At 42.1% G+C, this 539,834-nt stretch overlaps 10 protein-coding genes across 30 annotated transcripts; 5 read left to right on the forward strand and 5 right to left on the reverse strand.

The window, feature by feature from the left end:
* Positions 1–88,207: 88,207 nt before the first annotated feature.
* MAGI3 (membrane associated guanylate kinase, WW and PDZ domain containing 3) lies at positions 88,208–212,595 on the forward strand. 8 transcript variants are annotated; one of them, XM_033152978.1, is made up of 22 exons: positions 88,209–88,637; positions 137,489–137,605; positions 141,446–141,565; positions 144,952–145,161; positions 148,911–149,085; positions 150,802–150,881; positions 151,680–151,737; positions 162,082–162,176; positions 163,695–163,883; positions 167,307–167,915; positions 169,978–170,024; positions 174,577–174,733; positions 179,379–179,470; positions 182,150–182,342; positions 184,115–184,303; positions 188,906–189,091; positions 196,086–196,188; positions 199,047–199,149; positions 200,891–201,034; positions 204,955–205,093; positions 206,398–206,486; positions 207,657–207,793. In XM_033152978.1, the coding sequence occupies exons 1-21, from the start codon at positions 88,307–88,309 to the stop codon at positions 206,445–206,447; spliced, it is 3,387 nt and encodes a 1,128-aa protein (XP_033008869.1). In that variant the 5' UTR covers positions 88,209–88,306; the 3' UTR covers positions 206,448–206,486; positions 207,657–207,793. The 8 variants fall into 8 exon arrangements, with proteins under 8 accessions (XP_033008864.1, XP_033008865.1, XP_033008868.1 ...); XM_033152975.1 differs by having other exon boundaries at positions 88,210–88,637; positions 148,905–149,085; positions 184,112–184,303; XM_033152976.1 differs by having other exon boundaries at positions 88,210–88,637; positions 148,905–149,085.
* Positions 212,596–213,118: 523 nt separating this feature from the next.
* On the reverse strand, positions 213,119–239,554 carry PHTF1 (putative homeodomain transcription factor 1). Of its 5 annotated transcripts, none has more exons than XR_004426882.1 (20): positions 239,459–239,554; positions 238,648–238,723; positions 237,067–237,123; positions 235,188–235,257; positions 233,184–233,342; positions 230,754–230,919; positions 229,430–229,573; positions 228,041–228,179; positions 226,355–226,525; positions 225,054–225,131; positions 223,130–223,348; positions 222,039–222,167; positions 221,344–221,616; positions 219,638–219,769; positions 218,983–219,069; positions 216,882–217,037; positions 215,812–215,907; positions 215,384–215,509; positions 214,513–214,619; positions 213,119–213,942 (listed from the first exon to the last, which is right to left on the reverse strand). XR_004426882.1 is itself a non-coding variant. In XM_033152983.1 (20 exons), the coding sequence occupies exons 2-20, from the start codon at positions 238,690–238,692 to the stop codon at positions 214,599–214,601; spliced, it is 2,214 nt and encodes a 737-aa protein (XP_033008874.1). In that variant the 5' UTR covers positions 238,693–238,723; positions 239,459–239,554; the 3' UTR covers positions 213,119–214,598. The 5 variants fall into 5 exon arrangements, 4 of the variants coding, with proteins under 4 accessions (XP_033008874.1, XP_033008872.1, XP_033008873.1 ...); XM_033152983.1 differs by having other exon boundaries at positions 213,119–214,619; positions 229,430–229,438; positions 229,493–229,573; XM_033152981.1 differs by having other exon boundaries at positions 213,119–214,619.
* A 1,201-nt stretch (positions 239,555–240,755) lies between these two features.
* On the reverse strand, positions 240,756–271,827 carry RSBN1 (round spermatid basic protein 1). Its single transcript, XM_033152985.1, has 7 exons — positions 271,317–271,827; positions 254,724–255,394; positions 250,871–251,008; positions 250,098–250,240; positions 248,966–249,133; positions 248,115–248,223; positions 240,756–246,673 (listed from the first exon to the last, which is right to left on the reverse strand). The coding sequence occupies exons 1-7, from the start codon at positions 271,771–271,773 to the stop codon at positions 246,311–246,313; spliced, it is 2,049 nt and encodes a 682-aa protein (XP_033008876.1). The 5' UTR covers positions 271,774–271,827; the 3' UTR covers positions 240,756–246,310.
* Positions 271,828–281,002: 9,175 nt separating this feature from the next.
* Positions 281,003–329,294, reverse strand: PTPN22 (protein tyrosine phosphatase non-receptor type 22). Its single transcript, XM_033152986.1, has 21 exons — positions 329,182–329,294; positions 317,826–317,934; positions 314,654–314,730; positions 313,340–313,435; positions 311,249–311,287; positions 309,493–309,564; positions 309,314–309,376; positions 308,163–308,305; positions 307,353–307,419; positions 306,887–306,964; positions 305,975–306,067; positions 292,587–292,663; positions 291,061–291,776; positions 289,721–289,801; positions 288,868–289,013; positions 287,600–287,627; positions 287,078–287,158; positions 286,198–286,298; positions 285,177–285,207; positions 282,103–282,180; positions 281,003–281,173 (listed from the first exon to the last, which is right to left on the reverse strand). The coding sequence occupies exons 1-21, from the start codon at positions 329,266–329,268 to the stop codon at positions 281,109–281,111; spliced, it is 2,328 nt and encodes a 775-aa protein (XP_033008877.1). The 5' UTR covers positions 329,269–329,294; the 3' UTR covers positions 281,003–281,108.
* Positions 329,295–331,150: 1,856 nt separating this feature from the next.
* LOC117049235 (CMRF35-like molecule 8) lies at positions 331,151–338,563 on the forward strand. Its single transcript, XM_033153975.1, has 5 exons — positions 331,151–331,190; positions 333,704–334,021; positions 334,258–334,323; positions 335,927–336,038; positions 338,464–338,563. Exons 1-5 carry the CDS (start codon positions 331,151–331,153, stop codon positions 338,561–338,563), a joined length of 636 nt encoding a protein of 211 aa, XP_033009866.1.
* A 1,570-nt stretch (positions 338,564–340,133) lies between these two features.
* On the reverse strand, positions 340,134–348,485 carry BCL2L15 (BCL2 like 15). Of its 2 annotated transcripts, XM_033152995.1 has the most exons (5): positions 347,964–348,485; positions 346,027–346,113; positions 343,657–343,775; positions 342,779–342,994; positions 340,134–340,315 (listed from the first exon to the last, which is right to left on the reverse strand). In XM_033152995.1, the coding sequence occupies exons 1-5, from the start codon at positions 348,094–348,096 to the stop codon at positions 340,277–340,279; spliced, it is 594 nt and encodes a 197-aa protein (XP_033008886.1). In that variant the 5' UTR covers positions 348,097–348,485; the 3' UTR covers positions 340,134–340,276. The 2 variants fall into 2 exon arrangements, with proteins under 2 accessions (XP_033008886.1, XP_033008887.1); XM_033152996.1 differs by lacking the exon at positions 346,027–346,113 and having other exon boundaries at positions 347,964–348,483.
* Positions 348,486–348,971: 486 nt separating this feature from the next.
* Positions 348,972–364,750, reverse strand: AP4B1 (adaptor related protein complex 4 subunit beta 1). 6 transcript variants are annotated; one of them, XM_033152990.1, is made up of 11 exons: positions 364,644–364,750; positions 361,853–362,000; positions 359,391–359,615; positions 357,731–357,861; positions 357,212–357,359; positions 355,375–355,871; positions 353,416–353,499; positions 352,340–352,443; positions 351,239–351,446; positions 350,618–350,902; positions 348,972–350,382 (listed from the first exon to the last, which is right to left on the reverse strand). In XM_033152990.1, the coding sequence occupies exons 2-11, from the start codon at positions 361,963–361,965 to the stop codon at positions 349,955–349,957; spliced, it is 2,223 nt and encodes a 740-aa protein (XP_033008881.1). In that variant the 5' UTR covers positions 361,966–362,000; positions 364,644–364,750; the 3' UTR covers positions 348,972–349,954. The 6 variants fall into 6 exon arrangements, with proteins under 6 accessions (XP_033008881.1, XP_033008879.1, XP_033008878.1 ...); XM_033152988.1 differs by lacking the exon at positions 364,644–364,750 and adding an exon at positions 364,479–364,545; XM_033152987.1 differs by lacking the exon at positions 364,644–364,750 and adding an exon at positions 363,894–364,019.
* Positions 364,751–364,824: 74 nt separating this feature from the next.
* On the forward strand, positions 364,825–371,114 carry DCLRE1B (DNA cross-link repair 1B). The gene is made up of 5 exons (XM_033152994.1): positions 364,825–364,890; positions 365,924–366,123; positions 366,216–366,381; positions 368,553–368,735; positions 369,737–371,114. Exons 2-5 carry the CDS (start codon positions 365,935–365,937, stop codon positions 370,849–370,851), a joined length of 1,653 nt encoding a protein of 550 aa, XP_033008885.1. The 5' UTR covers positions 364,825–364,890; positions 365,924–365,934; the 3' UTR covers positions 370,852–371,114.
* Positions 371,115–406,673: 35,559 nt separating this feature from the next.
* Positions 406,674–445,825, forward strand: HIPK1 (homeodomain interacting protein kinase 1). 4 transcript variants are annotated; one of them, XM_033152998.1, is made up of 16 exons: positions 406,674–406,821; positions 413,544–414,621; positions 417,818–417,941; positions 419,572–419,691; positions 420,507–420,593; positions 421,036–421,220; positions 421,865–422,027; positions 422,477–422,699; positions 424,077–424,198; positions 432,523–432,657; positions 437,316–437,458; positions 438,500–438,682; positions 439,108–439,323; positions 440,322–440,554; positions 441,591–441,727; positions 442,853–445,825. In XM_033152998.1, exons 2-16 carry the CDS (start codon positions 413,546–413,548, stop codon positions 443,321–443,323), a joined length of 3,618 nt encoding a protein of 1,205 aa, XP_033008889.1. In that variant the 5' UTR covers positions 406,674–406,821; positions 413,544–413,545; the 3' UTR covers positions 443,324–445,825. The 4 variants fall into 4 exon arrangements, with proteins under 4 accessions (XP_033008889.1, XP_033008888.1, XP_033008890.1 ...); XM_033152997.1 differs by lacking the exon at positions 406,674–406,821 and having other exon boundaries at positions 437,319–437,458; XM_033152999.1 differs by lacking the exons at positions 406,674–406,821; positions 432,523–432,657.
* Positions 445,826–457,948: 12,123 nt separating this feature from the next.
* Positions 457,949–463,275, forward strand: OLFML3 (olfactomedin like 3). The gene is made up of 3 exons (XM_033153001.1): positions 457,949–458,164; positions 459,206–459,491; positions 462,265–463,275. The coding sequence occupies exons 1-3, from the start codon at positions 458,057–458,059 to the stop codon at positions 463,047–463,049; spliced, it is 1,179 nt and encodes a 392-aa protein (XP_033008892.1). The 5' UTR covers positions 457,949–458,056; the 3' UTR covers positions 463,050–463,275.
* Positions 463,276–539,834: the final 76,559 nt, after the last annotated feature.

Genomic DNA, 539,834 nt, shown 5'->3' on the forward strand with positions numbered 1-539,834 from the left:
GTCAGCCTGTCACCTGCTCCTTTGTGTTAATTCATTAGATCATCACTATGTGCAGCTGTTTATAACAACAGCCTCTAGATCTCTTGCTTGAAGGCTTCTTTTTTCCTAAGCTGCGAAATATTTTATGTACTCCATTCACCAAAAGGTATTTCTGTACTAAGCTTCTCCTCCTCTTTCTTCTTTAATAACTTCAAGAGGTCAAACGACACTCAGATTCCCAGTCACATCTAAGATTTTGCGGTGGAAATTGCCCGGACCCTCATCTACTACCACACAATGGAAACTAGAAATTTAATAGCTCCAGGCAGTTCTGAGCCAAGGTCTTGTTGCTTCAACATACACAAGATTCGGCTGCCAGCATCAGCGACTGAGCAGCTGGAGGGATGCTCTTTTCCTCAGCATGACATTGATAAATGACCTGCAGGAATGCTTAACTAGGTTTAGAGTATTTGTCTTGTGATCTGGACTTTATGCACAGCAATTCTGCATGGATTCTAGCAAGCAACATTAAATATGTACTATTTATTTATTTATTTATTTATTTATCCCACCCCCCGCCTTTTCCCCAATGAGATTCAAGGCAGCTTGCAGATAAAAACCAGATTCGCTAAAACATAGCAAAAAAAAACAAAACCCTATCATTAAAAACAATTAAACTTTAATAGAATTAAAACTATATACATATATAGGTAAGGGAAAGATACATATACATATATAAAATCTATTTAAAACATACAAATAATTTCCATAAAACAGCACAGCACTAGCTCTTTAATTAAAAGCATTTGATTCCCAAAAGCCTGTTGGAACCTGCCTGCGGAAGGACAAGGAGGGAGCCAGGGTAGCTTCTCCAGGGAGGGAGTCGCAGAATCTGGGAGCAGCCACCAATAAGGCCCCCCTGCATCCCCACTAACTGTGCCTGTGAGGGTGGTGGGACTGAGACAAGGGCCTCCCCGAAGATCTCAAAACCTGGGCAAGTTCATACAGGGGAATACGATCTTTCATATAGATTGGACCTAAGCCATGGAGGGGTTTATAGGTCATAACCAGCACTTTGAATTGTGCCCAGAAACAGACCAGTAGCCACTACCAGTGGCTATCTTCTAATAAGGGAGTAATATGCTCCCTATAACGAGCCCCAGTCAGCAATTTGGCTGCAGCTCTTTGAGCCAGTTGAAGTTTCTGAGCATTTTTCAAAGTTAGCTCCGCATAGAACACATTACAGTAATCCAAGCAGGATATAACTAAGGCATGTATCACTGTGGCATGCATGTGTGTGAACACATACAATAAGGAAGCTTTATTGTATCCAACTTAGATACTACAGTGGACATGGGGCTAACCCCAAATTAAAATTTGCAGCAGAGGCCTTGCAAAATCATAAGATTTGCTTTGTTGAATGCTGAGAATTCTAGATCAGTTCTGTTTTTATAATAATATGCCACCAGTCTCTAAAGCCATATCAGTTCTTCCCCTTCCCTGAAGTAAACACCATGTCCTTAGGGTGCTTCTTGCTGGCCAGGTACAAAGAAGTATTCAACATCTGTTGTCTTCACTGCTTTCACTCCAATGACAACAGTGCTGCTGTTCAACTCCCACACAATCAAGGTGTTGGCAGTACAGGGCTCACTGCTGGAAAGCCATTCCTCAGGACAAGCAAATGTTGATTCCCGTGTGTTTGAAACTCTTAGAGAACCGTTCCTCCTCACCCCCAGGTAGATGAACTCCAGACTGGTCCAATTGTCCTCCCAGTTCTGTGCAGTTTTCAGGAGAGAGTGAATGAGAGTGTTTTGAATATACATATATTGTCCCTTGTACGAGTAGGGAAATGTGTGGGCTCATATTGTTTCCTGTCCTCCTATATATGGCTCACTGATTTTCTCTACAATATGACTGCATGCATTCTGCCTACAGTATTTGTGCATTTGAGGAATAGTCATGTGAAACGTAGGCCTTTCAAATGAGGTAATCAGTTGCTAGGGGAGACACACACTACTCCACAACAACTTGTCAAGGGGATGGAGGCAGCGTGTTTTTCTCCAGCTGTTGCAGTGTTGATTGATGCTGTTGGGAGCCAGTGCAATTCCTTCCTCCTGCTGTCCCTTCAGCTCACTTGTCACATGTCATGGTCTGTTTCCTCTTTCCCTCTTCTGCTGCTTCTGTCTTCCAACCTAGAATGAGTCCTGCCTGTTGAAGTGCAAGCCTTTGTGTTTTCACTAACTGCACAAACACTCAAAGCCCCTTTCCCACCACCTTTGATTTAGGGCAGCTTTACAAAGAGACCCACTTGGTCAGAGTTGTGGGGGAGGGGCAGGTTACAGGCTGGGGTGTTGTTGTTTTTTAAAGAAGGCATTAGCAGTCCAGGATTTGAATGATGGCCTATGTCAACAGATGCTATTGATGCCCTGGGACACAGATTCTTAAGTACAAGTTCATATGACTGTTCTAAAATATATCTTCAAAAGGATTGCATCAGAAATTCTTTTGGCATTAGAGCTGCTTCAATGCAGATGAATGTTCCCAGTGTATCCCACATAATGGATAGCATGTGTGCAAAGCTTTTCATATCTTTCTCTCTCTGGGATAAAAAAAGGAGAAGAAGATACAACATAAAAGAATTACCCTTTTATTTATGCTCTGCAAAATCTGCATCAGCACTATTGCTATAGGCTCCTCTGCACAGACAAATGTATTCTTTTCCCGAGAAGGGAATGACTCGAATCTTTTCTTGACTGGAACAATTTACCTTTTGTGCAATTTGGAAATGGCTGCAAGGAGGACATCAGTTAAAATGGTCAAATTATGATGTTCTGCTTTCCTGAAGCCTTTCGTAAGGTACTTCTCCAGCCCAGGTATTGGCGAGGGGCTGAGAGCAGCAGGAAGGAGAACAGAGGAATCGTGGTTTCCAGCTGAATGAGCAGATACAGTGAATGAATGTAAGAGCCTTGGTGTAACAGACTAAAGTCCCATATGGTCCAGCATTCTGTTCAAACAGTGGCCAGCTGGATGATGTCCTCAGGAAGTCCACAAATGTGACATGCAGACAATAGCATCTCTTCCTGTTGTTCCCCAGGAATTTAGAGGCATGCTACATCTGATCATGGAGGCAGTATAAAACCATAATGGCTAGTAGCCATTGAGCCATAGACATCTTCTATAAATTTGTCCAACCTCCTTTTAAAGCCATCTAAGCTATTGGCCATCACTGCTGGCTGGAACAGCCTAAAGCAGATGAGGATATGTATGGGGCTGGAAACAAGGTTGGCTGAATTACTAAAGCAACTCAAAACCAAATAGAAAATTCTTTTCAGTAGCACCTTAGAGACCAACTGTGTTTGTTCTTGGTATGAGCTTTCGTGTGCATGCAGATACACTGAAACAGAAGTCAAGCAACTCAAGTGACCATTTTCAGTTACAGTATTTTAGAGAGATATTCCACTGAAGCAGCATGCCTCCTAAAGTTGCATTCCAACATCCCTTGAAACACTCCAGTACATCACAGGGTATATAGATTTTTTTTTTTTACAGGGAGGAGGCAACAAGCTATATTGGACCACTACCGAGAAGGCCCTCTGCCTGGTTCCCTGTAGCTTTGCTTCTCACAGTGAGGGAACCGCCAGAAGACCCTCGGCACTGGATCTCAGTGTCCGCGCTGAACAATGGGGGTGGGGACGCTCCTTCAGGTATACAGGACCGAGGCCGTTTAGGGCTTTAAAGGTCAGCACCAACACTTTGAATTGTGCTCAGAAATGTACTGGGAGCCAATGTAGTTCTCTCAGGACCGGTGTTATGTGGTCCCGGCGGCCACTCCCAGTCACCAGTCTAGCTGGCTCATTCTGGATTAATTGCAGTTTCCGGGTCACCTTTCTGGGTCACGTAGAGCGCATGGCAGTAGTCCAAGCAGGAGATAACTAGAGCATGCACCACTCTGGCAAGACAGTTTGCGGGCCGGTAGGGTCTCAGCCTGTGTACCAGATGGAGCTGGTAGACAGCCGCCCTGAACACAGAATTAATCTGCACCTCCATGGACAGCTGTGAGTCCAAAATGACTCCCAGGCTGCGCACCTGGTCCTTCAGGGGCACAGTTTCCCCTTGAGGGGGAAAACCCCTTTGGATCAAGGTTAGAAGAGATATCTAGTATTTGTATCACTATCATGGGATAGTCTGCATTTATTAAAGATTTGTGTATGTCACATGACTACATGGTAGCTATTGAAGTGGGAAATATAGTTGGTGGTGCAGAATTCAGCACTCTGAGAACTTCTGTCTTTGATATTTAAATCAAAATGAAGTTTGTAGCTCTCATGCCTTCCTGGGGCTTTTGGAATAAGGAGGTCTTGTCAGTGAATAATATGAGGTTTCTAAAAGCACCCTACTGTCCAGAAATGATGTTGTTCATAATATTCTGGGTGCTATTCAGAAATTCTAACATTTGTGAAATGGAAAGTCTCAGTCAGCATTTCCATATGAAAACTCTCATTTTTTATTTTTTTAAGTCATCATAGAAATATTCTGATGTCCTTTTTCTAGTTTAGGAAAGACATTGAAATATTAATGGCCTGCAGTCTCTTTGTGAATTACTCTTACGTTCTACTAAAATACATTGTTCTGCTTATAATAGAAGAACAAAGGGAAATCATAAGAAATCTATCTTGATGCCTTTAGAATGTAATCAAAGCATAAATATCTGGGGTTTATTTTTTTATTTTTTTTACTTCAACTGAAGTGCAAGATTGTGCCAGAAAGGTTTGGGGCAATCCCATTACCAACCAGAAAATCTGTCTGTGATTGATGGGCATGAAGCAGGAGCATAAACCTTTTATGGGCCATCTGTAGCCATGAAATCTCCACAGTGTTACCTGAAGATGAATGCAGAACTCAATGTGTGGGGTTCAGAACTGCTGCATGTTAAAATTTGCAGGGTGAAGAGGGTGCACAAACACAGAGAGACATCTTGTCAAGTAACTCCCTCTCAAATCCTTGCTTGTGTGAGGGTCTCTTGTTGCAGACTTTGCATCCATCCGTGCCCTTTAACTGACTCCAATATTTCCACAACCTAAGCTGTGCCGGTCCCTCTGCACCACAGTTAATCTGTGCCTTATGGCATCTAATTCTCTTGGTATAAATAGACACAAGTGAGAGTCATTTCTCAAAAGTAGAAGCTTGGTGATAAATGTCTGTTATATACTAGGTTATATGTTGCATATGGAAGCTGTACAGCCATATCCTGCCCATGTTCACTTAAACCATGCTTACATTCCACCATATTCAGTGGGGTTTGCTTCCAAGTATGTGCACATAGGATTGCAGCCTTGATACATTTACACATTTATAGACATGGGAAGATCTAGTGATGGTCTGCTCTCTCCTAAATAGTATGTGTGTTAAGGCATGCTGTAGGCATGGCCCCATGTCTTGACCAACATGGCTCTCACCCTTTGTAATGTAGAGAACGAATAGTGTAGGCAGGCATAATAGCATCATCAGCATGGAACTATGGGGTCTTTCAATGACATTGTATTTTCTCTATCTTAAATATACTTAGGAACAAAATCCCCCCCTTCAATGTTCTCTCATTATTTCCCCCTTCCTTCTCTCAACTCTATATTTCAAGTGTAGAAGCATTTCCCTTCCCTATGTTCTGAAATGGCAGTGACCTAACAGTCACAGTAGATAGGTGGATTAAGCTATTGACCCAGTGTGCAACAACTGTGAAAAAGGTGAATTCTGTGTTAAGGATCATTAGGGAAATAATTGAAAATAAGACTGTCAATATCATAATGCCATTGTACAGATCTATGTTGAGACTGCACCTGGTATTCTGTGTATGGTTCTGGCTGTCTCGTCTTTAAAATGATATTGTTGAGATGGGGGCAGCTAAGAAAAGGACAACCAAAATTAAGGGGTTGGAGCAACTCTCCTATGAGGAAAGGTTACAGCATTTACTATCAGACATTGTTGAAACCTAGTGTGATGAGATGTAGAAATTGAGGGGTACAACCTGCTCAGAAGGAATAGATCAAACATGAAAGGGGGGGAAGAGTAGCATTAAAGATTTGTACATTTGTGAAGAGATCCATGACTTCCAGGCTAAAGACGGATTGAGGGTATATGGGTAAAAACTGTAGGAAACAGAAACAACAGGGACCCTACTCTGCGTGTCTGCTACGGATCTCCAAGCCAGACTCAGGATTTGGATGGTGCATTCCTAGAGCCAGTGGCGGAGCATATCTAAATAGCGCCTGGGCCGGGCGCTCTGGTCGCAACCCCAAAAGGGGTGGAGCACAGAGGGAGGCTGCTGCGGCACCAGTGCAGGAGAGTGGGCGGCAGCATTGCCGTTCACTCTCCTCCAGAGCTACCATCCGGCTGCGTGAAAGCAGGAATTTCCTTGCACACCACAGCCTCTCTCCACCCCCAGGTCAGCCTCTTGAGCCAGGGAAGGAGTAGCCTTGGCCAGGTGCACCACAGCCGCTCTCCAGAGTTGCAGCTGGGCATGCTGGGTGCCGCAGCTGCTCTCCGCCCCTGGGTCAGGATTGACCCTGGGAATGGACAGCTGCGGCTGGGCATGCCAGGCGGGGATAGGACACGAAGAGGTTGATCTTCACCCTCCATGCTCTCCAGCCCCCACCAGGTGGGGGGCGCCTCCCCAGATTGTGCGCCCCGGGACACAGCCCCCATGGCCCCCCATGCTACGCCACTGCCTAGAGCACATTACCAAACATTCAAAAAGGTAGTAGTCATAGGGTAAGGTTACCAGATTTTTTTCAATGAATTCGGGGACACTTTTCAACTTCAATTGATTTTGTATGGGGACTGATTTGTAAATCTGGGGACTGTCCCCAGGAAACGGGGGCGTCTGGTAACCTTATCATAGGGGACTTCAGCTACCCTGATATCTGTTGGAACTCAAAATCTCAAAACAACATTACACCTAGGTTATGTGGAAGCATTCACAAACACACCACAAAGACATAACCGGCTGTATCAAAATAATATCCATGCAATATATTTCTCTTTGTATCAAAAGTTCTTCACAGACATAGTCTACATGGGAACTCAAAATCTGCCAAGAATGTAAAGTCCAACAAATTCCTCATTATAAATGAGTGGGCAAGGAGAAGGTGAGGCGGGCCACGCTCAGACTGAACTCAGGCTTGCAAGAGAGGTTAAAAATAATCAAAAGGTTTGTTTGGCTATGTTCAAAACAAGAGGAAGAATGAGCAAATAGTAAGTCCCTTGCATGGAGAAGATGGAGAAATGCTGTTGGGGGGCAGGGGAGAAGACCCAGGTAACTAATGACTGGTAAGCTTGACATTGATATCAGGAAAGGTCCTAGAACAGATGATTAAACAGATGGTCTGTGAGCACTTGTGATTACCAAGGCCCAGCATGGCTTCGTTAAAACAAGTCATGCCTGAAGAAACTCATTTCTTTTTTTGATAGAGTTACAAGCTTGGTGGATCAGGGGAATGCTGTGGATGTAGCATATCTATTATCTGAGGCTTTTCTGTTGAGAGAAAAGACAAGTAGGGGAAGACCTGATAAAGGTGTAAAAATAAATCAATAAATAAATACACGGTGTGGAGAAAATGAATCATTTGTCTCCCTCTTTCATAACACTGATGGGTGCCATCTATTGAAGCTGAATGTTAGAAGAGTCACCACAGACCAAACTTTGTGTGTCTCTCTAACCTCCTGCTCTCTCCACAGCAGTCCATTATACTAGCACTCAATTCTAGTACTCATATGTGGATACTTATCCTCACGCAAGAGAGCTTTATCAGCAGAGGGAAGCCTAAAATTTGCAGAGTTTACAAAACATATTTGGGGGGGATTAAGGGGAGGAATCCTGAAATATACTCGGAGTCAAGTGTGAATTTCATGCTCTTTATTCAGCTCATAGTAGTGAGGAATGCAGTTCCCCCAAAACGTTTGCTTTATATACACTATTTACACAATGGGCCCCACGTGATTGGCTAATTCCAGGATACTCCTGTATGCCAATCGGAGTGCGGATTCACTTCCACCTGGAGCTGGATTGGGTGGCTCCTGCGGACCAATCAGACTGCTGCAATCTCAATCCTATTGTTCTGGGACCAATCAGACTGCTGCAATCTCAATCCTATTGTTCTGGGACCAGTCAGACTACTGCAATCTCAATCCTATTGTTCTAGGACCAACCAGACTGCTGCAGTTTGGATCCTATTCAACTCAGTACATAACAAATCCCCAAAACAGTTCAGTGAGAATTGAGCATGCTGAGTGGGCATGGAATGCTGGTTGAGCTTTTGCGGGTGCAGATGTGTGTGGAATGGAATATCCTGGAAAGGGGCATGGCTGGTTGGAATCCCAAACAGAAGCACACCCCACTTCAACCTTTTGCTTCATGTCCCACTTGTAGCCTTCTCATTTTTCACATAGTTACCTGACTTATAAGTCTTCTAGCCTTCCCATAGCAATGATTCTTTTATATATACCTGTATCCTGCTCCTGTAGCTTGTTTACTTCTAGCCTGCCACCCTCCTTTGTCAGAGCCTGCTAGATTTTTAGTCTCCTGATCCACAAAAAAACAGAAACAAAATAAGCCTTGAATTGTTGCACAGTTAGAGAACTCCAGCTCCCAGAGTGATGTAGATTGCCATGAGAATTGCAATCCTCTTTTGAGATGCTCTGGCAGAGAAATCTGTAAAGAGATTTCAAGGCCATACCCTCGGCTCCACACACACTTTCATAAGAAGGATGGATGCTGTGTGTTCATGTGCCTGCGTATCCGTCTGTTGGCACCCAGTAGTAACGGATCAAAGCAAGCAATCACTTTTTGTACATCTTTTTTTCTAAAGATAAGGAGTAAGTTTGCAATAAGCACCTTTTTCAGCATGGCAGAATTCTGTAGCTCTCTGTAGATTGTGGTTAAGTGACTGTGAAGATAAGGAGAGCTAAACCAGGGAATGAAATGCAAGACACACCAAGTCCAGAGTACATGGAGGACAAAAGGTGGCGGAGCCTTTCTGAGTGGAATAGAATTTGCCATATTTTGCATTATGGTATGTGGGTAACAGACCCTAACAAGTACCAATGATCCGACTAGAATCTCTCCCCGGCGAGCCCTGGTGTGACAGTGGGATAGGCATCTGCAGAGGGCTGGCAACTCTGCTCCAGAATTCAACCAAGAAGCCTCAACTTACTGGGAAAAGAACACTGCCGTCCTATGAATAGTCGCTCTGGATCACTGAAATCCTTATGATAGTTCAAAAGGGAGGGATGATTACTTGAAAAAATAGCATAGCTCCTTAAATTAGAATTTTAATTAAGGTGGCACACTTAAACTTACATACTTAGATTTAAATCTCATTGAAGTCCATTTAGCATCTGAGAAAAAGAGGTTTCAGACCATATATGTGAAATATAGAAATGTTTTTATTTGGAAAGATTTAATATGTGAAACCAAGAGCTTGCCCTTCTCTTTCATTCCTACATATATTTATATAGCTATCCCTATTTGTGGGACTGCTACTGTTTGCAACACCAGAATGAGGATTAGTTTCATCTGCTCAATACAGCCTAAGACCTGGTGCCCTCCATATGTTTCAGACTAAATCATGGGAGCATCAGCTCCAGCCATGATCAGCCCCTGGACCACCCAAAACTCCTCTGCAGAATGGCTCTTTGATATTTCAGTGGAGGCATAAAGTAGTTATTTTCCATCTTTACCAGTCCTTGGTTACGCAACCTAACAAGTGTTCAGTTAACTTTGGAGTGACTTGACACCTGCACTCTAGCCATCTCCCAGCCTCCTACGTTGTCTGCAAGGAACAGCAAGAGCTGTGCAACACTGGAGAGGATCTTGAGGAGCAGTCATGTTGATAGCCCTCCTCATCTCACCTGCCAAAATGTGAGACCAAGGCTTTGACAAAATCACTGTCTCTATCCACTGGAAAATCCCCCAGGGTGGAAAATCAATTAGTCTTCCATTCCTGCAAGGTGAAGCTGCTACCAAATGTCCAAACTTCACCAGGAAGTGATCCAACATTGGCAATGGGGTAGAGAGACCCCCCCCCATTACATTCAGGCCACCCTTTTCCTCTTTAGTCATGCCAAGCAAGAATCAAGAGAACTGATGGTAGATCAGATACTTGATTTCAAAAACCAGGACAAGGTGGTGATCTGGACACCTCCAGATTTGCATAAAATGTGGTGTTGAGGTCATAGGGGGTAGGAGTAATTTTGCCCACAAAGTGCTTTGCAAATTTGTCACAACAGGTTTCTGAGGATGCAGACATTACCTTCAGGCCTTCACTACCCTTGACAGCTAGCCACAAAGTATTATTTTCTTCACCGCCACCACATGGTAGGTAAAATTATGCTCTTACCAATGTTCAGTTGTACTCACTTCAGTTCTGCTTCAGGCACTGTCATCTGGTCTGCTCCATCATTTGGAACTTAGCAGAAAAGCATTCTGGGCTCCACTGTAGTGGACAGGGCACTCAGGAGTTACTGTGTCAATAGCCCTCTCCATCTTGCAGTTCTAAAGGGGAAGTCAGATACCTCAGTGTTCAGAAATCTCTTGTAGATGCATCAGAATCATGAGGCTACATTCAAAAGAGAACAGCGCACCTGTTGTGCAGAAGAGGGCTTTCTAGCAAGTGTCATTTGTATGATAAGCCACACTGGCCAAATTTCTCCCCTCTGCACAGCTATTAATGGTGCAGAGAAGCTCTGTCGTTTGGCATTTAGATATCCTTTATAAAAATAATGTAAGCATTTTGTAACTGAGATTTTGTATGTCATAATTTCCAAACTCTTCACAGCTTTAAGGGGGGAAAAAAACCTTTTGAAAAATGGGAAGAAAAGCTGGTTTTGTTATTGACTTGAGTGGAACAGATATAGTTGGTGAAACTAACTTTTAAAAAAACTGCAGAAGGTGGATGGGTAATGTGTTTATTGTTAATTATGACCTTGGCAATGATGTTTCAATGCAACCCTGATATCTAGACTTCATGTTAAAGCTACATACAACTGCATCACAGCTCATGTGACTCTACCTACATTTGTATGCATTTTCTCAGATCTACTCATTAATGTTCCTATTAACTATGCACAAGTACTACCAGGTGCGGCTATCATTATAAGTTGCCATTTACATATGTTTTTATTTCAGCTGTGACTTGCCATTAAAAGCCTATAATTAAGATAATTAGTACAAAAAGATTTGTCTTGTAAGCAGCCTACATTTCAATTAGTTTTTTTTTAATTTGCAGATGAAAATTTTAAACTTAAGCTACAATTTGTATATAGAATGACACAATGTTACTAGTGCCAAGTGTTTAGCTATCCAATTAATTTAAGGGATTTGCAGGAGTGCCTCCCCCCCCTCCCCTTAATCCACTCAGTTGGTGATCCTGCTGAAGCGTTCTGGAGCAGCAGTATAAATTCCCCAGCTGTGGAAGCTCACAGCTGCTGGGGCCCTCCAGAGAGTATATTGGACTCTGTAGAAGCCTGTGCCCTTCAGGTTACTCAGCAAACAGAAAGGATGAGCTATGTTGCTGTAGCAACGGGATTGTTCAGTGCTAAATCACACTTGTCAGGACCGTCCTGATAAAACCAACACGTAGATTCCTTGCAAGGCTGTTGCTCAGCCATGCTATCTTGATTCAGTCATTCAGACTGTTCCCAATAATGTGCAGAAGACAGTTACTGCTTTAGGAAACGATTCCTTACTGCATCAGCAGTGGGGGTTGCTCCATTAGGGTGAATGAAGCACTGATCCACCACCCTTGGTCTGCTCTCAGCCAGCCCCACCTGACTACCATATTTCTTATAACCGCTCCAGAGGGTGGCACTGCCTGTTAACTTCCTGCTTAGTCTCAGTTTTGCCCTGGTAGTATTCAGCAGAGAGGAGGACAAAACTACAATTAGTTGGTTCTGCCTGTCATTGGTTCTGGCTCCACTTACTGTTGGTTTCTCAGCCTTCCACCCTACCGGTCCAATGGGCACCAGCCTCACTGCCAGCTGGGTAAGCACAAGTTTTTCGTGGTGGTACATATGGACATTATTTTGCACCACAATCATTTTTTTTTCTCCCCTGAGTACCATCAGGCATTATTTTCTTGAGCCTGATATGGAGTGAGCCACTGGAGTTGGATCAGGAATTTGGGAGATGTTGAGGTCAGAACATAAAGCTGGTGTTCTGCTGGGTGATACACATTGCTTTTTTATGTGGCAAGAGGAAGACAAAGGAGTGTGGAAGGAGGAGGAAGAGCGCACACAATGCTCTATTTCTCATATAGAGCTCACAGATGGGAGACCACCTGGGAAACACACCTATGTCACCTATGTTATTTGTGGGGCCTGGTGGGTGTTTTTACATGAGTAGAATGTGTCCTTTTATTTAAAATGCATCTCTGGGTTATTTGTGGGGCACAGGAATTCATTCATCCCCCCCCCCGAAATATAGTCCAGCCCCCCACAAGGCGTGAGGGACAGTGGAATGGCCCCCTGCTGAAAAAGTTTGCTGACCCCTGATCTAGATTGTGCTGAATTGTGGTGACTGTAATTTGATCCATCTAGAGTCACAGATTTCATGAGAAAAAAAATCACCCTTGGGTAAATACTGCTGCAGTTTTTAAGTAACAGCTAATGGGACTTTGGTGTGTTTGAAAATTATCTCTTAATATCTTGGCATTGGATAATGTATTTGGGGTTTTCTATGCAGCATTCTTCTTTCACACATCTGGTTCCAAGCGTGGCAAATCCGTTTTTCCAGGCCCCGCACACTTTGATGGGCTACAGGCAATTTGCAAAAAGCTGTCTTCTATTTAATGCTTCGGAAGGCCATTTAGTTAATTTTACAACACATTGGGGAAGGCTGCTAGCTCAGCTGCAAAGATGCAACACATTTCACAACGCTACTGGACCAGAAAGAAGGAAGAAAGCCAAGCCACTTCCTGGAATGATGTTTCATGCTGTCCCAAACCTTTCACTGTTGTTGTTTTTATCTGTTCTGAGGTGGTTATTAGTTTATTTTTAAAAATCCGGTCTGCCCTGGCCAGAAACATTTGAGAAAAGTTTAATGCAGATTGGGTTAAATATTTGTCAAATATTTGTACGCTTGATTTGTGAGCTGTGATGGAAGTGATTTATCCCGAAGTGTAAATCAGAACCCATCCCAGATGGATCTAGAATTCTGTAGTTTGGGCTGTTTCCTGCAGGGTACAAGAATCTTTGTCTGTTCTTATTTCTCAACCTTTCAGGGTAGCATTCCTCAATATCTCTTGGGGATAAGCTGCCCTTTAACTCTCAGATTTTAAAATATCAATAGGATTCCTTAAACAGACTTGCAGTCCCCAGGGCAAAGTAGAAGTTAAAATTATAAACGCAACCAGCTATTTCCAGAAGTAGGTTGCGTAACTCTAGTATAAAACCAAGGATCAAATTTTTGTGCTGAAATTAGTAGTCAAGCATTAGCTTCCATTAGTCAGTTGTGATGTCCAGTCCCATTGTGATAGTGAAAAACTTATTATATGCATTTATCAACACTATTTTGTTTGATAAAATTTGCTGAAGTTATGTAATTCAGGCTTTATGTAGGTTGATGAACACATGGGTATTTATTTTTATTTTTAACGTTTAGCCTATGATTAATTCCACCAGTTTTGACCTTTTTTTAAAAAAAATAACCTCTTTCAGTTTGTTAGGCTGCAACCCTATGCATCAAGGTAGAGTAAGTCACTCGGACTCTCATGACCATAATGAACATGGGTAACTGTAGCTGTGAGAAAAATGCACACGCCTGCAGGATGCTGCTGACTAATGTCATATGGGGGGTTTCAGTCTCATCCGTAGTCTTCAGTGACAGAACATGCTTAGCTGTGTTGACTCGGTCAATGAGAAGCTGTAGTGCCTCCCCTCCGCCTGGTCCTGCCGCCCATATTAAGACTCTGAACAAACCAATATCTGGCTTTTCATTTACCACCTTCAAAGGCAACTGAAAAACTACATACAGAACAGAAAACATTGTAGGATGTATTGTTATGAGTTGTGGGTGCCAGATTCCCCTAAATTGCTGGGTGTGTTGGAATTTAATCAGCGCTTGAAGTGTTAATGCTGTGAGCCCCTCCATCACAGGCTCAGGTTGTATATAGTATATGTGTAAATAAATCATGTATATTAACGATGCCGCATTCTCCGCTGTGCCTCATTTCCAAAGGAAACACAAACCCTGGGTAAGCACCTGGAACCTCTGGAATCTCACACTGCTTGGACAGTGGGGTGACTGTGACATGCAACAGTACTTCAGCAGATGTGAATATAAAGCATGACCACACACACACACACACACACACAGTATTACCCTGCCCAGGCTGCACCCAGGAAATGGGCCCCTGTTGCCCTACCGTAGTTATATTACTGAACAGCAGGCTAGTAGTGCAACCTTAAATTGTACAGTTAGTTAAATAATCTTAAGGCTCATGCTAAGCATAGCCTCACAGAGCCATCCGGCATGGAAGAACCCACATAAGGCTCTCCAGATATTTAGAGTTTGTATTTGAGGATAGCTTTTTGCACATGTGATAGCCACTGCTGCAGTAAATAGCAGTTTTAATCACCCCTCTGGCAAAGTCCATTTTCTCGAGCCGGAAGCATAACTATATTCTAATTGAGAACCAATTCATTAATTTGTAGCATATTGCAGTGGATTGCACTACTTATTCAAATTGTAATTGCATGAGACATTCACAGGTTCTGCTGTTTAGTTTATGGTTGCACAAACAAAATGGCACTAGTGTACATAATTTATTTTAACTCTGATCACCCAGCTTGGTTTGCCATGAACATGCTGAGAGATGCCTCTCCAGAATCCCCTGCAGCATTGCAAAGACTACTGGACCACTGTGTCCTCCTGCGGTAATTTGTGCTGCTCCAGTCAGACTGAAAAGGAGCAGGTTAATGCAGCATGGAGAAGGCGCAAGTGTAGAGCAAAGTAGCTTTGAGAAAACAGGGTAGAATCACCTTAACAGTATTGCAGTATATCATGGGACACTACTTCCTATTACAGTGGAGGTATCAAAGCCTGTCCAGTATAGGATCAGATACCTCCAACTTTAGGTCATTCATACTCATATCAGATAAGCTGTTAATATACCCATTGTACAGACTTAGGCCAAGACTGAATTATGTGACCAAAGAAAGCCAACCAGAAAATGTATTTCTACCTATTACATTTATATGTCACTGTCAAGGATGGCTCTTCCCTTTAGATGTTGCTCATGATTGACGACAAGCTTTCCGGTAAGCTAAAACTATTTATTGTTCATTAAAAATTACAGAGTCTCTGGAGCATGACTGCTCCGTTAGTTTCAGTTCCTCAGAGTGGAGAGTGTTCGCGCACGCGCCAGCAAAGCCAACGGTTCGGCAACTTAAAATGACGTCAGCGTCTCCTCCCCCCCCCCCCACTTGGCTCATTTTCCTGTCTGTGAGTGCCAACGCTGGGTCCCTGCTCCTCCATTCCCAAGCCTGGCCCCTCCCTCTCTTCTGGAGACATTTCGTCACGGGGGCTGGATGAGTCAGATGAATCTGTGGAGATTATTGGGGGCTGTACACGATAACTAAGTGACCCCCCTTTGCTAGAGGCATCGCTATCTTTGCTCCCAGCTCTATCTTCTCTCTCTCTCTCTTCCTGCTCCTCCTGAGTAGTCCCTCTTTCCCTGACAGTCACCCATTAACTCTGTCATTAATTCATGCTTCCTGCTTTCCCGGACCAGTATAAACCATCTAGGGCAGAAAGCCTTTTCCTGGATCATTTTCCTTGGCAAGAAAAAGTATCAGTTTAAAACCAGCAGAAGACCTTGAATTCACTGAGCTTTGGGATTTGTGTTTTTGTGCCACAGTTTAATCTGGGAACGTGTAAAGTAACAATTAAGGCAAGTTCCTCTAACTATGTGCAGGGCACATTTTATTCACTGTTATGAGTACAACCTTGTCTCCAGTCCACACACTTCGGATTAGGGAGCCAGTGTTCCAAGCAGGACTGACTTCTAGCATCTCTCTTCTGGAAACTATCCAGTTCTGGGGAGACGCTGCTTCCATTCATATTAGCAGATGAACAATCTAATTTTACAAGGCTTCGCTTAATTTTTGTTGTTGCTGGTTATTGATATACAGGCATGTCAATCCAAAGCTTTAGTTGCTCAAGGGAAATGTAGCGTCGCTGTGCCAGAATGGGAAATGACACTTTCCAGCACTTCCCTCCCCAGCACCACCTTCTATCATCTTTCTTTGAATTCTCCAGGATGTGTAATTAGCACATCTGCCTTGAGAGAACAACCTAGGCTATTAGCTACGATGTGCCAAGTGCATCCACTTATATGAGAGTGGAGGGAAAAGAGACTTTTTAATCTGCTTATAGAAGGAAAACTTGGCTCTTTCACAGTAGATTTTGCCAACCAAATCTCAGGTTCTTCTGCCTGCCTCTGCCTTCATAAACACACATTAGCAATTGCATAGTTTTTTATCCGCTGCTAAAAGGGCATGAATTATGCAGCAGCAAGATACATTAGTTAGCAGTGTGTTGGTTCTCTTGGAATGACAGTGTTGCCTAGCTCAGGGGTATCTCTTTTAAAAATGAAATCTAGCTTTCAGTGTTCTGAACAAGGCTGGCGTAGCCTCACAGAGCCTTCCAGCATGGAAGAAACCCACAGAAGGCTCTCCAGAAATTTAGAGTTTGTATTTGTGCTACTCCCCTTGTGAGTGATTGTATTTGAGATTTATTGTGCTGTGTCTCCAATTTTCCTTGTATTTCTCTTCAGTAATGCTTTGGACACCTTCCCCTTCAAATTACAGAGGGTAACTGTTTTCTGAATGTCCAGTGGTGGTGCTACCGGTAGCTTCTCCATTAAGGTGGAGCAGCATTGGAAACATCTACAGCAGGGTTGGAACATCCGAAGAGAAAAGGCGAATTCCATGATAGGGATCAGTAGGAAAGGGACTGAAAACAACGCTGCCAATATCACAAGCCCATTATAAAACTATGGTGAGGTCATCACACTTGGGACAGTATGTACAATTCTGCTTACTGCACCTCAAAAAGGATAGTATAAAGTTAGAAGATGTTCAGAAAGGGGCAACCAGAATTATTAAGGAAATGGAGCAACTCCTCTATGAGGAAAGGTTACAACATTTGAGGGAAGGAAAGCAAGTAAGTGGTGACATTTGGTGTGTAAAATTATGCATGATGTTGCAAACGTTGATAGAGAAGTTTTCTCCCTTTCCCATAATACTGTTCCTTTTAAAGGAAGGGGCTGGCGCTGTTGATATTTTTATGGTAATCATCAGTATCTTTTAAATAGATTTTATATACTGTTTGAATCCTATTAATGTTTAATTGTTTTTTCATGATTTTTTTTTACTCTGTTTCTAGCTGCTCCTATCTTATCTGTGAACTGCCTTGAGTCTCTGACAGGGTAAAAGGCAGGGTACAAATAAATATGATAATAATGTTAGGATGCCATAGAATTGTAGAGTTGGAAGGGTCCATGAGGGCCCATCTGGTCCAACTCCCTGCAATGCAGGAATCTTTTGCCCAAGCTGGGGCTTAAATCCACAACCCCGACTGAGATGATGATGATGAAGAGGAGGAGGAGGAGGATGAATGAATGAATGAATGAATGAATGAATAATAGAACCTGGGGATATCTGATGAAGCTGAATGCTGGAAGATTCAGGACACACAAAATAAAATTCCTCTTCAATAATTCACTGCCACAAGTTGTAGATATGGCCATGCATTTTAATGGCTTTAAAAAGGGCTTATGGAGGATAAGACTATTAATGGCTACTAGTCATGCTGTCCATGTGATAGTTTTAGTATCAGACGCAGTATGCCTCTGAATACCAGTTGTTCATCATCATGTTGCCCTTAGGTCTTGCTTATGGGCTTCCCATAGGGATCTGGTTCACCACTGTGGGAACAGAAGCCTGGACTAGATGGACCCTTGGCCTGATCCTGCAGGGCACTTCTTGTGACTAAAACTAATTCAAGATGCAAGAATCTTGCATAGATGTACTTTTTTTGCCTTCTCGGTTCATCATCATTCAGGGTATCCCTTGTGTGTATTTCCTATGGAATATTTCCCCATACACTGTTGCTGAAATATATGAGAAGAGCTGACAGAAATTGCTTCCCAAGTGATTACCATTCTATAGGATCTTTTAATAAGAGCTATTCCAGTAACTCCAAGTGGAGGTGGTAACTGATGTGTGGAAGCTAAGATTCCTATTAAGTGCATCTTTCTTGGAGGATTATTTATCAGGTTAAGGAAAGGAAACAAGATGACTCCATTTCTGTTGCTCCCTTCTGGTTTCTATAAACTGTAGTAGTAGGTTATAAATGAGCAGCTGGGAAAGAATTTTACATAGTTTTATTTTCTTTTAGTGCTACCCTGATCTATGAGCCATCACAAGCAAAGCCCTTCCCAAGAAGCTATAATAAATCATAAATATTTATGGCATTTAATCACAAAGCAGCAATGGTGCAGGAGAAATAATATTCAATCCTGTTATGATGCAGTCGGCATACAGCCCAGCTAGATAGGAACTGCTTTTTTTATATTCTCAGCTTTGAATAGGTCTTCCATAGTCCTTGCCTCCAAGACATCTAATCCCTCTTTGCAAATAAGGAATATGAAGTGGAAGTCTGTCAAACAAAGAGAATGAGTGTGTGCTCCAGTGTGGAAAAGGGAGAGTCCCTTTAGGAGTGGTGGACAAAACTTGGAAGGCAAGACACCAATGAATCTCAACTCCATTTAAAAAATGTAGCTGTGAATGCCATATCTAGAGGATGTCTAGCATAAAATGAAATGAAATACTATTAATAAACATTTCAGCACCTGGCAAGCAGAATTCCAAAAGGTATCCCCCCACCCATTTTTCAAGACTAAGTACAAACTATGCACTTTGTTAGCGGAGAAAAGCTTTCTTAGGTACAGCTAATAGTAGCATCGTAAGTCAGGTGATCCCATCAATCCCATCGAAAGCATTTCAGTTCCATCTCATAGTAGTCAAAAGGCTGAGTCAAAGTGACAAAGGAGTTCAGTAAGGGATTATTGAAGTTTAGCAGGAAATGTCTGTGCGTCATTGTAGATTTGAAGGCATTTTGAATTTATACAATAGGGGGTGGAGGAGCTTTCCAGATCTGCCAAAATAGAAAACAGCATTTCATTCTTTCAAGCCCAATGCAGTCTGTAGGGAAAATATTTATTTATTTTATATCCCAATTTTCTCCCAGTGAAGGACACAATGCAACTCACAGCACAGACTAAAACAAATGCAACTAAAAGCAAACAATTAATATGAATATGTTTTTTTAAAACAAACTAAATACGTAAGCCTATCCAAAACAGTACTCAAAACACTTAAAATCATGAAAAAGTACACACAGAGACACATAAAGGCTTAAAAGAAACACCAAAATTACTACACAGGAGAAGAGTATATAACACATCTTAGGCACAAGCCCCAATTTGGGGGCTGCAAGCACAAGTGAAAGCTGTGTGTCCTGTAATGGATGATGCCAGTCCCCTCTTTGGGTTGCCTAAGAGGAACAAGGCCAATCAAGGAAGAGGAAGGAATGGAGGTGTCCAGGTCAAATCTAAAAATCTGTGTGTGCATGTGCTCTCTCTCCCAGCCTAATGAATGATCAGCAGTTTTGGAAGCTGAGAATGCAAACTCCTAGCTGGTTTATTGCAGGGTGAGGAACCACAGACCAGAGAGCTAAGCCCCTTTTTCTGGATCTTAAGGCTCTCCCCAGGCAACCCCCCTCACTGGTTGTGCCTTGCACCCCAAGTGTTTTTGCCTGACTGGATTGTGTCATTGAATTCTCTTATTATTTCTTGCTTGTTTGGATGGAGGTTAGAGCAGAGTGTGTGAAAATAGCCTACTGTATAAAAGTTTAAAATTTAACTTTTTACTTTTCCTACTACTATTACATCTGGACCTACCAACCACAAGCATGTAGCCCTCAGAAGGTTACCCTCAGGCTGAAAACTTCCCCACCTCTGGTTTATTGCAATACAAGAGTAAAGTCTATTTGTTTGCCCTGTCTGTGATGGTGTGAGGGCACTTGTGCTCTTGACTGTAAAGTCCTACTGTGACAAAATCTGAACACCACCGTAGCTTTTTCTGACTTAATGCCATGGGACTCATAGCCCTGTGTTTGTACTGCGGAAGGGACTTGTGCAGATAAATGCATTTAAGTCTGAGAAGTGCCAGGAAGCTGAGGAGATGGGAACAACAGGAGATGCCTTGAGGTCATCCAGAAGAGTGGAAAGGGACACGTTTTAAATGCTTGTTAGACAATAAAAAGTCAGACTGCACCAGGGAACCTGTCAGCCCTGAAACAGGTGTCTGAAAAATCAGCTGTTGCAATATCACAGCTAGATTCAGTCTGATGTTTGTGCATTTTCAGGCAGCACAATGTGAAGCTTGGGGCATTTCATTCATCTCATGTAAATAGCAATTCATCAGATTAAAATATCTGTGGGAAAGTTTTTTGAAACCCAAAGTACATTTCTTCCGCATCGCAAGAGCAGAATTCTTAATCCCGTTTTCCTCTCTTGGCAGGGCATCTCTTGTTAGTGATTTAGCCTAGCATACACTTCACAATCAACATGTCATCCTTTCATCTTCAGAAGAAGGGTCTTGTTTGGAGAATACCCACCTATGATGAGTGTTTGGTTAGGGCTGTGTATAGACACCTGTGACTGCAACGCTACAGTCTCGGCACACCAACCAGTGTGCCGCATCCTCCAAGCCAGTGTACCACCTTCCGGTGTGGTGGAGGATGCTATCCCTCCACCAGTGTTCAACTGCATGTTCAGTCAGGCTGTGCATGGAAATGGGGAGGAGAACCACCATCTTGTCTTTTGACTTAGTATTGTTCTGGTCCTGGGCATTAGGCAGCTGAATAGAGGACACTGAAAACTACTTTATACTGAGTCAGACCACTGGTCTATCTAGCTCAGCATGGTCTACTTTGACTACTAGTGGCTATCTAGGGTTTCAGACAGGGAGTCTTTCCCAGCTCTACTTGGAGATGCCAGGGATTGAACTCGCAACTGCCTGTATGCAAAGGAATTGTTCTACCATTAAGTTAACACCCTTTCCTGTGACATTGAAGCATGCCACAGTGCCTTGGGAGGCCATAACTTCAAAAGGGGATTAGACCCATTTAAAAGGGAGTTGGATAAATCCATGGAAGTTGGGTCTATCAATGGCTGTTAGTTATAATGGTGATATGGAACCTCCAGAATCAAAGGAAGTACCCCAAATACCAGTCACTAGCAGGGCTGGCCCTGCCATTAGGCAAGAGTGAGGCAGTTGCCTCAGGTAGCAAATGCTGGACAGTGGGAGGCAGTGACAGCTCTCCCCACCCTACCGCCACTGCTTTTGAACCAGCTGTCCATTCTCTTCTGTTGGGTGACAGAGCTCTGTTTGCCGTGCATCTAGCCCTGTGCTCCCTTGCTGTCCTCAAGTGCAGTGGAGGGTGTTGTCCCATTTCCAGTGTTAGAGTGAAGTATTAAACGTGTATCCTGCCCTTCCTCCTAAAAAGCCCAGGATGGCAAACATCAAAACTGTACAATTTAATAAACATTAGGAAGAACTTCCTGACAGTGAGAGCTGTTCGGCAGTGGAATTTGCTACCAAGGAGTGTGGTGGAGTCTCCTTCTTTGGAGGTCTTTAAGCAGAGGCTTGACAGCCATCTGTCAGGAATACTTTGATGGTGTTTCCTGCTTGGCAGGGGGTTGGACTGGATGGCCCTTGTGGTCTCTTCCAACTCTATGATTCTATGATTCTAATATATATATAAAAGAATTTAAATCAGTTTACAAACATGTAAAAGCAGTTACTTGCCCCTACAATTTTAATTTAATGGTTTTCCACAGCCAGTTTCTATCAGCCATAAAATGTCTGGGGTAAACAGGAATGTTTTTAAATTTATCCTGAATGACAATAATGAGGGGACAGATGCACCTCACCAGGGTGGGCATTCCACAAATAGGGAATCACCACCAAAGGCAGCATCACCAACAGGGTCTCTCCTGCTGATCAGAAGGCCTGAGATGGTTCATGTTGGGGAAGTTGCTCCTTTAGATACTTGGATCCTAAGCCATATAGGGCTTTGAATGCTAGTATTAATACCCTAACTTGGCTCAGTAGCTCACTTGCAGCCAGCGCAGACTTTTCAGGAGTGGTGACACAGGGTCCCATCAGCCTGCCCAACTTGCCAAGATCGCAGCTGCATTCTCCACTCATGCCAGCCTCCAGACTGCCTTCAAGGGCAGCCCTACACAGAGTACATCACAATACAGTGGTACCTCTGGTTACATACTTAATTCGTTCCGGAGGTCCATTCTTAACCTGAAACTGTTCTTAAGCACCACTTTAGCTAATGGGACCTGCCGCTGCGCCACCAGAACACGATTTCTGTTCTTATCCTGAAGCAAAGTTCTTAACCTGAAGCGTTATTTCTGGGTTAGCAGAGTATGTAACCTGAAGCGTATGTAACCCGAGGGACCACTGTAGTCTCAGCAGGCGGTCATTGGATCATGGACAACTGAGGCCAGGCTGTAGACTGAGGTTCAGTCTGGTCAAGTTCTATATGTGCAAAAGGTATGTCCCATTTTGTCTTTTGCTTCAGGCAACGATGTCTTGGAAACAACAACATATGAGAAGTGTTGCTGTCATGCATTACTTGTGGGCTTTCCAGAGTCAATGAGCAGTTGGTTAGAGTATGGTGCTGATAACACCAATGTTGCAGATTTGATCCCCATATGGGACAGCTGTGTATTGTTGCATTGCAGGGAGTTGGACTAGATGATCCTCATAGTCCCTTCCAACTCTAGAATTCTATGATTCTATGTGATATAGCTGCTGTGAGAAACAAGATGCTGAGATTTATGGACCAGAATCCAACCAGGTTGCTTTTATATTCTTATGAAAAACTTTTGATAGAGAAGGTGAGTGAGAGGTCAAAGTGTGCCCAGAATATTGGATTAAATTCCTGTTCCCTTACAGCTTTGGCAAACTCCTATTCAGCTTCCCTCCTATTCCAGCAATTCCGTTTTTGGCTTTGAAATCTTTTGCTAAAGTATAAACTGGAAACTCTGGCAAGTGAGTATTGCTCGCCAGGGATGGTGATCTGAGTAAAGCTAAAAGTAAAGCAGCTCCTCTCAGAGCTGATGCCCAAATACATTTTCTGAGCGGCATGATTGCTGCCAATTTGGGAAAGCCTGCATCACTGTAGAAAGCAATTTGCTTTTAAATTTACGATGCATTGCATTATGATGCCAAGTAATGGAATGTGAAATAAGTTTCTTAAAAACCTTTTCTTTTCCGTGCACATGCATGCAAGAATGCAGGAAGGGAAAATACAATACATTTGGGTAATTATCTGAGTCAGAATGTTCTTGTTGTTGGCAAGTTTGAGGGAAACAGTCTGGTGGCTCCTTTCCAAAATATTTGGCTCTGCCGCATGTTTGGGAAGGCAGGGAAGGGAAGGGATGGAGAAGAAAAGATACTTTCCAGGCATTGCAGAAACTCACCAAATCTACTGACCACTCCAAGCCAAGTGACTACAATCTGCTTAGAGGCTAAACCTCCAATATTGGGATACCCCAAAGTGTCTGTTGTCAACTATAGATGTGTGCTGCTGTAAGCACCTCAAACCAAAATTGCATAAAATAGAAGTGAGTTAGGATGCAATACAGATGTGCCTTGCCTTTTGCCAAACGAGAGCCTTGGAGATCCTCGTTCTAAGAAGCCATTGCTGATTATCTTGCTGTCAGATCTCTGCTCACTCAAATAGGCCCTGGCAGAGCTTGGCCACTGGGCTGCTGACTGTACCAAGAGTCACTTATTTGTGATCCCCAGACACAGTGATCACTCAGTTTGATCCATCCTGAGATTAATTATCTTCTCTTTGCCATCCTTATTTAATGGTTGGGATTAAACAAGCTGGTTGGAATTGAACAGCCTTGTTAACCTGAAATGAGGGGTCTAGAGAACATTTTAGTATGAAACAGAAAAGGGGACAAACATACGAAGAGATGCAAATACTTTTAAAGACCTCATGATCCAAATGAACATTATTATTGTCACACTGATGCTCGAGCTTGCGTCTCTGCAGCTGAAACTGTAACCCACCACTTCCAATCCAAGTTGCTTTATGATTCCAGCACAAACAAAATACAGCAGTATCCAAATTGACACCATGCAAACCAGAGAGTGATGGATGAATAGACTGTAATCCAGGAAGTTCCTTTCGTCTTCTTAAAAAAAATCTCCAGATTGATGCATGTACACTGTTTCATTTAAGACACAGCACTTGCAGGCTTTGGAATAAAGATCTTTATTGAGTTCTGTGGACTTACATGCCAGTCGGCTCTGGGCAAGTTGCAAAGAGAGCACAGTCAGTCTATTTCCCTTCAAGGTACTGAGAAATCTGCCAATTTCATTCCTTTCAGTTTCTCATTTTTCTAATCTCAAATTCAGTTCACATTTCTGCAGCAATTGTGATTTAAAAAAAAAAAACCTCATGAAAATTGTTCAGCATGTTTAATTAATTTCTCCTAATAAACATGTTTTTGTGTGCAGTTTTGACAAATTCGGCTTTAAATGCTAACAGAATCAAATATCTCCCCCATCCCTATTCCTGAGTTTCTCTCCACTACTTATTATACAGGTTTCCTCTCTCTTTTTTCCCACTAGTGTTTCTCAGACTGTGTTCTATGGAAATCTGGATTCTATGGACATGTGTCTCAGGGAGATCAGTAATGGTGGATAAGCTTCTCAACATAATATATACACCAGCAACTAAATATCTGGCATATGTCCCCCTGGAGAAAAGCAGCTATGCTTTCCAGAGTGATGCAGACTTCCACAAATTGGCAGCAATCATGCTACTTAGAAAATGTATTTGGGCATCAGCTCTGAGAGGAGCTGCTTCCCTTTTAGCTTTTCTCAGATCACCATCCCCAGCTAGCGATGCTCACTTGCCAGAGTTTCCAGTTTATACAAAAGATTTCAAAGCCAAAGATAGAAGAGCAGGAACAGGAAGGAAGCAGAACAAGAGTTTGCCAAAGCTGTAAGGGAACAGGAATTTAGTCCAGTATTCTGGGCACACATTGACCTCTCACCCACTCTCAGCTATGAACCAGGAGGCCAACTCCTGGAAAGCTGACTCAGAGGTGTGGTTGGACTGGAAATGTTTCTATGCAGGCTTCCAGGCATCATCAGAAATAAAGTTTATTAACCATTAACTCATCTTGTAGTAAATTTCTACTTAAACAGCTAAAAGCAACATACCCAAAATGGCAGCTTGCCCGCTATAGCTGGTCTTGCCCTGCGTTGTGCAACCATAGGAAATTGTTGTGTGGATTCTGGGATGTGCACTCAGGATTACTTTAAATCCTAAGAGTCCTCTGGCCAGTGCCCTGTTTGAACTAGTTGCACATTACAATCCAAAGCATGTCCTCCACAATGTGCAACATAGCGGGCTGGTATGAAAAAGGCCCCTTGAAGGGAGAAATTTTGAAAATCAGCGATTTTCACATGTTGGGTTGGGAGTCATCTGTCAGTTATAAAAGGCCTGGGGATGCTCATCAGGCAGTTATATAACTAAAGTAATGCAAAAAGCATAGAGAAAGTGAGCCTTGTGTTGGGTGTCAAGAAAACGGGTGGTAGATCAGTTTGTGTTTATGTACCATGGTGTTTATTCAAGTGTCACTAATGAGAGCAGGCAAAAGAACTTGTGGCTCTCCGCTTAACCAACTTTTGGGGTCTGCACACTTGTAAAATTTTCTTTGTAACCTGAGAAATTTAGGAAAACTACTTGGTGCTTTGAAAGACAAGCACAGTTGAAGAGAATTACACGCCCAACAAATCCCATCTTCTTTGTCCCAACCCCATTTTTATATACTGGTATAAAATCTGTTTGGCCAAACTGCGAGAGGCAGTGAAGGATAGGCGTGCCTGGCGTGCTCTGGTCCATGGGGTCACGAAGAGTCAGACACGACTGAACAACTGAACAACAACAACATAAAATCTGAGATCAAAATTGTCCCATATTTAGCACACTCTGGAATGCTGTAGTGCCTGTAGAATTAGGAAATAGCTCCTTCATTATCACTGTTGACTCCCCAGATTTTTGCTCCTGTGTACAAAGTTGGAAGCAAACAAATGCACAATTGCAGATACCCCTTGATTTTATCTGCCTCATCTTTAAGTACCTGTGCAGTACATTTTCCACTTATCACACTGGCTGTTCTAAATTCTCTTGGTAGAAACACTGACTTTTTTCTGTCATGCAGTAATGGAACAGTGACCATGTTCTGAACTCCAGGGAACTTCTTTGTGCAAGGAGCAAGATGTATGTACTCTTCAAATATAAGAAACTCACAGACATCCCATAACAGAGAGCCAGACTTGGCTGGAGGCTTGTTCTGGGTCTAGGATTGTCTTTATACATATATACACACATATATACATGGGCGTAGCCAGGTGAAATGTTTGGGGGGCAGGACTTTTGTTGGGGGGGGGCAGAACCGATGTGATTGTTCAGTTAAGTATTTTTATTGTTTTACTTGTTCTTGGGGGTGGGCAGCTGCCCCCCCCCCAATGTGCACGCATATATAGTATACGTTACATGCACATTTTGTTTCAGGGCCTTCTAGGTAATGAAAAACAAACAAACCAAGGGTGTAGTCCAGCCACAACTAAGCACTTGCATTTAAATGTCTTTAATTATGTGCTTAAATCTCTCATTTGAATCAATGGGACTTAAAAATGCTTAGCCTTGGCTGGATTGTGCTCCCCCTGCCCCTGGCCTCCCTTAGTACTAAAATGTCACAGAGACATCCTGTTCTCATGAAATGGAAGGGTGTGTGATCTTTCTGTACAGGTTTCAGGCATGCTGCACATGGGGATAATTTAAAAATAAAAATAAAAAGGGCAAATGTCTTTGCCAGGATTTATTTTAAAGGAAAAACCTCTCACAGAATGGCCTAGGGTTATGGGTACGGAGTGGCATAGTTGGTATTCATCATAATTTTTTCTTCCTTTCTGATTATAAAATTCTACTAAGGACTGCTGCTGAAATTGGTGGAGCAAGATACCATTCCACCTTTAAAACAGCCAGAAACATACCGGTAAATTTAGAATAGCTTTCAGAATATAATTTTTCAAAAAGGCACAGGCCTTGGGGAGGAGTGTGCCTGTTTCATGTCCATGGGTATCTAGTCTAAACAGAAGTGGGTGCTAGAGTCGAGGAGGAAGATCACATTTTCCCAGTGTATGAATACTGAAATTTTGGGGGGTGGGGGTGGAAAACTGCAGTCTCACCACAGTGCTAGCTTAGGAGAGGCATTTGGAGTATCCGAATTGTGCAATGAAGCTGTTGTCTGGAAAGGCCCTTATTTTTAATTAGATTAGGAATTCCTATCTAATAAGCTCTGCATTTTTACCCACAAAACGCATGCATATCTGCCATGAATCCATGTCGTGAGATGGAGCTGAAATGTTGCTAAAATACTAATCACACAGCAGTAGGTTGTAGAGGACGGAGACTGTTGTGGCTGAGAGCCCTTCTCACCATGCACTGCTCAATGAGCTCTTTGTACATTTTTTTTGTTGCTGTTGCCATCTTCTTGTTTAATTAGAAAACATTTTCTTTGCTTTTAAGATTTTACAGTAATTACAGCCATTTATTCCAGCTGCGCATCCCTGCAGATTGCTAAGCGCCAGCCCACCCTGCATTCAATATGCAGACACACTACGTGATTACCGTGTCTGAGCCAAGAGGGGATCCTTAATTAGGGCTTTCCAGAAAGTACACAGCTTTCTTTTTCTTTCCCGTGTAGCTTTGCCAATGAACCCTTAACCCACAGTAGCAAAATATATTCTTATTTCTGCATTATGCTTACTTTTAAGGTTTCAGAATAAGCTGCTGCAGCAGCGTTTTCCATCCCTGCAAACCGTAAAGGACTGGTTTATTCTGCATTCAGTATACACAGAGCAATCCTCAATAACAATTTACACAATTCTTCTAATTGCTGCTTCTGTTCAGCAATATAGGTCTTCCATGTTAAGGGGGCATCTGGGTGGTCACTGAGAGCTACTGTACATGGACAACTTTTCTGACTTCCATGAAGAAATTAGCATCCAGTCTGCACAGTCAATTCTCATATGGCTTCTTATAACTTTAAATCCCAATGCACACCTGGCTCTCCACCCCAACACTAAGGTCTTCTTCAAAGTGCCCCAAATACTTAAGGTGAGATTGGTGGCAGCTGGCTGAGTGTCTTCTTGGTGGTGGTACCAAACTTGCAGAATCCTCTCCCTAGGGAACCTTGCCTGGTGCTGTCTTTGATGTCGTTTTAGTACTAGGTATTTTTAATTTCCCCATAGCTTTTAATTCTTGGATCTGTGGTGGAACTTAAACTGCTGTTATCCTGTTGCTTCCTTATAACTGCATATATTTATTCATCCCAATGTTAATCAGCTTGATCTTTTTGTGTTTTACATAAAAGGGGAGGATGTAAGACTATAAAATAACTTTAATAACCAGCCAACCTGGTAACTCTTAAACTTCAGGATCTGTACAAATATGCAGAATAGTAGTAGTAGTAGTTGTTGTTGTTATTATTATTATTATTATTATTATTATTATTATTATTATTATCGTCATCATCATCATCATTATATTTGTACCCCACCCATCTCATTGGGTTGCCCCGAGAGTTCACATATGGCAATATGTTTTGCTAATAACATGAACAACAATAGATGGGGTCCTCTCAGATCAAGATTAAACCGCTCCCCATGTCACCTTCAGTGCAGAACAAGTTGCTAATTCCTACTTTGCAACTTCCAAGGCGAGAGATACATTTCTTTCTTTTTCTAGAACAGATGTAGCATTCTCTGATCTCCCATTAATTTGCTATGAAGTCTCCTGCTCAAGCGAGTGTCTACATACTTTGATTAAATATCACTTTCTCCCACTGATCCTGGGAACCTGATTCATGGCACCATGCAGGGTTTGACATGAACCTGCAGTTAATTATCTGCACTTGCTAAAAAATAATTGGACAGCCTAAAGTTCTGATCACCATAATTGCAGCCTAATGAATTTATGTGTCAGCCTGTTGTGTATGACTTCAGCTTCCCTAGTAAATATCAAATACCATTTCTCATTCAGTCTCTATGTTCGTTATGTCATTGCTGCCTGATGTTGAGCTATATTTAGCAAAGACCGCTAAGAAGTCTTTCGACCATCTTTTCCTTTCACTAATTCTTTCTGTGCTGTCATTCGATACATGAAAAGAAAAAATGTGACTCAGATCGTAAGAATAATACTTTGTTCATTGAGAATTCCTCTATTTAAGTGAAGGTTTATACACTTAAACCCGTTTAGTTCATTAGGCATTGAATAATGCTTCCATAATTGTTCATGAAACAAGTTCACTGCGACGTCAAGAAAGTTTACATCCCAGTAGGTATGGTTACAGCAACAGTCCTAAGACAAAACAAAACCTAGTGGACAGATGGATCCAGACACACTTTGTTCTTTTCCTCTTTCGTAGTTGTAATGAACCTTTCATCCTCAGATGTTACTGCTTGCTAGTGCTGATGTGTGTTGTAGTTCAGCAACATTTGGAGAGCCAAATGTTCTCTATCCTTGGGCTAGCATGATACATGGATACAGATGTTATGGTGACATGTTTTCGGGATGTACTATACCAGGCATTCAAACAAGAACAGTGATATACTGTCATATACAGGCCAGCTTTTCCCATCTAGGGGTGGCTAGTTATGCATTGACAAAAAGGAGGTTTTGCATCAAACCAAGAGGACATCAAAGTGCATAAAATCCACAAAGCGTGTTCTCCTTCATGGAGAGCACATGTTGCAGTGGGGTCTATCAAGACACCCTTTTTGTTGCTGGGCAGGATAGATTAGTTGGCCACGACAGTGTTTGGGTTCTTCTGGGTTGTTGGGGAAATTTTGATGTTGCCAATTTTGATTGACAGCCTAGAGGCTACATATATATCCTGCACGCAGCGGGGAGCTTTCTCTTTTCGCTGTGTGCATCGGATCACCCGCCCACCCTCCCTATAATTAGGGTTTTGCATTTGACTTTGCTACGCCTGTCATGGGGTTGCTGCTTTTGGGGCAGGGGCCTGGTAGGAATTTTTCCATTTGGCTGATTGGCTGGTGCCTTTTGGTTTTTATAGAAAAAACATCTCCCCATAATGGGGAAGGCGACAGGTGACTTGCATGCCTGCTCAGTCCGCTGACCAGATGCTACTAAACCCAAATTAGACCCAACAGTATTCGAGCAGAGGACACCTTCAAATTAGAGGACTGGGAGTATGTGGGGACCACTGATGGGAGTTGTAGTCCAAAGCATCTGGAGGACATCAGGTTGGGGAAGCTTGCTCTAGGCCACAGAGCCTTTAAAAAAGTCTAAAGTATACTATGTTATGATATACGGCATTGTTTGAGTCAGGGGTTCCCAAACTGGTCTGCAGACCACCAGTGGTCCACATGCTTCATTCAGGTGATCCACAGTGTGTCTGTGGATTTGTGGTCGAAAATAGGAGATGGCACATCCATTGCATTAAATATTCACATTAGTTTTTAATTGTATTTTTTATTGTTCCATTTTTTATGCTGTATTGCATTTTTAATTCTATGGAATTCACATTGTAATGCAATAAAATAAAATACATAAGAAATAAATGAAGTAATAAATATCAGATTTAAAAATCATACAACATGAAGCCCACTAAACTACAGTTGCTGCAACACACAAACAAATCATTAAGCAGTCTGCCAAGATGCTCAGCAATTTCCAGATGGTCCATGCGGAGGGGTGGAGTTTGGGAACAATTGGTTTAAGGATTTAAATATATGAGGGGATAAATCATATTTGATCATCTTACCAGTTTTCTTTCTTTCCTTTTTCTTTCTTTTTTCAACTATTTACAGTTTCATCATTATGACAGGCTGTATATACTTTTTCCTGTAGTGGATGCAGGTCTAACCACTGAGCCTCTTGGGCTTGCCAATCGAAAGGCCAGCAGTTCACCAACTTTCTCGGCCTGAAGCAGGATGAGCGCCACACCCCATAATCGCCTTGACTGAACATAACCATCCAGGGGTTTTTTTTGTCCTTTGAACAATTCATCCTTATACATTCTTTCTCAATCTCTGCCAGCCGACCTCTTGATGCCATTTGATGTTGTGACTCATTTAGGTGCCATTGGATCAACTACTCCGACATTACAGAGGGCCTGTGCAATCGTGGATTAGGCCACTGAATGCTGAAGGGTGGGATTAGTGGACATTAGAATTGGAATTCCAACACCCCTGAGCAAGCTTGATTAATTGTACTGCATAGGTTTTTCATAGACTCCACAGAATTTTGAGTAACACCTTTTTGGTACAGATAAGTAGGATAGTTGCAGCCTGTCAATAGTGATTGGCAGACAACTGAACACTTGCTGTTTATGTTATGTGGTCCCATTTTTCATAGGTGATTTTTATTTATAACCAGCCAAAATACTTGTCATTAACCTGATTTAGGGTGGTTTCACATTAACGTTGGTCTAGTACCATAAAATATTTTTTAAACTAACATTGTGTGCAATTCCTATGGAACCAAAGGGCTACTATACTATATCTTGATGGTCACTGGAAATCCTAATTAATTTCTCAATGATGCCATTTTCAAAGGACATAGGCTGTTATGTGAAGGCATAGAGGCAACCATGACAATCAGCTACAATTTATTGTTAGCGAAATGGATAATTGGAAACTGCATGACAGCGTCAGCCACACAAAAAAGGATGCAATGATTTACAGCAGTGAACATGATGGTCCTACAGATCTTCAACAGTTTGTCTTGTGACAGGGCATTTGTCTCCAGACAGCTGTGTTTTGTATAAATGTTTTTGGGTCATCAGATTGTGTTTGACACTATCAGCCTCTTTGTCAGCTTGGCATGGTGCCTGAACTCCTGCTGCAGAATCTCTTTCCTAGAGTCTCAGGCATCTAAAGATTCAACGAGTTGTGTTTGCACTGCAATCTTTTTGGACGCGTACACACCAAGAATCCTGGGGACTGTAGTTTACCACTCACAGTGGTACAATTCCCAGCACCTTTAGCACAATACACTTTTCAGGATTCTTTGGGAGAACTCATGTGCTTTAAATGTGCTTTTAACTGCATGTTGTGTACACAGTTGTAGCCTTCCTTAAGCAGGTTGTAAGCAAGATCCTAATGCTGGATTGTCCCTTGTGAATGCAAGCCAATCTGGCCATTATTTTTCTCTGACAAGGTAGCACTGCCTGTTTTCTAGGCCTATCATAGACAGCTATTCATTTATTTATTGCCATATGTCTTGCCTGTATCTAATGAGCTTGTCTAAGTACACACACAGGAGCTTTAAATAAATAAATAAGCAGCTTGTTAACAGTGTCAAACTAAATGGGCTCCAGAATTAAAAGTGCTGTGTCTCATTGTGATTCTCTCTTTTCTTTCCTCCAGAATGAATGAAGAGACAGCTCCTTAAAAGACTAAGGGCGAGATTCACCTAACAAGCCCCATCAGTGGAAGTCCCAGAAAAGGACTTCCGCTTGCACAATGGGGCTTCCACCCCCCTTCTTCCCTGTGGTCCCCAGAATTGGCTGTGGGGGTGTTGGAAGACATCTTTCCCAATAACCCCACCCCTACCCCCAATTCTGGAGCCAAGATCAAGAAAAATGCAAGAGGGGCAGGGTTGTGGGAGAGAAAGTAGAGATCAACATAGAGTTGCTTTCCCCCCTCTGGCTATCACATGTTCATCAGTAAGTCTCATTCCACCTTGAGGCAAAATTTTGCTGGGAAGAGTATGCAAGTTTTAATAAGGCCTGGGAAGCAGTGAATAAGATATTGGATATTCCATGTACTTTTTCGCTTCATTCTCAGTGTGATTGATTTAGTATGATAATCCTTCCCCACATTACAGCGATAGAAAATCAACAAGGTTTTGTTTAAAATTCTAAAAGCCAAACAATTTCCCTTTTTAAAAAGTGTGTTACAGATGCAAATAAATTCACCTCAAAGGATGATGGCCCTTTCTCCCCACCCCATGTGTCCTTTTGGAATTTTTAGTATCTACTCTGATAATGAGGGAAAGTTATATACACTTTCAAGTTCATATAACTTTCCCTCATTATCAGTGTTTAGGCAACATTTCTATAATTCCACTGAGAAGTCAATCCAATAGAATAGATTAAGATGGGACCTTTCATGTGGGCCCATCACCTCAAGGACAGCCTAAAGTGCAGTGATCATAAATCAAAGAAGTTGTATATCTATGGGGAGAACAAAACATACTTGCAGATAGAATTGCTAATAATCTAACTTTCTGTTTCTGCTGTAGCAATTCAAAGATACAAATTTTAAAACTCTTTGCAGATAGCTGTGCATGCACCTTATTACTATTTTTTGCTCAGGAAATGTGCAAAAGCGCACAGGCAGTTGTAAATTTGCTTATTTGCTTGTGCGGTTTTCTGGTTCTGTTCAAATCTGAGGGATCAAAAGAAATACATATATAGAAAAAGCTAAGCTCCTGGTATATCCTTACTAGCACACTGGAAAAGAAACGAAAGCAAGCATACACTTTTCAGAGTTCTGCCTAATATATCTGGTCTAGACATTTTTAATGTGGATTGCTTGTGCAGTTTTCTGGGTTTGTGTGAATATGAGGGATTAAAAGGAGAAGGGAACCATTCAGGAGCACACTAGAAATAGTTACTGTATATGCACAGCTGAAAAGGAAATGAAAGTTTTGAGGAAGTGGGCATGGAAAGAAAAGTAATAGAAAATGGCAATTGATCTACCCATCTTCAAACACCAAAATGAGTAATCTGTGGCCCTGAGTGGAGTGGTTTGGAGCTCAATTTCCCCCAATTTATCAGATTATCCCCATATTGGGTAAAACCAAATTTGCAGGGGGAAACCATGAAGAGTGTTGTTGTTTGAGGGTAACATCATGTGGACTACACTAATTAAATGGGAGCACATACAACTGTCAATACATAGTAAACTCCAGTGTGGACAAGCCCTATGTCTGATCTTATTGAGCATTTGTTCTGATTAGCTTGTGTGGCGGTTATACAATGAGCATTCATTCTGATATACTTTACAATGTTTATATGCCTTCCTGTTAATAATTTGTAAGAAAGAAAGAAAGAAAGAAAGAAAGAGAAGGAGGGATGATGTTTTGGTGGTCCTGTATGTGCTTAGTGTCCTGGGTTTGCATGGAGGAACTGGAATTCACAACTCAGGTTTTGCCAAAGACTTTTATTTTCAGATTAGAATTGTACATAAGGCAAGTCAGCGGTTGCAAGGATCAGCAGCTACATGAGAAGTCAAAGACAGGGCAAGGCACAAGTCACCTGCACTTTCCTTTTGAAGGGTGGGGTAGGCATAGCATTCAGTCCAGCAAGCAGTTAGAGTCTTGAGACTGGGTAAGCGAGCAGGCACTCCTCCTAGTAGGCTGGCTTGGTGATGTTTGTGCAGCCAGCTCTGATGTCTCCATGTCCTAGGGCTAGGCAACAGAGGTGTGTGTGTGTGTGTGTGTGTGATGCTGGCGCAGTATCAGATTTCCTCTCAGCTGCCTCCTCTAAGGCAGGGGTGTGCCTGTGTAACAGGGAAAGGTGCTGGAGGCAGCTTCTTGGTTGGAAAAGATGAGGGCAGAGATCTAGAAGGAAGGTAATGAGAGAAACTTATGTCCACCTCCATCCTGCTGGAGCCCTCCCTGGGAGTCAGGGTCCTGCAGATTCCCCAATCTCCTCCCACTCCTCATGGCCTAACCCCCACCCCCACCCCCGTGACAACTCCAGGGGGACAGGGCTGAATAATCTTTGGTATATAGCCTAGGGACAGGAGGAGCTCTACATTGTTGGTACATTATTATTGCTATTGTTATTATTAATTCATTTATATTGTGTTCGTATGCCAGACATCCAGGGGGTATCTGGTAGTTGGGGGCTGTAGGCCTAGGAACTCAGAGACTTAGACTGCCATTGGTGCGTGCTGAATTTCATGTACTGTATTGATTGGAATTTCCTAGCCAAATATTTGGGTGTCGGCCTCTAATCTTGTTCATGATTTGCTAAAATGTGACCTCCTTTTGAGGCTGAATGGGTTTGAAGATGAACTCATTGAATTTCAGTGTGTGATCTTGTTACACAGAGACTTGTAATTGTTTTAATGGGGTTTTGAATAAAGCTGCTGAAAAAAGGGAAGAACATTACTAATCAAGTCAGTCAGAATGACTGACACTAGCCAGCTATTCTTTTCGCCTGACTAGATTGGCTGGCTTCCATTAAACACTGTGTATTGTTGCTTGTTTTCATGTTTTCTACCAAAAGGCCACCTACGGCTCCCATGCAAAATTATGCACGTTCATTAACCTCATTAAATCCAAAAAGATTAGTCAGCTCAGCTATGCCTCAACCACAGAGCTTTTAGGCAACATCTAAGGCTCGTAGTTATGTGGTTTGGAAAGTGATTTTCTAATGCCTAAACTTCAAAGGAATTTTTGAAATCTACAGTGTAAGGGAGACAGCCCAATGCTAATCTACTGGAGTGCTGCTTAATGGTCTGTTTAATTTTTGTCTTGATAGGTCTTTAATAAGCTGCTCAGCTTGAAGGCTGCCTTCATGGAAGCATTGCATTGGTTCAGAATTGCCTTCAGGCATTGCATCCTCATACAGCATTCCACTCAATCTCCCTATGCATTCGGAAGATTGGAAGTCATCCTTTTCAAGGGTAGCTTTGCACTGCTATGGTGTGGAGTAGGGCAGACTGGAATGTCTAAATAATTTCCAAAGGGTCATAATTCTCAGCACCTTGCAAAATCTAATCACAGAAAGAAACATCTGGAGCCACATTGCAGCATTAAATATTTGAGTTCATGTTTAGTTTTAGTAACCTTAACCAACCCACCTTAACCAACCCACCTTAAGAAAGCAATTCCTTACTGACACATAGTCTTGTCATATAAAGCTTAGAGCAGGCTTTCTGCCAGCTTGGACATTTTATTCTAAGCTATGCTGACTGTAGCAAAGATGAAGGCAAAAATGGAGAGGATAAAGATGTGCATAGCATTCATTGTTTTAAGTCTCCTGTGGAAAAATCCATTGAGATATATTTTAGGATAGCTGTCGTGGCATATTAGCCAGTATCTGGCCTGAAATTATTTGCGCTCATATTGTGAAAGGATGGGTTAATGCCACACATACAAGGTGCACTGATGGATCTATAATTGCAGACCCACAATATAACTGCATGGCTGGTCTTCCTACAATTGTTGGCTGGATCAATATGTATGCAAACGCATTTGATGCGCATTGACCTTAATTGACTCTTCAGCTCACTGGTGCTTAAGGCTGTTGAGAGGCTGAAGCCAATATATGGAATTGTTGAACTCTGTAAAGGAGGGCATTTGTTCCTAATCTTAGGACAGGCATCCCCAAACTCGGCCCTCCAGATGTTTTGGGATTACAACTCCCATCATCCCTAGCTAACAGGACCAGTGGTCAGGGATGAGGTCACGGATGATGGGAATTGTATCCCCAAACCATCTGGAAGGCCAAGTTTGGGGGTGCCTGTCTTAGGAACAGAGAACATCTATAGGAGAGGCCTGTTGACTGTCTGGTGCAACCATGAGAACTAGACATTTAAATAAGCAATCTTCTGAGAATATTAACTAAACTTGACCAAGACAATTTGCGTAACAATGCCAGATCCACATGCAGATTTACAAACAACTTTTAGTCTTCTAAAATAGCAGAGCAGTAGACAGCAACAGTTACCAGTACTTCCTGTCACCACGCTAGATTGAACTGCTCAGCTTTTCCTCTTGGCTGATACCTTGTAAAATTAGAGTCCTGCTTCCTAGGGCAGGAATAGGGTTGCAGGGATTTGTAACTGTGGAGTAATGAGGGATTTTGAAGAAAGAGTGATAATAACACAGGCAGCATCATAATGCTGTGTTGTAAATTTATGGTGTGACTGTATATGCCTTCTGGCGGTTCCCTCACTACAAGAAGCAGTTACAGGGAACCAGGCAGAGGGCCTTCTCGGTAGTGGCGCCCACCCTGTGGAACGCCCTCCCATCAGATGTCAAAGAAATAAACAACTATCTGACGTTTAGAAGACATCTGAAAGCAGCCCTGTTTAGGGAAGTTCTTAATGACTGATGTTTTAATGTATTTTTAATCTCTTGTTGGAAGCCACCCAGAGTGGCTGGGGAAACCCAGCCAGATGGGCGGGGTATAAATTTTATTATTATTATTATTATTATTATTATTATTATTATTATTATTATCTTTAACTTTGCTTCTAACATAAAACGCAGACATGAATGCTCTTAAAATGTCATTTGTACACCTCTGAATCAACTGCAGATTTCTTCTCCCTTTGGCCTTCCTCCGTGCTTCAGGTGTTAGAAACCCTTTAAAGTACTGCTAGTAAGCTTACTCACTGAAACATTTGTTCAGCAAGAACCCTATCAGTCTCCTTTTTTAAGCTGAAAAAGCTACTCCAGAGAGATAGGGAGAGAGAAGTGGAAGCACAATATCAGAAGCAACAGCCAATCAGGGCTATGCTGTACATACCGGTAGTCATTTGTGCTGGAAATCCTTTGCTCCTGAGGTTGATGCGAAGAAGCTTGTATGTCCAACCAAGATGGGATACCTGTGGTTTTACCATGGCATCATTCTAATGATTTCCATCTCAGCTTTCCTCCCCAATAAATAGGCAGTGCTGAATACTTGATACAAAGGATTTTGTCCACATACTGAAATAAATCCTCCTAACTTGGCGACCACCATTCCTGGTTGAGAACACATTATTTTTCCCCTTTGCTTCTTCCCCCAAAGGCAACCACACACCATTTCAGCAGAAACTTCACAGCACCACAGAGCAGTCTTACAGTATCTTCTGCAAAAGTGTTTTGACACAGATAGTAACTGAAGGGGCACAAATTGCTCCTTAGTTTTTACTGCAAAGCTTCTGAAAATGGCTAAAGATAGAATCAGTATCTTAAAGTACCAAGAGAGAGCATCTTATAGTCTGGCTCAGAAAGGACAGAAGACGAGTGCTGATTAGTGCCAGCTACTGAGTTTATGAATGAAATTCCCTGTGTAGTGTTCAGTAAAGGAAAGGCTATAAGGTCAGTCAGCTATGCTATATATGCAATAGCCTTAGCATACTGCAGTTGCTTGCTATTTCAGCTGTCCTAGAAAGGGAAGAATAACATTCTGCAGATACAAAAGAGGGGTGATATGATAGCAGCAATAGTATTTTTAAAAATCAAATAGGGCATTAGGATGAGATGTGGCGTGGTATCCAAAAATATTTGGCTCCCATTTCTCTAGACTTGAGTGTTAAGTCATCATGCTTATAAGCTATCTGCCCACAGTAGAAAAACAGGCTAGCTGCAGACTCCAGCATCTCAAAAATTGAGCTCTTTTGTATTTTACGTCCAGGTAAATCTTTCCCCTACCTAAACATTTATAAAATACTGGGAAGACAAGCTAATGGTAGGGTTTTCTTACTTTGCAAAGCTGAGCCCAAAGACTCAGAGCTTTGAGCCACACACATTTTGGCCTGAGGAGGTAGTGCTTGACCTTGTTTCAGAAAGTGCTTGAGAGCAACTCAATTAAGAGAGCTCTTGCAGAACAATGCATATGCTCCCATCACTTATGGCATTGCTGGAACCAGGCTCTCTGTGCCTATTTTACTCCCAGGCAGTAACAAATGTTCCATGTAGCTCTGTAAAGTGGAGACAAAACTTGAGTGCTAGTAACAGCTGCTACATGCTAGAAATTGGGGGGGGGGGGTGGAGAAGGTAGATGGGGATAGATCTTTCTTTCTTTATAAATCAGAATTGGCCACAGCTTTAGACACAGGCCCAAAGAGGCCAAGATTCTGCATTAGTTGTATCTGGTGTAGGTGGCTCCATTCACGGTGCCAGAACTGCTGGGTTGGCACAGTCATGCTGGCTGTTGCAAAAGTCAAGACACAAGTTGATGAACTTGTGAGGCACAGTGACAGAACTGTCCTCTTGTGGATGCTCACTCAGAGGGGTTTATCCACACGTCCTCTTGACCTGTTGCTCCCCCCACCCCCAGGGAAACTTCCTTTTAGCACTCAATCGGACCAAAGGGCAATTTGGGCTTTCTCTGGATTGATGTTTACTCTGATTTAGAGCTAAAGAGCTAAAGAGCAGGTTTTTCCTGAGAAGGGAGTTGGCCAAGGAAGAAACTGGTCAGCCCCGTGCTTAGAAATAGAAGAAGCAAAAGTATGGATGAGCCCACAAGTGATCTCAGCAGAGTGGGAAAAGATCACTGCCTGAGACCTTGAAGTGCTCTTGTCAGACAGGGCAGACAGAATTATGTAGGGGCTCCTCCAGATGACCTGATTTGCTTGCACAAAGCTTGTGAAAAGTTAGGCTATGGCTGTGTACACATTACTGTTTACTCTGGTTCCAGTGCATTCCCACTGCTCATTTTTGAAACCGTGTACACACACAGCTACCTGGGTCCCAGCACTATACTGTAGTTCATGGGTAGGCAAACTAAGGCCCCGGGGGGCCGGATGCGGCCCAATCGCCTTCTAAATCCGGCCCACGGACGGTCCGGAAATCAGCGTGTTTTTACATGAGTAGAATGTGTCCTTTTATTTAAAATGCATCTCTGGGTTATTTGTGGAGCATAGCAATTCGCTCATCCCCCCCCCCAAAAAAAATATAGTCCGGCCCCCCACAAGGTCTGAGGGACAGTGGACCGGCCCCCTGCTGAAAAAGTTTGCTGACCCCTGCTGTTGTTTCTAGTGAAATACTGTGTTTTGATGCAGTTCTCTCCAAGCAAGTTTCAATCCAGCTTGAGCACCGTATCCTTATTCAAGTCACACTGAATCCCAGGTGTGTAAATGTGAGAAGCCTGCCTTGCTTCCAGATTTTTGGGGGGCAGGGAAATCAACCAGGCAGTTCCATCTGGTGAAGACATCACTGCCCGATCTCCAGCCATTAGTATGGGCATACAGCAGGCGACTTCGGTACACACCAGCCTGTGCTGATGTGTACAGCGAAGGGCAAATTCTTTTTATAAACTCTTTTATTTTGCTTCTTTGACATTAACAATAACAACAGTGAACAATGACATCCAAGGTAAAGCATCAAGCATAAGTTTGAAATACACAATAAGTGAAAATAACACAATTCTGTCTTTTGAGCTTAAGTAGGTAGTTATTTTAAGAATATTGTAAGAATTGGGGTATATGGGGTGTTAGGGGAAAGGTGGAACCTCTGGTAGTACCGCCATGCTCCTTCTGGAGTAGTGTGTCCACCTTTGGTCCCCACCCTGCACTCAGCTCTCACCTGTGGCTCCTAGAAGCTGTCAGCATGTGACAGCGGCCACACCCCAGGAACAGCTTCGACTGGCCAGCTAAACCAGGTGAGGGTAGCTGATAGATCTCAAATTCTCAGGGACTTCCCCTGCATGCAAAGACATACTTTGGAGGATTGAGCGGACGATACAAATAGGGGCCCAATGGTCAAGAAGGCGGTTTCTGCGCACGCTGTAGAAGGAAGTATGGGGCAGATGGGGCCCATTAACCTGGGAAGGTAGCCCATCTAGGAGAAGTAAACTCTGATGCCTTGTGGGATATCTTTGGGAGAAGAAAAGACTAAGGAGTAAACCCTACACAAATCCAGAGTGGAGTCCCAAAGATGCTTGAATGGAACCTTGTAACCGCCTTCCAGCAACCCAAGCTGGTGCCAAAGGTAATGCTCTGCTTTCCTTTGGACCACATCAGCAAGGCCAAGAGGTGGGTCTTGTTGTATGGGCAGCCCAGAACCTCCATACACACTGACCAGGCTTGTGCCTGGGGGTCACTTAGTTCCTGCTATCACAGCAGTTCAGCAGTTTGACTTCACCCACAGAGGCATACTCCATTGTCTCTTGAGACAGATGGACAAGGTGCCTTCCAGCCGTATTAGTTACTCCACTCCACTTCACTTCCTCAAGGGCAAAATGACTAGAAACAGTATGAAACTATATTATAAACTTTTTTTCTAATTTTAAAAAAATTATATAGTAAAAGCAAGAAACTGAGGGGTGGGGAATTTCCAGGATGCAGCCTAGGAATCCTGAGGCCACTTCTGGAGAATGGGTTGTATTCAACGGAGTCTTACTCAAAGTAGACTCATTGAAGTTAATAAACATAAGTAAGTTATATTAACTTCAGTGGGTCTGCTCTGAGCAGGACTAGCATTGACTTGTGGGTAGATCTTCCTGTTGGAGTAGCCAAACCGTTCATCCGTCTTTGTCATTGTGTGTCAAAGCCACAGGTCACCGCAGTGTTCTGACATGGATCTTTGGCATGGATCCTCTGAATAGGATTTTCCAACCTGTTTATTGAACATTCAGTCAGATTTGTTAAAGAAAAATTAGGCAACAGTGCATCAAGCAAGTGCTGCCCCAAACTTTACCATACATTTCCCTGTCACTTTCATTATAGCAAAAAGTCCAGTATTTGGGGAAGTGGCTTTGTAGTGCAAGAACTCCTAATCGACTCTGATTGTGTGACCTGAATTTGCTGGTATGTGATTGTATTCCATCGCAAAATAGCAACAGTATGGAAGCGCCATAAGTCTCAGTTCCCAACCCATACAATGGAAAATACCGGTAGGTTACTTCTAGTTCATAAGATTGTTGTGAGGGTGAACAGCATACAAACGTATGATGACATGTGCTTTGGAGTTGGTTAATAATACTTCTCCTCCTGGAATATTACTGCTCAAGTGGATCCCTCCCTGCAAGAAACCTTTTGATAGAAATTACAATTTTCAGCATAGGCAGGGCTTTATTTAAAGGGGAAATCACAGGAATTGCCATTCTAAGAGAACAAAGGAGGTATTCATGGAGCGATCCGGCACCTCTTTTTCTAGAAAAATAGCACTGAACATAGGTATATGCATGGAGATGAAGCGAGAAATTGTGTATTTGGGAATATAAAAGGAAATAATCTGTGTGCAACATATGACAATTATAATATTATCCCCATGGTCATAAAAAAAGAATACAGAACCTGTTTTGGGAGGGTGTATAGGATGTGATAAAATAAATGTGGCAGAGTTACTGTATCAAATTAAAACACATATCTTTTCATCAGTAACACTTGACCAGCCCTTAACATTTACCAGAGCCAATAACAAGCAATTGCATGAACATGCCATCTCTGTTCAAGACTCTTAATGGCTGATTAGCAGTTGCACTGTACCATGACCAGAGTTAAAGCTAGTTCTGCATCTTGCCTTCAACATAAAAGCATAATTTTAACAGGCCGACATGTAGGCATAGAGGGAAGCTATGGTATTCTGTTCAGAAACATATAACTGTAATGGAAAAATTAAGTAGCAGAAGTTAGTAAGTTCAGCTAAATAATTTATTCCCTGGTATAGTATCAGCTGAAAAATCTGTTAGTAATAAAAACACATATGGAGAAGCAAGTGCACATGAATTTTTGATTGGCCCCAAGCATCCTTTAGAATATACCTAGCCTTCACTGCCTGTGTTAGCTAGGAAGCAAGCAAGCAAATGCAGCGGTGGGAATGCATATAGGGATTTATTTTCTTGTCTTTTAAAATGAAGAAATTAAAACAAGCTGTTCCTGCTCAGGGCTCCTGTAAATGGCAATGCTGCCATGCTGCCAATGGGTTGTTTTAGGCATGCTTCAGTGATGACCTTTAAACAGCTAGTGAGGTCAAGTATGTCCTTTTTAATCGGTCACTGGGAATCTTATGCATCTACAGCAACATTTGTGTGTGTGTGTTGCATGGGGGGCTTCTTTAAAAAAAATGCTCCCAAGACAATTTTGCATCCTTAAGACTGTTGTAGTGCACCTCCCTTACCAACTTTAAGAGCACTTTAAATTGATTATACAACACATGTTCAATAAAAACCACCCATATGACAGAAATTTCAAGAGATTTGCACTTGGTGTGACTGTGGCTCCCATTGATAACTTCTGGAGACAGACACAACATTAAATTAACTGCTTGACATGGAAAATACTGGGCAACACTTTCTCCACACCAAGTGGATGTGTGCATAGTATATATATTTTCCGTATACGCAATTATATATATTAATATGCTACAGGCAGATGGAATGTTAGAGAAAAATAAATGGAAGTTCCTCTGTGTACTAAAAGGTGACAACTGCTGCCTTGGGACTTACTTTTCGCCAGTATATTTTGAAGTGGGGGGGGAGCATCTCTCACTCCCTCATATTTGGGACATGTTCTAGGGCTGGGGGTAAGGGTATGATCTGGGGGGAAATTCCCTGGTTCAAATCTCATTTCTGTCAAAAAATTTGTAAGACTGTAATCCTAATACCACTCAGCTGGGAGTAAGCTCCCATCAAATTCATTAGGATTTACTTCTGAGTAGATTGCACTATAGTTTACTGCAGCACTTCAGATGTGCTATAAAGGTATACTATATACTTAGCTCAAGTAAGCACAAAGGAGGCATTACAGGTAGTGTCAAATAAAATGAGTTAACATGTCTTTAATATTGTTTCTGCACATCCAAAATTACTGCAAATACTTTCCAGTTCTGCCAGAAATTTTCAATTTGGGATTTTGTTTTAATATTGACGTACTCAGACAAAAACTCTTTGCAGATTCTATATGCTTAACTACAGTTCCATATTGGTAAGGTTGACATAAGTATAGTATGATCATGTATCATGCATGTTTATTCAGAATTAAGTCCCAGCATGTTCAATGAAGATTACTCTTAGGTTGCAATCCTAGATTGAGCAAATCCCACTGAACACACTAGGAGTTTTATTTCTGAGTAAATATGTTTAAGATTGTGCTGCTATAGTAACCTCCAGAAAACTCTTGTAAATAAGAGACTCTCTCTCTCTCTCTCTCTCTCTATATATATATATATATATATATATATATATAATACCTTGCAAAAATACACAAAAATGATTTGACTTTACATTTTCTATTAACCAAGCTTTTGGAAACTAAACTGTTTATATATATATATATATATTAAATATATGTTGACAAAATATCATTTTCAGACAATCTCAGGTTGAGCGGAAAAAAATGGATTAAAAATGAAGTCCTGAATGGTTGGTAATGAAGGTTATTTTTTATACATGTTCCATTCTCAATCCTTATAAGGATACTTGAAAGTAGTTTTCATTCAAGATACATTTTAATTGGTTGCTGCTAGAATCTTGTTTCTCCTAGAATAGAACATTTGTAAGTTCAGACTATCCACTTTAATTAAATAAAGTGCTCTGAAAGCATGGATTTTGTGGCTGCAGCCTTTGCAGCCTATTGAAGATGGAGTACTTGGATTAGAGCCAATTTAGTCTTCCCAACAGAAAACTGGCATTTGGATCAGACTGCCCATAAAATTAGAAATACGGGGTTTTGCATTGTGCCTTTATCTTCTTTCTTATCTATCCCTTCTACCTTATCGCTGGCAGTGCCAGAGCTTCATGCAGAGAGGAAAATGACAAATTCAGTTGTATAATGTTACCACCTTTTCCTCTGTCTTCAGTGCTGCTTTGAAAAGATGCATGAAAAAAACACATTAAATGGCTGTGGCTTTTCCTTATAGGAAAATGCAGTGATGGGGGAAACTCTCCATTTTTCAGCCTATTATCCATTAAAGGCATTGGAGTCTCCCCCACTCTAGTGACACCCCATTAGACTAATATGGGTAATAGCCTTCATGCCCCGTTGAATTTTTAAAAGAATGGCAACTTGCTTGTGTACTACAGTAGAAGTGACCAGGCTTGAACAAGAACAAAGACCCCCCAGGATCATGGAAATTTGTTGTTATTGCCACTTCTTGTGTAGCTGCCTAGCACAAGGAGTTATTCCCTGTGCTTGATATGAGTGAGGAAAGGTCAGTATTTACTTTTTTCTCTTTCTGTCTCTCATAGCTGAGTAAGATTGTCTTCCATAAACAAGGTTTTACCGTGGGTTCGTAAGTGATTGTGGAGGCCAGTTCAGGATCCACACATCCTTCCACAGTGGGGACATAGGTTTCCAGGTGGGAGTTGATCATGGTGAGGGTTTGCCAAGCGTGCCTTCCTCTTAGTGCGTTTCTCCCTTTTGTCCTGAGTTCGAGCATCTTCAAAGCCCATGACACCTTTGGTAAAGGCTGTTCTCCAATTGGAGCGCTTGCAGGCCAGTCATGAATCTGTATAAAGAAGACCAAAGACAGTGTGAAGAGTCCTTAACAGTCTTTGTATGGTATTGTTATATCTTTGTGGGGTGCCCTGGCTCCCTTTCTAATTCTTAGACTCTGCTTCTAATTTCTGGGTGCCAGAGGTAGAAACCTGCATGTTAAAATATCAGCTAGTCTGGCTTCCTGATGAAGTTACAGGTGGGTAGCCGTGTTGGTCTGCCATAGTCAAAACAAAATCGAAAATTCTTTCTAGTAGCACCTTAGAGACCAACTGAGTTTGTTCCTGGTATGAGCTTTCGTGTGCATGCACACTTCTTCAGATACACTGAAACAGAAGTCACCAGATCCTTAAATATAGTGGGGGAGTGGGGAGGGGTATTACTCAGAAGGGTGGTGGGAATGGGTGATAGGCTGATAAGTGTGGAAAACCTGTTGACGACTCTAAACGGCTGCAATTAGTCTTGCAGGGAAAGGCAAGGGGTGAGATGGCTAAAGATGGCTTTGTTATGTATAATGAGATAAGAATCCAATGTCTTTGTTCAAACCAGGTTTCTCCATGGTTTTAAGTTTGGTGATTAGTTGCAATTCAGCCACTTCTCTTTCCAGTCTATTTCTGAAATTTCTTTGTATTAAGACAGCTACTTTGAGATCTTTTATAGAATGTCCTGGGAGATTGAAGTGTTCTCCTACTGGTTTCTCTGTCTTGTGATTCCTGATATCAGATTTATGTCCATTTATCCTTTGGCGTAGGGTTTGGCCTGTTTGTCCAATATAGAGAGCTGAAGGGCACTGTTGGCATTTGATTGCATACACAATGTTGGAAGATGAGCAATTAAATAGTCCTGAGATGGTGTGTTTGATGTTGTTGGGACCAGTAATGGTGTTATCCGGGTTTATGTGGCAGCAAAGTTGGCATCTGGGTTTATTGCAGGCTCTGGTACCAGTGTCCATGTTGAGTCCTGTTTTTGTATTATTGTGGGTGAGGAGCTGTTTGAGATTGGGTGGCTGTTTGTATGCGATGAAGGGTCTTCCTCCCAGAGCTTGAGAAAGAGAACTGTCATTGTCTAGGAGAGGTTGTAGATCTCTGATGATGCGTTGTACTGTTTTAACTTGGGAGCTGTATGTGATGACTAGTGGTGTTCTGTTATTTTCTTTTTTGGGTCTGTCTTGCAGCAAGTTCTCTCTGGGTATCAGTCTGGCTCTGTCGATCTGTTGTTTAACTTCATCAGGTGGATATTTTAGTTCTAAAAAGGTTTGCTGTAGATCTCTTAGGTGAGAGTCTCTGTCTGTAGAGTTGGAACAGATGCGGCTGTAACGTAGGGCCTGGCTATATACAATGGATTGTTTGGTATGTTTGGGATGGTAGCTAGAAGCATGTAGATATGTTTGTCGGTCAGTTGGTTTACGGTATAAGGTGGTGTCTATGTGTCCATCCTGTATTTTTATAGTAGTGTCCAAAAAGTGTATTTCTTGCATAGATTGGTTCATAGTTAGGTTGATGGTGGGGTGAAAGTCATTGAATGTCTTGTGGAAGGTGTCCAGGGTCTGTTGACCATGTGTCCAGATAATAAAAATATCATCAATGTAACGCAGGTACAAGAGAGGTTTGAGTGGGTAGGAGTTTAGGAAACGTTGTTCTAAATCTGCCATGAAGATGTTGGCATACTGTGGGGCCATGCGGGTGCCCATTGCTGTGCCGTTGATCTGAAGGAACAGGTCCTCACCAAATTTGAAGTTGTTGTGGGTAAGGACAAAATGACAGAGTTTCGTAGCAAAGTCTGCTGTGGTTTTATCTGAAATGGTGTTCCTTATAGCTTGTAAACCATCGTTGTGTGGGATGTTGGTATACAGAGATTCCACATCCATAGTGACTAGAATAGTATTGTTAGGAAGGTTATTCAAAGATTGTATTTTTCTCAGAAAATCTGTGGTGTCACGTACGTAGCTGGGAGCACTGATGGCATATGGTTTCAGAACAGAGTCCATATAACCGGAAACCCCCACTGTAATGGTGCCAATACCTGAGATGATGGGGCGTCCTGGATTTCCTGGTTTGTGTATTTTGGGTAGAAGATAGAAAGTTCCTGGTCGAGGTTCTGCTGGTGTGTTCATGAGGATCTGTTCTTGGATGTGTGGGGGTAGCTCCTTAACAATCTTGTTCAGTTCTTTTTTGTATTCTTCCATGGGGTCTGATTCCAATTTTATGTAAAAGGTGGTATTGGAAAGTTGTCTGTGAGCCTCCTGGATGTAATCAGTTTTGTTCATGATGACGACAGCTCCACCCTTGTCCGCCTCTTTAATTATAATGTCGGACAAGGGTGGAGCTATTAAGAAAGCCATCAGCAAAGCTAAGACTGTACCACCTGGAAAATAGGTGAAGCCCTCCCTGAGGTCACAGTTAAGTAGTAAGAGTTTTCAGTATTGCAGTTTTGCCTTAGGTAAGCTGAAACAGTCAGTTTGCAAGCTGGAGAAAGGGGGGGGGTGTCAGAACAATGTGGGCTGGCAGTTTGAATCCATGACTGTGGCCATGAACCTCCATCTTAGGTTCAGGTTGTATATTTGTGTAAATAAACCGTATATCATAAAGACACCACAGTCTCTGCTGTGTCTCATTTCCAAAGGAAACACAAAACCTGAGTAAGTGCCTGGACTCCTAGCTGTGGTAATCATAGCACATCTCATGAAACCAGAGAGAACATGGTATCTTGAACTCTGTGGCATTAAGTATTTTTTTATAAAAAAAAAGAACACACAGTAAAGTTCCTCTGAAATCTAATTCTTGTAACATTTAAGCAGTTCTAAAAGGAAGCTGTTCTGCTTTCCATTAACGCTTAGGTAAGAATTGTTGCAGAGTTCAGTATTTGAACCAGAGGTGAATACTGAGATGATTACAAATCTCAGAATGGGCCGGAGGTAAATATATATATATATGGACAGGAATTCATGAATGACACATACAACAGGAACTTTTAAAGTATGGTGTTTCTTTATTGCTCAAGAAAGGTAGTTAGTTTGCAGGAGGGGAAGGAGACATAAATTCAACCACATGCTTGCAATTATGGAGTGACTGAAGTTTAACCACATGGTCATATTGACTGTGTGGGAACCTTTACTCACACAAGCATCACCCAGAAATCCGGGTGGTGTGTCACCTGATTGTGCCCAGCTCTGCATCCCAATGTTGCTCAGTTACCAGCTATAACGATAGGAGCCCCTGGCCATATGGTACTAATGAGTTGTACTCCAGACATATGGCTGCAATGGGGAAAGATATGAATCATCTCTAAGTGTTAGTTGACTGTTAAAGGGGGGTGGGGGGGTGGGAGAGTATACATCCTTGACTACTCCACAAACATAATTTGTTTTAATTAATTTTGCTACAAGCTTTTCAGCATTTGGAATCCACTAGAGGGAATAATGTGTTTTAGGTTTGACAATGCTGAGTTTTATAGGGCCAGTGCAGTTCCATCTGGAGAAAAAATGGTTGACAGCCACATATGTAACAATGTGGACTGTGGCGGTTTTTTGTTAGAGACTATGACATGCATTGGAAAGTGTATTTTCAAAAGTAACATGAAAGAGATGTCATAATGACAATGATGTGTATTTCAAAAAAGCAAGCATCATTATTTGTAAGGAACAAATTAATGAATCAGAAGGAAAGCTAAGCCAGTATTTAGAAGTTGGAGAGAGAGAAAGTCTCGTTTACAGGTAATTTACCGCATTATATTTTTAAGGAGTTGTTGTTGTTGTTGGCGGCGGCATCTGGAGTGCACCTTCGGGGGTGAAGTCAAACCTGACTTTCGGTCTCCAGGCACTGAGGTCATTCGCAAGACATTCCCACATGGTGGGTTTGATGTTGCAAGCCCTTGTGTCTCATTTGCAGGCATCTTTGTAACACAGAGCTGGTCTGCCAATGGGCCTGGTGACGGAAGCCAGCTACCCATAGAGCACATCCTTGGAGACCCTGCCATCTTCCATTCTGTGGACACGACCAAGTCAGCATAGTTGTCACTGAGAGAAGAATGTGAACATGCTGAGAATGTGGGCTTGGGAGAGCACATCTTTGAGACTCTGTAAAAACAACTTCTCAGGGTAGCATACAACTAAAAACAAATTTAAAATACCTACCATAAAGCAGATTAACAGTAAAACATAAGAATTCTAAGATTCCTTCTACACTGCATTACCTGCAGTTATAGAACTGTGGCCTTTTGATCACCATGCCATGCTAAATTTTAAATAGTGGGGGAAAGCTGTAAGGAAGAATACCACCCCGAATTTTGTCACGTGAAATTACAATGCAAAACTCCTATGATTTTCTAGGTTAACTGGATTGCTAACATATTTTTTTTTTCCTGGAAGCAAATAACAAGGACATGAGAACTAAACTTCCACTAGATTCTGCTGGTTTTCCAGAAGTGGCTTTTAGATCATGTGAATAATCACATAATATTTGAAAATTAACAGGTAACAAACATTGGGAAGATGGAATATTGTGCCGTCTACAGAAAGTGTGTGATCCGCATTCCATTTGGACCAGAGCCTCCAACAAAATTGACTTTTGTCTGATTTATATGACCACTAGGTTTCTGCTGCCCACTATGAATTCCTGCATATGCTAACTCTCATATGTGCAGCATGTGCAGCTGTTAAGTTTTTAAGCCTACATATGTGACTTGGGGGGGGGGGGAAACTATGTTGTTGTTTTATGACAAAAAGGGTGGTGAAGTTGAGAGTGAATGCACTAGTTTGTGGTGAGATTCAAAAATTATAATTTATATTTGGTGGCTGTGATGGATGCATACAACCAGGCAATGGGTAAGGAATTTATATGTGCAGCAATTCAGGTATCTATCTGAGACTCACAGAATTTCTCGGTTATTTCAAAATAAGATGGACACTGAATCAATAGAAAGCAGAACAACTTCTCCCTCCTCCGAATTTATCATTCCATTTTATTTTATTTGAGATTTTTGCAATCAAATAATCTCACCCAACCTGCCTCACAGCCTTCCCATTTAACAATCAACTTCTTTATTTTGGGCAATACAAGCTAAGTGAAGTTTACTTGTCCCATAATACCCACTGCCACATTCTGATATATTTTGCAAACTGTAAAGCAGCACTTTAAAAAGGTTTAATTTTCAAGGCAATTGGTTTGATGGATGAGCTCATCTGCAATACCTAAGAATCAACCATAATAAAATTACAGAAGATGGATTGCAAAACTGGTCAGTTAAGAAGCCAGGCATAAGCAGCTAGGATAGTTAAGCACGGAGCTAGGGTATTTCTATTGGTGTTATTCTGGTTTTTGTTGTATATGTTCAGAACCTGGATTCTCTTATAATTCTCAATACAGTGGTACCTCGGGTTGCAGACGCTTCAGGTTACAGACTCCACTAACCCAGAAATAACACTTCAGGTTACAAACTTTGCTTCAGGATAAGAACAGAAATTGTGCTCTGGTGGTGCAGCGGCAGCGGGAGGTCCCATTAGCTAAAGTGGTGCTTCAGGTTAAGAACAGTTTCAGGTTAAGAACAGACCTCCAGAACGAATTAAGTACCGGTATGTAACCAGAAGTACCACTGTATTCTGTACAGTAGTGTGTATCTTAGAGAGAAAGAAATATAGGACATGGAATTATTTACAGAAGACTAAACCCAGGAGACCATACAGCATTACCCTGCCACAAACATACACATCAGCTGATGAAGCAGGAAGCTTCTTGGTATCCCTGACTATCTGCTTGCAAAAGTATGTTTTCTTTTTAAGCAAAGCAGATTTATTTTCTTCCTTACGTCTTATACTTACAAAAATTGACATCTACATCTATCAACGTAGAGAAGAGAGCTTCATTTCCACTCCAGTGCACTGTTCTTCACACTATGGAGAATCCTTGCAGCCAATGCAGGAGAGTCAGACTGTTATCTGTTATCTGTACATGAAGCTGGAATCAATCTTGGCTCCCCCCCCCCTCTTAAAAACAAAAAAAAGCCTCAGCTTTCGAAGACAAATTAATTCTGACATCTTAATTATAAGCTCAGCAGAAAGGTTGGTACGAGATTCATGAGCATTGAAGATTATCATTATATTGTCATTATTTGCTAATGACTGCAAGTGACTCCAGCACAGAATGGCAATTTATAATCATAAAAAACTCTGGAAATGCATATTATATTCTATTTGTTCCAAAGGAATTCTTTTGCTATTATGCTGATAACAAATAACAGAAGCGACAATACTGCTTTGACATTGTTCCTTTATAGGCATGAAACACATTTTTGTTGTGGCAGCAGTCTAGAAAATATCTGTCAAGTGCCTGGGTATTTTTAAACCAAATTGTAAATAGGGCATATTTTTGAGAACCAAATTAAGGAGACATCTCTCATTGCAGAGTTACTTCTCAGTTGACACAAACAGGTCTTAGCATCTTCATGAAACCAATGTTTGAGGCCATGATCTGGACCTAAGTGCTCAGGCCATTATCTTTCAAAAATGTGCTGAGGGTATTGCTAGCCATAGACTTTATGTGGCAGACACAGGTGGAAGTCATAGCTGGAGGCCTTACAGTTGTTTGCCACTTAGGAGGTCACTGTAGCAAATAGGCACATTGGTGTTAGCAATCCCTGCAAAAAAGGATTGTTACTCCACAGATGGATTGTGTGGACACCAAAAGGACATCCCACCACATAGCTATGAAACTAATGAAGAGGGCAGGCAGCAATGGAACAGGATTCAAACACTCTGCCCAAAGGCAACGTGGGCCAAATGTGGACTTCTCAAGCATTATTTCACATAAGTACGCAGTCAAAAGAGATGTGGCAGATTAACCAGAGATGAAGATGGATTACGGTGCAACGAAAGATCACCGAAAGCAGTTAGAAGCCTGTTGTTACTATTATGCTCCATGCTTATTCCCAGTAGATGTACCTACAGGTAAAGGGAAAAAATCCTCTGGAAGATGAGCCATTTGGTGAGCTGGAGGCTGTACTAAGGAAGCAAGTTTACAGAGGTGGAGGCAGTTGCACTTACAAAATGATGCACAAACTGGTGACTAAATGCATGGAAGGCCTGTGCTATGTGGCTGGTATCCAACTGAGTAATGCTCAGTGCAGACCTCTTTATTGCAGTGAGTATGCTCAACATACGGCTAATATTAGATATCACCCTGAATTGTCAACTGTTCTTTGAAAGAGGGAATTGGAGTAGGTGCATTTTTTGTAATCTAAGGCAGGGGGAGATGCTGAACCCATTGAAATTCTTTCTTCTTCACAGTTATTAATGGCACAAGAATACAAGTCATATTTGTATGTAGCTACTTCAACAGTAAAGGTATATGTGCAGTAACTACTGGAAACTGGAAGCTTCCATAGTAGGGTTGAGGTTCAAGGGAGAGGAACCTGGTGCCTTCCAGTTATTATTGGACTCCCAATATCAATCGGCCCCAAGCAGCACGCTCATTGATCAGGGGTGGTGGGAGGTGAGGTCTGGCAGCATCTGGAGTAGGGGTCAGCAACCTTTTTCAGCCATGGGCCGGTCCACCATCCCTCAGACCATGTGGTGGGCCAGACTATATTTGGGGGCGAGGAATGAACGAATTCCTATGCCCCACAAATGACCCAGAGATGCATTTTAAATAAAAGGACACATTCTACTCAAGTAAAAACATGCTGATTCCCAGACCATCTGCAGGCTGGATTGAGAAGGCGATTGGGCCACATCCGGCCCCGGGCCTTAGGTTGCCTACCCCTGATCTGGAGGGTCATGGGTTGCCCACCCCTTCTCTAGATCACCTGTCTCCAATGCAGCAACCAGGTTCCATATTGCCTTTCCTCTCCCCTTCTGCTGGGACCTGGATGGAAGCAATGCTCATCAGCAGGAATTTGGGCTTGAAGGGGTTAATTCCTGCCAAGTGCTTGCGTTAACTAAGTATTCCAATTCAGCCCTGGAGATGCTTGACTGAAAAGCTATCAGGGCAACAAACATGCTCTCTCATCTTTCTGTACTAATGGGCTCTTCACTGTACTAGCACAAGGTTAAAAAAAAATCTGACAGTATCTCTGAAAATAAGCAAAGCATTCCTTTCCTAATTATTCAATGGGCTGCATCAAGTAAACATTAATAATTTAATCAATGTACTGTACTTTTGAGCTGCTTTTCTGTGCTGAATTGCGTTAGAACAGCCAGAACACAGAAAGAGCTCCCAAGGGTTATCCTCCAAGCTCTGTATTTAAGAACATGTTTCTTGCAGTGAAGGCCACATCCCAAGAGGCCAGTTCATGTCCGTTTCACCTCCCTCTTGTGATGGTGCAATATCTCTGTGGTAACTATAGTTCACAGTAGCTGGAGGAAACAACTTAATAATCTACTTCTGGGCTGGCCCCCACTGGTAAGTGTTCCAGTGACAACAGTGTGGAATGTGGAACTCTAAAATTCAATAAAGGCCTTAACAAATGAAGTAGATAATTGCTCTACCAAATAATGACTATGTGGTACAAAGTGGGGAGATATTATTGGAGCCTATATATTCTTTAAATCTTATTCCTCGGGGGGGGGGGACCCAAAAACAAACAAAAAAAACCCACAAGCCCTTTGTCAAGGAATATTCTGAGATGCTAATTGAACTGGATAATATTCTATGTTTTGCCCTCTAGATGAGCACAATGATGCATTTAATTGAATGATTAAACACTGAATTATTAATAGAATTAACTGGTCTGAAGGAACTCAACAATGATACATATGCCACACTGCTCACAGACTAAGGACAAGGTGGAAACTAAGGTCATATTCCATCATGTTAGCAGAGAAGAACAGCATTAGTAAGACTGAACAATTTCATAGTAAGATCTTAACTGAGAGTAAGTAGTGACTTAAGAGTGAGGTCCAAATGTCATCTTTTCTTAAAAACTCAACAGGTGGACTAGGATAGACACAAGTATCTTAGTCCCTCATCATATGGCGATACCAGCAGTTTGCTTTACATGACTGTTACATGGAGTGTGAAGGCCTAATTCTCACTGAAATAGTCTGGGTTGTACCACTATTGGCGGACAAAGGCTCACTTGACTGAAGATATAGATGGATAGATAGATGATAGATAGATAGATAGATAGATAGATAGATAGATAGATAGATAGATACAATAGATAAGATAGATAGATGGATGATAGATAGATAACAAACATGTCTAGGTTAAAGATTTGTGCTCTAGTCAATGTAGTCTCTTCCAGATGTGTTGGACACCATCTGCTATCACCCCAAGCGAGCATGGCCAATGGCCAAGAATAATAAGAGCTGGAGTTCAACAAACTCTGGAGGCAACACATTAGCCAACCTTGCACACTGCTCAATTTAAGGATTAGACCACTGTAAAGCACTATAGATGGGGTTGCCCTTAAAGGCAACCCAGAAGCTTCTATTGATGCAAAAAATGGCAGTAGGGGTTTTGACGGGAGCCAGGTGATCAGATCATACTACACCAACCTTGTTCCAGCTACATTCATTGCTTAATTTGCTTCCAAGTTCAATTCAAGGTCTTCTTGTTGGGATTGTTAAAGTTGTAAAAGTTTGGGTCTGCAGTATCTCAAGAAGGGTACTATCTATGGACTGCTGGTGGAAGTCGAAGCATATTTGTCAATGAGTCCCATGTCCTTGTGTTTCTCTGTGTTAGTTCCGTGTGTGTGTGCAATTTTAAATATGTGCATCTATATTTGTGAGTGGGAGCAGCTGCTACGCACTCATTTTTCACCTGAACAGTACCAGAACTGAAAATCTGTCTTCAGTGTCTGGAACAACTTTTGACCTAGGCAGTCAAAGTACACTTTACCCTTCTCTGTTATTTCATTCATCCCTGTTGGGGCTCACGTTCAAACAGATCAGAGGGAGAGAACAGAGACACAGCTGGTAGAGAAGGGAGTAGATTGGTTAGATCACAGTTTCTGTCTCTTCTTGTTGTTGGCTCACCTAGAGGGCTTGTGATGCTCTGCCTGGAAGCCTAGGTCTGTGGTCAAAGAAAGAAGAACCACATCAGCAGGTGGAAGTCTGAAAGTGGCCAGTTGACAGCAGGGGAGGGCAGAGCAGAGAGAACGGAGAGGGGGCCTGCAGTGCTGCTTCAATGGCCCACACCAACTGGATACTTTCTGTGTGCCTTGCACGGCCACTCAGAGGCACAGAGGAGCAGCCCACAGAGTATGTGGAGGGACTGGTAGGCTCCTTGCTATTCCAAGCCAGAGTGGAGAGGCACAATTTTTGTGCCCACCCCTCTCCCCCCGGGCCTGGGCCCTTAGTAGGGGCCAACTTGGCCAACCCCTAGGTACTCCCCTGCTCAGATGTAAAGTGATTAAATGCAAATGACAACAAGATTCATTTATCTACCATTAATATCTGTGAAGAAATAGAAGAAACTTGTATCTTACGGTGTCACAGTGGTGCAAGTTTCAGAAAAGCTGGGCCTCCCAAAATGTTCTGTTCCACAAACTCTTGGTATTTGAGCCCCACCCCCTATTGTGATTGGTTACCCTGAGTGTGTAATCTGTAATTGCTATCAGACATACACCTGGTGACTAGAATGCATGAAGATATGTTGAGTGGGACATAGTATCATAGAATTGTAGCGCTAGAAGTGACCCCGAGGGAAAAGCATCCATGACAGATGACCATCCAAACTCTGCTAAAAACCTCCAAGGGAGGAGAGTTCACCACCTTCCGAGGGAGTCCATTGCACTGTCAAACAGCTCTTACTGTCAGAATTCATAATAGTTCAGAAAAGAGCAGTGAATATATATTTCAAGGTTGTTTAATATAAAAGCCATTTTCACTGCAGTTGAAAATGTAAAAATCATTAAAGTAATGGAATGTTGCTAGCTATGTTCTATAGTTATTCCTCTTGGTATCAATTATCCCAGTCACACAATTTCCTATAAAGGTACATGATTAAAATGCCTTTGTTGTTGTTATTATTATTTATTTTATTTCACCCTAGATAGCAATAAAATTACTAAGAGCTGTACTCAAGTAGCTTATTCATTTGTAAGCTTGATAATAACAGGTAGGAATGCAAAATAAACTTTGCATGATAAACATTTGGGAGGCATGGGAATTGTCACCCTTTTCCTTCCTGATTATTTATTATTATTATTATTATTATTATTATTATTATTATTATTATTAAGCAAGTAGGATTACTGTTCGGTTCTGTGGCATAATCATCAGCTAAAAAGCCAATGGTTGTCCAGAGGAGGGCAACCAAAATGGTCAAAGGCCTGGAAACGATGCCTTATGAGGAACGGCTTAGGGAGCTGGGTATGTTTAGCCTGGAGAAGAAGGTTAAGGGGTGATATGATAGCCATGTTCAAATATATAAAAGGATGTCATATAGAGGAGGGAGAAAGGTTGTTTTCTGCTGCTCCAGAGAAATGGACATGGAGCAATGGATTCAAACTACAAGAAAGAAGATTCCACCTAAACATTAGGAAGAACCTCCTGACAGTAAGAACTGTTCGACAGTGGAATTTGCTGCCAAGGAGTGTGATGGAGTCTCCTTCTTTAGAGGTCTTTAAGCGGAGGCTTGACAGCCATCTGTCAGGAATGCTTTGATGGTGTTTCCTGCTTGGCAGGGGGTTGGACTAGATGGCCCTTGTGGTCTCTTCCAACTCTATGATTCTATGATTCAATATTTCTTGGTCCTGGAAGGATTTTTTTTACTTCTTCAAATTATTGTCTTTCATCAGAGTAGATTTCCTTGATATATGTAGATGCAATTGGAATAAACCATTTTGACCTGATCATCAGTACACTTGGAGGATAATTTTGTTCATACTATGGAGTGTGTGTTTTAACAGTAAAGTGTAAAACTTTGTTTAATTGTGGTTCATAAGAGAGTAAGAAGAGACCTGTTGTGTCAGACTATAAGGGACCACATGGTTCAGCATACTGGTCTCAGAGTGGCCTAACAGATGTGTATAGAAGCCCACAAACAGGATGTGAGTCCAACTGCACTGCCGCCCTTGTGTTCTGCAGTGCAGGGGTGGGGTGGGGTGGAGTGGGGTGGGATTTGGTGCTTTGGTGTTCCAGAGCCAGGACTTCAAAGTAGGCAGCAGGGGTCCCCCATTTCCTTTCAAAGGCATGTTGCTATCTACTACATGCTCATCCAAATTCAGCAGCTTCAGGTGCACGAGAGAGCTCCCTGCAGAGAGCTGTCTCACACACCTGGATCAAGCAGGATAGCCCTCTTGTTGCACCGACTTATGGGGAAGGAATCCTGCTTAGCACTGCAGGCTGCCTTAACATGCGTTGCAAAAGCACTATTTTAAACAGCTTGCACTTCTCCTTTAAGGCAGTGGGCCAACGGCCGCAGCAGGGTGGTGTGGGAGACTTCTGAATGCCCAGTTGCATATTATTATTATTTTTTACTCCAGAGACCTCACTGATGATGGTGTTAGCAGCAAAAAGATAAAAATAAAAGCAGGCAAAGTTGGGGGGTGGATGGAGAGGATGGAGAGTCTTTGCAGTGGACTCTGCTTGCTTGGACCTTGGACTTGCCTTGGATACTGCTATGGTTGCTGCCCCATTGGTGTTGCTGCTGCTAAGCCTCATGTTTACTCAGGAGCCCAGTAAGAACAGGACAGGTGGCTACACCCACTGCTGGCATGTAACCCCAAGGTGTATCTGCCCTACAGTCTATTGCAACATGCAGGGATTGCATGGCAGACTTGTATGGGTTCTGTTGTTGAGAGTAGTGCATGGGTTCCCTAAAGGTAGAAAGTTTTGAAAAACACTGCCTTAGGACATGCATGTTCTACTGCAAGAAGCAGCTGTCAGACACTGGCTGCAGCCTGAAAATACTTTCGAACCAACAAAATAACTCAGAGGAAATTACAAACAAACAGCACCATAAAAAAAACCCTGCCACTTCTAAATGTTAGTTCTTCAGCATAAGAGGAGCCATATACTGCTACTCATTGGAGGGAATAGAACTTAACATTCATCCTATTACAGTGCTATGGAATAAATAGTTTCAGCAATACAAGTGGGTGTTGGTTGCAAATTAACAATTGATTACATATAAAACACTCTCCTAATAAAATGGAATAGCTAATTGATGTATTTTCAGCCACTTTTTATCTTCTCAGCTCCATTTCAAACCCTTGCTTTGGTTTGCTCTTCTTGAAAGACTAGCAATTATTTTGCAGCAATATAAAAAAAAATCAATTGGCAAATTAGAACCATAGTTTCCCTTCAATCCTTCAGTGCTTCTATTCTCTGCCAACTGGAACTGCTCATTTGGAAGGGCTGAACAGATACTGAAATTTCTCCGCTTTGTCACTGGCTTCAATATATGCAGTTAGTGGCAATGGGAAAGTGGTGACTCCTTGAAGAGGCAACCAGGGCTTGTTGCAGGGTTCTCCTCTATATACATGAGAAATTTCAATGATTTCTGGATTCATGTATGAACAGTGTGTGGGCATATTTTACTATCTGCAATGTGCCCAAAGAGAACCAAGGACTACTTGTATTCAGAGACAAACTTTTTTTATGTGAACATGTCCAAAGAGCATCAGAAATAGTAACAGGTTCAAGTCTTTAAATAATGAATAGTAATTATTATCAATCAAGATATGAGAATATATGGAAATAACTTGGAAGTCTATTTTCTCTGGGACAGAAGACAGGGACAGCAGTATTTCTGCTCCTAAGTTCAAAGGATCCTCAAAACCATAGGTGGGCTCCTGAGGCCATGACCCTCACTTATAGATTTGAAAGAGAAGAAACCTCATACCAACATATTCTCCATATTCTTTTTGTCCATAAGAGAAATGTGGTTTGGGCCATACAAGATCTAAACTTCATAAAGAAGAGACACTTTCATGCAAACATGCATCAGCAGGAGTTTTTCATATCTATTTTATATGTTTGCCTAAGACCAGGGTGTGCATTTGGCAGCCCTCAGACTAATTTCATGCAGCCCTCACTAATTTTAAAAGCGCTCTGTAAGTTATCAAAGCAGCCCCTAGCAAGAGTGAACTTCCTTCCCTCCATGGCCTGCTGGGAAGAGAAGACAGCGAGAGGGGGATGGCCGAAAGCGAGAGAGAGAAAAACTGCAACCCCACCCACTTGTGGCTGTGACCCTACTATTGGCTTTGGACCTGTCCACTGGCAGTGTGTGGTCCCTGACAGTTTATCCCCAAGGGAATGCGACCCTTGACAGAGACAAGTTAGCCATTCCTACTTAAGACCAATCTACTGCTTCATCCCAAATCTTGCTGCAAAATCTGGTCCATAGACCAGTGGTTCTCAAAGGGTGTAGCAGGAGAGGATGGCAAGTGTGGTGGGAAGATTCAAGGACAATCAAAGAAACATTTAAACATTTCAATGTAGTGCAGTATAATATCATTATTTATTTATTTTTCAGAAAAATGGAAATCTGAGAGCAAGAGCATCAGGTGATACTGAAGACAATCCTAATTGTAATCTAGAATTGCTGTTTGAAGAGTGTGCTGGAGAAGACTCTAATTCGACACCAGTAGCAGGCCCCAGCAAACCTCCCCCCGAAAAAAAAGTTTAGTCAAGAATATGTGGATAGCTATCTGAGTTTTTGTTTCACGTGGACTGGAGATGAAAATGTCCCTCAGTCTATGTGATTGATCTGTGGTAAGGAGCTTTTCCAATTCCAATATGTCCCAAAACAAGATTAAAAGACGTCTGTTGTCAAACATGGAAATCTGGCAAACAATAATGTTCAATATTTTGAAAGGCTTTGGAAGAGCAGAAATGCCAACAGTCATATTTCGAAATGCTATTAAGAATCTCAGATAAGATGCAAATTATATCTTACCAAGCGGCTGAATTGATTGCTTAACAGACAAAACCACATAAAATAGCTGAAAAATTGATTAAGCCTGCCTGCAGCTTGATTGTGAAAAAACGTTGTTTGGTGGTGGTGCTGAGTGACAAGTTATGGATATTCATTTGTCTGATTATATAATTCACAGAAGAATAGTTATATATCAACTAATATTGAGAAGTGTGTTTCCGGGGAAAAAGGAAAATTCTAAATTTGCCATTTAAGTTGATGAAGCTACTGACTTTAGTGGAAAAGCACAGTTGCTTGCCTATGTCAGAATCATCCACAATGATTAAATAATTACACAATTTCTACTTTGCAACAAACAAGTAAAACACACCAGAGGACAATATATTTTCTAAACCATGTCTGAGTTTGTGTGTGTGTGTGTGTGTGTGTGTGTGTGTGTGTGTGTGATTTCCTGGGATTCTTGTATTGTAATTTGTACAGATGAAGAGTGCCATGTATGACAGACATTGTGAGAGGTTTGGTGGCACTCATCGAACAGAAAAATCCAGATGTAATATCAACTCACTTTTTATATACAGAGAATCATTAATTTCTAAGACCCTTGAAGCTGATTTGAAGTTTGCTCTAGATCAGACTGTGCTCCCTGAATTTCATCAAAGCAAAGCCACAAAAAACATGCAACTCTGCAAAGAAATGGAATCAAAGTATCAATGCCCAATCCTGCACTCTGAGGTTCACTGGCTGCCCCACGGAAAAGTTTTGAATCAGATGTTGGAACTGAAGAACGAATTGAGAGAGTTTTTGGAACAAGAAGAGAATACGTTGTACCACCGACTGGGTGACAATGACTGGCATGCAAAGCTGGCACATTTGGCCAATATCTTTACCTGGTTGGATGAGCTCTTGCCAGTATGCAGGGCTGCAATGACAAGTATTCTCATAGACACAGACCAACTGCATTTTTAAAAAGCGAAGCAACATAACCTCGAAATGTTCCCACTGGTAAAAAGTTTTAAGACGAGCAATGAATTGTATGGCCTCATACAGGAACATCTTGCAACACTAGTAGGAAAGATTGATCATTACTTCTAATTGTTGTCTACATAAAATTTTGACTGGGTTAGAGACCCCTTTGCGGATTGCAGCTGTTCAGGACTGACATTGGATGAGGAGGAAATGTTCTGCATTTTGAGTGATTGCACCTTGAAAATGAAACACGGGAGTATGCCACTGAACTCATTTTGGATATGCAACCAGAAACAGTATCCATGCCTCTCTTCAAGAACACTGACTATTCTTCTGCAGTTCTCCATGGCATATTGTTCTGAACAGGGCTTTTCAACATATTTTCAACAAATATAACAGATAAGAAAAGAGAATTTTTGTGCTGATGAGGAAATGAGCTTTCCTGGCAAAAGCAAGCTCACACCTCTCATTGAGTTTGTACAGGGGTACCTCGGGTTGCGGACACAATCCGTTCTGGGGTGCCGTTCGCACCCTGAAAAGTCCGCATCCCAAGCGGCGATATCGTGCATGCATGAAAGTGAGATATTGCACTTCTCCACATTCGTGAATTGCACAAAATGCTTCTGCGCATGCGCAGACCACGCAGAGCGCTTCTGCGCATGTGCGTGTGGCGAAACCCAGAAGTAAATACTTCCGGGTTTGCCGCATTCACAACCCTCAAAAACGCAACCTACAGTGAACGTAACCAGAGGTATGACTGTATACATACTTAAGGTACATATATAAGAGGGTCATTTATAGTTAGATTTTGGGAAAGATTCATGTTCTTATGTAGCTGCATTGTTTTATAGTATACTTTCTGGATGTCCTATGGTCGTATTACAAAATAGTTGTGTTCCATGTTCTAAATAAAGCACTGCTATGAATTGTTTCTTCTTGTTTTATTCTGAAAGTGTGCCCCAAGGGGGGGGGAGTTTGACAACCACTGCTATAGACTTCTATGAAGGAAAATGGTGTAAGTCCAAATGTACAAAGTTATTCAGAATCTTCAACTTCTGGATTTTAATGTTTGGGATTGCCCAGTTTGTTTCAGTGGCTTCACTGAATTTCTGATATTTGGCATATATTCAGATGTCCCTCTTGTAATATACATCGGGGCTGACCTGCACTCTAACCTTTGTGAAAGTGCTATGATAGCCATGCACATATATGTTCTGTTTATTTGATTTAGTTTAATGGGAGTGAAATGTGATAATGTGCAAAGCAGCTGCCAACATGGTGCCTTCCAGATGTTGTCCAATTCCAAACTCCAGCAGCCTCAGCCAGCTTGACCAATGGTTGGGGATGACAGGAGTAGTAATCTATCAATACATGGAATGCATCACATTGGCTGCTCCTGTTGAAAGCTTTTGCCCACATATTTTCTTGACAATTGGAATGAATTCTAGGCAGGGACATTAAGGAACTGGAACACGTGGCCTCCCACTGGGACCGTGTAGTGGATTACAGCTCTTGGGAAGAAATGAGCATTTACTTAAAGGTTCACATGATCCATTCTTAATCTCTGTGAATATGACAACGAAACCTGACAAGTCTGCCGAAGACTCCTTGAATCCCATTAATGATGTAAAACCAGTGACATGGCTCAACTGCTTAAAATGCAATCCAGCTTCAGGTAGATACTGCTGGAAAATAGGCCATCACTGAGAAGGAAGCTGGAAAAGAGGATTTTAGGAAATGATGATCAGAGACTGGAAAATATAAGCATTCCTATTTAGTGTATTATTCATGTATGCAAACCTGAAATTGGCAGGCTTGTCCTTTAGTTTCTTGAGGTCTATTGTCAGAGGCAGGGACAGAACTATCTTCGTTTAATACATATATGACCACCACACCATTAGTCTGCAATGCAAATGAGATTTGAACTAATGATGGAAAAGATTGGGTTCACAGGGTTTGTTTGTTTGTTTTGCTTTTGTGAATAGGAAGATTAAAAGAATACCAAGTTCAGAAAATCCATGCAAATAACAATAACTGTAGCCTTTATGCTATGTTTTAACAAAATAAAAGCTCTCCTACTATGAGACATATTGCTTTGAAAATGTTAAGTGCAAAGAAAGACAAACTAAACAAAGTATCAAAGTGGTGAAAATAATGTAACAATAAACCAAAACAAACCACCACAAACTGGCTAATAAATGTAAAAAGGAATTTACTAGGATAATAGCTGAATTAAGGCTAACTAATGACCATTCACACAACCAAAAACATGTTACAATGCCATGTGCAGATCAATTAACATGGGTGGTTGAAGGAAGGAGCTGGATGAAATTTTCTTCCGTAGGTCTTATATAACCACCACCATGATGAAGTCAACACAGGTGGGTGAGTAAAAGAAGACCACAGCTGTGCCTGTGAATATTTTCTTATTTTGTGTTAACAGTTCTGTCTGATTAGCCTCGAACTGATGAAGCTTTGTGGCGAAACCTGTTGCTAATCCGGAGTAAAGGTCTTCTTTTACTCGCCCACTCATGTTGATTTCATCAGGGTGCTGTCAACCTTAGACCTACTGAAGAACTCTCCATTTAGTTCATCTTTTATAAACTGTTTTGAACCTTCTTTACATTTTTCTGTTGTCATCAGGACACTGCTCAATGCTTGGACCTTAGCCACTTGTTGAATGGTTCAGTTATTCAGACATTGGAACGTTCACTGAGCATATAATCTATTCCGTGTGTTTGGCAGAACCAGTATTGATCTGCACATGGCATTGTAACATGTTTTTGGTTGTGTGAATGGTCATTACTTAACCTTTATTCAGCTATTATCCTAGTAAGTGCAAAGAAAGACCTTGACTCCTGCTGCAACCACTCTATGATGACTTGCATCTGAGACTTTGCTGTCAGCTTCTGCCAGCTTTTATTGATGCAATATTGGCAAAGGACAGGGGCTCAGTTAGGGGCTGGCAAAACCAGGTCCAGGAAGGGGTGCAAAATCACCCCAGAAATCTGTCTCCAGTTATATATATAAGGTTATGAGTTTAGACAAGAGCTGGGAGCTGAGCAGCAGGAGAAATAGCAATGCAGTATGAAGGTAGACTGCTGGAGATGATGGATTGTATGACATATATATATGTGGTGACTTGACGCCACTGTAGTGGTAAGATTAAATGGAGGAAACGTTGGGGGGGGGAGGCATCAGTATAACCCTTTGCCAGCAGCGCAAGGGACCCTAGGTACCCCTCTGACAAAGGATTGATCCAATTCCTGAAAAGGCATCCTTTCAAAGGCTTGATTCTAAAAGTTGGACTAAAATACCTGCACCCATATTATTGAGAAGATGAGAAGGGGCACTGAACTGCTACAATAAAAGTTTACAGCTGTATGGTAGAAAGGATTTATATTACTAAGGAAAAACACCTGCAGAAGCAAGAGAAGTGCTGGCAGATTGAACCATGGCTAATGAGATTAAATTGATGAAAAGCATATATTAACACAGGAGATCAAGAAAGCTGTAAGAGTTTAAACGTGGGGAATGTTTCGGCAAGGTAGCTGCAGAATTGTCTATATACCCTAGGCAGTAAATATTCATAAGCAGGCAAGGTAAGGCATTCATGCATATTTAATAATTATGATCATTGCATGCAGTGTGTGTCACGGACTGCGAGGGAACAGATTGCTTGCTGGGACTCTCCTGTCTGCAATACACACAGTCTTAGGATTTGCTTAGAGTAAGGCAAGGACAAATATTTATTTATTTATTACATTTATATCCCACCCTTCCTCCCAAAGGAGCCCTGGGCAGCAAACAAAATGTGATAAAACATCTTTAGAACAATACCAATACAGATGCACACAGGGAAAGATCTCAACCTTAAAGTAGGTGCTGAAAAGACAACAGTGGTGGTTCCTGTGTAAATATTCAAGGGGAGGAAATTCTAAAGGGTAGGTGCCCAATTCCTACATTGTGCGGAAAAGACCTCCTGATATGATGATACCTGTAGGAGGCCCTCAGCCTGATTTTGTAGTGAATGATTGGGTACATAAGGGTGAGATGATCTTTCAGGTTTCCTGGTTCCAAGATATATAGCATGTTATGCAGCAAAAACCAGCACCTTGAACTTAACCTGGTTGCTAATTGGCAGATATTTCAAGTATTTCAACATTGAGGTAGTGTGTTGGTGATATCTTGCCCCACTGAGCAGTCAAGTTGCCACATTTTGCACCAGCTGCAGCTTCCGGACCAACTGCAAGGGCAGCCCCACATAAGGCACAATGTATTAATCCAGCCTGGAGGCTACCAGCACATAGGTTATCCTTGTCCAGAAATGGCTGTAGCTGCCTTACCAGTCAAAGCTGGTTGAAGGCACTCCTAGCCACTGAAGTTACTTGGGGCTCTAGCGAGAAAGATGGATGCAGGAACATCCTCATGCTATGAACCTGTTCTTTCAATGGAAGTATGACTAGTTGTCACACATTCACAACTTTATTAACACCTTGTAAATGCCAGCTACAATAAATTTTCACAAAATATGCAACCACAAACTAAATATGGAAGTTTAGAACAAGAACTTCTATAATATGAATTGAGAGGAGCAGGTGCATAAATTATAACCAAGAAGGAAGGTGACAGATGTAAAATAGGTGGAGAAATACCATTTAAGAGCACAGTTTATGCTGTTACAGCAGGCCTCCCCAAACTCGGCCCTCCAGCTGTTTTGGGACTACAACTCCCATCATCCCTAGCTAACAGGACCAGTGGTCAGGAATGATGGGGATTGTAGTCCCAAAACAGCTGGAGGGCCAAGTTTGGGGATGCCTGCATAGGAATGTTCAGCTTTTCAAGTTTTACAAAATGAACTTTCGATATGATGAAAAGTTTTGTGTAACATGAAGTCTGTGCCACATTTTAGGAAATATACAAATGAACTGGAACAGGTTCAGAAGAAGGCAGAAACCTTGGGTGGGTGCGGAAGCGAGTCTTACAAAGAACTGGGGTGTCAGGTACCAGGAATCAGATGCCTCTTATTTGGGTAATAGAGGCTAGGACTCCAAAGAAGGGCACCAAAAATATTGCTATGAGGTGGTCAGGCCAGTGCTTGCCTGAAAGCCCAGGCATGTAGCATTTCCTTCCTCAGACTTAGGGACTCCAGAAGAGCCAGGAAGACCTGAGACTTCCCTACTCTGCTGCCATAGGAGGTTCCTGGGGAAAGGTGGGCTCCTTTAAGTAAATACGCATTTTGCAACACAGGTGCTGCTAGCAATTAGGCTGCACCTGCTGCTGCTATATAAGAGCTCAGTTTCCACTTGTTCTTTGCTGCGGCAATTTCCTGGAGCTTTCGCAGAACCTTTTTTCTCTCAGCTCTGTCTTCCTTTACAATCAGTTTAAGACTTTCTTGCTGTGCTGCAAAGCAGCACATGAGTATGTTTAGCTTGAAGAAGAGAAAATGGGAGGCATAATAGCACTTTTCAAATCACTGAAGGGCTCTCTCGCAGAGGTCTGAGCTGGCTGCTCCAAGTTCAGACTGCATGACGCTCACAAGCCACTACAGGTATTGAATTCCTATACTGATAATTTAGTAGATTTCACCACTATAACTAAGCCAAGTTTTACTGCTTGTGCAGCTGTATGGTAAAGCACATGAATCTGACCTTTGGAGAATTTGTAAGTAAACCAGTTTTAACTTACCAAATTTGTAGTATTTTTCTATACTAGGGGAAGAGGGGCATGTTTTAAAGGTCTAACAGTGTATATTTCTATGCTTTACTTTGATGCCTATCTTGTGATTTAAAATCTCTGCTGGAGTTTTCTCACCAGTGAGTACTTGCCCCAACCTTAGATCTTAGCACCTAGGAATTCTCTTTTTATAACTATTTTCTTCCTTGTCACCAACAGTTTTCTTCTTTTGTGTTCTAATGAATGCAAATAAGTTGTGACAATGGTTTTTCTCACTTTCATGTGTTCATAGAAGCCATGGACATCTGTAAAGCATGATTGTTTATTCCTTTCAATGAACAAAGTGAGGCAGCCTCTGAGCCTCCTGCAATCCAGAAGTCCCCTGCCAACCTTAAATGGTGTGATTTTTGTAGTGGGCAGGATAGCCTTGTCCAGATCATGGGAGGTATTCTGTACCTTCCACTGTACTCCAGTAAGTAGGGATGGGGAAGAAATTCAGTTTGGTTAGAGCATGGTGTTAAGGCTCAGTTGGTTAGAGCATGGTGTTAAGGCCAAGTTTGTGGGTTTGATCCCCGTATGGGACTGCTGCATATTCCTGAATTGCAGGGGGTTGGACTAGATGATCCTTACGGTCCCTTCCAACTCTGATTCTATGAATCCACACTTCCCAGAACAAGGTGCAAACTGCAAAACATCCATCACTAGAAATATGCACTTCTACAGAAGATTTTGCAATGCAGTTGGTTCTAAGATTTTTTTAAAAAAAACTGTCCAAATTGAATATATCAGAGGAAAGTTTGCATACAATTGTATATATTCATGAAAATGACATATGGAAATGCATGTTTATACACTGGGGAAATTGCTTGTAAAAATGTGTATAGGCAGCATTCTGTAAAAATGTGTATTTTACAAAGCACTAAAATACTGATAATTTTTTGGTTAAGATTTTTTTTTAAAATGCAAATTGGTGCAGAAATGTGGAGAACTGAATGATGAAAAAAATGAGGAACAGAGAAAAACTGAAATTGACATATTCATCAATCCTTAGCAGTAGAAACATATTTTCTTATCTGAACACTGCAGAGATAAAGGAAAGCTGCAAATGGTAGAATTTTCCCTTCTGTGCAGCTGTTAAAACTACAGCCTGCTTCATCTTTTTTGGAAATCCCACGAAAGACGTTTAAACAAAGCAGACACAGATCATACTCATGTCCAAAGGAAAATAACATAAAGAGAGACGAGAACAAACAAAAACACAATGTCAAGGTGAAGTGAGGCAACTGGCAGCATAGAGATGCCTGGAGTGGAAATGTATGAGGATTATCAGTGGGCAAAGTCAACTTGTAGATTAGTTGCTTAACACAGTACTGGCTGTGTGAGATGAATAAAGGTTCTTTTATATGGCGAGAGAGTATCTAGAAGATTTCTCCTGGAACGAGGTGAATGGGTGGGGGGTGGGGAAGGAGCTGCATGCTAACACATTTACTTTTCTGGCTACAGACCTTCTTTAAGCAAGGGTCTTATTGGCTTATTTCTAGTATCCTGAGACTGCAGATGGTGACTGCCCACCAGACATGAGGATTTTGTTCTTCCTTGCTGAAATCCTTAGGATTTTGTTGTTGCCTGTTAGAAGCAGATAAAGGGTCACCAAACAACCGGAACTTCAAGTACTAACTGAACTGCATTTCTTTTGGTTAAAATTAAATGTATAAATGTACTTCAGACCAGTCCATGGTTGCATTACAGGGGGCAGCGTGACCCAATCCCCATACTTTTGGGGATTATCCACTTTGATGATGGCTTTATAAGGGGTGCAGAAGGACCATTATTTGGCTAAACTGGAGGGAATCGGAGCTTACGGATTTCATTAATACCCTGCCTACCTCTTGCTTTTTAATTAAAGCACTGCCCACATTTGTGTATTTTTCAGGATTGACCAGCAACCTTGCTTGGCACCATCACTTTCAAAAATGTTTGGTTCATTGTTTTTCAAAAAAACCCTCACATATCTCAGGCTATATTTGGGTTTCTGCTTCATTCATTTTGACAAGCCATTTAATTCCTTCTTTTAAGCTGTGGCATAGCAGATGCCCCAACAACAAGTCAAAGCCTCACTGATAGGGAGATGTCAAACAGTCACTGCAATTTCTATTATCTGACTCTGCATGGTGAACATTACAGAAACTGGCAAAGTGGCTCAGGAGAGCTTACAGATTTATTGACTGAACTGTTTATGATTACAACAGTTTACAAGATGACAGGATACTTAAAGAACATTCTTATAGTGTCTGAAAGATGCTGATATTACTCATTTAGAATTGATACTGTAATTGTTAATCACTGTGAAAGTATGCAAAACTTCGTATTGGATACAAATGTGTCTGATTGGTTTAAGAAGCTAATGAGCCATAGAACTTAAAAACTGACGTCTGGGATCCAGCTCAGGTACAAACACATTGAGTAATGGATAATGTTTGCAATGTGCCGGAACAACAAACTTCAAGACAATATTTTTACCATAGGATATACATTCATTCATATATTTAACTAAAGGCTACTATAAGGATTGTTTCCCCAAGTTCAAACAGTCTATTACCAAGCAACTTGGCTGTACACTAGCAGCATAATCATATTGGGGGTGGGGGTAACAGTATGCCTGAGTCCCTTCTAATTCCTGGATCCAACAAGGATTCAGTTGCTGGAATAGCCAGACAAGTTCCTTGGTACTGACCCCTAAATATGGGTTGTTAAGGTAACAAAGGAGGGCCAAAGGGAAAATGGGTGGGTCCCCCTCCCTCGGCTGTTTGGTGGTTGGAAAAATGAAATATTTGAGGTGTGTGAGTAAGAAGCTAGAAGCAGACTGCAGGCTGGGCAGCTGGGAGACAGAGCCATGCCTGATTTCTGTTGGAACTCAAGGCTGTGGCTATGGGAGAACCATAGGGGTGTTAATGCTATGAGCCCCTCCATTGTAGGCTCAGGTTGTATATATGTGTAAATAAACCATATGTCATAAAGACACCACAGTCTCTGCTGCTCCTCATTCTGAGGAATCCAAACCCTGGGTAAGCAGCTAGAAGCCCTGTAATCTCGCACTGTTCAGAGATTGGGTTGATGTGCAACAATATGTATGTTTCCTCAGAAGTCAGTAGGTTCAGTGAAGCTTACTCCCAGGTAAGTCTAAGATGAGTTAACTTTAGGTCTAAACTAAGCTATATGTTAGCTCTAGCTTTGTGCCCCAAAGTCAAGGATGCAGCACCTGTGGCCCATTCATCCTCAAGCAGCATAGCCAATAGTCAAGGATGATGGAAGCAACATCTAGAAAGCCACAGATTCACCCCTCACTGCAGGTTTTAAAAATGCATTTGCCAGCATTGGGAGGATAGCAGTGTGGTAGGTGGGGTTCAAGATGGGGGTGATACAGTAGATACTGTACCTAAACCTGTGCTTCTTAATTTATTCATAAATGTTCCATAGTTATGGGTGAGCTGTGAGATGATCACATCTAATAAGAACACCAACTTGTTCAGGGTGGTAAGAACAAAAAGGGATTGCAAGAAGCTCTAATAAATCCTAATTTCACATACTCATATATGGGGTATGACCAGTGAATGACCAGGAAAGAGATCTTTGAATTGTGGTGAATAGCTCAGTTAAAATGTTGACCTGGTGTGCAGTGGCTGTGGAAAAGGGGAGAATTTCATTAGAGAATAGACAGAAAATTAACCTGCCAATATCATAAGGTAAAGGGACCCCTGACCATTAGGTCCAGTCGTGTCCGACTCTGGGGTTGCGGCGCTCATCTCACATTAATGGCCGAGGGAGTCAGCGTACAGCTTCCGGGTCATGTGGCCAGCGTGACTAATCTGCTTCTGGCGAACCAGAGCAGTGCATGGAAACGCCGTTCACCTTCCCACCGGAGCGGTACCTATTTATCTACTTGCACTTTGATGTGCTTTCGAACTGCTAGGTGGGCAGGAGCAGGGACCGAACAACTGGAGCAGTACCGGCAATCTCAGTCTTGGTTCTCCCTGTGCCTCTCCCTCCATAGTGTGCTTCCTGTGCATTAAGAAGTAAACAAGTTGGATAGGAAGGGGTAGACAAATTGCCTTTCTTTTGCAATGAGTGGTATGAGTATCACCGCTCCCCCCCACTGTGCGTTTGTTATACTCAAACTTGTATTTCAGGTTTTTGTAGGTGCTTAGGAATACATGTTAAATCTTAAAAAAAAATAAAAGCTGTATACATATTACTGGCTGAAAGCACAGCTAGGTCATTATTTTTCTCAGTTTGGGGGAAAATGCATCAAAACACAGTATTTTGTAAGAAAAGAAACAGAATTGACATGTTTGACAGATAATGTGGGTGCATCACTTCCCAAATTACCGGTAGTGGCAGGGGTGCAGTGGATGGTTAAATGGGAGTCTGCAGATCAGGCATAGGCAAACTCGGCCCTTCAGATGTTTTGGGACTACAATTCCCATCATCCCTGACCACTGGTCCTGTTAGCTAGGGATCATGGGAGCAGTAGTCCCAAAACATATGGAGGGCAGAATTTGCCTATGCCTGCCCTAGATGAAGCCCAAACTCAGCTTCCGAATGCTATATTGGATGGTGTCCATGAAGACACACCTTCTGGCCACTAATAGTCTTCCTTTCCACCAGGTAAGAGAATCTTTTGTAATATGGTGACCTGAGTGAGGCCAAAATTTGGCATCCTCAAATGGATCTTTTCCATTATTGACCCTCTTAGTTGTGCCCCCTGTGCAGGGGAACCACCCACCCCAACCTGTATGTGGCACTGGCTTCCACTCCTGCCTCACACCTTTTAAATCTTACATACTTTTATTAAAACTCTTTGGGGATACTTGTAACTATTGTCCATACTTTTATTCCAAGTTATAGTTAACAGTTATTTATGAACTGCCCCATAAGAATATTATGCATGCTGTTTTAAGTAGAAAAAAAAAATGTTCAAGTGTCTTTATATGCCAGAACGCATGCTATTCTTGGTTGTATTAACTGGCACCCAAATGCCAGTGATATTTCTAAAAGACTCACAGATGGCAGTTTTTGTCTGTTAGTATGAGTTGATGCAGAGGTCTAATGTCTTGTCAGTTTCTACATGGCATCTGTAGAGAATGAAGCTCTGTCAGCCCAAACCGACACAGATCATTATTAAGATTTTGCATTTATATTCCAAACTCTCTTGTGGTTCATGAAATCTGTGGCGAGGATCTGTGGATGTGACACTCAACTCTGCAATGAAACTACTTTATTTTGCATTTTAAATTTATAATCTTCAATTATCTTTATGCTAGGGTCATATGTTGCTCTGGAAAACCCTTCCAGAAACTTTACAGAATACTTAATGTCTAGCTTTGAACTGCCCTTCAGTTTATTTGCTTAATGAACACATCTGTTTTGCTTGGCTTTTTTGAATGAATTCTAATTCCGCTACTACTGTTTTTAATGGTTGTCTTGAACTGCTATTTTTAAATGAAATGTTGAAAGGGTAATTATGTGTTGCTGTTGTTTTTTACATTCTTTTGGTGTCAATTGTTTTGAGTATCTTTCAGGTAACAGTGTGGTGTAGTGGTTAAGAGCGGTAGACTCGTAAGCTGGTGAATCGGGTTCGCGTCTCCGCTCCTCCACATGCAGCTGCTGGGTGACCTTGGGCTAGTCACACTTCTCTGAAGTCTCTCAGACCCACTCACCTCACAGAGTGTTTGTTGTGGGGGAGGAAGGGAAAGGAGAATGTTAGCCGCTTTGAGACTCCTTCGGGTAGTGATAAGGGATATCAAATCCAAACTCCTCCTCCTCCTCCTCCTCTTCTTCTTCTTCTTCTTCTTCTTCTTCTTCTTCTAACAAAGCAGTATATAAATTTAAATGTTAATCAAATATGTTTCAGTAGGAATGTGGGCAGAAACATATAGGCAGAGTACCAGCAAAACATTGTGGAGGTTGAGTATGGAGAACTTTATTGACATGAATTTAGGAGCTTCATGTGCTGGAATAGTACGGTGGTACCTTTGGTTAAGAACTTAATTCGTTCTAGAGGTCCGTTCCTAACCTGAAACTGTTCTTAACCTGAGGTACCACTTTAGCTAAAGGGGTTTCCTGCTGCTGCCGCCGCGCAATTTCTATTCTGGGTTAGCGGAGTCTATAACCTGAAGCGTCTGTAACCCGAGGTATTGTGTGATGTTCTTTGTAAAGTCATTTCCACCAGGGGAGCAATGTGTGCAGGCACTTAATGCTTTCTTGCTAAAACCTCCAGCACCCTTATCTTCTCTTAACATTTGGTTAGATCTAGAGAAATCCAAAGTCCCTTTTGCACCAGGACTGGGGAAGGGGAAATTGATAGAGGTATCCCTCTGTCATCCCCACACCAGCTTCTCATTGGCTGCTGTTCCCTCTGTAGTGATGCTTCCTGCCAAATGTGCAGATGTGTGGAAAGCCAACAGTGGCATCCCAGCCAGTGGAGCCATAAGAAAGCCCTATAAATGATTTTTCCAGGGATGGTGAGAAGGAGGGCCTGAGCCAGCCTGCAATCTGCTGCCGTCATGTGACAGCATTGGGCTATGTAGTCCCAGTCACTGCCCTAGCCCCATGCTACTGCTGGTTGATGTATGTACACAATACTGAGTTTGATGGAATAATGGTCTGAGGTAGCTTCCTTTGATAGGTGAAACACAGGTGCAGACTTCAGGAACATATGCAAAACACATTGTACGAAAACAGAATATTGCATGTATAAATATATGCTTCATATGCCTTATATTTGCAATCCCAGCTCACAGAAATTGGAGGAATTGTGTACAACTGCATGGAAACATCTGGTCTACAAGTGTTGCGACTTGTGTGTGTACTGACCATGGGCATTATGAAGGCCCAGACCCGTACTCCACTATATATAGGAGCTTGCCACCAAGCAGAATTGGCACAGATTGTGTTCTGTATCACTGTTTTTTGCTAGCCCTTGGATAAAAATCTCCCAATCATGTTAACAGCAGGAATACTAAGATAATGCAAGAAATATGCCAGAAACGCCACATATTACAGTGTCTCTGTCTTGTATTTAGAATGGGGTAATATTTGATGTCTTTCTCCCTCCACCTTTTAAAATGCTTGTTTATTGTCATTTTTCTTTGCTGGGCTCCTGTGTCTTTGACAGCTGAATGACAAGCAGACATACAGGAACTGAAGCTTTCTCAGTCACTGCAGCTGCATATCAGAAAAGCTTCATGGCTGTTAAAGGCACAGAAGCATTGCAAAGAAGAAAAGCATTGGCACCCTACATGATTGTGAATTAAAATAATTGAAAATGTCAGGCAGCATTAATCCAGCAAGCCCTGTTGGCACAGTGGGGCTTTCCGCCCTCTCTCCTCTCCCCATGCCCCCCAAATTTACAGGGGAGATGTTGGGGGAAGCCCCCAGAGCAGCACACAGGGGGAGGGGGGATCATTCCATCTTGCAGATGCTTGCGCAGACAGAACATTTATAATAGTGCGACGTTCAATTCCAGCCTCTGGATTCTTTAAAGTATCTCAGTTATTATAAGAGGAAAAATAGGCCAGGGGCGACAAATGGATTAACTTGAGAATCTATGTTGCAATAATATGAGAATGGTAACCAGATATTTTCCTGAAGGATATAAACTTGCTTCCTCTCCTAACCTGATTGGATCCTGGGTAACAGGCCAGTCCAACTCCCCTTTGCACCAGGCATGGGGAAGGGGGATTGGGCAGAGGTGAACAACAGTCTATTCTTTCATTTAGGAATTGGAACTTCCATCACTGGGTTGTTGGCAGAGAAGTATGTTCACCAAGGCCATGTGATAATTTTCTATAGAGTCACAGAATGGTGGAGACAAAAGGAAATAAAGGATCACTTTATAAACAGAGCTGGGGAAAGCACAGGGAAACCACTTACTTGGAGCAGCGAGGCAGGTGGCTCCTACCCCTATGTTTCAGATAAAATGTTAAGAAGCTGCTCCACTTGTTAACAAGATCTATTCTTTTTGTTCCTGTTCCTTTCTTCCTCACCTCTCTTGCTTCTCACTCAGGCACATCAAAAATGGTACTCCTAGGGAAGCTGAAGAGGTGTGAGAATTTTATTTTGGAAAGGATTAATTTTTTTGTAATCGTCCTTCTGTAATATTTGTAAAGCTTCCCCCCATCTTGCCTTGCAAAAAGCCAGTCGTAACATTGTCATTAGACGCTTCGTCTCATGATGCATTTTCTATCTTTATTTTTTTTTCTTTGCCTCAGCTATGTAATAAGCAAACTGTTTCCCTGCCTACTGAAGAGATCTATTGACTTGAACCTGCATCTTCCTCTAATTATAATACCAATAAAGAATGCATTTTTGGGGGAGTAGAGTTTGAACATGTATTGAATACTGATAGCCACTGTGAATGCAGCAATTTATTTTTCTTTGTGCTGCCCTTTCAACTAAATACATTTGTTTTCAGGTGTGATGGAGCTCTCTCTCTGAGATTTTACGCATTAGCAATATGTAAATACATAATTCTTCACTCTGCAGTGCATTAGGTAGCCAGATAGCTAAGATGCACACATTCCTCCTGGTTATCTTCAGATGAGCTCAGATATTTTACATGCTTGCGAGGTGAAACAAGGAAATCAGCATAGGAGAAGGAAAGTCTGCATATCTTCTGCCAACAATGGCAGAGAGTCAGATTAATGCTGGCAGCCTGTTTTCAAAACAATATTCTGTTTTTGTTACAGCAGTGGAGCTGGAATGAGGGAAGCCAAAACCATTGCACCATGCATAAGGTGCAAGGTACAGGACTGTTGGAGATGAGTTTGCAGACAGTCTTTAAGCGGATGCAATGACAGCTGTCCATAAAGATACCTGTGAGCAATATAAATCTTTTAGTTTGTTCAACATCAAAAATCAGTGAATTATTTCTGAGGACCCTGAAGCATGAATACACTTTCAAGGACTTATCCATGACATTGTCAAATCTACTCACATATTTTGTCAGAAGTGAATCAGATTAGCCCTAATATTTCAAGAATTAATCCGCTGACTAAGCCTTACAAAGCTACGGTGCTTTTAAAAAATATATATATATAACAAAACTGCTTTATCTCCAGCTAAATCCACCAGAAAGTTTTGGTTCATCTTAGAGATCATCTTTCACCTTGTATATCTTGGAGAAATCAGAACAAATATAGGAATCGGGAAATAAAATATTCCCTGTGTAGAGGACTGAAGTCTATGGAACTGGATTGCAGTCTGTATCTGCTCACCATCAGGAAATGAAGGAAACTTTTGATTTGGGGGTGCTGTTCATTTATTTTGGGGACCATTGGGTATTGTGCACATTTTAGAAAATAAAAAGGAAACTACCAAAAAGAAACTCACATCAAAGAAATAGCATAGTCTTCAGTAATCTGCATTCTACAACATCTAGAAAGAAAACTTGACCAATGGTTGTAGCTCAGCTGTTTTTTATATATATTCTGCCATTTACAATAATCTCTGGTTGCTAGTCAATGGCAGTGAGAGGATGCAATCCTGCTTGATTTTTTTTCTGGTCTGTTTACCTACCTATTTAACTGTTAAGAGCAGAATAATTATCCACATTTTAGTTCTATTGCCTTCATTTGCAGCAAGGGTGGCAATTCCTGGTCCAAATCAAGCACCATTCCAACACATTTTTTTTCTGGCCTTCCAGTACCCCACTGGTTTTGGCAGAAGTGGCAAATTAAGTATTTTTTTTTTAAAAAAAAAATAGATGCACCTCTGGGGTGGATGTCTCCCCCTCTCTGTCATCAGACTGAGCACTTGATCCATGGGGAGGGGCTGATAACCTCTCCTTCTCAGCTAACATGTGTGAAACAGAAGAAATAGGGGGGCTGTGTATGTGCATGTGTTAGCAATGGTGAGTCTGGCCACCCGCCCCCTGCCCCATGCAGCTGCCAGTGGATTGGTGAATGCAGCCCTTAAACCAAAGAAAGGCTAGCCACTTCTGCTTCACAGAGTGGTGAATATAGATCTTAACTGGGATTAGGGAAATATTTGTTATATGCTACCAAGCTGCATAAGTTGGGCTGGGTGCATTTCATTTTCCCTGTGCTTTTCATTTTTTCTATAAGACATCTGTTTTTGAAAATTGAAGTTGTTAACTTTTTGCAGCGGCAGGGGGCGGCGGTGCAAGCAGTTAGCCTTGCCTAGGGTGCAAAACAGCTTGGGTTCAGACAGCATGCTAAGTCTAAAAAGTGGGAACTTGGAAGAGGGAGGTACCGGTAGTTGCAAAAACCTTTGTGAGGCCCCTCCCCATTAAGTCCCCAATCTTGCTCTGATCTTAAATCCTGTTGCCTAGCCTGTACAACTCTGTTCCCTACTGGGAACAGGATTGCACAGCCAATGCAGGATTAAGCCCTGTCCCCCGGCCCATCAGCTGACATCACCAGTTTGGGGGAAATGGCCACGTGGCAAATTGAATCCCCTGGCGAGCCAAGATGGGCCCACAGGCCAAAGGTTCTCACCCCCTGTGCTATGCATATCCTTGCCTAGGCTCAGTGTGGTGTAACAGTAAAAAGACCAGGAAGGAGCAAAGTGGCTGAGAGTGCCTCTCTAGGAGCCCACATGCTCATACAGCCATGCTAAATTAAGCCATACTTTGGCTTACTGTGATATGCAAACCTGAGCAGTAAAAAACATTTCTGTGAATATAGTTCACTATTCCTTTATTTTTATATGACAGCTTCCATGTAAAGTATTAGATTTCTGGTCTAAAATTACTCGCTAGTGCATCTCTAATGTCCAAAACTCTTAATACTACAACATTTCAGTCTTCTCACTTCTGCCATGTAGGTGTGAAGAAAGCATATATTTTTTGTGACAGTTATTTTCACATTTGTTGGCAGTCAGCCAAATCCACATGAATGCAGTGAGCCAAACCCGCCTTCGGAGTAACATCATAGATTCAGGGAGAAATTACAACATGAATGTATTTGACTCATTGTGACCACCCGCTCCGACACTCTCATTTATTCCCCCCCCCAGCTGCCCATGCAAGTTTTAAACATTGTTATTTCCTCCTTTCGAGCAGCCCTTATAAAATGATTTTACTACAAGATTAAAATATCATTACAATCTTTAGGCACCTTGTTATGGCAATATTATATGAGGTGAAGAAATGAAGGCACTGCATTGCGTGCCTTGGAAAACAGAAAGACATTATGTACCAGTTCGTCATGGATAAGGTTTTATAGCCATTTCCAAACTAAAAAGAAATTAGACATTTTCTAAATTTGCCTGGATTTATCAACCATGTAAAAGAGCTCAGGGTTCAAAGCTGTTATTGGAGAGTCTATTGTTGTGTAATATAACAAGGATATTGGGACATGAAGTTCAAGAGACGGCCATTGAAACAAAAACTATCGTTGTTTTACAGCAGAGAATGCAGCTCCTTTGGGATCTAAAACAGCTACCTGCTCTTCCTGTTGAGATCTACAAAGGAATGCAAGTGTTTGAACTATCTGATGTCACACCCTTTTATGCCTGCAAACAATAGTGTTATTGAACCTTCCCGATACGTTGAGCTGAACCATTGTGTGTATTCTTAAAACACATGATGTTTTTAAGAGTTCTAGTTGACTATTTCAGGCTTGAGAGGCAAATTTATGTAGGCAGCCACAAGCCACAGGTCCTACATCTAAGAAAAGAAACATAACTGAAAGTGCGTTAAAAGAAAATGTTATTGAGCTGGATCAAAAAATAACGAAGAGAGGACCTAAATAATTGAACAGCAGGATGCATCGTCCGAATTTAAAATAGAGGAAACAGAGAAGTTTTCTGAAAGATGATTTTTCATATTCACATGTATCAAACTGAAATCAGAGTGGAAGGGACAAAGAAGCTATCATCCCGCTCATGTTGTACGACAACACCACCCACATCCCACACACCCTTCAATCTCCTTGTTCAACTCAGACGGCAGTAGGCGCAAGCAGACTTGTTTCTGTACAATAGGAAAATGGCTATGGAGCTTAGCTCTAGATGACTCAAACACATGAGTCAAGCCACGCAGTGTTGCTAATACTTTTACCAGTCACCGCTCCAGTGTCTTTGATTGAGAGCAGCTTGATTTGCAAACATTAGCAGATGACAGTGCTCATCTCCATGCTGTGAAACATGTTCTAATCTAATATCTGCTGTTCAGGCACAGGAGTAAACCAGACTGACTTTGCTGTTAGGTTAGCAACCTTAGTCATGCCTACAAGGGAAGGCAGCCCAACTCACCTTCCCAGGAGAACTTCCTAGTACCAAAAATTGCAATTGGAGAGGAGAACCTATCTGTTGAGGCTTTCCAAGGAACCTGCAACCACACACCACCCAACATTGGGTTTGTTCATATGCTGTGGTAAATGATAGTTAATGCACAGACCACTCCCACTCCCACTAGTGAACAGAAGTAACAAACAATGGTCCCTGGCTTATTGTTATGTCTGAACTGGGGGTCATGGTTTGCTTTGCTCCAAATAAACCATGACCTGTAGTCAAGGTTTGTTCTTGGCTTACGATTAATTATGGTGATATGCAGGGCTTTTTTCAGCTGGAACTCGCTAGAACTCAGTTCCGGCTCCTCTCAGGTGGGCGCCATTGCCATTATAAGAGAATGAGGGAGGTGTTCATGGTGAGTTCTGGCATTTTTTCCCTAGAAAAATAGCATTGGTGATATGCATACACAGCAAGAGTGTCAGTAATTGTAACTATTGAGGAAGGGACACAGAGGAAAATATTCCTTCCTGACCCCCAGTGGTCAAGAACTGAGGTACCAAATAGAACACTATTAATTAATTGGTTCAATTTATTAGCTTACCGTTAACTAAAGTCATATGAGTGACATAAAGTAAAAGCAAATTAAAAATCACAATTACAATAAACAGATTAATAGCCTTTTTATAAATGTATCCAAGGCAGTGAGGGCTGTTTTCTGTTAAAGAAAGGCCATGTCAGATTTCAAACTTCTAAAAGACGTTTAAAATGATTTCCAACTAAATGTGTTAATAGTCCATTTGTAGGCATTAATAGGCAGCCACCCACATATCCCCTATTGTTTCCTGTCAAAACCTGGAACCAATAGATGTTTGAATGGTTCCTAGGCAACTACTTCCAAGTCCCCCTCATCTCCCCACCCCCTTCAATGATTAAGTCACCTGAGAGAAGCTATCACTGGGTTAAGTGTTGAACTAGTGCTGACAGACACTGTGTCTCTTGCTCCTATTGAGTGAGCCTATTAGTAGTGAACTCAATAGACCACTTCCAATTTGTTTTGGTGTCAGGGAATCTCCAAGCTGAGGGCTGTTCATGAGTGGGGAGGGTCTGTTGGAAGAGGAGATGCTCCATTCCCAACATGCTCAACTCTAGGCTTACCTGCTGATGTTTAAGGCTGCATACACATGATATATTTAAAGCACATGTCCCCCTACCCAAATAATTCTGGGAAGTATACTCTGCCCCTCACAGAGTTTCAATTCCTAGCACTCTTAAATTACAGATCCCAGAATGCGTCGAGGAGAAATACGTGTTTTCAATGTATGGTATATATGCAGCCCAAAATTGGGTTTTCTAGTAAGAGCCAATGGCTGCTACTGTTGAGTGATCAAAGAAGGAAGATGAATCCTCACCTTTATTGGTTTTCTTATGAGGCAAGCATATGGTTGGGGATTGGCTGGCTGCCACAGGTGATTGCAAGAGCCTGGGCTAGAAGTAATTAGCCTGTCAGTAATTGCACACTTGCATAATACTGACTTGAAGTGCCTCAGCCTTCATCACCTTCTGGAGGTTGCCACTAAGGCTGGGAATTTCCCTCTCCCTTTGATAGCACTGCTTCAGTGACTGACAGGTCGCACTAATGAACTGCCAATTGCTTTGTGCAGCTATGGTGCAACCATAACATGGTTAATTTTTGTATTAGTTCCCTGCTTCACTCAAACACACCCACACACCAGATCTGATTATTCTTCATATTATCTTTTCCATTTTCCTTCTCCAAAGCTCCAATTATTAAAATATAGGATTAAGCATGTTCTTTTTTCTTAACTGCATTTCATATAGCTGTGACGATTTATGGGAAATAACATAGAAAACCCAAAACAAGAAGATGCACTGACACTATGCTAACTTTGTGTGTGTGCATGTTAAAGGGAACTGACTGAGCGGGGGCAATGGGGAGAGATACTGGCCCTCAAATTGTGTCCAGGCCTTTTAGGGACAGTCTCACATTCTTAGAGTAGCTAATGGACCGCCTCTCCTGTTATGTCCCGGGTAGGACCTTAAGGTCCTCAAATAATAACTTTTTGGAGGTCCTGAGCCACAAGGATGCTAGGTTGGCTTCAACTAGGGCCAGGGACCTCTCAGTATTGGCCCTGACTTGGTGGAACGGTCTGTCACAAGAGACCAGGGATCTGCGGGATTTGGCATCTTTCCGCAGGGCCTGCAAGACGGAGCTGTTCCACCTGGCCTTTGGGTTGGTTTCAGTTTAACCCTGACGTTTCATTCTTTTGGTGTGATTGGTGGGCTACTTAAAAATGAGGCTGCAGTCTAAATTAAATTTTAAATTGTATTTTAATCTGTATTTTAATGAATTGTTTTATGTTTTTGTTGTGATTTTATTGGTGTTAGCCGCCCTGAGCCTGGTTTGACGGGGAAGGGCGGGGTATAAAATAATAATAATAATAATAATAATAATAATAATAATAATATCCATGGAGATATGGGATAGACTTTTCTCTTGAAAGCACTAGAACCAGAAAACATGACACAAATGTAATGTAACCCTTTAGATATAACTCCACATCAAATGCAAATAACAAGCTACAAGACAAACATGGCCCTTTTAAAGTACAGAATCCAGCATTTACACTGAAGTACAAATTTAATTAATTGAACGCATGTCCATAGCATCACTGAGAAAGTTTCCTAGTTAAATTTGAAAAATGTTTGTTCTGTTTTTCAGTTTAAAGTTGAACTGAAATGTCATGGTAGAATATTGTATTGAGAGTCCATTTTTAAGATCCAGTTCAGACATAACCCTAAAGTATGATTTAGCATTCGGAAAGCAAGTAGGTATGAACCTTCCTGATTCCACACACAATAAGAGACAGTTCATAGATTCTATTTTTCTTTTACATCCAAATACAAGATACTTTGGTTTATTCAAGCCAGTCAGATAACAAACTAAGATAAAACTTGTGCCTGTTTATCCTTGTACAACTGAATTGGGCCTGAATATCAGACATCAAAAAACACCGCAAAACTCCTTTCTTCTATATGGTATTCAGTGACTATTGATCATGAATCTGAGAACTATGTAGGTAGCTTTGAGCAAGTGACCCTCACAAAATACCCATTTTAAATGGTAATTACAAATGACCCACCTCTCAAAATGGCTGTGATAGTGAAAAGGTACAGAGCAGAATGGTATTCTTCTCAAGAAGTAAATCCCACTGTGCTCGCTGGGGCTTAAGATGGGGCTGGAAACTCATAAAGCACTTTGCACATTAAAAGCAATTAATAAAAAGTGCCTGCCATAAGATATGTCTGGAATGGGGATCCACATAAGAAAAGTTATATTTGAAATTCGAAAACCATAATTTCAGGCAATACCTCCTGTAATACCAGTACAGTATATAAAATTCTACCTAGCTTCATGTGAACCTGCCTGAGATCATTGTGGGAGCCCTAACAGGTTCCTTCACTGTTGTGGTTATGGTGAATGCCAACTATAGACTGGGCCTTGCCAGTGGTAGGACCCCAATCGTGGAATACTTTTTCAGAAAGGTTTGCCTGTTGTTTACATTGTTATCTTGCCAGTACCATGTAAAGATGTTTTTTAGCTGCATAAGCATTTTGTATAAGATTTTTATGTTCATTTTCTGTTCCAATTCTTAGAAGTTTGTTTTCTTTTATTACTATTGTATTTTTATTGCCATTTTGTTTAATAAGCCACCTGGGAACGATTTTGAAGGTATTATTTATGAGATACGTTTATTTTCCACCATTCAGCAAAAAGTCTCAGGTTGTGTTATATCACAATAAAACAGGAAAATTCAATACAAAAACAATCAATGCATCAAGTAAAACAATTAACAGAGGCTGAACAATAAACAAGAGTTTTCAAAAGCCTGGGTAAAAAGGAAAACTTTTGTTAGTCTTCTGAATACTACCAAAGTTGGAGCTAGGTGCAGTTAGGCAGAAAGTTATGGAATCCAGGAGATGTGGAATGTGGGGCAAGACCAAGACACTTCAATTCTGAAGAAGCCTGCTAGCAGATTTTTGCTGTCAGTTTTCCCTGCTTCATTGTTAACATTGGGTGATAACTGAGGGAATTGAGGGGTGGCTGAGATTTACATAGCAGCCTTCCCCAATCTAGTGCTCTCTAGGTGCCTGTTGGACTCCAACTCCCATCAGCCTTAGCCAGCATGAACAATAGTCAGAGATGATGGGAGCTGGAGTCCAGCAACACCTGGAGAGCACCAGGCAAGGAAAAGACTGTACATAGGAAGCTACTCCATAGCAGGCCAAAGTAAACAAGGCAAAGAAACAAATAATTAATGCAAAGGCACGTTATACTGAGGTGGATTAGTAGAGCTGGACTTGGAATGGTTTTAGCATCTTGTATTGCAAGTCCAGCTGCTCTCATGCCAGGAATGTTGTGTGTGCTTTGTGCCTGACCAAGTTTCTTGCTATTAAAAAATGTGCAGGTATCAAACAAAGGCCTGTTGCTGTGACACTCCTGGGCATGGCAATGGGCTTGAAATGTTGTGGCAGTCAAGCAAGGAGTCGCAATTTCATAAAATAAATATTGAAGGTGGCGGCAGTGAGGTGTGTGTACAGAAAATCTTACATCTTACATTCCTTTCTTTCTTTCCTATATGCTAATCAAATATATCTGAAGAAAAATATTGCATTCTGTACTTTTATTAGAGAGCTGTTAACACAACAATGATTTTTTTAACAAGAATTTATTGGTTTTCCACATCAAAACAAATACAATAGAACAAATACAACAAGAAAAACAAAAATAAAAGAAAATACATACCCACACTGGAACACCAACACTCCATACATTAATTAAAATCTTATTTCAAATCTAATTAAGGGGACTTCCCCCATTCTCTCCTGTGCTTCCAATTCTAATTTACTTTAATAACTTTCTATCTATTTCAACAATACTCATCTCTGAAATTTAAATCAATTAACATCAAAATATAACTTCTTAATACAAAATATAACTTCTTAATACAAATCTTAACTTCTTATATCCTTATCTTTCTCTTATTCCACTAAAACTGCTGCTGGTATTTCTAATTCAAACCTTATATAATATTACACTATCCTTTTTTAAAAACAGTCCAAGTATCTCTTCTCACATCCAAATAAAAAAAAAATTAACACTCTGACTTCGGGGTACCATGATAAGCCATCCTAATTACATCTAAAAAATTTCACCCTACCCCTCTTCTTGCCATTTTTCCTCCCCACCACGGGATCACCCACCAGATTTCTCTCCACCCCTTTTCAAAATATTGTCCAGAATGTCCTCTTTTTCCTTGTATCCAAAGGCCAGAGCATTGTCCAAAAGCATCCTTGCAGAGCTCTTCAGGAAATATGATACATCACCATCCAGCATCTCCATTTCAAACTTCGAGTCATCTTCTAATTGTAATTCCCAAGATTGTTGTTCCTTCATTTCTGGGCTCCCACCCCAGAAATCGGATATAATGTGTCTAAATTCAACCCTGGGCCTCTCACACCAACAGGGTTTTTCTTCTTCTTGGAGTTGCATAGTCACTGTGTCTTGTTATTTAGATATTTCCTCAAGTTCCCTATCAAGGTTCTCCTCCAGTTTAACAAAGTTCTCAGAAACCTTTCCAATTCCAAAAAACTTTTCATCGACATTCTGATTCAACAGTTCTAATTTCTGGTTTAAAAGTTCTAGTTTCAAAAGAATTATCCTTTGTCCTTGGGTCATTCCCGGATCTAAAGTCATTTTAAAAGCGAAACCAAAAATGGCAGAAGTAGGCAGGAAATAACAAAGTTCAGTACTTTTCCATCTTTAAGCCACAAGTTTCAGCCACCATTTCCCCCTAATCAGGGTGCAAATGTTATATTCCACCAACTTTAAGAAATACTTCAAAAGTCTTAATACTCCCCTGACAGGGATTTAACAGATCGTGCTTGTCAAAAAAACTCCAATAGAAACATTGTATCAGCCAAGTGCAGCAGCAGCAGCCAGATACATTGTTATTTTCTTCCAATTTGGCAGGGAGAGGAACGGGCTTCCTTTTGACATTCCTCCCAAAAAGCCAATTCAAATTAGGTAAGAACGATACGCTCATCGCCGGCGGCAGCCACCACTTCGCTTTCCCGACTGGGGCATAGCCTCCACAGCCCCGTGCCGTTGCCCTTTCATTCCTGTGCCCCTTTTACAAGGGGAACCGGAGAAAGGGTCGACACAATGGGGCCAGCTGGAGAGCCCACGCCGCGGGACGCTCGACCCGCGGTTTAACGGAGCCCGCTGTGCGGTAGCGGAGCTCCTAACCCCCGGGAAAGCCAGGGTCGTCTCGCTGCCGAGACAACCCTCGACCGTCGGCAATGGCGCCCTCGCCGGAAGTGAACACAACAATGATTCTTATGGAATTGCATTTGTTTTAATAGAGAAAAGGGAGATTATAAATATATTGGGAAGGGGGAGTGTAGCTGGTGATAGGCAGAAATGTACAAAGGCTAAGTTTCAGAAACTGGCAGCGCAATCGTAGCCCCATTCACTTGCAAGTAAGTCCATCATAATTAAATAAGACTTCTCACAGAATTGTAGAATTGGAAGGTACCCCAAGGATCATCTAGTGTAGCCCCCTGCAATGCAGGAATCTCAGCTAAGGCATCCATGACATGTGGCCATCCAACCTCTGTTTAAAAACACCAGGAAACACCAGGAAGGAGAGTCCATCACTTTCTAAGGGAGTCTATTCCACTGGCAAACAACTTATGCTACCTTAAAAGTTATTCCTGGTGTTTAGTTAGAATCTCCTTTGAATCCAATGGTATGAGTCCTGCCCTCTGGAGCAGCAAAAAAGCTTGCTCCATCTTCCATGTGACAGCCTTTCAGATATTTGAAGATGACTATCATATCTCAATTCTTTCTTCTGCAGGCTAAACATACCCGACTCCCTCAACAGTTCCTCATAATAATAATAATAATTTATTTGTACCCTGCCCATCTGGCTGGGTCTCCCCAGCCACTCTGGGCGGCTTCCATCAAATATTAAAATACATTTAAAATAATAAGGCTTGGTTTCCAGACCCTTGATCATCTTCAAGGTCTCTGCTCTCTCTCCTGATGGTTCTTTATCTTGAGACAGACTTCTGAATAAAAAGGGCTTTGGGTTTTATTGTAATCATGGTAAGCATCCAATATAGTATGAAAAGGAAGCTAGTATGGCTTTTGCCCATTAACTGATTACCAGTTAACTAACAAACTTAGTTGGTCTGTAAGGTGCTACTTGACTATGGCAGACCAACACGGCTACCTACCTGTAACTGCTTACCAGTAAGTCACTGTCCTTGTTCTTAATGGGAACAGGGTACCTTTGAGCACCTTCTGTATTGTTTTTCACCGTTTATGTATGCTATGCATACTTGGGGCGAAGCCCCACTCTACTCTGAATAATTTTTGAGTAAGCACGCATCCGCTCAGGCTCACAGTGTGCAAAGCTGAGAACATGGATTTGGCAGTAAATTCCATTGGCATGTGAGAATTTCCAGTAAAAGTACTTCGGATTTGTTTATGAAGTAGTTAAGCTCAAATACAAGGGCTTATAACTGCACCATTCAAAGCAGCCCACAACCACTTTCCTTTGGCACCAGAGCTTGGGGGGGGGCAGAGGTCAGCAGCATCAGGCAATTGTTGAGGACCTAGCAATTTGGGAGGGCCCCTCAGCCACGGATAAGTAGCTGACACTTTGGAGCAGAAGACACCACTGCTGACAGAGGGGTACCTACTCCTTTCTCTCTCCTACCCAAAGTGAGACTGAGTGGGTGTCAGTTTATAGGAGCAGCCACCTTGATTCTCCCTCTGGTCTGTGGTGGGAGTTGGGCCCAGCTCTGCAGCCCAGAGAAAGTGAGCGGGATAGCAAAGTCACTGTTCCTCAGAGGTTACTGCTCCATCTCCTGCACAGAAGGTTGGGCCGCCCTCTGTGCTCAACACAACTTTGCCAAAAGAAAAAGAAAAGCACATCAACTTTTCTGACCGGATTCTCACCGTTGCAACACTTCATGCATCTGACAAAGTAGACTGCAGCCCACGACAGCTTATGCTGCAATGACTTTTTAATGATTCATTAAGGTGCCACCAGACACCATGGAGCCTAGGGCTTGCCGATCAGAAGGTCGGCGGTTTGAATCCCTGCGACGGGTTGAGCTCCCGTTGCTCTGTCCCAGCTCCTGCCCACCTAGCAGTTCTAAAGCACGTCAAAGTGCAAGTAGATAAATAGGTAACGCTCCTGCAGGAAGGTAAACGGTGTTTCCGTGCGCTGCTCTGGTTCACCAGAAGCGACTTAGTCATGCTGGCCACATGACCCGGAAGCTTTCTGCGGACAAACGCTGGCTCCCTCGGCCTATAGAGCAAGATGAGCGCCACAACCTCAGAGTCATCCACGACTGGACCTAATGGTCAGGGGTACCTTTACCTTTAAGGTGCCACCATACTATTTGCTGTTTGTTGTTCTTTCATGCCTGGCTACCTGCTCTGGAGGAGAAGCCAAGAAGGCAGCTGCCTCTAACTGCTGCCTTGGTTCACTTGGGTGTTTTCCTCTAGATGGCAGGATGGGCCCGATCCAAAATGCCCAGAGGGAGCAGAGACCTCTTGGCACGAAAGGCAGTGGCGAGGCGGAGGAGCCGAAGCCTCTGCCTCCGCCCCTCGACTTGTCCCGCCTCTGGGAGTACTGGGGAAGAGGAAGACCGCGAGGGGCTCCGGCCGTGTCTGCCGCAATTGCAAGCACGCTTCCCGGGTACTGCGAACTTCGACGAAAAAGCCGCTTCAGGTCGGGGTGGCGAGGCCGAGGGTTCCATTGCTTCGCGCCTTCCCTTCCCCGCCGAAGTTCTACGCAAGTCTTGCCGCAAACCCCTCCCCCCTCCCCGGTCCCTGAAAGTTCTTATCTCCTGACGTCAACCCACTTGGCCCCACCCCCCGGAATGTCGGGCGGGGCTTAAGACAACGGCTGGGAGGGGAAGGGAGGGAGCGAAAGAGGTGTGTCCAAGGGGAGGAGGGGGCGTGCTCCTGCCGCCGTCGCTGCCGCCGCCGCGCTGAGGGCGCCAGTTGGGAGGCAGTCGCGGCCGGTGGTGGCCGAAGGAGGCGCGAGTGCGCGCGCGGGCGGTTGGGCTGGCCGGCCGGCCGTGAGGGAAGCTCGGCGGGACCGGGGACCGGGCAGAGCGCGCGCGCGAAGGGGCGCCCATGGTGTGGCCTCATGTCTAAGACGCTGCGGAGGAAGCGCCACTGGCTGAGCAAGGTGCAGGAGTGCGCCGTGTCCTGGGGGGGCGGCCCCGGCCCGGACCCTGACCTCCTGCGCGGGGGCGCCGAGCGCGGAGAGTTCCCTTACCTCGGGGGCCGCCTCCCGACGCTGGCCGAGTCCGGAGGCGGCGGGAGTGGCCCCGTCCTGCTCTCGGGGAAGCCCCCCGCCCCGGGGGACGTGCTTCTGGAGGTGAACGGCACCCCGGTGAGCGGCCTCACGCACCGAGACACCCTGGCCGTCATCCGCCACTTCAGGGAGCCGGTGCGCCTCAAGACCGTGCGGCCAGGTCAGTCGGTCGCGAGAAACGTCCGCTGCGCGCGAGGTGGGAGGGGGGAGGGAGAGGTTAGGAGGTTTCTTTATTTCTCTTACCCCCCCCCTCCTTCCACCACCCTACCCTTTTAACCTCTCGGTGGGAGGGAGAGCCTGGCCTCCCGAGTCGCCGCCCTCGGCTCCACCCAGGCGCACCTGCCCCTCTTCAAACAGCCCCCCCCCCGCCTCGCCTTAGGTCCCTTCCTGGTCTCCTCCATTGTGAGGTTCACCTTTACAAACCCTGTTCATTTCGCAGCCACCCTGATTTCCTTTCTTTTGCTCTTTTCTCCCGCCCAAAACACAGTGCCCTGTCGCCCTCCAGCCTCTACTCTGGGCAGTGTCCTCCTCGCCGTTGCCTTGTTCTGCCAAAGTACGCTTTCCTCCATCCGTTCTCTCCCTTTCCTCCCCCCTTACTTATGTTTTCCTCGTTCGTGTTGGCGCATCTAGCTTTCCTAACCTGCGCTCGTCTTGCCGCCTTATCATGAAGCTATCTTTCTGTCATATCTTCTACCCTTCAGGGCACACATCGCCCTACCTGTGCCACTCGACTTCTGCACTTCCTGGAGCACTCATCTCTGCCTGCCCATTTGGCCTCCCTGTGTCTTATTTATTCCTTGCCTTCTGTACAAGCTGCCTTCCACCACTGTTTTCCCACTGAGGCAAACCTGACCCTGACATATCTTCTCTCTCCAGCCCCCCCCCCCCCCCACATCTGCTAAATCCCTTCCCTGAGCAGACTTGGCCCTTCCTGTTTACTCCAGTATCCACCTTCCGCCCCAGTATTAGTGTCATTATTCAAATGCTTCCATTTGCAAGACCTGCTTTAACCTGGAGAGGGTCCGGCAAGCTTTGTGGTAGCAAAGAACCTCAGCTGGGTTTGTATGTGATTTGTTCCAGTAAGGTCTACTGCTTTGCACAGTGTTAGATATGGTAGTCATCCTAGTACAGTAGTTTCAAGGTGTCTGGCTTTCACTACACTGGATTAATTATTCTTTTACAGATAACAATATTGCTAAAGCAGAATAGTAGGAAATAGTAGGAAATCTTTGACTTTTGGCATAGTTACTTGTAAGCTTGGTGTTGAGCAATAAAGAATTTTTATGCACTATCCTGGCAATCATCATAACTATTTAAACAATGCATAGGCTGGGGTTTGCCATAATGCATGATTCTTGTGTGTTTGTGTTTCTGTGCCATTCATTCTCAATGGAAGGGGGAAGCTTTTAGTTGCATGTATATTTGGGGGAGGGAGCTGTTGTAATTGTTCTTCATGCTTGAGTAAACAGGTTCTCGCATGTTGTATCTGTGATGTAGACCCTGCAGCTCTTTTCAGTGGAACAGATTCATGTTACAATAGACTCCTAGCCTTACATTTGATTTCTAACATTGTTGAACTGATTTTCATCTATGAGTGAAATTGTGATTAACCTTTTGTTTCAGCCTTCCCTGTGGCATTCATAATCCAGTGATTCCTCCGCAAAGCTAGTTGTTTGTATATTGTTGTGTGAGAGAATAAAGTTTATAGAGCACTGAGGTTTACTGAAAGCTAATGTTACTCTTGGGGAAGATTAGTGAATGAGCATTATTAAAAGCCATCATTTAGGCTAGTTGTGGGCTTGTTCACTATTTCTTCATATAAAATTAGTATTTCTGTATGGCAGAAGCATGTACAGCAGAGAGAGGCAAGAAAGGTGATTTCCTTTTCTTTGGTCAGTTTTCTGAAAGGACTGTTCATTTAATAAGACATGTCTGGTCATACCTGTTTAAAACACTCTAGTTCTTATAAGCAAAACTTAAATCCAGATGCCAGAGTTTAGCAGTTTGTTTTTAGGATAGCCTTTCATCATGGGTTTTTCTGTATTTTCAGCTGTGTTATTTGTCTTAAAATTCCTTCTGCTGTATGGGGAGCAATACTTGACTGCATTCAGATTATGCCCCACATGCTGTTACAGTTCCTATGAATATTTGCCATCACATAACAGTGATATTTTGGCCTGAGGAATAAAACATATCAAACATAGGTTTGGGTATGAAAACTTCTCTGTGCTGTTAGTGTTATAAATTACTCTGATCTTCTTGTGTTTTGCCATTGTTCACACTTCAAGGTTTTTTTTACAGTTGACATACTCCTTTCTAGAATTAGAAAAAGTTTACAATATCTAAAATAAGTACTTGTATTGTCTGTGTGGAGTACAGTATGAATGTAACATATGAATGTAACAGTGTCTCCAGGGCAACAAGATAATTCTCTATTTTGTTTTAAGTTTGAACGTGTTATACTGAATTTAATGTGCAATTTTGAATGCTTAATATTGTACTTAAAGAATGTGCAGCTTTCTGTTCTTTATTTAAGACTTACACAGGAAATGGGATTATTTTACTTAATAGATTTTATAATAGCTTGTGAAATAAAGCTTTCTGCTTATGTTTGTCTTCAGTTTGACGTAGCAAAATATTGTAGTAGAGGCTAACCTTGAAGTAAGATGATTTGTAGTGATTATTTTCAGATCTACAGCATATGTACATCAGTACATAATCAATATGTAAATTGATAGTGAAATAGTGTAATTTTCAGTAGACGAAGACATAAAGAAAAACTTGGGAGACTGATAAAATTACTAATACTCCCCCAAGCGATCTGTCTAAGCTTTTTTCCTAGAGTGCTTGCTTCATGAAAGAAATTGAAATTTGAAAGTAAAAGCTTATAGTCATGTAGTAGAAATGTCCTGGCTTTCAGCACCAGAAATTTATACAAAATGCAAAAAATACCCTTTGCTAACATGAAGTGGAGTAAGCATTAGTTATGCAATTATATAATTATATTTGTGTATGGCCTGGAATCTAGTGCAAAGTATTTGCAGTGATTCATAAGACTGTCTTGCATTTCTGTCAACCTCATTTTTCTAATGGGAGTCTCATCTTGCCATGGTGGTGTTAATTTGTGTATATATAGGAGATATCAAATAATTGTGTTAATTATTTAGCTTCCTTGCCAGTATGCATTTCAAATGTCAAGTTATTGCTAAGCACTGTTACTTGCAATCATAGAGTCTGATGATTTACAATTGTAAATTTGAAGCTAATTATAGCTGTTCTAGTACAGCACAAATATGAATATTAAGTAGACAATTATGATGAACTTTTGTTACGTGACACAACTCAATTTTGGTAAAATGTGCCTCCTGTGTGCTTTTCATTTATAGCTAGTGTCTATTTCTATAGCTGTCTTGCCACATATATTAATTTACTTGGGAAATAATAGCAAAGTAACTTCCACTGGAGTAACTTCAGCTTCAAAAAAGATGTTTTCATTTGCATATAAATGTGTATATAAGTTCCTGTTAAAGTGTATGGCTGAATATGGAAAAGTTGGGCTGCAGGTATTAACCTTAATTGCTTCCAAGTAAGAATTGTGCTTGTATTTGGTTTTGCTACAGAGGCCTTCTGTGGATTTTCTTGTAGCTGTTTGACACTTCTGATTGCTTTCCAATACAGTATAAGAGAGTGAAGTATTCATTTTTAACCTAACAGTAAGACTTCTGTAGTTTGAACATAAATGGCAAGACTCTTCTAATAATCAGGCTGTTTTCTAACTCCTTTCCTTTTTATTGTGGAAATGAGTGAAACTTCAGAAAATATGAAGCAGTGTTAAGAATATAATTGTTGGGTGTGGGAAACTCAAGTTCAAATTGCTACTCTGACATCAGTCAATCAGCTTTTTAGCACATAAGAACACATTTTGATAAATAATGGGCTTCACAGGGTTGTCAGAGGGTAAAGTGAGACAAAGACTCAGATTAGGTTACAATATAACCTTGAGGTGGTGAGAAGCAGAGATCTAAATGAACTGACCTGCTTAATATACAACATGCATTAGAAAATGGACCCACTTGTATAGAAATGTATTCAGGTGGCTTAAGGGCCAAGCTAGGGTAGGACAGCAGATTCACATGTTTCAGAGAAGGAGAGCAGGGGATGTGGACTGCTGGAACTAAGCTTTAGGTAAGGTAAAGGTTCCCTCATTTTATCCACACTCCTCTTTTGCTGTTTTCTGAATCTTGCATGTAATACCTTTTCGTTTTGTTGCACTGTCTAACAAACAATTTAGCCCAGGGTAGTCCAACATTTCATACCAAGTGGGCCAGAAGAGTACTTTGACGTGGAACCCACAGTCTGCACTCTGCTTTGTCACATGGCAGGGGAGTGAAGCCAAAATTCGAGCCCCTCCCCTCCTTCAGCCCTTGAGCTGCTTTCCCAAAGCTGGCTAAGCAAGATGCTGGGCTTTAGGAAAGGAGGCACAAGGCTCTGGCAGGATCCCAAAGCCCTCCTACCTCCTTCCTAAAGCTGGGGAAGCACTAACTAGGCTTTGCAAAGGAGGCAGGAGGACTCTAGGATTTTGTCAAGAGTCATCATGCCTCCTTCCCAAAGCCCAGTGCCTCAGAGCTGGGGCGTCAAATGTTGCTGAGGGATGCCAAAAAAGGCCTTGAGGGCTGTGCATTGGACCACCCTGATTTAGCATTTTCTGTGCAACTCAAGAAAGCTTTTTCTGTGGAAACAGATACTGGCTTGCTTCAGTATGTTTTATCTGTTATTGGCTATGCAGAAAACCCTTTTTAATTTCACTTTTAACATCACCTGGCAGGATTATAGTAAATGCTGTGTTACTTGTTTGGTAGTGTCTATCTGTATGACATTTTGTATAGTTGAGAGGAGTTGTATTTGTATTGGCTGTGGAATTGACTTGGCTTTGTATTCCTGGGTTCTGCAAATGTTGTGACTCCTGTGCAAAAAACTAATTGCCACGCAATAAACATTCCAAGGCCTGTTCTGTGATCCTGTGCAGTTCAGCTCAGTGGAGTTCAAATCTTTTACTCTCACTGAACTCTTTTTACCCTGAGCAACCTTCACACATTGATGAGATGGTGAAGTTGATGAATATGTTTCTAGGCCACATTTGTCTTGTGTGACATTCCAGCCAGGCTGTTATTAGCTGTTACCTTGCATGGAGAATATGCACTAATTATTGTCCTGTGGATGAATGTTACTGGTACTTGGAAAGATGGAAATGATGCATAAACTGCTTTCCTGATTCCCCAAGGTGTCTGGAAACTCAATTAAAATCCAGTTGCTTTGGATTCTGCATAGGAGCCCTATTGAAATGAGATTGTAGTTAGATTTGATCACAAATTAAAGGTGTTTTACATTTTTTCTATTTAGATCATTTGGGGGAAGGAATTGTTTCCATTCATATTATGAAGATTCATGCAAATCATGCTTCTTGCATGACACTGATAGTTCCCAGTTACTTGTTTGATACAGAGCTATATGAGCAGTCTGAATAAGAAACCGAATAATATATGCCTCTAAAAAGGTAAAGGTACCCCTGACCATTAGGTCCAGTTGCGGACGACTCTGGGGTTGCAGCACTCATCTTGCTCTATAAGCCGAGGGAGCTGGCGTTTTTCTGCAGACAACTTCCAGGTCATGTGGTGGTACTTATTTACTTGCACTTGACATGCTTTTGAACTGCTAAATGGGCAGGAGCTGGGACCGAGCAATGGGAGCTCACTCTGTTGCAGGGATTTGAACCGCTGACCTTCTGATCAGCAAGCCCTAGGCTCTGTGGTTTAGACCACAGCGCCACCCACATCCCCTGCATATATGCCTCTAACACAATATATATATATATATTTCCATGACCTTTGTATTACATCATTACACTTGCTGCTCTTGTCCTTGTAACACACTTCAGCTTGTGGTGGTCCCAGACCACATTTAGTAATAATGAACTTGGGTTTTGTATCCCTGAATATGATTTGGGCCCCTCCAAATCCACACTACTGGAAAACTGCCTGCTTTGAGGTGCCCTAGCATAGTGTCCAACACAAGACTTCATTTTTGTGCAAAATGAATTATTATTATTATTATTATTATTATTTTCAGTAATACAGGGAACTTGTGTTACAAATGCTCAAATAAACTTTGGGCTATCACATATTATAAACTAACACAAAGAGGAGTCACCTTCTAGAAAACATTTAGTGAGGGTGTAGATTGCTCTTACCATGGTTTTATCTAGGAGCATGTATTTTGAATGGACATATAAAATATGAGGTTTTATTAGAATTTGATTTAAATGATATGTAAAGTGTTTTTCACTACTCATATCAGTGATGTCTTGCTCTGTTATTGCTATACAGTAGGAGTGGTCAGTATGTGGGTGAAGAGTTACTTAGCCTCAACAGTGGCAAGAGCTGTGTGAAGACCAAACACATGACAGGCTTCTTTAGTTGAAATGAATATTTGTAAAGGAAGGAAGTTGTTATGGCTTGATTAAAGATTGGTCATGGAGTTCCAATTTCTCAGTTTTGAGGACGCAAGTTCCACCCACATACATGCCTTGTAGTGTTCCTTTTATTGTTACACATGGTTTGATTCTCATGCAGCAGACCTATCTGCAGACTGAATTCTCTACTCCACAGAACCATGGAGAATTGAGGCAATCTATTCAGATTATTTGACTCTGTTTGCTGACCGTCGTCTTTAAAAGACAGTTTGTATTACTGGGGAAAACAATTAATTATCCTGCAATAGTGTATGATGCAATGTGGCCTAGCTACTACAGTGCCATTAACTTCACTATATCTATCTACCTAGCTGCCTTGTGTGTAGGGTGGTGGGGTTTGAGGGGGAGATACAGCATTAAAAATATACAACTTTGCAAGTTGATCATGGGGGCTATGTTCTGCAGAGTAGGGAAGGAGAAGTAGAGTCTGAAACATTCTCAAAGAGCTGAACATTCTCTGATCAAAAGATGGATGTGGGGAGTCCTGAATGTGAGGAGGGAGAACTTGAGGTAGTTGATGTTGTAGATTGCTGGTCTTAAGGGGCCTTAACTTTAAGCATGTTCTGCCTGCTAAGAACAATCTGATGTAATACATCTGTGAAAGATTGTGATAATTCCTTGTCTTCTAGCACCCTCTGTTCTCAAGAAAAATCATTGCTCTCTCCTAAGCGGCAGTGTGACGTTGTAGATCATCAGGTACTGCATATTAAGGCCATACTGCAGAGAGGATGTGATTTGGAGTAGGAAAGGCACCCCCTTCCTCTAACATTATCCTGAAATGACCCTTCCCCATTATAAGGGCTGTTAGGCTACCATTATGCATTTGCATGTAACATGCTGTGTAACCCTCAATATGGGCAGCAGTGACATCTGTTATTCTTTAAAAACTAACCAATGAGGGTGGGGTGGTCTATACACACAGCAGAATGTGGAGGTAGAATCCTCAGGTAGCATAAATAGAATGCACCAGTTTAGGCAGCATTTCTGAATACTCCTCTGCATAAAATATTAGGGCTTCTGGGAAACAGGTTCTAACCCAGCCAGCTGTTTTTGCTGTTGTTGCTTGCACAAGACTGTTTTATGTGGCGGAACACTCTAATTACTCTCACATCTGAAATGGTACACTCCATTCTATAACTTAGGCACTCTTACCAACTCATTTTATATCTGCAGTCTTTTTATTGTAGGTGATTACAGTTTGAAGGTGAACTGCAGTGTGCTTGTCCCCTGTTAAAGTAGACCATATTGCCCATAATCTTGAATTTTAAATTAAGTAACTGTATCAGTTTTCTCTAACTATTCTGACCATTTTGACACTAGGGGTACTTCTAGGCAGGGACTTACTGTAATTTGCAAACAAGTCAATTACAGTATTTTTCGCTCCATAAGACACACTTTTTTCCTCCTAAAAAGTAAGGGGAAATGTCTGTGTGTCTTATGGAGCTGAATGCATGGTCCCTGGAGCCGAATTGCGTAGGGACCAAAAGCAGATCTTGCTCTTCTTTTTTTACAAAGAGAGAAGGGGGTGTTGAAAGGAAGCCGCTGAACAGCTGTTCAGCAAGTGATCGGGGAGAGAGATAAGGCTCCCTTTCCAGCCCCGCCCCCTTGCCCAGGTCTCCATTGTTGAATGCAGAGGGAGGCTTTTTGTTTCCCCAGTGACATATGACTGGCTGATTAGATTATCTGTCTGGAAACTGTAGAAATGGCTGTAGGACTAGAAGCTGCAGAACTGTGAGTTGAACCCCATAAAAACAGGACTTTTCCTCTTTGAAAAAGAAGTTGCACCACTTTGAGCTGATCCTCAAAAAAAACAGGGCTTTCCCCCTTTCCTCCTCTAAAATCTAGGTGCATCTTATGGAGCGAAAAATACGGTAGGTATTAGAAATCGAGTGTTGGCAACTTTTTATTGTTTAATTTAAAAAGACTGGATTTTCCCAAGAAAGGGTAAATTTCAAGTAAATGGAGGAAAATATAGGCTAGCATTTTGATGCCAGTGTCATCATGTGCATGCTGCAAAATAAAAAATAAAAATAAATGTGTGAGGAGCACCGTTCTCACAGTAAACACCTTTTGTAGAAAGAGCCTGGCAGTTTAACCTTTTTAAGTTACTGGTACCTTTTTACAGGTGCTATATAAATATCAATCAAGTGCTGAATGTTGGGAGTTCCTCCAGGTCTGTGGATATTTGTCTGTTATACATGGAAATGCCTGTTTTAGCCACATAAGTACCCATCCTTAGAATGAATTTGCTGTTAGCATGAATCAGCTGTGGGAAATAGGATCTGGCCAGATCCAGAATTCCCTCACCTTGTAGACCAGGCATAGGCAACTTCGGCCCTCCAGATGTTTGGGACTACAGTTCCCATCATCCCTTACCACTGGTCCCATTAGCTAGGGATAATGGGAGTTGTAGTCCCAAAACATCTGGAGGGCCGAGGTTGCCTATGCCTGTTGTAGATCAGTTTGACAAGTGGGTGAAACTGCCCACTTGTTAATCCCTTGATGACATAGGATGACCCATAGAAACCCCTTTGCTTTGTGGGTTGCAGCTTGATTCTTCTACATTTCAGCTGTGGCTTCAGGTTTCCTGTATCTGGTGTTGGGTGTGGGAAAGGCAAGTGTGGTTTGTGCCAAGTGGCTTGGCGGGCCAGAGGTTCCCCACCCCTCACATAAAAGATTACTATGATGCATTTGGTCCGTTTTATTCTCTGGTAGTTGGCACAGGAAAACAGCACATTATTTTAGATTATCTCGAGTTAAAGAACTCTACAATTAATTCACTTTGAATGTGCCAATTTTCAAATAAGCTTAATGATTGTAAAATCTTGTTAAATTTTTAATTATGTAATGTTAAAATGCAGTGTGAACACTTTGTCTGTTTTGTTCTTGTAGTGAATGGCACTTTCAAATTAGCTCTTATAATAACAGACGGACTGTAGATATGACATTTTATCAATTAACACTGTCAGGTGAAAATGTGGAGTTGCTAGAATCACTTAGTATGGCAGTTTGCACTGTTTTTGGTTCAAGGAAATGTGTAGTGAAGTTCTGTATACAACAGTTTTCAGAAATGTCCTTAGAAAGTTTGACTATTTAGGCAGAATTTTCCTGTTGTCAAGTTAAGCTTCTCACTGCTATGCAAGAGCTTATACGGGCATAATTAGTTGGACACTGTCCTACAGCAGCAACATCAAAAGCAGAATAAACTTGAAAATCCACATTTGGACCGCACCTTTATTGCAGCCAACCAAAGTGTCACAGAAATGTGGCAGGTTTTGAGTTTTCCAGAGCTCTTAATCAGTCAAGATGTTGAAGAAAGCAGCAAGTTAGGGGGTGGGGAAGTAGGATGCAGCCAAGAGGCAAGGTTGTAGATTGCACCTGTTATTGGCTCTCCTAGGTGCTACAGATATTGGGTTATGTTTGGATAGTGTACAGAAAGTTAAAAGAATCAGGTGAAGCTGAGTTGCATAATATTGCCTAGTAGGTGAAGGGGAGGTCCAGTGCTAAGGGGCTTCTGGCAGTTCCCTCGATGCGAGAAGCCAAGTTACAGGGAACCAGGCAGAGGGCCTTCTCGGTAGTGGCACCCGCCTTTTGGATCACCCTCCCACCAGATGTCAAAGAGAAAACCAACTACCAGACTTTTAGGAGACATCTGTTTATGGAAGCTTTTAATGTTTAATAGATTATTGTATTTTAAGATTCTTTTGGAAGCCCCCCAGAGTGGCTGGGGAAACCCAGCCAGATGGGCAGTGTATTATTATTATTATTATTATTATTAATAATAATAATAATAATAATAATAATATAACCTCAAAATGAATATAATAGTCATGAGTGACGTTGGCCAGTGGGCAGGAAGGCAGAGTTCTTTGCAAAGGGCATTCAGACAGATCAATCTTTGCCCTCCAGGGGTGGGGAGATAAGGATCTGATCTTTTGACCAGAAAATGTTTCTCATGCCTGTTGTAGAAAGTAAGTCTAGTGGCAGCAGCTGCTTCTACAGCCTCCCTAGCTACCCATTAATTGCATCACTCCTGCTGCTCTTCTACACTAGCTGTGCAGAGAGGACACCAATCAAGATGTGGTAGCAGCAGGGAATATTAGCATGATGTCATAGAAACCAGCCTACTACCTCTCCCAGTCACAATTCACAAGCATGCTGTCTGGAAGCATTCATTAGTTCCCCTGCACAGGCCTCTTATGGCTCAGGGGAGCAGCAGCTGAGCAGACACCTGCAGCCTCAAGCTGCTGTGCTTCTCAGATTTGGTTCTAATCCCTAGCAGCATAAACACAGTCATCAAACAAGTCTTTGGTTTCTAGTGTTTTTGAAGACAGGACAAGGAAGGAAGGATTTCTTGTTCAAATTGCAACAGTTGGCCAGCACCATGGTTAAATTGCCACGAGACTGGATGGTGCAGAAATCTTTAAATAGACGTAGAACCCATAGGCAAAGGAGCATGTTGAATAACTCATCTGGGATAAGTTACTGGTAGGTAGCCGTGTTGGTCTGCCATAGTCAAAACAAAATTTTAAAAAAAAATTTTTCTTCCACTAGCACCTTAGAGACCAACTAAGTTTGTTCTTGGTATGAGCTTTCGTGTGCATGCACACTTCTTCAGATAAACAAGTTTTAATACTTGTTAAAACTCAGGCTGATGGTGAGATGTGTGATGATGTCAGCTGCCCTTTCTCTTTTGGGAGTGGAGCCTAGAAAACTTCTTCCCAATCAGTCTGCTCCACTGTGCAGACAATAGGCTGATTTCTAAGCCTAGGGTTTACAGGTATTCCTAGCTCCTCCCCATGCAAAAGAGGCAGGAGCTGGGGAAAAGTTTAGACTGAAAAATAGCAATCCATCATCTATGTAGTGGAACAGGCTTCTTGAGATTGTCTGGACTGCATTCTAGTAAGAGATGAGACAGCTGAACTCATCGTGTTTGTCAAACTCCTCTCCTTCAGTTTTGAGTTTGACTTTGCACTGACTATTTAGTCTGGAGTACTGAAACAAATAAGGTAATGCCGTTTTAAAAGTTTGTTTTTCACTTCTCTTCAGCCCACTTAGCATATGTAAGCATTTCTTAGTAGAATACTTCAATGCAATGCTTTTGCAAACATTTTGTAACATAATGATAATCCATCTTTATTTTAATTTTAAGTATTTACATACTACACACCAGAAAGATCACAAAGTGGTTTACAGCAACAGCCAGACAACAAAGTTAAAAATACAGTATGTAAAACAGATAAGGCACTATTAAATATCAACAAATATACTGTAAATAGGACACAAAATAATCCCATAAATGAAAGCAGACCAAACAAATCTACCCTATGCTTGAGTGAATAAAAAAGTTTTTAAGGTGTTGACAGAAGTTTAACAAGGATGTAGCTATCAATGCCCCTAGGAAAAGGAAATTCCATAGCTAGGGTGGCACTATTGAGAAGTCCCAATCTTGAATCCCCACTATAATTTCCACTCCTTTTACTGATGTGCAAATAAACCATCACATTGGTGATGCAGACAAAAAGCCTTAGTGTGTCAGATATGGTCTGCAAACCTCAATTTGGAATTTGAGAATAGATCATAAATATAATGTAAAATCTTATGCAGATGCTTGGGTATCTTTAATGTAGCTATTGATATTCCAGCCTCTTAATGTTTGGCAACCCCAAATTTGAAGTTCTTGCTGCTGCTTTTCAGGAATGTGAGCCAAGTATCCTAGTGTTTTCATAAAAAGAGGTGTATGTATCTATCCATATGAAATTTCATAAATGACTTTGTTAAGATTGAATTCACTGAACATATAATTTGACTAGGAAGCTTGTAGAAATCCTTCACCATTGTCTTTAAGCAAGTACCATTGAATTTTAAATGTTTGGAAGATTGTAGTATTTCAGTAGAGTGTGATATTGAGCTCCCCTTTGGATATAGTTTGGAAATTTCAACAGGTACAGAACACAGCTGTTTGATTACAGAAAGTGGTAAAATCTATTACCACACTTCACCATTTTTTTTAAAAAAACAAACAAACCTCCATCTAGTTTGTTTTTGAAACCCACTCCAAGGGCTGTCACCCATATAAACTCTCCCTTCTAAAATACAGTAGCCTTGTTTTATTCTTATAAATGCCTGATTGTCATTTTTAAGCAGCAAGATATTTACTGTAGTGGTCTAGGAACTTTGGAATGCACTCTTTTCAAAAAGTAGGTGAACTATAATTTATCTGAGTCAAAAGCAAGGCATTAGAAGAAGCATTGCCATGTAGGCTTATTAAGCAGACCACATTGTGTTTGGAGTGCTAATTAACATTCTTGCATATCAAAAGACTTTTCAGATAAAAGTTATAATGTCTTTCATTCTGCCAAGGTAAATAACTGCAGAAAAGCCCTGGCATTTTGACAAATAATTTTTAGATGGGATGGTGAGGGAGCAGAACAGATTCTAAGACTATTTGTTCTTATATTACTTCTGTTTACCATCTACAAAGCAAAATATCAAAGAATATTGTAAATGGCCGTATTTAAGATGTTTTAAATATACTAATTACACAATTAGTGTGTATAGAATATACTAATAATATTCTATAAAAAAATTAGGGATGGGATGATTTTAATCAAAGTTATAAGTGAAAACTGCCCTGCTCTGACTTACCATTAGTCGTAATAATCAAGGGACTCAAAACAAGGTCATCTGCAGATATGAATGGATAGTATGGCAGTGGGTTACTCGGGCACACAATTTATATATTGTTACTGTATTTAGCAAAGAATACACTCAGCCCCGGGCATGACAGTCTTCCTCCTATGGGCAGAGGATTGATTACAACTGTTTTGACTGGGTTCACAGAACAAAGGTTCACAGAGAAGTGTAAACAAACAAACAAACAAACAAACCTTTATTGTCACCACACCTCCTGTGTGCAGTGAAATTAAACAAGCCCCCCCCCCCATAAAACTTTCTTCTTGTTAAGAAGGCTTCCAAAGCCAACTTAAAGAGAATTTATTTAGGCCATCCATTCAGAGTAGCAGAAAGCTGCAGTATGAGACTCTTAAAGTCATCATCTATATGTATGTATAATCTCTATCACATTTTGTGTGTGTGTGTGTGTTAAATGAAAGGGGATTTTGTTACCATTGTTGTCTAGTAGTTGAACTAGAGAAATTGCTTTCGAAACATGGGATTCTTTTACTTTCTACTAAGCTGCTTAAATATTGTTTGATATATTGGTACGTTTGTGTGCTGTTGTCAGGCTTCTTTCCTTTTCTCTCTAGGATTCTGTTGTTGGCATCCGTCTGTCTCGAGAGACAATCAAGTGTGCCTCTGGGGGTGAAGTCAAACTGCTGGAGAATCACTGCACCTGCTGTGACTGCAGAGACCAATAACTCATAACTATTGCTTACTATGTTGTTTTTGCTGCATTAGCAGTACTGAAGTCCCCTTCCTTGTGGGCAAGCTTGGGCAATGTGTATGGAGGTCCTGGGCTGCCCAGAAGACAAGACTCCCCTCTTGACCTCACTGAAGGTGGTTCAAAGGAAAGCAGAGCAATACATTTGGCACTAGCTTGGCTGAATAATAATAATAATAATAATAATAATAATAATAATAATAATAATAATTTATTTATACCCCATCCACCTGGCTGAGTTTCCCCAGCCACTCTGGGTGGCTCCCAATTGAGTGTTAAAAACAATACAGCATTAAATATTAAAAACTTCCCTAAACAGGGCTGACTTCAGATGTCTTTTAAAAATAGGATAGCGGCTTATTTCCTTGATATCTGATGGGAGGGTGTTCCACAGGGTGGGCGCCACTACCGAGAAGGCCCTCTGTCTGGTTCCCTGTAACCTCACTTCTCGCAATGAGGGAACCGCCAGAAGGCCCTCGGCGCTGGATCTCAGTGTCCGGGCTGAATGATGGGGGTGGAGACGCTCCTTCAGGAATACAGGACCAAGGCCGTTTAGGGCTTTAAAGGTCAGCACCAACACTTTGAATTGTGCTCAGAAACATAGTGGGAGCCAATGCAGATCTCTCAGGACTGGTGTTATGTGGTCCCGGTGGCCACTCCCAGTCACCAGTCTAGCTGCCGCATTCTGGATTAATTGCAGTTTTCAGGTCACCTTCAAAGGTAGCCCCACGTAGAGTAGTTGATGGAAGGAGGCATTCCATAATGCCATCCAACCACCTTAGGGACTCCAGTCTGGATTTGTGTAGGGTTTACTCCTTAGCATTTTCTTCTCCCAAACATGTCCCACAAGGCAGTGGGTATGGATTTTCCCTCAGCGTTTACTCCCGAAGCCTTTCTAATGAATGTGTATAGCTGCAAGGCAGTGGAGGTTTAGGATCAGTTTTCCTTCTCCTAAATGGGCTACATTCCCATGATGAGCCCATTCTGCCCCTCATTTCTCTCTATAGCACGTGTAGTAAACACCTTCTTAGCCATTGGACCCACCCACTATTGGTCTTGTCCACCTAATCTGCTGGAGCCTGTCTTTGTATGCAGGGGGAGTCCCTAACTCACTGAGTGTTTGAGACCCATTGACTACCCTCACCTGATTTAGCTGACCAGCCAAAGCATTTCCCAGGCTGTGGCCGCTGTCGTATGCTGACAGTTTCTAGGAGCCACAGATGAGAGCTGAGTGCAGGGTGGAGACCAAAGGTGGACAAACTACCCCAGAAGGAGCATGATGTGCCCCCCATCAGAGGTGCTACCCCTCTCCTAACATACCAGACATCCCTATATATTTTAGAAGCCCTGTGGAATAACTTTAAGTAGCATTTTCTTAAACCTTATAGATTATATAATGCAGACAATAAAGCAGGTTTCCAAGTTTCCAATCTTATTGAGAATGAATCGGGGTTATTTCATATATTTCTTTTTGAAATTTGAGTAAGATGGAGAAAAGGATGTTCAAACAAGTGATTTGCTTTTTGAAAGCTGTGTAAAGCATATTAAAATGCAACAAATGTTATGTTCTCAAACAAAGGTTCTGTTGAAAGTTGATAAGCTGCAGCGAAGATAATACATGCCAAGTTTGAATATGCTCTTAATTGACACATTAAAATTATATGAATGAATATAAATAAAGAAGCAAATATGCTGAAGATTGCATGGGACTGTAAGAAGTTGTGTACATGTCTGCATCTTTTTCCAGTCGTAGCTATAACAGTTTGGAGGTGGCACTGGGGGCTGCAGGGTTAGGGGGGAATCAGCAAAAGTCTCCTTCCCACTCTGGCTGTGGGATCTATCTACTGGATAAACCCTCTCATGTATTAAAATAGCTTTTCCATAGGTGGAATTAGTCTGTATCAAATTCTGTTGCAGGCCCTTAAACTTGCCCTAAAAACTTCTTTTTTCTGCTGCTTCTGACGAAGGATTTCAATTGGGCTGCTATATTTTTAATGCTGTTTTGCTTCTAACTATTTTTGTGATTTTTTGTTTTAGCTATTGTTGATAGTATATATTATATTTCTGGCTTTAAATTTGTCTTCTATACTGTTAATGTTTTGGAGGATTCCTTGGGAGGGTTTGGACCTAAAAGGCAGTTTATAAATAACCTAAATTTACTGATAAATAGCCCTTAGTATTTAATGTTGGTTCCGGTTGTGTTGTGGTTGTAAGCACAAAAACACCCTGTAAAGGTAATCATCTTGCTCTCTAGGAGATTCCAGGCAGCTTAGTTTGGGTTGTGCTGGCCTCAGAGGATCTCCTGGTATTCCATGCTTTTGTGTTGTAGTTTTTAGAGCCATATCATTTTGAAGCATAACACAAACAAATAGAACTCTTAACTCTTACCTAGGAATAAGTACCATTGAAATTGGTGAGCATTACTCCTGAGTAGACATTAAAAGGATCCTCAGAGTTTCTTGGACTTTCAAAAAGAAGCAATTTTGCATTCATTTTATTGGCCCCACTTTGAGACAAGTGTGGGGGAAAATAGATTACAGGGCACTGCTTTCAATAGCTTTCAGTGGTTGGCTTGTGTTAGTGTTCTGCCATATATCCAAAGACTTGGCTGCTTTTCAAATGACTTTGCTATACTTGACAATATTTTCAGATGACTGCATTGATGTGAAACTAAATTGTGGTGCAGCAAACTTGTAAATGCAAGCCTTTAATGTGTGTCCCAACAGACCAAACTACTCCAACTGGTTTTTAATAGTTTTCTGGTAAACCACTAGGCTGGGATATTTTAGTTGTTACAAGCTAATTGTTCTGGATATGGCATTCTGGAAGCTTTTGATTTTCAGAGTGCACATATCTAAATTTTCTTCTTGTTCTTGTTTAAGGTGATCTGTCTAACACACTCAAAAATTAACAATCCACTCTAATGAAGCTGGATATTGGAAAATCCAGGACAGACAAAAGAAAGTACTGTTTCATACAGTCTATAGTAAACTATGGAATTTGCTCTCACAAGAAGTACTGATGGCCACCAGATGGCTTTAAAAGAGGATTAGACAAATTCATGGGGGATCAGTGGCTTCTAACCATGATGACTATGTTCTGGATTAGATGGGCCACAAACCTGATCCAGCAGGCTCTTCCTTCTTCCTTTAATAACTCACTGAGTGTTTGAGACCCATTGACTACCCTCACCTGATTTAGCCAACCAGTCAAAGTCATTTCCCAGGCTGTGGCTGCTGTCGTATGCTGACAGTTTCTAGGAGCCACAGATGAGAGTTGAGTGTAGGGTGAGGAGCAAAGGTGGAGAAACTACCCCAGAAGGAGCATGTCGTGTCCCCCATCAGAGGTGCTACTCCTCTCCTAACATACCAGACATCCCTGTATATTTTAGAAGCCCTGTGGAATAATTTTAAGTAGCATTTTCTTAAACCTTACATAGATTACATAATGCAGACAATAAAGCAAGTTTCCATGTTTCCCATCTTATTGAGGATGTATCGGGGCTATTTCAGATATATATAGGACCACTAGATTCTAAGTCAGCATGCATTTGCATCACACCTAAAACCATAATTGAGATACAAAAAAGGCACACATCCAGCCATAGAAGTGATTAGCCTGGAAAACTTTTCTTTTACTAGTCACTTTTCCCATGCTGGCCACAGGAGGAAAAGCCCCCTCTTCTGTATGGGCACAAGTGCTAGTAGGCTCTTAGGAAGCTAGTAGAAAACAGCCAACTACCAAGTGGACTAGTGGAGGACTGAACCAATCCTAATAGGTCTGGGTGGATTGTGGAGAAAGATTATTTCCTTCCTCTGCCAGCCCAGAAATCAATTATGCTAGGAGAAAAGGAATAGAGCAACCTGTGCTTCCTTCACCAGCCTGTTCACTCATTGCTAGAATTCCTCATTGCATATACCAGGCAGGCACGTCCAACAGGTAGATCGTGATCTACCGGTAGATCACTGGACGTCTGTGGTAGATCACTGGTTCCCCCCAAAGAAGCTCAACAACTTTGGCTCCCCTAAAAAAATCTCAACATTTTTGCCCTGCACACCAAAGAAACGGGGCTTTCCTCTCCCCTAAAAAAAACCCTACAACTTTGATCTGGACCCCCCCCCCCCGGGCATTCCTCCTTCCTAAAAAAAGCTGAACAATTTTGACCTGAACCCGCAAAAAGGGGGTAGATCACTGCGAGTTTTTAACTCTGTGAGTAGATCACAGTCTTTTGGGAGTTGGCCACCGCTGTACCTACCAAGCTACTGCCTAAATACAAGGCTGCTGACAAACAACTGGCTCAAGCCAACTTACATAGTTTTAAATTGCTGCTTCAACAATAATACAGTAATAATAATAAAAGAACAAAACTAAAAAGCACACATCCAGCCCAGAATATACCTGTCAGCTGTAATGTAATGCAATCCTGTGCATTTCAATTGAAGAACTGAATGATTTTACAAAAACTCTTAGCATTTAAAAATACTTTTAACTGCTAGTCTGAGCTCAGAGCCCTATCAAAGAACAGGTTGCAGGGGGAATCTACCCTTTACCTGCATGGTGCTTAATCCTCTTCCCCAAGATCTGGAATCCTTGGGAATTCATGATAGCTCCCAACTATCAAAGATGAAATCATCAGCCACACCTTTACAAGTGTTCCTTTAGGCCACTTGCCCTGTTTCCTACAGAATTCGTTGTGGATGAACTGTAAAACCTGCTTAAGCTTCATCACAATTAATCACTTGATAGAGTTGAGAAATGAAGTCTCTGTGGTTAATGAATTTTTGTAATTTTGCATGAAGCAGCTGTAAAGATAAAGGTAAAGAGACCCCTGACCGTTAGGTCCAGTCGCGGACGACTCTGGGGTTGTGGTGCTCATCTCGCTTTACTGGCCGAGGGAGCTGGCATACAGCTTCCGGGTCATGTGGCCAGCATGACTAAACTGCTTCTGGTGAACCAGAGCAGCACATGGAAACGCCGTTTACCTTCCTGCCGTAGCAGTTCCTATTTATCTACTTGCACTTTGATGTGCTTTCGAACTGATGGGTTGGCAGGAGCAGCTGTAGGTTGATAGAAAATGTGTTCTCAGACCTGAAAGGTCTTCTCCCCAACAACCTCACAATGTCTATGACAGCAGTGTCTCACACTGAATGTAACTGACCTATAGAAAGGACTCTGTGAACTGAGAACAGAGACGTTGTATGTACCTTTGTTGTCTATGAAAATCCTGCAATAAAAAACAAATTTTTAAAAAAGAAAAAGGTAGTCTGCCGCCTAAAGTAGGAGACTAGGGACTCAGTTACATTAGTAAAGAAACGATTTGAATGTGCTATAACATGCAACATCAGATGGTGCTAGAGAGCAGGAAAGTTTTATATGTGATTTCCCATAGTGTTTATTTTATTTTGTTTTAATGATCTAATTTCTGACTTATTTATATCATTTCCCCCCTTGTGTGTAGATCCACCCTGGTACTCCTCTCAGGATCATCAAATCTGAGGGAGCGGGGAGGGAGCTGGATCATTTACAGTTGGCATGTCTGTCTTGGGAGACAATGGAGTAGTGTACCTTTGGAGGTGGGGTAAAACTGTTGGAAAGTTACAGTGCCTGCTGTGGCTGTAGAGACCAAGATGGGAGAGACATGTTTTACCATTAACAGTGAAAAATAGACATTTGGATCTGTTAATACTCCCAGCTCATCCCAACTATCTTTGAATTATTTAACCAGTTCACTCTATTCAAATAAGGTGAATTAAGTCTATGATAATTAATATCATAATTAACAATGAATTAGATACAACTAGTAAGGATAAAAATATTTAAAAATCTGATTCTGCACTGTTAATAATATCTATTAAATTTCAATTAATGAACACTTGGTGATTTCTCCACCCATTAGAAAGTGATTTCACTTTTTCTTCTGAAAGTGATTTTTTTAAATTCCAAAATAAATTTTATGTCTGATGATCTCATTTGTTGTTGTTCAGTCGTTCAGTCGTGTCCGACTCTTCGTGACCACATGGACCAGATCATGCCAGGCACGCCTATCTTTCACTGCCTCCCGCAGTTTGGCCAAACTCACGCCAATCGCTTCGAGAACACTGTCCAACCATCTCGTCCTTGGTCGCCCCCTTCTCCTTGTGCCCTCCATCTTCCCCAACATCAGGGACTTTTCCAGGGAGTCTTCTCTTCTCATGAGGTGGCCAAAGTACTGGAGCCTCAGCTTCAGGATCTGTCCTTCCAGTGAGCACTCAGGGCTGATTTCTTTAAGGATGGATAATTTTGATCTTTTTGCAGTCCACGGGACTCTCAAGAGTCTCCTCCAACACCATAATTCAAAAGCATCAATTCTTCGGCGATCAGTCTTCTTTATGGTCCAGCTCTCACTTCCATACATTACTACTGGGAAAACCATAGCTTTAACTAAACGGACCTTTGTCGGCAAGGTGATCTCATATCAACCCTTAAATCAACCAGAATTGTTATCTTGACCACCGCAGACTCTAATTAAAGATTTAATGCAATCCAGAAACATGTTTTCACTTGAAAATCCATTATTACTTCAAAATGCAATCCCATGGTGCACTGTGCCATCCCAGACTGTTCTGCCTTCACGAAAGTCTCTCTCCCATCCTTATAGGGCTCTCTTAGGCAATTTCTTTATTATTTCTCCCCCTTTCTTATCTGTTTGTATTCGCTATGGCTGAATGTAAATATTAATATCTAAGAAATTATCAAATTGGTTCTTCATTTACATAGAGAGGCCTACTTTTACCCAGTGTAATTAGTAGAGCAGGAGTTCTCATACTTTCTATGTACAGAACTCCCTTGCGACAACTGAAAAGTAATTCTACTGATATCTAATCCATCTATGGAAAGTGCTAAATATATTTGCCACAGCATTTTCCTTGTGACAAGAACTTCCATAACTCCAATTCCCTCAAGCTAAGTACAGAATTTGCTCTAGAAGTACTCCACCTCTACATTTCAGGCAGGATTTGATGATCCAGAGGCTCTGGTGATTTGTTCCCCTCCCCCGCACTCTCCGTGGTCACTCCGAAACTGTGTTGATCTCCTATCTCCGGTCTCCCCCCCCCCAATTTCGCCTAGCTCTCCACAGGTTGTTCTGTTGAACTCCTGTGCTGTGATTTGTTCCGTCACCTCTGCACTCTCATGTCTGTTGCTCACTGTTTTAAAATGGGAATTGGCCGAGCCTGAGGCAAGGAGTTGTCACCTTATGGCGGTGGTAGCTAAAGGTTGATTCGCCCCTCCCCCGCCAACAGCCTATTGGCTGAGGTCACCTCAAGTTCTGCTCCCCCTCCCACCCTCTTCTGAAGTCTGTTATTGTAAAGTATGTGTTCCTTTGATGCCCACTGGAGGGCGCTGTTTTTTGCACAAATTCACGGATTTACCTGGGAAAGGTGTGATATTTTTGCAATCTAGGTACCCAGGAACCTTCCCATATGGCCAAGGAATGTTGTGTCCAAATTTGAAGACAACCGGTCAAGCGGTTACAGAGCAAGGCCTTCGCGTCCGCGCTCCCATCTTGAACATTTTTTATATATAGATGATCAGTCACTGAAATAATATTTTGCATGTTAAACACACACACTCTATCTGTAATAATATTAACAAGGAGGGATTTTTCAGTTAAATGTTTGCACCTAGCTTTGAGATTGCATATACCGGTATTAGAACATAGAATCTTCTGTTTTTGTGAATATAAGAGTTACAGTGAACTCTCTCCCAGAAAAATAATAACCGAAAAACTGAATCAGATATCAGTGGTGCAAGTTATTAAAGCCAAGAGGATTAACATCCAGTTGATTTCCTCTAAAACTGGAGCACTATTGGGAAGTAGCCTAACCCTAAAGTTTTAGGTTTGCACAAAGTAATTTCCTCCTAATGCATGTACTTTAGAGGAATTTATAAATCCTGTTATATAAGAGAGGAGCAGAGTCCCATTTTAATCCAGTAGAATCATGCTTAATAGCTTGTTTCATTTTTTTATTGATCTAAATAATTTGGAAGAAAATAACTCATCAGACATACTAGTGAGAAGATAAAACCCTATTATACAATTTTACTGAGATTAGGTTGTAAACTCATTAGTGAAGGGACTTCTCTCACCTTTGTGTAGAGAATTCAACTACAAACATATGTCATCTTCCATTTCTTTACCTACTTGTAGTAGATACCAGTGAAAGGTAGTTGGCAAAGGATTTTGGGTTTCAAAGCCCTGACTGAGTAATACGGGTTTTAAAAAGACACCTAAAAATGAGCAGGAATGACATTTATTGGCAAGGAGTTCCAAAGAGCAAGGTCTGTCACACTAAAAGTTCAACCCCTAGTACAGGCAAGATGAATTTTAGGGGTATGTGGAGCTACTAAAAGTGCTGCATCAGAAGCCCTCAGTGATTGAGGCTGAGCATAAGGAATCAAGTGGTCCTCATGGTACTTTGGGACTACTGGTAAGTTGTTTATTGTTATTCTCCATTCCAGGAGGGTGTTGCTGCATTCCTACTGAAGGTCAGCCATTTGTATCTTCAGTGAATGGGTGGGTGTACATTATTAAAATGTGCAAATCTCTGTGAAATGCAGGCTTCTGTAAATAGAGCTTGTTTACAAAATACCTAATCCAGTGGATTTATTTTTTCTCAAAGTTAGGGTAATGATAAGGATTTTTTTATACAACGAAGGTGCCGAAGTATATCAGCTCTGCTGAATCACTAGATGTTTATCAAAATAACAGTGACAAAGTGATTTTAGTATATTGTGTTATGTTATGTCTACATTATGTCACATTCACATATGGCAGTGAATACATGACATTCTTGTGCTTTGCATGATTTCGAGTTTAGCAGCCAAAAAAATCCCTTTAAATGTTTGAGTCTAACTTAGAGATGTGGTTATGAAAAAAGAGACACAATCATCTCATTAAATGTTGAATGGTTAAAATGTATGCAAAACATGCAATGGTCTTTCCCTCTTTTCCCTACCCTAAATATTCCAGGGTGCCTGAACTTTACCTTAATCAGAATCAGAATCCCCAACTGGATGTTAAGCTCTGTGCATTAGAAAAGACATCCAGCTAAAGCTGATATTAGTGGGTGAGCCACTTAACCAGCTTACAATGCACTTAAAGGGCTAGATGCTGCATATGTATATATAGGATTGGTTTGTGCTGAAAATACATAGACTACTGCTGTCCAGTTCCATAAATTGTTTACTTTAAAGTACTGCAGGTATTTGTAACTTTTGAAAAGACTATAGTTAGAGCTCCAAAGGAGTGTTAAGGAAACAATACAAGATATGCTTCAGAATGTAAAAAAAATATTTCACTATCAGAAGTGAATAGGCATACTTTGCCTCTGCCCAAGAGGAGGTGAGCAAAGTACCTATCTTCCTCTTTAGCTCATAATGCATCATACAAATTCTTCACAGGTTAGTTTTATACAGTATTCCTTGTCCGGTAAAAATACATTGTATCTATTTCAAAACACTGTTTACCAGCAGGGCTGTTGTGCTTGTATTATATAATGAAACAGGATATATTCTATTTTTTTCTTGAAAATTACAGTAACTATTTTAATCTTTTTTAAGCAAAAACATTAACATTTTGTTGTGCTGCAAATATTTCAAGACATAAAAGCTTTTACAGGCCAGGGATGAATTCACCAGATGCCAAAGACTCAGGTCAATGAAAGCTAGTTCTCAAAAATATTTGTTAGCTTTTAAGGTACCACAAAACCCAGCTATTTTAATAATATATTTGTCTGACATACAAACAAGCAGAATACGTATGTTTTAGTGCTGACTTTGTAAAGAGATTTTGTCTGCCAGTTTTTCCTGAGATTATTATTTTAGTGATAGATCCTCAAGAGCATTAAGAGATGAACAAACCTTGCCATATGTTAATCGGTATGCAGTAGATAAGGGATTCTTTGGGCATTACTATTTTTGCTTAGGTTTTGATGCCCTAAATCAGCATTCCTGAACCTGATGGCTTCCAAAGGTTTTGGACTACAGCTCATATGCCCCAGGCAGCATAGCCAGTGGTCAGGGATGATGAGTGTACCAGCTTTGGGAATGTTGCCCTAAATTGACACAGCTTTCTTGAGTCTCTGCCCCTTCCTTACATAACATTGTTTTAATGATACATCGATGAGTTTATTTTACCATGGTGGTGCTTTTCTGTCACTTTTTTTTGTTGGGATTTTCCTGGATTTTCCTCATACTGTCTGCTATATATAATGAAAATAAATACAAGGAAGAAGAAACATAGCATTACTGCTTGCGTACTAGCCCTTTTTTCTGGAATTGTCATCTTTGTTCACTCACTGATTATGGTGCACCTGGGTGCCAGCCTTGTTGCATTCCAGTATTGTGTGTGTTGTGTGCTTTATAACCTAATTTGTTGCAGGGTGATAGAAGCTGTAACAAAATCAATTGCAATAATAGTTTTTATATAGTGTGGTCATGCAAAGAACCACCAGTGCTTTATAGGCCTCCTTTGCCTTTTAAATGTTTTCTCTTTGTTGGTGTGGCCCTATTACTTCTTCTTGATTAGCGACAGTAGATGTGATGTTCGACTGCTAACACCTTGTAATGACTGGTTCTCAAAGGTTTTATGGAACAAGCTCAAAAGATGCTCCAGCCTCCTATATGGCATACAGGTTTATTCACTTACCCGAAGATAAACAAGTAGCAACACACACATCAAGAAACGTACTGAAAGCACTTGGCTGATTAAGTACCGGTACTTTTCATTTGTGCTGGCAATCTGTTCATTAATCTTAAAGCACATTGTTCACCACTAGTCTGCTATTGTGGTACAATCTATTACAGTGCTACCTTGGTTTGCATATGTCTTGGTTTGCATACGTTTTGGATTACAAACACGTCAAGCCCGGAAGTGCATGTCCCAGTTTGCAACCTTTTTTGGATTACAACCCATTTTTTCAGATTACAAACAAAACTTTTTTGGAGGCCCCATTGGTGAAAGCACGCTTTGGGTTACAACCTCTTTTGGTTTACAAACGGATCTCCAGAATGGATTATGGTTGTAAACCAAGGTACCACTGTAATGGGTCCTGAGCTAGCCTTTCAGTTTCCCCAGTTTCAGTTTCTGTTCCTACTGTGGAAGGGCTCTCTTCTCTTTTTTCCTTTTCACTTCTTAGCACTTGCTGATATTTGGCGGGGTGGGGGATAACAGTGCAAACAGTAGTTGAAGTCACCCTCAGTCCAGGAACAGAAACTGACCCAGAACAATTGAGAGGTGATTCAAGGGAGGATTGATAGGCACTAACTTTTCACTCATGCTCATCAGGATGCAATAAAATGGCCTGAATCTGCAAAGAAGAAATTTTAACATTACTAGAAACTTTGCTGAATTGGAACTTACTTCTGAGTAAAGAGTACCGGTATATAGACTAATCTTGGAGAGGGAGAAGGGCACCACTGGACAATATAGGACTGTATTAAGTGTTTTATGGAACCTCTTTTTGAATTAGTAATTCCTCAGCATTGCTAAAGAGCTCTAGTATGGAAACAACCAAAGTGAATTATTGAATTTCCATTTCAAATAGCTTTGGACGTCTTGTTCCCCCCCCCTAAAAAAAAAAGATCAAATTGTCACTTTTAGGTACAGTAGTGATACCCTTCATTCAGTTCTGCTTTAAATGTAGCTCTTGACTAGCATAGAGATGCACCCAGAATTTGCTATGAAAGTAGCATTTGTTCTGCAATGATGATAAATTGAGGTAATCAACTGAGATGTGTGCTGTTCTTTTCATGAAATGGAAGTACAATAGAGAGAATTACCTTGGAGAAAAATACTTCTATTATTCCTGTATAATACTGTTAATATTGTTTGGAAAATATCGTACTATTGACTTCAGATACCCTTACAGGCTTCTAAAAATTATTCATTTAATATATTTAAATACTGGAAAACATTTTTAATAAATAAATAAATAAAATAAATTCTATAACACCCTTCCTCCAAGGAACACAGGGCAGTTTACTATATAAACCCCCTCCAAAAAACAAAAAACAACAAAGAAGCAAAAATAATAACTCCCCTTCCATTTTAAAAGGCCATAGACTGTTTAATTAGCCAAAGGCCAGGGAAAAGAGGAATGCTTTTGCCTGGCAAATGTAACAAAGGTGCCAGACGAGCCTCCCTAGGGAGAGCATTCCATAAGTGGGGAGCCCACAGAAAAAGGCTGCTCCTGTGTTGCCACCTTTCAGACTCCTCACAAGAAGGACCTCAGTTGATGATTGCCTCAGATGATAATCACAGGGTCCAGGTTAGTTCATAAAGGGAGAGGCATTCCTTGAGGCATAGCGGTCTTGAGGCATTTAACCAGGCAGAGTGCCTTCTTGGTAGTGGCGTCCGCCCTGTGGAACGCCCTCCCACTAGATGTCAAGGAAATAAACAACTATCTGACTTTTAGAAGACATCTGAAGGCAGCCCTGTTTAGGGAAGTGTTGTGATATTTTATCGTATTTTTAATACCCTATTGGAAGTCGCCCAGAGTGGTTGGGGAGGCCCGGCCAGATGGGTGGGGTATAAGTAAGATATTATTATGATTATGATTATGGTTATTATTATTATTATTATTATTATTATGGCTTTATAGATCAAAACCAAATTTTTGAATTGGGTCTGGAAACTAATTGGCAGCCAATGCAGTCAGACCAGGACCGGTATAATATGCTCAGACCAATTTGCCCCAGTGTGTAACCTGGTCACTGAATTCTGCAGCAGCTGAAGTTTCTGAACCATCTTCAGAGGCAGCCCAAGTATAACACATTAACCTTACCTAGAGGTGACGAAAACATTGATGACAAAAGTTAGGCTATCCTTATCTAGTTATGGGTACCGGTACACTTGTGCCACAAGTCGAAGCTAATGAAAGGCACTATGCGCCACCAAGGTCATTTGAGCATCAAGTGACAGCAATTAATCCAGAAGTACCCCCAGAGTATTTCATAGGGAGTATAACCCCATCAAGAGCAGGCAACCTCCGGTCTAGCCATCTGGTCTAGGGAACCACCCACTAACAATGCCTCAGTTTTATTTGGAACGAGCTTCTATTTACTGGTTTTCATCCAGTCCATTACTGAGGCAAGGCAACAGTGTGCCATATCCACTGCCACAGTTGCAGATTTAAAGGAAATGTACAGCTGTGTGTTAAACAGCACAAAATCAAACCCCGAGGAACTCCACATTGAAGGTTCTACAGAGCTAAACAGCAGTACCCAAACATCACCCTCTGGAAGCAACCATCCAAGTTGGATAGGAACTACCTGAAATTTGAGTCTTAAGCACATTTATTTGTATCAATTTTTGGAACCATGTCCAGTAAAGAGTTAACCATTTTTTCCACCACCTATAATTTGTGACACTGGTCACCTATAGTTGAAATTAAGTAGTGAACTACTTTTTTCTGAGGACTATTGACCAAGGCTTCCAGATGTCTATGTACCGTATGTTTTCAGACATGCATATGTTGTTGTTGTTTTTTTACTCTGGACAAACAGTAGTTTGGGCCCAGGTTACATGAAATATCATATTTCTCATATACCAGTAGTTCTCAAAAGGTATGGTATGCCACACTGGTGTGGCAGGAGAGGATGTCATGTGTGGCAGAAAGATTCAAGGACAATCAAAGAAACATTTAAACATTTCATGTAGTATAGTATAGTATAGTATCAATAAAAATTTTTCCCTCTGCAGAATATATATAGATGTCTCTGCAAAATCAAGCACTGCTACCTACGAGTTGTTTCTTTTTGTTTTCCAGTATATTTCTTATCAATAAAAAATTCAGTGTGGCATGAGCAGTTTTTTATTCTGAAGGTTTGGCCCAGAGAAAAAAGTTTGGGAACCACTGCCCTATACAATCCTGCCCAGGTGCTAAAATCCTCAGGTGAGTAGTGGCGGAGGAAGGAGGTGTGGGCCACTCCGGGTGTCATTACTGTGTGTGACAAAATGCCAAAAATATGAGTTTTTAAAAATAATAATAAATAGTGCTCACAAAACTTTTTAGTTCAGTCAACAAACGTAATGAAATGTGGCTGGCACTGGGTGCCACACCACGGGGGCTGGCATTTACCATGGGGCCTGCAGCATGCCCGAGCCACGCATCTCTCCTGGGAGTGACGTGGTGGTTTGGGCGCTTGCAGGTTCTGAAACAGCAGCGCGGGGCTTGCGTCTGCCCTCCACCTCTCCCTCAGCCTTCCTACAGCTGAGGGGGAAGTGGTGGAGAGGCTCCACGTAGTGCGCCCTGCCCCCTGCTGCAGGACGCGCGGGCCGCACCCGGCACCTGAGCGGCTAGCTACGCCACTGCAGGTGAGTACCTTTTTTTGGTCCAGTCAACATCAGAAGCATAGTTGGCTGTGACATGAGAGAAAGCCCATATTGTGGGCTCCCTCTTTGTTATCCTTCCATTAGCAGACTAAGACCTCCTTATTCAGATAAGCCTTTGAAAATTAAAGTGCAGATGGTGCTGATCACTGGACTGTTGGGTTTTTTTTGTCATGGGCTGGAAAATCAATGTGTGCAATGGTAGATATGGATACTGCTGATCTGAATATTAGAATGTCTTTCCCAGGAAATTCAAGTGAGTTTTTCCAGTTCAAAATGGCTAACTGTAGAGTGAATTTCCCCTTTCTCCTTGCTTCCAAGTTCTTTGTTCTGGAAATAACATATACCTGGAAGCAATATCAGTCTACCATCTGCTCCCCCAAACATTGGAACCCAATTTTGGACAGTGAACTGACTTCTGTAATTCTTAACTAATCATGTATGTAAGTACTTGCTGCCTTTTGCCAGCTTAGGCAAGGCAAAGACTGATGCCTTTTCAGCCTTGTACAGAAACCGTCTCTCTGCATTTACAGATGAGAACTGTGAGCATCATTTTCTTTTTAATGCAGTACTGTGATTTTTAAATGGCAAACCTTGTCTAACATGATTTGGTTTTCATACTCAGTATTGACAGATATTTTAGGATTCTTTTCATAAAAGGTTGGTATCCACCGGGGTCTGTAGTGAGAGTTCTGTCTAAGAGTTCTTGGAGCTTTGAGGAAAAGTAAAGAGACTGGGGAGCTTCCCCCACAATGACAAAGCCAGAAATAGCCAAAATGCAAATGGGTTTTGCTAAAACAACTGAAGCCATTGCCCAATCAATGTGATGTTCTATCTAGAAAGCTCTAATATTCCTAGAAAAATTATACATGCAGAGAATTCTTATTCTCTGTGGTGTTTCTCTGTCCCATCACATCTATTCAGGTTACTTCGGAAATATGATGGATTTTAAAAATGAGAGATGTTGGAAAACAGATGTTGTATCACTGTAGTACCCAGCAGTGTACTAACAACTGCTTAGTTAACAGTTTTTGGCAGTCAGGCACACATGTAACACAATAAGCACAGCATGGGGAAATAAAAAGAATTTTCTGAGCTTCAGAACATTGGCAGCAAACATAAAGTCAAACATCTGTGTGGGCAAAGTGCTGATTATGTTAGTCATACGGAGGTCAGAGGGACTGCCATAGAAATTTTTAACCATCTAAGATAAAAATTGTGTTTATTTGAGGTTCCCTTTTATGCTCTTATGTTTATTTGTTAATTGTTAGCAATGTGGTTGATGTTTTGATGTGTGATGTGTATATTTGATAAACAAATAAACATTACAAACTATACATTTTCTTAACTGCTAAATGAGGGTGATTTGTCTAACTTCTAATGTAGCTACGAGGAAATGAAAGGGCAAGAGCCATTTAATGTTTAACTTCACTATTGTAGCAATGCAGTACAAAACACTACGCCTACATGTTTTGTGTGACTGATAGTCATTTATGTTAGCTTCCCTAGTTATAAAATTCAATAAAATGTCATCATATTTACCACTGCTGGCACTATTTGTCTGCATTTTCACCCAAAGCCTTCATTTTCCTCTTAGCTCAGTTGAACTTATGATTAGAATAAAAAATGAGCATCTGTTGGCATCCATTTCACTTTAAAAGAAATTTTTAGAATATATGCTACAATCTTTTTAGTGTTTTGGGGGAATTTTATTTCCATAAGCCTTGAGGGAAAGACAACATGTTCCTCCATTGCGAAGAAGAGAAGAAAACAGGTGTTTCTCTTAGTTTCCTGTTTGCACCTTCTGCAAAAGCCCAGTGTGAGGGCTAACACACTTTGCTTTGTAGAGCAGATGCATAATTAATTAATTTGTATACCAACCTTCATTCATAGATATTAGGGCACTTCACAACATAAAAATATAAGATAAAAACACAAAATACATAATAAAAACAAGAACAAACAAAAAAACCTCCCCCTCCCCGACCCTCAAGTTTACCCTGATGCAGCACCAAGTCATCGTCTTTGGCGACCACTCATAGCCAGTAAAATTGTCTTCCATAAAAATGGTCTTAGTGGTGTGTTCATAAATGACTGTGGAGGCCAATTCTGGACCCACACTTCCTTCCATAGTGGGGGCATAGTTTTCTGGGCAGGAGTTGATCACAGTGAGGATTTGCAAAATGTGCCTTCCTCTTAGCAGTTTCTCGTCCTGAGTTTGTGCTTCTTCAAAGTCCATGACGCCTTCGGTAGAGGCTATTCTCCAAATGGAGTGCCTGGTGCATGCTGCACCAAGTACCCAGGTGGGCATAACTGGGTGAGACCAACTCCATCCTGCTCACCCACCCAGGTCTCAGTGATCAGCCTCCTCAGCCACAATCAGATAATGGATGAGGGAGGTCTTATTCTGACTCTACCTGGCTTTCAACAACAGCAGCTGCAGACCCAAGGACTGGCTAAAAGGACAACAGCAAATCTCCAAGTTGGAAGAGGGGCTGGCACAAGCCACAATCACCAACTGTAGCTGGTATACCAGTTCAATTTCTTTTTGGTGGGGGGGGGGGGACCACTCTTGGCCACTGAAAGTGATTTGGATGTTACAGAGAATATCGTTAGCATACTGGTGACATGCTGCTCCAAATCTCCTAATGACCAATCTCACTAGTTTCAGGTAGGTGCTAAAATCATTAGGAGCAAGATAGTGCCCAAAGGACTCCATAGCACAGATCCTAGGGGGGCAACAAACAGTCCATTGAGAACCACTCTCTCTGAACCTTCATGCATATTGGAACATAACCTCTAAAATACAGGGCCACCAGTTCCCATCCACACAGCTGGTCCAGGAGGATACCATGGTTGAGGATATTGAATGCTGCTGATGTCCTGAGTAAAAGAATTAGTCCTCTATTTATACCTTGTCATATTTACATAAAGGTATACCCCATCCATCCACAAGCTCCCATAATGCCATACAAAATACTAGTACCCATCAAAAATCAAATCCTGTTCCTGTCATAAAGCCTTGAGTTGCTTGGTGCTGATTGTGTAGATAACATGGGTGAGGAAAAAAATGTAATAAGTAGATTGATTATGACAACTGCCATTATTTTATATCTGGTTCTTTGTTTTGTCAGTGGAGTAGATATTATATCTGGAATATATGTCAATAGTTTTTTTCCTTTCATAAAAAAACTTCTAATAAAGTGTGTGTCATGCTCTCCCAATCTTTTTGGTGATAATCTCAATAGACTTGAATACTGAGTGTTTTTTTCCTAGGCTACTACATTTGCTGGTGTTTTTAATGTTCATTTTTAAGTTAGTGGTATTTTTCTTGTATCTTTGAATCATGTTTTTAAACAAGGGTTCACAAATTTTGGCCGGCCTTGCTAGCAAACCAAAGGTTGGTTGTCAGCAGGATGCCCCCTCACCCAATGAGCAGGGATCTTGTCTTGATCTTGTGCTGTAGCTTTGACTGGGAGGGCAGTTCTTCCCAATATTATAAACAAGCCCCGTCCCTCCTCCTCAGGTCACCTTGCAGGTTTTGTGAGGCACAGAGCCAAAATATATCCCAGGCTTCACCCAGATGTGGAAAGGGAAGGGTTTCCAAGAAGGCTCATCTTGCTTGCCAAAGCCTGGCTGGCTCCTTTAGTTGTGTTGATTCTCAAACTTTGTTTTTAAGTAAACAAGTTTGCCTCAGAAAAAGTGGTATGAAATGTTTGAGTTTTTCTGGGGCTTTTTAACACAATCTGAAAGCCTCAACTTTGTCAATATGTATATTATGAGAAAGTGGTGTCTGCTATTTCTCATTCTGTACTCTGTTCAGGCTAAATCTAAGATCTTGGTAATTGCAGATGTGATGGTAAACCTCTGTCTGGATTGTACGGACTACAAATGGGGATTGAACTATTTCATCTTAACTGTCAGGGGCAAGACCATTCTTGGAAGTACAGATTGGAAATAATGAATCTTGGCTTGTACATTAGCACAGGGAAAGGGTGGGGAAGTGTTTATGAAGTCATTCTATCTTTCTCTGAATATTTTGAATTGCTTTCCCATAGCAGCAAATGCTGGTCACAATGCTACTGACTGAATATTACTTTCCATCTGTTCTTCAGAATACTGTTACAACTGCCTCATCTTAAGATAGAAATGGTTCTGCAGCCCTGGCTTTATTTATTTTGTATTTGAAGAAGTCAAATGTCCCTGGCAAGCTTTCATACAGTATTGTAACATCTGTTTGCTTTCTTGACCATAATTTTTCTTTGTGATCTTTGTGTAGTCTCACAGTTAAGTTCTTTGGACTTAAATTATTTAGCCAAGAAGGCAACATTGGTATACCTCTCATCTAGTGAAGGCTTACCTGCACATGCCCTTATGGATGGGTTGTGCACCTTCCAGCGTAGCTTCTCTTCTGACTATCCCTAACATTTTTGATAAAATTTGTGCATCAGATGCAAGTGTTTTCACTGAGATGCTCTTTAACTAGTTTTTTATTATGGATTTTAAAAATATCTTAAAGTAGGAGATATTATTTCCTTTCTCACTTGTAGTAGATGAAAAGTTCTTTTTAAAATAGTGTTTTGGGTGTGTGGATGTGTTTAGAAAGAAGGCCCCCACTTTGGATTGCCATTAATGTTGATTTTTGTGTCCACTACCAAAAGTTAACTAAACCATTTTCAAAACCTGGCTCTGGTTCTCTCTTGGGAGAAGGTTTTACAGGCTACTACTAAGTGTAGATCCTCTCTGAATTCAAGCAAGCTGATGCAAATCCTTGTCTCAATCAGTTTCAGGGTACTCAAAGCTCATACATTAATAAGTCTGAGGCCAAGCCCATATCAAATTAGAGTCATAATTTACAAGTTTTGGGAATTTTGCTCTTTCTTCTGTGGTGACACCTGTGGAGGGAGAGGTACTGTAGACATTTTGAATTCCTGGAAAATACTAGATTTAATTCTTAGAAGTGCTATCTGGAATTTTAGCAATACCAGGGTGTCTTAACTGTCTCAACTACCTTAAAGATAACATGTTTTTGAAGTATATTTGGCATGCTGTGATTTGCTTCTGAAAAAGACACTGTACTTTCTGTATCGTTTAAATATGCTCACGTGAAGAAAGTTCCAGAAGGAATTCAAAGAGAGGTTCATGTTCATATTTACAAAAAAATTATAGAAATGCTTCTGCTGTATATTTTAGTAATAAAGATGTACAGTGTTGCATATAATAATGATAATTATAATAATAATTTTATTATTTATACCCCGCTCATCTGGCTTGGTTTCCCCAGCCACTCTGGGCGGCTTACAGCACATTAAAAAATTGTAAAAATTAGACATTAAAAATTTCCCAATGCACGGTTGTCTTCAGATGTCTTCTAAAAGTCAGATAGTTGTTTATTTCCTTGACATCTGATGGGAGGGCATTCCACAGGGGGGGCACCACCACCGAGAAGGCCCTCTGCCTGGTTCCCTGTAACCTCACTTCTCACGATGAGGGAACCACCAGAAGACCCTCAGAACTGGACCTCAGTGTTCGGGTTGAATGATGGGGGTGCAGACGCTCCTTCAGGTATATAGGACCAATGCCATTTAGGGCTTTAAAGGTCAGCACCTTTAGTCTCACTGCAAGCATAATAAAAGCTGCAACATTTTTGCAGCATCCTAAGCTGAACTTTCAGTGGTATTTTTCTCAGCAAACATCCTGTAGCTGGAACTGAGGAAGTGTAAATTTCTTAATGACTGATATCCAAAATGTTGCAGCATTTTTTCCTCAAAATTGAATTTTACTTTGAATACTGAATAATTTAGGAAAGAAAAAAGTCGCAGTGAAAGTAGCATACAAGTGCAGTATTGATACCTACTACAAACAATTCATTTCTGTGCCAAATATTTTCTAACTTGTGTTTAAATTACAGGTGGGTAGCCGTGCTGGTCTGCCATAGTCGAAACAAAATAGAAAATTCTTTCCAGTAGCACCTTAGAGACCAACTGAGTTTGTTCTTGGTATGAGCTTTCGTGTGCATGCACACTTCTTCAGATACACTGAAACAGAAGTCACCAGATCCTTAAATATAGTGAGGGAGTGGGGAGGGGTATTACTCAGAGGGTGGTGGGAATGGGTGATCAGCTGATAACGGCTGCACTTAGTCTTGCAGGGAAAGGCAAGGTGTGAGATGGCTAAAGATAGCTTTGTTAAGTGTAATGAGATAAGAATCCAATGTCTTTGTTCAGACCAGGTTTCTCCATGGTTCTAAGTTTGGTGATTAGTTGCAATTCAGCCACTTCTCTTTCCAGTCTATTTCTGAAATTTCTTTGTATTAAGACAGCTACTTTGAGATCTTTTATAGAATGTCCTGGGAGATTGAAGTGTTCTCCTACTGGTTTCTCTGTCTTGTGATTCCTGATATCAGATTTATGTCCATTTATCCTTTGGCATAGGGTTTGGCCTGTGTGACCAATATAGAGAGCTGAGGGGCACTGTTGGCATTAAGAGCCGTTAAGAGTCGTCAACAGGTTTTCCACACCTATCAGCTGATCACCCATTCCCACCACCCTCTGAGTAATACCCCTCCCCACTCCCTCACTATATTTAAGGATCTGGTGACTTCTGTTTCAGTGTATCTGAAGAAGTGTGCATGCACACGAAAGCTCATACCAAGAACAAACTCAGTTGGTCTCTAAGGTGCTACTGGAAAGAATTTTCTATTTTGTGTTTAAATGTTTATATAAATTAGAAGTGAGCTTCCATACAGAATATAATCTACCCTGTCTGATCAAACTGCCACTTTGTATGAATTACAGTTTGTATTATTATACAAAAGCTGACATGTGCTTGGTGAAATAACTAATTCAACTTTTAACTTATGACACACCATTTAACTTTGAGCAGGAAGAACTGATCTGTTTTCAATCTATGTCTGCTCTCTCTCTGTCTCTCTCTCTCTGTGTGTGTGTATGTATAGCACTGGGACAAGTTTATAGAGCAATCAGAAACCCCAATCTGCCATGCTGGAGGGGGTTTATGTGCAGCATAGGTGTTCCTCTGTCCAGCTTTATCCAGCAGATATATGAGCTTGGGGCAGGAGTACTGAGGGAGGTTAAACCTTTCCCCCAGCACTATTTTCCATATGAAAACTGGCCCCTGCTGCTATTTGCTTCATTAGAGAAAAATTATGTGCTCTCCCTTGCTGCTGCTATTTGCAACACCAGGAAAATTGACCCAGATGAACTTTGACTGCCATAAGAAACAGCTTTAAACAATCTAAGAAATACACAGATACTGTGTAGGATGAATTTTGTTTAATATGGATATTTGTGTGTGAAATCTCTACTACAGTATATTTTTTCTTGACCTTTCCCCTCCCCGTCCACTCCACTTCTGCCAGTTTTTTTTTTTTTTGTGGGGCAGGGTAGACTTCAAATTAAGTATAGTATGCTTTTAATAGGAAAGGGGTTCTGTAATTCAAAAGCCTTTAGGGAAATTTTAGAAAAATGATGTTTAACCAAAGCAAAATAGAATTTAGTAGAAGACTGATAACTGCTTGAATTCGAGCTGCTTAAATCCAAAGACTGTTTGAAATCCAGTCTTCTAGAGCACTGACTCCCAAACTGTTTCCCCAATAGACCACTTGAAAATAACTGATGAACTCTGCGGACTACTTTATTATTTTTCTGTCTGTTATAACAATTGCATTGCATTGTGCAATATGTGATTTTTAATTGCATTTTATTGCTTCTTTCATTTTTTATATATTGTATTTTCTCACATTACACTGTGCATTCCATAGAATTCAAATTGTAATACAATACAAGCAGTAAAATATAATTACAATTAAATATGAATATATAATGAGGAAATGCCACAAACCACCTGAATGAAGCTCATGAACCACTGGTGGTCCACAGACCACAATTAGAGATGCTGTATTCTAGAGCTTATATTGCATTGATTTGCAGTGACTGAAATGCAAATAAGTTTGGGAGGGTTTTTTGTTTTGTTTCCACTAGGGTGCTTTGGCAAAGAGTGAATTTTAACACATTTCCATCACAATAAAATATTTATGGGCACAAGCTGTGTGTGCCTAAGGCAGCAGTACAGAGGATGAAAGAAAATACCATTAGAACTGCCATTAGGCATCCAACCATGTATTACAACTAAAGTTTTTGTAAAGTTTTGCTACTGCTATGTTTAGGAAAATTAAAAAAATAATAATCAGTATATCTCTTAGTGATTAACTCTATCTGGATCTTTTGAGAAATAAGCACCTAACCAGATACAAACTGTGCTAAACAATTCCAAAGCACTATCCTTTAGAACAACGATGGCTAACCTTTGGCCCTCTGGATGTTGCCAAATTATAGCTCCCATCCCTGGCCATTGGACATGTTATCTGGGGCTGATGGAAGCATCTGGAGGACCACAGGTTAGCCACCTCTGCTTTAGAAGCTTTCATGTCACCAGCAAACTGTTTCTTCCCCACAAACCCCAGTACACTTCACTTTAGTTATTAACAGCTTATTCAGCCCTGAGAGAAAGCACTTTATTGTTGCCTAGCAACTAAAAAGTCCTCTTGTTCCGAGGAAACCTAGACGTTTCCTTACCTTCTCCAATAAAAATTGTCTGCATCTAGGGAGACTGCCAGTTGAGTACTGATGAGGACCCACAACCTAGGAGGTGTAGAAGACAAAAGCAAGGAGACTGGTGATAATTTGAGAGTTTGTAAGAGGAGAGGAAGGATTCTGTGGATGGTAGCCTGGACTCTTTTTCAGGACACCTTACTGAAAATTATTATTATTGTGATACAGAAGTTAATAATAAGTAGCAGTCCATTTTTATCTCCTTTTGTTTTATTTACTTAAATTACCGTACTTCGCTTAAATCTTTAACAACAATCTTTGAGTTAGTTAACTACTAGCTTCTACATGTTTCTAATCAATGTATTTTGCTTTTGTGTTTGTTGTGTATTGAGCTGCTCTTTTGGAGAAATATAAAATAAAATAATTGATATAAATGGGGGGGGGAATTCCAGAGGGGTAGTTGCCCAGTTCTCTAAATTTATATTCTACCTACCTGAACTTCATAGTGAGTTTACATAATATATGTAAACTGGTGGCCAGTTGTCTGGTTTGAGGCGCTTATATTTGTGAGCTCCGCTTCTAAGCATTTATCTCCAAGGTCACCCAGTGAATCCACATAATTACACATCCCCTGCACCACCTCCCACCGGGGGACACACTTCAGAATGATATTCTTCCACTTTGGAAAGTCTGTTATAACCACTAGATGCCACTGTAGTGCACACAGTGACAAAATACAAGCATTAAAAAACCATAGCTTCCAAAAGGCTGCTTTCCCATGCAGAATTCTCTGAGAGGAGCACAAGTAAGGAGTAGGAACAACTACTAATTTCAAATTGTGGATGTTTAAATAAGTGTGTTAATACAAATTTTCACCAATGTAGAATACAAATTATGGAAAGAAACCATCTTTGTACAAACTTACCTTTAGGGTTAGACAGTTTTGAGGTACCTGTTTCAGCCATGACAAAGAAAACTGCTCTGAAAGGATCATATTATGCAGGGAATTCACTTAGCTATTATTCTAAGTTCTTAACAGACGATGGTAGTGAGATGGTTTCTGAGATCCTTATGAGATTGAGTAGTTTCCCACTTCCATGGCAAACTTATTTGAAGTATCTCTTCCAGAAAGGGAGGTGAAAAGGGTTGTACTGTGTGTCCTTAAAGAGCATCTAGGAATGTGTACATAGCAGCTGGTGAATGCATGTACATACTATACTCAGAGCAAGGATCATGATGTAGCAAAAGAGTTGGAGCTGCAAAAGAGACTGCCTAGTCTGGATCTGGGAAAGCAGCCAGCTGGGACCAGGTACCTCTTTTTGTACAAGGCTGCTTAGTGGGTGACATTGGTATCTGAGAAATTTCTGTGATATGCCCAGATTATGGAACCTCCTTCTAAGGACGATCTGCCTGGTGCACTTTGGACACTAGACAAAATTTCTCCTCAAACCATTGGTAAATGTAATTTACTGAATGTCACATATTTTCTTTGCCTCTAATATGTTTGTGTTACTGCCTTAGGGAGTCTTCTGCTATTCCTGTTTTATCTATATATATAAAATCGTTCAAGTTGGATGTTTGTTAACGATTGCCTTTCTCCGTAACCCCTTGATAGATTCCATTCAAATTTGGACACAATGTTCCATGGCCATATGGGAGTGATCATATGTACTTACATTGTACAAATACCACACCTTTCCCAGGTTAAAATGTGATTTTGTGCAAAAAGCGCCCTCCAGTGGACGTTAAACAGCACAGCACACCATACCCATTTCCAACCCCTCCTCCTCCTCTTCCGACGTCACTGCCACCATCCAATCGACAGGCAGACCGGCTGCAAATGCTGCTTCTGCCTCCGCCGGCGGGTATAGAGCCACAATGGGCGGAATCGCCATTTTCGCGGTTTGCGGCGCTGCCTCGACCGGGTGTAGAGAGAGGCCGGACGACAACACCGCTACTCACATTTGGGGCCTCGCCTCGCCTGGCTCCAGAGTGAGGCGCCTGAAAATGGGGCCTCGCCCAGCTCCAGAGCGAGGCCACCTGAAAATGCTAATTGCTCTGCTTCCAAGTTCCTGAAGCCGCCTCCCAACGGCTGCAGAGCTAGGCCGCATCTGACATTTGCAGGACTGTACAGCCCGGTTGGAAAGCCAGGCCGGCCGCAAAGACCGAGTTTGTCCTTGGTGGGTTTCAGACGCCACCTCCAGCAGCTGCAGAACGAAGCCACGCCATAGCCATGCTGGCTGGAAACGTCCCGTCCACCATTTGTGGGGGTGGCCGGACCGGCTGAAAAGCCAAAGCGCCAGCAAACACCACGTTTGCCTTTTGTGGGAGATGGCAGCTACAGAGCGAAGCCGCAGCAGAGCCATACTGTATCTTACTTTTCCATTTCACCAAATCAGCCACAGCAAGGCGTGGCCGGGTCAGCTAGTAATTATATATAATGGAAACTTCTTTTCACTTAATAACTCTATGGTGATATTATTGTCTATATTGGCGGTGAGAGTAGGACACAATTCCCACTGCCATTTGTCCAGGCTGCCAGTAAAAGGTACTCTGCCACTGTTTTTTTCAGTAATTGAGGCACTCTATTGTAGCTGGGTATCAATCCTTTCTTTGTTCCCTTACTTCCTTTACTTACACTTGCCATCTCCTACCCACAAGGGAGCTTGCTGCAGACTTCAGATTGTCAGGGAGGAAATATTTATGAAACATTAATAGAATAGGCCTACAGTGCTTCTGTGAAAGCCAACCAGATTTCTACCCCACCAGTCTCCCTTCCCCCATTGGCAAGTGTACTTGAGAAACATGAGGGAATTTGCAAGGAGGGTTGGCAGTCAGCAAGCTGATTTTGAGTTGAGTCCAGAGTTGATTGATTTGAGAGTTTGAATTTGCCCTTCTGATCCAATTGCTTCCTTGCAAATAATATGAAATTTAAAACAGATTATCTCTATATATAACAACACTGCTAATTTGAAAGACACTGTTTTGTTGGTATATTTTTACTCATTCATTTCTTTTGCCTGGTTTTTTATCAGGCAGTTGGTTTGTTTGTGTCTTTATTTTTAATAGCTGCTACATTTGCAATTGTTGCTGATATTCAAGCAATCTGTAACTCTTAATAAGTCAATGTTGGGTTTTTTGCCTGCAGTTGTATATTAAGTTGAACACCTCATTGGCCACAGTTGCATGTCAAACTAACTAAACCATGGCTTAATGTGAATGCACTGGCTCCCAAGGGACCCCAGCTAAGCCAGGGTTTGATTTAGTGTTATATTAGCCTTTGTTGTCTATACACTACAATAGTACAGGGGTTCTAGTCCAAACCCTTGCTGATGAAGGAATTTAATAAAGTTGGCTGATCACTTTTGAATACAATTCTCTAATTTTAATTCTATGATTCTAAACCAGAGTATTAAACCAGACTCATACTCCGTTTCATAGAAATTTTCTGTAGCTGAAATCTGTTTTAAATGTGCATGAATCTGTTTAAATCCTTATTAGCGTTTACGCTAGCATAACTTTGGTTGTGTTTTGATGTTGGGTTCTGAATGTCATTTGTAGCAACTTCCCTGTAACTCTACTGTGATGCTAATTCTGATCTAACATTGGTAGATTAATTAATTCTACCAGTATAATGAAGGGAGGGGGAGAGAAAAATCTGACAATTTATTTCTTAATTGAAACTGCTTGCCCTAGTGTTATATAAGCTTATTGTGCTGTAAATTCCATTTCTAGGAGAAACTTAAAAAGTAAGAAACTGGTATTAAGTGCCAGACTATGCTAAGTGGGAGAAGAAAGTCACCTACACATCAGAGGAGGTGCTTGTAGCCCCTTAAGCAATACTTAAAGGTTCAGCAGTCTTTTTTAAGTTAAGGTTTTTTAGGATTTGTTTAGTGAAATTGGAAATGGGTCAAGGTGAGTGAAGAATGAAAATGTATAGCTGCTATAGTCTTGCATTCTGTGGCAGCTAAAAGTGAAAGGATCAATACATAATTTACGCGTGGCACAAGGGTAAGACATTTATATAATAGTCTATGGCTGGGCTTCTTGCACCTTTTGTAAAGCACCTGAAGGGGTCATCCTGAAAGAGAATGCATTGATAAATGACATTGATCTGCCAGTATTGTATTTCTTATGTTCTTAAGACATAAGCGACAGCAGTGGTGTCAGGTTTTAACAATGTATTTAGTTCATCAAGCATAGTTTTGACGCGCTTCTCTGTGAAGAGTGGTTGTGCAGTATGCTCCTTACAAACAAATCTTAAGTAAACGGAAAATATTCCTGATTGCAAAGTTTCATGAAGCTAATAAATTTGCAGTTAATAACTATGCAATTATCTAGTTATGTATGACATCTTCCTCTTAATTTTAGTAACTTGAGAGTCCTCGGTCTGCATGAATTAAAGATTCATAATGGATATGTGACTTCTATTTGCTTGAGCTTTTTCATGCTCTGATAGTACTTAGGATGCAGCTAGATATGGTGTAGGACAGGGGTCAGCAACCTAAGGCCCATGGCCAGTAGCGGCCTGCAGAGGTTGTTTGACTGGCCTATGAGCTGCCCCCGAACCGAGTTGCCCGCTCATGTGCTGCGCTAAACCGGTGCAGCACAGCATGGGGACTCACTTCCGCGGCACCGGAAATCGCGTCTTTGCAGATGCTGAAAATCGCACATGCGATCCAGCCTACGGAGGGATTTCCGCGGGACCAATCCGGCCCAGGCAAGATAAGCCTTGCCAACCCCTTGTGTCGGAGATACCTTATAAGAATTGCCTGTGACTTTAAAATATATAACTAGTAACTATTTAGGAAGGACACTGTATTGAGACTGTGGCACTGGGGGGATGAATTAACCCCTTTCCCCATACCGGTATCCCTGATTTGCAGCCACCATTCAGAATTCCTTTTTGCATCATGTGGGAGATGTAAGAATAGTTGCTTGATATCTGTAAGCAATTTTGACAGTAGGATATTTTTTCAGAGACTAATGAATGCAAAAGGGTCTCCCCCTCACCCAGCACCGTTGTTTTGATTTGATTCCTCTCCCCTGGCAGGTGGTATAATTTTTTTTAAAAAAATGTGGGCAATGTTAACCTTGCATCACACTTTGTTTGGCTTTTAGACTCCCTAAATAAAACATTTAACAATTCAATGCAGAACTATTAGAATGAATGGTAAAGGGCAGATTGAAAAGGGTACACAGCACACACATTGTGTCAAAGTTTGTGATGGACATTCCCCTATAAAGTTAGCTGATAAAATTCTTTATTAGGTCTTGTTTAGACTTAAATGATAACATTCTTGATAATTCCACATCTTCCACCAATGAGCCCCACAGATCTCCTTTTTCTATTTGTGCTGAAGATTACTTCATATCATATATATGTGTGTGTGTGTGTGTGTGTGTGTGTGTGTGGATTTGTCCAAACAATATGCATTATAGCTACTGGACTATACCTGTAGTGCTTGGATTCAGAGATTCTCATCTTCCTGATGGAATGAGTTTTTTCTCTGTAGCTTGAAGTGAATCTTTAGATCCATCCGTGGGTGTAGCCAGAATTTATATTAGTGGGGCAGGATCAATGTTAGGGGAGGAAGAACTGAGCTATCTGCGACATGATTGGTCAGTTAATTAAATATTATTTATTTATTTATTTATTTACTTGATTTGGGGGGACAGCTTCTTTCCTGCCCTCCCCTGTACCACATGTGTTGGGAACCTTTTTGAGCCTTCTGGGCAGGCTTCCAGGAGCAATGTGCTGGTGGGTGGGTCCCAGAGACAAAAGTGGGCAGAGCAGTGAACATTAATTTTACCTTTCCATAGTACAGTACCGTAGTTTCTACATGCCCTCCACCCTCCATTCAGGGAAGCTGGAGATTTTACTGTACACATTCCAGCCAAATGAAAACAGAAAACAGGGGTGCAAAGCAGAGCCAGTGAAGACTATGACCAGAGGAGAGGGGATGTGGCCACTGGAATAGAGAGTTCTTCCCTTGCTTAGTGCCATGAGAATGAGTTACATCCTGTTCCCCTCTCTTGGCACTAATGCAAGAAGATCACAGCCTTCTGCCTCATCTAAACTTGAACAAGCTGCAGTTAATCTTAACTACGGTTACTAGGAATAATAGTTTGAAGTTGGCTTGTTTCCACTAACCATAGTTAAAATTAACCTTAGTTTGTCTGGGCTGATAGACATAGAAAACTGGTTAATCTAATGTAAACTAAAGCTTTCATTCTCATCCTCATAGCTACACTGGAAGAGGGTGGGCACAAATCCAAGGCTAGTTACAGCTCATTAATGTAATAATAAGTTGTGATTTGCTAATGTGTCTAAACCAGCCTTTTCTATATATATTTTGTATGCAAAAACATATTTTTTTTGGAACTTGGATTTTAATGAAACATAGTTTATGTCCTCTTTAGTTAATAGCTTGGCATTGTAAGATCCACTTGATAATGGATGTTGTGGACTGATTGTGGTTGAAAAGTAGTTTTTCCTGTCTTTGAATCCTGTCTACGGTAATTCACACACAACTGTCAGCATCGTAGCATGCTCTCTCGCTGTCAAATACTATAGCTTTGCTTCAACAGGACATGCTCAGAACCGTCACATGCTAATTTCATAAAGTAGAACTAGAGTTGTAGTAGTTGTCAAATAAAGGAGAACTTTTGACCTTTTATTCCCTTAATTCTTGAAACACATTAATCTAAACACCTTTTTAATTAATATTTTGGTAAGAGATTCAAAACAAGCCTATTTCCTGCATGTACTGTTGAGTTCTAAACTCAGGATAATGACTTTGTGCGACCTACTTCTCACAATATGGTTATTATTCAGCATTTAGCTTGTCATTACATAAAGGCAACTGGTGCATAATTGAATGGACTCGGTAGCATATGTAATCTGAGTTGTGTTTATACAAAGCAAAGATGACAAAAAAAACTTTTCTGCAAGGTTTTGGTATGGATTACCGAAATAAAATGCTTTACCATTCTAAAAGTGTTAAGGAATTAAAAAGCTGTGCGTTTAAAAAACCTTAAATGTCTTTTAAAAATTAACTCTATAAAAACCAAGAGTGTTATGGCACAGCAAACTGCAGCAATTGCTTTAGCAGCAGCAGTATTGATTGAGGCAATGTAGCTCCTGATTTGTTAACCTTTTTCTTTCTTCAGAATTTTTGTAAATTCCCACCCAATTTGAGTCATGTCCAAGGCGCTAAACTGTGATGACTCTTCATAAAAGAGACAGTGCTGGAGTCATTTGGATGCTCCAAAATGAAAGAGTCACTTTGCATAGGAGTTTTATCCTGGACCCATTTGCTACAAATGCTTATAAGAATCTGAGTTACCGTATATACGTGAGTATAAGCCGACTTTTTCAGCCCATTTTTTGGGCTGAAAAAGCCGCCCTCGGCTTATACTCAGGTGAAGCGGGCGGCTGCAAAGGGACAAGCGGCAAGAAAGGGATCCTTTCTTGCTGCTTGTCTCCCCTGCCCTGCCGATCCCCCATCTGTGCCTGCTCTCTGATCCCTCGTCCTGTGCCTGCTCTGTGCGAGGATCGCCTCCTCCTCCTCCTCCCGTCCCTTCTCCCCGAAGGGGAACAGAGGTAGCGACGGGGGCAGCGGGAGCAGGACAAGTATCGAGCAGGCGCGCGAGCCGGCTCAGCCCCAGAGAGCCTGTTGCTTTTGCCCCCATCCCATCCCAGCTCAGTCCGCCATAGAAACTGCCCACCCTGAAACTACCCACCCCTGAAACCTTCCCAGAATCTGCTCCCTTAATTCCTCCCTGAATATGCCCCCTCCCCCTGAGCCCTCCCTGTAAAGAGACCCTTTCTTTCCAAGCCTTCCCTCTTAACCCCTGCCCATCCCAGCTCTGCCCACTGTAGAAACTGCGCTGAGACTCTATGATCCTGTGCCTGCTCTACCCCTGCCCATCCCAGCTCTGCCCACTGTAGAAACTGCGCTGAGACTCTATGATCCTGTGCCTGCTCTACCCCTGCCCATCCCAGCTCTGCCCACTGTAGAAACTGCGCTGAGACTCTATGATCCTGTGCCTGCTCTACCCCTGCCCATCCCAGCTCTGCCCACTGTAGAAACTGCGCTGAGACTCTATGATCCTGTGCCTGCTCTGCGCAACGCATCGGGGAGGGAAAAGTGGGGAGAAAGTGCTCCTCGATGCTTTTCCTCTCCTATGCCTTGCACAGAGCAGTCACTGCTCTGTGCGAGGATCGCCTCCTCCTCCTCCTCCCGTCCCTTCTCCCCGAAGGGGAACAGAGGTAGCGACGGGGGCAGCGGGAGCAGGAGGAGAAGTATCGAGCAGGCGCGCGAGCCGGCTCAGCCCCAGAGAGCCTGTTGCTTTTGCCCCCATCCCATCCCAGCTCAGTCCGCCATAGAAACTGCCCACCCTGAAACAACCCCTGAAACCTTCCCAGAATCTGCTCCCTTAATTCCTCCCTGAATATGCCCCCTCCCCCTGAGCCCTCCCTGTAAAGAGACCCTTTCTTTCCAAGCCTTCCCTCTTAACCCCTTCCCCCATCCCAGCTCAGCCCACCCTAGAAACTACCCACCCTGAAACTTTCCCAGAATATGCCCCCTTGCCCTTGATGCCCTCCCTAAATATGCCCCAACCACCCCTGAAACATTCCCAGAATCAACCCCCTTCCCCCTTAATCCATTCCAGAATCTCCCCCCTTAATTCCTCCCTGAATATGCCCCCTCCCCCTGAGCCCTCCCTGTAAAGAGACCCTTTCTTTCCAAGCCTTCCCTCTTAACCCCTGCCCATCCCAGCTCTGCCCACCCTAGAAACTGCCCACCCTGAAACTTTCCCAGAATATGCCCCCTTGCCTCTCATGCCCTCCCTAAATATGCCCCACCCACCCTGAAACCTACCCAGAATCTGCCCCCTTCCCCCTTAATCCATTCCAGAATATTCCCCTTGCCCCCTGAAATGTACCCACAATATGCCCCCTTACCCCCTGAGCCCTCCCTGTAAGAGACCCTTTCTTTCCAAGCCTTTTATTGGTATTTATTTTTATTTTTGAAATTTACCAGTAGCTGCTGCATTTCCCACCCTCGGCTTATACTTAAGTCAATAAGTTTTCCCAGTTTTTTGTGGTCAAATAAGGTGCCTCGGCTTATATTTGCGTCGGCTTATACTCACGTATATACGGTAATATCATTAAGGCAGATGAACTTTTTGTGGATTAAAAAAATAATGCTTTGGACCAGCTACAAAGGCTGTTCCTGCTGCTGAAGGCACATAGAATGTTTTTCATCTTAGGGAAATCTTAATGTGAGTGTTTTTATTACGGTAGGTTGCTAATATGGATTTAGAATGCTATATGGGGTATGATGAAATATTTATATTTTAACCATACACTTCACCAAAAAAAGTCTCCCATAGTGGCTTACAATAATAAAAAATAAGATGATCCCTGCCCTCAGGCTTAAAACCTAATAAAAAAAACACAGCACAAAAGGAAGAAGTGAAAAAGCAAACTCAGGCAGTGCATTCATTCTTTTAGTTACAAAATTCTTAAATCTAGCCAGGAGGGACAAAGCAAGCTTCCTGCAGTTACTCCCTCTCTGACTAATAGATGGGACAAGGTTGCCCCTTGGCCCTCTGACTGAGGACAGCATGTGTCGCCCTTCAGATCTGTAGACTATGTTCTGGATAGGTTTACACTCCCCGTGAAAGAGCAGGTACATGGATTGGAAGTTCTGCTCTATTCATCACTTTCTCTGTATGATGGTGGCAGTTGCTAGGAATGGCTTTTTAAAAAAGTTTTCTTTCCTAGGGCTTTGGGGTGCTGTTTCTGAGTCTGTTACCTCCAGACTAGATTATTACAATGTTACCTATGTGGGTGTTTTTGAGTGTGCTTTTGAGTGTGTGTGTGTGTGTGTGTGTGTGTGTGTGAGAGAGAGAGAGAGAGAGAGAGAGAGAGAGAGAGAGAGAGAGAGATGAGTCACTGTGCTCAATTTGGCCACACCAGCTGTTGGCATATGGCCCTTGGAGGGTTTACCAAGCGGAAGCACAGTTTGGGGCCTGAAAAGGTTAGTAAGGTTAGTCACCTCAGGCCTAAATTATGAAAATGTGCATTATTTCCTCTCGCTAAGATTAAACTTGACACAGCACACTCAGGCCACTACACTGCACTAACTCTGGTTATTATTACCCAGTTAGCACTTAACACTAAGCCATAATGTTTGGTTTAGTAAGCCATTGTATTTTGTAGGTATTTTATATTTTATGTGAACAGCCCTGAGACCTTTGGGTATAGGGCAGTATCGAAATAAATAATTGTTATGTATTGAAGTTCTCACACTAGGCCACTAGGAGTGTGTATATAGTTCATTCTGCTGCAGTTCTCACTCAGGTCCGCACAAGCAAATGAGGGATTGAAAGTGACATTCAGGGATTGGGTAACTACAGAAAGTTGTTACTGTTGCTTGTAGCTGAGTTCTATATAAGCAGGCTGCTGAGCCATTCAGTTCAGTTCTGTTCCAGCCTGAGAATAAACAGAGCTGCTTGGAGAATCACTGTGTCGTCTGCTATGTCCATCCACTATTTAATAATAATAATAATAATAATAATAATAATAATAATAATAATAATAATAATAATAATAGCTGCATGCTGGTACACACAGTCGAAGCACTTCTACCTTGCATGCATAGGGACACAATATGGGTAGAAGTTTTAGCATGATGCCTTAAACCATGGGCTGCTCTTGTTTAGCAACTTTAGTTTGTTAGGGTAAAAAAAACTTGATACCAAGTTTGAACATTGCACTAAGATTTCTCTGCAATGGTTTGTTTATACTATTCAAGAGAGGATCAAAGCAAGAGTTTTTTGGGCTGTATGCACTACCACACAGCTCATGCATGGTATAACCTACTAAACAACACTTCGTTGTGTAGCTTTATTTGCAAATACAGCTAAAATGGACTGTACAGAAAAGACAGAAAATATTCTTATATAAGACTAAGCACTAAACCTTGTTTAAAGTCCCTGAAGCAGCTAATTATTTTACTGTTCTCAAGCTGCTTTCAGATGTTTTATTTCCCTTCACTGTCTTGTCTGCTTTTCTTCTGTTTCCCTTCAGGGTTTTATTGTAACAGCTTTTGTTGTTCCTGAATTATCCTTAGAAAATGGCTGCACCCTACGAAGCAGAACACTTGGAAATTGATTTTTCTATCCACAGGGTTTGAGTTGGGGTTTTTTTGGTGGTTGTTTTTTTTTAGAGTATAGAATATTCTATCGCAGTTCCCTTTTTTAGTTTGCAAGAATAGGGAATATGCTGTAAATCAACCTGCACCTCCATGTTTTATTTTGTACACACACAGTTGAACTGTTTACAAAGCTGCATATGCCCTAGCAAAATGTCCTAATACTGAACTGTAACAAATTTGTATATCTGACAAGGAGATGGATGAACCACTTGAGCAAATGTTGACAAATCAGTCTTTTAGTAGCCAGTAAACATAAGAAAATCTCTGTCTTTTGTTGAAATACTTACATTTATTATTATTATTATTTTAGCAGGCACTTGGTTTACTTCCGCTATGAGAGAGATAATAGATAGATAGATAGATAGATAGATGGGCTAGGCTCCATCTATTGCCACATTTGCTTGAGACGCTCATGCAAGTCTGAACCTGTTTCCATGTTTGGGAACAACAGATGGCAGGAGGAATGATGATGATGATTTTATCATTTATACCCTGCCCACCTGGCTGGGTCTTCCCAGCCATTCTGGGCAGCCCACAGCACATAAAAATTGTAAAATGTTAGACATTTAAATTATCCCAATACAGTTTGCTGCTAGGGGAATGCTTCCTTCTACAGTATAGTGCCAACTCTCTCTGTCCACTACAGCTGTTTTAGATAGAAGATGGGAATTTCGAGAGCCACAGGTTCCCCATCTGCCACAGGGAGTATGGCTATTGATATCTGCAGAAGCATGGTTGGTTGCACCTACATTGAAAGTGTTGGTGTTTCCATTTATTTTGTTCATGAAGTCTCTTCTATCGGAGAAGTGCTTTCTTATAAATTATTGGTCCTTGGTGTTTTAATGTAATTCATTAGTAGAATTACAGATTACAGTATTCTAAGATGCTCTGTTCTTGTCTTACAGGCAAAGTCATCAACAAAGATTTGCGTCACTATCTAAGTCTGCAGTTCCAGAAAGGTTCGATTGATCATAAACTACAGCAGGTGATCAGAGATAATCTCTACTTAAGAACAATCCCATGTAAGTGTTTTAATGTACCGACATAACTATTTTGTTAAACATTCAATATCTGAAATGAACTCCATAAAGAATACATACCATATGTATAGGCCGCAGCCATCTTATTCAACAGTATGAAATGAAATGAAAAGGTAATAGGTTTATTTGTTTTAAGGTATTTGTATACCACCTCTTTCTGAACCTGTTTCCATTTTTTTAAGCCATTGAAAATTATTAAATATATAAATATAAAAAAGCTGGATCTTTATCTCCACCACTTCCTCTTAGCCAAGTTTGAGAGATGGGCTTATTTATCTGCAATGCTGAAGTATCTTGGCTTTCTATCTCACCCACTATTTCTTTATTAGTCTTTTCTTATTAAACCATTTCTTATGCCATTCTTAGACTTTCTCTGTGTGTAAAATAACAAACAAATGTTAATAACAAGAACAATATGCTATATTAGACCAGACAGTTTCCATACTTGCATCTTTCTTAATCAGCATTTCTCTTCTAGTTCTTCATTGTAATAGATTATGGTAAACACAAGAAACTTGACCTTAGCTTACTTTTGTAGCTATGTGAAACTTTGAAAAGAATGTTTATATACAGGTTTGCTTAAATAGCTTCCATATTCCATTTATTCCAGTAACATAAAATATAGTGCCCTTCTCTACCCAGACACTTATTTTGTTTAAGCTCCGTTGGTAGCAAGTTTTGTTTTTTAATTGATTTTTTAGACTTTCACAAATCATTAATACATTAAGGAGGAAAAAATCAAAATGAATGACATATTATGGACATCTAATATAAAACAATAAAATTGCTACGTAAGTCTCCTTCATAGTACCTAATAATCTATGAGGTTGTATCAATATCCCGCATGCACAATTTTAAAAGAGATTATTCTCTGACTTTAATATTGGTTAACTTGCTCATGAATGTGGTTTCTAAAACTCCTGAGAATTTTCAGTTTCTACTGGCAAGCCAGGATTTTCCCCATTTATAGGTTAAGGCAATCCTTACTGTCATGAGATGGGTAATTATTTCTAAAACATCTCATAATACTGTGGATCTTGCATAACAACAACATAAAAAACCTGCCTTTAGGTCATTTGGAATGGTATTCCTATGAAGTTCCAATATTAATTTCCAAAATACTACATTATTAATACTTCCTCCAAATAGGATAAACTGCATTTTTCCATGTATAAGACTAGGTTTTTTCCCTAAAAAATAATGTCCGAAATTTGGGGTCGTCTTATACACGGGGGCCATCTCCCCCCAGTTTCTTAAATTAGAGTCCCCCCAAATAGGGGTTGTCTTATACATGGAGGCGTCTTATAGATGGAAAAATACGATATGTCTCTCCCAGACATGTCTTCAAAGAATGTCATCAGGACCTGCATAGATTTTGCTTGCTCTACACAGAACCAAATACTATTTAGATAGTGGGTGATATCCAACTAAGTCATAGTCATTTGTCTGAGTAAACTAAATGTATATTGGCCTCAAAGTAATATTTTGAATGTGCTGTGTTTTGGAAGCCTAACTTTAAACTATGTGAATGTTTTGAATTAGTTCATTGAACTGGAAAAAACCTTGAGGCTGTGTTTTAAGTTTGTTCTTCAAATACTTCCCCTCAGTTCCGAAATCTCAGTAGATCAAAAGACTTATATTAATAGATGCAGGTGAGAAGCATGACAAAACACGAAAGGAAAGTCAATTTTGCCCAAACTGCAATATTATTGAGGTAATAAATTGTATTGGAAAATTGTATACAGAAAATCTTTTTTTAATCCACCCTGGTTATAAAATTGCTATTTACTGGATTGAGCTGAAGGACATTCAGTGAACAGGGTGATGTCTCCCTCTGGATGTGGTAGGCAGGGTCTTCAAAGTCTTTTGCCTCCTCTTCCTGCAGGTTCTTCCTCCCTCCAGCTGGTTAGCACAGGTCTTTTTGCTTTCCGTTGATAATTTTCCTTCTTCCTTTGTTTTTTGGTCTCCTTAATCTCCTTGTTCATCACTTCCTTTCCTTTGTGTGCTCTTTTTTTTTTTAAAGAAAGCTTATTATATCTTCGCCCTTTGTCCTTGCCCCAATTCCCATTCAGCCATATATTCCTAGGGTAGCTTTCAGTTGCCAAGGAGTGACTGTCTCCCACAAATGCTTACCATCAGACTCTGTTATACCGCTACAAAAAAAACCAACAGCCCATACTTCCCTGTAAAGTCCTTTTTACAAATGTGACAAAGCACCTCAATAAGAGTTGGCCGGTCTTATAAGTGACACAGGTAACCTCCGTGTTTTTGGTACTTAAAGGTAAAGGTAAAGGGACCCCTGACCATCAGGTCCAGTCGTGTCCGACTCTGGGGTTGCGGCGCTCATCTCGCTCTATAGGCCGAGGGAGCCGGCGTTTGTCCGTAGACAGCTTCCGGGTCATGTGGCCAGCATGACAAAGCTGCTTCTGGCGAACCAGGGCAGCGCACGGAAACGCCGTTTACCTTCCCGCTGGAGCGGTCCCTATTTATCTACTTGCACTTTGACATGCTTTCGAACTGCTAGGTGGGCAGGAGCTGGGACCTAGACCTCTCCAAATAGGTTAATTTCCCTAAATAGATGGCAATAAGATTTTAATCAGATGTTTACATTTTACTTTTGATTACACAAATAATTTATGCTGAAGTATAATGTCCTAACATGTTAATGCTTATGCTGATAATTGCCTAAATATTGGTCAGGTGTGACTGCTATTGCTAATGTAGTCAATACAGCACTGCACATAAACAAGAGGAAAGTAATGACAGGCTTGGAAGAGACTTCCAGCTAGAGGGGGCAACATAACTGAAACTGAAATTTGAGGTACTTTTGCCCTTGCTAAAGCATGACATCAAAAGCTCCTGCAGTCAGAAATGCTATATCTGTTCACAGCAAAAAGTGTGATGGAATGTAACTGGATGCACCAGCAATAAAATTATATACGGTAAATCCAATAGGCTGGTTCCTAAACAATGTTAAGCCATATTACAAACTTTTCACGGCTTACCATGAAGGAGGAGTTGCTAAAATCATTCCCATCCTGTGGCACATTGACTTCCTTTCATGATTTGTTTCAAGAGAAACAAAATACAAATCCTAGTTCACATGTAATGCTAAACTAATGCTGTCATTTGTTTCTTCCCCAGTCGATAAAGGAAGGAGTGGGATGGGCACAATTTAAGCAGTGTACACCAGCCTGTTTCTCAGACATGGCAAGCCATAGTTTGTAACTATGGTTTACTGTGAAATGCAAACCAGGCTACTGTGCTCAGCATCTTTGTTTTTTGTTTTTGTTTTTTACTTACAGTTACCTTTTTATAAAAACTGTTTTAAAAAATGTTCAAAAGCTTAGTTGCATTCTTAGCTGATAGTAGTCAATTACAAATTCCAAACTCTGTTATCCCTTCAGTGCACCACCAGCTGAATTCAAATGCGTATGGCCCTCTAGGCTAAAGGAGTTGGCAATCCCTGTTCTCAAGGGAGAGTTTGTAGAGAGAGAAGTGCATTAGTGCTAAAATGTGAAAGAATATTCAAATAGCCGTTTTTTTTAATGCACGCATGCATGCATTTCATAGCAGTAGATTGCATAAAATCATGTTGGTTCTTTTGTTAAAATATATTAATGCTACATAATTTATTGCCCTAGTTTCACAAACTAGAGTGCTTTTGAATGAGAATTTTCTGTTTATGATCTTGCTGAGGCGACAGCCTTGTATGCAGCATAAATTAATATTTTTTGTCAAGTTCTGGTACAAGCAGAGTGTTTTGTAAACCAACAGTGCTAGGAAATTTTACAGCTGTTCTTCCTCCTTTCTTTCCCCTAGGCACTACAAGAGCTCCCAGAGATGGGGAGGTCCCTGGGGTGGACTATAATTTTATACCTGTTGAACAATTTAAGGCACTAGAAGAAAGTGGAGCCTTGCTAGAAAGTGGAACATATGATGGTATGTTAAAAAACTTAAAATCAACTCACCAGCTTGACTCCCATATTTTTTCAGATGCAATTATATATATATAACAGATTAATTCTTCCATGACAAATCCTGTTTTTATATGTTGCTTTTTAATATTAGTTATTTTATATTCCAGAGGAATGAATTTTGGTTTTTTAAGTACAGTTAATTTAGATTATTAAAAACAAGGTGTGTGTCCCCCACTTAAATAAGTTTGATTCTCCAGTTTCCAAGGAGAAAACAGGGTTTGAGAGTCTAGATTTCTACAGGGTGATTGGTACCAATCCCTCTCTCCTGTGCTTGCAGGCACCTCTGTAAATGACAAATATAATGGTACACTGAAGTTAACCTATTCTGCCCTTGCTGTTAGCCATGAACACTACTGTCATTCAATGATGCTTTTCTGCATCACTATTAAGAATAGGGCAGATCTGATAAAATGTGGTGCTGACTTTCCTAATGTAGAGACAGAGAATGCTACAGCCAGGCACCCAGAAATGACAAAGTATATTGTTGCAGAGTTAGGAAAATAATCTAATCCTAAATGTCAGGGAGAACAAAATCTAGCATGTGGTTTAAAAGGGGCTTCTCGGTTTTTTAGCATGTTCACTGGTGTGAGGTTTCTGTAGTGGTTTCTCACGAGTAAGGAGGCTGGACTCCAGTTCGTCTATTTACAGGTTTTAATGTGCAAGTATATACAGTGCAGAGCTCAAGAGTTCACGTCCACGTTAGTCACTCTCAGATCCTGGAAGTGGCGCTTTCCTGGAGTGCCCCCAGCAAAAGAACTTCGGCACCCCCAGTCTCCTCCTTCTCTCCTTGCGTTTCACCCCTCTACGTAATTGGGGCGACGGAAAGGTTGTTGCTCCCTCCTTGCTAGCCTGGCTGGGTGAGTGTCTGGGATCTAGAACATCCCCCAGCCCTCTCCCCTCCAAGCTTCCAACCTGCCTTTGGTTTCCAATGGATGCTGTCCCGCTCTCCTCACGGCGCTGGGGCTCTGTGTCCTTTGACAGCCCCTGCACCGCCCCGCAGGTCTATGACGGTTCCCTGACAACTGGCCTGGTTTGAATGAGAGACACATGAGACTTTTGCTGTGTGCTCTGCCTTCATGATGCCCATTACCCCCTTGACATGCCATGAAGTCTTCAATTAACCACAGTTAGCTGTTATGTGCAAACTGGGAAACTACAACTCCAAGGTTTGGAACATGCCGGGATCTTAAGCCATGTTTCTGAAGTTGGTTTAAGATCTGACTTATTCTGAAACAGGTAACCATAGTTTCCTTGTTTGGACATAATGGGGAAATAGTGTTCATTTAAGATCTCCATATATCAAGCTGAGAAAGGAAGGAAGGAAATTGTGCGCCCAGCACAAGGCTTGTTCATATCTTGTTTTATTAAGCCGAGATATAATATGAATGCAGCAACTGAGTGTACACTGTTGATTTTTTGTTTTGCTCTATAAGTGTGGCATATTTGCATATGCACAAATAGAGCAGTTACACATAATTTGGAAACTAGTATTAAACTCTTAAACTGCCATTTAAACTCTTAAATGTTTGAAGAATCCTCTAAATTAAAGACACTGATTTTGTGTAAATATTTGTACTGATTATTCTTTTTAAGCTTCATAAATTGGCTTCCTTTTCAACATTTTTCTAAATGACAGTTTCTAATCAGGTAACAGCATTTGCCAAAACATTAACTTTCTCTGCCTTGCCAGCACTATTTTGCCTTGCCAGCATAAGCTGATAATGACATTTGGTATGGATTTCTCAAATATTTTGCAAGGGAAAAATGCTTAGTTTCAAAACGTAGCTGGAATCCTGGCAATCTCTTCTGTATTACACAAAATTCCCACATTCAAATCGTATGATTAATTAAGGACTGAAAGCAGTTTGTTTAAATTTTTGTTCCAGAGCACTTGTTTTATTGGAAAATACTGCTGGAATCCCTCAAGTGAGGCAGCATATTAAAATAGAAGTATTTTTAGGTGTAATTCAATATTCAGCTAATAGCTTTATATGGAGAACATGCTGCCATTTGAAAGCATGGGACTAAACTTCCAGCAGTGTAATATCGCCTTTGTGTAAATTGCTGTTACATATTTCTCCATAAAAATAAATTTGCTCTTGACTTCACTTTGCCAAAAATTGCAGATTGTTCCAGATCAGTTAATTAATGTGCTGTGTGTTAAAATGAAATTGGTTTTCATTTTCATTGTTGCTCTTGCAGGTCTCATTCTGGGGTATTAGTGAATATAAAGTAAAATAACAAGTCCCTTATTTGTTAGAAGGCCCATATAGAGCAACCACTTTTGGTTTCATACTTACTCTGTTGGTATGTTTGAAAATTATAGTATATCACCATTCATGGTGACTTCATGCAAAGTAGAATATGCTACTTAATCTCTGTATTCTATAGAAACACAAAAGAACTTAAGACAATTAAACACATAGATAATGGAAGCTTATAGTCTACTTCTAGCTTTTAAGTGTATTGGGGAAGGGCTTCTATTAGAATAGGGGTGGGGAATGCTTTCCCCCTGGAGGCCCACATTCCTTTGGAGGTAACCTGTCAGGGACTCTCAAGCCAACAGTGGGAAGGGACCACAGTCAAAATAGAGCATGTTCACTACCCTCCTCTCACATACACACACACTGCACCATTGATCCATTCACAGCCACATATAAGCAAACCCCATCAACCATGGGGACTCCAGTGGGTACAATCTTTCTACATTTAAAGTGGCGGTATCACCCCACTTCATGTGTAGAGGTCAAGGTTGCCTCACTAATCTTGTCTAACTATATAGAGTCCCATAGCAAACACAAAAAGTGTGTGACGTACACATCTCCTTCAAATCTCTGTAAATACACATCAGGGAGCTCTGGCGCAATTAGTATTCCAAGGTATATATATATATAGATGTTCAAAATCGGGAGTATGTCATCCACAAAATTTCCTGCAGAAAACAATGGTGTACACCCGCATCAATAATGCCTGTGAAGTGACCATTATGAAAACATGTCTGAAAAACTTGGTACACAGAAGCTTATTAAGACTCACATTTTTTTTTCCAGATTATCATTTCTAATTCATGTCATGATTTTTAAGGGGACAAAGAGTCTTTTTTGAATATTATATGCAAGTAATTGTAGAGCTTATAATACCCCCACAGAAACCTTGGTTAACATCCTAAATTGAGATTATATGCAAGCAAATTATATTAATTAAATATAAATTAGCTGAACTTTAGACTAGTGCTGAAGTTAAAATTTGGCAATTAATGCTGAATGAGGTGCCTACCTCTGAAAAAGAATGCCTTAGAAATCCTTATTATAATTTCTAATTAATGTTCATATGCTTTATTTCTTGTAGGAAATTTCTATGGTACCCCTAAACCTCCAGCTGAGCCAAGCCCATTTCAACCAGATCCAGTAGACCAAGTGCTTTTTGATAATGATTTTGATCCAGAATCTCAAAGAAAAAGAACCACATCAGTCAGCAAGATGCAAAAAATGGACAGTTCATTTCCTGAAGAAGAGGAGGAGGAAGAAAAGGAAGCAGTTAATGGTAGTGGAGGCACAGGTTAGTACATTTCAATATTTAAACATCAAATTAAATTCAGTGCTTTTATCTGTAGTTTATTTTCTCTATTTTATTTTTATTTGTATAGGCTCACCTGTTCCTGTAACGCAGGGCAAATTATACATAAATTATACATAAAATTAGCAGTGCTCGATTACCACTGCTGTCATCTCTGAGCATTGGTCATGCTGGCTAGAGTTGATGGTAGCTGGAGCCCAACAACATCTGGAGGATCACATGTTCCCCATTCCTAAAGGCCCAGAGTCCAAAAGTATATGAAGGGGAAATGACCAGGGGGTAGGGCTGGGTGATAACTGCTTTCCAACATCGCAATATACTGCCAGCTAAACATTGTGGTATATCACAATGTTGGAAAGGAGGCAGGAAGGAAGAAGGCAGTTGCCGGTCACCGTGCGTAGCTTCTGCCTCTTCCAAAGCGCCTCTTCCTCCAGTGCCCACTGTTGCCCGTGTCAAGGCAGCAGCAGATGAGGCAGATGTGCAAACAGAGCACCCACCTTGCTGCTGAGTTGTGCAAGCCGGTGTCAGGTTGGGAGTGCTCTAAAACTGCTTGGCTGAGGCAAGGACAGCGGTGCGCTCCTCAGCCAAGCAGTTTACAGAAGCGAGAGAGGAGCAAGCTGTATCGGCGCCTCACTGATTCACCTTGTTTCTCCCTCTGCAGCAATATGAGGGCAGAGTGCGGTGACTGTTTCACTCAGTGATATATCACTGATGAAACCACCACCAGTCATGAGTCCCTCTTTCTTCAGAGCCCAGCTGCAGCTTGTTTCTCCTTCAGTGTGCTGGTAGCAGAGGGACTCAGGAGGTAGTGGTTTCATCCATGATGTACTGCTGAGTGAAGCCATCATTGCAGTCTGCCCTTCATACCAGATCTGGGTGATATATGAATATATTGCCCAGGCTTACCAGGGGCAGGGGCTGGTTTGAAAAGGATCCTTCCCCAAACAGTATAGTTTGCCCCATGATCCAAATCTTCATCCTTTCTTACTCTGTTCTTAGCTCAATTATATTACAAGCAAGCAAGCAAGCAAATAGATAGATAGATAGATAGATAGATAGATAGATAGATAGATAGATAGGGATCTGATTGTTTTACCCTGAGATTGCTTAATGTTTCCAGCTTGCCATGTTACTTGGGGTAGTATTTTGCTCCAAGAATTGTGAACCATGTAATCACTTTTATTCTTTACAATTATAACTGCTATTGGTGAGTACAGTGGTACATCAGTTCTTGAACAAAATCCATTCCAGAAGCCTGTTCAGCTTCCAAAACATTTGAAAACTGAGGCACAACTTCCCATTGGTTGCAAGAGCTTCTTGCACTCAGTGGAAGCTGTGCTGCACGTTCGGGTTCCAAAAAAATGTTTGAAAACGGAAGCATTTACTTCTGGGTTTTCGTCATTCGAGAACCGAAACGTATGACAATAGAGGTGTTCAGGAACTGAGGTTCCACTGTAACACTTTTGTAATTGAGGAGTTTACTTAAAAAGATGGGCAAAGTAATACTATAATTGTTTTTGGGACCCAAACTTCAGGCATCCTTTGGCTATTTTTTCAGGCTGCTGCCAACAGAGCATAATAGATAATACAATGTTTCATTCAGATATCATGGCCAAATTATGTTTTGTTAGCATGTGTACATTCTGTCTCCCTTGTGCACGCTGTTTTCCTTTACAGTATTTTGTAACATGTAGTAACCATGGTTTGCCATGGTATGTGAGCCCATAGCATGTTATTGACAGTCAGATGTTTGGCCATGATGTCTGAATTGAACCAATTATTATTGGTTGCAGGGTTTGAGTTAAGAACTTGACCACAGATACATTTGAATGAAGTCTCATTTAATTTACTGAAAGTAATTTGTGAAACTTTCTGGTTGCAAACTTTTTTTCCTTTTTGGAGAGAAAAGGAACTGTGATGACATTCTCTTGGAATTTCAAGATGCAAAACTACTAACATGGTGATGCTCACATGTCTCATAGAATCATGGAATTATAGGGTTGGGAGGAACCCTGAGGGTCATCTAGTTCAACCCCCTGCAATGCAGGAAACCATAATTTAGTGTGATGTGAACGAGCTGCAATGAGCCTTAGGTTTTAAATAATCCATAGTTAATGTAAATCATAGTTTGACCATTCAGATGAAATGACAAACTATGGTTAAACAAAAGCAGAAGTGAAAACTTCAAATGTGACCTCCTTCAGAGTTGCTGTGAAGCCGGAAGCATTCTGTGGCTTGCTCATGTCTATTTGTAAGGCAGTCATATATTTAAGGTGCACCCCCAGAGGTTTTCCCAATCATTTCTCAGGATCTTAGATTCAGCAAGGAGAGAAACTCTTTTTTCCTTGTAGGTCTCCTGGAAGTTGTAGGACTGCCAGAAAATAGTATCTAGAGTGACTTGCAGTGATCATTCCACAAGCATCTTTGTTTGCAAGTCTTCTTTAGTGTTTAATTTTATAGGTGACTGCATGAATCAGATTATTATAAAGAGCATAAGATGACCTTGAAGTAGCATTGTGATGTAGCTTCTGAGCCATAAAAGCTTTGGGGCTTGATTTACTGAATTCATTAAAGCATAGACATCCCAAACTCTTTATTTAAAGCTGCATCATTGTCTCAGGGTATGCTGGAGCTTTAGAGTCCAAATTTGCTCCATCTGCTAGGTAACACATGCATGTTCTGAGATGCATCCCAGGGCACCTGGAGTGGTATCCAATCCCCTCATTCCATTAGTGCAAGATTTTACACTTGCACAATGGAGTCTTCCCCCCTCTCTCCAGGCACACCCTGCACCCTCTCCAAATCTGCTCTAGAGGGTTTGGATTGTGCAAGGAGAGGAAATTGGGGGGGGGGAGTTTCATTGCACAAGTAAAATCCTTATTTTAGTGGAATAAGAGAGTTAGCACCGCTTTGGATACAAACTTTATAGTTTACACGGGTACATAATGTGAAGCTGTTTGCAGATCACCAGCAAACAACATTGGGAGAGGGCATAACAATTCCTAAAGGAACAGCACTTGGCAGAAATAGATATGCAAAGTCTCTGCATGTAGCTTTGGTTTCTCACCTGCTGCCTGGATCTTGATTAGTCTAGTCATCCTTGGAACTTCGAATTTGCAATCATGCAAAATGAGGAATTTGTGAGAAAATATTTGTAAAATAAGGTGATACTTGAAAATACCTATGTTGGTTTATAACCCTGCACTGTTCATCTTTAAAGGTAAATTTAAAAAGTTAAATTTCCAAATAGGGCATGACATCCAGTTTTTACTGTCTTTAAGGGTAAATTTACCAAATCCTTTGATAATATCCTGCATAAATCAGAGCAAAGTCAGACTTCCACACATCTGAATATAGCATCCAAAGTTTGGGCCAGAGGCTTTGCTAAATGTAGCAGCTGATAAGCGGCAGAACTGAAGTCATTGACATTTCCTTCATTATGATCATGTACCATGTTTGGATACATGTGAGAGAGAACATGCACATTTTCTAATAGACAGTGAAAATATTATATGGTAAAAGGAAATGCAATGATAGATCTAGTCGGTCATATCTGCAGTATGGAGATTTCAGGTATATAAAATTTGCAGTAGCAAATTACATGGGATAACCATATGGATTAAATTTTATGTTTGACATTTGCTTTATAACCAAGGCAAGAAGGTGCCTTTGTGTGCAAGTCACCATGAAAATATGACAAAACTAACAAGTTTCCTTTTAAACAACTGTAGAAAACAAAGAAAGACATTCAGATTCTTCCGACTGGATGAAGCCTGTTCCTAGTTACAGTCAGACAAGTAGTTCGATGGATTTCAGAAACTATTTATCAAGGGAAGAAAATCTAGAGCCTCTACCCAAGAACTGGGAGATGGCATACACAGACACAGGCATGATCTACTTCATTGAGTGAGTACAAGTTTGGTACGGTTGTGTGGAATTTAGGATTGATTGAAGTGACTGAAGGTTTTTTGTTTGTTTAAGAGGATATTATTTTTGCCAGTTAATTTGCCTGTTAAAGGGTTACCATTCCTTACAAGTTAGGACACAATCCTGACTTCCTCTCCTTGCCTTGTAGAGCAGATGGGCCTCTACCACATTCACAACCCTACTACTCATGGAAGCCCAAATGTAGGGGGGAATGATTATTCCCAGTATGGGCTGATCACTGCATACTGGCACAGTGATTAATCCACTGTTGGGCGTGATGCCATTATATGATGGCAGTGAAACCGATTCAAGACCCAGCAGAATCTGAGAGAGCTCAGCCTCGTTTTAGGACTTTCCACTGGCCCCTTCCATTGGACCGCCCATGGGTTCAGTGGCTGACAAGAGGGAGAACTGGGCAAAGAGACACCTCTATCTAATCCAGCCCCCCTCCCAGTTTAGATTAAGGGAGACTTGGATTTTTATGCCCACACCCCAAGAGATAATGTTGCTATGTTCTAATACAAAAGTTAATTTGATGGAAAGGGCAATTGTGTTGCATTTTTCTATTATAAGGACATTTTCTCTCTCTCTTTGAAAAATGCATTTCCCAAAATTGAAGGTCTATGTAGATTGTTCAGGACAAGCTTCCTTTTATAGGAGACATCTCCGTAAATAACTGTATTTAAATATGTGACAAGTTAATCAGTGAAACTTACAAAAATAATTTTAAGCTTTAATTCTTAAAGTTTATCTTCTTAGTACAAGTATTAGCCTGTCTGCCAATTTAGAGATAGTAAGGTCACCCCAGATCTTGCATATGGCCCTCAGTTATGTAAATATTTTGAGAACACAGTGGTGCATGTTGAAAAATAAATCTCTATCTTTTCTGGCCTTTATGGTATAAAATTGCACAATTCCATATCTTAAATGACACAAGAAATTATTTATCTTTACATAGGTATAAGTTCTTAAAAGCAAGTGGAATAGAGTATGTTTTTATGTCTATTTCCAAGAGAGCCAGAAGGGACATGTGTATTTTTGTTTCAGTAGGTCTGTTTGTTCTCTGCTGAACTTACACATACACCCACGCAGTTTCATGGAACCACTAGATTCATCATGCATTGAATGCTGAGTTACCAGCATTTTTTGACAACTGTAACCTAGGTTAACCTTCACACAAAAGACGCCTGCTGTTTTGTAGTAATAACAGCATGAACTGTGACCATGAAACATAAACCTGAAACCAATTTGTGGCTGATTATTATTTAATTCCTTGCATGAATTCTTACTTCACAACTATACAATAGAACATGATTCAAACATGTTGAAATGTATCATTTTTCCTCTTTGGCCTCTTCATCACAAATAACGGTGGCATTTTTCAAACAATTACAAAACACAGTTGCATTTTGCAGTTAGTTTTCCATTTTGGAATATTTGTATAAGTGGGAATTAATTGCTTAGGAATCTTTTTTCCACAAAACCTATCTTCATATAAGCTCCAGTTTCACAAATGGAGCAACTGTGTGCCATGGATCTTTTGCTCTCAGTTAGCAGTTTGCTGTGAGGGATATTGCCTGTGTGGTTGCATATTTGTGTAACCTACAGCCACATTAGACTGCATAATAGGGACAAATCTGTATGTGATGGGGACTTTTGTAATCAATCTTTAACTAGATCCTTTGTGTCCCACAGTCACAACACCAAAACTACCACCTGGCTGGATCCTCGCCTTTGTAAAAAAGCCAAAGCTCCTGAAGACTGTGAAGATGGAGGTGAGAAACTCAGAATCTTGTTTCTTACGTAGGGTTCAGTTCAGCTCTGGTTGAAATTGCAAAAGTACTATTGGTTTTAATGCCCATACAAGTAAACTGCACATTTGAATATAATTTGTCAGGAAAGTTCTCTTACCCACAAATTAAAACTATCTAGCAACTTGGTTCTAGCTAATCATCCTGGTGTAGTTTATAATAAGAGAAGGCTGTGGAGAAAACTGGGCTTCAGGTCATTGATGCAGTTCTGCGTATTCTCAGGTATTACAGATATTTACAAAGATAATCCAGGCACAATAAAAGGAGCTTCAGCATTTTCTAACCCAAGCTTAGTCCTGAAGGCAAAGGCAGAACTGGTTAGTTGATTGTTAACACCTTTGGCAACATCAGAGGGAAGTGGTAATGTAGCAGTTGTGTTTACCTCCTCCATTAACATATAAATGCAACATTTTGTAGCATAAAATTTCATACAAGTGAAATGTGTAGGCAGGAGGTAAGTGAGGGTGGCCTTATGTCATGATAAATTATTTTAAAGCGGGACTACAAGAACTGCTTTCGTTCTAGAATGAGTTTTTTTTAACCCTACAATGAAATTTGTGAGGAAATGCAGCATGCCCAGCCACAGTTATTTCAGTATTTGCAAGTAAGAAATATGAGAAATAGATCTGCAATACGAAATCCCATTGGATAAATGGAAGTAGATAGGGCAAAAATAAATTAATAATCCACAGCAAACTATTGGTATTTAAATGTAAATATAATCTATAATTAATAAACTTCATTGTTCTTTTTCAATTACAGAGCTTCCATATGGTTGGGAGAAAATAGAAGATCCTCAGTATGGAACATACTACGTTGAGTAAGTTTTCTCACGCTTCTTCATAGCTCAGTTTTATGATCTCATAGAGAAACATAGCATGATATGTAAATAAGTGCTAAGTTATACCTAAGTTTTATTGTGCTTAAAAACCTTGATTAGGAGGCCAATATTTAGTTAATGTATCCATGTATCTCCCAGAAGAATCGAGTAGCATCTGCACATACATAGTATGCATTCATGTTCCATAGATGGATAGATACATACATTCCTACTGCAAGTGAAGCAATAGTGTGTTCTTAGCTTTCTGTCCACAACTGAGTGCCTGTTTTGTTTTGTTTTTTTAACAAATACCCTACTTTGTCAATAGTACTATACAGGACAGAGATGGGAAACTTCCAGTGTGGGGGCTAAATTGTTTATTTGGTTTAGTTTATTTAAAGGCATTTCTAAACTGTTTGTTATTTAAATATCTCTGAATGGTCTACAAAAATATAGCAAAAGCAATATTGGAAAAGCAAAGATAGTTAAGGAGGATACCCTAGATTTTGGCACTGAAAGCCACTGAAAAATCAAGCAAGAATAACAGGGTTGCTTCAATACACCGGAAACTCTCCAAAGCACATTTTTATTCTCTGAAACATGATCTTTCTCAAAATAGCTTAAATATCTCTTATAACTATCCTTATAGTTGTGCATGTTTCTATTTAAATACAAAATACTACACCTTACTATCTTGCAATGGTTATACAACAAGCACCCTATATAAAGCATTGCTTATTTTAGCACAGATCGTGAGATGCTTTTATTGTGTCCTTGATTCAATATCTCCACTGCACTGTAAGTAACAAACAAAAATCAAAGCTAGCTGACGTATTAGGACTACCCAGGTCACTCTTCCTCAGCACTTAATGCCTGGTTTTAAAGTCATCTGTTCTGGAAAATTGATTGTGAGTTTTATGTAGAAATGCTGGCATTTTAGTCTTATTACAGTTAATATTTACTCCTCAAGCTCTAGTTTGACTTCCTTATAAAAGTGCTCCTCTATAACAACACCTTGCCGACAAAGGTCCGTATAGTTAAAGCTATGGTTTTCCCAGTAGTAATGTACGGAAGTGAGAGCTGGACCATCAAGAAGGCTGATCGCCGAAGAATTGATGCTTTTGAATTATGGTGCTGGAGGAGACTCTTGAGAGTCCCATGGACTGCAAGAAGATCAGACCTACCCATTCTCAAAGAAATCAGCCCTGAGTGCTCACTAGAAGGACAGATCCTGAAGTTGAGGCTCCAGTACTTTGGCCACCTCATGAGAAGAGAAGACTCCCTAGAAAAGACCCTGATGTTGGGAAAGATGGAGGGCACAAGGAGAAGGGGACGGCAGATGAGATGGTTGGACAGTGTTCTCGAAGCTACTAACATGAGTTTGGCCAAACTGCGAGAGGCAGTGAAGGATAGGCGTGCCTGGCGTGCTCTGGTCCATGGGGTCACGAAGAGTCGGACACGACTGAACAACAACAACATAACAGCATTCAGGATAATTAGAGGCTATTTTATTTCATACAGGAAAAAGAAATGTGTTTTCCGTAATATGTCCATAAATTCCTATGTTTAGAAGTGCAGATGTGAGTCTGGAAGGTTCTAAAGTTTGAGCAATTTTTGGAGGAATATTACCGGTAGTTTTGCACTAATTATTGCACTGTACTTCAGAGAATATCACAATATTCCATGATAGAGAGATAACTGTGTGTGTGTGTGTGTGTGATTCAAAAATGAAATTGCTACTAGTATTATTAATATAAACACATAACACACATAGAAAGCTGCCTTGTGCTAAATCAGACCATTGGGCCATCTAGCTCAGTATTGTCTACACTGATTGGCAGTGGCTCTTAGGATTTCAGCCAGGAGATTCACCAGCTGTACCGGGGAATGCCTGTGGAATGACTGTGTCGACCACAGCAAACTATGGCGAGTTCTTAAAGAAATGGGAGTGCCTGATCACCTCATTTGTCTCCTGAGAAATCTCTATGTGGGACAAGAAGCTACAGTTAGAACTGGATATGGAATAACTGATTGGTTCAAAATTGGGGAAGGAGTACGACAAGGCTGTATATTGTCTCCCTGCTTATTTAACTTATATGCAGAATTCATCATGCGAAAGGCTGGACTGGATGAATCCCAAACCGGAATTAAGATTGCCGGAAAAAATTGAAGAGTTTTTTGATTGTTGGAAACACTTCAAACCAACCTTAGCACAACTGGAGCCCGGCACGCTTCCCCTGCGAGTACCTGCCTGAAGCGTTTTTCCTTGCTGCCGTCTCCTGTGCTATTCAGCAGAGTTTTCTTTTCTTATCTTCTCTCACGCAGCGGGGGGTGTGCATGCCAGCATATTACAGACAACAGAGTCCGGCTTCTTTCTAATCTAGAAGCTTTATTTTACAAGGCATAAATCTACATTCCTGGAGAGACGCAAGCCATGTTGGTGGCTTCTCCCTTCTCTCCGTTCTCCGGAAAAAACAGAAACAGAAAGTATCACATTACAAAGTACAACAGTACACAGAGCATCCGGTGACGCTCTTCCTCCTGTGGGTGGGACAGTCTGGTTGAGCTTGTTAACTCTAAAAGCTCCAAACCTCTACACCCCCTCTTGTCCCGCACACAGGGGCGTTGTAAGCTTGCAGCTTACCTCACACAAACCCTCACAGAACTCCCCATGACGTTGGAAGCTCAGGGGCTTCGTGAACCCAACCCTCTGGTTCACCTGACCAGAACAGTACTTCAGCTTCTCCAAGCCGGTCTGAACGCACACGTCTCGAAAGAGAACGTCTAGGTGTTTGGGTCTGGCCTTGACTTGTCCAGACTCTGCCGCCAACAAACAGAGTTGGTTGTCCTCCCAAACCATCACGGGTAGGCATCTCTGAACGCAGATCTCTTGGACCAAACACCTATAGAACTCCAGTTCCCTGCAAAGCACTGACAACGCACTGTACCTGGCTTCTGCACGAGAACGAGCAATGAGGCTCTGGCACCGGGACTTCAGCCCGCCTAGAGCTCCTCCACACTGTACAACCATTCCAGACACAGATTTCCTGTCCTCGGAATTTGCCCAACCGCTGTTGCACAAGCGCGTGAGCTGGGGCTCACTGGTAGCTGACAACTCCGGGCAAAACTCCTTAGTCTCCTGCAAACTCTGGAGCACTCTTACCATGCCATTCCAGGCATGCACGCTGGGATTTGCAGCCACCTTGCTGAACAGATCCACAGCAACTGCTATGTCAGGTTTGCTCAACCGTGAAGGAAACAACAGCCTCCCAGGAGCTGACCTAAACACCTCGGGGCTCTCGAACTCAGAGCGTTCCCCGGTCTGACTGTCCTCACCTAGACACGTCTCCATGGGTGTTCTGACATTAGCACATTCAGACACTCTGAACTTCTTCAACGACTGCACTACCTTGCCAGTCTGATTGAGCAAGACACTACTGTCTTCGGCTCTGTCTACCTGCACACCTAGGTAAACAGCAACAGGGCTTAGGTTCCTGAGCTGGAAAGACTGACCAAGCTCCTCTGCGAACCGTTGCACCTGTCCCCTGGTCTCCACCAGGTAAAGCATGTCCGCACCGGACTGCAGAACTAGCTCCTGCTCTGGACTTACTCCTGCCAGAAACAGGCAGCTATCAGCACAACTCTGGCTGACACCTAGCTTTCTCAAAGCTTCTTGCACGCCTGAGGACCAATCTCTGGCTGACTCCTTCAAGCCAGTGATTGCCTCGTGCAAACTCCACACTTGATTTGGCCCGTTGTCCTCGAACCCTGGCGGAGGTACCTCGTACCTCTCCTCATCCAGGTCGGAATCCAAACAGGCACCTAAACCAAAGTGGCTTGCCTCAAAGCTGCTTTGAGTTGCGACCGCTAACAGCATGCGCGTGGTTTCGCTTCTGAGAGAGGGCGCGTCCAGTACCTCGTAACAATGGACCCCCTCCTCCTGAGTGAAACCTCTGGCTACTGACCTAGCCTTGCACTGCAACTCGCCAGTTGCTGCCGTCTTGAGTCTGTACACCCAACGACCTTCTGACAGCGTCGTGGTTGTGCACACACCCAAAGACCTCATTGAGCTTACCTGCTCTACCATGGCATCCTGCCATTTCTGGGCCTCACCTTGAGATACCCATTGAACCTCCACGAGGCTCTCCGGTTCACACTGAACCAAACAAGCACTCACGCTAGTGGCCGTGAACCTTTCGGGCAGAATCCCTTCAGTGGATCGTGCAGACTGCTGTGATACCACTTCAGATTCTCCCTCTGTTCCAGTTGCACTGGATCCCACCTGCACGTCCTTGACGTCAGGCATCTCACCTACAGACTTGCTGCGCCTGTGCATCCTAACTGAACCACCCAAGGATGACGTTGGCGCGCCTTTGGGCTCCTGCTTCACTGCCAAAGAACCCCCCTCTTGCACCAGGATGAGACCTGCGTCAGGCTCTCCTGGAGAAGAGTTGCCACACAAAGAGTCGCCAAGCGTGGCCTGCCTCCTAGTCCGTGACATAGGAGTTGCGGGTGCACTCCCAGGCTGCTGCCTTGGAGTCACCACTAGCTGCGCTGCACCCCGGTGATGACCGGGAACTCGGCCCGAGCCACCAGCAGGTGCCAAAACCACAGCGATACCCCCTCTTGGGGCTGATCCTCCTGGACCATTGCCACCCAGTTCCACCCAGAACCCTTGTGGAAGCTCTGCATCCAAGAGCATGTCTTCAGTGGCAGCAGGCAGCATCCTTTGCTGCCTCTCTGCAAGACCACATACCTGTGAAGAAAACAGGTTAGTCACACTGTGCTTACTCCCCCTCTCACTGAGGACCTGGGAACAGCCTACTCCAGTAGAAACCTGCTGTTCCACTGCAACCAGTGGTGCTGCCTCAGTTGCCTCCTTGAGCAACGCAGACCACATGTGGTGAGAGAAAACATCAGCCAAACACTCAGAACAACACGCTCCCCCCAGGTTAGCTTCTGGCATCCCTTCAGAAACAGCCACATGAACCAGGGAAAAGGGACGCGTGGTTTCCCTTTCAGACGTGGGGTAGCAGGATGTCGACTCCTCGACCTTGCAAACCCTGCAATCAAGAAAGCTGTTACATGCCCTTAACTTGCACCCTTCAGAGAACTCAGGCTGCTTCAGCACACTGTCCCAGTGGCGATTTGCCAGCCTTTGGTACCACTGACACAAACATAAGTGGTGCACGGGCACACTGGTGCACCGAGCAAACATTCCATCAGTGCCACCTCCCCCTGTTCTGGATTGAGACTTCTTAACAGCAAACAGCCCGTCCTGGCTGCATTCCATGCGTAGAAGCATCTTCTGGCCCCTGCAATCAGAACAGGTGATAAGCACAAAGCAAACAGCAAAAACAGTGGACAGAAGGTTTGACATAAACAACAGATACACAGTTATGTCAACAACCAAAGAAAACGCCAGTTCTGTCCCTTTAAGACTTGCAGAGACTGTCTCAAGCACGACAAACTGTCTCTTGCTTCCAACAGTCAGTTCTTCAAACTGCTCTGTAGAAAAAGATATGCAGTTCCTCACAAGTCCACCAGGAGGAACAACAACAACGACGACGGCAACCATCACACGCAGCCCACCAGGGTTGGCCTCTCTCAGCGTTGCCTCGGTGACTGCATCACAACAGTAGGGCTTATCTCGGCTCCATCCTTCAGTGGCATCAGGCTTCTCACACTCAGCTGGGCACGTGACCTGATGGCTGTGAGAAACGGCCTTGCCCTTATCTTCAGCCATGCACGTCAACAAAAGACCAGGTGCGGGCGACGTGACAAAACACAGATCCACAGTCAAGGCGTTTACGCTGGCTTCAGACTTGGAAACAGCCCCTCCCTTTCTGGGAGCAAAGCCCACGGCGGTCTGGCCCCCCTCCTGCTTTCCATGGCACTGTTGCTTCTCAACAGCCATAAGCCGAGCTGGGGGCAAGCCTTCCAAAGCCACTTCAGCCAGTCCCTCAGCCCTGTGAAACTGGGCTAGGGTCTTCTCCCAGGCTTCACAAGCACTGGCCAGACCTTCCTCCTCACAGGCGTTGGCCAAAACATCAATGCTCTCAGGGAACAGCCCTCTGCATTGAAGCTGTGAGGCTGGAGGTGCTTGCAAACAAAAACTTCCCTCCTCCTTGCTGGGAATCATCTTGCCCAGGGGTAGCGTACTCACGAATCTGTAGCTTCTCACCCGGCTCCACAGATGGGGGTTTCACCAGAGAGGTACAACTGCTTTTGCAGCCCTCGATCTGGGCTTCCCTGCTGCCTTCCAACCTCTGGCAGCAGGTTTTAGGCTCCTGAGCCATTCAGCAGACTGCTGAATGCTCCTGCTGGCAAAGCAAACTTCCCTGGATGCTCCATCACAGTCCAAGCCAGGGAGGCAAAGCACACACAGTCTGGAACTCTTCAGAACAGCTCCCAAACCAGTCCAGAATTGGGAAAACGCTTGGACCCATAACCTGAAGAGTTTTTTGATTGTTGGAAACACTTCAAACCAACCTTAGCACAACTGGAGCCCGGCACGCTTCCCCTGCGAGTACCTGCCTGAAGCGTTTTTCCTTGCTGCCGTCTCCTGTGCTATTCAGCAGAGTTTTCTTTTCTTATCTTCTCTCACGCAGCGGGGGGTGTGCATGCCAGCATATTACAGACAACAGAGTCCGGCTTCTTTCTAATCTAGAAGCTTTATTTTACAAGGCATAAATCTACATTCCTGGAGAGACGCAAGCCATGTTGGTGGCTTCTCCCTTCTCTCCGTTCTCCGGAAAAAACAGAAACAGAAAGTATCACATTACAAAGTACAACAGTACACAGAGCATCCGGTGACGCTCTTCCTCCTGTGGGTGGGACAGTCTGGTTGAGCTTGTTAACTCTAAAAGCTCCAAACCTCTACAAAAATATCAACAACCTCAGATATGCTGATGATACTACCTTGATGGCAGAAAGTGAGGAGGAATTAAAGAACCTTTTAATGAGGGTGAAAGAGGAGAGCGCAATATATGGTCTGAAGCTTAACATCAAAAAAACTAAGATCATGGCCACTGGTCCCATCACCTCCTGGCAAATAGAAGGGGAAGAAATAGAGGCAGTGAGAGATTTCACTTTCTTGGGTTCCATGATCACTGCAGATGGTGACAGCAGTCACGAAATTAGAAGACGCCTGCTTCTTGGGAGAAAAGCAATGACAAACCTAGACAGCATCTTAAAAAGCAAAGACATCACCTTGCCGACAAAGGTCCGTATAGTTAAAGCTATGGTTTTCCCAGTAGTAATGTACGGAAGTGAGAGCTGGACCATAAAGAAGGCTGATCGCCAAAGAATTGATGCTTTTGAATTATGGTGCTGGAGGAGACTCTTGAGAGTCCCATGGACTGCAAAAAGATCAAACCTATCCATTCTCAAAGAAATCAGCCCTGAGTGCTCACTAGAAGGACAGATCCTGAAGTTGAGGCTCCAGTACTTTGGCCACCTCATGAGAAGAGAAGACTCCCTAGAAAAGACCCTGATGTTGGGAAAGATGGAGGGCACAAGGAGAAGGGGACGACAGAGGATGAGATGGTTGGACAGTGTTCTCGAAGCTACTAACATGAGTTTGGCCAAACTGCGGGAGGCAGTGAAGGATAGGCGTGCCTGGCGTGCTCTGGTCCATGGGGTCACGAAGAGTCGGACACGACTGAACGACTGAACAACAACAACAACCTGGGAATGACAGAGATTTAACCTGGGACCTTCTGCATGCAAGGCAGATGCTTTACCGCTGACCTATGGCCCTTCCCTGATCTAGTCCTGTCATTGGCATAACAGAATGCTCTGTCTCCTCAAATATGTAGTACAGTGGTACCTCGGGTTACATACGCTTCAGGTTACATACGCTTCAGGTTACATACTCTGCTAACCCAGAAATAACGCTTCAGGTTAAGAACTTTGCTTCAGGATAAGAACAGAAATCGTGCTCTGGCGGCGCAGTGGCAGCGGGAGGTCCCATTAGCTAAAGTGGTGCTTCAGGTTAAGAACAGTTTCAGGTTAAGAACGGACCTCTGGAACGTAACCAGAGGTACCACTGTAATGTAAAATGCAGGTAATAATGAAGCAGTTCTGGCATATTTTGTTGGATCCATTCAGTGGACCATTTTTGTTAAACATTATCCTAGAGGGTATTCCAAAATGTTAGTGGACAAATCTATAGATTTGTCATAAGGTTTAAATCTGATCTTGATTCTTAATGTCATTCAGAAATAATAAACGGATGCAAATCAAGCAAGGTTGGCCACTGTCAATCCTATTGTATATGCTATATAAGTGCAGAAAAGCCTTTTAAAGATGTGTGATTTTACATGGCTGTAGTTGTGTTCAACAAGTATCTGGCTGGCATGAAATATATTGCTCTGGGAAGAATCCTGAAAATCTCAATTTCCAGTTGAAGGAGTTCTGTTTATACAGGGTTTTCATAGATCTAAGCTTGGTGACATGTGTATGTCAGATTGAGGATCTTGGCCATACATGGCCCAAAAACAAACGACTTCCTCTGACTTAGGATATACTCATATTATATGTTCCATAGGAATTCAAGGGCTGTAAGCAGCAAATGAGATATACATTGGAGAGGTTGATCTTTTAATAGGCTCTCCTGGGATGTTTTGAAAGCTCTAATTATACTCTGATGCCTTTTTAATCATAGCAAGCTTTAAGTTATGAATTACTATCTTTAGACCAGATTATTTTGTATCTTATTTTGATGCTAGCTATCAGAAGTAACACAGCAGCAGTTGTCTGTTATGAACAAATTAGATTTAATTTTTATTGTAGGATTCAGAGAAGTTATGGTGGAGTAGATAGAGTGTTGGCTTACATTTCATGTCCTCACTCTGACATGAGCCCTGTGGAGATGTCACGGAAGGGATGGGCAGATCCTGAAGAGGTGAGGGAATCAGGGAGTTGGAACTAGATGACCCAAAGGAGGAGAAATTGAGGCCTTTAGAAATGTCAGAGCTGGCGGAGGGGGCCATTGATCAAGAGAGTCAGGAGTTTGATTCTGGTGAATGTTCAAGCAGGTGGTAGAGAAGTGTCTCACCCCTGTGATATCAGTCAGGCACCTCCTGTAGGGTCTATGAAGCTGCCGGTTCCTCCTATCAGTAAGGAGCCTCCTCCAGGAGAGTAAGTTGGATACTGAACTGGCACCTCTGGCTCCAAGCAGATTGAAACAAACCCCTCGGGACCAACCCACTAGCAGATGTGCCCATTTGCTTGCCTAGAGCACAAACAACTGTTGTTTGCCATGCTAAGTCTTGTGCTCACCCCATCTTCAAAATGAAGAGGCAGGGTGTGTGTAGCTTGTTAGATCAATGTTTCAGCTTTTACTTAGCCATGCACTTCACCTGCTTTACCTTTAATTCTTGCCTTGCCTATGTACTTCTCAAATATAGCATAGTATGCATTCAAGAATTTGGCAGAACATAAACCTGAGTTTGAGTTCTTCATCTGGCAATGAATTTCAGGACACATTCAGCCATAAAGCTCACTTTGTCAGTTCATTATCTCTTAACCTACCTCACAGGTTTGTATGGACAAATGGAACTGCTTTGTGTATGTCACCATGTGGTCTTTGGAGGAAGGATGAGATATGCATGGGAGCAATAAATGGGAACTAGAAAGCATTGTCTGGTTATCCATTTATTTGGCTTTCATGCCATCGTTTGAGGAAGCTGTGATTAAATTTCTAGCCATGATAGGTTTAACCTCAACCAGGATTTAAGATTCTTCCTGATTTGACTTAGCAGTGGTGCAAAATTGACTCTTGTTAAGTGCGACAAGTTATTGATTAAGTAAACTCTGAGATATTTAATCTGCCAGGGGCATAGCATGAAGCCTAATAGGTGTCTGATACTGCATCATCAGATTCATTCCCACATAAAGTATGTCAGACTTAAAAATGGTTAACTGCAATAATTTCAAAGTGTAGCAAATGCTTCCAGTACTGCTACTAAAGGGTCTTTAAATAAAAGTTCCATATCATCAGCGAAAGCACTAACATTGTGCTGTATTCCATTTACCCCTCCCCTTTATTTTTTAGGGCTGTTGACTGACTATTGCTAAAGAAGAGAGCAAACAGGAGGGAAACTTGGACAGTCTTATTCCACTCTGTAGTATATTACAAACTCTTCTGAGCTTGACCAGTTCACCCTAATTTTGGCTCATGATTGCTAATACTCAATATTTGCTTCTTATTGTTGATTCAAGAAACAAAATTAATTGTTTTATAGGGGAATGGGCCACTTGGGTTGGCCTTTTTATGAAATATTTTATGAAAAATATTTCACAATTAAATTTTCACTGATGTCTTGTATATTTTTTCAGTCATATTAACCAGAAAACCCAGTTTGAAAATCCAGTTTTGGAAGCCAAACGGAAAAAACAGCTAGGACAGACAGATGGAGGCCCTTCAAATCCAGGTACTGTATTGGTTTCAATGGCAGCTTTTAGTAGACTCTGCTGAAATCTGCAGTAAATTAATCAAGAACTACATAAAAAAAATTCTTTCCAGTAGCACCTTAGAGACCAACTGAGTTTGTTCTTGGTATGAGCTTTCGTGTGCATGCACACTTCTTCAGATCGGAAAGAATTTTTTTATTTTGTTTCGACTATGGCAGACCAACACAGCTACCTACCTGTAACAAGAACTACATGTTGAACATAGTTGAACATAGTTGTGTTAGCTTTTATTATCACACAGGGGAAGAATTGTCAGTTAATTTTAACAGATATTTTAGAAAATATTTTAATCCCACCAATGAGTGGTTTGTGTTTCTTTTTGTATCTTATTTATTTATCAGAAACTATTAGCATAAATATTTTTCCATCTTATAGTGCACTTTATGTACAATACTATATACCTAAGGACCATTAGTAGGACCACCAAGCTTTTGTTGATCAATGCAGGATGTGCAGTCTGCTGCAGTTACTGCAGCTTGAAAGTGAAGCTGAGGCTGGATTCCCATTCAACTATCCCTCATGCTATGAATTTCCTACAGACATGATGTGTGTGTAAATTGTTTAAAGATTGAAATAATAATGACATTTTCAACACACAACATGACAATTTGCAAAATATGCAAATGACACTGCCTCCATTTGAAGACTTTACGTTTTATACACACATTGTCATAGGTGAGCATTAGTAACCCATAAGACAGCATTGCTGTGCTGTATATTTAAAACAATCTCTGCAGTTGAAACGAATTGGTGGTCTTATAGCTGCAGAATAAGCTTTGGTATCTGAAGAAGTGTGCATACACATGAAAGCTCATACCAAGAACAAATTCAGTTGGTCTCTAAGGTGCTACTGGAAGATATTTTTTATTTTGTTTGATAATGAGCTTAAGGCATCCTAAAACCATTTGTTGTAATCAGCTTGGCCACTCCATAGTGTGGATGGACAGTCAGTGATTTGGCTATCTAGACGCAGGATGAAGATGAAGAAGCAAGTGTGTGGCTTCAGGTCTTCTGGTTCCTGCCTTCAGTTCTAATCACAGCATTTGATAAACAGTTATGGCTCAGCCATGTTTGATACTGCTAGCAACAAACATAAGATAACTGGAACAGTCATAATCTCCAGTTGTCTTTTTTGTTAACATGAAATTCAAAAGGTTCTTTTCTTTCTTAACACCATCCTTTTAACCAGATAAAGGCAAATCCATACTTACCTATAACTTGGCTCCTCCCGCCCAGCCCCCCCCCAAGCTGGAACTGGAGCTGCTATTTCATTGGTTAAGACTTCACATTTGATTTCTGCTATGAAGATTTATTTCTAATCTTATTCCAAATGCATCTCCTTTGTTGCTTTTATTTGACTATTCTTGCGGTATTTTTCTTGTTAAATGGTGTATTACTGCTATATTAGCTAGCTTTAGCTGCAGCCCCAATTATTGAATGACTATATGGGGAACCCTTTTGCTTTTGCTTGGCTGCAGAACCAGTGAAGTCTCTCTTCACCCGAGACCCATCCCAATTGATAGGAGCACTCATGCGGACATCATTGAAGAAAAGCAGTATGGGCTTTGGCTTCACAATCATTGGTGGAGACAGACCAGATGAGTTTCTGCAGGTGAAGAATGTACTGAAAGATGGACCAGCTGCACAGGATGGCAAAATTGCACCAGGTGAATTAAGGGGTCTCCCCCCATATTTATTTTGCAGTTTGGACAAATGGTGATACAAAGATTATGAAAAGAGATGGTTCTGACAATTCAGTGATGGTCCTGTTGAAGTTTGCTGCTATGTGTTTCAAAAGTTTCATTAACAGTGAAAATGAAGTAACAAAATATTTAAAAGATGCTCCTGTCTTCTGCATTGCATCTCCTTATCTAGCTATGTTTGCTGCCGTTACTCTCTTCAGTTCAAAGGACTAAAGTAGATTTAAAACGATTAACATTTGTGCTTTTCAGTCTTTTATTCTTTTGGCTCTTCGGGCTCCAGTTTAAGACCAGGCTAGGTTGCAGCTGCTGTAGATTCCTTCAGGATTTTCTAAATTTAGTTTACATTCTTAGCCATGCATGACATAACATCAAGCTTATTGCATGCTATTCTGGTGGTGTAGAAGTTCTTGTGCGAGATTTTGTTAATCGGTTCTTTGTGTCTTTGGCCATTTTGCAGACGTTTAATACATGTTTAAAATTAATATAGAGAACCACAAAATAAGTAGTTGAACATTGGTGCATTCTGTTACGAAGTACATCCAATGTTCCAGATAATTTATTTGTTTCATAATTACATAATAATCACTTTTTAAAAATGCATAAATGCCTCTCTATATAATTGACTGGCAAACACAGGTTCAGAATCTTTAGAACCAGTTCATTCAGTGAATAGTCATAATTTTGTAAGTATAGCCACAGATTGTGTACAGTTGCATCTAACACTCATTTAACTTGCATGATTTTAACCATACATTGTTGAAAGCAGGCTGGTTGGTATTGTGCAAGATAAATCCAAGCCAGGTGGAGAGCTTAAAAGCTCTTTTTTGCGCCAGGCTCACTTGGAGTTACCTGGCACATAAAAAACTTTTAAGCTCTCCACCTTGCTTGTTTGTTGCAAAGTGGTTTGGGGAAGGCGGAAGTCCAGTGTAGAGCATAATTATCATTATTACCACCATCATCATTATCACCTTTTTCCTGGTTGTTCCAAAGTTCTTGAGTGTGGTATGACATCATTATTATCAATATAATTACCTTTTTCCGGCTTGTTCCCAAAGGGCAGGGCAGGGCAGGGCAGAGGCGTTATCATCATCATCATTATGACTTACCACTACTACTATCATCATCATTATTTCCTTTTCCTTGATTGTTCCCAATATGTTTTGTTTGATAGGGAAGGATGTTTCAGAGACATTTTTATCCTCATCACCTTTTCCTCCTGCCAGGAGGTGTTGTTCCCAAGTTGTTTGGGGAGGAGAGAACACAGTGCAAAGGCAAAAACATTATTATAGTTATAATCTCATATAATACACCCCAAATTTTGAGAAGCATGTATATGACATTCTGCCTCTAATATCACACTTATTATTGGCCAGTATTGTTCAGCTGCTACTCTGGTGAGTTGACTTTTATGTATTTTAGGTCTATTGTATTCTTTTCTATTCTATTCCATAAAGATTTTTTTAAAAAATATTTGCCAGCTAGCATTAAGGGGTCATTTGTTTTTGTTTTCTTGACTATGCATGGCATGGCTGGCTGGCTGTAGCAATTCAAGATGTTTTCTGGATTCAGTTATGTTTTCTTTTGCTGTCTAACTTACAGCAGCACACCAGGAGCAGACGGCATAAGTACCAAGACTTAACAGTGTCTGGAAAAGCAGAAAGATTTTTAATCCATTTGTTCATATTTGAACAATTTTATGTTCCTTGCTCTTTTCTTGCAGGTTGTATTAGGTTGTATCTAGTGTTAGTCCTACTTGGAGTAGACCCCTTGAAATTTATGGACACTACTAACTTAGTTCCATTAATTTCAATGTGTCTACTCTGAGTGGAATTTAGAGGGATATAATAGCTTAGTTGGTAGAGCATGAGATTTTTAATCTCAGGGTCGTGGGTTTGAGCCCCACATTGGGCAAAAGATTCATGACTTGCAGGGAGTTGGACTAAATGGCCCTCACACTCCCTTCCAACTCTACAATTCTTTGATTCTTTCGGAAGCAGCGGACATTTTGTGTTAGGCCACACCCTTGGTGGCAGTCATTTGTGACTGGTACCCTCAGCATTTTCTCAAAATTTCATATGTGCCCACCAACCAAAAAGCTTTCTTCTCTTGTGGCAATGACAGTGCCCTCTAGAGGTAGAAATCTATTGAGGGTTGTTCTCTCAGTTGTACAATTTAGGACTTGCTTGTCCTCTGTGTAATGTTCTGATAAGTCTTACATAAAGGTCTTCCTGCTACATAGTTTTTAGAAATCATTTGCGGAGAGTAAACATATGAACCCCTTGCCTTAAACATGTATTTCATTGTAAAAGAAAATATTCCATAATGCTTTTCCCCCATTTGTTTGGAAATAAACTTTAAAAAGCTTTGGAGAAAAATGAGGAAACCCCACCCCATTCCTGCCCCCCTAGACCTTCACATCTGTGATCCAGACTTTTCTCTCTCTGTTTGAGAGCTTGGTTTTCTCTGTTTTTGCTCAGAGCAGAGTGACTATCTTCCTAGAGTTCTCTTCTGACCATCACAAAAAACAGCAGTTTATGGAATGTTCTCTTTGAGTCCCTCTCCACAGTGAACATTAGCACCTTTTGTCTTTTTTATCAGACAGGTTCTTCCTTTTCATGCTGTTGCTTTTATATTTTGTTTAGAAGGTTGTGGCCCTCGTTTCTAGTCTCTATAATCTCTTTTCCTTAATTCCACACACATCTAATTACAGGGCATATGTCTTAGATTGTTAGATCTGAATTGTGTGAAATTCCATTGCAATAAGTCATAGATACAAAAAGCCAGTAAGAATTCATTCGGTTTACTGGGTTGCTTACAAGGAGTGCTGTTTGTGAAGTTGTCCATCATCAGAATGGGCATATGGTATGATAGCATTTATCAGACTTTACTAATCTGATTTTTCTTGTGTAGAGTTGAAAGGTGCATGTTCTCTATACTTGCTTTTGTGTTCTTAAAAGGCAAAATTATTTATGAAATAAGTTTAATATGAAAAAAACTTGTAATACTTTTTTCAGTGACAATACATGAAAGCTAGAAGAGTAGTCTATTTATTTTGGAATGTGTTAGAATGTATAAAGTAAACTAAACTATATGCTTGCATGTACACTACTTCCATTTTGAAACCCACTGATTCCCTTTTGAAATTGCAAAAGTCTGCTGCAGATTAAGCTTTATATATTTAGAACTGTGTGATCTTATCAGAGCCAAAACACAGATTACATGCAAGAGAAATCCTGCCTTGTGCTGCAAATGAGCAAAAGGAAATAATGCTATCTTTTTGAGTAGTTTCCAGTGTTTTTCCTTAGAGAGGTCACTAACATCCTGATCATGCTAAGGTATGGGAATAATGTTTACTTGTATTAACAATGTCCTGTTTACTTTTAACAGGTGATGTCATTGTGGACATAAACGGCACATGTGTCTTGGGCCATACCCATGCTGATGTTGTCCAGATGTTTCAATTGGTTCCTGTCAACCAGTATGTGAATATGACTCTGTGTCGTGGATACCCTCTTCCTGATGAAAATGAGGACCCTGTTGTAGATATTGTTACAGCCACTCCTGTCTTAAATGGTCAGCAAATAGTAAAAGGTGATACTTGTATGATCAACCAAGAGTTAATACCTGGAACAATGGTTTTGGACCAGAATGGAAAGTCAGGGCATATCTTACTCAATGGACGCTTGAATGGACCTTCCACAGACCTTAGTGAACAGAGGTCCTCCGTGTCTTCTTCAGGATGCTCTCAAGCAGAACTGGTCACTATTCCTCTGATCAAGGGACCTAAAGGTTTTGGATTTGCAATAGCTGACAGCCCTGTAGGGCAGAAGGTGAAGATGATCTTAGATAGCCAGTGGTGCCATGGCCTTCAGAAAGGGGATATAATTAAAGAGATTTATCATCAGAATGTGCAGAACTTAACTCACCTTCAGGTGGTAGAAGTACTGAAGCAGTTTCCAGTTGGAGCAGAAGTGCCACTGCTTATCCTAAGGGGAGGTAGGTAATGACATTTTTATGTATTTTAAAATATCTGTCACTTTTAAGCACTATGTAATGGCGTAAATGTAAGTTTATCACTCTTTTGCACTGTGTATTTTTATATTTATGGGTGATAATAAAAGTAGAAAATGTCATACTCTCTCTTTTCATTTTTTTAAAAAGATACTAAGCATTCTGAAACACTGTAAGATCTTTTTTTCAACATACGGTACATTGTTTTAATACATGTTGATGGTTTAAATCAGTGTGGTTTTGAAAGGTTCATTCTGCCATTGGATTGAAAATGAAATGCAGTTGTCCAAGCACAATCAAAAACCTGCTTCTTGATTTCAGGAGCCAACATGCAAAATTTGATTGTGCAATCTTAAGAGGTGTCCAAATATATAGTGAACAAACAGCTTTCCAAAATATATTGTAGATATAATACCTGAAAGGTGAATACTTGAGTGCTGCCAGATAAGAACTTCACTTGTGGTTTCCTGGTTTGCCTTTCATTTGTCTTGATCTATTGTATGTCCTTTCGGGTTACATATTTTGGCTTCCTAACTCCACCTTGCCGAGGGTCACATAATCAAGTGTTAAGCATAAGTGTAAGCTTTCTTTTACTAATGGGCTCTGCATTCATACCATAAAGTACAATTTGTGATATCGGTTTGTACAACTGGGCTATTAAATGACTAACCTTGCCAGGTAGGTCACTTCAGCTCTAAGTGATCTTGGTTAAAGTGGCTAAACAATACAAATCCCTCTATTGATCTTGTATATATTTATATATAACTTTTGGGGGAATTCAGATTTGGAATTGCCCTCAGTGTGAAAACTGATTGATAGGATTCACTTTTCCTGTGGTAAGGAAAATTCATTTTTTGCAAGATGTTTTGGCCATCTGTTAAATGGTTAGCCTAGGTACTAATGTTAACTATAGATCGTCGTCCCCTCTGCCTGTGTTGGTGAAGGCAGAGGGAACACTCCCATGGAAATATCAATTTCTATTAATTGTGTTTTTCAGAGGTTTAGCTGTATTGCAGCAAAAACAACTGAGAGTCCCATGACTCCTTAAAGACTAAGAAATTAATGGACTAGAGTTCACGTCATTAGATACTTCAAATAAAGTGGACTATAGTCTACAAAAGCTTATAACTTAACAAGTTTGTTAATATTAAAGGTGCCACAATAATCTTTTTTCTTCCTGTACTATACCTGTGAGATTTTTCTTCTGTTGGAAAGCTGATATGCTCCCCATCCCTCTTCAGCTCAATGGTTGATGACTAAGAAGACAAACACATTTTTATTGTATTTAATTGTATGAGGCACCTAGAACATTTTAATTAAATGTTGGAATAAAAGGATTTTGAATTCCCCTGTGAGAATGGAAAATATATGTATTAATTTATATCACTGTGTCTGGGGCAGATGAACTTGTTCCATGGTTCTTGGAACAAATTGAAAGATGCTGATTTACTGAAAACAACCTGTTTATCATGCTATCTGTTTGTAGGTTCACTGATTCTTATGTCTATTTTCAAAATGTTCAGGAAGTTGGGATTAATTGCTACCTAAAGTGCAATTAAGCCATGTTACTGTTGACCTGTTTTTGGAATCTGCTTTGTTATCTGAGCTATACTGTCATGGTTCAAATTATAATACTAGCTGGACACCTGAATTTTCTGCAGAATTCATTAACTATTGTGATTTTAGTAGTAGGCATTTAGAAAGCTTTTTTTGTGAGGAGAACAAATTAAGTTATAGAACCGATTTTTCTATAATGTAAAATTAACCAAAACAGAGGATGTATCTTTGAGTTCTTGGAAGGAACTTGTGCTGTTCTTTATCATCTTAAAAACTGCAATAGAAATAAGACCTCTTTGGTAGGGATGTGTAAGGTTCTAGGTGGCCTGCTCACTAGAAACCTGGAACACTTTCCCCTTGGCAAGCTTACAAGTGGATTTGTGAATGCTAGAATACAGAGTTCTAACCTGCCAGATTAGTATACCAGATATAGAAAACTGTAGAATATAGTGGTGTGATGGGTTATATTAATATTTATTCTCTATTTTAGGCCCTTCCTCACCTACTAAAAGTTCCAATGTTGTGAGTATTGATAATGTGAGTATTGATCAGTTGTTTCAATTGACTGCAATTTTTTTGTTCATAAAGTAAGTTGATGATAATTCAGATTAGCTCTTTTAGAGCCTTCCACGCAGGGCTGTCTTAAGCATATGTGGTGCCGGGGTGCAAAGATCTGCCCGGTGGCCCCCCCCCCCAGTTGCCCAGTCCCAGGTGCGCAGGAGGGCAGAGCTGACCGGCCACCTCAGTGTCTCGCTGGCTCAGTCGCCCCCAAACTCATGGCGCTCCGACCAACAGGCGGGCTCTTCCCCGGACTCAACTCTCGGGCCCCAGACTCTAGGCCAGGTGCCCCTGAGAGCCCGGCACCTGGGTGTCCCATACCTCTAGCGCCTATGGGTGAGACGACCCTGCCTCTAGGTTCCTTTTGAGGTATATGTTTTGCTCTCACTTCCACATAAGAATGGTGTGCAGTGAAAAACATCTCTCCTCAAGATTTGTGGTGGAAGACTGACATAAAATTTTAAGTTGTACAATAGCTGCTAGTCTCCACTGGTGTTTCTTAAATGTGGATGAAACTCTTTATATATCTCCCTTAACTTTTGTAAAGGACAACTTATTCCTAAATTTCTGAGTGTAGTAAAAATCCCCTCCATCGGCTTACTTTCTGGTATTAATTTGAGAGGAGAATGAATTTTGTTTGTTGCCTCAACTACATTAAGTAGCTCCCAAACTCTGTTGTTCATTGGAGGAGATGATAGCAAAGGAAAGGCTATGTAGATTGAATAGAATCTGCCTTTCTGCATTAGAAAACAACCTTTACTTTGTTGTTTTCCTTTACAAGATAGGGAATAGGGAAAGGCCTAACACAGGTAAGGGCTGGTGAGCATGTTAGCTATGCCACTTAAGGACAAAGTTTAAAACAGTTGTATTGCTAAAACAATTTTTCTGAATATTAGTGCTGAGCCAAGCGAAAAAGAGATTATGAACCCTTCTTGAACTCTTTACAGTGCACAGTGGTAACTCTTACTTTAAAAATTCTGGGTACACATATTAGGCCTGGCAATATCAATATATTGCCCAGGACCAGTATGAAGGGCAGAGCGCGACGGCAGCTCCACTCAGCAATATATTGCTGGTGAAACCACCACCGTTCCTAAGTCCCTCTGTCTCCAGTGCACTGAGGGAAAAACAGGCTGCAGTGAGAGCTGAGGCAGTTTCACCCCTCACCATTTGGGGCCAATACAGCTTCTTTCAACATCACGGTTTATTGCCAAACCACAATATTTGGCTGGTGATACATCACAGTGTTGAAAACCTAACATTGCCCAGCCCTAACACATATAAAATATTTGTCAGCATCCTAATAGAAGAGTGTGGTCTAATAACTCATGCAAGCACTATCCAGCTTGATTACCCAAGATTAATCCAAAAAGGAGTTATGAGGACTTCTTTTATCTTTCAGTGTACCATGTATATTAATCTTCATTGGGGTTTTTTAACCTGTCTCTGAATCTCATCTGTGTGCAAACTGATAAGATGTACTGTTAAAATACATACTTCATATTTGCTTTGCCTTAGTCTTCAGTTTATGGTTTTCAGTAGGATATGCATGCATGCACAAGCACACATTTTTCTTTGCTTTTTTTAATGAAAGTGCTGAATGAGACATGAAAAACTGTTCCTCTCAAGTATAGTTTAAGTAGGCAGACTGGGTTCTTTCATAATTGTCATGACTCCATTTTTTATTGTTACCACTCCTGGCAAAATACTCATCCAGTGAAGAGTATGATTGAATTTCACAAAAATCAATATCTTTCAGGTTGATTAAATGCACTTTTTTCTTACCGGTATATCTACTCAGAAATTAGAGTAAGAAGCATTGAAAGATTGCTTTCATGAATGGTACTTGATAGGGCCTTTTCTCTCACACTCAAAAAAGTAATTTCAGAGTTATGATGAACAAAATATATGTTTTTGTCCTCTTATGTGAATGCATTTGGTTCATTTTCTATTAACACAAGAATGCTGTTCGGCAACTATTTTTAAAACTAGGTATATCATGTACAGTAAATGATTAGAAAAAACACTAATTTTATTTGAGTAAAGCTCTGAAGAACAGGAACACAGTAGCTGTTGTACTAAGGTCACTTTTTGAAATCTTCGGAGGAATGCATTAAAATGCACAGGCAGTTTTAACTTCACTAAACATAAACTGAATGCTTAGTGACATCTACTTTGTCAGCTAATTGGTTTTAAAAGGGCAAATTCTTATGCTTATAAACATGTGGAAAGTTTCCAACTGTAAAATCCTTCAGGGATTTTCTCTTGGCAGCCATGAATCTATTTCAAATGCTTCTGCAGATGAATATGTGCTCATTTGCAGACACGTTTCAGGCTTTGTCTCAATCTAGAACAAACATCTTAAAATCAGCTAGTTTTATGAAACACTGGAAACGTACATTTGATCTGGAGCAGCCATTTTTGCTGTCATTTCTGCATAGAGTGAGGAGGAATTTTAGAGGGCTTTTACATTCAGCTGTTTAATTCCTTGTAAATGATTTCCCCTTGTTATTCAGGGGGAACACCTGCAACTGTGGCAGCTATTCACACAAGTATATAGAGAAACAAACTGCCATAGATTGCATGTAGATTAGTTAAGTACAAATGTCAACATTACAACCCACTGTAACCAATCCATATTTTTCCCTTATAGAAGCTATCAGTATTGTAACTGGTTTCATTTACTATATAATGCTTTAAAATATTGGAACAGTTTAACACCTGTTATTTCAGTAATTCTTGCAACAGCTTCATAAGGTAGCTCAGTACTATTACTGTATTTTTCGCTCCATAAGACACACTTTTTTCTTCCTAAAAAGTAAGGGGAAATGTCTGTGCGTCTTATGGAGTTGAATGCATGGTCCCTGGAGCTGAATTGCCTAGGGGCCAAAAGCAGATCGTGCTCTTTTTTTTTTACAAAGAGAGAAGGGGGTGTTGAAAGGAAGCCGCTGAACAGCTGTTCAGCAAGTAATCGGGAGAGAGATAAAGCTCCCTTTCCAGCCCCAGCCCCTTGCCCAGGCCTCCATTGTTGAATGCAGAGGGAGGCTGTTTGTTTCCCCAATGACATGTGACTGGCTGATTAGATTATCTGTCTGGAAACTGTAGAAATGGCTGTAGGACTAGAAGCTGCAGAACTGTGAGTTGAACCCCATAAAAACGGGGCTTTTCCTCTTTGAAAAAGAAGCTGCACCACTTTCAGCTGATCCTCAAAAAAACGGGCTTTTCCCTTTGCAAAAAAAGCTGCACCACTTTTAGCTGATCCTCAAAAAAACAGGGCTTTCTCCCTTTCCTCCTCTAAAAGCTAGGTGCGACTTATGGAGCGAAAAATGTCTTATTTTCCCTGTACTATAATTGGTGGGCTGAGGCAGAGAAAATACCAGCTTGCCTAAGGCCATATAGTGAGCTCAGGGCTAAAGGGAGATTTGGGAACTTCCTAACTCACAATCTTCACTATGCTGCATCAAATGCCCCAGTTGTGGGGAGGGCATGACAAAACATTACAGGATAAGGGCAGGGTAATCTTTGACAGGCCATTCATAATCTCCAACCCTCTGGAGCAGATTCAAAGCTGGGGGCACATGAGGAGAGGAGATGGAGGGGAAGTTATATTGTGCAAATGGAAGCCCTTTCACAAAAGGGACAACTTCGTGGGATGCTACCCATTATTTTGGTATTTTCCCCATGGTTTCCCCACTTGCCATTTCATTCTTACAACTCTGTGTGGTAGGTTAGACTAAGAAAAAGGGGCTGGCTCAATGCCATCCTGTGAGCTTCAGTGGCACATACTTTCTGATCTTGCAGCAGAGGTTTTATGTAAAGAGAGTAAAGCAGAAGTAGATTTGATGTGATGAAATTTTTAGGGACATAGGTAAGTGGAATCTTAAGGGGCTTATGGCCACGTGATGTTCTCTGAAGTTATCATTCTTTATTCCACTGTTTTTACTGCTTTCACCTCATGAGTTAACTACTCATATTTAAAGTTTCAAATCAAGGCCATAAACTAAACAACTTGCAAGTTTCAGATCAAGACCATAAACCAGGGGTCACCAACCTAAGGCCCATGGGCCAGAAGCGGCCCACGGAGGTCGTTTGACCGGCCCACAAGCTGCCTCCGAACCAAGCCTCCCGTTCTCATGCTGCGCTAAACCGGCGCAGTGCGGCACGGGGACTCGCTTCTGCAGCACCGAAAATTGTGTCCACACATGCGCTGATGCTGAAAATTGCACGCACACAATCTGGCCCATGGAGGGATCTCCGCGGGACCAATCTGGCCCAGGCAAGATAAACCTTGCTGACCCCTGCCATAAACTAAACAACTTGCAGTTCTAGATTGACACTTCATTAGAAAACGCTTTCAAATACCACAAGCAGGAATAATCCTTTTAGAAAGCATTAATTGAAGCATGCTTGTTATGAGTTGAGTTGTTACGGTGCTCATTACGACTTCTTTCACTTGTTTAAGTGAGTTGGTATATTCTTGCAACTTTGTACAAGTGTGTATTTCTGGTTTCTCTCTCCCCACCTTCTGCAGAAACTAGATAAGCAAGAAAATTCAGGAAGCCAAGAGACCATCAGTGAGTCAGCCCCACAACCCATGCCTTTTCCACCCAGCGTTCTAAGGTCAGCGTCCCCAAAGCTAGACCCTTCAGAAGTCTACCTGAAGTCTAAAACATTGTTTGAAGAAAAACGTGAGTACATAGACTTAAGATACATATTGCAGCAAAGTTACTGGAAATGCATTCTGATCTGAGAATTGTCAAGTTCATTCCTAAAAGGATGTGTAGTAGAAAATAGTATCTCTAAACATTAACAGAATGCTTTTCTCTCCCAATAAATGCAGAGGTAAAATAGTTTCTCAGAATAGGTGATTAAGTTCCAGAGTCACTTACTGACCATGTACACTTGAGCAAAAGCTCCTATTTTATAAATTAGGGCACTGCTTTTACCACCAGATACCCACATACATTGAGCCTTTTGTATTTTAACTGAAACAAATTTTAAAGGACCTAAGATCCCTGTCCCCAAATGAGAAACACCAGAATCACCCAGATGACAGCACTGCATAAACCACAGCCATTTTATCTGAATCAATAACTGCATACACATTTTTCAGTTCAGAAGTTTAATTGTATGATCCATGGAAGATGTAGGTAAACAAACAAAGATGTGAGTGGCGAAGTAGGCTGCAGTTGCCAAACAGCCAAAGAAAGCAAAGGGAAGAAGAGGGAACTAAATAGCAGGAGCTTGTACAAGAATATGAAGCAACAAATCATTGAAGAGAGAGATCCAGAGACAATGAAATAAAATACTAGCACTGACAAGAAAAAGGTAACTTAGAACAAGTACTAAAATATTGAGAGGAGATGGTGTTGCAGAGAAATCCAAGACTATGCTGCAGCCAAGAGGACTTGCTTGAGTAAGTTCTCCAGCCATATTGTTACAGCAGACAGCAGCTGTGAGCATTGCAACCAGCAGCATTATTTAATGCTGTTTGTATTTGTTTTCAAAGTAGCTATTTTGTCCATCATTTATTGAAATGTAGCATGAGTGGTGTGAAAAATGCCGAGATGCTTCAGGCCTTTGAAAAGGCAGAAGAAGCTAGATGTGGATTTTTAGTAACCCACTGCAGATTCACTATCATCCCTAATGTATAGGTGATTAGGAAGCTATGACAGGAAAGTTTATGACATAGGAAATAAAGCTGACTTATGGGCAGAAACTGGCCCTGGTGGTGGAGGAGATATGGATGGTCCAAAAGGAGGAAGATAGTCCAGGCTTCAGTATGTTAAAAACAGGATGATGGATCCTAACATTGGCTTCACCAGGACCCTTAACTTCTCTTTAAACTACTAGATGCCTGCTGGGACTCTGTATATATCTTATTGGACCACCCGACCATAACAGCTGAGAAGTCTTAACACACTCTAGCTAAAGCTCATCAGGAATAGGAAATAAATGTTGCCCTCACTGTAATAGCATTACATAACTGAACCTAAAGCTAAACTATTATAGGTTATGGTGCATCACTTCTAGTTCCTAGACATTGCAATTCAGCATCTGACAAAGAGGACTTTAGCCAGTGAAAACCTATGTACTAATAAAGTAAGATGTTTGAAAACTCTTATTTGAATTCAGCAAGATGTGTATTTTGTATTTTATTGTATCTTTGTTTATTATTGTTGCTTTAAAACAGCTTGTATGAACAGATGCAATTATATGGCTGGCTGGCTGCCTCTATTTTTAAATTTCATACTAAAAAATAGAAAAGACAAGGTGCATCACTGGTAGGTGAGCGTATATGCAATAAATTTCAGTAGAGTTTAAAATCCTTGCATATAGATGAGATCAGGAATATGATACAAATTGAGTGGAAGAGAAGGTTCTTTTTGTACAAATTATAAAATTAGTTTGGTCACCATATAGTCACCATCTCTCTAAACCACCTGAGCTTTGACCTTACAATTTATTCCTCTGGCAGCTATAGAGCAGGCATAGGCAAACTCGGCCCTCCAGATGTTTTGGGACTACAACTCCCATCCCTAGCTAACATGACCAGTGGTCAGGGATGATGGGAGTTGTAGTCCCAAAACATCTGGAGGGCCGAGTTTGCCTATGCCTGCTATAGAGGATTGAAACACATGCGATTACCCTTCCTGACCACAGACAGAGATCTCTTCTTCAGACATTGGCCTAGTTACTGTTTTGTAACAGTCATTAAGATTTTGTTGGACTTCTCATTTCTATTCCAACTTCAGCAGTGTTTTTCCTAATTTTGTCAATAGAAGTTTGATGATAGAACTCTACCAGTTCTGTCCCTAAGATGTGTTTTCATCAGGATTGCATATTATCTGAAGGCAGCCCTGTTTAGGGAAGATTTTAATATTTGATGAATTATTGTATTTTAATATTTTGCTGGAAGCTGCCCAGAGTGGCAGGGGAAACCCATCCAGATGGGCGAGGTATAAACAAACAAAACATTATTATTATTATTATTATTATTATTATTATTATTATTATTATTATTATTTGATTAGACAAATTTCTTTTGACATTTAAAACCAATTTTAACTCTAAACTATGAATTAAAACGATAGCTGAAATGTGGTGCTTCAACACCACAACCTAGTGCAGCTTGTAAATATTTATGGGAAAACATTGGATTTACAGTATATTATATCCTGCTGTTAACAGTAATAATTAAAATAAAAATACAATAATAAAATCACAGAGGCACAACTTATCAGGATCCTTCCCACAGGACAGTCCAACTGGAGCAGAAATAGACACCTGGTGTTATCTTTGTCTGCCTCTCTCATAGTTCCTTCCCAGAGGGCAGCTGGTGGTAGATGATCACGGGAGGGGACAGCCTAGTTGAAGCAGGTTCCATTATATTCTCTTTGACCACCCAGTGGTCCATATTCAAATCATAGCTATTTTACTTTTAAATAGATGTACATAAATTGATATGGTCTTGTTTCATGCCACTTTACACTCCCTGTATATAGAGATAATATCAGTCAGTGTAAGAAAAAGTCTCAATGAAGCTGGCTCAGAATATTCAGCTGTCACAAGCTGGGAAGTATGAACTTTCATTAAAATGTGTGGCAATTATATGAAGACAGCTACAGAAATCATAGTTATCCTGGATTAATATTAATATATGTATCATATTCCTACATGGAATTACTTACTTTTAATGACAGTAAATTCTGGAAGGCTTGTGAATAACCTTGATAAGTTTGCCTTGAAGACAGTCCTATCTGAAGCCCAATCTTTCATTTGTTTACTAGCATACCTTGCCCACACTTACCTAGGTAAATTATTTGTGATATGAAAGACAGAGAACTTTTTTTAAAAAAAAATCTTCCTGGTCGCCTAGAAGCAGTCTTTGTCAAAGGCAACCAGATCACTGGCTTTTCAGTAGCTTATCACTAGAATTTTCAGAGGGTTAGCCATGTTGGCTTGCTGCAGCAAAAACAGTGCAGACTAACAAATGTATTATGTCATAAACTTTTGTGGATTACCGTTCACTTCTCTAGTCCACAAAAGCTTGTGCCATAATACATTTGTTAGTCTGTAAGGTGCTGCAAGACACTGTCCCCTACCAGCTGAAGAAAGTTGCTTATGGTAAAATTTGTTAAAAGGTTAAATCTGAACCTGAACCTGCTTTACTTGTCTGACTTAAAAGTTGTTTTTGATCTACATAATTGGCTAAGTGGGAAAGTTTTGAGAGAGTTGGAAAAGCGTGCCCCGAGAGTTTGGTTTTAAGCTGGTTCTTAGCAGTTCTTAGGTAGATTATTATAACTGCTAAAGTTTGTTTCAATTAGCTTAACACCAGTTTTCACCTTTTGGAATGCCTAAGTGCCATTTACTAACTTTGTGAAAAGGATAAAGTATTTGTCTAAAGCTAATACCTATCTTTTTTGGTTTCAAATATCATCTTCACCAGAGCCTACTATAGTTACACTCTCTGAGGTCTTCCCAGATTTTACTAAGGGAAGTATTGGGAGCAAGAGTCAGGATTGTACACTCCCTCCCCTGTCCATCTTACCATGGGAGAAGCGAATGAATGCAGAAAGTTGTTTGGCCATTCAGTTGTCTCCATGATGAGAGGAGCAGGGGAAGGAAGCAGGTGAGCCCAAGGCCCACTCCCAACCTCTTCTCAGGTAACAGTCTGAAGGGTGTAATAACATCTAAATAGGGCCTAAAACTAAAGTTACCCAAATCTCTTTCTAACGCACATTATTCTGAACTTTTCTTTTGATTTTTCTGAGGCTTTAACAGAGTATTTGTAAATAGTTTGCAGCCATTTTAACCCAAGCTGCCATTTTAACCCATGGCAGTTTAGTTCACTGAGTGGATTAGTTAGGGCTCGAGTGTTTTTCAGTACAGTGGTACCTCGACTTACGAATTACTCGACATACGGATTTTTCGACTTACGAATGGACATCCGTTGGCGGTTTTAGATGGGGTTTACTCGACTTACGATTTTTTCCAAATTTTTCGTTTCCAATGCATTCCTATGGGGAAATCGCTTTTTTCGACTTACAAATTTTTCGACCTACGAATGTGCATTCGGAACGGATTAAATTCATAAGTCGAGGTACCACTGTATGTATATTTTTGTATGCATACTCTGCAGCTGGGGTGTTAGTCTAATTCATGATTTAATACTGCAGGTGTCTTAACATTTTAAATACTTTCAGAAATGAGCATTTCTTTTTTAAAAAAAATCTATAAAACGATTAAGTTTTCATTTTTGCTTATGCTTTTTTTACAATGTGCAAGCATGGCCCAATGCAAACAGAACTCTCCCCATCTTATCTTAACTAGCTCCAAATACAAAGGATTTGGATGTTTTTCTTCGAAAGCAAGAGTCTGGCTTTGGCTTCCGTGTTCTTGGAGGAGATGGTCCAGATCAGTCAGTGAGTAAAGACATTAGCTGTTGTAAATCCTATTTCTCCTTAATATTGTCTTTGCTAATCCACAGTTATAAAGTAACTAATTTATCAGTACAGTGGACGCTCGGGTTGTGAACGTGATCCGTGCGGGAGGCACATTCGCAACCCGCAGCATTGCGTCTGCGCACACGTGGGTTGCGATTCGGCGCTTCTGCGCATGTGCGCATGCCGAAACCTGGAAGTAACCCATTCTGGTACTTCCGGGTTTGGCACGGAGTGCAACCCAAAAAAACGTAACCCGCAGCAATCGTAACCCGAGGTATGACTGTATCACAGTTGCAATTTGTTTATGCCACTTATAGAATATTTTGCTCTTTTTCATGTTAGTGTAACTGTGCTTGAACAGAATACTTACAGAACTTCTGATAAGCAGTGGCTAAAATTTAAAAAGAAATACTTTTACCTATGGCTTGATTTGTTGATAGGGAACTCATTAAACCTCTGAAGATGATTTGGGGTGAGAACTATTGGCTTTCTCCATATGAAAGCCATCAAATTTCCAGGCCCTAAAGTCTTGCACACATTTTTTATTGAAGCAGTAAGAAGAAGGGTATCTATACTACTGTGTGTAAAAGACTTCCGGAAGGAGTTTTATCATTTACCAATCACAAGGCAGAAGATAGCTTTTCAAGTAAAACTGAGCAGTGAAATTGAGAAAACAATGCAGTCCTCAATGAGGTGATATTTATCAGATGAAAGACAATATGAACAGACATGGTAAGGTCAAATCTGAATAAGGCGAAAATAATTTACCCGGGCAGACAACTGCCAATAAGTACATAATATGTTTAACGATTAGCATGTTGTTTATTTATTTGCAAAAGCCAATTTTCTTTGAAAATATAAAAAAACCATTTATCATTACAAAAGCTGTGTCTTGATTAAATTGCAGTACTAATACATCTAACAGCTACAATGAAAATGTGATGGGTTTAAATTTCAGGTGGAATGTGAAGTCCTGAAGGGGCAAATTGCGTGATTCATTTAAAGGCCTGTGTGTTGGCAATCTACATCTCCCAGTAAAGTTGAATTCATACATATACTTGTAGTGAAGTCATTATGTTCAACACTGCCACTTTCCTCACAAGTGGCAACCAGTGGAGCTGGAGCAGGGAAATGCTGAGTGGAAGGACATCATCTGTATTCTTTAGCTAAACTTTACCAGGATTGGCCCTTTTTATTTGACGAATTCTGAAGCATTCCTTGTTTCCTCTAGTTGGACACCCCTGCTCTTGTTCTGCATGGGAACACCCAAACGTGCTTATTTTGGGCTGCTTCCTACATTAGGGCCGGGATCCATAGAGCCCAGTACGTGAGCAGAAATAACTTCAGTGCGTTTGTGTGGGAGGAGTTGGGGTTGTTTGTTTTCTGAATGCATGTCCTCCACGTTGCATTAGACACTGGTCTGGAAGGTCTCCTGATGCTCAGGAACAGTTTTGCATTGGATGTAAGGGGCTGCAGTGGGAAGGGGAAGCTAGAAAAGCCATAATGCACCCACAGAACACCCCACATGATCCTTCTTCAGTATAAAAAGGCCCTTCTGCATCGGAGAGGGTGACTACAATGTTTCATCTTGTCATTTCTAGGGTTGTAAGTGGTGGTAAAGGCAAGTAAGCAGAGCTGTGAATCAAAACTCCCATTGATCAAGTTTGTTTGTTTTTAGTTTGACATACTCTGCCACATCTCATGGGATTAAGCATAGATAACTGAGTTAAAACCGTAGTAACCCCAATTGTAGTGACTGGACCACCATGTCTTTCCCTATCCATAGCCTCTATACAGTGGTGCCCCGCTAGACGAAAATAATTCATTCTGCGAAAATTTTCGTCTAGCGGGTTTTTCGTCTAGCGAAGCGGCAATGACAGCCGCGCTTTCTCTAGACAAAAAAAAAAAGACGAACAATTTTCGTCTTGCGAGGCAGCCCCATAGACAAATTCGTCTTGCGGGGCAGCCTTCCGCTAGACGAATGCCTTCGTCTAGCGAGTTTTTCGTCTTGCGAGGCATTCGTCTAGCGGGGCACCACTGTATAAGCTAACTTAGCTTAACACAAACTTAGGCCTGGGGGCTGGATGCGGCCCAATCGCCTTCTAAATGCGGCCCGTGGACGGTCCAGGAATCAGCATGTTTTTACATGAGTAGAATGTGTGTTTTTATTTAAAATGCATCTCTGGGTTATTTGTGGGGCATTTCCCCCCCCAAAATATAGTGCGGCCCCCCACCAAGGTCTGAGGGACGGTGGACCAGCCCCCTGCTGAAAATGTTTGCTGACCCCTGTACATAGATTGTGAAAACTGAATGGGTATTCTAGGTTGAAATCTTGATAGTTCATTCTTAAATTATCTAAGACTCTAATGCACTGGTGTAATGTGCTTAGAGTGACACATCCCAGACAGAAAGCAGGTTGTTGCATTTTGTACCAGCTGATGCTTCTGTGCTTCAAGGCAGCCATAGAGGGCATAGTTTTGCAATGCGAGATGCAGATGTTACTTTTGCCAGTGCTTTCATTTTTATTAAAACTGATTGCACACTCATTCACCCTTAAGTGTTGTGAGAACATGGCACTTTGGGGTGAACCCAGAACAATTAAATATTGTGATGTATGTGCATTTCTTATCCTGCATAACTATTTTGCTTTGCTGCTAGATCTACATTGGAGCCATTATCCCACTGGGTGCAGCAGAAAAAGATGGTAGACTCCGTGCTGCTGACGAGCTGGTATGCATTGATGGTATCCTGGTCAAAGGGAAATCACACAAGCAGGTTCTGGATTTAATGACTAGTGCTGCACGAAATGGCCAGGTGCTGCTGACTGTCCGCAGAAAGATCTTCTTTGGTGGTATGTGCCACATCTGTCAAGCCTGTCTGTTGCACTTGGTATTGCCTCTTGTCCTGGCAGTGATTTAGTGCAAAAGTGTGTTTACATGTCTCTTACAGGGATGATCCACTCTCCTTATGATCAATTTTATGTAATTTATGAGAAAGAAATCAAAGTGATGAAGTAAAAACGACCATGTATGGATGTAAGATACTAATAGATTCTTAATGCTTCAGAATTAATACCACAATTGAGGTTTAAAAGAAATTCATACTCAGGGTTTTTTTTAAGTAGTCCCACATTAGCTTTAAGTATAGAAATATGATATATTTAATATTGATTCACTTTAGGGAAAGCTTCACATCATTAAAGAGACTGGTAGTAGGGCTTGCTGAACTAGCCCGAATGGGAATTGCCTTCCTCTAGTCAGCTTCCAGTCTGTTTTTAAAAAAGACCTCCCATGAGAAGCTCACTTATTTCTTTGCCTACCCAGCCATTCTTGTATCTGGTACATTAGAAGTATTGCTGAATATTGCTATATGCAATGTATATGCATCCAAATCTTTTTTTTAAAAAAAAGAAATCCAGTTGATGGAGGTGGCTAGGAATGTGGACTCTTGCCTTCCTTTTGGCAACGGTATTTTTTCTTACTGGTGTTGATGGTGGCAGTTATTGTTTTGTTGTTGCAACTGGTATTATGGCTCTGGATGAGGGTTGTGGCTTAGAACAGAAACAGAAGGCTGAGCTCCCACTGAATTCACAACTAGAAGTCATTGGAGGTTGGCCAACAGCTGTAGGGAGTGGTATGGTTAGCGGGATCAGCTCATGTTGTCCATCGTCATGGGCCAGTCCTTCCTCCAGCATTATGCAAAAGTTGGGTTTTCAGCAGCATCTTGCTGATTCCTGCCCTCCCAACTCCCAATACCTGGTAGCTGTTAATGTATTAATATTATAATATGTTTTGATTCCCGTTATGGACACAAGTCAGCAATAAGAAAAGGAAAAGAAAGATGACAGGCAGCTTCTCTGTCTCCTGTTTAGAATGAAGATGTGTTAAGTAGCTGCTCTCAGCCTCTCTTATAGAATGAGAAGATCAGTTTGACTGAGTATGTGGGGAAGCCATCTGAAAAGTATGAATGGACCAAAGAAAAACACTTTTTGTCTTTGAACCTCAGCCTGTATGGCCAGCCTAGATTTTGACAGTGCTGCATGTACTTTACAGTACTAGTGCTCATTGTTTCAGTGAGATTACTTCAAGAAAAAGAAATCTTAAGTTGCTCATGAATGGGACCCATTCAGAAGGCACACTAATTTGCTGGCAGTTCCCTTGTTTCCAGGACTCAGGGGCACAATGTGATCATTGTTCTTATAAAGATTACATTTCTGGAGAGCACTTTATGCAATATCAGCCTTGATTATTGTTTTCCAAATGAATAAAAAATTGTTTAAAATAACCTCTTGGCATTCTCTGTGCTAAAAATTGGGGCAATGCCTACTATAGTATGTTTAGAAGCACAGTTTGGTGTTGATTTAAACATGGAGGAAAAACTTCTAGGCACATAATTAATGTTTATATTATTAGTTGTAACATAGCATGTGTTCTTTAATTGTTTAATGATCTGAAATATTAATGTGTTGGGGTGCACTTTTGAATCCATTTTTTGCTTTTAGCTGCTCTGCACATACCTTTTCAATGTATTGGTTGCTTGTAAATGTTGTTAATACACCTAGCTACATATTGAGCATCATTCCTGATTCCTTCCTCTGCCTATTTCTGTGGTATTCAATAGTAGATAAACAACTAGAAGAAGAATCATCACCCCAAGTTCCCATTTCCTCGCAGAACGGCTCTCCTAGGCTAAACCGAGTAGAGCTACACACAAAGCAATTCCCAGAAGCCTATGATGTTGTGCTGCAACGGAAGGAGAATGAAGGATTTGGCTTTGTGATTCTTACCTCGAAAAACAAGCCACCACCTGGTGGTAAGTAGTCATAATTGGTTGTCTGCCTTGCTTATCAAGGGAGTTGGGCTGGAGTTGCATCCTTCCATTGTCTGAACCATTTAACATTTACTCCCCAAACAATTGAAGGCTTTACCTCAAGAGTGGGGAACCTCTGTCCTGGAGGCTGAGTGCAACCTCCAGGCCTTTTTATATGGCCCTTGAGACTCTTCCTATGCCACATCTCCTCCCCAGACTCACCCCCTCTTTCTAGACCACACCCCTCACTAGCCCTGCATTGCGCCTTCCTTGCCTGTGGCATACAAAGGTGTAATTTACAGTCATTGCTCTGCTCACTTTTGCTTCTGACGCCACCCACCACTGACATGCAGCTGCCAGAAGGTTGTCCGAAAGGGAATATGGCCCTCAGGCTGAAGAGGGGTTCCCACTCCTTCTTTACAGTTATTCCTTACCTAAAAACAATGGGTGGATGGGTAGGAAGCCCTCAGCAGCTTCTCAGGTTCGTAAAAGGGCCCATGAGTCAAAACATGTTGGCAACCCTTGTTCTGTAGCATACACCAGTGTTTTTCAACCTTTTTTGGGCAAAGGCACACTTGTTTCATGAAAAAAATCACGAGGCACACCACCATTAGAAAATGTTAAAAAATTTAACTTTGTGCCTATATTGACTATATATAAAGTAATTTTTCAATTTTTCCCACGGCACACCAGGCAACATCTCGCGGCACACTAGTGTGCCACGGAACAGTGGTTGAAAAACACTGGCATACACAGCCTAAGAGTTCTTTCCTCTGAAGTAATACATTTGTTGTGTTTGTACGACCAGTGCTGTCAGCTGGAAAGAAATAATGGTATAGCTGTTGTCATCTATGCTGTGGTAATATCCGTAACTGACTATTTCATGTTGTGTTAGGGGCTACCCCTTGAAGGTATCTCCGAAATTTCATTTTGTACTAAAAAAAACAAGCAGCTAGCCTTGTTGTCTGACCCTGGTTATTCAGAGCATATCTTCCTAGTTTTAAGAAAAAGCTGTACTAGTTTCCTGTGTCTTTCTGGGCTTAATTTGGGGTGCCCTGTTGCATGGGACTGAGGTATCCCAAGGAGTGTCCCCTTCTTTATGGTCATTTGGTAAGGCTCTTTTTCATGGATCTCAGTTTACTGAGTTTAGCCATGTGGTGACCAGTGATCGGCCTTTTCTGTTGTGGCACCTTATTTTGGAATGCCTGATCCAGGGGCAGTCTTCCTAAAACCAATCCTGATGAATATTCTTTGTCAGGTGAAAACATTTTAATTGCTTAGCCCATGGGCATTTTAACTTGGAAATGTTTAATCGGTTTGCTGTTCTTAGTATTGTTTTTGCCTGCTTGCTGTTTTTATGGTTATCCATCTTAAAACCCTATGTAATAGGGTAGTAAATTAAATGCAGTCCCAGAAAGCTAGCTGTGCCTCAGACATAGATTTGTGGCATATATAATATAGATGGGAGATTTTTGCAATGTTTCCTTTTGGGAGGGAAGCATAGTGTGTTGCATTTAACAACAAATATGACTTAACTCAGGAAAACCAATCAAGCTGGAGTCCATGTGTGCAATAGTGGATTTATATCCTTACTTGACACTTGAACAAAGATACTCTTGTCATGAAAACTGACTGTAGATATCTTAACATGTTGGATATGTTTAGACTTGATCAGATCAGATCTGATGTATAGTGAATGTGAAGAGTTTCACCTGTGTTATTAATATTAAGCTTCTGTTAAAGGCAAGAGAGTAGGTAAGCCTGGCATTTTCTGGTCAAATGTCAACCAAAAATACATTTAGAAACCTTATTGTTCTAGTACCAAAACAATAAAATGTTCATTTCATGTTCATTAAGAATATATTTAAAAACAAATTCTCAGCTATATTCTCCTTAACACCTTCTGATTTTCCCTACCTTCTAATTGTTGATTAACTACGACAAAAAATTCTATATATTTCCCAGAATATTGTTTTAGTAATATTTGTTCATAAAATTTAAATAAAATACAGATAATGAAATTGCAGATTTGTTTAAACTCATCCAATTTCTTTTTTTGTTAAAAATGCTCATTTCTGGATTCTGTTTGGGTACATTGACCATAAATCCTAATCTGTTATTTTCTCAATAGCTGTTCTTTTGGTTGCTGTTAATGGAGTGATCTTTTAAAGTGTGTGTGAGAGAGAGAAGGAGACACTTAGGACTATTTTCATAGTTGACTCTTTCCCCACTCTTAGTTGCATAGAAAAAAGGCAAGAATATAATGGTTATTTTCAGATTGTTTTGTCTGAGACTATGCTTTTAAAATTGATGTGTATGTAAACTGTCTTCTCACAGTACACTTCATGAAGTAGCAAGGAGCAGTGTAAAAATGAGCTATTGCAATGGTACTAGGTCAGTAACTCTTTTTTAAAAGGCAGTTGCTATGGAAACTATTAGAACTGGAGCTGTCACCCTCTGATGCTGTTGAGTTGATTATGTGCCCTGTGTTAGAAATATGAAATACTATTTCCATGCTGCCTAATCAGTGCTTAGACCACATCAGAAAGGAAATTGTTTTCATAACTAAGGCAATTTTTCTGTGTAATTCTGATGCTGCATAATGCAAAACATTCTTGTGTCCCCCCGTAAAAAATAAATAATAATAATAATAAACCCCAAACCCAGACCCAATGGAAGAAGTACCGTTTGGCACAGAAAATGGGGAGCTTTTGTAGAAAGTTCTGGAAGATAATGAACATTTTTTTCATCATCATAGAGACAATAATAGCAGGCCTAGGGTTTGTGGAATACTTTAAAAGTATTGTTCGTTTCAATTCAGTTTGCACTTTGATACTTTTTTACAATTGAAAGTTAGCCCACTGTGTGTTACCTTGAGTTAAAAGTCTTAACAGTAGTAGTGATTTTGCAATGTGTAGTATGTTTATATTGACATGTTATTCTTTTGTTTATAGCCACAATATGACATTAATTAGATTAAAACTGAGAAGAAATACAAGAAAACATGGTAGACATCAAATAGAGTTAAAAACTAGAAGTTATATCTGTCATCTTCTTTGTGCCAGCTATTTCATTAATTACAAGCCTAAATAAAACTGCATGAGATTTACTGTCATAGTTTGAAATGCCATTTGGTAATTTTGCTAAGTACAGCTCAGCACACCTCTGTCCCATCTGTTTCCTTCATGTGATGCATAGTTTAGAATAAAGCATCAGTTCTATACAAAGCAGTTCAGACTTCCAGCTACCACGCAAGGTTTGGAGTGATTCTAGTTTACTTGGTATGTAAGATGTCACCCAGGGTGCTAACAACATGTGTGGAAAAAGCAGCAGGCATAAAACAAATTGATGGATACTTGGGGTCTTGGGAATGGAATCATAACAAAAACTGCCTATATGTGCAGCGTTGTGTGAGCAGCTAATCACAGAGGGAGTATGAGCAGCTGCAAGGATCTAGGCAGAATTCAGTCTCTTTCTGCTTTAGACCTTCAGGGTTTCAGAAAAGTAGAATAATGGTAGATAAACAGATGCATGTAGATTTAATAATTTCCCCCCACAGATCCATAAGCTGAGTAGGAGGGCACCTCAGAGTCACTTGATGATATATTTCAAAATAATTGGAGAGCTAATAGGATCACCCCCAAAAAAACTGGAGAATAGTAAAGAATAGTTAAGCAGTTAAAGGGAAGATCTAGTAAGATAAAGTTGCCAAGCAGGAGATTTCAAATTCAGTGGGCAGTTTCCCTATTTCCACCACATGGCAGTGGGAATCTTGCTCCCCTTGTGTAGTTGACCAACAAGTGCATAAGGAAAGAGAACCTTACTTCATTCAATGGCAAGCCTTATTCAAGTTTTATATCTAGGAGGAAACATAGCACTGTATAGACCCCATGAGTGGGGCAGCCCAGAGATGTTGCATCTTAAATCTTATTACGAGGTCTTGGAATTAAACAATTGACTTGAATTATTAAGGACTCAATGGATATCCCCTGGTTTCAGTTGGAACTGGGCCCTTTTGAACCAGCCCTACATGCATTCCCCTTCCTGTGCCCTACATGGTTGCAGCTAGGAAAGCTTTTGAATCCCTTTCTAAAAGCAACCTTTAACATGGGGAAGGTTTTCCATCTGTGTGAGAGACATATCTTAGTACAACTGATCAATAGGTGAAAGACCAGGTGTAGAGTCGACAGATAAATTGAACTACCCAGCAGTACTTACTTCATCCACACTAGCTAAATGAACGTCGTCACTCATTAGACCAATGAGTTCATCACAAACTGTCTTTTTCTGAAATATCAAATGTCATGTAAACAACACCAACAAAGCCAACCCTCTTTGCCCCATCTTTGCTGGTTCCCTAACCACGTGCTTAATCTGCCTATAGCCCCCAAACTGAGTATTACATATTTTGATCTGATTATTATTTTACTACAGTCATAGGCTATCAGATGGAGGCTTCCACAGTTAATCCTTCCAGAAGGTACAGACTTTTTAAATTCATCGTCCATAGACTAAGCATTATGTGCTCATGCAGTGGTTTGTGTAAATGATAATGGATAACAGTGTGTAGTAGAGACATTGATATAACTTTTGTTCATTCTTCAGTGATTCCACATAAGATTGGGCGTGTCATTGAAGGGAGTCCAGCTGATCACTGTGGAAAACTGAAAGTGGGAGATAGAATTTCAGCAGTGAATGGCCAGTCAATCGTAGACCTCTCACATGAAAACATTGTGCAGTTAATCAAAGATGCAGGGAACACTGTCACACTCACTGTTGTTGCTGAAGAAGGTAAGAATGTTATTGTATTTTCTAGATTATTAAGGTTCAACTGCCACATGGTCACAACCTGGATCTTTTCAGCTGCTTTCAATATTACCTTTTTGAATGAATTGACTGGGTTTGGGATTGAAGGGTTGTGTGTTCCACTGGTTCCATTGCTATCTGGATAGTCAATTCCAGAAAGTGGTATGGAAGAACTTCTGATGGTCCCTGTGGCATGTCCTGCAGTGTTCTTTATTGTCCCCAGTGTTGTTCAACATCTACATGAAGCTGCTTAATTAAGTATTTTGGGGATTTGCATTGAGATGTCATTAGCAGACCAGTGACACCTAGCTCCCTTTCTCCTTTTCTTCAGGAGAACTGTGTGTATGTCACAGTTGTTAAATGGTCATACTAGTTGTCAGTCCATTTTGGGGCAAAGGACTTGACCATTACCTAAAAAGCATCTAGCAGTTTGGAGACTGATTGCCTGGAGCTTTCTATCCCATGAGTCTTCCCAAACCTTATTATCTCCTCTAACCCCATCACCACCATTTTGAAATTAGATGGGTTGTGGTTGCTTGCACTTGAAATTTCCCCACCACAGAAACTTGCCTTTGCATCTGGCAAAATTTTCATTTACCCAGAGATTAACCATGTCCTTACAAAGTGAGTGAAAATCAGGGCAAGGAAGATTTTAAAGTACTACATGGGTAAGTAGTAGTGGGAAATGAGCCACCTATCTGCTGTCAGTCCCCACCAAGTGACTTTATCCCTCTAGCAGAGGCTACTTCATAGAGTCCAACTTTGGGGGAGGGGGTAGAGAATGAGGTAAGAATAGGGCTGTTTTTAATTTTTTCCCATCTCACTTTGCAGGGGTTGCGTGGCAATCTCTTCCTGTCACATCTAACTTCTCCCTTCAAACCAGCTAGGCTGATGCAGAATACTGTACATCAAAACAATCTAGTCCTCTAAGTAATAAAATGACTTTTTATTATTCTGAAATCCCATCTGCTGATGTAGCGTTGTCCCCATATAGTATTTTCCCTACACAAACAGCTCTGTATAAATATGTAAAATCTAATCACTTGAAGAGAAGCTCTTCTCTAGTTCAGTTTACTGGTATGCTTTTTTTCCAGACTACTGCCTGTGCATGTAATTAAACTTGCTATTGATATTTTGCCAGAAAGATGGCTTTCTACAAAATTGAAGAATAATAATCACCTAAAACCAACCTGCCACAATATTGATTCTACTGATTTCACATGTTATGACTTGTGACAGAATATCAAAGACATAATTTATCTACTTGTCAAGGCGTTTATACTTACAACATCCATTATTTTCAAGGAAAGGCTTTCACATTTCCCCCCACTCCCAATTTCATTTTCTTTTTATATTAAAGGAGAGAGAATGGTTAACTCAGTGGAGATGACATTCAGATTCTTCTTCTTATTGTTACTGCCCTTCATCCTTAGGGCAGGTTACAACAATTTAAAACACAACATTAAAAACAGTTTAAAACAACTCATGGTAGTCCCTTTTGTCTTTGGGTTTGAATCGTTGCCACCACAATCTGCTATTTTCTCTAAATGCTTGAGTGAGCCAACTGCAGAAATTTAGAGATGTACCCAATTTTCTGATCCCTGGAGTTTTGGGGGAAAAATAGAAGGTAAAACGAGGACCCAAGAATACATAAAGAAAAAAAGTTAATGATTTCAAAAAAAAAAAAAAAAAGACTAGGCAGTCGGACATGCTACATGATTCAGAGGATACTTTCTTGTGGGTTACATAAGTTAACGATTTATAGAAAATTGCTTAATATAAAGTTGACTTCAGGTAGGGGTACTTGCAATATGTGTACATGCCTGTGTCGTTAAAGAACAGAATTGAAGAAGCTATTAGGCTTCTTTCAAAAAGTAGAAGTTTTGTCCAAATGAAAAGATAAAAGAACTAAAACTTTTGTGGGGTGGTGAGTACAAACAAACAGTAAGGGATGCTTTAAAAAAAAAAAAATGAGGAGTGCATTGCTGAAAACATTAAGACCAATGGCAAGAGGCTCTTTAAACACATTAGTAGATTTGTCTAGGTTAGGCTTGCCTATGTCCAGAAAATCCCGGACATGTCCTCTTTTGGGGGACCTACATCCCCATCCAGGGGGAGGGTGTTGCATTTTATAGGAAATGCTCGGGTTTGGGAGGGGGGCTTTATTTTATTTTATTTTATTTTATTTTATTTTATTTTATTAACTGTGCCCCGGAAGCGGAAGTGTTCGCTTTGGCTAGGGGTGAACTGTCGGAACACGCCGGGGGGGGGGGGCACACGCAGCCCCTGATATGAGACAGACCTCTCAGGGTGTCTTCCTGACGAAGCACAGCCCTGGGATGTTCTCCAATCTTCAGTCCCGGTGCGCTGTAGCGACATATATGTGCACACTCTATCAGCAGAGTATAGCAGAAACGATGTGCAGCGTGAGTGTATACATTCTAAGTATTTATTAAGCAATATATACAGGGCAAAGCAATCATGGTGTCCTCTCACTTCTTGAGAGAGAGAGAGAGAGAGAGAGAGAGAGAGAAGTACAAAAGTACAGTGCAGCAGAAGAGAAATAAGACTGACTTCCGTTCTCATACTTTCCAAGCCTAGAAAGTAAACACTGACATGTGATGCAACCATCACACATCTAGCAATGAAGGAGTGAAATGCTGACAAGAGCTGGGACTGGGTTTGCCAGAGCCTGGCAAGTGCTTGGAGCTGGCCCTCTGCCTCTTCCCTGTTGGAGGATTGTGCGATCGGCAGTGGCAGACAGCGGTGGCCCTGCTAGCAATCTCACAAATAAAAAAGCTCAAACATTTTGCAAAAAGAAAAAAGCTGAATAACTTTTGTATAGCCGCTGGTCGCCTGAATTTTTACTCCTTGAAATATGGCAACCCTAGTCTAAGGAAGTGGTTGGACCTTTGGATGTCAAGAGATTCAAATGTGTGCTAAAGGAGGATAAAGAGATTGCAGATAAGCTGAATGAATGCTTTGCATCCTTCTTTGCAGGAAAGGAATCTGAGGAACTTAGGCAAATAGTTGTGACAAGATATGAAGTTTTAGGCCTAATGGACAAAATAAAAACTGACAAGTCACCAGGTCCATGTGGCAGCAGCCAGAGAGTTCTCAAAGACCTCAACAGTGAAATGGTTGATCTTCTAACAAAAATAAGTAGCTTGTCCCTAAGATCAGCCTCCATACCTAAAAAAATGCAAACTAGCCAACAGAACACCAATTTTAAAAATTGAATCCATGGAGATCCTGTAAATTATAGGCATGTAATTAACTTAACATCTGTCCTGGGAAAACTGGCAGAAAGTTTTGTTAAGGATTAAATAACCAAGCATATAGAACAGGGGTCCCCAAACTAAGGCCCGGGGGCCGGATGTGGCCCAATCACCTTCTAAATGCGGCCGCGGACGGTCCGGGAATCAGCGTGTTTTTACATGAGTAGAATATGTCCTTTTATTTAAAATGCATCTCTGGGTTATTTGTGGGGCCTGCCTGGTGTTTTTACATGAGTAGAATGTGTGCTTTTACTTAAAATGCATCTCTGGGTTATTTGTGGGGCATAGGAATTCGTTTATTTTTTTTCCCAAAATATAGTCTGGCCCCCCGCAAGGTGTGAGGGACAGTGGACTGGCCCCCTGCTGAAAAAGTTTGCTGACCCCTGATATAGAAGAACAAGGCTTGCTGAAGCAGAGCCAGTGTGGCTTCTGCAAGGGCAAGTCCCATATCACAAACCTATTGAGAGTTTTTCAAGAGTGCCAACAAGCATTAGTGAAATGGTTAACATAGTCATGCATTTCAGTTTTCAAAACGCTTTCAAATCACCAAAGATTGCTAAGTAAGCATAGCAGCCATGGAATAAGAGGACTTTGTGGATCAGGAATTGAAACAAAACAAAACCTTCCAGTAGACCTTAGAGACCAGGAATTGGTTAAGTAGTAGGAATAAATTGCTGGAGAGGAAGGTGGACTTGTTCATGGGTCCTGTTACAGTAAGAACAGGATGCTGAACCAGATGGGCCATTGGCAGCAGGCTCTTCTTATGTTCTGTTTCATAAGGATGATCCATACCTCCATCCATTAACTGATCAGTAGGACTATAATCAAAGAAAGAAAAACAGCTTTTGAACCTGCATCTACCATAGCATTCTAACTACTACTGGCTTTGCTTTTCCCTGTTGTGTTTCCATTAGTTCAAACATCCTAAACTAGAAATTAAAAGCCCACTATTAAACCCTTTTTAACATCTAGAAATGCCAACTTTTAACTTTCTCTATTTTTTGTTCCAATAGTCTCTTTAATTCGAAGAAAAACAATTTGTGCTTCATGCTCCACAAAGCATTATGTTAGCATTTTGCTCAAAACAGAAGCTTGTCAACCCCAATCATGTAGAAAGTAGAAATGCAGGCAGAAGAGGGTGAGCAGTGGAGAGGGGAATGAGTACAGACAGATGGCCTTTTCCCTACCTGTGCTTATTAATTAAAACTCTGGAATGTAAAACAGGAGAAAATGTTGACATTTGTCTTTATGGGGGTGGGGATATTAAAGGTATTTCAAAGTACAGTAATAAGGCCAAGCAATCCTGTGCTGAACTCTCCAGGGTTTTCTTACATGGCTGGGAAAATGGAACCTAATGTAGAAATCTGTGTTAAGGAATAGTGTTAAGGCCATTGATCTTACCACAAGGTATTGCAGGTGTGAATGAATTTGCATTAAAGGAGGGAAAGCATTAACTCAGCACACCTAGTGTAATTAGAATAAAAGTTATGCAAGCCTTTTTGCTTCTTCCAAGATTTACCAGTTCATACTGGGCTAAAATCTGTTCTTTAAGGGTTTTCACTGTGGGAGATGGTTTTGTTAGAATATGCTTTGTTCCTTTCTGAGTGGCAGAGGCGCCTTATGTTTCAGAAAGCATTTGTTTTTGTAAGTGTGGCTGGGCTTACTGTGAGCATCTAAACCAGGGAAAAGGAATCCAGATGTTGCTGGATTCCAGTGCCCACCATCCCTAGCCATTTGCCATGCTGGCTGGGGCTGATGGGAGTTGGAATCCAACAACATTTGGAGGGTTTCGCCGCCCCTCATCTAATCACTGTGTATGCTGTGTTGGATGCAGAGGCACCAGTAATGCCTTATTCAGATAATTCTGCTAAGATTCAAAATTGGTCTTGTGTCTGTAGCATTTGGAGGCAGTCTGATCTGCTTTGGATCCACTCTGCAGTTCCATTTTGATTCATTATCCATGTCCAAATCAGATCTGTTAAAACTGAACCTGTTTTGTCTCCATTTAATATAATGTGGAATTTTAAGAACTGCTGCAACTTATTTTATTCCTTTTCACATAAGTAGATGAAATTTGCAGACAAGCCTTTCCAGAGTCCTTAAGCCTGCCAATAGTCAAGCAGATCCATCCAGGGGTTTTCATGTAGGGAATCTTTGATTTTTTTATGAAAAGAAAAAGTCTTAACCTTTCTTTATTTAATAAATAGTAGTGATAATAAATACATGGCCGTGCATTTAATTTTATGGAAAAACTGAGGCAACCCAGAAGATAGGCACTCACTGATCTGCCTTGGCACTCCTTGTAACATGAAAGATTATCCCAAATCACCACAGTTCACCTAATTATTCAGGATGCATACATAGCTCATGTGCACGCCTAGTATTTAGGGACTTTTCTCAGACAGTAATTGAATCCTTATGGGGCTAGCAGCAACATTTCATGTCAAGGTAGAGCTGTGGGAAACAATAGTATATTTGTAATAATTTTTATTAGTTTTCAATTACACTCCAATAATAGCCTCATTATAACAATACCAATTTACAAGACAATTATTAATGCCAATTGTTCAAATACCGAATTATGTAATTTAGAAAAAGTGGCCCCCCGCATGCTAGATATGATGGTTTCATGATTTTATTTATTTCTGCATTCCAAAATCTTATTAATTTCAATAACAACTGCAATATTAATAGCTTCTATTCGTGTTGACACATTAAACGATTTATAAAACTACAAGTGAGGAATTCAAACTATATCCTTGTTCTTCCTGTGTGCGACAATTACTCTGTCTGTGGTGTTTCTTCCTGTCCTTGTAGGATGTTATGTCTTTCTTTCCCCTGGTTGTTGCTGTTACCTGTCATGCCTTGGGCAGAACTAATATCCCATTGTTGTTCCAGAAATTTCTCCATCACTCTGTCCCATGCTTTGTTGTTTTGCATCTTTAACAACAGCTGCAAAAGTCACTCTGTCCCAGTACAGTGGTACCTCTACTTACGGACACGATCCGTTCCGGGGTGCCATTCGCAAAGTCCGTAAGTAGAGTGCCACTTCTGTGCATGCGTGTGACATGATTGAGCGCTCCTGCGCATGCACAAAGTGCGCAGATCGTTCCTGCGCATGCGCGAAGCACACAGATTGCTCCTGCGCATGCGCAAAGCGACGAACCCAGAAGTAAACACTTCCAGGTTTGCCGCGTTCGTAACCTGAAAAAACGCAACATGAAGCAAATGCAACTCGAGGTATGACTGTAAATAACCTGATGTCACAATTTTTTCAGCCTGTGAAGAAGAGCAGTCTGTCAAACTGCAGATAACTCAATAAAGAACCTTATCAGTTCCTTGGCAGTTCACAGACACCTTTCATCCTTCCTTCCAACTGAAGATATATGAGCAATTATACCTCCAATTAAATTGAATTCCAAGTCCTCTTTGTGTTACTCAGTTCACTTTGTAAATAATAAAGGATGGGGAAGATTCAGCTGTAAGTTTCCATCGTAAACCTTTTGCAAAATAGAGCTTTCCTCCCTTTTTCCTTTTTTACATAGACAGTTCCGTTTGACAGTTCTGCTGTCGTGGGGGTTGCCTCCATTAAGGCAGAGCAGAACCAGAAGCCACAAAAGTAGTATATTTGACATTTTTTTCCTTTTTTAAATACTGTCATGTGCAGGGTACTTCTAATCTCTCTCTTCTGTCTTGATCAGAGCATCGTGGTCCCCCATCAGGAACAAACTCTGCCAAGCAGAGTCCAGCCCTACAGCATCGGCCAGTGGGAACAGTGCCAGCCAGCTCTTTGCCTACTGACAGGTACAAATACTTTTGTTTTTTCTTATTTTTAGTCCCCTTAGAAAAAAAAGAGGAAAGAAGGTAACTCTTGTTGTCTTTTCTATCTATGGTCAAAACAAGGTAATTTTTCTGGGACGCTTTCTTAACTCAGGAATTGATCTAGTCCCCGTGTTCTTCTTTGGTTTCTTAAGGGTTATGTTTACGCCAAGGGTGGGAAACCTTTTTTTGCTCCAGGGGACACAGATCCCAGCATCATGAGCCAAATGAATTGGGCATGAATTAGCACTGGAAAATCATGCCCTGCTATATAAAACATGAAGTCCGTATTTTTCCGTCCATAGGACTCCCCCTTGTATAAGACCCCACCCCCTATTTTGGGGGACTCAATTTTAGGAAAATGAGGGGAGATGGCCCAAAGTTGTTTCCCGTGCACAGCAGCATCGGGGGAAGTTGAACTCATGGGAGCGCAACCTCCCCCGATGCTGCCGCTCGCGGGAAATGACCCAGGGAGCACCTGCTACAGGCAGCAGCATCGGGGGAAGTTGCGCTCCCGTCAACGAGCTGGCTGGCAGCCCGCAGCTTCTCCCCCCCCACACACACACACGTTAGCTGGGGGCAGGAAACAACCCCCCCCCCAGATCGCTCCCAGATCACTGTGGCATCGGGGGAAGCCGCGCTCCCGCCAACGAACTGGCTGCCGGTGCACTGCTCCCCCCCCCATGACACTATCTGTGTATTGGACGACCCCAGTTTTTTGACGTGATTTTTGAATCACAAAACCTCATCCAATACATGGAAAAATATGGTATGTATGTTGCTTCGTGCTTGTTTTTCTTCATTGGAGAGATGAAGCATTCAGTATGCTGGGTGGGTTATGCCTAGGCAAGCAGGGAAACTCATGACAGTCTTCTGGATCAGTCATATAACCCAAGACACCTCCTCTAGTTCTTTTCCTGCCCAGGATGGAGCTTTTTCTTCCAGTTATTCCTCTTCAGTCTCTGCATACCCCCCCTTGCTTCTCTGAATCAATGCTCCCCTTTGATCAAAATCATTGTCAGTCTCCCTTCCCCCAACTTTATATTTTAAAGAAAACCTCTTCTCCTCCCCCCTCCCACCCTACACCCTTTCTGGCTTTGCTTTTTCTGTTGTCTTTCCTCCCTTCCCCAGGGCTCTATTCAGAAGGCAGGCAAAAGCTGCAATAAAAAAAGACAATGGCATGTTAGGATTGTTAAGCAGAACACTATTGTCACTAAGAAGCCTCCAACATGGCCAGTCGGAGACTTCCAGGAACCATTCGGTTTCAGCACCTCCCTACATTGGCTCCATGTTCCTGTTCTCAGCAGGGAACAGGATCACTTGCTGTAGGCAGCAGGATTTAATCTCCATTCATCAACCCATGAGTGGAGATTAAAGGCTGGTGTAAGATTAAGGACATAAAAGGGAAGAGGGGGATACCCTCAAAAGGCTTTGCAAGACTCCCTCTCCCTCCTGCTTTAAGTCCCCACTCTGATCTTAAAGGGAGCATTTTGCAAGCAAAGGCAGAGCATGGAAAAACTCTCCTCCGTCCCCTTCAAAGCACTGCAGAGAATCAGTATTTCCAAAGCCACTGTCCTGCCAGCTGATGTCGCCATGGATGCTCTCCAGTTTTCATCTAGAGCTATTTCAGATTTCAGCAGCGGCATGTAGGACATGATACATTGCCACTGAATGCCACAATTGTTGTTGTTGGTATCCATCTGTCTTGAGAGATATTTTTATATCTTATGCTTTTCATTTTTGTTTCAAGCTGCCCAGAGAACCTTAAAAAAATTCCTTCCAGTAGCATCTTAAAGACCAACTGAGTTTGTTCTTGGTATGAGCTTTCGTGTGCATGCACACTTCTTCAGATAAACTGAAACAGAAGTCACCAGACCCTTATATATAGTGAGAGGGTGGGGAGGGGTATTACTCAGAAGGGTGGTGGGAATGGGTCATTGGCTGATAGGTGAGGAAAACCTGTTGATGACTGTTAACGACTGCAATTGGCCTTGCAGGAAAAAGCAAGGGATGAGATGGCTAAAAATGGCTTTGTCATGTATAATGAGATAAGAATCCAATGTCTCTATTCAGACCAGGTCTCTCCATTGTTTTAACTTTGGTGATAAGTTGCAATTCAGCAACTTCTCTTTCCAGTCTATTTCTGAAATTCCTTTGTAATTAGACAGCTACTTTGAGATCTTGTATAGAATGAGATAGAAGTGTTCTCCTACTGGTTTCTCTGTCTTGTGATTCCTGATGCCAGATTTTGTCCATTTATCCTTTGGCGTAGGGTTTGGCCTGTTTGTCCAATATAGAGAGCTGAAGGGCACTGTTGGCATTTGATGGCATACACAATGTTAGAAGATGAGCAATTAAATAGTCCTGAGATGGTATGTTTGATGTTGTTGGGGCCAGTAATGGTGTTGTCTGGGTGTATGTGGCAACAAAGTTGGTATCTGGGTTTATTGCAGGCTCTGGTACCAGTGTCCATGTTAAGTCTGGTTGTTGTATTATTGTGGGTGAGGAGTTGTTTAAGATTGGGTGGCTGTCTGTAGGCGATGAAAGGTCTTCCTCCCAGAGCATGAGAAAGAGAACTGTCATTGTCTAGGAGAGGTTGTAGATCTCCAATGATGCATTGTACTGTTTTTAACTTGGGAGCTGTATGTGATTACTAGTGGTGTTCTGTTATTTTCTTTTTGGGTCTGTCTTGCAGCTACCTACCTATAACAGAGAACCTTAGTTGTTGTTGTTATTATTATTATTATTATTATTATTAATAATAATAATAACCCTGCCCATCTGATTGGGTTGCCCCAGTTTATATAAATAAACAAACATCCCTCTGCTTCCTTTAATTTCAGGAGTGCTATAGAAGCTGATACTGGAAAAGAACAATGCAACAGTTTCAAGCACCTCTCATCATCGGAAGGTGTTTCATCTGTCACAGGAAGCAAACTATCTCAGGTATAAACTCTTCTCTGGAGAACAGCTCTGTTAAACTGTATCTATTGTTTGAGGCCGAAACTTCCCATAGCAAGTATAGGGATAGGCAAGACTTTGTGTCACAGTCACTGCACTGGATATTCTACAAACGCTATAAAAGCAGCAAAATTCATGAAACTCCTTGCATTGAACTCCAAGGACTGGTTCAAATCTAACAAGAAGTTTTTGACAGAGTTGTTCAACAGTGGAAGATTGGGAGATTGTGAACTCTCCTTCCTTGGAGGTTCTTAAGCGGAGGTTGGATGGTCATCTGTCATGGATGCTTTAGTTGAGATTCCTACATTGCAGGGGGTTGGACTAGATAAACCTCGGGGTCCCTTCCAACTCTACGATTCTGTTATTCTATGTTAGCATCACTTCTGATTTTATATATGTCAGAATGGAAGAGACCACAAGGATGGCCCTTGTGGTCTCTTCCAACTCTATGATTCTATGATTCTATGTCAAGTGCTTCATGTATTGGAGCTTAGAAATTAAAGAGGCAGCAGCCACATTTTGTGCAGAACATAATTCCACATAGTTGATTGGAATATTTAAAGTGCAGGAACTCCATTGGTGGTTTTGAGGGTGGAGATGGGCTAATTTGGAAGCCGACCCCATAGAATGTATTCTAAATTCAGGAGCCACCTGGTGGCTGCCATGTGCAATGCCTGTAGCAGTGCAGTACACTGACTGTACCAGAGTTCACCAATCTTCATAGGTTTTTGGGCACATTTGGAAACCCGACAAACTGCCATGGGCCCCATAAACACATACGAACAGCCACCCTGCAGCTGTGCATCCCACAATTATGCAGGGCCACATTTAACAAAATGTAGTGTTTAGTAGTAAACCACAACTTGCAGAAGAATTCCTCTAGCATTGCAGGTGCTTCATAAGACAATACAGGACTAGGACAACATGGGACATGTTTGCTGGTCCTAGGCACTCCACCCTCCACATCAGGATTTGGGCCTGAAAAAACAAGCAAAAGTGTGGGTGCATGGGTGGTAAGTTGTAAGAAAGCACAATTTGTGACATTGCACAGCATCATTTATGTTAAACTGTCAACCTTAGCTTTTCATTTCTCAGCTTTGTAGAGCTTGAGCCAACATGAGACAGTCTTAACTCTGGTCTTAAACCAGCAGGGGTTTTTTTTTTAATCATTTAATCTTCAGGTGACTAGAATCAATATGAAGTGGGAAATTGGGATATTATTGGAAGATCTGGTAGTCTGTTTAAGGATGGAGTGCTATGCTTTACATAAAGCTTGCTGGGTTACATCTGTGGAAGTAGCCTTGGCTACTTTTGATAAAGAACTAAAAATGTCACTGCAACATCTATCCCTAACTGGTTAAGCTAGAATAGTTGTATTTCCAGGGAGTCATAACTTTTTCTCCCTGAGCTTGTACTTGAGGAGAGATCAGGATCTGGCTTAGGATCACTTTCTTCCCCAGTTTCTTCACTGTATGGAGAAGTAAATAACAGAACTGGGAGACCCCAAATTCATGATCTCACTGAGTGAAAAAATTTAAGCTTGTGCCTGAGCTCTTCCTGGGTGCATTGCTGAAGGTATATATATATCTGAACATTACCTGATATGTGAACTTCATTTCTGCTTAGATCAACCTTTGAATTTAAGAAATTGAAGCTTTCTCTAACAGTATAGTAAGGAAAGTCTCTCTCCAACGTGATCTAAGTCTGCTCTATGTTTTCTGCTCAGATCCCTGGATGTTATCCTGTAGAATTGGAGAGAGGTCCTCGAGGTTTTGGATTTAGCCTTCGTGGAGGAAAGGAGTATAACATGGGGTTGTTTATTCTTCGGCTTGCTGAAGATGGCCCTGCCATTAAAGATGGGAGAATTCATGTGAGTATCTAACAGGTGTTTTTTTGGGGGGTGGGCTTCTTAAAGACTAAATTGGCTGACCTTGCTTGGTGTTTCAGGCATTATTATTATTATTATTATTATTATTATTATTATTATTATTCAGAATAAGTATTGTCATTGCTACTCTACCTTGTTTGCATCAACTCCCAAATAGTTACCAGAGTGTTTGCTGGGACTCTTCAGCAAAGATAGCCAATGTGGCGGCCTCCAGTTGTTGGCCAGGATGGCCAATAATTAGGGATTATGGTAGTCGTACTCCAACTGCATCTGGAGGCCACCGTGTTGACTTTCCCTGCTCTAAGGGTGTACTTGTTTTTTTTCCAGAAATATGCCATGTGCTTCATCTCAAGTAGTGTCCCTTACTAGAGCCCCAAACTTGAATTGCATATTCATGTTTCCCGCCTTCCTCCCCCCCTTTTAATCTTGAATTTATACAGTTGCACCCAGACACTAATATACCTAATGGTGAATCAGTAGAAAAGGGAGACATAACCTCTATTATCATGAAATAATAAGTAGCTTATGTTGACAAATGCCAAAGTAGGTGTCAAAATCATATGAGCAAATGCATGAATTAGTGACAAACATTTACAATTTTAATATTGAAGGTGGTATCTAATTGTGGTTTTCTCCCTTGTGCAACAAATTCTACAAATGCAACTTATGCTTCCCCCCATAGCCCCCTGTGCACCCCTAAAATCTATTCTGGAGGTTTAGGAGGACCCCCCCCACACACAAAGAAGGCATGGGGGCCTGTGTGAAGGAGGAAGAAAAATATCAATGCATCCTCCAACATTACATTGGATCTTGCTTGAACTTTTTAAAAAATAATCTGATTAGAGATCTGTCCAGAACAATTGCACCAGTCCATGCACTCATGGCATTAAACAGTGTGCTTGGTATATTGCAGTACACATATTTTCATATACAGTAAGCCCACAACTTACGCACATTAACTTGTGCACATACAGCATTCCGCACATGGCAAAAAAATAATAATTAAAAATTAAAAGGGCAGAAGGAAAGGGGATTCTGGGGAAAATAACTTTGGCAATCCCACCCTGCCATTGAACCCAATGTGTTTTGATTATACATTATTTGGGCTTTAGGCACGATCCCTGGAACGTAACCACTGCATATGTTGTGGGTGTACTGTAAAGGAGGAAGTAGCACATGAAGCATCCAACTGCTGGAGTCTTTTTGCGCTGATGTTGATTTCCCCCCCTGTGGCAGTACCTTGGTGTGTGTGTGTGTGTGTGTGTGTGTGTGTGTGTGTTTGAATCCTATTTGCTACCAGGTCTTCCTAGTTATTTTCCTGTAGAGCAGCTTCTCATGAAAGAAACATGCTGTAGTGGTAACTGAGTCAGGGGCTCCTGAGTACTTCTCCTCAGATCTGCCAGGGGCAGTGCTAATCATTGGCTACTCATCTGCCCTAGTTCACAAAGCCATAACTTCCTGTAGGTCCCTGTGGTATGCTCATTACCTGGAGTACACATGGTATTCAGCTATGAAACCTGCAAAATGCCGTAACATGGGAATCAGCACTGTATTGCAGCACTACTTATATTTTATTTTTACTGGCTTGCAATCATATCTGCATTAGGACCCTCCCTCTTAAAATTTCAGTGACTGAAGCTTCCCCAGCTAAGAAAGTAGCACTTACTGATGATAGAGAACTAAATATGATTGAAGATGTACAGTTCCCAGGACTCTGAAGTCGTTTCAGGTTTTAGAGCTCATCAATTGCATTTAGGATCTGCTTTTCAATTTTTCCCTTGCATTTTTGCTGTGCTGTAGGAATGAGGAGTAGCATTTTCCTCCAGGATATTTTTAAAACTCAGCTCCCTGGGAAGGCATCTCTGCCAATTTTTGTGGGGATAGCCATTCTTTGGGAATACGTTAATCCACACCACCTATTTTTGAAAATAACTTCCAGGCAACTGTTTCAAGAGACACTAAAATTTCTCTAAGCACATCATAGGAACCAATTCTCTGACCCGCTCAGTTAGACAATTAGGCATCCTAATTAGCATCAGAGGGAAAGCTAATGTTCTGTAGTAGCAAAACCAATAAGAATTGTGGCACCTGAAAGACAAAACCTTTTATAGGTTAAGCTTTCATAGAGTTCACATCATCAGATGCACAAATTATTATTTATCCTCAGCTGGTATTTTTGTTGTTGTTGTTGCTGCTGCTGCTGCTGCTGTTGTTGGCATCCATCTCTCTCTTAAGACAATAAAGTGCGCTTCCAGAGGTGAAGTCAAACAGCTGTGTTAGTGGCACAAAAGTAATGTCCCCGGGGTGCAAACCTGGGCAGTGTTTATGGAGGTTGTGGCCTACCCAGACAACAAGACCCCCCCCCCTCAGTCTCACTGATGTAGTCCAAAGGAAAGCAACTTGATGTCACATTTCCATGATCTTAATCTGTTATGTAAATATTTGCCCTGTGTAGTCAGCAGAAGGGCAATGTTGACAGAGGTTGCTATATATTATTTTGGAGGATGAGCAGGTGAGTGAGCTCCTGTATGACTTTGTCAGTGCTGCTTTTTCAAGAGTCTCGACCTCAACAGCCATGTCTTTCCTACTACCAAGCATATGTCCCACTTAGCATATTGGCATACTTTTTTTTAACAACGGGTGTGCATCAAGAGCCTCTAAAAGTAGCTCCAGGGCACTGGAACTCCAACACACTGTTCATTGGATCATACTCCCTTCTTTGCACTTCTAAACAAATAAAATAAAACAAATACTTTCCATTTTCTATAAGGACCATCTGCTCAGAGTAACCTCATTGGTCACCTGGTAACACTGAGAAAAAATGAAGACTTTGTTTACAGTTCCTCCCTGCTGGTTGCAGTTTTGAACAGACTCTTTCTCAAAACTCTCACAGTGTTCACTGAGATGAATGCTATAAACGAATTTAATGATGTAAATTTTATTACTGCAATATACCACTTTTCATTTTAGAATCAATTTGCAAACCATAAAATTATATCTGCAAGGATGTTTCTAGTGGCCCATGGTATATTTTGTTTATAGGAACCTAGATGCAGCTGTGCTGCTTGTGGTATATGGCTGTTAAGGCATTGCTTCCACACTTTTTATTGCAGAAGTCTAAGGGAGTGATGAATTTGCCTGTACAGTAATTGGACAAAATACACATAAGCTAATAAAACTTGAAACCAGTTATAAATCGGAGCCTCAAGAGCTGTCCCATGCTTTTTCCTGCCAATGTAGATCTTCTTGCCTAAATGAATGTTCTCACTGAAATGAACTCTTTCTCCTTCAAAATGTCTTTTCAACAATACAGTAAATATCTAGAGGGAGTTTTTTACAGCACTGTGAGTTGTTTCTATTTTTCAAGCAAGAAACTGCTCCAAATAACTAGATGCTGCTTCCCCACCTTAAATGGAACCTGTTCCCTCCCCCTCTTACTCCCTGAGGTGTCAGGCTCCATCCAGCCCTGTATTGTGTGGAATGACTGCACCTTGTATGTAACAGTGGCATCTGCTGGTCAGTTAACAACACTGCAATATACACTTTGTAATTCTTGGGTTGCATTTCACACCTCAATGACAACTCTTCCATCTCTCCCCGCCCCCAGTTCCACAGCTGGCCTTTAACATTGTCCTTCTGCAGTCATATGTGCCAGCTCACAGAATGTAAAGCTGTTTTGAAGTTATATAGAGGGCAGGTCAGTACCTGGAATTCCAGGTGATAATTGAGATGCTATTTGTGGGTGGTGCTGTGAGTTCAGCAGATTTTATAACTGTATGAATATTGTTAGCCACTTTGAATTGAATATGCGACAAAACAGGATTTACTTAAACAGGTTCTATGTATAAGGCAAGAATCTGAAGTGCCCTTTGTGTTTAATATGGAAGCTTTTCTCTCCTCAGGTTGGGGACCAGATTGTTGAGATCAATGGGGAGCCAACCCAAGGAATCACCCATACCCGAGCCATTGAATTGATTCAGTCTGGAGGAAATAAAGTTCTCCTCCTTTTGCGACCAGGAACCGGCTTAATACCAGATCATGGTAATATGGTACTTCTGTCCTGTTTATGGAGCTGATGAATGAGAGGGAGTGACTGTCTTAGCCTGTTCTGTATGTTGCAGATGCTGCTGTTCTTCAGTGTTAGAAGAGCATTAACTCTGCTATCTTCTCCAGAGACAAGGTCAGGCAGACTTACATCTATATCTGCTTTCATACTTGAAGGCAGATCAGAGTTTCATGAGAGCTTTGTTTGCCAGAGTCAGCTAGTTGCCTAGAAATAATCGTCCCCATTTCCCCCTCCTTCTGTGCCGACTCTATGCTCTTCTTCTTCCTTGTCTTCCTGTATCACTTAGAGGGAAATGAGGTATATCCCCAAGGCCCAGCATTGTTCTCCCTACTCACCAACTCTCAGCAATCCCTCCAGAGAAACAGTGATGTAGGTCCTTTGCCATCCACACCCACAAGTCCTTGAAGTCTTTCCAGAGGTTGTACAGGCAGACGCACACAGAGAAGGAATTGACATGAATAATGTAGAGACATTAAATTCCCCCAGTCAGAGCTAAATAATGTTCAAATGCACTAGAGCAAGGTTAGCCAATGTGGTGCCTTCCAGATGGTCAACAACTGCCAGCACCCTTTCAATATAGCCCAGTAGTCAGGGATTGTGAAAGCTGTAGTCTTACAAGCTCTTACCCGGGTAGGGAAGGCAGCACTAGAGAAAAAGAAACATGTTGGGTACTATATTTGGAGGGACTGATAAAAGACACAGAAGACTCAGCCCCCAGAGGATCTTGTGAGATCAGTCTATTTTCCCATGAATGGACCCATTTGTTTCATTCCTTAACAGGAATTTGTGCCAAATAGTCTCTGAAAGGGACGTCAATCAACGGGTTATATTGCGCTGTATTAGTCTGAAAGTAACTTTCCACAAGGGTGGAGCAGTTTGCAACAGACTTTGCCCCTTAACTGAATAACCCTAAGAAAATTGAAGTGATCCCTTTTGGGTGCAAACATTCTAAACAGACATGGGAACTTGAGAAAGTGGCTAAGAGGGGTAGGGACACTTCTGCTTCTTTCAGCACTTTCTCTCGGGACACACATACAAGAGCAACCAGAGAGACCTGAGGGTCTGTTTATTTAAGACACTGTGACTACCAGGCTTCCTTGGTGGAGCATACTCAAGCAGGTCTTGCAAACACAGGACAGTAAGGGATAGCGTTATTCTTTTTATTCTCACTATGCCAGCTCTTGCACTCTGCTTGTGAATCGTACATTTCTGATGAAGTCTTTTGCTGTGTGCTGTGATTTTGGTATATAGTCCTGGGCTTTTTCTCTTCCTCCCTCAGGTTTGGCTCCTTCCAGTTTGTGCTCCTACGTGAAACCTGAGCAGCATTAAAGCTTTCAGTGCTTTTCTTGGTCTTTCCTTAAAGACTTGGTAAATCTGCATGTCTTGTGATTGACCTCTTTTTATTTGCTTCAAACAGTAGTTTTTTGCTCTCCTTGTTTTCAGTTTTCTTTTGGCATGTATTGCTTAAGTGTAGCCTATCACTGATGCAGAAGAATAAATTTTAGGAGTCCTGCATTTCACAAGTCTTACCAGCTAAGGAGAATAAATCCCAAAGCCTTTCCATGTGTCAGCAGAGATCATGTCCTTCCTAGCACATCCTCCAAATCAGTGATTTTTCCCAACTGTTCTACGTAGCATGCACCATAGTGGTTACTCTCTCTTGAGAAAAACAGCAGAGGGCAGCATGAAAACACAGACAAACGAACAAAAAGAGGTAAAGCCTCAAAACAGTGCAAAGGTATGTAGGGCACTCTAAAGAAAGATGTGAAATACTCAAGACATTTCAGTTTCAACCTTCCTTGGAGTCAAAGACTATAACTGGTTAAAGGCATCATGCTTTGTTGAAGTTCTCTACTCATTTATAGTATTTGCCTCTTGAGAAAGGTTGAAATCAAACTGCATTGGACATTTTGTTTCTTTTATTAAAATTGTGTATTTTATGATTTCATAGTTTTATTATATACCACCATGAATTATTATTATTTTGAGTTGGTGGTTTATGAATATTGTTATAAGCTACATTGAATTAAATGTGCCCTACATACTTAGCACCATTTTGAAGATTTGTGTCCCTTTCATTTATCCTCTCTCCAGCCCATTCTGCAAACCCCATGCACACACTTCCCTAGACCCTGTGAGAGAAATTCTTACCCTGAAATGTAAAGGAATAATAAGACTCTTGTTTTAATTACCATGCAGTGTTGTGGTTAACAGGAAAGTGAGTTAATGTAGATTGAATTTTGTTGTTGTTGTACTAGTGGAAGAGTTGAACATGCACAGAAATCGGGTTTGCAAAGCAGGGAAGGATGCGCACATATGGGGGATATGCAGCACTTGTTAAATAGTTTAGCAAAAGAATACATGACCTACAGTCTGTAAAACCTAATTTGTTGTCTTGCCATATAGAGACATAAGTTGATTTTTCATAGTACGAGTTGTTGTGTTTTTACATAGCTTATAATTAAAACTGGAAGGGCTTTAAATGTCGAGAACATTTCCTTATTGCTTAGTGGCATATTTGTCCTTGTTCTGATGCAGGTGATCTGGATAGTTTGAATCCAACGTCCTCAAGTGTAACACATGGTGAACAGACACCACTTCCCTCATCTTCACATTCTGCTTCCACATCTGAAGCATCTCATTTGCCAGGACCAGAAGAAGCTTTAGTGAAAGTCCAGATGCCTGAGAAACTGGAAGAACTGAAGAAAACTGTGCCTGAAAAGAAAAGCACTTTAATGGAAAACCACTTGGAGATTAAGAATGCAACTTCTGCACAAAAGAATGTGAACAAACGGGACCACCCCTCCAGTCCAGGTGATAAGGTGGTACACAGTACTGCACAGTTGGCAGTGGGCAATGCAACTAGCAGAGGCAGATCAGCCAGCCCAAAAAAGTTGAGCAATAGTACTTCCAAAGGCTATAATCAAGCACCATGTAACAGCCCTCGAATGGGTGAACCTAAAAAAACCGCCAAGGGTTGCTTAGACCAGCCAGAAAGTCCCAAAAGACGTGAAAGCAAGCACCCAGGAACCACTGAGAGTGCAGATATTGGGAAAGTCCCTGTCAAGGAAAAGAGAGGCAGATCTGCCAGTCCCCAGAAATATCCAAAGAAAGAAAGAAGCAGAGATAATCTGAACACAGAGCAAAGATTAACAGAATTTAAAAGTGGAACACCTGTTAGTGAAAAGCACACAACTGTGCTACCAATAGAAAAAGTGAAATTAGGAGGCAAAAAAGAAGTCACAAAGCAAAACATATCTGGGAAGGATGAGAAATACCCTTCAGAGGCAGCACATTACAAGTCAGAGGAGCAGTCTCTTCCGCTTTCTGAGGCTAATCAGCTTAGAAAGAAAACACTGGAAGATGAAAAAATTAAAAGCTCTAGCCAATTAAAGATGGCAGGTCTTCCTGATGATTCAGTACTTTTTGGGAATAACAACGCTAGGCTTGAAGCAGAAGAGCCTGTTGTCCTGAACAAATACAGAGACAATGACTTGGAGCCAGCTGATAAAACCAAAGAGGATGGAGTTTTCAAAACTGAGAGCAGATCTCCTGTGAAGAAAGCTATATCTCCTGGACCTTGGAAGGTACCAAGTGCAAGCAGAGTCACAAAAGCAACAGGTGTGACTGACAAACGGGTTTGACTGACAAACTTTTTTTAGAACATATTTTAATCAGGTTTCTAATGTGGCCACTTAAAACAGTTTTTCTTTTCACAAAACTGTCATTTTTTTCAGACACTGTGATGAACAGAAAGTACATTTGATTGGAAGTTAAATTAGGCTGCATGAAGGACCTTTTGGATTGCATATATGGAACTCTTCAAAAGCTACTGTCCTTTGGTCCCTTTGAAGGTGGTGTCCTGCTGCTCCTGATGTTGCACTGCTAAGGCTTTCTGATAGTATTGTGAGATAATGAACAAAATTATTTAATGCCTATTATCAGTGTAATCATGACTCACTACTCTTGTTCTTGTGCCAAGTTATCTACTGTATCCTGTTGAATCTTCTGCATTTTCCACTGCCACAGAAAAGGGGAAAAAAAGTTTAAAAATGAGTATTTACTCAAGCATGCTGCATGTTTACATAGGGAATATTTCTGAGTTCTCGCTGCTCAAGCAAGAAGTTAGATGTGCTTGGTTTTCTTGGCTCTCTGGAGTCAGGGAGCAAACATGCCCCAAATGCCTTTTTTTCACAAAGCTCTCTTCCACCCTCCTCAAACCTGTCAATACCAGCATAATAACTTTAAACAGGACAGTGCCCCTTTATATGTGTTTTTTGTCATTTGCTCTCTTAACTACTTTGTTTGAGTTGTCAGTTCCAACTTTGTGATACAAATTTACATCTGAAAGCTGAGTAGTTTTAAAATCACAACAGTTCTCTTAATTTCAGCATGATTATATTGAAGTAAGTGGCTTCAGGATTGCCATGAAATTATATCCTGATTATTATTATTTAACAAGCACTTTTAACATTAGTTATTAAACATGCAGAGTGTGCATATGCTTTCTAGCTTACTGCCATGCTGTTTGTCAGCATCTCCCATCTGTTGTTTGGTTTTTTGCTTAATGCTGTCTAAACGCTTGAATATTTCCTGCCTTGGCTCAAAATTCAAGATTTTAAAACACAGCAGAGTAAACCAATCCACCAAAGTCAAATTCTCAATAATTGTCCTTGCTTATCGCTATTACTAGAAGTCTGTTACCTTACTTTGTTTTCCATTTTTTTATGTACCTCTTACTTCCGCGTGAGTGTAAATATGATAGTGAGGAATGTTAGCATTGGAGCACATTTGCACCTCAGACGTGGTTAATTGTGATGGGATTTGAGGAGATGGCAAGCCGTAAGAATGGAGAGTTTGAATTTTACATCATTCTAGCAATGGATTTGGCAGCCTCTGAATGAGCTTTTGTGAGTTTGATCCATCTCAGCAAAGAGTATGATCCATGCCCCTTGTTACCCTAAATCAAAGATTTCCACATTTTGTCAGGGATCTTCCCCCTCCAGTAGGCTCTCTTAATTTTATTAGACTTCTTTCTTCCAGCTTTCAAGTCTTGTTCTCTAGTTTTATTTTTAACAAGACCTTTCCTTTTTCTGGTTCCACCCTGCCAACTCGTATTTTATTCTTTCCCCCTTTCTTTTCAAACTTATTTTCTTTCCTTCATCCATTAGTTTCTCTTCCAGTCCTTTTTTACCTGTTCTGTTAGCTACTGTGTATAAGTGATAATTTCTCAAACATGCAGAATGTTTTGTAGTGGAACTTTCATTGCTTGTGTGTGTGTGTGTGTTCGTTTTGGGAATGTCTTAATGCAATATCTGGTTAATAAGTTCTGCAAGTTCTTTAGTGTTTTGAGCTTGTTTTGCTTTTTGCGCGGGTTGTGTGTGTTTGAGATGGGACAAAACAAGTTCCTTCCAGCATAGCAGCACTGTGGCAAATGGATGTCTGCAAATTAAGGACACATTGTTAATATTGCCTTTTAAGAACTCTACTACTGCTAACATTCTTCTCCCTTCCTCTCCCCCCTATATTGTGAAACCCCTATCTACTAAAGAAAAAAAATGCAGTAATATTTTTCTTGCACAGTAATGTCCAAGCATTAAAAAAATCTAATGGTGGCATTCCTTTCTTGCTGACATATTAACCCTTTCTTTTTATCAGTTGCACTCTACTTTAGGCAATCTGGCAGTCAGTTTTACTGCTCTGTTGAACTGAATGAGACAAGCTTCTCCACTTCCTTTGCATGTGCAGTAACTACTGTTACTGTGGCACTTCCCCTGAGCCAGTAGGAATAAGAGAAAAGTCATTCCCATTGCTGTTTGAAAATATTTATCTGTATAGAGCGCATCTATCTGCTCAAAGTTTTACCATTTCTGTTCCATTTTCACTTTTGCATGACACTGCTCAGCCTTATTCTGGAGAACAGCTGAAGTTGGCATTGTGTCATAGTAACTACAGGCTTGCCACTGAGGGCTTTAGCGATGTCACTTTCAGAAGATTATTGCTTTGCATTCAACTCAATTGCTGACATACCCTTTTCCCCTAGCCCTGCTGGGTCTGAATGCTTTGAGTGTGATGGGGAATAGATTGGTGCAGATATCTAGGATTGTGGTAATCATGTGAACTCTTGAAATGGACTGATTGCTGAAGAATGAAATTCCTTTGATGCTGTCTGTGTGAGATATGATTTCACAATTGAAGCCTGGAATACTACTTCAAGAGGTGTACTTGCTTGGTGCTATTGTTACTCGTTTTGTATGACTATCCTTGTGTGGTTGCTGTGCTTATCCTGCTAGCTTGATCAGAAGCAACTGACTTAAGTGACATCCAATTGCCCATTTAAAAGCACTAGGTCTCTAGAAAGCTGTTGATTAGCCCTTTCCTCACCACCACCTCTCAAGCTGACCATTGCAATGACAGTGAAAATGCTTGAGAAGGAAAAGTCGAAAGCATAAACGTACCTGTAATCAGAGCCTCAATAGGATGCCTGATAGCGTTGGTCAGAATGGGAAATTGAAAGTTGCAAGGTTGTCTATGGTGCAATAGTCCTGCACTTTCATGATGGATTGTTACTCATGTGGCACCCAGAAACATATACTTGGTGTGATGATGCACATTTAAGTTATGTTAGAACATCTGTTCACCTTTTAAAAAATTTGTGCAAGGTGTATGTATGTTGGCTGTGAATTTACAGTATCTTACAGTTCCACATGGGTTTGTGCTTTTTATTTTTAAATGGTGTTTTCCCATCTCAACAATATCTGTATTGCTTATTAATTTCCCTGAGTTTTTAAAAGTTTAATGTGGCTCAAACGAATTTGTTTTGAACAGGAGGTTTGGACTTGGTTTTCCTAAGCATTTCTGTTCTTAAGAGGAAATTGTTTTTTAAAAGACTAAGAGATGGTTAAACTCTTAATATTAAGAAAATTGTTTTTTGAAGTGTCTTTTGTTCTCTCATTTAAGAACTCAAGTTGCTGTAGGACGTATGTGCAAATATTGTAGAAAATTACTGTGAAAATATTTAATACTTGAGTTAGCCTATGTAGTTTAAATACCTTGACAGACATCATGAAACATCCCTTCAAGATTCTCTTATACTCTGTCACAGAATAGTGTTGAATGAAAACTGCAGAAATATCAAGATGACTTAGTAAAACTAAAATGGTTCCCCCCCTCCATTACTCAGCAAGTAATCATTATCCATAGGCAATTTAACCTTTAATGGTGTGACCTAATTTGTTGTCCTCTGTTTGATGTGAGCCCTTCTACCCAGAGACTTTGTATCTGTACTTAACTGCATAAAATGACTTTAGCAATGTGGCCTTGGAATGTTGAGAAACCTATGGTTGTACTGGATGTAAATGTTTATATATTGTACAGCACCTTTATATATACTTCTAAGGTTCTGATTAGAAAGAGACCTGTAAATCGCTCATTATTTTTTATATAGATACATTAAAAAGAGACTCTAGTTCATGGCTTCTGGAGTACTGTAATTTATGAGAATATCACCTCTTCAGCATTTTATGCATTAGAACAAGGGTATATAACTTTTTTCAGGCCAGGGGCTGCACTGGCCCCAGCTAACACTGTCTAAATGTGGGCATGACCATTTTTCAAAGGGGGGAAATTTTGGAGATCACAAAACTGTATGGCATTGCAGAATCAAATTATGTAGAGTAAGAGAAATGGGTGGGAGGGATTGCAGGGCCACAAAAAACTATTGGGCAGAGTCAGACTGTGTTAGCCACCTGCTACATTATAACTCTAGACTGGATGTAAAAGATCATGAACAGCAGGAAGGTACAAGTTCAAAAATTCTAAAATACATAGGCTCAATAGCATTGTTCATGCTTCTGCTTGTATAGAAACATCTCAGAGGTTTAATTTTACTTTTCTCACAGCTGTAGCACAATGTAAAATTAACCTTCCACCTGCGGCCAACCAACGGCCCTTTTACCTATAAAGACAGTGGTCGTCATCAGAAAAGAACATAGGGAAACTTCAGTGTTTACATTACTTGTTTTATTCATCCACATTACTAACATTTAGTTGGACTTGAAGAATATTGTATGACAATAAACAGTTTATACAAAGCTGTTTGTATAAACAGTATCATATACAAAGTATATCTTAAGATGCTACAGGCAGTGCTGATTTTAAAAATATTCAACTATTCCATACATACTAGTGACAGCAACCAACCACTCAGTGATAATTTGGTAAGCCCTTTTAGAGTTACTTCACATATTTGTATGTGGATTTAGGAATAAAATTATAATATCACAAATAGAAAAACAATAGAAATAATGGGTTTGCTGCATGTACATTCAGAAGCTGCCATATAGGTTCTAAATATTTATGTATGGTAAACCATCTGTATACCATATGTGAAAATCAGTACAGCTATAGAAAATGTGCTTGTGTGAAGCAGTCCACAGCCCTAATACTTACCCTACTTGGGAAGGATTGTGTGTAAAGTTCTTTAATCGATAGCTCCCTGCAGTGGGAAAATTTTCAGGTCCATCCCACTTTCCGTGCAGCTAAATGCCAGCAATGGGTGTTGTAATCTATCCCAGCAGAAATTTGGTTCTAATTGCCTCTTAAATACTGTAAAATATCTGCTCTCTCTGGAAGCACATAAACATTGCTGTATTCTCTCATGGAGAGATTGCTTTGCTTGTTCAGATCAGTCTGAGTTCACATAATGAGTTATTTGAAGAATGCTAATCATATAAAAACTATCATCTCTCCTGGTGTGTGTGGCAGGCCTATTGTAAGCCACCTTCTGGAGCTGTTTGTGTGTTCCTAAGCAACCGCTGCATGCCTGGAGATAAAAATCCATCACCACAAGTTGAGTATATAATTTCCTTCTCTTATAAATCAACATCAGTAGGCAAGGCCTCCAGCAGCTTCTGCTGCTAAGTCTAGTGCCATTCAAGAAAATTTTATTGGAGGCACTTTAAAGTGGGTCAAGAGCAAGCTACCAAAAGGAGGTGATTCTGCCAAAAACAAGCACCTCTCTGAACTTAGAACATAGCACCATGCTCAGCCACCTCATTTTAAAAACATGTCCCTTAACATGTTTGTAGTATGCATTAAGTTCTGTTCCCCTTACAGATGACTTAACAGCAAGCCTTTTCAGGTCAGAAAATGACTGGCTTGTTGCAGTGGTTTTGTTTATGCAACAAATATCTGTTGTATGATTTCATACTACTGCACTCCATGGGAGCTGCAGGTTTGTCAGATAACTTTATTCTAAGAAGCCCGTATACTAAGGTTTATTTAACCATTTCTTCAAGCCATGGCCTCACTGAGAATAAAAGTAATTTATTCTGGTCTTGACAGAATGTATGAAAAACATGAGATGTGAGGACTACTAAAATGAGAGAAGCACCTTCAAATGCCATACCAAGCCCATGCAGGACTGCCGATAACTCTTTGTGGCACTGGACAAGGGCCCAAGCTTCTTTCTTCTTCAAGTCACGGTTTGATTTTCCACAACTAAAAAATTAAGTAGGCATGTATTAAGCATTAAATCAGAAGAGTAGCTTAACAATTGCATTAAAAAAAATCAATCTACAAAAGAGTAGTTTCATAGTTCAAAATGTAAGCCTGTTAGAATATCGTGGAAAAGTTCATTTATGTAAGCAATTGTTTTCATTAGCTACTGGAGTTTAATATATGAGATAGACTCATGACATGCAAAGTGAGATATGTCAAGCCTTTATTTGTTATGATTATGGCGTACAGCTGATGAAAACCCCAAAGCTGAGATTGTTAATTTGGGGTTCTCATCAGCTGTACGCCATAATCATCACAATTACAATAAATAAAGGCTTGACACATCTCGCTTTGCATGCATGAGTCTATCTCATATTAGTTTCACCTTTTAAGTTGAATTACTGAAAGAAATGAACCTTTCCATGATATTCTAATTTTTTGAGTTTCACCTGTACAGTACAAGCAACTGTCAGGTCTTTGTTTCTTTTTCTGATAAGATCCTGGGTTATTATTTGCGGGCTACACACAGGAAGAAGCAGAAACCAATTATTTAAACTGAGCAGCCTTCTCTATTTGGTTTGGTTTGTTTTTAAAGTGAAAGTCCAGAATCATGAGGCCCAAGTGCTGGTTTCATTGGTAACAGTATCTGTTGCAGCATCACCAAGCCCATAGGAAGGAAAGGCTGTACTTCAGTGTATGAACTTGCGTACAGAAAAACACCAAACTGAATTAGCCACTCTGCATGCAGACACATCAATACTTACTCTAATGTTGAATCCCAGTAGATCACTTATAACACCAGAGACTGCAGACAGGATCACCACACGAGTAATGTTGTAGATTAAGGGATTCATTGTCAGGCCATACAGTCTAAATGGAGTATCTAACTCCTGCCATCAGAAAGGAAAGTTAACAGGCTGGTCTTGCTTAGGAACATGGGAAGTTGCTTTATGCTGAGTCAGGCCATTGGACCATCTAGGTCAGCCCTGTCCACACTGACTCTTCAGGGTTTCAGACAGCAACATTTCCCATCCCTACCTAGAAATGCCAAGCATTGAACCTGAGACGTTCATGCAAAGTATGTGCTCTGCCCCTTCCCAAATGGGCACCACAAAAATACCCTTCAAATGGTCAAACATCATTTTATCAAGTATTAAAATGGCAAAGAGTTACATAGTTCTGAACTGCTCACCTTCAGGAGTTTGGTAGAAAGTTTTAAGACGTTGTTCACCAGTGTGAGCTGTTCTTTCTTGTTTGGCTTCTTTTCCATCTTAAGATATAAGTTTATCTGCAACAGATTTTTTAAAAAAACAGTTCACATCTTTTATTGATCCAAGTCTGTCCTTTACCTATAGCTGTAGCATAAGCAACATTCCTTCATCCATCCTTAGCCTTAGACAGTATTAACTGAAGTAACTTAATACTTGCCCTTTTATTAGCATGGTGCTTTTCCATCAACTCATAAGCAAAGCAGCAGAAACACAGGCCCCCACAAGGAGCTTTAAAATACACACACACACCTAGATGCAGTCCACAAAATGCTTGGAAGTTACAAAAAATAATTTTAAAAATCAACCATTTGCCTGTATACCAAAGGAAGGTCAGCAAATTACAATACGCCCTAGCACCAAAATGAGAGACAAGCTAGTCTCTACCAGAAACATGGGTACCTCAGAGAAAGGGAGATGACAGACCAAGAAGACAGGTGTCTAAACAAATCCTGGCTGCACAGACAGGTGCTTCATGAAGGGTATGTTTTAAGAGTCCATGTAGCAGGAAAAGTAGATTTGTAGCTTGGAAAGGGGGCAGGAATATAGCATCATTTATATCCTGCCTTTTGTTATAGAACTAAAGGCAGCATAGATCTGGTACCCAAGGGCTCACCCATCCTGGCACTGACAAGACCCAGACCTGCTTAGCTTCAGCAAGGCAGTAGCCTCATGAGCCTTCAGACCATGCACTGGGTCTGAAAGATGATAATTAAACACTGAGATTTTGTTACATTTTAAATGTGCAAGTGTGACACTTTGTAGCCATTAACAAAATGACCCTGATCTCTTCAAGCACCTGGCTTGAAAACCAGCTTGTTCTTCAAAACTAATACATTCATTTTATATAGATTTAAGTTGGTAAGTAACAGACTAACTTGTGAACTGTGCAAAGATCTAGATCGGAGTATGGATATTTACAGGCATGAATGGCAAACTGAAAGTGGCAAATAATTTAACCTATTATCACAAGGGTGCATGTTAGGCAAAATACCTGCTCAGTGAGTAGAATTGAAATATTACTATATTTCTTGTTGGTCTCGGAGCCCAGGGATGCCAAACGCAACAAGAAGAGAAGCAGGGCTGTTTCCCAGATTAGGAATTCCCAGTTGTAAGCAGCATTCAAGAATGTCTTGTGACCTTTTAAAACCTGTGAAAAACAACACAACAAAATCAGCAAACTGCCCTTTACTAGCTGTAACAGCTGCTATAGCACAAAACGGGGACTTAAGTTTATTTCTTCTCACAATGCTACTGTGTACCTGTTTAAATATTTCTCTGATTATCTTTAGAAAAAAATTGTAGGGTACCTTAAGAGCCTGGACAGTAAGAACACCACTATCATTCACACAAAAGCAAAAAATAATCTCAAACATGTTTCCTAAAGTAACAGAAATGCAAGGGGGGTGTAGGAAAGAATTAGCAGGTGAGGAAAATGTAAATAACTCCTCCTACCTGCCCTATTAGCTTCTATAGCATATTCCCTGTCCTGTTTCTCAGTTGAATTAATCATATGTCACAGCAGAGGGCTTAGCAAGGGCAGAATTATGCCCCTGTGAGTTTGTATCTTGCAATAGATGACTGTCTCCAGTCTAGCAAGGAACCTAAACTACAGGAAGAGAAAAAGCTGACAGAGTGGGAAGTGTCCGCACCAAAGACTTGAGTTAGCTAAACAAACTTGGTGCTTTAACCATGCTTGGCCATTTGAGTTCAGCTTTGTCTTGGGATATCTTCTCAGTTATGAAATAGATTCTTAAAGGAAGCAAGAAGCTGAAATTACTGTAAATGAGTTTAGATGCTACCTTCTCCATAGTGTCATTTAGAACAGCTTGTGTTATATAAAAGAACAGCTGGGTGCTTCTCCAGTGCATGTAGAACAGCCACTATAACAGAGGTGGAGAACTGGACGAGGCTAGCAGGCCGGTAGACCCTTAACTCCCCTAAGCCTGGGTGAAGCCACCACCTGCCAAACACATGTAAGGTGATGGGAGCATACAAAAAACCCTGCATAGTTGAAGCGCCAATCAGCTGATTATGGGCTCTTCAAAGCGCCAAACAGGGCACTTTGCAAGGTGAAAGGAGCTTCCAAAGAGCCCTGGTCCACTCTTTGCAAGCCCCTGGAAGGATCAACTGACTACAGAGTTCCTAGGGAGCTGATAGGCATTGACTTCAACCTCTGTTTTCTGCTAGGATGGAGTTCCGCCATGGGGAAGTTATTAGCATAAGCAATCCCAGCTGACTGGTAGTACATTGGTAAGGGTGGCTTGGTGTCACCATTGGGAGTGCATTGCCACTTTAAGGCTCCCACTTGTGTTTTTTAAAATATATTTTTATTAAAGATTTCTTAGTTTACGAAAATATGTGCATTGTCTCTTTTTTTCAAGATGAGTTTTCTACTGATCAGTTTCATTTGTTGTGAGACATTAGTGTTACATACAGTGTTAGGTTAGGAAGAAAAGAGGGGGGAAAGGGGAATGGTGAGTGGGGTGGGGTCGGGTGGCAAAGCTCCCACTTGTTCACGGGCAACTGTGTCTCCACCTGTCACTCACCTGACATCACATAAACTTTCAGGGTGGAACAAGTGGCCGTGATCTGGAGGAAACTGCCTCTCGGGTTAACGATGTGTGTTGGGCCTAATTAGGCACACAAGCCAGAGATTCCCCACACCTGCTCTATAAAGATCTCTCCTCTTTGGAGAGGAAATGTACCAAATCAAAAAGGAATTTTAGCTATAAACCTACTTTTATTTTTTTTAAAAAAGAGAGAATTGTTTTTATCCTGTTATTCAGTCAAAGAATTCCTCTGGAACAGCGTACACATCGCTAGTGGGGGGGGGGGGACTCCTGCCCATTGGATTACAATTTTTAAAAGTGATGTTTGAAAAAATGTTTGAAAAGGAGGAAGAAACAAGCAAATTCAGGTCCAGCTTTTTAGTGCAAGTTCTTTAAATGGACAATTTTCAAACTCTTCCCTTTGAGGTGGAACTCTCCTCACATTGCATCATACACCCAAACTCAGATGTTTGTATTAGTACTATATTAATATATAAATTTGGTTATCAGCATTGTATCTTCAAATAATTATTGAGATCTTACCTGTGCACAGCATATGAAAGCAATGGAAAGAGCCAATAAGAAGATGGAAGATACAACCACGTCGACAGATCGCTGTGGGCCTCGCCTCTGCCACAACAAAAAATTGAATTATAAAAGCAGGAAAGTGTGCAAGAAAGAGAGCAACAGAAACAGTTCTATTTGATTCAGCATTTGCTAATTTTAATGCTATTGTTATTGTGAGCTGCTGAGCTCAACATTGTTGAGAAAATGGCATACATTTTCTATCAACATAATCATAAAAACACAATAGCATATAAAGAAAAAGCAAACAACTCAACAAACAATGCAGTTCAAAACTGACTCATAATAATTCAAAGCTATCAAAAATTGCTGCTAAGCAGCAGCCCATTGCCAGCTGATGCCTTCTCTCCGGGAAGAGACCTCTTCACCAAGTGTAACATGCAATCCCTTGTGGCAGGTCCTTTCTTAGATTTTGCCACAAGGGAGATGGGGCTGATCTCACTCAGTGCTTGGTGGAACAAGCACTCACTTGAAAACAGCAGCACAGTCCTAGGCAGCAGCCTCTTTCATAGTTTTTGTACAAAGGAGGCAGGGCTAGTCTCACTCCTTTGAAAACATAAGTAGCAATTGGAATCTTCTGTTTAGGATGAGATGCCAATGCTTTTAGACGCACCTTTAGGTAGGACCGGAGTGATAGCCAGATCTTAATGTTTTCAACTTTCTTGAGTCTAAAGTGAGGGATTTCATACTTCCTGGCTTTCCGAGCAGAAGTGATATGGCTAAAAAGTTTTGCAAACAAAAACCGCTGTAAAAGAAAAGTAAGTTTCTGTCATGACAAACTGCACTTTGCTGTCACTTGGGAATCACAACCAGATCCTCCTCTTACCATTACTGCAGTCAGGTTAATAAACAATATGCTAAGGAACCCTTCAATAACATTTCTCCAGGTTAGGAAACACATTACTGCAAGGTGTCAAATGAGGAGGAAAACATAATCCATTTAGACTCTATCCACATGCTGCCACATGCATGCAGAGGGGAAAGATGCAACCCAGTAACATCACACTCATTTTGTGATACTAGAGGCTATCTGGGAGAAAGGAAGTGAAGGAGACCCATCAACCATAACATTCTTCTGGACTGTCTAGAGGGGCTGGGGGCACTGTTATACAGTGGTTCTGCTCCTTCCTCCTGGGCCGTGTTCAGAAAGTGGTGGTGGGGGATGAGTGTTCAGACTGGGCTCTCACTTGTGGGGTGCCTCAGGGTTCTGTCCTCTCCCCCATGCTTTTCAACATCTACATACAGCTGCTGGGAGAGATCATGAGGGGGTTTGGCCTGGGTGTTCATCAGTATGTGGATGATACCCAGCTCTACCTCTTTCAAATCAGAACCAGTGAAGGCGGTGAAGGTCCTGTATGAGTGTCTGGAGGCAGTTGGAGGATGGATGGCGGCTAACAGATTGAGGTTGAATCCTGACAAGACAGAAGTACTGTTTTTGGGGGACGGGAGGTGGGCAGGTGTGGAGGACTCCCTGTTCCTGAATGGGGTAACTGTGCCCCTGAAGGACCAGGTGTGCAGCCTGGGAGTCATTTTGGACTCACAGCTGTCCATGGAGGTGCAGGTTAATTCTGTGTCCAGGGCACTGTTTACCAGCTCCATCTGGTACGCAGGCTGAGACCCTATCTGCCCGCGGACTGTCTCACCAGAGTGATGCATGCTCTAGTTATCTCTTGCTTGGACTACTGCAATGCACTCTATGTGGGACTACCTTTGAAGGTGACCCGGAAACTACAACTAATCCAGAATGCGGCAGCTAGACTGGTGACTGGGAGCAGCCGCCAAGACCATATAATACCGGTCTTGAAAGATCTACATTGGCTCCCAGGACATTTCCGAGCACAATTCAAAGTGTTGGTGCTGACTTTTAAAGCCCTAAACGGCCTTGGCCCAGTATACCTGAAGGAGCATCTGCACCTCCACCATTCTGCCCAGATACTAAGGTCCAGCGCCGAGGGCCTTCTGGCGGTTCCCTCACTGTGAGAAGCCAAGGTTACAGGGAACCAGGCAGAGGGCCTTCTCGGTAGTGGCACCCGCCCTGTGGGACGCCCTCCCACCAGATGTCAAAGAGAAAAACTACTACCAGACTTTTAGAAGACATCTGAAGGCAGCCCTGTTTAGGGAAGCTTTTAATGTTTAACAGACTATTGTATTTTAATATTTTGTTGGAAGCTGCCCAGAGTGGCTGGCGTATATTATTATTATTATTATTATTACTACTACTACTACTACTACGGGGCTGGTGCTTTCAGTGGCAACCATTTCACTGCCATGGCATTTCTGCCCTACTAGTTGCCCCAAGGCTTAATTGTTCAGACCAACCTGTTTGTATGTTCTCTCGGCAACACACATCATGAAGAAAAACATCCAGGTAAGGCACAGGCGCTCAAGGAAGATGATTGCTGAAAGGGCGACAACCGGAGGGATGGTGGGAGCCCCACAAAAGATATATAAAAGTTCTTTTAGAGAAAGGGACCATAACTGCTCCAGGGTCTTGGAGTGGAAGAGTCGATAGAGGAATGGAAGGAAAGCTAAGCCAATGGTAACAGTATTTCCCAGCCACTGGTAACCAGCTCCTTGCTGATAGGCATTGACCTATTGGTTAGGGAAAGTAAGAGCAAAATTTCACAGCCTGCAAGAAATGTTTCATTTTAACCGTTAACACCCCCCCCAAAAAAAATTCTCCCCATAGTAATTTCCAGAACAGTAGCAACATTAATCTGTTTGGGGGGGGGAGTGTCTTGTGGCACTTTGAAAATGAACACATATATTATTCGAAGCTTTTGTTGACCACATTTCTCCTTACAATTAAAGCTGCTGCAGTCTCCCCCAGCCTTGGGTGTCCATCTCACAGTCCACCTGTCATGTTTCAGCAGGAGTTGCTAAGATGGGGGACAACTTGAGCAATTTTAATTGTTTGTATACAGCAATGATAGCATATTAAACCTGACCCAAGATGCACAGAAAATAAATGTCATGTTTTTCCTCCCAAAATACACAATGCACATAACCCTTACCTTGCTCATGATGATCCCACTGATCTCCAGCACAGACATGTCCACCTTCTTGCACTCATTCCCCTCCCAGATGAGGGCACTCACTTTGGTAGAGGCTGGGTTTGTGTTCTGTAGCCAGAACAAGTGGTTCTGAGGAAGAAAACGCATCTTGGAGCCACATTCTGGAAAATCTGTCTCTAACATGGGGAAAAATAGCTTCAAAACAGTAGCTTTAGTGACACATTAGCAAACACTTTGCCACTAAGATGTCAAACTTCACTGCTGAAGAGATGGACCATTTTTGAATATGCAAGAACACCCTTCAAAGCTCCAGGCTCTATCCTTACTGCATACTTTGGATGCCATCATTCATTGCCTATAATAACGTACAGATGGATTTAATATTATGCAGGTTGAAGGGCTAAGTAATTCTGAGAACAAGAAGTTTTCACCAGATCTATGAGACCCTATAAGCAGAGTCCCCTCAAAATCTTTTTAGTGCAATAAATACACACTTGTTTTATCATTTGCTGCTTCGAATCAGCATGGCTTACACCAATAGTATCACATTTTCTGAGCACTTGAAGGACGCAATATTTTATACTTATGCTTCCCCAGAGTGCATTTATTTCATACGTAAACTGTGCTAATGTCACGGGTACATCAGAAATTTTCCCAAATTTGACAAACAAAACTTTCACTTTGATGAATTCCTTTAATAGAAGGCTTAGGGAATATAACCCTCCAATGCCCCTGAGCCATTGCTGAGACTCCGGCACTTGAAAGATCACTGCCATGCACCAAGATTCAAGTCTCCCACACCATTCATGGAAATCTTCTCCTTAGCCCTGCCCTTGTATCGTTGAGGCCATCTAGCAGAATGTGCCTAAGCTAACACTGCTTCCTGCTGAGTGGGAATACTCCAGAACTGAACCACAAACCCAACTACACTCCCAGTTAAATGGCAAAGAGAAGTGACTTTTGCGCACAGAAACTCCTGACAAAGGAGTTTCACGCCCTGTTGCTCGAGGGGGAGATTTTGGCTGTTTGACTCCAGCTTTTAATTCACTTAATTTACAGTCACAGGGGGAAACACTACACATGTTACAGACCTGCTGGAAAACATCCTCCTTCAGGTCACGTTTGCTTCCCTTTGCTTCTTTTCCTTTGGCTCCCTCGCTGTCGCTGGTGTAGGAGGAGCGGTACTCAGGGCCGTGAAGCAAATCATCCCACAGCACATCTTCTGTCTCAGAGTCATGGCGGGTGCTGGACGAGTCTCTGTGGGATGCACTGCCACTCCGAGATCCACTACTATGATAGGATCTGGACTCCTGCAAGGAAACGTCATGCCAACTGATTCAGCTGAGACCAGTCACTAAATGGCCACTTCAATGAGGCCCAAATTGCCCCTGTACAATGTTTTACTGATTTAAGCTGCAACACGGCAAACAAGCCCAATCCTATTCCTAGCAAGAAAAATGTACATTTTCCTCCTCTGTTTAGAATTGTCCGCCATATGTTTTCACTGGGTCTGCTAACTTAGCATTGTCTACAAAGTCCCCCTGCAAAGGGAATCATACATACCCGTGCCCTCCAGGGACCAGAGAACCATGCTGAACTCTTGTACTTACACTGAATGGGGTGCTGATAGCAAGCATAAGTATTCTCACTGGTAAGAAAGGGCATGCATTTCAATCACAGAATGCAGAAATGCATACCAGGCAACTGCTACAATCACTAGCTTCTCAAGTGGTGTACTTGTGACTGAAAACACTCTCCTGCTCTTCTTCAAGTATCCCGGTAAACACATTTTCCCCCCCAAACTGGCTGCTGACAAGGTTTTGGTGAGGATAAAATGAAAGCAGGGGGGAGAGACATGGGCACTACCACGAAGTACAAACGTAATCGACAAATGTGTCTTATACTCATGTGTAACACGGGACCCTAGAGACAAGCCAAGAAGAATAGGGAGACTATACCTACCCAGAATTTAACTTTGCAACAGAAAAAAATAGTGTTAAATAAACCAGTTTATGTGCTAGTTTTCTGCTTTAATAGATTCATTGGAGCTCAGAGCTCCAGTGAAGTAAACATTTTTATGACTTGCCAGTGCTGGAAGGCAGGTAAGAAGATTTTCTCCAGATTGGTAGAGATTTAAATTTTATTTCATACAGAAATAAATTTAGTTTTAGAAAGGAAAGAGCAACATATTTGCTTTAACACAAGAGATCAGTGTCCAAAGAACACCAGTCACAGAGCACTGTGTGATATTTTGGGGTGAATTTTTATTGTCAGTGGGGAGCTTTAACAAAATGGAGTTTCTCAGTAGAAACAAATTTTTAAGCAGTGAAAACAATAGATCCCCACTGTTGAAGAGTCAATAAAAAAACCATATAAAGTTCAACAAAATTCTCCCATTTCTCCACCTTCCTTCAAAATGAAGAGTTTCTGATGCTATATAAAATGTCATGATCTCCCTTTTCACCCCCAAAACTAAGTGGGCTATACACCTTAGAATCTTGTATTCCTAAAAAATAAACTGGCCAGTTCTTTGTTCACTTTTAAATAGAAGTGGTACATCACAGAAGAACATTTTACCCTTACAACAAGAATGCATTCTGAGTCTCACATTGGGTATAGCAAAGCATGATGAATATTTGAGTCAGCTATAGGTATACCTAGAGATATTTAGCACAAAAAATTGCAATACTCAAGTAAGGAGCACATATTTATTCCCATTCTGCTGTCTATGAACTACTCAGTGTGCCTTTTTAGACAATACAAGGAGCAGACATTGAGATAAAGTAATATGTTTCAACTAGAAACAGATGTCATTCATTTCATCTTCCATCATCACTTACCCAATTAATGTTGCACGGAAAGAGTCATGTCATTTAAGAAAAAAAAACATCAGCAACTACTTCCTCACATAGGGCTAAAGAGAACCCCAAATTTGAAAAGGGTGATTATCTGCATACAGGCTCTTCAACTTATGTGACATACTGTAATAATCTAAAATTTTGGATAAACTGGTACCTCATGAATAACTTTTGTGTCCAGTTCCGATTCCTCTATGCTGTCAGAGTCTTGCATAGATTTCACGACCTCCTTGACCTGCCTCAGACCACAAAAGACAGTAAGTGCAGAATTTTTGCATGTGGGAATGAACATACTATTTCTTATCTTCCCATTTCTCTTGTCCAAAATGTGTGTGTGCTTGCACACAACCCTACATAAACATAACCAGAGGTGAGGGCTTAGTCCTAATCTTGCTCCTTCACCACCTCACTTTGCCATTTCTCCTTGCAGAAAGTGAAGTCGGGCCTTTATGTGAGTTGTAGAATGCTGGAAAATCAGGGTTCTAAAACCCATGTGGAGCCACCATAGATACATACATCTTGCCATCCATACTTCTGAAGTGTAGGCTACAATGAAAAGGCAAAAGTAGCTAACAGAATTGATATATCAAGTGGTACTTTTTCATTACTTCATTGTGCATAAGGCTCTAGTAGGTGTATTTTTAAAAAATAAATAAATGCAGGTGTATGAAGTCATCTAAATGGCCAAATGATTTCCCTTAAGCCTATGACAACTGCAAACTCTAGCTGCCACTTAGGAGACCATCACCTCCTGTTTTTCTGCTGCCACCACAGGTACCTTGGTGTAATATAAGAAGAGGGACCTTTCATCCAATGGCTTTTCTGAACAGTTATTTCCTTTCATCAACAGCAAATGAGTTTTGCTTTAAAATTAACTTTAGATAGCTAGAAATGTGAAGCCTCTAATCTTGAACTACTTTATCTAAGAAGTACTTTTTAATAGATTTATTTTTATCTTCATGTCTGAAATCCTTACGCTTTATTTTATTTAAGTAAAAGTACCATTAAACTCATGTTTCGTTGTGGGTTTACTGTAGAAAAAGCAAAACTACTGAGTCTACAGGGATAGTGAGTCAGAAAAGGCCTTGGGTACCAAAACAGAAAGTCGTCATCCTAGATGTCAGTGTCAGTTCTGTGATTCTGTTTTATATCTATGTTATGTCCATCTAGAACACAAACCGTATTAATACATTAAATATACTAGAAAAAGCGGCTTACATTTTATGTCAATTCCAAATAAGCATTATTCATTTCATTTCCAGGCATCCCCAAGTACTGAGGAGTTGAAATACATTTAACAAGGTGGCAGCATTTAATCCAGGGCTTTAGGATCAAATAAAATTTAACAGCTTATTTTCTTGCTGCTTCTGATCAAAGATGACACCCAACCTGGGTCTGTGGAAGTGGAGTAATTACTTCTCTAAGACAGCAATCACTGTTACAGAAACTGTAACTTACCTGTGATACTGACTGGTTTGGAGAAACAGAAGGAGTAGTAACAGATTTCCTGCTCTGATTTTCACTAGGGGCACCTTCTACACTTCTGCGCAACAAAATGTTCTGACTCACAGCATCTGTATCCTCCTCACTTGACAGCTCATCAGAAACCCCAGAGCGCCTGGCATTAATCTGAAAAGAGCAGCAATTAAAATGAAAGCTAGTCAGCATCATGCAGATCAAACTTGTCGTGTTCATGTAGCATAAACTGTGTAATAGTTACCAGTAAGTAGAAAACTGCTTGTTAATAGTACCAACTACCGGTAAACACTACAAGCAAACAACTGAAAGGAGAGGAATTGCAACCAGAACTTTAGTTTCAGTGACATATGGTTATCAGCATGGTTATTACTCTCCTAAAAGCACTGCCATTTGCTCCAGGCTGTGAAACAGAGGTCTAAGTTGCTATCACAAGAACCTGCACTGCTATTTTCCTACATGGTAACATGGTAAAGTAATCTACCGTGTTGAAGGAGTTTGGATGCAGTGCAGGTATCCCTACAATCAAGGGGCTTTAAATCTTGGCTTGGTCAGGAAATACACTGGGTGACACTGGGCCATTAACTGTCTTTCATCACTCATTACAGGTGTGTTCTGAGAATAAAGTTTGTGTGGCGGGGGAGACCACATGTGCCACCCTCTGATCCTTGGAGGAAAGGTAGGATTAAAAGAGGTAATGAGGTAATGGAAGTCATAATAAAAGTTGTGTTGAAAGAAATTAACTTATCTTTTGTAATTCGTATTAACCTTTGGGGGTTTTTCTTGTTGACTGTTTTTGGTTTGTTTGTTTTTTACAATCAATAAAGCAATTTAAAAAAGGAGAGGTAATGAATGATGATAAAGTAAGTAATAAGAATAAGGTAAAGGTAAAGGGACCCCTGACCATTGGGTCCAGTCACGGACGACTGGAGTTGCGGCGCTCATCTCACTTTACTGACAGAGGGAGCTGGCGTACAGCTTCCGGGTCATGTGGCCAGCATGACTAAGCCGCTTCTGGGGAACCAGACTAGCGCATGAAAACACTGTTTACCTTCCCGCTGGAGCGGTACCTATTTATCTACTTGCACTTTGAGGTGCTTTTGAACTGCTAGGTTGGCAGGAGCAGGGACCGAATAATGGGAGCTCACCCCATCGCGGGGATTTGAACCGCCGACCTTCTGATCGGCAAGCCCTAGGCTCTGTGGTTTAACCCACAGCACCACCGGCGTCCCTAGTAATAAGAATACATCATAACAAAAACAATTCTTCATCCAAAGTAGCTTCCTAGATGATTTTGCAACAGGGGGAAGCTTCAATCCAAAAGCGGGGGCTGAAGGGCATTTGATGGCAGCCTCAATCTAATCTCTTCCCTTGAGGAGATTTACAGATTTAAACTTCACAGAAGAAAAAAAGACTGCATGGTTTTTTACTTTCTGTGCAATATCTAGGCAGGATGAAATTGCTTTGCCGAGTATATTATTTCCATGATTAAATAAATGGCTAATCATTTTAATGATCCATGCTTGCAGCAACAAAGTACATTTTACAAAGCTGTATTCCACGCTTTCTGGAATATGCGGGGGATTGTGATATATATCATTGTTCCGACAAAAACCATTTGATATTTGCATCTGGAAAACTAAAGCATTGACCCATTTCATATCTTACCAAGGTTTTTTCTGCACTAGGTAAGACCGCCTCCTTGGACCGCTGCAAACTATGCTCAGATCTGGAGATCCGGCGTTTCGTGCCACTGCTATGTTCCGTTTCAGTCCCTTTATCCGCTACCCGCCTTCCCCTTTTAATCCTAAGGAAGGAAATGCTACAGATAGCACGTCTTCTTTCTACACATTTAAAAGTGAAGTTGAGATGCTTCATAGGAAGTGATCCATGCATGAAATAATGAAAATAATAATAAAATCAAGAAATGGCAGAGGGATTACAGAATTATCCATTTCTTTTTCCATCAAAAGAATAAACACACATATCCATCAGCTTTTCTCTTTCTTTCTTTCTTTCTTTCTCTCTCTCTTTCTCTCTTTCTTTCTTTCATGGAACTAAAAGAAAATGTTCCAAAGTTTCAAACCCCTGAAGAAGGCATGGGCAGCAGGCAAGACATAATTATGTACAAGAGAAATTTCCCATTGCTATTTTAAAATCTACTGAAAAGAGGACTCTTTTAAAAAATGACAGAACAATTCCTCTGTCTGACTGAAAACCAGCTGGGAGAGAATTAATTCCTCTCAATAACACTTCATCTTTTATCCCAAATAGGATATAGAAAAACAATGCAACACTCTCCATTTTAGAGGCAAATCAGTGTCGTACAGTAGCTAGAGCATGGGTAGGCAAACTAAGGGGGCCGGAACCGGCCCAATCGCCTTCTAAATCCAGCCCATGGACGGTCCGGGAATCAGCGTGTTTTTACATGAGTAAAATGTGTCCTTTTATTTAAAATGCATCTCTGGGTTATTTGTGGGGCACAGGAATTTGTTCATCCCCCCCCCCAAAAAAATAGTCTGGCCACCCACAAGGTCTGAGGGACAGTGGACCAGTCCCCTGCTGAAAAAGTTTGTTGACCCCTGATCTAGAGTATTAATTAGACAATCACTGGGGAGATAAAGGTTTCAATCCTTGCTCAGCCATAAAGGGCCTTGGAACTGCCACAGCCTAATCTATCTGACAGGGTGGTTGCAGGGGCGGGGCTTTTTTTCAGTCGGAACTCACCGTAACACAGTTCCAGCACCTCTCGGGGCCATTGCCATTAGAAGAGAACAAGGGAGGTGTTCATGGTGAGTTCCAGCACCTCTTTTTCTAGAAAAATAGCACTGGGTAGGGGAGAACCATTTGTGCTCTCTTGACTGCCATGCTTCTCATGCCTATGCAAGGCCAACTTACATCATTTAAATAAAAACAACTAAATCACCTACAAAAGACAACATTCCATAAAATTAGCATATGATGTAACAGAGGCAAGGTCAGCAGATAGAAAAAATGTTAGATACATATATATATATAATTGCTACCTCCTGAACAAGCCAACACTACCAACCGTACCCCTCCCTGCTCCTTCTCCGCAATACTGAGTCAAAGAAGCTGCTGATTCTGGATGAAAACTCTGACGGCTCCTCAGATCTGCTGAGTTTGTCTAAGGAAGAGTATGGAATGCTGCCGTCACCTCCTGCAAATTTCCGCATTTTCCTGCATTAGAAAAAGCAACGTTTTAGCAACAGATCAGAGTTAATAAGATGGCCAAGCTCTCACTCCTTACAGAATCCTTGACACATACTACAAAGGTGGAAGACAAACATTACCAGTGTGAACTTAGTGTGTGTGGCTGTGTGTGCACGGGTAGAGTCAGATAAACACATGGGAGAATGAGTGGAGATAATCCAGTCACCATAATGAACTGATTATATATGAAATCTTCCTTTCCTCTCTCTCTCTCTCTCTCTCTCTGCCTTTTCCCAGCAGTAGATCAATATGGCTGAGACAATACCAAGGGTCTAGCCATGTACTGCTGAATCTGGCATTTCTGTTGAACCATAAAAATACCAGATTTCCTTCCTTCCCAGTGTTCTTAAAAAAAAAATACTTGTAAAGGAGCAAGATGTGCTCTTAGAAATTCCCAGATCCAAGTCTTGGTAATGCCACTGTGGCTGAAATGATGAACAATGTTTGGTCTGTATATGCCCTATCGCAGTACACATCACTCCTCACCTATATGATCCAATCTCATTTCCTTCCAACAATTCCCAGTCCTATTGAACTTGGAAGAAGGGTGGGCTCAAAGAGAATTCTAAATCCCCAACATTGCCTGTAATAGCAATAACTGAAAATATAAATGCACTGCTTCATTCAAGAAATGACAGATACATCCACCCTAGAGTTCATGTCAATATGTTCTGCCTGAACCTCTAGGAGTGGAATCAAATCAGGACAAGTGTAGAGGCCGACCCTATGACTTCTGCTAGGAGTCCCAGCCAACATGGAAGGGAGAATTTATATAACACATACACTCAAGGACACAAAAAGGTGACATGTAAGTACAGTGGTACCTTGGTTCTCAAACTTAATCCATTCCAGAAGTCCGTTCAACTTCGAAAACCATTCGAAAACCAAGACACAGCTTCCGATTGGCTGCATGAGCTTCCTGAACTCAAGCGGAAGCCGCAGAAGCTGCGTCGGATGTTCAGCTTCCGAAAAAGATTCACAAACTGGAACACTTACTTCCGGGTTTGTGGCGTTCAGGTGCCAATTTGTTCGTCAGCTAAGCCATTCATGAACCAAGGTACCACTGTAGTGCCTAACCATATGTTCTAATTCCAGCAAGCACCTTAAAAATTGAGACCCTTTCCAATCTACTGATTTGCTCTCTCACCTCCTTCTCCGGCCAATACCGCTTCCATCCATTCCTGATGGCCTTGATAACTGTGTAGATACTATTTGACAGTGTACAGTCCCCATCAGCAGCATAAGGCACAATGGTCCAATAATTTCACTTGCACTCACAACTGGCATCATGTAGTACAACACAACTGCTATGACTGTAGGAAAAAAATGTATGTAAGTTGTCTGCCAGGCAAACATTTGTTTTAGTAATACAAAATAAAAAACCTCTTTGTTAATGCTGGGGGCCATAATCAAGTGAATACTACTACTACTACTACTACTACTAATAATAATAATAATAGTAATTTATATGCCACCCATCTGACTGGGTTGAAGATTTGGAAGACTGGTGACTATCACAGGGAGCTCTCTCACACATCCAAAGGCAGCACTTAGCAGGATCTCTCCCCCTGCCCCAGTTGATGCAAAAGGGCACTGAGGTCCAGTGCTGAGGGCCTTCTGGCGGTTCCCTCGCTATGAGAAGCCAAGTTACAGGGAACCAGGCAGAGGGCCTTCTCGGTAGTGGCACCCACCCTGTGGAACACCCTCCCACCAGATGTCAAAGAGAAAAACAATTACCAAGCTTTTAGAAGACATCTGAAGGCAGCCCTGTTTAGGGAAACTTTTAATGTTTAATATATTATTGCATTTGGTATTCTGTTGGAAACCGCCCAGAGTGGCTGGGGAAACCCAGCCAGATGGGAGGGGTATAAATAATAAATTATAATCCTGCTTGATCCAAGCATATGGAAGAGCTCTCTCTAGGAAACTCTCACACCTGAACTTGCTCATTTTGGCTGAGCACACAACGGATAACAAGATGCTGCTAATGGGATGGTTTCATCCTTCAAAAGGAAGGGGGAAAACTTCCTTTACTAGCTTCTCTCCAGCCAACTAAATATGAATGCTTCTGCAAGGCAAAGCAGTGACTACTTTTCAAGTGGGAATGGGCAGAGTAGATACTTGCATACAGGGGAAGTCCCTAACTCACCGAAGGTTTGAGACCCATTGGCTACCCTCACATGGTTAGCTGGTAATAATGAGGTTTCTATAGTATACCTCTAATGTGGCCTGTTCTCCCAACTTCTTAATTTCTAGTTGTTTCTGAAATGTAGGGTATGATAGCAGATCTTGTAAATCTGTAAGATCATTTCCTAACAAAATGGGAGTAATTACCTGATATAATCCTCATTGTGCTTGAATCATTTGCAATGTCCATATAGGAACTTTATATGTGAAATCACATCCTATAATCTTAGCTATACCACAAAACACCTATTAATATATCTTACCACAGGCTGTACAAATTGTGTGGCAATTAAAATTTAATCATAGCCAGTTCTAACACATATGCATTCACATGGCACATAATGTAACAAGCTTATATCCTCAATTAACTCTCAAACAAACGGCACACAGCTTTGGAATTGTTTAATGGAAAAGCAAATACCTGACAACATGCTCTCCACCAAAGTGTTTACTTAAACCTTTAATCTAGCTGGGATAAGCACTTTGAAGCATTACACTCTATCAGTGGAATCCCTGAATGGAGCTGAGTCTGGTACAAAGACAATGTTTAGGAAAAAGACTCCCAACTAAATAAAGATTCCTTCTAATTCATAATTCCCACCATGGCTGGTGTATTATTAAGACGGATAATTTACAACAAACTTTTTTGCATGACTTTTCTCTCACTTTGAAAAGTACTGGATAAATGATGAAAATCAACTAACAATGTGTTTATCAAGTGCTGTTGCAGTCCACACAACAAAGCTTGTGTTCTGCGATCATAAGGTTACCCCATTTACAGGTAGGTAGCCGTGTTGGTCTGCCATAGTCAAAACAAAATAAAATAAAAAATTCCTTCCAGTAGCACCTTAGAGACCAACTAAGTTTGTTCTTGGCATGAGCTTTCGTGTGCACGGACACTTCTTCAGATACCCCATGACCAGCTTTGATCTTTCCTCCTCATTGGATCAAAGTCCATTTAAAGCTGGTCAGTGATGGCAAAGAGGAAAGTGAAAGGAAATGGAAAATGTAAATAGAAGGGAAATGATAAAAGGGGAGAAAGAAGTGAGGAGAGTGTTGCAAAGCAAGCTCAAGAGTGAGCAGACAAGAATCCTGGACTATTTCTACCAGGTCATGTCTGTGAAGATGAGCTACAGGGACAGATTCTCTCTCAAAATCACTTATTTTCCAAGGTGTTAAAGGGCAAATGCACCACCAAACTGCAAAAGTGAAGAATGATTTATGACCGATTCCTGACTTCTTGATTTTTTGCTTGCAAAAGTCTTCCTCCAACTATTTGCCTGGAGCAGGTCTGTTAAATTTGATGGATCAGATTGATTACACCATCCTAAAATAGGTCATCTTGGTTTTCTCTTCAAGCTACTGTAACATAATCTCAATCTTTACTCACCTTGTAGGAGGTAGAGCGCTAGCAGCCATGTAAAAATACGCCAGGAAGTTACTTGTATCCACCACTGGCTAAAAAAGGGGAAGAAAAGAACCCGCACAAGCCCTTTCCTTGTCAGAGATGTCCAAGGAATTTCAGGTTTAGCTTTGGCAAATGTTGAACCTAGAAAGCATACATGAAAAACACAGGTAGTTTATCTGAGAATTAAGGGGAAATCCATTTGACTTTTTTCCTCCCTTACTCAGTCCAAGACTCCCTTTAAAATTGTAGATGTAGGAAAATATTTGCAAAACTTCACGGCCACTCAGGACTAGTTCTTACAAATAGATCAAGTGTGAAACCTGCACCAGGGAAGTATCATTTCAGACTGCAAGTGGGAGCTCATGTAACTGAATAATTGTTGCTAAAAGGGTAGCATTTCCGCAGTTAACCCTTCCTCCCCCACTGCAATCTCTAGAAAGATCACCCACCCTCCAGCAACCTGGCTTTTAAAAAAGCTAAACTGGTTTTCCACGCCCCCCCCCAACTGCTTAGCAGGGAAGAGTGAACATGTGCCTGTGTGCTGCATGGGTTGTGTGGGTGTGGCCATGTCAACCACTGGCATGCAACCCCTGGAGGATTGGCCAAGTGGGAATGCAGCTCTTAAATAATAAAAAGTTCCCTGCCCCTGGTATAGACAGAAAGATGTAAAGTGTAAACCTCTTCTGCTAGCGCAGTTTAGAATGCTCTCCTGCAGTTCTAATCCTATCTGAAAGGGTGGTTCCAGGATATAGTATTGGGAGGCTGTTGTTCATCTGCTTAGCCAACGGGGTCCCTGAAGGGTTCCATCTTACTCTATTCAACATCTAGATTAACTTCCTCCAACGTAGTACCCTCCATATGTTCTGGACTACAATACTTATCATCACGGACTATTGGTCATGCTGGCTGGGGCTGATGGGAATTGGCATTCAAAACATCTAGAAGCCACCGGGCTGTGGGAGGCTGATCTACATGAAGTGGGAACTCACACTGAATCGCATGCCTCAACATGCTGATTTCACCCACATTTCCCTTTCCATTCCATCAGAATGGATGCAAGCTAACAAAGCGAGGCTTCATCCTGTCAAAGCTATTATCGGTCAGTAGGAAAACAAAGATAGGATTAGGTGTTTAGTCTGTTCTGGTTGAGGTCTTCACACCCCTTGAAGAAACAGATCCAGTTTGAGTGTGCTCCTGAACACAATTGCTGCTGGATTGTCAGATACCGGCTGGGGCTAGGAGAGTTTTTGCACAGCTTTAACTGGTGCACCAGGAGTGCCATTTCCTGGAGAAAGCCTATCTGGCCACTGCTACACATGCTTTCATCACTTCTAGATTAGTTTACTGCATTCTACATAGGGTTGCCCTTGAGAAGTGTTTGGAAAGTTCAGCTGATGCAAAATGGAGCAGCCCAGCCATTATTTGTCATTTGAACAAAATTGGAGTAATACACTTTAGAAAGCAATTTGAACTGGCTGCCAATTGGCTTGCGGAACCAATTCAGAACACTGGTTATTACTTATAAATCTGAAAACAGTTTGGGACCAGTTTACTTACAGGGCCATTTTCTCCCAACCCAATCCAACCTGTACACTGCATTCATCACTGGTCCTATTGACTTCAGAAGTGCAGAGATGCTGCAAAATTAATTTTTTAGTGTGCCTGCATCTTCCTACAGGAAGCACTACTGGTCCCACCACCCCTTTCGTTTTTCGTCCAATCATGATTTCAACATACTTTTTGATGGTGTTGAGCTTTTATGATTTCTCCCCTGCTATTATTTGCTTACTATTTTTATTTTATTATTATAAGCAGGGGGTTTTTTGGCCACTGGTCCGAAAGGTGGGGTAGAAATTTGTGGATAAATAAAATTAAAACTGTACTAAATGTCATACCTATACAAAAGATGAAATAATTACCTGACCTCCCAGACTCATGTAAAATAGGGATGATGTGCACAAATGCAGTTATTCACACAATACCTACCTCTGATTAAATCAACATCTATAAGATCAGGCTGTATGCGGCCTTTCTTTTTGGGTTTGTTTTTGAAGCCCTATAAATTTAATCATAAAGAATGAGTAGATTTTGTGGTGAATATAATAGGCTGTCTACTTTTATCTCCTAGTTCTAATCTCATTAGCAAAGAGACTGGCTTATAAATAATCATTCATGTCCTCTGGCTATTTGTATTCCTTACACTCATGCGTGTGTATGCAGCACAGAGGCTGTGTACTGTCACAGGACTTCTGAGATTAAGTTATTTATCTAGCTTTTTTATTTTTAAAAAGCAAATTTTAAGCTCACCCTTTATATAAAAATATGAAAATATGAGAGAATTGTGTGTTTAAAGGTACACAGACCTGAGAACATTGGGGTGGGAGTCATGGGGCATGAAATGAGTTTTTTTGTGCCTTGCACTAGTTCCTGTTTCCTACAGTACCTCGAGCCTATCATAATTTACAACCTACTACCCCCTTCCATGTAATGTCCTAAACCATCCAGAACTTTCCTGAAAAATTTCAGCACTACTGTAGATTAAAAACCTAGTAATTAAACACTTAAAGAAATTCATGTTGCATATTTATGCATAATCTTCAAAATAACTAAAGGGAAATAATACAGCTCTTCAATGAATCAGTTTGTATTTGTGAGTGCAAAGGACAACTCCCTGTCCACAACAGTGAAATATGTAATAGATGCATTTTTTAACATGTAAGCCATTGCTGTATAGTTTTAAATGTCTGCTTTGCTTTTGGAAGTGCAGTCCCATTATGTGTTTTACAAGCTGGTCTCAGACCACAGTAAAAAATTATTGTTATTATGCCACATATACATTTTTGTTAGGCTCTTCAGGCCAACAGTCATATAGCTGAAATTTAGGGTCGCCATATTTCAAACAGTGAAAATCAAGACAGAAAAGTTGTTGACTTTTTTTGGCTATTTTTATGGAAAATCAGCAAAAACTACACTGCCAACATGGGCTGCCATATGTCCAGATTTTCCTGGACTTTTCACAATTTCCACCTGGACACTGCTAACAACCAAATTATTCCAGATATGTCCAGGAAATTCTGGATGTATGGCAACCATATGAAATTGTACAGTTACAGCTAGTACTTTGTTGTGTATTAACATTATTCTGTGGGCAGGATTTCTGCTTTGCCGGGGGTTGGACTAGATGACCCTCGGGGTTCCTTCTAATTCTACAGTTCTATGATTCCGCTGTATTTCAAAAAGACTAAAGTAAAGGCAATTTCAATCTTTAGCTAATCTGCCAATGATACGCAAATATCTCAGTCACAAAGTTTATTTGACCGAGTACAATTATTCAAAACAAAAGAAGCTAGGCCAAGAGAAAATCATGAGAAAATGGGCAAACTCCCACAAAACACAGTTATTAATATAAAGGTCACAATCTTCATATCATTCTCTTCCAAATCAGTTCCATTATTTTGATTCTTTTCTGTCAGAATGAAACACACCTTGTTTGCAAGTTCTTCAGCATAGTACAGCTTCTTTCTAGTTTCTCATAACAAATCTGAACCTAGAGCTCCACTGACTCTTTGTGATCAAATTCCCAGCAAGCACAGACTTCATCACTTATGGCAATGAGGCTGCATCTGCACAGCTGTCTTCAATGTGGCAGTGAACTGGAAACCCATTGCTTTCCATGTAGAAAGCTTGTGTGCACCTTCAGAACTTCCTACACCACAAGTAGCCCTTGGATCAAATCAGGGCAACTGTAATTAGGAAATATCATATGCTACACAATCCTCTTGGGAATGCTTATTTTACATGCATGTCTATTTGTCAAGGTGCAATATACTTTTGAGTTCTGTCATTTCACAAAAGAGATTTTTACCTTCATCTCAGTTTGTTCTATAGATTTTTCCCATATCTGCTGATCATAGGCTCCAATCTGAAAAAGAGTTGTGTTAGTTAAAGAGCAGTCTAGGGAACTAACCTGCTTCCTATATTCTATTTCCATCTCCAAATCCGAAATACTAACAATACAGACATTAAATAATTTATCAAGTTATTACCCAGAATCCCACTATTTAAAACTATGGACATGAAAAGCATTGAGGGAATATTGGGGGCAAAGTGCATGTTTAAATATTGTTCCATTCCACCCCAATATCCACAACAGTGAGATTCCAGGTGCCCAGGCACTTACTCAGGGTTCATGTTTCCAAGGTGGAGATAGCAGTATCTTTATGATGTATAGTTTATTTACACCGGGCACGTCCAACAGGTAGATCGTGATCTACCGGTAGATCACTGGACATCTGTGGTAGATCACCGGCTCCCCCCAAAGAAGCTCAACAACTTTGGCTCCCCTAAAAAAAACTTAATATTTTTGCCATGTACCCCAAAAACTGCGGCTTTCCTTCTCCCTAAAAAAAAAAGCTGAACAACTTTGATCTGAATGCCTAAAAAACGGGCCTTCCTCCTCCGCTAAAAAGCTGAACAACTTTGACCTGAACCCCAAATAGGGGGGTAGATCACTGCCAGTTTTTAACTCTGTAAGTAGATTGCAGTCTCTTGGGAGTTGGCCACCCCTGATTTACACATATATACAACCCGAGCCTACAATACATGGGCTTCCAGCATTACACTACAAGAGATTCTGGTTCTCCCATGACTACAGTCGTGTATCCCCTCAGAAATAAGCCATGGCCTTCTTTCCTCCTGTCCCAGCATGCTGCTTACGGATTTGACACCTTTTCCCTCAAATTTATATCAGGCAAAACCATAATCCTAATCCTTCTACCACTACTGGCCTTTGTCTCTGCTAACTATCTCTCAGTGGAAGCAGGTAGAAGGAGGGGCCCCACCCTCTTGCTGTCTAGCCAAGCCTCTACTATTTCCTAAGATGGGTGTGTGAAAATTATTATGGACAAAGTATAATTATGTATGCAATTTCCTTGATTATCTTCTTTGATGTATGATGAATTCCAATTCCCCTTGAGTCAGCATTTCCTATAGCTTATAAAGTATTTAAAGGTTTTTGGAGGCTTTCTTCATAAGTTAGTACTATATTGTTTTGGAGCAGGCAAGACTCCCCTAAATTTCTGGAACCAGGAAAGCATTAGAATTTAACTAAACCAGATGCTGGATGCAGCAGGGATTCAGTTGCTGAGAATGGCGTGTCACCAGGCAAACAAAGGCAGGGATATGGGCCATTCAATCTATGCCTAGGTAAGCATGTATAGGATTGCAGTCTGAAGCACAGAAACTACAGTATCTACAATAACTTTGTAGCAGGCACCAAAAATGTAGTCTGCAGTACCATGTTCAAAACAAACATGAAAATTCTTTAGAACTCTCCCCCTTTCCCCTCTTCAGGTACAGTTTTAATTACAACCTACAGAATGGGGAAAACCCACATACATCTGTACAACGGACAAAAGGAATTACAAAAATAAGCCTCAAGACTGACCTTTTTTTGGTACCAAGCAATGGCATCTTCATCATTTGAGGCCATCTGGCATCTCCAAAATCAATAATCAAATTACCTGAATAAAACATAAAGAGAGCTCATTATCCAAGCCTAGGATCTTACGCAAAATCCAGAGGACAACCTGAGGGTGGCATCAGAACAGTCCAGTTGGGCTGGTGGCTCTAATCTTTTCTGTTGCATAAACGATATGCAGGTGTTGCTTTTAGAAGAAGCATAAGCTGTTTTAATTTTCCGAACCGTTTTAAATAATAATCCTCCCGGGTTGCTGCTGCTTGTATTTTTAATGGGGAACTTTAAAAGTTTTACAGATGGATTCGACTTAGGAATCACCGCCGTGATGGCACAGGGATGCTCCGGTGCAAAACCTTCTCTCGGGAGGGTTTCCAGATGCGCATTCCCGAGCCAATATTGAGAATCGATCAGGTTGCCCCAGCTACGCAGCCCTTCCCAGCCTTTTCTTCTCCTTTGCAAGCGGTGAGGCGCAATCTTCAGCCAACCCAACCATTCCTGTTTAAAACCTCCCTTTTTCCACACGCGGCTGCAGAGCTCCCTTTTTCCTCCTCTCCGTCCCTCCTTCGCCTCACCTCGTCGACGCCCAACCCTATTTCCCCCCCCATATCCCTTTCCTACCCCTCCGAGGCTCACCCTTTACTCCATCCCGCAACACACTCACCCCGCCTGTCTCCTACCCCAGGAGCCCCGCGGCCGCCCTTTTCCGCTCCTAAACCCGCGGTCCCGTCCCCCCCGCCAAGGCCTAGCGCTTGCCCTCCGCCGCTCAGTGGCTTCTCACCGTTACCATGGAAACGCGGAGCGTCGGCTCCAGGGGAGAGACCAGGCTCCCGGCCCTATCGGGGGAAAGGCCGCCGCCGCCATCTTTGCTCAGGGCGAGGCAGCGCCAGTCGAGCGCTGCTGCACCCGCTGATCTCTTCGCCGTTCGGGAAAAGGGACGTCGGCAGCAGGCAGCGGCAGCTGAACGCCGAATCCAAGATGAGCGGAGGGCGGATGCCCCGAGCGGCAGGGGGCGGAGCGTGAAGTTGCGCCTTAAACGCAAAAGGGACGAGCGGCACCGTGACAGCAGGAAAAGGAGGGGTAGTGGGGAATGCCCAGTGGGGTGGGGGGTAGGGAGCGAGATAAGGAAAGCGGACGGAGTCAACATCTGGACTCTGCCAGGTTCCTTGTTAGTGCCCTGTAAGCATTCACCTGACTGCTCCGTATCTAACCCAGTGATGCAGCTCTGACAAATCTCCGTTTCGGCAAATAGGACTCTTAAGATCAAGCAAACACAGCTGTTATAAGCGCCTGATCAATGCAGTTTGATCAGACTACGTGACTTTTTTTAACCAATCCCTACTGTAGCTCTATAGTTTATACGTTCCATATAGGCTCTTCAGTGCTGTTGCTGGCACTGCTTTTGGTTTAAGGGTTGCACGTAGGTAATCTGGGAAGTTCACCTCTTTAGCAGTGTTGAGGCAGGAGAACAGTTCCATTCTTCCACTGCCAGGTGTAGATAGCACAGGTCATGATTTCCCTCATAGTAAGCGGGAAGAGTAAAGGGTAGGGACTCTTTCTACTGCATTATCTCTTGTGCTTCAAGTGTATACAGTAGAGGAAGATTGCAAGGTTTTGATGCGACCGTTCTATTCCTTCCCCCCCAAAAAGCCACATTGAAAAGCAAACATTGTGTTCTTGAAATTTATAAAAGACTCATTATTGAATTTGTCAAATATATGTACATCTCATCACAGAAAGATTCAGCTGTATTTACCCTACCCTCCCATATTGCTTGTTTCCAATATGACTGTCAGTGGAACAGTCTATATAGTTCAGGATTAATTTGCAGCCAGTAATAAATTCTAAATTATAATGGTTTATTCCACCCTGTCAGCACCAGATTTAGGGCAGTGCAGGTGGTTCCGCTGCACAGGGCGCTGAGCCAAGGGGAGAAAAATTGAGCAGATCCATAACAGAGAAGATTCATTTGAGGACACCAAATTTTGGGCTCACACAAGGCACCATATTACAAAAAATTACCAAAGTCCATCCCTGACCCTGCCCAATATTCTAACAGTCTTTCTGCCAAACAGCAGTTTTCATTAAGGACAAATCAGACTTCTGTTTATTAAAAAAATACTTTACAGGGGGGAAATCTATGCATTCCATTGTACTATTTGTTTGTTTTACAAAGAAATAACTTTAACAGTTTGATACGCTTGTACAGTCAGCTACTAAAAGAAATGCACTGCGTTAGGATTATTCACAGAGAGGCTTAAAATTTTCCCATCAGTTTACACTATTATAAAAACCTCTTTAAAACACTTGCTAAATGTCAATAAATATACTAAGGCCACACAAAACCAAAAAAGAAAAAGAAAAAACAGTCTTCCAGACAATTGTACATATCCTCTATATGCAAAGACCTTAGATATATTAAAACCACAGAAAAATATCTTGGCTGCCAATCAAAACTGAATTTAATCACAAAACACTACACAAATTTATTTTATACAACATGTAAAGATAAGTATTTGCTTAGACAGAATTGAAAGTGCTATATTAAGAGAAGCCCCTTCTCAACTACATGTGCTGTTGGGTCCTAAAACTATTATGTATATCAATGGAAGGCCATAACATTATTGGAAAGTTGTTTATTGGACCAACATAAAATTTATCTACAGTACAAAGCTTTCAGGAACTGAAGCAACCCCACTCATAGCAACCTTCAAACACAACCAATATGGCTATAAATACTCAGCATTTATAAAAGAAATGAGAGTGCAATCCTGCCAACATTAAACACATTTAGTTTCACAGATTCCAATGGAAAGTCCAGCTTATCTCCCATTTAAAAAAAATCAAAGGAACTTAAAAGTGCTTAACCTTGGCTAGATTGTGCCCCAAGTGAAAAGAGCTTACTGCTCAGAATATAGTCAAGCATGTGAATGGCAGCATGAGAAAACATTTATGTCCATCCATGGGCTCTTAGCAATAAATGAACTCTCCTATCTCTTGACAAGCAGCTACATCCTCACATGTAGGAAAACTACCAAAAAAACAAGAGCCCTTTTACTGTTTGGGAAAATCTGTGTGATAAATGTAAGTGTCCCTTAAATATAAAGAACCCTGCGCATGTTCCATCTTCATGGAAGAGAACATGTCACTTATTTACAAAATAGATTTTTGCTGATAAATATTTGGGATGGGGTGTGAAATGCCTATTCCACTTATTTCTTAATCGTACGTTTGCTGCTTTGCTAAATGGATCAGTGGCCCAATACAACCATTCACTGAACACAAATTAATGTTGTTCTTTGGTCCTTAAGGAACAGTGGGGTGTTTATTCAACATGGAGAGATTCAGAAACTTTCGACAAGAAGCATATTTGTGAAACTGCAAGTACTGTAGCTAGCAGATTCTTTACAGTTTTGAGACAATATATATATCAAAGAATAACTGGTTTTCAGTTATAGAAACTGGGCAGAGAAAAGTCTTCCCAGCTGGAAAATTACCTATAATAAATAAATCTAAAGATAATTCTGCCTTTGAACTCCTTTTCCACTTTGTAACTAAGTTTTACTCAAGAGTAGACCTTAGAAATTACTGCGTCATGTTCATTAATTTCACTAGGCCTACTCCAAGTAAAACATGGCTCTATAGTTTATAACACTGCATTTCTTGTTAAGTGAATTTTATTTGCACATCTTGGCATTCAATAATCAATTAAGTTGGCATGAGAAATTTCTAAACAATGCAAGATGTTACTTCCCAGTATCTTCCTGCAAGTTCACTGCTAAAAATACCTTATTTCTCTGAGAGCTAAAGGTTATATTGTTCACCAAATAAACAGTTATTTGGATAATATAAACCCAGTCATCTGTCACTCCTATTTTTCAGGTTCGTAGTAGTAGTCATTATTCTTATTGCAAATGTTTAAACTAGCCTTCCTTTGCCCAAATCAGGTAATTTAATTTCACCATGCTAATTCTACATGGCATGTCTCTTTCTTTAAAAAAAGGAGACCAAGGCAGAGATCCTGAGTGCCATACACGCACTGTGTGGAGCAGCCTGTTCTTCCACTGCAGCCCCTCATTCCCCCAGAAAATGGAGACTACTGTATCTAGAATACAGTCCAAAGCTTTGGCAGAGAAATCAACAAAGTCTCAGTGTGTGAACAGAACTCTTTGGTACTTGACCATAGAATTTAGAAGTAATGACAATTTGTGCTTCTGAACCATTTTGAAAAGTATTTTTGTAAAAGATAATGGATTGGATCCAGACTTGTTCCTCTGACAGCTGAAGGAAACTAGAATACAGAGCACTGGAGAAAGAAGGGGATTTTTCCCCTGCACCACCTCCCACATTGTTCCAGAGGGTCTCCCAGTCTTCCAGAGAAAATTTTCAGGGGGCTACAGTAGGAAGATGGCATTGGTGTAAATCACCTCCCTGCCCCACTCTACCCTGCTCCCTCCAGCACAAGAAGAACCCAGTGGAGCATTAATTCTCAATCCAAACCAATATACTTAAAATGAAATTAAGATAAGTGAACATGACAGAAAGTATTATCTTTAAATGTCTGAAATATATTCAAAATGCTATTACATACAACACAGCATAATTCAACACTAACATATTGAACTGGAAAAGCACAGAACATCATTCTAAGATTCTCCATCTCCATTGGGTGCAAAGAGACATAAGAGGCCATGAAAGATTGATCCATACTCCTTTTGCAGGGTGTAAATCCATTTGAAAGCAAGCTTCTGTTGTACTTTATGCCCACTGCTATAATTTAATGTGTACACAAAAACTACTTATGAATGGTATTGAACTAACTTTTACTCAAGAGTAGACCCACTGAAATTCATGAACATGACTAAGTCAACTCCATTAATTTTAATGGGTCTATTCTAGGTGGGATTCACCTGACAAGTCTCATCAGACTTCTGCTTGTGCAACAGGATTTCCCTCCCATGCCCACCCAAATTGGCTCAGAGATCTGGAATACCCCCAGAACAGGACATGGGGAATATAAGGGGAGTCATTCTATCTGACAAGCTAAATAGCTTGCTCAGACAGAACATTTGCAATGGTGCGTGCGACATTGAATTCCACCTTACGTTTAGATTTTAATTCTGTCTTGTCCTAAACTACCACTTAAGCCACTTTCACACATAATGCTTTTAAGTGCATAATGCACAAAGTTGCATGTACTGGAAAAAGCCTACGCAGAAGTTATCGACTCATGCACTTTAACCTTCCTGATGTCCAGGAGAAAGACTTCACTGGCATTTAGTTTCACTTTCCTCTTATATCAGCATGTGTGAACCAGCTATCGCTGTTCAACAACTAAGCACGGTTGTATGTTGGAATTCCTGGTTAGCATAGGATGCTAAACTCATTTATTTTTTTTAAGTAAACTTAGCAGAAATTCTCCTGGCTGCATAGAGGGCAGAATACAATCTAGAAGCTTAGAAAGGGTCACAGAAGTTTTCCCATGTATTAATTATTTTTTGTTACGTGGGAATGGAGTTTCTGTGAGTATACATTGTTAGAATTTGTTCATTTAAATTCTGTAGAAATTTTATTTCGGGACAAAGAGATAACAGTTTTCCCTTCAACTGTAAGAACTTTTTTTTTAAATTCCAGTTCCTGAGTGAATACACAGTGCTGTTTTCATGCTAAGTTGTAGGTGAAGGGAAATCAGTGCTTGGAAGACTAGTAAAATGGATGGAAGAGAAATGCAAAAATAAAGATGAACTTGGTCAAATATAAATCATGCACTGAAACTTGTATTGCCTGTGAAGAATTTTACTTTGCAGAGCCTATTAAAGCTTATGAAAATTCTTCTGGACAAGAGTAAAAAAGTGGAAAAAGCCAGAGTACACAAGGGTTATCATCTGAACCAGTATTGGTCAATCTAGAATTTTGTTAAAAGCTACACTCCTGCATTTAAAAAATTACCTTTTGTAAAAAGGTTTTCATCCTAACACCTTATTTACACAGATTACTTAACAATTCATCACCACTCCAATCTGAAAATTCATTTTAAGTTGAAATATTTTCTATTTGTCTTCAGTCTGCACTGAAGACAATACATATACATGTATATATCAGGAGTAATACAAGTTCTATCTAAATCACTGCAATATTTTCTGATCATTTTGCTATTGGTTTAAAACTGTCCTCTGTGCAGAGGTACTAATATGCATATAATCTACACAAAATAATATTGCACAAAGTAATTGCTATTAGAAACAGATTAATATTTGCAGTTCTTTTCAAAAAGATTGATAAAGATGTGTTGAAATAAACACAGCTGCTTTCTTACTTGCATTTATGTAGTGCTGCAGATCTCTCTCCTACCCCACAAGAATGGAGTTGCTTATTATCAACTATGATTACACCTTAACAAAGGTTATATCCTACATGTGAAGGGCCCATCTCTTCTAGTACCAGAAATAAATGTAATTTAGCATACAAATAATGAATGAAAGTTGACTATAGTTAACATTGAGAAATATTGTATGAGTGCTAAACAATCTTGCTAACGATACTGAACATACTAGTGGGTGTCATTTAACCTTTCAACATAGCACTAGGGTACCCAAGAGTTACATGTGGAAATAGCAGTACACATGAGATTTCCTGTGAAACAGCAATATAGAATTCTTGAGAATAAAGGCAACCAATATATATTGTGAAGCCTACTCTACTGGATTAAGTGCATCAATGAAAAGGAACATATGGTTTCCACCTCAGGTGCTTGCTGTGAACTGAACAAGCCACAAAGTTGGTTAGAATATTGTAAAGCCTTAAAGTGCTCTAAGATGGCAGTTTCCTCAGGGAGACTGCCAACAGTTACTTTCATTTGACACTAGTATTACATTTTGCAGTCAGGGAAGATATAAAAAGTAATATTCCCACAAACATTAAAAGCAGAGGTATGGGAAGTGTTACGTCAGGTATTACAATTCAACAAGATCACACTCTGCAACTAATCTCATATTTCAGCTTCTTTGTGAAGGTGTTGATAAGCAATTAGGATTAATCTACACTGCTGGTAACTTGAGCTTTCTCTAGGCTTTCAAAGTCTCTCTCTCACAAAAGTCATTGATCATTAAAAGTGCTGTGCTTTCTCTTTCATTCAAGCCACTAATCAAATGGGAGAGTCACTTTGTGACTCCTCCACAGAAACCAACACTTTTATGCTGAAAGCTAAAGATAAAATAGACGGAGGGATATCAGATTTACCAAATGTTAAATACTTAATGTTCCTGAAGGAGGGGGAAAACATTTGTGGAGATGTTGAATTACAAAGAAAAATGTAGTCCACTACTACATGCTGTACTAAGGGAGTAAAATACAACTCTAACTTTGCATAATCTGTGTAAAAAAGATATGCTTGACATTTTGGAATGTCACCTTTCTTTATAGAATTATAGGCAAGATTTCTCCAATAAAACATAACCCAGTTATAAAACTATAACTTCACATCAAAATTTTAAAAAGCTGTTTAAAAATGTATATGATTATGTACATATCACACAAGAGAGCACATATGACCATCCTGTGGCTTGTGTTGCTGATCGGATTCTAGTTTAAAAACTGGAAGGGGCTGAGCCAGCTTATCTTGTCGCAGAACAAGTCACGACAGAGATGAAAACAATGATGGTGAAGCCACTCTTGCTGTCTGTACTTCTGTTCCTACTTCTTCAGACTCCTTTTTCACAAGCACACATTGATCTTCACCTTCTGATTTAGTCTCATCACAGATGCTAGTGTCCATATTTGAAATGCTTTCTGTACTTTGAGAATTCTCCCCTGAAGGATGGTATTGTTTGAGTCTTATATGCCAAGCTAAGCTGCAGACAGCTGACACTGTCTTGAACTGATGAATGACATTTCTAGGGATGAAGTAGATGTCATTGTCACATAGCTGGATTCTAGCATAGCGAATCCCTTCTCGCCTCATTTGGTTTAGCTTAGCTTCATCGACCCATTGAACACACTGAAGGAGAAAAGAAGTTAGAGGTAAACCAGAAGTGGGCATTTAGTGTGTAGTGCACATATTCTGCCCTCCAGCTTTTAGTTATTTATTAGCCACAATAAAAAGGAAAAGTCTCAAAATGGCACAAATACCAACCATCTGGAATTGGAGGTGCTGCTGCTAAACTAATGAGCCAAGTACAACATTTGGTGCAACTTAAAAGATGTGCTTACATATTCAGGTAACAAAAGCAAACAGTGAAATCCCCATAACTGTCAGAGAAAAGCTACTCAAAAACATGCAGCATTTAATCATGGCTGGTATATTTATACTTTATACTAGGTTCAAGCAAATGATGAACTGTTAAAACTTCCAACTCATAAGTTTGTGACAGCCACACCAGAGCTTCAGCCTTTCTGTCACAGGGAAGCTGTGAAACAAAAGGAAACGCAAACTTCCCACAAATAATCTTACTTGACTAATCAAAACAACTTCCTGATTAGCTCAAGGGTTTTCTGTTCTCAACACTATTTAAAAACTGTACCCCACTTTTCAAAATTATTTTGCAAAGTGCTTTACTCTGAAGAGAACACACATACAGACAAAATCAAATTATAAAAATGCAGCAATATTGAAACCAATTTTAAAATACCTTAGGTAATTTTAAACAGTGTTCAAAATATAAAAGTGGGGGAGAGAGGGAACTTGTAGAATTCTCTCCTGTGTGAGGTATGACAACTATGGTGCCATGCGTGAGAAGACCCTGCCTCTAGTAACCACCAATTGCATTTTTGCTAGTGCAGGACCTCTGATACCAGTTTTAAGGCTTGGGCAAATTCATATAGTTCTATTCCCACAATGTCTCATTACAGTCAGTGAAAACCTGCAGAAACCAAGGACACACATACACAAAGTATGTCTGTCCACTAACAGGGTAGAACCTTTAACAGAAGTTGAAACTGCACTTAAGGGAAATGAATCCAGTATCATCACTTCTGCAAAATCCAGATGATAGTGCAGGTTTGGCCAGTGTTGTGGAACAGAAATTTTGGAACAAGTGCCTGAATATGCATCTCATATGTGGGAATTTCATGTGGAAAGAAAGGCTGCATGTAATGGTAAGGTATCTCTATGAAGCACTGGTATGAGGCACAGTTGAGGCAATGTCCCCAATACTGTTTAACACACTCTGGTCAATGTGGCTCTGGTAATTGTATGATCCTGCTTGTGGCAGGCGAATGAACTACAATCTAAGGTGCTTCCACTCGCAAACCAATTAAATGTTTGTCAAAATGTAACATTATCTGGTTAAAAGGGGGCATGTTTGTTTTTCAAATCTGTATGCTATATTCTGGAAATGTCATTTCATAGTGAAAATACCAGCAGTAAAGGGGGATAGGCAACTAACACCATGCTTTGAAGCAACATGCAAAGTATACATTTCAATAAATCAGCTGACTACCTGCGACACTGGAGGTTCATGTAGATCCAACTGAAGCCTCTGAACTACATCTGTGAAATCCTCAGCATGAAAACAAACTACATCTTTGGTTATACGAGGCTGGTCACTCCTAGAAAAATGAAGACTTTTCCAGTGAGAATGTGCTAATAGACATCTTGAGAATTATACATGGGGCCCATTTGTATTCTAAATGTATGGTAAAGGTAAGGTAAAGGACCCCTGGATGGTTAAGTCCAGTCAAAGGCAACTATGGGGTGCGGCGCTCATCTCACTTCAGGCTGAGGGAGCCGGAGTTTGTCCACAGACAGCTTTTAAGTCATGTGGCCAGCATGACTTAAACACTTCTGGCGCAACGGGACACAGTGATGAGTGCCAGAGCACACGGAAACGCCATTAAATTTCCTACCACAGCGGTACCTATTGATCTACTTGCACTGGTATGCAAGGCTCAGTGATTTACACCTGCTCCATCTAAATGTATGACCAGGTCAGGGACCCACTCCCAAATCCCCCTAATTCTATAACTAAGCTATGATCAGCAGGGCTCTGAGTAGACTGGGAATTTCCCATTTTCCCCAGAGGTCCACAGAAAACAAAAGCTCAATTTCACTTTGTTTCTATGGTGGTTCAAAGTTTCTTTAACTCACGGTAGTTTATTATGACAAGACTAGAGAGCCCCCGGTCTATAACAATCTGCTTAGTACAAATGAAATATTCCTGACAAATATTGGTTTGCTGGTTTTTAAATGTTCTGTTTTCCTGAAAATTCTAGTGCAGCATACTAGACAGCTTTCCGAATGAGCTGCTCAAAAGAATTCCAAGCATATTCTGACTTGCTACACCTCACTTACCATTCACCAAACTGTACAGCTTTCAACACTCCAACAGCAGCTGTACTCTGCCAGTCAAATCCTTGCCCAACATGATCAGCATGGGCTCTTGTTCTGTCTTCAAAGAGAACTTCACGGGGTTCACTGGTCCGAGGTAGATACTGGAGGTTTTTTATTTCATTCATTGATCTATGAAGTGGGGGGAAGAGAAAGAAGGCTGTTAGAACTATGCAGCGGGGATATAGACATCTTAAAACAAAAAAAAGCTTCCCCAGCTTTTGGTGCTCTACTATAGAGGCAGTCATGTGATATTCAGAGATTTAGCTATAGTTTCACAGTTTTACCTAGACTAAAAACAAATGATAGCAACAAATCTCACTCCAGAATTAATTTATGTGGTGCGTATATATTTGGAGTTACCTTGCCCTGCCACTTGTTTTTTAAATCAAAGGCTTTGCATAACCTCTGTAGCACTTCAAGATTTTAATAACTCAAATATAAAATGGAATCCATATTACAGGAAGACTTCTAAAACGTGTTCAAGTGAAGACACTTACAAGCCCCCTTCAAACCTCACCCTTAAGTGCAGCAAGGTCAGGGGTCAGTGAACATGGCGAAATGCCTCTAAAAATATTTCAATTTAACAGTACCCAAAGAAGCTCAGAAAGTCATTAATATGGTGGCACTTTAAAAAGTCAACATTTAATAAGATGTAGTATTGTAATGCTCTACCTCTACACAAATATTATGCTGGTGTGTCCAGCTGTATTGCTATTCAAGGACATTACATGTCATAATTTGTACTTAAGTGCTTAAACTGGAATGTACTGCTACCCATTTCCTGGAGGAAGAAAAGGTTTTTAAAAGCTCCACATGCTCTGCAACGTATACAGTTTGAAGTTCAAAACAATGACACCATCAGTATACATGGCACTTTACTAAACAGAGGCAAGTCCCTGCCTGAAGGAGTTAAGAATACATGCCACTGAGGTGACTAATAGAGAAAAGAACATGACTTCAGTTCTGCAATGCATAGCTAAATTTCAGTAATTATATGAACAGCTGAGAGATCAGAATCAGCAAGGAGTTTTGTGAACTCAACTCTTCTGCAAGCATTAAAACTTTACTGTAAAATCAATTTAAGGAGTATTACCTCCGCCGTTTGAATGGTGACTTTGGCATATCAGCTGTTGGGATCATCTGTTCTCCTGGTCTTACCCACATTATGGGGCCATCATCACTTTGTGACCTGCATTGAAGTCTGAGGCTAGAAAGAGTACCCCAAGGTAAAGTCATCTGTATATAGCAAAAGAAATCCAAATAAGGTGGTCAGCAAGACAAAATGCTACTGAACAGAGGCACAGCTTCCTTATTGAAAAGAAACACACACACACACACACACACACACACACACAGAAAGAGAGATGTGTTTACAAAACCAGTTTTCTACTACATGGATATAATCATATATACACAAAATATGTCATATATATTCCACTCAGTCATGTGAAAACAGTGGGGTGGAGTGGGAAACCTCGGGCGTGGGGGCCAAATGCAAGACACACCTTCACCAGCTCTGCTTTGATTCCTCCTCAGATGATCTTGCCTGGTTAGAATGTGTCATTGAGCAGTGGTAACATCTCTTACTTCGTTGGATGTGTGGGGGTAAAACAACTCTGAATTTTGATACATGGAATGAAGCCTACTGCACAAAAGATAGGAACCACATACTTTCACCCCCGGCCATGTCCACCACTGGCATGTACACCCCCTCCCCGCAAAAGAGACCCCATTATGGAATGCCTCAGGCTGAGGAAAGTTCCCCAGTCCTGTAGTAGGCAGACTCACGTATTCATTCTTATGCTTAACTATTCTGTGATTAATAATATGTTACAGGTTCTCATATGCAATAAAGTTAATTCTTACACGAAGAAATGGAGATTCTTCCAACATATCAAGAAATTCTGGGAAATAGTCTCCAACTTCTTCATCTACTGCTCCAACAAGACTGATCTGCCTCATTGGACCTGCTCTGTAGGTTCCACAGCAGTATGTTCGACTGACCTGTACAGATAAAGCAAAAATGTGTTTTTACTCCATACCATTGCATATACTCAATATAGTGTACTATGTTATTGTGAAGTCTAAATGAGTACTGGAATTGACTGAATATAGTGAAGAAACAAACACTTGGATGTGTGAGTGAATTTCTTCTTTTTGTAGGCAATTGGTTACAAAGCAGGTTGGGCCCTTCTGAGCATAGATCATACAGCATTCATCTGCAGGGAAGAGCCATTACCACCCTGCATGAGGGAATCACCAAAACATCTAGAGAGAACTGAAGAAACGTGGACAGTCTTAAAGAATGCAAACAATTTGAACTAAAGGTGACAATCAAATAGAGAAGAACTGAGGAAAAAATTCCCCTGGTAGGTATCAAAACAAGTTGATTAGGCAGGTGCCCTGAACTGACATTATACCACCCTGAACAATACCCAAAAGGAAACAAAAGTTGAAACACATCTGTACATCCGTTTTTGTATTTCACCCAAAATGCTGTAACAAAAAGGATTCTAAGTGGAAAACTAGTGTAAGCCATATAAGCAAATAATTTCCTATAGTCATCTCTTGTCAAGGAAACATATTTTTTATTACTATTTTTAGTAATTGTGTATCCAAATACTAAAAAGTGGCTTTCTTAAATTTACCTGTAGTGGAGAAAGACAGCTACCCAACTGGCATCCTAAGAGACAAGGTTGATGAAGCATAGCAGTAAACAAACATTTAAGCTACTTTGGGAGCAATCCTATGCATCCCGGTGTACAGGCTGTTGTGGAATTCCCCTTCTGTCTCCTCCCCACCACCACCACATGAGCAGAAAGGGAGGTCCACTCCAGACACCTCCACATTGCAGTTTCCTCACTATGGATTCTTCTGCCACCATCTTCCTCAGATTTTTATGTAGAGTAAATTAACAGTTCATTGTAAACACCAAAGGTATGCTATTCTAACTGTGTATAGTATTAGAGGGGAAAGAAAAAAAGAAGCTGTGTGAAAGCTCAATGCCCTTACACCTTCAGAGTGGCATTTAAGCAGCTCTGAAGTCTGAACTGGATTTCATTCAGAAGCATATAGAATTACTGAATCATAGAGTTGGAAGGGATGCCTTACATACCGTATTGGCCTGAATATGAGCCGCACCCAAATATAAGCAGCTCCCTTAAAACTCCACAGACACTCACACCTGTTCCGTTTTACCATATGTCTGTTTCAGCAGCGATATCGTAAAAGGCAGTTTATGTAAGGTCGCAAATTTAAGCCGCACTTTAACTTTTCATAGTCAGAATTTGGGGGCGGGGGAAAGGTGAGGCTTATATTCAGGCCAATACGGTAATATTTTAATTAAATATTAAATATTCATTAATCATTCTTTATCAGACAGTCACAGAGGCAGTGTGCAACCAACAAAAAAAAGGCAAGCTTAAAACAAGTAGAGGAATCCTACCACCGAATGAGGCTGATTTGGGATTCCAAGATACTTGAGCAATGTCCTGAACATCAGCATTCATTTGAAAAAAACCAAAACAAACTCGCGGAGAAGATATTGACTGCAATACATGCTCCAAACAAAACTTTACTTGGCAAACATCCTTCTAGACTAGCCTAAGAGGGCCTAGAGTTAGGCTAAGACCTATATTACAAAGGTTATAGCTTCAGAAAGGGAAGAGAAACCTTGAAGCCAAGCCAAGAAACGTACTAGTGTGGAAGGAACTGTTGGAAGGAACACATGGAAGTTGGAATATGATGCTGAACAAGGCTGTGGACAATAAATGACCAGTAAAGGATGGATGTGCACACACAGCAACAATAGCAGTAAATGCACCTATTGTTCCCTTTTCTTAATTGCATTTGCAGAAATTTGAACAAGTTTACTTAACTGAGTTACAAAGTAAAAAAAAAAAAATAGTGTTGAGCTGAAAACCTTCTTCTGAAAGTTCAGAATAGGTCCATATCACATGACTTTTAGACCAACACACCTAAAAGAGCATGAAAATTTGGGGACACGTCCCCCCAGACTACGTTGTGTCAACCGCAACAGGGCAGTCTAGAAAGCACTTTAAAAACCTGCATGTTTCAGTGCCAAAAGATCAATATGCACTTCGAAACCAATGAAATGTCAGAACAGAGCTGGCCCTTCATATGCTGCTGAACTACAGCTCCCATAATAATAATTTTCTGACTTGAGCAATTTTAGACTATACATATATAGCATTAGCATCAAAGTACATTAGAGCTAGGGAGCCTCTCAAAACAATTATGTCAGTTAGAAAAATATGAAAATATAATGTCTAATAAAAATAAAATTGATCAATTTTCTCATGGCTAAATTGACTTTGTTGGGAAACCCAATTTTAAAAATTGGGGGAAAGATGGTAATATGGAAAAATTGCATAGAAGCGAGCATACTGACTTTGAGAAAGATGAATTTTACACATTCTTTTAAGAGACAACTCTATCAGCCCAACGGAAATATTTGCAGCTGCAACACATGGTAACAACTTTGTTTGGACCAGCAGCTTTTACAGCTTCTGGGGTACCAGAGATATTAGAACAACTGGTCAAATACTTTGAAACTAAAAAGCCTGCGATTACTTTTTATAGATATTTGCTATCAATGAATCAATTCCAATCACAGATTTTAAGAAATGAGTGGAACAAAGAATTGGATGTTCAGTCAAAGGTGACTATGGGGTATGGCGCTCAACTTGCTTCAGTCCGAGGGAGCCAGTATTTGTCCACAGACAGCTTTCCAGAACACTGTGACAGAAGCCAGAATGCACAGAAATGCCGTTTACCTTCCCACTGCAGCAGTACCTATTTATCTACTTGCACTAGTGTGCTTTTGAACAGAGCAACAGGAGCTCACCACCACCATGTGGATTTGAACTGCCGACCTTCCGACCGGCAAGCCCAAGCAACTCAGTGGTTTAGACCACAGTGCCACCCACGTCTCTTGCCCTTACTTTGGCCAAAAGACTGATACTGATGCACTGGAAGGATAAATACCAGGTACTTGGCCCCTTTTAGTCAATGGATTAAGGATATGGCAACACTTGCAACTTATAAATTGCTTATCAATGTAGACTTTGTATGGACGAGTATAAAGGTATCTGGAACGTGTTTATAAAAAACATAGGTTTTAAATAACAATAGATAGATAGATAGATAGATAGATAGATAGATAGATAGTAATTACAATTATATACCTATATACTAGACAAGCATATATGGAGTTACAGCTGCTTGAATATATAGTGATATAATATCCGTTCCCCCACCTTTATTTCTTTTTTATTATTTTTGATTCACTTTTAATTTCCAGTATATTTTGTTCAATTGAAATATTCTCAGTAATAATAACAACAACAACTCATGTTTGTTCAATGACAGGCTGGAAATGGGAAAGTAGGGAACTATGGTTCAAAAAGGCTGTGTACTAGTTGGAGTGGGAAGGCATTCAGAAGCAGCCTAGATAGCACAGAATCTACATGGCTTTAAATTGCAGAGACTATCATCCTATATACAGACAACGTTATAGGTTTGTTATTGGAGTATGGGCTCTGTGAAGGAAAGGTAGTTGGAAGGAAGTAGGTGACAATGATCAGAATTGTCTAGATTTTGGTTCGGGTTTCTGCCCTAGTGCTCCTTTGTGAGTTTCTCGGGTGAATGATATGCTTAGTTTCCAATACTCTTGGGTCTTTAGGATGACATTTCTTACCTGAGCGTGAAAGTTTGAAATGGTTGTTGTTTCAATATCCTTCTTGCCAAGGATTTCCATTTTCACTGGAGTGTTAGGAAAATTAAAAGCAAAGTAATCCAAGAAGTCTGGCAAGTAGGCAGCTGCCCCATGAACTATAGCTAGAGCATAGTATGCTGCATTTTTCTCATTTTCACTGAATGTCAAAGCAAGAAACTCTTCTGCAAATCTCTCCATCTCCACTGGAGACAAAAATGAGAGTTCATCCATGTAGGCATGAAGAACCAGAGCTCCTCCATTTGACTGACGCTCTTCATGAATAAAGTTACTAAATTTAGTGCCTGTTTTTAAGAAGCTGCTGCGAACAGAATGCTCCTGGTGTGTAGTAAATGGAGACTGCACCCCCTGGGGTATCCTATATTCCTGCATGCCCAAATTCAACTGACACAGCTGCTCATCTTTTAGGTACCTAAAAGATTCCTTGTTTTCTTCCAAGTTATCACTCTCCCCTGGAGTCAAAATCTCTTTATTGATACGGGTAAGACCAGCACACACAGTCTGCACTTCTTTATTATACATTTTCAGATGCCTCCCCCTCATATCTTCTCTGTGTTTCTTTTTCTTCTTTTTCTTTATTTTCTTTACAATAAGACTGTCAGCTCTCTGGGTCTTGCCATTTTCATCTCTGCTTTCTAGAAATAATAAGAAAATTAGAATTCTATTACTGCACCATAAAAATAGTCAAGAACATTAGAAAGAAAAGCACTGACCGACCTCCCGGACACTCAGTGTGAAACTATTCACAGTTTTCAGTGCTTGGATATACAGTATCAGATTAGGAATTTGGGTCTCAGAAAGAACATATTATGACACCTTCAAGACTAGCAAACTTAATATGTCCTAAGTGTAAGGTACCATGAGACTTTTTTTGCTGAAATAGACTAACCTCTGAAAAGATTTTCAGTATGTTATGGGGGAGGGGGGAGTTACTGTATTGCTTTACCTTTGAAAATCAAGACAGTAGGTTTACAAAAAAAAGACAAGCTACTTTCTGCATTATTAAGTGCTCCTGTACGTGATTTATACAACACATAGCAGTTCAAGAAGGATTTGTTTACACATTTATCTGTTAGTTATACAGTAATATGTCAAGCCTATTTGAGAATTGTGAGCAGGGCTGTTTTGATGCTGTAATTCTGTAACAGGCATAGGCAAACTCGGCCCTCCAGATGTTCTGGGACTACAACTTCCATGATCCCTAGCTAAAAGGACCAGTGGTCAGGGATGATGGGAATTGTAGTCCCAAAACACCTGGAGGGCCAAGTTTGCCTATGCCTGTTCTATAATGTAAAATTCGGATAAAATAAGCTGAGCTTGAGAAGTGATGGGCAATTACTGCTAAACTTTCAAAAGGTAGAGTGGTGCTAAAAGATTTCTAGTGTCTGGGGGTAGTGCTTCAGTACTTTATAAAGCACCTCATCCCTCCTATGACCACCAAACCCAGAACTAAGCATAATAGTAAACAATTAAGCACAATGACTCAGTGATCTATCCTGGCAGTCTCTGGGTTAGCTTATTGTTTATTGTAGTGTGGTGGACTCAATTAAAAGTAATGGAGAAAGGATGGAAAATAAGACCTTTTCAGCAAGTGGCAGATAAATTTACAGGATGGATTCAATACTTCCAAGTGCATAATTTATTTAATGAAGAAAAAAGAAAGGGAAATTTTGATAAAAAACAAATCTAAATTTCAGGTGGAAATATTGGAGGGAGGTGGGAAACTGTTATCCAAAATGTACAATTATTTGTTGGAGTGGTACACAAAAGATGAGGAAATAAAAGAAGTTATGATTAAATGGGCTATAGATGTGGGGCATAATATTCAGATGGAAACGTGGGAGAAATTATGGAATCACCATTTAAAATTCACTGCATGTACGATACTAAAAGAAAATATCATGAAAATGATGTATCACTGGTATCTAACCCCAGTGAAACTAGCAAAAATGTACAGGAAGAACAATAAGAGGTGTTGAAAGTGTGATAAGAAAGACGGAGAGTTTTACCATATGTGGTGGGTATGCGACAAAGTTAAAATATTTTGGGAGGCCATATATAATGAATTAAAAAAAATACTCCAATATACATTTCCAAAAAGACCCGAAGCTTTCTTGCTCGGGATGGTGGGAAATGAGATCAAAAAGAGAGACCAAAGATTTTTCTTATACGCCACCACAGCAGCAAGAATTTTGCTAGCTCAGAATTGGAAAACACCAAATTTACCAACGATAGGTGAGTGGAGAAGGAAGCTCTTGGAATATTTAGAAATGGCTAGACTAACAAGCAGAATAAGAAATCAGAGAGATCAGCAGATAGATTTGGACTGGAGTAAATTCTTAGAATATTTAAAAGACAGCAGAAATGTGTAATTCACTTACAGGCGTGACGAAACTCTTGCAAAATAACAGAAGAAAAAGGAAAAATTCAGAGGAAATATGATGATGGGTTTAAATAGGTAAAAATGAGAAAAAGCGGATGAATGATGTATCTTGGAAAACTAATGTAGAGATGGAGGGAAGTCAAAAACTCGGCAGAGTTCAAGACATATTGTAAACCATGTAAAATGACAAAAGTGTATTTATTTTTTGTTTTTCCTTTTGTTTTGATTTTATGATGCAAAAACAATAAAGAAATTTTTTTTAAAAAAGTAATGGATTTGCCATTTAACTCAGTTTCCCGCCTGGGATCGGGATGCCTGAAGGAGCGTCTCCACCCCCATTGTTCTGCCTGGACACTGAGGTCCAGCGCCGAGGGCCTTCTGGTGGTTCCCTCACTGTGAGAAGCAAAGCTACAGGGAAACAGGCAGAGGGCCTTCTCAGTAGTGGCGCCCACCCTGTGGAACGCCCTCCCATCAGATGTCAAAGAGATAAACTATCTGACATATAGAAGACATCTGAAGGCAACCCTGTTTAGGGAAGCTTTTAATGTGTGACATTTTAATGTATTTTTAATCTTTGTTGGAAGCCGCCCAGAGTGGCTAGGGAAACCTAGGCAGATGGGCGGGGTACAAATAATAAAAAATTTATTATTATTATTATTATTATTATTATTATTATTATTATTATTATTATACCACCTTAGGGGCTACACAGAGATCTTCAACAAGGACCCTTCTTTGGGTGCCCCCACCATAGGTGTAGCCAGGGGGGCAGGGAGCGGCAGCTGCCCCCCCCCCCAAATCAACAAAATTCAATAAAAATACATAGTAAACTGAGGTTCTGCACTCGTAACAAAAAAGCCCTGCCCCACCAAAAAAATCATGGCTACACCCATGGCCCCCATATCTGAGGCATGGCGGGCTACATGAGAAAGAGATTAATAAGTGGTGACATCTCAACTGTGGAAAGCTCTTCCTGCTTCACTTGGCATGTCCCTTAATGTAATTTTGGCACCAGGAAAATACTTATATTGCCACATTTTTATAATTTTTTTAAAAATATTGTTTCTACTACCTAGTGTTGGTTTTTAATTATGCTAGCTACTTTTATGCTGTTCCTTGATATTGTGGTGCATTATAATGTTCTTGTTTTGTTAGTTTTTTTAACCAGAGCTGTATTGGATGCAGAAAATACAAGCAGCCCTGATTATCAGTACAAGGACTCAGTGTGTGCATCTTGTATATACCGGTATGTACCCTGGCAGACAGGACAGGAAAAGTGCATTTGGACAATCCACTTTTACTCCTTCACATAAAACAGACCAAGGCAGCCCAGGTGTGCAGAATGTTTCTTCATGCCAGACTTGGACAGCAACAGAAGACAGAACATAAAAGGACAGGGTCACTATTTCTCATGTTTGAAGTTTTTGCACTTCAAATTTTCTAGAAAGCCCACACCATTGACCATTATTAATTGATTGTTCCCCACAGAATTCTGTGAGGCATTATGTAAAGCCAAAAGACAGTCACTAGAAGGATTACAGAGACAAATACAAGAGGCAATTAACTCTATTTGTTATTTGACAGACTTTCTATAACACTGACTGGTACAGTTCATCCTGGAATGAATTAGTATTGTATTTGGTTTGAACACTTGAAGCTGCATGCTTCTGAAGTTTAACTTGCCCAAGATATATATATATAAAAAAAATTGCTGGAGTTTCCAGCAACGAACTAAAGTTACATAATTCTCTAAGTAGGCAGAAGAGTGGTCTAGAAATAAGTCAAACAGTAATAAAGGGGCTCCCCATCCCACACGTTAAGCTGCTGAAAAAGAAAAAAGATTGAGGGACAACTAGGAATGGATTGCTGTGTGGTCAGTTCTGGTACTGAAAACAAAACTTTAGACTAAGCATATACTCAGAGGCACCACTTTCCTTAATTTTAAATGCATGTCTGTCCCACACAAGCCACTATTTTGCACCTGGCCTCAGCTCATAGATCTCAAGTAGTGGGCGGTGTGTGTGTGTGTGTGTGTGTAATAGGCAGTTCTACAAAGTCTGCTCATTTCCTGCCTTAAACTGCTAGAAAGGGATTTTTTATTTTTATTTTTTTTACAGAAGAGTACTTTGCAGACATACTGGTAATCAGATTGTGGGCTATCAGGTAAAACAGAAGACAACAAATAAAGAAAGCTTTTTCTGTTCAACACTACTCTGAAGAACATTCACAAGCTCAGAAACATATACAGGGAATATGACATTGAGAACCTATTAACCCAATATTCAAACGGCTAGTTTTTTCAGCAGGATGTGAATGCATGCTTTACACATACCTCAGCAGTGGTGTTCATTACTTGGAACAAAGTAACACAGTATCTAGAAAGTTTGTGGGAGGGACAATCAGCGCCTTAGGCTGCAATCCTAAATGTATTTACTTGAAATTAAGTCTAAGGTAAAGGTAAAGGGACCCCTGGCCATTAGGTCCAGTCGTGTCCGACTCTAGGGTTGTGGCACTCATCTCGCTCTATAGGCCAAGGGAGTCGGCATTTGTCCGCAGACAGCTTCCGGGTCATGTGGCCAGCATGACAAAGCCGCTTCTGGCGAACCAGAGCAGCGCACGGAAACGCTGTTTACCTTCCCGCTGGAGCGGTACCTATTTATCTACTTGCACTTTGACGTGCTTTCGAACTGCTAGGTTGGCAGGGGCTGGGAATGAACAATGGGAGCTCACCCCGTCACGGGGATTCGAACCGCCGACCTTCTAATCGGCAAGCCCTAGGCTCTGTGGTTTAACCCACAGCGCCACCTGGGTCCCGAAATTAAGTCTAGTTTATTACAAAGTTGAGCAAAAGTGGTTAGGAACAGACTGTTGCAGCTACAATAGGTGCTTACTGCCAAGCTAGATAAGACACCTCTTGTCGCGTCTAGTTTGGACCTTAAGAGACAGGTACTCATAATCCTGTTCTTTAAATAAACATAATTTAAAAATGGAACACAATCCAGAGAATATTAGGTGAATCCAGGTGGCAATCCAACATCCATTTACTAGAAAGTAAGACCTATTAAACCAATGGGACAATCTTATGTACACTAGAGTAAGCCTGAATGAATTTAATGGCTGTTACTTCTGTGTAAACAGCCATCTATAGGATCATGCATCACATTCTCAATGGGATGGAATGATCCTGGGAAATTTAGTTTACACACCCTCCAGTACTATACAGATAAGAATGGGGGAATTTCTGTGCTTTAACGGGGAGGAAAAAACAAGTGGTGTCGCCTCACAGGCAATATGATCAAATGTGCCACCAACAGAAACTATGAATGCATGCAAGCAATTGGCACCAATAATGAAAAGCAGTGTGGCAAGCCAGATACTACAAGTTAATTCATATGCACAAAATACTACATATGCCAGTTGGAGGATATGATCACTCTGGGGAATTTTCTAGTGGCAAAAGATGGCAATCCTGCATAAATTGTAGTATGGTCACTCTAGAAAAAACCAACCTGGCCTTAATGGTATTCAACAACTACTGTTCGGTTGCAAACACCCGCTTGTTTGCCAAGGCACTTGAGAGAGTTGTAGCAGTGCAGCTGCAGCATTCTTGGAGAAAATAGATGATCTAAACCCATTCTAATCCGGATTCAAGCCCAGGTTTGGGGCTGAATCAGTTTTGGAAGTCTTCATTAATTACCATTATCAGGAGGACAGGGAAACCATGACTCTGCTGCTAGTCCTCAATCCCCCAGCAGCTTTTGATATTATTAAGCATAGCATCTATGGGAGATGGGTATCAGGGAACTGTTTGGCAGTGGTCCCAATCTAATCTCCTGGCACAGTTCCAGAAGATGCCATTAGATGAATTCTTCTCACCGCCTTGTTCTTGAGCTATGGGATGCTGCAGAGCATTGTCTCCAATGTTATTTAATGTCCTTATGAAACTTCTGGGAGCCGTCATAAGGATCGAGGTGACACCAGTATACTGATAATACCAAACTATTTCTCTTTAGCACCTGAACTGAGAATGGCTGAGCAGGCCTTGGATGCAGTGGTGGGCTGGATGAGAACTAAGTCCAAATCCTGGCAAGATGGAGGCTCTGTGGGACAGTGGTTCCTGAGCCCCAGGAGCGGGTACGTTCCTGCTCTGGATTGGGTCACATTTCCCTGAAGGAGCAAATGCATGCTTTGGGGGTGTTCCTAGTTCTAGCTCTGTCACTAGTGCCACAACTGTCACCTGTGAATAGAAGTACATTTTTATCAGACAACTGTGGTTGTTATTAGATTGGAATAGCGTATGTAGGGTATATACTTGAAGTTGGTCTAAAGCAATTATGTCCAAAGTCCGCTTTGGGGGCTTAATGCGGCCCGCCGGTTAGTTTAAGCCAGCTCCTGTGGCAGTTATCTCCTGGGGTAAAATCGTAAAAAAACTCATGTTCACTTCATCAAATCTGGCCCTCTTTGAAAAAAGTTTGGGCACCCCTGAGTGCAGCTAATGTAGATCACAGTAGCAAGGTTGCTTGAGGGGGCAAACTACCACCAACATAACATACCGGTACTTTATTTACATGATTTGAAGTGGCTGCCTGATACCACACCAAGTTCAAGGTATAGGTACTAATGTAAAAGGCCCTATACTACTCAGGGCAATTTACTTTAGAAATCATCTTATCCTTTATACAATCAGTAAGTCACTGAATTCTGTGAAAGAGTTTCTCCCTCAATTCCCAAAATATTAGACATTTGCTCCACAGCAACCGAGAGCAGGGCTTTCATTATGGCTGCTCCTGATTTGTGGAACCTCATTCCTGTAGATATGACAGGCACCCACTATTCCTATTTTTCAATAGGCTTTTCCAGCTGGATGAGAAAGTCTCTGCCTTGGATGTTTATTCTGTAATTTTTTTATACCTATCAATTATTTTTGTACTTTTTAAAAAAAAAAAACATTTTTTTCCTTTTTTGTGGTATGTTTGTAAATTGCCTTGACGCATGCATGTTGAAGTCAATTCATAAATAAATAAAATTCCCAAATCTCTGTGCAGTGCGCGTGCAGATTCATTTGGAGAAGCTGCTAGTCAGAAAGAGAGCAAGTAAGCAAGAGAAAGCAGCTAGGGAATATAGAGCGCCAGCACAACCAAGAAAAACACCATACACAACTACAATAGTTATTTTCGGCACCACTGATTATTTGTTGCACTGCCTTAAGTCAGAATGATTTATCATCAGTCACAATGAGTCCCAGAATACAGCAAGTACCACTCAAATAGCCTCCTGAATTCATCTTGCTGAGATCAAAGCTCAGTAAGTTGCTATGACAGGTTTTCAGAAATGCTGAGTAAAAAGGAAGCCATAATTATATACTCCTAACAACTTAACGCCCCAGCAGCTAACAACGTCTTATTTTGTAACACACCTATAAATTGCTTCTTCTGGATCCTTATAACAACAAACAAACAAAAATCAAATCATGCTTCATAGCTGAGTGAGCATTTTAAAGACCCTTCAAAAGGCTATTCTGCTTTAAGAAAAAAGGCAGCTCTGTAATGTTACTTTGTTCGTGTTACTGTTTGTAAAGTAACATGTTGCAATATAATAGACACTATAAAGAAGAGATCCAGAAAAGTCAAACCAATTCAGAAAAAAACACTCAATTTTAGGAGGGGAAGTAACCTGATAGATTTTCAACAAAATTGGGCAAGCAAAATATACTGACAGTGTCATAGTGCACCAAAGAGATCAAATGTCTAGGATTCAGAACCTGAAGATTTAAACAACTGAGAAGCAATGGATTGAGAAGCCCCCTACCCCACCAAGAGATATGAAAAATTAAGGTATTAAAAATTGAGGCAGACCATCGTATTGCAGAATTTTAAGTCTTAAGCTCTCTCCTTCGAGATTTTTTAATAGCAAAAATGGCTAACAAGAGATTGTATCTACTGTAGATATTGTGAGCTAATCATTCTAGTAAGTTTCAAGATGCCTACTGAAATTATAGCCTTTGGGTATACAACAAACCTCAACAATTTCAAAGCCCATCTGGTCCAGACAAAAGGTATCAAAAGTACTGTAGCGGCTTATCCAGATAGATATTTTTGTATCAGCATTGATCAGTGAAGCTGATCAGTATCTGGCAGACTCCCATGTTTTAAAGTCACAGAAACAATGGCTCAGGATGGAACTCAGAAGCACTGAGTGGCACTATTTCTGAAAGTATTCGTGTAGCTGTCCAATTGTTGTTGGCTTGCAACTCCTATGAACACCACCAGCAAGGCCAATGGTAATTAAAGGCCAATGGCAATTAAGACAAGAGATGCCAAGATTCGGGAACTAATGCAGACTCAGAACCTGCATTCTACTTATTTGCTACTCCCAACTACATCAGCACCAATGTATCATCAAATTAGACTGTCTCTGGCCCCTTTCACCAGCAGTAAGCAATGCCAGCAGTAAGCAATGTAGGCTGAATTTTCTCACCCAGATTCTGTCCTTTGCTTCATCCCCAAGTTTCTCCTTTGATGGTAAGCTTCAATGGTGATCAATAGGAAGCTTTTCACAAAACGTGACCTATTTTACCAGTGGATTATTTTACTAGGATATGTTAACTACCAGTTGAATATAGCAAGTCAAAATCATCCCTAGAGAAAGGTATTTTCAGAAAAAATGTAAACTGCTTTCTTTCTTATTTCAGACTGTGGTTACCATTTGTGTCGACTTATTTCAGCAAGTACTTTGGCCACCTCATTTCAGCAAGTACTTTGGCCACCTCATGAGAAGAGAAGACTCCCTGGAAAAGACCCTGATGTTGGGAAAGATGGAGGAGAAGGGGACGACAGAGGATGAGATGGGTGGACAGTGTTCTCGAAGCGACTAGCATGAGTTTGGCCAAACTGCGGGAGGCAGTGGAGGATAGGGGTGCCTGGCATGCTCTGGTCCATGGGGTCATGAAGAGTTGGACACTACTGAACGACCGAACAAACAAAACAAAAATTTCAGCAAGTGATTACCATTTGTGTGGACTTATTGGCTGCATTCATACATAGTGCCAACCTATGGTTTGTTCAACATATCTCATGCACAAGCCATGCCTTGTTTCTCCAGAATTCACTTTGTTTTTCATCAGCTCTTGCTGCAAGCCACTGCAACTTAATCAAGGCTGTTGGGTTGCAACGCAACACCAACATACTTTAAAAACAATTATTGGCTTATAAGGTAAATGCAAACTATAGCTTCACATGGTAGTTATTTGCAAACAAAGCTATTGTGTGGCTGATTTACATGTGTGCCCATGTTATTAATGGTCTTTGCATTATGCTCAGTACATAAATTACCTTTACTGTCAGATTACAGGATTCCTGTGAGGACCAAGCACTAAGGCTTGGTTCACAAACAGCACTAAACTAAACTATAGCACAAAACACCAAATATGCAGGCCCTGGGAAAGGAGGCTGTAGCTGCTTTGCTCCTCTCCGCTGGTCATTCATTCTGCTGCTGCACTAAACTACATCACAGTCTGAATTGACATGTCATTCAAACCCAGGCTTGTGGTTTAACTCTCTCCAGACAGCTTTACATTTTTATCCATATAGCAAGAAAAAGTATCCGTGGACTCCCTAATGAATTTAGACTTCATTGGCTGTTATATATGACTGTTGGTTTTTATTTTATATATTGTAAAACCTGGAATGTTATGAACCATGTGCATTGGTCACCTATTATTCCACTGTATCTCACATGTTTGGTTGGGGAGATGGTTACTGTTGTGAAATGCAAAAACAATTTTTTAAAAAAAACTAAGGCTGTATTATGTTCCTTAGGTTTAAGCAAGCATCTAACACTTTTCCAGCCTATATACACACCTATCCCCATTAAATGTATAGCCTTATTGACAGTGCTAGAAACTCAAAGGTATATAAGCTAGGCACAAATGGCACCTTAAACCTGGGTTTAAGTCGCCACAACGGAATGTCTAGGCACCAGGTGGGAGATGAATATTTTTATTCATTTCATTTCTATACTGCTTTATACAGTCGTACCTCAGGTTTCATCCGCTTCGGGTTACGTTTTTTTCGGGTAACATACTCCGGTAACCCAGAAGTGTTTTGGTCTGTGCATGCACAGAAGTGTTCTGCGCTTTCACGCATGTGCAGAAGCGCGAAATCACGCTTTTGCGCATGCACGATATTGCCATTCGGGTTACCTACTTTTCGGGTTACGAACGGCACCCTGGAGCCAATTAAGTACGTAACCCAAGGTACCACTGTATTTTAAAGAAAAAATATCAAAGCAGTTCACAACACATTAAAATAAAATAAAACAATCCAGAATAAAACAAATTCAAGCTTCAAGGAAAATATTTCAGATCATTCTGTAAGTTACATTTTGTTTTCTCCATATTATTTACCTACTTAATTTATATAGCTGCCCCATAGCAGAAGTACTCTAGGACAGTGTTTTTCAACCTTTTTTGGGCAAAGGCACACTTGTTTCATGAAAAAAATCACGAGGCACACCACCATTCGAAAATGTTAAAAAAATTAACTCTGTGCCTATATTGACTATATATAAAGTAATTTTTCAATTTTTCCCACGGCACACCAGGCAACATCTCGCGGCACACTAGTGTGCCGCGGAACAGTGGTTGAAAATCACTGCTCTAGGAAGCCAGTGTGGTGTAGTGGTTAGAGTATGAGACTTGGACCTGGGAGATCAGGGTTCAAATCTCCACCTGGTCATAAAAAAATCACTGAGTAACCTTGGGCCAGTCACAGCCTCTTAACTTGGCACACAAGGTCACTGTAGGGATTAACTGAGGAGGGGGGTGAACCTTGTACCCCTTGGAGAAAAAGATGAGATATACATTCAATAAATAAGCCCTTCTGCTTACCTGCTTAAGAAAGCTGGAGGGTGAAGCCAAATGGAGATGTCAGTTGCCAGCCTGGCATCCAAAGATCTCCACATGGTCACAACTGAACCCACAGCACCACACCAGTCACAAAACTCGCCTGGTGCCTGAGAAATTTCTAGCACTGTACATGAGGCAGCTACCATACTGAAGCAACACATGTCTGAGTCTGATCAGTGTCCAGATAGAAGACCACATGGGAAACCCATGTATACCACTTTGAGTTCTATGAGGGGGGAAAAGGGTGAAATAGAAATCATAGAATTGTAGAGTTGGAAGGGACCATAAGAATCATCTAGTCCAACCCCCTGCAACGCAGGAATTTTTTGCCCAAACCACAACCCTGAAATTAAGAATCTTGTGCTCTACTAACTGAGCTATTATATCCAACTAAGATATACTCAGAGTAGACCCACTGAAATTTATGGGTCTAAGTTAGTAATGTCTATTAATTTCAATACGTCTGCTCCAAGTAGGATTAGCACTAGTACTAGATACAACCCATAGTAATTTGTTTTTAATGCCTTCCTTTTTTTCTTAAAATTAAAACGTGCTAATTATAGGACATCTCTGAATGTGGACATAATTATATACTGTACATGCATCCTAGAAACAGTCACCTGAAAAAGTTACACTTTGAGACTACTCAGACTGACATTGTATATTGACATTACTTTTCTACCCCAGCCTTCAAATGCTGGAAGGGCAGCTCACACAAAAAAAATACATTGAAACTTTTTAACAAAACATTTACAACAGCATGACAGTGGATATACACAGGATACAAATTAAAATTACACTAAGGTTTTCAAAGGCCTGAGTCTTCTTATAGTGTCAAAATATATCCATCTTACATTACTAATCTTATCAAACTGAATTTTTAGCAACTGAAAGCTTTCTATAGAAAGTACAGCAATGGAAAACTTCCCATTAAATATCACTGGTGGGGCTCTCCCAATGCTAGCACAGAATGGAGGACTCTGATATGCTTTATGCCTTACACAACTTAAACCATTTAAACATCCTACTTAGAAGCAAGCTCATTTAAATAAATTGGACTAACTTTCAAGCAAGCATGGGTTGGATTGAGCTGCTCGTATGTCATGTATTAATGAAGTATTGCTTTAAAGAAAACTAAATGGAACTTTATTGAAAATTGACTGATTCACCATAACACTAAACCATGTTTAGCAATTTGTGAACAAGGCTGCAGTGTTTCTGAACACTCCACCCCCTCCTGTGCCGTCCATGGTTTGAAGCTGGCAAACAATTTGTTTGTAGTAAGCCATGTTAGCAGATAATGATACTGTATGAAGTTGCATGAATATAGGCATCCAGGCAACCATGTAGAAAAACCTTTACATTTGGTAAATTACTGAACTTTTACTACAGGTACATGTAAGAATGTGTGGCAGGAATATGTTCACCACTGTACTGCATTTAAAATTATACTGTGGTTTTAGTAATGCAGAACTGGGCAACTATGTGATAGAAACTTTATCTGGTGGCTCATTGGTCATCTGGTGACTCATACTATGTGTAAAAGTGACCTGCAAGTACCGTAATGCATCAGTCAACTGCAGATAGTTTTGATACATGCCCACTCTTCCCTCTGCTCTCAAGAAGGTCCACCACCTTTGTTGTTGTTCAGTCGTTCAGTCGTGTCCGACTCTTCGTGACCCCATGGACCAGAGCACGCCAGGCACACCTATCCTTCACTGCCTCTCACAGTTTGGCCAAACTCATGCACCACCTTAGAATTCCACAAACAAATGGCACACACCCACACCCCAAACTCTTTGAGCAAGGATTCTATACAGACCCATCTTTCATCTTGATTCTTAATGTGAAGTGTCCTGGTTTTTCTGTTCTCAAAAAGGTTTCCAACTATATATTTCCACCAAATTAGAGAAGACTAAACTACTAGTACTTTCATAAAACCCTACATCAGGGGATATTCTGGTCTTTGAGGTAACAGAAGGTTGCACTAGTGCAGTTGACAGCACTTTTTCCATGTTCTTTAACTATATCTATTGGTTTGGAAGGCTTATGTACTGCCATGAACTCACTATTATTTCTGGCCTCCAGCTACTTCATCTGCTGTTTGCTCAGGAACAGCTGCTTCTTAGCCTTCTCAGATGAGAAACTATCTGCACCTCTGGTATAATCCAGTTCTTGTCATTCTTATGATTAGCCACAAGTGTTTCTGAGTGGTTATATAAAAAGTATTGTGTTATACAGGTACACACAAGAGCCAGGACTGTTGAATGTACATGGCACCCAACTTAGGCTTGCTGCCATGTATTATAGAATGAGTCATAATTATCAGTAAATGCAGAACTAGAACAAGGTAACCCTATTACAACTCAGTTACCTTTGCATGAAGAGCCTGTGCTTTAAAATCTTTAGCAAACAAAGGCGAGACTTTGTGTAGCATTCAAAGTGATGGTACAAAAATAAAAATGTCTTATTATATAACTCTGTCATCAAGGAAGTGGAAGTGTTTTTCTTCAGCCAAAGGACTAAGTAACACACATCAATAGAGCAAAATATTAGGCTCATCTCTCTCTTTTTCACTGAAGAGTGCCCTCTGAATAAGAGTTTCAACTAAGTTCAGTAGGCATTACAATACAGTACTTCTTTTTCATAGTAAGAGCACTCTAACCACAGTGAATATGAGGAATTCTAATTTTTCACTGAAAGGTAATTCTAAACACATTAAGCAGAGTTCTAATGAACTAATGTGATGAATTTCATTCCCCCCTCCCCCCGCTACTTTTGACACATAAACTAAGAGGTCTAATCATGCACTTATACAGTTACCCAAATACTACTTGCAAGCCACAAGTGGGACTTCACTACTGATGGTATTCCACATTGGTTTGTCCTACTAAATAAATCACAGGAGAGCAATAATTAAAATATTCTCAGTCTTGTATACAGCAAGCAAAATTTGTGGATTATATCCTGTTCACTACAGGAAAAATAAATGGAAAGAGCCTTAACTTACATTAGTGCTGACTTTCTTTAACTCTTCACTGTACACAAGTGTTTCGAGTTTCAAAATCCTCTTCATAATACGTTCTTAACATAGCAAGAATCTTGGTCATTCAAATATTCTCCTGAAGAACAGGCCTACAATAAATTTTCTTGATACCAACACTGATAGGTATCAAGTGAAATGGTTCTTCTGCCATCATGATATTTAACAGACTTACTGTTCAAGTGTTCATTTATCCAAATCTTATATGCTTAAATATGGTGTTGCTTCATTAGCAAGGAAAAAGAATAAAGAAGGTTTTTTTTGCCTCCATGTCTATAACAAATATCACAGCATAGCTGACAACTGCCTAGGTTAAAAGTCATCATTACACTACAATACTACCGTGTCCTATAATAATAGGTGTGCTACTGTTTCATTTATCAATGTGTCATTAGTGTCATAATATGGTAACCACCACGCTGTATTCCAAACTAGAAATTTCAAATTTCAGTTTGAAATTTGGTAGCTATCCTTAGACTGCAACGCTAAGCACATTTACCCAAAAGTAAATCCTACTGAACAACTGGACCATACATCTGAGTAAACATGTATAGGAGTGTTAAACAAATTCTACCTAAAGTGATATACCACCATGGCTACCTTCAGACGCTAGAATTGTACTACTAGCATTAGCCCCACTATTCTATTAGATACGCAGGGATTTTTCAAAGAGATACTCACAAACATGTCACAAGCAGATCACATGTACTGAAGATATCAAAAGTTTCTACTAAAGCAATTTCAAAACTAGATATGCAACTTTTAGTACCACAGACTTCTGAACAATAGCCAACTGTCTAAAAGAGGGCAAGCTATCTAGAAGCAGGGCAGTTAAAAAACCCACTCATCTCTTTTTTTAAAGGAAAAATATTGTAAGAGTTAGAAACATGAAATATATACACTTCAGCATTCCAGAAGACTCGGGTATGCTCACATGAAAGTTTCAGAAGTCTGCACTTCTGGGTTTATGCTCCCAACAAGCGTGTAAGACTTTAATATGCAACATCCCTAATTAAAAAATTTAGCTACTAACTTTTTTAAAAGTTGCAAAACTAGAAAAACTATTCAATGAATCAAAAACAAAATGTTCAGATCAAGACTTTTTGTAAGTGTAAAAATAATATTGCAATATTATGTTCTGGACGCCTACCCCACTAACACTAGCCCAAAAACAGCCATTTTGTATCAACATATGTACTTGTTGGACTTCTTGGGTTAATGAGTGTTCAGTCCTCTTAAGAACCATGTTTCTTAAGTGTGTGTGTGTTTATATACCAGCTTTTCTTCCCAAGAGCTCAATGTGGTGTACATGGTTCTCATCCTCCCCAATTCATCCTCCTAACCCTGTGAGGTATGTTAGGCTAAGATATGATGATCAACCCAAGGTGGCTGAGTGGGATTCAAACCCTGGTCTCCCAGATCATAGTCCAACACTCTAACTATTACACCACAACGGCTCTTTTTAAAAAGTTTGCGTTTATCTTTGTTTAAGTTCTATTTCCACAAGACTGAGGTTTCAAGAAACACACTGCATAGAGCAATCCCACTACTACTATCCTACTACATAATTGAAATCAGGAGCAAGCATAAAGATAGACAGATAAGACACTGTCAAGAGAGAATGAACTTTAGCTCACCCTTTAACCCTTAACAAAACTGGCAACTAACTAAACATATCACTATGCAACATCTGGAGGAAAGCAAGAGATTAACTTAAATACGTAGTGAAGAAATGCAGCTGAGGAATGACAAGCACAAGCATTTAAAAGGCAAGAAGGATCTCTGATAGGGCCAGGCGCGCCTTAGCAAGCCAGCCTGTCGCTAGCCAACTGACAAACGAAGGTGAAGCCCTCCAACAGGTATACAATAAGCAAACTCTGCCACCCCACCTGGCACCCTCCGCCGCCAGAACCAAATGCAGCGACCTCTGCCTTTGACTGGGCCCACTATCCCGCCGCGGAATTGAGCGTGTAGAATCTAACAGCCAAGCTACGCAAAGAGATGCATTTCCCCCGCTCTGGCCTCCAGGAACCGGACCTGCTGGCAGATGCGCTGAAAGGCAGCAGGGGGGGTGTCGCTAACCTCCGGCGTGGGTCGCCACGGACCGATGGGCGTGGGGCGCGCGACTACCTGCCAGGCAAGGACCCCGACCCAGAAGGAAGACTCGACCCAAGGGGACCGACGGGCGCCCGCCCGCCCCCCACCAGCCCCGCCGCCGCCGCTCACCTCGCTTGCTGGACCGCCCGACACCGCCGTCGCCGGAGCTTCCCCGCCTCCCCTTGTGCAGCTTCCCCCCGGAGGAGCGGCCGGGCTCGGAGTCGGCGCTGTCCGGGCGGTGCCGGTGCCGGTGGTGATGCCGCCGCTCGCAGCGCGGGGCCTGCGCGGGGAGGCTGAGGGGGGAGAAAGTGAAGAGCCCCGCTGCGGCGGACGCTACGGAGGGCGCCACCGACAGGCCGGGAACAGCGGCCGGCGGCAGCGGCGGCGGCGGCTCCGCTTGAGCGGGCCCCACCACGAGCGGCTGCTGGCTCAGCTTGGCCCTCTTGCACCCTCCGAGCTCCCCCGGCGGGCCTTTCCGCTTCCTCCCCCCTCCCCTGGGTCTGCCCGGCCGGTCGCCAAGTGGGAGCGAAGGCGTCTCTTCCGCGCCCCGGGACACGGCGCGCACTGCAGCGACCTGCGCAGCCATTTCACCGTCTCCCTCACACACATTTAAATGGCCCGAGCGCCAGCTGCCACCGCGCAGGCGCCGCCTGGTACCCCCTGGGAATTGTGGTCCGGGCGGGCACGCTGGGAGCAGTAGTTTTCGGGGACTAAGCGCATGCTCGGCTGCGCACAGCTTGCTGGGAAAGCAAGTTTTCGTTTTTGCTCCGGGTAGTTCTTGAGGGAGAGGAGCGTGCAAAGAGTCACGCAGTGCGGCCTAATCACGTGGACTGTCCGTTTACTTCTGAGCGGAGGAGGAGGCGGCGTCGATGCCGCCAGGGGCGGGAGAGCATCGTCGTTTAGCTTTTTGCTGTGGTTTAGTGTTTATTTTGGAACCTATTTTTAGTTGCAAGGTTGAATCCCGGAAAATAAAAAATAAAAACAGCATCTGGCGATAAAGTCTCTGAGCGCATACAGAGTGCATTTCATCATTGTTAAGTAAACAGCTAACCCGCTCTCTAGTAAGAAGGGAGAGGACTTCTATTTCAGCAGGGTCCATTTTAGCGGTCGTGATTATTTTCTGTGCGTTTATGTTTCCGGATTTTTAAGCCAGCTTCGGGAGCACGGAATTCTAGATCTAATTACAGTACTAATTTTTACAGGGTTCACAATGACAAAGTTGCCCTTGAAAGTGTAACTTGTGAAATTACTAGAGGAAATAAAAGGTACATTAGACTATTTTAATTATCTGATCTTAAGCTGCGTGGGGTGATTAAAATTGGAAATTTATGCACAAAATTTAGAAAGGAGTAAATCCTATTGAATTCATTGGAATTTACCTTGGAGTAAACGGACTACATACTGTTTATTTTAGGTTTGGTAATGATACTTTATGGTAATAGTTTGTGTCAGTAAAAGAAAACCAACTTGTCCATGAAGTCAGCAGCCACACACAAACACACCTCTCCAAATCCTGCCATGTTAATTGTCTTTGCCCAAGTAGCAGCATTGTAGAGAAGCTCGTGGGCCTGCTGTTGAAACTGAAAAAATAATTTTAAAAAGTTTGAAAAGAAAACCAACTTCACAATCTCATCTTCATAGACAAGAGGTATAACTTTGGAAGAGCCATGTAAAACACAAAGGTTAAGCTGTTAGCTGCACTTGCAAAGGATTTGTGTTGTCTGTAATTACCAACAGGCTTCCTTTTCTTCCTGATCGTGTAGAATATAAATTGGTCCAGTGAGTTTTGAAAGTGCTCTTTGATGCAAAGATAAATGTTTTCCCTCCGCAATTAGTACTGCATATAGGTGTCTGGTAACAGATGTTTAGGAAGCTGTGTTTCAACAAATAGTGCATTTGGTGCACATTTTAAGCTCTGGCCTAGTTATCTCTGCAAGTGCTGCAGTCTGCAGGTAGGTCCTTCATCCTGAAGCTGTCAATCCTCTGCCCTGGTGTATTATTTTGCCTAACTAGCAATCCACTCGTGGCAGATATTTGTTCTGCCACCTTAAAGCATAAAAAGTTCTGCTCTTTTTCAGAGAACTCCAAAAAGCATTTGAACTTGGACAGCTCATACTTAATGAAGAAGCAACAGCAGCATTCAGACTGATAAAACTAGGTCACTCAAATATTTCAGTTAATCACTGCTAGGGGGAGCTCTGTTGTTTTGTATTTTATAGAAGATCAAAGTTAACTTGAGTACAGTACAGTATGTACAAGGATGAGAGTCTGGCAGATAGAATTCCACTCAACTGTACATCTGCTTATAGGATATATGCTTCTTTAGACACATTACTCTCTCAGTACTGTATCATACAGGATAAGAAATTTGCATTACTTAAGCCAAACAAAATAGAATTCAGTATAGGAAGCTGCTTTATACACAGTCAGACCACTGGTCCATCTACCACAGTATTGTCTGCTCTGACTGGCAGTAGCTCTCCATGGTTTCAGACAAGGGATATTACTATCCCTACCTAGAGATGCCAGGGATTGAACCTGAGACTTCCTTCATGCAAAGTACTGAGCTGTGGCACATCCAATATGCTGTGTATGTTCTGAGACATACTTTCAGATCACAGTGAGTGGTAGTGAGGGCCAATGGTGCCCTGGATGAACTGAATATGCACCCTATGCAAGGATGAGCAGAAGATTGAGCCCATTCTACTAGTAGATCTTCAAGTGTTTTGCAGTGCCTCAGCATTTCAGACTCACCGTTCTAATAATATCAACAACACAATGGCACACACACTAAATGGAAAGCCGAAATGAGGGAAGCCTAGAGCAGTGTTTTTCAACCTTTTTTGGGCAAAGGCACACTTGTTTCATGAAAAAAATCACGAGGCACACCACCATTAGAAAATGTTAAAAAATTTAACTCTGTGCCTATATTGACTATATATAAAGTAATTTTTCAATTTTTCCCACGGCACACCAGGCAACATCTCGCGGCACACTAGTGTGCCGCGGAACAGTGGTTGAAAAACACTGGCCTAGAGTAACCAGGAATAGACTGTGAGCTTAGATCCATTCTAGAATTCAAAACAAACCTTTGTCCTCTTCAGCAATGTAGATACACTGTTCTTTAATACCACGTATATATTCTTGCACCTGTTTCCAGTTGATGAGATATCATGATTCTTCTAGTAAAACAAAATAATCCAAAACTAAGTGAAGTCTGTCTTAAAACATGTCTCACCAAAGTAGTAGTAGTAGTAGTAGTAATACACAAAATAAATTGCATAAATAACTTAAACTACATAAGCAAAATCACTTGAAAAAGCACTAAACAGTTGAACAGTTCCTCAAATAATCCTAGATCTAAAGCAAAGGTGGGGAACCATCTGTGTATGGTGATGGTGAGTGGGCCAGAGCCAAAAGTAGGTGAGGATGACCCATTTTTATGCATTCACATATCCAGAAAACATTGATATCAAAATTAGAAGGGTTTAAAACTATCCCTCTTGAGTAATCTTCCTTCTGGGTTGATCTGCAGGCAGAAGCTGAGCAGTGGGAAAGAAGGAGCTGTGTGCTGCTGATCAGCAAGACTTGTAGCCACACTTCACCATGGCTCAGAGCAAATCTCTTCCTCTCTCTGGCTTTCCTTTTTCAGCAGCTCTCGCAGAAATGCATCAGGCTCCAATGGAGGAATAGAACTATCTGTTCTTCCCCTCCAGGAACTTGCTGGGTGGGGTGGGGAGGGGGGAGGAAAGGAAAGGAAAGGAGAAGCGAGACTGCAAACTGGATGGGGGCCCTCCACAAAGTGCAAGTGGACCACAGGTTGAAGGTTCACCATCCTAATATAATATATACTTTAAGAATTTGTGGAGAAAAAAATAACTCCAGAAAGCAAAAATTATTTGAGTTGAGAATTCAGCCTGATTAAGAAGGTGTTCCCCAGCAGGTGGAAACTACAGCGAGATACAGTGATATGTCTACTATCAGTACTGCCATATTGTTTGTTTTAAATTCTTCAAAGCAAACAAGCCTACTAATTGCTATTTGATGTACTTATGCAAACAGTAGCAGCCCCAGGCTGACAAGCAGCCACTTCTAAAAATCTTCCCCACCTTCCAAACGAAATACAAAAGTAGTCTGAACTGGAAATGCACATTGAAAGACAAGGAACTGAATTAAAGTTGCTACTTGGCATTGGCATTTTCTCTCTCCCTTTCAAGTTTAGATTTGCATCATTTACCTGTAGTGCTTCAGTGTTTTCAGTGAGGGATGACTTTCTATTCCTTATTGACAAAATGAAAACTTAGCAAATCACGCAGTTGTGGCATCCACCCAAGAGTTTTTAAAGAATTTAAATGTGAAATTGCAATATTCTAACCAAACTATGTAACTTGTGTCTAAGATCAGTCTCCATACCTCACTGGAAAGTGGCCAGTGTAACACTAATGTTTAAAAAAGAATCCAGGGGAAAATCTTGTTAGTTTTATGTCTGTTCTGGGGAAACTGGTGGAAAGTATTGTTAAAGATAAAATAACCAAGGAGATAGAACAGGTGTGGGGAAATTTTGGCCAGCCAGATGTTGCTGAACTATAACTCTCATAATCCCTTGCCATTGGCCATGCTTGCTGGGGCTGATGGGAGATGTAGTTCAGCAACATCTGGAGGGCCAAAGGATCGCCATACCTGATATAGAAGAACAAGACTTGAACCAGAACCAGCATGGCTTCCATGACAATTAGTCCCATTTCACTAATCTATTAGAGTCCTATGAGAGGGTGGTCAAACATATATAGGTAATCCAGTTGACAGTGTACCACAACTTTTAAAAAAAACTTTCAGTGCACATTGGAACAAAACAACCTTAGTGTCAAATGTATACATTCATGGAGTCTGAACTGGTAGTAGTGACTGACTAGGAATAATACCTTGAGGTCATAGTGGATAGCTCAATTAAGATGATAACCTATTGACCCAGTGTGTGGCAGCTGTGAAAAAAGCAAATTCCATGCTAGGCATCATTAAAAAAGGTACTGAAAATAAAATTGCTGGTGTCATAATACTGTTATACAAATCAATGGTGCGACAACTCTTGATATATTGTGTAGTTCTGGTTGCCTCACCTCAAAAAAAAATATTGTAGGGTTGGGAAAAGTTCAGACAAAGGCAACCCAAATGATGTGATGAAGCAACTCTCCTCTGAAGAAAGCATATAGTGCTTGGGACTTTTTACTTTAGAGGAAAGGCCAAGTAGAAATGATAGAAATGTTTAAAAATATGCATGGAGAAAGGAGGTGGAGAAATATTTTTCTCCTTATAGCATTAGAATTACTAGGAGAAATTTGCACTAGAATGCTGGTGAATTTTCTTGAGCGTTTTTTAAAATCGCAAATTGATGCAAAATGTGGAGAACTGAATTTAAGACTGGAGAGAAACTGAGAGAACCGAAATTGACAGATCCTTCCATCCATATGTCTGAATGCCAGTTGCTATAACCAGCAGGAGAAGAGAACAAAGCTGCACTCATGTCCTGCTCAGGCTTCCCATAGGTATCTGGTAGGTCCCTGCAAGAACAGAGTGTTGGACCTGTTGGGCCACTGGCCTGATCCAGCAGACCCTTTTATGCCTCTAGTCAATGAGTAATATACTGAACCCATAGAACATACTGGACACCTACAGGAAACAGCACCTTTTCTTCTTAATCTGTTTAGCTGAAAACATACCGGTACTTAAAAGAATACAAACTGGTACAATCTCACACAGCCACAAAAAGAAGGAAAGAAAATAGGTTTGATTACTCCCAAATCTGCACTTAACTCCAGGTTTCTTTCTTTTTGTAAAAAAGATCTGAGCTAAGTATGTTTATTTTTAATTAAATCCTTCATGGCAAAATTAGAAATTCAACACATCTGCGAACTGAGTAATTAGGAAAATCGAGATTTGCACACAGAGTACTAAAACAGTTGGCAAGTGCTCTGTTGTTCGAATGTTTGGCTACAATGGTTCCTATTAGCATTTGCCTAATTAAAAGATTATTCTTAAATAGATGAAGCATAAATTACGCCTTGATTGCCACAGGATTTTCTATTGCTTTTCCAAAACCAGGAAGAGGCTGACTGAAAGAGATGAAGTAAGCAAGCAGCCCAGTCCATCTAGAAACAGATTGCCCAGCAACAGTCTTGCTGTTGGGCTGACAAAGGGGATGTGTGCTGCACTCTTGGTGCTGTCTGAAGAAGAGGAAAGACAGCTGGCTTATCCAGCATAAGGCCAGTTCTTCTTTTCACTCATTCTACACTGGCAGAGGAGACATGCCACAAGAACGTCCTTGTAGATCTGAGAATTAATGAAGTTCTATTGATGCACGGAGGTGCAGATACGGCAGGCAGGAATATTTTGCCTCACTCCATTTGCAGATTCAACTTTTTTTTTAGCATTGGGAAGACCCATGTGTAATTCCGTTTTTCTCCCTCTTGAAATGCAGCAGCTCCCATAAAATCTGTTGTCCTCCTCTATCAAACCTGTATGCATCTTTTCTTACATCACTTAAAACCAACAGGTCACGCCCACATCAACATCCTAAGAAGGGTACCGATTCCCACAGACCTACAATTTCCAGCACCCCTAACAAACTACAGTTCCCAAAATTCTCCATGACTGCAAAAGTGGTATGTAAGTATGCTTTGAATGCATAGTGTGGATATGTACCCAGGCCATTATTCACACCCCCAATTACATACAAAGCCAATGATATGTCTTACTTTTACAAGAGAAATAACACACATGAGAGAGGTGCTGATCCTCTCCCCTCTTCACCTTCCCTCCCCATAGTTACTTTTCTTCTTTTTTGGTTGTATTACCAGGAGTGAGCCATGAACAAAGAAAAGTGGCTGAAACAACTGAGTAAGAGGACGTAAGGCATAGAACAGGGGTCGGCAAGGTTTACCTCACCTGGGCCGGTTCACTCCCACAGAGATCACTCAGTGGGCTGGATCCCGTCTGTGCAGACGTGATTTCCATCATCTGCACATGCGCAGACGAGATTTGCAGCACCATGGAAGTAAGTCACCACTCTGCGCTGTGTCAGTTTAGTGAAGCACGCGGGGACTCGCCGAGCAGGCGGCTCGGTTTGGGGGTGGCTTGTGGGCTGTTTAAATGACCCCTGTGGGCCGCAGGTTGCCAACCCCTGGCATAGAAGCAGGGGCTGTTCAGTGCCCCTCTCCCAAGCAGCCTCTTTATGAAAAAAACTCTGTATTATATGTGAACAAGGCAGCATTTCAAGTTCTGGCTCTAATATATTTGCTACAGGAGTGAAAAAGCAAGTTCAAAGCCCTCAATGTATTCATTCTTGACTGTTTCTAATATTTCTCTTTTTTAAAATTGATTTTGTTTTAATCATATTGTCACATGCCACCCTAATGTCTGAGCGGTGCGAGATTCCAGAGGTTCCAGGTGCTTACCCAAGGTTTGTGTTTCCTTGGAATGAGGCACAGCCGAGACTGTGGTGTCTTTAGGATATATGGATTATTTACACACACACACACACACACACACAACCTGAGTCTCTGATGGTGGGGTTCACAGCATTAACACCCCAAGAGGGCATTGCTTCCCCCATAGCCGCAGCCTTGGATTCAAACAGAAATCAAACACTATTTTGTCTCTCTCACTTCCCAGCTTGCTGCTTTGCTTGCATCACTCCAGCTCTCTGCTCTGAACTCTGGTTTGGTCTTTCTAACTATCCATGAATTGGGGGGTGCTCCCCCACCCTGGCGAGAGGCCCCCCACCCATTATTGCTGTTCCCTTTAATGACCCATCACCCAGGCTATCACCTCACCAGGATGCTAGCCTGGGTATTCCAAGAATTAGAGGGGGGGCTGACATTCAGCCTACCCCCCCCCCCAAAAAAGCCGTCATAGCTATATTGTTTATTGTTTTTATGTTGTACACCTCTTAGATATTTTTTTAAAATATCAAGCGGTCTATAAATGTTTTTAAATAGAAAATGATATAATTCACACCCCTGCAGCAAAGTAGATTCCACTAGCACAAATAAGATATACACATTATTGGTACAGTACGCAGTTGGAGTCCATCCATGGCCTTGTCAGGGAGATCCAGGGAGATTGAATATGTCCCTTTCCTTATCTCCAAGGCAGCAACTAGATGCAACTAGAACAGATGCTAACCTGACAGTGAGAGAAACACTCTTTGTATTAGACACACAATGAATCCCGCAGTAAAAGAGCCATGCAAATATATCAAAAATTGAATAACCTGCCTTAAGATTTTCATACATGCAACCCAATTTGCATTCTCTGACTCATTTGTGTTTGTAATTCAAATGAGTCCTTGACCTACATGGCTGACTTAAATTTTTGCTTTTAAGTGGAAGCCAGTCCCTTATCTGTCAGAGTTCTGAATATTAGTACTCTGAATGTAGCTGTTGGCAACTCAATAAGTATGTCATTAAAAGTTAAGTAACTTCTTTTTGACAGTGCCAATGGTAGTGCTACACACTTTTGAGATAAATCTGAAATATGCACCACTATTGAATTTTGTAGAATTGCAATCTGCAGAAGCAGTAACCAGCATACTAAATAAATAAAACATTTTATTTTATTATATTGCATCTCCCATATAACATTCCATTAAATGCTTTAGGGTTTCTTTAAGTTTGGTTTTTCAAGTCATTTTCTTTTTTTCCTACAGAAATAAAGTCTGTCAGTTGTGCCTGGTCCCCCCCCCCCCAATCTTTGCTCTCTTCTCTAGACTGTACCACATCTCACTTGCTCCAGCCATCTGGGTGTGTTTCCACAATACAAATACCTTATCCTGTAGGTGCCCCTCGCATAATGCACCTTTTGTGTTTATACACCAGTACTTTGAACATTTGAGCATGGAGAATACTGCTTCAGTTCAAAGTATAAAACCTTTGCAATCCCAAAATTCTAGCCCACAAACTTGTGAGAGAGGATTTCAAGTTCTGATTGCAATATATTTGCAAAAGATAGGAGTGAAAAGGCAAATAAAAAACTCCTAACTTTGAACATTTGGGGAAACAGATCCCAGCTGGAGAAAATCTTGTCACCGGTGTTGAGGTGCCACATGCCAGAGTATTAAAATGTTCAGGAATTATTCTTTAAAATTTCAACAAGACTTAGGATCAAAACCAAGCAGTTGTTTTGGAGATACCCCAATGGCTGCTTGAAGGATGATTGGTTTTATTTTAAATGTAGGCAGCCAAAACTGCTTGCTTGCTTGTTGATTTTTAGAGATAGGACACCTGTGGATGGCTGGCCTCCTACTTCAGTTACATACTGGAAATCACAGGATACGACTATTGCTTCTGTGTCCACCAACAATTACCTGGTGTCCACTACATTCATGCAAATAAATGTCATTTATTCTTGCAAATAAATGTCCTCTGCATGTGAATACAACAGAGAAATTCCCTACCAGTTTCTGATATATTTCAGAAGAAAGGTCTGAGCTTGAAAAAATCCACAACTGAATATCACTCCATACTTGGAACACAATAATTACTAATAAATAAGAGTGCCCCTCATCTTCAGCATTTCCCCCTGCTGAGCCACATCTTAGCTAATGCCTCATGGAATGGAGGAAACACCCCCAGGAAAGATGCTGTGGCTTCAGGAAAGGTGTGAGCCCCAGCACTTCTCTTGGTTCGTCAGTGTGTTGTTTCAACAAATAGTACTTCATTGGAAATGTGAACAGAAGCCAGGGGCTTTCACAGTTCAGTATTATATTTTGTCTATAGAGGTCACATATACTATCTTTGTGGTATACCACCATGACAAAAGCCATTTTGTTCCAAATGATGGTCCTGCCACAGACTCCAATGGCCGAACTGACGGCAGAAGAAGGCAAGGCTTCTGGCAGAGACAAAGGGCATCAGCAAAGTTCTACTAAATGTTCCAACTTGGTGGTGGGTCTCTTGGTCCCTTGGGTTTTGAAAACCGGTTTGCAAAGCCTAGAAAACAAAACCAAGAAAATGTTACATATGGTCTAGAGCAGTGTTCCCCAACCTTGGGCCTCCAGCTGTTTTTGGCCTGCAACTCCCATCATCCCTGACCACTGGTCTTGCTAGCTAGGGATGATGGGAGTTGTAGTCCAAAAACAGCTGGAGGCCCAAGGTTGGGGAACACTGGTCTAGAGGACCCTTGTGGTCCCGTCCAACTCTACAATTCTATGGTTCTAAGAGATTAGCATGTGATTCTCACACAAGAATAATAAAAGAGGCCAGCTGTCTGTCAGCTAATGACAAGTGAGTTTGATATATTAGCATACATACTGTATATCACATTGCTGAAATTATTTACTCTGGGAATGGGCTTGTGGAAGAGAGTGCAATAACCCCAGAAGTAAGTATTTTGAAACTACTGCGATAATTTCACAATATGTTGACATCAAGCATGGTGCTGGGATAGCTCAGTTGGTAGAGCATGAGATTCATCATCTCAGGGTTGTAGGTTTGAGCCCTACATTGGGTGAAAGATTCCTGCATTGCAGGGGTTGGACTAGATGACACTCGTGGTCTCACCCAGCTCTACAATTCTATGATTCCAAGTTGACTGTTTCATCTGACCCAAGACTATAGAGTGCATTCCTCTAATACGTATAAACTAAAACAATGTGCAACAATAATATCTGAAGGCAGCCCTGTTTAGGGAAGCTTTTAATGTGTGATATTTTAATGTATTTGATTTTTGTTGGAAGCCGACCAGAGTGGCTGGGGAAATCCAGCCAGATGGGCAGGGTACAAATAATAATAATAATAATAATAATAATAATAGTCAGTGGCAAAACAACAACTACTCCACCCTTAAGTTTTTTCATGGTTAGTCAAATAAGGAAGCATCGTTTAAAAAACAAAAAAACAAAAAACCAACAACAACATACCAAATCTCAAAACAGAGCTGGAGTGATTTGATTGATCAGTCTCTGGAACTTTTAAAAGTGAAGGTGAACCACAAATACCTAGAAATAGAAAGGAAGATCTTAGGAACTGATAGACTGCAATCCTAACCCTACTTATCTTGGAGCAAGTCGTGTTCAGTGCAATGAGACTTATGTCTCAGTAGACATTGTTAGGACTGAGCTGATGGTCCATGTAAACATCACAGGCTTCTTCAAACATGATTCCTGCTGGGGAGGCTGTGGTACTCAGGCTGGGCACAAGAGTGAATAACACAGAATTTTGAAGACCACTGTATTCTGTATTGTATATTAGTTGCTCTGCTCCTGAGATGTTCTTCTAGTCACATAGGAATTACTGATCTGACTGTAAGCAGGTTCCTGTGCATCTGCTAAGTGAAGGTTCACACAACCCAACAATAGGGATAAATCACACGGGTCTTCCCCACAAGCATTGTTCTGCAGGAGGGGAAGGAGTGCTTATTAAATGACAAAGACCTATGGCCATATTATTGGGTCATTTAAACACTCCCTTAGCTGTGCTGGAGCTGCACATGGATGAGCTGCCCGCATAGAGCTGGAAAAATGTTTAATAGGCATTTAAGCTGTGGCTGGGGCAACATTCTAGGACCTTCACATTACTTTTGTTACTCTGCCTCACCTTGACATCCTGCTCTATTTAACCGTGGGACCAGGGCCAACACCTCTGTTGGTGCCTGTGATTGAGGCCCAGATCTATACATGCCTTCTGCAAACACGGCAATCCAACTGCATTGTCAGGGCTGGACTGCTGGCAGTAGCTGGATGTGTGCCAGAAGCCAGAGGACAAAGGCCAGAGTAAAGGTCAGAATCCAAGGACAAGTTAGGAGGCAAGGTTGAAGAGCAATCCAGAGGCCAAGACCAAAGACCAACCAATGATACTGGAGCACACCAGAGTTTAGGAAGACTTTGTTGCTCAAGCGAGGTTCAGTTGGAACAGGAAGTCCTCCTATACTTATTCTTGTCCAGAAGGATCCTGTAGCCAGCCTTGGTGGACACAGGCAGTCCAGAGTTCTTCATTGAGAAGCTGCCACCTGCACTTTAGTAGCTCACTACAGAGAAGAGCTGTCCATAGTTCCCAGTTCTTGACTGTTTCTCTCTTCACCAGTCTAGCTCTGACACTCCTCCTTCCTTCTGCCAATACCTAAACAGCTTCCACCTCTCTCCCCATCTCAGGCCCAACTGGCTAAAATAATACTCTCCGTCCCACCCCACTCAGATTTTTAAAATAAATTTGTTTTTATTGCAAAAACAAGAAAACAATACAGCATATATTGCGTATCTCTATATCGCTCTATATAAATTTTATTTATTAAATTTGTCAGTTGCTTTATCTTGCCCAAGGCAACCCAAAGTGACTTGCAACCAAACAAATAGGCAATAAACCCTACATAGATACATTAAAGACAAGAGGAACAAGAAATACATTAAAAATATTCCACCCACAATGTGACCACTAGCTGCTGATATTGCCTGGATTTTGTTACAACGCACATATTAGAAGGTGCTACCAATCAACAACGTTGGCAGCGATATTTTCTGCTTTTGTTAATCCAAAGAAGGACACACAGGAAGAGCACCGTAAAGATTTATTGAAGTTTACTGGAAAACTTTTGAAGGCAAGAACCTGCATCAACAGGTGCATGGAGCAAAGCTTTATAAATCAGCATTTTTAAAAAATAAATGTTTTGTGCTAGAGGTACCTTCCCAAGTAGGTCTGTTCTAAAGGGCCTGTCATCTATGGTGTGTGGAATAAAATAATGCCCCAGTTCACATAGTGAATGTCGCTTCACGGAAATCATAGCATTAGGATCTTGTTGCCCCATGGTGATCATAATGCGTAGTTCACCCGTCTCTTATACAGAAGAGATATTGAAAAGATGTGGGAGAGGCTTGGCAAAGCGTGTTCTCCTTCCTAGAGAGCACGTGTTGCGGTTGGGGCCTAGCAAGACACCCTGCTGAAGTTTTGGGGAGGGATCTAATCTGTTAGCTAGGGTATTGATAGGGGCCGATGCAGTTGTTGGGGAGATTAGCATGTTGCAAAATGTTGATGGACAGGTCAGGGGTTATATATACTGGGCGTTCTTAGTAACTGCCCCTCTTTGCTGCGTGCATCGGATCTCCCATCCCCCCCCCCCTTGGTATAGGCGTGCGCTTTGACCTTGCTATTGCCTGTCATGGGGTCGTCTGCTTTGACAGGGGCCTAGTAGGAATTTTCCCAATTGGCAGATTGGTTTTGGCCATTGGGCTTTTGCCTACTACATAGCAATTAGTCACAACTGTAAGGTTGGCGGTTAGGCATTGGTTATTTAATTGGATTGCGGGAGGGGAAGTGGTTGGCCGTGCCTGCCCCTCCATTGCTGCTGCTGCGCAGGGAATTCCGTTAAAGGAATCCAGGGGCTCTCCATGCTTGTCCGTCCCTGGTCATGGGTTAGGGCCACGCAAGGGCCCCTGGGAGCATTAAGGGAGAGGGAGGGTCTTGGTCGCCCCGTCCCCCAAATACTCTCCCCAAAGTGTTTTCCCTCTTGCTGTCTTCCACCAAGCGGTTGGAAGTCAGCCTGTCCCCTAGATGGGACATAGTCAAACCAATGCCTAAGCAACCACTCACATGTTGTAATTTAATAAAACGGTTGTGGCCAAATTTTTATGCCATTAACCTTAACAAAATTTCTGTGTCTGGTGTGAATTACTTGGGGGTGGACTTGAGGACCTCTACACGCAAGCAGTATACACAAAGGTGTAAAAAGATTTCACATTTAAGAAATTGCCTTCTCTGTTTAGTATTCACAATGAAACCTCCGCAGATAAACGTAGATTTTTAATTAATTCCTGGTTCTGAAACCCTCTGAGATGCACAGTGAAAAACAGTGGAGTTCTTTATTAATCCATCAAAACCACTGAGTCTCCTTCATCTCCCAATAGAATTGTTAGGGGTTATGGTTCCTCGGCTCAGACTAGAACACAGCAGCACCGCAGTGAATATGCAAAATATAGACAGTCTATATATTCAAAAGACTTACTGTTCTTCACATTTCGTAAAATTTTCAAGCTCTAGGGGGGAAAACACAGAAAAATTATGGTGTTGCAAAACCCCTGCTTATTAAGAACAGATCTATTTGAAAAATAAACTACAGGGAGCAGTTGTCATGAGTACCTATCAAAAGGCTGTCCCATATTCTACCCACCCAACTCATTTAATCTGGGTCGACTGTTCCTGCAGGAAGTCCAATAAGTAAAAATAAAATGGTAATGGTATATATGGATCAAATTGGATTGGGGGGCGGGTTATAGGGTGGCATTTGAGAAGCACTGAGTGTACAATAAATTGCTGTGTGGAAGCACCCTAGATCAACACAAGCAGCCCATTTGCTTCCTGGGACAGCAGAATGGAGTTCTCTTCCAGTTAGAAGAGGAAAAGGTTTGTTTCCCTTTGCATTGAGGTTCTAGTAGCCATTTAAAGGTGAAACAAAGCCAGCCTCGAGTTGCATCACAATGGGCCATTAATTTGAAATTAAGGTCCTTGGGTATATTTCCTTCTGAAAAGAGTGAATCACTGTTGATTTACATATTTGATTATTGCAGCTTAACTGCACAGATAGCAAAACTGCAGTTTCTGGTTTGGTATGTACTGTATTTGCTTCTCTTTCTTGCTTAGAGCGCTCCCTAGTGCTGTGAATGGGAAATGTTCCAAGCTCTGGTTTTTTACCAGAGGATCTACCAGTTAAAACCTTATTTCTTCTCCATATTATGGATGGAGTCAGTGGGGGAGAGAGACACCTAACAATTGTTAGGTTGGGTTTTTTAAGCAGCATAATGTGGGCTAAAACTGGAAAGTTGGGTAGTCATGTATCCTTCCTAAGAGAAGGCAGCCCTCTATTGAAGCATTATCAGAAGACCGTTCTCTGTTTAAGGATAAAGAACTTCTGCACAGCTGAAACTTACATAATTAGCATGGAACGGGGGAAGCCCTGCTTCTCTGCTAATAGAAATGTTACAGGCGTCTCTCCCTCCACTTCTTATGCATTCTCCATGCTCCTTTACCTTACTCCTCCTGAAGCATTTTGCTTCCTTTGGTGACTTGTCTGTTGATCTAATCACAGACTCTCCAAAACTCACAGCATTGTTCATAACAGATGGTTGAGCTAGAAAAACAAAAACAGAAACACACTCAGCAAAACAATAACTGGATCGACGCTTCCATACACATGGGAAAACCTGTAGTCCTCCAGATGTTGTTGGACTCCAACTCCCAACAGCCCTAGCAGCCAGCATGGCCAATGTTCATGGATTATGGGAGTTGTAGTCCAACAACATCAGGAGGGTCAAAGGTTCCCTACCCCTGCTATATATGGAAGGCATCATTTGAGAAGAAAAAGAAAATAAACCAATTCTTTCCCCCAAATATGGCAATTCTTTCAATATAATTAAATGTACCGGTAATTACTACTAGGCTGTAAACCACATTGGAGATTTTTTTGTGCTTCAGAGGTTCTCTGGCAGCATCACTTGATTTATAGACATTTGGTATTGTTTCTCAGTATGCCACAAGTATGTATTAATAGGAATTAGTGGCAAAAGGTGGGTTCTGAATGTGATGAGACTCATTGTTATCTTCCTTTCTTGTTATTGTGATTTTCCTCCATCTGCCCCAGCTGCAACAAAACATTCCTCTCCCGTATCTGTCTCTACAGCCACGTCAGATGCTGTAACTCTCTAAAGATTTGACTTTACTCCCAAAGGCACACTTCTCCATTGTCTCCCAAGACAGACACATGCCAACAACAAGATTCTCCTCCAGCACTTTTCATCCGGACCTTCTCAAACGTGACTTTGTATTTGCTACCTCCTCAAATGAAAATGCACTAACTAAAGTCACCACCCAGTAATGTTGTTACAAGACAACCAGAGCTATTGTACTTACATTCCTCATCTGCAAGAATAAAGGACTCAGGAGTTCTTTCAGGAAGTGGGGGAGGGGAAGGAGACCGATTCCGGGGAATCTCTGTAATAACAAGCAATACAAAATAATTTAAACAAAACATTTTCATTAGCTTGCTTTCAAAACAAACAAACCCTGAGCCTCTCCAGCACCAGGCCAACACTGTCTGCAATGTCTTCAGTTCTGCTATCTGCTATCAGTGTTAAGCACAATTCATCTCAAGAGAGCATGTATGCACCTTAAGCTCCCACATACATGGGGAAAATTCTAAAAACACATGTTAACATCACTGCAATAATGCTAACAGAACCAGATGATAATGAGGAACAGGATTTGGTAAGTTTACCATCTATACAACAGACGTTTTCCATTGACAATAAAAGCAAGGCATTGCTAGAATGATGGGACATGATTAGAACAGGATTTAACCCCATTTCATTACAAAGCAAGCAGGTATAGTAATTGCACAGACTAATACATAGAAATGTCAGGAGAATGTTTTACCTGATCTGGGTCTCTGCAGCTTTGCATTCTGAAAATAAGCAAAAGGAGAATACTTTATCGTCCCTCAACTCTGTATAACTGCATTTAACTTTTAGTAAGTAGGTGATGGGACGCGGGTGGCGCTGTGGGTTAAACCACAGAGCCTAGGGCTTGCCGATCAGAAAGTCGGCGATTCGAATCCCCGTGACGGGGTGAGCTCCCGTTGCTCGTTCCCAGCTCCTGCCAACCTAGCAGTTCGAAAGCACGTCAAAGTGCAAGTAGATAAACAGGTACCGCTCCAGCGGGAAGGTAAACGGCGTTTCCCTGCGCTGCTCTGGTTCGCCAGAAGTGGCTTAGTCATGCTGGCCATGTGACCTGGAAGCTGTACGCCAGCTCCCTCAGCCAGTAAAGCGAGATGAGCGCCGCAACCCCAGAGTTGTCTGCGACTGGACCTAATGGTCAGGGGTCCCTTTACCTTTTAAAGTAGGTTTCTACTAATATCAATATACCCTTCCTTTCTGCCTTTTTTCTGCATTCAGAAAGTATTATTTACTTCCCACACCTGAAAAACTGTTGTACTGAAGTGAACAAATAAGAATAACAGCATGAAGCAAATTTAGAAGTGCTGCGAATGATAACAATTACAAAAGCCCGACCCGCAGAACAGTGTTTCAGCAATACAGTAGTAGCTGCATAAGACGGATGCTACCCTGTCAGCATACAACACATCTACTCAGAGGTTGTAAATTTGTTACTGGGACCTTACCAGCTCAGGAAATTGTGGTAACAGCCCAGTAAGAACTGAGAATGTTCTGTGGACATGGAACGGTGACTAACAAGGGCGGGGTGGAAAACTGGAGGGAAAGAATGGACAGAGTGCAGTATCCTGCAGAAGGCATAACTGGCTGGAACCCTGAACAGAACCTTGCAACATTTTGTCTCAGGTCCCACTTGCTCATGCTAAAAGCCTTTATTCATTTCCCCTGTTTTGTGGCATCTTCCTAGTTAGTCACATCAGCTCCCAATGAATTTTAGGAAGAAGAATGTTCATTAGCAGATGTTCCCATTTTCACTGGAATTTGCTGGGCATCTCTACTTCCAATTGACTCACTCAGACTTAATACAACTTGTTTTTTCAGAAGCATTGTCCTAGCCTCAGCTGTTGGACTATGAACTGAATATCTGCTGCAGTTTAGTTATATAAAGTAGTAGCCTTTATTTCTGCAGAAGTCAGGAGAACTATATAGCAATATTACTGGTGGAGATGTATAAAATCTCTAATGTGTTACCTTACTTGGCCTCAGTCTCACAGAGTCATCAGAAAATTTCAGCTGAGACATGCCACTCCATTCCTTAGAGATTCCAATTTTCTCATTTTTGGACAGTGATTTGTGGTTTGAATCTGGCAACACAGAGTCATCTGCAATGGATAAAACTAGAGAACATGATGGATCTTTTAAAACTTTCTGCATATCATCACTATCTTAGTCTGAGATGTAGATCAGGGATAGGGAACCTTCAGCTCAAATTTGGCCTTACAGGGGCCCCTACTCACAAACCACGCCAACTTGTTCCACACCTAATGTCATATGTGTCAGGTACCAAATGGCTACAAAGGGAGCTTAAAGGGAGCTCCTGATCATTTCTGTGCTGGAGCAAGGCATGGCAGGCAATGGGCAGCTGATGGGCAATGGGAGCAACCCTGGCTTCAGTAGCACAAAGCAGTTTGCATTGAAAGTGCTACTAAAATGGAGCTTTCCCCCACCATTTCAGCAGCAGTTTCCATGCAGACTGCTTCATGCCACTGATCCCTGCAGGAAGCAAGCTTGAACAACTGTGTGACTGGTTTCCCCATGGGGAACTCAATTATGCAGCCACTCCCCATAGAAAGCAGGCTTGAATTCACCATCCATCAGCTGATGGGCAGTGAGTTGAAATCTATGGAAAGGTGTTTTGCCAGCCCTATGCTCAGTGTCAATCATTGGGTGGCAAAGTTGGCTTGTGGGGTGAGGATGACAGAAAACTATCTGGCCAACTGGGCCAAAATGGTTCTCCACCCTTGAAAGAGATGATGACTTCATCTTGCACATGGTGTTCTGCCATCAACACAACTGTATTCACTTAGGTGATACTTGAACTCACCGTCTTCTCCAGGTACAATAAAGGACTCAGGGGTTCTTTTAGGCAATGGGGGAGGAATGTCTTCATCCACCTGGGAAGAACCTGTTAAGCCAAAATGCTGAAGTTAGTGGGCTTGGGTTGTATACACAAATATCTATTGCAGACATGCAAGATAATAACCAAGACCTCTCATCTATCAAGGTCTTCCTTGACCTTGGTTGCATTGCACAGCTACTCATTCCGCAATGTTAGTTTACGAAAACTAGTCATGAAATAAAGGACACAGCCTTATTCTGAGTCAGACGGTTGGCCCATTCAGATCCAAACAGTCTATTGTGACCAGCAATACCTCTCCAAGATATAGATATTAGGCAAACACTGCTTGCTGAAATCCTTTTAGCTAGAAAAATCCATGATTGGACATGGGAACTTCTGCCTGCAACATATACATTACAGAATCTTCCCTGCTTCAGTTGTGCACTATCATTTCATGGACAAAAATCTTTGCCATTATGTAGGAAAACCATGCACATCTTAAAATCCAAGTCTATAGCACTATTTAGGCCATAAGTGTGGACGGAAAGTGTCCTGCAACAAGCTTCTTTGTTGATTTAAATGAAGCATATCAGGAACACTGGAAACATGAACCAACTTCTGAATGTATAATAGGGAAACACCACCTGGTTGCAATCGCTGTTGCAAAATCTTGAAGTGCAGAAGCGTGGAAGCATTTACTTTTAAAAAAGAAATGGAGTGACCACCAGATGGCACTGGAAGTGGTAGCTCCTGCAACTACACTTCTTTCCCCCATCAACCATAAATCCTGTGTATCCAAAGTCCACATGGAAACCTTCTGCTAATTTATTTTCCTTCTCATTCCTCGTTTATCAGAATACAGAGTAGCACGATACCATTCATACTTTTTCAGATTTTAGAGTTTTACAACTGTGGCATCCCATCAACATTGGTGTGTGCTACATGCCCAAAAGTGTTGGGTTGTTGTGTAGCATTCCTCCTCTTTCCCTTGCCCACCACAGTGGGCGAAGTAAGGAGTTTGAATTCTATATTAAAACATTCTGATAACCCATATACATCTCTTCTGCTAATATTTGTTAGATGTTCACATAAAGAATAAAACATAGACGCTCAAAGGCAATTTAATCTCCACATATGAAAAAGCTGTTAGTTGTCCATCTTGATTCCTCATCCATGCACTAGCAAAGTCCAATTCTGGCCATGTGCAAACTTAAAATGTTATCACTCCTCCATCTGTTAGGGCAACAAAACAGCCCCCTTGTACACCTTTCCTTTGTAATGCAAATCCCCCTGCAGGAGGAAACCGCAACCTCTCAAGGACTTACTTTGGCAGGCAGAGCCCACTGCACCCACTGGTTGGATATTCTGAGCCACAAAGCTGCATGGTGGGTAGCTGGGCCTTGCTGGACTTTCTAAGGGCTCAGTTGTGGCGTCAGCAGCAGAAGCAAGCAGGGGAATTGTTTCAGATGGATTCACAGCAGTGTCAGGAAGCGCTGGGGAGCATGGTTCGTCGGATGACAGGGAAGAAAAGTAAGGATCTTCTGACGACCAAGTACAAGACTGATGGTGTAACTTTGCGAATAGACAATGCTTGGTGTTGCTTGATAGTTTATTTGAAAGGCTAGAGTCAGCTGTAAAGCCTCCAGACTGGAGGCCCTCATAGGAGCCAGGGTCCTTTCTTGTCAACATCTGGGATGCTCTCTGTGATGCTAACTCAAAAGGGGTCGATTTGGTCCGTGTTAGAGGCACCTTTGAATCTAAGCTGATCCCAGCATCACTTCCTGATTTTAAAGTGACAGGTAGCTCTGCCCAAAAGAGATTGTTGAAGTCCAAACTGTGATGCTTATGGAGTGGCTGTCTTGGCAACCAAGAGTTCAAGCCTGCTGCGGCATCCATGTTTCTGCTGGCGCTGAAGCTCAAGGATCCAATTGAAATTGCTTGTCTGACCAGAGAAGCACCATCTCTATTTCTGTCACGAGTGTCTAAGCCCCATATATCATGACCCGGGCTCCGAGATTTCTCCTGTTCTTCTTGCACTGAACTGAAACAAAGGGAACATGATTGTCAGAGGTATAACTATTCGGGAAGGCCCTTCTCAATGCAGACAAAGCTCCACTACATTGCAAAATGGCTAGGGATAAGTGAAAACTCAGAAACTTTACATCCGCCAATGAAAAAAGCACATCAACAAAAGGAACTGAGACTAGCTTCTTAAAAATTAAGGGTATGTATACCTTTTTTGACACCCTGGGGACTGCCAAGATTTTATTTACTGCGGTATTCAGTCAGATGCTTCTGGAAAGTATACCAGCAGCACATAAAGGCAATAGCCCTCCCTCACTGTTCTCACATAGCAACTGGTAGCATTCAGAGTTCCTCTGTGTTAAAGGTTCCAACTAGCTACCATAGACAGTAGCTGCTGATAGACAAGATGACCTCCATGGATTTCCTTGATGCAAAGTCAGCAGAGAAGGAGAGGCAGGTAGGAATTGTTTTACTTTAGTAACCTTGTTTTCTTTGTAGCAAGGATGGGAAACCTATGGCCCTCCAGATGTTGTGGCTGGGACTTATGTGTAAAACACAGCATCCGCAATCCTGGTCCATAGCTAGGTTGGGACTATGGGTATAAACCAACCAAAGTTGAGCTAAGGCTCATTTATTTCAGTGAAAGAGAGAATACATATTTAATTGCCCCACAGAGATTAGTGGGCTCCACAGTGCAGTCCTGTGCATGTCCTTTGAGATTGATGGGGCTTCCTCCCAGATAAGTGTGCATTGGATTACAGCCTTTTTAAAGTCCTTAATCTTTCCCGAATTGTGTGCTATACTTAAGAATCACATCTTTTCTTACCTGTTCAATTGTATCAAAGAAGAAGTTTCCATATGTGGAGCCTGGAGTGCTGTGGCTGTTGGATGGCTTGCTTCGGCCTACAAAAGTTACAAAATAAAAATAAAAATAGGTTTTGTAGACTCACATAAGCAGAACATTGGTTTTCAACAGGTGGAAGCCCAATGTAAGTGTGATGGCCTGGGAGTCAGACTCTGATGCTGAACCTGAGGGATCCCAGCCTGCACAGGATTCCCCGCCTCCAGAACCAGCTGAGCCGGGGCCAGGGCTTGAGCCTGAAGGATCCCCACCTGTGCTGGATCCCCAGGTGCAGGCATCAGCAGAGTCTGCTCTGGCTCCTGATGGGAGGGAGGACCCATTGCCTGCAGGTGCTCCACTCCCAGCCTCTTCAGAGGAAGCTGAGGCGGCCCCTGGGTCCAGTAACCCACCAGCCTCTCCTGAGCTACAGAGGCTCAGGGCAGAGAGGCGAAGGGAGTTAAGTGTCTGCAGGAGGAGTGCTCGCCTCCAGGCCCGGAGGAGAGGCGAGTCTCCGGAGGATCGGGACCGCCCTAAGCATAGGGCCAGATAAAAGCCAGCCAGACCCAGCCCAAGCTGCGTGAGCAACTTAGTTGCAAGCGTGTGCTCAACCTGCAACCTTGTGCCTGAACCTGCCTTGGACCTTGACCTGCTCCCTGCCTCGCTCCCCGCTGGACTGACCTCCTTTGGACCCCTAGACCCAGGACTGGACTTGGACCTCGCTTCATGGACAAACCCTTGGGGCCAGCACAGTAAGGTAGGTAACAACAGCAGCACTACCACCATATAAACATAGGACAAAATATTTAAGAAATTGGTTGCCAAATGCATGTTTGGGCTAGGTCATTCGCAGATCTGTATTCTGTGAGGTCCACACATGTGCGTAGCCAAGATTTTTGTGGGGGGGGGGGCAGGACTTTATTGGGGAGGCAGGACTTTTGTTGGTGGGGCAGAACCATTTTGATTGGTCAGTTAAGTATTTCTGTTGTTTTACTTGATAGGTGTGGGGCAGCTGCCCCTCCCTTGACTACAGTCATGGGTCCACACCTTTCATAGTGGAAAGAGTAGGCTACACTGTTGAATCTGGAATTGATATTTGCCATCGCAAAAGATAATCACTGAACTCTCAGTTACTCCTTTATCTAGGACATCCCTGCTCTCTAAATACATTTTTGGAGTTCAATGGCTTGATAAATATTGGACTACTACGGAATCTGCCAAGTAGGGTACCTCTCTCTAAGCTCTCCAGGAAATGTTGAATCACTTTTATTGCTTATAATTAATGTGGTATGTCCCTCTTTCATCACCCATCTTACTTCAGTGTATTTGGCTTCTGCGTAGTACTCAGCACCAAGTCTTACATTTTAGCTACCTCACGAGTTATTGGAAATGCTTCCACATTGCAGCGCTCCACATGGTGAACAGATGTTGGAGCTACTGCAAGGCAGAAGCATCTCCAGCGTCTTCCATATAGCAACTGGTAACATAAAGGTCAGACTTTGCTTAGGACTGGTGCAAACATAACACCCCTGAAAGCAAATTGCTTCTGTCTTGCATCATGACTGACTCCAGTTATGAAGGGCCCTGAAGTGTTCTCTGCTGGCACTTTGATGAGAATCAGAATTGTACAGTTTAATTTTTTTTTTTTAAGGTGCAAGTAAAATGAAGTTTAAGCCTATGTACACATGAGTGGCTTAAAGTATGGGCATGTCCCCTCTTTATGTTTGCACTTGCTGGGTACACCAGAGAGGGGGCAGGGGTGTCTTCATTCAATGCACATTACCTGATTTGTTTCTCTGTGCCTACACCGCCACCCCTGAACTGAATGAAGCTGTCACCTGCACACGTGCTGTCACCTGTGCATTCACAACAAGTATCTGAACTGTGCACCCCTCAGCTTAACCACAGCTTGCATTTTCAAATCAGATGGAAGCTGATTTGAGGGGAAGTACGTCAAACAGGAGCATTTCTCAAGAATCTGCAGGATACATACGGATTGTGGCTAATGCCGTGTGTACTCTGCTTCATACACCAGCGGTGGGAGCCCACTGGAGTGGGAGGAAATGGTAATGTGTACACAGCCTAAGTGAACTGGGGGAGGAAGGAAGTGTGCTTGAGGGGAAGGATAAAAAGCCACACCTGGGATATTTTCTGTCAACCTCTGCTGACTGGTGTGGATTGCAAGGAATGGCGACTGAAAGAAATAGGAGTGTGTGGATCCTTGTGTACCAGTTGTGCACACAGAACAAATGTGGAACAACCTAGTCTGGACATGCCCTCTGATTCAAGCTGTTTCAAGTAAGGGTTCAACTGTATTGGGCCATAATTCTAAACCCGCACTTGTCTCCAGCCTACCACGAAGGGTGGGAATCATAGGGCCATATGATCCTTTTTTCCTGGTGGGGCATCTTCTTGTGCACTTTCTTCTAGTGCTGCAACCTAAACATGCATGCACTTAGCTTCTGTAAAGAGATATGCCTCCAAATTTCTATCTAGGCCCACAGGTTAATCATTCAGGCAGGCTCTGCTGAGGTGGGTTTGCTCTTGTAAGTCAGTCTCAGCCCCAAATCCATTTTTGGTGAACTGCTTTTTCAAAGGTCCTTTTTTTGAGGCACCAAGGTACCAGAGGGTAGGTAGAAAGAGCCACAGAACCCCATTTTAGATGCAGCTTCACTTTGATTCCATTTTATAAGATGCAGTTCTGCTCACTCTAGCTAAAGCTTAGCACTGCAGCTTTTTTAGACATATCAGCAGTTTCAGCAGTTCAGCAGTTCAGCAGAATGCCAGTAAACGGCCGACCACAGACTTCCTCTTTTTTAAGACTCTGTCTGGGTAGCTAACCACAACTCATCCTGTGACCAAGCCATTTCCTGTGAACATCAGCAGAAGCCAAAATAAGGTCCCAGGTGCAGTTGGGGGTCAACGGCTAGGCATTTAGGCACTGAAATAATAGCATATAGCACCTCCTGGCGGCTAAAGCAGCTTGAAACAGACAAAGGCAGCCGGACAAAGGAAATGTTCTGATTTGCTAACGCAGTATTATAATATTAGTTCTGATAGGCCAGGAGGAGGGATTTAGGAGGAGCTTTACTATGTCATAGAGAGTACTTAAGCTTGCCCCACAGGAGGTGGGGTGTGCATTTGCCTTTTGCTTACTGAATGCACCTTATTGCAATAAAGAAACTTTGCTTTTGGAAACTTTGCTGCCTGAATCTTTCTTCTGGTCTTATTGGGTCAAGGCATACAGGCGTAACATTTCTGGTGCCGTCAAGGACTCGGATCGGGCCTTAAGCCCTCGACCAGAGGCAGCCCCCTTGCCTCCAGGTAGGGCGGCAGGTGCTAGTCAACAGCCCTGTGACCTTGCGCGCACCACCTCAGTCTTCAGAGTTGGAAGGGATCAGAAGGCATCTTGACCCCCCTCCGCCCTGCAAGGAGTGGCAACGGACAAAGAACCGGGGAGACAGGGAAGACAGCCGGCTTTTGGTGAGTACTGACCCTCTATATTAATTAGAGGAAGGGGGACTTGATCTCTCCCCAGCGTATGGTATTAGCCAGCAGGTAAGGGGTCCTCTGGCGAACCCATATACGCAGAGGTAGGGCAGGTAGGACAGGTAGGGCAGGTAGATACATAGATATGTGTAGGTAGGCAAGAAAGGACAAAAGGGGGAAAACTTTGGGAGGTATATGTGTGTGGTGTGTGAATAAGGTACTCCAGTGATTGTGTGTATGCATGAGAGGCCGGGGCGTTAGTGCCACTAGCCAAGCGACGTGTGGTCCCGAGGTGCGGTTTCAGGTAGCGAGAGCTCACCTGGCCACTGACAGGACGTGGAGAAAGGTGTGTGATTGTACCCTGGTAGGAGCAGAGTACCTCAGCAGCCCAGGATGGGAGGAGGGTCCAGCAAAGGGACTCCCCTCCAGTGTTTTCTGGACCATTGGAAGGAAGCCACAGAGGGCGACGATTGGGGATTCCCGTTGAGGAAAGAACGCCTACGATCCCTGTGTGAAGTAGACTGGCCAACACAGGGTACAGGCTGGCCCTCCGAGGGAAGCTTTGATGAGAATCTCATTAATCCCTTATGGCGGACTATAATTGACAATCATCCAGACCAGATCCCATATATCTCAACGTGGAAGGATGCTGTAGACCATAATCCCCCTTGGCTGCGAGGGTGCAGAAAATTGCCACCAAGGGCTAAGATCTGCAGTGTACAGAAGTTAGCAAAACACCCGCCAGTACTGGACAGTCAAGAAGAGGAGCTTATGGTTCCGCGGCCACCCCCTTATGCGCCCCTAGTACAACAGCCTCAGAACGCAGACCCACCGGCTGGGGCAGAAGGGGGACAGGGGAATAGGGTGAAGGTCCCTAACACCCAAACCCTGGAAGAAATATACCCAAACCTCAGAGAATTAAGGGAAAAGATAAGCCGGTATAGGTCCTCCAATCCTAAGCATAAAAGTGCAGCGGCAGCCTACAGCAGGGCCCGTAATCAGGCACTGAAAGACTATGCAAAAAGGTGCAAGGAAGCACCACCAGAAGACCTAATTGCCCCCCTTCGGGTGGTATGGGACAATCCACCCCCACCTGATGCACCTTTAGTCGATGGTGGACCCCCACCTCGGACGTACACCATGCAGTATGTTCCCTTTACCACCACAGATTTGATGAATTGGAAGGTACACACACCACCCTTTAGTGAAAAACCTAAAGCTATGGTGGATTTAATGGCATCTATCTTCGCTGCCCACGAACCAACCTGGCCAGATTGCCAGCAGTTGCTGAATACCCTTTTTACCACAGAGGAAAGAAGGAGGATAGATCAACAAGCATTAGAACACTTGAAGGAACAGAGAGTGTTAGAAACAGATTGGCCCACTCGATATCCATCGTCTGATCCCAAATGGAACGCAAACAATGATGGAGACCGAAACGCCCTGAAAGCATATAGGGAAACTCTCCTACAAGGTATTCGAAGGGCAGCTAGGAAGCCAACAGACCTGTCCAAGGTCTCGGCTGTGACCCAGAAGGCAGATGAGAGCCCTGGAGATTTTCTGGAACGGTTAATGGAAGCCTATAGAATCTGGACTCCATTTGACCCCGACCTCCCCGAGTATGCGGTGATGGTCAATAGCTCATTTATCGCACAATCCACTAAAGATATAAGGACAAAGATACAAAAGCAGGATGGGTTTCAAGGAAAGTCCCGGAGTGAATTGATGGCAATTGCCCAGCGAGTGTATGACTATAGAGGGGAGGAGGAGAAGAAGGAAAAGAGGAAGTGGATGAAGGAGAAGGCGGCAGTTATGGCGGCAGCTTTGGCCCAAGGGGAACCGGCGACTCGGGAGGGCCAGAGGGGCCCAGAGACAAGAGGTAGAGGCCGGGGAAGAGGCCAGCCGCTTGGAAGGAACCAGTGTGCGATATGTAAGAAGGATGGACATTGGAGACGGCAATGCCCCCAGAATCAGGCGGGCAGGATGGAAGGAGGACAGAGGGAACAAAGAGGACAAAGAGGAGGAGTGTTTGGAGGAAGATATGCTAGAGGACCAGACAGGAGAGATTTCGTGGGCCTTGCAAGCATGGAGGAGTATCATGATTAGGCAGGACCGGGTTCTTCTCTCAATTTAGGCCTCCGAGAACCTATGGTCAGGGTGAAATTGGGAGGCCGCATTATGGACTTTATGATCGATACCGGGGCCCAATACTCTGTTATAACCAAACCTGTACAGCCTGAAAGCCAAGAGTCAGTAAATATTGTAGGGGCCACAGGGGATCGGTCCCGAAAACCGTTCTTACAACCATTAGAGTGCCAAGTTGGAGGTCATCACCTCACCCACCAATTCTTGTACATACCAGAGTGCCCAGTGCCATTGCTGGGAAGGGACGTTCTCACCAAGTTGCAAGCCCAAATCGCTTTCACCCCCAAAGGACCAGAATTGAGATTGCCCCCACAGGCAGCAGGCATAATGAAGATCACAGTGCCCAGAGAACAGGCCTGGAAATATCTGGCATACATAGGCCGCCCAACTACCCTTGCTGAAGTAATAGAACAAATACCTGAAACCACACTCCAAGCCCCTCCAGGGGTGTGGGCTGAAGACAATCCCCCAGGAATGGCTAAGAATATTCCACCCATAATTGTTAGAGTGAAGCCATCAGCGACGCCAGTCGCTGTAAGACAGTACCCTATACCGAGACGAGCAGCGGAGGGAATCCAAAAACATCTAGACCGATTGTTACAATTTGGCTTACTCAAACCCTGCCAATCTGAATGGAACAGCCCATTGTTGCCCATCAAAAAACCAGGCCCAGGAAACGAGTTTCGTCCGGTACAGGACCTTAGAAGTGTGAACCAGGCCATAGAGACCCTACACCCTAATGTACCCAACCCGTACACCCTGTTGAGTTTGATTCCACCTGAAGCTCGATTCTTCACGGTGTTAGACCTGAAAGATGCATTCTTTTGTTGCCGGCTGGCACCACAAAGCCAACCCATATTCGCTTTCCAGTGGGAGGATCCACTAACGGGAGCCAAGGGACAGTTAACTTGGACCAGGCTACCCCAGGGTTTCAAGAACTCCCCAACCCTATTTGGAACGGCACTAGCCAAGGACTTGTCTAAATACCCCTCAGTGCCTGGGGAAAAGGTTCTGCTACAGTACGTTGATGATTTGATTCTGGCAGCAAAAGACTTTAGAACATGTAAAGAGGGCACTGAGGAGTTATTACATTTGTTGTGGGAGGCAGGATACAAAGTCTCCCGGAAGAAAGCGCAACTGTGCTTGGAGGAAGTTCAGTATTTAGGCTATAATGTGTCACACCAGCAAAGGGCTTTGAGACCAGAGAGGAAAGAAGCCATATGTCTTATAAGAAGGCCCATGACTAGGAAACAGTTGCGTGGTTTTCTAGGAGCAGCAGGATGGTGTAGAATTTGGATACCAGGATTCAGCATAATAGCAAAACCTCTAAACGAGAGTACCAGGGGAAAGGAGAAAGACCCTTTTGTGTGGGGACCAGAGCAGCAAGAGGCTTTTGAGACTATTAAGAAATGCCTAATGGAGGCTCCGGCCTTGGGGCTGCCAAACCCAGAGAAGCCCTTCCAACTGTATGTACATGAGCAGAATGGCGTGGCAGCTGGAGTTTTGACTCAAAAGCTAGGAAGTTGGAATCGGCCTGTAGCTTATCTTTCAAAGCAACTGGACCCAACGGCTAAAGGATGGCCACCCTGTTTGAGATCGGTGGCAGCCACTGCAGTCTTGGTGACAGAAGCAGATAAATTCACCTTTGGCCAAGAAATGTATGTAAATGTACCCCATGCTGTTCTCACCCTCATGGAGTACAAAGGGAGTTACTGGCTGACAAACCCCCGAATGGCCCAATACCAGGGCCTGCTGTGTGAAAACCCAAGAGTGCACCTAAGAGTGGTGAATACCCTTAACCCCGCCACCCTGATGCCCCTACCAGACGACGAGGAAATAGAACACCATGATTGTCTCCAGGTGATGGACGAAGTCTATTCTAGCAGACCAGACTTGAAAGATGAACCCCTGAAAGAGCCTGATGTTGTATATTACACAGATGGGAGCAGCTTTGTATCCAATGGCGTCAGGAGGGCTGGGTATGCTGTGGTGACCAACGATGAGATTGTAGAGGCAGAAGCTCTGCAACCGGGAACCTCTGCCCAGAAGGCCGAAATAATTGCACTCACTAGAGCCCTGCAATTGGCAGCTGGATGTAAGGCGAATATATATACAGATTCAAAGTATGCCTTCTTAACCCTGCATGCGCATGGAGCTCTATGGAAGGAAAGAGGTCTGATAGGAGCCCATGGAAAAGCCTTGAAGTATGGACAAGAAGTGGAAAGTCTATTAGAGGCGGTGTGGGCCCCTGAGAGGATTGCTGTAATGCATTGCAAAGGACATGGGCGAGGCAAGGATTTGGTCACCAGAGGCAACCATAAGGCAGACAAGGCTGCCCGAGAAGCAGCTATGCAATCACCACCTTCAACCGTGGCTGCACTCATCCCAGAAATATCCACTGAAGTCTTGGAACCTCACTATTCTCCTGAAGAGCAAGAATGGGCACAACAGGAGGGAGCCCGACTGCAAGATGGATGGCTACTCCTCCCAGACAACCGAGTGTTCGTGCCCCAACACTTGGCCAGCAAAATTGTGAGAAACTACCATGAGTCCACACACTTGGGTGGCACCGCTGCTAGGGAACATCTCGGGAGAAAATTGTATGTGCCTAACCTCTCACAATTAACTGCTGCTATCTCCCAGAGGTGTATCCTTTGTGCCAAAAACAACCCCAAGCAAGGAATGCAACCCCCACCGGGTGTACAACATGTGGGATACAGCCCTATGGAGAATCTGATTGTGGATTTTACTGAGTTGCCACCTGCAAGGACTTGCAAATATCTGCTAGTGTTTGTTTGTACGCTGACCGGATGGGTAGAGGCGTTCCCAACACGGACTGAAAAAGCCAGGGAGGTAACTAAGAAACTTCTAACCGAACTAATACCCAGGTTCGGACTGCCCAGGAGTATAGGGAGTGATAATGGACCAGCCTTTATCGATCAGGTAGTGCAGGAAGTGTGCAAGACACTTCAGATAAAGTGGAGACTGCACTCTGCCTATAGGCCACAGAGTTCGGGGAAAACTGAAAGGATGAACCGGACTTTGAAAATCCAATTGGCCAAGTTAACCCAAGAGACCGGACTGAAGTGGACAGATGTCCTCCCTATAGCTCTGTTCCGAATTCGAAGCGCCCCCACCAAGAGACTTAAATTGTCACCATTCGAGCTCCTGTATGGGAGACCACCTCCCTTCGTTCGTGAAATACCAGCTAGTTTGGGGCAAGTGGGAGATCATATCACCCATGAGCAAATACAGTCTCTCTCTCGTGTTTTTGCTTCTCTCAACAGGTGGGCCCTCGAACGAACTCCGTGCAGTCTGGCGGAGCCAGTCCATCGGTTCCAACCAGGCGACAGCGTGTGGGTGAAGGAGTGGAAGCGCGACCCTCTCATTCCTCGGTGGCGCGGCCCGTATACAGTTCTCCTATCCACGCCAACAGCAGTGAAAGTAGCTGAGGTGACCCCCTGGATCCACCACACTCGTCTGAAGAAATCGGAGGGAGTCTGGACTTGTAAAGGAAAACCTGCAGACCCTTTGAAACTGACATTCTCAAAGAACCCTTGTGTCTAGACCCAGGAGGACAACGAGGACGACCGGCCTGCTGCAACCACACCCGGAAGCTGGTTGCCCTGCGCACGCCTGAAGAATTAAGGAGCAGCGGTACGCGGGAGGACCGAGACCTCTGATCCTGTACTTGTAATTAACTGTGGGCTTGAAGGGAGGAGGAAAGGGGGGAGGTGGCCAACTGGCCTAAAGGGAATTGAATGGGAAGAGATTTGATTGTACAAGTAGTCACCAAAAGAAAATTAATTTTGGACCTCTCCCGGAAATCAGTATTAGGCCACCCCTGGATTTTTGAATATACTTGTGGTTGCCGAGTGGTGGCCTACCGCATAGAGGACTGCCCCAACCCCATAGAATTAGGACGGCGTCCCTACCGGGTAGGTTGTCCCAATCCAGAAGTACACCAAGGGGCGCATATCCTATACCAGTACCAGGAAGGATAGGCTCCTCATGCAAAGGCGCCCCTCCCCATCAGAGGAATATCAGGAAAGTTGGTCTGAGGCACAGTGCCACAAGTGGTTTGTCCGTCCTGTTGCTCGACAGGGAATTCTTTTACAAGTAGGGAAACTGAGATGCGAGCATTATAGGTTTATGTTAATGCAACACCCGAGTCTTCCACTGTGGTTACTCTGGAAAGCCTCTGCGATAACTGAATGGGCCCATAGACCTTTCCTCCTCATTCGAAGGGTAGGTGGTAAATTTGAAGTGTACCGAGTCCACTGTCACCTTTACAGTCACCGAGGTCTGGCTGTGTATCAGGCTGGATTAAGTGCAACCGCAGAAAGATACTGTCCACGAATAATCAATTACCCCTATATAGATTGGGAGCATCTCACTTGCGGGCACTGTGAACCTGAGTGAGACAGACGGTGAGAGGCCCACATGTTCGGATCTTGGTGGGTTTTCCTCCCCCTGAGCGGAGGTGTAGCCCTATTTATAATTCTCCTGTGTTATTGGTATAGTTACCTGTTTTGTGGCAGGAAGCGTAGTCAGTGCCCCACTGAGCAAGATGAGGAGACCGATCATCCTCTTCCTGCTGATAACTCTTACACCGTGGATGGCCAAGGGATGGAAGGAAAATACATTCCTAAAACTTACGTCTTCTATAGTCCGGAACCTGAACCAATCGAATTGTTGGATATGTGTGCATGTACCGATGCATCTGGGACAGGGGATACCAGTAATAGGAATTCCAATAGACCTCAACCAGACTAACACAACACTCCATAGGCCTGACGCAAAGCCTGAACGTAAGCAGTATTATCGGTGGGTCGAATGGAGGATCGTTTTTTGGCAAAGCCTGCCCTACATCCCACCAAAGGGTTTTCAGGATCAAACGTGGAGTATTGATTGGATAAAAGAGGGAGGCCCTTGTCTTTACCGACTTAGATCCCCAAAGCCCGGGGGACCGTTTGTGGGTAACTACACGCACTGTAGCGGAATCTATGAAGATCAGATAGATTACTATCCGAACCTCGCCTGGTTTATCCCAACTGATGCCGAAAAACCCCCTTCGTGGCACTTCCCATTCAAAAGCTGGGCTGGGGTATTCTACCTATGCGGTAATGCTGCCTACAAGATGCTGCCAGCAAACTGGTATGGGACTTGTACCGTAGGTACAATATCCCCGGGCATCACATTTTATAAAAGGCTCCCAAAGCAAGGTAGGGGACGGTTTCGACCCCGCAGAAGGTCAAACCCGCTGGTCACACGTAATACAAGATATCATTCTTTCGTAAGGGCTTTCATACCTTGGCTCGGTGTTGACCAATTAGAAAGGGCACTAGTGAATATTTCTGCAACCCTAGAGAATTTCGCTGCTTCCTCTGCAGATGCCTTGTCAGCCCTCCAGTCGGAGGTGGTCCGGATAGCTGAAGCAACTAATTCTACTGCAGATGCCCTAGCAGCCCTCCAAGCCGAGATTATCCAGATGACCTCCACGACCCTCCAAAATAGGATGGCTTTAGATTATCTCCTTGCTAGCCAGGGAGGGGTATGTGCCCTCCTAAATTCCTCCTGTTGTGTTTACATTGACCAGAACCAACGGGTAAGGACCGACATAAGCCACATTAGAGAATCGGCCTCAGTGTATAATGAAAGCCAACGTGTTGACAAAGATATCCGTAAGATCAATAAGGACGCTGACTTATTCCATGAGGTTAGCCTAGACCAGGTGGATTCTGGATTCCCAAGTTTATGGAATTGGATAAGCTCATTGCTCCCGGGATGGGGTTGGTTAAAAGAAATATTAGTGGTTGGGATTTTCATTGTTATTATCTTCTCTGTTATAACTTGCTTATTGCCATGCCTTATCCAAATGGTACGTCGCATGATTACTCGCTCAGTGAATGCTGCAACACGAACTCATGTATTGGTCCTATATGATAAAAGCTCAATGGGTCAATCTGAAGAGGAAGCAGAACAAGCTGCTCCTCTCGATTGAAAGGGGGGAAATGAGGCACCAAGGTACCAGAGGGTAGGTAGAAAGAGCCACAGAACCCCATTTTAGATGCAGCTTCACTTTGATTCCATTTTATAAGATGCAGTTCTGCTCACTCTAGCTAAAGCTTAGCACTGCAGCTTTTTTAGACATATCAGCAGTTTCAGCAGTTCAGCAGTTCAGCAGAATGCCAGTAAACGGCCGACCACAGACTTCCTCTTTTTTAAGACTCTGTCTGGGTAGCTAACCACAACTCATCCTGTGACCAAGCCATTTCCTGTGAACATCAGCAGAAGCCAAAATAAGGTCCCAGGTGCAGTTGGGGGTCAACGGCTAGGCATTTAGGCACTGAAATAATAGCATATAGCACCTCCTGGCGGCTAAAGCAGCTTGAAACAGACAAAGGCAGCCGGACAAAGGAAATGTTCTGATTTGCTAACGCAGTATTATAATATTAGTTCTGATAGGCCAGGAGGAGGGATTTAGGAGGAGCTTTACTATGTCATAGAGAGTACTTAAGCTTGCCCCACAGGAGGTGGGGTGTGCATTTGCCTTTTGCTTACTGAATGCACCTTATTGCAATAAAGAAACTTTGCTTTTGGAAACTTTGCTGCCTGAATCTTTCTTCTGGTCTTATTGGGTCAAGGCATACAGGCGTAACATTTCAAGGTCCTAAAAGCTGTGAAAAACAGCCAGTATCTGTGAAACCACATCCTGGTTGAAATGCTGCCTCTGTCACCCTGGCCTTGCGCTTCTGCTAGACCACATAACTGCCCACAGCAGATGAGAAAGAAAAGGACTCGCTCAGCTTGAGCGGAAGGTCTCTGCAAACACGACAACAAGCACACATGGGGAGGGGTGGATTGGTGTGGGTAAGATTCAGTTGGAACTCAGAGTAATGGCATTTGAATTTATCTTAGGTTTAACTGTATCACTTAGTAGCAAAGATTGTGTTCACACTTCTCTTTACTGTGCACGCTCTTGCGTTTCTAGTGCTGCATTTTTAATGCGTCTTCACGTGATGTTATTCAAAAAATCTATGTATCCTGTACTTTGTTATAGAATACTGCTGCTGGATGTGTTCACAAACCATTCCTCATTCACCTCTGGCCAAGGTATGGACACCTTTGCATAGGACAAAGACTTGCCCCCCACCCCACAAATGCTCCATGATGTGAACACAAACAGGAGTGTATTGAAACCTTGCCAAAGCGAATGGCTAGGGAAAATAGAGCTGTGAAATGCACCAGGGGGGAAACAACTTCACTCTAAGGCAATAATGTGAACACTCATGCAAATGAGTAGGTTGCAGTTCTGTGAATAAGAGAGGTTGGAACCTACATTTTGGAAATTCCATGCTATGGAATCACAACATTGCAGGATATTGACATCATCATCAATGAACTAATCCTTAGAGAACTGAGCACAGGATGATTTTCTGTTTAACCCCTGCTCACTCCTTCTGACTTAGCTTTCAGAAACCAAGTGGACAGGTGGAACATTGGGTGGATAACTGATCACGCATCACACAAAAACCAGCAGCAGGGGAGTGTTTGCATGCAAGAAACAAGGGTTGGGTGAATGCAATACTGTTGGCCTGAGATCTGAATTTCTCTACAAAGGATAAATGCAACGTTTGAAGTACTTCCTGCTCCAGTTCCTGTTTGGTGCTAGCATTGGTAGGAAAGCTGTATTTAGGGGGGAAATGCTCTGTATTTGTAACCAGACACTGTACACTTACCTCCATAGCAAATTTATCGGAATGATGAGCGAGTGCCTCAATTTGCCTTTCAAAGAGCTCAATCACAGCATCATAGACTAACTTATACTGCTCCTGTAAAATGATGCCAATAAATTACATATATAGATATAAGCCAGTGTTTTTCAACCTTTTTTGGGCAAAGGCACACTTGTTTCATGAAAAAAATCACGAGGCACACCACCATTAGAAAATGTTAAAAAAATTAACTATGTGCCTATATTGACTATATATAAAGTAATTTTCCCACGGCACACCAGGCAACATCTCGCGGCACACTAGTGTGCCGCGGAACAGTGGTTGAAAAACACTGATATAAGCCTCCTTTGTTCATTCATTTCTCTACTTCATCATAGACCTTGAAAGCTTTGCTGATATTTTCTGGCATACAAGCTAAGGAGCAGTGGTTATCCCCAAAGATGGGGAGATTCATTTTAATAAGTGGGTGTGACTATGCTTCATGCTGAGCTTTGCTGACGTATAAGAGGAAACTGGAGTTCTGGCACTGCTCCATTTTCTGGGACAGTACCTTTTTAATGGGGTTAAAGATTTCATGGAATGATTGAACATCATTTTGAGAACGGATCATTTCCTGGTGGCAATAATCATTTGAAAGACTGTGTGTGCCCTTTTGCCAGCCAGTTTATTTGGCACATTATCCACAGAATGCCTTAGCATTTTGAACCTTGATCTCCCTTCTTCTGATAATAACTGCACCTTTTCCTTGATGTCTCTGCAGGAGGCTTTCATGCAAAGAGGGCTCTTGTACATTATTGCCACACACACAAGGATTTCCTCGCTGGAGCACAGCAGTGTCTCTCTATAGGGCAAACATGCTTTCTGCAATTTCATATATACTTTACACGATAAGAAAAAAAAAATTTTTGAACGTACCAGTGTTTGCACTAATAAAGGCCTCTGTGTTCGCATTTCCTGAATCATATTAAAAAGGCTGAAGTTCATTGGCAGAATCTTAAGATGATGAAGGGGAGAGGAAAGACAAAGAACTGTTGGTGATATGGAATGCCCAGATCTAACCATCCACTCTGTGTCGCAACACGTCTTATAACTGAATTCGTATTTCAGAGTCTTACCGAAGAGTTTCAGTAATTCCTACTGATTGATTGATTGATTGCATTCCTTCATTACCCAGTCAACAATATCCTCTGGATATTTACACTATACTCTGAGTGGTTATACACATCAGTTGGTGGGAAAGTTCCCATTTCCAGTAACAGCATAACAGACATCAAAATTTCCCATCTCATGACAGTTATATTACCATCGGTGGGAAGCTCCTTGCCTGACATAGAGGCACGTGAACAGTACAAAGATATTTAACAGGGAAACAAAAACTCACCCCGTCTTTTAGCAAAGTCCATGTATAGTCAATGGCACAGATGACTCCTGTTCTTCCACAGCCCGCACTAAAAAAAACCCCACAAGGGATTGTTGGAAGAAAGGCAAGAACAGCTCTCATTTTCATCCAGCATTCAGTTCTCTTTTTTCCTCCAGTATTTTAATAAAAGAACATTCAACCTTCCCTGAAAATCTCTTAGGGCCCACCCACCCATTTGTTTGTCCTGTGATTACTAGTACTTTGTATAAATCTATTATCACAGGCCTGAGAAAGCTTTGGGTTTTTTTTGTCCTGCCACTTGCCCTGGGAAAACCCAGTTTGCTGAATTGGAACAAGTGTCAATCTGTGGGAAAACCTAAGAAACTTTTGTCCTTCCCCTGAACTGGTCCTAAAATAGCTCCTGAACGGATTTTTATGTGCTTTCCCGGGAGCTGTATTGGTGGCGGATAATGTCATCCATTCAAATAGAGGTTGATATCAACCCCCAATTTATATTTCTGCTCCATTTGCTGAACTCAATTAATTTCTTGCTCTGAACTAAGTGGTATGCATCTTTTAACCTCACTACAGGATTAGGTCTTTTTGGACAGCAAAACTAAGAAAATATATTGACTTGGTAGAGAAAACATTACATGGAAATAATCAGACCATAGAATCCACAGAGAGGGGAGATAAAGGAGAAGACGCAAAACTAAAATGATTGTAAGCCTCCAAGATTATAGTCGAGTGTGTATTTCCCTTTGAGCATGAATACAGAGATCGAACATTCTCCCTTGGCGTAAAAAAAAGAATACTCCCAAATAGCCTCACCTGCAGTGTACACAGATAGGTACATCACTGTGTGCTTGATAGCAGCGCATCTCCTCTATGAGTTGAAGAATAGGGTCGATTGAGGACGGTACATCGTGGTCTGGCCAGTTTTTATAATGGAAGTGGTAGACAGTTCGGCTTTCCTGTAAAGGCACCAAAAGAGAAGAAGATATAGTTTAACTGAAGTTTACTCTGATTGTGAAGTGAAGAACACGCTTAGGAGTTGATGGTGCAGGTGAGCTGTGCATAAGCAAGCTGATTTTTAGCTCGGCAGAGGCTCTTTTTATTAGCAAGAATATGCACACGTTTAGGAACAGTCTGACCTTCAGCACTTTTACATCATGAGCTGACACATACATTTCCTCTGATATTTGCGAGACCTGCTCCACCATGCCATGTTCCTACCAAGTGGAAAGTGAGCCATGCCTCTCCAAAAGGAGGCAAAGGTCACAGACAGGGCATGGCAGACCACTGAGAGAGCAAGAGGTTTGACAAAGGACATGGTGTTCAGACAGCCGCGGCTCGCCTGTGGGCGGAGGTGTGCCTCACACCCCATGGTCAAGCTGCGGCTTATCTGTGAGCGGAGGTGTGCCTCACACCCGGTGGTCATTCCTTCAGTTTGATCTCATCCTCATTTGAGGGTGGTGGAAATAGTGGGTAGGCAATTGATGTTGTGGGTACATATGCCATTGTAGCCATTTGAGGATGCAAAGTTAGGCTGAACTGAACATCCCACATATCTGCAAAGACTCAAACCGTACCTACACCTTTCCATTGAGCATATTCAGATTGTGGCTGTTCAGATTTCCATGCCAATATCCCTATTTACAGTTCTACATGCTATGAATGCATCAGTGCGACAGATGACTCCCATTGAACTTAATGGAGCTTAAGCATTTATCCTCAAGTACAGGTTGTAGTCTCAAACTCTTCTTAGGCAAAGAATACTGGTACTTCCTCAAGTTTCTGCTTGATGCAAGCTCCTGCAGTTATGAAGCATCGGACTCTGTTACCACCACTATAACATAGACACACTTTTAAAGAAGTCTGTATTGGAACCACAAAGGATTCACATAATGTAAATGAGTTGATTGGTGGCACCAGCACAGACTACTTCCCCAAGCATTCCTACCATATGTTCCCAGACTTACACTGTCATTCAGCTTCACTTTCAGAGTGCGAATCACATACTCATTTCTCCTTTCTTCGGCCTCCTATAGGAAAACAAACCAGGATGACATTTTCTGCCAGTAAACAGCAATACTTTGCGTAAATCAGAACACAGACTATGAATTAAAACAGGCGAAGGGGTAAGCATGGTTATACTCACACAGGATATGCAGAAAGGGCCCATTTTGAGTGGAGACTCATCCGCATCTACCCAATATCGCTCACATTTCTTCTGTTGGAAAGGAAGTAGAAGGAGACTGTGTTTATCTGTCTCTTGCCTTGTCAACTCTCACATGTTCCTTTCCCTGCCCCCAGCAAAAAAAACTGGTGTCCAGTCAGGGAAAGTTTCAACCACACAAGTGATGTATTTAGCTGTTTGGCCAAGCTGGCAACTCTCAAACACAACACTTCTTCTAAAAAAAGATATTCACTATAGTGCAGGCTGCCTTAATTGTTTATAGAATTCCCTTGGTTTCTAAGCCTGGCCACAGGCATAGGGATATAGGAGGCTGCCTTATGCTGAGTCTGGTCATTGGTCCATCTAGTTCAGTATCATCTACACCGAATGGCAGCAGCTCTCCATGGTTTTAGACAGGAGTCCCCTCCAGTCTTATCTGAAGATGTTGGGGATTGAATCTGGGACCTCCTGCATGCAAGGCAGATTTACTACTGAGCTATGGCCCTTCCCCCAGTGAAGGGCACACCTTGGACAGGATGCTCAGCAACCACTGTATACTTCTGTGGCTTCCTCTTGAAGCAGGTGATATACTGAATGGGAGGAGGGGAATCAAGACGTTTGCAATAAGAGAAATACTGACTAGAAATACTGGGGAAATTCCAAGGACAATGGGGTGGTGCTAATAAAGAAACAGAAAGAGGGAGCCATAAACCCAATTTTTTAATGAGAGCTTAAGGAAGATATGGCATATACACAGCCTGGCTCAACTGTGAACGCATTATGAGAAGCAATCTGCACACAGAGATAATTGGTGTATCCATTGATAAACCATAAAGGACAACTTTAAACTGTTCAACTATGGCCCTATAAAACATACTGAAGTCATAATTGTCTCAACAACCACTGACAAGTACAAATGTCTGTAAATTTCTCTCTCCATGACTAATAGCAGCTCTGAGGCTGAGGGTACAATTTATACCAGGGAACAAAGCATGGAACAAAAGGTTAAAAAAAAAAACCCTCCCACTTTCCCACCATGCCATAGCATTCATCCTGATTATAAAGGAAAATAAAAAAATGTTGGGAGCTTCAGTCATGGAATTCCCACATCATAGGTTTGGTGCCAAAGTTGTATCCAGACATGTACTCTTGGTGCTTTTACTTTTTCTCAATTGTCTGAATTTTAAAATTAATACAGGGTTGCAGGAGGGTTTGTGTGTGTGGATTTTGAGGCTGCAGCCTGAAAAAAGTCAAATTCCAGATCTGGGATCATTTAAAACAGTCTTTTAGCTTGTACAAAAAGTAATTCCACCAAGGAAAGGCACAGTGGTACACACACAGTCCAAAGAGACTTCTAAAGATTCTGATAATTCAGAAAGGAGGATGGAATGATGGCCAGAAGAGTTAGCACTATCTTATATAGACACCACTTGAGGAAAACACAGATTCTCCAGCAATATTTTGATTATATTGACCTTTCGGGTCAAGTCCAGTTTTGGGACAGAATCAGAATCATCCTTGGTTGCTCTGCTGGATGACCTCCTTTTGTATTTTTGCAAAGTGCTCAGTTTTACTTGTTATATATAATTTGGTTTTCACTTTACTGTATCTTTATTTAGCTTTTAGGAAATTTGTTGAATGATTTTTTCCCCCACAAACCTCTTAGAGTTTTTTTATTATATTAAGCTGTGTGTGTGCGCGCGCGTGTACGCATGCTATCCATTGGCACAGGGCTTACCTTCCCCATTTCAAATTCCATGCAAGCCATGACCACAACCTGGAGAGATAAAAAGAAAAAGACACTTGAGCGCCATTCAGCTACACAAATGAAATAGGAAAATTTTCAATACTGGGCACTTCCACAAGGTAGACCTCTGCCAATTTCATTTCCTTCTCATTCCATTTTTATCATAATATGAGATAGCACTGTTCCATTCACCTCTTCCAAAAATAGAACAGTTCCACCACACCCTTGGACTTCCCACAGCTATACCTCCCTTAACAGTACCAATCAGATTTTTTTACAATAAGGCAGGGGCGTAGCAAGGTAAATTGGTACCCAGGGGCAAAAAAAATAATAATTGTCACCCCCCCCCCCAAGGCGTAGGAAGGTCAGGTGGTACCCGGTGCGAAAAAATTCTTGTCAGCCCCCCATTGATTCCCCCCTTGCAAAAATGGTTTTACGTTATTTCATATTTTCTTACAAAGGAATAATAACAAGTAATAATAATAATAAACTTTTATTTATGTCCCACCCTCCCTGGCCGAAGTTGGGCTCAGGGTGGCTAACATCAGATACATAACATTGGTATAAAATCAAACAATAATTAAATTACCTCCTAAAAACATCTCAAAAATCAAATTAAAGTCTAATTAGATGGCTTTCCACAGGGTTAAGGTTGGGAACAGTAAGTGCTCCACTGAACTGAAATTTCAGCCTTCACGATATAGGAAAACAGCCAAGTAAACAGCTATTTTGGTGGAGGAGGGTCAAGATATTAACCAATATGGATGAAATTTCATATATAGCTATATAATCCCTAGTATAGTAAGATAAGACCATTGGAGCAGGCATTTTTTTTTTTAAAAAAAGTTTTTTATGAACCGCCCTAGTAGGGCAGTAATTGTTCCTTGATAATTTGTCACCCCCTCCATTATGGAACATGGGTCGCACAGCACCCTACGCCCCCCCCTTGCTACGCCCCTGCAATAAGGGAACATGTGCATTAACCAGGAGGAAAATTGGGGTGTGTACAAGTGACACATATGGATGCCCCTGCCCTCCAGTGTGTGCATGGGACATGCAAATATGAAGCAAGTGGCTGGTGATGCCTTTGAGCAGAATTGTCACTTATAGAAAATTGCTGTGTGCAGTAGGATGGCTTAGATTTTTGATTATTATTTTTTTAAAGTAAGAATTTCATCCTTTTTATATAGCCAGAAGTCTCAAATCCTGGGAACGGAATAAGCTGTACATATTTGCTTTGTTTCCCTAATTTGTTTGAGCTGCAACATTTAGTTGCTTATGCAGGATTAGTGGGTTTTGGAAAAACAAGGGATTCAATGTTTAGGCACTTTTAAACTCTACCACATTGTCCAGAAATTATCCAGCAGCTGTTGTAGCTGTTGACTTTAGGCTCCTTCCACTGTTGCCAAGTCTCAGCATCTGCTGTTAGTGTATGGGATGAGGCCGTTGAATGTAAGCATCACCAGGGAGAAGTTTATGTAAAAACGATCACTGTACAACTGCACATGTGCATGAATGCAAAATGACGAAAAGGAAACCCATGATAAAGCAGGCTAAAAGCAGGATGAAACACGGGGAGCAAAGTCTACCAGAAAGCAATAGGTATGAATCAGAATCCATATTTGCGTATCACAATAAGTCATAACCTCATCACTAGTGAAGGAAGGAAACAAACAAACCATGATCTCTGGCTTAGCATTATATTTGAACCAGGAATTGTGGCTTGTTTAACTCCAAACAAACCACAATCTGGCCTGGTTTGCACATCACACTACACAAAACAACGACTTAACATGCATGCATGTGTGTCCAGACCACTTCTCCCAAGTGGATTTGCTACTGCACTACACTGAGCTAAGCCATAGTTGTTATTAGTGTACCATCTGAACCTGGGCTTGTGGTTTAGTTCTCTCCTGACTAAACACGAGCTGTAACCAAGGTCTGGAAACTCCAGACTTAGTGCAACCATCCCCTTGGCTTAATTCATTTCATGGGACCCCATCCCTCCCCTGGAAAAAGCAAGCAATGTTTGAATGTAAAACTGTACGAGTAACTTGTAAGTAGCACTGATCTAGAGCTTACCAGGACTTTATATTCCCAAATCATCCTCCAGAAGTCAACAACAGTTGTGGGAAGGGGGCCCTGAGTAGCTATGTAAGTCTTTGGCTCATACACACCCTAAAAAGGAAATAAATAAAATACAAGTTTTTGTTAAAAAGCATCTAGGTGCAATCCACTCTGCAGTATTTTGCATTTTCCCATTATACTGTTACACGCCACCCCAATCTCCAAACGGTGTGAGATTCCAGGGGTACCTGGCACACTGATCAGGGTCTGTGTTTCCTTTTGGAACAATGAGGCACAGCAGAGACTGTGGTGTCTTTATTATATATAATTTATTTACACATATATACAACACAAGCCTAGATTGGGAGAATGCAGAGCATTCACATCCCAAGAAGGTCCTGTCCCCTCTATTGCTGCAGCTCCAGATTCTAAGATACCCCAAACATTGTGACTGACCCTCACTGCAGCATAAAACAGGCCACACATTTTCTGCCTCACACCCCCCCCCCCCCGCTTGCAAAACAGACACAGAATTCTAACTTTTTTTTTTGACCCAGGAATTTAGGGGGATCTGGGCACCCAAAAACTTGTAACAATATCCTGAAATTGGTTGTGTCATTAACTTCAGAAGGACTGCTAAAAAAAGGAGGTTGTGTGACTTCCTGCTGTTATAAATGGGACAGAGAACTGTTGAGAGGAGACAACTTCCTTAGAGTGCTTCCTTAGTGAGAAAGGCAGTGGAAGGAACTCACTTAGCCTAGGATTAAATTAGAAGCCCAAACGTAAGATATTTCAAAGGCCCTATAACTTTTCAAATATATTTTTATTAACCCGCCCCTCCTGGGATCTCTTCAATGTGAGGAGCACTTTCTCCATTAAACCATTTGCATTCTCATATAAACCTGACTAAGGATTGTGGGTCACCAAAGCAGCACTCATGAGTGCTGTTCCAGGTGTCACATAGGCCTTTCCAGTTGTCCCACAGCCACCCCTTCCACTGAAATTAGGCTTGAAAGAAGCCTTCCATTGTAGCCAATAAGAGGCTTTTGTTCAAGCCTAACTGCAGGATTTGGGGCAAATTATTGGAGGTTATATGCAGTTGTGGTCTGTCGTTCCCAATATTGACTGGTTGCATTGTGTACATGTATATTGTGTGTGTGTGTGTGTGTGTGTGTGTGTGCAGTACCCACAACCATTTTTTCCAGTTTTTAAATGTCTCCAGGGGCTCAATGACCGCTTTAGATTATTAGCATATGCCTGTATTTTTCACTCAGCAGATCCTACAGTTCATGAGAATCATGTACGACAGGCCACCAAATGAGGTACTACCTTGATAAAATTGGCATTGATGTAATGAGAGTCTTTATCAGACGTGATAAGGGAGAGCTTCACTCTGCTGTGGTCATCTATAGGGAAGAGCAAATGAAACAACTTTCAGCTGCATTATATAACAGATCCTAGAACAGCAAATTCAAGTCAAGTTTCCTTGTGACAGTTGCTTTGTGAGAGGTCACCCTTAAACCCTTTTGTCACCCAATTGCACAGGCACATTCCAAGCACTTTCACAAGGATGCTTTTTTTTTTAGTGCTGCTCCCCATATTTCCTGGCCTGAACAGACACACAGAGAGAAATAACTAACAGCACAGCTCATGCTCATTTGCATCACAGAATGTTCAGGGGTTTTTTGTGCATGACCTTAGCCTCTTCTGTGCTGCACCAACAAGGATCAAAATAGCTTGTTTTGGGTTGTATTGGAGCAAAAGGTTGTTCCTGCCTAAGTATAGGCACCACTGGGTATATTTCCTTCTCTGTTTCCTGCTCCCAGAGTGTTTTCATCTCCTGCCACACACCAATCCATCCCCCAACGAAGTCTATTTCCATCTCTTCCACAGAATATCTATATTTGATATTCAATTAAATGGTGTTGATAAATTGTATCCAAATATCTTCTTATCCAAATGAAAGGCACTTCTACTCATGAATGGGCCGAGTGGCTGATTTGAACATACACAGCTGGAACCCCATGCAACCCTCAGAAGTGGCTTTTTGAGGGGCTGCAATGGGAAGGAGGATTTTTGGATCCAAGCCTTCGAAGCCAGGTTTTGTTTAAGTGTGCTGCATCCAACACTGCAGTTCTGTTCATACAACAGACTTCCGTGCCTACCATGGAACTTCCTCTTCTGTCCCCCTGAAGCTCCCAAAATCAACTCCAAAGTATTGGAGGACACACACACACACACAGAGAGAGAGAGAGAGAGAGAGAGAGAGCAGATTTTGAGAGAGCATGGCGGAAATGGAAGTCCCATTGTGTGAGAGGAGCTCTGCTTCCACAGTACTGGATACAACTCAGTATATCCAGGAACATTTTCATTTGGCAAAATGTCACAAGCCGCTCTGATCCCCATTTTATTCCTTCACAGGAAGCATCTACTCATGTGAGCAGCTTTAATGCCCAGGAGTTCGGAGAACTCAAGTTGCAGCTTCCAGAATGGCAAAATATAACTTATGTATCGCCATAGAAGTCTATGTTGTTTAATTAAGGGAATAATTGCAAATTATTTCAGCAAACATATTTGCCAGCTACTGATAATGCAGGGCTGATGAGTGGACAGTGAGTGTGCTTGACCCTTCCTTGATCTGCCAGTGCCAATAGTGCCAAACAACCCCTTCCCAGCTGTTCCACAGTGAGGAGGGAGAGAGAGGAACTAGATGAAGAATTGTAGGAGGAGAAGGGTTAAGCCAGCTGATGTTCCCCTGCAAATGTTCCCTACCTCTGTAATGGCATTACAAGTAAAATATGAGGTTAGGAAACTATGTCAGCTAACTAGTGGGTAAAGTAAAGGTAAAGGGACCCCTGACCATTAGGTCCAGTCATGTCCGACTCTGGGGTTGTGGCACTCACCTTGCATTACTGGTCGAGGGAGCCGGCATACAGCTTCCAGGTCATGTGGCCAGCATGACAAAGCTGCTTCTGGCGAACCAGAGCAGCGCACGGAAACGCCATTTACCTTCCCGCTGGAGCGGTACCTATTTATCTACTTGCACTTTGACGTGCTTTAGAATTGCTAGGTGGGCAGGAGCTGGGACCGAGCAACGGGAACTCACCCCGTTGCGGGGATTCAAACCACCGACCTTCTGATCAGCAAGCCCTAGGCGTCCCCTAACTAGTGGGTAGTTGTACCCTAATCAGACCACAATCACAAGTGAATGAAGCAGTAAAAAAAAAAAAAGGAATGACTGACCTAAGAAGCCTAAGGTGAACATGAGTCATGGAACATATACATATTAAGCGCCTTTTTCAGAGAATGGGTATTGTTTTTTGTGGTCAGAATGTGTCCAGGTGACACATTTGTTATGCTGAAAGTACAGTACATAACCATCACTAAGGTATTGCATCCAAACCAAGGAAATAGCATTTTCCCAGTTCTCAGAATGAAAACGTTCAGTTGCTGGGGGAAAGAGATTTCAACCCAGCTAGTGCTTCCATAATTGCCGCTTTGACTAATGTCTCACAGGCACCCACTGATTAATCCCTGTGATATCTCCACTCCTCTAGCAATGGCTATTGACAGGAAGGTAAACAAGTGTTCTTTTAAAAGCCCTTCTAAACTTGTTTGATCAATTTTCTAAGAAAACATGTATCTTTGTACCAACCTATTGATGTGTATTGAGTGTGAACCATATATTCATTCTTATTTGCACCCCACTCTGCATTTGTGTGGTGTGTGTGAATAGCATGTTTGTATACATCTTGCCTTGGGTCCAAAGGCAAGTTAATGAAAGGACAGTTCATGAAAGGAAAGATTCCTCTCCCTATACACACCCCAAAAAGTCTCTCTGAAGTTTATCTCCTGAACAATATAGGAAAAGACATAATGGGCTGCTGAGAAGGGGGAAATTGCCCTCAACAGGATAGAACCTGTTACAGGTAGGTAGCTGTGTTGGTCTGCTATAGTCAAAGCAAAATAAAAAATAAAAAAAATCCTTCCAGTAGCACCTTAGAGACCAACTAAGTTTGTTCTTGGTATGAGCTTTCGTGTGCATGCACACTTCTTCAGATACCTGTTGGATAGAACCTTCAGATACCAGGATAGAACCTGTTATTCTTCTCCGCCTCCCACCCCCGAAGACCTCACTAAAACAAACACTTTACCTGAGATGCAGAGGGGCAATAACGTCCTTAAGTTAATTTAGAATCCAAGTTGTATACAGGATATTAATTATAACAAGCACAGGGGCCATTCACACTCCAAGGCTGTGTACACACTCTAAATTTAAAGCACATTCTTTCCCTCAAAGAATTCTGAGCACTGACGTTTGTTAAGAGTTGCTGGGAACTGGAACTTCGTGAGGGGTAAACTACAGGGCCCATGATGCTTTGAGGGAAATAATGTGCTTTAAAAGTAGAGGGTGTACACACCCCAAATACACATCACCTCATTCATACAGTGGCTGGAAAGATTAAAAACTACAGTGATAAATATTTAATTCCTAGCTTACATGGCAAGATGTCCTTATACCGGTTCTTGCTGATATTTTCCGGCTGCTCAGATGTAGCCGTTGGGTAGATTTTGTCAGCTCTGTAGGTTGCCGATTGCCTTTTCAGTTTCTGTTGTTAAATCATAAAGAAAGATTACAAAGAACATATAAACAGTGTCACAGGCCTGCATCTCGCATTATTTCCTGACTAGCCTCTCTTGAGACAACCACACAGAGAACCAAACAGTCGTCATTATTTTGCAGTGTGGGGCTTCTGAGAAGTGGAAAGTTTGTGTACCAAGCAGGAACCATGCACAGCTCAGTCACATATGTTTCTGATGTGGCTTCATAGAAAAATACTTGTTCTGCAGGCATCGCACAGGTGTGTAATGTGGTGGAATAATAAACTCTTCAGACACATGTGGAAAATATGAAAATTCTTCTATTGACAAAAGAGAAGAAGCTCAACTATAGCTCAGTGGTTACATTTTTTCCACACAAATACTGGTCCATTCTTCCTGCTTCTGAATTGTCTGGAAACCCAATTCCCATAACACAATAAAATAATCTTTTGTCATGGTTGTTATTGTCATATACCACCCTGGGATCCTCTTGGATGAAGAGTAGCTTAGAAGTTCTTTAAACAAAACAAACCAATACTTACATAAAACAGAATTCTGAGGATTCAGGTGTACTGACATTGGACCAACTGATAGATGGGGAAGATGAATTTATACTTTTGCTATTTTAAGACAAAAATATCATCTATCAGATGCAGCCCAATGGCAATATCTTCAATTACAACACCTCCTAACAAGTGTGTTTGAGCTGTCTTCCCTTTCTGCTTCCGAGATACCTGAGATATTGGAGCAATTGGACAACTCATTCAAAAATAAGAAGCCAGCAATAGATAACTATTAACAATGCACAAGTTCATTATGCAGACTGTAAAATATGATGGGAATAAAGAATTGGAACTTTCCCAGACAGTGGGAAAATGTATTAGCTTCAATACCTAAGGTGTCATTAGATTTAAAATTAAGACTAATACAACAGAAAATAATATTTAGAGTTTATTGGACCCCTTTACGGTTGTATAAAAAAGGGTTAGCTAAGATAGCTCAGTGTTGGAGATGTGGCAAGGACAATGCCTCTCTGAAACACATGTTTTTACAGTTTTCTTTACTTAACAAGTTTTAGGAGAAAGTGCTGGACTTTGTAACTATGACTGTGCAGAAAAAGTTAAATCTTTCAGTGGAGAATACTTTATTGAACTACTGCATATACCTGCAGTATGGAAATTATCAACAGGACAACGGAAATGGATATTCCATGCCCTAATGGTAGCCAACAGATGGATATTGAGGAACTGGAAAATAAAGACATGCTACCCTTCAATCAATGGACTGACAATTTGACATCACTAGCAATTTATGAATGGACTGCTTACAGACGCAGAGTCTGTATGGATAAATATGATAACATTTGGAATGAGTATATACAAAATGTAGTAGGCTATTAACATTAACATTAACATAAGCACTAGGACAATAACACTATACCAATTTATACAAGAATGTATGGGAATATCGTATATTGCTCTTCTTTTTGTATATTTTCATTTTATATGTATATGTTTCTCTCCCTCTCCCTTCTTTTTTTCTGTATCGCTTTATTTCTTTTAACTGAAATCACCTTAAATAATATTTTTTTAAAAATTAAAGTCTTTTTAAAGGGAAGGAAAGTGAAATGAAAAAGAAGAGATATATATTCTAGGCCAGAGCTTTTCAAACTTTTCATGTCGGCGACACACTTTTTAGACACGCATCATTTTGCGACACAGTAATTCAGTTTTACTAGCAAACTGGAAGTTAAACTAACCCCTTCCCAACCCCTAGAGGAGCATGGAGAGCATTTGCACGACAACCTACACCTACACACTGCAGCCAACACATTAGAGTGTCGTGAAAGCTCTGTTCTAGATTCTGAAGGAAGGGGAAGATGTCAGGCAGAGACTGCGAATGATGGAACTACACATCCCTGGAGAGGGGCCCCCATCTGTGCTATACTTTTAAAGCCCTATCATACCACTTAAAATAGTCATGACTTCCTTCAAAGAGTCCTGGGAACTGTAGTTTGTTAAGAGGGCTGAGAGTTGTTAGGAGACCCCTGTTCACCTACAGAGATCTACAATTCCCAGAGTTTCCTGACAAGAGGGATTTATTGTGCAACAGGAAAAATGTTACACTATAACATTATAATGTTATGACATTATAATCCCATAAACACATAAAAATACCTTAGTTGCATTTTGGGAATTCTGCGTGGTACATTATTTTTAAATTTTCTGGTTTTTAATTATTTTAACTGTTTGTATATTTTTAAATCTTGTTGTCACTTTGAGACTTTTTGTATAAAGCAACTAACCAACATAATAATAATAATAATAATAATAATAATAATAATAATAATAATAATAATAATGCATCTTTACAGCATTGTTAACATCCATGAGGGAATTGTTTTCTCAATATTTATTTATTTCTCTTTCCTAGTTATTCATGAAATTAATCATAGCTCTGTCATTGCCCAACCTTATATTAGTAATAAAATCTGTTAATAATTTCCATATATCGCTATTCCATTTTTCTACGGATTGCCATGCTTCCATGTTCTTTCTTTCTTTCTTTCTTTCTTTTTTCCAGTAAACATTCTAGCACCTGCTATAAGATTGCTAACCGATATCCTGTGCTTCTTCTTTTACACCACTTCACAAATTGTTTAGCAGTTCTACCTGTGGAACTAGCATACCTTCAATTATCTATAATATGACTTTTAAAATGCCTTTCCAGAAACCTATTGTAAGTAAGTATGAAGAAAACCATAATCTTTACAATTACATCTCCAACATTTACACGAGGAAGCAGTGTACATTTTCTTTAACGCTGCAGCGGTGTTATATCCCTGCCAGAAGACTTTAGAGGAATTTTCTTTAACAACCATTTCTCTTCAAATTGCAGCCCCTGCGACACAAATATATTTCCCCTGCATGATAGGCAGTGCTTGAAGAGTTATGTTATCCCACTGTTTTTCATGAGATCATAAAACCATCTCACTTCTGAACACCGGCAAGAGGACTGCTCTCTGTAATTCTCCTTCCCATTGTCTCATACAGCCACACTATACAAGGGCTGCACAGCCACCAATATACTACAAAAGTAATTTATCCAAATTTATATGTATGTGTTTGCATTTATATTGTTCAAAAGAGTTAAAATCCTAGCCACTCTATGGTATCATTGCGACATAAAAATAAATTATTTAAGTGCAAATACCAGGACCATGAGAAGAGAAGACTCCCTAGAAAAGACCCTGATGTTGGGAAAGATGGAGGGCACAAGGAGAAGGGGACGACAGAGAATGAGATGGTTGGACAGTGTTCTTGAACCTACTAACATGAGTTTGGCCAAACTGCGGGAGGCAGTGAAGGATAGGCGTGCCTGGTGTGCTCTGGTCCATGGGGTCACGAAGAGTCGGACACAACTGAACAACTGAACAACAACAACAACCAGGATCAAACTGGTGAATAATCTTGCATCTTATGACTCTCCTTGCTTGTTCCATAGCCATGACTATCTCCATGTTCCCTGGCTACACACACACACACACACACACACACACACACACACACACACCAGACCTCTTACTTCTGCCCAGGGGTTCCAACTTGAATAAAATATGGGGGAGCACAGGTAAGCCCTGCCCCACATAATTGATTACAAGACACAGTGCATGCACACCATTTGAATGGCAGTTCCCATCAACTTTGCAGGGCCCAGCCCCCTCAGATATTTTATAGTGGGGGTGCAGGGACCTCAGCCCCAGGAGTTGGCTACTATGCTCTTGGCTTTCTCTTGATGAGTCCCTATAGCTCAGCTCTGACAGTCTCCCCTATGCCAGTGTGGTGTAGTGGTTAAGAGCGGTAGACTCATAATCTGGTGAACCGGGTTCGTGTCTCCGCTCCTCCACATGCAGCTGCTGGGTGACCTTGGGCTAGTCACACTTCTTTGAAGTCTCTCAGCCCCACTCACCTAACAGAATGTTTGTTGTGGGGGAGGAAGGGAAAGGAGAATGTTAGCTGCTTTGAGACTCTTTCGGGTAGTGATAAACCGAGATATCAAATCCAAACTCTTCTACTCTTCTTCTATGCAAAACATAGTCTAGTCTGTTTGGTCTAATGAACTACTAAGAAGGCAGCTTCCTGTGTTCCCTCGTCTCAGCACTTGAGATCTTCTGCTCAGATTTCCATCCTACAGTGAGGCCAGGGTGGTCTCCCCTTATAGCAGGGACCTTACAGCAGCAGCAGCAACATTGTGAAACGCCCTAGCAATAGGGAACCATACTGCTTCCTCCTTGCAAACTTCCTGAAAATAGCCCCCTGCACATGCAAATAATGATGATGATGATTTCTTTAAGTGGCATCAGTTTACAATATGTTTTATTAGTTTTTGAACTGCTTTTAGAAATTCATATAAAAAGGGGGCACATCAATTTTAATAATAATAATAATAATAATAATAATAATAATAATAATAATAATAAGCAAATCAATTGAGCAGGAGGGGAAGAGAATCGCCAGTCATGCGGATAGAATCTACATGTGCACAGCTTCTTCAACACACTTCACAGCTTTCAATTGACAAGTTAACAGTGGAAAAGAGCACAATGCACAAAATCAATATAATGCACCCTCCCAACACATCTTAGCCCCTGTGCCCACCATCCATTGCCACCTATTACAGCAGCCTTTCTCAACCTTGGGTCCCCAGATGTTTTTGGCCTACAACTCCCATCATACCTGACCACTGGTCCTGCTACCCAGGGATGATGGGAGTTGTAGGCCAAAAACATCTGGGGACTCAAGGTTGAGAAAGGCTGTATTACAGGATTGTCCCATATTTCAATGTAAAATTCTATGTCTTGTATTGATGCAGTTCTGTCCTATATTTCAGATCTCCTCCTCCTCCACCACCAACACCTCCTCCTCCTCCTCCTCCTCCTCCCTCTGTCTGTCTGTCTGTCTCTCCCCAAATGCATGTATTTTGAGGGATCCTCTCCAAATGCATGTATTTGAAATGGTGTGAAAGGTCATGTATTTAAGCTTTGGGTAGCCAAGCACAGACTTACAAATTTGTGTGTGTGTGTGATAGACAAATTCCAGAGGGGCATGCTGTTAGGCTGCAATAGATTGTAATGGATTGCTCTGAAGTCACTTCAGCACCGGATGAAACAAGAAAGAGCCCCCCCCCTCCAAACTGCTCTCCCCACTCCACCCTGTCCTGTATTTTGCCAGAACGAAGGTGGCAACCCTCATTCATAACCACAGGAAAGTAATAGGAAAGTAATAGGAAAGTAATTCAAGATAATGCTACCAAAATGCAGAATGAAGAGCTGTGGGTGGGGGAACAGATGAGTCAGAAACTCATTGCAAAACAGCTCAGCAACCCCCACTATGAGAATCATTGAATCACAAAGCTGGAAGAGATGGAAAGGTCATCCGGCCCAACTCCTCGATTGAGACAGAAGCCTTTCGACCCAAACATTCCTAAGAGAATAGCCTAGATTTATTCCATGGGACCCTCATTGCAAGATTCATAGGTCTGACTCAGTATATGGCAGCTTCCTGTGTTCCTATGTACATTGCCCTGGAAATTGATAGTGAAAAGTGTGTGTGTGTGTGTGTGTGTGTGTGTGTGTAAAATGCATTTCTCCCCCAATCTTAATGGTGTCCAAAACCCATCATTCCTGCATCATACAGTCAAAATGGACTGAGACAAAACTATTTTAAAAATGACCAAGGGAATGAAATCCTAACTGGCCAGATAATAGCTCTGAAGTCTGGATGATCCATGTCACGTTTTCCATAGAAATGAAATGGCGGAGGAACTGTCTGAGCTGATCTTACCCTTGGGCTCTTCCCTCTCTCAATAAACAGAATGAATTCTAATAGCTGCTCATTTTGGCACCTCGCGGGGCTCAAAATTGAACAGGTTCTAGGATAGGGAGGGTGGTGAGGCCATTCTGATGCTCTGCTAACCTCTACCTCTGTCCCTGTCAATCTGTCAATCACACTCAACAAGGGAAGAAAGGGAAATATCACAGGCTGATTATGTATCAAAGGTCTATCACACAGATGAAGGAGCAAATTTATTTTCTTTTGCTCTAGAAGATAGGGCTTCAACCCCATGGTTTCAAATTTCAATAAAAAAAAGTATTTCTGCTAAACATTTGGAAGGACTTCTTGATGGCAATGAGCTGTTTGACAGTGAGACAGACTGCCTCAGAAGAATGGTGGCTTCTCCTTCATTAGATGCTTTAAAGCAGAGGCTGGATAGCCATCTATCAGGATGATGTAATGATGGATTTCCTGCACTGGCAGGGGAACTGGTTTAGATGAACTCTGAATTCCCTTTCAACTCTCTGATTCTGTTACTGCAAGGCCTAAGCAACGGAAGTTGCTTTTAATGCCAGGCCTCAAAAAGGGTAAATCTGAAGCAAGGGTGTGTGTGTCTCTCAGCATTACCTTGCCACTGAGTAACCTTCACACATATGACATTAGGGGGTATGTGTCCTACTTTATAGAGGACAGTCCTCTATTTGAAAGGCGACCAAGTCTAGTTTAAAGAAAAAGAACCACACAAAGCAAGAGGAGGGGTCTTTAATTTGCCCATCAACATTTAGTATCTGGAGCACCAACCAAGCAGACACACAGGTGACTTCTGCTTGGGGCGCCAAGGATGATGGCCGAAAAATTCCATCACTCCAATTCTCATAGGGTAATTTGAGGCTGAGATGGGAGTAATCAGCCTCCCAAATCTTTCCAGGGATAATGGGAAGACACTGCCTTATCTGCGGTTGCTCGTTAACCCGGCTTCGATCTCAAACGAGGAGGGATGAAATATTTTGCTAAACGACCCAGCCTCTGAGGTGCTAAAGAATATTGAGAGAAAGAAGGATTAACATCTAATTGGTATGTGGGAACAGGACGGAAAGGGGGAGGGGTGAGCCCTCCGTGTTACTGTCTTTTTTTATTACATTATATTACTGGGCTAAATCCCACCCCCAAGAAGGACTTTTTTCATCATTTATAACAAGCGAGACTTGAAAGTTTGATATTCGTGGACATAAGATGGTTTTAAAATTTTAAACTGTGTGGAAATGAAAATATTATGTAATAAGGTGTTGGTCATTTGATTTGCCAGATGGGCGGGGTATAAATAATAAATTATTGTTGTTGTTGTTGTTGTTGTTGTTGTTGTTGTTGTTGTTGTTGCTTGGAAGAGGATGAAAGGTTCTCCAGTATGTGGATATCAGGCAGAGGCAGACCCTCATTAGCCATTGAATGTCTTATTAATGGATTTTGGACGGTTTCCTGGACATTTCTTGATTTATGGAGAATGACGCAGCTTAATTAGGAAATATGCCATGTTGAAGACTGAGATCGGGCTGCGAAACTACAAAGCCATAGGTGGAGGTGAGCCTTTAATATTTCATTATTTCATGAAGCAGCCAGTCTGGAAAAGTTATTGAACTGTTGCTTATTTTGGATTTTATCAGATCTGTGTGAGATGGCAGCTGCCAGCTGCAAGGATTTTTGGATTTGACAGAAGTTTCATCGTGTGAGGAGGCACTGCAATTTATGGGAGAATCGTAGATATTAAATCCGCACAGTAACATATTTTGGTTTGTTTTATCTCGCTTGTGGGAACAACTCAGAGGCCGCAAAACAATGAAGGATAATATCAGGAAGAATTAAGGGAACCATCAGAAAGGACTAGGAAAGCAACAGAAATTTGATGTTGATTAGATCTCTCCAAGTATGAAGCATGGGAAGTACAAAAAAATTATAATTTGGCAGAATATTTGAACTATTTGATATGTTTATGTATAATTTGGAATATTTAATGTGATTTGATTGGTTTGTTAAAGTGAAATTTTTAATTAAAATGATATTTAAAAAAACAGGCAGGCACACAGGTCATCTGATCACAGTCTTCCCCACTAAGGTGAAAAGCACCGTATTTCTTTTTAATTTATAATAATAATTTCTAAATTTGTGTCTCTATATAGCACGCACAAATCTTTTTTTTCAAACTCATGTCACTCTATTGATGAATCTTAAGTAGTCACCCTAACAGACAGAGTTCCCAGGAGGAAGAGGTGCTATCTTTGCCGATTAATCACTGCCAACATTCATTCACTAACTAAGGGGTATTGAGTGTTGTGCTGTGTGGAATAATTCAGGTTTTCTCGTGGCGGTGTGAATGGACTCACTCTTTCTTAGTAGAAAAGGAAATGAGGGAAGAGCCTGGAAAATGTCCACCTGCCTTCTCAATTACATTTAAATTTCCTCCCACTATAAAACTGGAGCAGGTCTTAGGTTGGGTGGTGGATGCTGTCCTGTTGCCGGTGTAAGAGTCAGCTGTAGTCCAGTCAGCTTCTGCATATGGAAAGAGGGCACCATCTTGTCCTTCACACCAAGCATCAAAATTTATTTGACTAGCCTTGCTCCCCTTTCATTCCGGTTGCCTGTACACCCTCAGCCCCACAGGACTTCATGCCTTGGTGGAGGGAGGGGGGAAAGTTGTATCACACAAGAAGCTCTTTGGGCATTTTCACAAGCAATGCTAAGAATGCTTTTCAGTCTGGAATGAGTCACTTGTGAATGTTATTGATATGCACGCTCCAGGATTTCAAGGGCAAGTCCTGTCTCGTGAACCTATTAAAGTTATTTGAGAGAGTCAACAAGCATATAGATAGAAGTGGTCAAACTGATACAGTGTACTGTACTTAGACTTTCAAAAAAGCTTTTAACAAAGTAACTCACCAAAGGTTCGTAAGTAAACTTTGCAGTAATGGAATACAAAGAGAGGTCAAGAGTTAGGGGTGAGCCGTGTGGTGGCCAAGTTTGCTGATGATATGAAATGGTTCAGGGTCATTAAAACAAAAAGAGATTGTGAAGAACTCCAAAAGGACCACAAGTAAACAGAGGGCTCATCCAGACTTCCCTTTGCACTGCTTTTTCCAGGCACAGGCACTTCCCACAGAAAACCCTCACTGCCATTTGCTCCAATTCAGCATTAAAATGTGGGTTTTCCCATGGAAAAGCAGCAGGACACACACACAAAAAATAATATGTCCACTTTCTCTATGCAATGAATATAAAAAAGGTTTTCTCCCTCTCTCATAACATTAGAACTTGTGGACATCGAATGAAGCTGAATATTTGGAAGAATCAAGACAGGAAAAATAAAGTTCTTATCTGTGCAGGACATAGGTAAACACACTTCTCCAGGAGACAGTGACAGCCCCCAACTTTGGTGGCTTTAAAAAAAGATTAGGGAAACTCAGAGTGGACAAAGCTATCAATGGCTACCAGCCTCAATGGCTATGTTCTACCTCTGCTGTTGCTGGGAATTGCAGGTCGGCAGAGTCCTGCTTGCGGACATCCCACAGGGATCTGGTCTGCTGCTGTGAGAACAGGTTGGTGGACTAGATGGGCCATTGGTGTGATCCAGAAGGTTTAGTGTGTGGGTATACAGAATAAAACTGCTTTAAACTGGGCTGACATTCTAGGCAATACAGATTTTTCATCTGAATTAAAAGGAAGAAATACAACCTCCTCCCCCAAAAAACCCAAACACACAAATTAAAGTAACTTGAATAAAATCACTATCCTTAAACACTTTTCTTCCCTGATACCCCATGTAGGCTTTTGTATTCATAAAATACTTAGTCGTACCAGAGTGAGCGTCTTTCGGTCTGGCACTCTGGCGTGAGGACTCGCGCCAGAGCTCCGGACCAAAAATTGGGACGTACCAGGATCCAAACAGAAGCTGGGATTGGCTTCTGTGATCCGGACCCTTGGGGGGTATGCAATGTATCCTGCAACCCACCAAACACTTCCAGGTGGCTATACATCCATTTCGGGGCACAGCAGTGGAGGACAAGCTGTCTTTCAAATAAATAATGCCTGCCACCATTCATTCATTCATTCATTCATTCATTCATTCATTTAACAAAACACATATATTGCTTGTTTGTAACAAAACCTCTAAGCAGTTTACAAAAAAAAATCAGTTTTAAAAACCATTTGTAGTCTTCTCATGGGAGGTCCTCTAATAAGCCTTGCTGGGTCAGACTAAAGGCCTGTCTGCCTATCTTCCCAAATATCTATAGAAAGCCCCACTGCCATTACTCTATCTTGTGGCAGTGAATTTCATAGTTTAACGAAATCCAGAAGTCTCACTCCCTGACACTCTCCCCCCTACAGTTTTAGCCAAATCATGCTTCCGCCACTCTGGGTACCCTTCTAAACATAGATTCTAAAGATAGGACTGACTTTCGATGTTGGCAACACTGGGTACTGTACCTTGCCCACACCCCAGAAGGAGCTCCACTGTGCATCCCCAGAGTAGCCTGCTCTGTTCTACCTCCTTACTGTTCCTGCAGTTCACCTGCCCTCTTCAAGAACACAAGCAAGGAGGAGTAATTTCCAGAGAGGTAGCTGCATTAACTTGTTGTAGCAAACCATCAAAGAGTTGTGACACCTTAAAGGCTGTCATATTATGGCATAATATTTCATGGACTGCAGTCCCCTTCAGCAGATACATGATCCTAAATTGACAAGCATATATGCGCATGATTTGGGGAAACGGGGAGATACTGAGCTCAGAGGGATATAAAGTGGAAAAAGAATACAGACTCTGACAATTATATTAAAAGCTAATGCATAATATAATGACCATTAAGAAAGCAGTTTGTCATAGCACTGAATGTCTTAGTATTGGATAGAGGAGGCGGATTGGCAGACTTTGCTCCTGCTCTCTCCTCCAGGGCAGTGGTGCAGACAGGGCTCAAAGGGAATGTTGTCTATAGCATGGAGGTGGAAGCATTTTGCCCAAGGGCCCCTAAAACATGATGTCAACACTGGCTATGTGACCATCACAAAGGGGAAAGGGTCAGGATCCCCACTAGCCCCCATTGGCCACCTGTAATCCAAACACTGTTTTTATCTCCCCATGTTAGTAGGAAATTAGCAGCAAATGATTTTGCAATCAAGCCAAAAGCAATAGTAATACAATCACACAAAAAGAAACAGGAAGGACCTACAGTAGTTTTGAAACGGTAAAGCACGTAAGAGCCAAACAGTTAAATACTTTTGCACCTTCGCTCCTTCAATGCTGCTTCAACGGTGCAGCTAATTGTTTACAAGCTAGAAGACTCAACAATTGTTAAGCCGCACATTTTCCACAGTAGCTGAAGGTTTCCCCTTAGAATGAATTCAGACTGAGAAATATCGCTGCTGTTTACTTACCAAAAATTCTTTAGTGAACTCCTCTTTGTTGAGCTTTCTGCTTTGGGCTCTTTCCAGATTTTGCGTGATAATTTCTTTTTGATCCATTCTGTAAAACCAGGTGAAGTTGAACTGTTAGAGATAAAGATGGACATGACAAGGGCATGCTTCAGTGGAAACAACAACTAGCGGGGGAAGTTCCTGTTGAAGTCTGTGGTTTACTTACTTCATCACAAGACCTAAAGGAAATTAGTATGTGTGTAGCACCCACTGTGGGGAAATTAAAGAACTATTCCATGCTGGGCCCTAGTGCCTCCCTTTACAAGAATGAAATAATGCATCATTTTTAGAAGAGAAAGGGCATTCTGCTTTGCTTGCATTGATTCTGCTGGACTTGTCGCTCAGATTAGATTCTTGAGAACCAGCTCATCCTTGGTCTGAAGCAATTTCCACTTGATGAACTGGAAAAATCTCCCTATAAAAATCAGCACCAGAAAAGCTGCATCTGATCCCTGATAGAGGCCACCAATGGGATCAGTGTTCATTACCAAGGCTTTCTTCAATCACCACTTTGAAATGTCTGTGTGTAGATAAGCAGCCTTCTCATTCATCTATCTCCCCCTGGAGAGGTGGGCTTAGCTTCTAAAATGCATTAGTCACGCCTTAGCCCTAAACTTTGCCGGAAAACTCCAAAACATTCAGTCATCACTGCCCTTTCACACGGCCTGGGATGAACTTTGTGAAGCCACATCAGAATCAGACATTTATGTTAGAATGTTGAAGTCATACAGGGGTCAATGAATAAGAGACTAGCCAGTTCCTGGAATGCATGCTGTCCGAGTGACTGTGCTTGTGAACACCCATACACTTTCCAGAATAGTTTTATTCAATCACTGCTTTTGGAAAACTAACTAAAAACAGAATGCTGGTTATCCTTCCTACTTAACTCACAAAAATACTATGCAAGAAATGCAGAGCTTTTCCGCCAAAGGGGAACATGGCCCCCAGCTGTTTATTGGCTTCCATATGTGGATGACTAATAATTGTGATTTCCCATGTGCTGTGGAGAAAATCAGATAGAATCTAAATAAGGCAAAGTTTGTTGTGGGGGAGGAAGGGAAAGGAGACTGTTAGCCACTTTGAGACTGCTTAGGGTAGTGATAAAGCAAGATATCAAATCCAAAACTCTTCTCTTCTTTACCCCCAAAGGCACAGCACAGCAGACAGATGCCATCAATAGTCTAACAACATCTGAAGTAACAAACTGCAGGTTCCCGATTCCAAATTTAAAATGGCAATATACTGTAAAATCACAGCAAAGAAGTAGTTTAAAACAGAGAACTGAAAAACAATCGAACACAGAAGTAACAACGTAATCTTCTTCAGTGAGGGAGTTCCATCACCTTGGCTCCACCAACTACCAAGGAAAACTGATAGAATGCATCCCAGTCAGTGAGCAGTGGAGCAAGAGCTTCTAGCGATGAACACAATGGGCAGCTGAAGAAGAAGGTCTTCCAAATAATCAGATAAATTTAGGGATTCATGGGTAACAGCCAGCACCCAGAATTACTCCCAGAGTTTACCTTCCCTCCCCCCTTCCTTGTTTGCAATCTGCATTTCTCAGTGCAATTTTGAAAGAAGAAGAAGAAAAAGCACGTGTTTGTATGTGTGTTTGATTTTAAGTTTTGCAAAAAATACATAGAAGTGGCTTTGCCCTGGTGGCTGGTGCAAACTTAAGGGGACATTAAATGTCTGGCAGGGAGAATTCGTCTGGCAGAGAGGAAGACTTGATAGCCCCGCTTCCCTTCTGAAGATGCTGTGGCTCTGTGGTTGATACTTCTGTGAATTGTCAGGTATAACTTCATCTGATCAGAGTCAGAGGGACATTAGAAGAGCAGCACAAGAGAGTGCCTACTTCCTAAAGCAAGAAAAAGTTATCATCAACGCCTGGATTCTTCTTGTATGGGTTTGTTCATAGACAGTGCGCAAGATGAATCGCTGCTTCATCCTTTGGATTTCCTTGTATGTGGGTAAGAAAAATGTTTTGGAACAGATCTTATCCAGAAAGTTTTTCATTTACTCTTATTTCCAGGTGGATTGTCGATGCAGTCAACCAAATTATGAAAGGATATTAAGGGCACTGCAATCCTGAGCAAAGGAATATTGAACCGGTGGAACAGAAAAAAAACGGCAGGGCTGGCTTGCCCATGAGGCAAGGTGAGGCTGTCACCTCTAGAAGGAGATCCGGACCAGAGGAATGTGTTGGTTGCTGCTGCTGCTTCCTCTGCCACTGTGCCTGGGCCACTGCAGCTGCCCGCCCCTTGCTATGGTGTTCCTACCACTGTGCTTTCCCTGCCATGCCTGTGGTGTGGTGGCAGTAACACGGCAGAGAGGGTGCAGCTCCCACAGTCGTGGTGCAGTGGCACAAGCAAGGGCACATTTGTGGTAGGGTGGGTGTGGATTGTCAAAGGCCTTTGACAAGGTGCCCCATGATATTCTTGTAAAGAAGCTGGTAAAATGTGGGCTAGACAATGCTACCATTCAGTGGATTTGTAACTGGCTGGCTGACCGAACCCAAAGGGTGCTCATCAATGGCTCCTCTTCATCCTGGAGAGATGTGACTAGTGGGGTGCCACAGGGTTCTGTCTTGGGCCCAGTCTTATTCAACATCTTCATCAATGACTTGGATGATGGGCTTGAGGGCATCCTGATCAAGTTTGCAGATGACACCAAATTAGGAGGGGTGGCTAATACCCCAGAGGACAGGATCACACTTCAAAATGACCTTAACAGATTAGAGAACTGGGCCAGAGCAAACAAGATGAATTTTAACAGGAAGAAATGCAAAGTACTACACTTGGGCAAAAAAAAAAAAAAAATGAAAGGCACAAATACAGGATGGGTGACACCTGGCTTGAGAGCAGTACATGTGAAAAGGATCTAGGACTCTTGGTAGACCACAAACTTGACATGAGTCAACAGTGTGATGCAGCAGCTAAAAAAGCCAATGCAATTCTGGGCTGCATCAATAGGAGTATAGCGTCTAGATCAAGGGAGGTAATAGTACCACTATATTCTGCTCTGGTCAGACCTCACCTGGAATACTGTGTCCAGTTCTGGGCACCACAGTTCAAGAAGGATACTGACAAGCTGGAACGTGTCCAGAAGAGGGCAACCAAAATGGTCAAAGGCCTGGAAACGATGCCTTATGAGGAACGGCTTAGGGAGCTGGGTATGTTTAGCCTGGAGAAGAGAAGGTTAAGGGGTGATATGATAGCCATGTTCAAATATATAAAAGGATGTCATATAGAGGAGGGTGAAAGGTTGTTTTCTGCTGCTCCAGAGAATCGGACACGGGGCAATGGATTCAAACTACAAGAAAGAAGATTCCACCTAAACATTAGGAAGAACTTCCTGACAGTGAGAGCTGTTCGGCAGTAGAATTTGCTACCAAGGAGTGTGGTGGAGTCTCCTTCTTTGGAGGTCTTTAAGCAGAGGCTTGACAGCCATCTGTCAGGAATGCTTTGATGGTGTTTCCTGCTTGGCAGGGGGTTGGACTGGATGGCCCTTGTGGTCTCTTCCAACTCTATGATTCTATGATTCTATGAGGGGGGCGGCATTTAGCTTTAATCAACTTTCTGTTCCATCCTATCTTTTGATGATGTTTTTGAAGATATAATTTTTCAGCATATGAACCGCGAAATTTGGCATCTGCTCCAAACTTATGCCAAAGTGTTGTAACCATTTTGCAGCATTTTACGGTGCAAGCACCACATTCTGCGGTGCCCCCAAACTGAGAAATTTGTAACATCAAACTGGGGTTCATAGTTAACACACCCAAATCCAACATTGCCCGATTTACTCCAAACCTGTGCCAAAGTTTTACAATTGCTTTGCTGTGTTTTGAAGCACAAACACCATGTTTTCCGGTGCCCGCCCCCAACAGAGTAATACTTCAAACCGGGCTTTTGATTGAATTGGACACTGTTATATTTTAAAGTCCATTCAATATCTGCCAAGGCCCATACTTAGAGCAGTTTCACAACATAAAAATGCAGAAGGGAAAATATATCTCTCACAGGTCAATATATTTTCCTCTTTTTTCAATTTATAGAATGCAGTTATGAAAATACAGAGCATTGCAAAATGGTTCTAGTTCTAAAATCTGGCTGTTGCACTCTACTGCTTACCCCAAGGGTGGGGAACCCATGGACCTCCAGTTGTAGATGGACTTTGATTCCAGCCAGCATGGCCTTTGGTCAAGAATGATGGTCATTTTAATCCAGCAGCAAGGACCACAGGTACCTGATCACCTAGGCTTTCCTAGTGGAAAAAATTGAGCAACCTTGAGCAGGACAAAATGGGACACACACACACCATAAATATATTTTCAGTTTATTCCGTAAGGAGCAGTTAAGGAACATTTTAACATGAGAGGACTAATATATAGCTGCAGCAGAGAATGGAAGCTGATTCACATTTAGTATGATGCAATTACCCAGTTACATTTTTGACGTATCACCCCATGTTTTCCCCTCAACAGATTGTTTTACAGCATTCATACAGATAGCCACAGAGGGGACAAGCACAACAATAACTTGCGTCTATGATATGGAATACAGATTTGACAATAAATATTGGTGCCGAGGAAGTTCCCGAACATCTTGTGATATTTTAGGAGAAACAAAGAAGTTTGTAAAGTGGAACTATAAAAGCAGATTGACACTCCTTGATAACAGGAAAGGGGTCTTTTGGGTGACATTGCACCAACTGACAGAAGATGATTCAGGAACATATTGGTGTGGAATTGATAGGCCTTTTGCTGACATAATGACTTCAGTGAAACTGAAGGTAAATAAAGGTAAGGTATCATATCACTACCTTTATTGTTATAATGCAAATAGAAATAAAGTTCTTGTTGCCAGCTTTGATGCAGTAAGCCAGCCTCGTAAATACAGTAACTACACATAAGTTTCCAGCCTCCATTTTTTAAAATACTACCCTGTATTTTCATGCTGGCCAAAGAGGAAGGGATGACCTTTCCTCTGTGGTAAGCATTAAAGACTGGTTTTGTTTTGTTTTTGTTTTTTTAAAAAGGACGTCTACCAAGCAGACTGGTGGAAGAGGGACAAAATGGCAAAGTGATCTGTCCCCTCTCTGCAAGTCTCTACCATTTCTGTGCTTGGTTGTGGAAGAAGAAACGTTCCTTCCTCTACATTTGGAATTGAAACCAAGAGGGCTGGCAGAAAAAGGTCAGAACAATCTATCCTTCCACTGCTAACCCTTCTCCCTTGCCAGCATAGAATTCCATGCGCTCATCTGCATAGAATTTCTGGGCACTTAGGGCTACCAGGAGGGTTGTTAAATACAAGGCTGGATTACTCAGTAGGCACCAGTCATGTTACATTAGGAAGGCCAAGAAAAGTATGCACAGTTTCCCCCAAAAAATTGGCATTCCAGTTACATATATAACTGGAGCAATTAGGGATTGCATAGAACTTCCCAGTAGTTTATGCACATGCAGTGCAATCTTATACAAGCAGTCTTCTTCTGTTCTCATTCATGCTGCTAATAGCAAAGTGTCACACACCTAACCTTAGATCACACGAGTAAGGTATTCAGCTGCAAATCTCCATTTTGTGGGAGTTGTCTTTTGTTCTCAAGCAACCAAAGACAAAAATGTGCAAATGAGTCTCTCCTGGAGAAAACAGCCTCAGGCTGGAATACAAGCTAATGGAATCTGTGTGTGGAACTTTGATTTCAGATCTGTTTAGACTAATCTTATATTACTAAGAAGATGTACCTGTGCTTGGATGAGCACTTGATTTTATGCCACTATTTGGATGTAACATAATTTGCTTTTCGTGTCTCTTTGAAGAAAGTTATGTTAGTAAAGCTTTGGAACCATATTTTGGTCTGGACAATTCTTATTCAAAGAGGAGTCAGTTTTTATTCATCCTACTGCTTCAAGGTGTGCAATATTAATATCTGCAATATGCCCCAATTCAAAAAAATCGAAGTTTTTTTTTTTTTAAACTTGGTGGAATGGCTGTCATGCTGCTATTCTGACCTGTATTGATTGCTCTAGCCATTTCCTTCTCTATGGCATGTTATCCTATTGATTTTTTAAAATAGCATGTTCTTTATAATTTTTCTTCCCTCCCACCCCCATTGCAGTAAGGGGAGGAGCAAACATGACCACTGAGGGGAGAGGAAGTGTTTAATTTCCCACATGCCATGGTCTTAAACCCCCCCCCCCACAGGTGAGGGTTTTTTTGGGGTGGTGAGGTGGGGCTGATTGCAGTGTTTGGTATTGTTTGGTTGCTGGCTGAGTAGATAGGCCCTGGACTATACCCACATCCCAGCTCTGATCAGGCCATGATGCGCAATCCAATGTCTTCCCTGGTCGACTCTACTCTGGCTTGTCCCCTTTTGTTGCTGATGACAGACCACTGATTGCAAGGAATCCGAGTTTCCATGCCTGCAGTGGGGAGACTTGCCAGAACAAAAATCCTCTTCTGCCTGCCTCTCCCTGACAGTTAGAAAGATCCACTTTACCTTATGGCCACTCTGATGCCAGTTCCAGAGACTCTAGGATCGCACCCTAAACCAAGAATTATTTTTCATTATTCGTTGCTTGCACAGCTAATAACCATGAATCATTTCTATAGTATATTTCAGTGTAAAGAGTGTGCTACCTTTCGCATAGCACAAGCAATTTGCCCAGGACTGTAAATATAACAAATTGTATTTCATTGCTATTCAGCTCCTACAACATCTACAGCTGAGGTTACTACAGCTTTCCTAGATATTTCCGATTTTAATTTAAACACATCTCTGTCTTCCAATGCCACTTGTCATGATAAAGTCACAGAAAGGTAAGTGCCATCTAATCATATGATTATATATGTTGGCTAACTTTGCATAAACAGAATCCACATTTTGTTTCTAAATCAACCTTTTATTTCTGCTTTGGTGTGCATACGAGAAACAATGAGCCCCAGTTCATTCTCTGCCACATTCCCAATAAAGGAGACAATGGAAAAATGTTGTATTTGCCAGTTTGGGGGTGGAGATACTCTGATTAGGTTTGAACACAAAATTTGTTAAGTTCCCTTTGACTTAATCAGTGAGGGTTAAAATTGCATGTAGAATAACATCTGACCATAATTAGTGTAACTATTTATGTGTCTTAAATGCATCACTTTTATGTGACTTCAAGGTATCACTTTCAAGGACTGGGAAGTTCAACCACCAACACCCACTTCCAAACCTTATCTCCCCCACTCATGCACCTGCTGTTTGCATTGATAAAATGATTTGTGCAAGTTGTGCTTAGTATTTCCCTGGACCGGGGGTCAGCAACCTGCGGCTCCGGAGCCGCATGCGGCTCTTTTACACGGCTGCCGCGGCTCCGGGGCGGATACGCCCGCCCACTTCTCCAGCTGGCAGCGACCGCCCTCCAGCTGGCCGGCGGCCCGCCCTCCGGAGGCTGAGGGCGCTGCTCAGGGGCGTACCCAGGATAACCTGGCCTTGAACAGCAGGGCAGCGGGGCTCAGAGGCGGTGGGGACGCAGTAGAGGTGGCGCAGCTCAGCCGAGGGCTCTGGCGGGGAGTGCGCCTGAGGCGCGCACGCTCCTTCAGGAAGAGATGGAGCTGGGCGAGCGGGAGGGGGAACTTTGAAGACCCCGCCTCCGCCTCCGAAGCAGGCACCCATGGGAGAGGCCGCCCCCCAAGCCTGCCTGGCGGGACCAACCCTGCCCAGCTCCGGGAGTCTTCCTAGCGTGGGAGGCGGCCTTGGGGCGGACAGGGGAGCTCCGGGGTCGGCGGGTATGTGGGACCCCGCGGCATCCAGAGGCAGCTGGGAGGCGGGACGGGATGGGGGCAGGAAGGGGGCCTTCAGACGCGCCCCTGCACGGACACTGGAGGCCAGGACTCCTCGGCTGGGTCGTGAGACCGCGGGGGAGGGCTGGCCGCGGTTCCTCTCGGAAGGCTGCTGGCTGCTGCATCGAGGCGACGGCGAGGTAGGCAGCTGCGGGCTGGGCCAGGGGCGGCGGGTGGCGGGCGAGGGGGGAAGCCCTCTTTTTAAAAATGGTTGAGGAAGCGGCACCTGTTTCCCTGCCGCTGCCTCCTTCGCTCCTGGTTCCGCTCGCAGCCTCAGACCGCGCTCTCACGGACGCGCGTCTCTCTCTGCCCCGGAGCAAGGCCGGGACGTTTTGCAGTTTTTCCTCTGTCCTGAGTGTGTGTTAGGGGAGCCTTGACAAAGCACCTGTTGGCGTGGAAGAGAGGAGTCCTAACTTGGATCTGTGTTCATGTGCAAAATCTATCGCCATTGTCATTAAGGGGGCAGGGAACTCCCCTAAAAAGGTTTGAACACTACGAACTACTACAGCCACCTGTATGCAAGTCAGCACAAACATCACAGGCTTCTCTGGTTCAATTCTGTGCTTTATTTAGCAAGAGAGGAGGTTGGAAGAGGTGAACATAACCTCTGGTCTGGAATATTAAGGGTAAAAGACACTAAGATTATTGTAAAAGCCAGCAGTCTTCAATAAGACATGGGACAAACATTTAACACAAGTGTGCAGTTGAGGACTCATTTTTTTAAAAAAAAACAACAACAAATCAAATATTTGTATGCTGTTGCAACCCACCTTGGATCAGGCTGTGACCTGGTAGTGGTCCCCAGGGTGGATAAAAATGAATGGGTTTTTTTTTTTAATGGATTTTTTTATTTAAATCGGATTTTTTATTTAAATCGGGTTTTTTAATTTAAATCGGGTTTTTTAAAATTTAAATTGGATTTTTAAAAATAAAATGCAGTGTTATATTTGTTTTAAATGTCGCAATGGTTTTGCGGCTCCCAGTTTTTTTTTCCCCTTCGGAAACGGGTCCAAGTGGCTCTTTTGGTCTTAAAGGTTGCAGACCCCTGGACCTAAGGCAGGCACCCTGTTAAGCAGTTGCTCCATGTGTTTTATGATTGCTATCTGCTTTCTTGCTGGACGCAAAAACCAGCATTTAACACCTTTTGTTCTGCAGGAATCAATTGTGGGGGTGAGGGGTCCACAGTTAAGGCATAACTGCAATTTCCCTATGGTGCTAAGATGTATACAAATGGCAGGGTGGTAGTGTGTATCATCACCAGGAGAATAAAAGCTTGTCTTTCCCCATCACAAGATACAGTGCTCATAATGGTTAAATTTCCTTTAGCTGAGATACGACTCCAGTTTGTAATTTATTTTCTTGCAAAATCAGTAAGAGCAATTGTTTAGGATTCCCCCCCCCCTTTCCTCCTCTGTTTCAGAAACTGGAATTATAGCCCATGGGGTATTCTACACTGGGTGTTCATGGTTCTTCTCATGGCTTCTTTCATTCTGATTCATTGGAACATCATATCTATATAATGTAAGAGTGTATTTATTGTCAACTACCGGTATTACCCTGAGGATTATTACAGTCTATTTAACAGCATATTGGATTTATTAGTGACAATCTTTGGCCCAGGAAAGCAAAGAACTGTAGAGGAGGAAGCTGTAGTGAACCACTTTCCAAAGCTCCTCCTACTTTGCAGCCCAGCAGGATGAAGAGGCTTGGAGAGGGCTTCATGCCCACCCTTCATTGTGGGGCAGAGGGGGTGGTGCCTCAGGCCTCACACACCAATGTGGGAATGTTTAGGAGTGTGGATGAGTATATATTATTTATATATCTCAATCCCAGCTTGTGTGAGCAAGCTCCAAACTTAGCAGAGTCACATTCCCTTTTAAAACACAGTAGAAAACATTTGCATAGGCTTGCTTAAGCCAGCTATATTCCTGGTATATTCCCCTTCTTCCCTCTTAAAAGTAAAGATACAATACAACACTGATTATGAGATATAAAAGGAGTTTACTTACAGACATCCATGAGTCACAGTACAGGCAAAAAGAGGCAGACAAACTTAGATAAATGTATTTACATGCAGTGAAGCTGATTCCATAAGGGAACAGGCTTCACTTCTGCTTCTCTCAGCTGCAGGCTGAGAGAGCATCCTGCTTCTTCAAAGGATGAGGCAAAATGGACAGTCTACTTTGGGATCTGGTTCCCAGGTAAGACCACACCTACTTCTGGTTCCTGCAACTCAGTCCAGGTAAACAGGAAGTTAAGCCTGGAGGACTGAGTTACCTTCATGTCCTCTCTAGCAATGTTGGGTTTGGCTGCTCTGTGTTTAAATCCCACAACCAAAACATCTCAGGCCACCCCCTGGGAGAAAGCAATTTTCACCTGCCTAATCATCAGCAAAAGCAGAATCCCTATACTAATCACCCATAACCAATTCAAGCTTGTTGTTGAGATTAGAATGCAGAGAGCAGTAGTGGCATGAACAAGGAGGTATCCAATTTTGGAGATATCAAATTTAGTAAAACATCCTAAAGTGAGCTATTCTCCATGTTATAGATGAAAGTGCCACTAAATGAAACTGAGGGGAATTGCCCTCCCGTTTCATGCAGCAGGGATTGCAAACCTGTGGTTCTCCATAGGTTGTTGGCCTACAGGTTGCATCATTCCTGGCCATTGGACATTGCTGGTTGGGGCTGGTAAGGATTTGGAATACACCATCATCTGAAGGAACCACAGGTTCCAAAGCCCTGTTACAATTATGGCCAGAGTGGGCAAGTATAAAGTTCTGTTGGGTGCCCCCCCCCCATTTATTTATTTTTTTGTCTTTTAAAGTGCTTTACAAAGCTTTTTTAAAAAAACAAAAAAATGAACAAACTAGGCTTATTTTTGCAGATGGCAAAATGAGATAAACCCAGTGAGTTGAGCTGAAATTTGTGGCCCAATTTTCCAAATATTCAAAACAAAACTATGTAGTTATCACAGGAACATACAATCAGTTAATCAAAACCATTGAAAGATGGAATGTTGTGCAGAAGTGTGGTCACATGAGTGACTTTTGGCATCACTGAAGGCTCACAACACCCAGACATCATCATCTTATTTTATTCGGTGTTTTAAATTAAAAAAACAAAACAAAACAAAGGCAGGTTGTGTGCAATTCTACTGCAGGAAAGTTTTCCAGCTCCATTTCTCTTGGAGTAGCAAAGCAGAGCTAGGCATATTTTATTAAAAGTGGTATATTAGGGATTATTTTGTCCTCTTCTGTTTTCAAGGTTCTCCTAAAATGAAAAAAGAAGGTATTAATTGGAAAAATCAGCAAATGGAAATAAAAGATCTAACTTAGAGGCACCTTGTAAAGATCCCATCACACTGAGACAAGCCGTGAAAGAAATACTGGAAGTAATGGGGGCATGCAGTGCCAGATTTACGTATAAGCTAAACAAGCTATAGCTTTGGGCCCCACTCTCTTGGGGGCCTCCAACAATTTTTTTAATGAAAAAAAACCTGGATGTACATTTCTAAAATATGAGATAAAAACAAATAAAATAAAACCTACATACAGCAACAGTGTTTTGTGTTTATTAAATTACGTATAGCATATATTCAGCACAAAAACAGTGACAATTTGTTGTTGACAATGGACAGCTGGACATATAAAGGGCCCCATTACCTTCAATAGTTTGGGCCTCATCAAAACTAAATCCGGCCCTTTGGGCATGCAGACAAAATAGGTGTGTGTGTGTGTGCCTGTGAAGTTTTAGCAGATTCATTCCTGATTCAGAACAGAAAATGCTCTAGTCTAAACACAGCTTGCTCCATCCCAGGATTTATGGAAATACTGGAAGCAAGAACTCCTGTGAGCAGGGAAAGTACTCTATAATAAGCTATTGATTTAGCAAACATCGTCTCCATCTACCGTATATTCTGTGTCCAAGGCCTTTAAACTCAACAGCACCCATCCATTGGGGGGCTGCACCCTCTTCTTTTTAGGAATAGGCTATCCTGTTTCCATACATCAGACAGAGAAGGAGCAGCTTGCAGGGATCTTGCTTCCCCTCCTCCCAGCTCCAAAGACCAGTTGCCCTGGAATTACACTCTGTTACCATCCATCAGTTGTGTTGGTGTGTGTTGTTCTATATACTATTGCAAGGGCAGAGTTTCATAAAATAGCACCCTGAGCAACGGCAAAATTTGGTGGCACCCCATAATATTTATTTTCACAATAATTCCTTTTGGCACAGCTGCTTTTTAATGGATATTCTCAGTATGTACCCGTATAAATATATAATTACTATTGTTATTAATGTTATTTTTTGCCCCCACAGCTCAGCACCACCCACACTGCCCTAAATTTGGCGCCGTTCTATTGCATGATCTATGCTATGATAATCTCTAGGTTAGATTACTGCAACTCATTATACACCGGGCTTCCTATGGAGACTTGGAAACGTCAGCTGGTACACAATTCCATGGCCAGGTTGCACACTGGAACATACCGGTACTACACTGATCCTGGCCTGAACGCACTAGTAGCCTATCAGTTTCCAGGTCTAGTTCAAAGTGCTGGATTTGACATATAAAGCCTTAAATGGATCAAGACCACAGCACCTCAAGGAACATATTAGTTCTCTCCATATGAACTGACCTGAACCCTGCAATCATCCTCTGAGACCCTTCTTCATGTGCCTCCTCCATGAGACGGCTGCAGGGTGGTAGCACCAAGTCGGGCCTTTGCTGTGGTGGCTTCCCATTTTGTGGAAGGATCTCGCCAAGGAGGTTTGACTGGTGCCTTCATTACATATCTTTAGGCTCCAGACCAAAACGTTTCTCTTCAACCAGGCATACAGCTGATTAACATTCTATGTCCTTTTAAATGTGTTGGGGGTGGGGTATTGGTTGGTTTTTTGTTTTTAAATGTATTTTGTGTTTTCATTTTGTATTTTTATGTTGTGAACTGCCCTGTGATCTTTGGATGAAGGGCAATATACAAATTTAATAAATAAAAATACTGTATTTTTCCGTGTATAAGACTAGGTTTTTCCCCCCTTAAAAATAATGTCAAAAATTAGGGGGTGTCTTATACAAGGATACACCTCCCCCCCTTTTCTTAAATCTGAGACCCCCAAAATTGGGGGCGTCTTATACATGGGAGCATCTTATAGATGGAAAAATACGGTAAATAAATTGTAAGTTATAAGGTTGCCAGGTCAAGAGCATCCCAGACCCTAAGATTTCAGGGCCCAAACCTGAGACGTAGAGGCGACCCCAGGTGATGTCATGGAGGCAGCCCTTGGTTATTCTTCTTCCCACCACTGAGCCCTAGAGACAGAGGTTAATTGGTAGAGGGAGGGGAGGAGAGCAGACCACCCCCTTAGAATGTATGCAGTAATTTGCAGCCAGCTCTAGCTGGACTGAAGCTTACAAGCTACATGCATAGTCTTCTTCATTATTATTATTTTTTAAGGCACCCTCACCCACCTGGGGATTGAAACCTTTCCCTCTGCCACCTGGAGGGGAGCAGGCAAACCTGGAGATTTTAGGTCAGCCCTGGTGGCCTGTTAATCCTTGTAAGCTGCCTTAAAGATTTAAGATTCAAAAGATTGAAAGGCAGGAAATAAATCTCGAAAACAAACTAAAATACATCACTGTATTGAGAAAGTGTTGGGAGTTTTTACACTTTACTGGGTGAACTGCTGAATGGAGATGGTTGAACTGTGTACCCAAATGCTAACTTAACTCACCCAGCCTCCTTGCCTTTCAACATAGTGTTGCACTTCCGGAGCTGCGTTGATTGCCTCTGTGAGTAAGCGCGGCTGGGCTACATCATGAGCTTTCTTTGCAATGTATATAAACAGCTTTACAGCGACAAGTAGGAAAGCTTTTTCATATTCCAGCTCAGGATTCTGAATTGTCCAGGTCTTGCTGAGAGTCTCGACATTTTCTTTGAATTTCCTTCCCTGTAAACAGAGAATGGAAATTTCTAACGTACACAAAAGACTACAAAATAAAGGGCCAATACACTGGGGAAGCAGCTGTAATGTGCCCCCCCACACACACACTTGGGCAAGCTGGCTTCCCCCCGTGATTGAGCGGGCCAGCATGCGAGAAATAATCACCTGACACGTGTGTCACTTGTGCATGCCGTGCAGCATGCACAAGTGACATGAGCACGGCGTGCATGTGCAGTGTGCACGTTGGCGTGAAAAATTGGGAAAAGGGCGGGGCCACATGCTCCATGTTGATATATGTTACTGTATCTTTAAGATGAATAGCCTCTTAAGAACAAGGCTCTCAGCTACTTATTCAGGTAGAGAATGCCAAGTTCACTGGGTGGCTGTTGTACATATATGGGTGTCTGCTTTTTAATAAGACATCTTTTCTAAATTACCTGTGTGTTCTGCAAGACCTCACCAGAAATAGGTGCCGATTCCAGCAGCAGGGTGGGGTGCCTTGGGAGAGCCGCCTTGGGGGCTTTTGCCACCTGAGGTGGCAGCTTCACCCTGCCTAATGGCTGGGCCGGTCCTGTATGTGGAAGCTGTTTTATTCAGAGCAGGGAAGTTTCCTATGAGCAGAGATTGAGGTGGTATTTTTTTGTTGGAGAGGTAGGAAGGTATATTACCTCTGCCTCTATGACCTCCTGCGCTGGTCTCTCGAAGTCTGCATTAAACTGATCTCCTAGGTGCCTCAGGGTATTGGCAATAGCAGCTGGGTCAAAAGGGCTTGCAGCACTACCTTCACCTTGGAAGAAAGTAAACAGAGACTTATGTTTTAAGCCCTAGTAACATTCTAGTAATATTAATTTTATCTAGGCATAACCCAGACAGCTTTAGGCACTGTCTGGAGAGGGCTACACAAAACTGCTATCCCAAAGAACACACAGTGGTGAAGAAGAAGAAGAAGAAGAAGAAGAAGAAGAAGAAGAAGAAGAAGAATTTATTATTTATATCCGGACCATCTGGCTGGGTTTCCCCAGCCACTCTGGGCGGCTTCCAAAATAACATTGAAAAAGGCAAGACGACACAGAACAGAGGGGAAAAGAGAACAGAGCAAGCATGGAAGGTGAGGTGAAGAAGCTGGAAAAGGTTTATTTTATTTTACATGTATTCGAGAGAAATTCCCACTCAACCTGCAGCTGTCTAGCCCATATATCTTTAGTCATCACACCTCGCTTTGATATTCTGGAAGGGATGCAGGCTGATAGGGAACATTAGCTCCTGCATCTCCAAGCACACACCAACTTCCTCTCCTCTTGTAACAGGATTGGGTCCACTCCCCCCGCCCTCACCCCCAAAACTCGGATGTCCACCAGCTGGTGCCAAATACAAAAGAAGGGCAGCATACACTTAAAATTAAGGGATAAGACAAAATAGCTTTCAGGATTAGAATTCAGGTCATAGTCGCAACACACAAAAATCTCTTTACTGTTCTCCCCTCTTTGTTTCAGCAAACTGATTGGGGTGGTGTGTGTGTTGTTATAAAGTTCAGTGTCAGAAATCATTGGTGATCTGCTGCAAACCACCCAGAGACCTATTACCTACCTTTTGCCCACCCGGTTTTACAATGCTGTTCCCAAATCATAAAAAAATCCATAAAGCCTAGAGGAAAAATGAATGTTGCAGCTTCTCCTTAAGTGCACATTAGTTTGCTACTGTGTGATTTGCATGACAGTGACTTCTTCTGGTCCAGCCTTAGCTATGCTGTCATGAGAATCCCAAGGCAAAAGGCTCCTTCTTCTTGTAGACCAGACCACACAAGGCTATGCGCATGCTCTGGCCCTTATGACACCAAGGACTGTCATCCTTGGTGCAGAGAACTCCTGAAGGCATGGTGGCATAGCTATCCTTTCCCCCCTCCTTCGGCAGGCATTGTTTCCCAAGTATTTTAGAGTTGACCCTCTTAACTTTGCCTTTCACTTTCCTGTTTAGCAATCTTCTCATTTGGGGAAGCTTCCTCTTCTGAAATCAGATGCGACCATGTCAGATCTTATTTGCAACTGTCCATTTACAACATATGGCTACGTACATAGCTAAGCTGGCAGAGCATGACACTCTTAATATTTGGGTCATGAGTTCAAACCCCACACTGGGCAAAAGATTCCTGCATTGTAGGGGGTAGCGGAAGACAACCCTCGTGGTCCCTTCCAACCCTACAATTCTATGAATGTCATCTATGAATTTTAATTCAATAGCACTATAATAACTGCCCCCAAATGGCTCAACCATTATATCCTGCACCAGGTCCTGGGCACCAATCAAGATTAGGTCCAGCATCACCACACCTCCTGACGGTTCCATGATCAATAAGGTATCAAGGAATTTAATGTATCTGTCGTGACTTAACATACCGGTATATGTGGCGAGTCTCTGTGAGGGTGGTTTAAGTCACCCATTACATTTCCTCTTTTGGGTGCTTTCTTGACTTCATTCTTCATCTCAAGATCTCCCTGTGCATTTCGATCAGGAGGGGTGATACCACACCCCCTATACTAAAATACTCCTGCATTCCAGTGAGCATGGCAGTTTCAAGAGCCAGTGTGGAATATTGAGCAAGGTGCTGAAGCAGGGATTGGGGAGACCCAGGTTCAATTTTCCACTAGCTGACTTTGGGACACCTGCCATTTCTCAACCCCACCCTACCTCATAGCATTGCTGCGATGATAAAATTTGGAGGGTGAGGGAGCCATGTTTACTGCCTTGAGCTCCTCACAAGAGAGATATAAACTGAATGCCGTAAGTGAATTGCCAGTGCCCAGCTTGGGCTGACTGTCCTGCCATGTCCAAATGCACTGAGTGTTAGTATTTAGAACTGTGCTAAGCTTCAGAGTGACAAAGAGCGTGTTCAGACAAAACTCTGCTTCGCAGGAAGTTATGTGCCGAAAACTGAATTTGTGCTGCATAATATGTAAAGCGTTGCTCCTCTGGTAGCATCAGCTTACTTTGTGCTATGTTACTTCAGCATAAGGTTCCTAAAAAAATGATATGTACATTACCCTGAAAGCGTAAGATCTGACATTGACTTTGCTGGACTTCATCTCTTGTCTCACTGGTAGCACTGGCCAACAGGGAAGGCTTTGGGCCTGGCAAAAGACATGGCAATTGTAACTGTCTATGCTACCAACGCCTTTCCTTTTTGGATTGCCCATAATAAAGTAAGAAGCAACCATGACAACTGCCCAGCTCAAATGCATTATCTTGCATTTGCACATAGGTTTTGACTGCTTTTCAAGCAGAAACAGCCTTAGGCAGTTTCCAGCTTGGGGAATGTTAAAGATCGCCTTCTCCTAACTGGTTTTAATTACCTGCAAAACATTTGAGTTACATCCTGTCATGGGTTAATTAGAGCGCCATCCTCTGCTGAAAGTGGGAAAATATCAGAGGAAGCAGAAAAGCAGCAGACTTCCTTAGCCAGCTTTCTGGTGACAGAACCAGTAACAGTCTTCTGCAGGAATCTGCTTTCAGTGACAGGTTATAAATGTCTGTGAGTGCGTTTTCCTCACCCCACCCCACTTCACAAGCCTTCATTTTGCCCATTGTAAAATACGTTGCTAACATGTGCTCTTGTGCACCTGCTGAAAATATACCGTATTTTTTCCGTGTATAACAGGCCCCCTATTTTTGGGGACTCAGCTTTGGGGGGGGGGGTGGCCCAGAGTTGTGGAGCTTTTTTAATGGGGGATTGCCGAAAATAGCTCACCCGCCTGACCTACGCAGCCACTCGCGCGCGTCGCCGCCAAAGCAACCTATCGTCTGTCCCCTCACCGACAGAAGCCACCACTCACCCGCCCAATTGCTGCAGCGACAGCCAATCAACACCAGCCCTTGCCGCAGCCACCAATAACACGCCCAATCGCCACTGACAATCTTCCGCTCGCAGCAGCAACCAATCCCACGTCACTCCTATGCACTATCCGTGTATAAGACGACCCCCAATTTTTAACATAATTTTAAATTAAAAAATGTCTTACACATGGAAAAGTACGGTATATGCATTGGTAAATGCATACACACCTGTGTGCATGCACAATTTGGGGGAAAAATTGTAATGCAGGGTGGGTAATAATTGAGGGGATAAGGACATGTATATACCATGTGGCTACACCCCATCACAGACTATCCACTACTGTGGATGGGAATCACTGGTTTAGAACTCAAGAGGCATTTTTTAAAAAACTACTTCTCTGTGAAAACCCCTACATAATTGCACACATGGGAAAATTGAATCTGTTACCTGTGTGAAATAGCCCCCCCCCAAAATGGGCACAGACATATTTTAAGGTGCTCAGAAAATCCTTCTGTAATGAAGAACAAGAATAAATACTATAAACAAACTTCAGTGTTAACTATTGACTTAATATCAAACTGCTACCACAGCACTGCGAAATGAACCCTCATTCGTTACAGACACTCTGGCAGCAAAGCAACAAACTCTTATTGCACCTGCAAGTGTTAGCAGACTATTAACCAGCTAAAAGTTTTAATAGCTAAAGCAGTAGGACTGAAAGGTTCAGGCAGAACTGAAGATCCGGCCCCGCCCCCCAATTTACTAAAAGCGAAACTAAAATACATGTTTATCTAATATGCCCTTTCCTTCTGACTAGAAGTTTGTTATCACAGACTCGTTTCAGTATCTTAGAAAGAGATATTTACTGAAATTTCAGTTTGGAAATAAAAGTGTATTTGGTGCATTAATCAGTGAACAGATCAGCTAAAGTGTCTTAAAACCAGCGGGCAATTCTAGCTGCAATGCACTACAACATAAGGATTTATTAAGAACTTTCCTTATGATCTTAACACGGAATTGTTGAACTTTTATACCAACCCTCTTCGCTTGCATGCAATTTTAATTGGCAGTTCCTGATTACACAGCTCTAGAAGAGGGGGAAGTGGTTAGAAACCTTCATACTTCTCCATGAACAAATAATCTTACCTTGAAGACACACACTTGCACACTGGTTACTTAGGCCACGAAATTCAGTTTGTGATGTTTGCCCCGGGAAGTCAGCAAGCAATGCTTCTGCAATCTGCTCCACCTGTTCCTCAAAAGTCATAGAGTCCTTCATGTTAGCTGTTCTCTATTCCAAACACAAGTTGCTGCCACGGCTTTCCACCAGTTGTGCTTCCTATGGCTGCACAGGTTTGCGCATGTAAAGTTTCTAGCACCCAGCCTCCTAGCAGGCCAGAATATATGAATTTAAAGCTAGATTCTCCTCAGACCAGGCCACATTACAAGAGGAAGTTTGTTCTTGTGTTGCAGCTGCAGTTACACCCATATCGGTATTAGCATAGCTATTTGCTTTAAACAGTAAAAGTCACCACAAGGAAGTAATGAGGGAGCAAAGTCTAGTACGGCTTTCTCTTCCTCTTTTCCAGAACCTCACTTAAGTTCTTGTAAGAGCAACTATGGTTATGTGCATGGCAACTGACTATGCATTAGCTTCTCACAGTCTGTTCATTATAGTATTTTTTTACTTGTTTCCTGCAAAACAAAGAAGAATTTCCTAGATATAAAATAATATCCCTAAATATATCGCTCTTTTCAACTCTGAGATCTTTCCAAACCAAACAGTATGTTAGACATGGAGGAACAAAATGTGCATATAGAGCAGATGAAGACTAGCACAGTACACTAAACAAGAGATTTTTGTTTCATTTTATATATCAGTTTCCATTTATGATGAGTAAAGTCTGGGGTGCAAGTACAAACATAGAACTCTGTTTAGTACTAATTGTTCTGTGTCACAACAATGCAATCCCATACACTGTTGTAAGCCTCAATGAGTCCAACAGGGCTTACTCCTAGGTACGTATATGATTGTGCAGCCTGAGGAGGCTTTCAAGATCCCAAATAAATCTTACCACCATGTCTGAAAAGATACTTCATCAGTCATTTCTTACTTTTGTTGTTCAGTATTTCATGGCATTAACTACGGCCAGGTTTTAAAAACCCCCACCATGTAGTCAGTAAAGTTCTACTGTGTTTATCCAGAGTCATTTGTGGGTTAGCCTTTTATTTTTTTTGTTTTTTTAATAGGCATGTGTAAACTGTGCTCAAATCACAGCCATGAGGTTTGCAGGAAAAACTGCAAGAGTGGCTTTATGTATCTTAGAACAGATAATCCGTCCCAGAGATACATGTTCCTATTTAGACTGCTTTACTTTTGTGCAAAAGTGTGTGTACCTCAAATCTGGTGTGAAGATTCCTGCCCCCTTCCATTTCTTTCCCACTCAAGCTTCCCATTTAAATGGTTCCACCAATTCTTTCAGCTAAAAAAATGTGCATAACCTTTGCAGAAGTTTCTATAATCAATACCATAGGGCTGTGACCAGGCACAGTGCACCATTTCTGATTAAATATTCCTCACCCTTCTATCATTTCTGAATCGTTTGGGGAAACATCTGGCTCTGCAACATTAATATGTGAATAGAGTTCATGGGGAGTAGAGGCTGATGGGGGAATGAGGAGAAAAGGAAGTCTTAAAAGAGGATCCTTCAGCACTTTAAAGATGATTGATGCATCAAACCCATTGTTGGAAATGTGCCGACCCCTTTAAACTATCCAAAGTAGGCCCAATCCACTCTGAAAGGGACTCAAAGCAGCTTACAAAAGATTCTCAAAATAAAAATCACTCAAATCCACTATGGGAACTAAAGTAACATATAAAACCAGCATTCTTCCAAGCAGCATTCCCCGCCCTCTTGCTTGTTCTTCTCTGGTGTCAAGCCAAGCGGCAGCTCCCACAAAAATATTCCAAGATAAGGGAGTGGGACTGAGCATCTGGATGTCGCTCAGCCTGCGATGGAAGTGTTCCCCTCCTGTACAAACAGTTCATAAGAGCTGCAGCATAATCTGAAGAATGCCATATGCAAACAGACTTAAGTCTCATCCTATTCATGGCCAGTATCAGGAGTTCGAAAGAATCAGGATGTCAACCCCGCCACTGTTCCCAACACAGTCTTCAAGACTGAGATGAAGGCCTGCAGTGCCTCTGGCTTGTTTTCACTCTGCTTCACCAACATTTGCATCTCTGCAGCCCCCACTTCAAGTAGCAGCTCTGTCAGGAAAAGGCAGCCTGTATCATCCTGGGCAACAAGGTAGGCCTTCCACAGAGGTGAACCAGCCTTGCTCATAGCAATAGTCTGGATATGGACAACCTGAAGTGCAGCCTGTACAGTGTCTGGCTGCACAGTTTCCTGCCAGGGAACAGCTTGCTGGCAGCCCAAACCCAGGTTTAGCCACGTCCTCTCAAACTGCTCGGAAGTCATGCACATGCTTGGTCTGAGAATCAGGCTGCTCGAACTGGTGTCGACAGAAGGAACCTCCTCTTCCTTTTCTGGTATCAGGGGCTCTGGAAAAAAAGAGAGGAAACAAAAGCCATAGTTAGGCAACACAGATCACTTTACATCCAGCATGAACATCAGAACTGTAAGACATTTCACAGTCCATACTGAGCAGGGCAAAAGAAAAGCCTCAAGCAAGCAGTGTCAGATGCCTAAAACAGCATCTTTCAACGGAGGGTCTGGTTTTCGTTCAGGAAAACAGAGTGCATAAAGCCCAGAGAAACAGCCAAGTGAATCCATTACCTTCAACCACCACTGTAGGATCTTCAGAGGGAGAATCTGCATGGGGAAGGCCAGTAACCCGGCTGGCTGTCATGGCTGCCCATTGCTCTTTGCCATATATAGGCACCAGTGAGTTAAAGTCAGAGGCCCACGCATTCACAGAGCCTTCAGCCTGCCCTTCCAAGAACCTCAGAGACTGATCAAATGTAGGGCTGCAAAGGATCCCTTTTGCTTCCTCCATGCCAGCTTGCAAAAGACGATAGTAGAAGAGCGCACGATCCCGAACTGTCATGTCTCTCTCCTCCTCTAGATGAAATAAAGATGCGCCGTTTTATTTTTGTTGTTCACCACGACACAGACTTTTTATTCATCACAGCCCCTAGCGATTCCATGCCAAAGGGCTGCATAGACCTCTGACTCTATACAGTGTGCGATTCCCCATACCACCTCTGGGTATATGATACTGGCAGTAAGGGAAGCAAGGAAAGAAATGATTCAACGTACACCAGTCTAACATTGAAATCTATGAATTTTTAAAGAACTGCAGAGTTTGTCAGACAATTCTCAATACATCTCATCCTCACAAGAGATGCATTGGCCTATTTCATAATACAGCAAATATCTTGGAAGGCATGTACTTACCTATGCAGTAATAGAGCAATCGACCCAACATGTCCTGACATTCAGCTGGACGTCTTATGAAGAGCCGCACCAAAGCTGTTAGCAGCTCCAACTTCACAACTGAGAAGGTCTCCGATTTCACATTCTCTACGAAATCCTCCAAAATATAGGGGGCATTGGGGACTCTCTCTCCATGTACCCCCAGCAGCCAGATCAGTGCTTGCTTGCCCTGAAAAAAAAACCCAGAATACTTCACAGACAGGGCCACACTATCTCACTTAGAACCCTTTACCTATACCAATAAGAGCTAGTGACATAAATGTTCACAGACTGTCACGGAGGGTGGTGGGTTGAGCAGATCTATGCAGAGCGAAGTGGGTTCAGAGGCTGCCTCACCTGGCAATTCAAATCCCATATACTGCAGCCCTTTTGATTTGAAGATTCTGAAAGTGCATCCACGTTGCAAAATGCAACTCTGTCCTAGGGTTACCCCTTCACCCAGTTTAAGTTTACACACTACTGAATCAACAAAGCGTTTGTCTTGCCTGCCTGCTCCTGCACACCTAGCTGTGCCAACAGCTTCTGAGTTAGCCAAATGCTAAAGATTTTCTTCCCTGCTTTCTCACTTTAACAAAAGATGGAAGGATACCCTTTTGGCCCTTTGCTTTCAGATCAATGCATAACTCTAGAATGGTTCGATCAGGAGCCCTACCTTGACCAAATTGGAAAAGCAGAGGGGTTACATGGAAATATTCCTGTAAAAGACAGGTGCACCTCAGCTTACATTTCTGGAGCACAATACAAGTTGAAATGCCGTAGGTGGTTTGTTTGTATTTTGTTTTTTGCAAATATACACACTTCACCTAACAAGGAAGAGATAGTGCAACCTCCTACAAGACAGAGGGCAGGCTGATACGATCCCATAATGTTTTGAAAATTAGAACTTCGATTTCTCAAAAGCATGATCTTAAAGGATTTTCATGCACAATTCTAGATTCCAAGTTGCATTTCACAACTCTGGTGGCTCATGTAAGACTCTAATAGGCCCTCAACTGAGTCATCCTATCAGTACCATTCCCTGCCACTCCTGCCACTCACAAAAAGACACACACACACCCTTACCTCACTGTCCTGGATGGTCTCCTCACAGCCACCCAAAGCCTGGGACACATTCTCTATACACTGCGGACACAACCACACCAGGTCCCGGAACACCTGAACTACAGCTACAATGTGGCGGGGGGGGGGGGAAATATTTATGAGAACAATTTATATGAGCTTTTGGCCCAAACAGAGGCCTCCAAGGCAGTTCGCAATAGCAACAATTTCAATACTTAAAAAAACAGACAGCATTAAAAGTCAGAATAAAACAGTTAAACACAAGCAAGATTAATACACACTAAGATAACAACAACAACAATTTATTACTTGTACCCCACCCACCTGACAGGTTGTCCCAGCCACTCTGGGCAGCTTCCATCAGAACATAAAAACACATAAAAAACTTCCTGTTACAGGGCTGCCTTCAGATGTCTATGGAAAGTCATATAGTTGTTGATCTCTTTGACATGTAATGGGAGCCTAAGTTCCTTGAGTTGGCAAGGCGCATTTGACAGCAAGAAACCAAGCCTTTAGCATCATCAGACTTGTGGAATGCTCTGCCAACAGATACAGCAGGCACCATCTGTTCCAACTTTTTAACACCTGCTGTAAACGTTTCTATTCATTCTCATTCATATATATATATATATATATATATATATATATATATATATATAATTTTCAACTTTTACAAACATTTTAGCCAGAAAAACAAAATCTTTACAAATCTACAACACTGGTGTATGGAAATTATCCTGGCCATAACATTCTGCTCCAGCTTTATGAACACTTTCATGTTTCATCTGCATGGTTTGGGATATTTGTTTCAAGCAAACAATTCGTCACACAACCCAGATACAGCAAACACTGTTTTCCAGTTTACAAGCACGCCAGTGGGCTGGAGTCTAATTTATCCAGCATCTGTAAGCACGTGATAATTTGAAGAAAAGGAAGCAAAGAATGATCACGTGAAAGAGGCACAAGTAAGGAATGGTACAGTGATGGAATCTGCAATGGAGATAGCACAGCTGTGTTCTGTAGACCACCGAATGGTAAGGCGGAAACCAAATCTCAATCAGAAGGGTGGAGACAGTTACCTGAAGTTATATGCTCCTGCTTCAGCTCAAGGAGTTCTGTTAGGATCCTCACACACTGCTCTGTGTAGGTCCTTGCAATGTTGCCTGTAAAGTCCACAAAACAACCCAAGCTTTGGTTAGGCTTAAGCTTTTATCCAAGTAGCCCCACTGCAACATATTCCCTCTATGAGAGTTGAGATGGAGCAAGAAGCAGCTTTCTTTCTTCAGTCAAAATTATTTAGTTTTCTCAAACCCAAGCTGTCCTTGTTTTCAGTTTGGTGCTTGAGCACTAAGCCAGGAAGATGGGAAGTGTCCCTGGAAAAGCAGCTGGCTATTCAGACTCAGTAGCCCAAACTAGTACCATTAGTACCCCCACAGGTGCCACATGTATAGACTAGCATTGAATAAAGCTCTATCTCCCTGCCTGGAATGGATCTACAGTACTACTATCATGAATGTGATCCAATGTGTTCCAACTCTTTTGAAGCACCATACAGAATAATTTCACATATCCCAAATATCAATTTACCAAGGAGAGAACATTTTTCATTCTCCCCCCCCCCTTTTGCTAATGAGATGCTTCTAAAAAATAGGGCTTGTGTGTAGATATATTGGAAGTATATTCTTTAGAGGAGCTGGACCTAGATTTCTAGGAGACAAAAAAGGCAAAGACTCTTTTTGGGAGGGGGTGTACAAAGCATTTTCTTAACTTAACAAATCACCAACAAGTTCTGGTATTTCTAAATGCCTGTCTTAATTCAGAAATATGACAACATAAGCACAAGTGAGTCAGCTCCAAGATCAGAGTGCACATGGAACAAGAAAAACGATTCAATAAAAGAGGCACAAGCAGGTTGTTAGAGACAATCTCAAAGAAATGGGAATGAGCTGTTTTTCACAGATTAACACTGCAATCCAAATTGCCTTTATGCTGGACGTGTGGGCGAGAGGGTTTGATTGGCAGAGGTGTCCCTCTAGCCAGGCCTGCTAGTCTCTGGGGCTAGGGCAGAATGAGCGGGTGCAGGATCCACTGTATCTGAGCTGGCCCTGCTTCTTCTCTCACACAATGGCATCATCAAGCCCAAGTCAGGCCTGATCGCTGCACCAGCTTAGTTGGTAAAGAAAATTGTTTGCCTACCCCACCCCCTTTCCAGGCACGAGTGGCAGAACTGTGGATGTTGGTGGCCCACCACTGTTAAGTTTGGTTGCTCCCTGGGCAGAGTTTCTACTGCAGCCAAGAAGGGGCAGAGTAGCCTGGCCATAAACAGAAAAGCAAAAAAGGGAGAAGACTGAATAAAACTGAAATGCAGAAAACTCAGCAAAGAACTTCTGGGCATAGTAAATACTTAGAAAGAGGAAGCTGATACCACTAAATTGAGTTATTGCCAAGAATTTTAAAAATTCAGAGGAATAACACATCCCCTACAGGCCAGAGAAATGCTGCTGTTAGCAATGGGGCAAATTCCAACAAGATGAGCCTTGACTTGAATGTTGTGTCTAATCCCCCAAATTCCCAACTACTTAGATCAGAACTAAAAAGTTAAATAAAGCTGCAGTCCTCAAACTAGCTCCACTGAACATTGACTTGCTTCTGAGTAGACATGCACAGAGCTGTGCTGTTGAGTTCTCAATGAACGTGAGTAATATTATCCTGTATACTGTTGAGAATTCAATTCTACGTATTATCAGAAGAATCTCAGATGAGCTTTATCAAGAGAAGCAATAAATGTTTATCTTTTCAGTGGCATTGCTGAAATCACTGGTTAAACACCAGCAAGTTATTTTGGACTACATGGCTTCAAGACTTCAACCATGAAACTATGAAACTACTATGGGACAGATTGTTTCACTTATTTCTATTCTGAGGGTCTTAATCTTTTTCTCAGTTTCTAAGGGGTTGGCAAATAAAGCATATGTCCTTCTGTCACCCAGTCTTAGAGAACATTTATTTGCATGGAGGAATCCTGCTAGCACACTTACCAATGGCAAAGATTGCTCCTTGTGCAAGCTCTGCAGACACGTCAGTGCAGTAATCTCTTAGTTCCTCCAGTATCTGTGGCACATTTTCATCGTTCACCAGCTTGCACAAAACCTCCATTTTCTGGCACTTGATATAATGCGGTTCTGAATATGAGCAGAAGAACTTCTTGTAGTGGCTACTGAAATGGCCGGGAAGGCTGTCCAAGATCTGGCGCACATGGCACAAGGCAGTGAAACACAGTTCCCGACTCTCAGAGGTACAAGCAGACAGGAGCGGGCCCTTCACTCTCACCAGCACATCTTCCTGCACGTGCGGAAAGTCTCTGGCCAGCACTAAGAAAAGTTTCGTGGCAGCCATCACCACACTGGAGCTGCTACTCTTGAGATATCCATCCAGTAAGTTAAGGATGTCAAAGAGCTCTTCTTCTGAGCGGGGATTGTAGCGCAAGAGGAAAGTCAACACTTCACTCTGTCCCCACTGATCTAGGTCAGGCATCCTACCGAGAGAAGAAACCCAAATCAGTACACTGGCTATTGGAATTGCTAATTGCAATACCTTCTCTTGGCTTCCAAATTTGCCGGCCAATTATTTCCTAGATTTGCATCTTTACCCACCACTTGTAAGGCAGAGTCTGAGAGACCTGCTGGAAAACTAATTCTGCACTTCCACATTACTTTACAATTTAGGCGTGCAAAAATAGGAGTCTCAACTTATCTACTTGTTATGTTTTAATTAGAACAAGAGGTTTTCTGTAGCAGGTGTGACATGGCCTGAAAACTACTCTTAAAGGGAACTGAAAAGGAAAGAGGGTTGAAGAGTTTGGTGGATACCAAAATAACTGCTGCTAATATAAAAGCAGGGGGATCTCCATCCCAGTGTTGCCTGCTGGAACTGAGTAGGAAGGCAGTGAAGGCAAGGCTGGCTCTTCTGTTCAGTCATCATCCACATGTTCAACTCTGATTGGTCTTGCCTAGCAGAGTGAGTGGGAGAAGGAATCCATTCATAGAACCCCTTCTCCATTGCAGAGAACTCTCTTGCAATATAAAAAACCCCAAAATACCACACAAATATTTAACAGAAATAACATAATTAACCCAAAATATTAAGATTTGGGTTTTCAGAAGGCAAAATTATTGGACGGAAGATTAAGATTCCATACCTATATGCCCTCATGGGATGAACTAAGAAAAAAGTAAGAGTGATTTACGGTAGTAGCCTTCGATACTGATAACTGTTAGTTTCACACCCATATACCTGTACTTGCACAACACATTTAAGTGCAGGAAACTGTGGGGCAGGGCCTAAGAAAGTAATGACTCACATGCTTGAAGAAAACCTTCATAGGAAAATTCTAGAATTATTTTATCGTTACATTACTAGCATTAGATTATAAATGGCATCTCAAAATCCCCCCAAGATTCAAACGTAGGTTCAAAATAATGCTTCTTCCCCCCCCCCCAAGCTAATATCCAATCATTCATTCCTAGCAAGACCCACAACAAGCAGGTTCTCAATGCTGTACCTGCCATTTCCCAAACTGGATTGCCAACCGATTATTATTCAGCAGAATCAGAATTTGCAAGGTAACCACCCATTTCCCTTATGTAAAGTACTACATATGCCCGTTTTTAAATGATCCACAAGGTGGCTTACCTCATCCACAAAAACATACACTAGCACAAATGCACAGCAACAACACAATTCATACACATTTCCGCAACTTCACACAGCAAGAGAAGTGGCATACCAACGTCACCAATTGCTGGGCAGTTGACTTCTGCAAATCTACAAGCAAAGCACAATGGACTTCACAAACTGTTTGGGGGAAGAACCTACCTGTTGAGAAGATGGTGGGCAATGGGTTTGTTGATGACAACTCCTCCTTCGTGTGCCAGGATCTCCTCTAGCGCCCTCAAACAATTCACCACTACAATAGGATCCTGGTCACGAAGCAAACTATATAGCTCATTAACTAGTGCGCCATCTGTAAAAAGCATGGAAATTAAGAGATTTCCCCAACTCTAATGCAATAATCATCTGCCTAGGAGAGTGCCTCTTGCAAGCAGCGGTGGTGCATGCACATTAACAAAATAACTCAACCCTCTCAATAACATGCCAGCTTCTTGCAAAGTACTGCTGCCAAGTGACTGGCGATAGGAAGAGTTCCAACCAGCTGGGCAAATACGTTCTTCAAGTGGTATCTCGCCTCCAAGGGCTTTGGGCTCAGTGAAACTATGCCACAGCAGTCATGCTGCTGTGTCTGCATAACAGCACCAAAATGGCATGCTCCCGTTTTTATTCTTGTGCGAGTCTGGGGGAAATTAAATAGACTGAAAAATAAGCATGCATATTTACCCACTTCACAGTCCCCTTGCAGTTTCTGCATCTTTGCACATCCGAGGACAGCGACTCTCCTTACATAGGAGGCTTTGTCTCGCAAACCATTCAGGATTGGCTGTTGGATATACTCCTGTATGCTGGGCATCCTAGGAATATTAAAGGGCCATCATGTTCTGACTCCTCCTAATTCCTTGCTTGTGTATTTTATGTTACTCCGCAACCTGCCATTCATTACATTAACAGACACTGCTGCTTTGCGACAGGCTTCCAATAGTTAGATAAGACAAGGAAATGGACTTCTGTTCTATGCACACATCACTTTAAAAGGGCTTCAATCAACTGGGGGGAAAGGTCACCCCAAAGTACTACTACTCATGTTAATCCCTTGTCTTTCCACACTTTATTGCATAGTAAGCATTGATAATCCTGAAGCCCTTTGTTGCTTAATAAGATGGAGCTGGCGGTACAATTCCACAAGGCTGATTTAGCTAGACCAGCCCAACAACACCTTGTAATTAAAGTGTCATCTAATCCCCGACAAACAGAGCAGCGAACTGTTGCAGCAGAACCCCTCAAAGTGCAGTGCAGGAATGTACCTCCTTTTCATTCATCCAGCATTGGATCTGCACCCCAGAACTAGCGAGAGGACCATATTTATGCTCATAAATCACTGCCGAGACTTAAGCCCAACCCTTAAGACTGGTCACGCTTAGGGGCTCATGTCATTAAGGCACAAGGATGGGGAAGCCCAGGCCCACAGGCCTCTGTACAGGCCCGTCTTAGAGGGATCTGCCGCCCTGGCGCAGCGATCCCTCGGCGCCCCCAGCCTGCCGCCTCTCCGCCCGCCTCCCTCCCGCGCTGGCCGCCCCTCGGGAGGGGGGGGTGGGCGAGCGGGGGATGAGAGGCGTGGCGTTGGAGCGGGCGCCCGCGCTCCGGCGGGCGGAGGATGAGGGGCGGGCGGGCGGGCGCTCGCGCACCGGCGGGAGGGCGGGTTGCAAGCCGGCGGGGGGGCGGGCTGCAAGCCGGTCGCCCTCGCCTCCCAGAGTCCCAGCTGGAGTGCTGGAAGGCCGCGCAAAGCCCCGCGCCGCTCCAGCGCTCCAGCTGGGGCTCCGGGAGGCGAGGGCGGGCGGCTTACAGCCCGCCCGCCCGCCGGCGCGCAAGTGCCTGCCTGCCCATGGGGGCGGGGGCGGGGGCGGGTTGGGGGGGGAGCCCGGTATGCCGGCGGGCTCACGGGGGCGCCCCTGGGGTGCCCTGCGCCCTGGCGCGCCGCGCCACCGGCCTCTATGCATGAGACGGCTCTGCCTCTGTATCTGGACCTAAGGACTCTCCCCAGCCACACCCTTCAGCAGCCCTACTTTGCACCATCCTCAAGTATTTTTGCCTGGTTGGAATGTGCCCTTGAACACCGACAAGACTTCTTGCTTATCTGGATATAGGAAAGAGGGATGTGTGTGTTGAAACTAAGCTACGTACAGAGGTAAAATTAACAATCATTGCTCGGCCTACTTTTGCTTCTGGTATGGGGCATGTGTCCCCAGGCAAGTTTCCCATAAGGGAATGTGGTCCTTGGGTTGAAATAGGATTCCTGCTCCTGAATGAAACAAGTTCTATTCCCCATAAGTGCCTGTAGCGAAGGCCAAAACAAGCAGCACCACTCCACTTATAGTTTTGTTACCTGAAACTGCACATGCTGCGCAAGGCGAGGCCCCTAACCATGGGGTTGGGGTCTGAGCAGTCTTTGCAAAGGGTGTTGATAGCTAAAAGAGCCAGATCGGGCTTCAGAGGAGCATATGTGCACATATACAAGTACACTAGCTTTTTTTGAACAATATCCACTGTGGCACTAGCTTTGACCATCTCCATAAACACACTGGACACATCCACACCTTGGGTCATATGCCTGCAAGTAAGAGATAAAGTATTTAAGCACAGCATCTATGTATTTATTATCAGTTAAAACATTTGTATACCACTTAATTGTTAGTGTTTCTAAGTGGTTTACATAAAGTATCAGCCTACTTTAAACTCATAAGATATAACAATAATGGCAACAGACAATAAATAAACTGTAACCAGTTCTTAATCACAAGACAGTAGCAAGTTTAGCAGGTAAAATTCCAGGAGAGAAAAGGTTTACCCACTTTTGGCCTAATGCGATAAATCAATTTGCAATCCATGTCTCGATCTCTGCTTCACAAAACCAAACTAATAGTGCAATCCTAAGTATATCTATTAAAAAACAAATCCTATTGAATTCAATGTGGCTTACTCCCAGGTAAATGTGATTAGGATTGCAGCCTAGGGCTGCACCCATTAAAGGACAGTTTCTACAGATTGAAGAAATTGGCAGTGTGCTGTTTGAAAGGGTATAATAAAATCTTAAAAGCCAGAAAGGGTCCCAAACAGAATCTCCAGCAGCTGGGGTGAGTTTCAGGGCTGTGTGTATCTGTCGCTTTTTAAGAATAGGAGAAGTAGAATTATGCAAAATAAGTATATGCAAATATAATGTATAGTAACCTCAAGGTTAGATTACTGCAACACGTTATACATAGGGCTGCCTCTGAAGACAGTTCAGAAACTTCAGCTGGTGCAGAATTCAGCAGCCAGGTAGCTCACCGGAGCAAGACTGTTTGAGCATATTACACCAATCCTGGTCCAACTGTACTGGCTACCAATTAGTTTCTGGGCCCAATTCAAAGTGCTGGTTTTGACCTATAAAGCCTTAAACAGCTCAGAACCACAATACCTCAAGGACCATCTCTTTCTATATGAACCTACCCGGATCCTGAGATAATCTTCTGAGGCCCTTCTTCGTGTGCCTCCTCCTCGAGAGGTCTGGAGGGTGGCAACATGAGAACGGGCCTTCTCTGAAGTGGCTCCCATCTGTGGAATGCTCTCCCCAGGGAAGTTCGCCTGCTGCCTTCACTATACACCTTTAGGTGCCAGGCAAAAACATTCCTTTTTAACCAGGCCTTTGGTTGATTTGATTGACATCCTATGCCCTTTTAAAATGTGGGGTTATTGGGGGGGGGTATTGGGTTGTTGTTTTTTATTTTGATTATTTATTTTGTGGTTTTATTTTTATATTTTATTCTGTGAACTGCCCTGAGACCTCTGGGTATAGGGCAGTATATAAATTCAGAAATCAATCATCGTTGTGTTCAGTGATATTTCACACGAACTTTGAGGCACATACGTGAAGAATTTTTATTTGTTTTTTAGAGCATGGACAATATAACTTTGTCCATGACAGAGTGGTAAGAGGAGGGAACTAGAAGACAAACAGAGCTGTACTATCTTGTACAAGGTCTTCATCCTCTTATCAGGTTTCTGTTTCATTTCCAAGCAATCGCAGATACTGCTATTTTATCTATTTAAGTCTACAATTGTGATAGGCAGGCATTTCTTTTCTATAAAAGCCAAGCTCTCCAGTAGGTTTGACACAGTGCAGTACAGAGCCCTGAAGCCTACAACTCAGACTTTCGCTACCTGGCACCTTCTTGCTGTACACGATTACAACAGCTGGCTAGGGCTGGTGAGAGCTGGAGGGCACCCAGTTGTCAAAGACTACTATGACTTCACAAGTTGTATGGCTCTCCTTTCACTAGACATGGGTGTAGCCAGGATTTTTGTTAGGGGGGCAGGCCTTTGTTTGGAGGGGGCAGAACCTCAGTTAGCTATGTATTTTTATTGATAGGGGGGCGGATAGCTACCCCTCCCTCGGCTACGGCCATAGGTGGAGATCTTCCTCTTCTTCCAGGCCTTTTAACATTATTTTAATATAATGTTTTACTCTGTCTGTTTTATTTATTTTTGTTTGTATGTATGGGTGAAGTTAATTTCTGTGTTGTGGTTGCATTTTTTTATTTATTTGAATAATTTATATACTGCTTAATACTACCGATTCTTTCGTAAATCCATTTGTTTAGTAGTCTGAATTTGGTTGTTTTAATTGGCTTTATTGTATGTCAGCATGAGCCTACTAACCAATAAGGTAACAACAACAGCAGGCTTACTAGGGTCACAAGATACTCAGTTCATATGCATCTGAGCAACTAAAAGCACCCAGTATTTTAGGAGCCCAAACTACAATGCCCAAGTAGCAAGAGCATTGCACAGGCAGTCCAGGCCACAGACCTGATCACTCGCTGGATAACATTCCTGTAGCGGAGACGGTCAGTTTGCACATGAGGGTTAGACAGTGCTCTCTTCAGCTCCTTCACTGTATCCTCTGAGCCTAAGTATGGCATCTCTGATGGGCTCCTAAACACCTAGGGAGAAAAGACTGTGGAGAAATCTGTAGTAAGAACATAGAAATAACCCTGCCAGATCAAACAAGAGGCCTAACTTGGTACAGCAACCTGTTTGTCACGGTGGCAGAAGATAAGGACAACAGCTCTCTCCTACTATTGGGAAGGGCTCTGGCTCAGTGGTAGAGCGCATGCAGATTTGATCTCCCACATCTCCTGGTAGATCTGGGAGAGAACTCTCTTTGAAACTCTGGAGAGCTGATGCCAGTCAGTGTGTAGATGATACTAAGAAAGATGGACCAATTGCCTGCCTCAGTATAAGGCAGTCTCTTATGTTCTCAACAAGACAAAGTCACATAGGGAACTTCACAGAGTGGTTTTTAACCCTGGCCTCCTAGGTTCTAGTCAATGAAATATCCTTCCACGTTCTGGGAATCAATCTTAGAAGCAAGACGAGTAATCGTGAGCCAGTTGTGAGTGCTAAACCAGGACTGGGCAGACCCAGGTTCAAGTCCCTACTCATCCAGGAAGCTCACTGGGTGACCTTGGGCCAGTCACGCTCTCAGCCTAACCTACCGGTACCTCGCAGGGACGCAAAGATTAAATGTGTTTTGGGGAGAGTTAATGTTCTGGGTTTTTTTCTATTTATTTGTGCTTTTACCCTGCAGCTTTATCTTGTGAACCTCCTCGAGATCTTCGGATGGAGGGTGATATATAAATGTAATAAAAAAAATAGAGAATGCGTATGCGATAATAAAGAAACAAAACAATGTTATCCAGCAACTGGTACTCGGAAGTACCGCAGATGCCATACAGCTAAAACATGCCTACTAGTTCTATCGCCAATAATTTGCAGTGGCTCCCTACGCTTTCAGGAGAGGGTGTGTCCCAGCTCTACCTAGGGATTTCAGGGGTTCGACCTGGGACCCCTTTTGTGCGTAAAGTGTGCCTTGGGCTAGAGCCCTTCCTCGCGCTCGGAAGCCTACAAGTTCCAGCGCAGTCAACTTGCAAGTCCCTGGGCTTTGCGTGTTGAGGTCCCCAACCACCCTCCAGTAAAATAACTCACACCAGAAACATTAATTTTGGTTTGGTTTTTGGGATAAATTTTGGCCACAACTTTATTAAAATACAAGATATGTGAGTGGTTGCGTAGGCATTGGTTTAGACTATCTGACCCACTGGGGACAGAACTGACGACAGTCAGTAAGGGAAAGCATTTTGGGGAGAGAATAGGAGCTGGGGGGTCAGACACAACGACTCTTCCCAAATGCTCCCAGGGGCTCTTGCGTGGCCCTGGCCCCCGACCGGGGGATACGGACAAAAGCATTGCGAGCCCCTGGATTCCTTTAACGGAATTCCCACGCAGCAGCAGCAGCATTGGAGGGGCAGACACAGCCAATCATAACCCCTCCAGCAACGAACACGAAACCAATGCCTAACCGCCAACCTTACAAGTTGTGACTAATTGCTACGCAGTAGGCGAAAACCAGAAGGCACCAGCCAATCAGCCAACTGGAAAAATTCCTACCAGGCCCCTGCACCAACGGCAGACGACCCCATGACAGGCATAGCAAGGTCAACGCAGAGGCCTAAAACGAGGGAGGGGAGGGCGGGCGATCCGTTGCAAGCAGCAAAGAGAAATAATACAGGGCGTGCCAAGGATTTTAATCCAGTAACTGTCCATCAACCAAAATTGCAACGTTAATTTCTCCCCAACAACAAGTAATGCCCCAATCAAAACAGCGACTAACTCAGAACCAACCCACACTGGAAGGGTGGATTTTCTGGCCCCCACCGCAACCCGTGCTCTCTAGGATGGAGAACACGCATTGTCGGAGAGGAGAAGGAAGGAAGGAAGCAGCCGCCAGGTGGGGCGGGAGTCGGGACATCAGCTCCGGCCAGGGTCGTCGGTCGGTTTCCCCACGTACCTTGGCGCGAGTCTCGCCCGCCCTCGGCTGCTCAGTCTCGCACCGACCAACAAAAGGGCTCGGCGTCTTCCTGGTTCTCTCCCGACTCCTTCCGGGTTTCAGCCTCCATGAGCGCCGGGTTAAAGCGTCGGCGCGAAGCCGAGCGGAGTAAAGCTTGCTTGCAATTTAAACCACGCCTGCCTTCTCACGCTTTAAAAACAAAAAGGCTTCTGTGTTGGAAGTGCCCTCAAGGCGAAGAAGAAATTCGTCCTGGGAGCAAGACTTCCTCCCTTGTGAAGTGCCCACCTGTGTTGGTGTTGGTTTTTAGGAAATAAATGGGAGCGGAACGGTACAGTGATGTCTAAACTGTGGGCGCGTTAGGCGGGTGGAAAGTAACGCTCAAAGAAAGAGGCATATTCTCCTTTGCTGTTGTTACTATCAAGGATTGTATAGCCACAGCTATACTAAAACTCTGCATTTCTCCATTGTTCGTTACAGGCAGCTGCTCCTTCCTTCCCTCCTAGAGGGAACCCCTCCTCCCCCAAAGTAACCAAGGGGGTTCGCATCCAGCCCGCGGAATTTCCCAGCCAGATTTCTTTTACGCACCGAGTAGCTGAACAAACGGCTACTCGGTAAGAAATGCGCATCTACTCCTGCGCGCTTCCCCAAACTGGGACACGGGGCGTTTGCTTCCGAGCAAGCCGGTCTCCACCCAACATGTGGCGCAATCCTGTTTCCGTTTCGCAGAAAGCACTGTATTTCTACGAATACCTTGGCGCCTTGGGAGCGGGAGAGTTGTTTTGATTTCTTCGGCGGGAAGAACCGAAGGTGCAGAGGGAGATCCGAACGGCGGGGGAGCCTGGCGATCTTCCCTGCAAGCAAAAATGAAAGCAGCCTTCGAAGGCTCCAGTACCGGCGCTCCGATTCAACCCGCTGGCTGCGAAGCATTTTAGTAACGGAAGGGAGACGCCCGTTCCCTTTTCCCGTACTGTGTGCTGCCGCAGGCCTACAAAGCACAGTAAGCTCCCTTTACTCCTCGCTACAATTTTTTTTTCCGTTTTTGGGGTGGGAGACAGGACCGGAGCGAAATGTGCAAACGTTTCTGGGACCGGATGCGAAACGTGTATTATTTTATAAAAATGTATGCACTGCTTGATTGTAAAAAAAAAAAAAAAACCCTCAAAGCCGTTTACAAAGATAAAACAATAAAATTAACAATTTAAAACTTTGGAAAAGTTACAAGAAGAGACTTAAAACAGATTAAAACTTTATTAGCAGCTGGGTAGGCTTGTATAAATAGAAATGTTTTTAGCAGGCGCTGAAAAGAGTACTGTACAGTGAAGGTGCCTGCCTGGTATCAATAGGCAGGGAGTTCCAAAGGGTAGTTTGTGTCCTTCATACAATCACTCCAGTACAGTACCTTCCTGTAACTTTAGAGTCCCCCTTGCAGCTATCCTGCTTCCTCCTCTTACCTGCTGAGGCTTCTCAATCCAAATTGTTAGGCTGTCATACTAGTTTGTCTCCAAGTTCTATCCTATGGAGCTCATATTCTTATAATCTTATCTGCCAGTCCCCTTCCCAACCTTTCTCATTCTCTCAGTCTGGCCTGAAGGATGTGGTAGCTACCAAAGGTAGCTGTTTGTGACTCATTTGCATAGCAGAGAGAGCACACCTGGCTGGGGCTGTTGATGAATATCTGCTTGTGTGAGAGGGCAGTCCCTGCCTGCTTGAAGGAGGCAGTGATAAAACTATGCCTTAACCTCCCCTAAATTTAGAAAATTAAGTAATTACCAGCTGCTAAAATTTAGTAGGACTTCTGAATACATTTAAGGATCAGGTTGTAAGCACCACTATCCCAACCCCTGTCTATCTTTTTAACTCTTTATTTGTGAATCTTTATATTCCTGTTGAAACATGTATCTCTGTTTTTATTTCTTGTTGATCCAGTTCTATGGCCATTGGTAGTTTTATTGATGCCCCCATCCACCCTTGACTTTTCTGAGGTGGTTTTTTGTTTTTGGTATTCAGAATTTCCCCCTTTCTTTTAACAGGAGCTAGACTGATGAACGGAACTCTCATCGCAGGCACACCCATTGCGGTGGATTTTTGGAATATCAGAAAAGCTGGGAGGGCTCGTTTGTTCTTTCTTTCTCACATGCACAGTGACCATACAGCGGGGCTTTCCAGCACCTGGAACAGACCTATTTATTGTTCTCCGGTTACTGGTCGAATTCTGCATCTTAGACTGAAGGTAGATCTTTACACACACATGTGCGATCTTCCACCTCTTTAACTTTGGGGTGGCCTACAGTTGACTCTGCCATGCCTGCATCCTGTTTTTAGGTGGCTGAAAAATGGATCCACCCTCTGGAAGTTGGAGACAGCCATGTCCTGCCCTTAGATGAGATGCAGAGAGAGACCATGACTGTGACCCTGATAGATGCTAACCACTGTCCTGGATCTGTCATGTTCCTTTTTGAAGGTTACTTTGGTGTCATCCTTTACACAGGTATGTCGATGAGAGACACCTAACATTTTCCTCTGTGCTTTTTGCTACCTCTTAATTTGTTTCTCAGCACAAACACCTTGCCTACAGTTGTACCTTGTGTTGCGTTTGCTGTGGGTTGTGAAAGGCGCAGGTTACGAACGCGCCAAATCCGGAAGTACAGGAACGGGTTACTTCCGGGTTCGGCGGTTCACGCATGCGCAGACGCATCAAATGACATCATGCGCAGAAGCGCTGAATTGCGACCCGTGCATACGCAGAAGTGGTGCTGTGGGTTGCGGACTGCTCATGATGCGAACGGGGCTCTGGAATGGATTCTGTTTGCATCCAGAGGTACCACTGTATTTCCAGAAGTTATTTTTAAAATTACTTGCTTATATATATATGAAATACACACACACAGAGAGAGAGAGAGACAGAAACACCCCATGCCTGTCTTGTGTCATGGAACATGGAACCAAGACGTGGTTTTCAGCAAGGTGCTGGCCTCATGTGCCTTCCATATCCTGGGACTGGTAGCCATGTTAGTCTGTTCGGAAGTCAGGGGCTGTGCAGAAGAGGAGGAGTGGTGGAGACAGCCTCCCCATCCTGACCCTTCCAGGGAAGAGCAAGAGCAAGACAGTATAGATTTACAACAGTGGTTTGTGGGAGGTCACAGCTCAGAGGCAGATGAGGGAGAAAGTTTTTTACAGTCCTTTTTTATTTCAAATGTTACAGAGAGGGGCTATAGAACCCAGCCTCATAGATAATGGGGTTGTTCCGAGTGAATCTCCATCCCGCTTCTCTCCCACTTCCTCATTCATCATCATCACCTCTTCTGCAGGTGTTGCTAAGTGCCCTCTGTCTTCAAGTTCTTTGCTCTCCTACTTTTAAGGTCCACTGGGTTCTGGGAGATGGTGGGTCTGGAATGCTTTCTAGTGACAGTGTGTCAGCCAGCTGCTGCTTTGGCTCTGCCTGCTCCTCCTCTCCCAATATTTCCCAACTTGCCCCCTTGTTTGTCCCTCTACGTCATATGAGGGCAGAATGGGAAGGCGGTTTCACCAGTGATATATCGCTGGTGAAACCACCACTGCTCCTGAGTCCCTCTGCTAGCAGTGCCCACTGGAGGAAGGAACTCTTGACTCCCTCCAGCAGACGCTGCTACCAGAGGGACTCAGGAGCTGTGGCGGTTTCACCAGCGATATACCGTTGAGTGAAACCAACACCACGGTCTCCTCATACCGGTCCTGGGCAATATATCGATATATCACCCAGGCATACTAGCCACACATGGTTAATAATAATAATGACTATTTTATTTTATTTTTTGTACCCCACCCATCTGGCTGGGTTTCCACTCTGGTTTTGTCACAAGGGGGAACAAAGCAATAATTTTAGACTTGAAATTTGTATAGAAACAGTTAATAATAAACTGTTGCAGCAACCTCTTCCATAGTAACTGTCAAGGTTTTCCCAAGTGTTGCTCATGAGGAACGACAGAGCCTTCAGTTGCTAAGACTATTTATTGTGCATTACTATTTTACAGTGTAGAGCTAGTTCAAAACTTGCAGAATCCGGAAGTGCCCCTCTCCGGTTTCCCGCCCAACACCAAAGTCTCGGCTCCTTAAAATGATGTCTGCGGTGCCTCCTGACCCCCCAATGCTGTGCTAGCGCCGGAAGCGGCAGTTCTCACTCAGACCCAGCTGGCGGTGCTGGGTCTTTGCCCAGAGTCTCCAAGCCTCTGCAGTTCCTCCTCCCTTGGAGAGAGCTCAGGCGAAAGGCTAGAGGAGGAGGAGGAGTCCGTTGACAGAAGCAGCTGGGGTTCCCTGTAACGTAGAGAGCCCTCCTCTCACAAAGAGCTGCTCTTCCAGTCCTCCTCCCGAGGAGGACTTCTTTCCCTGCCCTCCTCCTGAGCAGGACCTCCAACCAGCCCTTCCTCTCAAGTAGCCCTCCTGTCCCCCTCCTCCTCGAGAGGAGGATCTCTCTCTCCTCACAAGGAATACCTTTGCCCCGGCTCTCCTCCCGAGTAGGACCTCCCCTCGCCCTCTCCTCGCGAGGAGCCGGGCAATCCCTGACAGTAACCAAAGAAGCCAGCTTTATCCTTAGTTTAGTCCTTTGGAACTTTAACTGTAATTTCCATTTTTCCCTTCAAGTGGCTTTCCCCTGACGGGAATGTGACATATGTGTCTCACCAGGTGATTTCCGCTACACTCCCAGCATGCAACAGGAACCAGCTCTGAAGAACTCAAAGCTTATCAGCAGCCTCTACCTGGATAATACCAACTGCCACCCCGATATTGTCATACCATCCCGGCAAAAGGCCACTGAACAGATCAAAGAGGTGATCAGAGCCCACCCTTGTCACCAGGTTAAGATTGGTAAGCAGTCCTAATAGATTTGGAAAATGTTTCTTAAACTGGGTGGGGAATCCATGGCCTTCCAGGTGTTGCTTAACTACAATTTGCTTCCCTGATCTTTGGCCATGCTATCTGGGGCTGATGGGAGCTGGAGTCCAGCAACAGGTTCTCCATCCCTGTGTTGGTTAAAGCACAGTTTCAAAACTACTGAATAGAAAATCCTAAGAACAGGGTGGCTAACACTGGAATTTTCAGTGGCTGTCCAGAAAGGAACACAAGTATGGACCTCATACAGCGGTTCCCAAACTTTCTCCCCCACAGACCACTTGAAATTTGCTGAGGGTCTTTATGAACCAATTGAATATTTTTCTGCCTGTTGTAGCAATTGCAATTTGCTAGGCTAAATGCCGTATGATTTTGTACAGACATACCACAGACTACCTGGATTTGTGGACTGCTGGTGGTCCTTGGGCCACGGTTTGGGAATCCTTAATCTTGGGGCATTAAAGAAATCTTACCATTTTCAAGTGAGGTTTACAAGCACATCTCCCCCAAATTCATACGTGAAAATAGTTCCTGTACAATGAAGTACTCTGAAGGATGTGAACCCATAAAATCTGGATGATAAATTCATAGCTGGGTTTAGCAGTGCAAGAATCATTAACCACTGGGGCAGGCACTCACTTGGGGACAGGGTAGAATTACCTGGAAAATGTACACACTATACCTTTAAACCACATACATTCCCACAAAGAATTCTGGGCACTGTAGTTTAAGGGTTGCTGGGAATGATTATTCTCTGAGAGGTAAACAATAGCGCCTAGAATTCTTGAGGAAAAGATTGTGTTCAAAATGTGCTTTAAAAATATAGTGTATACGCAGCCTTGAATTCCAGAGTAACAGCTAAGCTGCTGCTGTATCAGAAGCCCTGAGATTAAGGTACTATTAGCTGCTGAATAAACTTCACTGTGCCTCATGCCATCTGGCCTTTGAAATGCTTACAGTTCTTTGTCCTCTACTAGGTACTTACAGTGTAGGAAAAGAGTTGCTGTTGGTGGAACTGGCCAAGGAATTTGGCACCTGGATTGTGGTAAGTCCCCAGAAGCTGGAACTTATGAAACTGCTGGAGATGGAGGATGTGTTCACCTCTGAGGAAGGAGCAGGTAGGATTCATGCTGTGGATTTTTCAGAAATCCGCCAAGCAAATATGAATTTCTGGAACCAGAGCCATCCGACCATAGCTGTTCTCCCTACCAGCCGGCCGCTGAAGTTCCAGCACCCTGACATCCACGTCATTCCCTACTCAGACCACTCATCTTTCCAAGAGTTGCTGGAATTTGTAGCTTGGCTAAAGCCCTGCTCTATAATCCCGGTGGTAAAGAAAGAAGAATGTCAGGTGTATTTCCAACAATACTTGACAGCTAAAAAATGCACACCACTGGAGTCCAAAGTCCCTGAATCAGTGAAAATATTCTTGCAGCAAGGAAACAGAACGTGGGAAAGGCCTTCAAAACAGCTGAAACTGAGTATCTCTCACCATGTACCCAGAGGGGTTTGGTTCGACCCCCCAGAAATATGTAGCAGTGAGAGTGAAAATGGCTGTGATGCAGAGGTTTCCCAGCAAAGCTGCCCGGAGCCCATGGAGAAAGCTGTGCCTCGCTCTCAATCTGGCTGTGTTGAGGAGGAGCAAAAGGACATAACAGCAAAACAAGAAAACCTTGAGAGCCAGAGAGCAATAACGTCTGAATCTACGACATCCTCCAAACAGGGCAGTGTTGTCAATCGGTGTCAAAAATGCCAGGCAACTGTGACATTGAAATACACAAATAAATTGTCCTGGTTTGAAAGGGGTGCAGAAAGAATGCTTTGTTCCTCCGTAGGCAGTGAATGTTTGGGGAATCTGGCCTTGGAGAACCATGTACCCTCAACATCGCATGCTGTTCAGATTGATACACATGACCCGTTCGCCTCTCCAGATACAATATTCCAGCCTGTCGATAAACAGGCTTCCCAAGGTCTCCTTCAGGAATATGATTTATCTCCGCTCAACTTCCCAAAGCAACTTTCTCTCCAACAGTTCGACTGGCAAGTAGATAACTACTTGAAAAAAAGGAAGAGACACAAAAGCATGGAATAACGAGGAAGGCAAATCTGCAGTTGGGGTAGCAGAGCTAGAAGCCAGTGCAAGGACATCTGCTAATGCAAAAGGGCTTCTCTCAGTTTCAACCCCTCCCCAAATTGGCTCTGGGAGGTGAGGAGAACCCCCATAACAGTGTGTGGGGCAGGGGAGGAGAGGGAGAAGCAGAAATGCTTGCAGTGATGGGAGCGATCTCCTTAACAGTACTTTGAATTCCACCCACTGTTGTTTTCTAGTAAAGTTTATTTTCTTACAATTTTTTTAAAAAAAGAATTCTGCAAAGCTCCAGTAGTGTATGGTTGGTATATAAATTCCAAGATAGCACAGTTGTTTCCTCCTCAACACTGCTGGGGGAAGTGGTGCTCATACCTTATACAAAAGGTTTTATTGCCCATAAGAGACGCTGGGAAAATCAGTGTTAAACTTCTGCATCCACGTTTGAGGCTTTGCTTGTTAATTCTTGGGGGTTATCAACATAATGATGAAAGCCAGTGTGTGCTCTATCTTTGTTGTTTTTGTTGTTGTTCAGTAATGTCTGACTCTTCGTGACCCCATGGACCAGAGCACGCCAGGCACGCCTATCTTTCACTGCCTCCCACAGTTTGGCCAAACTCATGCCAGTCGCTTCGAGAACACTGTCCAACCATCTCATTCTCTGTCATCCCCTTCTCCTTGTGCCCTCCATCTTTCCCAACATTAGGGTCTCTATCTTTACTCTAGCCCAAATCCATTGGCAACAGCAGAATGTTGTCTAAACGCTTTATGGTGGGTGTGGGGGTTAACCTGTTGGGTTTTACCAACAAACCATGGGTTTTTACAAGGGTCAGGAAGGGAAAGATACACACCAGTGTTAACGAAGGGAGAGCATTTCCCTAGCATTCCTTCTGATAGTAAATAAAGCTGGTGAGTACCACCAGAATCTGGGGGGGGGGGCACTTACTGCGCCTGAGCCACGTGTCTCTCCTGGGAGTGATGTGGTGGCTCAGGCACCTGCAGGCTCTACAGCCAAGGGGGAGGCGGCAGATGGACTCCCTGCATGTTCCATGTTGCTCGAAAAAGCAATGCAGGCCTGCAGGGTGCTAGAGTGGAACGGGGCCTGGGCACTGGAATTCTGGCATGCCCTGCCCCATCTTGTGAGTGCCCTGCCCTGGGCACCCAAGCGGCTAACTAGGCTGCTGACCAGAATTATAGTCAAAATGAATGCAAAAGAGAATATTTGGGGCAACTCCAAGGTTTCCAGAGGTACAAAAATTATTTCGGGGGGGGGGGGTAACCTAACAGGACATCTCCCTCTAAAAACACCTCCAGTTCATTGGAGGATTGAGCATACTCAAATCACAACAGAATGCTGAGTGTCTTTTTGGATGGAAGTGGGGTAGAATCCTGAAAACTAGGTGGGCAGGGGAATGGAATACCCCAGAAGAGGACACGATTGTATGGAATACTGAACAAAGGCACTTAATACCACATTATTTTATTGCACATCCGACTCATACAATTTAGAAAATAGTAAGGGATTGCTGGGATGTTTCCTTTTCGAGGGCTGGGTGGACACACCCATGCTTGAGTTCTTCATTGGAGGAGCACTCAGCCTCTAAAGAAAGTAAAAAGTAAAATTTAAAAACACTTCTAAAATGGTGGTTTAACAACATAGGCATGCACACACGTTAAATTGTTTGTCACCGTGTCTTTATCATGGCCAGTGTCCAGGCTCTGCAAGCAGGCTAGAGTTTCTTTCCAGAAAGCATTTGCAAGAGCTATGGTGCACATACTGGGGGGGGGGGAGAGAACTGCATTTTCCCCAAAGACAATTACTAGGAATTTTCATACAACAGAAGTGTGTCCTTGAAGGCCATTGTCGAATCCTTTCACAAATCAGTAACAATTTATTACTTTTTTAAAAAAATTATTTATTAACTATCACATACGTTGATACATTATACAATTACATTTACACATAACTCACACATACACATATAACACACACCCAATTACACTCATACAATTACAGTTATAATAGTACAGTTATAATACAGTTATAATACCGTATACCAATACATATACATATATCCAAATACTTTTATATCTTCCAAACTCAATTTTAGACAAATTATATTTTTATTACATGATTATTATTTTTAAAAAAATATAAACTTGTTCTTTCTAGCCTTCCGCATACCACGGTATGACTAAATAGTTAAATAATGTCAATCTTTGACTTCCCTGTCCACCTCTTCATTAAAAAATGTATGAAAATTGCTCACCATAAATAAAATTATGACACCGACCTCTTTTACTTTATTTCTTATATTTCATGATGGTTTAATCTTGTGTGTCTTTTTATTCCTATGTCGTTTTCCAAATAACAGGGGTAACAATTTATTACTTTTTAAAGGGGGAAAAAACCCATATTATCTAAGATCCTTTTGACAGTGGGTGCTGCATTTGATGTTATCCTTGCCATAAGGGGGCCAATAGCGATTTTTTTATGAAACTTGCTTTATTCTTTGGTCTCACTATGTTCTTTAGAAGGCTCCTGCTTACCATGCCCCTGATACTTACATTTTAAACGACTTCCAAGCCACAGATTGTTCAAGGGGCTTGTGCATAGCAATCCTATGCAGACTTTCATAGGAGTTGGTCCCACTGAACTCAGAGATACTTACTTCTGAGTCAGCTTGTATAGGGTCAGGCAGATAACAAAAGTGGCTGCTTCTTTTCGGCATAAATAAGATGCCTTTCGTGTTCACTTCTAGCAGACAGGGTTATCAGTTGCCGCGGTCTCCATGTGGGATAATTTATTGTGCTGTAGGAGAAGACCAGTCTTTGCACTGATAGCCTAAGAAATTATTTGGCCCTAGAACTGAGCTCTGCAGCAGCTCTATAATGTTTCTGTTTCAGGGTTTAGTCAAATGGAGTGCAGCCATGATTGTTCGCTTGCCCCTTGTTCAACGTGCCACGGGCAAATTTGTTGGGATCAATCATACAGAAACTAGAGGGCACCCCACCAGATTTCCACCTCGCCCAAATCTTGCAGGATAAGGATACTCATACGACCCTGAAAGTGGCAAGGTTCCTGGTCGCTGTCCTTACCCAAAAGCGACGCCAAGGAGCACTAAAAGCTAGCTAAGGCTTAGTATGCCATTCTATTTTATTGTATTTTATTGTTACTGTGGTGTTTTCACGGCTGTTGTTCCCACTTGCACAAGTTGTTATCTATGTGCTTTTTACTTGTATGGGCCTATGGCCGTAAATAAAATTCTATTCTGTAGCAAATGGAAGGACCTCCCAGAAGATCACCATTACGGGAAGGCCTGTTGGAGCAGATAGTCAGATGGGTTCATTATCTCCTGCTTTCCAGGACTATCCCATCTTCTGGTGATATGCCTAGTGTTTTGCCATCCCCCTGAAAATACGATTTTTCAGAGTTTTGTCACTGCGATGGCTGTAAAATAGCTGCTGGTCAGAAGCCACCTGGCACACTAACCCAAGTTTCCAGCCCATGTGCTACAACAGCAGGACAGAGCAGTATATATAAACCGTCCCCTCTGTCACAAAACCAGTGTGCTTTAGAACGAGAAAAAGATCAGCAAGAGAGTTGCTGGGAGATAGTAGCATGTCTGGCGTTGCTTGTGGCTGCTTGCTTTCCTAGTACTTGTGGTTCTTTCCCAGAACACCACACCCTGCTGTATTGTATCCCTTATGTAATCAGCAGTGGTATTAAAGTAATCGTTGCTTTCAAAGTGATGGAAGCTCAGAAATGAAAGCCTACGATCCCAGCCCAGGTGGGCCCTCTTTAATTACGCCTTGTGGCACTTGGGGGGGGGGGGAGCCTGAGGGTTATGTAGGAGTTTTCCTGCCTATTGCTAGCATTTTCAGTCACCAGTTTTAAGTGGGTTGCTCCCTACCCCTCACAGTTCAGTGGAGGTTTGGCATAGCAGGGCATCTGTTGCAAGAGCTTAACTCTTGTTATAAAGCCAGTTTTGTAATAAAGCAAATGAGGGAAGCTTTCCAAGCTGAATGCAAAAACCACAAATAGGAGAGCATGCAAAATGCAGCTGAAGGTAGGGTGGGTTATGTAAATGCACCTCTGTTGAGTATGCCATAGGTGAAGATTAGCAGCATTAGATACCTGTAATTGGTGAGAACCTAATTGAGTTCAATTTGATTCTTTTTCACTCAGAAGCAGCAGACACAGAACGCTGTATATGCAGTAGAAAATACATTAGAAAGATGAACGGGAATCCTGAAATAATGCAGGGAAACAAAACAAATTATTTGCCTAGTTTTTGCTGGAGAAGATGCTAGGAAGATGCCTCTGAACCAGTGTTGCCAGGCAGTGCAGCTGGAGAAATATGTCAAATAGATGTGATGAAATATTAGACAAATTAAAAAGTAATGGCATTAAACCCCTTTTTTCTTAAAGAGCACAACTGCCTGACTATTAAATTTATCACACATACAGTGTAACACAAGTCTTAAAATTATTTAAATTTGTTAACAAACATATAGACAGATATGGATTTTCTAAAAATATTTGATTTATGGACTGAAAATTTGTTTATTACTGCCTTTGGTTTCCTGTTTTTTAAAGTGACAGTTTTCACAGTTCCGGGGAATAGAGTCCCTCAAGGTTCTGCATGGCAACTGAAGTTATTTACCTAATTCCTATATTAACCAGGGCTAGCACTGAACAATAAATTGGACAAGTTTGTAGATAACACCAAATTACATACCCAAAAATCCCAGGCACATTCTGAAGATTTCCAAAAGGGTCTCTCCAAACAAGGAGTCTGATGAGATTCAGTGTAAGCTAAATGCCAATTTTACAGATGAGTACTAAATTGGCTATGGCTGTAGGACACTCATTGGAAATGTCAACTTGGTGGCTGCAAAAAAGGAAAGTTGGTGTTTAATAACCCTAGGACCTCAGCACAATAGCACCCTTCCCCACTTGTGGTTCCCAGCAGCAGGCATTCAGAGGCAGCGACTCCAAAGAGAGTTTACAATCAAATAAAAACAGCAATCAGTACAGTAATGCAAAAAGAAACGAAATGCTGAAAATCTAAACGGGACCACCAAAAGCTAGAAAGAACTGGTGTGCCTACAGCTAAGTTTATTGAGACGTGTGGTAGCAGACTTCACCAACCTGACGTTCTCAGGTATGGCTCAGCCTGTTGTGAGTTGTAGAAAAAAACATCTGGAGGGCACAAGGTTGGTGAAGGCTGCTCAAATGCCATAGGCTGGCTGAAGTGGTAGGAGCCACCAGCCGGGGAAACCCCAGAGGGAGAAGGCTCAGAGCCAGGGGATTGGGGTGGGACAACGGTGAGTGGTCGGAGAAGGAGCAGATTGGGAGGAGGAGGTGTTGGAAGCAGAAGAGGTGACAGGGTTTCGTGAACAGGAAGAGGCAGCGACAGAGCACAGTTCAGACTCCAAGGCAGAAACCGGGGCTGGAGAGGGTGGAGACAGGAAGGATGCTGAAGAAGCCAAGAAGTCTCAGTCTCTCTCTCCTGCTGCAACCACCTCCCCTCCCCTCCTGGTCTCCTAGAACATGCCAAGAAATGAAACCAGCAGAGCCTGAAACTGCATGCGAAAGACCCTGGAGAGAAGGAGTCCTAGTGGGCACTAGGAAGGCAGGGAACTTCAGTCCTTGCAGTCCTTTCAACTGCTTCATCTGGCAAGACCTAGAAAGAGTTGCTGGGACCACTAGGCTAGAGCTGTGGAATGTTTCCTTGAATAAAGAGTTAACTTCACTGGCTTTGGGTGATTTATTGTTTTGTTGCTGGCCTATGTCTGACTCCAACCCTGACATCAAAGGAGAGTGGTTTTCACAAAATAATGGGCGGCACAGATTATATAAGTAACGTGATGTCTCTGAATTTAACATTAAATAGTTCTGGTCTGCTCATCTCAAAAATCTGCCAGTTATTTAATTAAACAGATCCACAATTAAGAACCTTTGCATATGCTTAACTGTATTCATTAAATATCCAAACTTTGGCAGCATAGTGAAAAACTGGTAGTGCCTGGCCAACCCCCAGAGTGATGGCACTTAGTTCCAAAGTTGCCAGCTGCTGAAGTAAAGAGCTTATGTTCTTTATCTGCAGTAATGGGACTTGACAGCAGGTGGTTGTATTGAGAGGTAGATGTTGGTCCACCAACATCCTACTTCCCATGCTAAAGCCACTCTCAGGTGACACTAGTTTTGCCCACCAGAACATTAACTGCTTTAAGAAGACTCAACCTCATTAAAGGCCTTCAGCAGATACGATATTTTTTATTGTGTGTGTGTGTGTGTGTGTGTGAGAGAGAGAGAGAGAGAGAGAGAGAGAGCATGCTTGCATGTGCCTTAGCACCCATCAGTTTTCTGATCTGTGAAAAGGTGATGCAAATAACTTCTTAGCAGTATGGCTGTTTTTTAAACTAACCTTTACTTCCCTGTACTGTTACCCTGGCATTATTCTAGTAGTAATACAACAGCAGCAAGTTGCGCTTACTTTTTTTTGCTGCTCATAATTTTATTGTTTGCTTTTTTATTATTTGTGTACATTGGTCAGAGATCTGTTGTTACTGGGCAACTGATAAATATTATTCAGGAGTTTTTCTTGTGTGGATCTTCCTCTATGATTATATTATATTTTAATTACTTTATGCTGTAATCAGTTTTATTAGGGTTTTTTTAATCTCTCTGTTGCCTTGGGTGACTTTGAGTAGACAGAACTCATTTGTATTCTCAATCATCAGAACTCATTTGTATTCTCAATCATTTTCAAATGAAACACATCTTTTCTGCAGTCATCTGTGATTCTGGCTCTCACTTTTAAAAAACAAATAGATGAGGTTTAGCACTATATCAGAGCATAGGATTGTTGCACTGTGATAACATCTCCTTCCAGGAAAAATCAAATCGAGAGTATTTCTCACCACCACCAAAAACTTTGCCTAATAACAAAATGTAACCAGAACATTGCAGCTGGAAATTAATTCCCAAACTGCCATGATAAAACTGCTACTATGCTATGAGAAATTGATTATTGAAACAATTGAGGGCTCCTGTACAGCTAAATAATGGGAGGCTGCCCACTGTGTCTCTTTATGAGTTACTGCATTCATGAAAATGTTTCTGTTCATTCAGGTCTGCTGGGTGCAGCTAATTATGTTCTCAACTCTAAACCATACATTTATTTAGACTGTTCAGTAGCTCCCAATGTAGAAATGGAGATTAACCCATCTTTAGACGAACCCCTACCCTCTGTGTGCCTCTGTATGAGTCACTCACCTGGAATTGCTTCTTTCCAGCTAGAATACATGGCCAGAGCAATTTCACACAGAGCCATAGAATAACTGGAATAGACTTTGGATATCATCTAATCCAACCTTCTGCTCAGTGAAGAAAACTTGCTACTTCAACATTTACAACAGATGGCCACCACTCCCAGTCTCTGTTTACATCAGTAGAGCAGAGCCTTTCATCTCCTGGAAGCAGTCTGTTCTACCTGCTCCTGCTACTCCTCTGTTTATCTGAAAACTGCTTCCGCTAAATTCTTACCCACTGAGTCTGCTTCACCTTCTGAATAACAGACCTTCAAATATTTAAATAAAATTCTCATGCCTTAATATTCTCTTCTGTCTAGGCTAAAATTGTCCAGCTCTTTCAACCATTACTCAAAGGACCTGGAGTTGTAGCCAATGTTAGTTCTACTCAGAACAAACCCATTGAAATCAATGCACAGAAGTTATTTAGCTTTATTGATTTCATTGAGTCTACCCATTGAAATTAATCTTGGTTTCCAGAGACCCTTCGCCATCTTGGTTGGCCTCTGCACACTTTGTCAGCGTCTTTCTTAAAATGTGGCATCCGGAACTGGAAACAGTGGATGACAGGGGCAAATGGCAATCTGGGTTGTGGGCGTGGGAATTACAATAAATTGTTAAGAATTCAATATACATGTTCTAGCATCTAATTCCATGTGGGAGGGTTGAGCAAGTTGCTGCCAGTCTTAGTTCCCACATCTGTTCAATGGGATTAATAGTGACTTGCCTCACATGGCTGTTGTGACAATCATTAGGCAGGATATTGTAAAACAAAGTGATAAATGACAGCCATGAACTGAAGCATCATGTGAATACACATCTGATATCTTCAAACACTTTTACTAGGAAGCAACCCAAGTTGTTTTTTATTATTAATTTTTATTAAGGATTTTCTTGGCAACCTGAGTTAACATGTTTCAAGTGTGTCAAGAAATAGGAACCTGGCCTGGGACCTTAGCATGAAGGGTGGGTAAACAACAACAACACAGGGAGCTATTTATACCTACACTACAAACCACTAGTTCATATAGCTCAGCATTGCATGCACTGACTGGCAGCAGCTCTCCAGGGTTTCAGAAGAGACATTTCCAGCCCTGCCTGGGGAAGCCAGGGATTGAACCTGGAATCTTCTGGATCCAAAGCAAACGCTCTACCATTGAGCTATAGTCCTTGCAATGCTCTTGGAAGCCAAGGAGATGGTGTATAGAATCATAGCATCATAGGATTGTTTGGAAGGGGCCACGAGGGGCATCCAGTCCAACCCATTGCAATGCAGGAATCTTTCACCCAATGCTGGGCTCAAACCCACAACCCTGGGATTATGAGTCTCGTGCTCTATTGACTGAGCTATCCATTTGTCTAAAAATTGGATCAAGAAAGACTCAACCTATTAAATCCTTCTATGGGGATGCCAGGAACACAAAATACTGCAAAAGCGAGACCTCCATAGAAAATACTGTCACTAGCTTTGAGTTCCCTTTTATCTTTCTTTGCTGCATCAGCAAGGCGAGAATTTGCGTCTGTGTTATGACTGTGGCTTTTAAAATCCTTTGGTTTGTTTTAACTTGCATGCCTACTTGTTTCTTTTCTTTCTTAAAAACCCTAACAGCAATCTTCCCCCAGGTATGGGCCAATCAACATGGAATTATTTCTCAAACCCTTATACAAACAATGAACCACTTCATGCCAGCCTTAGTATACAAATTTCCAGGTTGAGGCTGATTACCAGGGGTCAGCAAACCTTTTCAGCAGGGGGCCAGTCCACTATCCCTCAGACCTTGTGGGGGGCCAGACTATATTTTGAAGAAAAAAAATGAACAAATTCCTATGTGCCACAAATAACCCAGAGATGCATTTTAAATAAAAGGACACATTCTACTCATGTAAAAACATGCTGATTCCCGGAACACCTGCGGGCTGGATTTAGAAGGCGATTGGACCAGATCCAGCCCCTGGGCCTTAGTTTGCCTATGCCTACCCATGGCTTAGGCCAGGGGTCAGCAATGTTTATCTTGCCTGGGCTGCATCAGCCCCACTGAGTTCCCTCCATGGGCTGGATCTCGCGTGTGCATAAGCGCCCGCGCCTGTGATTTTCGACATCTGCATGTACGCACCCGTGATTTTCAGTGTCTGCGTCTGCACAGACGTGATTCCTGGCACCGCGGAAGCGAGTCCCTGCGCCACGCTGTGCCGCTTTAGCGCAGTGCATGAGCAGGCGGCTCGGTTCGTGGGCAGCTCGTGGGCCAGTCAAACGACCCCCACGGGCCGCTTCCGGCCCATGGGCCTTAGGTTGCTGATCCTGGCTTAAGCTATTGACACCTCATCCTCTGCTCTTTGAATGCAAAAGAACAGGTCACACTTCTTTAAGGAGCACAAGTATAGTTACCAAGCCTGGTAAATTACAAGGTCATTCATATCCTTCCACATAAGCACTATTCATGAGAAGCGCTGGCTCAGGCATGTTGAGAATTTTCTTGGCTTGGAGCTCCATTCCCTACCTGTTTGGGCTCTGCCACTTTTATCAGCATTATATAATGAACATGGTTTTCCAGAAGCAAGGCTTACAGCAGGGGTGGGCAACCTAAGGCCCATGGGCTACAAGCAGCCCACAGGGGTCGTTTAACCGGCCCATGAGCCGCCCCCGAACTGATCCACTCACTCGGCAAGTCCCTGTGCGCTGTGCTGAAGCGGCATGGTGCAGGGACTCACTTCCGCAGCACCGGAAATCGCGTCTGTGCAGACGCAGACGTTGAAAATTGCAGGCGCGCGTGCTTATGCGCACATGCAATCCGGCCCACGGAGGGATCTCCGCTGGAGTGAAGCAGCCCAGGCGAGGTAAACCTTGCCGACCCCTGGCTTACAGGAAGACTGAAAATATTAAATAGTGTTTCTGAGTGCTGTAGGCCTCATTTTCAGTTGGGCAACCTCGGAACTCAGTAGCAAGGTCAGCCTCTCCTGCCAAGTTGTCTGCACTGAGCTCTTAGCACAGTTTCTATATTTGAATCTTATCACTGGCAGCTCATTCCTTTGCTATGCAGCAGAGCAAACGACACTTCTACCCTCAGTTGCTGTTGTGTGCTCTTTCTGCCAAGGCCATTGACTGTCTCGTTTGGGCTTGGTGTAAGATGAACAAAAGCAGTTTGGACACTCCTGTACTAACTATCTAACCCCAGCCAAGCAGGGTTCCTATACTCTTGTGGGACAGGCAATACTTTTACAACTTTTTTCATCAGTGGAAGGGAAAGCTGCACCACTTGAATTTCTGCCTGTCCCAACTTCTTAGTGGCACAGGAACCCTGCTATTATTAGTTCCCGATGGTGTTATATACGTGCCATGAAATGTTTCACCTGGTGAATTATGCAAGCAAGCTGCTGTTAAAAGGACAGGAGAGAGTTCAGGGGCTATTCCAATTCTGCTAACTCTACAAGCAAGGGCTGGACTGATTTAAATATTGTTGTTACTGTTCTTAAAACAAAAACAAAAAATGCAATTATTATTATTATTATTATTATTATTATTATTATTATTATTATTATTATTATTCAAGAATTGCACAGTGTCTGGCTGATTTGTCTACTATCACTTTGTCTACAGTGCCCAGTTCAGTACTCTACTATACCTTTGTCTATAAACAAATCTCTTAAATCACAAGTATTGCTTTCATCATCTTCCTTATTTGACAATTGTTTTTCCTTTAACTATCTTTGATTTATGACCTCCGTCTGGGGCTGCTCCTAGGAGCTTGAAAATCTCAGGACTAGATTTCTCAGCAGTCTCTGCAACTTTTCTGCTTCTCACCATTTATATTGGATGAAGGACCCCACTTTAAACCAGGGGTAGGGGACCTGGGACTCTCCAGATGTTGCTGAATAACAACTCCCATCATCCCTGGCAACTGGCCATGCTGACTGGGGCTGATGGGATTATGGGGGTCCCACAACAGCTGGAGGGCCATAGATTCCTCTTCAGCCTTTTAGTGTGTGATAATGTTTAGCTCAATGGCATTAAAACCTTTTGCTAATTTTTGCAGTTCAAACTTTAAATACCAGGATAGGGTGGTGGGGTTTTTGTTGGTGGGGGTGGCCCTACATTAGAAGATGAAAAATATTCAGCACTCAGTTTCTAGGATGATATTCTTATCTCCCTTTTTAAATACTTGGTTCTGAGAGCCACTCAGTCTCATTATGGCTCTGGTAATCTTTCTACATTGCAATCGGGCAGAAATTGTAGCCCCACTGATGGTAATAGAGAGCTTCCGTTTTTGGGCTACTTCATTACTGTCTGCTGTCAAATAGCCTCACATTTTCCTGCTGTTGACACAAACATTGTGTAACAGGAAGACCTACGCTTCCCCCACCTAGCAGCAAAGGAAACTGATTTGAGCTGTTTACAAAATTTCCTACATATTTTATCCTGGGTTTGAGCTCACATTCAGAAAAGCACTTTGAACTTTTTTGTGTGTGCCAAAGCTACTCACTTCCATATGTACAGAGAATCATGAAAGTTCTTGAGAGTTATTTTATTTAAGTCCTACTACATATAACACTGAAAACAGCCTCTTGCTTCAAAGAAATGGTTCCACTTACCACAGTAGCCAGACAAAAAGGTTACTTTAAAAAGAAAAGAAAAGTGTTTCTCATCTCAAACAGCAATGTTTCCCAGTGTGGTCAAAAGTGTTCACATTCTAAAGCATGAAATCTAAAATCAAGATGTTAATGCATATTTAGCCACAACTTTTTATTATGAAAGCGAATCCCTCTGTTTCTCAGCACATTTTCATTGGAACTTTGGAAATTGGTAGTTTTGCACATTCCAAGTAGGTAATTAAGTTGTTATTCTCCACCCCCATCACACTCAAAAGAGAAATGATTACAGATAGTTTATTATATGAGGGTGGGGTGTTTTTATGGCAATCCTTCCCGCTCCCACTGTGTTTTGAGTCTGATTCGACATGTTTTATTATTCAATAAAATACTAGTTTCAGGTTACTGTATTTCACAATGAAATCTACAGTTCTTAGCCAAATTATTTTTTACTGTTTCATGCAAACATATCCACTAGAAAGGACAGCAGTGTATGGGTTTTGCCCAGAACACTGGTCAGGGGAACATCTGACAAAGAAGATAAGGAATGTATTTTTTCCCCTTTCATGTGCAAACTCTGTTAATAATAGGGTTGCACTGAGTGACAACATAAGTTTCCCAGTTGTTCCTGTTGGGTAACAATGGGGGATAGGGGGTGAACTGAAGGTAAAAGGAGGTTGTTTTTATTTTAAATCATTGTGCTGTGGAGATGAGGCAGCTGCCCAATTTCCTTTGTCATATGAGAGCGAGGAGTGCCAACCTACCATTGCAGCAGCAGGAAAAGCAGGTTCCTTTTCTGTCTGATTTTCCTAAAGGAAAAGCTGAAGTCCATATTAAAGGCAGCTTTAAAAAATCTCTTCCTGAAACTAGCACAAAGGGAGACAACCTCCAGTTTTTAACAAGGCTTGGATCAGCCTCTAAATAAGAGCTGGCTATATGTATATTCTCCTTCATGCAAGTTTAAAACATAGACATTTTTGTTCAGTGAAACATATATTTAAATGTAATTTTTTGGTCAGGAAAGTATTTTTAAGTGCCATGAATTTCAAAATGCTTATAGGGATGTGATCAGCAGCAGGCACTTTAGAGTGCTAGATTGGAAAAGGGGATATTCGGGCTCAAATCCCCACTCTGCCATGAAACTCACTGGGTTACCTTGGCTGTGTATACACCATATATTAAAAAGTACCCCCCAAATAATCCTGGAATCTGTAGTTTGCTAAGAGTGCTGGGAATTGCAGTTCTGTGAGAAGTAATCTACAGTTCCCAGGATTCTCAGGGGGCCGGAACGTGCTTTCAATGTGTGGTGTGTACACAGCCCTTGAGCTAGTCATCTCACAGCCTACCCTAGTTCATTTGTTTCTTGTGAGGATAAAATGAGAGGGGAGGAATCATATCTACAAGCTTAATTTCATTGGCGGTGCGACAGCTTGCTGACTTTTTCTCTCTTACAATTCTATCCTTCCTTCCTTTTGTCATGAAACCCAAAACGGCATACATATACTTAGCTGTTATCCCCCATCTCCCACCAAACCTCTGGTTTCCTTCCCCTAACCCGCATGAGCTCCTGCTGTCATCAAACTACAGTGGTACCTCTGGTTAAGTACTTAATTCTTTCCGGAGGTCCGTTCTTAACCTGAAGCGTACTTAACCCGAGGTAACACTGTACTACTGCTGCCGCTTAAATAATGGCAGAAAGCCACAAAATGTGAGCTACAAATAGCATTTGGTTTTGCCTGTGGAACCCTGGAGAGAAAGACACAGCAAAGCTGGGGAAGTTCTATAGACACAGGAATTTGCTGTTGCCCTTGCAGACTGACAGTGGAATGCTCATCGGCTGTGCTAGTAATCACACTGATTCCACACATTATTCAGTCCATACTAACAAAGGCTACATTAGACTGCATTATGGTTCAGACAAGTTTCCTTTGCTTTCTGGAAACTAGGATATCAACCTGCTTGAAGGTGAAGATGAGGATCTGGCCAAAAAGGTGGTGTTTTAATATGGCCTGGGCAATTTGTTTTAAATCTGAAAACTGAGAACATTTTACACTTATATAATCTGCCTACATGCCATTCCTTTAATTGTCTATTATTTAAGATCTTAATAAACACATTTGCCTAATGTGTAACCCCCTCCCATTTTTTAGACTGCACATAATCAGCTTTCCAATTGCATTTCCCCCAACCACATTTTCTGTCCAACTGCATACTAAAAATAATAATTTTCTTTTTATTGGGGGTCCCCTGAAGCCATGATTACAATTAAATTTCTGACCTATATAAATTGATTGTAGTTTTGCTGTACTTTAGCTCAATTATATGCATGTATACTCAGAAATGTCCCACTAAACCCAACAGGAATTTTACCTATGAAAGTATGTGCATAACATTCTAATCTTGGTGGCTTTGAATAACCAATCAAATACCTTGAAAAAGTGCTCATTTCTACTCATGGAAGTTATGTTCTAATCTCCACAGCAGTTTGTCAAAATCTTTGGCAAAAAAGCTCAACAACTTTCGTGTCTGGCTTTTCACTTTTGGAAATATGGCAACCCTAACATAGTGTCACCATGCCTACTTTGATCCTTGTGAATGTAATATGTATACAGACATACAAATAACAGGAAAGTTCATATCTTGCACTCATGTGCTATAGGCCTACTCTGAAAAAGCATGATGCAGCCAGTTTGCTGAAGGAAAGCAGGTTTGGATCTGGTCAGTGCAGCCATTGGCATCTCTTGTGGCCAGCCTTCAATGAACCTACACAAGATGGATCTCAGTCTTTTTTCTCTCCTTCACACCTTGCTCTAAAGATTCTCTTTTCCTGTCACCTCAAACACACACTTCATCACCATGGCAACCTCTGTTGCCCAGGCCCAAGAATTCCTCTCAGATGGGCCATCAACCTCTTTTTATCATGCTAATGCCTCTATCCCAGGTGAAGCACTGGCTTGGAAGGAAACTTTTTGAATTTCAAAGTTTTAGGACTTTATGACTCTTAGGTTGGCAGAGAGACTAGAAATGGTTCTGGAGTTTTCTTAGCAGCTCCCTGTTCCCCTCTGCAATCCCTAGATTGCAGCTGGATGTGTTCTTGTTTAACTTTCAGCCACCTTCCCCTGTAAAATATTGTTTCTGGTCACAACACTGCTTTCAGGAGGGTGAAAAGGCTACTATTCAGATGCTTTTGACCTTTCTTACCCCAGCTGAGGGGAAACAGAGTTAAACATCCCTTGTAAGAATGTGACACTGGCTGCATACACACCAGACCTTTATTTAAAGCATATTTACCCCTGCCCAAAGAATCATGGGAACTGTAGTTTACTTTTCACAGACCTAAAAAGCCTTTCTTAACTAACTATAATTCTCCTAATCCTACTGTGTGTGAGCTTTGAATGTATATTAAAGATCTGGTGGGCAGCCACTAATTCTGCTTTCCACTCCTCAGTAAGGTGATCCATCAATAGAACTTGCTCTCTTTATTTAAGACTCATTATACCTATACTACTACATTATACCTATACTACACTCAATATGCCAACAAGTTTGGAAAACTCAGCAGTGGCCAGAGGATTGGAGAAGATCAGTTTACATCCCAATCCCAAAGAAGGGCAGTGCCAAAGAATGCTCTAACTACCGCACAATTGCACTCATTTCACACGCTAGCAAGGTTATGCTTAAAATTCTACAAGGCAGGCTTAAGCAGTACGTGGACCGAGAACTCCCAGAAGTGCAAGCTGGATTTCGAAGGGGCAGAGGAACCAGAGACCAAATTGCAAACATGCGCTGGATTATGGAGAAAGCTAGAGAGTTCCAGAAAAACATCTACTTCTGCTTCATTGACTACGCAAAAGCATTTGACTGTGTCGACCACAGCAAACTATGGAAAGTTCTTAAAGAAATGGGAGTGCCTGATCACCTCATCCGTCTCCTGAGAAATCTGTATGTGGGACAAGAAGCTACAGTTAGAACTGGATATGGAATAACTGATTGGTTCAAAATTGGGAAAGGAGTACGACAAGGCTGTATATTGTCCCCCTGCTTATTTAACTTATATGCAGAATTCATCATGCGAAAGGCTGGACTGGATGAATCCCAAACCGGAATTAAGATTGCCGGAAAAAATATCAACAACCTCAGATATGCTGATAATACAACCTTGATGGCAGAAAGTGAGGAGGAATTGAAGAACCTTTTAATGAGGGTGAAAGAGGAAAGCGCAAAATATGGTCTGAAGCTCAACATCAAAAAAACTAAGATCATGGCCACTGGTCCCATCACCTCCTGGCAAATAGAAGGGGAACAAATGGAGGCAGCAGAGCCGTCTCACTCATAGGGGCTAGTGGTGCGGCGCGCCAGGGCGCTGGGCCCCCCAGGGGCGCCCCCGCGAGCCCACCGGCATACCGGGCACCTCCCTCCCCAACCCGCCCCCGCCCCCATGGGCGGGCTGGCGGCCGGGCGCTCGTGCGCCGGCAGCACAGCCTCTGCCGCCCATGCCACTCCCGGGTGGGCTGCGAGCTGGCCGCCCTCGCCTCCTGTCCCGGGAGCACAGGAAGGGTGCGCAGAGCCCCGCGCCGCTCCAGCGCCACACCCCTTATCCCCCGCTCGCCCGCCACCAGGGAGAAGGCTGAAGGCAGGAGGAGGCGATCGGTGGCGGCGAGCCAGGCGCGCAGTGATCAGCCCTCCCTCCCTCTGTCCGCCCCTCCGCGGGTGGTGTGCGCTTGGGAGGCGGGCGTGATCCCCGGCGGCCACCCCTCCTCTCAGTGCCGCAATTGGTCGTTGGGGCGCTTCTCCAGCTTGCCGCTGCGCAGGACTGGAGTAGGGCGCGGGGCGGGGGAAGGAACACGACGGGTCCCGAGTGGGTGCTGTTTGCCAAAGGATGGGGGGGCGTGGGGGCGCCGGAGAGATCCCTGCACCATGGCGCCAGATAGGCTTAAGACAGCCCTGGGAGGCAGTGAGAGATTTTACTTTCTTGGGTTCCATGATCACTGCAGATGGTGACAGCAGTCACGAAATTAGAAGACGCCTGCTTCTTGGGAGAAAAGCAATGACAAACCTAGACAGCATCTTAAAAAGCAAAGACATCACCTTGCCAACAAAGGTCCGTATAGTTAAAGCTATGGTTTTCCCAGTAGTAATGTACGGAAGTGAGAGCTGGACCATCAAGAAGGCTGATCACCGAAGAATTGATGCTTTTGAACTATGGTGCTGGAGGAGACTCTTGAGAGTCCCATGGACTGCAAAAAGATCAAACCTATCCATTCTCAAGGAAATCGGCCCTGAGTGCTCACTAGAAGGACAGATCCTGAAGTTGAGGCTCCAGTACTTTGGCCACCTCATGAGAAGAGAAGACTCCCTGGAAAAGACACTGATGTTGGGAAAGATGGAGGGCACAAGGAGAAGGGGACGACAAAGGATGAGATGGTTGGACAGTATTCTCGAAGCTACTAACATGAGTTTGGCCAAACTGCGGGAGGCGGTGAAGGATAGGCGTGCCTGGCGTGCTCTGGTCCATGGGGTCACGAAGAGTCGGACACGACTGAACGACTGAACAACAACAACAATACCTATACTAGAAAATAGCCAATACAGGAAACTGCCTTTCCTGAGTCAGACCATGGATACATTTAGCAGCAGTATGGTCCACACCAATTCGCAGCTGCTCCCCAGGATTTCAGAATTGCTTCTCTCCCACCCCTACATGGAGCTGCCTGGGATTGAACCCAGGACTTTCTAGTATGCAAAGTAGATGCTCTAACCCTGAGCTAAAAACCTTCCCTAAAAGGAAACCATTTGCTAGGTGTGTTATGTTGCATGTGGTAGCTGGGCCTTGTGTCTTTAGCTGCTGCACAGCAAGATACTTAACAGGTGACGCTTTCTCCTCCACTACTATATACCTACCCTGGTATGCTAGGAAAGCGTTACTGTTTTAACCTCTCATGCAGCTATTAAAAAGCAGGAACTCTACTGGGGGGGGGGAATGGAGACAATTTGGGGATAGCATGTACATCTCACAGCAAAAGGGTGCATCAAATTTCCACTTTAGACATGACAGAGAGGGGCAGACCCAGGAAACACAAGACATCTGTCTTTGCTCCTCTCATGGGTGAAGTCTAGAAGCAACCCGAGAAATGGGCTTTTATGCTTCAGTAACCCAGCTATTTCTGTGCCTAACAGACTCCACCTGAAGCACTTAAGTAATGTTTCAGTTTTTAAAAGAGAGATGTACTCAAGAGAGAACAGTAGGTTACAGTAAAATGGGCGGTTTAGCACTAACGGGGATATATAACAAAATACTTCTGTTCAGGTCTTGGGGGAAGGAGAAAGGACAGTGTTTTTGCTCCCACTCCCACAAACATTTATCTGCTCTACTAGATAAGGGTTTCTAGACTAAAATGTGATCATTTTTATTGCCAGACATGGTACTGGAAAGTAGAAAAGGGAAAAAATGCCCCCCTTCTGCTCTTGAACCTGTATATTGTAAGGAAAGATATTTCAGTTGTGAAGGTCCAAATTAACACTTCTTTTCTGTCCTCCCACACACTGCTATCACATGTTTTGGGGGGGGGAAGCCTGCCAACCCTGATTTTAAAAACATGCTCTGAGCATGTGCAGTTTTGTATTTTAAACACACTTAAATCATAGCATCATGACTGCAGGAACAAAATGAGCTTTGCTTCTCCTGACTGGGTGGTAAAAAAATTACTTGGGAATAAGTACTTTGGCCACCTCATGAGAAGAGAAGACTCCCTGGAAAAGACCCTGATGTTGGGAAAGATGGAGGGCACAAGGAGAAGGGGACGACAGAGGATGATATGGTTGGACAGTGTTCTCAAAGCGACTAGCATGAGTTTGGCCAAACTGCGGGAGGTAGTGGAGGATAGGGGTGCCTGGCGTGCTCTGGTCCATGGGGTCACAAAGAGTTGGACACGACTGAACGACTGAACAACAAAGCACTGTTATAAGAATTTTAAGGCAATATATAAAAAACTAAATGCTCATAGCTGTATATATAAACCACATGCCTGAAACCCCACAGATTAAGTCCTGAATAAATTAACCTCAAATATTTCTCTGAAAGGTCAAAGTGGGAAACCTCCTCATTGTCTTTGTTGTTTAGTCATTTAGGAACCGATCCTATCTCACTCCTGCCAATGTGTGCAAGGAGTCTGAGCGGGCTGTCTCTATCAATTGGGTAAGATACCCCAAGAATTTTCCCCAGCCGTTCTTGATAGCCAGTGACCCAACTCTGTTTCCTTTCCCATTCCTGTCCAGGCAAGGTTGCATTTTCTGTTTCGAAATTCAATCCAGACATTATCACCTTGGCATTGCACTTTTACGTGTCCAGGATTAAGTGGGGGTGCCATACCCTGACTGCTGTATAAAGGCCTGAATCACACAAAGAAATGGGTACACCCCTGTAGTGAAGTAGTGAATATTATATTCTAAAATCCTTGGTTCTGTTGCAATGAATGCTGGGAGATGGGTTAAGTGGTCAGTATACTGGAATGTGCTGGGCCTCTTTAATTAGGAATGTTATTTTTGCCAAGTGGTGTGGGGAGTAACCTGCCTGATTTACATGCTAAAGGGGCCATGATCTCAGGTGTGTCCAGGGCTATCTGTTTTAGCCCACTGATAAACTCAGCCACCCTGGAAAGAGAAAGGGAAGAACTTCTTTGGTTATTCACTTCCGCTGTAAACAATCTGCAACTGTCTGATTCTTTGACGAATGACTTTTACTCTTTGATTGGCTTAGCCCCGATTAGATGCTTATGTTGAATGGTCTATCCACGAAACTCCACTATGGGGAAAATGCTATAAACCTGTAACGTTTTGTAATGCAAATTGCTATTAGCCATTGCTGCTAGCCTGAGGGCCATCAGTCATCTCTTTGAACTCCGGGATTCTTCGCCATGTGCCCTTGCCTACGGAAGAGGGGCTCCTTCCTTTTAAGTTTTGGTTTGTGAGTATGTTAGTAGCTAGCCATAATGCATAACGTTTTTATTTTATATTCTTGTAACCTCATTCTTGAGAACTGTGTAACCAATGTTTAAGTTTGTAAGTTCTTTCTTTTAATAAACCTTAGAAAGGACGTTTTGTCTGTGTTTTATTCCTCTTGACTGCAAAGCTAAACTGGTGCCTAAACGCTCGTTCCCTACTGATTTGGGGTTTTCCCGTGGCTACGCCAAGCAAACGGGACTGTGCAGTTTAGAGAAGCCGGAGGCTTTACCCCTTTTGCCCTCGTGCTTGAAACTGGCAGTGACTTGTTAAAAGGGTGGTGGCAGCTCTACTGAGGGTTTTTTTCTGGGGTTTTGGGTGTGGAATCCCCAACCCCTGGGTGACGTGGTTAACGTTACCTCGTGTAACAGCTGAACATTTCTACAACCCCAGTCTAAGGAATTCCTTACTCAGACGCCCGACAGAAAGGATGCCAACCTGTGGCTTACTTCTCGCCAGAACTCTGACAGTCCCCTCTGATTTGTACTTTTAAATTGGCGTGACAGACTTGTAAAATCGCAATTGGTACAGAATGAAGGAAAAGAAAGTGTTGTAACTTTGAAAATGTTTGCTCAAAACTTTGAAAATGTTTTGAAACTTGAATGTTTTGCTTCGAAAACTCAATCTATAAGAACATTAACGGTCCTTTGAAAAGGAGGCTCTGAATCCAGTCTCTTGGGCCATGTGCTATGTACAAGATGTTTTTACAAGATAAAATGCAATGTGTGGCTTTCATTAGCCTTAAGTAGGTCTCCTTAGAGTAAAAGGTTTTAAAGGAATCTTAGAAATTGGTTGTAAGATAAAATTTCCATGGCACTGTGTCCATAAGATTAACCCAGACACAGGCTTCCCTTTTAAAATGTGTTTTTTCCCCTTGCTCTGTCTCTCTGAGCTTTTTCCTCCCTCATCTTTGATTTCTCCTATTTATTTGTTATACTAGGCTTACTATTCCAATGCAAACTCAGGAAAATTGCTCAATTGTTCACTTAAATCACTTCTATCAAATCTATGGCGGTTTTATTTTTTTGTGGGTGGTTGTATCAACTCTTTATATGGAATACCCGGTACTTTCTCTCCCTATCAAAGCGTAGTTAAACTGTCCATTCACTTTTATCTTCCTTTAAAGATTGCTTATCTAGAAACTTGCACTCCTTAGTCTAAGGAAATAAAGTCTCACTTAAACTATCTTAAGATCTGTTAAAGGGTTCTGTATAAAGTTGGGTACTTTTATTTACCTTTGTCTTGTTTGATTCCTTAGTACACATGTGCTGAGGAGGGGAGTTAAATGATGCATTGTATGTTGTATGTGATGCGAATATGCTAGGTAGGTAGAAGGAGAGAGAGAGAGAGAGAATGTGTCTGTAAGGAATGAAAAAGTTAATTTTAAATTCTGGATGTGTAGTATAATGGGCTGAATTCAGTCAAGCTTTGGTCTTTGGCAGAGAAGGATATCATGCATTAAGAGTGAGTATGTAAGGGGCTCCCCCCCCCTTTTTAAAGTGCTAGTTCAACAACAGTTTAAGCACATACAAATTCATAATTAGGATGGATGGGTTTTGGCCATTTCCCCATACATAAGGAGGGCAGGGAATTTAGTCTGCTCATGGCTGAAATTACTAAGAATGTATTTGAAATTTATGAATTCTGACTCTCTGGTCATTTTACACATACATAAGAGAGTGGGTGATTGTTCCGCTAATGACTGGGGGGGGGCACACAAAATAATAACCCACATTTGTGAAACATTTTTGAATAGAAATCTGTACCCCAATCCTGTAGATAAACCAGGCAATATAGCTCCCAATTTCCTTTGCCTGGTGTATGATATGTCTGTTTGGTGCAAGAAACATCATCCATTAGCACTGAGACTTAATTTTACCAAACTTGTATTACCAGCTTTGGTAAAAACTTTGCTGGGTTTCTGTTTTTTGTTTGAAATCTAACCCTATTTTTTAAAATCTACTCCTTCCCCTTCCCTTTCTGTATTCAAATGGTAATTTAGCCAAAAGAAGCAACACTTTAAATGGTATAATAGATTTGCTGAATCATGAATTCTGTATATGTACAGAGGCTATATCATCTTGAGAGAGAAAAGAAAAGTTTATCTTTTTAAAATATTTTTATTCATTTTAAAAGAAAGAAAAACAAAACACAAAAAAAGAAATAAAAGATTTTTCTTACAGTAACATAACTTTTTCTTTACATCAGTAAGTGACTTCCCCTGGTCCCCCCCCCCTTCTGAATTTCAATTCCCTAAACTTCTTTGGCAGTTTCTAACAAATTGCAATCTTAAGCAAAATTTCTTTTAAAAGCAAAGTAAATTTTAACCTAATTCCTGGGTAAATTCCGAAAACCTATAATTAATTCCCTAAGCTTTAATAAATATTACATTATTTTTTTTCCAAATATATTTTAAATTTCTTCCAATCTTCTTCCACCGTCTCTTCTCCCTGGTTGCAGAGTCTCCCTGTCAGCTTTGCAAGTTCCATAAATTCCAACATCTTCATTTACCATTATCTATAGTTGGTAAATCTTGGTTTTTCCAGTTCTTAGCTAGTAGTAGCCTTGCAGCAGATGAGGCATACAGAAAGAATGTAATGTCCTTTTTGGGGATTTCCTCCCCCACTATTCCCAGTAAAAAGGCTTCTGTTTTTTTTTTTTAAAAAAAGTCTTTTAACACTTTTTCCATCTCATTATAAATCTTTTCCCAGAAGTCTTTTACTTTGGGGCACGTCAACTACGTGGTAAAAGGTTCCTTTTTTTTTTTTACATTTCCAACATTTATTATCTGATGTATGATACATTTTTGCAAGTTTTACAGGTGTTAAGTACCATCTATACATCATTTTCATCAAATTTTCTCTCAAAGCAGTACATGCAGAAAACTTCATCCCCTTTTTCCACAACTTCTCCCAATCGTTTAACACAATATTATGCCCCACATCTTTTGCCCAATCTATCATTACTGATTTCACTTGTTCGTCCTTCGTATGCCACTCTAACAACAAGTTATAAATCTTTGAAAGGTTTTTACTCTTTGTATCCAACAATTCCGATTCCAATCTGGATTTTTCTGATTGAAAGCCTGTGTTTCTATTGTCTAGCTTAAACATTTCATTAATCTGATGATATTGCAACCAGTCATTCAATTTATCTTTAAGCTGTTCATAAGGTTTTAAATTATATTTATCATTCACTTCAATCAGCAAATCACTATACTTCAACCACTTGGTTTCCATATTTAATATTTTATGGACCTTAGCCTGTAATGGTGAAATCCACCTAGGTGTTCTTCTTTCTAACAGATCTTTATACCTATTACATACATTAAACAATGACTTTCTAATTATATGATTTTTAAAACCACTATGGGCCTTGATCTTATTATACCAAAAATAAGCATGCCAGCCAAATGCATTATCAAATCCTTCCAAATCCAAGAGATCAGTGTTTTCCAACAAAAATCATTCTTTAAGCCAACAGAAGACAGCAGCTTCAAAATAAAATGTTAAATCTGGCAGGTTGAATCCACCTCTTTCTTTCACATCCATTAATAATTTAAACTTAATTCTTGGTGTCCCCCCCCCCCCGCCAGATAAATTTAGATAATACTTTTTGACATTCTTTCTTTTTTTATTTTTTTAAATAATTTTATTAAACAACAAAATCACTACACATCATATACATGACTCAATAAAACACAGGACGATTTCACAACACAAAAACACACACACTTCTACATACAGCCCATACATAATTTAACAATACTAGAAAAAAGAATAGTCCTAGAAAGGAGCCATAAGAAAAGAAGAGAATAGAGAGGGAGTAGGGGGGAGAAAGGAGGGAGAAGGGAAGGAAAAAAGGAAAAGGAAAAAAAAAAACTACATTGAAATTACAACTTACAACATTAATATACAAATAAATAAATTTGACTTCCGTTTGTACTCTGTTTCTTTATCTTAACCCTTCTTTTTCCCACACAGGTCTTGTTACATCCAATTTAGTCTTATGTTTCTTTCTAATGGTATACTCATATTCAATTCATACACAAGAGTCACCTTCCCATTACCAAGAAATTTTGATGTTATTGTACTGGTTTAAATAATCTATAAAAACTTCCCATTCTTTTTGTGCCTTTTGATTGAAGTGACCTCTCATTCTTCCCGTCATTACTGCTAGCTGCATATATTCCATCATTAGAGCTTGCCAATCATATATTGTAGGGTTACTCTCACCCTTCCAATTCCTTGTTATGAGAATTCTGGCCGCTGTGAGGGCATACATTGTTAATGATCTTTTCTCTTTCTTAATTTCTGGTGGCAGTATTCCCAGAAGGAAGGTTTCTGGCTTTTTCTTAATGGAGATTTTCAAAAGTTTTTTCAATTCATTATGGACCTTCCCCCAGTATTCCTTGACTATATCACATTCCCACCACATGTGGAAGTACGTTCCCAAACCACTTTTACATTTCCAACATAAGGGTGACTGATTCTTAAACATTTTAGATACCTTGACTGGGCTATATGACCTGTATATCATTTTCATGACATTTTCCCTTAAATTAATACAGGCTGTAAACCTGATGTCTTTCCCATTCTAGTACCAGGTCATACATCTTAGAAATATGTTTTTCTTTAGATTGGATTGGTACCTCAAATTTAGATGTTTCGTTGGCTATTCCCTCCTTTTTATCTATCTTAAACCTTTCATTCAACTGGAAGTATTGTAACCATCCTGTCAATTGATTACTTATTTCTTTGTATTCCCTTAATACAATACTTCCATTCTCCTCCTTTATTAATGTTCTGTATCTTGCCCATTTGCCCTGTATATTCTTTCTCCTGACCGTAATTACTTCTATTGGAGATGTCCATAGTGGAATTTTCGGCTCTAACATCCATCTATATTTTGTCCAGGTTTTAAACAAGGACTTTCTTATAATATGGTTCAGGAAACCCTTATGGGCACTTACCTTCCCTTATAGTAGGTAGGAGTGCCACCCGAAGCGGTTATCAAACCCCTCCAAATCTAATATTTCAGGGTTCTCCAGATCTATCCATTCTTTTAACCATGCTAGGGCAGCAGCTGCATGATATATCTCTAAATCTGGGAGGGCAAAGCCACCTCTCTCTCTCTCTTATCTATAAGGATTTGATTTTTTATCCTGGGCTTTCTCCCGCTCCAGATGAATCTAGATATGTCTTTTCTCCATATTTTAAAACAGTCCATCCTTCCTAATATAGGGATGGTTTGAAACAGATAGCACATCTTAGGTAATATATTCATTTTCACCACTGCTATCCTGCCTGTTAATGAGAGGTACAGCTTATTCCATGTTTCCATACTATTTTTTATTTCATTCCATGTCTTGGTGTAATTATCCTGATATAGATTAATGCATTTCGCTGTGATCCACACACCCAGATATTTTACCTTATTTTTAATTTCCAGACCAGTCATTGTAATTTTTTAGCCTCTTCTGTTTCCATATTTTTGATTAAAAGATTTGTTTTTTCCCCATTCAACTTAAATCCAGCTAGCTTCCCGAAAGTATTGTTTCTAATGCTGCTGGGATACTATTTTGAGGTTCCTCTGTGGTAATTATATCGTCCGCGAATGCCCAGATTTTATGAGATGTTACACCTATTTTAACTCCCCTTATTCTTCCGTTGTGCCTGATTAAACTTAGGAGAGTTTCCAGCACCAAAATGAATAACAGTGGGGAGAGGGGACACCCCTGTCTCGTGCCCTTCTCAATTACAATTTTTTCCGTGATGTTTCCATTAATTATTAAGTTTGCACTTTGTTTATTATAGATTGCTCCAATCCCTCTCTCAAAATCTTCTCCTAATTCCATTGACTTTATTTGTTTTTTCATAAACTCCCATGAGATGTTATCAAACGCTTTTTCCGCGTCAATCAACATTAGGGCTGCTGGTTTATCATAGTTGAATTCCAGGTATTCTAGGATATTAATAATATTTCTAGTGTTATTTTGGATGTACCTTTCCGGCAAAAAGCCAGCTTGGTTGTGATGTATTATATCCTTTAATACTTCTTTTAGCCTATTTGCCAATATTGTTGTAAAGAGTTTATAGTCGCTATTCAGCAGCGAAATTGGTCTACAGTTTGTCATCTGCTCTAAATCCCCACCTTGCTTTGGTAGTAATGTGATAAATCCTTCTGTCCATGAGCTTGGCACTTCACCTCTTTCCATAACATCATTAAATAGTTATTTTAATTGTTGACATATTGTGTCTTCTAGCTTTTTATAGAGTTCTGCTGGTAATCCATCAGGGCCTGGTGTTTTCCCTGTTTTAAATTTCTTTTTTGCATCCTTAATACCCGTTATCGGGGCATTCAATATTTTTATTTTATCTTCTGCAACAATTGGTAGTTTATGATTGGCTAAAAATTGTTCTATGTCTTCTATGTTTTGTTTTTCTTTCTTATACAAATTTCCATAATATTTTACAAAGTTTTGGATTATCAATTTAGGGTCATCAATATAGTTTTCTTCAATTTGTAATCTTGTAATTAGCCTCTCATTTTGTTTTTTCTTCAACTGCCATGCTAAGAATTTGCTTGGCTTATTCGCAAATTCAAAGCTGCGTTGTTTCATTACTTTTAAGTTCCATTCTAGTTCTTGATCTATTATATTGGAATATTCAATTTTTAATAACCTGATTTCTTCTTTCAATTTCTCATTTTTTTGGTCTTTATTCAACTCTTTCTCCTTTTTTAATTCCTCCATTATTTATTCTTTTTTCCCTCTTTCTTTTTCCTACTTATAATATTTTGTTGGATGAAATAGCCCCTGATAACTGATTTTCCTGCGTCCCAAGTTATCTGTCTACTAACCTCTTTATTCCAATTGTATTCAAAATATTCCATCATGTCTTTTTTGGCCCCGATAATTACATTCTCATCATTCAGTAAAGAGGTACCATATTTTTTGCTCCATAAGACACACTTTTTTCCTCCTAAAAAGTAAGGGGAAATACCTGTGCATCTTATGGGGCAAATGGTGGTCCCTGGAGCTGAATTGCCCAGGGGCCAAAAGCAGATTGTGCTTTTTATTTTACAAAGAGAAAAGGGAGTGTTGAAAGGACCCTGCTCAGCAGCTGATCAGCAAGAGATCAGGAGAGAGATAAGAGTCCTGGCTCCCTTTCAGCCCTGCCCTCCTTTGTTGAATGTGCTGCAGAGGGAGGTTGTTTGTTTCCCCAGGACATGTGACTGGCTGATTAGATTATCTGTCTGGAAACTGTAGAAACGGCTCCCTTTCCTTAAGATTTTTCAGAAATGTGAGTTAAACCCCATAAAAATGGGGCTTTTCCTCTTTGCTTTCCCCCCTTTGCAAAAAAAGCTGCAAAACCTTTAGCTGATCCTAAAAAAAACCAAAAAAAAAAAAACCAGGGCTTTTCCCTTTGCAAAAAAGCTGCAAAACTTTTAGCTGATCCTCAAAAACAAACAAACAAAAAGAAAAAACCAACCAAAAAAACCAGGGCTTTTAGAGGAGGAAAACCAGAAAAATATCCACCTTTTCCTCCCTTGCTGCATCTTTCCCCTTACTCTCAATGAAACTGGGTTGTGGTCTGATATAGTTCTGGGTAAAATCTCTGTTTTTTCTATCCTTTCAATTAATTCTTTCATCATCCAAATAGCATCAATTCTACTAGCCGTGTTGTTTGGTTCTGAAAAGAACATAAATTCCTTTTCAGACCTATGTTTGAATCTCCATACATCCACCAAGTCCATGGTTTTTACCGATTCAAAGAAGCTATGTGGTAGTTTCCCTTCTTTTTCCCCTTTTTTGCTTGAAGATCTATCTATCTCTGGATCAATTACTCCATTAAAGTCGCCCATAAGTATCATTTTCCTCCCAACGTACTCCAACATTTCCCCCTCCAATTCTCTAAAAAATTCTGCCTTTCCTTCGTCTGGGGCATATATTCCAATTACAATTATTTCCTCTCCTTGATTTTTAATTTTGATTATTAATATCCTGCCATTATAGAAGAAGAGAAGAAGAGTTTGGATTTGATATCCCGCTTTTCACTACCCAAAGGAGTCTCAAAGCGGCTAACATTCTCCTTTCCCTTCCTCCCCCACAACAAACACTCTGTGAGGTGAGTGGGGCTGAGAGACTTCAGAGAAGTGTGACTAGCCCAAGGTCATCCAGCAGCTGCATGTGGAGGAGTGGAGACGCGAACCCGGTTCCCCAGATAACGAGTCTACCGCTCTTAACCACTACACCACACTGGCTCTCTTTATCATCTTTATATAGTAACTCTGGTTCCAAATTGGGCTTAATATATATTACCACCCCCCTCTTCTTTACTTTATCCGATGCCACAAAGGCTGATCCCAATTTTGGATTTATCAGAATTCTCCTGTGGTCTTTTTTTACATGTTTCTTGCAAACACGTAATGTCAAGTCTTTTTCTTACCAGTATATGCTCAATCTTATTCCTTTTTTTCTTCTCATTTAATCCATTAACATTCTACGATAGGATAGACAAGCTCATTCTTTATTTATGTGTATTCAATGTTTATATACTTCAACAATGCAAAGCGAAGGATGGGGAGACAGGGAAAGAGAGAAGGAAAGGGGGAAAAAAGAAAAGAAAGAAAAAGAAAGGGGGGAATAGGGCAAAGAAGAGAGGGAATGGAAAAAGAGAAGAAAAGAAAAAAGAAAAAAAGAAAAAAAAGGGGGAGGGGGATGAAAAAATCTAAAAGTATCAATAGGTGTTAGCAGCTAAAATGAACTACAAATTTAAAGTTGACTATAGATTGTACTTTGTACACTGAGAAGATTTGGGAGTTTTAAATTAGAGCTTTTACTCGCTCTCAAGCCCATCTCCCGGAGCCACAGATTCACCATCTATTCCTGGTCCTTCTCCTCCTAACGGTTTCCAGTATTTCCTCCAGAATATTTTGGCGTCTTCACACGTTTCCATTCTCCTCCTTTTTCCTTTATATGTAAAAGAAATTCCCTGTGGAAATTCCCATTTAAAGAAAATTGAATTTGCCTTAAGTGCTTTGGTTAAAAATTGGAATTTATCTCTTTTTTCAGTAGGCGTGGTGGGATTTCTTACAATATAATAATTTCTTGTTCCTCTATTTTTAATTTTTTCTTTCCTTGGGTTTGTAATATTTGATTCTTTATTTTGTTTGTAGTAAATGTTATCGGGCAATCCCCAGGCCAATTATTTGAGTTTGCTTTTTTGAGTTTACTCTGAATGCACTTGCTATGTTTTGTGATATTTCCTCTTCTTCCATATCTAGCCAAGCTGCTAATTCTTTAATAATTCTTAATTGTACATTTTCCTCTGCATTTTCTGGTATCCCCCTCATTCTCAAGATCCTCTCCTTTGATTGCATCTGGAGAATTGCCATTGCATCCCATGTGGCTTCTTGGGTTATTTTGAATTCTTCATTATCCTTTTTTGTCCTTTCACATTCTTTCCTATTGTCTCTAGCCTCTTTTGATATTTTTTTATTTAATTCCTCTAAGTTTTGTACTTTAGTTTGAAGTTCTTTTATTATCTTTGTTGTTTCCTCATTTTCCCCTTCTACTTCTTTTATCTTTTGGTTTAGCTCCACAATTCATTTTCACAACCAATATTCAACCCAAAAGTGATAACTTCAAGTTAGACCATATATCTAAGTCTCTCTTAAGAAAAAGGAGGTTTAAACCAAGAGCTGACAAAGCTATGCTCTGCAGGGAGAAATTTATTCAAATTCATTTATGTAAAACTTGGAACCATTGAGGGGAAACACCCTTATGTGCCCTTTGCTCCAGGAGCTACTTAAGGAAGAACAAAAGAGTTAATTACTGGACCATCAAGAGTTAAGAGGTTGCCAGGTTCTAAATCTAACATGCAAAATTCTTTCCAGAGGTACATATCAGAGTACTCCCACTCTGAGTTTGTCTCTTGAGTAGTTTTTTTTAAAGGGAGGGGATACAAACAGTAATTTAAATATTCTATATCTGAGGTTCTCAGAAAAGTAATTGCATTTGTATTTCTTTTTGTCTTTCCTTAGTCATCCCCCCCCCCCTTTTCTGGTAAACTAGTTTGAATCCCTCTATTTCTTTGTGGCTTGAACACTTCTCTTAAATAACAAACAATCTGTTTTCATTTATTTAAACAGTTTTCTTTTGCATTATGTCTTAAATTAATCTAAGCACAACCAAGTATTGCTTTAGAACCGTATTTTGTCAGGTACTTTTAAGCAAACCTATTCTTCTTTTCTATACCTTGTTGTCTGAGTATTTATTATAACTTCTGTCATTGTGGGTAGTTGAAGGTACTAGCACAACTTTAATTGCAACTCATCTTTTGTTGATATTAACTCATTTTAAAGTATTTTGCTATTAACATCCTAGCCGCTGTTGTCGTGTAAATAAACACTCTCTTATTTTCATTTGGGATGCTTATCGTTAGAATGTCAAATAGGAAAGCTTCGGTTTTATTTAAAATAAATAGCTTTTATTTTATTTTCCCTTTGGGGACATGTCCACCACAGGTGGAATAAGGTTCCCTCATTTTGTCTGCATCTCCAACGCTTATTGCTGATATTTACTTATTTTGGCTGATTTGGATGGGTCGGGTACCATCTAAAAATAAGAGAGCACGTGGTGAATTTTAAGTCTTTCCCCATAATTCCCCCCATTTTTCATCTTGATTGGATAGCCACAATCATGTGCCCATTTCACCGTCACCTCCTTCACCTCCTAGTCCTTATGATTCCAGTCCAGTAATAATCTGTGTGGTTTTGATAATATTTTGAATTATTTAATATGAATTTAAAAATAATAAATAAATAAATAAATCCGCTATCTTGGTGTCAAGTTCATTTATTTTTTTATCTGAAAAAATTGTTTAACTGGTAATCTATCTCTTTTTTACTTTTGTTTTCTTTTTTTGTATTTTTAGCATATAATAACAGTAGTAATTATATGGACATGTGATAATAATATGGAAATGAATAAAATGCTTAACTCACTAAGATTTTACTCAAGGAGATTTCCCCCTTTTTGGTTTTTACCTCTTCCCTTTATAACAGTGTCTTTAAGCCCCCAAACCCTGCCCCCTTACAGGATATCCCTTCTACAGATGTTAATGCAGACCCAATGATGGAAAACTCTCAGCCCAATTCCTTGTGACCACAAGACTATCCGTTACCTGCATCAACAACAACAAAAGACACCAGAGTGGCCACAGCTATCTCATTCCAAAGGATATAGACTGAGGGGGGCGTGGCTGACAAAAGTGGGGAAAGTTGAATTGCAAGGACATTCTCTCACCTTTTAAACCTCAAGATTCTGTGCCCAGGATTGAAAAGATATGTAAAAGATCACGATTGCCTCAAGATATGCAACTGATTTTTAATTAGTATGTTGTGTGATATTATGTAGGAATGCTAAAATGTGTGTGACAGTATGTTATCTCCACAAAAAGGGGGCCAAATTATTGTGTGTAATTGTTTTTATGTTTAATTTATAGTGCCTTAATGTATAATGTCTTAAACATGGCACTCTGCCAACCTTCTCTACCCATTTTTAAATTGTTTTAAATTCACTTCAAGAAAAACTTCAGGATCCATTAACAGCAGATACACGAAGGTTTATATGCTTTGATTTAGCAGGAATGATCCCTTATAAAGTTAAAATGAATAATTTGGACAAGTTCCCTTCTTATAACGACCTTTTTAACAGATTGGTTTGGAAAGTTGAGAATCATGGCGCTATCTAAATTCTAATTGGGCTCAGTTTGAATTAGACAAGGGTATCCAGGCTGCAACTAGCTTTTTCGTCCCTGAAGAGCAAGTGAGCAACTTCCCCACAAGTGCAATACCAGAGCCTATAATAATAAAATCCCATAGAAAGGTCAAGGCAAGGACATCTCTCTCACGACATGTTCAAACCTGTCCAAACCTATGGCAAGGTGACATGGTCCATATGAAAATCCTAAGGGGATTCATCAGGGATTGCTGCTGTGGTATGGTGAAGATGAAAGACCAGAGGAGAGCTAGCTTTGACACCTGAGAACACACAAAAAAGGCAAAAACAAAACAAGCTGCAATTCTCAGTCATTATTGGACCTTCCTGCTAAGTGTAAAGCACAGACCACTATTGAGAATGTTTCTCCCAAAGTGCTAGAATGCCACAAGTAAATTTCTTCAGACATCCATTTACAACATACCTGGTTATTATTTTGTGGAGCAACAATTTTTTAAAATAATTATAGCCCTTTCTATAAGGGGAATTTCTATAAGAATTTTAAGGTCATATATAAAAAAAATTAAATGTTCATAACTGTATATATAAACCACGTCTGGAAACCCCACAGATTAGGTCCTGAACAAATTGACCTTAAATATTTATCTGAAAGGTCAAAGTGGGAAACCTCCTCATTGTGACTTTAATTAAGCTTCATTCCAAAGGTAGAAACCTAAATTTAAGTTCAAAAACAAGCTCCATAGCTTTTGAACTTAAATTTTGGTTTCTACCTTTGGAATGAAGCTTAATTAAAGTCATGAGTTGGAATATTACCACTCACTATCTGGGAGTGTTCTTTTTGTTTGAAGTTTCTTATCCCCCCCCCCTATATTTAACAGCAACTAAGCTGTCTTGAGTTACACAAAATATAATTTCTTTTTTTCCCTTCTGAGGAAACTGATAGATCACAACAGTGAAACGAGATTTTTAGCCGGCAACTTGTCATGCTTGTTTTGGTAGTTATTTTTTGGTATTCGGAGTCATTTGTTAAGTTTGTTAAATTATTATTTTCCTTTGGATTAGTTCACAACTTTTTTTTAGTGTTTTTGAGCTATTCTACTTTGTTATTTAAGTATTACTATATATATACATATGTTCATCTCGTTACAGGGATCTTTCACGGTGTTGATTTTTTCTTTTTATTTGGATATTCCCGTGATTGTCTTTTTTTTGCCTAGTTTAATAAAGATCAGGCTTAACTAGTCGCCTTGCTTTTCACTAGAATTCTGGTCTGGTGTCATTTTACTAGCCGGTATGGGCTTCCAACTGGGCTCTGCTGGAGGTCTGGGCTCCCTCCTGGAGAAGGACCCCTTTTAAACTCTTTTAAACTCTTATTACAGCACCATTTTTTAGTAGAAAAGAATAATACTTTTTTTCTTCTTTAAAGAGCATTATGTACATGGCTGGCCAGCTGTCTCTTGACCATAAAATAGTAAGAAAGGATTCTGCAATGAACAGTGGGCTCTGAACTAGCCCTGTTTGCTGCTGCCCAATCATCTGTGTGGTCATTTGGGGCATCCCTGAGCTGCAGGGTCCTGGCATTTGGCCTAGAGAGCATCCAGCCCCTGCTGGAAAAAACCCCAAACCATTTTTATTGCAGATACTGACATTGTTTAGCGGGGAATAATGGAGGCAGAGTGGTTTTCTACTTAAAAGTGACCCTACTTGTTCTGTATGGGAGGGCTGGTGTGGAGGACTCCCTGGTCCTGAATGGGGTAACTGTGCCCCTGAAGGACCAGGTGCGCAGCCTGGGAGTCATTTTGGACTCACAGCTGTCCATGGAGGCAGGGCCGGCGTGTCCATTTAGGCGAACTAGGCAATTGCCCAGGGCGCAAAAATAGAGGGGGCGCTGGCAAGGCTTGGGCGGGACGGGCTAGCAGCAGCTTCTCTGCTGTAGCATGCATGCTCTAGTTATCTTCCGCTTCGACTACTGTAATGCGCTCTATGTGGGGCTACCTTTGAAGGTGACCCAGAAACTACAACTAATCCAGAATGCAGCAGCTAGACTGGTGACTGGGGTCGGCCGCTGAGACCATATAACACCGGTCCTGCAAGACCTACATTGGCTCCCAGTACGTTTCCGAGCACAATTCAAAGTGTTGGTGTTGACCTTTAAAGCCCTAAACGGCCTCGGCCCAGTATACCTGAAGGAGCATCTCCACCCCCATCATTTTGCCCGGACACTGAGGTCCAACGCCAAGGGCCTTCTGGTGGTTCCCTCACTGCGAGAAGCAAAGTTACAGGGAACCAGGCAGAGGGCCTTCTCGGTAGTGGCGCCCTCCCTGTGGAACACCCTCCCATCTCATGTCAAAGAGATTACAACTACCTTACATTCAGAAGACATCTGAAGGCAGTCCTGTTCAGGGAAGTTTTTAATGTGTGATATTTTCATGTATTTTAATCTCTGTTGGAAGCCGCCCAGAGTGGCTGGGGAAACCCAGCCAGATGGGCAGGGTACAAATAATAAATTATTATTATTATTATTACTTGTACCCTATTGAAATGTTGAACTGTTGTTGGACCCATTTATAAAATAAGGATAGTAAACTTTATCTAGCTTTGCCCTAGGCAAATGTATTGAATTGCTAAATGCTTCTGGAAAGCCATGATAAATGAGCATGTTGAATCTCATGACCATTAGCCCCTTTCAGATTTCAGTTTACAAGAACGTTGAACTGCCCTTGCCTTAGCAAAAACGGCAGGTTCGCAGCATTGAGTGTTTTTCAACTACAGATTATATTTATTCAGTTATCCCTCTAGGCAACTACGGGTACTCTTGCTAATTAGATTTGCCCCTTATCTACTAAAAGTTGACTGGATTATAGGACTAAGCGTGAAGCACTTAAAACTTTATTCACAAAGGCGGTAAAACGTGATGGTATTTACATATGAATTCTATTGTTTTGGCCAGGTGAGACCAGAGTCGACTATATAAAGGCTGGCTCGCCTTCTCCAGAAATGGCCTGGTGTTTCTTCCAGCAGCGGTTGCGTTTGCTCGCAGGACCGGTAAAAATACTTCGTTGGCCGTTTGGAAGCGCAAAGAACTCTAGAATAATCCTGAAGTAAAGTTCGGAGTGGATTCCTATTCCTTTCCGTCGTTATCTGGGCCTTCGGCGGATCGCTTGGGCTTGATCAGAGGACCTGTGCCGATCCAGAGGGGAGAAACTTGGGAACTCGGGCTCAGCTGATCTTAACACGCGTGAAGATGGCAACTAAAAGGCGCGCGCGAGGAACTGAATATAGTGGGGTGATAACCGCGGCGAAAGGGAAAAGAGGTAAGCGCGGCGCTGCGCAGCTTGCTGGGGTCGAGCTTTGGCGGGGGAGCCACGTGGCACATGAAGCCACAAAGAGGAGCCTTTCTTTTAGGATGCTGCAGGCGAAGCAGCCACGGAAGAGGACGGCGGTCTGCCCGTGTCTGCGCGCCCCAAAGCGGCTCTCCCCGCGACCTGCGGATCTCGCTCCCGAACAAGGTGCCCCGGCTGATCTTCCAGGCCATGCTCAGCTGCATCACGGGGGGCCGGTCCCGCCACCAGGGCCCGTTTCAAGGGTTTAAGACTTGGGGAAGTCTACCCTCCATGTTCTCGGCCTGTGCCTTGGCGCACTTAACATGGAGGCGCTCCTTTCAAGGGCAGCAGGGTTTCCTGTTTCCATATATATATATCTCCACCCCTCCTCCCCAAATGAGATGGATCCCGGGTGCCTGGGGAGGGGCTGCGTGTTTATGATTTGCGTTTTTGTAACGTTTCGCGGCCGCGACAATCGGAGAAAATGTCTCCCGTGTCTGCGTCACCTCGATTCCTCCGCGGAATCGGTGCGGCTCAACCGCCGCTGATCACGTGAAGAGCGGGGGAGGGGAAAAAAGAGAAAGAGGCTGTTCGCATCCCTGCCTCGGCGCTCGGCTGTTTCCGCCTCGGCGCTCGGAGCGTGAGGCGTTAGCTCGCGTGCTGCGCTCGGCTGGCTCCGCCTGACTCAGTCGAGAGAGGGGCGCGGAACGGAGCGGGAGCAGCTGGGCTGAGCGGAGGGGCCCAGAGGGCGCGGCGGCTGGAAGAGAAGCGGGGGCCGGGCCGGGCTCGCTGGCGGGCGACGGGGGCCGAAGCCTGGCGTCAACGGCATCCGAGAGGCCCGGGGGCTGCCCCTGTGCTGGCCGCCTCGAGAAGGCCGCGGCGCCCGTGCTCCCCCTTGCCTGGGCCGGCCCCGTGTCCCGGGGCTAGGATGCGCCCGCTCGTCCCCCGGCACCGGCAGGCAGCTCCCGGCCCGGCCCGTGGCTGAGACACCCCCAACGGCGGCGAGTAAGTGACCGGGCGGCCCCTCGCGGGGAGGCCTCGGGCTGGGATGCAGCGGGCTGGGAGGGCGTTCTGTCGTGGGCTGTGGGCAGGTCGGTTCTCGGGTTCAGAGGCCGCCATCATCGCACTCGATGGCCGCTGAGGCCTGTCTGGGGAGGCGGAGGCCGAGAGTTGCCAGCCAGATCGCGTAGCTCTTGGGAGGTGGGGAGGCATCGGGTGAGTCGCCCGTTGAGGGACAAGTCTCTGGTTCCTGTATTTCTCTTGCTTATGCGGCCCCCGCTCCGTAACAACCAGTTAATCCACGGGGTTCCCCTCCGTACTGTAAAAAAAAAAAAGTCCAGCGAGTGGGGCGCTGTGTAATCCTTTCCTCTGACGCCCGTCGCTGGGGCCTCCGGTTAGTGAGTGGGTAGGGCATTTTCATATTCTCTCCCCCCCCCAACCTCCCGCCTCTGCCAAGTTTAAACTACAGTTCATTGAAATAAGTCCCTTTTAAGAACTTACTCCAGAGGCATATTCTACCGCCATCGTCAGCTTTCCTGTACTTGTGGTTATTCATTTAATTATTACGATCGTTTTTATCGCCCCTCTCAAGATACATATCCTTCTAAGGTGGCTTATAAGAAATATTAAAGCACATTTATTATGCAAATATTAAAGCACACTTTAAGAAAACGTGCTAAAGAAAATCAACGTTAAAAAGCCCTCTGCTGCTCTTCACCCTGCCCTATAGCAGAATGACCCTGTGGTGGGGAGTGGATAGTCCATAGTCCAGTGCAGGCTCTGAGATGGTCTTCACTTCTTCTCTCTGCTGGAATCTTTCAAACAGGACACTTGGGTGTGAATTATGGGGACGTAAGCAGCTTTATAGTGAGTCAGATCACTGGTCCATCTAGCGCTAATGTTGTCTACACTGGCTGGCAGCAGCTCTCCAGAGTTTCAGATGGCATGGTCTAGACTTGGAGCTTTTTGTGAGGGAGAGCTGCAGGGGGATTGCTAGGCGGTTCTGTTGAACTGAACTAGAACCTTTAGCAAAAATGTTAATGTGTTTTAACAAGTAAAAAAAACAAAGCTTAAGGCATTAATCAGTAAAATGGGCTCATATGAATTCCACTCACAGTGGTATTGTGATTGTATTCCCATAGCAAAAGTTTTCTATGAGATTACTTGACATTTTAGTAGCTGAACAAGTGAACTTCTTGGTTTACAGCTGGTGGTTTTGTTAAACTCAAATGCTCTGCATGCGTTGTAGCATTCTGTTGCAAATGTTGTTATTAAATATATCACAGAATGATTATGCTCGGAGTCAAAGCAGATATTTAGTGCTGTATTCAGAGGGTATCCAGATAACCTGTTTTAGTGTTCTTAGATGGATACAGGTATAAGTAGCAAAATTCTGTAGCTAAAGCCAAAGCCTGATATTATCTACTGTAGAAATAACTTGCCTTAGTTTATTCCTCAGGCTGTAAAACAATTGTTCACTTTGCCTGCAAGTTCTATGATGGGGGCTCTGAGTTTATTATAGAAAATAACTTGAAATCTTTGTTTGGAGTAGGCATTATGAAGTGAATAAAGGTTCTAAAAATGTTGTTTTTCATTGATATTTTGTTGGTGAGGCTTATGCCCATGCACTTAAAGATATTCTCTAAGAACCCACAAAGTGCATGAGGGATAACATGCTTTAGTATTGACATCTTAAAGCAAGTATTGTACTACATTGCTTCAAACAGAATATAGCTTTAATTTTACTTCCTGCTTATGAACAACAGCTAAATGCCTTGTACACAGAACCAAATATTTATGTAGTTTAGGACTGTGGTATCTTCGTAAGCTCTGGATGTGTGTTGATGTAGCAGCTGAGGAGATCTGTATAGAAATCTGCTATGATAGTGTAGTCCCACCTCTAAAGCTATCTAGGTCACAACACCCTGAAATGCAGAACCTGCCACTGTGGAGATCACACCCTAATATTTTTTTAGAACTAGATGAGTGGCTAGTGTGAACTTGTTGACATGGCTGAATGTCAACAAATGTGCTCATTTTTACTGATAGCATTTTGCATTAAGATCAATTTTATAAAGTATGAACATTGCCAATGTGGCATCTGACCTAGCTTACATAGAAAATTGGGTGGGAGTTAAAACAGTTTCCTGGATACTGATAAAAGTGTTTTACTGAAACTGAAACTTGTGTTGTGGTTGTTCTTTGAAACTTAATATGATGTTTTTAGTACAGCATTTATCCTTGGGGACAGATGTTGTCTGGGAGTGAGAAGTTGAAGGGCCATCTCTTGGAGCCAGACTCTTCCCTTCTTAACTACTGGTTTTTACGTGCAATATGCTCCTGTCAGAGTTGGAATAAACTGTTGGAAAGGATTTTAGCTCTTGAAAACACTTGAGACTTTGCCAAAATCACAGAGAAAACATGCATGTTGCTCCTTTAATCTGCCCTTGAATAAGTAGTGCGTATAAGACATTGCTATCTTGGTTTAGAGATCAGAGCAGTCACTTTTACTACAACCCGGCTTAATTACAGTAAGATATGAAAGATGTTTGCAGTGAGTGGTTAAAGCATAATTGGGGGGCGGGGAAGAGAAGACCTCTCCTGATTTAATCCACTGAGGCAGCTTGAACAAATGGATTAGCTGATCTCAGAAAAACTAAATATACTACTGTTCTTGGAATCTGGAAGAAATAGAGCTTAGTTGCCCTCCTCTGCACACATTCCAGCTTGTCAATATCCTTCTTGAATTGTGCTGAGAACTGGACACAGGATTCCAGGTGTGGTCTGACCAAGGTAGAATACAGTGGTACAGTTACTTCCTGGTACCACTGTTAACCTGGGTCTTCTTTCCCCTACTTTTTAAAGGTGGGGGCATTTACCTGCCCCCAGACTGCAGGAACCTCACAGGTTCTCCAAGGCCCTGAAGATTTGAATTCATTTAAAGTAGCTAGGTGTTCTTTCCTATCTTGGGCTGCAGCTCTCTCCTTGCATTATTTATTCTGTTAACACCAAGTTGGGCACTGCTTTCCTTTTGGGTGAAGACAAGACAAAGTAGGTGTTAAAGCAGTTCCACCTTCTCTCTTTCACCCATAGCACTGCTCCATGCAGAGGACCTACTGCTTTTTTGTTCTTTCTCTGCTTCAAACATAGCCACAGAAACCTCTTATTATTTTTCACCTTTCTTGCAAGCCTGAGCTCATTCTGAGGTTTGGTCCACCTGACTTCTCCCTGCAACTGTTTGTTCCTTGTGCATACTCGTCCTTCTTTATTTTTCCTTTCTTCCATTTCTAATACATTCCCTTCTTAATTCTCATCTGTAAGATCTTATGCTGCCACACTAGATGCCTCCTACTTTACTTTCTTGTTGGAATTGTCTGCCTTTGTGCCTTCAGTATTTCTTCACCTTTAAAAAAACCCCATCCATCTTGGACTCCCTTCTCTTTTAGTATTTCTGATCATGGGATCTCTCCCAGTAGTTCATTAAGCTTTCCCTTGCCTCTGTATAATGAAACACGAGAGGACACGATCACTTCCTCCCAGTACTTCCACTTTGTCAATCAGTTCCTCCTGTTGATGAGAAACAGATCCAAGAGATTTGTTGCTTTTTCCATCTTCTGGGAAATGAAATTGCCAGTGGAGGAATTTGTTGAACCATACATTCTTGGCAGAGTTAGAGTTTCAGCATATATCAGGGTAGTTGAAGTCTTCCATGACTACTAGAGCTCTCCTTTTTGAATGTTTGGTAATCTGCTGTAGGAAGGCACCATCCACTCTTCAGTCTGGCTTGGAGGTTTATAGCAGACACCTGGAGTCAGGTCACTTTTGTTTCCCTCCTACAGTTTTTATTCATGTACTCTCAATCTGCCTTCAACTCTCCAGGTCATGGATTTGTTCACAAGTGTATACAGTACATGCTTTACATGTAATGCTCTTCCTCTTCCCTACCTGTCTGGTTTGTTCCTTTTGAATAGGTTATACCCCTGAACTTTTACATTCCAGTCATGATTCTCATCCCACCAGGTTTCAGTAATGTCTGTTTAGGTCACATTTGCCATCCTGCAGTGCATTAAGAGCTCAAATTGATAATAGAATAGCCAGTTGAACATTAGGCTGCCAGTGTTTAGGATATTTATTATTTCCAGGAATTGGTAGCTTTATATTGTGTAATGTGTGTGTCACTTCAGTTGGCAATCTGATGCAAGGTTTTGAAATGGCTGCTTTGGCTCAGACTTTTGTCCTGTGTCATGTTTTCTTGTTTTCTGTCTTGGTCTTCCAGCACATCACAGAAGATTTTAAGGAACACCCTGTTTTCATGTTGGGGTAATCCACATGTCTGATGAGACATACTTGAATTCTTTATGTGCAGTCTAGAAGCATACTTTAAATTGGTTGTTCAAGTGTGTGTAACTTCTTCTGGATAGTGTCTTATCATCGCTGGCAACAATGAATTAATTTGGCAGTCTTCATAGCTGCATGTAGTGACATACCAAAAATCCTACATAGAACTGCCTACTAAGTAAATTGATACACTTTTTTCAGACCTGCTCTTTTGACTAGCCCAGATTACTTGTAGCAGTAAGCAAAACAATGGCTTAATATGAAAGAGCAAACGTGAATTCGCAGAGAGAAGAACATGGCTCCTTTGCTTCTCTAACGCTGTTGCTGCACTGCTCTGAGCTAAACCATAGTTTGGCTTAGCATTATTTCCAAACCTAGGCTTGCTGTTTATCTCCCCAGACAAACCATGAGTAGTAAGCCGTAGAATAAATATTAACTATGGCTCATGGTTTGCCTGGATTGAGATAAAACTGCAAGCCTCCATTTTGACATATTGGCTAAGCCAAACCACAGTATCAGTCCCAGAAGAGGAGCAAAGCAAACAGTCTTGTCTTTGGGAACCTGCATGTTTGCTTGTTCATGTGCTTTGTGTTGTGTGAATCAGGTCAGTGAGTAAAAGCGGCAGCTTACATGGGCCATTATGAATGATGACCCAAGCAGAAGCTTGTCATTGTTCTCTATGGACAATGTCAAATTGTATTGATGGAATAAGTTGCTTCATTGACATTCTTTCTACTCCTAGCAAACTATTCTATGTTAGCTGGCACAACAGTATCAACACTACTGTGAATGAACCACTGTTTCAAAATGGAGAAACTAGTTTGCAAAATGAGAACAATTATGAAAGCATCTAAACCTTGGTCAGTCAAAAGAAGCATGTGTGAATTGGCTGTGGTCTGGTGTCACACTACTACTAAGGTCTTGCAGGAAACATGGCTTGAATAGCTGTTGGCAAATGCTCTGTTAGGCTCTAAAACCACAAGTTTTTAAAACTCAGGCTCTGCAAGTTGGAGAGAGTGTTTGCCAGTCTCCTTTCTTGAGCCTTACTTTCCTTTCACCGTAAAATCAAAAGGTTACCCTCTGGATGCATTGAACTAGTGCTTTGAACTATAATTCCCATCACCTCCAGCTATTGACCATGCTAGTTGGGCTGCTGGTAGCTGGAAGTCCATAACCTGTTTTGTAAGGCATTGCAGATTAAAAACTGTCCCCCTAAATAGGCCTGAAAACAAGCAAATATTTGGACTGGACTTACATAGCTTAATTGAAGGCAGTGTTGGTGTCTCTTTTGCAATACTGATGGTGAAGTCAGGCATATTCCCTTCTGCTTAAGTTAGCATTTTCTAGTCAGTGTTAGTTTTTGTTAAATTGTACTTAAAAAAACAAAAACAGAAAATTCTATGTTCTCAAGGCACTTTTGAAATGAACTAAAAGTCAGTTGGTTGGTTTAAAAAAATACTTTGCAGCACAGTAAAGCTGTGGGTCTGGGAAGTATCCTTAGGGATGACTTGCCTCTAGGAGTGAGGTTGGGGAGTTTCCTTTGGGAAGCATGACCTGTCTATAGGAGTAATTATTGGGAAGACATGGTGACTTCTGTCTTTAATTGTAGGTGGTTTGTATTTTGGTAGAGGTAGGATGGACAACTTGTTTGGTCATGGTCAGGTGGATTACACGTGTTGTATGTAGTAGTGCATAAAGGAAATGATGGAACCTATAGAATAGCAAATTAATGCAAATGTCACAATACTTTAACCAGCACATCTACTCAAAGCCATTTTATTAATTCACATGTTCCCCACACCTGACTTAAAGTAACATTTTAGCAGTTTTCCTTGTAACTAGGCATTTGACCACTTACAAGGAAAGTTGTACCCCCCCCCAAAAGCTGGTTGTTGTTGTTTGTTCCTGATCCCCCTATCTGTGTATACCTGCTGGCCAGGGTGACCAAAATTCTAATATTGTTTGGCTGCTGATTTGGCAGTTTGTGTGTAGCTGTAGGCAATCTGTGGAAAGAGCCATCTCCCTTGTTAACTTTGGGAAACTCTTGGTGAGGTCACACACTGGCCATTATTAGTTACAAGTAAGTAGCTGTGTTGGTCTGCCATAGTCGAAACAAAATATTTCCCCCCTTTCAGTAGCACCTTAGAGACCAACTAAGTTTGTTATTGGTATGAGCTTTCATGTGCTGAAGAAGTGTGCATGCACACGAAAGCTCATACCAACAACAAACTAAGTTGGTCTCTCAGGTGCTACTGGAAGGATTTTTTTTTGGCCATTATTACTTAGTGGGTAAAAAGAGATCTGTGAATCTGACTCTTTTTTCCAAGTGTGATTTCTTGTGTGATATATTTATTGCTTATTCATTAATTAGCTCTTTGTTTACTCTTCAGGTATGGCCTCACAGCTGCAGGTATTCTCCCCCCCATCAGTATCTTCGAGTGCCTTCTGCAGTGCCAAGAAACTGAAAGTGGAGCCCTCTAGCTGGGATGTTTCAGGACCGAGTAACGGTGACGAGTATTACAGTCACAGCAAAAACCTCCCAGGTGCTCAAGGGCCAGCCAGCTCTTCTCACCAGGTAGCAAACTTCAGCATCCCTGCTTATGACCAGAGCCTCCATCTCCCTGCTCCTTCAGTTGAGCACATTGTGGTCACAGCAGCCGACAGCACAGGCAGTGGTGGAACAACATCTTTCCAAAGCAGCCAGGCCCTAACACACAGGGCTAACATTGCTTTGCTGGAACCGTACCAAAAATGTGGATTAAAAAGGAAAAGTGAGGAAGTTGACAGCAACGGTAGCGTGCAAATTATTGAGGAACATCCACCTCTCATGCTGCAAAACAGACCTGCGGTGGGTGCTGCGGCCACTACCACCACTGTAACAACGAAAAGCAGTAGTTCCAGTGGCGAAGGGGATTACCAGCTGGTCCAGCATGAAATCCTTTGTTCCATGACAAACAGCTATGAAGTCCTGGAGTTCTTGGGCCGAGGGACCTTTGGGCAGGTGGCAAAATGCTGGAAGCGGAGCACCAAGGAGATTGTAGCTATCAAAATCCTGAAAAACCACCCTTCCTATGCCAGGCAGGGGCAGATCGAAGTGAGTATCCTTTCCCGGCTGAGTAGTGAGAATGCTGATGAATACAACTTTGTCCGCTCTTATGAGTGTTTTCAACATAAAAACCACACATGCCTGGTGTTTGAGATGCTGGAACAAAACTTGTACGACTTCTTAAAACAAAATAAGTTTAGCCCCCTGCCTCTGAAATACATTCGGCCAATTTTGCAGCAGGTGGCCACTGCCTTGATGAAACTGAAAAGCCTGGGTCTAATACATGCTGATCTGAAGCCTGAAAACATAATGCTGGTTGATCCTGTACGCCAGCCATATAGGGTGAAGGTCATAGACTTCGGCTCTGCTAGTCATGTGTCGAAAGCTGTGTGTTCCACTTACTTGCAATCACGCTATTATAGGTAAGTACCCATTTCATTTACCAGTATTTAAACAAGGTTTTTTTTTTGCATGGCATTCATCCTGTGGCACTTGATAGGTAAATTGTCTCCTGAAATAATGCCTGTCTGCTTTCTGTCTGCTTCCCATTTATCCTTTCCTGTTTCGTTTCCATTTGGGTTTTCAACTTGAAAGATATTTACTAATATTTTGCAAAGAACCGGGTTGCTAAAGTTGAGTGGGGACTCAGAAGCCTGATTGCTGCAAGCAGACTGCAGATGCCAAGGGGGGGGGGGGGAGAAATGTCATTATTTGACATTTAGAAAAAAGAACTTATATGCTTCTAGAATTTGGGATGTAAAATGCAGTAGATTGAATAACATAGCCAGAATTCAAAAGCCCACACAAATCCTCAAGGGGAATTTATAGTTCTCCAATGGTAGTCATCCTTGCCACTTGAATAAGCACTTAAAACATCACTCTGGAGGTTCCCAAGTTTGAGTTCAACCTGGCATATGGCCATTGGCACTTCTAAGCCACACTCTTGGTGTTAAAATTGTGGTATCTGTGTTGGAGAGTTGGGAAGCTCAGGTGTTTGTACCAGATTTGTCAGGCAGCTGCAATATTCAAATGGGTAACCTAGTAGTGATGTTGTGGTAGGCATAAACCAGGGGTTGACAACCTAAGGCCCATGGGCCACAAGTGGCCCATGGGTGTTGTTTAACCGGCCCATGAACCCCTGCTGCCTGCTCGGTTGGCTCCCGTCCGCCATGCTAAACTGGCGCGGAGCAGAGCGGGGACCACCTTCCGTGATGTTGGACGGCTTCCCATTGGCTGCAGGAAGCTCCTGCAGTCAATGGGAAACTGCGCACACCTCTGTGCCGGAAGGACCATCGGAAATAGCGTTTGCACATGTGTGCACACACACTCTGGCCCACCGCGGTGTCTGCGGGACCATGAACCAGCCCAAGCCACAAAAACTTTGCTGACCCCTGGCATAAACCATGGCTTGCTGTGCACAAGTGAAATCATGCCTGCATTGCTCTTCCTGGCTTTGGGAAAAGCAAGCCATGATATCTGGATTGATGTTATTTCTGAACCAGATATTTGTTGGATCAATCCATCAACCTCTGATGGATGATTTAGAAGTATTGTGTCTGGCATCACTTTCGCTGCCTTGACCACAGCAGTGGTGAATGCCTGTATATACATTTGCTACCAATATGCTTTTATGCCTGTCAAGTAAACTTCTACACTTGACTGAATCTTTATGGCATCCATGAGTGTTTATTGTCTGTGTGTACCTTCAACCCCGAAGACACTTCCAAGGAAGGAGCTGTGTTGAGATGTAACTCTGCCGAGTATGGATACTGGCACACACATGCACCAAAAGTGATGCTGGACCCAGTCCTTCTAAATCATCCATCAGAGGTTGATGGACTGATCCATCAGTATTGTGAGTTGGTTGTTCCCAACAAGTCATGAATAGTAAGATAAGAATAAAGGACTGATTTTCAGTCCCAATAATCCATAATCCCATGTTCAAATGTACTGCAAAGACAGGGATTGTAATCTACTTCCTCCCAGCACCTTTCATGTATAAACACTTCATTCCTTATTTAAGCCTCTGAAAATAACAATATGCAGCTGGTTATCAAAATATATTTAGAACAAGGAGGGGAATTTGCTCTACTACTTAGTTTGGTGATTGACACAAATAGTTCAATGGCCACTGCTGTCCATCTTGATATCATACATGGTTGAGTTGGTGACTTTGTTTATTTTCCTGTGTTTGCTGGGAAAAGATGACTAGCTTGTAAGATGATTAATACCTACAATGCTTGGGTGTGTGTGTGTTAGGGTAGTGTTTCAACCCAACACTGGGATCTCTTGTCATTTTTGTGTGGTCAGTGTATGGCTCACTGGATAATGAATTTGGATTTGTCTTACTCGCTGGACTTAAGCTATATGAAATTTAATGTTGTATTGAATTGTGTGCTAAATTTGTCAGATCATTTTCTCACTGTATTGCCTTTAAAACATAAACAGGCTGATCTTAAACCTTAGCAGTAATTATTTAGGAGCTATTCCTATTGAATTTAGTTCACGGAGTTATCCCAAATGTGAGTGCATTAGTATAGAGCCAAAGGTTGATTGTGTGGAAAAGTCATGATTCTGTTCCCACAGAGTAAAAAACCCATTAAACATAAAAGCCTTACTTTGAAGTATATAGTGCTTAGGTTTGGGAAGAGTGGTTGTATCAAATCTCTTTGATCCAGAGGAACAGTCTTGTCAGCAGAATGGGGATTGAAGTGATATTTGGCAGTCCCCCCTGCAGTACCTTGTGCCACCTCAAACCCTGTTTCAGAGGGTTTCTCAAACCTCTGGAGCATCTCTGGACCAAAGAGTCCCCCTGTCACCAGAGGGACAACAGTTGTTAATAACCTCTATGGCTCTTTTAGGCTACCCAAGCTGAACTCATTGAATAGAAGACTGCATTGTGCTGGTATTACAGAAACTATGTGTATTGCTAGTTCCATTTATTAAAGAAGAAAAATGTACTTTGAGATAATGGTACAGTTTTGACAGATTTCAGAGGGTGATCAGTGATACTCTTTTGCAGTAAAAGCAACTGAATACTGCAGCACCTTACAGGCTAGGAACGTCGTTATGGTATAAGTATTGGTAGGACAGAGCACTTTACCAGATGCCATACATCAGGGGTTGGCAAACTTACCCGTCCTCGGGCCGCTTCCTCCGGCGCACTTCTGGGTTGGCGTAGCGCCGGAAATAGCTTGTGCGCATGCGTAAGCGTAATTTCTGGCGCATTTTTGGGTCTGCGGAGGCCCGTGTGCATGCATACAAGCTATTTCCGGTGCTCTGCCGACCCAGAAGAGCACCGGAAATAGCTTGTGCATGTGCGCATGGGCCTCCGCAGACCCGGAAGTGCGCCGGAAATGATGCTTGCGCACAAGCTATTTCTGGCGCTGCGGGCTGGATAATTGGCTCGTGCGGGCCGTATCCGGACCCCTGCCATACATTATCTGGGGTGCTGCAATAAATGTTTTAAGTCTTTAAGATGCCATAACACTGTTTTGCTATCAGTTTTGCTCATTCATTCTTGGCTATACATTTGATAATCTAAACTTTTTAATTCAATCAAGTTTGTGGGATTTGTGAAGTTAGTAATAAGCAAATATAATATTGCATGTTTTTCAGAGCTCCTGAAATCATCCTTGGTTTGCCATTTTGTGAAGCTATTGATATGTGGTCGCTGGGCTGTGTGATAGCTGAGCTGTTTCTTGGATGGCCATTGTACCCAGGAGCATCAGAATATGATCAGGCAAGTTTGTGTAGATGTTTATATAGTTTACATTCAAATCTAAATTCATATTTGGAACTGGATTTTATATCACTTTAGCACTTGATAATGCCTGTCCAAATTTAGCCACACTGTTGCTAACAAAAAGATGCCCTAAGCTGATTTCATGGTATTTAAGCCTGCAGTCCTAAGCAGCTTCAATCAGGAATAAGTGTCATTGTACTCATTGAGGTTTGCCTCTGAGGAAATATTGTTAGGATTGCACTGCAAATGCATTTGTGATTGGATTATAAACATCTAATTCATGAGCAGTGTACAATTGATCTAGATTTGATCAATAGTCCTATTATTTTCAAATGGACACATACAAGTAAACATGTGCTTTCAGATATTATAAATTCATTCTAGGAAGCTCCTTGGTTGTTAGCAAGTGGGAGCTAAATTGTGACATGTGAGAAGCACTGGTCAGTTGTAGTGCATTGCATTGCCCCTTTCCGTTCCAATACCCAAGACCCTACAGGATTATATAAATCACCAGGCTGTAGAAACTTCTTTTGAATTAAATTATTACCCCCCCAGACCACGTCTAACACACTTCTATTTCAAACAGAGGGTGCAAGTTATGACCCACCAGGTTACTGCTCAACCTGGTGGCATGGAGCCTTCTGCCCTGGCCATGTTGACAACACCTCTCTGCTGATGAAGGATGGGACATACTCACTGATGTTGTGCTTTGCTTGAATCAGTGCTGCTCCCTCCTACCTCCGCTTAAGCTGACTATAGGCATACTTTTAGGCAGTTGCAGTTCAAGATACCTGGCGTATCCATCTTGGTGGCACCAGCTCAAGAGCACTTTGTTCCCTCAGCTCTTTTGAATGTTCCTTTGGGTGGGTCATGCGGTTCCTTCTGATCAAGGCACACACAATTTTCACTGCCATTTCCAATTACACCATTGTTCATGGTTTACCATGAATCCATTGGTCTGGGCTATATTCTTCTCTTCAGGACAAACAAATCATATTTTATAGTTTAGTGTTACATTTGAATTGTGGCTTCAATGAACAAACCTTGGTCGTGGTTTGTTTGGAGTGAAACAACCCATGACCCCTAGTTGGACATACAGTACAAATGATTTTAATCATGCGCAGTTGAAGGTAGGCTGGCCAAAATTGCACAAATTAAATGCAGGCAAGGTGGAGCACCAGGTCTGCTCAGGTTACCCAGCACATGAGAGCATTTAAACTCCGTGCTTTGCTTGTGGGGCAAGGCCTTCTCAACATGCCAGCTCTGAGATGCTTGCACAACATGTTGTGGAGACATCAGACTTAATTGACATCACACTGGAAACAGCTGGAAATGATTGTTTCCTGGGTCCAGGCTAGAAATCAGTTCAGCCTAACCAGAAATTGGGAATCTGACCCAAGATATGATTGGAACCGCATAATGCAGTAAAATATATTAAACAACTAAGGTTTGCAAAGAAATGTATTTGATTCAGCATGGTAATCTGTTAAGTGAATATTGACTGAGGCAGTTTTTTTTTTTAAAAAAAGAACCCACTGTATGTTTTCCTTCCTCTGGAAGGAAATGCATTTTACTATTGACACAGCATTCTGCCTTTATCATAGATGACTTCTTTTTTCCATTGCAGATTCGTTACATTTCACAAACGCAAGGACTTCCAGCTGAGTACTTACTGAGTGCAGGAACGAAAACAAGCAGGTTTTTTAACAGAGATCCAAACTTGGGATACCCATTGTGGAGACTAAAGGTTTGTATTTTTTTCAGACATTCAATTTATTGTCTAAGAGCAGTATTTGTAGCCTATGTAGAGGAAAAAAAACTTTAGTTATTGCACGTTCACCAGTGGGATTTAACTACTGAGCACATGCATTTCTCTGGGTACATCCAGTGAAACAATTACAATAAAGAGAGCTACTTATTGGTGTGACTAATTTGTATGCATGAGTGAGTCTTTTCTTGATCTTAATCATTTTTTTAGTATTATTAATTTAATTATTGTCTGCCCTTTGCCATAAGGTCCCATGCTGGGTTACAGCTTTCAAAACAATATCAAAAACAATTTAAAACAAGTAACTTGTTCAGCTGAATGTTATGAAGATAAACGCACAGAAGGCTCTCTGTCACCAGCAAAATAACATCTTATTAGAAAATTTAAGGCCATTAGTTCTTAGAAAATTTTTCGGTGACAAACCCTCTTTCTACTAAAAGATATACTGTCAGAAAATCACTTTTGCAATCCCATTTGATTTAAAATCACCTTTCAGAGTTTGAACTACTGTTTAGAAACATCTGAAGCTTCACATTATGGCTGCCTTGTAAAATATTTGATACTTTGCTCAGGTTGGCTTGTATTTGTCCTTGAGAATATAGATGAGAACATTAATTTGGCACAGTGTCATTTTTCACAAGCTTAGGTAGCAAGGTTATGATGGCCTATCATTTCTGCTTCATAGGGCATTCCATTTGTCAATGGCTGATTGCTTGTTGACCTAGCTTTGCTTTTATTGCACTGAACTCTAAAACCCTGTTAGAGTTGCTTGTAACATGTATTTTATTTGATAGACTCCAGAGGAACATGAATTAGAGACGGGAATAAAATCAAAGGAAGCTCGGAAGTACATTTTCAACTGTTTGGACGACATGGCGCAGGTGAGCTGCTGAGAAAAATAATGATGCCTTTTATACTACAAGCATAATTACCCAGAGCAGTAGTATTTTACACTTGCTCTACATAGGAATCAATTATATTCCCTTCCTCAGGAATTAAGTTTGCAATTCTGTGCCCTCTTCCTTGGGAGTAAGCCCCAGTGAACTCACAGGGTCTTATTTCTGAGTAAACATGAGTAAGATTTCATTTTCACTTCTATTGAACATGCTCTTTAAATAATATAACAGTGTGATTTCCCCCCCAACATCCGTATATTAGAGAAACTAGAAGAGGGAGGAATGAGATCCTGAGTCTAATGTTGAAATCATTCTGCATTCTCAGAGAGCCTAAAATAAATCTATATTGTGTATCTAGTAATTTCCCTGCTATAAAATCAATGGTTTATGCAACAAAGATCAAGTTCTAATTTTTTTCTCCTACAAGGTAAATATGTCTACAGATTTGGAGGGAACAGACATGTTGGCAGAGAAGGCGGATCGGAGGGAGTACATTGATTTGTTGAAGAAAATGTTGACAATTGATGCAGATAAGAGGATTACTCCGCTGAAGACTTTGAATCATCAGTTTGTGACAATGAACCATCTACTGGATTTCCCACATAGCAACCAGTAAGTTTCTGACAGATGTATGAAACAATGTTCTTTCATTTATTCATTCACCCTTGTAGCCTGTCCCTCCCTCAAGGTTGAGACAAGTAAAAAATAAAGCATATGAAAGCCTTCTAGAAGTTCACATTAACACAAAATAAATTCAAATTAGAGCAAACTTGATTTAATCAAAGGAATTCCCAAAGTGTATTTATTACCTCAATGGAGTTACTTAAAAAAAAAAGTTGTTGCAGCTACTATCTCTATCCCAGCTTTCCACCAACACCTTTGATTTCTCATAGTCAGAATCTTTATATCCCAGATATGGGTTAGAGCAACCCCAAAAGTATACAGTTTGGATCTGGAGCATCTGGCCTTCTAGAAGTTGTTGTACTACAACTCCCAATTATCCCTGACCACTTGCCATGCTGGATGGGGTTGATGGGAGTTGGAGTCCAGCAACATCTGGATAAACACGGGTTCCTAATCCCTGATCATTAGCGTTTGAATTTCGGGATTTTGATGGAGGGAGGATGGCACTCATGGTTATATTGATGCATGTTAAAATAAGGTGCAGAAGCATAGCACACGTAGCCTTAGATGCTTAGTAACTAACTACAGTTTCACAGCCACACAAATCTCTTTGACATCTCATTTCCTTTTAGTGTGAAATCCTGCTTTCAGAACATGGAGATATGCAAGCGAAGAGTTAATATGTATGACACAGTTAATCAGATAAAAAGCCCATTCACAACACATGTTGCACCGAACACAAGCACAAACCTCACCATGAGTTTCAACAACCAGCTCAATACTGTGCACCATCAGGTAATTAGTTCTGTATTATTATTATTTTATTTTGAAGAATGAAAACCAATAAAAACTGCTTCTGTCATTTCCTGGAGCAATTCTCCTTAATCTAGATGTTATTCTAGATTATTAATCATGAATTTAATTGAAATAAATGCTATAGTTCCATACCCAATTCAAGGCATTGAGCTTTAAAGCTTTCCATGGTCTTGGACCTCTCGGAGCAGCTCTCCTGTGACCTGCCTTCATCCTTCACCCTTTCCCATTGTAGCTAACTAGCTGTTTAGTATTATACTGCTTACCAGCTGGTCTGTAAAATATGTCAACGAGACCGAAAGTTGGGTTAAAGTGAGCGGAAAGCCTGAAGCTTTTCTACTCCAGAGTTTGTAATGGTTTTGTGGTTGATTTTCAAATGCTTGAGCAAAATACATGTTTTGATTCTAATGATGATTGTTCCTGTTTTCCAGGCTAGTGTTTTGGCTTCTAATTCTACAGCTGCTGCTACTCTGTCTCTGGCAAATTCAGATGTTTCACTGCTGAATTATCAGTCTGCTCTCTACCCATCATCCGCAGCACCAGTTACTGGTGTGGCGCAGCAGAGTGTTTCCTTACAGCCTGGAACTACTCAGATCTGCACCCAAACGGATCCATTTCAGCAAACTTTCATTGTGTGTCCTCCTGCTTTTCAAAGTAAGTGTGTGTGTGTGTGCATGTTGGGGTCTTTACATACTATTTACAAAAATATGTACACCTTAGCTGTTACAGCTTTAAAACTACTATATATTACATATATGCCACTAAGGTATAATTTGACACTTTTTCATGTTTTAAGAGTTAAAAGTAAAACTCACCATAGTGCTCAGTATACAAATTCTGAAAATTCGAAAGTTTTGAAATAAGTAAAATAGGAGTGCCTGGTGTGCTCTGGTCCATGGGGTCACGAAGAGTCGGACATGACTAAACGACTAAACAGCAACAACAACAAAAATAGGATACAATGTGCAGCTGAGCAACGGATTTGCTTACGCTTATTCTAGGCTATGTGGAGGAACCCAAGATGATTTGAGGCTTGCTGCAGACAAACTTGGATTTATTGTTTCATATAGAGTGGGATTTGGGGGATTATTATGATGTATTCAATTTATACCACACCTTTCTTACTGAGCGAGTACAGGGAGGGTGCAGATATTGTGCCCCTTTTCACAGACGTTGGGTGCAGGGTGGTCCCCCGTTTCCTTCATGAGTATTGCACAGGGCGCTTTCTTGTGGATGTACAGCACATGAGTCTCCATTACAGACCTTTATATAGCAGACAAATTATTGAGCGAGCTCAACTGCAGTAGCCTGCTGATAGAACCAACCTCTTGCCAAAGTTTGCTTCATCAGTAGTAGGCGTGGAATTAGTTATTCTATTTTGTGGAGCAATGGTGCTTTGCTGTCGATTCCCCATGTTTTGAAATCTATTTCAAAATGCATTGCCACACATCGTCCATCCCAAAGAGAGCTGTAGCTACATTATCTATAGATATACCTATATCTTATTTGAGCATTACTTCATATTGGCCTCTTAAACACTTTCAGTAAAGTGGAAAATACAAAGATATTGGCAGTAGCTGGAGCAGCTAGCTGTAAAATGTTTCATTACCAAGCAGTAGATGACCAGTTTCCAGATTGCAGCAGCTGCAGCCTGGGATGAAGCTTCTCATGGAGCTGGAAAAACTTTGTTTAACAATACAGATTCCTCTCACTCAACAGCTCGCATCCCAATTTCCAAATGCCATTGTGAACTGAATGTTGAGAGCAGAATCAGTACATCGGTTTGTTGCAATCCACCACCGTTGCCTCATTTGAAGGAAGGTGTTTTTGAATAGGTGGTATTCCAGAAAAATATTGCTTAGACTGTATAGCTGGTCTGCTGCACCAGGTGTGTAGATAGATTTAAGCATTTCTCGGTGTCAGTAATTATTTACTTTGTCTCTGTTTCATTTGTTGGTAAGTGGCATCTGAAAAGTGTTCAGATAATTAAAAGCAGTAGATTAACTGTTCTCTTTTCTTTATTTCCTACAGCTGGTCTTCAGGCAACCACAAAGCATTCTGGCTTCCCTGTTAGGATGGACAACACTGTTCCAATTGTGCCACAAGCACCAGCAGCTCAGCCATTGCAAATCCAGTCCGGAGTTCTCACACAGGTAAACGTAAGGAGAGCCCTTAAAATGTCAGTAAATTACCCAGAATACAATTACTGGTTTGTGCTAGATTAAAGTTGGGAACCAGAAGTTACTCAAAGTTGGGTGGCAGAGTCCTGCCTTCCAATATGAATGTCAAGACAAGAAAGCTTGGAAATTAGTCTGTTTCTTTATCTAATCATCTATCTACTTTAAAGGTTTGGCCCTAATAAATGGGCTAACCCATTTAGCCAAAATAAAGTTGTTTTAAATTCTTCTCGGTTTTTATAATACTGTTCTATTATGGATACTCTATTTTTCTACACCACTCACATATTATCTGAATGTGGAGTGGTTTTTAAATCCTTAACTATAAATGACGTCCTAAGTTTTAGGCAGTTTTCATTCACAGGTACAGATAAAAAAAAACACAAAGCAGAAATGTGTTCACAACTGAAAATCAGCTAAAAAATTAGTGCAAGATTTCATATGGCTATGTTGAGTCCAAGTTGATTCCTCTTCCCTTGTCCTTACTCTCTTTCTATCCTCCCCCCACTCATAACAATATTAACAGTTACAACTGCATTGTTTCATTTTGTGATGTTGTATTGGTAAAAGCTTAGATGATATCAAATAATTAGATTTCAGTATATATTAATTTGGTACTCTAATCCCATTTTATATCCTACTAGAAAAACCAAAGTGATATCTGCTTCCAGGAATACTTGTATTTTGCTAAATACTCATTTTCTAATGAGGATTTTTTTTCTTTGAGTGAACATGTTCTCAGGTGGGGTGAAAGCTCCCTCTAGCCTTCAAAGGCAGGATCGCAACTTGTTCAGAGGATTTTGCTCACATCCACTCACCTTGCGCGGCTTTCTCCTGCCTTCACTCTGAGACAGTTGGGGTTCACACTCAGCTTCAGATTTGCTCAGGCTTGTGTTCTGGAAGCGATTTCCATTCAGCGTGTGGTTATTTTCGCAGAACCCACTATCCCCATTCAGGAACAAAAGAATTCTAAAACTAAATTGCCACATCTTCAATGAAAGGGGAAAGGAAGTTCTTGTGAGTTTGATATCAAATAAGAATCTTCGCTTTGGAGTTTTTTATGGGGAGGCGACTTTTTTTGTGTGTGGTCTGGTTAGCAGTTCCCTTCCTGCATCTTTCCATGATTGTTTCAATCCCTTCTACATTTGCTGTTTTCACCTTGTCACTTGACTCACTTCCATGCCTCTTTGAAAGGCTTCCCCCTTTCATTTTTTTTTATCCTTAGTGGCCGTTTCCTTACAATTCAGCGCCTTGGGAATCAAACAGACCAGTTTTTCCTCTCAGCATTTTAATGGCTGTTGGGTTCTTATGCTGACACCCTGCCATTGTTGCCTCTCCCCAGAGCTCCAGCCAGTTTCAAAGCAGTGCACCATTTTTAAGTAGCCATTTGGCAAAGCTATTGGCCATGAGGCACAGAAGCTTAGCCTGTTTCCCACCCCCACCAGAGATGATCCCCATTCGCTCTGAGCCAGTGCTGCAGCAGTTGTGAGGAAAACTTGAGCCACATTTTTTTTGGGTGGGGGCAATGTCAAAAATCTACATAAATCTAAAGCCAAAGTCTTTAGGGCAGCTAATAGCATCATACTCTTCCAGCCTCTTGCGGTGATAGTTTCCTTTTTAAGTTCCAGTGTGCTTTAACAAATCATGACTCTGCTGATTTGGAGGTGGCTGACGACACATTGTGGAACAGAATCCAATGGCACTGTGGGATAATCTCTGCTGAGGCTGTCCTCCAAACCAACTCCATTAGGTCTAATGAAGTCCGATCTGCTTTGAGTGGCAGGCCACTGGAGGGAGTTTGGATATTTTCCCCTACAACTTGCTTCAGGCCAGTGGACATAAGGAAGCCCTTTCTGAGGGGGTGGAAGTAATGTTGGTCCAGCCATGACTTGTAGCACCTTCTGAAGAGGATTTTGGTTTTTTGTTTTTGTTTTGCTCTCAGGCCATTTATGTGCCTCATAAGGCTCCTGTTCACAGCTGCTCTATGTAACATTATCATGACCTCTAATCCAAGTTTGCCCTATAATTTAGCTCTCTCCCAGGCTTTGCCCAGCACTTCCAGTAATCTTACTTGGGTGCAGCCTCAGTTGACTCCTCAAGTGCTGCTCCAAATTAAAGGAGCCTTGTTAGATGACTTCGCTAAAGAGCTGTTGGGTGCCTAACAACAACCTGCAGTCATTTCCGCACACTCCTGGCAGTGTCTGCTCAGACTTCTCAGCCAGTTATTGTTCCAGTGTCACTTCTGGCTCCAGCAGTTCCGGCTGTTGTACCAGCTGAGCCATGGGATTCCCGTGGCCCAAGGGAAAGGCACACAAGAAGTGTAAGAGCTTTTCTGCCTATAAGCAGTTGGAAGATTATGAGGATGCTGTGTTTGAAGAGGAGTTTTCAGATGTTGATGACTGGAGTGAAGGACCAGAGGTTGAGGAAGTTCCTTCTAACAGGCACCATTCCTGCCTCTTCTCTGAAAACCTATGACATCTCTGGATCTTAACAAGCCTATGGATAAACCAGCTTGCATTTCTTCTAGTCATCTCAGCTTCACCCCAGAGAGAAGGCAAATGGAAAAGGCTTCAGTAATATATGTAATAACAATCACAAACAGTGGAGTGAGGAGAGTGTACCTGTTGCCATAATTATTCTGGTGGATTTGTAGAAGTCTGACTTTGCTCGAAGGGAGTCTGCCTTCATGTGCACAGGTCCAGACAAGAGCACAGAGTTGTTGAAGAAATTGCTGATGCCACAGTCCCAAAGGATCACACCATATTACATGTCTTCAGTGAGATGAGCCAAAGCTATGAGAGCAGGAAACAGCTCAATAAGCCAACAGTGCCTTTCATTGGTCTTACTGAAAGTAAAAAACTGAACCGGCATTGCTGTCAAAATGGAGGAACTTGAATCCTGGGCAGTTTCTGTGTATGCCCCCAACACTTTTGACAGATACTTTGAATATTGTGAAAGGAAGAGCAACCTTGGCGTGTTCAAACATGGACAATGGATATGAAAGAGTTCCCATCTTTGTTGATGTGCTTTTGGTAAACTGCACTGTTTATCTCAGCAAAACTGTGCTGTAAGCGTGGAAGAGCAATAGATCTATTTAGTTTCAAATGGCCAAAGATTAAAGCAAACAAGCTGCTTCTCCTAGGCTTTCTTATTGCATTATGCAGGCTACTCTACCTGTTGTGAAAACTCCTAGGACTGGTATTCATAACCATGATTTGCCTTAGGATGACGCTTGCCCTTCAGAAAGTAGGAAGACTAGAGACTAAAACAAAGGACAATTGGCTGCTTTTTAAAAAATGTTTTTATTAAAGATTTATTGGTTTACAAGACACTTTACTGCTTTTTCTTCATAATTTACCTGTTTAACAGGGCTTCCTTTTTAAGATTTTAAAGCATATAATGCATATGTTATGTATAAAATTTGTAGTGCCTGTTGTTTTTAAAGTCCCAGTAAATTAAGTGTGAAGTACAGTGGTACCTCGATTTTCAAACAGCTTAGTTCTCAAACTACCTGGAACCTGAACACCTCAAACCTGTAAAGGAGTGTTCCGGTTTTTGAACTTTTTTCAGAAGCCAAATGTGCTCTGATTTGAGTGCACACTTCCGTTTTGAGTGAGTGGCTTGGCCCCAGCAGTGACTTCCTTCCCTTGCCTCTGCTGGGAAGCGTCTCTTTCCCTCGTACAAAGTGGAATTGGGCTCCTCGGAATGTAAGTGACTCCGGAGTAGGGAGACTTGGAAGTTGGCGACTCACCCCCAGCGCGCAGAGAGGTGGTTTTTTTTTTGGGGGGGGAGAGCATGTGGTGGGGGAACTATGCTGGGCAGGTTGACCTTCCCACCCCCTCGCCTCCTTCCCCCCAATCCCAAGGCTGACCCCAAGCAACGTCCAGGCAAGACAGTGCGGGCACCGCATTCCCAAGCGGGAGCTGGGCCGCCCGCACTGTGCGCAGGGTCCAGCCCACCCGGTTCAGCACTGCCCTGACTGGCCAGTGGCTGCTGCTTTGTCATGCTGCCCTAAGTGGAGACAGAAGCCCTGGGACTTGCCCAGAGTGGGGTGAGCAAGCAAGCTGCTTTAGGAGGGGAGAGAGGGAGAGAAGCTGGCTTGGGCAGGGGGAAAGAACTTTTGCCTCCCTTTCCTCCCCTCCCCTCACTTAAACTCCCCCTCCCGCATCCAGTTAGCAACTTTCTTCCCCACAAGCGCTCCTCATCCCTCCAGTTTGAGTGTTTTTCCTCCCCCTCCACTTAAACTCCCCCCTCCTGCCTCATCCCTCCAATGGCAATGGGTAGATCACTGCCAGTTTTTGATACTGGGTAGTAGATAGCAGCCTGGTTTATTGCTTTCAATTTATGGATCAATGGTCTCATTACATAGTAAAATTCATGTAAAATTGCTGTTCTAGGGCTTGTTTTTAATTGTCTGGAACAAAGTAATCCATTTTGCATTACTTTCTATGGGAAAGCATGCCTTGGTTTTCGAATGCTTTGGTTTTGGAACAGACTTCCGGAACAGATTAAGTTTGAGAACCAAGGTACCACTGTATCTCACTTCTGCAATGTCCACAGAAAATTGCTCAAAAAGTAAAGAGGGGCTGATGCTAGTTAAAAATAAACCTTTTTTATTTCCAGGAATGGGGAACCTGCTGCTGTCTAGATGCTGTTGGAGCCTAACAGTATCTGGGAGGCCATAGGTTTCCCATCCTTTTTTAATGGTAAAAACCAAAGTGTATTTATTAAAGTTCACAAAGCACAAGAGAACCGAGTGTTGAAAACCCACATAGCTTGCAAAATTGTCTAGACTGTGTTAACTTTTTAATGTAAAATTTTAACAGGCAAAACAAAAAACAAATAACCCAACCCTGCTCCAAATCCAAACACTTCATCATTGCTCTTTATGTAAAATGTGACAAGCAAAAAAATGGATCTAAATTCAGAATTTACAAAAAGAAAAAAAAAAGATTTCGATTTTGCCTCCTGGTGAGCCATCAAGTGAAAAACACTGTTTAAGGTTCACCATAGGGATTAGGAATGTTTTGTTCAGCAGAGTTTTTGGCCTCTACTTGGTGCAAAATTCTTTCCCCAACCAGCTGTAGCTCCTCACCAGGGTGTGCACAAATCCCAGCAGCCTCAAGGGGGTAGTGTTGCCATACAAAACATCTCATTCCCCCTCCACCCTCTTCCCCCCCCAAAAAAAAGAGAAGTGGAAAAGGTCTCTCTCCTCTTAAGACCAATACAAAGTGCAGAGACACAGATTCATTGGGTTAAAAAGCAATGGAATTATATGCCACTGAAAACTTCTCGGTGGAGAAGGCTGAGCAGATTGTGTGCAAAGATTTCTCAAATCACAGCCTGGGTCCAAAGAGGTAGAAGAAACTGGCTGCGATCCCAGCAGCCACGACCAGGTGGTTTGTTTTGACCCAAGGGTCAGCAACTTTTTCCAGCCGTGGGCTGGTCCACTGTCCCTCAGACCATGTGGTGGGCCAGACTATACTTTTGGGGAAAAAATGAACAAATTCCTATGCCCCACAAATAACCCAGAGATGCATTTTAAATAAAAGCACACATTCTACTCATGTAAAAACACGCTGATTCCTGGACCGTCCGTGGGCCAAATTGAGAAGGTGATTGGGCCACATCCAGCCCACGGGCTTTAGGTTGCCTACCCCTAGTTTTGACACTGCTGGCTCCATTGGTGTTGCATAAGAAAGACGAGCACCAGCTGAAAAATGTGGCTATGATGCCAAGGTTGATCCCCATTTGCGGGCAAACCAGAACACAGCCTTTGGTGATTGACTGCAACAAATAACCACCCACTTCTGCACCAACATAGACTGTGCTAGGCCCTAAAATTGGTCTCAAAAGTCCTGTTGTTCTGAGCATCTCAGAAGACCCAGTGAGATGCTAGAATAGCCGGTCATAAACTTAGCCCTTGTGAAGTGCAAGCCCTACAGTGGCTAAGGTCTGTTTCAAAGATTAGTCCCAATATTAAACCAGTGTTCGTTAATGAAAAAAGTACCATAATGCATTAATGTCAATTTTTGTAAACTTCTGTTTGAATCTGATTTAAGTGGTTCTTTATTCTGAAGTATTGACTCTTCCAGTGGAAGAAAAATGTATTTTCTGTGGCTTTGATGCTGCAAACAGTAAATGTTGTGTATATTCTGGAACTTTCTTTTCCTTGAAATAATAAAATGTATTGGAATTGCCTCTTTTCTTTCCAACTTACGGAACATTGATGAACCAGTCTATTTTCAGTACTCCTCATGTTTGCATGTGTTCAATCATATGTCAGTTCTGTCCCATTTCCCCTTTAAATGAAATCTGAAACTCTGGAAAAAAGAGAGGACTATACTAAGAACTAATCCGGTATGCCCATGAGTTGCCACAATGGATCAGACTTAAATGGATCAGCTAAAGCTCCCAGCCATTGGAACTATGGTTGCTTTAGTTTGTGTGGGATGCCCAGTTTGAAGACTCTCGCATGCACAAATTGGACTTTGGTCTCAGGAAGGAATGTGATACCAGTGCATCAACTGTGCTTTAGTTGCACCTGTATTTTCTCATGCTTCTCTGGCTGTATAGAATTATTGGACAATTCTCAACAGGATCCATTGTGACTCTGTAAGACTCTCCTGAAGGTGTACTTATAGTGGACAACTCAGTGGATTCTACACATTTTTTTTTGTCCTGGTCTTTGGTGGTTGGTGTGGTAATGAGATGCACCTTGTGGCTGTGGCATTGGAATGTGGATCAAGCTTCTCATCTGAACCTCTCCATGGAACACTGTGCGGGACGAAAACCTTTTGGTGAGAAGGTAGTAAATGACATTTTAGTTGAATCCAGATTCAATCCACAGAGATGACTGACACTCTTTACAGATATTTGCAACTGATACCAGCCATTTCATTCTGTCTCTTCCGGTCTTGTTCTAGGTTTTCCAAAGAGTCACATGCAGGTGATTCATTCCAGCTTGAAAGATTGCTCTTGGCTACAAATATAAGGAAACAACTATCTTTTTCCTGCGTGTACAGGTGCCAGTTTCAGTGCCTAAGTTTTTGTCTGTGGTGGAGCAGCAGTGTAGAGAAGGGAGTACCGTTGAAGGGAGCCACAGTGGACACCGTTCATTTTGGGTGCCAGCCTCTTAGTCTTTGGTGCTCACTGTGACGATCATGTGGTACATTGTCTGTGGAATCCAGCAGAGTCTTGCCAATAAAGTGACTCAAACTTCAGGTCCCTTGACTTGCCATCCAGCACTTCTCTCTGTAGTTTCCTTTTCATCATGTGTACTACATGACAACACTGTAGTGTAGAAACAGTGGGTTGCCGAGAGAGAACCTGTTCTCTGGCCTAGACCCCATCTGAACAGTGTTTTTCCTGTATGTTTTCCTTGTTTGTTTTTATATTCTTGTGGTTCGTGTGGGCTGTAGCAGATTGGACAGTCATAAACTATTTGGATGTGAGCAGAATCTTCTAAACAAGCTGTAATTCTGCCTCTGAGCATTAGAGGGAACTCATATTCCACCAGAGAACACCTTATCACTGAAAGGAAAAATACATTTCAGGTAAGACCAACAGTCCTGTTTGTTTCAGACCAGAAGATCCAGAAAGCCTAATGGTTACATTAATTGCTGATATAATTTTGTGGTCTTTGCCATGGGACTTGGGTGATATCATTGCAAACATGTTCAGGTCAGGCATGATTAAATGAAAGATGCACTTTATAACTTGTCGTTTTTTATATTTATTGTGGAAGGCATTTGGAAGCACTCAAACAGAAATCCAATATGGTATTCTTTGTAAGTGCAACAAAACAAATGATTCTTATCTATTAGAAAGTGAAGTTTTAAGTCAGTTTGGTTGTGGATTTGTTTAATGAAATTATTCTGATCATTGAATTGCCTTTTATTTATTTAAACAGAAAGTCAATGGACAGGCAGGTACTGCTGTTTTTATCTTAAAATACCAGACAGAACACTGGTTTTGCAATCTGACATGTCCAATAGGACATTTTAGGGGCTATTAGTGTTTCCAAGCCTTCCCTGCACTAGTTTAGATATTCCTCAGGATTAATATTGTCTCAAGTGCAGTAAACACAAAAGTTTTGTTCACTGAAATTCAGGAGTTCTTAATATCACTTCAGGCAAGAGATACTGAATTAAGCTGATAGAAAAGCATATTTATATCAGAGCATACCCATGAGTTCTGCAAGCCACTCAAAAGCGCCACTAGTTTCCTTGCGGAGAAAGCCTTTCTGGCCCTGTTTCCTCAGTACATTTGTTTCACTCACTGCCTAATCTACATTTCAGGGAAGCTGTACACCACTAATGGTAGCAACTCTTCATCCTCAAGTAGCCACCATCACGCCGCAGTATGCGGTGCCTTTTACTCTGAACTGCGCAGCCGGCCGGCCAGCGCTAGTAGAACAGACGGCTGCAGTACTGGTAATTGCCTCCCTTGATTGTGTTCACTAACGGAGTTTTTGTTTTAACTTAGACTTGCAGAGGGCATGGAAGCATGTGCCATCTTGTGGCTGTGTTCTTGCTACATCTTAATGTCTCGTTGTTTTTCCTCCCCAACATTGCTGAAGCACTGTCTGACTCTGATGTTTAGTGTTGCTCTGTAAAGAATCCAGATCCATTGACTGTTGTTCTTTACTAGCCTAGTGTGTTGATCATTCTCTTCTCCTAGTCTGAGAAGAGTGGTAATTGTATTTCTTCTTTCTTTACTCTCCTATCTTTTTTAACATTTTATTGATTGAAAACAAGGGGTATGGCCCTTAGGTTGACTCTGCCATACGTATCTGGGCAGCCAGGATTTGACAAGTTAAGCTTTTTAAAGCTTCTTCGCATGTAGAAATGTTTCAGGCACTGAAAACTTCTAATATCGGCAAATACTTTATTAATAAACGGCTTTAACAGTACAGATTTCTTAACCTCTGTTGAACAATGCTGACTTCCAATTCTCCCTGGCTTTTCATTACCTTTGACCAATCATTGGCAGCGTGCATCATCCTCAGAGAGATGTTGCTTCCCACCAATACTTTTAGTTCCTTTTGCATTTCTTGGTTGAGATTAAAGGTGAGCTCTTAACTTCTAAACTGTTTCTCAGAATAGTTTGTTCTTAAACTTGCTGGAGATACTAAGGGAAGCGTCTATTTTCAAATTTTTCTTTCTCTGTCTGAATTTGACTGGTACCTGCAGTGGAATTCATACTGTAGGTGCCAAAAAACAGTCAATTGGAAACTCCAGAATCAGATCAGTGAAGTTTATGGAAACATTGCAGTGCACTTGAAACCCCGGTGTCCTCACGTGTCTTGCAAAGCACACTTCCATTTGTTACATACATCGTTGTCTTTTGTGGCTTTAAAGTGATAATTCATGAGCATCTTTATCTTCAAATAGAGATATATTCTGGAGCATTGTTGGCTCTGGTCAGAACCAAAGTCTCACCAGATGAGGAACTGCTTCTTTTGGCATTGCTGTTTACGCCATAGCGAGTGTAAGAAGGCAGACAGGATGGGATCTTAAAGGTTATATAATTGCATGTTCTGAAAAAGACAACTTAAAAGATTTCATAGGTCTCCTGTCTGCCTCCCCTCATTCAATTAAGATTGAATTTCAATTGTGGAAACATGGATGCATGTGCAGAACCTAAATGTTCTGTGACTAGCTGCTGTAAAAGACTTGAGTTTCTCATCCAGTAATCTGGTACATTCCTCTTTGGACATTGTAGAATACTTAATCCAGGGTTGTATATACTCGACTGTATATACTCTTAAATCAAAATTCATTGATAAGGAAAGCTGTATAAGATCTGTATAAATCATTCAAATTAAGCACTTTGCATATATATTCAATTCTCTTTTGGCTCATGTGAAGGGGAGAAGAGCTCTGCAAGGCACTGACAACTTGAAATCCTTTTGTGATTGGCCCCCCATCTTCGTTCTTTGATTTCACCAGGCACTGCCTGTGTTCTTTCAAACCTCTTTGCAGCCTTAAGGACTAAAAACTAGCTTTAAAAACACAGACAAAAACTTACATTCCTGGAATGTTGAATTTTGCACCTCATACTAATTTCTGTACTTGTGTGGTGCAATGACCGAATCCCCACCACCACTAAATCCACCTGCCTACTTGGATCCTGCTTTTCTCTCTGAATTTTGGCTTCTAATAGCCTTTTGCCTGAAGTGCTCACCTTTAGTGCTTTCAACACTTCTCCCTTTTGCCGCTTCATCTAAGTTTGCATTAGCCATTTGCTAAGCTTTGCATATTTTTGTCCCTCCTCTGTCAAGCAGTTCGTCGCTTGGAAGGCCCGATTTCTGCCTCCTGGTGGGACATTAGATCTCGCACTGTATTAAACTCTCTGCTTTGTCTTGTGCAGGTGTTGGCTTTTGGAAAGAGGCATGGTGTGACTTTTAACATAATTCTCTCTTTTTTTTAATTATTCCGCTTGTATTGGCAGAGGGGTTAGCAGTTCTCTGCTTGAAGGCTTCTTTTTGGAACCAGTAATGTGGATCTGTTAATTGCAGAAATATGTCAACTTAAATGGCATGTGTGCATGGTTTCACAGTTTGACCATATGTGTGGAACTCTAAAAATATACATATATACTGCAGAACTTGTATCTTAAGAAGACTTTCTGTGTAGGGAAACCACTGTTCTTGGATGGGTTTGAATTTAAATATGGAAAGTGCTGCAAGCTTATAACTGATTACTACACATTTAATTGTGATGAACAGGGGAAGTTTACCATAAGAGTAGTAGGTTTTACACAGATTTCACTTTTTTTGTATTTCTATGCCGCTTTTCACTCACATGAGTTGCAAAGTGGCTTTCATACAACAAATAACATAGAACATCACAAATGTAACATAAATTATATAAAATAAATAACAAATCATCAATAAAACAACTACCTTCTATAAAACACTAATCTGTTTTTTAAGTTGTTAAGAAAACTGCACAACCACAATAAAATGCAGAGTACCTTCTAAAAATCTCAGCAGGCTATGCCTTACACCAGGACGCAGCCTTTGTGTCATTTGAAGGGGGAGGAGTTGTTAGAAACATACACTCTGTTCACACCTTTCCCTTGTAAACTGTCATTTATCAGTGGGCACAAAACAGAATCGCTTGAGACACAGCAATAGCTTCTCAGCCATTTACCAGGAAAGAAAAGGCAGCTGCAAGGTTGGGGTTGCGTGGACTTGCTTACAGAGCCAATCCTTCCTTCCTACTGGAACATCCACACAGTCCCTAACTTTTCATTCCCAGCAACTCCACTGCCAGGAGGCTATTGCTGCTTCTTTGTCCCACCAGACGAGCCACTCCTGCTTGCTTTGTCTGCAGAGCAGAAAGTGCTATAGTGGAGCCACAGAGGCTGGATCCCAGTGGTTCCCAATTAGTGGTCCACGGAACTCACCTATGGGATCCACGGCCCCATCTAATTGGCCTCCCCCCCCAACTAATTTTATGTCACTTCATCTCACCTCACCTCACCGCACCCATCCCATCCCCGCAGCTGCTCCTTCCCTCATGCCCACACCTGACCTGCAAGCACCCCACCCGCCCGATCTCTGTGACTGCTCCTACCCTCATCCCTATGCCTGATCTCCAATTTCTGACTTTGTGATATATTGGAATCATGTTTAGCTGCTGATATGCCACAATGGTGAAAACCAGATATCGTTCAGCCCTAGTCTGTTTTTTATTTTATTTTTAGCATACCTAAAATCCTTTGCTTATTAGGGGCTACCCCACATTTTGTTCAAAAAATTGCTTTGCACAGGTCAAAATTTTCAAAAGTAGGGGGTCCGTGGCTTGGCTTTTGAAAAATAGGGCTCCTCAATAATTGGCTAATTGGGTTCCACTGATCTAGACAAATCAAAGAAGCGTTTCAGTTCAACGCGTTGCAAACTTTAGGAGAAATTGGGTTGGCAAAAACGGAACTCCACAGCACCACCTGGTGTCATAGTGTTAGAATGCATAAGCAACTTATATAAAGCGCTTTTTCTTTGCCAATGCAGCTGAGTCCAAAGTCTACTAGAATCAGAGTTCACCTCTAAAGCCTATCTAAAATGTGTAGACCCTGGTAACTGAGAAATAGTTGTAAGAAGTTAAATTTCATTTGTAATCTATAGTCATTCTTTATATAAAATATATGCTGAAGATATTTAAAAAAAACCCCTGAGAACCAAATAATTGTATTCTCTTGCAATTCTAATAGCTGGATCTTATGTGCAGTTGATGTGCCTAAAGCTACTGTAATAGCAAGTTACCAATTTCTTTAGGGTATTTGCCCAAAGTATTTCATACACAGGCAAGGAAACTCATAATTTCTGTTCGTTTTACCTTTTGGAATATCCACAACTTTTTTATTTCTATAATGTGTGATCTTCAAAGCAGTTGTTCCCCAACCATTTGGACTCAGCCAATCCTGCTGTACTTACCTCCTGCCCTGTACCAACATGTGTTCTATAAGTGTGGATGCAGATATCCTTGCATGGGTTGTGCGCAACAAGCTTGTTGCACTGTGCAAGCACCTTTGAGTTTGTATACTAAGTTAGTTGGTGAGCAGGGTAGGTATTCAGGTAACTCCAAAAAGGCAGATTTCAGGCTGAAAATAATTTTGTGAACATTTACTTCCTTGCCATGTGCTAACCAACCACTGGCATTGGAAGAAAATAATAGTAAAAACTTGTCCTCCCTCTCCCAACACACCCATATCCTGAAGTCCCCAAGGCTCACCAACCCCAATAGTTTGGAAATCATTCCCCACCCCCACAGCAATCCCGAGCATGTCACTAAGCTGCTTAGATGCATTCTGATACATTTTCTGCAGTACAATATGAACATCAAACTCTGTGGCAAGTAGCCTCTGTGATATAAACGTAACCAGAGTGACAGGGGGTGTTTTATCCCTGAATATCTTGTTCACTTCCTTTTGTAAAATTATTTGTAGAAGTGCAGTCACATGCCGGTATCTCTGCAAGTTAACAGTCTACTTACTTCTTTTACTTTGAACAAATTGATTTTTCTTCCCCAGCCTTTAAAACGTTAATCTTAGTAAACCTTTTGTTTTTCTGTTTGCTGTCTTGCAGCAGGCTTGGCCTGGAGGCACCCAGCAGATCTTGTTGCCTTCTACCTGGCAACAACTTCCAGGGGTTGCACTGCACAATTCTGTTCAGCCTACAGCTGTGATTCCAGAGGCAATTGGAAGCAACCAGCAGTTGGCCGACTGGAGGTGAGCAGAGAAAAGTAGAAGTAATTTTTCCATACTATGTGTTTTGAGACTTGAAACGCAAGGAGATGCAGGTAGATTGTTGAACCCAAAAGAATTGGCTTCCCATGGACTGGACCTCCTCCCTCCCTCCCCAGTCCCTGGGGTGAACAGTAGTGCAGTGAGAAGGGGAGAAATCCCTGAAAATTGGGTGGAGGCAAATGCTGCAAGTGGGCGCTCCACGTCTGGATGTTGTCTCCACCCAGTATTTAAGGATTTGCCTCCGCAGCCTGCTCCATTTCAGCACAGTTCCCTGAGCTGCAGGAGCAGCTTGTTAGTCTAAAAATGAATGATTTTCATTCATTTTCACCACTTTGAGATGTAAAATAAGCACTGAAACTATTCATCTAATTTTATATATGACAGGGGTGTGGAAAGTGTGGCCCTCCAGATTTTCTTAGACGTGCATCATTTCTGACATACTGGCTGGGGCTGATGGGAGTTGTAGTCCATAGCATCAGAAGAGCCTATAGGTTCCCCATCCATGCTTATATCACTTGTTTAAGAGCATTGTCTTGACCTCTGCCTTCTGATACCTGTATGCCTGACGCAAGTGTTTCAAGTGTGTGTATAATGAGCGCATGTAGAATGGGCAGTGAGACAATGGAACTCCCTTCTCCTGAGTTTGGTGAAGTTTAGGTATGTTTTGAAAGCTATGCAAGACATGTCTGGGCTGTTATCTTTTGTGGCTTTTGGAAAAAGGGCACTGAGCTTTATTGATAATCTACTAGGATTAAAGATGTAATCCCCCCCCCCAATCCATTTTGGGAAGCTTGTGGAGCTTGACTGTTCAGATAGATTGGCAAACCAAGGACAAACATCAGGTCAGGCACTCTTGGGCAGTTGCCCCTACCTCCTGGTAACCTCTAACTTGGCCAGGCTGGCTGGGGTAGTCCACCATTATCTGAAGGAGGGCACTAGGATGAGGAAAGCTACTCAATGAGTTGATGTCTTTTCAACAGTACCTAAAATGGGCATTTCTGCATTCTTTCCTTTTGCCTTTAGAAACGCCCATTCACATGGAAATCAATACAGCACAATCATGCAGCAGCCATCTTTGCTGACCAACCATGTGACTCTGGCTACAACCCAGCCTTTGAATGTTGGAGTGGCTCATGTTGTGAGGCAGCAGCAAAATAATGCCGTGCCAGCAAAGAAGAACAAACAGCCATCTCATAGTGCCACAAAGTAAGAACTTCTTCCCGCTGTGATGGTTCTTGAACAAAGTAGACAAAACACTTTTCAAACAGGCCCATATTATTTAGACTCTCTGTGTTGCCTAATAGCAGTAAAGTTAAAACTGGGTTAAATTTTACTCTGGCAGTCCTGTTCTGAGAATTGTCTTATATTGGCACCTACAGACGTTTCTGTAGTTTAGAAATAGTTAATATAAGCCATCTAAATGTAGAGTATGAAAAATCTCAAGTAGTGTTTGGGACATTCACTGATATGGGCCTCCTGTGACTTCTAATTGATGTTATTTTGTACTGATTTGTACATTGTCCTTTAAGCTTCACTAGTCAAGCTAGTACAAATCCCTTTAAAACAAGGGCGTGTCAATATTGCCCACAAATGGATTTGCTTATGATAACCATCATTGTATTTTTCCGTAGGCCTGCATCTACACTAGAGGCAATTCCATCTCAAGTCTACTCTCTAATTGGAAGCAGCCCTCTGCGTGCCACATCTTCTTCCTCCAATGCTTTCCTTCCGGGGCAGGAGCAGCACCAGCCCATAGTCATTCCAGACACTCCCAGCCCCCCAGTCAGCGTAATCACCATCCGCAGTGACACTGATGAAGAGGAGGACAACAAATACAAGCCTGCAAGGTAGAGGTTTTAGTTCCTTCTTAATGGGCCATTGCTAATGCAGTCTTTTAGGGAATTCCAAAGATAAGTCAGGAATACCACTCAAGAATTTTTGAGCAGGTTTGTTTTTAAGTGTTGAGGGGATAGCCATTGGATTGTTCATCTTTCTTGGGACGTGGTGGATAACTGAACACTGCTTATGTTCTGGACTGTATGCTAGATCTGGTGGCTAGGGACCAATCCACAACCATTTTTAGTCATGCAAGGAAGTTGTGGATTATGCTGCATAGCTTTGTTCTGTACGAATCAACTGAACAGTAAGTGAACATAAAAGGTAGTGTAATAAAGTACTAACTCCACTGTAATTTGAGCTGGCACACTCCAGGGCGTATCAGAAACAGTGCTTAGAGGAATGAGAACTTGTGCCTTCAAATCTTAAATTTATTTGTCTTTAAGAAGGGTAAAAGCTAAAGAAAATTGAGGGAGGCACAGAATTAAATATAAAGCTGAGAAGGGGAGGGAGAGAAAAAGCAGCAGTGCATTTGCATGGACTTTGAGAAATGTTGGTTGAAGTTTCAATTATATGAACCAGTTTAGACTTAATACTTGCCGGGTTTGTCTCCTCTGACTTGAACGCTAAGGGGTGGTTTGGGGGGCTGTGCTTTAGAAAATGTGGGGAGTCGGAGTGATGCAGTGAATACAATGATGGACTTGGACTGAAACACCTAGGTTTCAATTCCTGCTTAATCCTGAAGCTCACCTTTGGCCTGCTGCATCTGCTCAGCCTATCCTAATAGGGAAGTATTGAGAATGAAATGGCGTAGTCCTCGTGTATACTATCCTTTGCTCTGGGGAGAAAAGATGGGGTACGAATGTAATACGTAGTGCAATTATTAGAATTGTGAAGCTTGCAGCAAGTAGTACTGCACCCCTTTATTTGGCTCCTTTGTGTGCCTGAATGTCCTGGACATGCGTTTGGTGAAATGTTGTAATAAAGCAGTTGAATGTTTTTCTCTTAGCTTGGGCCTGAAGCAGAGATCTAACGTCATCAGCTACGTTACCGTTAACGACTCTCCTGATTCAGACTCCTCGCTGAATAGCCCCTATGCATCGAATGCGCTTTCCACCCTCAGGAGCTCGGGGGGGACTCTAGAGCCAAGCCGAGGGGCAGCTGAAAGCTCCAACTCCCGCACCATTATTGTGCCTCTCAAAACACAGCTCAGTGACTGTATCGTAGCCACCCAGGCCTCAGGTAAGGATGGTTGCCTGCAAAACATGGAAATGGAGCTCATTTTCATTTTAGTCTGTTGGTTATATATATATCAACAACACAGACAGCACTCTGTTGTATGTATTTTTCTTTTGTGACCATTTGTATATATTTAAAATACAATAAAGTTGTTACTAGAGAGGGGCAAAGATCTATACAATATAGCTCTCCCCTCCAATATATTCCATTATAAGAGTATTTCTCCTACTGCTGTCATTCACTAAGTTACCCCTTTATTTATTTATTTTAATTGTATTTGTGTTACTTTGCATGAGGCTTCCCAAAATGATACACAATATAATAACATATATGAAAAATAAAAACAGTTAAAACAGTTATCCAGCCTTGTGTTAATTATAGATGTATGGTTGCTCTTGATGAGTGGAGGACTTTAAGCAATTTAAACATAGGTTTCTTATTTGGATGGGCATTTGCCCAGAGAACTGGCTTTTAAATACTCAAACTTAGTACAATTATCCTGAACTTGAAACTGGAACTGGGTTGAGTGTTTTATGGACCATGAGTCGCAGAAATTTCTCCCACTCTATGTAGGTGCTCCTTTGTTGGCTTGTAAAGCTATCAAGTCAGTTTAGGATAATCCTCTTCACTTGTACAATTATCTCCCTCCGTAGTAACTGGTTGCTATGCATTTTTAACAGAGCTGCATTTAATATTCCCCAGTTTCAAATTTTGTTTTGTGGAGGGAACAGTTTTGGAGTAATTAAAGTTCCAATAACTGCTATTTTTGTAATATCTTCATAGAAATCTGTGGTGTGACCACGCTTGGAATACTGTGTACAGTTGTTTTTATTACCATCATGCTGCATGGCAAATCAGTTTTAAAACGGAGGGTATTAGCAGAATTCGTTTTTAATATTACATGGATCTGCTGTTTTATTGTGGCAAGAGGGTGGGGGAATTCATACAATCTATGCTGGTTTCCAACCACAATATCTAGTTTCAGCTCCTTTACAAAGTTAGGCTATCTTGTGGACTAAACACTGATTTGACATTGCAGGTGTCCTGAGTAGCCTGAGCAAGACCAAGCCGGTGGCATCTGTAAGTGGACAAGCATCAGGGTGCTGTATCACGCCAACAGGATACCGACAACACCGGGTGGTGACAAATGGTGTACAGCCGCTCAACCTTAGCCAGGTAATCAGGGCGCTCCTTTCATATGAATACTGGCTGTAGATCCAGCTGTGGTGTTGGACATTAGTAATGACTAGTGAAGCTGAACAGTGAGAAATACTCCAAATGATGAAGCACAAGGAAGCTGCTATAGATGGGAATTGCATGGGGTAGTATAGGCAACTCCCCACTTGTGCGCGACCACACTCATGCATGGCACGGGGAATCTGGAAGTGGGGAGCACCCTGTAGTGCCCTCATGGCTTGCAAGGAGAGCCTTCCCAGAGCATGAAGAGGATGTCCTCTTTGGGCTCTGGGGAGGGTCTCCTCTGGAACCTTGAGGAATGTCTCCTTGTGAGCCATTTCACTTAATGCACACGGGGGCCCAGAAGGTATTCAGGCAGATTTGAATTCAGATTTGTCAATTCTGTTTGTACTTCATGTCCCTACAGTTTGGGGCCAAAATAAGGCCTGTGCTTCAGATTTGCCACACATTGTTCCTTCCAGCACATTCCAGGATCCTCTGCTATATGAAAGGTTTTTGAGTTGCTGTGGTATCTAGGCTTTGAGCCAGATTCAGTGCTGCGGAGAGTGCAGTGTCACAGAATCTTGGTTTTCAAGCTAGGCTATCATACTGTCTTCCTCTTGTGTTTCCAGCTAAACATTTTGTGCTACAACATGATGCCATATTGAGCAGTTCTAAGTAATATCTATCTCTCTTTAGAGCTGAAACCAGAGTTGGCTTGTGCCATTAGTTTGTTACTTCAGAATCAGCATTGATAATTTTAGAATATTTAGAATTTGGAGGTAATCTACTCCAACCACTTTCTTAGTGGAGTATCTGCAATGCAGGATGCAACAGCAGCACCCCAGAGAAATTGTTGTCCAGCCCCTGCTTTAAATCCCTCCAGCAAAGAACCTCTGTTTCATTGTTTAATAGCTCTAAGTTCCTCCTAATGTTTAGCCAAAATCTGCTGCTCTTTAGTCTCCACCCTGCCCTGTCCTTTGGAACAGCAGAGAACAAGTCTGTTCCATCTTCTGCATGGCAGCCCTTCAAATTATTCGTATACCTGTATGGCTCCTAATACGGGTTTCTTTGAATAATGTCCATCTGAATGTTTTATCCATGCACTTTCCCCCTGCTTTGCAGAACCAACAAGGAACTGTACTGGCTTCACAAGAGAGAAGTGGAAACCCAGCTCCACGGAGACAACAGGCCTATGTCGCTCCCCTGCCAACAACAATCGCTCAGGCTCCCTACACGTTCCAGCATAGTAGCCCAGTGCATCCCCACTTGGCAGCAGCAACGGCGAGCCAGCCTCACATGTACACCTACGCACCTACTACTGCTGCCACACTGGGCTCCACCAACTCCATTGCGCATCTCTTTTCCCCTCAGGGCTCTTCCCGGCACACCACATACACAACCCACCCGAGCACTCTTGTGCACCAGGTCCCAGTCAGTGTGGGGCCCAGCTTACTAACCTCTGCCAATGTAGCACCTGCTCAGTATCAGCACCAGTTTGCCACCCAATCCTATATTGGTGCTTCCAGAGGATCTGCTATTTACACTGGATACCCACTGAGTCCTACCAAGATTAATCAGTACTCTTACTTGTAGCTTTTGGGCAGGGATTAATCGTAGAAGTGATGAGATCTGCAGTGGGTTTTGCAATATTCTAACAGCTCCACAACAGCAACTTCTGCAGAATCAGAGGAGAATAATGGGACCACATTCCTCTTGTTGACAATTCTCTGTGTGCTGTCCAGAGTCTGGTTGTCACTTGGTGGAGCCCTACTGTTTGGGGGAAAGCTCAGGTAATGACCGGGCAGAACCTTTTGAGTCACATTCAGATTTTACAGTTAAACTTTCATGGATGCTTTAAAAAAGAACATCAAAGGCCTGAACCCCCGTTTATTTAAAGCTATTGTTATGTTAATCAAATGGGGGAAAGGAAACAAAGGACTTTGTGAAAAGGCTGGATTTTTTTTAAACTCTTAAACTTACCTTAGTACTTGTTTAAATTATTTTAGCAGCTTGCACAAATCCATATTGCCACTAAAAATGCACATTTAACTCTAGGTTGCTAGGGCAGATTTATAAACTTGAGTTAGTATTTTAAAGTTAATTTTGTAATTCACATTCTTGATAGGCAATAGCTGAATTCTGCAAAAGCAGTTACCTTCTCATTTCTCTGTGTGTATATTTTATATATGTATATATATATCTATATATATATTTCGCTCCCCAGTTTCTTGGTTTTAATTGTCTTTTGTTTAAAGCTAGTGTAGCAATTTTTATTATTGGTCTCCATTTACACCATAAATCTTTTCCCTCTCCTTTTAAAAATTTAATGTATGAATCTCCAAAATAAAGTTGAGTTTTTTTTAAAAAAAAAAAAACACAGAAAGTATGAATTTACTTTCTGTTGTATGTGTGATCACAGCCTAGAATATGGTTTTTGACTGTTTTGCCAGAAAGCTCTTGTTCTGCGCTGGAAATGCATAGGTTTGCATTATGACTTGAGGGCAGGAGCCACTGGGAACTACTTCTGATTGGGACTTGCTGAATTGAATAGGAGATAACGCATCACCTGTTCATTTCCATAGACTTCATCAGGAACTCAGACAATTATACCCTTTGTTTGATTTTTAAAAAATAACATTTGGAGCTGGATTCCTTTCCCAGAAATGCAGGGGTCTCTTTCCCTTCATATCTTTCCTTTCCTGATCAATTTAGCTGAGGAATCCGAAATTCACCAAAACATCAACCTACTGATATGTACAACTTTTTATACTCCTGCAAGCATATCCCTCTGGGGTCTTCTTGGCAGAAAACTTTAAAGCGCTCTTATTAAGACTTGTATACAGTAAGTGCATGTAGGAATTGCAAAAACATGACACATAAATTGCAGATTTTAAAGGTTTATTACTGAATTTAAAACTATTTTAGAAGTTTTGTAATGGTGGTGTTTTAATATTTTACACAAAATGAAATATGTACATATTGATTAGAACAAAATATAACAAGCAAAATTTCCTGCTAATCCCAAATGTTCTGTCTTTGTAATCAAAATGTGTAGTGATTATACTTGAACTCTGTACTTAGTGTTCGTCTAACTCTTAAATGTTTCTGGGGATGAAATTTATCTATTCCTTTGTATTTAAACCAAAATGAGTTGATACATGTTGGAATGTATGTGAAATAATGCAATTGTCTAGAGCTCATCACTGTAGCACTGAGAGAGAGAAAAATGGAGCCGCATGAGAGACAAGGATACCTTCTGATTTGTTTTGCACAGGTATGTGTGACTGGTGTGTCCCCCACCCCCACCCCCAAATATTGTAGTGCCTTAAATGATTATGTAGTGTGACTAGAGTTTACAGTGAGCTTGCCTTATGATGGACCAGCAAGCCCCTCCGCTCTCCGTCAAACTGAAGCAATTCATTGAGCATATCCAACTGAGGATACATAAGTGGTAAAAATAGGTTGCTTTAAGTTTCAATGCCAACATAAATGAAGCTGTTGGAATAATCCGGCCAGAGTTAAGTATTTCTTATGTCTGTTGATTTTAGCTAGAAATTTAAGGGTGTGCTAAACACATTCCCACTGAAATTGATAGCCTCAGTTCAGACATCAAAGCCAAACAGGGTTTCTGCTAACCATAGTTTAAAACTGATGGTACAGAGCTGCTTGTCTGCTTTTATTTTTGGTCCTCCGTGCACTCAAATTCATGTATATGTAGGTTTCCTCCTCAATTGCTCAGCAGTCTTAAGGAGGCAGAGCAATGACTAAGTCATTGTCAATTCATGCATCACCATAGTTTGTAAAGCCATGGTTTCTGATTCCCTGGTTTACTGACCGATGGCCAACAATGACTTGTCCATTCAGATATTTTGCCAAACTATAATGTTTCTTAACCGTGGGTTGGTGTGATGTCTGAATTGAGCTAGTGAGACTTAAACCTACTTCAGTTTAGCTGGATTGTGTCCTAGGTATTTTATTTGGAGTAAAGTTTTCCTCATCCCACCCCTGATGTTACCTATACTGTTAGCTGTCGATGCATCTTTAATAGGGTATTGTGCTGGGAATGCATTGGGAAATTTATCTGATGTTGCAAAGGTAATTAAGCATGTGCAATTACTTTCCCTTAAATTATATTGTGACATTATATTTCCCCCCTTGTGTGTAGCAGATTGTTTCTTGTAAAATATTACTAGTTTGGTGTTAAGAACTTTTATACCAAAGAGAGCCTGCTGGAAAGCACATAATATTCTGAAGTTTTATTTAACACCACTAGTAATGTGGCGCTTTGGGGAAGATTTGAGAGCTGTAGCACTTGGTATTGTAAGGAAATGCACACTTAAACTGGCCTGCTGATGGTGTGCTTTTGTACCACACTTGATTTTCTGGGTTTCTGTCAAACTACTGTTCATTTCACCACTGCCGTTATATAGAGGATGATCTTGTCCAAATGGAGAACAAACTGGCTTGGAGAGTGGTATTGCTACAGCAATAAAAGGCTTTGACAGCCTTGAAAACCCAGTTTGTATTCTGTCTAGTCTGGATCATAAGGTTAGTTAGTATTGGTACATTACAAAGAATTCAGAAATGAAGAGCCCATTTCTGAAACATGCATGATAGCATGCTATAGCCTTGCCCAAATGTGAACAGCTTGTATGATGATACAGGGCAATAACCCTGACCGTACTGAAGTCAGAAGAGGCTTTGCCAATAATTTCAGGGAGGCCAAGATTTCAGTGATCTTAATGCCACTTTTCCCAATAGGACTAAGTTTGTGGACCACAAGCCTTACAGTTTTCCTTTATGATGAGGAATCTGTTGTTTTTGGCAATAGGAGAGTGGTTGGTTAACACCGTAACTAGCTGTGAACCTTTTACTGTACTTGTTGCTCTCAGTTCTTTTTAATCTTTTCCTCTGTATTGATAAGAGGATAACCAAGGCATTTCAGTTTTTTTACATCATTGGTGTCAACACTTTCTGTTGCTGTAACATTATCAAAATGGTTTCTTGCTTAGTGCCACGCCCATTTTTAATTTTTCCTCCCCAAATTCTATGGCAAGACCTTTAAGGGCAGAGTTGTGCCTTTCCACCCAAAGAGATAAAATCATAATGCACCTCACAGAAATTCTGAAAAAAGTGTTTTAAAAACCCAGCTTCAAAACAAGTAGTGGATTTCCAATGTAAAGAGGATCATACCTCTCTGAAGGGCAAAACTTCCAGACCAGCATTTTGAATTTATTTCCCTAAAATTTTAACTGAAAGTTAAAATTTTCAGTTAAAATTTTAGGGGGGAAAATTCAAAATGCTGGTCTAAAAGTTTGGCTCTTCAGAGAGGTATGATCCTGTTTGCATTTTGCTCCTCATAGCCAATTCACCCCTTTTGAGTCCCTAATAGCACCGGAAGTGGTTTTTCTTGCATACAGAATATTCAAGGCAGGAAGGGGGGGGGAGGCCTGTAGCCCTCCAGATGTTACTGAACTACAACTCCCATCACCCCAACTGACCAAGCTGGCTGGGGCTGATGGGAGTTGGAGTCCATCAACATCTGGAGGGCTACAGGCCTCCCCCCTTCCTGCTTTAAACATTTTGCGTGTAAGAAACCCACAGGTCCCCTACCCCTGACTTAAAAGGACAATTAAAGCCCATCAGAGTTAAGGGATAAGAACAATTTCTAAAGATTGTCTAGACCAGGCATAGTCAACCTCGGCCCGCCAGATGTTTTGGGACTACAACTCCCATGATCCTTGACCACTGGTCCTGTTAGCAGCTAACAGGACCAGTGGTCAAGGATCATGGGAGTTGTAGTCCCAAAACATCTGGCGGGCCGAGGTTGACTATGCCTGGTCTAGAAATCTTTAGAAATTGTTCTTATCCCTTAACTCTGATGGGCTTTAATTGTCCTTTTAAGTTGGGGCAGGCGTAAGCAAACTCTGGCCCTCCAGATGTTTGGGACTACAATTCTCATCATCCCTGACCACTGGTCCTGTTAGCTTGGGATGATGAGAGTTGGAGTCCCAAACATCTGGAGGGCCAGAGTTTACCTCTGCCTGGTCTAGACTGACCTTGATGAATTGCCCCAGATATAAAAATATATTTTGTTGCTCTGATTCTAGCCAGGCCTGTTCTAATGGTTCTGCCTGACCAAGGCCTCATTTTCACAAAGAGCAGATGTGGTGGCATAACCCTGTGCCTGGACTCCTCTCAATTTGGGCTGTAGGTGGGGGTGCACATGATGGGATGTTCTGGCATACCACCCCACACTCCCAAAAGCATAATTCCCTGCACATAAAAAGTGTCAAGCTAATTATAATCTCCCCCCCCCCCACATGCAGAAAATGATGATGTATGACACAACATTGGCTTCGTGTTAGTCTCAATTCACACACTGCACTGCATCTGCCGTTTGTGAGAATTAGGCCTTAGACCCTATCCTTTTCTCCCATTGCAATATCCAGCTTGCCTCCCTGCGGATGGAGAGAGATGTAAGGCAATAGGTAGCCTCACAGCTGTGCAGTCTATATATATGAGTGAACATACTATTTTAGCAAAAGCAACATTTTCTGCAAAATTAAACACTTCTGAATCAGTTTGGAACCCCCATGTCATGCTGGGGCTGCATTTTTGCACACAGCTTAATGTGTGCAAGTCCCATTGAAATCAGTGGGACTTGCATGTGTGCATCTGTTCAGTTCTGCAGGTGGGGGTGGGGGTTGCACATTAATTTGCCTTTTTTGTAATAAGATGAAATGTTTCACCTAGTCACTCTTTAGATGAGTTAAACCAATTCCTTAGTGTTGTCCCTGACAGCTGAACTCTATCTCACAGCCATTGATACTCCACTGCAAAAGCAACTTCAGAGCTTTACTGCTTACACATAGTTGACCAGAGCAGCAGTATACCTCTGACTCAGTTTTTTCATTTTAAAAATACATAAATTAAATTGCTTCTAGGTGATTGGATTGGCACAGCCCTGCTTTTTCATTTTAATTTTTAACTTATGAATGGTGCCGCATGTTGACATAGTTGTCTGTTGCTAAACTTTATATAATGTGTGATTTCAGATTCAGCTTGAACTATTATCTAACTCACTACATGTAGCAGTGCATTATATGTAATGTTAGTATTTCTGCTTGAATCCTTGGTATTGCAATGGAATTCCTACTTTATTAAATGTATTTGATATGCTAGTTTACTGTGTAGAATTTAAATTTTTTCTGGTTGTGCTCTTCCTTTTTACAATCCGCTAGATAAAGGTAGTTTCTGACAATTACTGATCTATGTTTGTATTGCCAATGTACTTAGGGGGTAATGTAAAAATCATTTTAACAAAAGGAAATACAGATATTTAAAAAAATTTAATACTAACTATATGGGGAAATGGTCCATTGTGAAAACATAGTTTATCTTTGGATTCAATGTTTGTCTTTGGTTTTACAAAGTAGCTTGTATTTTAAGTATTTTCTACATAATATGGTAAAAATGTAGAACAATTGCAATGCATCAATAAAAAGGGTTAATTTTCTGTACTCTATTCATTTGCTGTTTTATGACTCGTGTTTTATGGTTACAAGTACCAAAGGCTAATTGAAATATTTCTTTCAAGAATCAAAAATTGGGACAATAATCTCAGTGGTAGAGCATCTGCTTTGCATGCATAAGGTCCCAAGTTCAATCTATGGTATCTTTAGGTATTGTTAGGGCAAGAAACCCCAGAGGGCAACTGCTAGTCATTGCGCTTGTCTAGATGAACCAATGGTCTGGCTCTGTATAAGGCAGCTTCCTGTGGACCAAAATAAAGAGTGCTAATACTCTGGGGATAGTTGATGTGGAGCTTAAATATTGTCTCGGGAGTGATGGTGGGTTGTGCATGCCCCTGTATGTGTTTGCAGGGCTGCTGGAAGGTAACAGGGATAATATTGGGGGGAGGTTAAGGCCAGGAGCCTACCCCCCACCCCTGATTCTTTGCTGCTGCTTCAATTAAATGTGTATACCGCCCTACATAAGATCTCAGGGCAGTTCACAACACAAAATTGCAATATAAAAACTACAGAACACATAGTAAAAATATGAACAGCAATGCATTCAATAGGGCATTGGATGCCAATCAGCCAAAGGCCTGGTTAAAGAGAAACATTTTCACCAGGCACCTAAAGGTGTGTAATGAAGGTGCCAGCCAAACCTCCCAATACACATACAGCTCTAATGTTTGAGTACTTGGCAGTCAACGCCATTGCTAAGGACATTTAATCATGGTTGCTAAGGAATTGAACGAAGGAAGGAATACACAGACCCACACATATGTCCCTCCCAGAGCAGCAGGAGAAGCTGGATGGGGAAAAATACTGGGATAGGTTTGTTAAAGCACTTTTTTCATGTCCACATGTGCTGCCCTTTACAGAGCACAACAGAAATGTCTGGTTTCGGTATGTTTTATGCAGAAGCAATTCCCTTGAAATGAGGTTTCCTTACTACTGAGAGAAAAAAATGGTGCTATTGCAGGCCCTCCCCTTTGATTTTCTATGTTCCCTTCCCACCCACACCCACCCCAGCATCACTACTGGTCTGCTTGTCATTACTGAGCTGTTATTTATTAATATACAGTATCCATCTTTAATCTGGCCTTCAACACCTGAGAGGTGTGGTTTTCAGGACCCACTTCCTGTGACTGTTTTATATGTTTTTAACATTGACCTTTAAATGTTGGTAACGTGCCCAGGGACCTGCCAGTGAGGAGCAGGTAATCATTAAACACAATAATACACAAATATGCATACAAAATGAATTGGCAAAAACAATAAAATACCTTATAACCGCAGCAGCTTACAGTGGTTGGGGGGGGGGGGAGAAATGGGGATCATTGTGCCTCGCAAGCTGAAATATTAGTGCAGGTGGGGTATTTGTCACACTGACATTGGATTCCATCCAGTATTCCCTATTCCCTTTCCCCTTTTATCTTCACAACAGCCCTGAGAGGTAGGTTAGGCTGAGAGTTGGTAGTTCAAACAAAGTTATGAAAACAGCAAATACTTAAAAGTCCTTATTGCTTATTTGGGTTGGCGAACTTTGCGGTACTTCACTATAAATATCAAGACTATGAAACCTTGTTGAGCATTTTTGGGTCAAAGTTGTTGAGCTTTTCTTTTAACAAAAGTCGCCAAAATCTACACTTCTGATATGGGCTGCCATTTTCCTGGACATTTCAGCAATAGCCACCTGGTTCCTGTTTAAAAGAGTGCTGATGCTGAATACTGGCTATGTCTGGGAAATTCCAGGTGTATGACAACCCTAGTTTTTCTGAGCATTATACTGAATAAGCTGGAAATGACCATTTGTGTATTTGCATTCTTGTGAATGTGTGCTGTTCTTTACGGAGGTGTATGAACCGATGTTTACATTAGAAGTAATTACTTGCACAAGCTCCCCTGGCCCCCTTCCCCCCATCCCAAATCTGGCCATTCCTCTAGCCAATGTGGTGCCCTCTGAACGTTGCTGAACTCGCAACTCCCATCAGCCACCAAGGTCAGTGGTCAGGGATTATGGGAACTGTAGCCCATCAACATTTGGAGGGCATGCCTTTGGCCCCACCGGCTCTAATCCTTTATCAAATTGTTTCCACTACATATAATGAAATGGGGATCAGATCTGGAAACCACAATGTCTGGTCAACCCTGCCCCTCTGCTCATTCTCAGAAGTACCATAATTTCCTGTTAGGCTATTTGTGCGGGGGGTGGGGTGGGGGGAACGACACACCTCCAAAAGCTTGTGTAATAGAGCTCCAAATTTCACAATGTTGCACCAGTTCTTGAACCAGACTGTGGTGTTCAATGCATATGAGATCTTGAGAAAATACCTGGGACGCGTTAACCTAGCTGGAAGAATGCTATGTTCCTCATTAAGATCTCAGCTAATGGAACAGTTTCTAGTGTATTATCTCGTGTGCTTCTATATTCAGTCTGTGGAGAACTGTCGCAGCAGTGTAAGGAAAAGGTTTTTGCAGGGGGTGCATTGTCCGGCAGATGCATGCAAGTGCCCTAACTGAAAGTTGGAGTCTGGAGCCCTGGCTCAAATTAAGCCTTGCTTACTTAATTATATCTACCTGTCATAAGCCTAACCAGCACTGCTTTAGTGCTAGGCTGGCCTACTTGTTCTGTATTCGAGGGCATTCCCTGCAAACACCTGTTTGAAAGATTATCTGAATTGAGCTTGGTTTGAAGATAGACCATACAAGGAAGAGCAGGGTCCTAGAAGTTGCTTTTAGCAGTTTTAGTACCTGGGCAGCGAAAGACTGAGGGCACAAGAAGGGGACAATAGAGGATGAGATGGTTGGACAGTGTTCTCGAAGCTACCAACATGAGTTTGACGAAACTACAGGAGGCAGTGGAAGACAGGAGCGCCTGGCGTGCTCTGGTCCATGGGGTCATGAAGAGTTGGACACGACTAAACGACAACACCTGGGCAGCAGACTGAGCAAACATTACAGGCCAACTGGTTATGGTCATTCCACTATGATGTATTTCTATTTATTTTATTTATTGAATTTGCATACCACTCTATACTCGTAGATCTCAGGGAAGTTCACAGCATAAAATTGTAAGAGAAAAACCCAAAATTGATTCTACTCATTTCTAAATTTGCATCTTTATATATAAATTAGCATATGAACATTTCATTTCAAACCCCCCCCCCCAATTTTTGATGATGCATTTCCTCTGTTGTCGAGATACGGAAGTGACCACCTTATTCAGTACATTTAGAAAAGAGAAAAACATCCCACAAATAAAGGGCCTTTTCAGCTGCTTGAAAAGAGGCAAGACTATCTAATGAAAAGTAATATTGTCCTTATAGCACGTTACAGAGTCTCTTTGCTAAAGTTTGCAGATGGCATAATATTGAAATGATTTTGGTGCAGCCTCTAGGTGGCACCATAAGCCTTTGAGTAAAAGCTATCTTATGCAAAAGCCAAAGAGGCAGAAAAATGTAGAGCTGCTTTGTTTACCCAGCAGACTGGCGTAGACAACATGGTGGCCTCCAGAAGCTGTTGGAAAACAACTCAGAGTACCGAATCAACGGGAAGAATAGAAGCTGGAATGCAAAAACAGCTGAAGTGCACAATATTGGCTAATCAATAATGCTGCTTTAAAGGCAAGTGACCGACCCATCATGGCAAAATAAATGCGCACCAAAAAGAGCAGCAGTGGTTTGGTATTGCTGGCCGGGGAACAAATGAATCCCTAGCTCATTTCATGTTACATTTTACAAACAGATTTTGTAGCACAGCCTAGAAAGAAATACTGGATATAATACTTTCCCCTTCTTTTTACCTTACCAAAGATGAGCATTTGGAACTCAAATGCAGTGCTACCTTTGTGATGATGGGTTGATGGTGGGGGTAATAGTGTGGGGAGAATTATCCACATAAGCAAACCTGCCATTTCATTTCTCTCCTCGCAGAGAGGGCTGTAGCTCAGCAGATGCATTGCATGCAGAAGATCCAGGATCGATCCCTGGCATCTCCAGGTACAACTGGAAACAGGACAGGAGCTGCTGCCAGTTAGTGCAGACAATGCAGAGCTAGATGGGCCACTGATCTGATTTGGTGTAGAGCCCTGACTTCTCTTTTGGGCAGGCAAATCAGCTGTTCCTTACAGGCAAGCATTGTGAGCCATGTTAGCTTGTCCAATGGCAGGGCATGTGACCTTGAAGCTCCAGAAAAAGGGAACTTGTTCTTTCCTGAAATTAATCAGAAACTATTTGCATTCTACAATAACGCTACTACGGTAGCCTGTCAGAGAGATATTGATCTATTGCGAGATTTGCTGTAGACCTGATTGCTTTGCTAATACAGGCAAGCAGTGGCTCATTTCTAACTGTCTTTGTCAGTGAGGGTTGTTTTTTTGTTTTTTGTTTTTTTAAAAACCACTTTAATCAAACGCAATGCATTTGAACTCAAATGTTTCCAGGCCTCTTTCCATTGGTTACTGTTTCAATGTCAGTTAATGTTAGTGGTCTTAATCTCCATTATAAATGCCCAAATCTAATTTTTTTCCAGTTTGTGGGGATTAAATGAGGAGTCAGAAGAACCATGTAGTCACCTTGAGCTCCTTGGAGAAAAATGTGGGATATAAATGCAGTAAGTGCAACAAGGAATAAATAAAATAAACAATAGGACCAAGGAATCCAGAAAATGGTTCAAAAACCATTTAAGAAAAAAACCTGGCTTTCGGTGTTGCTCTTTCTTTGAACAAAAGGGATTTTGCAGTGGGGGGTGGGCAGCAGGGTTTTTCACATTTTCTATCTTCAGATAACATGCTCAATATTAACCAGACTTCTATGGAACAATTTAACAGAGGATTTTGGGCCGTATTCTAGGGAACACCACCATCCCTAGTGCTGGGTCTATTGGACAACCATGGGAATGAATAGGGTGTACTAGTCTAGTAGGGTATCCCATTGAAGCTACCAATATTATCCTCTTGCATCTACATATTGCAGGCAGGCACCAGGGAAGTTTATTTGCTATTACTGAGTTTCTCTGGAAAAAACGACAGAGAAACTCTAGGAAGCTCTGTTTGAAATCTATCCTAGAGTTGCAACATAGCAGGGACCATGAACTAATTTCGCCACAAACCTTAGAGCAAGATGGGAAGCCTCGCCTTGTGTCTCATGTCTGAATGAGAACAGAGGTCCATTCCCTATGAAAGCACATTCTGACCATTGTAGAACATACGAGTGGGAAAAGACCAGCACTTCTGGCATTTCATATGAAGTGGAGGCATGTTCTGAATGCAGGCGAGGCAACTGAATCTGTCAAACACCTGTTGAATGTTCTCAAGTACCCCGGGTAGTATTAAAGACTTCAATGAATGAATGAATGAATGCCTGGGCCTTCTGTCTTTCCCATAATCACTTCATCAACCAGTACCCCATTACTTCTTATGCTCCATACTTGCACCCTGCTTGGAACTCAAGACTTTGAACCACATAGATGGCCTAAATGGTCCTGTTGAGTTATCACCACTGCATTGACTTCATCCCAAGGATGAGTAGCAAGAAGATCTTTGTTCTATCATAAATGTGTGGGTCCTGTCATATTATTTGAGCCAATGTTTAGAATTTGCTGCTTATTTCAAATCACAGCACTCAAGAGTTTTGCCACTTGATACACTATGTACTTGGAATCTGATTCTTCTATATTTATGTGCAATGGCATCATTTATTAACCGTGTCTATATGTATAAATTGTGGATGACACCTGCAAACGATAAGTGTCTGGAGACCAATACTTCCCCAGTTGTTGCTCAAGATTGGTTAGCATGCGAAAGCCAAGATTTGTGTACCTAGGCACCCTTCATAAATAATGACACTGTGCATTTATTTTGTACTTGGGAATCAGATTCTGACTACAAAATGTATCCACTCAATTCAGATCTCATTAAACTATCAAATTCCACATTGAAGATACTACAGTGGTACCTCTGGTTACAAACTTAATTCGTTCCGGAGGTCTGTTCTTAACCTGAAACTGTTCTGGTACCACTTTAGCTAATGGGGCCTCCTGCGGCAGCTGCCGCACGATTTCTGTTCTCATCCTGAGGTAAAGTTCTTAACCCGGGGTACTATTTCTGGGTTAGCGGAGTCTGTAACCTGAAGTGTTTGTAACCCAAGGTGTTTGTAACCCGAGGTACCACTGTAGTTCAAAACGTAAGGAAATAATAGGATAATCTGGGATGTGGTAAGGTAAGAAAGCAGCAAAAGGGCTGCACAAAAATAAAGCCCAGTATGACTTCTTACCAGTACTGCAAAATATTTTTGTCTTGGAGCGTTCTTGTAGGGCATGGACCCTGTTTGAAGACTTGCTCATATAACTGTGACATTCAATAAGAACTGTATTTCTTTTGAACTCCTTGTTAGCCACCCCTCACTGGAAATATATCATGTGATATAATTGTGCTTTATTAAAACAATGGAAACCCCCTCAGATTGGTTCCTCACTGGAGGAACCCCTAGCCTATGACATCTCTACTCCACACTAGTAAGAAGAGAGTCAAGAAATGTCTCTAGCAGTTGGGGACCAGAAACTAGACAAAGGCATTTTTTTTCTTTGAAATGTCAAACAAAGCACCCTGGGACACAGGTTAAATGAGACCCCCTGGAAGCTAGAATTATAAATGGTGAGGGATGGTGAGAAAAACACATTTTCCAAAGAACGAGACATACAACAGCCCACTGTGTGAAATCCTGCAAAATGAAGGTTAGGAAAGGGGTGAAATTTGATTTTGTTTCACATTTCTCAAGCCAATATGCAAACTGAAACACAGCTATTCTTTGACATTTTTGTGATGCCGATGAAATTTAATGATTTTTAAAATAAAAAAATCTCAAATTGCTGCAGAAATGTGGAGAACTGAAGATTCAGTATCTGAAATGAGACACCGAAAACAAAAACTGAGTGATTTTTTTTCAATCTCTAGTGATGTGTGTAAGTAAGAGAGGGAGTTTTGGGCTTGCCCCATGTATAGCATCTCACTCTCGTTCCAGAAATCAGCATCCCTGTGGTTTTCTAGTCATTGCTTTGGCTGCAGCATCAAAATTTTGGAGAGACTTCTGTGTTCTGCTGTTGCTTTTTTCAGTATGTGATCTTCACAACCAGAAATGGAATGAGATCAGGGGAATGGAAGGGATAGGGGAGATGGCCTGTTGATGTCAAAGTAAGTACACAGAACTAGGGGTTTGACATTAGTACATGAGCAATAACTGCTAGATGCTTCCTAGAAGATTGAATTTAATTCTTTCTTTGGGATTCATTTGACACTCCATTATCTCTGCTTCAGTACATGAATCGGCTTATATGATGGACATTTCTATCAATGGCACTCAGATAACCCCATGAGCAAGGGAGGTGGGTGGGGAAGGAACTGGCTGTCCCAGGAGAGATCAGTCTTTCTCGGCTCAGCAGTTTTAATTCTGGAATTATGTCAACTAGAACATAATTAATGTATTTTATATTGAGAGATCATACACACAAACACACACCACACCACCACCACCACCAACAGCAACAACAACAACTGGCCTGGTGGACAGTCCACTCCAGTTTGGCAATAGAATGTGGCTGAGATTTCTGGACTGCATATGCAGAACCTATGTGCCTACAAGTTGTATTTTCTGTTGAGGTTCAGCTGTGGCATGTTGTTGGAGCATGGCCAGTGGATGTGATAAATCTCCACACCTTCACACCTACAGCGTATGTGTGATTGTTGTGAAAAAAAGGGATTCAAACATACTGAAATGCTGTTTTTGCATAAAGTCAAATAGGAAAAAGAATTCCTAGGATCACAGCTGAAATTTGTTTAGGGGTTGTTACTGCAGAAAAATAAATCAAGTACAGTTGTACCTCGGAAGTCAAACAGAAGCTCCTGCAGCCAATCAGAAGCCGTGGAAGCCCCGTCGGATGTTTGGGTTCCAAAAGAACGTTCGAAACCGGAACACTCACTTCCGGTTTTCGATTGTTTGGGAGCCAGAACGTTTGACTCCCAAGGCATTTGGGAGCCGAGGTACGACTGCACAATATATATAAAATATCATTAAAAAACACAACGTAAAACCAATAAACATAAGTGAAACAAATAAAAGCCGGAATTTGGGGAATTCAAATAAAGAGAAACAGGGTCTGTTCTTAAGGGTCAGGTTAAGCCTGTTGTTGGACACCAACAGCACCAGCCCATGTGGCCAATTATCGGCGATGATGGGAGTTCTTGTCCAGTAATCTCTGGAGTACCAGAGGTTCCCTATCATCTTCTAGATCCCAAGGGTTACTTATGGAGAGTTCTTACACACACACACACACACACACAACCTTTTCTGGTTCAGAAAAAGGAATAATTCAAGATGGCTAATATTGCAAGTTAAAAATATAATAATAAAGCAAGAAAAGAAACCAGAGCAAGAAGCCGATATAGTGGCAGATTAAGAAACATTTACAAAAGGGGTACCAAGAATGATCAAACAATGTCAGGGAAAAGGCTTCTGAAATGGGCGGTGATGGAAGGCAGTGGAATTGCCACAATCGAGGCATTGCTCAGCCATGCATCCTTGGTGCTTGAATGATTCTGGCAGTGAAAGAGTTAAGTCTCACAGCTGTTCTCTTCATGGGATAGAGCGGCCTCTCTCCTCCAGAACTGGCCATCTGGTTTTAATAAAGTGCAGCAAATGAGGCTGTGCTCCCTCCCCCATTTTTTACGGAGAAACTGTCAAAACATTCCAATGGTGTGAGCTCGACTGCAGCGCACAGATTGCGGGCAAAGCGCAGGACACCAGGTACTACAACCATGGCTCCCCAACATGCCTTGCTTCTGCTGGTTATCGCGGCCAATGCCATTGATGGGCAACAGCATCAGTTGATGGAGTACATGGAGAGGAGGCTCGCTGTCTTAGAGGTGAGAGCATGGGAGCAGAATGGTCTCCTCCTCTGGGCCTGGTGTGAGCACAGGGCAAAGTGCGTTCCAGATTGGATTTAAGGGTGCTGGCTCTGCAGTTACTTGAATATCTAACTTTGACAGAAGAACAGCAGTCACCTAACTTGGGGGAGGCAGGGGGGCAAGGGGGCTCCTCTAGAGCTGCAGAGGTTTGAAAATTATTTTTGAACTGGAGTTTGAGCTAAGGAAATCTAATGGTCTGTTGTCCGTTATCTGTTGACCAATAAGGAAGGTTATTGCCTGTAAGTGCAGGTGGTCTGATCTTTGAGAGTCTGGGGTAGTAGATATGGAACTCTTGGGCTGCCCTGTGTGGAAGTGCAAGACATTCTTAAAACGTTTTGCCAGGCTTTAGAGCCTTGTTCCTCATTCCATAATGTCGCAGCTCCTTAGAACATAATTGGATCTTTTGTTTCAAAACTCAGTGGTTCTACAGCACTCTGTATGCTTATCTGCTAACTCCATCTGATAATCCTGCAGCAGCTATTGAGAGCATCGGTAGCTGGATGCAGAGCACTCACAGACTCGGAGGATAGGGTAATAAAAGTGTCAAGACAAAGGCTTTTTAAAATCTAAAATAAAGGCATGGCCTTTTCTTATCTCTAGGAACAAGCATGTGTTTGCAGAAAGTCTTGATAGTGTAACTGCAGTGTGCATAGGGAAGGCTAAGAATCCAAAAGGCAGATGAGAACATCTCAACATGAACAGGCACCTTAACATGCCAGGGCTTTGAAGCCAAGCTTACAATTTTGAGAGCCTGATTCTTGATGTTCATGCAATCTGTCAAGACAAATGCAACCTGGACTCTACATGGCAGCCAGAGTCCCAGGTTGGGTAGGTTAATTTTGTGTTTTTTTAATACTGTCAACCATCCTGTGATCCTTGAAAGAAGGACAGTATATAAATTTTAACAACAACAACAACAAATTTTAACAACAATTGCTCCCCATGCAGCTGCATTCCAAAGCATTCCTAAGGTGCCATCTTCTTTCCTCCTTCTCTTAGGAGCGGATCTCACAGTGGCATGATCAGAGCAGCCGTTACTCCACTGAGCTGAGGGATTTCAAGAACAAGGTGGTGTCCATGCTGGAGTCAGTGGAGAAAGACCGGGAGACACTTCGCTCAGAGGTGGAAAACACTGCAGTGCGGGTGGACCGGCTGGAGCGAGAGGTAGACTACCTTGAAACTCAAAATCCTGCCCCACCCTGTGTGGAGGTGGATGACAAACTAATGGAGAATCAAGTTGCCAATGCCAAGATGCGCAAGAATGAGAAGTATGACAAAATGACAGGTGAGTGGACAACCTCACAGCATGCACTCATACTAATGGCCATGCCAGATGATCCTGCAAGGCAGGCTTCAATGGTTGTTGTTGTTGTTGTTGTTGTTTGGTGTGATTCTTCTACAAGTCCATCAGCATTGACCATCAGTGCTATATTTTGTCCCCATGGCACAAACATCCGTGCTTAGTTGCAGAGGAGAGAGCTGTGTTTTGGGTAGAGGAATACAGCCAATATTGCTATGTGACTTTTTAAAAGGGACTAGATCACATGCAGTCTACAGCTGGACACCTATTTCAATGCACACATACCCCCCCCCCGCCCTCTGGATATTAGCAATGAACTGATAGGCCTATTAAAAATGGCAGCATGAAATTTGCGAAGGCTGTTCACAGTCCTGTGAAAAGGAAGAAGGGGTTTCTTCGTTCACAAAATGACTCTTCTGTTTAGCAAAACTTTCTTTATTTATTGCATTTCTTTCCTGCTCTTTTTGGGGGAAAGGAGTCCCAGGGGCAGGAAAATGGGGAGGCATTGCTGCAATGGGAGGGAGGGAGGGAAGTGGATATGCATTGTGAGGGACTGCAAACCCTTTAAATTTTTTTTTTTGAAAAACAACAACAACAAATGAACATTTAATGCTCGCCAAATGATGTAGGGAGTGGAGTAGGCTAGAGGAGGGTAATTCATTATTAAACAATGTCACAGGCACTGTCCAATAGGGATTTGTGACATCGGTGCAACTACAGTCTACACAGGAATTTCAATAGCAATGGCTGAGCAGTTGGGTTGGATGAATGGAAAATATTGTAGATTGAATGCTGGGACAATATGTTATCCCTGACATAGAAAGGAAAATCTTTTGCAATATATGTGCAGCAGCTACTTCCCATAAAATAAGGGACTAGCTTACTTTAACAAGTAAGGTTGTGACATAGCAGGTAAGAATCCTGCACAGTTAGGCTGCTGAAGTCCCATTGGCTTCAATCAGATTTAAGCAGACTGTGAGCAAGATTGCAGCTGCGGTATCTAAAATACACCCCAGCCATTGCAAGTGAGCAATTCTCCCAGGCATAATGTTTTGTGAGTCATGAGATTCCTCCAATGCGTCTCACGAATCTCACTTCCCTGTGAAAGGCTTTTCCATTTGGGCTAGCAATCGGGGAAGCTGTGAGAGCATATTTCTTCCGCTGCTGGAAGAGACTCCATTGTATGTGTGCCCTCGAGACAAATCACACCATATTCCAGAAAGTCAGTTTGCCACAGAAATATTGCAAGCTCTTCAAGTGTCTCCTCACATCTGACTGTTTTCGTGCTGCAGTGTTTTGTTGTTTTTGGTCCTTTTGTTCCAGATTAAAGTCTGCTAAGATGCACTCACCACTGTACAGATAAATTTGACATGAATTAGTTCTAAGTTTCTCATCCATGTCAGTTGCATATCTGTTCTATCCCCTTTCTGCATTAATCTATGATTCCCCACATCATCTGCATGAAAACATGTATATAAATACATTTCTGGGGACATAATTCTCACAAAATATAAATTTCTAAACAAATGTTCTTGCTTCAAGCATGCATTGCTGGCAGTATTTATCTGCATCTGCAAAGCAAGCAAACAGAGCAAGATAGAGTAAGCCATCCTTGTTCCTCCAACATCTGGCAATGAGCAGTATGCAACCTCTGAATATGGAGGCTGCTGCCATAGAAGATTGCCATTGAGAGACCTATAATTCATCCATGCAGTGATGATCCCTTATTAGGAAAGGAGCAGCTGTGAAACTCTGCACAGCTATGTAATATATACTCCCAACTTCCAAGCACCTTCTCCCTGCAGTTTAGCCCTTGAGGAGAACTGGTCAAGGAGGCTACTCAGCCCCAACCTCCAGTGTTTTAAGCGACGGGCAATGGAAACTGTATGCTCTGCTGCAGAATCAGCTATTGAAATAAGTGACTTGCAAGAAAGATAGTAATGAAAGCTTTGTTGCTAGAACTAAGCTGCACAATGTAACAGAGAAGCCAAAGCCAGGAGAGAATCAATTCAGTTTGCCAGAAATAAATGAGGAACAGCTTGCTATATTAGTACTAAAAGGCCAAGGCTTGTTTAGGCTGCTTTTTAAGCAAGCAAGCCTGGCCTCAATTCAACAGTGATTTGAGACTTCGAGGGCAGTTCCCCTGGTCCACCAAAGGGTGCATATTTTGGGGTGGTGGTGGTGGTGGGGATAGGAGGCAAGATTTATTCACGAGGGAGGACCATGCAGAGAAAAGTGCAGAATTAGCAGGACTGGGAGAATATCTTCCACATGTGATTACCTAATTCTTTCTGTGAATATAATGCAAATACAAATGTCTCTAGGAGTTGCACTTTAGGAGTTGCAATTTTCATAATTCAAGAGACACTTTGAAGACAGGTCTTTGGTCTCATCTAGTACTATTTGTCAACCAGATGTCTGCAGGAAGATCACAAAGAGGACGGGTGGTGGTATATATTTTATGTGTGTATGTATGTATTTTAGGCACACACTGCTTTTTCAGGCACCAACCTTGTTCACAATACAACTGAACGAGTGGAAATGCAATTTTAAACCAGTCCCAAGAGTCTCTGATTTAGCAAGGGGTGGGAGCAGTAGGAATTAAGGCATCGGGTTCTGAATAGGACAGATATTCTGGAATTTGTGATTTGCTCACATGTCTGTACATTGTTTTTAACGATTCCTTTGCAGTTTTGTGCTCTAGATTTGAGAATGAGAGCAAAGCACACTGTAACTATCCTATGACTATTCTTTATAGATTGCAGTGACACAGTGTCCCAGGTGAAAGCCATGAAAATCCTAAAGCGGTTTGGCAGCACTGCTGGACTCTGGACCAAAGACCCAGTGGGAAATTCAGAGAAGATCTATGTGTTTGATGGCACTAGCAACGACACCGTGTATGTCTTCCCCAGAATGAGAGAGTTTACGCTCTTCTCTGCTACACGAAAGGCTGCACGCATCAAGCTACCCTATCCATGGGTCGGCACTGGACACTTGGTATATGGGGGCCATCTTTATTATATCCGAAGACACGGCACTTTCCAGGTCATCAAGTTTAGCCTGGCCAACAAGACTATTGTGGATAGTTCAGTTTTCCCTGCCGAGGAGCAGATCCCTGTCTTTGGTCTTTCATCCTATAACTACATTGATCTGGTGGCCGACGAGGAAGGGATCTGGGCTATTTATGCCACACAAGAGAATGAAAGAAACATTGAATTGGCCAAGCTAGACCCTGCAACCCTGGACATTGAGCAAATGTGGGACACACCATGTCCCCGGGAGAATGCAGAGAGCGCTTTTGTCATCTGTGGTGCACTCTATGTGGTGTACAACACACGACTGCCCAGCCGATCTCGTATCCAGTGTGTCTTTGATGTCAGTGGCTCAATGGCGGCTGAAGATGCTGCCCTAGTCTACTTCCCCAAGCGATACGGCTCTCACTCCAGCATGAAGTACAACCCCAAAGAGAGGCAGATCTATGCTTGGGATGATGGCTATCAGCTTATTTACCGCATGGAGATGAAGAAGAAGACCGAAGTCTGAGAAAGGCCTAGAGCTCTGGTGGACAGCGCATCAGATACATGGTCCATTGCCTCCCTGCAGATATGATTCAGCTGCCTACTCATGCACATAGCATGTTCAGCTCCTTAGAAAACCAGCAAGCATGGAGTAGACTGGACTTCCTGATACATGAAACATTTTTAATGCAGAAATTACCTGCATTTGGGGAGGGGAGGACTTGCCATTTCTTTCTCTTTTTCACCTCACTTAAAATGGGATTTTTTGGGGGGGGGAACCTTATGCTTGAAAACATAAGGAAATACTGGGGAACAGAGTTAATCAGCTCTATTTTTGAAGCAGGGGCACCCCCCTCTACATTTCCATACTGCCTTAGCAATCAAATTGGCGTCACCCCGGCAGCCCTGCTATTTCATAGATGCCTCCCTTTTCAGAATGACAGCCCAGAAGGATCTTAAACTGACTGCCCAAATGAGGCAGTGAACAGGCAGTCATGATAACTCTAAGGCCAGGCACTGCAGTAATAGTAATAATAATCCCATAGGGTTTGGTTAATTTAACAAGAATGTAAAACATATTTTTCTTCTTGCTTTTCTTTGCCCTCCAGAAGCTTTAATTGGACAGTCCAGGTGGCAGTTTCCTGCTTGCTTGTTGTACCTTATTATTTCTGTTGTTCTATTTAAATCTCCTTTCTATAAATCAGAATACGTCTTTATCAGCTTTTGTTTTGTTTTGTTCATATGCCGCTGAAAATACTAGAGGGAGCTGCTCTGGCCCAGCCTTCATATTGAGATCTCTCTCTGATTTGTGGCCCCCTTCTGAGGTGGTGGTTCTTGTTGTTTGCCTGAAAGTTAGTGCCTTGTTAAAGATTAGTCTAAACAGAAAGCCGCTCATGAAAGCTACTGAGACTGGCTTGCCTGAAATCTCTCACAACAAAAACAAAGCCAGCTTTCTTCCAATTCCCAGCTTTCCTATCTAGACTGTTCTGTTCCCTCCAAAAGTCAATGAGAATTGATTGCGTTTGGAGCCTTTGGTCATGTTTCAGGTTGTCCTCCTTTTCCATTTGTATTACAGTTTCTTACTAATTGCTGGATTTGTCTAATTCTGGCTCCGTTCTCATGCCATTGCCTCTGGGTTCTTTCTTTGTTAACTGGGCTGTGTACACATTCCCATTTACTTTGCATCTACTAAGCCAGTGTTTTTCAACCTTTTTTGGGCAAAGGCACACTTGTTTCATGAAAAAAATCATGAGGCACACCACCATTAGAAAATGTTAAAAAATTTAACTCTGTGCCTATATTGACTATATATAAAGTAATTTTCCCACGGCACACCAGGCAACATCTCGCGGCACACTAGTGTGAAAAACACTGCACTAAGGTTGAAAAACACTGCACTAAGCTCCCACCTTTCGTTTAAGAAGCACTACATCTCCAACATTAGCCATAATCCACATCTATCCTGTCATTTCTTCTGAAATACTGCATTCCGATGTATTTCCCCACAAACCAGCTCTGATAAGTATTGAGAAAATGTGTTTTCAGCCACGTGTCCCTAATGCTTGTTATGTGGTTTCCGTATGTCCTTTAACAAGGAAACCTCTTAAAACTCTCTTGTAGGGTGTGATTATTGCAGATATTAATATTGAGCTGCCTGAAGCAATTGGATGCATAAATGCTGACTCCTTTGGGAATAAAAACTGTCCAGGCCCATAAACATGATTCAAAGCTTTACTAACAAGAACTTCATAACAGGTACAAGAACAAATCAATGATACTGTACATCCAAATAGTTCCATAAGACATAGCATAGGCTCTCAAATTTTATTTAACTCCAAACAGACCTAGCTTCAAAGTTTTCTCTCTCTCTCCACACACAGCCTACATTCCAGCCTGAGACTGTTTCTCCTGGAGAGGCATTATTAGCACATCTTTCTCTCACTGTGCCTGGGAACAAAAGACAAAGGCAACTCCCTTCAAAATTTGCAATTGAATACCTTAATCATGTGACCTAAGGTTAAACACTCACGTGAAAGAGGAGAGAACATCGACCCAACTAGAAACTCGGAAAGCTCTTTTGTAGCTTTAGTATACCACAATGGAATTTTCCCCTTCAGCATTACACATGCAGGCATTATCCATGTCAGTGTGCAATTCAACAATTATACCTAACAATGATTGTGGCCTGTGCTATGGCCTAGGCCAGGCATGTCAAAAGTCCGGCCCGGGGGCCTAATCTGGCCCTTTGGCTGGTTTAATCCGGATCCTGTGGTCATTTATTTTCTGAGTTAAAATCCTTAAAAAAAGTCAACAACGTTGGTCAGCCCTCACGCATGTTCACTTCATCAAATCTGGCCCTCTTTGAAAAAAGTTTGGACACCCCTGGCCTAGACAGAGTGGGGGATAAGAGGGCATTCCAGAGTTCTCATAGGGCATGCTTCCACTTCACCTGGGGCGAATCCAGGTTGAAAGCAAGGTGTCTGGCCTCTAACCTAAATCGACCTCATGTGACCTCTGGATACTATTGGCTGTTGGTGGATACTTAAATCTGTTGAGGCCTTGTTGAGTGCTCCAGCTTTCCCATCCTCTGGACACTGACTATGATTGTGTGTGTACCATACATTTAAAGCACATGACGCCTCTCCAAATAATTCTGGAAATTGTAGTTAAACTTTTTCTTTCTTCCATGATCTTCAATGTAGCCATATCAGACTGCAAATTAGTAAAAGAAAACTACACAAAATCCTAAGCATGAATTGCCCATGCCACATCTGGTTTGGTTCTTAAGTACAGTGTTCATACAATTGACCATTGGGAGGTGGAATTTTATCACACATCTGCACTTGAAGGAAATGAGTTAACATTTTCCTCACCTTGTGGCCATTTGCTACAGATGGTCAGCATTACCTATAATCAAAATCACACCATGGTAATGTTGCATGGCAGGCAAATGATTGTTTGTAGCCACCAATAATTACCGGTATTCTTCTGCCTCAGCTTATTTACACATTGTTTGCATCAGGTCTTTCAGAATATACAGAAGTTTTCTTTCAACCTTCTTCTTAGACTGTATTTCCCTTCCCTGCTGGGAGGAAGGGAAATAGCTGTAGGGCCCAGCCCCCTCTCTTCAGGAAGATTATTATTATTATTATTTTTACAAACACTCGCTCACATCTGCCAAGTCCTGGCTTGAATCTTTCCATTGTCTTAAAAATGCAACCACAAATGGGAGAGAATCTCTTGCCAGTTTGACTACTTCTGCTTGCCTAATAGATGGCTCATCCTTCCAGGAAGGCAAAAGAGCCGAACTCTTAGATGCCAAATGTGGGTTGAGTAGGCCTTGCACCCATCAGGCTAACAAGAGTTAGAAAAGCAGAGGTCAGTTTTAGAAAGTCACTGCAAACCATAAAAGGATTAAAAGGAATTCCTGAACTGAATAGGATTTATGCCATATTTTTTTTCTTAAAAATATTTCTAACCTGCTCGTCATCTGTACATATACCAGAAGAAGAAGAAGAAGAGTTTGGATTTGATATCCCGCTTTTCACTACCCGAAGGAGTCTCAAAGCGGCTAACATTCTCCTTTCCCTTCCTCCTCCACAACAAACACTCTGTGAGGTGAGTGGGGCTGAGAGACTTCAAAGAGGGTTGACTAGCCCAAGGTCACCCAGCAGCTGCATGTGGAGGAGTGGAGACACGAACCCGGTTCCCCAGATTACGAGTCTACCGCTCTTAACCACTACACCACACTGGATGAGGTACAGCATAAAAGCAAAACCACAGACCCCAGAATGGAAAAATTGTGTATGATATGGACTGTGAGGATCCTACCTTGCTGAAACTAAGTAGGCTGGAGTCTGGTCAGTACCTGGATGGGAGGGAGATAGGAACAGAGTCAGACCATTGGTTTGTCTAATTCATTATTGTTTACACTGATGCGTAGCAGCTCCCCAGGTTTCCAGATGGGATATTTCCAAGCCCTACCTGGCAGCGGCAGAGCATATGCCCGTGCTGCCTGGGGCAGATGTGTGGGGCACAGCCCCAAGGGAAGCAGGGCACGGAGGCCGCCCTCCCACACACCACAGTTCAGAGTAGGAAAGGGGCACAGCTGAGGAGAGCAGGTGGCAGCTTTGCCGCTCCCTCTCCCCCTGCTCTCTGCTGCTGGGCCAGGCCTCACCTGGCAATGGAGGTGGAGCTGTTGCAGCTGGGTGCACTTCGCCATGGCCGAGGTGGGACGCTCTCTGATGCCGGGTCAGATGTGACCCAGCCGCGGAGTTACTGCAGCTGGCCACAAGGTGCCTTGCAGCCAACTCTCCTGTTCTCTGCCACCGGGTCACACCTGACCCAGTGAGAGCTGCTGAGGCTGGGCACACCTTGCCGTGGCCAAGAAGGGCTGCTCTCCGCTGCCGGGTCAGAAGTGGAGCTGTGCCAGGCATAAGTGCCACAGCCATGGCACAGCTCCTTCTGGCACAGAGTCAGGCTCCATGAAGGAGCCTGCTGTGGGGTCGACTGTTTGTTCCCCGTCTCAAAATTTCACCTGGGGTCAAGGCCCCATGCTATGACTCTGCTACTTGGAGACATTGGGGATTGAACCAGGGACATTTTCTATGCAACGCATATGCTCTACCAAAGAGGCACAGCCCTAGACTGCCTAGGAACCACATGCACACTGCCTAGGTTCCATGGTGGAAGGATATAAATGTAAGAAAATAAACAAACCACAAAAAATACTCCAATAAAACAAGAGAGGCAAGTTAGCCAAAGAAAAGGTGATGGGTGGAGGGTTGAAATTGGCTGGCAAGGTAGAAGAACCGGTTGAACTTCAGAAAAAGCATTTTGCAAACTTTAGGCAGAAGTTCCAATGGTACCTTTTCCACGGTTTCTTGGCTGGCTGCATCTTCAGTTTCTCCAAGTTTAAGGTCTGATTGCAAATACATAGGTAGGGAAGAAGAAGGGAGAGAGATTTATGCAACAGCTAGAGAATTGCTTGGCTTCAAGAAATTCCCAGCAAGTGTGGAGACATAGTGTGTGGATTACTCTCTTTGGTGTGCCCCAGGCCCCCTCCAGACTAATGTCTTATTGTGGATGTCTTTTGCAATATGTTATTAACACAAAAATATAGTGCATTAGTGGTGGACTTATTTTGCTTTGCTTTGTTCATCGAGCAGCACATTATTGCTGTCTGGAGGGGCTATAACACAACAAAAGCAGGACAAAAATAAACCAGAACATTTGTGGTATATAAAGTCTGCAGGAAGTTATGGGATATGCACTGATTGGAAGTGAAGCAGTGTGACCGCCCAAACCTTTTTCAAGTGCAAACAGCATTTGAAGGCAGGATTGCATGTGGCTACCTCAATAGTCTAAAGAGCACAAAAGAATCACAAATGTTCAGTTAAAAAGGATGACCAGGGTTTATGTGCATCCCAGACTCTGGGACCTGGTGGGAGATCGTTGTGGGTTTGAAGCTTGGAGAGCAGTATGATGATGACCATTCCTTCTTTGGGATTCTAAGACCCATGAGTATAAGTGGTCCAGGAACTTCCATCTAGGCCAGGGGAAAATAGGAGGGAAATGGCCACTGGTGCTTGCAGGTAAAAAGAAAACTCTCTCCTCCACCTTCCACTACCTGTTATATTTTCCAACCTGGCAAAAGTTTCTACGCTAGAGTTGCCATATTTGAAAAAGTGAAAATCTGGACACAAAAGTTGTTGAGATTTTTGCCCAAAGCTGTTGAGCTTTTAAAAAGGAAATTGGCCAAGATCCACATTGCAGCGTTTCCCACCCAGACGCTGTTTCCGATGGCCGAATCCTGATGGCCTTTGATGGAGCAGACATCTACACCATACATTTAGTGCACATTTAAAGCGCTCACCTTAAATAATCCTAGGAACTGACGTTGGTTAAATGTGCAGGGAATTGTAGCTGGTAGGACTTTAAAGAGACAGGCATGGTTTCCGGGCTGCAATCTCACTCATCTTTCTTTTGATAGGAATAAACACACTTCTCTGTTTCTCTTGGGGCTGTGTCCTTCCAGGCTAAAGTTTGCTCTTTGACAGCATTGTCAAGGGCTTTTGTCATGTTGTAAACAATGCTGGCAACTGGCCTGAGGCCAAATAATTTCTGCGCTTCCAGCCCTGAGGCACAGAGGGAAAGAAGAGCTACATCTACCACCTCCCTCCCCAACCTTGGAGCTTCTTAACTGCTGAGCTCAGCATTTTATCGACCAGGGGAGAAAATGTTCAGATAAAGGAGCTGGTTTCACTCCCAGTCAGGGATCCAGACTCATTGCTCTGCAGCTTAATCCAGCCTGCTTATTAGAGCTGCTGCAAAGCTCTATTCCTTCAAATGAATTTTTTAGCAAGTTACCTTCTGCTTGGCCAAGAAAAGGCTGCTGAAAAGGGGGGGGGCTGTTCTCTTCAGTGATGAGCTGGTGGCTAATGCAGTGGTTCACAATGCTTTTAATATGGATAGACAGAAAAAGGAAAAAAGGTGCTTTTTTCGTCTGTCAGTTCCCGTTCATTAGCACTGTGTGCTACACTGCCACTTCTGAGTAGTTGGCACCCACACTCTAAGGTTCTTGTGACCCATTATGATGGAAATAATTGGTCTACTGCTGGCACCCTCAATGTAGTTGGAAATTGCTAATTGAGCTCCCTACATGCAGGAATACTGACACAAGCAACTAGGGCATGACTTTGCAATGCGGGGCAAGGGGAGATGGGGAATTAACGAGGAAAAAAGAAAATGGGACATGAAGCAGCATAGATTCACCATAATTCGGTTATAGCAGATTTTAATCAGATGGTCTGGAAAACCTCAGCTCCAGGGGTCAAATGTAGCCCTCAAAGCCTCTCTGTCTTGCCCTTGGGACTCTCTCCAAGCCACACCCATCTTTGGCCTTCCTTGAATGTTTTTTGCCTGTCTGGAATGTGTCCTTGAACTGTGATAAAGCCTGTCGCAATGAAAAGTTTCCTCTTAAAGTTCAGAATTTAACAAGCTGCCGTAAGTGTAGCACATATTGACTGGACTTCTTAAACATGTCTACAGTGACCTCTTGTGGCTGATGACTTTAGGAGTTTGATTACTTCTATCTTTTAATTCTTGGAGCAATCGCATTGTTGGAAGCATAAACCATCATTCAGGCATGGCTGGCAGTTTTAATGGCTTCAGTCCTGGATAGCCTAAGGGCTGCCTTCTTCCATGTGTTCCTTCTTGCATGCTCCAATCAGCATCCACAACCTCATTCCAGTTCTCTTCTTTTCATGAGTGATGGTTCACACAACCAGGGTTAGGGTATTTTCTGAATTACTGCCCACCTGCGGATGTCTTGTCAAGCAAGGTGCACCATGCTCCATCACTTTATGGTTCTAGGCAGCTGGTAAGTAGGTGGATTTTTTTTTAAAAAAGAAGTCTGTTTTTCTGTCTGGTGCTGAGCTGCATTAGAATTATTACTATGCTATTTCTTCTTGTGGTTTTCATGGCTGGGATTAACACGGGGGCTGTTTAAATTTGAAATATTGTTTTGGGACTGTGACTTTTTCGCCGGCTTGGTTTTCCTTGGAAAGTAGGATATACTATATATATATATATCACATGTGACATGAACAACTTATACTTCATTTATATATTATAACATTTCCCATAGCTTTGCTGCAAAATAACAGGAATCCCCGTGGCACCTTAAAAGACTAACATTAGCTTTTGTGACATTAGCTTTTGTGAATGCAGTCTACTTCATCAGATGCTTGAAATGTAATCCTGAAGCATATATATATATATCACAGCAGTGGAGGAAATGTAAAGGAATGGCTTCAGAGGGAAAGGGTACATGGCCACCCTTCTGGAAGTTGCCAAACAATGTCACTCTAGGAAGTATTAATAATACTGTGTGCACACAGGGCTCCTCCAGCTGACTTGTTTATTCAGTGTTTGCCCTGATTTGCTTGCACAAAGCTTATGTAGTGGTTAGACCGGTGACTAGTCTTTGTTCAACAATCACTCCAATTGTTTTCTGGGTGGTTACCGGTATATGACAATGAGCATTTATCCTGCATTCATTCTGGTTAGCTTGCATCCTGATTTGTCAACACATCTTCCCATTAATTGTTTGTTCATCTCATACTTTTCAGTGCATTTCCCCATCACTTTCCAAACATCAGCACGACACATGCGCATGGCAGCCACGGAATTTTGAGGGGGCCTGGCCCCCTCCTTGATTTCAACAATTTGGGTGGTTCTCTTTAAAAAAATAATAATATCAACCATAACTTTGCAGGTGTCAGGAATTTTACTTTTTGAAAGATGGCAACCCTAGCCAGTACTGTGTACATAGGCTCAGGCCTGGCTCTGAAGGATTGCCTTGGGTTGCTAGCATCCTGTTTTTGAAACATTTCCCTTGTAGTCTTCAAAACCATATAAATCATAAATGGCTGTCTGTGGGCATTGCTGCAGAAGTGTGAAATAGGGTGGGGATGGGACAGGGAAGAAAAGAGCTGTGCTGGCAGTGACTTCCAAAGAAATCTTTGCCTAGTAAATTGCTCACACTTTCATCCAGCAATCCTAGCTAAGCAATCAAAGGCAGGAGTGGGTGACGGAGGGCGGGTGTGATTGGGGAGGGAATTGCAACCTATTTAGATCTTTCTCATGAATATCTTAACACGCAGCAGGGGAACTAATCACGTGATATTAACATTTAAATTAACTGGACCTACAGAAGTCAGCAGCAGGAGAGAGCCTTTTGCTTCTCAAACTAGGTGCTTGCATGCAGTCCCATCAAATACACATGCACTGGGCAATTTAAAATGTGTGTGCTATTTAAAGGAATAAATGTGCACAAGTAAGCAATGATCTGCATCTTTGCACCCCACCCCCCATCTCCTGCTCACTCTGGAAGAGCAGCAGATGGAAAACACAGGAAGCAGCCAGGAAGCAATGGTGTGAATGGCCTGGTTGCTGTCACTCCTGCCCCCTGTTCCTCAGCATTTTCTGCAACTCAACCTGATGATCCCACGAGTAAGCAAAATGCACAAGACTTTATTGCTACAATAAAAGGCCATGGGTTGTGTTTGCACCCTTTGCTACTGACCGATGTGACAGAAACATGGGTGGTGGTTTCTTTGAGCATTTGGTAACTGCCAGGGATGCATTGTGGTGCACAAATAAGGCACAAAGGCATACTTCCATGTCATTCATGTTTACATCCAGGCAGGACTCCAGACCCCTCTGGATGGGTTAAGGGCTTGACCAGGATAATCAGGGTGTTTAATCTCCTCTGTAGGCTTTGTGATCTGCTGTTCCTTTAAATTGCAGTGGTGAACCCTCCTTTTTGGCCTAAGGGCCACATTCTGTTCTGGGCAACTTCCCAAGGGCCACAATCCAGGAGTGAGCAGAGCCAGATACAAGAGCGAGCAGATCAATGAATGTAAAATCCATCTTCGTACAAGGGAGGAAGTGTGGGGTATAAATGGGAAAACGAATGAATGAATGATACATACTGTTGCTGTTGAGTTCCTATGAATTACTTTAAGGCTACAGTTACAGGTGGGTAGCCGTGTTGGTCTGCCATAGTCGAAACAAAATAAAAAATTCTTTCCAGTAGCACCTTAGAGACCAACTGAGTTTGTTCTTGGTATGAGCTTTCGTTTGCATGCACACTTAAGGCTACAAACACAGCAAATTTCTTTCTCCCTTCACCTACCACATTGCTAGTCACAGGGAAGAGATGCAGTGGCTGTCCTGGACGTGGAAGAAGTTTTCCCAGGTGGCAGCCCCACCTTAATCTGCTGAAAGGGTTGACTGTGGCTGGTTACCAGGAATATCCTGTTCCATCCACCATCTTGGAATCTTGGTATTAACCAGAGGAAAGTCCAGTTCCACCTCAAGAGTGTTTTGAGTAAAACCTGTGTGTGTGTGTGTGTGTGTGTGCGCACATCATACTTTCTCAGCATTTCCAGCCATTCATAATATCCCATAGCAGTTGCAGTCTGACCCTGGGTTATGTTGGTTATATTTTGATTCATTTTTACATTTATATCCCACCCTTACTCCATGGAGCTACCCTCTCCCTTTTTTATTTTTACAACAATTCTATGAGATAGGTTAAGCTAAGAGACGATGACTGGCCCTAGGCCCAAGACTTGAACCCTGGTCTCCCAGGTCTTAAGCAAATACTCTAACCACTACACCACACTGGCTCTTAAGCTGGTGATGAGTGACAAACTGCAGTTGCTTACTTTGACTGTTCCTTTAGCTCAGGGAAACTGGTGGTTCTCTGGATGTTGTTGGACTCCATCTCCCATCAATCCCAACTAGCATGGTCAATGGTCGTAGATGATGGGAGGAGTTGTCCAACAATCTTCTACAGGAACACAGGTTCCCCACCCTTGTGTTAGCTTCTTGTGTGAAGTGCAACGAATTTTTCTCCTGGCTATTAGCTCCTCCCTTTCTTTTAGAGAAACCACTTAGCACAGGGAGATTATCTTTCTCTGACAGGAATCATAGAATTGTAGTGTTGGAAGGAACTGCAAGGGTCATCTAGTCCAACCCCCTGCAATACAGGAATCCTGCCCACAGTCATCCTTGGGTGGGTTTGAACCAGCAACCTTCTGGTTAACAGTTGGAGGCACTAACCCATTGCACCACAGGACATGGGCTTTCTTATTTCTAAGATTTTTTTTTCTTTTGCTCTGTCTCTCAGACAAATTCCTTCTAATAATATTTTTCATCTGGCAAACAGCAATTTTCTATAATTTCCCCTTAACACAATTTCTGCCATATTCCACATAATATTCAGAAAGTGTAATCTAACACTGCACTGTTGGCATGGCAACAGGGCAGGTAGAGCACCTTGAGACACATGGGGAATATTGCTTTCCATCCCTTCACCTTTTGTATATTTTAACAAACTGGATATGAAGCTGCATTCCGGACTCTCACCGATGGGCCAAAGAGGGGAAGGTTATTTGTTTATCTTGCAGATACTTCAAAGCACCATCCATGACAAGCAGAGCACCATGCTTATTCCTCTGGCATTTTCATTGCGCACAGTAGTTGGCTGATTTGTTAAATGCTTTGACTGAAAACTTTTTGAGCAATTAACCCCACCCACCCCTTGTAAATCAAGCAGCAGGTGAACTAAATGTTTGAAACTTTATTTTTTTAACTTTTATTTGAATATTTGTTCAATTTCATTAGCCAACATTTCATTAACTACCCGTTTCAAACATGACCACAGATTTTCGTTTACCAGCAATCAAATCATTGAAAGTATTCCATACGGTCTGTTACAAATTTGTATCACTTTTCACATCTTTTATTTATTTATTTCATCAACTTTTTATACACTGCTTGATTGTAGAAAACCTCAAAGCGATTGAGAAATGTTAAAACAGTAGAATCAAGAAAAAAAACCACAACCATAATTTTAAAACATACAAAAGTTAAAATACTAAAGCAGATTAAAATTGCCTTAAGCATCTGGATAGGCTTGTCTAAACAAGAATTTTTTAGCAGGCACCAAAGAGAATACAGTGATGGTCTCAACAGGCATTGTGTGTGTGTGTGTGTGTGTGTGTCAGTGTCAATATCAATATCACAAAATCAATACAGGGTTGAATCTATCAAACCTTTTATGCACACACCCCTTTCAGAGCTATTGACCATATAGCAGAAATGAGTTTTAACAAGTGGGACTTGCAACAAAAAGTTGCAGTGGAGTGCCCCTGTTCATGGTTCCAACCATTAATCCAGCCAATGCTAGAATATTCCATTCCATTCCACCTCTCTCTCCCCCCCTCTTTCATTTTCCATCCTCCCTCTTGCAAAAGTAAGTCTGCCTTCCCTGGTTACTGAGTACTTCAGTAATGCTTCAGCTACCTTTGTGGCATGTATCCTTCCCCACATATTTAGTGTTTCCTAGGGCTGTCATGCATCTGGGACGTCCTGGACATATCCGGGATTCGTCCATCGGAAATAGCGTCCAAGCAGAATTTCCAAAAATCACTAAAACTATCTGGGAAAGCCCGGGCGTGTGGAAGTATTGATTTTTTGGGGGAGATTTTCTTTAAAAACTAGCTCAAAAACTATGGCAACCCTAGCGTTTCCCCATAAATATAATTTGTACTTTTGCAAAGCAAAAGGCAGCAAATGCATCTTGCATCACTTCCAAAAACATATTGAGGCCTGGACATTGACAAATGTACTGGAAATGGAAGTTCCACAAGGACCCCTCCATAATAACTTGCCTTTGGCCTGTGGCAATATAGCTGGTGAAGTGTTTGCGTTAAAACTGATCTCTGTAAATTCTCTTTTAGTCCTTGGGATCACCAGGTAGAGAGGATAAAACCAAATTCAGAGAATATAATCCCTGGCCAATCAATGGATGCAAAAGAATAAATAAAGTCAAGGCACTAAATAAACTTCATGTATTTCTGTAGCTTGGTTGTGAGAATGTTTACTTTACAAAGAGTAAGTTGAGGGCCTGTGGTCAATAGAATATATAAAAATGACTGAACAGTCTGATGTGAATTCCTAACACTGAAATGCAGACACTTGTATATGTCACATCAACGCTGGCTGGCCTGTTAGGATGAATGGGGTTGCCCCAAAAATCTCAGTTTGTTCTCAGCCAGCCCTCACCTGTCTGCCTCCTTGCTTACTTACAACCAGGGCTTTTTTCAGCAGAAACTCTCCAGAATGGTGTTCTGGCACATCTCAGGTGGCCCCTGGGAGTGTGATGAGAGATCTGACCAGCTTCCGCAAAGCCCCTCTGCACCTCCGGCTCATGAGGAGACCCACCCCGGACATCTTCTATGGGCTCTGGAGAGGGTCTCCTCACGATCCAGAGGTGCAGAGGGGCTTTGCTGAGGCTCTTCAGCCTCCCAGCTAACAGCTCAGAAGCAATCACACCATGTTCGATGGGGCTTACACCTTTGTATGTTTGGGACTGCAGCATTAATGTCCTTTGTTTTGAGAACTATACAGATGATGGATATCTCAAAGTTGGTTTCTGGGTGACATAAGTCCCCTTAGAAGAAGAGAAGAGTTTGGATTTGATATCCCGCTTTATCACTACCCGAAGGAGTCTCAAAGCGGCTAACATTCTCCTTTCCCTTCCTCCCCCACAACAAACACTCTGTGAGGTGAGTGGGGCTGAGAGACTTCAGAGAAGTGTGACTGGCCGAAGGTCACCCAGCAGCTGCATGTGGAGGAGCGGAGCCGTGAACCCGGTTCACCAGATTATGAGTCTACCGCTCTTAACCACTACACCACACTGCAGATAAAGCAGAGCTTGTTCCCAGTGCCAGCCAAGTTGTAGTAGTAGTAGTAGTAGTAGTAGTAATAATAATAATAATAATAATAATAATAATAAAAAAAAAAAAAATGTATTTATACACCACCTTTTTCTCTGACAGGGACTCAAGGTGGCTTTCAGATAAAAGAAGAACAATTATAGTGAGGACAACCAGGATGAGGGTGGGAGGGGAACTGATCAAATTAAAAGGGTGAATATTTCTGTGCTAGACTTTATTCTGATCTGAGAAAGAATGAGCATTAATGAAGCATTTGGCAGAGCTCGTGTGCCTGATTTCCCCATTAACCTATGTGTATTTTATAACATCACAGATCTTGCGTGCTTTTAGTACAAGCAGAATATCAAAGGTGACTTATAAACAAGGTACTCGATTGCTAGCTTCTTCACGCATGTGGGCGTAGATGGATGTGCTTTGCTATGGCATAATGTTCATCATTAGCACTGCTTACACAGAGGGTGGGAAGATTACACAGCAGGAGGGAGAAACACTCATTGACAGAAATGGTAGGAGAAACCTGCATGACACAAGGGTTTGGGGGATATTCCTTGATTTTTATGCCAAAATGGCCCTTCTTCAGGCTCATTTTTCTTAAGCTATTTAGTTTTTTCCCCTTTTTGGTTTTCACAGACTGACACATCTCAGCGCTACCAAGATGTTAGTTCCAATGAACGTTAATATCTCCCAAAGTTGCAGAGTTGAACAGTACTGAAGTTGTTCTATGTGGCTCATGGAGCATTAGGATCTGTTTACCTGTAGCAGCAGCAGCAGCAGCAGCAGGAAACATACCTGTTGCCCTGGAAGAGACACTGTGATGCCACTGGGTTTCCCTGTATTGTATAGCAATGCTATAGCCACATTAATTTATTTGCCACTTTTTTTGACCAAAAGAAAGCAGTGACCAACATATTAAAACAATAAAATATACAACATTACAAACTCCCCTGGGAGGTCGTGGACTCTCCTTCATTGGAGGTTTTTAAGCAGAGGCTGGATGGCCACCTGTCATGTATGATCTAGTTGAGATTCCTGCATTTCAGGGGGTTGGACTAGATGACCCTTGGGATCCCTTCCAACTCTGCAATTCTATGATTCTAAGTCATCCCAACTCCCCCCTCCTGCACCAGAAAGTTCAATGAAGTTCTTCCTCCACCCTGGCCTCTTTGCTCTTAACTTCATTTTGCCCAAACCCATCCTGAAGAGCTTTAGAGGGGGGGAGAGGGACCCAATTCTGCCTAGAGAAAAACAAAGCCAGTCTGGCAAACTTGAAACCTGTCTATCGTGGGTCGATGGCTTTGTTTATAATCTGGCTTCCTTCCTTTGTGTCTTTGAAACAGGTTTGGCAGAAACATGTTTTGAGTACTGTTCTCTAATGGAACACATGCCTTTCGAGTTCTAATAGATGGAACCTAATCAAATGGTTCACAAAAACCTTTAGGTATAGGTTTCTGGAGACCTTAACCAGTACAAATCACACATATAAAAGACATTAGGAGAGAGATGTCATTTCCATTGGACAAGGCTTCCTACATTGTCTACTGTTGATATGAGAGTAGTGTGACTTCTGCCATCACACTCCATATGATTTTGATAAGTCATTTTCTTGTTGCATCATTTTGTTTCAGGTGACTTGATATTTTTTTGCCACAGAATACTGAATCCATTCATTTTACCTCATGGGAGCAAAATCTATTGCCCTAATTCCAGGTATTTGCAAATATCCACTTTTTTTTAAAGGGACCTTTCTCTTAGCACTTATTGATCCTCGAAAAGGGACCTGCAAATTAACTCGACAACGCAACAAGCCTTCTCATAGTTAGATAATTTCTCCACTTGACTCATGGTGTGTGTGCTGAACTCTTAACCCCAGCCAAATGACCATCTTTCAGAAAGGGGTTTACTGAAATCTTTGTACAATCAAGTAAACAAGTATGTTTTAATTATATAAAAAAGGACAAAGCGAATAGTGGCAAACCTTTAACATGGCAGTGGAATTCAGTGAAAGGACAAAGGCAGTACTGGATTAAATGCAGAGTCAGTTCAATATATTTTGTGGCATGTGAAAGAACAGCAAATGCTATTTCCAAACCCAAGTCAAGGCAAAGTGCCCATGGTTGGCTTAGTTATTTTGGTACCTTAGGCAGAGAATCCCACACGTGACTTTCTCTGGCATTAAAAAGACAATACTAATAAATTATATAATTACCAGTTTGATGTCTTTTAATTAAAAAAAACCCAATTTATTAAAATTTCAAAATAATATTTGTTGTTGTTCAGTCATTCAGTCGTGTCCGACTCTTCGTGACACCATGGACCAGAGCACGCCAGGCACGCCTATCCTTCACTGCCTCTCGCAGTTTGGCCAAACTCATGTTAGTAGCTTCGAGAACACTGTCCAACCATCTCATCCTTTGTCGTCCCCTTCTCCTTGTGCCCTCCATCTTTCCCAACATCAGGGTCTTTTCCAGGGAGTCTTCCCTTCTCATGAGGTGGCCAAAGTACTGGAGCCTCAACTTCAGGATCTGTCCTTCTAGTGAGCACTCAGGGCTGATTTCTTTAAGAATGGATAGGTTTGATCTTCTTGCAGTCCATGGGACTCTCAAGAGTCTCCTCCAGCACCATAATTCAAAAGCATCAATTCTTCGGCGATCAGCCTTCTTTATGGTCCAGCTCTCACTTCCGTACATTACTTCTGGGAAAACCATAGCTTTAACTATACGGACCTTTGTCGGCAGGGTGATGTCTTTGCTTTTTAAGATGCTGTCTAGGTTTGTCATTGCTTTTCTCCCAAGAAGCAGGCGTCTTCTAATTTCGGGACTGCTGTCACCATCTGCAGCAATCATGGAGCCCATGAAAGTAAAATCTCTCACTGCCTCCATTTCTTCCCCTTCTATTTGCCAGGAGGTGATGGGACCAGTGGCCATGATCTTAGTTTTTTTGATGTTGAGACCATATTTTGCACTCTCCTCTTTCACCCTCATTAAAAGGTTCTTTAATTCCTCCTCACTTTCTGCCATCAAGGTTGTATCATCAGCGTATCTGAGGTTGTTGATATTTTTTCCGGCAATCTTAATTCCGGTTTGGGATTCATCCTGGAGAAGGAACTGGCAAGCCACTCCAGTATCCCTGCCAAGAAAACTCCATGGACAAAGACAAAATAATATACATACATTGTAATAAAAATCTAATAAGAGGAGTATGGCCAGTATCCAGCCATGCTATGTTGTTCTCAGGGTCTGTCTGCTCCTTTACATTCCTGCTTATCCATATGGCCCTCTTGGATCTGAACTTTGCTGTCCAACAGGTACCACACTTCTCTGAATGCTTAGTTGCATGGTTTCTTTTAAACCTTTTACCTGTTTCGCTGTGTTTTTAGGTTTTTAGTGTTGTTTTTAATTGTTTTAATGTACAGGTGTACACACACACTTATGCACATTCTATGCATGGCACTGGGAAATAAAAAAATAAATAAATAAAGAGAAATGGAGGGAAAGAGCTGGAGAGTCCTCATGACTTGCAAGAAGACCCTCAGAAATGGAGGGAAAGAGCTGGAGAGTCCTCATGACTCACAAAAAGACCCTCCCCGGAGCCTGAAGAGGACATTCTTGTGGGCAGAGGAAGCCCTGAAGAGAGCTGAGTTGCAGCAGGACTTTGTTTAGGCTGCTCAGCCTCCCCATCTAACAGCTGGCACATGGAGTAGTGCAGTAGCAGCACCCAACGTCCTGTGCATCCTTCAGCTGGTCCCAGAGCTTCAACTCTAGAGTGGCCAACAGATATAATAATAAATAATATTGCAAAGCAGTTCTCAGCAGCATAATCTGAGAGGCAATGCAAATTTCGATACCTATTTTAGGAGGAAATATGTATTTAAACTACGGTATGTATTCTTGAGATACTGGGGAGCGGGGTGACAATGAGATGGGATGGTGCTATGAGTAACACATGCACAGAAGCGACATGGACTAGAAATAGGCAGATTTGTCCATCTCTGTAAAATGGTCCTTTCCCCTTTATCAACCTGCAAACAGGGAACAGAATTTTGAGAGGCATTTGTGCACAGCTCTAGATTAAATTGTCTGCTTTGGCACTGGACTGAAAATCTGCTTGTCTGTATATCTCTTTTACACCTCCAGTGACTTCCTGCAGAGCAGACCCCAGGCTTTTTTTAACCACTGTTTGGTTTCTTAATTTTCCATGCCTTTTTCATCTCCCCTTGCCTTCCAGCCACACATGAATTTTCCAATATGTGTCAATTTATAGCCACACTTAGAGAAAAGATGTGCATGTTTTGTAGAGCTGAAGAACTGCAGGCAAACTTTTCCTGGAAAGACTGGTATGCCCTGTGGACTGTGTTCGTTTTCTCAGCAAGGCTTATTAACTGCATTGCGTTTGTCTCCCAATCAATTTTTCATGTATTAAAATTGGGGGGGGGGGGAGAGAGAAGAAGTGTTTCATTAAACATAAGTCTTCTAATTGACCCTCTGTGCTTCCTGGAGCCCTGAAGACCCCATTCCTCTGATAGGATATAAATTGCAGCCTAATAGGCAAAGATTTGCAAGAGTGACTCGATGGGAGGGGTTCTCAAATTTTCTTTCCCCAGGACCCACTGAGGTTATGGGGGTTTGCCAATCAGAAAATGATGACAGATCTCATTGAAAAATGGTGGCAGATTCAAGGTGGGGCTTGGTTGAACCATCTGGTAATTACTGCAATCATTTTCCATTGATACCTAATCCCTATTTTGAAATTGTCTCCTTTACCAGCCCCTCAGTCCACCGGCCACTTCCTTCTTCTTTACCTAATACCCACCTGGCCATTTTCTCTATTTCCCTCTCTCTTTTCCTTTTCTTCTTCTTGAGCCTTGCTCTCAGCTCGTTCCTGTTGTACACATGTCTGTGAACGATGCCTGCCTTGTTCTGCTGCTGCTGTCATTAGGCCACAGTACAACTGCTGGTGGGGCAAGGAGGTTATGTCCCTGAGGCCCAATAGTGGTTCCTGGCTCAGTTTGAGAAATGCAGCATAGCCTGCCCTAAGTTAATACTGCACTGGAGGGGAAGCTGGTCCTCTGTTCAATTATTAAAAGCACAGAAATATCGCACCCATGTGGAATCTGGACAACACAGGGCAAAGAGGGTTTGTTTTCCTTTGTCCATGAGCAACTTTAAGAGACCTCTTGGTGTTAGAGCATCTGAACTATGGAATCTGCTGCCCTAGGAAGTAGTGATGGCTTTCAAAAAGGACTGGGCAAATCCACAGAGGAGAAGGCTATTGCCAGCTATTATCCATAAGGGCTAAATCCACGGTTAGAGGCAGTCTTGCTTCTGAATACCAGATCCTGGAAACCACAAGTGCTCTTTTTGGTATTTAAGGCATTTATATACTGCTTAATTATTTACATTTCTAAGTGGTGTGGATGAGAACAATCCATACAAACGGGATAAAAATATATAATAAATGATCATAAAACCGAACACTGACTTAAATGCCTGCTGGAACAAGAAAGTCTTAGCCGTCTGCCTGCGGTTCAACAAGAAAGGTGCCTGTCCAATCTCATTTGGGAGGGGATTCTGCAGGCTTAGGCACACTACACTGAATGAATGAATGAACGAACAAACGAACAAACAAACAAACAAACAAATAAATTTTCAGCAGTGTTTGAGGTACACTTTTTACTCCAGTTTCATGGGCGTAACCAGGATTTTTGTTAGGGGAGGGCAGGACTTTTTTGGGGGGGGGCAGAACCTACGTGATTGGTAAGTTAGTTAAGTATTTCTATTGTTTAACTTGATTGGGTGGGGAGAGCAACTGTCCCACTGGTTGGCCACTGGAAGAACAGGATGCTTGACTAGATGAGCCAATGGCCTGATCTAGCAGCCTCATTTATTTTCTTAAATCAAACATCATGCTGAAGGCAACAGTAACATTGCAGAAGTCTTTGGGTACCTTCTCTTGCAAAGATATGCTCTCCGTTTGCGTACTCCACTCCTCTTTGATGACACTGTGTTGGGGTTGGGGATGCTCAAGTGCTACCAAGACTGAAGAAGGTAGCCATCAATGGCATAAACTTTTCTGTAGGGAGGTGGTGCTTTGATATTCAAACCTTTTGCTATGGAGTTGTGATAGACTTCTGACTGCCAATTCTATGAATCATTGAAAGGAGCAGATGAGGAAATACCAATAAATTTAATGCAATATAAACTACCTGTTCTGTAATTGGAATTAGACTGCTGGGTAGAAGCGGCAATGCTCATTTACATAAGCATTATGCAGGTGATCTACTCAAAAAGACATTTGAAATAAATGACAAGTTGAACTTCAAAATAATAAACAAATGAGAATATAAGAGCCCTACTGGATCAGACCATGGGTTCATCGAGTCCACCAGCCCGCTTTGCAGAGTGGCCAAGCAAATACCCCGCAGGGAAATCCATATGCAGGGCAAGGAGGCCTACTGCCTCTAAACCTGGAGATTTATGCAATAAAGTTGTGTAAACTTCCAGAGTAGCCTATCCAAGCAACAACCACCTCACTGATTGGGTGAAAGAGGACAAGAGGCCAACCTCAGTCCATATCAATATTCAGCTCCTTTTATGCCAATTGGTCTCTGTTATGCTCACAAACAGTGTTGAGCAGGAGTCAGTAAACTTTTTCAGCAGGGGGCCGGTCCACTGTTCCTCAGACCTTGTGGGGGGCCGGACTATATTTTGAAAAAAAAAAAATGAACGAATTCCTATGCCCCACAAATAACCCAGAAATGCATTTTAAATAAAAGCACACATTCTAATGTAAAAACACGCTGATTCCCAGACCGTCCGCAGGCTGCATTTAGAAGGCGATTGGGCCGCATCTGGCCCCCGGGCCTGGTGTTGAGCATCCTACCTAGAATGAAACCAGCAGGAGGTACTGATGTAGCCTGCAGCCTGGCTATGCTGGTCTGTTTCATCATTAGCAAGGCTAGGGACTTCCCCACTGCTTTCTCCAGATTTTCATGGAAAGATCCTCAATGACAATGGCCCTTGGAGTTCTGTCTTCTTCTATTTACAGCAGGATCCTGGGAAACAGGGCTTCGGGGTGCTATTGTCGGCTTGGATAAGAATGACCAGGGCTCAAACAGTTAATGCTAGTGAATTTGGGAAAGCTCAGCAAAGCCCTTCTGCTTGAGGGCTGAAAACCAGTCTCTCTCTATTAAGGGCAACAGACGTTTCCCTATGGAAATGGATTATTCTGCATCTGTCTAGTGTAGGGTCCAAGTACTGTTCTCTGAAGCATCATAATACTCCCTGCTGCCTCTGTGTGAGGCAGGACAGCAGGTTAAGTGGGTCAGCTAGGGTGTGTTTGCATGCAGAATGCTAAGGAGTCAGTGTTGGCTCCAGTTTGAAGGGGGCCCCTGGTGGTTTACTTGGCAGGAATTGATTATGATTATTATTATACCTATGTACACCTGAAGATCACAGGCAGTTTACAGTATAGAAACACAAAAACCATACCATAATAACAAAAAAACCCAACCCGCCCTCACCCACAGTTTAAAAGACCATAGATGGTTTAATTAGCCAAAGGCCTGGGAGAAGAGGAATATATTTTGTATATTTATAACAAAATGAGTGCTCACTGGAAGGACAGATCTTGAAGCTGAGGCTCCAGTACATTTGGCCACCTCATGAGCAGAGATGACTCCCTGGAAAAGACCCTGATGTTGGGAAAGATGGAGGGCACAAGGAGATGGGGACGACAGAGGACGAGATGGTTGGACAGTGTTCTCGAAGCTACCAACATGAGTCTGACCAAACTGTGGGAGGCAGTGGAAGACAGGAGTGCCTGGCGTGCTCTGGTCCATGGGGTCACGAAGAGTCGGACACGACTAAACGACAACAATAACAAAATACAGGAAACGTATGCATTTTGGATAACGTGAACATCAATTTAAAACTCATCACTGATAAGTGCAAAGTACACAGGGGTGTGAGCACAGCCTGCATTATATGCTTTTTATCTGTGCTTTGGGTAGCCTGGAAAAGAACCCAGAATATAAGTACAGTGATTGAACTAGCTGCAGTAATTTGTTTTATTCTAGCACAAAGTGTCTCAGTTTGGCAGAAAACTAGAAGGGCTGGGAGATCATAGATCAACTCAATGAATTACCTTCTTGGAGAGAACAACACAAATGTAAGCCAAGTTTCCTAAAAAGCAAAACCAAGAGCAGGTTATTATTCCATGGACATGTTCCTCTCCAATACAGGCTACAGACACAGACCAGTTTTTAGTATTAGCATTCACTTCCCTAACAGGCCTCTCAATAACTCTAATACTGGTATTTCCTTTGGTTTACCTTCACATCTTCTGGTTTTTCATCAACAGAAATACAGCGCCTTCCTGTCACTCTTAGGAAACTCTCCACAGAAAAACAGACCTCCCATCTTTCTGACATTTAACCACCACAACGGTGCAAGTCTATACATGTCTACTCAGAAGTAAGTCATGCTGAGTTCAATAAGGTTTAATCCCAGGTATCTTCCATTGAGATCAGTGGGGTTTACTTCTGTGTAAACACGCACAGGATTGTGCTGTCAATCTGTTCATCTTTAAAGTACCACAGGCATCGTTGTGTTATTTTTTTCCTATTATAGATTAACACGGCTACCTGTCTGGAATTTTAAAACCTCACATTATCTCTCCCTCTTTGTTCCCCACGCTTTCAATATTTATAAGGGTCACAGAGAGGAAAAATAAAAAATTGAACTGAGTCTTAGAATTAATTAAACTTGGTACATTTCTCACTCTGGAGAAGAAAATGGAGAGCTGCAAACAATAATTGAAATGTACCAAATCCATCAGAATGTAGGAACAATTGATTTGCATCAAAAATGCAGTTGCTTCAGCTGACAGTTCTGTATAAACAGATAGCTTCCTCCCATCTTCAAATTGGATTGCTATGCATGTACATGCACCCCGTTTTTCCAAGCTGAAAGAAGTACTAGGGCACACTACTTACCCAGGTTTAATTTCATTTGGAAGGCCAGGAGTAGGCTGTTTGCCTGAGCCCCCTTCTAATTCCTGGATCCAGCACAGATTCAAATCCTGGAATAGTCAGGCCATATTCCTGGGGAAGTAATGACCCTCTAAATATGGGCCATTAAGGTAACGCAGGAAGTGGTTCTTTGCCAGGTGGCAAATGGGTGGGCCCCCATCCTTCAACTCACTGGAGGTTAGAAACGCAAGGGCCAGAGTTGAGGTGTGTGAGCTAGAAGCTACTAGAAGCAAGAAGCAGGCTGGGAAGCCAGGGAGTCAGAACCATGTCTGGTTTGTATTGGAATCCAAGTCTGTGGCTATAGGAGAAACATGGCCCTCTTGGGATGTTAATGCTGCGAATCTCTCCATCATAGTCTCAGGTTGTATATATGTGCAAATAAACCAGTTATCATAAAGACACCACAGTGTCTGCTGTACCTAATTTTGAAGGAAACCAAACCCTGGGTGGCTGCCTGGAACCCGTGGAATCTTGAGGTGGCATGCAACAATATGCTGTTATGTAATATTTGTGCTTAGTTACAAATACTCAGTTTGAACATAGATGGGTGGAGAAACAGCTTAAACAACAGACAGCCAAATCCACCGCTTCACAGAGACAAGTTGAGGCATATTCTGGTGGGTAGGAAGTGCTGTGAGAGTTTCGGAAGCTATGGGGCTATAGTGCAAGGAGTCAAGAGAGAGTGGCTGGGAATCAATGTCAAAAACTGATTTGAACTAACCAAGACAAATCTTTGAATACAGACCTTCTAGATTGTTTTGGACCACTGGTCTGTTGCAAAAGAAGCAACACAACCTTCTTGTTCCATTCAGGTTCCATTTAGAAGTCACACGTAGAAAGATTTCTACAGGGATTCTTATTACTCTGTTCTGAGGGATACAAACCAAGGGCTCAGTGAGTGCCTCAATCTATCTCATGGGTATATAAAGTCATTAGCTTCCTGGGCACTGGAAAAAGAACTGGATTTGCAAGCCACCACACTTGGATGCGATATCATCACTTACAGTAATGAAAGGTTAGCGGAAAATATGTTCTGTGGCTGCCCTGTTGGATCATTTCTTTCCTTGTGGGGTTGCAGCTGCTACTAGTTTAATTGCCAAATATTTTATTGCTTTAATAGAAGTTAGCTAAGTAATAACATTCCCTCCCCTTCCCGGTTCTCTGTAAAACGCTTCCCTTTTGGAAAGCAAACTCAAATCGGGAGGTTTTATATTGTTGTAAATTTGGCTGCCTTGATTACTGTGATCAAGCAACTCATGGGTGGTCAGAGACGTAACAAAAGGGAACATTTAATGCTCCTTCATGACTGGAAATCTCTCTCTCTCTCTCCTTTGTAAGGTAACACTTTTTAGCTAGTGGGAGGGACAGAAAAACCAGCTTGTAGCTGTTTCAGTTTGGACACAGATGGAGAGAATACTGTAATATGTTTAGCTGGACTATAAGCAGCCTGAGAGCCACACTGTTGGTTTGGGACTCTGACTCAAGATCAAGACTGCTGCTTTCCTGCCTATTTGGAGCTGGGGATCTGTTTATGGGCTGTCCGTTCTGGAGTAAAATGTGGATTTGCACCTGCCTGCCTCCCCACCAGGGCCGTCCTACCCATAGGCGCTTGGGGTGCGGGACACCCGGGCGCTGGGCTCTCAGGGGCGCCAGGCCGAGAGTCCAGGGCCTGAGAGTTAAGTCCGGGGAAGAGCCCACCCATTGGTCAGAGCCCCATGGCGGGCTCTTCTGCTGTGGATGGCTCTGCGCCACAAGTTCGGGGGCGACTGAGCCAGCGAGATGCTGAGGCAGCCGGCCGGCTCTGCCCTCCTGCGCACCTGGGACTGGGAAACCTGGGGGGGGGGAGCACGCTGGGTGGATCTTTACACCCCGGCGCCGCATATGTTTAAGATAGCCCTGCTCCCCATTAATGTAGGGGCATCCACACAATGTCCTCTCTATCCTCGTATTGTCCCAGACCGTTCCCCACTTCAAATGTGATCCTGGCTGGTCATTTCAGACTTTCCAAGGATTAGAAAACCCGACATTTAACAGGGGGAGGGTCCAGAACAACACTGCGATGAGGAGAACATCATGTGAATGTCCTTTCATTAATAGGGAAACAGGCAGGTGCAAATACACATTTTGCTCCAGAATGGGGAAGCCCTGAGATAAGTAAAGCAGAAAATTGTAGGCAACTTTTCAGTGAAAGATTCACAAAGTGGTTTACAACAGTGAATACTAACAAATAAAGCAACAAGACTTTGTCAGCATTTCACTCCTCCGTTGCTGGATGTGTGATTGCTATATCATATGTCTGTGTTTACTTTCCAGGCTTGGAAAATGTGAGAACGGAAGCCAGTCTTATCTCTCTTCCGCTTGTACTGTACTTTTGTACTTTCTCTCTCTCTCCCCCCCTCTCTGTTGAAGAAGAAGTAAGAGGACCCCATGATTGCTTTGTCCTGCATATATTACTTAATAAATCACTTAGAATGCTACACTCATGCTCCACGATCGTTTCTGCTATACTCTGCTGAGTGAGCGTACACATAGCCTTTAGATATGTGTTGCTGGTGCACACCAGGACTGATTTGTGAACGTCCCGGGCTGCGCTTCATCAGGAAGATGCCCGGAGAGGTCTGTCTCATTCCGGGGGCTGTGTGTGCCCCCCCGGCGTGTTCCAGGAACCTGACCATTACAAAAGCCAGGACATACCCACAAGTTACCCACTAAAAGCAACAGCTTAAAATGTGGTTCTTTGAGACCCTTTTAAAGGTGTAAGGTTTATACTTCCTGTAAGCTTTACCTCTGGATCTCTCAAGGTAGGTTTCTCCTGCTCTCTCTCATCCAAAGTAAACTAATTCCTGGAGCTTTGCCTGTGGAATTCTCACCAATTGGGAAAGAGTTAACAATATGCATATACAGTGGTACCTCGGGTTACATACACCTCAGGTTACAGACTCCGCTAACCCAGAAATAACGCTTCAGGTTAAGAACTTTGCTTCCGGATAAGAACAGAAATCGTGCTCTGGCGGCGCAGCGGCAGCTGGAGGCCCCATTAGCTAAAGTGGTGCTTCAGGTTAAGAACAGTTTCAGGTTAAGAACGGACCTCCAGAATGAATTAAGTATATAACCAGAGGTACCACTGTACATTTCTGAAGCAGGAAAAATGAGGACATGCTCTTCTTTGTTTGCTCAGGTCTTGTTTTGTTTTCTTGCTTTTGCCTAATTTTCAACTTGCTTGGCTTTTCTCCTGACAGCTCTGAAGGTCTTCTTGATGGAGCAAACTGGTCTTGTGCGTTGTGTTAGGAGCAAGAGAAGCAAAATTAAATCCAGGCAATTTAAACAAGCGTATTACAAAGCTGCTATTGTAATGGAACAAGAATGGGGAATAATTTCTTCGTTTAATTCTTTCTTAATGGCTGGTTGGCAAGTATAATCACAGGCTTTTAAGCTTCAGATAGGTATTTCTGCCCACATAACATCTGGATGAGCTCTTAACTCATCTCCCTTGAATTACAAAGCAACAACAGAGCCTCTCAAGGGATTTGTACAACAGGGGTAGGAGGGACGCTTCAGTTCTTGGGGGGGGGTAGGTGTCAGAAAGAAAGCATGCGTCAATGGGGTGTGCGTGCGTGAGAGAACATGATTTTCTTGTGTCCTTTCTGGATATCACCATAGTTAATCACAAGAATTATATGTTGTTCTTACATTCAACAAATAAAATATTAATAAAATAAAATAAAATAAAAAATCCAATTCTCTAGGAAATATTGCTCCTATAGAAATTCATTTACTCAAAGCCTCTCCCCCCGCCCCCCACTCCAGGACTGTAAAGCACTGTCTGCAACATATATGAGCAAATGATGTTTCATGACCATGTATTCTCAAAGGATGGGATTGTGTGTGTGACATCCCTGGAACCTGTGACCTTATTAGTGATCACTTTTTATGCCATGGGAAAAGAGTTTTGTGCATTCCCCCCCTAATCTTTAGAGCTTTGAGAGGCTTCTGCTGTATTGCAGCACAGGACTATAATCCCCATCATCATTGTCTGTTGTCCAAGTATGCTAGGGTTTATGGAAGCCCAGCCCATCTTTGGGGGTCTAACTCTGGAGGACAGCTCTGTGACACTGCCCTGACTCCTCTTGTACAACCAGAAGCTTCTTAATTCCTCCTTGCAGCTGTGCCAAAGCTTGCTAAACCACTGCTTAGCATTACTTGGGACCCAGCTCTCTGTCTTCTACCTTTCTGAGTCTTTCCACTCTGCCTTATTCTCCCTCATTCCTCTTTCTTCTGTTCATTATTATCCTTTATTGTTACCTTTCCCATAATGTGTTTATGGTGCAATATGATGCGTTTTTGCAATTTTAATGAAACTCTGTAATTTATTTTTACAATTCACTTGAGAATCTGGTGTGGTGTTCCAAGAACATGCCCTATTTTGCTTTGCAAAAGTTCAACCATAAATAAGAAAAGAAACCAAAGTTGATGGTTCAGGCAGCAGAGAATTAATCATTCTCACTGTGAAGAATTCCCCCTTTTAAATCTTGCAGATATAACACACACCTCGGAGCTTGTTCTTCAAGGAGACTAACATCTTGGGCAAGTTAGTAAAAGTTTCATTTGGAAACCACTCCATTTCACTGGATTCTTGCTTAAATCCTCAGGTTTGTTTTTTTTAAAAAAGTCCCATTGTATACTGGTTCTACAAAGTACAAGCAACCAAGACAGAAAATGTTTTTAAAATTCTGTTCAGATTTGCTGACAGAAAAGACAGTTAGATTGCAGGTGGAGGCTAAACCAGGGGTGGGGAACTTTTTTCAAACCTGAGAGTGGCATTCTCTTCTGTACAACTTTCAGGGCAGGGAATCATGCTAGTGCTGGGTGAGGCCAGAGGCAAAAGTGAGCAGAGAGCAACAAAAGTGAATTTTGCTTTTACACACACACTCACTACCTATCTGTAGCAAAGCAAGACGCACGATCAGAGTTCAAGGAAACCTACTAGCCAGGCAAAAGTGCTCAAGGAGGGTGTGATTCAGAACCATTAGGGGCTGGGAATGGGGTGTAATTTGGGAAGAGTCCTCCTGAGGGCCAGATAGAGAGGTTTGGAGAGCCACATTTGGCCGCTGGGGACCAACCTCTGTGCAAAACCCTCTCAAACATAGCCCATTATCCAACTTCATTGCTTATTGTCCTTAGTTCTTTTTCTGGAGCTGGACTTACAAACCCCTCTGTGGATTTACTTACACAAAGTGAGATGCTTAGTCTTTCAATTAGCCACCAATGTGCTATGTCCATACCTCTTGTACAACTTGAGGCGGGAGGGCTGCACAGTCGTAGAACATCTGCTTTGCATGCAGAAGGTCCCAGGTTCAGTCTGGGCACCTCCAAAGAACCCTGCTTGAAATCTAGGAGGGCTGTTGCCAGTTAGCTTAGATCAGAAGGGATTAATTTGTAGCCTGCATATGCCACCCTGATGGTTTTTTTTTTTTGCAGCCCTCCAAACCCAAAAATTTCATTTTAAAAAACATTTTTTTACTTCTTCCATAGATGCCATGATGGCAAAAGCTTTCTTGTGCCCCCCAAATTCCCCTCTTTTTAAACCCACAACTGCTTCTATGTTTTGATTCCACTGTGATGCCAAGACACCACCCCTGAGAAGCTACTACCCCAATTTTATCACTGAAAAAGGATTCTTTAAATTATTTTTTAAAATATGGGAAAATTTCCATGTGCTTCCATGAGCTCATTCTGGGAATCCTAGTGTGATAAAGTCTAGGCATCTTCAAGCAGCATGGGAAAGAGAGAGCTGTCAGTAGAACAGACTGCTGCAGAATCTTTGCCGGACCATTGGCTTCACTTTCTGGTTATTTCACAGAATCACAGCCCTGGAAGGGTCTTAAAGTCTCATTAACCCCCTGCCTTGAAGCAGAGCCTCCTTAAAGCACTCCTGTCAATGCCTACCCAACCATGCTTGAAAATTTTGAAGAGGAGGAATTCCCACAGCCTTCCTAGGCTGCTTGCTCTTAATAATGAAACAAATGATTGGCGATGAGCTAAACTGCAAAAACTGGTTTTCAAGCTAGGTCCATCCCACTCTCATACTATTTATTGGTGTTTTAACTGCCTCTCTCAGCATCCCTATGTGTTACAGCACGGATAGAGAACCTATGGCCTGCAAGAAGTTGTTGAATTACAATTCCCATCATTCCTGGCTTTTGGTCATGCTGGCAGGAGCTGAGGCTGATGGGAGTTGGAGTCCGACAACATCTGGAGGGCCTAAGGCAAAGATGATCCTAAGGCAAGGATGGAGAACCTTTGGCCCTACAGATGTTGTTGACTCCCATCATTCCTGCTAATATCCATGGTGGCTGGCGAAGATGGAGTCTGCAGTCTGACAACATCTGGTTTCCTATCTCTGTGCTACTTACAAGTCGTTTTTTAAGCACTCAGGCCTATAGCAGGATTTGAAATGGGATTCTGTGATGATTTCACTGAAACCATGTATTATTATCAATCATAATTTCATAAAATTTTAATACTGCTTTATATATTATTTAACCCAAGTCTATCAGTTTGATTGAGATCCACTCCAGAAGGAGTGCTTTTTTCCTTTTTCCTTGCATGTGCATTCTGCAACATGTTCTTGATACAATTATAGTGCATTGGTGGTGCATTTATACTGGACTGTCCACACATCATTCTGCTTTATTAGTTGTTCTGAGACACTTTGTCAGTTTCACCATATCATTACTGTCTGGATGAGCTATAGTGAAACAAATGTGGAAAACCCGACCAATCGCTAGAAGAACATCTGTGTTATTAGGGTGGTCATATGGCTTCATTTCCAATCAGAGCATAGCCTGTCATTTCCTGCTGAAATCCTTTACCTTTTGAGGGGCTCTTAGACAAACAACAGATATTGTATTGGTGCAAAATGCTTGACTAGAAGATCTTCCAATAACTCCACAATCATGTGATTATTTAAATAACCTTTCCATAGTAAAGACCTACTGCTACTGCCAGTCCATTCCAGTATCATTTCTGCAAGATCTCACAGCTCCAGTTTATCTCCACATCCAGCCCACAAAAGCTACAACTGACCAAGCCATGTCCTGACCTGGCTGATTCCTGGGAAGAACTCAAGCATGTTGGACAACTGCAGCCTTAAGGGATGCATCCTAAGTATGACACAGCTTGTATCAGCAGTGGCTTCCCCGCTGGGGAGAAGTGACCTTGCTTTGGCATAGCAGACCTTTCACGGAGTAAACACTGCATTTGTTCATTGCATCATAACATGAATTCTCATAAAAATTATTTTGGAATGAGTGTTTCAGTGACAATAAACAGGAGAGGGCTATTTCTTGCCCAGTTGAAAAATGTGTCCATATTTGGGGGCATTTTCTACAGTTTTCTATAAAATTCAGATGTCTCTGTGACCTCTCCTTCACCTTGGGCATAAGGAGCTAAGCTGAATCTTTAAAGACTGCAATCCTATACTAACTTACATGCGAGTAAGCTTCATTGAATTCAAGGGGACTTAATTCTGTATAGGATTTCAAAATCAAGCTGTCCCTCTGGCTTGTTCAGAAAGTGGAAAAACAAGATGAAATAACAGAAACTGAAGGTAGCACAAAGAAGATAAGAGGTTCTCTACCCCTAGTATAAGCCACCCTGATTTATTAGGCTACTAACTTATTTCCTTTTTGGCCAGTCTCTATCTTTGGGTAAGATAATGCCTATTGCAACCTATCCTTTGTAACACAAGGCATTCATGGTTCCTGCTCTAAAGAGCTTGTAATGTTATCTCTAAAAATAGACCTTCCACCAGAGGTCTTTCCCAGTCCTGCTACCTGAAATCTTTCATGGGGGGGATTGGTCTTTTTACTGCAATAGCTAAATGGAACCTCCTTATGAAGAGGCAGTGTTCCAAGGAATTCTGGGTATTGGAGACGGACAACAAGGAAGGGCTATCCACACGCTCGGCATGTGGGCTTCTCAGTGACAACAAATGGCCAGAGTTGGAAACAGGAAGCTAGACTAGTTGGGCCCTTCATCTGATCCAGCAAGGCAATTCTATCCATTTGCATTTCCTGCCTAGGATTATGCAGAGCAACTGCTACAAAACTGACAAGCTAGAGATGTGCGTTTCTAACTGAATGGCAGTTTAGATTGAGCAGGAAAGAATATTTCCCCTAAGGAACATTGTGTCAACAGCTTGCTGCAAATGACAGGGCTTTGACTGGTGTGCTAGGTCTTCCTGTGCGTGTATGTGTGTGTGTGTGGAGAGAGAGAGAGAGAGAGAGAGAGAGAGAGAGAGAGAGAGAACGCATACAAGAATTCCAAAACCAAAATCGTTACAGCCTGACCATATAACCTAGTAAAACAAAAAAACAACCAAACTTGGTAGTGCACTGAATGAAACAATGTTTCATCACTTTTCCGGACAGTTTCAATTACTGACTTGGAATCTGCAATTATTTCCATGCTTTGATCAAGATGGATGGTGTTGTTGCATGAACTCATTTCAATTTGCAATAACATAATTGCATCTCGAGCCAGCAAGGATCTCGTGGACACTTGGCCGCATGCATGCTACTGGCTTAAAACACAGCAAGGTCGTTCTTCTCAGTTCAGATAGAAACTGGTTTGGGAAGGGACGTTATTAGGATGCTGTATTTCAAAAGAAACAGCAAGATAGATACAGCGCAGTTCTAGACTCCAGCTAATGCCATCTGTACGCTGCTTTCCAAACCAGCGGTGAGAGTGCACAGGCCACAGAGTAAATGGTAGTTTGTTCACAGCCAAAGAGAATTTTTTGTCAAACAGATTGAATTTGATGCTGGGGGCTGGGCGAGTTTCATGCAGTTAGCTTATGCTCCTCAGGATAGGACAGAGCTTTACAATGCAGCTAAAAAATAGGTTTTGCAGACACAAATCTTAAGCTTATACTGAGCAGTTTCTTTCTTTAAAAAAAATTATCCTTCCTACCAGAGGCATTGCTATCTTTCAGGGCCCATGGCGCAAATTTGATTCTGGGCAAATTACAATGGTGAATTGTTACCCTGAAAACCAGGGTTGGGAAAACTTTCCCAGTCTGAGGGCCACATGGGGGGGGGGGTCACCTCCCAGTGGTGGGCAGGGCAGGGCAGGAAGCAAACATGGGTTGAGCAATGAAGTTAAATGTTACCTTTGCAGACAGTGCCGGATTTAAATACAGTATAAGCTAAACAAGCTATAGCTTAGGGCCCCACTCTCTTGGGGGACCCCCAAAAGTTTTAAGGGAAAAAAAACCCCTGGGTGTACATTTCCAAAATATAAAATAAAAAAACAAATAAAATAAAACCTACATACAGCAACAGTGTTTTGTGTTGTGTAGGCTCCTATGATGTACATATTTTGTTATGTGCAAATGGCTTTAGATACCTATTAGGTCCATAAATTACCATATATTCAACACGAAAAACGGCGACAATTTGTTGTTGACAAAGGACAGCTGGACATATAAAGGGCCCTATTACCTTCAGTAGCCGAGGGCCTCATCAAACTTAAATCTGGCCCTGTTTGCAGAGTAGGCTGGTTTCTACACACACTTACACACACTCCTAATCATCCGTTTGGACAAACAAGAGGCATTGTCAGAGTTCAAAGACAAAGGCAAATAAACCTGGGGTGCAAATAGAAAAGTCTTGTCAATTTCAATTCTCTGATTTTGACAGAAGTCATAGCTTCATAGCAAACCATCCTTCCCTCCCATCTATTGCCTGCAATGTGTTCTGGAAGGAGAATAAATGAATGTACAGAAGAGGCTGCTGTATGCTTTGGTGAATCATGTGGATAAGTCCAGCTTCTTATCACGCTCATAGAGATGCCATATAAATTCTACAGAGGTATTGGCAGTGGCGTAGCAACCGGGGGGCAGGGCGGTGAGGGCGGTGCGCTCCTGGTGCCATGTCTCTGGGGGGTGGCAAGGCATGCGGTTTGGTGCCACTGCCGCTCCAGCGCCGTACAGACAGTGCTGGGATCCTCTGCTCGTGGCTGCAGCCACATGTAGAGCATCCTCCATTCGCGGCTGCAGCCACAGGCAGAGGATCCTGGCACTGTCTGTATGGCGTTGGAGCACCGGCGCCGGCAACCCGCTATGTACAGCGCATGTGCGACGGCGCTATGTACGATGCATGTGGCGTACGTAGCGATGCTGCACATGCGCGCTACGTAGCAACGCCCTGCCCCCGGGTGCACATCATGTTTGCTGCTCCAGGTGCCCGAGCGGCTTCCTACGCCACTGGGTATTGGGCTCCCTCCAACATCTTTTACTCACAGAACAACACAACAACATCCAATGAGGAAACCTCCTTTTTGTCCAGGTCGTATGTTGAAAAATTGTGAAATCATTCTCTTTCACAGTGACAGTTTCAGAAGGATTTCTTGCAGGATGGATCACCAAGACCATGCAGATTTGCATGCTGAAGAAGGCTGATGTGCACATAGCTGGTAATAATTCATAATTTGATACAGATGTGAATTTGCATTCCCACTCAGCACAATTCCTAGTGGTACACAACTTAACATTGCAACCCCATACATGCCTACTCAGAAATAAATATTACTTAGTTTAAAAGGACTTAACCCCAGGTAAAGTGTCCATTTAGGATTGCTTGGAATGGAGCAAATGAATCCTATGCATATTTTCACTCCCTGGGAAGGAACTGCAGCCCAAAAAACTTAAGCATGTCGCAGAACGTAAATAAGCTATGTTTGCAGACTTGCACTGTAAAATGCAGAAAGCAGGAAAAGGAGTGACATGCAATAGGGCAGGGAAGAGACAATGGAGGAGTGATGTTCAGGGGTCAAATGTCTGGTAAACAAAAGGGCCCTTTAACCATTGCTTGATTATATCAATGGTCGGAGCAATGAGCGTACAGCAGGTTTATCTTGGGAGACTGAAAGGGATTTTAGATGTAGTCAGAGAGATAAAAATTATTAATGGCACTTAATAGATGGCACTTAATTATCAGATTATTGGTTTTATTAGTGAAGGGCAAAACTTGGAACCGGCAGAACTATATCTAGGTGGCATGACTTCCTACCATTTGTATAATCCCACAAGTGCATGAATTGGGTGCGTTCAAGTAAATCTGCTCTTATCTCCATGACAGGTACCTAGTGACCTGGAATTAGATGCTATAACCATGGCAACAAATAGGTGATGGAAGAAAATTACTGCTATTAACTCAAAGATAGGGGTCAAAATAAATAGAAATTACCAATTATTATCTTTTCTGATGAAACAGAGAAGCCTATTATTAACTCCCTTAATTGGTCACTTAAACAGATTACATGCTTAATAGCCAGTTAAGTTCTCACAATGCAAATGAGCTGCTTTTGAGTCACAATCTCCCCTGAATAGCTCAATTGAAGAAGAAATGTGAGGCTGACTGAATATCTAACAGAATGGACAAATCCATTAAGCAATCTATGAACTAGGGTAGGAAGCAGGGAGGGGAGATTATAGTTCCTTACTTGCATGCACCAAAGCCAATTACTCACATTTCGCTGTTAGCATAACCTAGGTAATACTGGCTATGTAAATGTATGCTTAGGTCATTGACACAGAGACAAAATTTCTAGTGATTGTGCAATATTTCCTAGTGACTGTCACTTACTGCACTGTGATTTAGGACAGTTTGATTAGATTTTCCAATATGAAGTTCTTCACATCCATTAGTCACTTTTGAATAATCTGAACTACACCAGTGTGGTGTAGTGGTTAAGAGTGGTAGACTCGTAATCTGGTGAACTGGGTTCGTGTCTCCGCTCCTCCACATGCAGCTGCTGGGTGACCTTGGGCTAGTCACACTTCTCTGAAGTCTCTCAGCCCCACTCACCTCACAGAGTGTTTGTTGTGGGGGAGGAAGGGAAAGGAGAATGTTAGCCACTTTGAGACTCCTTCGGGTAGTGATAAAGCGGGGTATCAAATCCAAACTCCTCCTCCTCCTCCTCCTCCTCCTCCTCCTCCTCCTCCTCCTCCTCCTCCTCTTCTTCTTCTTCTTCTTCTTCTTCTTCTTCTTCTTCTTCTTCTTCTTCTCCTCCTCCTCCTCCTCCTCCTCCTCCTCCTCCTCCTCCTCCAAGTTCAGTCTTGGGAGAGCTTCTGGACAAAGTCTTGATCCTGGATGCTGAGGTGGCTGCTGTGGCCAGCAGAGTGTTTGCCCAGCTTTGTTTGGGGTGCAAGTTGCTCCCCTTCTAGGATAAGGTGGGTCTAGCTACTCTGGTTGCATCCATCGCAAATCAATTTACGTGGTACTGCCACTGAGATATGCTTGGAAGCTTCAGGTGGTACAAAAGCTGGCAAGATTCCTGGAGCCTGACCACGATTCACTGACCATATGCTGGTTTTGTTTCATCTGCACTGGTTCCCAGTTTGTTTCTCGGTTCAGTTCAAATTGCTGGATCCTACTGAGTAGTAAGATGTTTGGGACAGGATATTTGAAGCACTGCCTGCCTATTGTGTTCAGCATCAGAGTATCCCACTGCTTTCAGCAGCATGATTATTTGGGATGTGAGACAAACATTTTCTACTATGGCTGCTAGGTTGTGGAATTCTCTTCCTAGAGAGGCTTGACTGGTTTCCTCCTCCCTCTCCTCCTTTTTTATTATACACTTTTGGGAACTCTCAAAGCTTTCTTTTCATGTAGCTTTTGGGTTTGGCTTAAAGTTATTTCTCTCCTCTTTTTATGGCTGAATTGTTTTTATATTGCTGTTGGTTTGGCTGCATGCAATTGATTTTAGTTGGTGTAGGTTGGATTCTCTTAAAAATATTTTATGTGCTTTATACATAAAAAGAATATAACCACCTTCCAGCTTATTTTATAAGAAAAAGTAGCACACACATTTCCAAACACACACACACACACACACACACACACACACACACACATCTTGCTGGACTTTCCCCCTCTCTCCTAATTATATTCGTGAGTTAATTTTATGCCAGCAATGATTTTCTCCAATTAAAAAAAAAATATGCAATTTAAAACATTTCTTTGAAACTTGTTTTATTTTAAAGTTAGTTAATATAATTCTGTGTTCCCACTCCATAGATTAGTTGAAGAGTTTGCAAAATCATATGTGCAATTCTATATATAAACATGGCATGTTCCTATTCTCAGAGCTTTTCTTCCCATTGGACCCTTAAATTACATCTCCTTTCTCCTGCTGTGTAATTCTACAATTCTTTCCCTCTGTCTGTGTCCTGGGAGTTTGCTGTGTTTAGCACACACCATGCAGGTCTGATTGCTATTATCCAACTAGAAACAGAAGGAGCAAATATATATTTATTGCTAACTGAAAACAAGCAGCTTACGAAACCTTTGACATTCCCTTTTGCATTCGCTGGGGACAATGAAGGAGACACAGTTCACAAACATGCTGCATTGAGCAATACTGCAGGGAGTAATTTTAACTTTGGTTATGTATTTAAGGATGTCATAACAAAAGGCTCCCTTGTATTATGGGGGGGAGAGAGAAATGCCCTAAATACAGCAATCCCATTCAACGGAAGCTTTCTCTGTATTTAGTGGAAAAGCTCTTTGGAATAAACAGGACAGCCCACATCAGAACCAGCATGTATCTCCATGCAGTGATCCCACATTGCCTCTGTAATTATGGTCATATGGTTGTTTATCATTAGCATAGTCCACTGGTGAGAACTCTAGCCATTTGAAAGTTCATGTGTGCTGCAGCCTTGGAGGAAAGGGGGTGGGGTACTCAGCAAAACTTAACTGTCATTAGAGCAGGGGTGCTTGGTAGAAACGCAGGCTGTCTGAACAGCAGCTCTGGCTCCAGTGCATTCCCACCTCCAGCATTTGAAGCCATGTATGGATGATGTTAGCCACAACCCACAGGCATCCTGTAGTTTCTTGACAAATATTGCTGTTTGGTGCACTTTCCCTCAAACCACCCAATTTGAGAAAGTAAGCCACATTCCCTTTGCAGTTAAGATGCGGTGTGTCCACTTGAGACAGCCATTGTGGGTGCTCAGATGACAGCTTCATGAACAGGAGTTCAGGGCTTGGGGAAACCAAACAGGGAATGAGCATTGGGTGAAGACATCCATACACCCCTCTCTGCGGTGTGGACAGAAAACGTGACTTGAAATCTATTGGGGGGGGGGTTGGGTTGTGCCACTGCATCTGTACACAATTGTTTTAGCCTTTGTATCCTTCTCCAGGTGAGTTCAGCAACACATTTCTCATAATGACTTGTTTTGCTGAAAAGAATATGGCGAATGATCACTGGACGTCTCTCTTGTAACTTGCTGTTGACCACTGGCCTCCTCAACTGGAACAGCTGATGTCAGGGGCTGGACTGAGGAGGAATGGTGGGTACCGCCCCCCTTCTCCTGAACCTTCCCGAGAACAGGAGGACAGTATAGATTTAGAACAGTGGTTTGCAGAAGGGCCTAGTTCAGAGGCTGCAGAGGGCAGAAGCGAGGAAATATTGGAAGAAGAACAGCAGGAAGAAGCAGCAACAGCTATTTTTGGCAGGCATGGATGTTCCAATACTGCCCAATGAAAGGTGACTCATCTGCTGTGCCAGTGGACCAATATCTGGTGCAGGCTACAGTGACATGGTGTTGTCCATGGAAGGAGTTAGTGCAGTATCAGGATGTTGTATTGTATATGGTTGAGGCTGCATAGCTGGTATTTGTACATAGCTTTAGTGGCACATATTCCAGCGAAGCTGCAGCAGGGAGTTTGCTTGAGGGATAGTTCTATCCCTTGGGGAGGAAAAATTCAAAGGTTTTATGCCACTTCAGTGAGATGACTGGAAAAGCCCATTATCTCTGTGGGTCTGGATTCTAGATTTTTTCTGTACCATATTTCGTCTCTAGCCTCGGAGCAAGAGGATTTTGCTCTGATCTGAAAATACATCATTCAAAAGCTTGAGAGCACATCAGTATGTGTGGCGATGTGGAAAGGAAGTTAGCAAGTCACTCCACAAAAATATTGGATCATTTTAGCGTGCGGCTAAAATCACCAGAGCCCCAGCAGTATAACTACTCATTCTGGAAGCAAGAGATGAGACCAACTCCTAATGCAAGAATTAATGTTGCCTTTCAGTGTACTTTTACAATGAGAAAAATTTCATTTAATCAAGTATAATTTGGCAGGTGTTTGGACCATGTCATTGCCTAACTCAGTAGAGCATAGTAAAGGGTTGGAGATTCTCTAAGCTGCCACACATACACACAACACAATTATGTATTTCAAGAAAGAATGAGGGTGGCTTAGAGTCAAAATCAAAATAAATGGTAGGAAGACATCACATTCTAGAGCAGTGATGACAAGTAAGTTACAGAAATAGACTTACACAAAATCTTTTTCCAAAACTGTTCTGCACAGTCATTTCTGAGCAGCATGGCGGTGGTGAATTTTTGTATCAAGCCAAAAATTCCCTTTAATGTAGTTTAGTTGGGAACGTTTAGGCAAAAAATAAAGGCATTATACAGTGGTCAATAGGTCAGAAATACATCACCCAGATCAGGTATTCAAGAGTTCATGAAGTCAACCCTCAGACAGTCCTAAGAAAGAAAGAAAAGTCCCACCTCAGAACATGACATTTCCAAGGGTGAACCTAAAGGAGATGGTAGGAGATTCGTGAGTGGGTCTCCCACAGTTGTTGTTTATTTTAAGTTTAAAAGCAGGTGTGGAGGACCCAGACACCACACTCTGTGGCTACTAGTCATTGTGTCTATTCTACCTCCAGGATCAGAGCAATGTACTTCTGAATCCCAGTCACTGGGCAGCAACAGTGGGAGAGAGGTTTTGCCCTCATGTCTTGCTTGTGGGCTTCCCACAGGCATCTGGTTGGCCACTGTGGGAGACAGGAAGTTGGACTAGGAAAGTCTTTGGTGTGATCCAACAGGACATTTTTATGTACTTAAGTGGGGAGGTTAACCCCTTGCTGCTTTCTAAATCAAGAATCCCCTTCCTCCATACTCTGGTTTCTCTTCAGATCATATAAATCTTTCGCCTTTTACTAAAGAATCCCCTTCCTCCAAAGCAGATATTTGTCGTGTGGCTGAACATGCATTATATCTGTGTGTTTTCTCCTGTGAGGCAGGGGAAATTTGAGGGGACCTGGAGACAATTCTAACATTGCATCCCTCCCCACACCCCACAGCACCGTGGCCCTGACTCTGATCTGGGATGACCCGCAGACTTTTTAAAGCTTTAAAACAAACAATGGTGGGAGATCTGATCACTGATTCGATATCTTGTCTAGTTTGACATATCTGGATAGCAGCTTGCGCAGCGAAAAATTGGTTGAAGATAGCCCTGTTCTACCAAACTTTTCCCTTGAAATACATCACCAAAGGGAACATTCCAAATACATTTTAAAAAGTAAAAGATGTGTTACAGTAAAATAACAAAGTATCCATTAATGGAGTGAAATACTTTGTCATTGTCTGCTACTGAAAATGGTGGTCAATGCTAAGTTTTCTCTGTGGAAAAAAGTGTCTTTGTCCTTGCAGCCTGATCTGCCTTTCCAGTCACAAAGCTCACCCACTCATGCATGATTCCTCTTGGATTGGCATTAAGACAAATGTCACTGCTTTTCTTTATTTGTTTCCTTGTAGGAATTGTTGGCATTTGTAGCCGTGAATGCCATGCCTCTCACTAATCACAAGGAAATGGAGAGATGGGGTAATTTATCGATCTGAGCATCAACATTCAGATGGACAAAGTGGATCTAAGATGCACAAGTCCCTTGCAATTGAGCTGCCTCGCAGGCCAAATTGAATTCGCAAACATGATTAAACAAAGCTGTTGCGACCTGAAAACCTTGTTGCCTATTTTCTCCACGACAAACAGGGAAGGTTGCAGAGAGATGCTTCTTGGGTATCGCTGGGAATAGAAAACGGCTCATTCATTCTACGCAGAGAAGCTGAATGGAAGGCAAAAGACCCTGGATATTATTAGCTCTGCCACACAATGGAAACAGGAAAGCATGGTTGTGGGATTGTGGCAGCCATGAAGTTGATGATCTTCTATGATTGCCTTTGGGTGTTTTTGGTTGATGCATAAGCAATATTTGTGCAAAGATGAGGACCTTTCTGCCGGTCCTTTCCACACTGGCGTTATTTACCGTAATTAAAAAGCAACAATACCCAACATTTAGCAGTTTTAGAAGCAGTTACAATAAAGAAGGCTGATCGCCAAAGAATTTATGCTTTTGAATTATGGTGCTGGAGGAGACTCTTGAGAGTCCCATGGACTGCAAAAAGATCAAACATATCCATCCTTAAAGAAATCAGCCCTGAGTGCTCACTGGAAGGGCAGATCCTGAAGTTGAGGCTCCAATACTTTGGCCACCTCATGAGAAGAGAAGACTCCCTGGAAAAGACCCTGATGTTGGGAAAGATGGAGGGCACAAGGAGAAGGGGACGACAGAGGATGAGATGGTTGGACGGTGTTCTCGAAGCGACTGGCATGAGTTTGGCCAAACTGTGGGAGGCAGTGGAGGATAGGGGTGCCTGGCGTGCTCTGGTCCATGGGGTCACGAAGAGTCGGACACGACTGAACGACTGAACAACAACAGCCGCAAAGAGTAAAATATCAATTAATACAAAACCGGACAATAGCAGTAAATGGGAAGCAAACAAAGAAGATGATAAAAATCAAGAACAGCTCCTGCAAGCATATAAATAAAACGGGAATAGCCACTCTGGGGAAGTTTCTGAAGGGCAGGAAGTAACTCGTTAAAAGAAAAGAGGAGGAATTTGTCAATAAAAGCACAAAAACCAGAGCAAGCAATAAAAATAATTAGTTAGAAACCAGAGAGAAAAGTAAGAAAAGGTAAATGCTAGACATTACAATAATTGTGCCAGTAAAGCATAGGAACCAACTCCTATGGGATGAGGTCCATTCAACCCCCAATAAAATATTTGAGGCTCCCCCCTCCCCAGTTGATGAGCATCGCCATTCAAATGGTGTGCATGATCAATTATGTGGGGTGGGGCTTACCTGCCCCCCCACAATACTTTCTTCAAGTTGGCACCCCTGCAGTAAAGTGAGAAGGTTGTTCTGCCCTCTGGGGTGTCACTATGAAAGTGGACCTATCACTGGTCACCATCCACCTCACTTCAGATTGACGGAACAGAGCTGCCAACAAAGATCTCACTGCTCAGGAATCTTCATGAGGGAATATCCTCTAGCAGTCAAAAGGTATCACCATATTGGCCCTGTTGAGACAGGGATTTAACACTGGAGTTTTACTGATCAGCCCAGATCCTGCTCCCAGTGCAATTTTATCGAGACTCAGATAGCCTGAGCAAATTTTAATTAAGAATTGGGAGGGATGTTTGTTCACAATTTCCTTTCCTCCTTCATTCCTTTATATATAGGATTTATAATCTGCCTTATGAGAACCATGCTTCACAAAGCAGTTCGCAACATATATAACATCTAATCCAAATCCAAATCCAAGGCAATATAAAAAGCATTTTAAATATCCATTTTATAACACTAAAAGCCTAACAACAAGCAGAGACCACTGGAAAGTGGGGGAAATGCGAACTATGCTTTTCCTTGCAATTTTACCTGCAAAAATAGTAATAAATAAAGAAATCATTTTTAAAAATCCCTGCCCCCTTAGTGGCTACAGGCCTAAAATAACTCCTTAGGAATCAATCCCTTGTGTGCATGCTGACCTGGGAGAAAACTCAGTTGAACATAAACGGGATTTATGCAATAATCAGGCCAGATTAAGATTGGTTGAAACTTTATAACTGTAGTTATGGGGGGGGGGGCAGAAAAACATGGAACTTTGCTTTACAAAGGTTTACCACTCCACAAGAATGGAGTCTGAAACTAGTGTTTTCCTATACCAATAGTTTAGGAACTTTTACCATTTTGTAACCAAGCTATGTTTTACTGCCTGTGCAACTTTTTCTGACTGCTGTGCAGAAAAGCAGATGAATCTGACCTTGGGAGAGTTTGTAAGTAAACCATTTTTATAACTTACCAAATGTGTGGGCTATCTGTGTGCGAGGGGAAGTGGGAAACTTAGCAAGTGGGGTACTTAGCAATTCACTGGAAAGGGTCCATTTTAAAGTTTTACGGCCTATATTTCCACACTTTTATTAGCTGCTTGTATTGCCATGTTAAATCTCTGCTGGGGTTCTCTTACCAGAGAGTACTTGTCCCAAACTTGGATTTTGGAGTCCAGGAGTTTCCTCAGCACACTGCTACTTATATTACTATACCAATATGCCCCTGTTTAGTTGAGCTCACCTTCCACATACTTCTAACCATTCTCTACCTTTCAAACTCCTTCACTGCATTGCCAACTGTATTTTTGTAGGATTGATGTGTAGTATTGAGTCTTTTGTGTAGTAACATGTACCTTACTTTTGCACATGAGAAAACTGGTTCAGAATGAATAGATGTTAAGGACCATTATTTTTGAAGGGGTGCAACCATATTCTCCTTGCCCCATGGCACCACCCACTAGGGATGGGGGAGAAATTTGGTTCAGTTTGGATTTAAAGGTCAACCTACCTAATTCACATTTCTGAAACGATACTAGAACTGAAGCACAGCCATCCTTCAAAATTTATACTTCTCAAATTTTTGCAAAACAGTTCTTCAGCCAAATATGAAGATGGATATATACTGGGGTAAAGTGTCCTTATAAATGCAGGTATTTGTAAAAAAAGGAAAATGCAAAAAATATATTGTTTGGGGGGGTCATTTTGAAAAAAAATGTGTACATTAGGCAAAATTGCACACAAAAATGTGTGTCTTAGGAGAAATTTGCATTACAATGCTCATTACTTTTCACGGAAACATAAAAACAAACAAACAAATAACTAAATAGTGAGGTGGAAATGTGGAGAAGTGAACTTAAGATTGGAAAAATGAGGAAAACCAAGAAAAACCAATTTATCCATATTCATCCATCCCTACTGCCTACAGGATTCATCCAGCAGCTGTGGAAATGGTTTGGATTAGCATGATAGCAACCATGCCTTCCTCCAACTGTTGTTTGCATGCACTGGCAGAGGAAGGGGTGTGTGGTGGGTGCGGTCCGCTCCCCAGGTGTCATCCGGGGGGGGGTTGACATTGCCTCCCCACTCCTGGGACGCTCGCTGTGGACGGTGCCCCCCTGGGACACTTGCCCCCCCCGTGGGTGGCTAGCCCCACCTCCGGGTACACAGTATGTGCACTATTCTTGGTGCCGGAGCAGCTAGCTCCACCTCTGCTCACATACTCCCACTCAGGATCATGTGAGAGGGGGTCAATCCCAAGATGCTGTTTCTATTCCAGCATTAGTGACCCCCCATGCCCCCAAGTCAAAGCACCCTCAGCCCCACTGCAGATATCTCACATGACTTGTCCCCAAGCGTTCTGGTCCACCGTTTGAAAATCTATGACTTATTCCATCAGTACGCTCAATGAATGGAGAAGTGAAAAGTGTTAAGTCGTGATAGACTCTTAAATGTTCAGGCTTCCCGCACACAGCATTCTCTTCTCTTTCATGTAGGCAGCAGTCAAATGATTGCTATTCATTACATGATCACAGATGTGCCTAAACAGCACTTGGTCTGAATTCATGTTTCTGTCTGAAAAAGAGCTCCATGGAACACGGCAGGTTGCAATTCACAATTCATTAATACCCAGGCTGGATGACTTTTGTACTCCTGCAATATGATCATCATCGTCATCATCGTTGTCGTCATCATTGTCATCATCTTCTTCTTCCTGAAATATTATTCACAGAACCAGAGAGGTCAACCCAGGCCTGATGATCACTAAATGGCCAAAGCTGCTCACTATACCATAGGGACAGGTAGTTGAAATGGGATTTTAATTGCTAGCACTGCAGTTATGGTGAAATTACTTCTTCTTCTTCTTCTTAAACTTCTCAGGAATATGCCCTTGGGTCCTGTTGGTCCTGCTGATAAATTTTCTTGAACAGACAAGATGCATTACTTCGCCCTCTGGCTCCAGAAGTATATATAAGTATGTGTTTGTGATTCTGTTTGTGAATATTTTTCTTTTTTTAGTACCAGGAAAGTTTCAAATTGAATTGTGAGCACAGAAATCCCTTGGCGGGGAGTTAAAGGCTGGGAATTGTTTTCTAAGAATAACAGTAATATTAAACTTTTATTATGCATATATGACAAACATTAACACCATCAGAAAACTCCCTGAGGAACGTCCCTTCTCTTAGCAAAGAGCAATAGAGATCACCCTTACACAGAACATTACTGGATAATTGTGAAAGTACACAACGTGATGAAAGGGTGGCTGTCTAAACGAGTTTCCTTAAGATGGCATGCACAAGACATAAAGACTTCAGCATATTTTCAGGGCCTTTTATACATGATGGAGGTGTGTAACATTGTGCATGGTGCTTAGAAAGTGGCTAGGCCTCTCTCATAACACTAGAACTTGGGGCAATCCCATGAGGCTGAATGTTGGAAGGTTCAAGACAGACAAAAGAAAATACAGTACTTCTTCACACAACACAAAGTTAAACTTTGGAACCTGCTCCCACAAGATGTTGTGATGGCCGATGGCTTGGATGGTTTGAAAAGAGGATTAGACAAATTCAGCAAAGATAAGGCCAATTGTATTTTTCTAGAGAAACAGGTGGAGGAACTCACCATGAACACCTCCCTCATTCTCTTAGAATGGCAATGGTGGCCATTGGCTCCCGAGAGGGGCAGTTAAAGTGGATTAAAGTGGTTTTGCACAGGAACCCCACTCCCACCAATCAGATTTTTTGTGGAAAGGAAAAAAAGGTAAAAAAGAAATAAAAAGGTAAAGGACGATTAAGTCCAATCAAAGGCTACTATGGGGTTGCGGTGCTCATCTCGTTTTCAGGCCGAGGGAGCCAGCGTTTGTCCACAGACAGCTTTCTGGGTCATGTGGCCAGCATGACTAAACTGCTTCTGGCGCAATAGAACACAGTGATGGAAGCCAGAGTGCACGGAAACGCCATTTACCTTCCCGCTGCAACAGTACTTATTTATCTACTTGCACCGACGTGCTTTCAAACTGCTAGGTTGGCAGGAGCTGGGACAGAACAACAGGAGCGCACCCCGCCGTGGGGATTCGAACCGCCAACTTCCGATCAGCAAGCCCAAGAGGTTCAGTGGTTTAGACCACAGTGCCACCCGCGCTATATAAAGTATGGACAATTGGGAAGTGATGTATCTTCCACACAAATCAGAATTGAAGACTCAATAAACAGCAGGTGTCACATAACTTCCATGCAAACAAGTCAGAGTGAATACTCAATAAACTGCAGACATTACCACAACACAATGTTTGCGCAAACATCAGTGGAAGCTTTGTGCAAACAACTCAGGATGAATGCTCAAAAACCAGTTCGTCTGGCAGTATCCCAGGGTATCTACATAAAATCAGCATGGAATAATAATCATCCTACATTTTCAAAGTGTTTCTTCCATCCTTTATCACACTACAGAAAATCTGGCTTTTTGTTAAAACTGAAAGAGTAGTGCAATCACCATAGGTTATGTGTGGGTAGCTTTCCATACTGCTCTTCAGTCTTCTTTAAGTGGCCTGGTTCAGGTGTGTACTGTGATGTGTCAGAGTATGGGCCATATGGTCACACCTGTTTAGGGGAGCCAATATGGGAAGAAAGGACTGCTTAGATTCCTGTATTGCTGGGGGTTGGACTAGATGATTCTTGGGCCCCTTCCAACTCTACGATTCTATGATTCTATTATTCATAAAAAAACACCTTACCAAAAATGCACAAGGAAATGAATAGCTAAAGGGGAGATACTGACCTTCCTAGAGCTGGGTGGGTACGTGGATGGGAAGGTGGGAAGGATGACTTGTGAGAGATTTTCAAATCCTTTCTCTGAGGAGATAAATGCGAGGGGAGCTTTGCTATGGAGAATCTTGGAAAGTGTTCACTGCTTTGCAGGCTCCTTCACAGCCTACTGTTGCTATGCATCAAGTCCCTCACCCAGCTACCCAGCTCCTTGATCTAAATAGCTCAGCACCAGTCAAGTGCTTCACAGCCTCGCCTGAATCAGGGAGCTCAGAAGGAACCAAGGCATCTTTCCCCATCCTCTGGAGCATGGAGGATGTTTGGGGAGAGCTCATGTTAGAGCGAATCTCCTGTCTCCCACCCCAATTACACATAAGCTACTCATATGCTATGTTTTAAAAAAACCATTCCAGTTATTCCATAAGCTCCCCTGCTTAGTCTTACTCCCCTTTCAAAAGTCAGCACTGGGTAGAGATTGGATAAACCCCGTGCTGCAGAAACTCTTTTATAAAAATCACATGTTTGCTTTAGGGAAACCGTGCAAATAATTAGATACTGTCATATAAATATGCATTTATACTAATTTTAAAAACGGTAACGTTCAAAACAGAGTGCTAAAATGGCACTGAGAGCAGGAAGGAGGAAACAGCTTCAGGAAACAATGTATTGAAGCAGTCACATCAAATGTCAGGAAAAGGGGAGGGGATGGAAAGCCCACCAGGGTTACAGGACAACACAAAAGTGACACAATTTTTCAGTTTCAAATGAGGCCGCCTTCCCACATCCTTTTGAAGAATTAATTAAAGCAGTGGCTTCCAGATTAAACTCACCATGAATGGTGGTGGAAAAGAGAGGGGACAAACTCTGCCCACATGGCTATGTTGCACCCACTGTGGGGACTGAACATAGTAAGATGCACACATCAATCAATCAATCATTCAATCAATCAATCATGGTACATCCCCTGAATTATTGGAGTTCTACTTGTACTTAACTGCAGAAGAACCATGATTGGCTAACAGCAGGAGTTGTCTATCTGGAAGCACCATTGGAAGAGGGTGAAAAATCAGAGCCCATAGACCAAGATCCAAAGAGCTATTTGTGGACTTGGGCACACACCGTGACAATTTTGAATGATGGTCCTCATGCCGTATCACAAATTCCTTTTGTGTCTGTTTCCAAAAACAACAACAACAACAAAACGATTGATTGTGCAACACAGAGAAGTAAAACATTTGATAAACACAATGTGTCCTGTTCTCACAATCCATACACCTGGCTGAGGGTAGTTCATTAAATACTTCAAGGCACATCATTATGCTACAGACAAAAAAATTCATGTCTCTAAGAAACTGTGTTTGGACAAAGAATATTTGGAGTTATGGTGAGGGCAATGGGGTATATCTTTATTTCCAGTAATAACAGTAAGAATTCCAGCGTAACTCGACAGCACCCCACATTAAGCCACTACAGGTCCTCTTCACTGCTGTCTCTTAAGCCAGGAGCACACATGCTCCATGCACCAATCCATTTCCCATCTGGATCTAATATCACTTTGAGCTTTTCGAGAGAGCTGCAGAGTTTGGAAGCAACTGTTTTTAAAGGCAAAGAAGCCACAGCAAGGACTGCGATCTCTGGGAAGTTACAGAAAGATGAGGGAATCTCAGTACACAAAGTATAAAAGATTACAAAATCATTGTGCGTTACAAAAAGTGGGTGTGTGGAAAGAGAACAGTCTGAAAGCTTTTGGCCTTGTACATTTGGATAATTCAGATTCAATGTTTGTAAGTGAAGTGCTGCTATACTCAGCTTACAGCTGCAAAACTCTCTCTCTCTCTCTTTTTTTTTTGCGAAGTGTGTAGGAGGTTCTGTAGCTCTCCTCTCCTCATAATCCAGCTCGCTACACTTCTGGTCCGGCAAACCTTTCTCACAGTTTGTTTTCTGGGAACAAATTGTCCTCAGCACAAACTTAGCTATCATCTTACACATATCTGCCATGCACATGAGAAGCTACCTAAACCTCCCCACAGACCACTGTAAAAACATTCTCAGGTTTGGAGGGAAAGAGATGTTGGTGATGATTAATTGCATCTACACCCACCTTCTTCTCCAAGAGGTTCAAGGTGGCATACATGGTTATTCTACACACACACACACACACACACACACACACACACACACACTTTAAAATATATTATTCCTTTCTACAACAAGCGGTTGCTCATCACAAGTAAATGTGCTTAGCATCTGGGCAGCAGAAGCAAACTCAATTTTATTCTTGTAGTTATAATGGTGCTATGATTTAAGTGAGCTTAAAATCTCAAACTGCACACACTCAAGAGTATTTCTCTTCCATTTCAAAACTTGGCAGACTGTTCTTGCTGGTTTTTTGTTTGTGTTTTTTAGCTCTAGTATACCAGGAATGTAGAAACAGCTGTAAAGCAGCTGGGGTGATGATGGGGGAAAGAAGAGATTATTTCAGTTGTGTCCTTCATAACAGAAGTGATGCATACAACCATCTAAAGGCTCCATAAAATCATTACGTCCAGGGTCTAAAATGATCTTACTGCAGCATTTGGGACAAGGCAAACATGGGGTTTAAGTATCTTCCATAATACTGTTTACTGGAATGTGCTAATCATTAAAATATACCAAACTGGTGGCAAAGTTTCACATCCAGCAGATATAAAACTAGGATTGCCAGCCTTACAGCTGACCTCTGTGATTGTGCTTTTACCAGCAACTGGATGTGTAGATATTACAAGGCAGCGGTGGGGTGGCACAGGCTGGGTGGGGTTGTACGCCTGCCTTCCAAACACCAAGTGTTGCTTCCACTTACTAAGAGATTTAATAAGGATTTGGTTAATCAAGATATTGGTACCCAAGCAGCCAAAGTTCCTGTGCCTGAACTGACTAGCAAGTCATATTTTTTAAAGCGATATTACAGCATAACTCTCAGAACAAGGACACTGGAAACAAAACTGGGAAATAGTGCTAGAGAGAAGGTCGCTGAACATGCTCTGCTCTCGTCCCTCAGCCCCATGGGGATAAAGCACTTTTACGCTGCCTTGTAAATTCCTGCAAGAACTCGGGCACCTGGCTGCAGCACAGGCCATTTCCCCTCCGTAACGACCCAGCGTTCTCTTGCATTGCGAGGGAAGATTAGAAGTTATCATTCTTGGAAGCTTAACAAATTTAAATAGAACAAGAATTCATTTTCAAATCTAAGCCTGGGAACACTTACAGATAATTAATGAGCTATAGCAAACATAAGGAAAATATTAATTATATCTGTCTACTGTGTTCTATGAAGGAGGTGATTTAATTTGGAGACATTCTCTGCTTTCATTTAAAGTCTTACATATTTCTAGACCCAATTGCTACACCAGGAAAGCACCTCGTTTTATTCCCTGTGGCCTTATATCCAGGTGCTACTAAACTACTAAAGTGATTTCCAAGGGGAATCAGCACCATTTGTTTAAAGTTCTTCATTCTAAGAGGCATCCATAAATAGCTATAGCTATATGAAAAGTATTCACAGAGGACTCCGAAAGCTTTTTTATGCACAATTAGGCCCTCCCTCAAGGAAGGGTTAAAGGATTGTGCCTAGGATACATGTAGAGAACCTGTGGCCCTCCAACTGTTGCGCCCATGACTATTATTGACCAAAAGGAAAAATTCCAAGCAGCTTTTCAGATAAAAGATCCTTTTATTGATTTGATTTGATTTGATTTGTCATGACAAAGCAAATGATGCAGCTGGCTAGTGCCCAAAATTCTGCATACCCCACAAACACATGCTGGGGTATTTTATACTCTTTACAAACTGCTAATAACCCAACCCCTAGCATTCCTTCTGGCCAATCAGGGTGGGGGATACACCCATCTGGCCGTCTTACATGTTTCAAGCTGCTTTAGCCATCAGGAGGTGCTATATGCTTATTTCAGTGTCTAACTGCCTAGTCGTTGACCCTCATCTGCACCTGGGACCTTATTTTGGCTTCTGCTGATGTTGATAGGAAATGGCTCGGTCATGGGGTGTGGTCAACTAGCCTGTTGAAACCAGACAGAGTGTTGAAAAGAGGAAGTTGGTGGTCGGCTGTTTACTGGAATCTTGCTGAACTGCTGAAACTGCTGATAAAAAGCTGCAATGTAAGGATTTTGGCTAGGGCAAAGTTGAATCGGTCAAAAGGGAATCTGAGCGAAGCTATATCTAAAATGGGGTTTCTTTCTGGCTATCTCTTTATAAACCTGAGACCATGCCTTTCTGGTTATCCCCTTTGTCCATTCTGTCCATACATATCTTGGTGCCTCACAACTACTAAATAAATGACGCCTATAGCTGCATTTTTCTAAGAACTGCATCAAGAAACAAAGGAAGCTGCCTTATACTAAGTCAGATCATTGGTCTGCCTAGCTCCATATTGTCTGCGCTGACTGGCAGCTGCTCCTTAGGGTTTCAGACAGGAGCCTTTTCTCAGCCCTGTTAAGTATAATTGTTTAAATGGCACTGAAATGACCGCTCCCCACATCAAATGGGGGGCGCCTTTTGCATGTTCGCACGCAGCTGCCTGGATCCCAGTGCGGCTCCAGGTAGTATGGGCTTGTTTATTTGGACGTATATTTGACGTGTTTGTTCTGTTTTGAAGGAAGTTCTGCTGAAGGAAGAGCCAAATATTCTGAACCACCAAATTGTATAGAAAAGGTGGGATTCTTTTCCCTTTCCTGTCAGTCTGCTTGTAAAAGGAGATTTCCTTTCTGCAGCCTGTTAACAAAGTATGGAGCTGCCTATTCTGAGTATAGAATAATCCAAGCAGCTATGTATCAACAGATAGAACACAGCAGGCAGATAAGAGCCAGCGGCTAGCCTGCACATTTGGTAACAGCCCAGAGCATCTGAACATGTAAGGAATGAACTGTGAGTGAACCATTCTTAGGAAGCCAACATGACCTGAGCTGAGCAGCTATAGGAAGTTGGCAAGCTATCAAAGGGGAAGGATGAAAGGTTTCTTTGAAGAGAAATCCTTGCATGCTAACATGCTTGCATGGTAAGCATAACCCACCGGGAAGCTGGCCAAGTAAGAAACCACCACTACATGCTTGCATGCTGTAATGACCTTCTTGACCAGTTGCTCATCTGGTCTGTTGCTCATCCTGTATCATGAATTATACCAGAGTGTTCGAGTTTAATTGCTCTTGTATCATGTGGGCGTACCTTTCGAAATGTATAAAAGCCTGGACTGAGCTGCATACTGTACATTGCCTCAGTCCGTCTGGACTGGGGACCGAAACTGCAGTCATGAAATAAAGGTGATTTTCCTTGAAATCTATTGGTCTGTTGTTTATCAGAAAACCCTTGCTTCACTGCAAGTAAAGCTTGGATAATATCTAAAGGGTCTGGGCAATGTTTTATTAAAAAGGAGTCCCCCTTTTATGCACCCAGTTGCTTCAGCATCAATATTTGCAATAAGTCTACCTAGAGATGCTATCAGGGATTCAACCTGGGACCTTCTGCATGCAAAGAAAATGCTCTCCCACTAAGCTTCCCCATCACATTGCTCAGCGTGCAAGCTTGAGCAATTCTGGAAATGCCACAATGCACCACTGAATTCCACATGTACCGGTACATAGGTGCCAAGCAGGGGGTTTTCACCACACATTAGCAGAAGGAGAAACAGTCTGTCGACAAAGGGTTTTGTCTGTGCCGATATAACTGCTGATTTGCAGCATCTACACTGGAAACCTCTTACAACTGACAAAGATGGCAATCAAAATTGTGCTTGCCTCTGTAGAGTATGCTGGCATTCTGAAATACTGGCAAAACATGAGGAAGTTTTAGGGGAGAAAAACCATTTACCCCTAAATTCACAGTTCAGCTCCAGTGTAAGTTTGAGAAGAGAGAAAGAACATTTTCAAGTTGCACACTTCGACCAGGAGAATGTTCCTGCCAAAACATGACAAGGTGTAAAAATGTGTTGAAATAGAAATGGTGAGTTAATGCTGTACTTGACTGCTAGGGCCAGCTCCAGGTTTGAGTGAACTCTTCATAGTGCCACCCTGTGAAGAGCGATTGAGTGTTAAGCCACTCTGAGAATTGCAGCTCTGTGAGGGGAATACAGGTCTCCTAATACAGTCAAACCTCGGTTGTCAAACACAATCTATTTCGGAAGACCGTTCGACTTCTGAAACATTCAACAACCGAGGATCAAAGGGCGGTCAGCAAATTCAATGGGGGGGCACTCCCCGGAAGCTGTTTGGATTCTGAAAAACCAAAAACTGAAGCATTTACTTCTGGGGTTTCAGTGTTCAGGAGCTGAAACGTTCCAAAACGGAGGCGTTTGGGAACCGAGGTTTGACTGTAACTCTCAGTTCCCTTAACAAACTACAGATCCCAGAATTCTTTGGGGAAGCCATGACTGTTTAAAATGGTATACAAAGGTCTTTTGGCAGCCTGGCCACTATTTTGCATCCTTCATACTTTAGCATCATTCCAGGGGACTCTGTTAGGTGCCACCCAAAGAGAGACAGAGAGAGACAAACAGAGGGAATATTCAGATAAAATTCTGCAAAGTGGACTTTTTCCATGAGACTGAAAAAGAGAGAGAAATGTTCTTATAAAAATGTGCTCAGAGAAACTTCAGCTCATCTCTAATGGAAACCTCATCAAGGCTCAAATTCTCCACAGCAAACGAGACATAGCTACTCTTAAATTTCTTGCTGCCAATTTGATAGCTGTCTGAGACCTAATCACCAACAAGAAGAACAGTTTGTTCCCTCTTGGGAAAACCAGAGATGCAGCCAGTTAATTTTTCAGTCAGTTGGGGACACAATAATGTCTGTTATTTGCAGCCGCTATGGACCCCTTTGCCTCCATTTCTTCCCTGCATTTGCAACGGCATTCTTGACATGGTCTTGAATGAAATTGCTTAGCTGTAATGTTTTGTTTAAATTATCTCAGGGAAGATTTCCTTATTTCCCCCTTGAGAGGACCAGAAGGAATTGAGCTTTGGCTGTATGATTTAAAATGGATTTCTGTAGCAAGGCACCTAGAGAGAGAGAGAAGGTTTGAGTTTAGGAGGACGGCGAAAAGAGCCCTGGGAATGGGGGCTTCTGGTTCACTGTAATGATTTGTTAGATTTTGATGAATTAACCCAGCTTTCAAATGACAGCATTCACATGACAATACTCTGGGCAGTTGGCTGCCCAATGAGTGATTAAAAAACAAGACGAGCAGGAGAAAGGAAACTTGCATTTTGTTGGGTTGCTTGGGTTATTGAAATGAAAGCTTGTTGTCTTGTAATATGAGAAGTTTTTCTTGACAGAATCTCTGCCTAATTCTAACTATGCTGGAGAAACTACAGAGCATGCTCCTGAAAAGGGGTTGAATCAGGGAGAAGCTGTTCCACATTCATCTGTGGCATGCAAGCAAGCCAACGGGTATTGCATCCAGAGATTCCAGACAGATCTAAAGCTATTAGTTTGCTGCTAATAGGAAATATGGGGGCTAATTTAATAAATATTCCATCTCTGTGGGAATGTCAGGTTTAGAAGAGGTCAGGGCTCCTGCACCTTTAGTAGCCATGTAGAAGAGAGAATTTGAGCAGGTGTAGTAAGTTACACAGCTACTAAAGATACAGGAGCCCCACCTTCTTTTCAATTTGGCAACTATATTTCCATGTCAACCTGCCATTTCCAAATATGTTGTTGCTCAGCATTGCAATTCTATGCATGTTTACTCTAAAATAAGTCCTACTGGGTTCCATGGGAATTCTTAATGTAAGTGTGCATAAAATAGCATCCTAAATCTATTTTTGTTTTTTTAAGGCAAGAAACATGCATGCATCACATATTATACAGGGATGACCTGCTACAATCTGTTTGCTTTGCTGATGCTCTGGATATGTTGCTCAAAACAGTGGACAAAAACAGTTTTCTTAGCATTCAGATGTGTTCCTACATTGGAACAACTTAAATATGATAGCTAAGTGTGTGTTTTGTTTGACGAATTTACTCAAATTTGTATAATCTGTGTAATCTACTCAAAGGCCTTAGTAATGGCTTTGATGTCTCTTTTCCATGGACAGTGAATACACTCTTTCTGTGTGCCTTTAATAAGATATTGCTTGAAGCATCTCATTATCTGGTCTTTGAATCTCACAATTACACTGCAGTCAGTTGTGATTTGCTGTTGTTCCAAATATTACAATTGGCAGCTGGAGCAAAGACATACTGAGTACTGTGTTTATCCCTCTAAAATGAACAGCTTTTCTCATGGTTCTAGAAAATGTCATGGCCAAGGATGCCAAAGGCTATAGAGAGAAACGGCTATTGTGCTATATAGCTCTTAGTTATGGACTAATCTTTCCTCCTTTGTCACGCTGCTGTGAGATTTACTTCTGAACGTGCATAGGACTGGGATGTTTGCGTTATTATTTTTCAACATTTAGAATTTTTGAAGGGGAAGAATGCCCACATTTTGGAAAACTGGAGATCTTCTTACATTTTTGTATCCAGTGATTTTGAAGCCTTTCCAGGACGGGTGAAAACCAATTCTAGGGATTCGATACTGGCTCCTGGAACTGTAACATTTCCAGGAGCCCAACTTTTACAGCTCCTGGAACTGTAACATTTCCAGGAGCCCAACTTTTCTCCATAGTGGCTGGATCTCAGATATTTGATGCCTGTGTCTGAGGATGGTTTAAGTATCCAATGTTTATTTGCAAGGGAGGAGGATGTGGGGAGAAAACCGGACTGAGATGACTCCACCTCAGGGGGGGTAGCTGCGATGGCACCCCACCGGGATTGTGCCGCTGGGGGCGGTGCACCCCCCTGCACCCCTGTTCCTCTGCCAGTGCCTTCAGTGACCTCCTGACTCCTCGGACTCAGCTAGACTGGTAAAGGAAAAGCAATTTATATGTGTTGTATATGCAATATAACATTGTGTCACCAGAGGGCAATGTGGAGTCCCATTTTTCTCTACCTGTTTTCCCTGTTTAAATTTACAACGCTTTAAATTGAAACGCTTCTTTGATGTGTCTAGATCCAGCCCTCCTCATTAACTGCCTCGCCCATTGCCCCAACAGCTCTGCTGGGCTGTGTACACACTATAGCTTGAAAGCACAAAGCACGTTCTTTCCCTCAAGGAATTCTGGGCACTGTAATTCACCCCTCACAGAGTTCTAATTCCTATCAACCCTTAACAAACTACTGTGCCCAGAATTCTTTGAGCAGGGTGTTTTGCAATGTGCTTTAAAGGTGCAGTGGGGACACTGCCTTAGTTTCCAGCCCACCCCTGTTTCTGAGATTGTACAATGATAAGGTATCATTATGGTTATTTCCATGGATGTAGCCAAGCGGGGGCGGGGGGGGTGCAGATGGCCTCCGTAAATCAATAAAAATCTGAGGTGCTGCCCTCCCCAACATAATGATTATGTTAGCTTTCAACAAACTCCAGAAAACTCTTTGAGCCCTTTTATGGATGCGGATGCCATTAAAATGTTCTCATTCCATTGATTTAGAGCCTGTCTTTTAATGAAAAATGCCATCTTTAACTGTCTTCTCTCCCTCTCCCTCTCTCTCTCTCTCTATATATATATACACACACATACATATATATCATTATCATTGAAAAGAAAACTATGGACATATTAATGACTTATTTCCATCCTACACTTCCATCTGAAGATTAACTCTGTGAGAAACTATCATTTGTAACCATGTGCCAGTGCCTCATTTAATCTTTCATGATGTCTTTTCAGCTCCGCCAGGCACCTGTCTGGTCCTTATGACTGCTGGGGATGATGATTCAATAGGTATGGATGAAGCAAGGAGCGATAACAAAGCGAATGGATATTCTGGCACTGAGGTTTGGGGATCCTATTGCAGATCATAAAATTAAGATGCGAGTAATTAAACAATTGGGAAGGAGTGTGGGACAAGATGTGAATAGTTAAAAGACTGGGTGCGGGTGGGGGTGAAAGCGGAATTTTCAGTAGAACTATGTGAGATAACCCCATATAAAATCAGTTTCACACCCTGCTACTAATAGTGCCATTCCAAGTGCTTTCGTTTCAGCATTCAGCTGGAGATATATTCCCCTCCACCCCACTCCACATGTCTGAGACATTGTTGCATGTCCTTCTGACATCTGATTCACAAGATATGCTGGAATACTTTTCTCACTCATGAGAATTATCTGCATGCAGAGCCGTCTCGTCCATAGGGGCTGGTGGCGCGGTGCGCCAGGGCGCTAGGCCCCCCAGGGGCACCCCCGCGACCCCACCGGCATACCGGGCACCCCCTCCCCAACCCGCCCCCTGCCCCCACGGGCGGGCAGGCGCTCGCGCGCCGGCGGGCAGGTTGCAAGCCACCGCCCTCGGCTCCCGGAGCCCCAGCTGGAGCGCTGGAAGGGCGCACAAAGCCCCGCGCCGCTCCAGCATCACGCCCCTCATCTCCCGCTCGCCCCCTCCCCCTCCCGAGGGGCGGCCAGCACGGGAGGGAGGCGGGCGGAGAGGCCGATCCCTTTAAGACGGCCCTGCACACAGCTGCAGTGAATTCCTTTCCTGCCTCTGCCTTAGGGTCTTACTGCCCACCCACTTGTCTTGTGTTTTCAGTTGCTGTGTTTGCTCAAATCGTGGCTAGGAATGAATTAGCAGGCGTGTCCTTTCCCCTTCCGTTGCTTAGCGCCTGCCGTGGCAGCAACCGACAGCTGCCCCCTCCTCCTCTTCGTGCTCCAAGAGAAAGAGAGAGAGCGCTGGCTTGGGGGGGGGGAGAACTTTTGCTTTCCTTTCCTCCCTCTCCTTAAAACCTGCTCCTGCATCGTTAGCCACCCGTGCTCAGAGAGAGAGAGAGAGAGAGAGAGAGAGAGAGAGAGAGAGATGGCGGGGGGGGGGACACGACTTTTGCCTTCCTTTCCTCCCTCCCCTTAAACCCCGCTCCTGCATCGTCTGACCTTCCAGACTCATCCTGGGGAGTCTGGCAAAAAGTTCTAGCCGATCCCTCAGCCCATGGGCTCCTTACTGCTTCTCCTTTGGAGCCATCTGGGCAGCAGGAGTATATGGTGGGGAGGGCGCTGGGCGGATCTTTACACCCCGACATCTCATATGCTAAAGACGGCCCTGGCTGGGTCGACAACTCTGGAAAAGGGGGGGGGCGCCGGAGGAATCTTTGCACCAGGGCGCCAGATATGCTTAAGATGGCCCTGTCTGCACGATCCACTGTTAACCTGGAAGTAAGTACCACTGTACTCCATTGGGCTTACTCCCAGGTGAGTGTGCATAGGATTGCAGCCTAGGTGGAATAATGTGTACAATTCTGGTCATCTCAACTCCAAAAGGCATCTGTTTGACCACTGTCAGAAGGGGATGCTGGATTAGATGGGAACTGGCTTCACCCAGCAGGCGCTTCTAATGTGCTTGTAACTTAGATTGGCCACAGCAACTTCCATGAACTCCAGTGTTTCAATCTCTGCTGCACTGAGAGAAATACTGCAGCAACTCATCTATGACACCAAGAATGCCCCAAACAGTTTCACTGGCTATTTGTTTGAGTCCATGCCAAGCAGCTGACCTTTAAAGTCAAGGGAATAGATCTCTCCATATATTTCCACCTGCCCTTTAAAATCTATGTAAAATCCATGAGAATGAGCATGAAGGCCTTTTCAGTGATGGCTCTGACATGTAAAGTGCCACGTGAAGAAAATCTAGTCTGAGGCCAAGCCTAGAAACCATCACTGCAAACATTTGCATTTGCATTTGTCTTCAGTGGGATTGTCGGATTTTGTAGTAGACGTGACCTGGCTCTGATAAATTTATTTGACTGTTCTTGGTTTCTATGAACTTCATTGCTTGCATTTTGCTTTTGTGCAACGTGAGCTTGATTATGTAACTGATTAGCATGTAAATGTACTAAACAAAATAACATCCTGAACTGTGAACATTGCATTGCTTTCGGAGTTACATTTGCAATAGCCACTGAAAACAAATCCACATAAAGATTCATTGCACATACCGGTAAGTGTAAAAATAAGCATTTGTAGACATTAAGAAAATGCACATATTTTTCCCCAATCCCTCACTGGGACACACCAGCTCCCATAAAGGATTACTGTTCTAGTCATGGTTGTTTTCTAGCCCAAATAAGCAGGCCGGCTATTGTATTCATATAATATAAGTCCTGGGTTCCTATTTTTCCACTTTTGATTAATGTTGAAAGATATGCTTGGTTTCCACATATCCTTGCAAAACAAAGCATAATCTTACTGAGATGGAAAATTATAGGGCTCTCATTGGCCTCCTTTACCAGGTCCAGGAATGGACATAATTACTTTGCCACCTACAGCCAGTCAGCAGGAACGCAATTATCCCAACTCCAGATGCAGAGCAGTTCCAGAAGCCCTGCTGAGAAAAGGCAAAGAGCATAGTAATTAAAGTCATCATTAGATAAAGCAGAGATTACACAGCGGCTATCAAAAGCTCCCGGCTCCCACAACTATCTCAGCCCCATTCAGGCACTGGTTTCACTCTAAACTCCGCTGGATTTCACCACCTTGATGGCTGCTACCCCCAGGACCCTTCTCTGTCTGCTTATAGTTGGATTCAGCTTCGGCACTAAATTACATTGATCCTGATCAGGCACAGGCCATGCTTCCACAGATATACAATAAAAGTTATAGGTGGAATGGGTTGTTTGTTTGTTTGTTTTAAAAAAAGAAGGGCTAGCCATCAGTAAGGTGAGGACAGAAGAACAGGTATGAAGAAGAGCAGCAGAGATGCTGTGGTACTAATGGGGCCTGGGCCTACCTGAACTTAATAATAATAATAATAATAATAATAATAATAATAATAATAATAATAATTTATTATTATTATTTATACCCTGCCCATCTGGCTGGGTTTCCCCAGCCATTCTGGGCGGCTCGCAACAGGATATTAGAAACACGATGAAACTTCAAACATTAAAGACTTCCCTAAACAGTGTAGCCTTCAGATGTCTTCTAAAAGTCTAATAGTTATTTCCTTGACATCTGATGGGAGGACATTCCACAGGGCAGGTGCCACTACCAAGAAGGCCTTCTGCCTGGAAAGGAAGTTTGAAATGTTGTTGTTCTTGTTCAGTCGTTCAGTCATGTCCGACTCTTCGTGACCCCATGGACCAGAGCACGCCAGGCACCCCTATCTTTCACTGTTTCCCACAGTTTGGCCAAACTCATGCCAGTCACTTCGAGAACACTGTCGAACCATCTCATCCTCTGTCATCCCCTTCTCCTTGGGCCCTCCATCTTTCCCAACATCAGGGTCTTTTCTAGGGAGTCTTCTCTTCTCATGAGGTGGCCAAAGTACTGGAGCCTCAACTTCAGGATCTGCCCTTCCAGTGAGCACTCAGGCCTGATTTCTTTAAGGATGGATAAGTTTTATCTTTTTGCAGTCCATGGGACTTTCAAGAGTCTCCTCCAGCACCATATATATTCAGGTATTTGACCAAGGAATGCAGTCTGCCCAGCATATATCCCTCCTGCAGCATGGCAGCAAGGCCTTTCCACAACCCAACCTCTGGCTCCTCTTGCTTCAGATTCCTCTATCATCTGCAGCATGCAATAAAATACTGTAATCACACCAAATCAATCAATAAATGTGAAAGGGTAGACACTTGTGTTTGTAGTCCCATTTGTAACATTTTTTTAAATAAAAACCCCAAATTCAAATACCAGACATTATAATTCTACAGTAAACCAAGTTATACATTATGTCTCTAAAGTGATTTTTGATTTGTAGAGTGCTAAAAAATTTTTTTCAATTTTTCTGGAAAATTAATTTTTTCTGGAAAATCTCTGCAGTCCTATGACAACTAGCAGTTAGAGCAGAGTACTCTTCATAACAGAGTTGTGTGGAGTGGAGCAAATTCCCTATACTTCCATCTCTGGCTGATGGAACCATGATTGGGGCTCCTAATATTTGTACAATGGAACATAGGAAGGTATCCTATACTGAGTCAGACCATTAGTCCATCTAGTTCAGTATTGTCTACACTGACTGGCAGCAGGGCTGTCTTAAGCATATGCGGCACCGGGGTGCAAAGATCTGCCTGGCGGCTCCCCCCCCCCAGTTACCTAGTCCCAGGCCCGCAGGAGGGCGGAGCCGGCCGACCACCTCAGTGTCTCGCTGGCTCAGTCAACCCCGAACTCGTGGTGCGGAGCCTCCTGCAGCAGAAGAGCCCACTGCGGTGCTCCGACCGACAGACGGGCTCTTCCCCAGACTCAACTCTCAGGCCCCAGACTCTCGGCCTGGTGCCCCTGAGAGCCCGGCGCCCGGGTGCCCCACACCCCTAGCACCTATGGGTAAGATGGCTCTGACTGGAAGCAGCTCTCCAGGATTTCAGGCAAGAGTATCTCCCAACCCTACCTGGAAATGTCAGGAATTTAACTAAGGACATTCTGGTTGCAAAGCAGACACTCAACCACCGACCTATCAGTAAACAATGATGTGAAAATAACTGGAAAATACAGAATGAGCTGTTCATACAGATTACATTCCAGGGAGCAGCTCTCTTAAGCAGCATAAAAACGATGCTCTAGTTAGTTAAAGCGATCAGTAGTAGAATAAATTGATTTAGCTCCTTTATGAAAAGGAGATGCCTTGTATCTGAGCAAAACCTTCCCTGCTCCACAACCACTGATTTAATTAAAAAACCAAGAGTCATTTGGGATCTTCTCCTCTCTCTTATTCCTTTCCCATCCCTGATGGCAGTAGAATTTATTTTTTAATGGAAAAACGTGAGAGCACTAATAGAAGATTTAAAAAATGTTTTTCATCTCAGTAGCAATTAACAATCTAGAAAGTGTTTACACCTGTGAACTTGATTTGTAAGCTGTTCCCTTTGCAGAGGTTTCCTGTAGCAAGTATCTTGAACCTTTCGACACCCAGGACCCACTTTTAACCCAAACGTGCATTTGGGGACCTAGTTCTCAAACAGTTACCATATATTTGCATGGTGGTAGTGCTCCTGTGGCAACCATCCCCACTAGTGGGTCCCAACCCACCTGTTGAAGACCAGTACCCTATAGTATATGTTTGTGTGTGCTTGTGTGCATGCATACTCACAGCATATCATGTGATCTATCATTCATTCCCATCAATCACTAGGTAATACTACACAATCTAGCTTTACTTAGCACCTCACCCAAGATTAATCCCTGGCTTTGCAAAGCTGAAAGACTGCAATGTTCCATAACAACAACAACAACAACAACAACAACAACTTTTTTGTACCCTGCCCATCTGATTGGGTTGCCCCCACCACTCTTGGTGTCTTCCAGCATATATAACAACATAGTAAAACCTTAAACCTTAAAAAGCTTCCCTATACAGTGCAACCTTGGTTTTTTAAAATCTCAGAAGCTGAACAATTCAGAACCCAAATACTAAAAACCCGGAAGTAATTGCTTCCATTTTTAAACGCGCCTCTGAAGTCGAACGGCTTCTGAGGCGCATTTCTCAATTTTTTCAATGAATTTTGTCGACCGCCTATTGGTTTTTGGTTTTCGAAAATTTCGGAAGTTGAACGGTCTTCCAGAACAAATTATGTTCGAACATTAAGGTTCCACTGTACAGGGCTGCCTTCAGATGTTTCCTAAATGTTATACAATTACGGTATTCATCTCCTTAACAACTGATGGGAGGGCATTCCACAGGGTGGGTGCCACTACCAAGAAGTCCCTCTTCTTCATTCCCTGTAGCTTTACTTCTCTCAGTGTGGGAACTGCCAGAAGGCCCTCAGTGCTGGATCTCAGTGTCCAGGCTGAACGATGGGGTGGAGACACTCCTTCAGGTACAGTATACAGGTAAAGGTAAAAAAAGGTATATGGGTATACAGAGCCAAGGCCATTTAGGGCTTTGAAGGTCAGCCCCAACGCATTGAGTTGTGGCTGCTCCTAGTCTAGCTGCCACATTCTGGATTAATTGAGTCTCTGCTCTCTGCCTACCCCAGGAATCTGTGTCTTTTGTTTAAGGAATGGGATAGATCTGGGTTACAAGCCACAGAAGCTTGTAACTTCTGGGTTACATTTCTTCAACCCAGAATCTCAGGTGTGTTGCCTGCTATCTGTAGTACAGGCTGCAATTTCCAACTTGGAACTTCCAGATTGTCACTATTCAATCACAAACCAGCAAATTCAGGTTGTGGTTTTAAAGTTGGCTTGAGCTCTTGCACAACAAACTTGCTTGCCTCCCAAAGTGGACTAGTAGGACTCAAGAGTAGGCAGGTGGAGTAGAAGTAGGGCAAATCACATAGTGCTCTGGAGCATTTAAAACAGTGATGGGGAAACACATCAGATGTTGTTTGATTGCGTCTCCCTTCATCCCTGGAGCACTGGCTTTTCTGGCTCGGCCTGATGAGAGCTGTTGAAAGGAATCCAATAAATCTGGAGGGTCACAGGTTCACCAACCCTAATTTAACAGTACTGTCACCAAAGACCTGAAAAATCTGCCCTGTGAAGATTAATGTGTATTTTTTTTTTTGGTGTGCTGTTCCTGTAATCATAGGAGCCAGCTCCTAGGGGCTGAGGGGTTTTTGCACCCCCCAAAAAATATATTTGAAAGGGTTGTCCCCCCAAGTTGATGGGCATTGCAGTTCAAATGGTGTGTGAATATTAGGATTCTTGCTCTGTGTTTGCAGTCATGGGATTGTTGTCTATCACATGACGGTGTATGTTTTCATTTCACAGTGTAGGAAGTGACGGAGACAGGATGTTTTGGTGTTACTGTGTTCCGTGATGTGGGACTATTGTCCTTTGTTCTTTCTCTTTCCTATCTGAAGAGAAAGAGGAAGGAGCTAAGGCAGAATGCTCTGAGTGTATTATATGTAAATAAAGTAGATTAGCCAAGATGCTGTGCTAGTGAGTTCTGTTACGCAAACTGCCAATACTCTGCGGATCCCTAACTATGCTGATGCTTCTTGGTATCAGTCACTGTGATGTTTGGGTTGGAGAAAGCTTTTGAAGCTCCCACCCGACCAGGAGGGAGAGAACATGCCAGTTGGGCATGTGTCTCTGCCAGGGTCCTACACGAGAGTAGGATGATCCTAACAGTGTGCACTGTGTCATGTGACTGGGGCTTACCTGGGCCTCCCAAATATTTTATTCAAGTTGGGACTCCTGGCTGTAATTATCTATTTTTCTTGTTTGATAGGCTGCTCCTGATGCTTCTTGCTCTTCAGTTGACTCAGAAATTGTGGTGCCAAAAGCCTTCCAATATGTAGTAGCTGCTCTTAGTCATCTGACTCCAGTTCTTCCCACCCCCTAAGTAGTATTCTGTTGCCAGGTGCCATTTTTCAAGGACTGCTACACTAGTAACCTTTACAACTGGCTTTTCATCTTCCATCTTGGAAGCATATCTAGCATAAATAGTCTACTTAAAACTTTTCAATTCTGCACTTTCCGTTCCAGAGAAATTACAAGGTGGATGACAACAATTATTATTATTTGTTAAAAAATCCATTTTTAATTAAAAACACACATACAGCTTAATAAAAATATCCACATTTTCAAAACATCATCAAGTAGCACAGCAGGACATAACAGTATAGTAACAAGCAATTGAATTATTTAGTGTTTCAACTTCAGCAAAATAGTATTGTGTTTTCATGGCTGTCGACAAAACAGACTCTCTGGACATCTTCAGTCAAGGAGTTTCAGGAAGCCTGGGCATCATGGCAGAGAAAGTGCTACCAAATGCATTCACCTTCACGGGTGCTGGTGAAACAGGATTGAGAACCTCCCCTTGTATCATTTGGATGGGCAAGATTAGGAAGGAGGATGTAATCCTGGTCCCAAACCATTTAGGTCTCCAGCATGCTGAACTGGATTAAGATTAAGAAGAACCCTGCAGGATCCAGCCATTTAGCCCAGTATTCTGTCTCCCACAGTAGTCAACCAGATGACCGTAGAAAGCCCAAAGCAGGACATGGGTGCAATAGCCTCTCCCACTCATGATTCCCAGCAACTGGCATTCAAAGGCATACTTCCTTTAATATTGAACCTACTATAACCATCCTGGCTAGTAGGCTTCTCCTTCTTTGTCTGATTCCCTTCTAAAGCCATCCATGTTGGTGGCCATCACCAAATCCTGGGGTAGGAAAACCCACAGTTTAACTACATGTTGTGTGAAGAAGTACTTCCTTTTGTCTGTCCTGAATCTTCCAACATTCAGCTTCACTGGATGACCCTGGGCTCAGAAACAACCTAGGAGCTAATGAAGCTAGTATGGCAGTGGAGCTATATGAGCTGAAAAACACAAAAAAACAAAACTCAGCCCCAGTTAAAACTCTCTGCTGCAATTTACACCAATTCAGTCCCCAAACACTTTACAAAGGCAGTTTCAGATAGGCGGTGTTGCAGTAATTCGGTCTGGATATGATCATCTAAGGCAAGGATGGAGAACCTTTGGCCCTCCAGATGTTGCTGAACTGCAACTCCCATCCAACAACATCTGGAGGACCACAGGTTCCTCATCCCTGGACAAACACATTTGAGACAATATCTAAATTGGGGTGAGGAACCTTAGGCCTGAGAGCCAAATGCAGTTGTCCAGGTCCTTGGCACTCTTTACAGGTCACACCCTCTATGAAGCCACCCCACTCTCCTTCACAGGCCACACTCCTCGCTGACACTGCTTGGCATTTTCCTTGGGTATTTCTGCCTGGCTGGAATGTGTCCTTGCATGTTCATAATGCCTTTTGCTTGCTTGGATGGATGGAAGAGAGAGATGGGTGCATTAATGCTTGTAGATGCTAGTCTATTGTACAAAGGCAAAATTTAAATTCATCGCTGCACCCGTTTTTGCCTGTGGTGCCTCTCACTGCAGGGATGTGGCCCCCAAAAATATTTCCCATGAGGAAATGTGGCCCTAAGGCTGAGAAATATTCCCCACACGTGATCTGCATCCGTCTTCTGCTGGAAAAGTCACAACTGGCGTACCAGCCTAAATTGGTCAAAAGCCCTGCTTGTTCCAGCAGCTACCTGGACATGCAGGAGCTGTGGGAATTTAAGAACTCCCAAGCAGTGAGTCTGCTTCTTCAAGAAGAATATAACGACATCTGGAGGAGGCTGGATGCTGCCCCCCAGAGCCATCCTCCAACTGACCAAAAGCCATCTGGATTAAGTCTCAGTGAAAAGTTCAAAGAACAGGCAGAGAAAAAGCAAGTATTTCCATATCCATTCGTAACAAATGCTATTAGGATTTGGATGGCTACACCTCCCCCTCCCACCACCACTGCAGGTTTGACAGGCAAGGTAGATCTAAAGTTCATGTATACTATAGCCATAATCTTATAATTATGTAAGACAACTTTTACATAAGCTGAATCACTTATTGACATAGCTTCTAAAGAGGGAATAAGTTACTTTACAGTTACTCTTACAAATTTGAATCTAGCACTTCAGCAGATGAGCAGATGGAAGGAACTGATGTTTCGGGCATGAAATGCCATAAAATGAGTTAGAATTGCTTCCATTGCTCACATTTCTTTAACACATAGCAACTAGCTTAGGTGACTTTTAAAAAAGGACCCAACAAATTCACAGGACATAAAGCTATCCATTGCTATTAGACATGAACCTCCATAGTTAGCAGAGGAAGATGATGGAGCCAAAACATGGTGGAGGGCAGTTGCCTTCATGTCCACCCCTCATTGTGAGCTTCCTGGGACTGATCTGGCTGGCCACTGTGGGAAGAAGAAGTGTTTGGATTTGATATCCCGCTTTATCACTACCCGAAGGAGTCTCAAAGCGCCTAACATTCTCCTTTCCCTTCCTCCCCCACAACAAACACTCTGTGAGGTGAGTGGGGCTGAGAGACTTCAGAGAAGTGTGACTAGCCCAAGGTCACCCAGCAGCTGCATGTGGAGGAGTGGAGACACGAACCCGGTTCACCAGATTACAAGTCTACCGCTCTTAACCACTACACCACACTGGTGGTGCTGCAGACGGATACTTGACCTCAAACGGAAGCACATCACACTGTCAGACAATGCACAAAAGTAGAGGAAATGCTTTTCCTGCTTCCCAAGAGCTAATGTTCCCCATGCAACATGCTATCATAAAGCAAGCAGATGCCATTGCAATTTCAGACTCTTCACATGTGGCAACATAGGATATGTGTGTGTGTGTAAACCTTTTCTTCTCTACATGCATATTATAAAAATGCTGTCATGTGTGAAGTGGACCTGAACAATCTAGTTGCATGACTTTGTGCCTTTTCATATTGCAACCACAACAGAGTGGTGGATATCGTTTCAACCTCAAGCACTTATTCCAGTAAATAACTCTGTTCCTTTTAGCACTATTTCATGCATTTGTTCAGCACGCAACTCAAAGGTCGATGTAGATCTGCTACAGTGGATCTTCCCACTAAAGGGAAGTGTCCTCTTGGTGACAGATCTCACCCAGCAGAGCCAGGGGGTGGCTTTGTTTTGCCTCAGTTAGTCAGATTTTAAAATAGATTTTTCTGCAGAAGTAGATAGGAAAGGGCATATGAGGATTCCACATTATTACCACAGAGGAGGAAAACGTCGCTGAATAGAGTCTCTGCCTTGCAAGTTTCCCCAGGAAATTACATCATTAAGAGTTATCCCACAACCCCAAATTATTTGTGCTTCCTAATTTCTTTACAGTTTTGTTTCTCTCTTGATATATGATGCCTTTTCTGTTCTGATCAGAAACTTAATTTTAAGGGTCTTACAGACAAGGTTGGACCCTCCCTTTCCATTCAAGGCAAACAATAGATATATTTTGTAATGCGGTGTTGCCAGAGACGATCCTATATATTAATACAGTAGTGAACTCATTCTCTCTGTGGGGTCCTCCTTATCTAGTCAAAATGGAACCATTCATTCACAAAAGAGAGGTATGGGGGAAAATCTTATGAGTATCGAAGCTTCCATGAATACAAAGAAAGGCTGAGCATGCTCAATAGTTGTGTTTGTGCACACACTCCATTTAATCATATACTGTCAGGGACTGGACTGAAGGGGACGAGATTTAGAAGGAATGGTGAAGATCGTCCCCCCCCCTTCTCCTGAAGGTTCCAGAGAAGAGGAAGGCAGTGGTTTGAGGAATTACAGCAGTGGTTTGAGGAAGGTCACAGCTCAGAGAAAGGCAAACAGCAGAGTTGGGAGGTGTTGGGAAAAGAGAAAGCAGAGACAGCGACAGAGCAGCCAGCTGACACGTTATCACTGGAGAGTATTTCTGACCCCCTTTCTCCCAGAGCCCAGCGTTCATTGAGAGTGCAAGAGCAAAGGACTCAGAGACAATTAGCCCCTGGCAGACACTGTAAGGGGAAATGATGTTGCTAGAAAGGGAGGGGGAGGAGCTCAGTTGGAGCAACGCCATTAACGGGAGACAGACTGCATTCCTTTGTTTCTTGCTGTGATGATTGAATAAACTCATTAGTAAGAATTCTTCTTTGTTTTCCTCTTTTTCCAGGACACACCCTCTTTTTCAGGGGTAAAATTTGAGACAAATTGCATTTATTTGCTTTGAACGGCTGTCATAGCGTCCTCTTTTTTGCTCTTCAAAACATTGCAACCCTATATTTTTCTGCCCTTGTAGGAGAGTTTCATACCATTGGTATTTAGAAAACAGTAGGCTACCTGCTAACTAGGCAATTTAAAATCTGCAGTGAAAGAAGCATACCTATTTTATTTTTATTATAGATTTTAGCAGATGTCACATTGACAAAAATATTTAAGGAAAAGGGACTTGAGAAAAGGTCTTCAAAATAACAAACAATATTTACAGGCTAGCAAGATATGGCATGAAAGCGTTGAACATGCATACAGAAACAAGCACAAAATTGGTCACGGTAATAAACAAAAACACATTTCAACAGCTTTCTAAGAATTCTGACATATCCAGCCTTTCATTTAAAAAAGTAACTCCAATGATCTCTCTGGGAGAAGAGAAAAAGCTATAAGGAATTAAGACATCAAAAGCCTCCTGAAATTTTCTCTGAACTGGGCTCTAATAGATATACACTTAAAACGCATGAGCTTTGCTTGTAACATCCAACTTGAAAAGGTACCTGATAAGCATCTTTAACATTGCAATTATTTAATACATATTATTAAATTATATTTGTTTCATTTTCATGTCTCTTCCCTGATTATGTTAACCTGCTTGAACTTTAGAAATATTTCAGTTTTTGTTTCTTGAAATTACTCTTAAACAATGAACTCTCTGAAGTTCACATAACCACACACCAACATTTCCAGACAATAAGTTTCTACAAATGAAACACTTGAGTCCAAATCATGACTCTCAATATAACTGTTTAGATGATTGAAAAAATATTTCCGCTATAAGTTCATTCTATGTTAGCAAACAACATGAACAATATTAAATGTAAATTTCCCTTAATTATCTTTTTGACTCTTAACATATCCATGTTCTCAATAAAAAACCCTATTATTTTAAAATAATAAAAACAATCTAACTGGTTGAAAAGGATAAAAATTTATTAGGGGTACTTAAGCTGTCGTAGTTACTATAAGGAGGAGGTTAAAGGTGCAGAATCATTTAACATTTATCTTTCTCTGCTGGTGGCTTTTGTTAGTTGTGAAGAAAAAGGAACAGAAAGGGAAAACAAGGAAAATTCTTCTCATGGATATCAAGATTTCAACCTATCTGAAATTTCTCTTGCCTGGTAGAAGCAGATGTATGCAACCTGTATTCCCCACACAAGCCCTATTAAAAATGGTCTAAACATGAGTAGCACAGTAAATGTGTGGAGTGGAGATTAGTACTCCAACAGCAGCAGTGGTGTTGTAAATTGGTACCCGGATGCGAATTTTTTTTTGTCACACCCCCCACACACATTGAAATTATTAAAAGAAGGAAAAATAAGTTACTTACAGTTAAAAGTGTTGTTTTCGGGTTTATATACATTGTGGCATAAGCTCTTTAAACTTTCCCACCTAACTTTCAACTCTGCAAATTTTGAAATCACCCCATCAAAATCAATCCCCTTTGCTACTTTATTTTCAGTTGACAAGATGGCTAAGGCAGAAAGCCGAGTTTGACCCATATTTGACCTAAGAAAACTCTTTATCAGTTTTAGCTTTGAAAAACTCCTCTCACATGATGCTACAGAAACACATAACGTTAACAGCATTCTTAAAGCCAAAGTCAGATTTGGTACAATCTCTAAGTTTGCCTACTCATGCTTTCAACCCAAGGCCAATCCAGCAACAGGAAAGTCAAAGCAACAGGAGGTAAACAAAGCCATCTTCTTTGCTGCTATTCCTGCATTGCAGTGGGGTTGGACTATATGACCGCACTGGGTGCCTTCCAACTCTACGCTGCTATGATTCTAAGGCAGGGAAAGGCTCTGAAAGTCAGTATGCGCTACTGAGTGGCCATACATTTAAAGCACCCCCCAAAAAAGAATCATGGGAACTATAGCTTACAATCTGCAATCCCCAGCACACCCTTAGCAAACTACAGTTCCCAGGATTCTTTGGGAGAAGCGATTACCTGTTGCTGGAAACCACAGGAGTCCAGAGAGATCTTGCGCTTGTGATCTGCTTGGAGACTTCCCACTGTGGGAACAGGATGCTGGACTAGATGGGCTTCATCCAGGCCATTTTATGTTCTTATACTGTCTTCTTAAACTGCTGCTGGGGATGAATTTATGACAAAGTTTGGACTAGAATCTTGGGTTATTGACTAGAATCGGTACTCTGGAATCTTGGGGTATCAAATAAGGACTAGAACAGGGGTGTAGCAAGGGAGGGTGGTCCGCCCCGGGCACCACCCTCCTGGGGGTGACACTTTGGGCGGGGGCCCCACCCTGGGCTTTTTTTTAATTATAAAAGGCTATTTTTGGTGCTGCCGGGGTGGAGCCGCAGGGGCCGCCAGCGAGGTGGGGGTGTCAGGCTGCAGAGACTCCCAAAGCCACTGCCTGGCACCCCTTTCTGCTGCTGCTGCGGCTTCCGGAGTCTCTGCAGCACGCAGAGACTCCCGAAGCGGCCACCCGGCATCCCCGGGGGCAGCCTGAAACCGTTCTTAACCTGAGGTACCACTTTAGCCAATGGTGCCTCCTGCTGCCGGTGTGCCGCCGATGCACGATTTCTGTTCTCATCCTGAGGTAAAGTTCTTAACCCAAGGTACTACTTACGGGTTAGCGGAGTCTGTAACCCGATGTGTTTGTAACCCGAGGTACCACTGTATATAGCTTTCCCAAGTCTAGTGGACTGTTTCGTATGAGTGGATATCATTTGCTTCTTAACCCAGTTCTTTTTACCTTACCCAGAAAGGTCTCCTATCCACCTCATTAACAAAACAAAAAGGCCCCCTGCTCTGGCTTTAATAATCAACTTTAGATCCCCAGTTAAACAGAATAGTCCTGCTTATAGCTGCCCTTGTAGGAACTGAATCAGCAGAGATTTCAACCGCTTCAACCTAACTGCTGCTTAAATATTTGCTTCTTTGATAACAAGGCTTCTTGTGGAAAGAATGTGCCAGCAGTTAGATTAGCTTAAGAGTATCCATGTGAAATGCCTTTTAAGAGGGCAGTGGGGTTAACATCTTTCTCCTGACAGAAATTCTGTGCCTTTAATGTCTGCAAGGCAAGCAATAATGTAACAGATCCAAGAGAGCTGAACCTGTTGGATTTATGACTATACAGCAGCTGCCAAGAAAGCACACAGACACGGTTGTGATAATAAGCAGTGGCAGCCCAAGAGTGTATGAAATTTGTGACATGCAGCAGATTTGAAACAAAAAGATTGTTTTCCATATCTGGTCTGTAGAAACCGCAGTGTTTGCTGCTGTTACAATAATATTAACAAAATGTTGGATAAGTTATTGCTGAGGCTGCAGGCAGGGCTGGCCCAGGATGTTTCACCAGTTGAGAGAAAACAGAGAATGCCACCCTCACCTTCATCTCTACAGTTCTCCTCCTCCTCCTCTTCCTCTGCAGCTGCTGCCACCTGAGGTGACTGGACGTTGCCTGGGGAAGCCCCAGTGCATTGAAGGTGGTTGGAGAATAAAAGAAGACCGGACAGTAACAGGCAGTGAGCAGTATGCTCCTCGGATTCTCTATCTGCCATCGGAGGCAACGGCCTCACCATGCCTCTTGGCTAGGCTGGCCCTGGCTACAGGCAGCTGTATACATAATATCAGATGACTTAAGGGGAAAAAGTTTTGTAGTGGAATGGAGGCATGACACAGCCTTCCAGGAGTGCCAGCTTGGCCCTGTGACTGTGGGTGCCCGGGGCTGTGGGCGCCATGCAGCGTGCATGGCCTTGGCACTGAAATTTGTGGATGCCCAGCTCCTTCATGGGGCATTTTGTGGGTGCTCGGGCACCCAGGGCTCCAGAGAATTGGCACCTATGCAGCCTTCAGAGAGCACCATAAGCTGTTTTTAAATGTATTTTTGCAATGTGTTTTTCCTGGGTGGATTTGTACACCTATCCCCTTAAAATTCTGCCTGGAAATGGGATGGGGTGGACTTAGTCCCATTCCCTCTGAACGTTTCAATAGGTTTCTCCATCCCTACCTGGGACATGGGATGACACCCTTAAGGCTCTTCCATAGAGCTGAACAGAGGGTACCTATCTCCACTACCTAGGATCCATTTAAAAAGACCTTGAGTGGTAAAGAAGAGTGAAACAAACTTCAGAATATATATTACGCAGGAGAGAGTGTACAGCAGAAATGAGATTAGTCTCTTCTTATGTCTTTGGCAGCTAAGTGCTGACCTATACGTGGTCCCTTGTGATACTTGTGGAGAGTTGTTTCTGTCTCTTTGTGTTTAATTCTCCTGCATTATGAAGCTTTCTGCTGTTTTTTTGGTCATTAGTATATTTTGCGCGTCTTGGAGGTGACCTGAAGCATGTCCTTCGAATGTCTTACAGCACGGTTTGTTCTTGCTGATGTGAGATGAAAGCCACTCTGGAATTTCTAATTTCTGCTTTTGGGATTAAAATGCATTGTGACAAGGCACTACAATGGTATTAGACATTGTAGTAATGGCTGAGTAGAATTCACTCCAACTCTCTTATTCTTCCCACTTCATTTAGAACCACAGAATTGACTGCTATTGAGCATGGGTGCTTTTCAGCGGAGGTTCCCTCAGAGCAGATCCATTGCAATTAGTGAACATGATTAAATTAGGTACATTAATTTCAATAGGTTTTCTCTGAGTAAAACTTAGTTGAATACCACTGCATGCCAGCATCAAGTTAGTCCTATATTACTTTGACTCTTAATATGGCTGTTCGCCAAAGAATTGATGCTTTTGAATTATGGTGCTGGAGGAGACTCTTGAGAGTCCCATGGACTGCAAGAAGATCAAACCTATCCATTCTTAAAGAAATCAGCCCTGAGTGCTCACTAGTAGGACAGATCCTGAAGTTGAGGCTCCAGTACTTTGGCCACCTCATGAGAAGAGAAGACTCCCTAGAAAAGACCCTGATGTTGGGAAAGATGGAGGGCACAAGGAGAAGGGGACGACAGAGGATGAGATGGTTGGACAGTTACAGGTGGGTAGCCGTGTTGGTCTGCCATAGTCGAAACAAAATCAAAAATTCTTTCCAGTAGCACCTTAGAGACCAACTGAGTTTGTTCTTGGTATGAGCTTTCGTGTGCATGCACACTTCTTCAGATACACTGAAACAGAAGTCACCAGATCCTTAAATATAGTGAGGGAGTGGGGAGACAGTGTTCTTGAAGCTACTAACATGAGTTTGGCCAAACTGTGAGAGGCAGTGAAGGATAGGCGTGCCTGGCGTGCTCTGGTCCATGGGGTCACGAAGAGTCGGACACGACTGAATGACTGAACAACAACAATGGCTGTTAATATTCCATGAATTTTTCTAGTCCTTATTCTGAACTGATTTCTTCATTTCTTTAGTTGTCATTTATTGGTTCATATAGTTAATTAACCAAGTCAAATTTTAAAAAACCCACCCTATTATGGATACCATGAGATAAAAAGTAGCTGGCACATGGATTTAATAGGGCAGATAGCATTTCACCAGATAGGCAAGGGTGTTGCTATTTTTAGGTGGGATTCAAGCACAAACCAGAAAATTCAGATTGCACAGTTATATTCAATGGAAGTTCTTGCACAACAAATCCACTTCCTTTCTTGGTTTATTTCTTGGATGTAGTTTTATGGAAATTGTTACTTTTTGTTGTTAATTCTTGATGCCTTGGAGATTTGGTGCATCAAAAGGCAGGTGCAAATATTTCAAAAAACAGTTAATGTATAACTGTTACAATTCAGCTCCCTTCTTGTTCCATCTGAAATTTGCTCCATGGCTGCCACACACACACTCCCCCCCAAACAAGGACTAAAGCTAAAACCATGCTCAAAGTGGCTTACAACATACAAAATGGCATAACTACAAACTTAAAAAGTAGGCATAAACAATAAACAAAACATCAAAAAGTACACAACCTAGTTGAACAATTTCCACATAAATAATAAGATCAGAAATAAAGATGTAAAAAATTAGCAGCAGCAACAGCAACAACACCCTGCCAACAACTCCCCCCCCCCCACAGCCTCATCCTTTGTAGCTGGAGTCAGTCAGGGACCTGATTTCCCAGGCCAGGTAGAAAAAGGTTTGCAAGGCAGGGAGCAGATCTTCCAGGATTCACAGCCAAGATGCCTCACCATAGGAGGGAAAAGCAGAAACCAATATATGGACGCTGCTTGTAGCTTCTGAGAGAATAACAGGGCGTTGGTGCGAACTTTCATGTGGAACTGGGAAGAAGAGGTTTATAGCTGTCTGCTGAGAGGAAGTTCATTCCTGTGAAGTGGAGATTAAAAACTGAAGCTTTCTACTGGACGCCATGCTTGTTTCAACTAAATCCCAGATTACAAGAGAAATGGCAAAAAGGCAGAAATTTTGCAGAGAGCAGATCCAGTAACCTTGTAGCACATCAAGGAAGGGAGGATATAAAATGATATAATTAATCATTTTAGCTGGCAGCATCTAGACAGACTGCTAAGATTAGACATGAAGCTTCTGTGGGGGCTGGAACACCCTGAGCGGCCTCATCTGCCCATGCACTTTGCTTTTACTAAATAATCTGAGATGTTAGATCAGTCAATCTTGGACTTTTTGATGCTGTGGGTGGGAGAGCCATCCAAGGACATGGCACCTTTCAGGAAACACTTCAGAGGAACTGGGATGTGTGCATCAGCCACCTCGGCTGGTGGTAGCCTGAGGCAGCACCCATGTGGATGCCCCGCCAACCCTGGCACCTCTGCTGTAGGCAGAGAAGGGGCAGCGGCGCTGGCTCCTTGAGATCTCATGAAAACTTGTCAAAATCTCACCAGAACCCGTTGTTGTTGTCGTTGCTTTGCAGGTGCCACTGCACAACCCAGGTAAGAGAAGTCTCAGCGGGGGGGGGGGGCAGCGGGGCGGGGGGGGGGAAGGGCGAGATGGCACCTTCCCATTTTGTTTCACGCAACGAACAGGACACACTGCCTCCAGATGCATGACCACCCCCTGGGACGTACCTGTTATTCAGGGGTCAGCAAACTATGGCCCCCAGGCGGATCAGGCCCACCTGGGTCCTAAATCTGGCCCCCACCGTGAAGCCGGAACCCGCCATGAAGCTGAGACTCCCAGCGATGGCGACAGGAGGAAGAGGCCGAGCGGTGGCGGCGGTTCTGCCAACCAAACGCTGCACCTGATTTACCTCAGCACGTGCGGGGACGTCTCTGCCAATCAAACGTCGTGCCTGGTTTACCTCAGCGGCGTTTGATTGGCAGAGATGTCCTCACACCGCATTGAAGTAAACTGGGTGCAGCGTTTGATTGGCAGAGCCACCGCCGCTCAGCCACTTCTCCTGCTGCCACCACTGCCCTGATGCTCCTGTGGGCCAGAGAGCAGAGCAGATGAGCTCGCTCTGCCGACCCGCTTCGCAAGGAGCAGCAGCAGCAGTAGCAGTGGTGGTCGCAGCCCCTGGGAAAGTAAGCACAGCACCTTCTTTCTCTAGGCAGGGGGGGGGAACCTGTTTCGCGCCACCGCCGCCAGCGCTTCAGCGAATGAGGCAGGTGAGAAACCAAGAAGGCAGCAAGGGCTGGAGGGTGGGTGGAGAGGAGGACTACTTGCCCCCCTCACAGTATGCATAGGGATTTGTTTTTTAATTTGTTTTAAATAGTCTGAGGAACAGTTTGCTGACCACTGCTGTTATTCATGGCCGAGCCAAACTCAGTGTTTGTATCTTCACTGCAGACATACTAGCAAATCACAGGCTCCCACATGGATGGCAAAAACTTTTACTATTAATGATGCTTCTTCCACCACTCCCTGTGGCAAGATCCATCTGTTCCACTGTCCTGGAACCAGAGTATCCAGTTCTTTGAGGTGTCCCCTACATTGATCTCAACCAGACATTTAGCAAGGGAACCTTTCTCCACCCGTTTATCTCCATTCCAGGAGATGCCACCCTTCCTAAATTGATTGATTGATTGATTGATTAAACACCTCCCACATATGTCCCAAGGTGATGTACAAAATATAATAAAATCAACTAAAAACCAGTTACAAAACAGCACAAAAATAACAAAGGATAAGTTTTGAAAGAATACAAAATGGACACCTATGGAAGAGACCTATCGTTCCAACTGGGCTAGGTATATATATTCAATTGTTTCTGGAAAGCACAGGTAGTGGACACCTGTTGTACCTCAACAGGCATGCTGTTCTACAGAACAGGCGCAGCCACAATGAAAGCCCTGTTCCAAGTTACCGTGGAGCATAAATGTATGCATTTCATACAGCTTTAAAAGGCATGGGAGCTCTGATCTGTTAGAAAATATGGATGTGTAGGATGAAGGAACCGTTGAAAGCAATACCTCAAACTTCCCCTTGTAGAGCTCATGGTTGGTATTTACGTTTTCCTAAGATCTACACTTAAGTAGCATTGAACTGAAATGCCAAGATCATTCATTACACGAATGATCGACCCTTTCAGGCATTTTCTGGGCTTAGTCATAGCTATTTCTCTGTTGACTGTATTTGTACATTGTATATCCTTTTAATATAGTCTTATTGTATTGTTCTTATATTAATATTAGAAACCTCTGTGAACTTTTGTTTTGAATGAAGGGTGGTATTTAAATATTTTTAAATTAAAAATAAAAATGGAGTTGGGAAGTGGTTCAGAAATGCTTTTGAGACACTTCTTAAAATACAGTGGTGGTTCCTTTTCTCTTTGTGACAGTCCAGACCGCTACAGAGGAGCAACACCACATCACTGCTGACAGCTACTGATTAAACATAGCATACATGGTGCAATCTCAACTGTAACTTTCATCTTGTTTTCAGACTGGCCTTTATTCAGTGGTCATAATGCTTCCTTTAGCAACGGATGGCTATATCACTGATTCTATAAAAAATATACACAACTGCTGAAGACAAGCGATTCAAAAAAGTCATTTTATTAGATTGATGCTCCTGTTGCATGTGGCACATACAGAGAAAATTAAGACACAAGGTGTGGTGAGGAGCAAGAACAAATTAGTCTATCACTGAACAAAATTTCCCTGAAAAGTTATATACACGCTTGGAAAGTTTAGATCAGTGAATCAGAACATTAAGGTTGAAGTAAAGGGCGTTATTGTTGTTCAGTTGCTGAGCTTTGTTCTCAGTCTAGCTGAACAAAAATGTACAATGGCAATTTATGGACACTTTGGCCACTTGAGGCAATATTGTTTCAAGTCAAAAAGCAAAACTAATCCAAATTATTACTTGAAACAGCATTGTTTGAGGTGCTAAATGTGAGGTGAAAAGCATAAAAAAATTCTTTAAGCAAGAAGCTCAGCTGCAATCTATATAATAGTTAGATCCCATTGAAATCAATAAGCATGGACGACAATGTGGTTGGTTTTCTTGATCCCAACACACTCACTTTGATGGCAACTGAATTTGGCCAGTAACCACTAGACAAGTAATCAGTGTTTTCAAGTCTGGTCACATCGATCATCTACTTGTGCATGAGCAACTGAGTGCTGGATACCAAACACCCACCCACACACACACACCACCCCAGAAGCACAAGGGCTGGCCCAAGACATTTTGCTGCCTGAAGTGGAGCAGCAATGGTGCCTCCATTATACCTCAGTCAAGGTACACAGTACCCAAGGCTAGCCAACTTAATCTGCTACCTGAGGCAGAAAATCCCACAAAGTAAAATTACAATAACCATACATTAAATAACAAAGAATTTGCTATCCTTCTGTGACACCCAATACCAGCTGTCTGAGGCAACTAAAACCTAATGTAAGGGCCAGTACCTCTCTTGTCTTTGAGGATCAGATCCAAAATGGTGATTCTTGCATAGAACTTTGCTTCCAAGCATGGATCACCTTGGCTGGATTATATCAGTGTGTGGAAATTCAGAGAAAGCACCTTGGTTCCTGTTGAAATCAGTGGGATAGTAAAGTTTACCAGGGCTATTCAGTTCCACTGATTGCAATTAATGCTAAGTGCACCCATCTTTCTCTAGATAGTGCTCCCGTCTTAAAAATTTGATATTGACCTAGATAGTTATTCTGTGCAATGAAAAACTAATGAGAAATTGTAAACCTTTTATTTGGAATCAGCTGTATTGGAATATTTTAAAAATTTAGGGTGGGATTCACCTAACCAGCCCT

Source organism: Lacerta agilis, chromosome 6, assembly GCF_009819535.1.
Source record: "Lacerta agilis isolate rLacAgi1 chromosome 6, rLacAgi1.pri, whole genome shotgun sequence".
NCBI lineage: Eukaryota > Metazoa > Chordata > Lepidosauria > Squamata > Lacertidae > Lacerta > Lacerta agilis.

Bases quoted from the DNA above. Each gene is read 5' to 3' on its own strand.
- MAGI3 (XM_033152972.1), top strand. From the start codon at position 88,307: ATGTCTAAGACGCTGCGGAGGAAGCGCCACTGGCTGAGCAAGGTGCAG. The intron at 151,738-162,081 runs GTAAGTTTTCTC...ATATTTTTTCAG, and splicing joins TATGGAACATACTACGTTGA to TCATATTAACCAGAAAACCC. The intron at 184,304-188,905 runs GTAAGTAGTCAT...TTCATTCTTCAG, and splicing joins AAACAAGCCACCACCTGGTG to TGATTCCACATAAGATTGGG.
- PHTF1 (XM_033152981.1), bottom strand. From the start codon at position 238,692: ATGGCCTCAAATGATGAAGATGCCATTGCTTGGTACCAAAAAAAG. The intron at 222,168-223,129 runs GTCTGTAACATG...TTTCTTCCTCAG, and splicing joins AGGAGGATGTTTTCCAGCAG to AACCACTTGTTCTGGCTACA. The intron at 214,620-215,383 runs GTAAGTATTGAT...TTAATTTTTTAG, and splicing joins TACTGGGATTCAACATTAGA to TTGTGGAAAATCAAACCGTG.
- RSBN1 (XM_033152985.1), bottom strand. From the start codon at position 271,773: ATGGCTGCGCAGGTCGCTGCAGTGCGCGCCGTGTCCCGGGGCGCGGAA. The intron at 255,395-271,316 runs GTGAGCGGCGGC...TATTATTTCTAG, and splicing joins CGGGCGGTCCAGCAAGCGAG to AAAGCAGAGATGAAAATGGC. The intron at 246,674-248,114 runs GTAGTCAGCTGA...TTTCTCCTTCAG, and splicing joins ATGAACCTCCAGTGTCGCAG to TGTGTTCAATGGGTCGATGA.
- PTPN22 (XM_033152986.1), bottom strand. From the start codon at position 329,268: ATGGATCAAAAAGAAATTATCACGCAAAATCTGGAAAGAGCCCAAAGC. The intron at 292,664-305,974 runs GTAAGTGTACAG...TAACTTTTGTAG, and splicing joins CCGATAAATTTGCTATGGAG to GCCGAAGCAAGCCATCCAAC. The intron at 289,014-289,720 runs GTGAGTTCAAGT...CATGTTCTCTAG, and splicing joins TATTGTACCTGGAGAAGACG to TTTTATCCATTGCAGATGAC.
- LOC117049235 (XM_033153975.1), top strand. From the start codon at position 331,151: ATGAATCGCTGCTTCATCCTTTGGATTTCCTTGTATGTGG. The intron at 331,191-333,703 runs GTAAGAAAAATG...TCCCCTCAACAG, and splicing joins TTGGATTTCCTTGTATGTGG to ATTGTTTTACAGCATTCATA. The intron at 336,039-338,463 runs GTAAGTGCCATC...CCTCTGTTTCAG, and splicing joins CATGATAAAGTCACAGAAAG to AAACTGGAATTATAGCCCAT.
- BCL2L15 (XM_033152995.1), bottom strand. From the start codon at position 348,096: ATGAAGGACTCTATGACTTTTGAGGAACAGGTGGAGCAGATTGCAGAA. The intron at 343,776-346,026 runs GTAATGTACATA...CTTTCTTCCAAG, and splicing joins TCAGATCTTACGCTTTCAGG to GTGAAGGTAGTGCTGCAAGC. The intron at 340,316-342,778 runs GTGAGTTAAGTT...TTTTCATTTTAG, and splicing joins TTGAAAGGCAAGGAGGCTGG to GAGAACCTTGAAAACAGAAG.
- AP4B1 (XM_033152990.1), bottom strand. From the start codon at position 361,965: ATGCCATACTTAGGCTCAGAGGATACAGTGAAGGAGCTGAAGAGAGCA. The intron at 352,444-353,415 runs GTAACTGTCTCC...GCCACATTGTAG, and splicing joins GCAGGAGCATATAACTTCAG to CTGTAGTTCAGGTGTTCCGG. The intron at 350,903-351,238 runs GTAAGTACATGC...TATTTCATCTAG, and splicing joins ATTGCTCTATTACTGCATAG to AGGAGGAGAGAGACATGACA.
- DCLRE1B (XM_033152994.1), top strand. From the start codon at position 365,935: ATGAACGGAACTCTCATCGCAGGCACACCCATTGCGGTGGATTTTTGG. The intron at 366,124-366,215 runs GTAGATCTTTAC...TCCTGTTTTTAG, and splicing joins TTCTGCATCTTAGACTGAAG to GTGGCTGAAAAATGGATCCA. The intron at 368,736-369,736 runs GTAAGCAGTCCT...GTCCTCTACTAG, and splicing joins TTGTCACCAGGTTAAGATTG to GTACTTACAGTGTAGGAAAA.
- HIPK1 (XM_033152998.1), top strand. From the start codon at position 413,546: ATGGCCTCACAGCTGCAGGTATTCTCCCCCCCATCAGTATCTTCGAGT. The intron at 437,459-438,499 runs GTGAGCAGAGAA...TTTTGCCTTTAG, and splicing joins CAGCAGTTGGCCGACTGGAG to AAACGCCCATTCACATGGAA. The intron at 439,324-440,321 runs GTAGAGGTTTTA...TTTTTCTCTTAG, and splicing joins AACAAATACAAGCCTGCAAG to CTTGGGCCTGAAGCAGAGAT.
- OLFML3 (XM_033153001.1), top strand. From the start codon at position 458,057: ATGGCTCCCCAACATGCCTTGCTTCTGCTGGTTATCGCGGCCAATGCC. The intron at 458,165-459,205 runs GTGAGAGCATGG...TCCTTCTCTTAG, and splicing joins GGAGGCTCGCTGTCTTAGAG to GAGCGGATCTCACAGTGGCA. The intron at 459,492-462,264 runs GTGAGTGGACAA...TATTCTTTATAG, and splicing joins GAAGTATGACAAAATGACAG to ATTGCAGTGACACAGTGTCC.